The 576716-nt window shown below is 41.8% G+C and overlaps 1 non-coding gene across 1 annotated transcript; it reads left to right on the plus strand.

Annotated features, from left to right (window-relative positions):
• Nucleotides 1-127128: 127128 nt before the first annotated feature.
• Nucleotides 127129-127203, plus strand: Trnap-cgg (transfer RNA proline (anticodon CGG)). The gene has a single exon. It is a non-coding gene; the product is annotated as a tRNA-Pro (tRNA).
• Nucleotides 127204-576716: the final 449513 nt, after the last annotated feature.

Genomic DNA, 576716 nt, shown 5'->3' on the forward strand with positions numbered 1-576716 from the left:
GATGATAACATTAGCTTGTGTTACGGCAGGATAGTATCTTACGTGTCTTTTCCTGTGGCAGGACTTGAGGTTAGGTTGTTGCAGAAGAGTGACGTATAACAAGGTAGTGTTACATGCTGCTACAAAACAGGTGACTTTGATGTAATATTTTATTTTGCACCAGTAAGACCAAAGTTTAATTGTTTAATAGATTCAACAATCAATATGTTGTTGTTGTTGTTGTGGTCCTCAGTCCTGAGACTGGTTTGATGCAGCTCTCCATGCTATTCTATCCTGTGCAAGCTTCTTCATCTCCCAGTACCTACTGCAACCTACATCCTTCTGAATCTGCTTAGTGTATTGATCTCTTGGTCTCCCTCTACGATTTTTACCCTCCACGCTGCCCTCCAATGCTAAATTTGTGATCCCTTGATGCCTCAAAACACGTCCTACCAACCGATCCCTTCTTCTAGTCAAGTTGTGCCACAAACTTCTCTTCTCCCCAATCCTATTCAATACCTCCTCATTAGTTACGTGATCTACCCACCTTATCTTCAGCATTCTTCTGTAGCACCACATTACGAAAGCTTCTATTCTCTTCTTGTCCAAACTGGTTATCGTCCATGTTTCACTTCCATACATGGCTATACTCCATACAAATACTTTCAGAAACGACTTCCTGACACTTAAAACTATACTCGATGTTAACAAATTTCTCTTCTTCAGAAACGATTTCCTTGCCATTGACAGTCTACATTTTATATCCTCTCCACTTCGACCATCATCAGTTATTTTACTCCCTAAATAGCAAAACTCCTTTACTACTTTAAGTGTCTCATTTCCTAATCTAATCCCCTCAGCATCACCCGATTTAATTTGACTACATTCCAGTATCCTCGTTTTGCTTTTGTTGATGTTCATGTTATATCCTCCTTTCACGACACTGTCCATTACGTTCAACTGCTCTTCCAAGTCCTTTGCTGTCTCTGACAGAATTACAATGTCATCGGCGAACCTCAAAGTTTTTACTTCTTCTCCATGAATTTTAGTACCTACTCCGAATTTTTCTTTTGTTTCCTTTACTGCTTGCTCAATATACAGATTGAATAACATCGGGGAGAGGCTACAACCCTGTTTCACTCCTTTCCCAACCACTGCTTTCCTTTCATGCCCCTCGACTCTTATAACTGCCGTCTGGTTTCTGTACAAATTGTAAATAGCCTTTCGCTCCTTGTATTTTACCCCTGCCACCTTCAGAATTTGAAAGAGAGTATTCCAGTTAACGTTGTCCAAAGCTGTCTCTAAGTCTACAAATGCTAGAAACGTAGGTTTTCCTTTTCTTAATCTTTCTTCTAAGATAAGTCGTAAGGTTAGTATTGCCTCACGTGTTCCTACATTTCTACGGAATCCAAACTGATCTTCCCCGAGGTCCGCTTCTACCAGTTTTTCCATTCGTCTGTAAAGAATTCGCGTTAGTATTTTGCAGCTGTGACTTATTAAACTGATAGTTCGGTAATTTTAACATCTGTCAACACCTGCTTTCTTTGGGATTGGAATTATTATATTCTTCTTGAAGTCTGTGGGTATTTCGCCTGTCTCATACATCTTGCTCACCGGTTGGTAGAGTTTTGTCATGACTGGCTCTCCCAAGGCCATCAGTAGTTCTAATGGAATGTTGTCTACTCTGGGGCCTTGTTTCGACTCAGGTCTTTCAGTGCTCTGTCAAACTCTTCACTCAGTATCTTATCTCCCATTTCATCTTCATCTACATCCTCTTCCATTCCCATAATATTGTCCTCAAGTACATCGCCCTTGTATAAACCCTCTATATACTCCTTCCACCTTTCTGCCTTCCCTTCTTTGCTTAGAACTGGGTTGCCATCTGAGCTCTTGATATTCATGCAAGTGGTTCTCTTCTCTCCAAAGGTCTCTTTAATTTTCCTGTAGGCAGTATCTATCTTACCCCAAGTGAGACAAGCCTCTACATCCTTACATTTGTCCTCTAGCCATGCCTGCTCAGCCATTTTGCACTTCCTGTCGATCTCATTTTTGAGACGTTTGTATTTCTTTTTGCCTGCTTCATTTACTGTATTTTTGCATTTTCTCCTTTCATCAATTAAATTGAGTATTTCTTCTGCTACCCAATGATTTCTACTAGCCCTCGTCTTTTTACCTAGTTGATCCTCTGCTTCCTTCACTACTTCATCCCTCAAAGCTACCCATTCTTGTTGTACTGTATTTCTTTCCCCCATTCCTGTCAATTGTTCCCTTATGCTCTCCCTGAAACTCTGTACAACCTCTGGTTCTTTCAGTTTATCCAGATCCCATCTCCTTAAATTACCACCTTTTTGCAGTTTCTTCAGTTTTAATCTACAGGTCATAACCAATAGATTGTGGTCAGAGTGCACATCTGCCCCTAGAAATGTCTTAAAATTTAAAACCTGGTTCCTAAATATCTGTCTTACCATTATGTAATCTATCTGAAACCTGTCAGTATCTCCAGGCTTCTTCCATGTATACAACCTTCTTTTATGATTCTTGAACCAAGTGTTAGCTATGATTAAGTTGTGATCTGTGCAAAATTCTACCAGGTGGCTTCCTCTTTCATTTCTTACCCCCAATCGATATTCATCTACTACGTTTCCTTCTCTCCCTTTTCCTACTGACGAATTTCAGTCAGCTATGACTATTAAATTTTCGTCTTCCTTCACTATCTGAATAATTTCTTTTATTTCATCATACATTTCTTCGATTTCTTCATCATCTGCAGAGCTAGTTGGCATATAAACTTGTACTACTGTAGTAGGCATGGGCTTTGTGTCTATCTTGGCCACAATAATGCGTTCACTATGCTGTTTGTAGTAGCTAACCCGCACTCCTATTTTTTTATTCATTATTAAACCTACTCCTGCATTACCCCTATTTGATTTTGTATTTATAACCCTGTAATCACCTGACCAAAAGTCTTGTTCCTCCTGCCACCGAACTTCACTAATTCCCACTACATCTAACTTTAACCTATCCATTTCCCTTTTTAAATTCTCTAACCTACCTGCCCGATTAAGGGATCTGACATCCACGCTCCGATCCGTAGAATGCCAGTTTTCTTTCTCCTGATAACGACGTCCTCTTGAGTAGTCCCCGCCCGGAGATCCGAATGGGGGACTATTTTACCACCGGAATATTTTACCTAAGAGGACGCCATCATCATTTAATCATACAGTAAAGCTGCAATCAATATATGTTTTCCGAAATTCAATAGTCTGTACTATCTACATTTTATTTTTTCGAAATAACATAAATTTACAGATAAAAAGTCTCTCTTGGAGCTTTCCACGTGCCGAATGGTGAGACTTAAGAGTAAATGCGCCAGGGCAAACTAGTCGTTCGATTATCAATTGAACAGCTAGTGCAGTCAACCTTGAGTAAGAGATAGCTCGTTACTCTATGCTACCTCTGTGAGAATATCATTTTTTCCCCAGGATTACAAAAAATTATCTGAAAGGCGATTGTTGTAGATAGCCCTCAGTGGAGAAGAAAGGTGTTTGACTAAAAAATTTCGTTCACACGAGGTGCACTGTAATAACTAGAGACTGGAGTACATGCATCATAAAAACCGGGAAATATGCATGCAAATGTGCATGAAAAAGGCTTAAAATGCATTAAAAATGTCGAAATATGCAAGATTAAATAATTAAAAAACCTAATAACTACTGGCCACTCGAAAAATCGGTACATTTAGAACTCTGATATCATTTTCTGAATACTTTCTGGTAGATGTGTTTAAGGGGGCCTCTCTGGGATTATTTTGGGAAAGTTAGCTAAATGGGGACGCATATTGTGTTTCAAGAACTGTCCCGCCTTTGATATTGCCATCGGTAACAAGCGGAAGCGCTGCGAGTGAGTCTCAGCGAAACAAACGATATGTACAGGACCAACTTCGAGATACGTCCTACGCAGAGGAGCAAGCTCAAAAACTCGGTAAAAACAGCATACTAACATGAATTTTTTTGAAGAGTATTGACTTTTAATTAATAGTATTGAACCAAAGCATCATTTACAATTTATTTTGGCTTTTTCTGCTACTGTAAACATAAACGACCAAGTATTATTTCAAATGTTCGGTAGTAAGATTGTGTCGCCGATCATTCAAAACATTTTTATAAGCAGAAAAGGACCGTTCTACACCAACCGAGGCTACTATGCAGTGTTTTAATTTGGGTGCTATGTTGGCACTTATGTTTTCTGATAGAACTTCACCTGTCCCATTAATAAAGCTATCAATTTGGCACAAAGGTTCAAAGCCTGGGTTATTGTTTTAAATGTCTTCAAAATTTTCTTTTTCTTGTGAATACCCCCAGCAGTGAGGGGTTCACTACAATATTTTTATTCATTAGCTGAATAGATTCATTCAGTGCCAAACCTTGAGTTTCAACATCTTTAATACTTGCAGGTATATGGGAAAATGAGTGCTAATCACAGCAATGTACTTTTTAGCACCTCTGCCCTACCGAAGTCGTTTACTACCCGTCTAATGGACTTGAAATGTTCATTGCAAAGCAACAGAGCCTCTACCCAAGTACCCCCACAAGTTAACACTGGTTGCGGATGTAAAGGCACATTTAGTAGTTTTTCTTTGTAGGTCTTGATGCGAGCAGGAGCTTTTAGAAACACTTTCTTTGTGGATGAAATCAGGTTATTTACATTCACAAACGTGGAACGTACTTCTTCAGCAAGGCGATGTACTCCATGAGCAAATCACATCACATGAATCAAATTGGGATAAAATACTCGGAGGGCTTTTCTTGTTTTGATCATATAGAGAGCAGCATCTGAAATAAACACAAACACCCTTTCATCTGCAGAAAAGTCTGGAAATTACTTTCTCATTCACAAATCTGGTGATCGTAGAATGATTTACTTTTTCAAGCTCTTTGCAGGCCGCTAAATAAGATGAACAATGCTCTTCCTTTAAAGTACCAACAATTGAATCTGCAATGTAATGGCCGCAAGTGTCTGTAGTTTCGTCAATTGACATCCAGATAATGCTGTCCTTCTGTTCATTGCGTATATCTTCCACAACATTTACGTAAATTGTCGGTGTGTAATTTTTAGGCATTGTTGATTCATCTGGTACATTTTGTTTTAAGCAATATTTGCTCCGGAAGCCTTTGAGAACAGGGTTTCTAAGTTTGCGGAGAGGAATATTATTTGCAATGAGTCTTCGCATAGGTCCATGTTAAACGGAATTTTTTGGTTACCCTTGGACGAATCCCTGCTACTGCAATTTGCTGTTGTCAGAAGTTGTTGTCGTGGTCTTTTCTTCTGCATTCCTGCCATACGAACACTTGTCTTGACATGCTGGTCTATTTGAAACTTTTTCTGCATGAAACGTTTTTCTCGCAAACTCGACAATATAAAGCAATTCCGTCATATGTAAATGTTCCAGAATGGTCAGCTATCCACGAAACGAAGTTTTTCTTTTCAGTTGGTATCTGCGCACAACACGTAACACACCACACGTCGTAAACACGTTCAACTGAGTACAAGTAAATAGAAAGCTAAACTGACGTGCGACTATAAAGTTGCCTAGTTTAACTGTTGGCGACGCATACGGCATGGCAGCGGAGGGGATTAAACCTGGAATCGGGGGCAGGAGCATTGACTCTGTCTGCCTGCTCCTGTTACTCTTCTGTAATGATTTCGTTAGGCAATGGCCTCTCGGTTAGCGATTGCACGGAGTTATAGGTCGCGGTGAATCTGTGAGACATAAAAAAAAAAAAAAAAAAAAAAAAAAAAAAAAAAAAAAAAGGCTCTAAGCGCTATGGAACTTAACATCTAAGGTCATCAGTCCCCTAGAACTTAGAACTACTTAAAACCCAAGTAACCTAAGGACATCACACACATCCATGCCCGGAGGCAGGAATCGAACCTGCGACAATAGCGGTCGCGCGGTTCCAGAGTGAAGCGCCTAGAACCGCTTGGCCACACCGGCCGGCCATCAAAATAGGTCAAGTTAGAGGATGCCAGTCTAAATTTTTAAAATATTGTAATCATGGAGTGCTAATATGCATCGTCACTAGTTTTTAGTTAAAATAAAGAATAACCGGTGAAAAGGAGTCAAATATGCAAATGCGTATGCAACACGCAAATGCATATCCTCCGGTTTCCACTAGTAACAAATCTGTATATTGACAATGAAAAGTTCAACTGTTATGAAATATTATGGTGTAAATTTTATTAAATAATTCTCGTAAGAATTATAGATAAACTTCTTGTAAGGACTGTAGATAAACGAGTTAAGTGCTAGGTGCGTGGACAAAGATGAAGATATTAGCGTAACTGTAAGACAAATACAAAATTGTTGAGGCTTTCGTGGCCACTTGTTGACAAACTGCCTATTGGCTTCTGTCTCGGGTTCTTCGGCCGACGTTCATCTAATGATTTTTCTGACGTTTCGCCCTCCATTGCCGGTGATGAACTGGAGCCAAGCTCGCGGCCGCAGACTATATGTATCTGGCGCGCCAACGTCCGAGGGCTTCTCCGCGGTCATTTCCGGTGCGGTTCTCCTCTTGCTACCTGCGACGGTCGTTCGCTGCAGTACGGGAAGCCAGGATCCGTTTACCTTAAGGCTTTCCTCTTTCTTGTTCAAACTGTTCGCGTGTTTTTGTATTTCTACAGCTTCTCTGAACAAGCGCGTGTGATAGTGCTTCTCTACAGCCAGAAACTGAAACTTGCACCAAACGACATCCTGGTCAGCTTTGATGTTGCCACGAGCTCGGCTCTAGTTCACCACCGGTTATGGAGGGTGAAGCTTTGACAATGCCAGCCACTCGTGCTGGCGAAACGTCAGAAAAATCATTAGATGAACGTCGGCCGAAGAACCCGAGACAGAAGCCAATATACCGAGCGAGGTGGCGCAGTGGTTAGACACTGGACTCACATTCGGGAGGACGACGGTTCAATCCCGCGTCCGGCCATCCTGATTTAGGTTTTCCGTGATTTCCCTAAATCGCTCCAGGCAAATGCCGGGATGGTTCCTTTCAAAGGGCACGGCCGACTTCCTTCCCCATCCTTCCCTAATCCGATGAGACCGATGACCTCGCTGTCTGGTCTCCTTCCCCAAACCAACCAACCAACCAACAGAAGCCAATAGGCAGTTTGTAAGACAAATGTTACGAAATGTGAGAAAGAAGATATTTGCAATGTGGAGTATTCTGAGGCGTTATTGGGACGAGGAGAAGACGTGTGATTGAGACTGTAACTTTCGTCCCCAGATGATAGCGAAAATAGATGAGGAGCAGTATGTGGAAATTTTTATATTTTCGAAGAGCCACCATTGTGATAATTTCTAAAGATAGAAGTTTATTTAAGTGCTAAGGTGCAGAGAAGTCAGCTTAAATGTAATTAAATGTTACCAAAGGCTAAAAAGTATTAAATACATAAAAGCTTGTGAAAAGATGAGCTATTTTGCATAATTAGCAACGAACGTAAATGGAATGTGTGTCATATGTACGTGCATAGACAGTCTTCTCCCTTGATGAATGAGTGCTGGTTTGAGCGTGTACACGGTCCAGTTCCCTTGGAATAGGTCTTCTTTCATCGTAAATGTGTTTTGTTAGTCAGTTTCTCCCAGTCTGACGCCAGCATTCAAGAACAATGACAGTGCACGACTGCACTTACAGTATAGTCACCTCTTTCTGTAGCGAAGCTGTATAAATATAGAAAGTTTCAGAGAATGATTGGGTCTAGCATCATCAGTGGCATGGAGCAGAAGAGAGCTGCAACGTTGCAGCACAATTTTCTCTCAGATCGTGGCGACTGTGAAAATTCAGGGAATGTAGAAACACTTTCAAACTTGCTGGATAAACTCTGTCCTAATGAAGGATATTTGGCGTTTTTTGTGCTTCTGCGGCTGTTTCCTGATGAGCCATTCTGGCAATCGAGATGGAGCATCTACAGCTACATTCTTCTTTCTACTAATACATACAATCTTAAAGCTATACTCCTGTAAAGGCAATATTCATCTGGCAAGACTTGAATGCAACAACTTACAAGCTTGTCAGACTGTTAAAGTTTGATGATCACTATATATAGTTTTATGTGATCCGTACAGATAACAGTGAAATTTATGGAAAGCCCAAACAACAGTTATCGCTCCTTACTCTGTAGTCGAATAAGGTAGCTCACATGGAGACAAGGCAATACTAACGAATACTTTAGGGTAAAATATCGGTAGTCCATTAGTTATACTTATTAGGAAAATACATATACGCAACCTGATAGAGGATGCGTTTGTCATTAAACCAGACTCTGAGGACATATTCAGATGATATAGAAACCTCAAATTCATTTGCCACGTGGGATTAGCCGAGCGGTCTAGGGCGCTGCAGTCATGGACTGTGCGGCTGCTCCCGGCGGAGGTTCGAGTCCTCCCTCGGGCATGGGTGTGTGTGTTTGTCCTTAGGATTATTTAGGTTAAGTAGTGTATAAGCTTAGGGACTGATGACCTTAGCAGTTAAGTCCTATAAGGTTTCACACACAATCGATCATTTTTTTCAAATTCATTTATGTTCTCTTTATATCATTGAACGCTTCCTGACATTCATTTCTTTGCTGCCATGCTACGATTTTGTGCAGAGGATTCAACAATGCTTTTACTTATTTTATGCTTTTATGAAGGAGTCTCTGCAAAAAACCTTGGTAAGTAACTTAACTTCTATTTTCAGAGCACTTGCCGTTGGTTCGCCGTAACTGTCGGTCAGATGTATGGGAAGCAGTTCCTTGCTGTAGGTTCATTCATTTTCGTAACATTCAGTCACAGAAAAATGCATGATTTATTGAATGTCTGCTAATATGACCTTCTAGTACACCAGTTACTAGTTCGTAGGATTGGTATCATAGACAGTCTATGGTTTCATATTCGCCTAATGTGAGTGATCCTTAGGTGGATTACTACTTTGTTAGGTTGCTATAATTAACTTTCGTAGAATAAACAGACGTTACAAACTTGAAAATTGTAAAACTTTTTTGCACGATTTAGCCATAAATTTTAATTGCTGTAGTTATTTTTATATAAGGTCTTATCGCCCCTTGTGTCCAGTTTGAAATTCACCTACTGGTACTTAATCCTAATTCTACTATTTACAACAGCCTATAATGAAGCAACATTTCCAATAACCGCTGAATCATGGGACATCATAACTCGCCAATTATTTGAGGGCTAATTATGTTAGTAACGTATATTTTAAAAAATCAGAGTATTTCATTTAATGTACATTTGACGATTTATTAAAGAAGTGTTGTATCTTTCCCTTTTTATAGAATCATGTTCTAAAAATCTGGATTTTAATTAATACTGCGTCACCTAAGGATGCAGCTGCAACGGGGCGAAACAGTTAGTGATTCCAGTAAAGGACTACGTAACAGCTCCAGCGACTTGAAGATTCTTTATTCACAGTGAGTGCCGTCAATTCATATGGTCTCTTTTAGTGGAACAAAACGCTGTTTGAATAGTAACGAAATAAAAATTATTTTTAACCTAGATAAAATCGCAGCGTAAACCTACATTTTAGGTACACGTACAGCATCTGTAATAACTTATGTAACGCACATTAATTGATAAGTACTTAATTTTACATCACTGTTTGTGATATGAGCTGAATGAATTCTCCTCTGCACCAATCTTCGTTTTCTATTACGGTATAAAATCGTCTACTCTGCACTCAGATGGGCCAGCTGTGACCGAGCGATCGCCGTGCCATCCTCAGATTATGGCATCCTTTGGATGAGGTATGGTAACGCCCAGCTCGTCCGATCGTTATCGGCCTTAAAATCATAGAGCCGCTACTTGTTTACTGCAGTAAATGATCTTAATTCTTCTATCTAGACGTAGTTCAATTTTAGAACGCCATGTTTTCCCACTATCGTGGTCTCATTTGTATGAGTAGACAGGAGTCGTCAAATGTTGTGTTATCACTTATATGCATGTCTACTTCTGACTCCTGTGTGTTCGGTAGTGTATTCAGATTTACTCAGAAGTCTCTCACAGTGAAAACCTTGAAAGCGGATGCGACATCGGCATATTGCACTGTTTTTGTCTTTGACTTTATGCTGAGGCGGTTATAACTACTTTTGTTAGAAAGAAAAACAAAATGCGATGGGATTTCATTTCATCTAAATAGCAAAGAATCTGTAAGATGATGCTTTCAACCATCCAATGAGCTAGTCGATAAACATGTCAAATAGGATGAAGAGGACTGAGTGTTACTTTCATAATCCAATTTCCACGGTCATAAAAAGAGAATTTGTGCTGTTTGTATTGGTTGAAGGCATTTTAGAGTGACTAATTAGAAATATTGCTAAAATTCCATCTACAGTTACCCCTCCAGAATAATTAAATTAAACCACACAGGAATAACCAAAGTGAAGTGATTTTAAAGATTTCGGTATAACACGATAAGCAGAAACTGATTTCATTTTTGAAGACAGGATCCACAATAGCTCAAAAAACGTCAATCACATTCTTTGTGACAAAAACAAAGGCGATCAGTGTACTAAAAACATAGTCTTTGTTTGAAGATGTGTGATCAGAATTGATTTTAGTATTTCAGTAGATATTACGCCATGACGTGTATAAGTCGTCAACTCCTGATGCCACTGTGGAGAATTTATGCTCCAAAGTGGCCACCTGCTGGAAGCTCACCGTCGCATCTCTGGTTCCGCCGCGGAATCGGAACGGCAAACTGCGTCCACCAAACAAAGGCGTCAGTGTGGAAACGTAATAAATAAAACCCTTCTTAACACATAGATGTCTTGCCTGATGCTCCTGTGTTATTACTGCTACTTGTTCGTAACGACTCTGTAAGTCAGTCGCTGTAAAACGTTGCGGTGCTACAGAGACGCTCCCGGTGCACGGACAGCGGCGCTCGCACGGCGTTCCTTGCACAGCAGGGTGCCTTGTTGAATCCGCTTGCCCGGTGGCCCCCACAATGCCGCCTTCTGTGCAAGTCGCAGCTATCGCCTTCAGCGCGGCTATTAGTCTTCCGACGCATTCGTCAACACCTCTGCGCTGCGAGACCGTGGAAAAAAAGAGACAGTGGGGCGCGATTCCGAAGCGAGGAAGAGTTACTTCAGCATCAACAACCATTTCTCCTGGACGCCATGTCTACTCACTCGTTTGATAGGTCCCTATTGAAGTGGAAGACGAGTTCGCGTGATTAACGTTTTTGCTTCAGTATTCAGATTTTAACGCAGTCACTTACCCTTTGTTGCTGTTTTATTAGACGGACATTTTGAAAAAGGAAAATGCTAACTAACATGGGTCTGAAAAAAAACAAGTTTTTTAAAGATATAACAGCAATTTAACTGTAGAACAGGTTTTTTTCCGCAATATAGTTTCTGGTCTTTTATGTACTACAATTCTATATTTATAATGAAGAACTGTCTTGTTCATTTTAAGGTTTTAATATTTTGTGACTTATGTTCGAATGTGTGTGAAATCTTATGGGACTTAACTGCTAAGGTCATCAGCCCCTAAGCTTACACACTACTTAACCTAAATTATCCTAAGGACAAACGCACACACACCCCTGCCCGAGGGAGGACTCGAACCTCCGCCGGGACCAGCCGTTTGTTACTTACTACAGCTGTTAACCCTCTTACAGTAAGAATCTTACCACACCTCTTAAACACGATTGTAAATGAAACTGCAGTTGAGGTGCAAATTGGGCACATTGGCTGTTCTCTTCCCCCTCCTCCGCCCTCTTCCACGTTTCTTTTCGTCAATGAATCTGACTACTTCATCTTCCCTCCCCTCCCATATCAACACCCCTCCACTCCTTATCTGTTTAATACCTCTGCGCCATTCTCTTAATCCTACTTTGCACCATTCCCTCATTCACTATGCACCGCCATCCCCTGTCTCCCGATCCTTCCCCACAACTTATTCGCCACCACTATACGCTTAATGTTTTATGACAATCATTGACACTTTAATATAAGGGTTTTTAAATTCCAACGATGTTTGTGACGATTTGTTTTATATAACTGACCAATTTTTAAACATGATTGTAATTCATAACAATTTATAACAGCCTATTTTATAACTGACCACATAACAAATACATCACCATCTTGCAACACTATACTTCTACGTATCCTAATTACGATGGTGATAATACGCGTTTTTGCATGCGCTCTGGGAAGTTTTCTCTTCACGACATATAATGTAAACACTAGCATCTTCCGCCTGCTTCAGATATAATCTGACTACTTTGTGTAATAAAGAGTCCCACCACCTGTTCCTGTCACATCATATGCTGCAAACTGGGATATCGTTATGATGGTCTTTGACGATCGTCTCACTTATGCTTATATCTGTGGCTGTTTAGACACAGTATAGCGAAGTTTAAAATCTGTGTTTATGTCATATATTTTATTCGACAACTACATCAAGTGCTAACTGCCAGTAAATTAGCATATTACACAAATGTTCTCTCATTTACTTTTGACAGAGTTGGTTTAAGTAACGGAAGACATTTATTTTGACGATGACTTGAGTAGTACTACTCAAGTCTAATGATTTTTGATACGTAAGTGAAAGAAGAAGTCATAAAACTCATACATTAATTTAACTGTCTTCCCTGCTATTTTTCTGATACCTATATTTTCATTGTGCTTAAATGTGTGGCAGTTGTAATATTTGTAAATGGCCTAGTGCCAGTTTCTGTATTGTGGAAAAAACCTGTTGTACAGTCAAATTGCGGTTATATCTTTCAAAAAGTTTTTTATGACTATGGCTCCAAACGAAAGTAAAATCATTAATCTAAATATTTATTCGTAGAAGGGCCTCAACGTGATCTCTATTTGCAGCAATGTATCCTTTTGCCGTTCAGTGTAAGGAATCAAGTACTTTAAAATAGGTTCGTGTTTTCATCGTTTCTTGAACAGCTGCAGACCAATTCCTTCACATGTCCCCGAAACAAAACGTCTTGCAGTGCAAGGAGGTCCTGAAGCGTTCATACACATACCTGCGAAAATGAGCTTCTGTGTCATCGTGCATTAATCACGTCTGTAGTCTTTGCTGGCACGGCACAACCTTGAGCAACATAGGCATTGCGTTAATGAGAGTCCGCGTTAATGAGGAAGTCCATACTGATCATGAAAATTCAGAACACAATCTCTTATGAGTAAATAAATGTTTAATTTGGTAATGATGCAAACTGTACCTAGAGCAATGTATCTAGAGCCAGGAGATGGCTTTTCTGATAAATTAACTTCCGAGACTTCGAGTTTCGAGCAGTGTGGTTCGGAAGAAAGTCTTCTTAACAAAAAATTATACCAGACAGATACTTACCATTTTGGTAAGTACCTGGTTAAGCTGAAGGGGGAAGAAAGAAACTTAAAAAATATTTGAAAAAATTTAAATTGTAAGGCGAGTGCTCGCGGTAAGCAGGAAATCCCAATAATGGAACAAATTGTCTGCTGTCGCTGTAGGTTAGCTATACAGCAGGTTCAGCATGTCTGAACGGTTTGTACTGATACCGTTTCATCTCATCCACACCGATACATTCAATTCATTTCGGTCACTTAATTCATTTCATTTTACACAAATGAATTCACATTCGCGTTTACTGTTAGTGAGCTAATTGGACGAATAGCTCATTACCTTTTCTTTCTCTCTACTTGTTTTCAGGGGAACCCTTGCTATTCCACTAATTGATATATTGCACGTGATTTGCTGCCTTGGTTTACAAAATGGAAGTAACCTGTGAGCGAGTGCTGTAGGTTAGCTATACAGCAGGTTCAGCATGTCTGAACGGTTTGTACTGATACCGTTTCATCTCATCCACACCGATACATTCAATTCATTTCGGTCACTTAATTCATTTCATTTTACACAAGTGAATTCACATTTGCGTTTACTGTTAGTGAGCTAATTGGACGAATAGCTCATTACCTTTTCTTTCTCTCTACTTGTTTTCAGGGGAACCCTTGCTATTCTACTAATTGATATATTGCACGTGATTTGCTGCCTTGGTTTACAAAATGGAAATAACCTGTGAGCGAGTGCGCTTTAAAAATATCCACGTCATAAACTACCGTCTGGTAACCTATTCAGCCTACTTCTCCAGCGTCTTACGGACTCAGGCTCTGTAGTAACTCAAACGGTAAATAATGGAAAGCTTCTCTCAGTCAGCACACTTTAATGTCCAAGATGCTACTCCAGGCGATGTAAAAATGAATGTGCGCAACGGAAAATAATAAAAGCTAAAAATATGATTTGGCCCTGTCTGACTACTCACTCAAGCAGATATTAGGATCTCTTAACGCTCTTTTTTACATATGAATTACAATATAAACATAAATGAACGATGAAGGCAACTAATACTATTAAATGATAAATGTTGTTGTTCAATACATATTTATTGTAGATTACAATCAATACTATAAGCAAAATTGTCTATATTTCCTAACTAAAATTATTAATCAATTGCCCAACTGCCGGCCGGAGTGGCCGAGCGGTTCTAGGCGCTTCAGTCTGGAACCGCGCGACCGCTACGGTCGCGGGTTCGAATCCTGCCTCGGCCATGGATGTGTGTGATGTCCTTAGGTTAGTTAGGTTTAAGTAGTTCTAAGTTCTAGGGGACTGATGACCTCAGACGTTAAGTCCCATTGTGCTCAGAGCCATTTGAATCATTTTTGAATTGCCCAAGTCTGCCCCTTATTATGACTGCGCGGTCTAATATCACTAACGCGAAACGACTGACATCATCAACGTACCAAACACTACTTTCAAAGATGATCTACGGTGATGTGGAACCTCAAGGAAATAAACTAAGGTGATCACAGCTGTTTAGCTTTATAGTCCCAATAAGCCGAAGCAATTTGCGATATCATCATATGAACTTTTTCCGGTACATCGAAGTGGTGGTTCTTATACTCGTCCACGACGGTGGAAGAACGCCAGCCACTAACAAACTCTTTCAAACACTAGGACGGCAGAAGGTGGTTCTCTGACTAATATACTCAATACTGTCTTCTTCTCCCTGTGCTGCGGTTCTAGGCGCTACAGTCTGGAACCACGCGCCCGCTACGGTCGCAGGTTCGAATCCTGCCTCGCGCATGGATGTGTGTGATGTCCTTAGGTTAGTTAGGTTTAAGTAGTTCTAAGTTCTAGGGGACTGATGACCTCAGAAGTTGAGTCCCATAGTGCTCAGAGCCATTTTTTCTTCCTGTGCTCTACAGACGAGAAACGCGAACTCCCAGCCACAAGGACGGAGTTCAGATAACGTCTCAACGTAGTATAGGCAGAAGAAGTGCTCTCAGTTACTGAACGCTGCGTACTCAACGACTTTCAACCCGGAGGCGAAATCGAGAATCGTATAAGTTCGCAACAGTACAGTCCCTAACTGTTCTAACTCTAAACTCTCCTGAGAACAAAGACAGCAAGTCCATCTGTACCAACAAAGGTGATACCGAGCGACCGGCACACATTGGCACTCACAACGGAAGACCTCGTCTCTCCACCGCTGGCTTCCCAATAAGGTTCTACCCCCCATCCTCGTAATTCCGTAATTCCGAAAACAAATCATTTTCCTGAAACCACGGAATGTTCTGCCTCTCTACAGATTCTTCCGAACGCTGACCAACCATATTTTAGTCTTTTGTCGTCCTACACGGAAAGTTTGCGAGAAAAAACCTGTACTCGTACAATGGTACGCTTCTGACTAAAAATCCTTGGAAGTAAGCCAGCCTGCGTTGTTTCCGAGATTCCGCTTCTTCGTTCCTTTCACCTGCGTCCAATATTTGCCGAGTTTCCGGTTATCCCTCCAGTCCTGCTACAATAGCGGCCAGCCGTCACCCTGTTGTGCTCCAGAGCTCAGGTGCCACGGCGTCCGTCTAGCTACTTCCTGTTTATAAGCAGGACCAAGACCTTCCACCCAGAGTTTGCGTTCTGCCTGCCGTTTCATCTCCACTGTCGTTCCAACCTCTACTAGTATAGGCAGTCAATCATTACGCCGTTCTGATAATAAAGACAATCAGTCACTTTTGATGCAATAAGCGCTAACAATTTTTTACAAGAGGTACGTGATAATATCATGCTCCTTTAAATATTCATATATACGATGTACAACCTATCAAATAATACATAATTGAGGTTGTTCACAGCAAAGTATGTGGATGATTGTTTGTAAGGTGTGAAATTGTAGCCACCTTACAACTGGAGCAGCGTGAGAAACATGTATAGAAGACAAAATCATGTGAAAAGTGTGCGACGATTATTAGGGCTATTGCGGTGCCTAACTAAGGATGCGGCTGGGTGGTGTGTTCTGCACAGAGACGTCGCCAGTCGGTCTCTCCCACGCCTAATGCTTCAGCCGCTGCCTGCCTTAGTAGCTGACGATGCTGGGGCAAGCGCTAAATTAGGCTTATGATTCTGTGCTGATGCTTCTTAGACATGGTTGTATGATTGGAAAACTACTGCTGTCGTTTCTTAGCGTAATACACGACGGTTTTGCTTCATGCTACTCATGACGAACACTGCAGTGCTTCAGTGTTTTGACAGTAAGTAACTCGCTAATTAAAGCTAAATACACTAAGCGCACCCGGAAGCGCGCGCTACAGACGGACACAACATACTTCTTACCACCAGTGTCCTCATTACGTGCACCCACTATATCAACAGCTTAAAATGTGTGTCATGGTCTTACCTGAGCAGTATTTCATAAGTAATTACTGTATTCACTTTAGACTCAGTCTTCGCAGTCCAGTGAAAAGAACAGAAGAGCATGAAACTGTAAAGAATGTAGGAGATTTTTACTGCTAGATTAGGTTTCACCATACACGAACGGCATTAAAGATAAAACTATCAAAACAGTTTTGGAAAGAGGAAAATAAACGAAAATCTGGAAGTAATATTGTAGACAGCTTTTAATTGTTGAAGGTGGAAGTAGAGAAATGGGGGAATAACATTTATATATATAAGAACATAGAGCCCTAATTTGCACTGCCGACACTGAAAGACACTAGAACTAATGGAAATACTAAAAACATAATAGAGCTCTAGGGAGAGATGTAATAACAGCTGAACTACTTAAGAAGGGAGGAGATAAAATTTCAAAACAAGTAAAATTTCTAAACAAGTATAGAAACTTGAGACCAAAATGAAGAACGAATGCCATCTAAGTGGAAACAAGCGATCGTAGTACCAATCCATAAAATGGCGATAAACAATAATGCAGGATTCATAGAGGCATCTCATCAATTAGCACTACCTACAACTTCTTCTTCAAGACTCTCCAGTAAAGATTGTAACTGTATTTAAAAGAGTTAATAGATGAGAGCAAGCATGATCTATGAAAAAGCCATCAACACAGATCATACATTTGTACTGAAGAAAGGCATATCATAATAGTGAGTACGCCAAGACAATGCCCACATTGCTTGTTGATTTTAAGAAAGCTTACGATAGCATACACAGAGAAACGTTGTGTGAGAAAATCCAGAAGTCTGGAATATCAAAGAAGATAACATATCGTTGTGAAAGTTACACTGGAAGGCTCAAAAGGATAATGAATATGGATGGAGGATACTCCATAGCTTTAGCTAAGGAGATTCAATATCACCACTTCCGTTCAATCAATGTAATAATGCAGGAAGCACTGGATGCAGGAAGTGAAGCAGAGCAGGGAGGAAGCATATGAATAAAAATGAACGAACTGGCCACTAAGGATGATACATCATTAATTGCTGAAAATTCAAATGACCTGAAAATATTGGCATTCAAAAGCTGTCTCAGAAAGTAAAGGAAGCTGGATTGGAGGTATATGACGAGATAACAAAATTCGTGGGTGCATAAAGGGATTACAAGAAAAAAGGACAAGAAACAGTATGGGTTGATGACCACATGTTCGAAGAAGAAGAAGAGTGTGAATATCTGGGCTTTCGAGTAAGTAATGGAAATGATGAGAGACAAGAAACAGAAGAGACCATAAAAGAGTGGCATCCTGAGTATCATATTGGCTCAGGAAACTACTGTCATCCAAAATTTCTAACAAAAGGAAACAAAATAAAGCTATATAAAACTGTTATCAGACCAGTAATACTATATGGTGCAGAAATATGGAGAATAGATAAGTACCCAGAGAGAGAGATAATCGTTTTCGAAAATAAACTCCTGCAGAAGATATTTGGATCAATTTTTGATGGAGGAGAATGAATAGACGAAATGTGTAGGTTCTGGCTTAGTTTCCGTTTTGTACCTCACTAGCTCGTTTAAGTCAGTCATTTACTAAAAAATGACAATGTACCCAGAACCTAAACTTTTCATCTCTTATAATCCACTGTTCAGGTCTAATGTACTTAACGTCATTTAAAAACTTAGAAAACCGAGTAAAAATTAATAATTTTTCATATTATATTCACCAATTTTCCAAAACAGATATTTTTTATACAAACATTGAATCCAAGAAAATAAAATTTAATATTGTTTGTAGAAGGCGAATGTAAGAAAATAAATAACATGCATTATAATGAATATGAGAAATGTATGCTTCACCTAAAATGTCTTATTGAGCAGTCATATATTCTATTTGCCTTTAAATTTCTGAAGTCTTGGATGCCAGACTGCATTTTCAAAAAATAAATTATGATGAACATAAAAAGTAAATAAATAAATTCACCATCAAAAAGTTTCCAGTATTTAGATTGCAAATTCAATATCAAGAAACTCATTATTTCTATTTTTAAGTTTCTTCATTCCTTTAATTGAGAATCCCACTCAGTAATTAATGTAGTATATCCATATGCTTAAACAACCTTAAACTTATTATTAAGCTCAATACAACTTTTTTCTCCATATCTAGTAGACAGATATTCACATCCAGTAATATTATACAAAACATTTACCTCTAACTCACTAAATTTTTTAATCTGTTTTGAGACACTTGCATTTTTGAGCTTATTGATTAGAGTTTCCATTTATATAGAAAAAATTTTATTAGATTTTTATAACTTGTAGCATCAATATGGTAATAGACCTATTTTATTTTCCAAAACATATCTTTTGTAATGTTGAGGACTCAGTGCTTTCTTGCTTACTTCAGCTGTGTATATTTCATGTTTTTCACTTCAAAGTACACTAATTCTTCCATACTGTTCTCTATTGTTAAAAAACAATCTTCATAATCTTCTAAGCTTATTCTATTTTTGACAGTACGTTTCTCAACTGCTTTAGATTTTTTCCCACTTTTATCACCATTTTTATATGTATACATTTTTGCTCTCAAAAATTCCCTCCATTATTTTTCCATTGCATCATCTTTCATTTTTCCTATAATGTTCTTGTTAACTTGTGAAATAAGATAAATAGTATTTTCAGTATTATGAAACATATCACTCGTCAATTTCATATCTCCATAAAAATCTTCAGTTTGTATATTATATATATATATATATATATATATATATATATATATATATATATATATATATATATATATATATATATAACTGTCCATATCTTGGTAACACAACTCAGTATTTTCTCCATATTTTGGTTTCATTATTATATACTAAGAATCATACAACAGTTCTTTAGATAAATCAAGTATACTTATACTACCAAAGGTGGGTTTATTAAATGTTATTTTTATCCTCTGCATATGAATAGCTATTAATTTATGACATTTTTGTCCATATGACACTAATTTTATATCCATTCCATTTCTAGTATTTTCCAATGACTTGCCAAAGACTACATTATTCATAAGTTCAGAGAAATTGTTTTAAAATCATTTTTGGCATTGGTCTTCATTTCTGTATTTAAATCTATATGCTTCCTCAACCAAACCAATTGCTTAAGTTTTAAAATTCTAAGTATATTTGTTCATATCATTTCTAATGATAAATATTGTTTCAGATTTCTAGAATTAAATACATATTTATTTCTATCATTCAGAGTAGTCGACAACTTGCGTTTTTTAATTCCAAGCATGGCACAAAACGTGCATAGGAATGTGAGAAAGATATGCAGGTAAAGAAATGAGGAGATACAGAAATAAGGGCTGAGATGGTACGGGCATGCAAAGCAAATGGATGAGAAGAGGATACCCAGAAGAATACATGAGATAAACTGGAAGGAAAGAGACAAAGAAGAAGACCAAGAGTCCGATGGCTGAAAGGCACGGAGGAACACATCTAGTAGAAAGGAGAAGACTGGACCAATGTGAAGACGGAGAACAGTGGCAAGACAGAAGACGATGGAGAAGTTTATGTTCCAAACAAACCTGGCTAGAGGCTGGAAACTGTCGAAGATGATGAAGATGATGACTTAGGGATGTTTCTCTGTCATTCTACTTTTAATGGTTTGTTAACTAAATGGCATGACGTGTGATCATCTAACTTTTTTTACAAGTGAAATGGAGTAAACACATATCACAAATAAATTTTAATTCTTCATTTTCATTAATTTGACTTGAAACAAGCCAAGACAAATACTTTTTAGCAAAATAGTGAGGATTAATTCCTTCTTTGAAATATAGGAAATTTATATTTCTCTCCCATACAGTTTGTCATTTTTAATGCACACTCTTGATAGCTTTTGTCAAATGAATAAACGTTGATAGATACATCAGTTTTATTTTCAGTTTTATGGATATGATTAACCACTACAGGAAACTCAAAATTTTCAAGTTTGTGATCAAGATGAAGACCAACATTTTTGTATTTTGTAGCTTTTTCTGAATTTTCATCTACAGGATATAAAGCAGATTTCATAGAAAAAACTTCTGATCTTTATTTTTCACATTACTAAATGCTCTTCTAATTTTAATTTTATCTGGTAATTCGTTGTAAAACGATCCTCTCAGTGGAGTATATCTGTTAATTCCTAGTTGCAAGCCAATCATTCTATTAAATGTCCATTCTGATTCAGGTGTTTGAAAATCACCTATTCTTGTCAAAAAATTTTAAGTCTAAAATTTTTTAATTAGTTGTCTTTCAATTGTCGTCCTATAGTTTTCTGTCTGAAAATAAAATTCTGTAATACTTCTTCTTGTGTACATTTGGTACTTACAAAAAAGTTAGTAGTTATTTTCAATCAACGATGTATTCTTAGATAATCTTTCACTATTTTCACAAATTTGGGTTCTACTGCAGTTAAGAAGTGATTATGTTCAACTGACTTTGTATGATTTTCAAAATTAATAGTTTGTAAACTGTTTTCAAAGGCAGTATCAACTGAATAAAATCTAACTGTTCTTCTGTCTCTTGGTTTCTCAAATAAATTAGTATAAAAAGGAAATAATATTCATTTATTGGTTCTAGTTTTTCATTTTGTAAAGACACTGGTAGGAAATGGAAATATTTTTTCAGTGATTTATCTTCATTAGTTTTACCTTCTTGTTTTGCAAACACATTGGTAGAAAAAGGAAGTACTTTTTTCAATCGTTTATCCTCACTATTAGTTCTAGTTCCTTTTTTCTCAAAGACATTATTAGAAAATGGAAATCATTTTTCAATGCTTTATAATCTTTAGTTTCGAAAACATCATCATTTTTAATTTTAAGTAAGGTAACTGTTCCCAAATGCTTCCTCTTGCTTTATTTAATTTACTATATCCTCTTACATTATTTCTTTTACAGTAACCATGAAGTCCAACAGCTGTGAATATCTCCATTTGGCCTTATTATTTATAGCAAATAATATTCATTAGATTTGTAAAAATGAGTTTTTCAAAATTCGATCAGTGAGAGCTCTTATTTAAGGGCAGTCCTATGGTTCTATCTCCGCCATGTTAAGTTATATGACTTTAAGAATATTTTTCCCCCTACCCAACTGACATATTATCATGACTTTTTGTTGTTTTTTACATCACTATCTTCATTTTAAACTGATAAGACTTAAAAATAATAGAAACTTATATTTAAAAAATATTTTTTTAAAGTAGCCATAAAAACTATTTTTTCACTTTAATTAAATTTATACCATACTTCTTTAAAAGACATTAATATTTCTTCAGTTTAAATTAACAACTAACAAATAAGGAACAATTTTTCAAAAATTATGTTGGTAACATTAATAGTGGCCAAGAAAAATGTTCCTAACCACTGAAAAACACAGTTGTTGGGAAAACGCAAATAAAGATAAGACTATTAAACAATGATTTTGTTCTTACTTTAGTACACTCCAGCTTCATATAAAGGTCTATCTTGATCTTCTAGTTCTTCGAACTGGTCCTCATTCTTTCTTCTTGCTTGCTGTGTGGCCTGGGAACATTTATTCTCAATTTCTGTGATAGCCTTGTCCGCTATTTTAACCCAAAGATATACCTAGATGCCTCAAAATTTTACACTTTCCCTTATTTGAAACTTGTAATAGCTTCGTACACTTACATCTGAAAAGGTGTACTCAAAATAAAAGTTGCTTTTGGTAGCTACAGTCATACACATTGTTGAACGACTCTAAAGGATTTTGTGTTCCACCATGTAGGCACTTATGCAAGAGATCAGGATGAGCCAAGTCTCTAAATATGGCTTTTATTTGTTCCATGACAGCGAAAGTGTCGTCATTGTGGTCATAATGCTCATTTTTCTCTTGGTCTTTTCGGAATTTGCACGACCTTGTCTCACCTTTGGGGCAGATATGTCGTTCTTGGTAGCTGTCAAATGAAAACATTCTGCCCAGACCGCTGCCTTCATGTCCTTTAGAGTTTCTGTAGCACTCCTTCTTATAGCTAGGCCATAATAAGTTATATTTGATTTATAGCCTCAGCAGTAAAGCGGTCACAACCCCCGATGGTTTTGCCGCCGGAAAGTTTTGTTTTCCCAGTTTTCTGTTTCAGTTTCCTGAGGCGAACATCCATCCACTTCTGGACATGACCGCAACATTCCAATTTCTCAATTAAGAACAATACTTGTACTGCACTCAATATTTTTGGCACCGATTGTTGGAACATTTCCACAACTCCTTTTACCTCCATTCCTCCAATCAGCATCATGGTTGTTGGTCATTCTACTTTCCCATCTGCAATACTTGGATAAAATTTTAACATCAGATACCTTCCTGTGTTTTCTGCTATTGAAGTTACAATTCCATTGAGTGAAGTGTGGCCACTACATTGCCACAATCTATGAAATATTGCTGTCAAGTCTCTATGACCGTAATTTTCACTGACACTTTCTTCAACAGAGGCCTTCATACTGTCTTCACAGGCCTCTTTTCCAGCATCTCGAAGCATCTTATTGTAATATTTGATAGCTGGTGGAGTCAGCAAGTTCATTACACCACAGAAAGTTTTCGAAGATTCTTCACGTTTTCCAATACATCAGAATGTGTATGCTAATTGGACATTCACTTTTGATTGTTTAGAGTCTCATAAGCATGGAAAATTAGTAGTGGACACTTCAAAGGAACAGTCATTGCACTTTATTACTATTGGTAATTGTAGGCCTGGTCCCAGTACATACAGTGTGGGACCCTTTATATTTTACACACACCGCAATTTAGCTAACTAGCCTGCCTAAACTATTGATATTAACAATATCATAGCAACCTTCTTCTTTTCCAGATGTCTCACACTTATCCAAGTTATCGGTAAGCTTCTTAGAAGAAGAGCTTGTTTTAGAAGCCCAAGCAGCTTCAGTACTTGTACTAGCTCTAGGCTCACCTTCACAATGTACTTCCACTCCAGATTAACCACGATGCAAAAAATTTTTTGGTTACATTTCCACCCACTAAACTCAAGTTTTCTTTTCTTGTTTCGTATTCGCGAAATTTTTACATAATATACACTTATTTGCTGAGATCTAAACACTGAAATACGAGTATCGTAAACAAACTTCACTTTAAATCACCACAAACAAAGAACTGAAAACAACAAAATAAACTGGCAGCTGTTTTCATCATTGTTGCCAACAGTATTTCATCAGTGTTACGAACTAAGTTTTCAAACAGCTGTACTATAACAAATATTTACTTGCGAATAAAAAGAAAGTTGAGTTCATGAAAAGTGTGCATTGCAGAGTTTTACGGAAATGCTTTCAAAACGGAAACCGCTCAACATAAATTAATAAATTTGGTATCAATTTAAACCCTAACATATGCATAACAAAAAGTACTGAAAATAAAAATTGAAAATTTTGAACCAATCAACCATCCGACTCCCCTGAAGAGATATTTAAAATTAAGTATGAGATGAATGTCCTTTCTTATTTTTTGCATCTTCCAAAACACAGTTTTTTACATTTATTATTATGGTTATCTCTATGGGAAGAATATTTTTAAAAACAATATAAGTTTTTTTAATCTTGACAAGTTACCATATCTTTGTCACTGTACTGTTTTCTTCTTTTTCTTCATTTTTATTGAGAATAGTATATTAGAATGTTCTTCACCCAGAATTCGTTGTAAATGATTTTTATAAAAATATTTGGAAATATTTTTTTCCACATAGACAAAGAATTCGATTATTGCAATTGTTTACATGGTATTCATTTACACATTGTCTATATATTGCTCTGAATCTGACTTTTGTATATTTCTGTGTAGTAAAATTATCAATTGACATCTCAGTATTAGAATATTTACAAAATTGATTAGTTGTCGAAACTGTTACATTTATATAGAAAAAATTGTTATACTTGTGAAAAAGTAAAATATCATAAGATTAAGATCTTCACCCCCTGCAAGTTTACCTCAAAATTTGTGTTTTTACAGGTGATCAAACTTCTTGCCTCTTTAAAATCTTTATAAATAAAGTATAATTTATCATTTGCTATACGTATTTTCTGGGTATGGCTTCCCATACACTGAAATACCATAATGAATTATGTTTAAGATATGATTTGTAATTAAAACTTGTTTTAGAGAAAAGTTTTGTAATGTAATACATGATTATGAAATTCTATTTTATTGTAGCAGGTCAAAGGTTTAATGCAACCGAAATATATATTACCCAAGTACCTAAATTTATAGATATGTGAAGTCTTCAGACGGATGTAACCTGTCTGAATTTCCAAACAGAAAAAATTATATGAAATAGTTCCATATTTTTAAGGGTGTGGCTTGCCCTATTCAGAAATAACATAAAGAGTAATTTTCAAAATTTGCAAGACGTAAACTCATACCTCCTGGAATTCCACATAGAAAATGTAAACCCAGTTTCTCCTAGAAAGTTATTGCACCATCAAAGTAAACTTCCTGTAACCTTTTAATGCTTTCCTCTTCTTGTGAAACTAATTTTATTAAATCTGATTTTTCAATACACTTATTACCTTTAACATAGGAGTATCCATGAACTTCGTATTCCTTTGTAGTTTGGTTTACTCAACAAATTTATTACTGTCTAACTCTTTTGGAAATGGTTTTTCTAAACCTAATTTATAGTTTCTTTAGTAAATGTAATAGTTTTTCTTTATGATACTCATAGTATTTTTTATCTTTAAAATAATAAAGCCATGTCAAGTGATTTAAAATTCAAGAGAAAAACCCGAGAAACATCTATTAGTAGATATCGCCATGAAACTATGCAGACCTACATATCTTTAAAATATTTGCAGTAGGTCAGATTTGTTGTACATTTAATGTTTCTACTTTTTAATGTTTATGATAAATGAGTTTTTACAAACAAATGTGATTGTGTTGTACCTTATCGTTACATTAAGTTAAATCTCTTTCATATTTGCAAGAATAAGCTCTTATATTAAATCTTTTGCTATTTCACATAATTCTAAATATTCCTTCCATAAAATTTCTTTATTTTTTACTTCATATAGTTTGCATGTTTTGGAGAAGTCAGTGTAGCTATCTGCTAATTCAGTTATTTTATTGCCCATTTCTATAAGTAATTTTTTATTAGAAGTGGAATGTTTGTGTTTGTAGCGAATAATGACCTCCATATATTTTATTAAAAATTTGAGTTTTGTGAGGGCAGTGAATTACCAACTAATTTCTTTTCATTAAAACGGTTGAACTTTTGTTGGAGAACTGACTTGTGGTACATCTACTTTTAAAGAATTGAGTATAATAATGTGCTTTTGTTTAAAACTTGCAGAAAGGAAATTTTGTTTCCTATGGAATTCCATATAGAAAAATAAAATTAATGCGTTTATTTGTCCAAAGAGTGGATTACTTTTTTGAAAGAAAGATGGCATTTTTTAAAATTTCAATTAAATAGTTCTTGATCTTTCAAATTATGACTGGATTAGAGTGAATAACACCTTCAATTTCAATAATCTCTTTTTTCAATTGGCCGAATTTACATTTTCTAAAACTCCTTTAAATTTGTCTCCTTTTTTAAATTTATTGTTATCTTTAGCTACAACAACTGTTGGTTTATTATTGTTTTCATTAACTTGTATTGCTTTAATTGTTAAAAGTTTTGTGTAATTATATTCAACAACCAATTTCGAAACTAAGTTATCCCATGTATAATTTTCTTGAAGAGAAGATATTTCTCACATTTTTTCTTTGACTGTTCTGTTAAATCGTTCAGCAAGAGATGCTTTTAATTATGTAAACGTTGAACAATGATTAATATTATATTTTATCAGCTTCATTTAACAAGTAAAACATACAGTGAAACAGTTGTTGAGTATGTTACAAGGGAAGATACAATTTGTGAAATTGAATGGAAAGAATTTACATTAAGGTTAAATACACCCCAAAGATTTATTATAGAATTTCTAGATAAATTGAAATGGAATCTTATGTCAACACATTAAAATTATCAGAGGATTTTATTAGAGATAAATTAAATTCGGAAGGAATATCAAGATATCAGATGTTATCTGATGCTTCTATGAGAGGATTTCAAGAAAAAATTAAACTGGAAGAATATATCATTTACACAAAAATTATTAGCGGAGTCTATAAGAGACTTCCAAGATTAAGTGTTGTCTGAAGATTTTATGAGATTTTCAAAATAAATTCACTGGGAGACTTTACCATGTGCACAAGAAATAGTTGAAGATGTTATGAGAGAATGTCAAGAAAAAGTAAATCAGTGTAGGATATCAGGTGAACAAACATTGTAAAATAATTTAATAGAATTTAAAAGTCAATCTAGTTAGGAAATAATTTTAAGAACACACAATCTATCAGGATAATTCATAGAAAAAATAAACAATGCTTATGAAATATTGATGGAACAATGTACCCAATATGAATGTCCTATATGCTAAAGTAATGAAAATCATAAATTTGTAAGAACAATCTGTAATTATATTTTTTATGAAGAGTGTATTGATGAATGTTGAAAGAACAAATTAAATGTCCAATATGTAGAATTGTTACTAAAACATTTAATCAAAAGGCTATTACAAATCCATTTCATGATGGTGTTTTATCGGTTGATGATCGTTCCAGTGATAATGATGAAGTTTGAGAATAGCTTAATCTTACAATATTTGATCTGTATAAGTGAAAAATGTATTACTTACAACGATTATATATGTTTATTTGTTATGGAGTTTCAGCAAGTGGCATCCAACTCTTTGGAAAATTAAAGTACATATAAACTAATTTAAGACATTCTTTATATAATTATAATTTTGAATATCCAGAAATAAAAAATTATGATCACTGAAATAAGAATAGGAAAAACCATAATTTCATTGTAAAAATAAAAACTTTAATAATAATACTTGTTAATTAATGTCAGCTATTGCAAATACTTCTAATTCTGAATCTTCTGTGTTGAATATACTTTAATTTATACAAAAGGATGATTGTCACTGAAATTTAGGATGTTGGTTTAAAGGTATTTGGTTTCATGAATGTGAGGGAAAAATGTATTAATCACATATGATAATTTCAGCTTAATTCATGATGTAAATGCGAATCTTGCATCATAGACTCTAGAAATTTAAGACAAAAATGTACTGAAATTAAATATAATTACCCTGTTGCTTTGTAATATGAATATATTGAAGTTGAAATAAAAAATATAACACCAAATAATGTACATAGAAAACCTGGATTGTAATATATGTCGATAAATTTAAAAAAACTAATGTGTTTTTATAACTAAATTTGCTGATGAAATTAGATATTATTATATTATTGCAGAAAAAATTATTTCATAATCTAAAATATAAAGCATTTGTTGAAAACGATTAATTTAAACAACTTATACAGATTCCCAAAAATTAAAAAAGCAGAGCAAAAACAACAACTTGCTATACAACTAGAAGAGGAAAATGTTTAGTTGAAGCAAATAGATCGAAAATTGTCGGAAAAGGGGAAAGAATGGTATAATATATGTAGTCACTACAAAACACAACAGAAAGATAATTGCTATATTGGTGGTGAAACAACAACCAAATGAATCAAATCTAGATTATCTACAAAAATACTCATGTACATCCACATAACAAAACTGAGTACTACCATTTAAAAGAAAGTGAAAATTAGTATAGTGTTGAAGAAATGCTTGAATAACATTTTCAACAACATATAAAATAAGACTTTTAAAGAATTGTACAACATGTACTTTGATGACTTAAAATATTACTTAGATACATATTTAATAGAGAGAGTGACTTCTTGACAAATGAACTACAATTAAATGATTATAAAGTTAGGGGTAAAATATTTACCAATATTTTACTACCTCCTCAAAAAGACAAGGAATAAAAATTTCTCAACAACTCACAAGTATGGTAAACAACACGACAATTAATAAAGTCTGTTAGATGATCAGACTAGAGAGGAACTAATTGCAATTATTTCGGAAATCTATGAATAATATCCTGATAAAAATAATATAATCAGACAAACATTATAAAATCTTGAATCAAAATGATACAAAATTAATGCAACAAGAAATATCTGGAAGAGTCAAAGTTTATTATAACCGAATCTCAGCTATAATTCGAAATACGTTTTAAGTACCACAGTAATTTTCTTTCAATCGATTTTTAAAGTACTCATAAACAACACAAATTTTTCCTCCATTGTGACTGTAGAGATAATTTAGATTTCCATCAGTAATTGATTTATAAATTTAGTCAGTATATCTTTATTTTCATCAGAATAACACATATACAGAAAAAATGAAGGAGTTAATATTCTAATTCATACTGTTTTGTTCACTTATATATAAAATATTTATTACAGAATTTTTACATTTAGTTACTTGGTTTAAATTTTATGTTCTAGTCATTATGGTATTTAAAGAGACATATCACTTGGATAATTGAAAAAGTTAAAACTGTAATAAAAATTATTTTTTTAATAGAAGGGGCCAATTTGAAGTATATGCACTTCAATGACTTTATTTGAAAATATTCAGAATAATAGGACTGTTTCAAACAGTAAAGAATTTTTCTGATGATTGATAAAGACAACAATCCATAGTTTAAAGGAAATGTTATTGAAGATAAGATAGAATATCAATGAGAAAGGGATGCTATGAGAACAAATGTTGATGTAAAAGACAAGAAACGGGTAGTAAAGCTAGTAAATTTAAATAGCAATTTGAAATCACTGTATTCAGATATACATCTTAATCGTACTTTTATTAAAAACTCACGCCTTTTCTCTTATTTCCTCACTAAAACTTCCAGCTGCAAATGAATTTAAAAAATGGGCCACACCTGAAATTTTTCCAGTGATTACAAAAACTAGTGAATATAAACTACACAATGGAATTAATGAATGATAAAAAAGCTCCAAATATATGGACAATGATGTAGAAAGTACGAAAAATAATAATAAAGTTGTGTTCGATGTCGCCAGAGATATAATTCATGAGAAAAATCAAATTATTGACAACTATACCAGTACTCCAACAGTTAATCGAGATAAACATAGTCAATTTATTTTAACCGATAAAAATCATATGTGGGAATATCCCTATTATGGTATAAGAACTCAGCCTATTTCTGTAAATTGTGGATTAATGAGCTACAGGAAGCTTGCCTTGAAATGGAAATTATAATGTGAACTAGGAATCCAAATTCAATAATCCTAGATAACTTAACGAAAAAAAGATGAATATTAAAATAGGTTATTAATTAGTTGTGAAAAAAAGTAAATTCACTATTACTTTTTTTCATAATTAAATTTCATATAACAATCACAACTATTTTTAAATATGTTTAAGAAGTAAAATTCACTAAATCTATCAGTCTGTTCCATCAAATCAAAGCCTCAAATAATTCTGAGAATTAATAGTCGTTGATAACTTTTTTTGTATAAAATAGTATTCTCTGTCTTCTTTAGAAAAGTGATAGGAGAATGAATATTATAATAAATGTCATTCTGATATAAAGTATCAATAATAGCTTCAATTTATATATATAATTTTTTATTAAGCTTTTAAAAAATTGCAGTAGCTTCATTTGGCCAACTGATATGTGAATTAACCAATCCTAACCAATTAATGTAAACTTGATTGCCTACCATTTTCAAAACTTCTTCAACAAGACATATATCAGGATATTTTGTGCTTTTTAGTTCTTGATCTTTCAAATTATGATTGGATTAGAGTGAGTAACACCTTCAATTTCAAAAATCTCTTTTTTTCAATTGGCCATATTTAATTTTCTAAAACTCCTTTAAATTTGTCTCCTTTTTTAAATTTATTGTTATCTTTAGCTACAACAACTGTTGATTTATAATTGTTTTCATTAACTTGTATTGCTTTAATTGTTAAAAGTTTTGTGTAATTATATTCATCAACCAACTTTGAAACTAAGTTACCTCATGTATAATTTTCTTGAAGAGAAGATATTTCCCACATTTTTTCTTTGACTGTTCTGTTAAATCGTACAGCAAGAGTTGCTTTTAATTATGTAAACATTGAACAATGATTAATATTATATTTTATCATTAGTTCCTGGAAATATATACTTAAAATTGTTTTCGTTTATCTGTTTGTAATTTTTTTTGGTTAGGGCACTCTCTAAATATTTTTTTGGAAACATCAACTAAATTCCTACCTGCTTTACCTTTAACTGGAATTGCTCATGCACCTTTTGAAAAGACATTTGAAACAGTTAATAAATAACAAAATGCTTTATTTATTTTTGGAATTCCTTTCAGATTACTTGACTCCATTTCTACTAGGTCTGGTTGCCATAAATTATCTGTTTCAAAAGAAATTACATATCTTAATTTTAATTTTTTTTCTCTCGATTTGTGTAATTCACTATTAATTTCTTCATGAATATTAGAGGTGAGAAACTTCCTCACCCCATCACCTATAAAAATTTTTGCTTTTTAGTTTTATATACTCTATAGTTTGACTTCCTTTTTCAGCTGGTACTCTGGGAGGATTATGTGCTTCAGTAAGGTTTTTTCATTTCAAACAATAGGTATGGTTTTCCATTTATGTAGTGTAAAAATTTAACAGGATTTAAATTATTTCATCAAATATAATTAACATCAAGTGGAAAAGTTTTTACTTTATCCTTTAATTTTAGTGTTAGAAAAAACTGATTTATGTACATACATTGATTGATCATTATTATTTATTTCATATAGTTTATCAGGTTCACTTAATCGTCAAATGCCAAATCTATTTTACCAGTAACAACAATTTTGTAAGCCGGCAATCATACTCAAAATGGTCTATTGTGCTGTTCATCTCCAGTCATAAAGGTAAACTCGATTATTTCTTTACCATATACTATTTTTTCTAGTGTTTTGCACCTATCTAAAGCAATTGTAATGTCTGTATGCATGCTTCCCCTGTTTTCATCAAGACTTGTACTAGTGTTCAAATTATCTTCATGAATATATTGAAATTTTTCATTAAAATCTGTTCTGGTGACATAATAATCTAACTTTTTCTACATACTGTTTAGTAGCAGCATTATAACCATCTACTATATCATTTACATTAGCAAATATTTTACCATTCTTCTACCATTGATATCCTTTAGTTGCTTTAAGAATGTTACATAATTCATTATGGAATTATTTAATTAAACTTCTTATTTTGGATTTAGTGTTTGCTTCTAATTCACCTTTTATGTTTCCAAAATGTAATTGTCCATTAGTTGCATAACATTTGGGCTACCACTTAGTTCCAAAAATGTCCATTGATTAAATTCAAAGTATCATTAAACTTGTAATTCATCCATAATAGTTTTAAAACGAATAGACACAAATGTCCACATATTACTTATCAAAATTCTTAATTTGTTGGCCATTGTAATACAACTCTGTTGAACCAAGTTATTTAACGATTTCCTTTGGAATATTTTTGCAAATGAATCAAATATAAATTATTTATTATTATTCTTATAATAACACATTTAATGGGTACCAGTATGATCACGAGTATCTAAATTAACTATTCAACATTCTAAATTTTCTCATTCATTAGGTAATTCATCAATCATAAAACAGCAGAAAAATATTTAATTTTTCTTTCTTTAATGTATCATTCTATGTCAATATTAGATATAGGTTTATTATACTTTTGATTATTTCCTCAAAATATTTGTCTGGCTCCAGCATCCTTTTTCTCTGCTTGATTATGTCTTTTCTGTTCTTCCAATTCTGCATGCGCTTTTCTCTTGTTTATTATTGTATTTGTGATTGCTGCAGAACCACCAGCAAGTGAACCAAAAGTTGCTAGATACAGTAATGCAGCTAATAGTAATGGAAGAAATCCTCCTTTGTGTTGTGTTAGTTCTTTGCCTTCTTTCATTTTTGTTAGATCTTCAATAACTTTTTAATGACAGGAATACCTACTGCAATAAGAAAATTTCCACCAGTTTTTGGATAGTTAGTCAATTTCTTTGCCTTTCCTATTTTTGTTCATCACTTAAAAATGGTTCATTACTATGAAATTGCTAATTCTTTAATTTACTAATAATTAATTTTGGTGTAGTTTTGCACTTGGTAGCAAAGCATAATCAATCAGGAACTTATTCATTTATGCAGATAAATTATTAATAAGAATTAATAATTTTACAAACCCCAGCAATTTTTATCAAGATCAATACCAATTCCTAATTTTAGTTTTACATACATACTTCCTCTAACTACAGTTTCAGCTATTATTTCTCCTAAGGAAGCATTCTCTCTTTCACAGCTAATGGAAGTTTTTTACCAGTTTCATGTCTTTTTTGTGATTCTTCATTATCTCTAGAGGCAAAACCAGGTTCTTTACTTGCTTCATCCAGTGGATTAACCCCCTGATATCCTCTAGGTAATATTTCTTCAATATTAGTAAATAGCTGAGAGTAATTATTGTGGATGATGCATCTCTTTCGTTGATAAATTATCTAAAGCCTAATTTATTAGACCTTTTAACATTTTTTCACTTTTCCAGAATGTATATAGTATGTTGTTCAAAAATATAAACAAATATGGAATTCGCTTGGGATAATATCATCACTAAACTGGTTTGTTAACTTATGTGTTATTCCAGCTTTTTCATTACAATAATTTTTATTTCCACCAAACTTTTCACTATGAATAACTCCTAATGCATAGAGTAAATCTCGGACAGCAATCATAAAAAGGTATGTGACTGGTTTTTCTGTATATTTTTCTGACTGAACCATCACATATTTTTGCATCCGAATAACTTGAAGTGTCTGAATCTGATGATACTTGATGCACGTTTGGAAAACATATGTAAATAATTCCTTTTATCAATTTATTGTCTTTTACCTCGGCTTGATTTATTTTATTTGGATTAGTTTCAGAATTTAGTGTTTCTAAGTGTTACACTGTATCTGCATAATTTATTAAATCACCAGAATCAAATTTATCACCCATATCAACTACAACGACGTATTTTTTAGTTAAAGATTCACTAGACTATCTGTGCCTTCATATTCTTTTCCACCAATTTTTAATTTGTTGACATCGAAATCAACTGTAAAATGCACAACTAATTTAAATCTGTCAATAGGTTTTAATCCAAAAGTTGGACCTTTACTATGATTAATATAGCCCACTAACATTTGTTTCTAACACCATCCTCTTATTTTTTGCCAGTCTCTTTTTTTCTCTTCTTAAATTTTTTTTCAATACAGCTTGCATGCTAGTTTCACTTAATGAATAGTCATACTTTCCAGGAATAGCAATGGACCAATTTTACAGTTTTCTAATTGGTGATAAATCTCCAAATTCGTCTGGATAAGGTTGTCAAAGATATGGAATGATTTGTCTTTCAACTTCTTTATTTTCTTCAGTAGCTTTCAAAACACTATCTCCTAAATCTTTGATACTTGTTTAACCTGTTCAGTAACATCATTAACTGGTTCATCTTCTTTTTTATATATGTGATATTACATTGGCGGTTGTTTTTTCGAGAGCTTGAATTGTTCTTTCAATTCATCAGCTTTCTTTCTATTCCTTTTCGCTCTTTTAACAACTTCTAGGTGATTCTTTGTGTAAATTTACTGGTTCTGGAAAAACATTAATTATTAATTTTGAAACATTTGTCTGTATGTTTCACATTTATGTTTTATGCTCTTGTGCCAAAAGACCTATCACTTGCCTTGTTTAATGATTATATTGATAATATTCAATTAGATGACATATTTTAAATTTACAGTTTTCAACAAAGTAATAACCACAAGTATCCAGTCCAGATTTAGCATCATAACTAGAGCATGAGCAAATTACTATAGTGTTTGCCAAACCTTAATCCAATTTTTCAAATTTTTCATATTTTTTAATATAATCACAAGATTCTTTAAACTCATTTCTATGGATAAAAACATTTATAACGACAAAAACATAAATATTCCATGTCATTCTTCATTTTATTTCTCACCTTACCTTGATTCAGTTTTTAGTCATGTCTATCATAAAATATCCAAATTGATCATACCAACATTTACCACACATTTCTTTAAAACCATCAAACTTTAAATCACCACCAAGAAACTCATGTTGAAGAACTGAAGATTATCACTGACTAATTGTTTTGGTATGTTGAGTAGGTTTGAACTAAATAAAAACAATCTATTCTTTCATGTTTTCCATTATAAAACATGCTCTCGGTATAAGTTCATTTCAAGAATGAAGTCATCAAATACAACTGATTTATGTTGACATTGATGTAATGTAATAGTTTCTTCAATATTTTCAAGAAAAACAGTAATTTTTTCACTGTTTTTATCTCCAATTTTTGCACATCTTTTTAGAAATTCTTAATATTTTGGTTGATCTTAAATTCTTGAATAAAGAAACATATCATTAATTTTATTCCAGTTCAACCATGCAGGAGCTAGAATACAATTGTCAATCAATAATGTTGTTTTTCTGTGACTGCTTGGTGCTGTGATTCTACAGTGAATAGAATTTGGTAAAAGTTCAACATGTTTATTTTTTATTTCTTTGCTGGAATTCTTTTTTCCCAATGCACCTTATTTATTTAAGCAAAATTTTTAGTGGTAAATGGGTAGATGATTTTAGTTTAGTGAAAAGTCATCTAATCTTAAAATAACGTTAATCATTCAAATAAGAGGAACTTATAAAAGATTTTTACAAGGTGGTTTCCATTGTACCATTTAAACTCCAAATATTACATAAAAAAAGAATAAACTATACTCTGATAGAGAAAGAATAGAAAATTATGTTGGTCAATATAGTCTAAGGAATTCAGAAAATTATTCGATCAATAAAGCCAAATATTCATATTAAAGCAGATGAACTTTTAAATACAGATCTTATTGAAAGTGATACTAAATTATTTATTGGTATAGAAGATTGCATTGGTCAAGTTTCAGGATTTCATTATCAAATTATTGGAGGTAATAAAGAAACGGTTGCTAAGTATGCTCCTAAATTTATTCGATTTGAATTAATTAATATTAATTTTAATTTGGCAGATGGAATGTTTGTTAAACAGAGTGATAACTTCCATAGAGAAACTAATATTATTGGTTCATTTAAACAAAATAATTAATGTCGAAGACCAATAATTTATGAACCACATTGTCCTGTAGATATTCCTATTTTCGATTGTATTCAAGTTTTTGATATCACTATAACTGATGAAAATTATAATCTGATCTACTTTAATGGTGATTATTGTAATGACACATTCCGACGCAGAGACATACAATACCTTAAAGGATGCGCCAAAGATTAAATTGAGAGGCATGTAGATTATAATCTTTGTAATGTTCACATTGGATTCTCTTTTGTTTCATACTCCAAGAAGGAGCTAAGAGACACTTTCGATTGTTGCCTTGTGGAGGATGGATGTGAATTTTGGACTGTACGGAAAGGCAGCCATATAGTTAGTAAATATGGTTTGTGCGACGAGCACAACAAGTCTTATTGTGTTGTGAATAAAAAATAGTGAAAAGTATCGAAGTGTTACGAAAATTATTTAAAGTGACGTAGCATTGTATTCCTTGGTTTCCACCGTCTTCGTGAAGTGAACCGATGCCGACTCATGATGGTACACACGGTCAACAAAGAGAAGAACATCGATGGCGACTGATGAATTAATATTGTGGCAGAAGGACTAATTCTACGTCTAAGGTGAGAACTCTGATTAAATCAACAATGACGTAGAATTCAAAATGTAATTAATCGGAATGGTAAATTATATTACAGGTATATTTCACGCAGCACTGTATTTGTCTGCATTCAAGCCAGTCAATACAATCCGTAAAAAAGCCTTTAAAAAATTCTAAAGTTACAGTTCCATATCCATAATTTTTCCTCTTTTCAAAAAACCAATAAATTTAATTTTTTTATTTATTTCGCCACATTATGTAACAGTTGTTTCAAAAATATCTTAATAAATTATATCCTTAATAATTCATGACGAAAGTGGAGAGTTATCAGATTTACTGATTCCCTGTGGAAGAAAATATAATTTAAATGCACCTAAGAAGGATACAGCCTAAAATTAACATTGGAAATCGATGGGTTGGTCCGAATCATGCCCTGTTATACATGAACTTTCGAGTTTTTATACCTAATCCAGATGGATTAGAATCAGATTATCCAACATATGATGAAAAATCCAATAAAAATTGATCGATAAATGTTTGGAATACATTTTGGTTTTGTAACCAAAAAGAAAGGAACGACTATTTTGTCTAGAATCGAACATTCTCTTATTTCATCAACAGCTGCATCATATTTGAGTGATGTATTACCGATCAAATAACCTTGGAATGACATATGCTTCATTATGGAGAAATAAAGAATAAGAAGATGGAAGTACTTTATCCATTTTCAATGCTTGATTGATTCTTAAAGATCATAAAGAATTTATGTGGGAAGGAGATTTAACAGTAATTTTTAATATGTCTTGTAGTTCTGGGGATGCAATACTTGGAAGGCCTGATTATGAGCTAGAGATGAAATTATACAATTACTAAGGAAGAAAAAAAGTAATAGACTTGATGGAAATTCATGTTCCAATTGTTAAATATGACCTGAGTTGCAAGTTAGAACAAGGAGAAAAATTTTGAAAGATCCAAAAGTTCTGATACTTTCTTAAGAGCTACAAACTGTAGAAGCTGAAGTACTGAGTGGTAACAAAAATTTGGAACAAGATATCAGAAGCTACTATAACTCAGTGGAATTTGATATGTCATACTTCATATTCATTGCTTATCTGACAAACTGTAAAAATAATCAGTTACTTCACTCTTCATTATTTGACCACAATAATATACAGAATATATACTTGAAAAAAGGAAGAAACGATATTTTCCCACACGAAGTGTGGAATATTAATCCTCCAAATAATTTTTTCAGTGCATACAATTTTAAACGAGCACACTACTCAAATCATACTCTGCCATAACTCCATATAATTTCATAACAAACTATCCTATCGAAGTGATTAACATGACATGTGGAAAGAATATTTTAAGTTCATAGAAAACTACTACGACATTTTGTGCAACTTTCAATGAAAAAAATACCTACAGATAGTTTAGCGAAAGTAACCATATGTGGTGAGAAAAATATAACTTACAATACACAGCACAGAATACTTACTGAATATTGTTAACTACAAGTGAATAAAAAATTAGAGAAAGTTAAGGTAATCTTTACAGATTGCTTGCATTTCATTTTCAAGTATTTTCAGAAAGATAGAGAAAATAAAAACTTAAAAATACAGTATGTCAATTAGAAAATGATATCCAATTCTCATATTTCTGAATAGTGTTTTTATGAAGGTTATGTTAGTATTTTGATTTTTCAAAATCAGTTAATGTTTTCGTGAGACTGATAAAAGATTACAGCTCATATATAAATGGTATCATATGGTCTCTAGATAAAGATAATAGTCCAACACATTTTCCATCAGTGAAAGCAAGGTCACATCATGAGTGAAGTTAGGTAAAGATTGTCATGTGCTCTTTGTGGCATGCATTCTGTCATATTCATTCAGAGACAGCACTAAAGTACGATCCATGGAAAAAGGGAAATATGTTTCACTTTGAAATGTCTCCTTAAAAAATTTAAGAATTACAGTGCTGGTAAATCTGTTACATTATTTGATTTTCAAACAGCTGAGCAAAACTGAACATACTCAGACACCTCTCTCTTTACTTATTTTGATCATCACTAAACTGACACACAATATTTTTTTAGCACAACACAATCTGACTTTCAATAACCCTACAAAGGAGTGGTCATTACTAACAATAACCTATACCTTTCATGAATCATTTACCTCACAAAAATCTTCGTTACTCGAACTACTGCAATACAGCGAGCGCCAATACTGCCAGCTAAATAAAAGATTCTAACTACTGAAGGCACTAACTACTGATAGGCATAGTTACAAATGTAAGATTTTGATAGAGAACAAAAAATGTATTTACCTTAATAGTGTTCAAAAGTCAAAATATATATGTCAGTTCATGTCATCCGGTCTCACAAATTTCGTTTTTCTGATGGATACTCGTCTAGATCATCCACTCTCAAAATTGTGCCATCTCTCTCTCCACACCCACCACTCCTGGCAGCTCACCTCCAATTGCACAACGCTACATGCTGTTCATGTCCAACTGCCTAACGCTACAATAGCAAATATTCTAACAATGCAAACCAGCCACAACCTGCACACAGCACAGTCATTGATTTCATACAGAGCGCTACATGGCATTACCAACATAAAAACCGAAACAGCCTACTTAGCCTCCATGCACCCCACAAAAAAATTTTACAATTTGTTTTGGGCAGTGCCCAATATAGATTTGAAAAAAAATTCATAATTACAATAACAAAGATATCAAACACACAGAATTATTCATGCAATGTTGATCAAAAGCAAAAATTTTCTCACAGTCCATAAAGACAGTCCTGATCGTTCATCATAGCAGTATTTGCAGTTTTTTTCTCAAAGTCTGAGCAGTGAAAGAAAATGCACAGAGAAGTAGTGGATTTCCATGCAGTCTCGAAGAAGTGGTGTTGTGCTTCCAACGGAAAGACAATGCTGACTCTTGACATGCAGACAGTTAATGGGCCACAACAGAACAAACCCACAACCGAGTCAGTCGAAATTTTGAAGAATATAGGTAGGTAGGTCATTGCAGAGCACACACACTGTAGTCCTGTTAGAGATTATGGTATTGGTGGGCCACCAGAGCAGCAAACCCACTGCAGTCCTTGTAGGGATAATAGTATTGGTGGGCCATTAAAGGTGCAGACTCACTGCAGTCCTTGTAGAGATGGCCAGCAGCCATCTGTTGCGACTGTGCAGGTGCACTATCACCATCGAAGTGTCTTGTGGACAATATAGCACATCTATAAACCACCACTTGTGCACTCACAAGGTTTTTGGAATTGTCCTTAGAACCAGTAGTACTGTTAACCAGTCCCTAGCTGAATTATAAACACATGTGCAAATGCTAACAGTCCCCTTTTTTTAACTTCTCACATATTATGCATACACTATGACCAACAGTGCAGTGAAATGAATCTTAATTTGAAGAACTGGTGTCTATACAATTATAAATTTACAACATAATAATACAATTACAAAGGTACAAAATACATTATTAAAGAACATAATAGTACAGATGACATTTGTAGTAATACAGGCTTTACAAAAGAATAGAAATTAACATATACATCAGTGTTACAGGAATTATGACGTAAGTAAATACATAAAAGGTCAGAATAGCTTTTGCAACATCAACTTCACACATGAACATTAGAACAAAACAGAATAAATAACGTCTACTCCTCTTACAATGTAAATAACATATTATTAGAAAAATTGTACCACATACTTATTATCAGATAAACACATAAAGACAGGAAGAACACAAATACACCACAGTACACAAACACATAGCGGAATAACACGAAAGAAAGGACAGGGTACGTTTTACTGCAGTATTTATAGTGTCTGATTTGCAAACAAAGTTTCTTTACTTCTTGGAGGTCTCCCTTAGTTCATCATTATTCCCAACAAGTCCTATCTATACCAGTAGTCCCTAAACCCTACTGTCTTGTTCATATCCTCTCTCAAAATAATTATTCTTCATTCTACACTACTTGTTTAGGCCAAACCTTCCTCTTATAGCTTCTCAGTGCATTTCTTCCAATTCATCACAACTCATTCTCTTATATAGCCTACTCCATCTTAAGCTAACTTAAATCTACTGAGCTCAGAGATATAGACAAAGGGACGAGCTAATGCAGCAGCACGAAACAGTTGACACAAACAGCATTGACAAAAAAAATGAAAATTGGCAAAGGAAGCAGCGGTATATCTAAATTAGCAAAGCAAATGCAACATTACAAATAATATGAGCTAATGTGCAGCAACAAGAAAAATAAATCAGTACTAAAACTGGCTTAATACAATATAAAATTCAGTAAAACTATACCTTGCAAACAGCAGCAGCAAATGCAATAACTTAAACCTAAACATGATAAAGCTCATGCAGAAAAAATATTGCAGTAAAGATGGGAAAAGTCTAATACCTACTGAAAACACTAGAGTGATGCATCACAAAAACTTACTCTACAAAACAACTTACCAAATCGTTGAAAAGATTAAGTATGCAATTCCTGTGAAGGGAAATGTCTATTTGTGCTCAAGGTTTTTATAAAGTAGATCATAAAATTATTATTTACTGAGTCTGTAGACAGAAAACTTTTCTATTAGTACATCTATTAAATTTTATTTTAACCAATGCTGCAGTACAACTAGAAACCAGATATGAAACAAAATAGGCAAATATATACATAAAGAAAGGCGCGAAAGATCATTCACTAGCCATATGGCATTTCATAAGGCAGTAAAAAATTTCTCAATTAGCAAGACAATAGATGTAAAAGGTTTCTCATCATTTCATTAGGCATTTTAGTAAATATCAGAAATTACGAGCTCCAAAGTGTAATAATACATTTTCAAGTATGAATGTGTCGTATTTGTGATGCTTTCTACAAGGAAATATCAATAGTGAGAATAATGGCCGCTTTTTTCTCCACATTATGGCTTTTTTTCAGGCTTCTGTCGCTCACCTGGGCGCCCACAATGCATTACATCAAGGTCACTTACCTTCCTTACCGAAATATTTATGACAGCAGCTTCCACTACAGCGACAGTCATATACAAAAAAAATTTCACAGGTCGAAAAATTACAGTAGAAATGTGTAGAAACGGAATCTCATATATAACAGTGTTGTGATACTCACATTCACGCTTGTACACACGTCATAACTCTTAAAGTACGATTACTGGATTCCAACATTCTTTTCATAAATCAGAGTCCCTAACCACTACTCATTATTCTTTACCTTACTACACATATACAAATTTGTCGACCCTTCTTCAATATTTCATCATAATAAATATGTAGCATAATCAAATTTCTCATGTAGCATCAGCTTATTGACCATAAACATACCTCAACAGCATAATAAACATCGTCGTCGCAATAATATCATCATAGCAAATCAATCACATCTCAAAATCGTCATTGCTTCCTCCAATAATCTCAAAAAAATGCCCTCTCCTCGTTTCAATAAAGTCAACTGCCTCAAACGTACTTCAAAAATAATGATCCCATACAAAATACATCATTTAAGGATCTCATAGTATCACAATCAAAATATGAAAAGTTCACAAAGTACAGACAAAATACAATTTCATAGGTGTTAATTCACTGACACAGTAAAATAATGTTTGTTTCTCTCTTATATAATCAGATAGCTGTGTAATTCTGTGTTAGAGAAATATGGTACCGATGTGTAAAGTTGTATAAGCAAATACCATATTAGCTAGGGCTCCTAGCGGTTGCCGCACGCTTAGTATACAAAGTAAACCTGTATCCCCTGAGGATTAATGTAATTATACCCTCAGGTGTTACAGATAACAGCAATGGAATGAAATGAATCATGGAAAACCTTTGAATCTTTGTAATTAAAAAATCTTTAAAAATAAATGTTTTAAGTACAAAATTAATCACTCAAATACGTGTACTGTAGCGCTAAACTGTGCGTCATTACTTAATGGTAAAAATGTACCAAGTGCCGTAATTATCGGCGTTCTTAAGCAAAGTTCTGTAGAAGTCAATGTACTTACCTCGTAATAAACAAAAGTGAAATGCTCTGCATATAGATATCGTAGTTATTACGTACATTACCGTGATCAAGAAAGAACTATACTGTAATGTATTGTTGTGCTACGGAAAAGTCTGTCTCATTGTAACTATACCATGAAAGTTACCACTAAAACATGTTTTACTTTCCATAAGAATTCAGAAAAACTGTGCAGATATAAAAGAGATCGAGGGCAAAAGCACAAAAGCATTAATATAAATTCTGTCACTCATTAGTAGCGTCATGATATAATAGTGTAGCTGTCAAACAAACCAAATACTAAGTCATCTGTAATCTCTCAGAAAGTACTTTAAAATCCAGAATGTATTTTTAAGTAAACCAAAATCTGGCATCAAAATCTCATTAGCAGTACCGGTATATGTTCTAAGTATGTAGGCCTTATAGTCGTTACATAATCATGCAACTAACAAGCAAAAATGTACACACACTATAACACTGTGTCATCTGTTTACTATAACAATGAATTCGTAATTACTGTCTAAATATATTCCCTAGGTTCTAGACTGGATATTTAACTTCAAAACATTGTTGCATGTTAACAGTTTCTAAGTCTGATAAAGCGTACTAGTAACATTAAGTGAAAAATTTTATGGCAAAGACTAAGTTAAAAAGGAGATTATCTGTCAATAAACGGTATTAGATGTGAAATGTGGTGCAATCCTTTACTCTTCCTAGTATGCAGAGTTTCAACTTCAACACAATTATCATGTGGTATACGTCGGACTCTGTAAGGTCCATTGTAAATCAGAAAGAATTTGTGACTCAAGTGTTTCTTCTTATGTGACAATGAATGAGCTTTAATGAGAACTTTCTGACCAATATATAGTTTCTTTGCCTTTACTTTACCGTGTAGTTTTCTCCTTTTGTCTGCAGAAGAATTTATATTTTCAATAGCCAAATCAATTATGTCTTGTGTCGAAGTTCACGTGTATTTGGAAAAGGTACAAGCTCTCTGATTCTGTTTGGTGGTTCTTCATTCTTCAGTACAAGAATAGGTGGTAAAGCAGTGCATTTCATGCAACACATTTTGAAATAAGTGTAAATATCTGTCCCAATACTGATGCTCTCTGTGGCAAAGCTTATTGATTTCCTTCATAATCTGTTCATATGGGTTGCAATGTGGTGAGTACAATGAAATAAAAACAGGTTTGATTTTATGATTTCAAAGCATGCGTGACCAAACAGCAGATCTGAATTGTGGTCCGTTATCTGAAATGACTGTACTAACATGTCCAACTTTACGTAAGAAATTTTTAACAAAGAAGTTGAATACACACCGTCCAGTGGCTTTACATAACGGTGTGAAAGAAACAAATTTTGAAGTAAGTTCAGCAGTGACTAAAACGTACGAAAATCAATTGGATGTTCTGACAAGGGGTCCCAAGAGATCAACAGCAGCATATTATTTTAATTTAGAAGGAATGATAGCAAACAACAGAGCACGTTGTGAGATAGTAAATGTTTTAGCCGTTTGACAAAGTTTACAAATAGACAAGACTCTTCGAATTCTCTTTTCCATATTGTTAAAATAACAAGTCGCCTGAAGAACATGATAACATTTTTGTTGAACAAAATGTATGTAGCTGAAATGAATGTACCAAATGAGCTTATTAACAAAATCGTCAGGAATGCAAAGTACTCATAGCTTGTCATCAACAGTGCAGCGTTTGAAGAGTATGTTGTTTCTAACCAGATAATAATGCCGAATCTGTGTGTGTGTGTCTTTTCATGCCATTTACTTTTGATATCTTTCCAAATTGGATCCGTATCCTGTTCATGAGCAATGTCCTTTAAAGATGTGGTGATGATGTTTTCAAAGGCGACTTTCTGAATGTAAAGAATACTGAAATATTTTTTTGAGGTTGCTTTCTGTGTTACTTTTCTCAAGCCCAGCTGGTGCACGTGATGGTGTGTCGGCAAAAATGTTCTCCTTGCCAGGAATGTAGACTATTGTGAAGTGGAATTCTTGCAGAAACAATGCCCAACGTTTTAACCTGTCATTAATTTTGAAGACATAAGAAAGTGTAATGCGCGATGATCACTGTATGCTTTTACGTGTTTACCAGAAAGAAAGAAACAGAATTTGTTAAATGCCCAAACGATAGCTAAAGCTTCTAATTCAGTAACAGAATAATTTTTTTCAGGTTTTGTTAGCACTCGGCTAGCAAAAACAATGGTTTTCTGAACAGTACTGTCATTTTCTGTGGCTTCTTGAAAGAAATGGGCACGAAGGCCGACATTAGAAGAATCCGTGGTAAGGCAGAAATCTTGTGACAGATCTGGATGAGCTAGTATTGGGACGTTAAGTAGCGCTTCTTTCAAAGAATTGTATTCCAACTGTGCTTGTTCATCCCAGTTTTAAATAGTATTCTTTCCAGTGAGAGAACAAAGTTTTGGTGTAACTAGAATTTCCGTACTCAGAAAACGACGGTAAAAATTTACGAGACCTAGAAAACTGCAGACTTGTTTTTTTGTGGATGGAACTCGAATGTCTCTGATTGCTTCTAACTTTTCAGGATGTGGCTGAATACCTTCAGAAGAAATAATATGTCCCAAAAACTTAACCTTTGACCTACCGAATTCAGACTTTCCAAGTTCACTGTAATTCCAGATTCTGCAAAACTGCGTAACACACTGTTGAGGATGCTGTTATGTTGTTCCCATGAGGCTTCTGCTATTAGAATATCGTCCACACATAAAGTGATATGACGTTTTAAGAACTCAGGTAATATGGAATTAAGCCCACGAATGAATGCTGCCGAAGAAATGTTCAAACCAAAAGGAAGTTTCCAAAATTGATAAACGCCGAAACAAAGAAAAGCTGCGTATTTTCTACATTCTGAATGAAGTTCGATCTGATAAAAGCTGTATCTGAGGTCAATAGAATTCAACACTTTTACACTATTAAAATTTTGAAGAAGTTCTTCCAACGTTTGCGGCCTGTCTGTTTCAGGATGGTGATAGTATTGATTTCTCTGGAATCTAAGACAAGCGTGATCGATCCAGTTTTCTTCTCAACAACATGTAATGGATTGTTGTATGAGCATACTGCAGGCTCAATAATGCCCTCGTCAAGCATAGATTGTATTTCTGTTCTAACACGGTCCCTATAATGCGCCGGAATTACGTATGGTCTAACACAAAATTTAGTATGCTCACGAACACTAAATTGGTATTGAAATCCCTTGATTGTTCCTGTTTTGTGAGTAAAAACTGGAATTTGCTTGTAAAATCTCAAAAAGGTCTTGCCTATCAGTGTCATTACAATTCTCAATTGTTCGAATTTTATTCTGAATTAACTCATTAGTATCAAATATGTCGTCGATATCATCCCTGTCAGTACTTGCAGAGTGATTGTTAGTGTCTAGTTCCGTAGAAAATTCCCAACTGTTGTCTAACAGAAGGTAAAGCAGTTTAATTTCCTCGTCATGGTTTGAGAGCCAATCTTCAAATTTCAAAACTATTGACTTACCTTCTTTCTCTAAACTTATTTCAGCGTCGTGAAAGTTTAAGATTGCTTTGTATTCATTCAAAAAGTCTACTCCCAATATAGTTTCCGACGACAATAATGGAACAATAAGAAAGTTCATAGATAAACCGTGGCTTTGACAAAAGAATTCTAAGTTCGTTTGTTGGCGTACATCTACACTTTTTCCAACGATTGCACCTTGTAATTTAATCTTCTGTAACGGAAGTGTAGGGCAATCGTTCGATTTGTTGCATTTGCTAAAGGCTGTTTCACTAATTACTGAAATGGGACTGCCAGAGTCAAGTAATGCCGTAAATTTTACGTCATTTACTGTAATGCGAATTACGTAATTAGTAGCCACAGCAGCTACATCGTCAGCTTCATGAGTATGTTTTGTGGATGCCAGCTGTGTCAGTCATTGCCTACTGTCTCATTGTTGGCGCGCGTCGTTATTGGGATTAGGAGACCTAATTTCAATAAATTCACCTTGCGGAGAGGTTTGTATCCAGCCAATTCTGACGAAATTCAGGTCTGTCATTATGTCGGTAGTTTCCATAGTTTCTTTTTTGTCGATCATGTGGTGGAGAATTTCTCCCGGAATAGTAATTGCGGGGTGGTCCGTTGTGTCTGAAGTTATTCTGTATCCCTTGATAATAATTATTTTGGTTCCTGTTTCTATGATTGTCTCTGTCATAGTGGGGAGGTGATCTTTCCCTGTAATTATTACTACTCTGCCAACGGTTCTCATATGGGTGGTGTCTGTTTTGGTCACGATTTGCGTTGTAAGAATAGCCTTGTCATGTCAAGTTATTGTTTCTGTCGTCACAGAATTGTGATGGATGTGACCTGTAATGATTGTTTTCCTGTTTTCGCATCCTGCGACTGTCTGTGTCAATTTCTGATTCTTGTAAGAGTCCCTGAAAAGCTTCAATGCCGTCTTTGCAACGTCCTACCAAAATAATATGTCTTAAATGTTCAGGCAATATGATTAAGCAATTGCGGATGAGTTGTTTCATCATTATGATGCTATGTTTTACTCGGTCTTGATTAGCTTGAGACCAATATGCTGAGAGGAAGACATGACGAAATTCTCCTTCACTATGACAATCGTGAATGACCGATCGCATTCTTACAGCTGGTTCATAAAATCTGTGCTCTAATTACCAGTTGGGAGGAAAGCAATGAGAGAATTGCTAAATACAAAAAATATTTTTGCAGTTTCTTTCACCATAAAAGTTCTCAAAAATACAATTAACTGAAGTGTATTTTTCCATTATAAAATTGCCAAACACTTTCACTATTATAAATCACTCGAAGGCCATGGTTGAACAATGTTTTCAATTTATTTTTAGCCTTCTAAACATGTGTCACATATGAGTTTGTGTGTCTGGGTAGATGAAGAGCGTGTTCCCTGATAAAAAAGAAAGCATTTGGCGCACCGATTGCATTTCTCTCCACTTGCCTTTTTTCAGTGGGAAAAAGTAAAGTACTCTCAAAATAGCAAATTAACTGAATTTTTAATAACAGTTCAAATTTAATCCCTGGGATGAAAATAAGAACTGCAATAGGGGCTGAATTACCAACATCCCCATATTTGTTATAATGGCTAAAAGAGCAACATAGGCCAAACAGTTTGCAACAGTGATTACAAGCCAGAAACTACAACACTCGATTGAAATTAAACACAAACACAAACCAGTTCTCATACTAGAAGGCTGTTGATGTGACTGCTGCACTAACTCTTCCGAGTGAACAAAAATGGATTCCCTCATATATGGAAGCTAAACGTGGTGCACACACAAACTCTCCCTACAGAACTATGGATCGAGGTCATGCACATAACCACAGTTAAACGCTTCTTGCCAACTGTAGAAACCGGGAATTCCTAGGGGTGACGAAATTAGGAGCAGGGACGAAATTACCTTCATCCGTCATCCAATTGTCGAGTTTCATTTTCGGTTTACACGTACCAGTCAGGGTGCAACACACCACCGACGTCAAATGTTCGGTGAACTATACTTATGAAAGTGTGTGCCCAGGAATAGGTCATTGCACGGTTTTCGCAAAGAGGGTTCGGTTTTAGATTGATTCTCTGTAGCTTTCTTGTGGGTGTCTGTTCTCTAAAGATTTCGTACGAAGTAACTCTCACATGCGTTGTTAGTACAGCTTTCTCTATGCCACTGCCTATAGTACGTCAGACACTTTCGGAACGTTTCAGTTCCATCTAGTTTATGGTAGAATGCCCTGTAAGCTGTTGATAAGTCTTTTCTGCATTTTCCTTTTAGGTCTGCATCTTTTATTTAATTGAAAGGTATATTCTAATGTGTTAATGATGAGGTTTACTGGTGGGCTGAGGCTTCGGTGTTTTAGAGAGAGTTCTTGACAAGGATTCTTTGTCCTCCAAGATTACTTCATGGAGGTCCCTTATATATCTGGCTTGGCAAAATGCTTCTGTGTTCATTAGTGATAGCTCTCCAATACTGAATGCAGCGTCTGTGCAAGCAACTGACCAAATTGTGTCTTCATATGCATGACATGAAGCCACTGGAGCAGTCGTGCGGACAGTGTGGGTATAGAAAGTGCTGGGTAAGAGTGATGTAACTTAGGAAAGACGTAATTAATAATGTAAAACACTTTCTCTAGACAATGCAACTTCCACACATTCATTTCTCGAAGTGCCGTTTCCATAGCTTGTAATTTGGGTTCTCAATAAACTGTTACAAGATACTGGGGTCTCAACTCGATGTGCACTCCCAGCTGTTTCCTAACGTTTATTAGGGCATTCCAAAGATGATACGTAAATTGAAAACCTGAACTTAACCGAAGGCTTGCCGATTTGGCTGAATGAAGATGAGCGCCGGTAGCATTGCCATTTTAACTGGTAGGTCGTCTGATAACTTCACCTTCTTCATTGCTGTTTACAATTAGGCTGACTTCATCACTATAATAAGAGCGTGAAAAACTGGTAAGCAGTTCCTTTAAAACCCACATGTATTCGCCTCCTACCAAGGGCCAAAAACATTAATAGAACTTGACCAAAGTCCGATAACAATTGCTTTTCTATTTTTAGTTCTCCCATGTGATGCCTGCCATGAGACATTTTCATCCTTCGTCGTCTTCCTAATGAGCGAGTCTACGTTTTATTTTAGAAGATTATACAACTATTAAAAATGAAATTCTAATGTATTGTGGATCTCTGTACAACATTCCTTAATATTTAATGTTTAATAGTTTTTGCCGCCCCCTCCGCTTTTCTTCCGTAAAATGATGGAATGAAGTGGTCGCTTGTGAGGAGTTCATTTCATCAAGTGCAAGTTCCTGATGCCCAAAGAGTGTTCGGCACACTAAGCTTATGGGTTTCCCTTTGGTATGCGGAATTGAAGATCTGAAATTAAAAAGGCTCTAAGTGCCAAAATCATGAACTTAAGGAAAATGAGTTTTAAGTATACCAGGTAATTAATGGTTAGTTGCACTATTAATATGTTTTGAAAGCTAAGCGTAGTATGGCTCTAATTTCCAAAGGAAATTATAAACATTGTTTTGTTATACTATGATAAACTTACTGAAAGTGGAAATGCAATGAAAACCTGTAAGTGATACAGTTCAATACCCAGAAAAAAAGATAGTAAAAGTTCATTCTTCTTCTGTCAAACTGCATATGGTCATTATTTGTCGGGTACAACGTGATTTCAGTCAAATATTTCTTAATTTCTTCGCAGACGTGGCTTGTAAAATCCAAGGCAGGCAGTTGCATTTTCTTGCTACCCTGTACTCGTTCATCTTTTCCCAAAACAGAGTACCTCCTAGGCTTCAGTTTCATTTATGCTTCTGCTGGTCTTAAGTAAATGAGTTTTATGTTTACCCAGCCATAGTCAATGTGTTTCGGATACGTGCAGATTTGCTGTTTTCATGTTACAGTCTGCTGCTTTCTTGAGATTTAGGAAGTTAGAAGCCTTTATGTTGCTAATGATAAATCGTTTCATTTTTCTTGATGCCGTGTCATGTTCTTTACATCTTCCGAAGCACTGCATCTGGTAAATCAAGAATAAACATTCAGTACAGTTATAGTGTAGGTTACCGATCGGTAAGAAGACTTACCTACTGTTCTGGGCGAGTTTTTGCAGGAATACATTTATTACTTGAACTTACGTGATCACACTCTCCACTTTTCAGCTTTTTACTCTTTGATACCACACTATCTTTGCGTTCAGTCTGTCGTTTCTTTCCACACAACTGTTACAAACATGGGCTGCCTATGGCATTTTATCGAACAGAAAGGAGTAAGCAAGTCGAACGTAGAGCCTTTCATACATTAACAGCAGTGGCTGTTAAACTACACACTGCCTGTAGACCGCATTGGTAGAACTTTTTCATTCGTGCTAGTTTGAGCCTTTTATACATGACCTTTTAGTGCCCACTTCTTCACTAGCGTAGATTATATGGTGTGAACAGATTTTCTTTTGTTTTTCTTTAATCGAATTTCTGTGTTGTTCACGAATTGCAACACCTTCAAAACTTTTCATGTTATTTAAGGCAACAGAAGCAGGATCTATTCCGAATGTACTTCTAACCAAAGCGATTGTGATAGCTGGAGACCAAGGCTTTTTAACCGTGCCTTTTGCATTCTTGTGCTGAAATCCCACAAAATCGTTCATCGCGTCACACTTATTTCTTTATATCTACCGGAGAAATGAAATAATAGTTTTCATAGTTTTAGTTTTAATTTTTTTAAATATAACGAAATACTTTCTTAAAATTTTCATCCTCTATTCCACCCCCTTAGGGACTGAATTGCTAAAAACACAGAAACACGTATTTTTTATTTCCAGTGGAGAAATCAAATACCAATTTCGATAGATGTAGCTTCAAAAATGCTTTAGTAGTTCTTTAACAATGTTTTATTTTCAAAAAAGCTTTCACCCACTATTTTACCCCTTTTGAATTTCCAAAAAGTCGCAGCACTGTTTATAATATCGGACTGAGAAACAGAATACCTGTTTTCGTACGTGTAGGTTAAAAATTCCCTTAATAGCAACATATTTTTAAAAGCCCTTTCGTACCCTAACTTAGTAGTTTCTTAAACAGTGCCCAAAAAATAAGATCCACATGCTCCCCAAATTTACAGTGTCTATCCTTAGCGGTTTGGCTGGCCGATGACGACTCAGTGAATCAGTCTGACCCTATTTCGCCGTCCGAACTTTAGCAGTTGTCAGTGATGCAGAAAGCCTCTCTTGCTGTGCCTGTCACTGGAGCTGTTAATCATCTTCCGACGCTTTCATGGTTACTAAAAAACCTGTAACGAAACGTGATGCTCTTCTATTGATACATCTGTTTCTTCTATCAATCCTACCTAGTACGGATCCAATAGTGATGAACAATATTCAATTATTGGTCGAAATAGTGTTTTGTAAGCTATCTCTTTCGTCGACAGACTACGTTTCCTGAGGATTCTTCCAATGAATCTCAGTCTGGCATCTGCCTTTCCTTACGTGGTTATTCCACTTTAAATCGCTACGTACCGCACTCCTAGATATTTGATGCAACTAATTCCTTCCACCGATTTTTCTGCAATTGTGCAGTCACACAATAATGGATTTTTCTGTCGATGTACACGCAGTACGTTACATTGATTTATGTTGATGTCCAGAGTCTAGCTTTATATAGGGTAGGATAAATACACTACCGGCCATTAAAATTGTTACACCACGAAGATGACGTGCTACAGACGCGAAACTTAACCGACAGTAAGAAGATGCTGTGATATGCAAATCATTAGCTTTTCAGAGCATTCACACAAGGTTGGAGCCGGTGGTGACACCTACAACGTGCTGACATGAGGCAAGTTTCCTACCTATTTCTCATACACAAACGGCAGTTGACCGGCGTTGCCTGGTGAAACGTTGTTGTGACGCCTCTGTAAGGAGGAGAAATGCGTACCAACACGTTTCCGACTTTGATAAAGGTCGGATTGTACCCTATCGCGATTGCGGTTTATCGTATCGCGACATTCCTCCTCACGTTGGTCGAGATCCAATGACTGTTAGCAGAATATGGAATCGGTGGGTTCAGGAGGGTAATACGGAACGCCGTCCTGGATACCAACGGCCTCGTATCACTAGCAGTCGAGATGACAGGCATCTTATCCGCATGGCTCTAACATATTGTGCAGCCACGTCTCGATCCCTGGGTTAACAGATGGGGACGTTTGAAAGACAACAACCATCTGCACGAACAGTTCGACGACGTTTGCAGCAGCATGGACTATCAGCTCGGACACAACGGCTGCGGTTACCCTTGTCGCTGCATCACAGACACGAGCGCCTGCGATGGTGTACTCAACGACGAACCTGGGTGCCCGAATGTCAAAACGTCATTTTTTCGGATGAATCCAGGTTCTGTTTACAGCATCATGATGGTCACACCAGTGTTTCGCGACACCGCGGTGAACGCACATTGGAAGCGTGTATTCGTCATCGTCATACTGGCGTATGGTATGGGGTGCCATTGGTTACACGTCTCGGTCACCTCTTGTTCACATTGATGGCACTTTGAACAGTGGACGTTACATTTCAGATGTGTTAAGACCCGTGGCTCTACCCTTCATTCGATCCCAGCTTAACCCTACATTTCAGCAGGATAATGCACGACCGCATGTTGCAGGTCCTGTACGGGCCTTTCTGGATATAGAAAATTTTCGACTGCTGCCCTGGCCAGCACATTCTCCAGATCTCTCACCAACTGATAACGTCTGGTCAATGGTGGCCGAGCAACTGGCTCGTCACAATACGCCTGTCACTACTCTTTGATGAACTGTGATATCGTGTCAAAGCTGCATGAGCAGCAGTACCTGTACACGGCATCCGAGCTCTGTTTGACGCAATGCCTAGGCATATCAAGGCCGTTGTTACGGCCACAGGTGATTGTTCTGGGTACTGATTTCTCAGGATCTATGCACCCAAATTGCGTGAAAATGTAATCACATGTCAGTTCTAGTACAATATATTTTTCCACTGAATACCCGTTTATCATCTGCATTTCCTCTTGGTGTAGCAATTTTAATGGCCAGTAGTGTAGAACTAGCCTGGAAAACATTTCTAAGAGTGACGCAGAACTAAACCTTGTTAATGAACAGGAAAAGTGCCCATCACAGTAGATGATGGAAACGGCGATTTCAATTTGCGATTCGGTTGATGTCACATGTCTGCGTATGTGCATCCCCCGCGTCCTCTGTCCCGATTGCTTCGCTGTATCGTGATGCTTAAGTGAATGTGAAGAGCAGACGTGTTGAATGAAACACAAAATGGTGCTCAAGATAAAACCGAGCAAGTTCATTGACGAGCGTCATGTGGGAAACGTACGCGGAATTGTTTGCGTAAGAGACTGGAAGTATTTTCAAAAAGCCTCCAGCAAATCCTGCAGTGCAGAAACTGGTGGCAAAAAGGGTGCAAAACGGGCTGTATAGCGAATAAGAAACGTAATTATCAGAAAAGAGATCGAATACCATAACACTGCTCAAGTAAATGAAAACCGGCGAAACCTCAACGCGTTTTATCTGCGCAAGTATGAATTAAGAGACTGCAGTTAGAAACATTATCAGAAAGGACCCGTATCTGTAGCCACAAAAATTTACTCTTGTGTATGATTTAAAGGGTCCAGACGAATCTTCGGGTGTTCAGTTCTGTTGGTGGTTTCTGAGTGAAGTGAAATCTAGACTTTTTGGTCCTGGATTTTTCATTTCTTGGATGCGGCCTTGTTCATGTGTTAAGGTACATGGTCTTACAGAACATGAACCCTCATACACCAGAAAATGTAAACAGCACTCTGAAGAGCTTTGAATAACCACAAAATAAGTACCTGAGGCTCAATGCCTGGTGTCTGCACCTCAACAAAGGACTTTCTACAAAAATGTTAGTGCTAATCGATACATCTAGAAACTATTTCATCCATATTTTGCTCAACGCACAGAAAATGAATGACTATATGAATATTTTCTGAAAGACAGAGCAACAGCATGCAGCGCCTTGGCGATCCTGTTCCCAGTTCATGAGGTGTTCGGCGATGAGATGACAATCAGCGGTATCAGTACACTCTCCTGGCCACCTGGCCAGTTGATGGTTGGAGAGACAGTATAACAGTCACAGACAGTCTGCTTAAAACAGTTATGTTGGACACTGATGTATCATATATAAGGATCGCGATAACACCTTCAGCATCAACTGCGGCATGAAGATTGCGCACTGAAGCGCCGAAACTGATAGCTACACAATAAATGACGTCATAAGAACGGCTGTAGGTGTTTCATATTCTTACAATAGGTAACGGCCCTAGTCCCCCAGACCTCCAGTCAAAAGGATAGATGTACATAAACTCGTTTCTAAAGATGTCTTGAGGAGAGGAAGGGGATTACGGAAAATAAAATACACAATGCGATTTAAAAAAAAGAAGAGAAGACGTACTTCTGTTCACATCTAGGCAACTAGCAAAGTCAAAAGAAACGCAGTCACGCTGGTTGGTGTCTCCTAGGTACCTAAACAACATTTGCTTGACAAATATTGTAATTTGGATCTGGACACACAACTATTTGTGGTGCTCAGGATAAACGGAGCTCCTCTGTGTATACGAACTGCACGTAAACTTAGGACTGATTGTGTGGTGTGGTCCTCACATTACTTATTTCTTCGTTCAGAGTTACTTATTGCATTTATAATGTTCATTACTCGTAAGCGTACTTGACAATCTACTAATTTCACATAGCTCGCGTTCGCGTTAAAATCATTTAAAGTTGTATGAAGAATCTCTTCCTTTAACCGTCTATATCACCTTTCTTGTGATGTTATTGTGCTAATGGATCGACATATCACAATGATTATGTCCAAATCCCTGTCTCAATGTTCACTCATTATTTTAAATTGTCACCACATATCCATTTCACTGCAGTTTAATCAAATATTAACCGTTTGCACTGATTGAGGAAAGTACCCAAAACCAGACCACCATTTCGCTTTCGATTTAAAGAATAGAAATAAAAAAATATGTTTTTGAAGCATGTAATATTGATACTATAATATTAAGTACCATTCAGATTTTCCTCACAGAAAATATAATTAAAAGATATTGTGAAGAACAATTATTTTCCGGTACCTTACACTTAGCAAGTTTGAAAACCTCTTTTAAAAATAATCAGATTAGCAATAAATAGAATTAGAAAAGGTATCAAATCATAGAAACCTCATATAGTTTCGAAGCATATATAATGTATCTTCTTACAAAATATTATAGAATTTCTCTACGTGTTTTTGCTGAACCCAGAGCTGTACGGTAGAATATTTCTGTAGGCCTCCTTTCTGGTGGTTTGATTTTGTGGCGTTTAAGGGAAAGACTTCCTCAACTTTTTCCCAAAATTTTGTCTTCGAAAGGTTGCTCAGTGTTATTTGTCTCTAACAATTCCTCTCGAGTCACTAAGAGTAAGGTCAAAGAAAGAAGCTTCCATAACAAGACAAGCAAAAGACTACCTCGACTTTTTCCCAAAATTTTGCCTTTGAAAGATTGTTCAGTATTATTTTACTCTAACAGTTCTTCTCAAGTCACTATGAGTAAAGTAAAAGAAAGAAGCTTCCATAACAAGACAATAGTAAACAACTTTTACCCAGAATTCTATGTCTACCACTTTTCTTGTTTGCTAATTCCTCAGGTGTATCGGAATTAATGTAGGATAACCTCAGAATTGCTTTTTACTTCCCTGCATTCAGCCCATCACTTCTGAACTGCATCAGTATCTTTACTCATATTAGACAGACTCTACTTTCTTCGATCAACGTTCTCCATTATCCACCTGGAGTCGGCTATACAGTTGCAGGAGAATAAGAGTGTGTACGAGTACTAATAGTTATACCAATACAGGCAGACTTTATACGTTGAAAAGTAAGCCGTCCAGTTTACGCAAGTTACCGGCGTCAAGTTTACGCAATTGTAGCCTATATTTTCGTAACCAAATAAATTTTTAAAGAAAAATCATACAAAATAATCTTAAATCTTACTGTGCAACAACACAAATTGCTTGAAACGTTTACCTGTCAGTATCTAAGAGAAATAACGAAAAGTATAGCAGAACGGAAAAACTTTTTCTGTTATCAAAACATGTAGTCTTGAACTGATAAGTAGCAAAAGGGCAACTTGTGCACTCCGCTACAGAGTGGAAGAGACCTAAACTACTATTTACAGTTAGTCCTGCTAGATTTCAGGAGAACGCAAAGCCAAGAGACCAGGAGGTTTGTTTTAGGGGAGAAATTAGGAGGGTGGGGGGGGGGGGGGGTGAGTCAATCCTCTATCGAGGGGAAAAGATCTGCAGCCGCGCTCAAGGCTGCGCCTCGCGATGAGGTCGCCGAGTCGGGATAAACGGAGCACGCTGTCCTCTGGAAGGGAAGTCGAGGAGTGTGTTTCGTCCACCTGTGTCTTATGCACCACTGACTGTACTAGCGGCGCATTTTCCGGCTAGTGAGCTGTAAACTGTATTCGGGGCAAGAACTAGTGTAGGTAGTCCGACTTGGCTCTAGCTGATGGGCACTTATTTTTGGTGCTCTATATAGTGCACCTTGAAGGGAACAGGTTTTGCTAGCCATAGTGTACGATTGGCGAATATGGACCGTTAATGGAGGTGTCATTTGCTGTCTATCGGTGCAACGGACGGAGCTAGCAGGCCCTGCCTCAACTAAGTGCACACTGTGGATGCTTCCCAGTACATGGTGATGGTTGTAATGGTGCAAAATTACCAACTCTTCATTGCATGAAATGGTGAGCGTTATGGCTGCACGAAAATATTTTTTGGTTTGTGTTGGGGTAAGTGCCTCAATTATGAGACTGAAATCGTGGCGAATGACTGGGTCTTCAACTTTTATAAATTTCCAAGGCCCAAGGCGCCTGCAAGTTTTGAAATGTGCCTATATGCTAATTTGGGTTATTCACAGTGATATGTTAAGTTGTATATGTGTTGGCGCACTTGTTCGGGTAACGCCAGTTGTTCCGGTAACCGCCCTTCAGGGCGATAAAACTTAAATTGTTCTGATTGATTTGCATTGAGTGACTGGGTTGAGCCTAGAATGAAAGGGATTATGGTTCAAATTTGCTCAACCTTAGCTAAGTTTCTTCAAACGAAGCATCATTAGAATTTGCTCATTAAAAAATTTTAATTTCTGTTAATAGGTCACGGCACTTCTAGCCGCAGTTCTTTTAATAAAATTATATTGTTCTTTTATCACTGCTAAGTTTTATTAATAGGAGTTTAATTAATTTTGTGCTATGTGTGTAATTTTTTTATATGTCTGTGTTTTAGATTTATTCTATGTCTTGTAATATAAGTGTATTTCTGAAGGCAGCAGCGAGGAAGACGTTACGGCGCCATTCGGTTGTAAAACCTACGCCGTCCGTTGTATCTACACCACCAGAGTAATCTCAATTTGTTGATAATTTTCGAACCAGGACAAGATTGATGTTGTTGTACTTACAGATTAATTACAATTTATTGTTAAATTAATGTCTGCAATTTATTGTGTAATACCGTGTCAGTTGCTTCAAGCAAATGTTCTGTTCGGGCGTTTTGTTACAGAAAGTATGAGGTCTTCAGGGAAGTTTGTGTTAATAACCGGTATAATTTCTGCTACAAATGTGGTAAATATTGTCAAGAGAAGCGCCGGCCGAATGTAAACGATTTTGTACAACAAATCTGTCGGGTTTAGTTTGGAGAACAACTTGGACATTCAGAGAAATGCTGGGCCCCACAAAACGTTTGTAAAACTTGCTTAGAGTCTTGCGGTATAGGAGTCATGGAACACGAAGAGGGCCTCTGTTGGGAATACAGATCACATGGACACATGAAACCACCTCCATGATTTCTACTTTTGTGATGCTAACGTAAAAAGTATGAATCGAAACAAAAAGCGCTCTTGGATTTAGCCAAACGTTCTCTCCGCTAAGTCACCAATCTTGCATAGTGAAGATTTACCTATAACGTTTTTACTTCCTTATCAGATGATTACTGTGATGATGTCAAAATGTTATACAGTCAGAGAAAAGCAATAAAGAAAGTGAATTGGAAGAATGCAGTCCTACACTGCAAGACTCTTCTCAGGGCGAACTAAACGACTTGAATCAAGATTTAAATTTATCTAAGAATTCGGCTGATCTTCCTGCATCAAGACTAAAAGAAAAACATATCAATAACACACTATCGAACTAGAGAGCGCAACATTCTTCCATATTTTAACGGGGCGAATGGTATCTTATTTTCTAGTGTATTTCTGGGCTTTTAAATTTGGTATGTCTTCCAGTATAGCATCCAAAAAACTGACGACATTTCCTAGGTAGAGCAAAAAAGTTTTAAATATTTGTTACTGCATGACGGAAATAAATTAGCTTTGATCTCGATAGCTTATTCAACTGCTCTTAAGGAAAAGTATCCAAATGTTAAACTTGTCTCACAGACAATTTCATTACATTATCATTAGCGGTCAGTGTGTGTAGTAGATTTAAAAATGGTGAGTTTTTTATTGGGTCATCAAAGCGAATACACTAAATATCCTTGTTTTCTTTGTCTGTGAGACAGTCGTGCGAAAAGTGAACATTGAGCAGGAATGACTGGCCGCCTTGAATGAACCTGACTATAGGGAACATTGTTCATGAACTGTTGGTCAGTGGGGAAAAATCATTCCTCCACCACTACACATGAAACTTGGGCTTATAAAATAGTTTGTTAATGCTTTAGATAGCAATGACGATTGCTTAAAATATATTTTTGAATCATTTCCAGATCTTAGTACACAAAAGTTAAAAGCTGGAATTTCTGATGGGCCACATATCCGTAGTCTTATAAACAATGATAATTTTACAAACCACAATACTCAAGTTAAATTGGAAGTATGAAAAGACTTGTATCAGTTTTCAAAAAATTTTTGGGCTACCTCAAAGCTACAGAATAATCTGAAATAGTAGACTAAATGCTCCAGAATTTCCAAAATCTGGGAGCTAATATGAGTGTTAAATTGCATTTTCTGCACAGTTATTTAGATACATTTTCCTGACACTTTGGGTAGTTACAGCTAAGAGCAAGGGGAACGATTCCACCAGTACATGAAGATTATGGAGGAAAGACATCATGGCCGTTGGAACCGCCACATGTATCCAAATGTATCCAAATGTTAAACTTGTCTCACAGACAATTTCATTACATTATCATTAGCGGTCAGTGTGTGTAGTAGATTTAAAAATGGTGAGTTTTTTATTGGGTCATCAAAGCGAATACACTAAATAACTGCTGGAAATTGCAGAGAGGCTGTGCGGACCAAAACACCGAAGGAAATCCCATACAAAACGTTTTACTTAATTCTTATCGAAATTTATTTGTTGTTATGATTAATTTTAATATTCTTTGAATCATTCATAGCACTTTGTTTGAAATCATCTGATCATTTTAAAACAAGCGTTTTAAAAATATTCTTCTCTTTCTTATAATTTAATTTCCAGTGTAAATGGATTGCCTTTATCTCGAAAAGCAGAGTCAATTCTCCAAAAATATTATTATTTTCGTATTCAGGAGATCAAAATTAGCCGAAATTGACTAATAAGTCCCACGCCGCAGAATCAATGCTACACTGTGTAATATGTACAAGAACTAAGAGGGAACTATAAGACTGTAAGAACAAGAACAGAGTACTCGAATTGGGAAGGGCGTAAGATAGGGATGTAGTGTTACTCTCTAACGTAAACACAACCAACTGTGCGCTGGAGTGGAGCCGCGTTTGAAGGCCACTCTTGAACCTTTGTCTTGAATATCTCGAAATCTACAGTCTATAGCGAAAATGTATCCAGGTACATTAAATTTCCTGCAAGAAAGATCATGTTGAACTTTTCTGTAGGAAAAATTGTTTGGGCATAGCGAGGAGAGAATATGAAATAATCGTTCGCAATTTTCTGCAGGCAAAATATAATATTGTATGTTGCATAAAACGACATCGGCAGCTGACTCTCGCTGTATATCGGATGCTGGGTACGATGTTTGACGGTCTGTACCATTCACCTCCACCGCCCACTTCACAGTCGTTTTTTCTTCGCAGCACTGCACTGCAACCAGTCTGTAGCATTGCTGATGTAATCAGATGACTACGGAAGAGATAAACGAGAGCTACACTACCCGACGGACATAACAGGGACTGTGGTAGAATATTAGTGTATTATAAATTTGAGCACTTCCTAGGGCCGTCTTGCTCACACACAATAAATGATATTTCTTGAGGTCACATTCACATCCAGTCAATGCAATTCACAGGTCGACGTTCGTGGTCACCGTTGACACGATGTGAGTGATGCATATGAACATCAGCTGGTGCTGATCACTTGATTCGACTTGAGTTTATTCAATTCGTGGATTATCGTTACTGCTGCGCAATGCCCTGCAGTTTAGACTGTGGGCAGGGGAGAGGTGGGGAGGGGGCTTGGGGGGAAGAAGCGGAAAAGGAGAGATGTTGAAATTTCAGCAATACATCGCAGTCACTCCACCCCCGCCCCAAAAAACTCTCCCATCCCCTCAGTCTAACCTGCAGCACTTCGCTGCCCACCATCCCCACCAAACTATCCCTCCCCCTCCCTACTCCAGCCTCCTCCCTACCCCCACCCAGTCGCCACTCCCATCATGCACTGGTGCTGCTGCTCGCAGCGTGGTTTCAGTTGCCTGAGACAGCAGTCATGCGTGTGAGTTACGCTTATGTGAGTGTGTGTGTGTGTGTGTGTGTGTGTGTGTGTATGTGCGCATTTGTCTGTCTCTTGTTGACAAAGGCCTTAACAGTGGAAAGCTATAATTGTGAGAGTTTTTTTGTTGTGCCTATCTGTGATTCAGCATCTTCGCTGTATGGTGAGTGGAAACTTTCTTTCCCATGATATTGTTACATTACATGCTGAATTTTCCATTGTTTGATTCCTGATGGTTTCTGCGATGCCACAACTGAAGGAAAGTCCAGATTTGTGGTCTGTAAAGCAGTTTCGAGCCAGACTGAAGGAGGCAGTGTTGGAAGAACGACATCCATGCAACAAAGACCAGATTATTGCACATGTCCAAGAGGAATGGAACTCATTCACACCTCGAGAAATATCAGTGCTCCCAGAGAGTTTTGAGAGATGAGTTGAAAAAAGTCTTCAGAATCAGGGGTGGCTTACAACATATTATAAAACTGAACTGATGACTGACCAAATAATATGTTGAAAACGTAAAATTGAGTTCTTGTAAACAAATTTTTGTGAAATAAAAGTATTCTAAAAAACTTTAGATAGAAACTTTCATTTCACCTTGATTTATGCAACAGGCTCGGTTAGTTTTTATAGCAGAAATGTGAAGGTGACAATGGTTGGCGAAGCAGCAGGCTCGGTTTATCTTCCGTGGACGGATGTGTGAAGATGGGTGACTGAGCAGAGGAAGTTGTTTTTCCATGTGAAGGTGTCGTGACGGCACGAGAATCGGTAGGAGCGACAAAGCTCTGCTCTGCCATGGAGTTACAGATTGCACAGCGCAGGTGGACGCTTCAGCACTACACAAGAAACAATTCAGATGGGGGAACCAGAACCCTATGCCGCAAAGTGTCCACTACAGTGGACAGTTGTTAATGGTGGCTTTTTAATTAGTCCTGAGGCTGCAAACACGCACAATTTACAATAGTGGGGACTCGCTGCTGGCGTTGTGCCCTGAATGCATGCATTTTCAGCCTCATGACTCAATGAAAGCGCCAGGCTGTCCACTGCAGTGAAAGCCATGCACCACAGGGTTAAAGCTGAGGACCCTGAGCAAGTAGTCAGAAGGAAGAGAGCTTTATTGTAGCAAGATGAAAATAAAGAAATCGAGGGACTTGTGGGTATTTAGGAGGAGTATAGTCAAATTTCCGCAAACGAACCAAGCAAAATATAGACAGGAAAATGTGAATTAGACGTAAGGGAGCACGAATGCTTCTTTGAAAACCTTATGTAAACCCACATTAGAAAACGAAAAGCTGTTGACAAAGAACTAAACAAATGAAGAGATGGGAATTATAAATCAACAATTCACTTTTTATCATGGAGAGAAATGGTGACGTCATATTAGTAATTAGTGTTAGATGCTTTAAAAGTAAACGAAATTATATCACCACAGGCAGACAAATGTCGAAAACTTGAATAGGTAACCACTGTAGGGTGTTATATTTGCTTCAGGATGAGGCCGAACAGATGCCGCAACACACACTCACACACACACACACACAGAATTAGTAGATCACTTTAAAAGTCAACAATAGAAACAATCCTTGTACACATAGGTGACATGACACACTACTGGCCATTAAAATTGCTACACCACGAAGATGACGTGCTACAGACGCGAAATTTAACCGACAGGAAGAAGATGCTGTGATATGCAAATGATTAGCTTTTCAGAGCATTCACACAAGGTTGGCGCCGGTGGTGACACCTACAACGTGCTGACATGAGGAAAGTTTCCAACCCATTTCTCATACACAAACAGCAGTTGACCGGCGTTGCCTGGTGAAACGTTGTTGTGATGCATGGTGTAAGGAGGAGAAATGCGTACCATCACGTTTCAGACTTTGATAAAGGTCGGATTGTAGCCTACCAAGATTGTGGTTTATCGTATCACGAAATTGCTGTTTGTGTTGGTCGAGATCCAATGACTGTTAGCAGAATATGGAATCGGTGGGTTCAGGAGGGTAATACGACACGCCGTCCTGGATCCCAACGGCCTTGTATCACTAGCAGTCGAAATGACAGGCATCTTATTCGCATGGCTGTAACGGATCGGGCAGCCTCGTCTCGATCCCTGGGTTAACAGATGGGGACGTTTGAAAGACAACAACCATCTGCACGAACAGTTCGACGACGTTTGCAGCAGCATGGACTATCAGCTCGGAGACCATGCCTGCGGTTACCCTTGACGCTGCGTCACAGACAGGAGCGCCTGCGATGGTGTACTCAACGACGAACCTGGGTGCACGAATGGCAAAACGTCATTTTTCCGGATCAATCCAGGTTCTATTTACAGCATCATGGTGGTCATATCCGTGATTGGCGACATCGCGGTGAACGCACATTGGAAGCGTGTTTTCGTCATCGCCATACTGGCGTATCACCCGGCGTGATGGTATGGGGTGCCATTGGTTACACATCTCGGTCACCTCTTGCTCGCCCTGACGACACTTTGAACAGTGGACGTTACATTTCAGATGTGTTACGATCTGTGGCTCTACCCTTCATTCGATCCCTGCGAAACCCTACATTTCAACAGGGTTAAGCACGACCGCATGTTGTAGGTCTTGTACGGGCCTTTCTGGATACAGAAAATGTTCGACTGCTGCCCTGGCCAGAACATTCTCTCACCGATTGAAAACGTCGGGTCAATGGTGGCTGAGCAACTGGCTCCACACAATACGCCATTCACTAGTCTTGATGAACTGTGGTACCGTGTCGAAGCTGCATGGGCAGCTGTACCTGTGCACGCCATCCAAGCTCTGTTTGACTCAATGCCCAGACGTATCAAGGCCGTTATTACGGCCAGGGGTGGTTATTCTGGGTACTGATTTCTCAGGATCTATGCACCCAAATTGCGTGAAAGTGTAATCACATGTCAGTTGTAGTATAATATATTTGTCCAATGAATACCCGTTTATCATCTGCATTTCTTCTTTATGTAGCAATTTTAGTGGCCAGTATTGTATTATGTACGCCGGCCGGAGTATCCGAGCGGTTCTAGGCGCTACAGCCTGGAACCGCGCGATCGCTACGGTCGCAGGTTCGAATTCTGTCTCGGGCATGGATGTGTGTGATGTCCTTAAGTTAGCTGGGTTTAAGTAGTTCTAAGTTCTATGTTACTGATGACCTCAGAAGTTAAGTTCCATAGTGCTCAGAGCCATTTGAACCATTTTTTTGGATTATGTACCATCGCTGTCACTTACCAGGTGGCACTTTGGTCTCCGCAGAGTGATATACTTCCATAAATTACAATTCATTTTAACGCTGATACATCGGTCTGATTTGTAATATAACTGACGATGCTGGATCTGATGTAAGACGGTGCTGTCGTCGTAAGCGATGATTACAGAGTGGAGTCAGCGGTGGTGCGCTCTGGCGTATGGAACCTCTTAAGGGAGTGTCCACACTGAGGGCTCTCATTCGTTGCTGCTGCAGCGACAGACCTTATTTTCGGTTCCGTCGGTAGGTACTAACTTTGACATGGGATTTCGTTCGTCAGAGGACACCACACTCAGCAGTACGAATTTGAAATTAACCGTTTCTGAAAGATGTGTGATGTTGGGGTGCTTATGTGTTAAAATGACAAGTTACTTAGTCAACTTAAGCTTTTTATGTCTCACTTCTGTAGCAGGATGCTGGAACTTAAGAAAGAGTGGAGTGATTGACTGATTTTCGGTACCGGTTTAAAACCAGCATATTTATTGTAAACAGATAAATATAAAATTTTCATATTTAACCATTAAAAGAAATAATGATACATGTATTCCAGAATCATAAATCGATGTGGACTCTCAATATATAGTCAACGCCGGCCGGGGTGGCCAAGCGATTCGGGGCGCTACAGTCTGGAACCGCGCGACCGCTACGGTCGCAGGTTCGAATCCTGCCTCAGGCATGGATATGAGTGATGTCCTTAGGTTAATTAGGTTTAACTAGTTCTAAGTTCCAGGGGACTGATGACCTTAGAAGTCCCATAGTGCTCAGAGCCATTTGAACCATATAGTCAACGTTCACACTTTGAAAGCTGTGAAAGTTGGCCGTTACAATTCTCTAGGATAGAGTCAAATCGCCTAATCAAATTTCTACAAAAGATAAGTTTATATGAGCAGACAATGATCAGGATGACTACAAGTCACATTCAATGGAAACGCTACGTTCTCGAGCACACAACTCATAAACACCCTCTACTCAATCCTCCACGTGAGCACACACACTTCAAATGAAAATGATCGCTTAAATGAAGGAAAATATTTTTTTTTTCTAGTCCCCAGCTGGGGTCTACATTAGTACAATCCCACACATTTACTTACCTTCAGAGATAGAAGGCAGAAAATAATGGATAGCTCAGCAGTGAACTCACGCAGTTATATCTTGCCTGAGAGTCAGGTTCGTGACAGCTCACTAGCCTGAAATGTCAAATGTGATCGACTTCCAAATATATACTAACGTGAACCCCGTTAAAATAGACGACAACATTAGCAATGCAGAAGTTCGAGAAGGGTTAGATGAAGTTTATGAAAACAGTACCTTTATTAATTGTCTTTTTGAAAATCATCGCTTAGAGATTGGTTTGTTTAGCTAAATGCCACCACATCACATTACATCGATTCCTATATTCCAGGACCTTTCGATACATGCCCAAACCACAGTAAAATACGTGAACTTAAGTGGACTAAAATTCAACACATTATGGAGTGCCGAATGCTCTCCATCTTGACTAGAGTCTGACACTTTCGGTATACACAGCTTTGCAACTCCTCAGAGCACTATCTTTACAAAAGCTTCCACTTTACACTTAATCCATAAACTGTACAATAGTGTTACTACACAGCACCACCGCAGTACAGCCACTTCCACAGTATATCCATAGAATAGTGTTCCGCCAGAAAACCTGTTGATATCGTGGTCGCCTTAACATACAACAAGCCAGCCAAGGCTACAAGGCACCGCGTCGGATGGGTCGCGAATCACACACTGACACGACAGACACAACATGGCCTCCAACTCAGGTTCGTATCACCCCCTTTTTCGCTCTCGCTAGGTATACTCTTCGCTCGTCTGCGATGTACCATGACTCGCAGTAGAAAGTAGTGTGAAGCTCATATGGCGTGCCAACCAAGGCATACGTAAAAGCCTAGCAACGTATGCTTAATGTGGAACTAGCGTTTGGATTGTAGAAACTACTGAAAAGCTGTTATGATGTTACTTACGTTGTACAAATTACTATGTTGCAAACTGTTTACTGTTAAGGTTTTGCATGTGGCATGTTCTTATATTGGTCCGTTTCAGTGAAACAAGTCAATATGACTTCGTTATGTACAGTCATGCTCAAAAGTATCCGAACGACCTGAATTGCATTTCGCCTGATTCGCATACAACCCACATGACGCAGCAGTCTAGCAGGTCCTCTAATCGCTCCTTGGTACAGTCGTTTGACTATTGAAAATGGTTCCAACAAGTCACCACTAGAAAACACTACTCTGTATCGCAATAACTCTAGATGTAAAGTAATACTACGATACTACAAATATCAGGGAACACCTTATCACAGGTAAGATTGTCCTTAAGGCTTGTGAGTTCACATTTATTAGAATAAATGACATACCTGAAATCTTACCACTCTCATTATTACGTCAGATAGGTAAGGCACGTAGTAAGTTCGTCGCATTCATGATTTCCTCTTCAAAGTAACATACTGTAATTATTATTTAACACAAAATGACATTAAAAATAATTTAAGTTATTCACGAGCAGCTAGTTGAGAATATGTATGAACTTCAAATGACACGACGAACCGTCTCTTTCTGCATATGGATTCAAACCCAGGTCATGCAGACTAAGCAAAGATTTTGTGACTGACGGAAACTAAAAGCCATTCCTGATTAGGTGTACAGAGAGTGATATACCTCGATTTTAGACAGTATTAATTTGCAAATACCAACTTTAAATTACATAACGCAAACATTTTTATCGCATCCCAATTCCTACCCATCTCCTATTGTCCCTGTTAACGAACTACGAGACATGTTAAATATAGCTTCTTCACAAGTAACTTACTTGAAATGCCGTGAGGTAAAGCTTTGTGTTGGACAGGGATTCGAACCCAGAACCTAATCGGATAGATATCGAAGCACAATCAACTGTGACATATCGCATTTTCTAGGAAGTAGCTAGATGTTTTAACTGAAATGACAAGTCGAAATATTAATTTTTTCCTTCCCAGGACTCCAACCCGGCACCTATAGCTGTTATATTCTAGAGAAAACGAACGTTAAATATGGGTTTGTTGCACCAGCAGCGACATGTGAGCATGTTTGAACTAGAAATAATATGACGAAGAGTTCATCGTTTTTTACTACACGTAAAGAGACGTCAGCTACCGAATTTTTCTCCACCAGCAGCTCGGAATAAATCTTGTTGAACTTACAGTGATCTTGCAAATAGTTCTGTGTCTCACTGGGAGTCAAAAACGTCAAATATCGTTAGCGATGACAACGGATGAAAATACATTAAAAATCGAAATTATTATCGACCAGCAGATAGGTGTTCACATGCTAGATCTTGATAATACATAATGAAATCTTTAGTGCCGGGTCAGGATTCGAACCCATTCACGCGCAATATGTGGAGATGTTGAGGAATCTGCAGTTTTGAACAAACAACAAATTGTAGTCGAGCTGTATTGTCACGAAGGGATCAAATTCTGCGTTAAGGGGAGTCTGAGTTGCATTCCCAGTTCAGAACAAATTTTTTTAATACAGAAGCTCAAATAAAAGATGGAATAAGTGTCCTTTGAGCCTACATATTGTTTGTTTCGTCACTAGAAATAAATAACTAGTATAAGAAAGGTTACTGGTGATAGAGTTTCTACATGTCGCCACTCCAAACTTTATTGTGGCTCAACCTAACGTCTACTTGGTAGAGAAGGAATATCATTTTTAATGTTTCAGACCACAATACCATTATATCTTCTTCACTTGGTGTAGCCAGAAGAGAATGGAATCTGTCTCTCCCTATCTAAAATCACTGACCGAAGTTGGAATCGAACCCAGACCATAGAAATATGAACCTCTCATAAGCCCAACAGACCACCAAACCCTCTTCTGAGTGGCTCATTTTTCTATCATAACGCCGTTGTGCCACACTGGCTGAGAATTCTGACACAAAGGCTCCCTGTATCAATTTTCAGCATGTTCAGTAAATTCATTTACTTGGTTGACCGAATCACCATGAACTAGCTCCCTCGGCTACCCAGTGCATACATTCAATTTTATTTTGTAATCACCAAAATAAAATTATCTAACTGCGACCAAAACAGAACTGCCAACAGTGTGGGATGCAGAAAAATAAATAGGAAGTGTTCCTTTCCACTTGAGTTACTCTATTGCGCTATCTGTTTGTTGAAAACGTCGTGCAGTGCAAAAGAAAAGGTATAACTGTTTGTCTCTCATAAGTATTGACCTGACCATATGCATTATCCCACATTTAAATAAAACAACATGACCTTCCAGTGGGAGACATTTCGTCCCTCTTTTCCTTCTGTAAAATTTGTCAGTAAGCTTTTTGCCTTCCAGTGAGCGAAATGCGGCAGAGTTCGGACGGTAAACGATTCACAAACCACGATTTAGTGCCGTTAAGACGATTTCTTTAAACACTGTCGTAGCTGAAGGAATTTAGTTTCGTCTTAAATCGTCTCAATCAGCCTTGTTCACAGACATCTCAAATAGGAAAAAGCTCATTATCCAGGTACGAACGTTGTAAAACAAACTTCCCACAGTTTGTATCAGGTTGATCTTTTCGTCTGATAGCACTGCGTAAGTATTTGGTCTATGAGGTATCACAAGTAGTGTTCCTGTAGCTGTAGGAATCATTGGTTGAAAAACAGTTTAACACCAATGGGTACAGTACTGCTAAATATTCTAGATGATTATCAATCTAAGACTGAGTTCATCCGCAAACTGAGACGAATTTATAGTATCGAAGCTAGACTGTGTATCCTTGCCTTCCTTGAGTGGCCATTGGAAGGCGTTTACACACACGTATACAATACTATGAATACTTCGGACGCTATAGTTAACGTTGCTCTCATAAACTAGTTTTGTTTTTTAATTCTTCTGGGTCTTCAGCATGCAATATGTGCTGTAGATACAGTCCCACAGCTCTGCTCCTCTCAGAATCCTAAGTCCGGCAATATGCTCGATCTGACAACATTGTAGACTGCGGCATTTCCCAGAGGAAGTCTTGACTACGACCGTAGTCTTGAGGTAAAACGCGAGACTAGCTAATACGACGTCTGGTAACTAAAAGCACACGTCGACAAAGTTTTTATCGCCCTTTTCCTCTCGGTGCTGAAGCTATGAGTGTAATTCAAGCGAATCTAAAATAGATTTCGCTTTCTGTCACACTGGTAATAACAGTTTGGTCCAATAATGTTTTAGCGAAAGTTTTCTTTGCCGACCATCTGCCTCTGAACACCGCATGCGTCTGAGTTCTCTGGGACCCGTTTACTGCCTACCGGCGGGGCTGAGACACTGCATTGTCTCGCTTTCTGCCGACAACGTCTGCTCCACTCCGCACTCTCGACCATGTAAAATGCTTTAATGCTGCTGAGTGGTGACCCATAAAATCTGTCTACGATTTGTTCAAATGGCTCTGAGCACTATGGGACTTAACATCTGTGGCCACAGAGAGTAAATGCAATGTAATGTGTTTGATTTCTTTCTTTGATGGATGCAAAAGATTGTGTCAATACCTATCAGAACCTGCTCTATAGCTACTCAGGCAAATTGCTTGTTTTGAGGTCTATACCTTAATTAATGGAGAAGTGAACGCTGTTCAAAAATGATATTTAAAATATTCAATTGGATTTAAGGCGACAAAATTGCCCATATTTGAACCTACCCAGAGAAAAAGAAAGTTACTAGAGCCGCTGTTAGCAAATGTCTGCAGGGAGTTCCTAATTGCTTCTGTGGAAATTTAGCGTAGAGGCCCTATAGTAATCAAGAGGTTCATTTCCTTCATACTTATCACCGTGGCATGTGAGTCTTAAGTGAAGAACAATATTGAAATTCGTATTGCTGATGGTCGATTGGAATTCGCTGGTATTGCGAAGCAGCTTGGCAGTCAGAAAGCCAAGATCTATCTATGACCATTAACATAACTTACTGAGTCGAGCTACCAAGAGGATTTGATGCCTAAAGGCTTTCTTCCGATTTCGATACAGAATTTTTTCTGGAAATTCGCTACTCCATAAAATATATCAGAAAAAAAAGCTCGCATACGCTGGCCCCTACCACGGTTACAACTGACGACTCATTGAGCCGGGCTACGGACACACTGCTGCCTGTACGCCACTCTCATCATGGTATTTGTCACTCAGCCTCATAACTTATCGTGAAAGATAATAAAAGTTGTCACTTACGTGACGAATAGCATTTCTTTAGGCAAAAAACTGAATTTTCTGTCTCAGTGTCTTAGTTTACATGAGGATTATATAGCACGAGTCATTCAAATGGAAAGGGAATATCAAGTGAATTTAGCGAGTCAATTCAGTACCATACGCGGAAGTGATTGCACTGTCACAGTGTTGCCTAATGTTTGTGACGATGTTGCCAATTCTCAGCTGTGCTAGGAACAGCTCTGTAGCGATATGCGAGGAGAATCCCGTCCGCGCGTCATAGGAGGATATGGAGAGGAGGCGCGGGGTTTGGTTAATATGCAGAGTTTTCTCCTACCAGTTGTGTCAAACATTCAGGTGTATAATCTTCCATCATGATTACAGTTTCCTACAAAATATATACAGATAAAACACTTACATGTTACTTTGTGACAAAATATTATTTCAGTACAATAAAAAGTGTTTGGAAATCACTTATACCCACCTGTCACAAAAGTAAGATAACAAACACTTTGCTCCTCAAAATCGATTGCACGTATGTGCAGTCTTGTGACGTTTAAATAAATCGTCTTAACGGCACTAAATCGTGGTTTGTGAATCATTTACCGGCCGAACTCTGCCGCATTTCACTGGTTGGAAGGCAAAAAGCTTAGTGACAAATGTCACAGAAGGAAAAGAGGGACGAAATGTCTCCCACTGGAAGGTCATGTTGTATTATTTAAATGATTACAAAATCAGGTAAAACGAACAGTCAGGTTTTCAGTATAAGCACATTACTGTTGTCAGTATGATGTTGCACTGCCCAGGGCCTGTAATGATAAAGGGCCCGTTTAGGTCAGGCATATTGTATACAGAAGTGGAAGAGAGAGCACCACTATATTCAAATCCGTATGTATTGCACACACACAGAAATTACGGTTACGGTGTACTTATGGAGCCAAATGAGTGAATTGCGTATTTTCTGGTGAGAAAGAGCACTGGAAAACAGTCTTCACTACATTAGGTTACTTAATCTGGTGTCACTCTGAGCGAGAATTTATGGTCAGCGACTAACCATCATGAGAATCATGATAACTTCTGTACATGGGCATTAAGACAGGATATTACTGATGTATCGTGTGTCTTGTTTAGTGATGATGCCATATTTGCGAATCATGACCAGGTAAACCGCCGAAGTATGCCCTACTGGTCTGTTGACAATCCCCATTGGCTTCGTCAGGTGGAAAGACAGCGTCCATGGAGTATAGACGTGTGAGGTGGGATAGTGATCAATTGGCTCATAGGCCCGTGTTTCATAGACAGGACACTGAAAGTGAACAAGTATTGCAGCCATCTAACAAACCATCTTCCACGAGTGCTTCAGACTGGGAGGACACCTATGGTACTAACATTATGGCTAACCTATAGTGCACGAAGTACTACAGCATGTCTTCACGAACTGTTTCCATATCCTTGGATTGGACACAGACCCGTAATCTAGCCGGCCCGTTCCCCAGTTCTGATGCCTGTAGACTTATCTTCCGTGGGAAAAGTTCAGAGACACTGTCTACAAGGACATACCAACTACACCCAGCGATATGCAACGAAGTATTACTGCAGCCTTCTCGGACAACTCTGCTGAAATGCTGGCACGCCTGCAGCAGTCGTTCCACGGCAGACTGGAACGGTGTATTGCCCCTGCCGGTGTCATTCTGAACACAACCTGTGATGGTCAGTTGTCTCGTTATTGGTCAGAATACACATGTACTTGTGTAGTGCTACCGCAAGTATTCTACGAGTGTCGATATGGGAACTTTTCAAAATACGATGTCCCGCAAACGGCTCGCACTAGGATCCTGCAACAAACAGCACAGACATTCTAATTTTCCCTACTTTTAGTTTGATAATGTCAATAAGCATTGTTCCATTTAAAAAAGTATGTGTTTGCACAGAAAGTACACGTCCTAAGTATTATTTCTATCTATTGATTGGCTAACAATATGAACGCCTGACTGCCAATCCATTTTGTGAAAACCGCACATCAGTAGCACTTCACATTTCCGCAGTATTTGTGGTGCAAATATTTTTGTTCATTCACTCTGTGCAAACATCCACATACTTCATGAATAGTTTCTGTTGCGAGTTAAGGCGAGAAACGTCTGAATCTAGCTTCTCTATTTGATTTTTATTAGAGACAATCTGTTAGTAGAGCGTTAATGCTTTTTGGCTTCTCTTCTTACTGCCGATCACAGCATTCTGTTTGCTGATTAACACATACTGAAACTGCTTCTGTGTCCTTTTTACGATCTTTGATCTAACTTATGGATCTCTTCCCTGAGCTCCTCCGTGATCTGATCTAGCTTTTCATCTTGTCTCTGGCGCCTATCACGAAACTTTTGAATTTCCACTGAGAGATATTTCTGGACCTTCTGTGAGAACTTTCTGGATCTCCTTTGCTACAATTTTATGAGGTTTGTTACTTTGTTTAATACCTTCCCTGAGCTGTTTAGATTCAACTCTACCTTGTTTAATGTCTTCTGCAAGTGCCTCCCGGACGTTGCTGCTTTTTTGGAATTTTTTCCGATATTTCGGGCACCCTCGGTTCTAACCTTCCGACAATCATCTTCAGTTGTTTTCTTAGCCTCGGTAGCTACAATTCAATCTTTTTACAATTTGATTCATCATCGCAAACAATTGTAGGGTCTGATCCTTTTCTTTTCGTTTAAGGGGGACGGTCACGAAAATCACGCACTATCCAAAAGATGCATCAAATCCACATTTTTTAATGTACGACAGTGAAATTTTGTACATTATTTACATACAATTAACATATTTACTGTTACGTTCCTTGGATTATATATATTTAACTTTTTTACTAAATTTAAAAAATTTATTTCCAAAAAATTGTTCATGCACCTATTTCTCGGAAACAGGTGAAGAGATTTTAACAAAATTTTCCTTGCTTAATCTCTTTGAACATACTAAGCTTCTTGCATAAGGTTTCATGAGTACATCGAATAGGAAAATTTTAATAATTTTTAATTATAATCCTGCAAGCATAGTATGAAATGTACACAAAATTCCAAGCACTTACCCCATATCTCAGTTTATACTTCGACATTCAAAATTTGCTCTTGATAAACATTTATTGGATTTATACAAATTAGTGCATAAAATTTCATAATTATGGCCTTCATTGATTTTCAGAACGCGGTACGTAAACTTAAAGAAAATAACACTTTTCAGGAAACGCAATTTAAAGTTCAGCCTAACGATTTTTCTTGTCACCTTTTCAGAAGGCCCTAGATTTTTAGTCAGTGTCCTCTTTCCCTTCGGGCTCTGGTTTTTTGTTTTCCGCCTTGTTTTCTTTACTAGGTCTTCAACCGACTTTACAACTGCAGAGAGGCGCTGTAAATCCACTTTTCTGAAGACGTCTTGAGTGAAGTTACCAACATTAAATACAAGAACTGCATCATAAGTTGTAATTCTGACAACTGTAGCAGATGAAATGTTGTTTTAGGAAATCGTTTCCATTTGAATGAATTTAGGGAGTCATATGGATTCTGGATTTTGACATGAACACACGTTTTTAGAATTTCAGGACTGGTCAGAAACCTTGGACAAGACAACATCCCTTATAGAATTTGGAAGTGCCACTTTGTGGATTTAGAGGTTGTTCTCCCTCTGAGCCTGTAGATACTTCACAGAGGTTAATGTGACACAGATGATGACTGGGAAGTTCATCTGTTGATACTATCCGAAAACATGCAACCCATACTGCACTTTTCATGTCACTTACATTGGATAGATTCTGTCTCACAGCGTGATATACACTCCTGGAAATTAAAATAAGAACACCGTGAATTCATTGTCCAAGGAAGGGGAAACTTTATTGACACATTCCTGGGGTCAGATACATCACATGATCACACTGACAGAACCACAGGCACATAGACACAGGCAACAGAGCATGCACAATGTCGGCACTAGTACAGTGTATATCCACCTTTCGCAGCAATGCAGGCTGCTATTCTCCCATGGAGACGATCGTAGAGATGCTGGATGTAGTCCTGTGGAACGGCTTGCCATGCCATTTCCACCTGGCGCCTCAGTTGGACCAGCGTTCGTGCTGGACGTGCAGACCGCGTGAGACGACGCTTCATCCAGTCCCAAACATGCTCCATGGGGGACAGATCCGGAGATCTTGCTGGCCAGGGTAGTTGACTTACACCTTCTAGAGCACGTTGGGTGGCACGGGATACATGCGGACGTGCATTGTCCTGTTGGAACAGCAAGTTCCCTTGCCGGTCTAGGAATGGTAGAACGATGAGTTCGATGACGGTTTGGATGTACCGTGCATTATTCAGTGTCCCCTCGACGATCACCAGTGGTGTACGGCCAGTGTAGGAGATCGCTCCCCACACCATGATGCCGGGTGTTGGCCCTGTGTGCCTCGGTCGTATGCAGTCCTGATTGTGGCGCTCACCTGCACGGCGCCAAACACGCATACGACCATCATTGGCACCAAGGCAGAAGCGACTCTCATCGCTGAAGACGACACGTCTCCATTCGTCCCTCCATTCACGCCTGTCGCGACACCACTGGAGGCGGGCTGCACGATGTTGGGGCGTGAGCGGAAGACGGCCTAACGGTGTGCGGGACCGTAGCCCAGCTTCATGGAGACGGTTGCGAATGGTCCTCGCCGATACCCCAGGAGCAACAGTGTCCCTAATTTGCTGGGAAGTGGCGGTGCGGTCCCCTACGGCACTGCGTAGGATCCTACGGTCTTGGCGTGCATCCGTGCATCGCTGCGGTCCGGTCCCAGGTCGACGGGCACGTACACCTTCCGCCGACCACTGGCGACAACATCGATGTACTGTGGAGACCTCACGCCCCACGTGTTGAGCAATTCGGCGGTACGTCCACCCGGCCTCCCGCATGCCCACTATACGCCCTCGCTCAAAGTCCGTCAACTGCACATACGGTTCACGTCCACGCTGTCGCGGCATGCTACCAGTGTGAAAGACTGCGATGGAGCTCCGTATGCCACGGCAAACTGGCTGACACTGACGGCGGCGGTGCACAAATGCTGCGCAGCTAGCGCCATTCGACGGCCAACACCGCGGTTCCTGGTGTGTCCGCTGTGCCGTGCGTGTGATCATTGCTTGTACAGCCCTCTCGCAGTGTCCGGAGCAAGTATGGTGGGTCTGACACACCGGTGTCAATGTGTTCTTTTTTCCATTTCCAGGAGTGTGCTTGAAGAGTATCTGTCATCTCCTTTGTGAGTCTTTTGCGTCCACCAATGCCCTTTCCATCTTCCAACTTTATGCCCTTCAAATCACTGACAAGAGGCACAGATGACGTACAAAACGTAAGAGTATAGATCAGAACCTTCCAGTTGTATCCCATGCAAGTTTACTTGGAAGTAATCGACGGAATCGTTGTCCATGGAGCTAGTATCGAAGTGTTGTTTCAAAAAGTGGGTGTGTCAGAAGGGTCGCATCACACATTTAATCATTTTTCAGGCAATTCTGATGCGATTTGAAAAAGAAAGTGTGGGAACGTATTGTATGTGAATTCTGAATAGTAAATAAAGATTGATGTTTTCTGTCAATTTCATGATCGTGCTGCACCCGCCCCTTACCAAAAGAAATAACTCTGGAACAATCCATATCTGAACTCACCGCCTTGTTGACCTTTGATGTAGTCATTTGACACATATTCATCAACTACCTCTGTTGCACATTTGAATGATACTGCTCTACTGGAACCCTCTGTCACCTAATTGCCTACCATCTCTCTCAGTTTGACACTTAAAGGATGTTGCTGTGTCAGTCACTAAACACCTTGCAAGGTGCCGGGGCTAGCAGTGTATTTACCACTAAGTTCTACTAGAATCCACATATGTAAATCATGCTCTAAGCCCCCCCTATTCTAACTCCGACTTTTTCTGTTGCACAAGGATAAAAGAAATACGCGAACTGACTCTAATCAACCCTGCTAGTGGAGTAGAAGAGAGTTTGGCACCTGCAATAATTTAATTTGATAAATAAGTTAAATAAAGCAAGGTTTCATTAGCATAGTGAGGAATGATAGGGTTGCTCTATCGATTAACAGAATGAAAGTTCTGTCCAAAATAACAATATGATTTATTAAGATTAAACACAGAATAGTAAAAGAAATACAGGAAATATTTATAAAACATCAAATTGGCTAAAATTGGAGATTCATACAAACACTATAAAGGTGAAGTTGTCCCTAACTTAGATCGTGAGGTTTAAGACGAAGTGGTATGTGGAGCCAATTCCTTTCCACTCAAATCTCAAGAGAGACACACAGCTAACCCAACAGTAATTGCTGCTACTCGAAACAGAACAAAGTTAGAAAAGGATGAACAGGCGCGCTCTGCTGAGCTCTGATTGTCACCTAGGAAAATCCCTATCTGCCGGTGCTGCGGACGTACATTACCAAACGGTCTTCTTATCTCCCAGAACACGATCTGGCGTATCGCAGGCGAGGGCTGGTTGCTTCGACGTCCTCGACCGAAAGGCGACTGCCGACTCTCAGAGCACCCGTACAGGCCGAACACACAACATTCCCGCCCCCACGACAGTGGCCGTGGTTACGTTCCAATCAGCAACTCGAAAACCGGCGGAAATTCCACTCCATTGCCGGAGCACTACCATTCCACCAATGGAGATTCTTGGCGCCAATTTCTGTGCTGATTTTGCTCCGTCACGGAGCTATGCCATGAGCAAGCCAATCACGGTTCCTATTTTGCAGAAAGCGCGGGAATTTTCCCGCCACAGCTGCCTGGGTACATAAGTCATTCCCACGCCTCGCTGGTAGCCCGCCAGAAAGTGTTTTCGCTAAGCTTCTGCGAAGCAACGGAACCTCCAGCCCAGCCGCCACTTCCGGCTCCCGCGGGCGCGTCTCCTGACAATGTCGGCGTCCGGAAAGTATTCACTCGACCCCCCACACCTGTCGGCCTACCCTTTCAAAGTCAGAAGAGCCCGCCTGTCACTGGACCACCCGGGTGGCGAGAGACGCTGCATGGGAAGTCCGCGTGTGGCTCTGAGCACTATGGGACTCAACTGCTGTGGTTATCAGTCCCCTAGAACTTAGAACTACTTAAACCTAACTAACCTAAGGACATCACACACATCCATGCCCGAGGCAGGATTCGAACCTGCGACCGTAGCAGTCGCACGGTTCCGGAATGCGCGCCTAGAACCGCGAGACCACCGCGGCCGGCCGAAGTCCGCGTGTGAAGGAATAGCAACGGAACCTCCACCGCATGCAACTAGAGAGGAGAATCGTAAGATAGAAATATGAGAGGGGGCTCATGCCACCTCTCATTGCCCCTACGCCATTTTAGATTGTAATTGGTGAGCGGTTGGCTCACTTAGGAGCAAGGTAGTGAGTCAATCGCCCAAAAACAATCTTACAAAGTGACTCCACATGCCGCACTCTATAAAAAAAATCACTGCAACTGAAAAATGCAGCTCATAGAGGGAGGATTATTTATGATGTAGCCAACTTCACCTTCTTAATATGGAACACTAACACTCACATCACACATCCATACCCAGGGAGCCCCTTCCAAACACCGATTCACACAGATATTCACTCTCTAAATATGGCCCGGGCATGTGAGCCAAATATGGAGCAATTTATTCTTTACAATCAAAGTTGTAGTGCTCCGCAATTGAATGCCCAAGATTTTACAACAATTTGAATCACGAAACTAACCTGAACTCACTCTCACATGATACTATTTAAGTGAACAATCTCTTTGTGAGCTTTCAGAATCTAATTACAACCTCCGATTCATTCTGTCTCCCTGCAGCAAGAATAACCTTTACAAAATGTTCCCTGAACTGATGGTCCATTCACAATGACAGTGGTGGTATCTGCTTCAGTTTATGGGGACTTCAGGCACACTGTTCGCATACACACAACAATAAATACAAAATACAAAAAAACATGGTGTGGAGAACAATACAGTAATTTGTAATAAGAATTACAGTGTAAAAACACAAACACATACAAGGTATAACATACATTACAAAACCAACATTAGAGAAAGAAATTTAAGAAAGAAAAGAAAAAAAACAAGGTTCATGGGGCATCAAGTTGTGCGTTCACATTGCACAATGTTCACGACTGTGCTGAGAATGAGGCACTAAATCACATTGCTAGAAATATTCGAAGCACTTCACACATTACACCTTACTGACATCACATAGGGCTAAACGTCGGGTGTTGTTGCTATGTTGTTGAAACGGCAGTAGGGTATGCTGGAGCATCTGCAGTACTCTGTTGAGATTGGACCAAGACCCACCCATATGATGACGGCAGTATGGTAGGAAGACACAGTGATAGGCTCTCCTTACGTCGATTAATTGTCTCTGAGGTCTACTTGTTGGGATACATCACTAGTCTAGGCCTCTTCTCTCGCTGGACAGTACTTTATGTTTCCCAATATTGCAGTTCGACGAGGGATGATGGCACGTGGAGTGACTATTGTTAAAACTGCTCTCTAATAGAGAGGAGAAGTAAGAAATGAGACCATACATTTGTTAGTGTGGCACGATACTGCTTTGTGTATGCAGATCGGCCAATGCTAGTGAGTTGTAAAAACCCAAACAGGTGAGTATAGAGCGTCCCTTTCTGTCCTGAGGCACATGAGGCGCAGGTTCTGACACGATATGTGATCTTCTTCGTGTACTCACGACAACGTGGTCTGCCGCAGGGAATCCCTCCAAACGGCTGCCGCGTCTGGAGAGCTAGCAGGCTGTCGCGTGTGGGTCGCGTGTCAGTGTCAACGGCCAGCCTCACTTTCGCTTGTGGCCTGGCGAGGGTCCCGCGTAATCCCTCAGGTATGCGGCCGGGTGACTGTCAGCCTGTGGACCGGATGTTCTCGCCCTTCACGTCAGGTGGGGTGCTGACGCTCTTTTCTTGCAGGTAGCCGTAGACCTCTTGTTCCCGCTCCGGCCGGCCTCCGCATTGCCACGATCCTCGTCATCTGCACAATTCTTACAAAAATCTTATGCCTAACTTTTTCCCATGACCTTCTATGTTATAATAAATTTACATAATGAAACATTGATGGTCTGTCATTTCAGACACTCTTATTTTACCTTTATAGTTATTAATCTATGGCAATCATTATAACATCTAATCTAGACATGGAAATAATTTATTTTGATATATGTGCAGAGACCGATCTCAGTATGTACATGGTGTGTGATAACTGATGCTTTGTAATGGATGAACAACTAAATGTGCGGGCCCGCACTAATATTACTATTAATTACATAGATCGACAGTAGACATGCTCAAGAATTAACTACCATACGTCAACGATCTACATTCTATGTCTTCTGAATAAATAATGTTCTTATGCAGGCTGAAGTTTTACTGAACTATAAAGACATGCAACTATTCTACTTTCGCTCGCCGGTCGTCCCTCCATCTCGGGTCTGTGATTTGATGCCCTGAAAAATAACATCCCAACAGGCGCGCCAAACATTTGTGGTAGAAAACCCCCACAATATTAATCTGGTTATTGTTAAATCCTACAGTTTAACTTATCTTAGTATATCGTACTGTCACTTTTATTTATTTATTTATTTATTTATTTTTTGTTTACCTTATACAATACTCTTACATAATTCCCGTTACGTTGAGATGTCTCGCTGCTCGCCGCTATTGACGACAGTGATGTGCGCGCCGTACGACATGACCTCCGAGTTTTCATTAAGCCTCACTGAAACTCCAGAGACTGGGTTAGCCATGGCTATACACGACAATAAATTTATAGTTGCAACTTCCTTCTCTATGTGATGCGGTTTTCGCGATCAAAGCACACCTTTCCAGAAGCAATGTAATATGACCAAGCCAGGACTGGTTCCTGTTAAGGATTCAGTCGCCCAACACACGCCAGCTACACAGTATGTCACGAATATCCAAGTATAAGTCCCTGGTTATTCATCTGTGACAGTCACGAGCAGCACGCTAAATCCCCAACCAGCACATTGGCATGGTAGGCTTCATGCTCGCATTTCTCTCGTCTAGGGCACCATTGGAGTCAAACGCTCACAGGATCATCCCGACTTGCAAGACAACGATGCTGGCGCAGCTCTGCAAAAAACTATACTGCCCATATTCATCCTCGAAATCACGCAATATACCACAATCTTGCCGTGCACTGACGCGTGCCTGCAAGCATTGGTATGAAAGTTTCACGAACTTGTTGTGGCCGCTATTGAGCGTATCACGACTTCTCAGAACGCTTCTAAGAGCACGTTCTTGTATGCGCCCGTTTGTGCGACGTCTCGTCACTCATCCTTATCCCTTAACATGGACACCAGATAGGAAAGGACTAAAACATTGCTCATGGAAAGGTAGTGTCTCCTACTCCATCGACATTGGAAGTCGCGAACATAGACAAAAAAAAGGATAGCAGCAGTACATTCTTATGTGAGACAATGCAGCGTGTTAATAATTTAACAATCTTAATCTATTAATGCAACAATTATTGTTCCCCGAAGAAAGGTTCATATATTTGCCTATTCTACTATGTACACCACTTAAACTACTATTATTCCACGAACTTCTTTGTGTGAGAGATGTGGTGGAATCCTATGGACTAGCGTCAATCCCTTCTTAGACTCCCCCTCCTCTGACGTGCATTAGGATTCGGAGGTCTAATTTCAATCTCCTGGTTCTCCTGTTGTCCTTGATTTCGCTCTCTCCAATTACGGTCGCTTTGCAGTTCGTCATTCCTCCTGTCCCAGATTCCTTGTCTAGATTGACCCTGTTCCCTAACGTTCTCGTTTCCGTGTCTCTGGTTTCCATAATCTTGAATTGCGTAACCTTGATTTCCGTAACCCTGGTTTCCTAACTGACGAGCGCGATTATGCGATCTGTTGTCGTCGGCCCTTGCTGGCCCGTGGTATTTGTTATTTTGCGCCTTCTTCCTGTCCTTTGCGTCTTGTTTATCGAAGACTACTTCGAGTTCGCGCAATAGACTCTTGAATGCTTCTATGTCTGATCCACACTTGCCGACAAGTGTCTGTTGATACCTAACAGGCAATTTGGAAAAGCAAAATTTAATGATTTCTCCGTTGCTATATGGACTATCTAAAAACTGATTCTTCTTGAGTAAATCATCAAAAAATTTGGTTGCGTTCCTATGCCCGGACACTTCCAGTTCAGGACAAAATATTATTTCCTCTTTAATCCTGTCTTGCGTTTCCTTTGACCAGTAGGTACGCAGGAATGCACCAACAAATTCCTGATAGGTCCGACACGTCGCTGCCACACCCCGCATCTTTTCCGTGGCTTGGCCTTCGATGTGTCCACATATGAATTCTAATTTTGCGTGGGTTGGCCATGATGACGGTAATGAATTAGTAAACTGCGTCACCCAGCTCTTCGGATGCATCGACCCTCCATTATCTCTGAACTTTTGGAATTTTAGTATCGACAGGAAGTGATTGTGATCAAAATCCTGTCCGATCCTCGCACTGGTGTTGTCACTCGTTTCTGATACTTGCACGTCTGCTGAGTGTCCTGATCTATCTTGCTGATAACTGTGATGTGCTACGTCTGTATCACAGTGGAAGTGGCATTCAGCATTCGCTCTTCTAAGTGGGCTGCAATTATTGGAGCTATTACTCTCTGTTTCTGCGTGTGCATTGTTAGTTCCGCACTCTGTCACTGGGCTAGAGCACGGCGGGCTTTTCCTCGGAGATACAATTCTGTGTACTCCATCATTGGTATCCGAACGCGCAGTGCTCGTGTGCCCGTTTCGCTCTAGTGTTGCTATCCGACTCTCTACTTCTTTCATTCGTTTCGTGATGTTCGTAACCACAATATTCCCTTGAGTCTTTAAGAATGCTAGGGATTTTGAGTGGGATTGTGTTGTACGTCGCAAGCGACCTGCAAGTTGAGAAGTTACTTTTGCGATTTTCATTGCCCCTGTTGCTGCCGTTTTGGCTAGGCCTGCTACCTTTTGTGCTACCAATGACATTTGTTTGGCTTCTCCACATTCTTTCTTTATTGTTAGTAATTCCCCACGAATTTTCCCTATATGCGAAATTATTGCCTGAGTGTCCTTCTTACGCTGTTCGTCAGCTTCTTCTTTCTCCTTCTTACGCTGTTCGTCAGCTTCTTCTTTCATTGATCGTAGGAAGCTCAGTATTGGGTTAATGTCATCAATTTGATCCTCGTCACACATGTGTGATGTAACTCTGGACACCTGGGCGCTAGAGCTCTGACGTGGCCGAGCTGGCCCCTGTCTGCTCTCGTTCGTTTGATTATAAACTTCTGCTACCGTCTCGACCTGTGTGACTGTCTCTGTTTCATCCTCTACCTCACTATCATAATCACGGCCGCAACGCTGCTCTAAGATCGCGTCCAAATCACCTTCCTCATCAATGACCCTGGCGTCCTGTCCTGCTAAAATTGTGCCCATCTCATCTCCGAACCTATTCCCGTCAGTAAACTGCCCCTTATCCATTATTCTATCCTCTTTTGTTTTAGCTTCGATCGATAATAGTCGTGCCTTACTTCTCGTTATCATTCATGAAAAACAAACTTATCTAGAATGCACAATTAAATTAATCTACTCCATATATTTTTACACATAGACATAAAATTTCAACAACGCTGTTCCAACGCTGTAATCACAAACACAATTTGATGTGGTACAGAAACCGCACACAAATCCGACAAAGTGCGATGCGGTACGGACACCACATCAACGAAACACAAAAAAACAATGAACAAAAAAAATATATACACTGAAAACAAAAACTGTAATCATGCGCCGCTACTTAAAACTAAACGCGGAACTACCAGAAAAAAACTTGGGTATTAATCAATAAAAAAAATTAGAGAAAAAAAATTTGAATGTTCGTACTAAGAATACTGTTTGTTAATCAGTGATTCTCAGGAAAGATCCGAGGCTAAGGGTCGCCATATTATGCAAGGTGCCGGGGCTAGCAGTGTATTTATCACTAAGTTCTACTAGAATCCACATATGTAAATCATGCTCTAAGCCCCCCCTATTCTAACTCCGACTTTTTCTGTTGCACAAGGATAAAAGAAATACGCGAACTGACTCTAATCAACCCTGCTAGTGGAGTAGAAGAGAGTTTGGCACCTGCAATAATTTAATTTGATAAATAAGTTAAATAAAGCAAGGTTTCATTAGCATAGTGAGGAATGATAGGGTTGCTCTATCGATTAACAGAATGAAAGTTCTGTCCAAAATAACAATATGATTTATTAAGATTAAACACAGAATAGTAAAAGAAATACAGGAAATATTTATAAAACATCAAATTGGCTAAAATTGGAGATTCATACAAACACTATAAAGGTGAAGTTGTCCCTAACTTAGATCGTGAGGTTTAAGACGAAGTGGTATGTGGAGCCAATTCCTTTCCACTCAAATCTCAAGAGAGACACACAGCTAACCCAACAGTAATTGCTGCTACTCGAAACAGAACAAAGTTAGAAAAGGATGAACAGGCGCGCTCTGCTGAGCTCTGATTGTCACCTAGGAAAATCCCTATCTGCCGGTGCTGCGGACGTACATTACCAAACGGTCTTCTTATCTCCCAGAACACGATCTGGCGTATCGCAGGCGAGGGCTGGTTGCTTCGACGTCCTCGACCGAAAGGCGACTGCCGACTCTCAGAGCACCCGTACAGGCCGAACACACAACATTCCCGCCCCCACGACAGTGGCCGTGGTTACGTTCCAATCAGCAACTCGAAAACCGGCGGAAATTCCACTCCATTGCCGGAGCACTACCATTCCACCAATGGAGATTCTTGGCGCCAATTTCTGTGCTGATTTTGCTCCGTCACGGAGCTATGCCATGAGCAAGCCAATCACGGTTCCTATTTTGCAGAAAGCGCGGGAATTTTCCCGCCACAGCTGCCTGGGTACATAAGTCATTCCCACGCCTCGCTGGTAGCCCGCCAGAAAGTGTTTTCGCTAAGCTTCTGCGAAGCAACGGAACCTCCAGCCCAGCCGCCACTTCCGGCTCCCGCGGGCGCGTCTCCTGACAATGTCGGCGTCCGGAAAGTATTCACTCGACCCCCCACACCTGTCGGCCTACCCTTTCAAAGTCAGAAGAGCCCGCCTGTCACTGGACCACCCGGGTGGCGAGAGACGCTGCATGGGAAGTCCGCGTGTGAAGGAATAGCAACGGAACCTCCACCGCATGCAACTAGAGAGGAGAATCGTAAGATAGAAATATGAGAGGGGGCTCATGCCACCTCTCAACCTCATCGTCAACCATTTCTGTCTATACTCTTCTCAGATTTGTATAATCAGTTTCAGACTTAAACGACCTTGCTGCATCCACAATATCTGTATTCACATTGTTAGTTACAATGATGATTTTTTTACTCCCGTAAGTTACACTAACCTCACTCACAGAGTCTGCCTCTATCGTAGACACAACAAATTCAACAGCAGTTCGCACTGACAAAGCCTGAACTCAACACCGAAATACACTTTCACACACGACAAAATGCGCTGGCAGGAATCTCCAGCATTCATTGTTAACCCAAACTGTTTTACATGCCTTAGAATTCAGGTCCACTCGGGAGTAGCCACAACCCCTAATAAATTCGTCATTGAAACTGATACAGCACAAGTACAGACTGCTTGTCAGTGTTATTGCTATTGTAGGGTGCGGTAGTGTTGTTAATTTGGTACGCAAGTCTCGCGAGAGTTAGAATGCTAATTCGTTGCGCGCCGGTTGCGTGCTGTTATTGTAACGTCTGTTCTGCTGTTGCTCTGCGCGGCGAGTCGTAGTAGTACTGGAACTGCCATGTGTACAGTTGTTACGTCCGCAGCCTCTGATGCTGGTGGCGGTAAGATGCGTCTCGCACTGTTCCATTAGTCACATATTAGCTCTCCTGTAGCGCCGCGGTCTGGATCCAAATCTACGACGATCTTCAGATGTTGGTCACCACCTTTCACTGTCGGTGAGGAATGATACTGCTCCCGTCTCGTTATTCTATTCTCTTGTCGTCAGCTGTGAACGCCAACGCGGGAGTCAGTAGCAGCTCATTACCAAGTACTCCGATCGTTAATTATTCGTCTGCTACAGTGGGCAAGTTGCCGCAGTCCTATCTCTTTGACTTCCAGTTATTTGCGTGCACTTGCCCTGCTACTATTTCAAGTGGTTTCACTGTGCACTCAAGTTCTTTGTTCAGGATCCTCAAAGCACTCGTGATTCACACCAAGTCGATATTAATTTCGAAGTCATTGCAATCGCCACTCCTATCCCAAAATCGCAAGACCTAAAACTCAGTAGCAATGTAAGTTAACATTACACACCAAGTGATATACTGAAAGGTGGCTACACTGAGCCACAGCGCAAGAGATCGCGCTAGAGAGTATTGTTCCGCCGCCTCCACTGGCAGTGATTATTGAGATGTCGTGGTGGGCAGTGGTTGTTGAGAACTCGTAGCAGAGAGTGTTTTTTGAGATGTGCTAGTAGGGAGTGCTTGCTGAGATGTGATACTGAAAAGTTCTTGTTGAGATGTGGTAATAGCGAGTCGGTGTGGAGATATATTGTAATGATTAGAGTGATTTTGGTCAATATATGAAGGTAACGAAACTTGATTTATTTTTCATTATTTAATGTCGTAAATAATGCTTCATTACAGGTTCAGTCAACAAAGCATCTGGCTTGTGTTCTGGGATTAGAGTGTAATTCTGGTTTTCTTGAGTAATTATGGTATTTCTATTTCCTTTAATTAATTCAGTATAAATGATATTTAAAATTTCTTGTGTTGTTGAAGAAGAACCGTGCCAGATGCGTACGTTGAGTCATACTCCCACACACAGAACAGTTACACTTGTGCTTTGGTTTCGTAGGTTTTATAGTTGCTGGGGACTTAATTAATTAATTGTGTTAATGAAAATTTCCATTGCATTCTTTGTCGTTGTTCTATGCAGTCAGATTGCGTAATAATACTAGTCAAGGCCAACCGTTTACGAGACATAGCGTAATCGGACATACAGCTACCAAAAATTAAAATTATTTTCATTATATATTAATTAAGCCCCCATGGATGTGGCGTCCGCTGCTTCGGATCGTCCCTTGGAATTCTTCTGATTGTAAAAATAGTAGACAGTAGTATTGTTGTAGTAATTTGTAGTTTAGTAATTGTAGTCTATTTTGCATGTGTAGAATTGGTAATTGTCATTCTTCTAATGGTATTTATTTTGCAAAATTTCATTTCTGTTGTCTTGTCTACGGGTTTGACAATTAGTGCAATTATTTCAATTGTTCGATTAATCGTGTTTGAGGGAAACATTTCGTGTGAATGGTATTGTTGGAAATAAAGTGTCATTGTGTGTAATTTCATATAGTGACGAGTTTTGTATGTTTTGTAAATGATTACGCAGTCGATGAAAAAGGCAAAAATGATGGACAGTGAGAATGACGAAATTGTTGACATGGCGAACTCGCCAACACAGGACAACAGTATGATGAATAATGGAGTGGAAAACAATTTAATAAGTCGGGAAAATAGTCCGGAACCATTTCAAAATTTTTCTCAATCAGGAAATTCACAGAATACGAGATTAACGATAGAAGATTCTGAAATACTATCGAACACAGATAGCTTTACAGCTATGACGAAGGAAACTGGTTTTGCGGGAAATGTTAGGGGCGAAAGGAGTTTCGAATCAGTTACTATGGAGCAGTTGATGAGTGCTATATTAAAAATGGAAACACGGTTTGGATCTGAATTAAAAACACAGATGGGAACAATGGAATCACTGGGATCACAAATAGGAACAATTAAAACAGAGATGGGAACTTTGAGATCTGAATTAAAAACAGATAGGGGGACAATGGAGCAGTTTCGATCTGAATTTAAAACAGAGATGGGAACTTTGACAACACGGTTATGCTCACGAATAGGGACATGTTTCAAAAATACGAATGATGAATCAAAGAAAGAAATTAGAGAAGAAGTACAACCGATTTTGAATGCTCACAATAATAGTTTAATTTCAACAGAAATCAGACAAGAGGAACAGGACAGAGAACGGGAAGAAAAAGATCGCGTCATAGTACAAAAATTTTCAGAGTTAAATTTACAACATGCACACGATAATGACGAAGTATTTGAGAGAATCGAGGAATCAGTACCACATGACAGAATAAATAACCTAACACAACAATATGAACAGTTAACAACCAAATGTGTCAACACTGAAACCCGAGTCGCGACACTTACGGAAGACGTAGGTAAACAGAAAGAAAAAATAGGTGACTTATCGGAAAGAGTTGAGGAGATTTCAGATAAACTGACAAGTCTTAGTTTAAATGGGGATAGAGATTCAGATGATACAGCTCCATTACCATTTGCAGAAACCGAAGAGTATCAGAACATAAATAAACATGTTGAAAATCAAGGAAAAATTAATGAACGCGTTAAAAGGGAAGTTGAGGCATTACAAAAGCAAGACAAATATATTGAAAGCGAAATCGTAGGAAAAGACAGCAGACGAATTTTAGTATCACAGATAGCAGAGGGCTTTGAAGAAAGTAATTTGTTTCATTTACGGGATGTAACAAGAGAGCGCCAGGCGCGGGAACTTGACAATAATCGACATTGGGACTGGGACAGACGCGGTAGGTCTTTGTCGCCACGAGGCGAAAACTTTGACTATAAACACTTTTTGACTGTTCGGAAATTTAAGATCTTCCGTAATTCTAAGAATGACATACATCCATGTTCATGGATAGATCAGTTTACGTACGCACTTCCGCCAAATTTGCCACTAAGTCACAAACTGAAATTTATGTGCAGCTATTAAGTCCTCAGGGGATTCACTACACTAAGTGAATATGTGTCGTAGCGCTCACAGGGCCCCGAGCTGTAGTGGTACTATTTCCCTTTTAGTTTTCTGCACCGCTGCCTACTCTTTCACTATTCTTTGCATCTATAAAAACAATTCTTCTACTATCAATCTATCTAGACAGTAGGTAAAGATTAACCGGATTTGACTGTTTTACCCAAAAGTGACTTTGGAAATTACCGTTTCGACTTACTATATTTTCTGCAGCATTCATTCGTAGTTTAAAAGAAATTTTACCTGTTTATCTTCGTGACAATATTACTTCATATGTTGACGATATTCTTATTGCTAAACGTTCTTGGAGTGAGCACAACAAAATTTTGGATTCATTATTACGTATTTTTGCAAGAGTTGGCATTTGGTCGTTCTCAGGTGAAATTTCTCGGTCACATTATTTCTATAGACGGTATTCTTCCTGATCCAGAGAAACTAGACGCTATTCGTAATTATGCTGTTCCTACCACAAAAAGGGATGTTCGTAGTTTCCTTGGTGTCTGTAATTTTCTTAGACGGTTTGTTAGATTGGATGATTTGGCCACACCTCGTTTACACATTTCAGTTATGCACACTTTGGTCCCAGAAAATGCTTTCATAAATTGCGAGAAAATTGCTACTTCAGTAATATGGAAAAACGTATTCGATCTGTTCTTGCCAAATGCAAATTATGTCAACAGGCTAAGCCGCCAACTGTTTCTCACAGAGCACCGTTGTTTCCTATCATTCCAGCGAAATTAAAGGACATGGCTGCAGTCGATTTGTTCGGTCCAGTGGTTCGTTCTACTAATGGTTTTGCGTACATTTTCGTAGCAGTGGAATTGACATCAAAATATGTGTGTTTTACACCTTTACACAAAGCAACAGCTCGTTCAGTATCTAATGCTTTCATCAAACATTTTCTTAAAGAAGTTGGTCATGTTGATAAGGTTATATCAGATAATGGATCACAGTTTCGCTCTAAAATTTGGCTTCGTACTCTACGGCGTCGTAAGATTAAACCAATTTTTATTTCACTTTTTCACCCTCAATCTAATGCTTCAGAGAGATGGATGAAGGAAATCAATAAATTGTGCCGTCTTTATTGTCATCAGAATCACAGAACTTGGGATCAGTATCTTCATATTTTTCAAAACATTCTGAATGAACTTCCAAATGACTCAACTTCTTTACCGCCTCTATTGATATTAAAAAATAAAGTACCAACAAATCGCATTTCTGAAATCGTTCCTTTTCCGCCTTCACGGAAACTGCGGCATTCTGAAGTTGTCAACCTGGCTTTACAAAATATTGCATCTGCGGCTGCTAGAAGAGAGAAATCAGCTAAGCGTCCTGGTCGTTTAAAAACTTTGTCAGTCGGTCAGAAGGTGTTAATTAAATCTCATCGTTTGTCTCATAAAGGAAAAGGCTTATGTCGCAAATTTTTTCTGCTTTATATCGGTCCATATAGAGTTCGCAAAATTATTCATGATAACACTGTTGAAGTAGAAACCCTTAAATCTCGGCGCTCTAAGGGAATACATCACATATCGAACGTAAAAATTTTTGTGGAATGACATACTTTTGAGAAACTAACAGCTACGTAAACACACGGAGAGTACAAGGATGCCGCGCTGTGTTTTGGCGGCGGCACATACTCAAAGCAACAGTCAGTCTGCGCGCCGCACAAGGCAGTCGTTGACCGCAAACAATTACTTCCTACGTCACGCGCCTACAGCTGATCGAGCGCACAGTGTGAATGCACTGACAGCCGTAAACAAATAGACAGTCTAATTTCTCCGACTAAATTCAGTATAAAGCTATGGTGACTTTATAAATTATGTTATTAACGTTCAGTATTTTTCAGGATACGGTTGTATAAAATATTTAAGACCTTCAGGTGAATTCTGTGCGTGTCCGACGTTAAGACGACTTGCTATGGAGAAAATTTCAGGAAGAATGTAATTTCAAAGAAAAAAAGTAATAAACTAAAAAAGGGTAACTATTAATTGAGTTTAATTTTCAGGTAACATATTTCCACTTAGGTACGTACTTTAGACGTAATTTGCTGCTTGCGATTACGTGACTCATACTTTGTGCTAAATTTCATGTTCTATGAATTTACTTGTGAAGCGACGTGCTTGTGTACATTTACTGATTTTGACAATTATTGATTAATGAACAGTGTTATTACTTGTGTATATTATGCATCACTTGGCTGCTATGCTTTTTCACTGATGTCATATTTTTTTATTATGTGCCTGCTGTGCTTATTTATTTAAATTGTAATTGTCAACTGATTAATTGTGCTGACTGTGGTTATGTATGTAAGTTATACTTTGTGATTTATCTGCTTGCGCCTTCATGTTTACTTAATAAAGTTACATATGAACATTTATTTGCTTATGCTGATATGATGATAATGACCTGTTTATTATGTAAGATACATATTTGCTGCTTTGCGTATGGATTGCATATTAACACATTTCCTTTTCTTGTCATAAGTACTCTTTAATTTGGTGTATAGAAATGCTGATATACTGTGTATGAACATAGAGTTTAGGTTACACTGTGGTACTAATTATAGATTGTTCGTTTGGCAGAGCCTCGTTGTAGGGATTGTGCTGCATCCACTTGTTGACATTCTGTTCTCTACTGGTATATTTACTCGCTATTGCATGTTTTGCTTACGCTCAGTGCCTGATATTTTTAAGATAAGAAAATGAACTGCTATAATTCGACGAACGACATTAGTACGAGAAACTTCATAGAAGTCACATGAGCTGGAGGTTTTATGGAAGCTGTATAAATTTATGCTAATAGGAAGGAAGCTAACGACATGACATACCAACACTAGGTTAGACCATTGACAGTTATTACACTGCATTTTCGTGAGCAATTGAAATAGGAAGTGACACTTGACACAAGAAATACTCCACATGTTTGCTTCTGTTTGCCATAATTCTTGAAGTGGTTTACACACTGAAATATCACGATTATTCACACTTCGTACTCGCACTTCATTACTGAGAGTTATTCGAACTAAGTCTGTTAGAGGTCATGTATGCATTTCTTTTATTTAATGATGGACAAGGAACCAAAATGTATCTTATAATTTATAATGAGTAGAAAATTTGGGTCAGATGGATTACACAGAGGTTGTGTGTGGACACTGTGTCTTCGGATTGTATGGGATGCTGAATTGAAGTTGCACTAGGATTTTGTCTGTACTTGTTCGAGGAGACTGACTAGAGGAAAGAGTTGTTATGGAAGTGAAATGATATTGGTGCTGAGGTTTATATGTATCAACGTATTGAAGAGGTATTATAGAGGTATTGAGATTATGTGAAGTTGATGATTATTGGAGTTTTCGTGGACAAGAGGTAAGGTAAATGATATTGATGATATGGTTTATATGTATCGACGTATTGAAGATGTATTATTGAAGTATTGAGATTATGTGATGCTGATGATTATTGGAGTTTTGGTGGATAAGAGGTAAAGTAAGTGAGGAGCATATTTTTTTTGTTGGTCTATATGGAACAAAGGAGGATGAAGATAGCAGACTAGAACACTAAAGTAGAAGGAAGATAGTCTATACACACACTTTGTTAAATCACTAAGCAGTATATACTTTTTTTTGAAGAGAGGAAGTATTTGCATATCTTGGCTCACTGACAGTTGTTCAGCAACAGTACATTTGATCTGGCTTGGCAAACTTTGGTCTTGACATGATGACTATGACGTTGACTTAGCTATTATCGACTGTTATACATTGCTGCCACTACTACTTGATACACATGATGAACATCAAAAGTTTGACAGAATTGCATTTACACAGTTAACACTATTCAACTACACAGTAGCACTAAATGTGGATGAAAGATGAGTGAGTGTGTTTTGTGTGTTTTCCTTTTATAATCCCAGAGAAGTGATCCCAACCTATCTCCTAAATATTATTTTACTTGTTTGTTGTGGCTTGCACTGACACCCATAAATATGATAGGTTTACTGGTATTTGTGTATTGTAATATTTAATATGACAATTATCTGATATCATTTGTGTGTTTATTATGATTTGTATGTTTAGTGTAAAAGCTTTGTATGTGGATTCAAACTATTGTTCATGCCTGAACTGTCTGATTAGTGATAGTGAATAGTATGGACTGTTACTTGTACTTTTTCTACATGATTGGTGCCACTAGGACATGTTTAATTTCTGCTTATAAACTCTGATGAACAGTGTGATCAGTGATAGTAAATATTATGGACTGTTACTTGCACTTTTTCTACATGATTCGTGCCACTAGGACATGTTTTATTTCTGCTGATGAACAGTGTGATTAGTGAAAGTGAATATTATGGACTGCGGTCAGCACCTGTTCAACATTGCTGGTGCCACTAATGGAACTGCTTATACTGAAATGGTGTTACTTGTTGATGTCTGCACCTGCTCAACATTGCTGGGTGCCACTGATGGACTGCTTCTACCGAAATGATGTCACTTGTTGGTGTCGGCACCTGCTCAACATTGCTGGGTGCCACTGATGGACTGCTTCTACTGAAAAGATGTCACCTGTTGCTGTGTGCACCTGCTCAACATTGCTGGTGCCCCTAATGGAACTGCTTATACTGAAATGGTGTTACTTGTTGGTGTCTGCACCTATTCAACATTACTGGGTGCCACTGATGGACTGCTTCTACCGAAATGATGTCACTTGTTGGCGTCTGCACCTATTCAACATTACTGGGTGCCACTGATGGACTGCTTCTACCGAAATGATGTCACTTGTTGGTGTCGGCACCTGCTCAACATTGCTGGGTGCCACTGATGGACTGCTTCTACTGAAAAGATGTCACCTGTTGCTGTGTGCACCTGCTCAACATTGCTGGTGCCACTAATGGAACTGCTTATACTGAAATGGTGTTATTTGTTGGTGTCTGCACCTATTCAACATTGCTGGGTGCCACTGATGGACTGCTTCTATTGAAATAATGTTACTTGTTGGTATTTGCACCTGTTGACCATCGCTGGGAGCTACTGCTGGAACTGTCAACTGCTTATTCTTGAGCTATGGAAAGCGTTTATGTGAATATTTGTATAAACTGATTTTTTGTGTATTACTGTTTGTGAAAAGTTATGAGACTCTTACCTGCACATATTCGTCATTGCTGACGCTATTGATTGAACTGTTTAACCACATAATACTTGTGTAAACTGTTATGTAAAGTCACATGTATGAAAGAATTTGTATTGCTTACTATATTTTATATATTAGGTTATTGAAAGGTCAGTGCAAAGCCAAAATTTTATCTAGTTATATGATATTTACGTATTAATATTATCTTTTATTTTTGTCTGTATTTTTTTTGACGAATTTGGTGGTATTTTCACCACCAATGCTGGCAAAAATACCATTAAATTCTAGCCTGTGGAGGAAGGGCATATGAAAGGTGGCTACACTGAGCCACAGCGCCAGAGATCGCGCTAGAGAGTATTGTTCCGCCGCCTCCACTGGCAGTGATTATTGAACTGTGGTGGGCAGTGGTTGTTGAGAACTCGTAGCAGAGAGTGTTTTTTGAGATGTGCTAGTAGGGAGTGCTTGCTGAGATGTGATACTGAAAAGTTCTTGTTGAGATGTGGTAATAGCGAGTCGGTGTGGAGATATATTGTAATGATTAGAGTGATTTTGGTCAATATATGAAGGTAACGAAACTTGATTTATTTTTCATTATTTAATGTCGTAAATAATGCTTCATTACAGGTTCAGTCAACAAAGCATCTGGCTTGTGTTCTGGGATTAGAGTGTAATTCTGGTTTTCTTGAGTAATTATGGTATTTCTATTTCCTTTAATTAATTCAGTATAAATGATATTTAAAATTTCTTGTGTTGTTGAAGAAGAACCGTGCCAGATGCGTACGTTGAGTCATACTCCCACACACAGAACAGTTACACTTGTGCTTTGGTTTCGTAGGTTTTATAGTTGCTGGGGACTTAATTAATTGTGTTAATGAAAATTTCCATTGCATTCTTTGTTGTTGTTCTATGCAGTCAGATTGCGTAATAATACTAGTCAAGGCCAACCGTTTACGAGACATAGCGTAATCGGACATACAGCTACCAAAAATTAAAATTATTTTCATTATATATTAATTAAGCCCCCATGCAATACGAGTGGAGCATTGGGTGTATTTCCTACTGAGAACAGTCTGCACGGAAATCTGAGGTTTGTTTATCGACGGCACAGAAGACAGTAGGTGTGTCCGGTGAGAACGAAAGCAGTTCTGCTTGCTAAGAGGGGCGCATAGTGAGCAATGCAATACATTTTGTTCTCGGCCAGTTTCGGCTGAAAACATGCAGAATTTGCTGTGGGACATCGTGAAATTCCCTAAGGTTTCATGAGGTTCAGATAGATGATGGCGCTGTAAGTAGTCTTCAGAAGGGCGTCTGTAAAGGAACTGCGTTCCAAGCGTACATCTGTCACTGAGCTTCTTTTAGCAAAAAAGCAGAACATCGCAGATATTCATAGGCGCTTGCAAAATGTCTATGGAGAACTGGCAGTGAACAAAAGCACGGCGAGTGGCTGAGCGAGGCTTCTTGTCATCATCACAACAATGTCGCGCGAACCTGTCCGATCTCCTGCGTGTCGACCGGTCACATAGAGCTGTGACTCCTGCAATGCAGGAACTTCGGACACTCTCATTCGAGGTAATAGAGGGATCACAATCAAACACGTCGCTGCTCAATTAGACGTCTCTGTTGGTAGTGCTGACACAGTCGTCCACCAGTTGGAGCACTCAAAGGTGAGTGCCCACGGGGATGCTCACCGTATAACAGAAGACCGGCGTTTCGAGGTTGATCGTGACAATTTTTTGTCGAACAACGTCGCAGGCGACAAAACATGGATTCACCGCTTCGAAACCGGAACAAAACGGCAATCTATGAGTGGCGCCACACCACTCCTCCGAAGTGAAAATTCAAAAGCTGCGATATTGTCGCGAATAAAACAGTGACCGGTATATGCAATAAGTTTCCTTTACTTTACGTCTATGGTCACGAACTTTTTGTTAACAGATTATCGGTTTCGGTCTATAATGACCATCATCAGATATGTTTCATAAAAACGAAATCCTAATGTACTGCAGTACATTAGGACTTTGTTTTTAAGAAACAGATATGATGATGGTCATTATAGACCGAAACCGGTAATCTGTTAACAAAACGTTTGCGACCATAGACGTAAAGTAAAGGAGACTTATTGAAAATTCAGAGCTGCACCCTCGGTAAAGTCAAGGCGACCGTCTTCTGAGACTCTGAAGAGGTTATTCAGTTTGATGTCCTCCCTCGTGGTGCAACAATCAACTCTGAAGTGCTAGTCTCATAAAATTGATGAAACCGCTTCATTGTGTCCGTCACCACAAAAATGCAAGTAACTTCTTCTCCACGACAAGACCTCAGCCAAGTGGGAACACTTGAGAGAAGCTCAGGAAACTTCATTGGTCTGTTATTCGTCATCCACCCTACTATCTGGATCTTGCACCTTCCACCTTCCATCTGTTGGCCCCATGAAGGATGCACTCCGCGAGATACAGTACGTGGATGATAGATGAGTTATTTATGCAGCAAGACGTAGGATCCAACGTCGACCGCTAGAGTTGCACCATGCGGACACACAGACCCTCCCAGTAAGATGGCGTAACACCATGGCGTTGAAAGGAGATTATACTGAAAAATAGGGAGAAATAGGGTTTTGTAGCCAAAAGAGTGAGGAATAATACAGTGTATAGGAGTCCCGAATAAAACCAGTCTGCTTTCAAAAATTCTGTGTTGCATTACTTATTTATCGTCCCCTGTAACTACACGCTGTGAGCGTCATTAATCATATAAATCCTGAAGTGTTACGTTTAAACGACGCATGGCTGCTGAGGATTCCTCTTGTTATTTGTGCTAAGTGAATAGCAAATGTTTTCTATTATTAAGTAGTAATTTATGAACATATACACGTAGGTAGTTTGCTAGAGAGTTGTGTTTAGCATGTTGTGGTATCTATCTAGGTATGGTAGCACTATAGATAAACGCACAGCTGTATGTTATGTTCCTAGTTAACTTTAAAAGTTATTTTTCCATGTAATGTCTTACTGTTCAAGTTCTCTCAGATATTAAGACCGGTTATGCTCACCGAGCGAGGAGGCGCAGTGGTTAGCACACTGGACTCGCATTCGGGAGGACGACGGTTCAATCCCGCCTCCGGCCTTCCTGATTCTGGTTTTCCGTGGTTTCCCTAAATCGCTCCAGGCAAATGCCGGGATGGTTCCTTAGAAAGGGCACGGCCGACTTCCTTCCCAGTCCTTCCCTAATCCAATGAGACTGATGACCTCGCTGTCTGGTCTCCTCCCCCAAACAACCCAACCCAGCTGGTTATGTTCAGGAGTCAATCAGTACAAATAGTTAACTGTGGCTCGGTCATGTACAATAGGAGAAAGGATGGATTTTAATTCTCTAATTTAACGGAAGCCCTGTTTAATGAAGTTTACCGGCTTATAGGAATATTTCGTTTTTGTTACCAGGATTATTTTTATGTTAAACAAAATAAATTTAGCCTGAGCCCTATGTCTGTGCAGCGTCCATTCCAAACCCCAATCAAAGTAAAACTTACGTTATACCCTACAGAATAACAATTCAGTCTTGTGCTGCAGTAATTCCTCACCGTTAATTTCCACTACAACATTAATAAAAAATGCTGCTGTTTGTGCCGTTCCTTATTTGCAACTTCCGCAAGTCAAGATTTATGCTCACCTAACGAGCGCTATTGATCGTACTCGGACCCCACAAGGCTGTAACAAAGCTGATTTGGACAAAGAGCTATAGCTCACACTTATTAATCTGATGGCATCCACAGAAACTTTTTCGTGTCGCTTACACTGCACATAAACGCATCGCTGGCGTCCATCGGCGTAGTGAGTGAGCATTACCACCGTTCGGGCCTATAACACATTGATAGAGTCGTTACGGTGTGGCGAGTATTCAGGCGCCGTGTGACAGACGACCAGTACCGCCCTTATGGCAACGTTCCAAGGGTGAAATCGGCAATCCGCAATGCGGAAAACAAACCTGAATGTTAGCACTGCATTAAAATAAAGCTAAAAAACCGGAAACAGGCCTCTGTACACTGCGAACAGCCGGCATAAAACGGCTTTTTTTCCCCGCTGCGCTCAGCAGGAGATGTATGTCACTCCAGGGACTGTTAGAGTCGTGGAGTAGACGGGGAACGCCAACGGGATGGGTCGTCGCATTCAATTCTGCCGCTCGTACACTGCAGGAGGTGTTTCCGAGCGAGCGGCAGGCGCGGCTGCGCGCGTGCGCACCTCAATGGTGCTACGCACAGTAGATCAGGAAAGCGTGCACACGGATCTGTTAGAAGCGTGAGCTTAAATTAAAGCTATGACGTACCGACGTATCAAATTGAAATTCGTTATAATTTCTTTAATGACCCTGTCTCAGCACACATGGTGTTCCGGTCAACATCACGACCACTCTTTAACATATTCACGTATTTAATTCGCTGCTGCCGCATCTAAAAGTTCTTCACTATGCAAGTGTGAAGTGAACTGCCACTCACCTTCATTACCAGAACAGAACAAGAAAATGAGAAACTGCCTGGAGATTAACCTTGAAAGGGTACAGTACCGCCCAACATTGAGAATAGGTACGAAATTCTGTCAGAACAACACATTTTTTTTGTAAAAGTAACTCAATAATTTCAATTAATACAGCGAAGCCGGATACCAGTGTGGGAAAGAATGACAATTTATTTATTTAATTGATCACATGTGCACTTCCGCAAAATAAATCCCTACATCCCGTTTGGTGAGATCTGTGTGGTGTAAATGAATGAATGTATGGTCGTCTGCTAACCACAGATAGTGAATCGATATGAGCATCTTTGAGTCGATCCTTTGGCTACCTTTGGTGAGATCAAAGAGATGGAAGTTACCAGAGCTTTGGAGCGTTTGAAATGTGGCCGACCAATAAGGTAGCAAGGTGCTTCTCCCACTTCGAGAGAGGTGCGAGAGAACGAAAAGACGGCCATGTTTCAGACTCGGCACTCTGGCGCTGAACCTTCTGCTGTGAAGACCTGTTTTTTGTTGTGCTCCGTAATGAAAGCGTGGAGGCATGGTATGGATGTGGAATACTTAAGAGTAGTTAGAACTAATCATTTCTCTTTCCTAGGATCTTTTGTGGGGAAAATTACAAAGTGAGGCAGGTAATTTTAAAGGGATTATAGTAAACCAACGGTCACAAAGGGACCACGTGTAGTTATAAGTTGAGATACTAGCGTGGGTACAATAAGCTGAAATATTTAAGAATTAATATCGTGTGTACCATAAGCTGAAATATTTGAGAATTAATAGCGTGTGTACAATAAGCTGATATATTTAAGAATTGCGTGTGTATCATAAATTGAAGTATTTAAGAAATATCATTCCGTGTGACGCTGAATTTAAACTCTGAGAGAAAATCAAGGTGAGTCGGCCGTTTTTCCAGCAACGCTACTTGGCTTGCATTGCACAGGAAGACGAGCGTTTATCTCCAGAGTTCACAGTAGGAAACTGGAATTACAAATTGGGGCAGTGTCGAGTGAAACTGGGTTAAATATTGATTGAAGTGGGAAAGCGGAAAATGATGAAGTTGTAACGGTTTTTGTGTATTATTTCAGATTGTTGTATTGGGTATGTCTTGTAATTTGAATATGTGTGTTTTGCATGGGAGTAGCAAGGTAGTTTCGGAAGATTTTGTGGGTATGCCTGTTCCTTCTGCATCGCTCGATCTGGAGGAATGTTTCTGGAGAATGATTGTGAGAGGCGAAGTGTGAGGTATAATAAAAGATCCACCATCCGATCCAGGGAGTGCACAGTTGTGGTAGATAGATTACGAGACCGTAGTATGGAAATTCTCTTATGATATTGTCGTAGGTTGTAGAATTTGTGTGCTAATGAATAAATCAAATAGTGAAAAGAAAGAGATTAGTGGCCTATTTCATTAAATTGTATGTTATCATAATGTCCCGAATTTGTATAAAAGCCGTTAAATCAAAGACAAAAAGTAAGTGTGGTATTGCCAGTGCGTAGTGTGCAGACAGAGTTCTATAGTCAGATGCGTGTTTCCGTTGCGTATTATTCATGCAGGAGGATAATTTATAACAAAATCGTAAGATACGAGAATTCATGTTGCTAATCCACTCGCTTGGCAAACCACCCATCTTGCAGGCCTGACTGCTTGATGCCACAGTATGAGAAAGGCAAGTGGGTGCCTCTCAACCTCTATGTAAAGTATTGATTTGGAATTAAGTTTTAAACAAATTATATACAGCCCAAGAACAACCATGAATACAAGTGAGAGGAAAAAACAAAAATAACGTCGTGATTCGGGAGTACATGGAACATAACCCAGAAGCAACAATATTAAATTCACAACACTTTATTACAATGTTTGACATCAGATAAATAGCTGTGACCAAAAAAATTATTAATTACAAAAGCTGTTACAAATGAGCACAACACGCCCCCAGGACCCACACTGTGCCAACAGCGGCCGGCTGCCGTATCATCAACACACTGGTTACACGTTGGCACAGGAAACTTCTGAAAGAACAAACGAACATACATGTAACAAGAAACATAATGATTTCAGATCGATTCCGTATTTTTCGATTTCCGGAAGGCTTTTGACACTGTACCACACAAGCGGCTCGTATTCAAATTGCGTGCTTATGGAATATCGTCTCAGTTATGAGACTGTCAGAGAAGTCACAGTTCGTAGTAACTGACGGAAAGTCATCGAGTAAAACAGAAGTGATTTCTGGCGTTCCCTAAGGTAGTGTTATAGGCTCTTTGCTGTTCCTTTCTATATAAACGATTTGGGAGACAATCTGAACAGCCGTCTTCGGTTGTTTCCGCATGACGCTGTCGTTTATCGACTAATAAAGTCATCAAAAGATCAAAACTAACTGAAAACGATTTAGAAAAAAATATCTAAACGGTGTGAAAAGTGACAGTTGACCCTCAATATCGAAAAGTGTGAGGTCATCCACATGAGTGCTAAAAGGAACTCGTTAAACTTCGGTTACACGATAAATCATTCTAATCTAAAAGCCGTAAATTCAACTAAATACCTAGGTATTACAGTTACGAACAACTTAATTTGCGAGGAACACATAGAAAATATTGTGGGGAAGGCTAACCAAAGACTGCGTTTTATTGGCAGGACACTTAGAAAATATAACAGACCTACTAAGGAGACTGCCTACACTGCGCTTGTCCGTCCTCTTTTAGAATATTGCTGCGCTGTGTGGGATCCTTACCAGACAGGACTGACGGAGTACATCGAAAAAGTTCAAAAAAAGGCTGCACGTTTTGGATTATCGCGAAATATTGGAGACAGTGTCACAGATACAGGATTGGTTGGTTGGTTGGTTTGGGGAAGGAGACCAGACAGCGAGGTCATCGGTCTCATCGGATTAGGGAAGAACGGGGAAGGAAGTCGGCCGTGCCCTTTGAAAGGAACCATCCCGGAATTTGCCTGGATCGATTTAGGGAAATCACGGAAAACCTAAATCAGGATGGCCGGACGCGGGATTGAACCGTCGTCCTCCCGAATGCGAGTCCAGTGTCTAACCACTGCGCCACCTCGCTCGGTAGATACAGGATTTGGGCTTATTAAACAAGAGTATATTTCGATAACTCGGCCCGCTTAAAGTAACTCAATAAAACAGAAATCACAAGCATTAAAAGTGACTTTAAGGCAAATGAAAATAAAGAACACTTTTTAAAGCAACCAGCAGATTGACGTACCAAATTCACATAATGCTAATAAAGCTCATTGAAAACACAGTAAGCAGTTAAAGCACAGGCAATGAACAAAATCTTACAGACTTGAAGATGCTCACTCATATCATGCCGAAGGAAAGCTCAATTCTGTTCAACCACGTAAAATAACTTCCCACCAGCACGCAACGCCTTCTCATTGTGACAGCAACTAAATTTGCTTAGCACTGATCGTATTCCACTTTAGCGAACCACAACCCGCTGCAAAGAGAACTTGCTTCACGCCGAGCGCCGTCACTCCATGTAAGCCCGAACACAACGGTTTAGTAAAACGTCACAACGTTTTTCGGCTTCCACTGGTGACTATTACAAGTTTTCCAGTATACTTCGTCTCAACTCCACCTCGTGTCTGCCGTAAACTCAGCATCGACGGAACACTGTAACCGGCTCGATGGTAAACCACAGCATCCACTTGCCCGTCCACAGCTGTCTCCAGCGGTAAGCGCTTTCTTCCTTTAATTTTCGGCGCTGCACTCTCACTAGCTGCAATACATCTTGGGCCGATAGCAAGACTCTCTGCAATTGACTACAGGCCATCTCATTAGGCAACTGTCTTCAGCTTCTTGTGTATGTTGCTACGACGCTCTGGCCATGCAACAATATTTACGAGATGTGATGGTACTGAAAACATTGTCGCGATATTTTATACCACTTCGGCAATATTTCGTGTCCTCATTACACGATTTATCTCTATGGGAGGAAAAACATGAACGAAAACCACATGACTGGAGTCGTGCGAAACCTAGAAAAGACAATCTCTGAAACTCGCGTCAGTGCTAACGAAATATGGTGAATTTCTGCCCTTTCTCTCAACTGGAATTTAATCAAAAGCAAAGTTTATACACCGTCTGTCGAAAAATTTTGAGAGTAATTTTATTACTGGGATATAACAGACGTCAATGCCGTTAACTACAGTGAGAGCTTGAAGTAATAACTGTAAACAACAGATGTGCAAACGAAAACTCACTATGAACGGGCAGTGTTAAATAGTGCAATTGCGACCGCTGTGTGTCAACGTTGTTCTGACACAAATCGCAATGCAGAAACGAACTCAGGTGTTCAAGAAATTCTCCAAAATGTTTGCAAGAAGCCAACGGTGTGTGAAATGTCTGCTCCACACACCTCTCCTCCCTAACAAAAACAACGACGCGTGGGCAACTGCCGCGACTTGTTCGAAAGGCAAAACAAGGGCAATTCTTTCCTGAAAAAAAAAACAGCAAGGGTTACGAGATTGGATGTGATCAATACGAACCTACCGAAAAACGAAAAACTGCGAAATTCATTTGTAGATTCAACGCTGTGGCGACATAAACGACAGTCAAGTCAGTGTGACGCCCGACTTGAACAACTCCCAAAGAAAGACTTCCCTACCAGTTTCACATGATTGTAGGGAGTTCCGTGCATTGCACTCAAATAAGGGAGGGAGACTGTTTAGAACACCTGAAGCGTTAAAACCATCGTCTTAGCACTTCTGTATGTTTTATTAACAACGTTTTGAAACTTTTCGCATGTATGGGGTATAGGATATCTCTGCTTGCGACATAGTTATCACACATTATCTCGACTTCATAATCTGCCATACGGTAGACGAACACGACACTGGCTGCTGGAATGGAAGGACTGAAGTCGAGGACTCACAAAAAAAAATTGTGTTCTTTATTTGCTGAGACACGGCGAGCACTATGCACTGATATTGCCATAGATCGGTTATGGAAAATATGGTTTTACAGACAAGCTCAACAATCTGAAACGTAAATCAGAGACTCAGAACAAATGTTTGGACAGACTTCACTAAGGCAAAATGAAACTGGACTTGAAATCAAAATATATTTAACATTTTTCCACTGTAATGAAACTGAGAAAATTCAGATATTTGCAAGTATACGTGAACACAAAATCCATAACTCTACTTAGGATTCAACAACACGTGGTAGCCGGCCACTGTGGCCGAGTGGTTCTAGGCGCTTCAGTCCGAAACCTCGCTGCTGCTACGGTCGCAGGTTCGAATACTGCCTCGGGCACGGATGCGTGTTATGTCCTTAGGTTAGGTAGGTTAAAGTGGTTCTAAGTCTAGGGGACTGATGACCTCAGATGTTAAGTCCCATAGTGCTTAGAGCCATTTGAGACGTAGTAGTATGTGGCACATTTACAATACGAATATTAAGCAAGTCAGCTCCTCGCAAAGAAAATTCCGATGTCCATCAACTATTTGCTCAATGATTACATTGAATGAAACTTTCTCCACAACGTTAGTAACAATTCATAACGTGATGATCACGCGTAGGTCTCGAGACTCGAACTCGGGACCTTTGCCTTTCGCCGGAAAGTGCTCTACCGACTGAGCTACCCAAGCACGACTCACGCCCCGTCCTCACAGCTTTAAGTCTGCCAGTACCTCGTCTCCAACTTCCAAACTTCACAGAAGCTCTCCTGCGAACGTTGCAAAACTAACACTCCTGGAAGAAAGGATATTGCGGAGACATGGCTTAGCCACAGCCTGAGGGATGTTTATAGAAAGAAATATTCACTCTACAGCGGAGTGTGCGCTGATATGAAACTTCCTGGCAGATTAAAACTGTGTGCCGGACCGAGACTCGAACTCTGCACCTTTGTCTTTCGCGGGCAATAATAATAATAATAATAATAATAATGAAAGAGCTTTTAAATGGTTAAGCAAATATTCAAAGTGGTAAAGCTACACTGAATTGTCCTTTCGAGGGGCACCAAGCAAATATTCACAATTTGATAATAGTAAGGCTACTCTGAGCCACCTTTAAGGGGAAGTTAAAACTTTCTAAACTTCAACCAAAGTGCACAGTAGTAACGTTACACAAACCCATCCTCAAACGGTGAACGTACAGCCTTCCAGACTGCCTTTAGCTGATGGGCGGAAGTTCTAGAATTACAATTTGCAGCTATTAGTTAGGAAGCAAGAATTTCCGTAGAACGTGACACGCTGGACGGGACTAAAAATGTGGACACAACTAAGCCAGGCCAAATGAGAACTTTGCCATCGTGGTGTAGGAAAACACACTGTACTGCAGGCAGGGAAGCTTTAACAGTAAACACTAATGGTAAGAACCTAACAACAACTTCCAAACCAGTAACGTTCAAATAAAGCAGATCACCAGTATGGGTAGTAGCCAGCAATGCAGCTCACACGGTCTCACAATTCCGTGAGACGCCACACATTGTCCTGTCCAAACTCAGTTCCAGCATGCAACGTGCTGCTCCTTCGTAGCGTTCCGACAGCAACTGGTCGCTCCAAAGTCGTCGCTGCAGCGGTGCCTACTCCCTGCCCGCAACGCTCAGCCAAGCCTCACTGCTGCTTCACACACGCGGCCGTTCAACCGGCAGCGAGTCCTGCCCTCCGCGTGTCGCTTGTGAACGCACGCTGTTCACCAACTACTTCTCCAGACACTCCTTGCCCCAGTGACTCAAATGACGCCACAATGGCTTTCCACTGGCATTCGGCTGGCCTCGCTCGATACCGTCGATACGATTCACCGTATTTCGATGTTTCCGTATTACAAGTTGCGTGTTGTGACAGTATGTGTTTTAAGGAGGCGGCGCGTTACAGAACTATCTCAGACACGTCACGTCACTCTAGGTGCAATTTACTACAGTTAAATATCCCCAGACACATAAGATGTAAAATTCCTTAGAGTTTTCTAAGATGAACGATAATAATGTTCTAATTTGTGGCCGGCCGGAGTAGCAGAGCGGTTCTAGGCGCTACAGTCCGGAGCCGCGCGACCGCTACGGTCGCAGGTTCGAATCCTGCCTCGGGCATGGACGTGTGTGATGTCCTTAGGTTAGTTAGGTTTAAGTAGTTCTAAGTTCTAGGGGACTGATGACCATAGCAGTTAAGTCCCATAGTGCTCAGAGCCATTTGTTCTAAATTGTATGCTACCGCTGTGCTCATGTGGTTAGAGACGTCCAGTTACATCTCGAGGGAAGTAAGTTCCTGCTGATACATGTTAAATCCGTTTTCTCATCTTCACCTTTGTAACATTCTAGGACTTTTAATTCATGAAGCGGACGTACGTTCTGCAACATTCGAAGCTATTTGTAAATAAGAGCGTGCTCTATCAGGAATGAGTTTTTTCGATTTCATGACAGTCTATTTAAAAAAAGGAAATATGAAATTTCGGTGAAAGTAAAAACCAGTAATAATATTTATATTGTTTGCTGTCACAAACATTTGACCGTATTTCTCTGAATACATCGATTTGCGAGGACGTGCTTACGCAAGAACCGAGGAGCACAGATTAAATTACTGCAAATGAAACGAGCAGCAATCATATTTATGGTCTTGCTTGTCACAAATATTTAGCTCCCATAGAATCCTTAACAATGCTTTAGTGAATTTTGCAGTCGAGACAAAGATTGCACCACACGGCGAGCGGAGGACGTCACGTGACCGATTTCCGATCTTCCGCGAACGCCTGTTGAAAGCCGTTCTGTTTCCTCATTTTAGTTGTCTTCTCACAACTCTACCATGGCTCCCAATTAAGACCCCACCAAACCAAAGAGCCCATTGACAGACGTGTGCAAGCGAGGTAAAATCTCTGGCCAACGATACGGATGCTACGTACAAGTAACGCATGTAGCAGTCTAAAATAATGAATGTTATACAGACAAGGACTAAAAATTGTGCTATTAGCTTACATAGCCAATGGAAAGAATGATGATTAGCATAAGGCGTCCCGTCTAAAACAGTTTCATTAGCGGCTCTAAACGAACTCTAAATGAAGGTTCTTCAGGTGCTTCAGTTTTCAGTCTGGTTTGATGCAGCTCACCATGCTGATCTATCCTGCATAAGCCTCTTCATCTATTGCCTATTGCAATCTAGGTGCATTTGAACCTGCTTAATGCCGTCAAGCCTTAGTCGACTTCTACATTTCTTACCTGCTCCACAATTTCCCCCATTAGCAAACTAACGATTCCTTGATGTTTCAGGAAGTGCCCTATCAATGCTTTTAAGCAAGTTGTGACGTAAATTTCTCTTTCCTCCCAATCGATTCAAGGTCCGTTCTAGTTATTTAGTCTACCTATCTCTGGACAAAGGTGGGATTGGAACTAAACTTTCGTCAGAGGAAGCCTCCTAATATCCGTAATGATTTACGTAAACCTCGAAAAATTTAACCATGACTATGAGAAAAGACGGGAAAGGGAAGGAGGTACTGACGTCAGTTGCATCAGGACTCCATGCGAAATCAGCACCGATGAGCGAAAATGTGCGTGGGACTGGGAATGAAACCCAGGGTCTTCTGCATGGTAGCCACTTGCCTTAACTACTGTGCCAACTGGATACTGTGCTTATTACACTTACACAGACTGTCTCGGCACATCTTGAGGCCGCCCCACATTCCTATTCGCAGTCCTCGTCCATGTCCTCCATGACTCTAATTCGAGATTCCCGCTGGAGTTCTAACGTAATTGAGCACTGAAGATGGCGGATTCATTGCCCACCGAGCCGAATCAGTTATACCGGTATGAATGAGTGGTGTCTCTTCTTTCAGAAATGTCCGAAAGAAGAGACACCATATATTTACGTCACGAAATGAACAGACACCACACATTCACATATTCATTGTTATAGTCATAGCTTTACCTGACATAGTAGAGAAGTGAAAGTTATTGAGTGGCTTTACTACCAGAACAGTTTTAAACAGTGTAAAGGTCCTGTGATCTTTCAGTTATTTTAATTTTGCAGTCACCTTTTAAAATGTATAGTTAGCTCTAACATCGTCTCTTTCTTTTTCGATTTTTTTTTAAAAAAAGACTTGAATAGAAAGCATCTCCAAAGCAATTCCACAAATCGACAGAATAAATTTATCAAAGAAGACCACGAGCTGTATTTAGATGATTCCGTTTACTTTTGACTCATTTTTGATTGTTGCAGCTATTACTTACATGCAGTGGCATACTGTGTATCTCAGTAAATGTTTCGTAACACATATTGTGCAGCCCAAAATATATTAAAATAAGTTGTTTTAACTGACGTCAATTAACGTTGTACGTGAACTTCACCCAAGTCGCGTTCTACTTCCCGGAAATTAGTTTTGAAAATAATGTAAATGAATCGAAGCATCTGTAATAGAAGAGGAGCAGGAATGGTCCCCATGTAACTAGAAGCTATGTCAGTATCTGAATGATAGTCCATCAGGAAATGGTCTGTTTCGAGAATTCATTGAGAATTATACGTGTTATTCTTTCCAATGAAATTATTCTGGGGATAGAGAATGATATGTGACTGAAAGATTTCTATAAATTCTGCAAATGTAACCAAAGGGAAGCGTTAGGAGCCCGAAAATACCGACAAAATGAATATCGCTGCAGGCAAAAGAAATGAATGAAGCAAAGGCGACATCTGGATAGAAACACGGAACAGTTATGAGGAGAATTTGTCACTGTCACTGGGAACCAGTGCGAAACATGCGTGTGTCCTTCATCCTGCTTCTTGGCAGCGGTAACAGCAGTGGCAAAAAAAGTACTACGGCTTGTACACTCATCGCAACATTCCAATACCTCAGACTTGTAAGTTTCTAACTGCAATAATAAACAGAAGGAAGGAAACATCGATTTTATTTAGAAAAGCCCGAGACGTTTGGAATGCGAAAGTCTTGTTGCTGGTCGGTGGGAGGAATGTACTGTTTGAGGGTTCTGTATGACACACTGAGAGAAAGCTTTTGGCAGCTGTAGAGTGTAGAAGAACTTCCAATTCTGGGAAAACAGGGAAAATGTAAATACATGCAAATTATGCAGCTCATGGATTCAGTAACTAATAAAATACAGAAAATAAACTCTGTTAGCAGACGAATTGTCAAAAGCAGATATTAGCATGCGGCGTGGATTCGTAAGTATGTAGAAGATGGGTGCCATACTGAGGAGTTTGCTGCTAGGTGCCTCTACTGTACACTAGAGATGCCTGATTTTGCTATCTTTTCTGGTTTAGATTTCAGCATCAGTTCTTAATCAACGATAGGCAGTTATGATTTAATCCAGAACTTCGATGCTGCTTAACATACAGAATACCGTAAAACACTACGGACAGAGTCATCTACTATCGCGTTTATTAATCATTAACTACAGAAGCAAATGTTTTGTATAGCACTCCACACTTTGTTTAGAGACTATTAAAACGATATTTTTAGCAGATGATCCAATGAGCTGATGTGAGAATAGCTTCTCAGAAGTTTACTACCTATACCTACTTTTTTGTAGCATGGGAAAGTATGCAACGATGTGTTCTCAACAGAATGAGTCAGCGAGAAATTATCCTACACATGTTTACGGCATGTATGTCCAGCAATGTAGCTTCGCTGAGAAATAAGAGGGGCACTCAGTAAGTTGAAAGAAGTTCGGAAAGCAGGTTTATTTTATTCAGGATTCTAATTAAGCATATTATTCCCCACTCTTTCGGTGCAAAACCCTATTTTTTCAACATAATCTTGGTCAATGCGACGGCGTTAGACGATATTTCTGAGAGGGCTTATGTGACCACATCGTTCCAGCCTGCTGGTCGACTAAGAACCTCCCCGTCATCTACACACTGATTCTCGTGGAGTGCATCCTTAATTGTACCTAAGAGATGGAAGTCGGAAGGCACGAGGCCCTCGCGGTAGGGCGTATGAGAAAGAACAGTCCAATGAAGTTTTGTAAGCTCCTCTCGGGTGCGAGGACTTGGATGAGACATTGCATTGTGTGGAGAAGGAGACATTCGTTTCCATCTTTTTTGGCGACGAACACGCTGAAGTTGCTTCTTCACTTTCTCGAGAATAGCACAATACACTTCGACGTTGGTCGTTGCGTCATGAGAGAGGACATCACACAGAATGACCACCTCAAGTCGCAGAAGACCGCCGCCATGATTTTACCGGCTGAGTGTACGGCTTTGAACTTTCTCTTCTAAGGAGAGGTAATATGGCGCCACTCCATGGATCATAGGGGGTAGTACGACCTTGTTGTGATGATGATAGCTTTGAGCACTATGGGACTTAACATCTGAGGTCATCAGTCCCCTACACTTAGAACTAATGAAACCTAACTAACCTAAGGACATCACACATATCCATGCCCGAGACAGGATTCCAACCTGCGACCGTAGCGGTCGCGCGGTTCCAGACTGAAGCGCCTAGAACCGCTCGGTCACAGCGGCCGGCAACTGCCGGATCGAGGGGCTGTAGTTGCGAGGGCAACAACCTCGTTCTCCACCGGATCCAGGACGTTTGAGTTGAGGGAACATTAACCCAGTTGTATATATACAATAATGTCGTGTGACTAGGGCCTCCCATGGGTTAGACCGTTCGCAGGGTGCAAGTCTGTCGATTTGACGCAACTTCGGCGACTTGCGCGTCGATGGGGATGAAATGATGATGATTAGAACAACACAACACCCAGTCCCTAAGCGGAGAAAATCTCAGACCCAACCGGGAATCGAATCCGGGCCCTTAGGATTGACATTCTGTCGTGCTGACCACTCAACTACCGGGGGCGGACAACCCAGTAGTGAAACCTCCACTATTTTGAGATCTCGCCGTTTGTTCGCGCGTTGCTGCTCTCAGGGTCGCTGAGACGAAGAACAACAAGTGGTGTGTTTGGAGTTGGCAAAATTAATCAGCCGCCGGCCGGGGTGGCCGAGCGGTTCTAGGCGCTACAGTCTGGAACCGCGCGACTGCTACGATCGCAGGTTAGAATCCTGCCTCGGGCATGGATGTGTATGATGTCCTTAGGTTAGTTAGGTTTAAGTAGTCCTAAGTTCTAGGGGACTGATGACCTCGGTAGTTAAGTCCCATAGTGGTTCAAATGGCTCTGAGCACTATGGGACTCAACTGCTGAGGTCATTAGTCCCCTAGAACTTAGAACTAGTTAAACCTAACTAACCTAAGGACATCACAAACATCCATGCCCGAGGCAGGATTCGAACCTGCGACCGTAGCGGTCTTGCGGTTCCAGATTGCAGCGCCTTTAACCGCACGGCCACTTCGGCCGGCTAAGTCCCATAGTGCTCAGAGCCATTTGAACCATATTAATCAGCCATCCTCCACCTTTATTATTAATCATTGAGTTCCTGGTGTTTATTGATGAAATTCAACCACCGGTATTTTTCTGCCAAGTGGCAACTAACGCCCCAGTTACGTGCCCTAGAGGTTAGCGTATTTTCGCGGCAGTGTACCTTTCCTCACCTTGCTGTTGCTGTCCGGTAAGGCGTTTAGTTCGACTGCCTCCTTGATTGTGGTACGGATATTTGTTTCTTATGGATTACCTTGGTCGTAGTGGGTCCTTCCCCTTCTGGATATTCTAACACTGGATTCAGAAGACGCAGTGCCAGATCCGCCTTGCCTGGGTTATTCCATCGTTGTGTTGGTTATCAGACGTTAGGTAGATGGTGCAAGAGTGTTGGCCGGCGTTTAAACCGACACTATTTTGAGTTGCCATCCGGTTAAGTAAATACAACTCTTGGCTGTCTGCCTCATCGTTTACGAAACTGAGCGACTTTCCCAGGTCGATCCTTGGAGCACTGTCTGAGGCCCACCTCTCTCCTGATTTGATCCGATTGTGATGATTGTCAATAAGGCATTCAGCCGTGGTCAATAAGGCCTTTAGCCGTGAATGCAATTTGTCTAATGGATTTTTAATTAGATATTGTCTTAACAATCAAATTTGATAATTGTTCCTTATTGTGAACCTTACATGCAATTAGTTCCAAATAAAGCGTACATGATTAAAAAAAAAACTGAGCAACCAACGGTACCAGAGTAAGGCCCCATCCACACCAAATCCGGCCAGTTCCTAAGTTTCATGTTCCAATAACATTAATGTATGTTGACAAACACACTATAACAGCCACTTCAGAAAAAGAACAAATTGATAAAAATTGTGATTTCTAAATACCTTTTGAAAAGAAAAAAGCAATGCCATACCAAACGACAGGAGCAATAAAGAAATAGTGACAAAAAACAATCGAGCAGGTAAGTCATTTTAAATACATGTCCTGTGATACTTCTTTTCATCATGGTAAAGATATAAAGAATAAAACCGTGTGTATGTGGAGCAACCAGAAGAATATTAAACAAAAAGACAACTAAAGAAACGCAACTGAAAACATTAGCTGTTACATTGCTACCCGACGTAACTGACGTTGTATACCAAACAAGGAAAACGCAAGTCGATTAATGGCCTCGGAAATGAAATTCTTCAAATCTGTTATGGGATGTAGAACAGAATGTAGTAATTCATGTATCTTCAAAAAGTTTATCAATATGTACCCAAAGGGTCGGTCCAGGAAGCGATGGAACTAACAGGCTGATGGCGTTACAGGTTCGTCGACCCTAATCCATGATCGAAGGTGACAATGATGATAATGACGATGATGATGATGATGGCGATGATGCTGAAGTGCCATGAAATCCCAGGTACACGTGCCCGACGGCGTAATACTGGTCTCTATCAGTGGCGCGGTGTATGATTCCAGCAGCCATTTGCCTGGATCTTGGCCTACCAAGCACTACTACTGACCTGGGATACCAAGAAATGCGATCCTCCGATCAGGTGATATGTTTCCACTGATATACAGTCGTAGCAGACGATGTTGTTGGATCAGTATGGCACACGTACAGGCCATCAGCTGCGGAGCCCATGCTCAAAAATGTCCAACGGAACAGCATGCTCCGAAATTCTCGTACGAATCCTGCCTCGGGCATGGATGTGTGTGATGTCCTTAGGTTAGTTAGGCTTAAGTAGTTCTAAGTTCTAGGGGTCTGATGACCACAGCAGTTAATTCCCATAGTGCTCAGAGCCATTTTTTTTTTTTTTTTTTGGAGTGGAGTCTGTGTCTTAAAAAGGCGTTAAGAGCATTTAAGTCAACTTTTTTTTAAATAGATGTACTTTGCGTTTGTTTTTGATTGCTGTGCGTGTTACGGTATTTAGCCTAGTAGCAACTGTCTTGTGGTCGCTAATCCCTACATTCGTCATGACACTCCCTATTTGTCCAGGATTATTTGTTGCTAGGAGGTCAAGTATGCTTTCGCAACCATTTACGCTTCGAGTGGGCTCATGAACTAATTGTTAAAAATAATTTTCGGAGAAAGCATTGAGTACAATTTCGGATGACGTTTTATGTCTGCCGCCAGCTTTAAACGTATAATTTATCCAACATATTGAGGGTAGATTGAAGTCGCCACCGACTATAATTGTATGAGTGGGGTACCTATTTGAAATGAGACTCAAGTTTTCATTGAACTGTTCAGCAACTGTATCTTCTCAGTCGGGGGGTCGGTAAAACGATAAAATTTTAGTTTAGTCCGATGGTCAGGTATAACCTCTACCCTTACTATTTCTCAGGAACTATCTAATTCAATTTCACTACAAGGTAAACTACTTCTGAGAGTAATAAATACTCCACCACCAATTGTGACGAACACTGTGAGGTCGTTTTAAAAATTTCGGCTGAACTTCTCTCCAGCTTTAGCCGGCTTTCCGTGCCTATGACGATTTGAGCTTCAGTGCTTTCTATTAGGGCTTGAGGCTCTGGTTCTTTCCCAATCTAGCTACGACAATTTACAACTACTATACCGATCGTTTCTACAGCTACCTTGCTGTGTTTTACCTTCCCCCTTTTAGAGTTACGCCGTTTCTATTGTTTCCTGAGACCCTCTAACCTAAAAAACCGCCCAGTCCCTCCCACACAGTCTCCGCTACCCGTGTAGTCGCTTCCTGTGTGCAATGGACTTCTGACCTATTGTGGAACCCAGAAACCCACCACCCGACATCGCAAGTCAAGGAAAATTTAGTCTACACGGCCACAGAACCGGCAAAGCCTCTGATTCAGACCCTCCAATTTGCTCTGCACCAAAGGACCACAGTCGGTTATGTCGACGATGCTATAGATGGTGAGATTCGCCTTAATCTCGCAAGCAAGTCTGGCAGTCTTCACCATTTCCCCTAGCCGCCCGAAACCAGAGAGAATCTCCTCCAATCCAAAGCGATACACGTCATTGGTACCGACATGGGCCACCACCTGCAGTTGGCTGCACCCTGTACTCTTCATGGCATCCGGAAGCACCCTTCCCACGTCTGGAATGACTCCTCCCGGTAGTCACACGGAATGCACACTGGATTCCTTCCCGTCCTTGGGAGCCATGTTCCCAAGGGTCCCCATTACTCATCTAACATTGGAGCTCTCAACCACCAGCAAACCCACCTTCTGTAAATGCCCAGACCTTGCGGGCCGAGAAGTTTCCTCTGGATCACTGTGGACGACTGCATCTGGCTCAGAGACATTGTCAGCCACAGATAATGCCCGAAACCTGTTCGTCAAACGAACCTGGGAGGCCATACGATCGGCCCCCCGGCAAGTCTTTTGCTGCCTGCCTGACTTTGGAATGATCTCCCACTTGATCACAGATGAGGGGTCAACCTTAGTGCAGGCAGTACCTGGGGCGGCCACAACAGTGGACTGATTGTGGGACCCGTGAGTCGTGCTCGATGTCTCTCGCATTCCTACGTCCGACCGCCCCTTCCCCCACCCCCCACAGTGATGCCAATGGCAGCAGCCTCAAGCTGTGTGATGGAAGCCAACACTGCCTGGAGCTGTGAGCGAAGGGCCACCAACACAGCTCGCATCTGTACACAGCAATCACAATGCCTATCCATTTCTGAAGTCACTCCTCTTTGAAACACATAAAAATTCGTAATAACCGAACAGTGTACTCGCCTTATTAACAGAAAGAACACGTGTAGCTCTGTTACTGATGGTCTAACCGACACTGAGCTGTTCTAAGCAAAGGAAACAAAAGCCTGTACAGTATGAGGGTCGATACAAGGGTCGATAGCAACGGCGTTACTGTACGTTACACTGTTTTTAAAATGAAAGGTTGTTCATAGTAAGCACTCAAGCACGCAAGAAATTACAAAAATATTCTATTAACTACACAGATAACGGAAATTAAGTCGATCCTGTTTGATGCTCGCAAAAATATGTAATAAACGAGCGGCATACTCGCTGTATTAGCAGCAGGAACACGAGCGGCTCTGTCACTGGCAGTCTAACCGGCTAATCTACTACAAAGATTTAAATACGTGGCTTAAGTTTACCTGGGAAATATAAATACTTATGGAGTGTGGTAGAAGATTTGCTTCAGAACAATAGATACTTTTTCATAATTTTAGAAGATAAAATAACTGAGTAGATAACAATATTTTAAAAAGATTTGCACAAAGTACCCCGCCCCCCCCCCCTCTTTGGTACTGTTTACCATGCTATGTTCCCATTTTAACAAGTGGATTAAGTACATTCAAGCAATATATTCCACTTTAAAATTGGCACGCTTTAGAATTTCTAAACTATACTTCCTGCAAAGCACAGTTACTCAGAGATGGGTCACAGTAATAGTGTAATGTGTCGTTTTCAAATGTACAACTTTTCATCTGAATAAATTTGGAAGATACCGAAATGAATGTTGCCTCCGTAAATGAAACATAAACATTATAACGAGGCAGTTGTAAAATCTGCAGTGTACGAAATATTTGAAACTCTTAAATTAATCTATTTGTTCGGTTTAAATTAATTTGGTATAATACAAAAAATATATATAAAACAAAGTGATACAGTGTCACAAAGTAGTCATAAGGATAATGCGTATCATACCGACAGTGTGTACATAAATTTGTGTTTTAAAGTTGAGACTATTAATTCAGTTCAGTGCAGAGTTTGAAGCTTCGAACGAATCACAATTTTATACCGGCGGCATTCGGTGAGAACGTGGCGAGCAGTCTCACGAGGTACTGCGCAGTCGCAGTTCGGTGATGCGTTATTCCCCAGTTATGAAACGAGCCGCGACAGACTCCGTGTGACATTCATATTGTGCTGAGTGTTTTGAGCACGTGTCGAGACGCTTCCATTCCTGGGTGTGATGAAGTAGGGTCGATAGATTCCCAATATTGTCTCTACATGTCGGTAATTTTGAAACTGTTTCTCAAAGGTAGGTCTGCTAATGATAGTGGTGGATTGGCTCAAATGGCCCTGAGCACTATGGGACTTAACTTATGATGTCATCAGTCCCATAGAACTTAGAACTACTTAAACCTGACTAACCTAAGGACATCACACACATCTATGCCCGAAGCAGTATTCGAACCTGCGACCGTAGCGGTCGCGCAGTTCCAGACTGTAGCGCCTAGAACCGCTCGGCCACTCCGGCTGGCTGATAGTGGTGGAGATCTAAACTTTAGCCACTGCAAAGCAGCAGTAGCAGGGTCATTGTGCAACGGAAGCCTACAATTTCGTTGCATTACTTAACTAATGTTTCTTGTCTGCGAATTTGAAGAGGTGCGATTTGGCTCAAAGTAGGGAGCCAAGAAAGGGGAGTCCCTTTTCTTAAAATAAAGTTCATTAGGTTATTCCTACGCCATAATTAATGTGACTGTCCGCCCCCCAGTACCTCAGTGGTCAGCGCGACAGAATATCAATCCTAAGGGCCCGGGTTAGATTCCCGGCTGGGTCGGAGATCTTCTCCGCTCGGAAACTGGGTGTTGTGTTGTCCTAAACATCATCGTTTCATCACCATCAACGCGCAAGTCGAAAGACTTGCACCCGGCGAACGGTCTACCCGATGGTAGGCCATAGTCACACGACATTTACAATTTATTTATTAGTGTGGCTGTTGCATAGAAGTGATCTTTTTCGCAAAGTGAGTTCTCTCGAATCTTCAGTCGGTTGTTGGTCTTTCAGGCAAACAATATTGACTGTATAAGCAAGTAGGAAGAGATAACTGACATGAAGAAGTTGGCACAAAAAGAGGATTCATTGCAGGCTGCTTCAAGCCAATGATAAAACCGATAACTAAAAACATATATACGTTAAGAACGAAGGTAAATCGGTGAAAATTGTCGAGGAGTCAGGTTTTAGTTATTTGCTCCTCCAGTGTATGGACATTTTGATCTTCTACCACCACATCCATAAACTTGATGAATAAAAATGCAAAATATCTCCATTCCGTCTGAACTTTTGTTCTTGGCGCAAATAGTCTATTACCTGTTCTTCCTATCTCCGCTGCTCGATTGTAGAGAACCGTATCGCATTTTGTAATGTACAGTAGGTTGTGGAAACGTGTGTGCTAGTAAGTGTGATTGAAGTGGAGCGAAGACGTGGAGCGAAAATGGCGAAGTGAGGGATAGAGGGAGAGAATCTGAGGGAAGAGAAAGTGTTGGAATCTGTTGGTGTGCTGGTGTGTGTGTGTGTGGGGGGGGGGGGGGGGGGGCGCTCTTAGGTCTCAGCGCATGCTTTTGCGGTTATGCAAATTCTTGCTTGATGCATCCGTAAGTTCGAGCACGGGAGAGTCGTGTAATATATGGAGGAGCTAGGTAACAAGTTTGCTTGCATTAGCTGTTACTCTTGTCGCATGAATATGCCAACATGACTTTCCATCTGCCTCATCAAAATTTCACACGTTAGGTACGAACAGAAGCAAAGAAAGGCACGTAAAAAAGTTGCTTGCATCGCAGTCGCCCGTTTTACGCCTTTGTCAAATCGCGGCGGGGAGAAACTCGTTTCCTCTGCTCTGAGAGACCCTACTAGGGCAGTAGCGGGGATAGGTCAGTGATTGGCGTAGGTCGTCACGCTGCCGCCTCCAGCCTCGTCAGTGGAGGAGCCCCTGTTTCGCCAAAGTCCTTTGAGCCGGCAGCTGCTGTTGGCTCCCAGGGGATCTATAATGGCGCCAACTGGAAGAGGAGGAGGGGGGAACGACACGGTTTTGGAGATTAGGCCGCTGGAACTGCGGCCGCCAGCGCAGACCTCCCGCCATACCGCGTACGCACACGCACACGCACACGCACAAGCACACACACAAACACACACACACACACACACACACACACACATACACATCAAACAGCAAGCGCACGCGCTACACACAATGCACACTGACGAGGGTAAGGGGCGAATAATAATTTATAGTGCGCAGCCCTGCTCTTTAGAGGGGGGGACACGTTCCATGTTTCGGCCTCCTATATTACCCCGGAGGCCCTACGGCGGCAATAACATTACGAAGCACGGGCGGAGTGGCCCCAAATTGTTTCTGATTTTCATTCAAACTGCATTTGAAGTCACTTAAGGTTTTCCATTGTGCACTAATGTGTCTCGCAGTGGAAAATTACGACGGCGTCACGACAGAATTGGCATGTCTATTGGGAACATTCACTCGGAACTCATTCTACACTGTGTAAGTAACTAATTTCGACTGTCTGACGTTACCTATAGCAAAGTGATTGTCGACGGAAGTACGACGATGCTTCCGTCTGCAAAAAACTTGGAGAAATTTTGAAATCAGTCCGTCGGTAGTAAAATAATTCTCTCTACAGTGTACAATCTGCTGTTTCTAAATGTATTTATTCCCTAACGGAACATTTTCATAAATAACATATATCTCTTCTTACACTTATAACTGAGTTCCTACAATCAGTTCTGGAAATAAGAACACTGTATACAGCCGGTAAGCAATTCACCCTTTTTGTAATGTAACAACATAGGTAGAATGTTTACACGAACAGTGTGAGTACAGTTTCAAAGAAAATACAGTCTCAACACTCGTTCGATATTTACTGATTTACTACTTATTTCATTCCATCAACAAATGTGTTGAAAGAACTGACTGACCTGTACCTTATTAAATCTTGAATACTATTATATGTTCATTGTACATGGTGACAATTATTGATCTGTACGAAATAAAATCATTATAACTTCTGAACGGTTTGCGTTAGGACGATCAAACTGCACGGTTGGTCGCGGGGCATGATGGGAATTAGTATGCGCATGCGCATCGTTTGGTTTAGCAACAAAGCCCACTTTCATTTGGATGGGTTCGCCAATTAGCATAACTGGCGCATTTGGGGGACTGTGAATCCGCATTTCCCCATCGAGAAATCTCTTCATCCTCAACGACTGACTGTGTGGTGTGCAATGTCCAGTCACGGAATAATCGGTACGATATTCCTTGATGGCACGGTGGCTACCGGACGGTAGGTGAAGGTTTTGGAAGATTTCATCGCCATTATCCAAAGTGACTCTGATTTCGACAAGATGTAGTTCATGCAAGACGGAGTTCGACCCTATCGAAGCTGGAGAGTGATGTCCTGGAGGTGCACTTTGGGGACCGCTTTCTGGCTCCGGGGTACCAAAAGACCATTGGCCACCATATTCTCCGGATCTCAACACACGCGACTTCTTTTTTTTTTGGGCTATATTAAAGAAAAGGGATACATCAATACCTCCGCAACCACCGCTAGACTAAAAACAGCCATTCAGGAGGTCATCGAGTGTTCGATGTTCCGACACTTCAGCGGGTCATGCAGAATTTCACTATTCGTCTGCGCCACGTCATCGTCAGTGACGGCAAGCATATGAACATAACCTAAATCCGAATATCTGTAGTGACGTTTGCGTGTTGAATTTTGTACACGCCACAGTTCGTAACTAATATCATTTTTTTTTAAATTAGTTCAGTAACTTTCACCCTGTAAGTAACCACTGTGACTAACAAACCAGTTGAATCTCAAATATTAATTTGAAATGAAAGAAGGCGTACAAAAATGGATCAGTTGATGACTGAGAGAAAACGGGGAGGAAGCGGAGGCACTGCTTTTGTTAATCAGTGTTCTCAAAAATGCTCTATATTACTGTCTGGCAAAAAACATCTGAATCATCGCCCAGCCTCCCATTCTGGAGTACGGTGAGGAAACTTCCACAGCTGTTTTTAAGGAACGAAAGTTAAGATTGAATTGTACTAAAGACGATCGTTATTTTGTATTGGCACTGTACTGAAGACGTTTGTTTGCGCCATTTTAGGACCACATAGATTTAATTGTTTGCAACCTATAAGCTGAGTGTGAAAATAATGAAGAATGTAGCAACTGTGACCTGGTGGTTTCTCGGCGTATATGCTACTTCCATGGTTCTAGGATGTACTTCCGGATCCCATCGTCGAAAGTACACGATATTTCGGCGGACAACAGTTCCGCCCTCATCATGTGGTGCTGATGGAAAGAAGTGTCTGCTGTGGTCTCGCGGTATTTATACCTGCCGGACCAGAATTCAGGCCGGCCGTGGTGGCCGAGCGGTTCTAGGCGCTGCAGTCTGGAACCGCACGACGTCTACGGTCGCAGGTTCGAATCCTGCCTCGGCATGGATGTGTGTGATGTCCTTAGGTTAGTTAGGTTTAAGTAGTTCTAAGTTCAAGGGGACTGATGACCTCTGAAGTGCTCAGAGCCATTTGAACCAGAATTCAGAACCAGAGGAAATACACAAAATGCTTCGTTTCATACTACACTACTGGCCATTAAAATTGCTACACCACGAAGACTCCGTGCTACAGACGCGAAATTTAACCGACAGGAAGAAGATGCTGTGATACGCAAATGATTAGCTTTTCAGAGCATTAACAAACGGGTGGCGCTGGTGGCTACACCTACAACGTGGTGACATGAGGAAAGTTTCCAACCGATTCCTCATACACAAACAGCAGTTGACCGGCGTTGCCTGGTGAAACGTTGTTGTGATGCCTCGTGTAAGGAGGAGAAATGCTTACTATCACGTTTCAGACTTTGATAAAGGTCGATTTGTAGCCTATCGCTATTGCGCTTTATCGTATCGCGACATTGCTGCTCGAGTTGGTCGAGATCCAATGACTGTTAGCAGAATATGGACTCGGTGGGTTCAGGAGGGTAATACGGAACGCCGTGCTGGATACCAACGGCCTCGTATCACTAGCAGTTGAGATGACAAGCATCTTATCCGCATGGCTGTAACGGATCGTGCAGCCACGTCTCGATCCCTGAGTCAACAGATAGGGACGTTTGCAAGACAACAACGATCCGCACGAACAGTTCGATGACGTTTGCAGCAGCATGGACTATCAGCTCGGAGACCATGCCTGCGGTTACCTTTGACGCTGCATCACAGACAGGAGCGCCTGCGTTGCTGTACTCAACGACGAACCTGAGTGCACGAATGGCAAAACGTCATTTTTTCGGATGAATCCAGGGTCTGTTTAAAGCATCATGATGGTCGCATCCGTGTTTGGCGACATAGCGGTGAACGCACGTAGGAATCATGTATTCGTCATCGCCATACTGGCGTATCACCCGGCTTGATGCTGTGGGTTGCCATTGGTTACATGTCTCGGTCACCTCTTGTTCGCATTGAAGGCACTTTGAACAGTGGACGTTACATTTCAGATGTGCTACGACCCGTGTCTCTACCCTTCATTCGATCCCTGCGAAACGCCACATTTCAGCAGGATAATGCAAGACCGCATGTTGCAGGTCCTGTACGGGCCTTTCTGGATACAGAAAATGTTCGACTGCTGCCCTGGCCAGCACATTCTCCAGATCTCTCACCAATTGAAAACGTCTGGTCAATGGTGGCCGAGCAACTGGCTCGTCACAATACGCCAGTCACTACTCTCGATGAACTGTGGTATCGTGTTGAAGCTGCACGGGCAGCTGTACCCGTATACGCCATCCAAGCTCTGTTTGACTCAATGCCCAGGCGTATCAAGGCCGTTATTCCGGCCAGATGTTGTTGTTATGGGTACTGATTTCTCAGGATCTATGCACCGAAATTGCGTGAAAATGTAATCACATGTCCGTTCTAGTATAATATATTTGTCCAATGAATACCCGTTTATCATATGCATTTCTTCTTGATATAGCAGTTTTAATGGCCAGTAGTGTATCTTCCACATTGTGAACTGATGAAAAATGTGTCGTTTAAACATTTACATATGCTTTGAGCTGATGTAAGTGTTCAAACGAAATGGCAGCAAAATGTATAATACCCTCATCAATCTGTAACGCGTGGAATGAGCTGGGACTTGCCCTGTCTCCTTCTTGGCATGTATTGTAATTATTGAATTTTCTTCCAGTAATGAAAGGACATCAAAATGCTTACAAAAATCCCAGAATGTAGAGGGTGGTTGACAAGAATTGGCTTGCCGTTCACATCAACTGGGATAGTACGCAATAAGACGGACATGGTGACGATGATTTAATTTATTCAGTCGCCCTGAATGGTGTTGTCTGCCTCCTACTCAATTAATTCTGGAACACCTCGACATATTACTTTGAATTATCAATATTGATCTCCTTTCAGTTTGACGTTATAGGAGTAAGTTTTGACTTGCAGTTAAGCTTCTGCAGACTTACGTATTTCTTAATTTTCAGAATATCACATTGTCTTATTTCAGTGGTATTAATATTGTAATTTGCTCAACAGTTTTATTTCCACCGCATTGTATGTTGGCATTCATTTCAGAAAAAATAAGAGTCGGAAGGAAGATGCATTGATCAGAAGTTCGGACAGTCATCTTGTGTACGACAAAAGCGACACAAAGTGAAAACATCACAACATCGAAAACTGCTGTTAACACGCTGTCGGAAACGCATAATGAACGGAAAAGTAAAATATCGTTTTGCTGTTTGCAGATGACAAACTGTAGATTGCTTAGTAAACCTAAACGTACAAACATAAACATCCAGTAGCCTCATGTGACATATGTAAACAAATGCACTAATCCACTATATTTGCAAATGTACTACAAAAGTATAACCTTTAGACATATTGTAAATGAAAAGCATAATTCCTCAAATCAGTGAGACATGTCTGAACTCTGTACTGTATGCAAATCAGTTTTGCAGATGTAAATATTTTTTACCAAAAGTTCCTTTAAAGGTCACATGTAACAACAATTTTGGAGAAGGAAAATAAACAAATATTCCCATTGAAGGTAGCACAAAATTACTGAAACCTGTCTTGATGAAAACGAAACTACAAAGATGTCTTGCATAAGGCGAAATCCCTGTACAAGAAATACCTTGTTCAAGTAAATTGCCACCACTCTTTCCACTTGATATTTGGACAACAAAAGATAAGTTTCTTGAAACTTTCCCGGAGAGGAGAACATTCCATTAACTTTTGGGTGTGCATCCGCGACAGCATTATTACTTATGTCGATATTTCTGCCGATGATCGCACAGTCACTTTTAAAGTGAGTCGGTGACAGAATTAATACCACCGCATCAACCTGAAAATGGCTGTGTGATTCACAGAAAAAAAAAAAAGAAAACGGAAGAAGAAATAATACTTTCCCACATTCACGCCCGAAAGAAGTTGGAACGGCCAAAGCTAACATTTTAGCTTTGACTAATTAGGAGTGAAAGCTCGTTATATTCTGTTCAAATAGTTAAACTTTTTGATTAATACTTCTCACTAATAAAGCTCAATGTTTTCCTACCTACTGAATATTATGTCTTTGGACTAAAAGTCATTCACAGTTACTTTTCTGCATTAACACGCAAGTATCTTTTCTCCAATGCATGACCAGTCGTTATAAGTTCAGAAGACCGAAAACCATATTTAATTTTTTTGCCCTTAGAAAATATATGTTATGTAAAAAGGAACACGAGTTTTCCTGATAAAGAAGAACACTCAGTGTTTTAGTTCTTTCTTTCGTAATTTTTAAAAATCGATTTGTTCTCATTCCGTTAGACAAAGGTTCACAAATTATGCTGCCACCTGCTCGGAATTTGCACTGTAACACAATACACTTCACATAAATGCCGGCTTCTGTGACAGATCCTGTTGCTTTGATTCACGGATACCGAGAATAGATTTTTTTAATATTATTTTACAATACATTTTTAACGCAACAATCGTCGCACGAGATTTCGCAGTGCTTTGGGCATCTTTCTGAACCGAACGGTCGTAGACCAAACAGCTGCCAGCATCCGGTCATATGTCATCATGGAATGCGCGAAGAAGCCGTCGGTACTCTCAACATTTCAGCGGCATACATGTAGCGATACAAGCATATACAATGTAGTTATAAATTAAAACAATGTGTAGTAATCAAGTAACCTGTTAATTCTGTAGGTTACCTTACGTCGTAAATGTGGCAAGGTGATTTGAGATACTGTTCTACTGATCTGTCGCTACACAACACACCTTCTAATCAAAAGACTGTTTTCTCCTCACAGTACTGTGTTCAGCCATATCTTGATATCAAGATATGATTTTTGGATTGCATTACTCCAGTAATTATTATTCCCAAAAGATTCATCGGAACTCTCTGAATAATGCTCATTCCTCTTTTGTCAAGCTTTAGGCTTTGTTCGGCCTTTTGTAGCTACATTTGTTCCTTTTATCTCTTTGCTGGTCTTCTAATGTTTCTTTTACCTTGCTGAATATGTAGCCCAATATGTAACGATAATCTTGAATACTCCATTCGCAAAAGATGGGACAACCATTTGTGCCTATTTTTCATCCTTTTTATTTAAATGAAACATGTTCGAATACTTCATAGTATCTATATTTATTTTATAATATAACTTTGTGTAGCGCATTACGTTCCTGAGAATATGTATTTTATTGGCCTGTTATCTAATTTTATCATTTTTTTTTTCGTTGCCCCAGTTTCATAAATATTGGTACCGACAGAACTCTATAAAATTCAAGTTAAGTTTCTGATCGTCCTTTATTTTTGAGAGACCTTCTAGTGGTACCATTCAGGTAATTTAACTTTTCAAATGTGGCTTTTTGAGTTAGGGTTCCTCAGTACGTTAGCAATGTCCACAATAATTTAGACCTATATTCTTGTTCAACGATATTATCTTCTATTACTATGGTTATCCTTACTGCCGTTTCCCACAGAAAGACATGACTGGTTTTTTGTATTGATACCGACATTTGGACAGCGTTATGCATCAATAGACCAAGCGCCAAAATACCATGAGAGAGAAATAGAACTCAAAATTTTCATTCCATTAAAAATGTATTTACTGTTGAATTTTCCAAATTTTTCTACCGGAGAAGTGTTATAACTGATTCACTTAATAGGGAAACCTGGACGTATTAGATTCTAAACAACACGAAAAAATTACAAAAACGGTCGTTAGCATACTTAGCCTTAGTTGCCACTTATGACTTTTTGTTATGCATCAATGGGCCTGAAAGTCCTTTGGTCCCATCACGCACAACTGAACAGTGGAAGTTTGCAGGTTTAATTACTTCTTCACTGTACATATGACGCATTTTTTTTCTACAGCTGTATCGTCTGCATGAAAATCTGTCTCTCTATTTGCCCTTCAATAATGCGATTTATATTATTGAAACTTCTTAATTTGTTCAATTACTTCTTGCATACAAATATCAACAATTTTATTTTTTCATCGCCTACTCCATGACAATTAAGAACTTCAGGGAATTAGTTTTGCAAAGCGTTATTCACTTTACAACTCGCTATCCTCAACGTCCTTAGAAAGAAAGTTTCACATACAACCAGCACACACAGTTCGTATAACGCATTAAACTTTCTTTTATTTGATGTTTTCACTTTTTTCTGTTTTGTTTGAAACTCATAAACCACTGATAAAATCAGTAAACACTAGGCGTCATGAGATTCAACACTATCAAATTTGTCAAATTCATTCCTTGCATTGTCCTGTACTTTCCAAACATTTGCAGGGACAGAGGTAATATCGCAAATTTTTTGGCACTTTGAAGACATTTCCTTCCTACCATTGTCCTTCCTAGTCTAGAGGTGAAATCATCGTTACGTTATTTGTGATCAGAAAAGAATCTTCGGTCGGAATGTCTATGCTTGAAGATGTATATTTTCCGTAAAGGACGGAAGAATAAAACAATGCGTAAGGTTCTTGAAATATTGTTGAGGTCTTTTTGGAATAGTTTTGAGGCTAACGTCCAAAAGAAACTTAATTCTTCGTAGCTTTAGAGCTCCAGTCTTTTTCACATCTTACTGCACTTTCAATAATACGATGAGTTTTTGTTTTGAAGGCATGCGTTATCGCACCTGATAATCACAACATCCACGACGTTAAAAGACGCAGCCTAGTATTACATCCGTAACACCACACAGCTCACTGACCTAGGAAAGAAGGCGATTTGTTAGTTTGTGCACACAACCGATGTTGTGAACGATCTTTCGGCATGTTCCGTTTACCATCACTAGACCAGGAACCGCTAAGTGGCTCTTGGTCTGCTGTTGAAAAAGTGCAATTTGGAGCGGGTGTTATGGATTTGTGATGCAAAATTGAAAATCATACACGAAGAGGCACTTAGTCTTTTCCAGTATTTCATGCCAATCGTTGCTACTACAACAACGGTGCATGTTTGCAAATGCGCTCACATCAGAAAGTTTGTATTTCTGAGATATTTTGTGTAGTTCATGTACACTGTTCTGCAAATAGCATCCTCAGTATATAGTTTTGTTGGCTACAACATTACGTGTAATCCTGTAGTTACAGTTTCATTGCCGTACAATTTCGTCACTGTGTACCTGTAGACCTACATTAAGGAGCAGTGGCCAAAAGCTGCAACCTTGTCAAACACTTACGTTACTAGCCACTGTTTTCGATATCCACGATTATTTGGATACTTGTATTATTATAAATCTTCTGAATTAACTGTATAAGATGTATTGCTACTGTACAGCTACACTATTGATGATAAATTGCTGAAATCAGTAACGATCGTGAAATATCTAGGAGCATCTATTCGGAACGATCTTAAGTGGACTGACCACATAGCAAGAAAAGCAGACTCCAGACAATCACTCATAGGAAGAATGTTAGGAACATGTAATTCATCCACTAAACAAGTGGCTTACAAGGCGATTGTTCGACCGATTCTTGAGTATTTTTCATCAATCTGTTACCCTTAGCGCCGGCCGAAGTGGCCATGCGGTTAAAGGCGCTGCAGTCTGGAACCGCGAGACCGCTACGGTCGCAGGTTCGAATCCTGCCTCGGGCATGGATGTTTGTGATGTCCTTAGGTTAGTTAGGTTTAACTAGTTCTAAGTTCTAGGGGACTAATGACCTCAGCAGTTGAGTCCCATAGTGCTCAGAGCCATTTTAACCATTTTTTGTTACCCTTAGCACACAAGACTGATATAAGAGATAGAGAAGATCCAACGAACAGCGGCACGTTTCGTAAAGGAATAGTTTAGTCCTTGCAAGAACGCTACAGATATGTTCAACAAATTCCAGACCGAGCGAGGTGGCGCAGTGGTTAGCGCACTGGACTCGCATTCGGGAGGACGACGGTTCAATCCCGCGTCGGACCATCCTGATTTAGGTTTTCCGTGATTTCCCTAAATCGCTCCAGGCAAATGCCGGGATGGTTCCTTTGAAAGGGCGCGGCCAACTTCCTTCCCTGTCCTTCCCTAACCCGATGAGACCGATGACCTCGCTGTTTGGTCTCTTCCCCCCAAACAATCCAATCCAACAAATTCCAGTGGCACACTGTACAAGAGAGACGTTGTGCATCACGGAGACGTATATAAATGAATTTTGGAGAGATTAATTCCAGGGAAGGGTCCGGCAAACTGTTGCTTCATACCACACACAACGAAATGACCACAACGAGAAAATTCGAGAAAGTAGAGATAACAAAGTGGCATAACACCAAACATTCTTCCCATGCATCTTTCGCGAATGATACAGGGTAGGAGGGATGAGTTAGTGGAACCAGAAGATCGTCCGCCACGGACTATTAGGTAGCTCTTTGAGTATTTGTGGAGGTGCAGCTGTAGGTATGCCTCTTCTTACTAATATCTCTTCTTACTAATATCTCTGTTAATCAAATGCCATTATTAATCTATGAAAACGATGTTCCTTTATTGTATTTCTTGTGTTTCTCTATAATTTGTTTTAATATAATTGTACTGATTGAACAACTCCCAGAGTGGGTTTCAGTCTTTCAGCTGTCATTCTAGCATATACACGGAAGTGATAAAAGTCATGGAATTGCGATTTGCGCATATACAGATGGCGTCAGTATCACGTACACAAGTTGTAAGAGGACAGTGCATTGGTGGAGCTGTCTTTAGTACTCAGGTGATTTATGTGAAAGGATTTCCGACGTGAAACGTCCAGGCAGATTAAAACTGTGTGCCGGGCTGAGACTCGAACTCGGGACCTTTGCCTTTCGCGGGCAAGTGCTCTTCCAACTGAGCTACCCAAGCACGACTCACGCCCCGTCTTCACAGCTTTACTTCTGCCAGTACCTCGTCTCCTACCTTCCAAACTTTACAGAAGCTCTTCTTCTCTTGGTTCACAGGAGAGCTTCTGTAAAGTTTGGAAGGCAGGATACGAGGTACTGGCAGAAGTAAAGCTGTGAAGACGGGGCGTGAGTCGTGCTTGGGTAGCTCAGTTGGTAGAGCACTTGCCCGCGGATGGCAAAGGTCCCGAGTTCGAGTCTCGGCCCGGCACACAGTTTTAATCTGCCTGGAAGTTTCATATCAGCGCACACTCCGCTGCAGAGTGAAAATCTCATTCTCGATTTCCGACGTGATTATGGCACTTAGAGCGAGGCGATTGTGGCATTCCTTTTCGGAAACTGTTAGCTAATTCAATATTCCTAAATCTGCAGTGTCAAGAGTGTGCAGGGAATACCAGATTTCAGGCATTACCTATCATCATGGACAACGCAGTGGCCGACGGCCTTCACATAACGATAGAGAGCAGCGGCGTTTGCGTAGAGCTGTCAGTGCTAAAAGACAAGCTACACTGCGTGAAATAACCGCTAACGTATCCTCTAGGACAGTACGGTGAAATTTATCTTTGATGGGCTATGGCACCACAGGAACTATGCGAGTGCCTTTGTTAAGAGCACGACAAGGCCTGCACAGCCTCTCCTCGGCATGGCCATATCGATTAGGCCCTAGAAGACTGGAAAACCGTGGCCTGGTCGGATGAATCCCGATTTCAATTGGTAAGAACTGATGGTAGGGTTCGAGTGTGGCGAAGACCCCATGAAACTATGGACCTAAGATGTCAACAAGGCATTGTGCAAGCTATTGGTGACTCCATAATGGAGTGGGCTTTGTTTACATGTAATGGACTGGGTCCTATGGTCCAACTGATCAATTCATTAATTGGAAATAGTTGTGTTCGGCTACTTCGAGACCATTTTCAGCCGTTCGTGAACTTTATGTTCCCAAACAATAATGCGGTATGTCACCTGGCCACAACTACTCGCAGTTTGTTTGACTGGATAATTCAGGCTAATCATTTGGCCACCCAATCACCCGATTTGAATGCCATCGTTTATAGGACATAATCGAGAGGTCGTTTCTTGCACAAAAGCCTACATCGGCAGTACCTTAGCAACTATGGATGTCTATAGAGGTACCATGGCTCAACATATCTGCAGCGGACTTCTAAAGACACGTGAGTCCATGCCACGTCCAGTTGCTGCACTGTTCAGAGCAAAAGGAGATCCAGCAGAATATTATGGGATATCCTGTGACTTTTATCACCTCTGTGTATAGTGTATGACGGTTTTAGTAACGGTATTATTGAAAATTTTTCGGGATTTTATGTCACCTTTCTTGTATATTAGTTTTATAAGCGATACTTCCGTTCTTTTGGTACTTCCTTCCGTACCCAGACTTGTAAGTACCCGCGTGCACGTGAATATGTGTGTTTATGTGTGTGTGTGTCTGTGTGTGTGTGTGTGTGTCTGTGTGTGTGTGTGTGTATGTGTTTCTGTCCATGTGAAAGCGAATGAGGGGTAATCCTGGTATTCCCTTCTCTGAGGTTTTCCACAAAGATTACACTCAGTGGGCAGAGATGTCGGCGGTGGCGAGAGTGACAGAGGGACCCTAATGCTGCTCCTCCATTCCTTTGCCTTGTCAGCAGAGCCGCCCTTCACTTGGCACTAACACAAGCAGACGTCCCCTAGGCCTCGCAAATTGCCAAGCGACGGGCTTGACATCTGATCTACCCTCGTGTAGCCCAGATCCTCTTTTCGAGACTATAAGCCCTTACAACGCCTGAAAGAAGAATAGCGCTCAGTCAAGATTACTGGAAGTGTCTACAAAATCATATCGTTGAACATCGTGGATTAGGCTCAGCCTGCTCCAGAACAGCTTAATTTCTACAATACGACTTTTATTAATTAACTTTCAGTTAATGAGAAAATAGCACCGAACTGCCACTTGCCATGAGTAAGACGTCACAATATTTTTTTTCCTTTTCTTTTCTCTTTGTAGTCAACAGTGATTGATCTAGTTTGATGGTTTGTTCTCTTTCCCCAGTTCTGGTGCTAATCTCATTTCTACTCTCAATGAAATTTTTCTGGGTTTGTGACCGCATTGTCAAGTTGTAAAACTACCGACGTTTCGGTCACTGTTGCAAGTGAGCGTCTTCAGAGTGTTTTTCTTTACTACTGAATGAGAAAACTTTGTTTCTTATTCAGCAGTAAACTAAAAACACCCTGAAGAAAGTCAGTTGCAACAGTGACCGAAACGTCGGTAGTTGTACAAATTGACAATGCCCTCACGAACACAGAAAAATTTTACTGACTGTGACAATGGCCGCGGAAGCCTACGTTTATAATCATTTCTACATGTTTATTACCTTCAGCTTACACGTCGATCTGTTTTCCACATGCTATCTCCCGTTCTTACCCACTACTGCTGTCCACGTTTACTATTTCCAAGTGTTCTTCCTTCTGCTAAAGGTTTACAGAGGCTGCGCCCGTCTCCTATTCTTATCATTACAATTAATCTTATGCAATATTTTTGATGTTTACAGTGTTCCTCTCCTCCGTTATTCAAATGTCTGTGTTTCACTTACGTAAAACGCTTTCTGCCACGTTTAGAGATGCGGCTTCTTCAATTTCTGGTCGATATTTGGTGCAGTAGAGTATTTCGCTGATGAAAGCTTCCACCGGCTGTGTTCAGGTGTAGGGTATTCCAACTGCTGCCCAATATCAAGGAGAGATTAGTGATGGGTTATTTTGAGCCCAGTAGCGGTCTGTTGGACTTTCTTACTGGACATGGACCATATGCAACATATCTATGTCGATTTGGTAAACGGGCAACACCAGCGTGTGACTGTGGCGCTAAAGACTAAAGACGGTACACCTGAACACATCATCTATGACTGTCCGCTATACGATGATGTGGCGCATGAATTGAGAATGCAGCTACCGAACAGCGACACACATGCCTCAACACGACGTGCTGATACCTACAATGTCTTAAACGGTTTGGCAAACGAGATATCACAAAAGATCACGAGGGATTTTATTAGAAACCAAAACGGTTAATAACGCAAAAATCGACAAAGACTGAGATGCATCTGCCGAATACCACCGGGCGCGGAATCGACCGGTCGCTCTTACGACCTTGATCCGCCGCGCTACAGGATTTAGGCAGGCAATTGTATCAAATTTTCGATAACAGAAATCTGCACTTCCAATTTAGGTAGTAAGTACTAGTAGTAGTAGACAGAACTTAGAATACTAACAACGTTAAAAAGAGTAGGGACTGCAGCGGTTTTAAGTAATTCGGCCAGCCCAGTGACAGGGGCACGCTCACTGGTATTAGCTCGGTGAGCAGACCACAAAAGTAGGTTTGTACATCATCTGGCACAACTGTAACGCTGCAGAGTAGTTTAGCATTAGAGTAGATTAATAGATTAGATTAACTTTGTTCATAGCTTTGTGCCAGTTCATTAAGTATCAACTGATTTTGCTTTTGTATTATATAAAGACACACTAATTACTTAAGGTGGTGGGTTATTTTGTATCATTATTATTCAAAATGGTTCAAATGGCTCTGAGCACTATGGGACTTAACTTCTGAGGTCATCAGTCCCCTAGAAGTTAGAACTACTGAAACCTAACTAACCTAAGGACATCACACACATCCATGCCCGAGGCAGGATTCGAACCTGCGACCGTAGCGGTCACGTGGTTCCAGACTGTAGCGCCTAGAACCGCTCGGCCACTCCGGCCGGCTTATCATTATTATTACTGTATTGTATTAATATAGAATTTAAAAAAAACACTTTCTTACAAGAAAATTATTGAACATTGTTTCAAATAACTAAGTCTTACGAATAATTATGAAGTTCCACGATTACAAGTACGAGATCGACAATGCGCGATATCATCACCAGTCGCCGATAGAATGCCTTTCGACCTATTGTAAGATCATGTCCTCAGGAATTAGCTAGTTTTGACTTAAAAAGGGTGGTTTGTTTGATTATTGTAATACAGCTGTGTTTTCGTGAATAAACACATCAGAAGGTCATCCACGAGCACAGCATTATTTCAGATGATGTGCTCGTACCTGCCCGCTTCATTACTTAGAAATTACATGGTATGGAGATGTACTTGCAGAGAATCCGATGGCGCTGATACTGTTTCCCTCGTTTTGCAGCAAAACAAATAGGAAGGAATCCTACGCAGCGACTCACTAAGATATTAGGAAAATTTTGGTAAGTCCTATGGGACCAAACAGCAGAGGTCATCGGTCCCTCAGCTTACACACTACTTAATCTAACTTAAATTAACTTACGCTAAAGACCACACCCATGTCAGAGGGAGGACTCCAACCTCCGACGGGAGCAGCCGCGTGAACCGTGAGGAGGTGCCTTAGAGCGCACGCCTACCCCTCACGGCTCACTAAGATAATCCAAGGACTGATAGCCTTAATTTCTGTAAGTCGCGGATGGAAATCACTTCCTTCTTATGCCATATTCTACCGTGTCCCTGCAGGTTTAGTAAAAAGCGAGGAGAGTGGCGCATGGAGGGGAGAGTGATTACTTCCTCTAATTTCATGATTTTTGTACAACCAAACTCCGTAATGTCCTTTTCCGGCAGTACATAAGGCCTGTCTGGTCTTAGTTTAGCTGTTGTTCTTCCTTTGCATTTCCGCTTCACAGTCGAAGTCAACCTAAATCTTGATGTATAGGGATTTGCGTCGCCGTCCAGCAGAATACGAGTACAGTGCTCCACCACTGCACAGCTCCCACCTGCCATCACACTTCAAGAATCACAGAATCTTCCTTGTGCTATTTGCCTTTTGGGTAGAACAATAATTAAGGATTCAGACCCCTATTATTTTAATAATAACTTTCTTAAGTTCACCAAAGCGCTCCCCTGGCGCAGTTACCAGAGTATCTTCGGTCATGGAAACTCGTGTGAAATCTCTCCGACAAATTACCGGCATTGGTGAGCCGTATAACCGTGTTCTATTCGTAATCACTAGGATATTTATTTAGTTGACTTCAAGTCTTCGCATTGTTTATGCGGTTATATACACCAGACAATGCAGAAGCTGTTCAAGGGCGACTGCAAAAGTTTGGTCACTTAGTGTAGTTATCAACAACTGGTGTGTAACGCAGCTATTTATATCAAACATACGTAGGCCCTACGTCACCACTCGCGCCACATATTGCTTGTGTGATACGGTGAGTGTAAAACCGTAGCTACTGCACATTATCAGTTTCGTAACCACACGATGGTATTTTAGTATGAGTACTGGTACTACTTATCCCACAAAGAGTATGTAACGAAATCGGTAAGTTGAATGAGAAAACAAAGAATTCTGACCTTTAAACAAAGACCCTATATTTGTGGCCAACGTAATTTGTACTGGCCACAGTACACTTATGGTAACGTATATAAATTTGTTTTGAAATCACTCCAAAAATTTATGTCGCACGGGCTTGGACGTTGTTGGGAATGGATCTGCTTACTCTACTGCAGTTGGAAATAGTTTTCAGTAAAGCAGTATCTCAGTCACATGTATCAGCGAAATCTCAAGTAGTTTTCATTACCTTCGTATGCCAATTTGTGCAGCATATACATAGGACAGCTCTCCTGCTTTCCAACATCTTTGTGGCATATGGTGTGAACATTATCCTTGCTAACACCAGTTCTTCCGGTATGTCTCACAGAGAGTGAGAATCCGTCTCTCAGTTTCATAGTTGTCTGTCATGCTAAACGGTAGCAGATTTGTACATGTCGAACAGGATCTTTGATCAGGAAAACTATTTTCAATAGATGTTAACACTTCCGAGGCAAGAAGGAAGGGTCAGTCACGTAAGACGTTCCAGCCCTTTTATTTCTTGAACTGTTTCATATATCGAAAGGAGGATTTCTGCAATTGGCAGAATGATAAGGGACACGTAATGTTTTGTAAGGATAATGCTGTTAATTATGGTTCCAACCGAAATATTAAAACAGGTGTTTTTTTAATTACGGAACAGTATATTTTTCGTACCTGCATTCAATAGATTTAGAAAGACAGTTGCAGTGATATAGCGCTTGTTGACATTGACGTTGAAATCTTTTGAAAAGAGTACGAGAGATGCATTAAAGCTGGAAAGCAATGCTGCCAAACAGAGCTCTCATGCCAAACTCCGTTGTTATATGCAGCGAGACAGAGCTAAGGTACTAACGTAAAGTAAAACCTCATTTCCTATACGACATAGATACAAGGTCAGCTATGATTTTTGTGTATGGAACTACATCATATACTACCTCTGGCGCATCATATCGGGCTTAGGAATTTCAAATGTGCGTACGTGTCCAGATTTTTGTGGAAACAAGTAGTTTCGTCAGGCAGTTTTCCATTACCATTTTGACATTTATTTGACCTTCGTCGTATAAAAATAACACGTCCAACTTCACCTAAGTGGTGTATATAGAATGCTGAAGCAGAAATTACCTGCCGATAGACAACACAGTTCCTGCTATAATCCGTTTACAATTACTTGGTAGCTGACGGCTGTCACTTGCCACTACGGTCTTGCCACACCGGCCGCTGACAGCCGCTCGGTTATAAGTAACACACACATACGTCCAGTCACTTAAAAAATACTGTTGATATGTAAATCGGAGCAATGTTGGAAGTGGCCTCCGCAAGGTATGTTGAAAATGCGAGATGCTTTGCCGACAGCTGATTTACGGTGAGCAATGACTGAACTGCGGCAGGTGACGCATTTTGTAGCCCTGAATTTCAACTCGTGTCCTAAGCTAACCACATATCGGGGAAAGCGGTGATCAACAGTCTGCGGCAGAACTCAAATCATGATCGCTTTGCTCACGGCTGTTAAAGCTAATCCCTACCTCAAACTCAACAGACAAAAAGTTCAGTTTCATGGCTGAAAGGCACAGTATAGTGTCTTGCTATCGTTGTTTACCTCAAACAATACTCTCACTGGCCACACGAGCTGCTGAGTTACTAACCGATGAGCATTCCTTGACACTTGGTTGCCGATTATAGACAGCATAGGTAGATTCCGGGCAAAAAAACAATGATAGGTAGAAAAATAAGGGTAAACAGATAAGTCAACACGATAATGGAAATGACGTGGCAAAGAATTATATATAAAGGAATTACATTTAAACAAATTGCAAAAAACTGATAATCAATATCTTTTGATTGGATTTAGAAATAAAAACAATTCCCGTTACGTGACAAGATACCACACAACAACTCTATCAAAAATATTAATCAATGACCGAGAAAAAAGATCACCATTTGAATGTGGATTTGACCCAAAAAGATCGGCAGGAATACCATTTTCCCTCCGATTCTTTCTAATCGCTGTAATTTTCCTAATCTTTAATGTAGAAATCACATTATTTCTACCAATTGTAATTATTTTAAAAACATGAGACATTATAATCTGAACAGTATCAACAATATTCTTCATACCTACGACCTTCAACATGGGAGTTCAATTTACTGGTAACTGACCTAAATTACAACAATGAACGAAGTTGTTAAGCCTTTTGCTGTAATCCGGTCGCAATGATGAATTGCAGCCTTCAAAAACTCGATTTCACGCAATGTCGTGAGAAGCTCATCTAATGAAAGCCGAGCTCTGTGATAATGATAATAGCATATGTAACGCTGAATAGCGTCTGGTGCAGAAGTATTCAGCAGTGTTAAGTTAGTGCTTTGTGTGAAATGTGTGTGTTTCCTTAGCATCGTTAAGTGTGTGTGCGTGTGTGTGTGTATGCGTGTGTGTGTGTTATTTTTTGTGTGCTTATCATGTATAATGCAACACGAAATAAAACTACCAGAGCCATGATTCAGAATCCAAGCACATCGAGAAGGAATGGTGGACAAGGAACTGCAAGTGAACTCACCAATTGTTGTGGCGCTCTGGCAATGGCAAACAGTTCGGGCATGACGTCGAGCGCTCTGGCAGGATGAAACCAGCTCCAACGCGGAAGTATCAACTATCAAATAATATTAATCAGACTGTAGCTCTGCTGTGCCGACAAGCAATACAATAACGTAGCCCGACATGAGCGTGTTTACAATGCAACAGCCGATTTCGGCCGAGTTTCTTTTCAAAATTAGAACGTACATCGGATACTTTTGAGTTCCACCCTCAAAGTTAACACACATCATATTACTGTAGTTGTGTTTTCAACACTTTCGGATGCCCCGACGGGGCACACATTTTCAGCTATCCCCGTTGATATTTACCAACGACTTTAAGCAGCTAATGGTCTGGATTTCATTGTAATTTCATTCTGTGAGACCTGCAAGATCACCAATGGCATCTGTTGTTTGGGACATCTCCCGAAGAACAGATGCCATCTTCACATATGCACTTCAAAAAAAGTTTTCCATTCCCCAGTTCCCAGAACCCCTGAAGAAAGACGTTGACTGTGGATATTGTATCACAGACACAGTCCCTTTGACTGTTTAGAGATGTCAATAAACCGGCCCGAAATGTAAATAACCATGCATGAGCAGCGCCTATTAGACAGAGGGAGCCTGACAGCCGATCAGTTCCAGTCATTCCACCAGGAATGAGGTACACGGGTCGTGTTGTCCGTAATTCAGCCATGCCTTGACGGTCAATACCGCGGTTCGATCGCGTCCGCATTGTTACTTTGCGCCAGGAAGGGCTCTCGACAAGGGGAAAGTCCAGGCGTCTCGGAATGAACCAAAGCGATGTTTTTCGGACATGGAGGAGATACAGAGAGACGGGAACTGTCGATGACATGCCTCGGTCAGGCCGCCCAGGAGCTGCTACTCCAGTGGATGTCCGCTACCTACGGATTATGACTCGGAGGAACCCTGACAGCAACACCACCATGTTGAATAATGTTTTTCCTGCCGTGTTACGACTCAAACTGTGCGCAATAGGCTGCATGATGCGCAATTTCACTCCCGACGTCCATGGAGAGGTCCATCTTTGGAGCCACGACACCACGCAGCGCAGTACAGATGTTCCCAACAACATGCCGAATGGATCGCTCAGGATTGGTATCACGTTCTCTACACCGATGGGTGTCGCATTTGCCTTCAACCAGACAATCGTCGGAGACCTGTTTGGAGGCAACCCTGTCAAGCTGAACGCCTTAGACACACTGTCCAACGAGTGCAGCCAGGTTTTTTGTTTTGGGATGGTATTATGTGTGGTCGACGTCCGCCGCTGGTAGGCATGGAACGAGCCGTAACGGTTGTACGAGAAGTAAGTGCTATCCTCCTACCGATAGGGCAACCATATCGGCAGCATATTGGCGAGGCATTCGTCTTCATGGACGTCAATTTGCACCCCCATCGTGCACATCTTGTGAGCGACCTCCTTCTGGATTACGACATCGTTCGACTGGCATGTTCCCAGACATGAACCCTATCGGACATGGCTGGGATAAACTGAAAAGGGCTGTTTATGGACGACGTGATTCACCGACCACTCTGAGACTTCTACGCCGAATCGCCGTTGAGGAGAGGGTCAATCTGGATGAACAGTGCCTTGATGAACTTGTGGATAGTATGCCACGAAGAATACAGGCATGCATCAATGGAAGAGGACGTGCTGCTGGGTATTAGAGGTACCGGTGTGTACAGCAATCTGGACGACCACCTCTGAAAGTCTCGCTGTATGATGGTACAACACGACATGTGTGGCTTTCATGAGCAATAAAAAGGTTGGAAATGATGTTTATGTTTATCTTTATTCCAATTTTCTGTACTAGTTCCGTAACTCTTGGTACCGAGATGATAAAAACTTTTTTTCATGTGTGTAGATATGGCTTACCAGCCAATGCTCTTCAGTGCGGATGCCCTCAAATTGCTCAAATTCTTACCGGAAGCCGTAGATCGACTTCAACGAGTACTCACCATAGTGGGCAGGGGCACTACAAATGTAGTGTGTGGACAGTAAGCTGGAAATGTGGGTTTCACGGGGGGCGTGCCAGAGATAAGTCCCTGCAGTCGTACCATCGTCTGTGTCCTCGAAGGCTCCGTTCTGCTTCGAGCGCCGAGCTGAAAGGTTCTTGTTTATTTCGCTTGCTGCAGTGTCGCTTGTATGAAGTTTTCCTCAGTAGTGTTGTTCTGTCTGTTGAGTGAGTAGTAGCAATTCGGCTCCGCCTTACTGTCTGTTGGTGTTAGTCTACTTGCAGCGGCGTCGGCCGCTCCCCTATGATAGATACCATGGTTTCCACGTGTATTCCACCAGAAGGTACTGTGAGCTACACTTTCGATAAAACAACGCAACATGTACAGCCCAGGTCTCTAGATATCGACAGTTGGCTTGTCGATACAATTCATGTGAACTCTGATCAGGTGCACATCGCTTATTTTGACGCAGACGAGTACCTGTCCAACGCGAAATTAATGGATGCCCTTCACGTTGAAAGATTATTGTCACGACATGTTTCTCAGGTCCCGTTCAAACATCGCGATAGTTCCATTAGTATGGTGTCACTCGCAGTTGCTTGAATTGACTATACCAATGTTCGAGTGTTCAATTTCCGCCAGAGGTTGATGAAAAATTTCTAAAGGACATATTGATTTCTTACCGTAACGTGAAAAACGTCCAGCCGGCTGCTGTGGCCGGTGGTTGTAGGCGCTTCAGTCCGGAACCACGCTGCTGCTATGGTCGCAGGTTCTAATCCTGCCTCGGGCATGGATGTGTGTGATGTCCTTAGGTTAGTTTAAGTAGTTCTAAGTTCTAGGGGACTGATGACTTCAGATGTTAAGCCCAAAGTGCTTAGAGCCATTTGAACCATTTTTTGAAAGACCTCCGTCGTGAACGTTGGTCTACTCAATACAGATTACAGTGTTATAGTGGAATCGTTCCGTGGAAATGCAATATTCCATCACATTTACTGGTGTGTGGTTATCGCGTTCGTGTCATGGATACCGGTCAGGAAGGAACCTGCTTCCTATGTAATGAACGCGGACACGTTCGGTCTAATTGCCCGCGGAGGGTTTTCGTATTAAAGCCGTCCGTAAGGTTGACGGTTGCTAATCTTGTTCCTTCCACTACCGACGTTGGACCTACTTCTCCTTCCGGTCTCAATGAACAAAAAGTCAGTTCTAATAATCGTGTACCTTACTTTCCGCCTTTACCTCCTATTGTGCCCTCGATAGAATCCGCCACAGTGACAAACAAGCGACTTCGCACTCAAGAGGGTAAGGTTGTGGCTGTGCCTTCTGCCTCAGCCTCCTCCGCATCGATAGTGTCCCTTGCTCCTCTCGATGCTACGATACCTCCGGTCTGTGGTACGGTGAGTGGCGAAGAAGCTGTTTACCTCATCCCTCCTGCTTACGAAGTGGCTCCTCCTGAGCTGCCTATATGTGGACAGGGAGCGTACTGCCCCCCCCCCCCCCCGCCCACCATCGTCTTTGTGTTCTTCGTTACAGTATAAGACAACGCGCAATGCCCTCCTGCTCCGTCTTCTGACGCCGACGGTTTCCCGAATTTGCCTCCTACTACAACTCTTGAGGAGAATAAAATTAGCGACCAAATATCACCTGTTATATTGGTAGTTCCACAGAATGCTTCCGCCTTAGTGACTGGACCTGCAATACATGACCCTTGTTCTAAGGGGCAGGAGGCTGCGCCTATGACTCCTCCCACACCTCCGCCTGCAGAAGCTGCCATGCCACGTGGTCGACAGAAACAGCGTGTACAACCTGACCGTGCGTGGCACGTAAGAAATCTAAGATACAAGGTTGTGATGATGGGGATTCTGGTCCCCCGATTTCCCTTAAATGTTAACCGTGTGGAATCAGAATTGCGGTTGACTTCGCTGCGTCAGTTCATATGTGATTCATGTGCTGACATGGTCTTCTTACAGAAGCTGTTATTTAGTAATTTCTCCTTACCTGATTTTTGTATGATCGTGAATGTAGCACCCGAATATTCTACGGAAACCACCTTATTCTTTCGCGAAGGCGTTCCTATTGCTGTGGTGGAAATGTTGGATTCTGCCAGAGGCATAGGTTGTCATCTATTTAATATTACCTTGGTTCTTTTATATGCCCCTTCTGGCACTGGTCGCGCAGTGGATCGTTCCCGTTTTTGTCTGTTGCGTAAGAGTCCTAGGGTATTCTGTTGCATGGTGATTTTTAACTGTGTACTGCGTCCTGCGGATCAATCCCCAAATTCTGTTGGGTGGTGATTTTAACTGTGTGTTGCGTCCTGCGGATCAATCTCCAAATTTTAATTTCTCTCCTGAATTACATGAATTGGTTCGCTCCTTACGCCTAAAAGACGTCTGGATATGTAAATACCCGACGTTTGTTAAATTTAGCCGGCCGCGGTGGCCGTGCGGTTCTAGGCACTTCAGTCCGGAATCGCGTGACTGCTACGGTCGCTGGTTAGAATCCTGCCCCGGGCATGGATGTGTGTGATGTCCTTAGGTTAGTTAGGTTTAAGTAGTTCTAAGTTCTAGGGGACTGATGACCTCAGATGTTAAGCCCCATAGTGCTCAGAGCCATTTTTTTTTGTTAAATTTAACCACTTTACTGCGGCTTCTAGTAGCAGATTAGAGAGCTTTTACTTATCAGTTTACTTAATGTTGAAATCATCCCAGCTTTCTTTGCGAATCACTGTGCTGTGGCCACAATTCTCAATCTTGAACGGCAACCAGTCAAATTGTTTCACCCTCCGTGGATGCTAAACGTCGCTCACCTAGCTGACCCGTCTCTCGATGGTGTGATGCGAGCCGTATGAGAGGGTGCTCTACGGTCCACTTTGAAATACTCTTCCACCCTTGATGGTGGACACAGCCCACAAAACCGAGGCTCAGGCAAACTTTGATACTTTTCTGTGCTGCCAATGCGCGAGACTTTCGGAGAACTTCATACTATTCCATCCTGCGTGAACTTTATGCTGCTGCGGATCACGCCCCTCTGTGAATTGCCGATGATAGGCGGGTAAAGACAAAATTGTTGTGCTTGAAGAGAATACAAATGGAAGGTTTGAAAGTCCGATCGAAGCCTCGTTCATTGGTGACGGAAGAATTGACTTTCTTATATCATTAGCTTCGGCACCAGTCCCGTCGCCGACGCGCTTGTATTTATTCTCTCACGACAAGTGACGGGCGTATCGTAATGGCGCAAGCTGATATAGGGCGTATCTTACATCAGTACTATGTAGACATCTACTACGTCGATGAGTCCAATGCAACCTTTAAGGACCCACTTGTCGGCATCTTGTATACGAAAATTACACCTGAACATAATGCAACGCTCTTAGCTGCCTTTCAGCCTGAGGAAGTTTACGAACTTATTGTGGGATCGCCTTCTCAAAAGTCCCCGGGTCTAGATGGACTTCAAAATGGTTAAAATGGCTCTGAGCACTATGGGACTTAACTTCTGAGGTCATCAGTCCCCTAGAACGTAGAACTATTTAAACCTAACTAAGGACATCACAAGCATCCATGCCCGAGGCAGGATTCGAACCTGCGACCGTAGCGGTCGCTCGGTTCCAGACTGTAGCGCCTAGAACCGCTCGGTCACTCCGGCCGGCTCTAGATGGACTTCCAAAAGGAATTTTACGTGCGCTTTTGGCCGTTGTTGGGTCTACCTTTACCTCCGTTTTGAATGAAGTGTTACAGGGTAGAGTAGAGCCGACCTCGTTCAAGATGGGAAAAATTGTTTTAATCCCGAAACGCACTGGACCGTCTGCCTCTGATAGCTTTGATTATAAGACTGTGGCGAGGGCAGCTAATTATGTAGCTTTATGTCGGCTCTGATGGCGACGATTGTTGCAAAACATCAAAGCTGCGTACGTAGTCGAGTGTCGGGACGTGGTTTCGGTTGCCGCTGTAACGTCTGCCCCTTGTGCCCTTGCATTTCTAGACTTTGATAAGGCATTTGATCGTATTAATCACGACTTCCTGATTCGGATTCTGGAGGCAGTTTTTTCACTTTTGACACACGGCAAGTGCTCGCAAATCTGTTTACGGATGTTTCGGCTTCGGTGTTTGTTAATGGCTAACTGAAGCCCCCAATAAATATCCGTAGTGAAGTACCTCAAGGAAGCCCGCTGTTAATGACTTCGTTTGTATTGTCTCTGGAGCCCCTACTTTGCCCATCCAAGTTCAGAGGTTGGACGCTTTCTGGAAGGACTATAGCTGTTCGTGCATACGCGAATGACGTGATGGTTCTACTCCGCAATCCTGCTGAGATACCTCGACTGAAGTCTGTAATCGATAATTTTTGTCGGAGTTCAGATGAGAAACTTAATGAAGGTAAATGCAAGATTCTTCGCTTCCGAGGTTTTGATGACGCGGTTGTTCCATGGGCTACTGCGGTGGATCGTCATACGTCTCCCGGTATCTTCATTGATCGTTGTCCACTCAAAATGGCTTCGCTCAACTGGAAGTCTGCTACGGAGAAAACTTAATGAGCGATACTAGAACAGGAAAGCCGCTCTCTTACTCTGCTCCATAAAGTCCGAATACTGGATACATATGTCTTATGCAAAGCTCATTACGTAGTTTATCCGCTTCCCTCGATGGTGGCGAAGAAACTACAACAATTGTCTGGCCGTTTCTTATGGAAAATACATATTTTTCGCTTACGGTATGAGGTGATCACGAAGCCTCGTTCCTGGGCTGGGGGGGGGGGGTGACAAGAGGGGGGGTTGCTGGACCTTGCTGACACACGAAGCAAGACGCAGATGATGTATGTGCGCCGTAGTATTTTGACGATGATTCTAATCACTCACACAATCACGACTCATTTATTCCTCTGTGTCCCTCCTGCTGAACCCCTTATTGATGTTGGTCGCATAAATTATAAGTTAAAACACATTCGTGAATCTTGCGGTGAGCTATTTAGGGGCTGATATCTTCTGGAGACCTGTCCTCACCGTGAAATTCATGACGACTCGTTGGGAAGCAGTCCCTTGCTCGAACCTCGTTGAAAGAGAATCGTCGCAAACAACCTGGACGACAGTTTGATTCAATATCAGTCTTTAGATTTTGCCGATGCGCTTAGTATCCTCGTGGTATAAGGCAGTAAATAACTTGATTCCACCGAACGAGCACCTTTTCCGTATTGGGCTTAGTGACACGGATTTACGTAGTCGTTGTACGTCTCCCGATACGATACGACATCGCTTTTGTTGTGGTCATATGGCAAACTGGTCTTGGATCAGGACACAGTTGGCCTTCGTTACTCGATCTTCTAAAACTGCATACACTACCGACATCTTATTGCATCCAGATTCTTCTTTCTTCCGTCAGTCTAAAACCCATACCGTTATGTGGTTTCTGGGACTCTTTGTTTATTATGTTGTAGAAGGCGAGGGGGAAGATCACATGAACTCCATGCAGTACATGATCTCTGACTGTTGGACATGCTTGCGAATGAGTCGATATCGAGACCACTTCGCCAAGATATTGAATTTTTTTTTCCGTTGGCAAAGTGTTGGTTAATTAAATTTTTCTGATGATAAGCATCTTTCTTTGTTATGTATGTTCCCCTCTGATTTGCTTCGGCTTATCTTGTCCTGGTTTTCCTGATCGTATTGTTTCGTGTTTTGACTCAGCATCGCTCCAGTTCTATTATTAAATGTGTATAGGTGAAGCACAGATGAACATGAGCGTAAACAATCCTTGCAATCAAATTGGGATATTTTTTAGTTTGCTATTCGAATGTAATCTTGTTACGTTTTCCTTCTATTTATACTTCTATTAATTCTATTACAAACTATAAAAGTATATAAAAAACACAACATTAAAAAAATTAAAAGATTAATAAAAATAAATATAAATAATTGTTGATACATATCATGTGAGCTTGGTGGTGCTTTGTCGGCTACGTTCTTGTTTTTTTTCTTTCTCCTTTTGTTTATTATTCTGTTATCATAATTAATGTTTTCTCCCTTTGCAGCTTATATTACATGATGATATAACGATGGACGATGGTCTACTGAAGTGTCATGATAGTACCAAGTCATTCTGATAATAAAAGCCGGCCGCTGTGGCCGAGCGGTTCTAGGCGCTTCAGTCCCGAACCGCGTTACTGCTACGGTCGCAGGTTCGAATCCTGCCTCGGGCATGGATGTGTGTGATGTCCTTAGGTTAGTTAAGTTTAAGTAGTTCTAACTCTAGGGGACTGATAACCTCAGATGTTAAGTCCCATAGTGCTTAGAGCCATTTGAACCATTTTTGATAATAAAAAAAGGCTCAGTCGGATAGAGAGTCTGCCATGTAAGCAGGAGATTCCGGGTTCGTGTCCCGGTCAAGGTACACATTTTCAACTGTCCACGTTGATATTAATCAACGCCGTTAAGCAGTTGATGGTCTGGATTTCATTGTAATTTTCTTAAAACAGGTTTGCTTCAATATGTCGATCGAGAGAAGATTCTATACTATATATACCAAAGTATGAGCACCCTAGCGTACTATCATTTTCCCATAACGTCGTTTCAATATCTGGAACCGTTCACAAAAGATAAAGAGTGTTACGTCTGACGTGGCTCAGTCTGTATACCACTTTCTTCTCGTCTCGAGAGTATTTGCATCTACTGCGCTATCATCTATGCTTTGAGAACAGCTTACACTAACTGCTTCGATGTCTTCCTTTAGTCGAACCTGATGCGGATCCCAAGCACTCGAACACTACACAAGAATAGGTCGCACTCGCTTCCTGCGTTCAGTCTCCTATTACGGATGAACGACACTTTCCAAAAATTCTTGGAAAGACCCGAAGTCAACTATTCGTCTTCCCTACTACAATCCTTACATTCTTATTCCATTCCCTATTGCTTTGCAACACTACGCCTAGATATTTAATCGACGTGACTGTGTCAAGCAGCACACTACTAATGGTGTATTCGAACATCTGGATTGACTTACATTTTTCTACATTTAGGGCTAGCTGCCATTCATCATCTTGCACCCTCTATAGACACTCAATGAAAACGCCTTCCCTTACGCCACAGCATCATCAGGAAGCAGCCGCATCTTCAGATCTGTTGTACACCATGTCCTAATGTGATAAGGCCGTATTGGCCTTTGCACATTAGGACATGGTTTAGAACAGATCTGAAGATGGTCATTATTGACTGAAACCGATCATCGTCAAAGAAACAGATATTGTGAGCAAAAAAAAAAAAAAAAAAAAAAAAAAAAAAAAGTTCAAATGGCTCTGAGCACTATGGGACTCAACTGCTGAGGTCTTAAGTCCCCTAGAACTTAGAACTACTTAAACCTAACTAACCTAAGGACATCACACACATCCATGCCCGAGGCAGGATTCGAAGCCGCGACCGTAGCGGTCACGCGGTTCCGGACTGTAGCGCCTAGAACCGCTTGGCCACTCCGGCCGGCTATTGTGAGCAAAGACTGGAATAAAACACATTTGACAGTATTGGATCACTGTTCGTCGCATCTGGTATCACATTTCCCTGTCCCCCAGATCATTTATGTATTTCGAAAATAACAGCGGCTGTATCACATTTCCCCGTACCCCAGATCATTCATGTATATCGAAAATAACAGCGGGTGTATCACATTTCCTTGTCCCCCAGATCGATCATGTATATCGAAAATAACAGTGGGTGTGTCACATTTCAGAACTGGTTCAAATGGCTCTAATCACTGTGGGACTTAACATCTGAAGTCATCAGTCCCCTAGACTTAGAACTACTTAAACCTAACTTAACCTAAGGACATCACACACATCCATGCCCGAGGCAGGATTCGAACCCGCGACCGTAGCAGCAGCGCGGTTCCAGACTGAAGCGCCTAGAACCACTCGGCCACAGCGGCCGGCGTATCACATCTCCCTGTCCCACAGATGGTTTGTGGATATCGAAAACAACAGCGGGTGTATCACATTTCTTTGGAGTACTCCCGAAGATAATCCTGTCTGTGATGAACACGCGTCGTCGAGGATGACATACTGGACTGTGTTACTTAAGAAGCCTTCTAGCCACTCACATACCTGAACAATTTGCAGGGAGGTGCCGTATCAAGCACTTTATGGAAATGTAGGAATATGGAATTCGCCTTTTGCCCTTCATACACAGTTCGCACGATATCATGTGAGAAAAGGGCACATTGAGTTTCGCACGACAGATGCTTTCTAAAATGTATTACATTGGAACTGAGAATACGTTCAACGATTCTGCATCAAACCGATGTTGTTAATATTGGTGTTCAATTTCGCGGTTCCGTTATTTTACCCTTCGTATATACAAGAGGCGCCAACGGCCTTGCCTCGGTGGTAACACCGGTCCCGTCAGATCACTGAAGTTAAGCGCTGTCGGGCTGGGATAGCACTTGAAAGGGTGACCATCCGGTTGGCAAGCGGGGTGCACTCAGCCCTTCTGAGGCAAACTGAGGAGTTACTTCATTGGAAAGTAGCCGTTCCGGTGTCGGAAACAGACGTTCCGTCGGGAGAACGGTGTGTTGGCCACATGCCCCTGCATATCAGCATTCAGTGACGCCTGTGGGCTGAGAACGACACGGCCGCCGGTCGGTACCGTTGGGCCTTCATGTCCTGTTGGTGTGGAGTTTAGTTTTTTTTTTATACGTTCAGGAATCACTGTTACTTTTCCCTAGCAGATTGGGACTTTGCGCTAAGCGAGATGTTCACGATAAATGCAAGCTAAATAAGGGGTCAATACTGTAATGTACTGTCTGTGGAACCGAACTGGGATTCCATCGTGGACCTGGCGACTTACTTGCTTTCAACTCTTTCAGTTGCTATGCCAGGGATGCTCTGTACTACGTGCTCCATACGGGAGTCAAATGGATCTAAGCACTATGGGACTTAACAGCTTAGATCATCAGTCGCCTAGACTTAGAACTACTTAAACCTAACTAACTTAAAGACATCACACATATCCATGCCCGAGGCAGGATTCGAAACTACGATCGTAGCAGCCACGCGCGATTACCCGAGCGGTCTTAGGCGCTGCAGTCATGGGCTGTGCGGCTGGTCCCGGCGGTGGTTGGAGTCCTCCCTCGGGCATGTGTGTGTGTGTTTGTCCGTAGGATAGTTTAGGTTGAGTAGTGTGTAAGCTTAGGGACTGATGACCCTAGCCGTTAAGTCCCATAAGATTTCACACACATTTGAACATTTTTTATTTTGAACGATCGTAGCAGCAGCTCTGTTCGAGGCTGAAGCGCCTAAAACCGCTCGGCCACAGCGGCCGGCCTACGGGAGTCAGTCCAGTCGTCAAACGAAGGAATGTTTGTACAATTCACCTCATTGCAGCAAGTTAGATATCGGTCCATTAACGACCTTTCATCGAACGTATATTTTGTTTATATTTTCCCTCAGATTAACGAGACTGTCATCACCCTCGTCCGTGCTGTTTCGCTGTGAGAGAGTGTTCCCCTGTTCTAGTTTCAAAGGGAATCGGTAAGGCGCTTCGGCATCCACTCGCCGGAGTCCAGCCGGGATCCAATTAGAGCTGCTTCCGATTCCGGGCGCAGTGCCCATGCTCCTTACCGCTGGACTGCCGCCGCCTCCATACAGATGAGGGTGGTCGCTTCGCTGTCCAACCTGCGAGCCAGCCCCAGAGGCCAGCGCACACGCCACGCAGCGCTTATTAACGAGGGGCGTACGCGAACCAGAAAGCAAGTTGATGTTCATAGAGTTGCTGGTCCTAATGTGGCCATATATTTAGAAACCTTCGATGTCATCCCCATTTTTGTTACGGAGACCTGGAAGTAATTTCGTTTCTGCACATGTCGATATTCATTTGTCTTTTATCAGCTCAGTGTCTACTTCAGAGTCGTGCCAAATACATTCCAATGTTAAAGTGATTTGTTTACTGGTAAATTACTGGTACGTCAGAGGTTGTTATATCTCTTGTTGCTGTATTTTTATATTATTTCTATTCCTGATCCCTCATGTACAAAGGTTTTTATTTGAGTTTTTAATTTGTTTTTGCTATTCTTTTGTATAAAATCTTGATCCCTTTTCTTTAATGAAAAATGTCGTATGAAAAGTGTTATTTTAATATGAGGGCACTGTGATGCCTACGCGACCTACGGAGCTTTGTTGTTTGTGATTGCAAGCTTGAGGTTCCTTTCAAAATTTGTTAGTTACCTGCTATGTTTCTTGTGTACTGACGCCATGTTGAGACAGTAACGTATGCTTTTATTATATGAATCTGCAAGACTTTGATGTTTGGTACGTACTATACATCAAAACTGTAATGTACTCGATGTGAGTTATGCCAATGTTCTGCTTGTCTGATTTTACGTGTTATGTATTTTTAGCACTGAGGGTGGTCACACACTAACTTCAAACGACTTACGACCGATTTTGCCAGTTTTCTTGTTTAAATTACCCGTAAATAATTATGTATATATATTTAAATTTGTGGTGAAATCGCCAGCCAAATTCACGGAAGAGATAAATATCGGGCGGCATCGTACACTTTTTGACTTTCGCTAGGGTAACGCTGCCAAAAACATTTTCAGTGTTTATCCAAGTACATTAGACTTCCGTAATTGCCAAAGCTGGTTTTCTACAAATCGGGTAGTTTTGATGTTACCGACTAGTATCGATTAGGAAGACCAACAACTTCAGACAATAGTATGTTAATGGTGGAAGTGGAAGCAAATCCGTGTCTGACAATCGAAGAAATGTTAGGTACTTCAAAAATGACTCTGAGCGCTATATGAGACTTAACATCTGAGGTCATCAGTACCCTAGAACTTAGAACTACTTAAACCTAACTAACCTAAGGACATCACACACATCCATGCCCGAGGCAGTATTCGAACCTGCTACCGTAGCGGTAGCGTGGTTTCAGACTGAAGCACCTAGAACCACTCGGCCACAACGGCCGGCTTTCAGGCACCCTTCACCGATTATGGTCGACCGTCCAAGAATATCTGCAGCAGATTGGTAAAGACAAACAGAGCTAACTGATCCACCACATGCAACTTATCGTTTCAACTACGCAAAACAGGAACTTTTCTTGATCGCTTGATCACTGGAGATGAGAAAGAGGTCCTCTATGATAATCGTAAACCCAAGAGGTAGCGGCTCTCTCCGGATGAATGAGCACGAAGTACAGCTAGGCCAGGTTTACAGACCAACAATGAACTTTTGTATGTTTGGTGTAGCATTCGCGAGGCTGTTCAGTGTGAAGTATTCAAATGTAAACACATTGTGAATGCAGACCTTTACTGTGAACAATTGGATCGAGTAACTCAATGATTAATTGAAAACTGCCCAGCGGTTGTTAACAGAAATGACAATATTCTGTAACATGATAATGCAAGACCGCACTGCCGAAGACTAATCCAGAAAAAAATTAATGAATTGGGGTGGGAGGCATTGCCTCACACACCGCACTAGTCCGAAATTGCGAAGCCGGATTTCCATTTATTCCGATCGCTACATTATTTTCTGAGTGGCAAGAAAAGTGAAAATATGAATTATGTCCAAAACACTACCACAAAATATTTTACTCAAAACAACAACTGATTTCTATCGATCCGGCATTGAAAATTTGCACACAAGATGGCATACAGTTGTTGATAACCAGGAGGATCAAATCATTGATTAATAAGACAGCACAACGTCATCCGACGTGTGATGTCTCACACACTTCTTTAGAAATACAGGAAAAAACTGTTTAGATGTGGACTCGGAAATATCACTCATCGACTATCAAAGTTTCCACGTCGCACCGTCTCTCACTAACATTTCATTGGAGTCACATTGACTCATACACCTACATTTATATCTGTATCAATACCCCGCAAGTTACCTGACTTCGTATGGTACAGCGTAATTTCGGTACATCTATTCCTCCCTTCCGTGTTCCACTCGAGAATGGTGCGTAGGAAGAGAGATTGGTGGTAAGCCTCCGTATTATCTCTAATTTATCGAATTTTCTGATTGTTGTTTCTTCTCAAGAGGTATGTGGGAACGAGTATTATGTCGTCTGACTCTTCCCGAAATGTATTTCCTCCGAATTTCAACAGAAATGCACAACGCCTCTCTTGTAGCTTCTGCCACTGGAGTTTGTTGAGCGTCTCTGTAACACACTCAACGCAGACTGAACGATTGTCTGAAGAAACACACAGCTCATCGTTGATTTTTCTCTCCCTGTCATTTGTCCTTCCTGGTAAGGATTCCATAGTGATTAGCAGTACCCAGGAATCGGTCTAACAAATGTGTTGTAAGCCACTTCTTTTGTGGATGAGTTATATTTCCTTAAGATTCTTCCTATCAGCTTCAACCTAGTATTTATGTGGTCATTCCGTACCCGAATGGATACTCCCAGACAATTATTAATGGTGCACCTGTACAGTAGTGGTTTTCTTCTCATGTGTATGCGCAATATGTTAAATTTATGTTCAGGGTCAACTGCGAGTCCATGCACCTTTCACCAATCCTGTAGTTCCTTTCGCCGAGTTTGAAGTCCTCTGATCTGATACTATCATCTAGACAACTGCATCAACTGAAACGGCCTTAGGGAGCTTCCAAAATTTTCTACAAGACCATTTATACATTTTAAACAGTAATGGTCCTATCACACTTCCTTGACGTACTCTTGAAATTACCTCTATAAATGTCGATTTTGTCCCCTTGAGGGCGACGTGTTGAGTTCTCTGTGTAAGGAAGTCTTCAATGCAATCGCAAATCCTGTCAGATACGTGAGCTTATTTCCGTGTTTTTTTTTTCATTAAACCGCAGCGCATAATGATGTCAAATGTTGTTCAGCTCAGGGTTTAACTTGTATATCAAGTGGATCTGTAATTTTATAGCTGTTGCCTAAAGTCTTACGAAACTCATTTGAGTTTCTTCGTCTTCATTCTACCTCAGCTATAATCAGCGTGTAAAATTTGTGGCTAAGCTTGGTTCGACATGGATCACCATTAGATTCTTAAACTGCTATTTCCTGTAGCATGATGTCATCTGAAACTGCACTATAAAGCATAAACATGTCTTATTCATTCCCTGAAAGTTAAAACAATATTTCTGGGTTTTAATATTCTGTCCAATAAATTATGTTAAGCAGTTTAATTATGTTTATTTCAATCTGTCCAGAATGTTATCACTTCCTCCCCGCTCCTACCACTTCAGTAACGAAAAGGGTACGTTATAACTCTATGAGGCCATTGGTGTACGTTATGTAAAATGTAAATTGCTTAATAATGCACCACAGAGCTTCGTAGTAATTGACATACATTTTTAATAAACAGACAAGTCAAATTTCTCAAAATTGAATTTATATTGTTCTAAACCTGAAATAAAGCTAAAATACACTGACGGAAATGGAAAGCCTTACACTATTAACAACTTCACCGAACGATACCAAAATGACACTCCTGTATTTTTGTGTCTGTGGATTATGTTGATCAAAATTTCAACCCTAAGTGAGCTTGTTTCCGATATTTTTAGTACAGAGAAGGCTGATGTCAGCATGTGATGTTACTATTAGTTCTCTGTTCAAGTTCTATGTGGGGACTGCTAGTTACATTATTTTTGTCACACGTTACTGGAACTCTTTATGTGGAGATACAACACAGCAACCCCATCTTTTTATTTTTGAGAAAAGTCGAATCATTAGCTTGTGGGACATGAAAGCACTACGCCGATTGTTGGCACAGGCTGTTGGCTATAGTACAATGACTACAGACAGAATGGTGGCGAAATGGACTCAAGAGAACAGTGTGGCAACAAGAGTAGGTGTGGGTCCTTCCGGAAGAACTACAATAAGCATGTACGTATATGTACCGTCAAATATACCAATGGAAGCCAATTGCTACATTTTCTAATATGAATTAGTCCTTCAGCTGTATATACACAGCACCTCCATGATAAACTGGGCAATCATACAGGTAGCGAGGTAGCTCCCGTAATACACCTGGAAAGAGGGCACGATCAAATCGATGTTCACGATGATAGACCCCTTCATTCGTGCATGTGGTATGAATAGCGCCAGAAAATAAACAAAGAGGACATGTTTAATACTGCTGAAGGGTTCGTTTGTATTAAAAAATACAAATGTAAGACAAAAGAAGGAACTATCTGAATGGGGCGGAAATCGGTAGATGAGATGTACATGTACAAACCAACAAATGATTATGCTTTCAGGAAATTTGGATGATTTATTCAAAGTAAGAGCCTCACAAATTGAGAAAGTCAATAACGCGGTGGTTCAAATGGTTCAAATGGCTCTCAGCACTATGGCACTTAGCTGCTGAGGTCATCAGTCTCCTAGAACTTAGAACTACTTAAACCTAACTAACCTAAGGACATCACACACATCCATGCCCGAGGCAGGATTCGAACCTGCGACCGTAGCGGTCTCGCAGTTCCAGACTGTCGCGCCTAGAACCGCTCGGCCACTCCGGCCGGCAACGCGGTGGTCCAACTGTGGCCATCATGCAAGCTGTTATTCGGCTTCGCACTGATTGAGTTGCAGGATGTCCTCTTGAAAATATTTACTGGACATTTTTCTTCTTTTTATCATTACTACCACTACAGGAAGATGCCTACCTTACAGTCTTAGCAACAACGGTACTGGTACATGTACTCCAACGTCGTATGTATCAAAATGATTTTCCCTTTCAAATTTCGACATGTCGTTCCCACATCAGGGCTAATTTTTTTAAATCGACTCATTTATCCTTCTCCTTCACCCCTGAAAGTTTGAAACATTATCACAAAATCGCACAGTTTTAGATTTAAATTTTGCTTAACTTTCAGTATCTTTAGAAAATACAGTTTTTTGCTACAGTGATACATCTAATTTGTTGTGTGCAGTAGTTTTCATAAATATATTTCATTTAAACAATACGTGGGTGTCCAGAATGTAAGTTCCGATAGGTCGCGAAATGAAAACGACTATGAAAATCCGATAAAGCTTTGCACAGATGTGTTGGGCAGTGTCTCTAGTACGACCCTAGATTGCATCACGACGCTCTTCTCATTTCCGAGCTCACACTGAGCGCGTAAAGATGTCTAAAAAATAGTGTCTCCCGCCAAGTACGAGGGCCTTGTGAGAAATTTCGCCTGAAGCTATACAGCCAACATGACATAACTGTCGTGCGGTTTCTTCTTCAAGACATTTCTCAGCCGCATACTGCAGGGGCAATGAAGACGTTCCTGCAGCGGTTTCAATTGGAAATGTTTGATTACCCACAATACAGCCCGCAATTGTCCCCCTCTGAGTTTCATCTCTACTCACATGAACCACTGGCTATGATGACGTTTTCGCGCAGACAACGAGCTGTAGGCCAGCGTAGAGAATTGGCGGAAATCACTGGCGGCTGCCTTCTGTGATTAGGGTATTGTAAAGTTGGTACAACGCTACGACAAATGTCTAAGTCAGAACGGCAACTACGTAGAGAAGTAGCTGGAAGATGTAGTTAACTGTTACAAATAAAACATTTCTGATTTTCACTGTGGTTTCTATTTCGCGATAAATCGTAACTTACTTTCTGGGCAGCCCTCGTATTATTCAATAATACTTCACTTTTATTAAAACCTGCCAAAAGATTTATGAAATTTGCTGAATACGTGTAGCAAAAATTGTAGATACTTAGTTTGCGGGCCGGGGTGGCCGAGCGGTCTAGGCGCTACAGTCTGGAACCGCGCGATCGCTACGGTCGCAGGTTCGAATCCTGCCTCGGGCATGGATGTGTGAGATGTCCTTAGGTTAGTTAGGTTTAAGTAGTTCTAACTTCTAGGGGACTGATGACCTTAGAAGTTAAGTCCCATAGTGCTCAGAGCCATTTAGACAGTTTACGGGAGGGATTTGGCAGCTCTGCCAGGGGCGCAGGACGACTCCGTCACGCCCCTATATGGAAGTTGCCTAATTTTCTCGGGCGCTCTTCCCCTTCATTCGTTTGCGTTGAGTTTCTTCGATATTAGATATATTTCTGAGAAAAACGAGAGTTATAGAAATGAATGGATAACATTGGCCTGCGCTAATGTTACATACAAAGTTATATCAGTAACAGTGCAGCAATTCAATAAAACCCTCTGGTCGGATCCGATGTAACTTAGCGGGATGCTTTCTTCCCTGCTGTACTCTAATATCCGATATGTGTGTCTCTGACTAAGTTTCTGCTCGAATAATTCACTACCGTTGAGCGAGCTACTGCTATACATTAATGAGCAGCACAGTATCTTGCGAGCCAGGGAACCGAGCCAGATCGTGAGCGAACATGCACGGCGGATTTTAGATTGTCTGTTTGATACAATGGCTAGCACGAATCTGTTTTTAGGCGTTTTACCACACTCGGGCTAGCCTCCCATCTCCGTCTCTGAAAATACGACATGAACACAATGAAATGTGTTAACGCAGAGAACAAAGCTTAGACTATTCACAGACAGATGATGCGCATGGTTGTCCTCCCTTACGGTAACTGACGACTGTGATGACAGGAGGGGTCCGGCCACGAAGTTAAAATAAAATAATTTTCACAAATCATGAAAACAGCAGACCCCGAGCTAGGCGTGATAAAAGACTTGAACGACAGAGACTTCACCATTGTTGAACGGTGCGAGGTATAATTTATTAATCAGTACAGGCTTGGACTCTAATAGTCGTAGCAGGTATCCAAGCGCTTCAGACTTCTGTTTGAGTGACGAAAGACTGTTTCAGAAATAAAGAATTTTGAACTGATAATCACTCGAAGTAAAGCAACTCTTTTTTTTTGTGTGTGTGTGTGTGTCATCAATCTTCTGACTTGTTTGATGCGGCTCGCCACGAATTTCTCTCCTGTGCCAACCTCTTCAGCTCAGAATTGCACGTGCAACTTACGTCCTAAGTTGTTTTCTTGGTGTACTCCAGTCTCTTTCTTCCTCTAGTTTTTACTCCCTACAGCTCCTTCTAGTACCGTCTAAGTTATTCCTGATGTCAGAATACATGTCCCATCATTATGTCCCTTCTTCTTGTCAGTGTTTACCATATATTTCTTTCCTTTCCGATTCTGTGCAAAACCCTACTTTATAACATTCGTCTGTAACACCACATCTCAAATGCTTTGATTCAATTCTGTCCCGACTTTGCCAAAGTCGATTTTTCACTACTATACAATGCTGTGCTCAAAACGTACAGTACGAGGTGTGGCTAGAAAAAAACCGGACTAGTACTGGTGAAACCATAAAAAGAATGCAATAAGGCTGAAAGTCGCGTGGCCTGTCACGTGACTCTCGCTCCGCCTACTGCTCGAGTTTCATCTGCCTCCTGCACTCAGTCTGCCCGTGGCGTCTGTTTTAAGTAGTTGACGTTTTGTCTGTGCGTCGGAAAATGTTGAGTGTACAGAAAGAACAGCGTGTTAACATCAAATTTTGTTTCAAACTAGGAAAATCTGCAAGTGAAACGTTTGTAATGTTACAACAAGTGTACGGCTATGATTGTTTATCGCGAACACAAGTGTTTGAGTGGTTTAAACGGTTTAAAGATGGCCGCGAAGACACCAGTGATGATACTGGCACTGGCAGAAAATTGTCAGCAAAAACTGATGCAAACATTGAAAAAATCGGTAAACTTGTTCGACACTTTCCTTGTCGACTCCTGTTAACTCAGACACTGCTCTGATTGTTAAACGGCGATCTTGTCGAACAAGTTTACCGATTTTTTCAATGTTTGCATCAGTTTTTGCTGACAATGGTCTGCCAGTGCCAGTGTCATCACTGGTGTCTTCGCGGCCATCTTTAAATCGTTTAAACCATTCAAACACTTGTGTTCGCGATAAACAATCATAGCCGTACACTTGTTGTAACATTACAAACGTTTCACTTGCAGATTTTCCTAGTTTGAAACAAAATTTGATGTTAACACGCTGTTCTTTCTGTACACTCAACATTTTCCGACGCACAGACAAAACGTCAACTACTTAAAACAGACGCCACGGGCAGACTGAGTGCAGGAGGCAGGTGAAACTCGAGCAGTAGGCGGAGCGAGAGTCACGTGACAGGCCACGCGACTTTCAGCCTTATTGCATTCGTTTTATTGTTTCACCAGTACTAGTCCGGTTTTTTTCTAGCCACACCTCGTAAATTTCCAGAAATTTCTTCCTCTAACTTAGGCCTATGTTTGATACTAATAGACTTCTCTTGGCCAGGAATGCCCTTCTTGCCAATGCTGCCTTGTTTTTGATGTCTCCTTGCTCTATTAGTCATGGGTTACTTCGCTTCCTAGGAAGCAGAATTCCTTAATTTCATCTACCTCGTGAAAACATCAATCCTAATGTTAAGTTTGTCGCTCTTCTCGTTTCTGCTACTTCTCATAACTTTCTTATTTCTACGATTTACTCTCCATCCGTATTCTGTGCTCGTTAGACTATTCGTTACATTCAGCAGATTCTGTAATTCTTCTTCACTTTCACTAAGAATGGAAATGTTATCAACGAATCTTATCATTGATATCCTTTCATCTTGAATTCTCTCTTAGTAAATCTAAAGAAGCGGAAATGACAGCTGAATACATGAATATCCATAACCAGGTACGGTAAAGCCTGGTACAGACCACGGGTATGTAATTAATGTAAAAACAGCTAGTACGTGGGATTAATAAAATTGTTTTTCCCTTCAAATTATGCGTAATTGGAAATGGGAGGAATCTCAGTAAACGTTACATTAGAAAGTACATCCATCCACGATGCACTACGGTGGATATGAACTTGCACAGTCTGCTCCGTGTAGTTACTCTCCCCTCCTGCAGCGTAACGGTTGACTGTCGGCTAGAAACCATGCTGCTCGCTGTGGTATCGGAAGTTTTATTGCTGAAGAACGAAAGGTACAAACTTCCTCCTCGGTCCGCGAAGGGCCGAGAGCACCTAGAAGGAAAAAGAAACGTCCAGAGATAAAATGTTTTCAGATCGAACTGAGGTTCCAGGGTCGTTCTCATAAGTTCTGAGTGTACTTGAAGATGGGCGTAGAGACAGAATGGAGACATAGGTTCCACTCCTTTGTCTGCTCACGTGCGTCAGTTGATTACTCGGTCATTTGTAGGGTTGCGCCGTCGCACGCACTCGTCTGGGGTGAGTGGGGGAGAGTGAGGTGTGAGCCAGGGTGCTGACGAAAGAAACGTGATAGCCAGCGGCGACAACTGGAGTCATTCGTACAGGGCGTGACTGGCATTGCAGCGAGGTAAGGACCCCACTATCACCATCACCTGAGTCGTGACTGAATTAAATGCTTGTGTGATGTCTGCCGCCAGTTAGTTCATTTTGTGCCTAATTACAAAATATTCAGTCATGTAGGAACGCCTTGCCGGGGACACTGTATGTGATTCATTAATTTCGATCCTGTTTGCTCATTGTCAGAACCGAGTATGCAAGTGCAACCGTTTCCTTCTTTTTTCAAAATACCACACATGCTACTTAATGCAACAGGGCTATTTTCCTTGTAACAGGAACTAGGGTTATTCACGAGACAGCAAGAAGCCAAGTTCTCGTATAAAGTATCTCTCGTTCTTCTGCTGTGTAAGCTCAAAAGAGTGAAGAACACGGAATACCTTCACAATCTTGTATTGCAGCCTGCTGTTAAAGTCATTTTGTTCACTGAGAAATGGTACAAGATACTGTCAAGAGTTATCTAGCAAAAGAATCTCGATAGAGTAATTAAAGATGATTGGCTGTTACGTGGCGAGAACAGCAGTAGAGCGTCTTAAATATATTTTGCAATACGATTACTGGGCGACTTAGGCCTGCATGAGTGATAAAGAGACACTCTAAACTAAAGCGCGCCGTAACTACCCGCGACTCACTCGTCAGAATGTAATTCAGCTGTTCCATGTGCCGAAATCACTTTTGGGTCGTTTACAGAAAATCTTGCCGTGACAGTGCAGTGGTCGGCACGTTACCCCGTCGGTTCTACTTCACGCTGAGGTCGAGTCACCCACAACCGTGACGTGACAGTCCTGTGACCGCTTTTACTGCTGCCGATGTCGGGGTGTAGTCTGCGAAAGAGGTACTGATGGCGAAAATTTGGCAATTCAGAGAGTGATACAGCGTAGCCTACTCTACCACACTCCGATATTCCAGTTCCATACTTTATTGTAGCTTACAGGGCAGAAGATAATTTAGTCGTTTGAGTCGTGACAAAAGATCATCAGAAAATACTTTTGGTATTATGGCTCAAAACTTAAGACAACACTAAGCGGATCGCCAGAACGGTATGTTATATAATTTTCGTCGCTTCCTCACCGCAAAATTTTACTAAAGATAGGAAACAAATACTACAGTCCCGCTACCAAGTAAATGGATTTTAGGAGTGTGGTCACATGCTACAGAATTTATCTTAGCAAGGAGGGAAAGTATGACAGATGTATTTGTGTATTCGCACTGCAGTTCTTACGCTGAGTCTATAGATTGGTAGTGCAATATCTAGACATAAATACTCTGCAACAAATAAGCACCCTGTTATTAATGGTTGATGATCTTGGTTCATAAGATTAATAATGTAATAAATAATAGTAAAACAAATTATAAAAAAATAAGCAACCAATTGCATGTAAGAAATTTAATTTCTTGATCGGTTTCGAGCTGTTAGTGCCCTTCTTCAGAAGATTATGCCTGTCGCATTATTATTGGCATTCGCAAATAATGCGACAGACATAACCTTGTGAAGGATGGCACTAAGTGCCCGAAACCGGTCAAGAAATTAAATTTCTTACATGCAACTGGTTGCTTATTATTTCATTATAGAAGAGTAGAGTAGCTGAAGGTGGACAAAACACTAAAAAAAAAAAAAAAGAAATATTAATTTAGTACCATTCACTTCGATTACATTCCAGATTTTCCTCCTGATGTAATGATTGAAATCTGTACCCCCATACTTTGGATTCGACAGATTATAGATTATTATTTTTATTAATCAAATTGGAATTACATATCACTTACTTACATATAAAATATGTATGTAATTTACAGACATATCCATATATATTATAAACGTGGAGGAGTACAACTGCAGATATTGTGATTTCTTCTCTACGTCTAACGCTCTTATCGCAAACACGTAATGTAGTACCTGATGATACTGCGCGGTCGTAAGTGCACCACTAAGTGGGTTACGCATGCTACATTAGACGAACGTTATCCATCTACACGTCCAAAGTTCAACACCTGACCTGCTGCACAAGGGAAAATTAGCGTTGATGGCTTGCTCTTGCCACACGTACAGGGTGCGGCAAATAAAACTGAGTCGGAAAAATAGATACCATTGGACGTGAATGTATGCATATAACCACACCGCGTAAAGCACACATCACTTATAAGCCCGCCACGTGATCCGCACCGGTTCACAGCGTACTGCGGGCTGTGTCAGAGTGAGTGTAACAGTGCAAAGGGGACGATGGAACTCACAGTGGAGCAGCGGGTGTCCGTTGTGTAAAGTTACGTTACAACAACGTGGTGCAAACGGTTTGGTCAGTTGTTTGCTGAGAAGTTTACTGGTGTCAAAGTGACAGCAGGGGGTGCCATGCAACGCGTAGTCCGAGAATGATGTAGACAGGATCTGTTTTGAACAAGTCAAAAAACATTCCGAAACCTGCTGGTACACCAGAAAATGTGGCTGCGGTTCACCAGAAAAAGCTTCAAAGTCCGACCAAATGAAACCAATACCTGTCGCGAGAAACCAGCATGTGACGTCGATCACGAGGACGAATACTCCTCCTGGACCTGAACATACATCCCGACTGAGTGTCTGTCGCTCATGCATTAACACCAGCAGATGCTCCTCAGTGCCCCCAGTTTTGTGAGTGGTGTTAATTGAGATGACAATGAACGGCTTGGACATGGATCTGTTCTTTATGTATCATGAAGCCTGCGTTCATCTGATCGGCTATGTAACTCACAGAATCACACGTTCTGAGCAGCGGAGAATCCGCGTAACTTGCATGAAACACCAATGCGTGATGAGAAGTTTCGCGACTGGTGTGCAGTGTCTGGACGCCGCATTATTCGTTCCATCTTCGTTCACTAGACGCTGACTTCGACGTGTTACAATGCCAACATTTTGAAACCATTTGTGGCTGAATTAATGGAGGAGGAAAAGGCTTAGAGATACTGACAGTAGGATGAAGTAACTGCCCATACAGCCGGCTGAACCTTGGAGCACATTTACACAATCCTCACGCCTGACAATGTTGTTAGCAGAGATCAGTCTGGACGCGGCCCTATCTGGCCACCCAGATCACCTGATCTGTCAGTGTGCGATTCCTTTGTATGGGGATCCCTCAAGTCTAAGGTGTGCCGAAACAACGCTCATAGTCTTCAAGAACTGCAGCAGAACATTTCGGATGATACGGCAGCAATTCCAGCAGTCCAGCTTCGACCCGCTTTCAGCAACTTTCTGACCAGGGCCCAAAAGCGCCAAGAGATGAATGGTGACCACTTTCAATACCTGCTGTAGGTAGACTGGTACAGTATTTCTCTTCCTCTACTGTGTTTCTCAGTACACTGGAACTCTGTTCTCTAGGCCGCTTTTATTTGCCCAACATTGTACTTGGAGGTTCTAGTAGTAAGCAATCTAAAAACATACTACACCTAATAGCTATAGTTATTAGTCTGCAAATGAATTAAATACTGATGTAATGTTGTTCAGTACACATTGTCCTCAATCACTAACATAACTATCTGCTCCTATACTCCTAACACCAAGTATGTATGTATGTTCCACATCTCGTCCTCAAACACTGGACTGATTTTAACTAGACTGTGTTTGGGGCTGAAATAGCAGTGTAGCTCACGACGCGTGAATACACGTACACTAGTCATCCAATATTTGAGAGTGAAAGCTCTTAGTGAGTCACAACAAAATTCTTCCACGTAATTTAAATCTTAACGAACTTTTTCTCTCTGACAACATCCTCAAAAGGACGAACGGAAAGAAGTTTATCGCTTATTACATTTTCGCTGTTCATGCATTAATACTGATGCATGAAGAAGGACGTTATAAATGAGTGCTTTGTTGCTACTAATTCTATTCGCAGCACTTTTTGGAGACAGTATCCACATATGCCGCTAAATGTACGTACAAAAATACATAATTGTACGACACATAGTTCAGGACATACGACGTCATAAACATTGAGCTAAGTGACAATAAAACTCTAGGCGAAATTCGATATACAGGTGAAATATCTATACAAATACATATAAAATATGCTAAATAAATGGAAATTGATATATACGTACGCATGGAAAGCTATGGGTAAAAATCTTACTCCGAAGGCCTAGAACGATTTAAACCAAATTTGGTGTACAGATTAGTTACGATCTGGAAAGAAATTCTGTGGGCTCAAGCACAACCAGCCTCGAATTGGGATGAGCATGATAACACGGAGCGAGAAGAGAGAGATGGAAATGGAGAGACTGAGGGGAGATGCTCGCAGATAGGGAGGAGAGGAGATTGACAGAGGGAAGGGATGGAGGGGAAAATGGACAAAGAGAGGGGAGAGGAGGAGATGGAGAGAGACGGGGGGGGGGGGCGGGGGAAATAGACAGCCTGCGAGAGGATGGAGGAAAAGATAGAGAGAAGGGAGGAAGAAATAGACAAAAATGGGAAAGAGGAGGAGATGAAGAGGGGGAAGAGGAGAGGGACGCAGGAAGGTAAGAGGAGGAGATGAACGGGGAGAAGAGAGAATGAGATTGAGTAGGAGATAGACAGAGGGGAAAGGAGCAGATGGACTGAGGGAGAGTAGCAGATAGACAGAGAGAAGGGGAGGAAGAGATGGACATAGAGAGGGGCAGGAGGATGTCGAGAGAGACGGCGGGGTGGAGGTGGAGAGAGGTAGGGGGTGGGGGAGGAGGTGGACAGGGAAAGGGAAGGAGGAGCTGAACTAGTAGAATATTGGAATGACTGCAAATGGCAACGGTTGCATCAGCAGATCTATCACCACCGACAACAACCACAGCATTTAATGTTCATAAGAGTGTTTCGCCGTTAGTCTGAGACAGGTCGTTTCAGGAAGCATGAAATCGTGAAGGACGTACCCGAAATGTTCGGACACCATACTTGGAGGAAAATGTAATTAACACTGCGGAAAGCGACGTCGTGTGAAACATTCTCCAAGACAATTGTCACTGCTCTTATCACTTCCTGGGTGTGCAGGGCTTACTAGCGACAGACTTTCCACATCGGGAGCAGTTTTCTCACTGGTTTCTTCACCAGGCAACCACGATTGATTTGTGTCATCCGTCCTATTCAGAGATGAGACCATCTCTATGAGAACGTTATCTTCAACTTCCATAATAGTCAACTGTGGGATAGTATGCAGAACCCCTATGGTATGGCGACAGCGAATCATCACCATCGGTGCAGCCGGAATGTGTCGACGGGGGTAATTTGTAGCTGTATTTTGGGACCAGGCTTCCTTCCACGTCGCCTACATCTACATGATTACTCTGCAATTCACATTTAAGTGCTTGGCTGAGGGTTCATCGAACCACAATCATACTATCTCTCTACCATTCAACTCCGGAACAGCGCGCGGGAAAAATGAACACCTAAACCTTTCTGTTCGAGCTCTGATTTCTCTTATTTTATTTTGATGATCATTCCTACCTATGTAGGTTGGGCTCAACAAAATATTTTCGCATTCGGAAGAGAAAGTTGGTGACTGAAATTTCGTAAATAGATCTCGCCGTGACGATAAACGTCTTTGCTTCAATTACTTCCATCCCATCTCACGTATCATATCTGCCACACTCTCTCCCCTATTACGGGATAATACAAAACGAGCTGCCCTTTTTTGCACCCTTTCGAAGTCCTCCGTCAATCCCACCTGGTAAGGATCCCACACCGCGCAGCAATATTCTAACAGAGGACGAACGATTGTACTGTAAGCTGTCTCTTTAGAAGACTTGTTGCATCTTCTAAGTGTCCTGCCAATGAAACGCAACCTTTGTCTCGCCTTCCCCACAATGTTATCTATGTGGTCTTTCCAACTGAAGTTGTTTGTAATTTTAACACCCAGGTACTTAGTTGAACTGACAGTCTTGAGAATTGTACTATTTATCGAGTAATCGAATTCCATCGGATTTCTTTTGGAACTCATGTTGATCACCTCACACTTTTCGTAATTTAGCGTCAACTGCCACCTGCCACAACATACAGCAATCTTTTCTAAATCGCTTTGCAACTGGTACTGATCTTCGGATGACCTTACTAGACGGTAAATTACAGCATCATCTGCGAAAAACCTAAGAGAACTGCTCAGATTGTCACCCAGGTCATTTTTATAGATCAGGAACAGCAGAGCTCCCAGGACGCTTCCCTGGGGAACACCAGATATCACTTCAGTTTTACTCGATGATTTGCCGTCTATTACTACAAAATGTGACCTTCCTGACAAGAAATCACGAATCCAGTCACACAACTGAGACGATACCCCATAGGCCCGCAGCTTGATTAGAAGTCGCTTGTGAGGAACGGTCTCAAAAGCTTTCCGGAAATCTAAAAATACGGAATCAACTTGAGATCCCCTGTCGATAGCTACGTTGTACAAGAACGATGTTTTCTGAAACCATGCTGATTGCGTACAGGTTGAAACTATCAGCGTTCCTTGCGGGTGGCTTTCCCTCCTGGAAGAAGTGCCACTGATAATTCGAAAGGTTATGTGGTTGCATTATCATGGTGCTCCAGCCCACTTCGCCGTTAACGTCAGGACGCATCTCAGTCGTGTGTTTTCTGGTCGATGGATCGGACGAGGGGATGCAGTTGCATGTCCTGCTCGTTCACCTTTGCGATTCCTGGTTATCGGGCCACCTCAAAAGTATCGTGTTTGCAGAGCCCATTCCAGATGTGGAGACACTGGAGCAGTGTATCCATGTTGCCTTTGACACTGTTCGGATGCAGCCTGGCCGATGTGAACGTCTGAGACAGAACAAGCTACGGCGCGTATACGAGTGCGTTGAGGCACATGGAAACCATTTTCAATACATTCTGTAACTGTGGCTGATGGTTCAGCGCGTATTAGACTGCAGTCTCTGTAACAGTGTATGACTGACTAAATGGTCTCTAGCATCGAAACCATGCATTTCCAGACATAATTTCATTAGACCTTTTTTGTTCGTATCCTCTCAGCGATCGATCCGTAAAGTTTCACACGGTGGAAAACATCACCCTGTGTAATGCTAAAGCACCCAAAGACACTCACTTTCAAAACGTTTATCTTTATTTAGTTATTTTTCTCCATTCTTGTACCTACATTAATGAGGTATTTAAATATTTAGGTTAGAAATATTTTTGTTCTTGAGAAGTTCCGCAATTCTATTTCAATTTGCGTTTTAGTGAAATAGTTAGTCCGCAGCTCGTGGTCGTGCGGTAGCGTTCTCGCTTCCCACGCCCGGGTTCCCGGGTTCGATTCCCGGCGGGGTCAGGGATTTTCTTTGCCTCGTGATGACTGGGTGTTGTGTGATGTTATTAGGTTAGTTAGGTTTACGTAGTTTTAAGTTCTAGGGGACTGATGACCACAGATGTTAAGTCCCATAGTGCTCAGAGCCATTTGAACCATTTTTTGAAATAGAGTTGATGTTCCAACGACTCCTCCAACACTCGAATACGATGAGCAGATTTAATGTACTTCATTGAAGAAAATGTCCTTTCACAAAAGTATGTTGACCCGAAAAAAGATCTTGTTTAAGGAGCGAAATCTGTGATTTTTTGATACCGATATTCCGGCATAATTAAAAATTTTGACGATCTGTTACTGTTCTGGATAGCACGAATGCATAATTTTGTAACATGGAAACTTCTTCTTGAAGAAGACTAATTTTCGTAGGATTAAGGAACAAAATGATATCTGGCTATATAAAACAAAAAACAGCTATGAAACTCATTGGAGTCTTTAACCAATAATGGAAGTAAATCTTGAAGAGTTTAGTTTCGTGTATTCTTTTTTCAATCCACAGCAGCTCGGGAAGTAACAGGAATTTCGTTATAATTTAAACAGCGTAAGTTTGCATCAGGATCTATTAATATCCGTAAACATATCCCAAGCTGTGTGTTCTTTTGCTGCCAAACGTAAATTGAGATTACGTACATGATTTGTAAAATCTGTTAGAAATACAGATCCTGATTTTTTTTTAAAAAAAAAGAATCATTCACCTCGTCTTCAAGTTCCTTATTATCCGATTATGCTTTTCTGTTCAACTGGAAAAGTTTTATCTAAGTCCAAAAATCTATCTTAACATTTTTCTGCATTAATCCAACGAATTTCAGAACGAGGTAGGACGTCTCAGTATACCGCGTTAATTTCTTCCAAAATTGTTTAAAGTTTCGGTAAGTTAGAGATCGAGCTCCTTAGCGTCTTACATTCGTAATTTTCGTTACTTCTTTCATTGCGGTCAGGAGTCTGATCTTTCCCACATAGCGCTTCCTGATGGAAAGCTTACCTATTCCGCGTTTTCTTAAATGACCAACGAAACCATTTTTGCTACCAAACGCAACTTGTTCACTATTGATTAGAACTGCAAAGTATTTTTTAAAACCACCAATTTCGTCAATAAACGTTTTACTTGCTGTAAAATGTGCAGACCAGTTGTCTGAGCATCGGAACTAAAGCGAGTAGTTCTTCACATACAGAAAAGTCGTTCTTGATCACGCGAAAAAAATTACTAGTTGACTGTTCCGTCTGTACTCTTGTCCACACACAAAACAACCGTATCAACAATTTGCAATAAAATTCTTGTTTCCTTTTTACGTTATGCATCATACCACGAATTCACAGTGTTATGTGACAAAGCAACTATTTTAAAATGTGCGGCTGTTTCAAATGTTTTTCCCATTTCTTTTGCAGTTTATTTTGCGAGTAATCCGTTGCTGACAGATTTCTAAGCATCACCTAATTTTCAGTGTACGACGTACGATGCAGTGAAACCTCTTTTCTCTAAAATTCGATGGTTCAGCAACTCTTGTATCTCTTTTTTTAAGTTATCGATAAAAGGCTATCGTTCGTCATAAAAGTAACGCCTGTGTATTCCTTGATGGAGCGACGAGAAATGTCAAGCAATATTATTACCTTTGTTTTAACTTAGGCACTTTTTACACATTAGACATCGAGGTTTTCCGTCAGAATTGTGTACAGAAAAGTGTTTAATCCCCAACCCCAAATGAAAAACGTGCTTTGCCGGGTTCTTGTTTTTCGATATTCGTAAGAACCGTAAAATGAAAACAGCCACAGAAATAACCAGGACAAAAACTAGAATGATAGCCAGTGTAATTATTATAATTATAATTATTAATTCTGACAACTTGAACGACAGCGCAATATGAAGGAGAGTAGATCTGCTCAAGCGAACTAATGAAACAGCGATGCCTCTTCGTAGTCGAAGATACGATGCCCCACTCGATTGCTGATAAATTAACGAACCAAGGGCTGCGGCTTGTCCGTGACGACACCACCCGAGTAGAACTGGAGGGGGAAGAGCTCAATGGAAGAAAATATCTTGCGATCCATGATTTGCCAGCCCTGATCTTGACGAAGTTAGTATTTCAACTTCTGTGGTCTCAGTGAAGTATCAGAAATAATGAAACTAATTTTAACCATTCCTGGAAGCAGTGCTTAGGCAGAAAGATCATTTACGGCGCTGAAGAGAATAGAAACTTACCTTCGAAGCACACAGTCGCAAACCACAGTTTCTCACCTTCCTTTGTTGTCCACCGAAAAACGACTGCTCAAGTCTGTGAAGCAACAAGGGTCGTTCTACGATTCCGCGATCGAAGTTATCGACGAGAAAGAGCGCGAAATTGACGTCATATATAAATAAAGCTATGAGTACTGGAACTTTTACTGTCATCCTTCATCATGCAGATATATGCCATTAGCTCATTGCATTTCAGTAACAAGTATTTTCTGTATATCCAGTATCGTTCAATGGGCCTAATTTTTACGACGTTGAATCTTGTTCTTTAATAGACGACATACGACATTTTTCAGGTAATACTAGAGCGTGATGTGACGCAGAAACGGATAATCGTAAACAATAACATAATAATAATAGTACAACAATACTGTTACTTAGATGACAGTCGATTCGGAGAGCGTTACTTCCTGGTGTGTCCTTCTGTGTCAGACGATGGCCAAGATTCACGACGTTCCGGCACAAAGGCAGCCGTAGGCACAATAAGCGAGTCTACGGCCATGGTTCAAATGGTTCAAATGGCTCTGAGCACTATGGGACTCAACTGCTGAGGTCATTATTCCCCTAGAACTTAGAACTAGTTAAACCTAACTAACCTAAGGACATCACAAACATCCATGCCCGAGGCAGGATTCGAACCTGCGACCGTAGCGGTCTTGCGGTTCCAGACTGCAGAGCCTTTAACCGCACGGCCACTTCGGCCGGCTCTACGGCCATGCTATCGTCATGTATCTTGTTATCCGTCGACGGGAGCGGCGGCATCGGAGTTGAATCCGTAGCTTGTGGAACGGGTGTGTCGTCATCGCCCTGTGTTGGAGGATGGAGCCGCAACCCAACAGTGGATGTCGGCTCTCGTGGTGAAGTGGTAGCTGTCGTGAGGGCTGCTGCTTAAGTCACGGGAAGCAGCGTCGGCTGCGATGGCGGGTCAGCGGCAGACGGCGGCAGTTGAGTGATTCGACGTTGGATACATTCGGATCTGAGGTGTCCCTCCTTCCCACAACCAGAGCAGGTCTTCGGTTGCCCATCGTAGATGACGATGGCACGGCAGCCACCGATATTCAAATATGAAGGTACATGTCTTTGAAGTTCTATTCGGACCTGGCGGACGCCGTTCAGCACAGGATATGTCTGAAATTGCGTCCATTTTTCCGCAATATGATCATGCACCGTGCCGTAGGGGTACAGCGCTGTCAAGACGTCCTCCGCCGGTAGTTCGAAAGGAAGTTCAAAAAGTCTGATCGTGCGAAGACCCATGCCAGAATAATCCCCATATAGCCATCAGCATGGCAGAAACGGAGGCCCTGTTTCGTTTCCCGAAGGATCCGTTCACATGTTGCGTCGTTGATGATCTTGACATATACGATACTACTCACAATGGACAAGTGTATGCCGAGAACGTCGGTAGCCGGGATTTTAACTTCTCCTCGTTGAAATCGTTCGACTTCGAGTGCTTTGGGCCGTGCAAATTCGTTGCGGAAGGTAAATTTCAGCGTAGATTTTCTGTATTGATGCGCCTTAGTGATCTATATGCTGAGTATGGCACGCGCGAAACAACACGAGCGCTCGCTCCGCGGCAGGAACACAAACAGCGCGTCCTCGCCGCAGCACAGCCAAAGGCCAACAACTCCAACTGAATAGAAACTTACCTTCGAAGCACACAGTCGCAAACCACAGTTTCTCACCTTCCTTTGTTGTCTACCGAGAAACGACTGCTCAAGTCTGTGAAGCAACAAGCGTCGTTCTACGATTCCGCGATCGAAGTTATCGACGAGAAAGAGCGCGGAATTGACGTCATATATAAATAAAGCTATGAGTACTGGAACTTTTACTGTCATCTTTCATCATGCAGATATATGCCATTAGCTCATTGAATTTCAGTAACAAGTATTTTCTGTATATCCAGTATCGTTCGATGGGCCTAATTTTTACGACGTTGAATCTTGTTCTTTAATAGACGACATACGACATTTTTCAGGTAATACTAGAGCGTGATGTGACGCAGAAACGGATAGTCGTAAACAATAACATAATAATAATAGTACAACAATACTGTTACTTAGATGACAGTAAACAATAACACAATAATAATAACAATGACAATAACAACTTCCTGGCAAATTAAAACTGTGTGCCGGACCGAGACCCGAACTCGTGACCTTTGCCTTTCGCGGGCAAGTGCTCTACCAACTTAGCTACCCACGCACGACAGACGCCCTGTCCTCATAGCTCTACTTCCGCCAATACCTCGTCTCCGCTGCACAGTGAAAATCAATTCAGGAAACATCCCCCAGGCTGTGGCTAAGCCATGTCTCCGCAATATCCTTTCTTTCAGGAGTGCTAGTTGCGCAAGGTTCGCAGGAGAGCGTCTGTAAAATCTGGAAGGTAGGAGGCGAGGTACTGGCGGAAATAAAGCTGTGAGGACCGGGCATGCTCAGTTGGTGCTGGCACGGTAGCTCAGCCTGTTCTGGCAGAGAGCTGGTTGGTCTCTGTAATAGAAAAACTGAGTGGAAATATCAACAAACGAACTTGAACGGATATCATGTGACGTCCGCAACGACCAAACACAACGATAAAAAAAAAGTTGGTAGAGCACTTGCCCGCGAAAGGCAAAGGTCCCGAGTTCGAGTTATGGTCCGGCACACAGTTTTAATCTGCCAGGAAGTTTCATATCAGAGCACACTCCGCTGCAGAGTGAAAATCCATTCTGGGAACAATACTGCTATTTTTAACATTTTTTAAAATTATTTTTAAAGCTACTGCAATTACGAATACCCCCACCCCACTGGAACTGCATGAATTGTCGGCTGAGTACACAGCGTTCGTGCACCGGATGCGCTGCAGTTAGCGCGTCACGCTATGTATATTTTCTTTTACTATTATTCGTCCGGTGTTCTGCAGCAATTGTCGGTTGTTCCATGGCAAATGGCTGTTGTCCCTTAGGGAGTATCAGTTGTTCCTTAACAGTTTTCAAGAAGTGTAGAATTCCATTTCACTCTCGTGAATAGTGAAACGGTACACGCAGAATTAGACTTACGGTGTGCCAGGCTCTCTTGCACCTAGCACTACAGCTGTCTAAAAAAATCAGAATCCACCTGCCCTTGAATCTAATAGCTCAGCTCTCTCAGCCCCCTCCGCTGCGTTTCTAGTCTGCCGACGTTCGGCGTCTGCGTCCGCACGTATACCGAACATTAGTGTGCAGCTGTCGGCGCAGTCGGAACCCTCCAGGTGGTCATTATTATGCGTGACTTGCGGACATTTGCATAATGCGAGTCATCGTTTGCGTGCGTGAGCCAGTGGGTAATCAATTCACGACGATCAACTGCGACGACAAATTACGCACAGTCTGCGTAGAGAATGAAAACGACCGCGTGCGCACTCGATGCCTTCGCTACGGGCGAACTACACGCTCTGCCTGCTGATACTGTCGCAAAACGTAATGCGACGCGTACTTGTGAGATAGCGCTTGTACTCGTTAAAGATTTACGAGTTAAAAGGGCACGCAGATTCGTTTGGAAGATCTGCGTGCTCGCACGCTGCTGTGAAAAGGTTTCTCTAGCACTGAAAAAGTAATAGATGGTTACTGAGAGTTGAGCTAGTATCTAACATCCACTTGTCAGCATAATCGTTTCGAAAACTATGAATTATGATCCCAGGGAGCTATATGTTCCTTCAGACAAGCGATTAAAGGCAAACTGCCAATGGTATCGTTCCACATGATAGCTTATGGTCCAGCATGGTAAGTGAGGACGTATCGCGCAGACATGGTAAATCTCTACAGAAATTCTATACAGAGGCATAGTAGCAGCGTTAAAGTAGGAAACACAATATCCCAGTCACTTCCAGCCTCTAAAGGACTTACCGTAAAGACGTTCTATGGCGGAAACCTTATTTAATTTCTGAAGTTCTGTTGACATCCACAGCTAGCAGCAAAATATCATTTTGCTTCCATTTCGTGTTTATATTCAACACTATTTATATGTTGGAACACGTGAGGCAATACTGACCTTACGACTTATCTTGGAAGAAAGATTAAGAAAAGGCAAACCTACGTTTCTAGCTTTTGTAGACTTAGAGAAAGCTTTTGACAATGTTGAGTGGAATACTCTCTTTCAAATTCTGAAGGTGGCAGGGGTAAAATACAGGGAGCGAAAGGCTATTTACAATTTGTACAGAAACCAGATGGCAGTTATAAGAGTCGAGGGGCATGAAAGGGAAGCAGTGGTTGGGAAAGGAGTGAGACAGGGTTGTAGCCTCTCCCCGATGTTATTCAATCTGTATATTGAGCAAGCAGTAAAGGAAACAAAAGAAAAATTCGGAGTAGGTATTAAAATTCATGGAGAAGAAGTAAAAACTTTGAGGTTCGCCGATGACATTGTAATTCTGTCAGAGACAGCAAAGGACTTGGAAGAGCAGTTGAACGGAATGGACAGTGTCTTGAAAGTAGGGTATAAGATGAACATCAACAAAAGCAAAACGAGGATAATGGAATGTAGTCAAATTAAATCGGGTGATGCTGAGGGAATTAGATTAGGAAATGAGACACTTAAAGTAGTAAAGGAGTTTTGCTATTTAGGGAGTAAAATAACCGATGATGGTCGAAGTAGAGAGGATATAAAATGTAGACTGGCAATGGCCAGGAAAGCGTTTCTGAAGAAGAGAAATTTGCTAACATCGAGTATAGATTTAGGTGTCAGGAAGTCGTTTCTGAAAGTATTTGTATGGAGTGTAGCCATGTATGGAAGTGAGACATGGACGATAACTAGTTTGGACAAGAAGAGAATAGAAGCTTTCGAAATGTGGTGCTACAGAAGAATGCTGAAGATAAGGTGGGTAGATCACGTAACTAATGAGGAGGTATTGAATAGGATTGGGGAGAAGAGAAGTTTGTGGCACAACTTGACTAGAAGAAGGGATCGGTTGGTAGGACATGTTTTGAGGCATCAAGGGATCACAAATTTAGCATTGGAGGGCAGCGTGGAGGGTAAAAATCGTAGAGGGAGACCAAGAGATGAATACACTAAGCAGATTCAGAAGGATGTAGGTTGCAGTAGGTACTGGGAGATGAAGAAGCTTGCACAGGATAGAGTAGCATGGAGAGCTGCATCAAACCAGTCTCAGGACTGAAGACCACAACAACAACAACATTCAACACGGAAATATGCGATAGGCGACCGCAGTAGAAATGTGGAAAAATGCAACAGAAGACTGAAGGTTTCGTTATCTAAAATCACGATTAAAAGACGTTCCTCATCTCTCACCTAATTTTGTAACGCGCATATCACTGTTGTGGAATTATGCACTGAAGTGGTGCGTAACATATTTGATTGTCATAACTTAGGAATCAAGTTTATTTCAGATTATTTGGATAGTGTGATCATTATTGCCGAGTGTACGAGGGAAATTCAATAAGTAAAGCAACACATCTTTTCCTCCTCGTATTTCGGTTGAAAAAATGTGAAACACCTTGTGGGACGATTTGGAATATTCTCGCTTCAGTCCGATACCTTCATGAAGTGGGATCCGTACCAGGTAGGGATGATAGAAGAGATAGAGAAGATCCAACGGAGAGCAGCGCGCTTCGTTACAGGAACATTTAGTAATCGCGAAAGCGTTACGGAGATGATAAATAAACTCCAGTGGAAGACTCTGCAGGAGAGACGCTCAGTAGCTCGGTACGGGCTTTTGTTGAAGTTTCGAGAACATACCTTCACCGAGGAGTCAAGCAGTATATTGGTCCCTCCTACGTATATCTCGCGAAGAGACCATGAGGATAAAATCAGAGAGACTAGTGCCCACACAGAGGCATACCGAAAATCTTTCTTTCCGCGAACAATACGAGACCGGAATAGAAGGGAGAACCGATAGAGGTACTCAAAGTACCCTCCGCAACACACCGTTGGGTGGCTTGCGGAGTATGGATGTAGATGTAGAAGTTACGATAGGCTCAAAATGGCGGCCGTAATAAAGGTGCATTCCAAGCAGAGAGCTGCCACTGACTTTCTTTTGACGCAAACCAGGGCATCCCATATATTCATAGGCACTTGCAGAATGTCTACCGAGACGTCGCAGTGAACATAAGCACGGTGAGTCGTTGGGCCAGGCATTTGTCATCATTGCAACAAGGTGCCGCAAACGTGTCCGATGTCCCGAGTACCAACTGGCTGCACACAGCTGTGACTCCTGCATTGTTGGAACGTGCGGACACGCTCATTCGAGGTGATCGACGGACCAAAATCGAACACCTCGCCGCACAACTGAACATATCTCTTGGCAGTGCTGACACACTCGTCCGCCAGTTGGGGCAAAAAGTTGTGTGCCCACTGAGCTCCTCGCCGAAGACCATAATGAACCACGAAGGACCACCAGTGTGGAGTTGCTTGCGCAATGCGAGGCTCATCGTGACGAATTTTTTTTTTTTTTTGTCGAATACCGTCACAGGCGATGAGGATGGGTTCATCATTTCCGACCGGACAAATAATACCAAGCCATGGAATGGCGCGACACTACCTTTTCTTCGAAGAAAACGTTCAGTGCCATACCTTAACCGGTAAAGTTATGAAGAAGGTCTTCAGCGACTCTGAAAGGTTTATTCTGTTTGATGTGTTGCCTCATGGTGCGACTTGTGTGTGTGTGTGGTTTGGGATCTTATGGGCGCCCAACGGCGAGGTTATCAGCCCCCTGACATTGATTAAAACAATCTAATGTGGATAAGAACGAAAACTCTTGTACACCCATGCACACGAAACTAGCACACAATCACTCTATCGCACAGGCACTCTCATATGCACTAAAACCAATGAGGAGGCAAGATAGCTAATCAAGAAATTAAAACACAGGGAAAACAAAACACAAAAGAGCTAAAAGAACAGCACAGGGGAATGTGACTGGCTGACCACATTAAAAACGTCTCCCCAAAATGCAATTTTGTCATATGATGACATGTTGGAGACCGTGGCTGTTTTTGAAGACAAATGTTGATGGTGTTAGGACAGCAACCAGCCACAAATTTACTTTGAGTTCCTTTATTCAAAGGAAACCGTTACCGGTTTCGAATCGTTGCGATTCATCATCAGACGGTTTACACGCTTTCTTTCTACATTTGGTGTGTTTTTATAGATTAATTGTCCTAACATATAAATAAAAATAATTACAAACACGCCACACACAGATGGTTGCGTTGCAGATTTTCGTTGCATGTGACATACGTGAAACGTCGGTTTCGAGTGTTTGTTTCCATAACGTTCATCCAATCGATGTAAATGCATTCACACTGCATCCTCGTTGTTGCACACGTAATAGTTCTCACTTTACACTTTAGATTTGTCGCTGAGATCATTCCAACCACGCACCACATGTTTTGGTACATACGAAGAGCTTATAAACATATGGGTGTCACAGATGCTATGATATATCGTAACATTTGACGATGATGTCCTATGTTTGGAAAGAATCATATATTCTTTTACAAAACTGTACTGTCTTTTACATTAGTACAGAGTAAATTTGTGGCTGGTTGCTGTCCTAACACCATCAACATTTATCTCCCCAAAATCTTGTTAAAAACGTGGAACAATTCACAAGACTCTGAAGTGATACCCTCAGGAAACTCAAGAAACGACTTCAGCGTATTCGTCGCCACAAATATGCCAACGAAATTCTCCATGACAGCGCGAAGCTTCACTCAAGTCTACGCACCCGAAAGCAGCTCAGAAAGAATTGGACTGTTTTTCCTCATCCACTCTACAGCCCGGATCTCGCACTTACCGGATTCCATCTGCTTGGCCGATTGAGGTATTCACTCCGAGGGAAGCAGTGCATGGATGATGGGGATGTTATAAGTGCAGTAAGACGTTGGCTTCAATGACGACCAGTAGGGTGATACCATGCAGGTATACGGACCCTCCCAGTAAGGTGGCGTAAGGCGGTCGTATTGTGTTGAAAAATAGGGTGTAGTAGCCAAAAGGGTGGTGAATAATTTGGTGTATTGCAATCCTGAGTGAAATTAACGTGCTTTCAGAAAAAAATGTGTTGCATTACTTATCGAACTCTGTAAGGGGTCCGCAGGCCCTTACTACTAAGTTTGCGCTCACACAGGTCGACAGGGCAACTATCGAGTAGTGTGTGTGCAGGTCGCGAGAGCTAGAGGGGGTTCATCGGAGTGCCGAGTGCTGCTTGGGTAAATTCCCGCGAGGCGGGAAGAACTGGGCGGAGAGCAGTTAGAGTTGAGATGTGCCGAGTCAGGGTGTGGTAGGTTCCCGCGAGGCGGGCAGAGCTGTGCAGAAGCCAGCAGTTGAATTAACGCAAATTATCGACAAAGGGAGTGGCCATCGCCGCGGTTTAACCCCTTTGTGTTAGTATTATACGGGAAAGTGAGAAAGTTTAATTACAGAGTGATTTCAGTGATATTGAGAGCCGCTATTGAACTTTCGCGTCTACCGCGCCGGCATTACTTGGATTACAGTGATTGGATGTTGCGTGTGACGATTAAGAATAACTAAAGAAACCTGTGCTGAGATTAGCCGTCATTAACAGTGTATTGACGAAGGCAGTGGCTGTCTCCTTATTTTGTGCTTTTGCTAAGAATATAGATCTTGTTCGTAAAACTGTGTTGTGTCCTTCTTACCACCAAACAGTACTTATTACAGTATTTGCGAAGGACAATACGGAATGTAACATCCCCTGAGCAGTCCAATCCGATTGCCAGCCCATTAGGTACACGGTCACATTAATTAATTATCTAATTTTGGGCTGCTATTTAGATCCCGAACGAGCGGGAACAATAATAATAAATAAAGGGCATGTTACAACTCCTCTTGCATGGTGATATTTGAAATCAGGTTACGCAGGACGGAGCGGATCAGATTGTGGAAAGGGGCCAAGATCAGTTACTGTTAGTTACACAAGAACACACACAACTTTATTCCTCTGACCAATGCACAGTTTTCACTTTAAAACAACAAAGATCAATTCACGGCTGAGGGCCCAAGAATAAGTTTAAATGATTGCTTTTAAAACAGCAGGATTTACAGTAACGGCTGAAGGCCTTACTTCAGTAAAATTACAATATGTTCTCGGCTAAATGCCGAAATAATATTTCAGATCAGCTAAGTAAATTCTTTAAAAGCCAAGCATTTGCAAATTCCGGCTAAAGGCCATATTAAGGAAAACTCAAGTTAATTCTCTGACTGAAAGCCCAATTTAAAAAAATTTCATTACATAATAAAGAGAGACTTTAAAAATAAGCTTTTACACAGTTCAACAGAAAAACACCTAAAAAAACTTGAAGTATCTTGACGGCTGAAGGCCCAAGCAATTACACAAGAATAATTAAAGATAACCTTAAGACAAACATTTACAGAACATGGTTGAAGGCCATTTCAAGAACTCAAAATAATTAAAGAGAAACCTTACAGACAAAGATTTACATAATAAAGCCATAGATTCTGAAAGAAACGCAACTGAAGGCCTAAATACAGGGCAACAAAAATTTTAAATGAAACACGGCTGAAGGCCTAATCTTAAAGTTGTTATGAAGTCCGGCTGAAGACCATATACTGAACATAAAACAGACAATATTAATACACGGCTGAACGCCTGGCACATTACCTTTGACCAAATAAAATGAGAAACACAAACAGTGTTGCTCAAAAGGGTTCCAAGGGTCGTCCTGGGGAGGAAACTCTAACCACAGTTTAGGTTAGACAGACAGCCAAGCGTAACACTAAACAATCATGCTGCAGAACGACCTACGGATGGCTGACGAACCAACCAACTGCCTAATCAACTCCCTTCCACCTGACCGACAGCACGACAACCAAAGGTACGAGCGAAGACGAGGATGTTAGCAGGATTATGTCTTGATAACTGGTGTATAAACACAGTTAAGGCACAATAAACACTCAAAGAGAAAAGAGAACAACACCAAGCTGTCGAACTACGTTGTTATGGACAGCATCAACACGTCGAGGAAAATACACTGTCACAAAACTACGCTAACGACCAGGCAGGTAACCGGAACTTAACGGCCACAAGGCAGAAGATACCGCTGGTGCACTTCACTAATAAATTATAATCATTTAAAAGGTTAAGGGGCTCAGGAAAGGCTCAAAATCATGAAAAGTTCAATTTTTAATTTTTTTTGCGTTTTCTGAATCTGCAGACTATTACCTTTTAATAGATATATAATTTATTCAATTCCGAAGACTACAACTATTTTTAATTTTTTTTTGAAATGTGTTCTACATGGGCGTGACCCACTGTGGCGCTGTTAAACTGCTGTCAAATGGTGTTATTATTAACGTCCGTGTTAATCAGGTACATTTTAGTGATGTGAGATAAAGTATGTGTTGTGGCTAACCTGTGATGGTTCAATATATATCGCTGGTGTGATTGTCGATTGTTTCATGTTTATTTACTCTGTCGTTATCTCGAAAATATTCTTAATTAATTCTGTTTCTTGAGTCTCTGTTTTGTTGAAGTATAATAATGAGTAAAAGTAAAGTTATTAGAAATCCTCTGAAGGCTTTTAAGAAAAGGAGAAATGTTGGAAAGCCAAAGGTATGTGTTATTACTGTAAACAATAAAGACGATGAAAATCCCCAACATAGCTGGTGTCCCAAAGAAGAAAGTTGGTGTAAATATAACAAAGGATTGCTCAATGGTGAAGTGTACACTCATAAGCATAGTCTGCCTCATCCAATAATGGAGGTGATAAAACCTATTTTCAGAGACTTAGCAGCACCTGAACTGTTGAAAAAGTGTATTCACGGAAAAACTCAAAACCCCAATGAAAGTGTAAATAGTGTTATATGGTCGAGAATCCCCAAGACTGTATTTGTTGGAATAGAAACACTTCACTTTGGTGTGTATGATGCTGTTGCGACTTTCAATGATGGCAACATTGTAAGGTGCAAGGTATTTAGAAATATGGGAATGAAGATAGGTTCTAACATGGTACGAGCGATGCTTGCTTTAGACAAGGAACGCCTTTGGGCTGCAGACAGGGCTGTAAAGAGTCTAGAAATACAAGCAAGAGTAAACAGGAGGAGGAACAAGAGGAAGCTGGAGGAGGAGTTTGCAGAGGATGAAGATAATCCATCCTATGGACCTGGAATGCACTAAAAAGTTAATTCAATCTTTGTCGCTCGATTCCCAAAACTTTTATTTTCTCATAATAATTACATGTTTTATAAGGATCTTCCAAACATATTTGTTTCAAACTTTCAGTAAATGTTACATAGTACCTTCTGCATAATTTAACACAGCCTTTTTCCAAAAAACTGTATATTTTTGAATATATAAATAAAAAATTGCAAAAAAATGTTGTGAATTTTCATTACAATTGAAAAAAATCATCTTTAATAACTGAACTAAAATTTTGTAAAATCCCTATGTTAAGTTGTAGCCCATATTCCAATAAATAATCTGTAAAAAGTTCAACTTCCTACCTCAATTACTTTGTGAGGAAAGATGTAATTTATAAGCGTTATTTTAACATTGCAAGTATAGGGCGTTCCGGAGCCCCTTAAACACCACACATGGAGATGGCTGAAAAATTTTGCCGACTCCAACACATCACGTTGCTGATACGGGGACAGTGCAGGATGGTACAACCAGCAATCAACGAAGACATGTCACAACGGTTGAGCTTTCATGACAGGTTCACGGATTACTTGACTCCAATATGCAGGTGCGGTGGGCGACGAACGTAGCAGTTCTCGCAGCTAGCGCCACACAACTCCGTCCGCGCGTGCACGCTGCCAGCGGCCCCAGCCTGACCACACGCCGCAGAGACTTCCTCGCTGCTCCGCCACAACTGACCAACTGCCACACACACCATGACACGTAAATATAACTGCCACACCAAAGAAGTTACATCAGTAGTACTATCAATAGACGCTGCTGCTGCCACTGACGGAGGCAAATGAGCAACTCGTTCAGATAATAACTGAGAGAGGAATAAGACGCCACTCGGTAGTGACAAAGTGCCCAAAGGGAAACACGGCATTAACTCGAGCCGACCAATAATTTGGATGCTAACTGAAAGTCCCTGCTGTCGGATACGAACACTTAGTGGGAGGTAAGAGTACCACTGGAAGATATAATTTCAGATTTACAAATGAGTATTCTGTGTCTTCCAAGTAATCCTACCGAGCTAGGTGACGCAGTGGTTAGCACAGTGGACTCAACTTCGGGAGCAAGACGCTTCAAATCCACGTCGGACCATCCTGATTCAGGTTTTCCGTGATTTCCCTAAATAGCTTGCTGCAAATATCGGGATAGTTCCTTTGAAAGGGGAAGTCCGATTTTTTCCCCCATCGTTTCCTAGTTAGAGTTTGTGCTCCGCCTCTAATGACATTTTTGTCGATGGGACGTTAAACACTATTCTCTCCGTCCTCCTCCAAGTAATTCTTCCAAATTCTGCAGACAAATGTGACTGTCCCTTACGGGCATCGAGGTAACTTCCGAGCACACAACGGTAAAACTGTAGAAAAACAAATGTCAATATCACACGATAACCTTCAAAGCATGTAACACTGGGTTTTGCAGAACTGATCCACAGATCAACACAGTAATGTACTTTTGGAATAGTGACATGTAACTTGGTGCTTTTTATTATGGTGACTTTCCCTTTCCTCTCGGACATAGGAAGAAACCTACTTGACGCCGCTCTAACTATTTGTGAGGATGGTCGGATGGTGCCGTGGAAACTGCACATTCTTTCGAAGGGGCTGCTGTTCGTCATCGTCAGTTGCACTTGGAAATAAGAGCAGCAGCCTTAATGAAATATTGTGCAGTTTCCATGACACTATCGGACACAAGTCCCTAGAATCTTTTAAGGAGCTATTCCGCCAGGAAAACCTCAAATAGCGCTCAATGATTCATACAGTGTAGGCTTTCACGGCCGGTACTGACATCATTTAAAACTTCTGGGATGATAGGCCGCAGTAATTAATGCATAAAATTTTTTTCAAAGAGCATTACAAGAATCTTGCATCGACTACGTCGTCACCAAAGACGTCTGTAAGAAATGTAGTAACCTAGAGTTCTCAGCGGAGGTCCGTATTCCGACTAAACGTCTGGAGACCCTGCAAGACGGCAATGCTTTTGTGGCATGGATTACATTTATCGACTCCCTACCGCTACTGGCCGGAAGCAACACCAGAACAGAAATCAAGGAAAAGAACGTGGCAAAGTGTTGTACATATCGGGTGACAGTTACTGAACAATATCAAAAAATCGTAAATTATTTACAAACTGCGGTGTGCACACACTTTATTCAATACGTAAACGTTACTACAGAAATTCGGATTTAGGTTATGGTATGTTCGATGTACCTGACATCATTGGAGATGATGTGGCGCAGACGAATAGTAAAATTCTGAATGACCCGCTGATGTGTCGGAACATCGATGCCATCGAAGACCGCCGGCCGCGGTGGTCTCGCGGTTCTAGGCGCGCAGTCCGGAACCGTGCGACTGCTACGGTCGCAGGTTCGAATCCTGCCTCGGGCATGGGTGTGTGTGATGTCCTTAGGTTAGTTAGGTTTAAGTAGTTCTAAGTTCTAGGGGACTTATGACCACAGCAGTTGAGTCCCATAGTGCTCAGAGCCATTTGAACCATTTTTTGAGCCATCGAAGACCTGAATGGCTGTTTTCAACTCAGCAATGGTTTTGGGTTATTGCTGTACAGCTAGTCTTCAGTATTGAATTGCATGTGTTCAGATCGGGAAAATATGGCGGCCAATCGAGGCCCATGCCAGTGGCCTCTGCGTACCCCAGAGACACAATGTGGTCCCAAGAGTGCTCCTCCAAGACATCAAACACTCTTCTGTTTCGATGGGGTCGAGCTCCGCCCTGCGTGAATCACGTCTTGTCGAAATCAAGTCACTTTGGATAACAGGGATGCAGTCATCTTCCAAAATGTTTACCGGGCCATCAAGGTATAACGTACCGATTATTCCGTGACTGGACGTTTCACGTCACACAGTCATCCGTTGAGGGTGAAGAGACTTCTCGATCGCGAAATGCGGATTATCAGTCCCCCAAATGCACCCATCCAAATGAAAGTGGGCTTCGCCGCTAAACCAAGCCATACACGCGCCTATTATTTCCAGCATTCCCTGCGGTCAACCTTGCAGTTTGAATGTCCTAAAGCAAAGCGTGCAGTGCGTGTATTTTCTGTATTGCATTATTTACAAAGTTGGCCCTCAATTTTATAGAATATCGCCTTATGTCTACAATTATCGGAAGGCTGCCTTCTTGCCCGGCGACTTATTGAACATCAGAAACGACAACATATTTCATCTTGCCTGTTACTAAATTTAGTTACATGGAGTGTTACAGAGCTTATTTAATACACATGCGCTATTTAGGCCTTCGCGCCATTTTCAGTTGATAATTCAAGTACCTTGCGTCAATATATATTTATTATTGATAAGCATAATCAGCTGTTTCACTTTACCTGCTTGGTTTAGTGATGGCTCCAGGTCATGAAAACTGACAATGGCCGGAAGATGGGTGTGCTGACGCAAGCGCCCTTTCATATAGCATCCAATAACGGCGTTGGCGGACAATGTCGATAGGTCAACTAGGCTTGTGGACAGATTTTATGTTTACGTAGGCTATATATGGTTTGGGTAGGAGCACCATATCCATTTAGGAGTAAAGAATACGGATTGACGCGTTTCGTGGTGAGTTGTTGTAGTCATAACTGCATAACTACTGTAACTTACAACTATTTAACTATGTTTGTTGTAGGTAGGCCTTGATCTCCCTTAACAGCTTTTAACCTCACAAAAATTAGGTCTATTACAAATTTAGTATCGCTTGACGCCTGAGAATGAGTTCTGTCAATACATTATTCTAGTCAAGATGAGGCATAATGCGCTTCTCTCCGCATTCGATTCGTTACGTCCTCATGGGTGATCTTACCGATCCACCCAATCTTTGGCATTCTTCTATAGAACGACACACCAAAAGCTTATCTTCTATTCGGTGTACTGTTTATCGTTGCCCTTTTCGCTACATTTGCTTGATGAATATGCGCGGACTTTCCCATGTTTGAAGATGAGAAGATCGGGGTGCACACGGCTGAATGCATACTTTTGTATGAACACTAAGGTACACTATCGGACATCGACCGACCCGCTAAGGCATCTGGTCTTAATTTTATACAAAATTTCTATGATATCCAAAACATCAGTGTGAGTGTCTTGAGCTGGGTATGGTGCATGAGAAGAAACACACCGAAATGAGCCCGTTATCAAAGCTATGGGCAGCGTTAAGCGGTGTTAGCATGATGTCTGCTCAGTGAGACTACTATTTTGTCCCGCCGGCTTACTAACCAAATTCATGGAATACTTTTATTTGTGTGTTACAAATGTCTTAGATCAAGAGGCAACCCGGGCTGTGTATCCCTACTGCAGCGGTTCCCAAGCTTACTCTATTACCCCTAAGTCCTGTGTGCAGTCAGATATTAGGCAGTACACCCCCTCAATCCCCCCTACTTCTCCAATTCTTGCGAGGAACAAAACGTTAGAACAAAACGAATTTTCTTTGAACCCTTATATATTTAAAATGCTGAAAGATAAATGATACTGAGTCATTTGTTAAGCCGCTGACTAAGGAGTCGCCAGCCGGGGTGGCCGAGCAGTTCTAGACGCTACAGTCTGGAACCGCGTGACCGCTACGGTCACAGGTTCGGATTCTGCGTCGGGCATGGATGTGTGTGATGTCCTTAGGTTGGCTAGGTTTAAGTAGCTCTAAGTTCTAGGGGACTGATGACCTTAGAAATTAAGTCCCATAGTGCTCAGAGCCATTTGACTAACGAGTCAGACAATTGTCACTGCTTATGTTTAACAACATTTTTTAGATGTGAGTGGTTCTTAGTCAATGTACATCATAAATCATGCTGCAAATCCCTTCAGTGCCTTGTTTGTATTTCCATCGCCATCGTAGTCAAAAATCTACTTTCACATCTCTAAATCGTAAACGCCACACTTCTTTTCGATGTGCTGACTTTCGGTAGGTGTGTGTCTGTGTTTTAGAATGCACAATGAAGCAATTTTCCAAGTGTCGCGAGTGCTACCTTGTTTCCCTCGCACTATTACCTTCCCTAGCGACACGTGCTTCTCCTCAACCCTGAACCCTCACTGGAAAGCTACCAAGTTAAAATAAGTGCACTATACCACACACATCACAAAAAGTTTTGTATTACCCCGGTTTCCAGAGCTCTTGAAGACAGACGTTGACTGTGGATATTGTATCAGAGACACAGTCCCTTTTACTGTTCAGAGATGTCAGTAAACCCGCACAAAGATGTAAACAAGCATGAATGAGCAGCGCCTACTAGGCGGAGGGGGCCGACAGCCGATCAGTTCTCGACATTCCACCAGGAAGGAGGGACACGGCTCGTGTTGTCTGTAGTTCAACCATGCCTAGACTGTCAATACAGCGGTTTGATAGCGTCCGCATGTTAGTTTGTGCCAGGAAGGACGCTCAACAAGGGAAGCGTCCAGGCGTCTCGGAGTGAACCAATGCGATGTTGTTCGAGATACTGAGAGACAGGAACTGTCGATGACATAACTCGCTCTGGCCGGCCAAGGGCTGCTACTGCACTGAATAACTGCTACCTACGGATTACGGCTCGGAGGAACCCTGATAGCAACGCCAACATGTTGAATAATGCTTTTCGCCCGCATCTCGTGGTCGTGCGGTAGCGTTCTCGCTTCCCACGCCCGGGTTCCCGGGTTCGATTCCCGGCGGGGTCAGGGATTTTCTCTGCCTCGTGATGGCTGGGTGTTGTGTGCTGTCCTTAGGTTAGTTAGGTTTAAGTAGTTCTAAGTTCTAGGGGACTGATGACCATAGATGTTAAGTCCCATAGTGCTCAGAGCCATTTGAACCATTTTTTTGAATGCTTTTCCTGCAGCCACAGGGCGTCGTGTTACGACTCAAACTGTGCGCAACAGCCTGCATAATGCGCAACCTCACTCCCGACGTCCGTGGAGACGTCCATCTTTGCAACCACGACACCATGCAGCGCGGTACAGATGGGCCCAACAACATGCCGAATGGACCGCTCAGGATTGGCATCATGTTCTCTTCACCGCTGAATGTCGTTTATGCCTTTAACCAGACAATCGTCGGAAACGTGTTTGGAGGCAACCTGGTCAACCCAAACACCTTAGACACACTGTCCAGCGAGTGCAGCCGGTTAGAAGTTCCCTGCTGGTTTTGGAGGCATTTTGTGAGGCCGACGTACGCCCCTGATGGTCATGGAAGGCGCCGTAACGGCTGTACGATACGTGAATGCCATCCTCCGACTGATATTGCAACCATATCGTCAGCATAATGGCAAGGCATTCGTCTTCATGGACGACAATTCGCGCCACCATCGTGGACATCATCTGAAAGACTTCCTTCAGGTTAACGGCATCGCTCGACTAGAGTCGCCAGCATGTTCTCCAGACGTGAACCCTATCAAACACGCCTGGAATAGATTGAAAAGGACTGTTTATGGACGACTTGATCCACCAACCACTCTGAGGGATCTACACCGAATTACAGTTGAAGAGTGGGATAATATGGACAAACAGTGTCTAGATGACCTTGTGGATAGTATGCCGCGACGAATACAGGCATGCATCAGTTCAAGAGGACGTGCTACTGGATATTAGAGGTACCGGTGTGTACAGCAGTCTAGACCAACACCTCTGAAGGTCTCACTGTATGGTGCTACAACACGCAAAGCGTGGTTTTCATGAGTAATAAATAGGGCGGAAATGATTTTTATGTTGATCTGTATTCCAATTTTCTGTACAGGTTCCATAAGTCTCGGAACCGAGGTGATGCAAAACTTTTTTTGATGTGATTATTTGTAAATCGTTTGATCGTTCGACTCCTTACTTCTGGACTGGCAGAAACTGGAAGGCTTCATGCTGTTAATACTTTGTGCCTAATAGTATTAAAAATAATAATAATAATATTGCGCCCATAACTATATTTAGTTACTGGTGTGTTGTGCTGTCAAGTAATTCATTTATGTGTTTTGAAGTCAACAATGAAGCAATTTCTGGTTTACAAATAAAACTTTTTTGCGCCACTCACTTGTTTATTTTGCTACTATGCTTCTTGATGCTTCACATCACCAACTTCAGATGGAGAATTGTTTATTTACGAAGCTGGTGTTGATGAAGAGTACAGACGTCTTTTCACAGTAGCAGACCAAGGGCAGTGTAGGTATTGCAGCGTCCTTTGCTATCGAAAAAAATGGTTTGTTAAGAAAATATCATTAGCAAAAGATGAAACATAACCTACTCGTCGCTTTGTCTGCTACTGTGAAAACCAGCTTTTTAAATAAACTATTCTCCGTGTGAAGAATGGCGTGAACCACTGAAACTCATAGTCGCAAAATAAACAAGGGAATGTTGCATAGACCTTTTATTATATTTATCAGTAGTCGCAGCCCTCATAATGCCATCCCTTACGGACGAAATATTCCCTTTCTTGTCTAATGTAGGAAGTATGTACAACGTGGAGGGAAGATATCTATAGGAGAGATTTAATGCTTTTTTTTTACGTTTGTGCCTCATTTTTGCTGTCATACATGTAATGTATGTAAGTAGGCTGTTTGTTTTCTTGTTGGCAACGTTACGTAGCGCTCCGTATGAAAATCACTGGCTGTGGTGTGTGCAGTCTGTGGCTAGTTTGCATTGTTGTCAGCCATTGTAGTGTTGGGCAGCGGCAGCTGGATGTGAACAGCGCGTAGCGTTGCGCAGTTGGAGGTGAGCCGCCAGCAGTGGTGGATGTGGGGAGAGAAATGGCGGAGTTTTGATATTTGTAAGAATGGATGTTATGAACTCCTATATATATTATGACTTTTGATGACTATTAAGGTAAATACATTGTTTGTTCTCTATCAAAATCTTTCATTTGCTAACTATGCCTATCAGTAGTTAGGCCTTCGGTAGTTTGAATCTTTTATTTAGCTGGCAGTAGTGGCGCTCGCTGTATTGCAGTAGTTCGAGTAACGAAGATTTTTGGTGAGGTAAGTGATTTGTGAAAGGTATAGGTTAATGTTAGTCAGGGCCATTCTTTTGTAGGGGTTTTTGAAAGTCAGATTGCGTTGCGCTAAAAATATTGTGTGTCAGTTCAAGCACAATCATGTATAATTTTTCAAAGGGGACGTTTCACGTACAAAGCACGAAGTGCGTGTGTAGTGGGTGGACTATGTGAGAAACCTGTAACCTCCACGGCGTAGTATCACGGTTTTCTGCTAGTAACTAAGAAAAAATAAATCTTTATAACTTACAGAAGGTGTTCGGAAATTCCCGTTACTAACTTCTAGGACTTGTAGAGGAGAGTGAGTAGATAATATTATGAGCAGCCGTTTCAAAACATGTTTGCTAGGTAGGTATACAAAAGGGTAGTCATGGTGCGGAGGGGAGCGGGGGGGGGGGGGGGGGGTGGTTATGTCGGCTCGTCTGAAGCCATTTGATGTCTATCCTACCTCTCCGACCTGTTTCGAGTCTCACTGACTTGTGTGTGAGTGTTAGAGCAATGAGATTGATTATAGGTTTGTAAGGTACACCGACATGATCCTTTTGACTGGAGAAGCTCACAGTAATGGAAGAGCTGCTCGTGGGCTTTATCAAGATCGTTTTCCACCACGTCTAACTCAATCGTATACCCTTTCCACCACAATCACCGATCGGCTTCCAGAAGGCTACCTTTGGTCAGCAGGCGTGATTGTGGTGCTCCAAGGAGCCGCCGTACACCCGTACTGGAAGATGCCGTACTGCATCCGTTGAAGAGAACTCGTCAACGAGGACAGGCACAATTTGTATGGTTATTAATGAGTGGAATTGTAAAACAATTAATGTAGTGGATCACGCCTAATCAGTTACTTGTAAAAGTGGTCGCATTACCAACGTGTTTCCGAATGGTTATAGCACAGAAACGGTACGTTTCCGGACATGGGTTCAAAATATTATCTACTCAGTGCCGTATAGAAGTCCTACAAGTTTGTAACGCGAATGTCAGACCACCCCATATATTTATTCATATATTTACACCCATGAACCAAAACATTATGACAATCTGTTTAACAGTACGTTGTTCCACTTTTCAAACATAGTACAACAGAATTTCTGCTTGGCGTGGATTCTATAAGATCTTTTCAGGGTTCCAGAAGTACGTGGCACCAGACGTCTAGGTACGGGTCAAGAAACTGCTACAAATTACGGAATGGTGGTTTATGGGCATGCAGCTGGCGCCCAATATGTGTTCCAGTGGGTACATGTGTAGCACAAAAAAATGGCCAAGATATCAGCGTGAGTTCACTATAACGCCTCTAAAACCATTGTAGCACAATTATGACCTTGCAACACCAACAGTTATCCTTCTGGAAGATGTCGTCGCCGTTCAGGTGACTTCAAGCATGGTGCAGACAGTCAGCAGTAAAGGTTACGTATTTCAATAGTGACATGCTGCCTTCGATTACCACCACAGGTCCCTGGAGCCCAACTCAATGCGCCACACAGTGTAAATGTGCCTTCACCGGCATGAATCTTTGGCGCGGTGCATGTTTCGTGCAACCATTCGCCTGGATGAGGGTGCATAAGGACCCTACAATCGACCTGGTGTAACAAGAAATTCGGTTCATCAGAAAGACGACACGTTTCTATTGGTCCACAGCGACAACCCACTGATGTTAAGCCATCTCTAATCATAATTGACGATGTCGAATGTGCGCCCAAACACTAGCGTCTGCACCATCATTGTACTGTGTCGTCTGATCACATATCGCTGCCTCTCCTAGAGTACGGAGCGGTAGATCCTCGGCCCCCTAAGTTTTGTTTTGAGAAGTGTTCGTCCAACACCGTACGAATGGTTCAAATGGCTCTGAGCACTATGAGACTCAACTGCTGTGGTCATAAGTCCTCTAGAACTTAGAACTACTTAAACCTAACTAACCTAAGGACAGCACACAACACCCAGCCATCACGAGGCAGAGAAAATCCCTGACCCCGCCGGGAATCGAACCCGGGAACCAACACCGTACGACCTACTCGTTATTTCACCATACTTTATACATTTTCCATAGGTGCTCACGACAGTAGTACGCCAACAGGCGACCAGCTTGGCCGTTTCAGAGGGTTTCTTTTCCATCACTACCGATTGCTCATTCAGATTTCTTCCGCTTGCATTCTTTCCTTACTGCGTCACACGTTCGCAACACCACCATGCCGCCCGGGATTAGCCGCGCGGTCTTAGCCGCTACAGTCATGGACTGTGCGGCTGGTCCCGTCGGAGGTTCGAGTCCTCCCTCGGGCATGGGTGTGTGTGTTTGTCCTTAGGATAATTTAGGTGAAGTAGTGTGTAAGCTCAGGGACTGATGAAATGGTTCAAATGGCTCTGAGCACTATGGGACTTAACTTCTAAGGTCATCAGTCCCCTAGAACTTGAACTACTTAAACCTAACTAATCTAAGGACATCACACACAACCATGCCCGAGGCAGGATTCGAACCTGATACCGTAGCAGTCGCGCGGTTCCGGACTGAAGCGCCTAGAACCGCTCGGCCAACGCGGCCAGCTAGGGACTGATGACCCTAGCAGTTAAGTCCCATAAGATTTCACACACATTTCAACCATTTGAACACCACCATGACGCACTCGACGTCGCAGTGGACAGTGCTCATAATGTTTTGGATATCAGTGTACATCGATACCAGTATTACTTACAAAATTGTGATAATAATAATAATCTTTTAAAAGTTATTTGGCTTCATGATTGAAGCATCATCAGATCTTTTCAGTTTTTATGCATAATGTGATTTGATTTTACCGCTCAGTTGATAATTACCCCCATGTTGGGAACCAGTGCCCCATTGCCTCCGAGTGTGCTGTATGTACCCAGAGGATAAGTAACTCGCCGCACCTCCGAAGAACAGTGCTCGCGGCAGCTGGGCGCCCCGCCGGGGCTTAGCCTAAAACACGGGGCACTCTACTCTCCTCGAGGGAGCGGCGGCGGTTAGGGCGCCCCTCTCGGCAGAGACTGGCAGCGCGGGGGCGCCAAGATTAGAGCGCGAGGCGAGGCGAGGCGAGGCGCCGTAATCGGATTACAGGGGCGCCGCGGCCCCACCTCTGCCGCGGCCGACACTGTATTAGCACGCAGTGATTTCGCGCCGACCGCCCGCCGCTCCATTTGTTAAGGAGAAAGCGGGCGCACGGTGGCACAGGTGCGAGCGACGTGCTGCCCGCCTCCCTCTACCCAGCACACACCCTGCACCGACAGGGGCCTAGACGAGCGCCGCAGTATCGGCAGGCTAAGCACACCCCTGCAACTGATCGCACGGAAGTATAAACGTCGATTCGCACTTGTCTGAACCAAACGTCAATGCATTTGTAACAGCCAGTCAACGGTGCGTAACGGAACGGGATGGAACACGATGATGACGCTGAGATTTCTTGGAAAGGAAATTTTGAATTTATCTTTGGTGCAGAGTGGGAGGGGAGCGGGGTGTAAGGGGGACAGTGTCGTGGTTTGCTGACACCGGGAAATAAACTTAATCATGTGATCGTAGTGGATAGCGTGATTTTTTTATTTTCCTTTGTTTTCTCGACACATTGAATATAATGTATGACCACATGGATATTATTTTTCGTGTCTGGTCTCACACAGCTCAGGCCAGGTATCGAAGATTCAGGTTTTGCAATACCTGTACGGAGAAAAACACCGATCAAAGTGGCGCAGTGTTTCGAATACTGGACTCGCATTCGGGAGGACGCCGGTTCAAACACTTGTCCGGCCATCCTAACGTAGGTTTTCTGTGATTTCTCTAAATCGCTTCAGGTAAATACCAGGATGGTTCCGGGGAAAGGGCACGGCGGAATTCCATCCCCATCCTTCCGTTATCCGATGGGACCGCTGACCTCGCTGTTTGGCCCCCTCCTCCGAATCAACCAACGAACAAACAGAGAAACGTGCTACACCGAGTATAAATAGCAGCAAAAATTCATGAAGCACTTTCCATTAAGTAACTTTTCTCTTCAAAGCTGAAAAGGACAGCTCAGTTTGGTATGTCAAAAGCAGAAAAGAAAGGAAGAAAGGAACAGTGGAAAAGGTAAAAACGTTCTCTACAGTGTGGTCAGACACATACTTGAAAGATTGTAAGGGTGTTGCCGCGTAAGTTGTGATGATAAGTAATTGTTAAGAAAAAAATTAGATACATTGCACTGTTTTCCAGTTAACTAGAGCTGAAGTTAGCCAATCAGGCCGATTGCGGGAAAATTCAAGTGGTCTAGAAGAGAGGGGCTACATGGCCCTGCAGGCGTTAGCTCGGATAGATACTGGGGAAAACATCAGACAACGCCCGAAGGCCAATGCTTTGAATACGTGGAAGTAGTGGGGCGGAGGAGGATGAGGGGGGGGGGGGGGTGTACTGGCTGGCACAGTTTGTCTAGTAAAAACCCTTTGTTTTACCTTTATAGTTTTACAACTTTATTAACTTTATTTTAAAACAGTGAGTGAACAATCCTTATCATGAAAAACAAGATCCTCAATATAGTTTGTTAATGAATGTTCCTGAAGGATTATTTTAACAGATCAAAGAATAGTTCTCAGAATCAATTTACAACGCTTAAAACTCAAAATCCCTTTTTAAGCAAAGGAAACAACACAAATTGCATAATGCAAGGTAAAATAAATGATTCTAACGCCACATGGCAATACCAAAATTTTCGTAGATATGACCTGTGATCTCTAAAGGCAATAAAATATTGATCACAAAATTTTTAGTTAAAACAACTTAAATGCAATAAAATCTGGTTACTATCAACGTACAATCAACGCCGTAGCCTCTATGATGCGCACTGTATCACAAAATATTTTCCTTCCTTTTAAATACTTTACAGCATTAACATCTTTACATGTGATGCATACTACAGCCAACGAATTATGGCAAATGTTTAAGCTTACATGTTATAATTAACCAGGTATGTAAAACTTTTCCTTTCAAAATCAACAAACACAAATCAACTCTTAAGCTCAGTGGTTACATCCGTTAAAAAAATATACAACACATATCTTTTGATTTCGTCGTGCTCATGCGCTGTTGTGCACCGTGCTGTCCTTCAGGATCACATGCGGCAAGGGAAAGATTTTCCACGATGTACAAACCGTTAACAGGGCGCAACCAACTTACAAAACTTGCATACTAGGATTATACGTCAATGTGGACGCGGCTTGCAAATCATAAAACGGGTGAAGGAGTAGATGCGGTAGTACTAAACACTTTGACTATACCGCACCGCGCCAAACAGCAGTATGAGACAAACCAACAACGGTTGGCAGGAAACCTCAGCAAGGCAGTAAATCAATATTTGGACTTTAAAATCTTGGGAGGGCCACACAAAACCACAGAATGACGTCCCAAGCTAAATTATGAAAATACTATCGGCGGTTTCGCCACGACCAGTAGGACTGTAAAATACTATAAGAAGTGGACTGCAATTAACACGATTTATAAGCGTCCGACTGAAAAGCTCCACAGTCAATCTTTCCATTACTACAAACACTAAACAGTACATCCAAAGTTCACTCGTGGACATTATCAGAATGTCAAATTATTCGTTATAACTGTAGATAACAGAGTTTAACACGTTGGGGTCTGACTTAGACCAGCAATGATTCGATCCCTTACTTGGATCCACCTTCGATCCAAAACAGTCATTTACTTTAAAGCAGCTAAATACAGGGTGTTTGAAAATGAACATACCGGTTTTAAGGCGTTGTAGCATTTATTGCGTTCAACTTACAATTGTAAGTAATACGCAAAATGAAAGAGCAACTCAAATAGTTTTTTTTTGTATACCTGTGCTCAAAGGGAAGAGTATGGAACTACAAAGAGTGACTGAAAAACGTGTTGAACGAGTACGAGTACTGAAAGTTTATGGGCCTTTCTTTTTCGGTGAATCAACTGTAACTGATGTTTCTTACCTTGATGTGCTACAGCTATGGCTCGTGCCACACACCGTTAGGTGACTTGCGGAGTATGGATGTAGATGTAGAAGCTGAACAACACAACTTTATTCGGATGCAAGATGGTGCGCCGCCTCACTGGCATAACTCAGTATGTGACTGGTTAAACGACGTTTATCCGACCGGCGAATTGGGCGCAAGGGGCCGGTTAACACAGCATTTTATGCATGGCCTCCACGTTCACACACGATCTGACGCGATCATGTGTATGTGCCTCCGATGCCAGGTGATCTATCCGACTTAGTGTTATTGCAACAGTAACCCCTGACACATTGATCAAGGTTTCGGAACAACTCGCCTATCGACTCGATGCGTGATCGGTGTTCACACTGAATAATTGTAAGAAAAACTGTTTGTGTTTCTCTTTCATTTGTATTATTTATAATTGTAAGGTGAACGTAATATGTGCTACAAAGCCTTAAAAACTGTACATTCATATTGAAACACCCTGTAGATGAGAACGCCGATATCAACGCTCTCCTCTCAAGCAGCGCTGTAACTGGAGATGCACTACCGAAGCGAAGCTTACAGCACTCACGAGCCTGATATATGCGCCACCAATGTGCACCTTTTAAAGTTCTTATGTTCACCTCATACGCAAAACTTGAGTAATTCTTCGTCGGAATCCAAGGGCAGAACCAAGAAGTCACTTTTCTGCCCTGGAATGACCACACGATGACCGCCATCGGGACAACATCGGCCCTCCACGCTAGGATCCTCGAGCCCACGGCGTTCCGTCCCCAACCGACTGCTTCAAAAATAATAATAATAATTTAAATAGCGAGCCGTACCAGCTCAACGGGGTCGGCAAACGTATTCTTCGTTTCATTTCTTAAAAGCAATACAAAAACTGGACAGGTTGAGCAGTCTCGTGCGCTATCATCTACCCTATGTGAACCACTGACGCTAATTGCTTCTGATGCAACGGCCTCATTGGTTAACTTCGATACTAATTAATTCGGAAACGGTGTAACATATCGAATTATTTTACTAACAACTATCTGAGGTATACGGCATGGGAGAGGGCATGAGTACCACTGTAGTAACGAGATGCATTCAGACGTATATCTCTTTAAGGATATTACGAAAGCAGTTATCCTGTTACTAAGGTAGTGCGGTCGTGTTGAGTGGCACTGGCTGCGTGTGATGAGTAACAATCCGCGAATTATGGAGCAATAAATATTCTTAGGTAAAGCTAGAAATATATCATTACAAACCTTTAAGTACATGTGAAAATACTTTAATGTTTCATTCATGATGCATTTTAATACTCATAAGGTCCCCAACGGCCTTCATTCGTACTATGGTGGATGGCAGTGGGTGATTGTGGTTGGCAGATATCTAAACATAATGACCGAGATGGAAAACCTAGTTCTCTCAGCAAGAGCTGTATTCTGTATGACTTTTCAACTTTACGGCAGTAGTGAATATACTTGCTTATACATTCCTCACTCTGTTCCCTGTATACTGACACTAACATTGCACTAAGCAGACAGACTGAACCGCGGGTAACATCATGGGGCCAACGCTAGTTTAGATATATTGTCTTAACATAATGGTATTTAAATGAAGCTAGAAAGGAATGTAAGTTGCTTTATTTCATTAGGTATTTACTTTTCATTGCATATACATAAGCGTAATATCATGTTTTCACAATATTTCCTTCTGGACTAATTTATAGTTCCGTTGTTCGGACTGTAACGCGACAAATGTGTAGGAGATCAAACTTGGGAGCACGCTACATACAGTTGTCCTGCCTATTACTGCTAGTAATCCGTTTATAACGTTCTAATAGAAAGCAACTCTCATAAGAGCATGAGAAATGGGTTAAGGAAAGCGTTGTATTTACCATCTATGTTACTGGCACTATAAAAATCCTGCTACTCTTGTTCCATGATAAGGTTTAAAAAACTCTCTATTGCTGTTGGGTTAACTTTCCTACATAGTTTGTAATTATATGTGATATTTGTTTGAGTACAAGCCTTTTAATGTTAATATTTGTGCATCATGGTCTGAAAGGTGATTCACCCTTTTACTAACAGAATGTCCATCTATTAATGAAAAATGAATAAAAATATTGTGTATGGCTGTGGTACTGTTCCCCTGCACACTGATTGGAAAAAACGCAGTCTGCATCAGATTATATGAATTTTGGAGATCTACCAACATCCTTTTTCTTGCACCATCTATGCAAAATTTATATTGAAGTCACCACATAAAACTAATTTCTGGTGTTTCCTATAAAGTGAATCAAGAACTCCCTCTAGCTTGAGCAGAAATGCTCTGAAACCAGAGTTAGGGGACCTATAAACAACAATTAGATGTTTAGTTTCACTAAATTCAACTGCCCCTGCACAACATTCAAATATGTGTTCAGTGCAGTGTCATGATATGTCTATTGACTAAAATGGAATACTGTTTTTTACGTACATAGCCACTCCCCCACCCTGCAAGGAACTCCTTGAGAAACTGCCAGCTAATCTGTATCTTGGTAAAGTACGTTTCTGAATTGTCAAATTATTTAAGTGGTGCTCCAACATACCAATAATTTCAGAGTCAACATCTCTAAGCAGTTCACTAACTTTAATACCTCTTATATTTTGATGAAATACGCTAATTCCTTTTCTACTTGGAAAAATGACGTCCTCTGAAGGTCAGCCCTTAGGTAGATTAACTTCCTTTAAGCAGGAAGACCTATCAGCTGACTTCAATCTAAAAAAGATGCAGCTCTAACACCAACTACTACAAGAATTTTTTGATGAGTGATCCCACCACTACCCACTACGCTGCCACCTACAGCCTCCCCTTCCCATACCTATTGAGGTTCGGGCCATGCCTAGTGAAACCCGCTCTACTGATAGACCCAATTAGCACCACTGAAATGTGACCCATGCCCTCTGCCATCAGCGCTCTCACAGCCCCATGTTAACGCGCCTAACAGCAGCATTAACATGACGCCGATCATGACGCTGAAACAGTTGCACGAAATGCACATTAGTGCCACCAGTTTTATTAGCTATCTTTGCCTAGGTGGTGACCTACATCATATTCCCCGTCCCTATCAAGACTGTTCCCTGCTCCACCCACTATCACTACCTGATCCTCCTCCGTCAAATTTCTACATGACTCTCCTATTCTGTCAGTCAGCTGAGCCAACCCTGCATGAGGCTGCACAATGACGGTGACCTGGTACTCACTCCCCAACACTTCCTGCAACTGCTGGCCCACACCTCTACCATGCGAACTACCTAACAACAGAACCTTCTTCCTTCTGTTAGACTTTGTAACTGACCTAGGCCTCCTAAGTGCTGAGGACTGCTGTATGTTCCCTACATCTACAGCTCCAAGAGACTGTTCTCCAATCAACTCTGACAGTTGGTCAAATCTACCAATGAACTCTGACAGTTGGTCAAATCTATTGCATATGCGCGAAGTGTATCTGAATACCTCCTCCTCGTCCTAGCTGCCTTCTTGCTAACTGCCGGTTCCTATTCCTCACCACCCTTCACCCTCCTCATTCTATCTACTTCCTCCTTTGCGCGTTGTAACGACACCTTAAGGGTACAGATCTTACCCTCCTACCGCTCTGTCAGCTTATTTCTACTACAGATTCTGCATTCCCAGGAGAGGGTCTCGCTAGAAAGAACACTGGCTTCCCCACTGCACTCCCACCCCCCCTCCCAAATGAAAATACTTTGAACAAATCCCACACCGTAACCCACTACTCACAAACCTACGACAGAGCCCACACTTCTCACTCATGGTAAGATTTTATAGTTACTGAGAAAAAATACCTAAGATCAGTTACGCCAGTAGAACTATTTATAGAACTAACAATAGCGGCCTCGAAATTCTCTGTGTACTAAGAAAGCAACTACTTGTATTAATACCACTACACCACAGCTACTATCAATACCAACAAAACTTCACAAAATTGTTAGCTGAAACCAAAATTTCAAGCGGCCACAGGAACACTCATCGAAGTTAAAACACTGAATGAAAATTTTACTGAAATATTTCACTAGAAACAATAAGACACGTCAACTGTGAACTAAAGCACGAAATTTACTAAACGACTTGGACGGACAGAAAACTCTAAAAAAAACTCAGCGACCGCACGTTTCAAAAGTTTATTAAACCGTTATTTCGCCCTAAGCAGCACGAAACACTGCCGAAAACTAATAAATTTAACAACTGTATAACAGAGCACAAACAACTTTGTAAGTAATTAGCTTTATAACCGCTACAGCTGCAACTGCACGCCGCAAAATCTAAACACACTACTGAGGCGTCAGGCTTGGACGATCTACGTAAGCACAGTAACGAATAACAGACCACTCGAGTCAATAACACGGGAAGAAAAACTGAAATTAACGAAAATCCAGTAATAAGTTACTTTTACAGCAAATATTAACTCAAATAAGCTATGTAATAAGTAACTGAAGACTAAAAGTTTATAAAATATTGACGAGCAATTTCAACAGCAGTCCAGCACACGTGACGTCACACCACGTGATCTACGTTACAAGTAATGTGCCGTCATTGAATTTCTCACTGTAGGGAAAGAAATTGTGTGGAATATTCACAAAAGCTTGGGCAAAGTCTTTGGAGAATCTGCTGTCATGAGTAGTGCAGTTAGTCGCTGGGAACGGAGTGTGAGGTTCGGCGGAGCTCCACGATTTGCAGCGGTCGGGGAGACCATCCACGGCTGTCACACCTGACATGTTGCAGCAAGCTGATGTCATTCGCAAGGACGGACCCATTACGACTCAGAAGTTCGCGCTGCATCTGTCAGTTAGCAAAGGAAGTTCACACCGTAAAGCACTAACTCCGCCACAAGGACAAGGATTGGTATCGACAGGGCATACATGCAATTGTTTCGCGCTGGTGGAAGGCCATAGAACGGGACGGAAATCACGTGAAAAAATGGGGTGTGTAGATAAAACACCATTGTCTCGTGTGTGTAATTCTCATTATGTTCAACAAGGAATTGCCGAAGAAAAAAATTCGGTGTATTACTTTCTGGGCAAACCTCGTATTAGGAAAAGGTACATTACATCTAGCAATACTTGGTTCAAAGAGGTGACACAGAAAATTTTACAGAAATATTAAGGTGTGCAGTGAAATTTCAGATTTGTGGCATACTTCCCATCCCGCTGTCCCAGCGCACAGCACCTGCCTGCTCTCACACCAGACGGGACGTAAGGCGGCGTGCGATCTGCAGCAGTGCCAACCTGGGGCTATCTGCGTCGGCCCAACAGAGTGGAAGGCAGTCTGATATATGGAAAGCGAACCGACAACAGCTGCTGAAGTCCAGCGCAGCTGGGAAGCGGCTGACAATCCTTTGGCGTTTCGCTGGGGCCAAGGCATTGGCGCGACGACCAAGATTCTCACAGTCGGCGGTCTGCGAATTTTTTGGTAATTTGTGGTAAGGTCTTATGGGACGAAACTACTCAGGTCATCGGTCCCTAAGCTTAGACTCTACTTAATCTAACTTAAGCTAACTTAAGTCTGGGGACTGATGACCTCAGATGTTAAGTCCCATAGTGCTTGGAGCCCCCCCCGCCACCCCTCCTTTGATTATAATTCTTAACTGTGGTTCAAAAAAATATCGAGATATAAGGGTTTTGTGATATATCTAAATCAGTTAACGGCACATTATCTGCAAGATCGCATAGAAACAGGGACATCACATGATAATCACTTTTGGCAGAAGACCAAAATCGAGAGAAAATGGTTCAAATGGATCTGAACAATGTGGGACTTAACATCTGAGGTCATCAGTCCCCTATAACTTAGAACTACTTAAACCTAACTAACCTAAGGACATCACACACATCCTTGCCCGAGGCAGAATTCGAACGTGCGACCGTAGCAGCAGCGCGGTTCCAGACTGAAGCGCCTAGAACCGCTCGGCCACAGCAGCCGGCTAATAAATCATTTCTTCATCCTCTTCAGTATGGCTGCTGTGCGATGGACAATACTAGAGAGTACTCTAACAGCTGTCTTTCATGTTTTGAAACAAAGGGTGACTCTTTGCTGCCCTCATCACCAGTTCCTTTCCTCAGGTGACCAAAGTAGGTCTACACATTGCTTTATTAAATATTGTTAAGAATAGCTGAAACATGAACGTAAATATCCGTTACACGAACGTCACTTAGCAGATGGCAATAGGTAGACGACAATAAGCAGATGAACTGTCAATGACTGTGACGAAGACTCTCAGAAGATAGAAGGAATTCGTCAGAATCAGTTTATTTCCTTGTGTGGTACCTAAGAAGTAAGACTGCTAAGTGCTCCTCTACAATGAGTCCGTTGAAAGGGGCGGGTGACTGATGGACTACAGCACCCTCCCCTCCCACATTTTCCGCCGACTCTCTTAAAAGAAGGGCTGGATGGAAAATTCGCCAAAGCCGTCAGATTTCACAGGAGAAACAAACTATTATAAAAGTTACATCCCAAACGGAATATTACAGCAGTTTGGTCATTTCCTTATATAGTTTCCGCTGCTTTTGACCTAAGTGGCGTATAAATTCTTTTAATAGCTAGAAGAGAGTGCAGGCAAAGCAAAACAATATCTTCCTTAATTTTGACTTTTTGTTTTGCAATGGAAATTGCCCTATTGTCTAGTTAGATAAAGCTGTACCAAATAACTGGTATGTTATGTAGATGGCTGCTATAGACTGCCTGACAAGTGAATGGAACAATGGTACAGCTACTGACGTTTTCATAACCTCAACTATTATGTTTCTTCATCCCATAAACAAATATCTTGATACACACCGCAAGCTTATTAAAGGTATCGAGCAGACACCAATATCGTCCTCACTTCTACGGGAATCAGTAATTTGCGCTTAGGGAATTAATGTACGAGGGGCGCTGCGTTGCAGTGTGCGGTATGTTGGAAATTTAGAGGGTCGGGGCTGTTTCCGGATGCCCGAAGCGGTTTCACGCACTTCACGGAACATTCGTCTAGCAGAATGGACGGGACATGTACCTCCCGTCCTCTCAGCGATGCGGTCACGGCAGCAGAGCGGTAACCAGCAGCAGTTACTGACCACAGAGCTTCCATCTGTAAATTACAGCAGAGAATATGAGCTTCGTAGCAGAAACGAGGGAGAAGAAAGACCAATTGAGTACTGCAATAAATATCAGTTAGTAACAGCGAACACTCTGTTGAAGAATCACATGAGAAGGAGGTATACTTTGAAACGACATTGTGATACAGAAAGATTTCAGTTAGGTTACGTCATAGGCAGATATTTCCGAAATCAGATACTGGACTGTGCGAGCTAACATCTGTGACGGTACGCCACATAAATATCGACATTTTTAGCGGTTGTAAATCGTAGTTTACGTATTTTATGAATATAATTAGTGTAAAAGATATAGTTAATGTTCTTGAAACAACTGATATGCAGCGATAGCATCTTTCTTTAATGTCTATGAAAATAAAAAAGGATCGAAGGAGACGCAATTTTACGCCCGAGGAGGAAGGACGTATTTTGTGGGACACACACTGTTTTGTTTCGCTATACGGAAAGCAGCCATTGAGCGGCTACACGTATTTTATGTAAGTTATTCGTATTTATTGCTAAAATAAACTTGTTATTATTATTACAAAATGAATTTCTTTGTAATAGTTGTCACCTCAAATGCTCGCAGTGGCTAATTATTTTTAATAAGCATTATTTCAGTAATTTGCGCTGCGAGAAGCTCATCTTCCGATGCAGCCTCTGGTCGGCCATTACGCCCCGAAGTATTAATTTTTTTTCAGTGTTAACAGTAACTGTAAATGCGAGAGATTTCGTTATAAGAACCTTTTTAAATTGCAACAGATAATTAATTTACGTTAAAGTTCATGTTTCTAAACTATACAGATTCCATGAGTTCAGTAAGTTTTATCTTGGCCGCTCCACGGAAACAATCGAAATTCTCTCAAGCCTTGCTTTGCAATCAATAAATAGAAATTAACAAAATTACATTCAATTCAGTTAACGGCAACTATATTTCAGTCATCACGTTCAAAATCTAAAGTTGGAACGTGAATAACTGAGCCCTTCAAGAACCCGTTTCATATTTACTTATGCACGTAAGAGTGGTAAGAAAAGACAATATCCCTGAGAGAAAGAAGCATGCTGATAAATTAAAAATAAAAATATATATAGGTAATTTCCTTTGTGTGTGACGCCACAAATGACAAACGACGTCACACATCCCATAGATGTTCGGGTTCACATGCGGTTCCTCTTCGTCGAAATGTCTTGGCTCAGTCTAGCGATTGAACCGCATTGTCGCATTACACGGTCTAAATTAGACACTTGTGACCCTTTGGTTAAATTGTCTTGCCGATAGCAATTTTGCGAAACTGTATGAAACATACAAACTTAATGCAACATATAATAACAGTAATAATAATAACTGGAACTAAATTAACGACTCATAAAGATGTAGGCCACACAACTGCGATTTGGTTAGAATAATGTTTATTCAGAAAGCAAACTAATAGCGAAAGTGGTCGTATTCAGAGTTACTGTTACACTGGAGCGCATATCCATTTGACAGAGCTTCATCATTCACAATCTCATCGCGAAATACAAGTCCAATAGTCCACCTCGTTATCTACGTGGAAAGTTAGTTCACACCAGGCGCGCGACTGCTCACTGCTCAGGGACTAAGTCCCGCGTTATCACACAACACGAAATTTTCTAAGTCGTTTCACTTACTAGCAACCTAAAAACCGATTGTCCGCTTTCGCGTCTCAATTTGAACTGTACCCTTTGGTGTCTAGACGAGAGCTGTCCACTTCGGTGTCTCCAGGCGAACTACCCGCCTTTGGGTCTGCACAAGCACTCTCGCTCTGCCCCTCTCCGGCCGCTTCTGGAGCGTGCCGAGCATCGTCGCTCAACTGACTAGTGGAGTCCCCTTCGCTGAAGCCGTCCATCTGATTGGCTACAGCTTATTCTACATTCACTTTCACGTTCTCAATGAAGTCACAATAGTATTCATTGCATAACAAACGTTACATTCTTTTATATAAAACTAATACAATTTCCTTTTCAACTTTGAATGTCACGCCCAGTAGCCTTGCACCAATGTGCTTTCTGATAAATAAATAATGAACAAAATTAACTATATTGCACTAAACTTTACAACAAATATTCTAATACCTAATGATTCAATAAGGTGTCATGCTGTCATCGTTCAATGCGTTTTGTGTGGAGGAAATGATGATCTGATGGTTAACTGAAAATACTGATAATTTAAATTTACTATATCTTTTAAACAAATAAAGTTACAGAGTTGATATTTAAAACATCTGTTATTTTGATGATGCGCCTCTATATGAAATATCTATCGTTAAGATCGACCAAAGCGTTCAGATTTTAGCGTTCAGGTCTTTGTCACAAAATTTGTTAATTTCACTTTAACATTAAATCCTAAACTGTAATACGAGGGTTGTTTTTTAAGTAAGGGCCGTTTTTATTTTTAAAAAAAGATACAAATACTTTTGTAAAAAAACTTTTATTTTCTGATTCTACACACTTTTACCTATTTTTCTACATAGTTGCCTTGTTTATTTAAGCACTTGTCATACCGTACAACTAAGTTTTTAACTCCCTCTTCAAAGAATTCGGCCGCCTGCTTCGACAGCCAAGAGTTCACGGCCGCCAAGATGGTGTTTCAGGTACCGGAAAAGGTGAAAATCGCTAGGAGCAATGTCGGGGCTGTATGGTGCATGGTCCAAAACTTCCCAGCCAAAAGAATCAATCAAATCCCGAGTCTTTTGAGAGGTGTGAGGCCTAGCGTTATCGTGCAGGAGCAAAACTCCTTTTGTCAGCATGCCGCGCCTTTTGTTTTGAATTGCTCTGCGGAGCTTCTTTAGAGTTGCACAGTAGGCATCTGAGTTGATTGTCGTTTCTCGTGGCATAAAGTCCACTAGCAAAACACCGCACCGGTCCCAGAACACAGTTGCCATAATCTTGCGCTTTGACAGCGTCTGTTTGGCTTTGACCTTGACGGGTGAGGTTGTGTGTCGCCATTCCATCGATTGTCGCTTGCTTTCGGGAGTGATATGGGATACCCATATATCATCTCCAGTGACAATTTGACTCAACATGTCATCCCCTTCTTCCTCGTAACGAATCAAAAAGTCCAATGAAGTGGCAAACCTCTTCCCTTTTCGGAGTCTGGCGTCTGGGTACCCACCGAGAACACAGTTTCTTAAAGTTTAGGTTTTCAGACACAATTTTGTATAAAACCGATCTGGAAACTTGTGGAAATTCCAAAGAAAGAGTGGAAATTGTGAATCTTCTGTCCTCACGAATCTTTGTTTCGACTGCAGCCACGAAATCATCAGTGATCACATAGGGCCGGCCTGAACGTTCTTCGTCGTGGACGTTTTGACGGCCATTTTTAAACTCTCTAACCCATTGACGCACGTTACCTTCACTCACTGCATTCAAGCCATAAACTTCTGTTAACTGACGATGAATTTCTGCAGCTGATAGGCTTCTCGCGGTCAAAAAACGTATCACTGACCGTATCTCACACGCGGCGGGCGATTCAATAATCGCAAACATTATAAAGTAGCACAGCGATGCGTACACGTCAGCTACAGAGCTGCAACTTGCATCAGTGTGAACGGGATGGATGCCGGCAAGTGGCGCGGTAGATTGTTGCGGCGTCCGCGCGAACTACGGGACTGTACGCGCGAACGGCTCTTACTTAAAAAACAACCCTCGTAGATATGATTAATATTCAAGTTTTATTGGGATCACCAAGAAAATTTAAGAAAGATGCTACATTAAAATTACTGTGTCTTCATTCCCTGAATTGCTACAGAATTAAATAGTTTTCACAAATGTTTCCCTTTATGGCCGATCTTAGGTCCACCATATTTAACACTGCTACATCTCCCTGGTCACAAACAGCTCCTACGTGGTTTCCCTATAACGTAGGTTTCCGTGTGTCTCACTCGCTGTGGCCTGTTGTGGGGCTGTGAACCGAACGGAACCGCGCTGCTGCTACGGTCGCAGGTTCGAATCCTGCCTCGGGCATGGATGTGTGTGATGTCCTTAGGTTAGTTAGGTTTGAATAGTTCTAAGTCAAGGGGGACTGATGATCTCAGATGATAAGTCCCTTAGTGCTTAGAGCCATGGAGCAGAAATCTAAATCTCTGAGAACGTACGTCCGGAACACAGCGTTGTATGGTAGTGAAACATGAACTGTTGGAAAATCAGAAACGAAGAGAATCGAAGCATTTGAGATGTGATACTGCAGAAAAAAGTTAAAAATTAGGTGGACTGATAAGATATGCAACGAGGAGGTTCTACACAGAATCGGCGAGGAAAAAAGTACATGGAAAACAATGACAAGAAGAAGGGACGAGACGATACGACATCAGTTAAGACATAAGGGAATAACGTCCACTGCACTAGACGGAGCTGTAGAGGATAAAAACTGTAGAGAAAGGTAGAGGCTGGAAGACGTCTAAACATTGTGGAGATTAAGAGCTTGTCACAGGACAGGATTACGTGGCGGATCGTATCAAACCAGTCAGAATATTGATGACCAAATTTTTTTTTTAAAAATCGTCTTGCTGTTATTCTCCTCTTGTCGCACTCTACCTGCACTTTAATTAATCTATTTTCAGAACAGCTATAGAGCAATACGACCGGTTTGTCGCGGCCATCCAAACATATACCGGGTGATCAAGAAGTCAGTATAAATTTGAAAACTTAATAAGAGAGAATCAGATGCTCCAGCAGTCGCAGCATATTGACGTTACCTGAAAAGGAGCCCTTAGTGTAGCTTTATTTTAAAATGGGGGATGTGCTAGTTCAGCGTTACGATCCTATCGCCATAGGAAGGGGATTCGAATGGGGTAAAGGTCCGTTGACAAAAGCAGCTTTGGCGAGAATGATTTCGAAGTTCGAAGGCACGGGTTGTTTAGACGATAGACCCCGTACTGGTCGACCGGGCACAAGGCATAATGCTGCTGAGACAGTTCAGGAAGAAATGGAGACTGTAGCGGGTTCGTCTATGCTCGGGGGAGTCATCGCTCGTGCAGTCGCACGTCGCACAGGCATTCCATACACTACTGTTTGGTTGGCACTTACGCGTACCCTCCGATACTATCTGTACAAAATCCATCAGCATCATGAACTGTTACCTGGCGATTTAGTGAAGCGGAGTGCATTTGCGGTGTGGGCGTTTAAAAAGATGGCGGAAGATGACGTTTGGTTGAGCAACGTGTTTTGGACCGACGAGGCTCATTTCACGCTCCGAGGGTCTGTCAACGCCCACAACTGCATAATTTGGGGTACCGAAAATCCTAGAACTGTCGTGGAAACTCCATTGCACGATGAGAAAGTCACGGTATGGGTGTGATTTACCACATCTACCGTTATCGGGCCTTTTTTCTTCGAGGAAATGCGTGATTCTGGTTTTGTAACTGCTACCGCGATGGTTGAGAGGTACGCCGATATGTTACAGAATCGCATCATCCCCAGCCTGGCTGATAAACACCTGCTGGAACGTACGATGTTTATGCAGGATGGCGCTCCACCCCATATTGCTAGACGCGTGAAAGATCTCTTTCGCTCGTCGTTTGGTGATGATCGTGTGCTCAGCCGCCACTTTCGTCGCGCTTGGCCTCCCAGGCCCCCAGACCTCAGTCCGTGCGATTATTGGCTTTGGGGTTACCTGAAGTCGCAAGTGTATCGTGATCGACCGACATCTCTAGGGATGTTGAAAGACAACATCCGACGCCAATGCCTCACCATAACTCCGGACATGCTTAACAGCCTGTTCACAACATTATTCCTCGACTACAGCTATTGTTTAGGAATGATAGTGGGCATATTGAGCATTTCCTGTAAAGAACGTGGTCTTTGATTTGTCTTACTTTGTTATGCTAATTATTGCTATTCTGATCAGATGAAGCGCCATCTGTCGGACATTTCTTGAACTTTTGTATTTTTTTTTGTTCTAATAAAACCCCATGTCATTCCAAGCATGTGTGTCAATTTGTACCTCTCGATCTACATTATTCCGTGATTTATTCAGTTTTCAAATTTGTACTGACTTTTTTATCACCCGGTACAACACGAATGAAATGTAAAGCTCGTCACACGTTTCATGCAGCCCATTTACACACATTTATAAGGTCGCAAAAGGAGCAAGAAATAAGTTGAGCACTTGGTGGTCGCCATTATTAGACTCCGTGACGCAGTCATAGTAAGGAATTTATTACTGTGGTCTCAGAAATTAAGGCTTAATGGCAGTAAGTAATGCTCCGGTAGGTTTTTTTCCATTTACATGTATAGCGTCTGTGAAGCCGTCTGAAGCACGGCGTGGAAGTAGGAAGTGCCCCCCGAAGGGATAAAGCCGTGAAATCTATCCCAACCCTCTCTGTCTCCCCTGCTGGCCTGCCCTGATTAAGATTGATCCCCCCCGCGGTGCGTCCTTCTCAATGAAGTCATCACGGAAGGGTGGACGGCGGGGTGGGAACCGAAGTGCCGCCTTTTGTCAGCAACCCGTTTTAATATGTCTGAGAGCGTGCGGCGGGTGGGCGGCGATCGTGCCGAAATATGCCCATCAGCAGCGGCTTGTGGTGTTTAATCCGGGCGTTAGCTGCGTACCTCTGTTGTGAGGTGACTTCACCTCAGAGCTCGGGTGAAAGAGAATGATGCTAACGATCCGTCTGTTACTCTCTTTACAAGGGGCAATGCGAGTAAAAAATGAACGTTGTACGTTGTCTTGCTTTGCGTATGGTTCAAATGGTTCAAATGGCTCTGAGCACTATGGGACTCAACATCTTAGGTCATAAGTCCCCTAGAACTTAGAACTACTTAAACCTAACTAACCTAAGGACATCACACACACCCATGCCCGAGGCAGGATTCGAACCTGCGACCGTAGCAGTCCCGCGGTTCCGGACTGCAGCGCCAGAACCGCTGCTTTGCGTATACTTGTAAACAGAATTAGATCTAGATTTGGCATTTACGTAATCACCGAGGTGTTCCTGTTCGAGCCAAAGACATAGTACACAGAAGAACTTTATATCATCAACGATCTGTAGCAGTAAGTATGTACAGCGACGAAGTCAAAGTTGTTAAAACTTTATTCAGCATATAGCAGTGGTCACGTTTAGTCACCCTTAGGGATAAACTCTTTAGTGATTGTTGGAGTAGTAGTTCGACAACAACATGCATTACAGATAACATTACAGAATCCAGGCAGTAATGGTACAGCCATGTTAATGGACCGCAGATGACTATGTCTTGAAAAAAGTGTGCCGGAACTCGACAGGTAAGAGAGAAAGAGGCAGGCATTTGGCCATCTGGCAGACAAAAGTCCTGAGACTTATAGAACAGGGTTCGTTAGAATGAAACCAGTGGCGCGTTATGGTTAGAAAAGCTGAGTGTGTAACGGGATTCTGTGATGAGGAGCCAAGTGTATTAGGTTTCACTGACCGTTGGAAGGTTTCATATCGTTTCGACCGGGAGTTATGGCATAATGACGGCTACTAAATTATTCTTCAACCAAACACGAGCCATTCCTCGTGATATCCTGTGTGCTTGAATTAAAGGTTTGAAATTCACAAATAACAACAGCGGCCGGCCGCTGTGGCGCTGCGGGAACCGTGCTGCTGCTACGGTCGCAGGTTCGAATCCTGCCTCGGGCATGGATGTGTGTGATGTCCTTAGGTTAGTTAGGTTTAAGTAGTTCTAAGTGTAGGGGACTAATGACCTCAGATGTTAAGCGACATAGCGTTTAGAGCCATTTGAACCAACAGCGTGCTGCTTAACAACTAGCAAGGTGGCGTTTCACCATTAAAGAACCATGTTGTTGTTGTTGTTGTTGTGGTCTTCAGTCCTGGGACTGGTTTGATGCAGCTGTCCATGCTACTCTATCCTGTGCAAGCTCCTTCATCTCCCAGTACCTACTGCAACCTACATCCTTCTGAATCTGCTTAGTGTATTCATCTCTCGGTCTCCCTCTACGATTTTTACCCTCCACGCTGCCCTGCAATGCTAAATTTGTGATCCCTTGATGCCTCAAAACATGTCCTACCAACCGATCCCTTCTTCTAGTCAAGTTGTGCCACAATCTTCTCTTCTCCCCAATCCTATTCCATACCTCCTCATTAGTTACGTGAGCTACCCACCTTATCTTCAGCATTCTTCTGTAGCACCACATTTCGAAAGCTTCTATTCTCTTCTTGTCCAAACTAGTTATCGTCCATGTTTCACTTCCATACATGGCTACACTCCATAGAAATACTTTCAGAAACAGATCCTTACACTTAAATCTATACTCGATGTTAACAAATTTCTCTTCTTCAGAAACGCTTTCCTTGTCATTGCCAGTCTACATTTTATATCCTCTCTACTTCGACCATCTTCAGTTATTTTACTCCCTAAATAGCAAAACTCCTTGACTACTTTAAGTGTCTCATTTCCTAATCTAATTCCCTCAACATCACCCGATTTAATTTGACTACATTCCATTATCCTCGTTTTGCTTTTGTTGATGTTCATCTTATATCCTCCTTTCAAGACACTGTCCATTCCGTTCAGCTGCTCTTCCAAGTCCTTTGCTGTTTCTGACTGAATACAATGTCATCGGCGAACCTCAAAGTTTTTATTTCTTCTCCATGAATTTTAATACCTACTCCGAATTTTTCTTTTCTTTCCTTTACTGCTTGCTCAATTTACAGATTGAATAACATCGGGGAGAGGCTACAACCCTGTCTCACTCCTTTCCCAACCACTGCTTCCCTTTCATGCCCCTCAACTCTTATAACTGCCATCTGGTTTCTGTACAAATTGTAAATAGCCTTTCGCTCCCTGTATTTTATCCCTGCCACCTTCAGAATTTGAAAGAGAGTATTCCAGTTAACATTGTCAAAAGCTTTCTCTAAGTCTACAAATGCTAGAAACGTAGGTTTGCCTTTTCTTAATCTTTCTTCTAAGATAAGTCGTAAGGTTAGAATTGCCTCACGTGTTCCAACATTTCTACGGAATCCAAACTGATCTTCCCCGAGGTCCGCTTCTACCAGTTTTTCCATTCGTCTGTAAAGAATTCGCGTTAGTACTTTGCAGCTGTGACTTATTAAACTGATAGTTCGGTAATTTGCACATCTGTCAACACCTGCTTTCTTTGGGATTGGAATTATTATATTCTTCTTGAAGTCTGAGGGTATTTCGCCTGTCTCATACATCTTGCTCACCAGATGGTAGAGTTTTCTCATGACTGGCTCTCCCAAGGCCATTAGTAGTTCTAACGGAATGTTGTCTACTCCCGGGGCCTTGTTTCGACTCAGGTCTTTCAGTGCTCTGTCAAACTCTTCACGCAGTGTCTTATCTCCCATTTCGTCTTCATCTACATCCTCTTCCATTTCCATAATAATAAAAAACCATACCCAATACTAAATATATTGCCAACATTCTTTACGTCACATGATACGAACAGAGGCTATAAACAGTAACCGAATGAGAGATGGAACCACACTGATGGAAAAAAATCGCAATACCAAGATCGAGTTTTGAAGCATAAACGATGGTTGGTATGCATGTTTCTATCGCTGGAGGATGACCTCTATTCAGATTTCGCACCAGTCGCACAAGAGTGGCGCTATTAGCGCCACTATGAGGATGCGAATCAGATTTGCTCTTAACCGCTGTAACGGTCGTGAGCGTTAGTTGCCTTTGCGACTGGATGTGGTGAGTTGATGTTGGTGAAGAATGTCTTTAATGAGAGTATCAACACCTCATTGAGTTTGAACGATGCCGTGTAATAGGTATGCCAGAAGATGGTGGTACCTGCGATATTGCAGGAAAACTTGGCAGGAATGTATCCACTGCACATGACTGCCCTCAGACGTTGTCACGGTAATGTACGGGTCGCATAGAGGCCGTGCTACGGACAGCCACGTGGCACTACAGAAAGGGAAGACCACTCTGTTCAGCGTATGCCTCTGGCGCATCGTACCGCATCTGCACCAGCAGTGAGAGAACGAAATGTTACAAATCGGTTACGTCAAGCACAGCTCCGAGCCATTCGTCCCGTAGCATGCATTCCACTGACCACAAACCACCGCCAATTGCGAATTCATTGGTGTCAATCGAGAGCTCATTGGAGGGTAAGGTGAAGGTCTGTTGTGTTTTCTGATGAAAACTGGTTGTGCCTCGGTGACAGTAATGGCCGTGAATTGGTCCGAAGGAAGCCAGTTGAGGACCTACAGCCAACCTGTCTGCATGCTAGACACTCTGGACTTACACTTCGATTTATGGTTTGGAGTGCGATTCTCTTGGTTATCGCACGCACCTTACAGCAAATTTGTATGTCAGTCTGGTGATTCTATCCGTTGAGCTTGCGTTCATGGACAGTATTGCAGGAAATGATTTCCAACAGGATAACGCTCGCCCACATACCGCTGTTGTAACCCAACACGCCCTACAGAGTGTCGAAATGTTACCTTGACTGTTGATCACCAGAACTGTCTCCAATCAAGCACATAAAGGACATCATCGGACGACAACTTAAGCGTCCTCCACAGGCAGCATTAACAGTACCTGTATTGACCGACCAAGTGCATCATGTATGGAACTACATGCCACGAACTTAATCCGGCACCTGTACAACACAATGTATGCAAATTTTCGTGCTTGCATTCAACATAATGGCAGTTACACCGGTTATTAATGTACCAGCATTTCACATTTGCAATGGTTTACCTCGGGCCCCGATCTTGCATTCTTAATCACTTAAATATGTTACCTAGGAAAAGCATTCCCGAAATTTATTTCTCAACATAATTATTATTTAATGCTAAAATATTTTCCGTCAATGTATGATCGGGTCAGTATTGGTTGATTATAAGACGTGTGTCTGATCCGTACATGCAGCAGGTTACTAATGAGTTCTCCACTACAGACAGGAATGCACGACGTACCTTTGAGATACGATCCACAGGATTAGACATATTATCCTATTTATGACTCAATCTCAGCTGTTGATCCCAAGGGTGTACTAGTAGAAGTGTTTATGTCGTCAGGACATATCATAATAGTTAAGTCATTTCTTTCTCTTTTCCCGTCTTGTCAGAAAGCAAAACTACGCCAAGACTTTCTCATCAAGAGATGAACGTCATTATAAGCACCTGTATGACAGTGGCAACTCATTAACGAAACCGGAAATATATTTTATTCAAACGCTATTCCAGAACCCGGAACTCAGAACCCAGAACCAGAACCCGTTACCAGTTGCGGCCTAGGAGCAACAAAAATTCAGTTTTAATTGTTTCGACTGATTATTGACCGAATTTAAAACTTTAAAATTGTGTCATATCGCCTCATTGAGGGGTACAATCTTGTTGAAAACTTTCACACAGTAAGACAAGTATTACAGTCAGGAACCATGTGTACGACACGACGCAGCGGAACTGAGGGCGAGCGAAATGTTCAAATGTGTGTGAAATCTTATGGGACTTAACTGCTAAGGTGATCAGTCCCTAAGCCTACACACTACTTAACCTAAATTATCCTAAGGACAAACACACACACCCTTGCCCGAGGGAGGGCTCGAACCTCCGCCGGGACCAGCCGCACAGCCCATGACTGCAGCGCCTAAGACCGCTCGGCTAATCCCTCGCGGCAGATGAGGGCGAGCAAATTAACCAGAATGTATTCATTCTGTATTTGAGACCGAGAGCAGTTAGTGGCTCCCAGCAAACTTTATACACAAATTTCAAACCTTTATGAAGCTTTTTCTTGCTGACATCACACACAAAACGATGAAAGGAAGAAGGAAGATAGTTCATGGCTTGCTACCTTACGGTATTCATGCAGAAATCTTCAGCACCAGGCTTGTCAAAAATGGCTCAAATGGCTCTAAGCACTATGTGGCTTAACATATGAGGTCATCACTCCCCTAGAACTTAGAACTAGTTAAACCTGACTAACCTAAGGACATCACACACATCCATGCCCGAGGCAGGATTCGAACCTGCGAGGGTAGCAGGCGCGCGGTCCCGGACTGAAGCGACTAGAACCGCTCAGCCGGCCCTGGCTTGTCGTTGTAATTTATGTAGTTCGTTACTACTTAACCTATTTGCAACACAGTTCGCATACAGTATTCACAGGTAACACTGAATGTACATGCAAAATTATATCGTTCAACGACACATAATTCACGAGTTAGGAGCTCATAAACATTTAAATGCGTGAAAAACTAGCTTCTGTTTAAAAGAGAATTCAATAAATCTTCATCATCAGTCATAACGTTTCAATCTAATATTTTCTTACCACTAATTTCATTCTTAACACACTTTGCATATCGAATTTACGTATAATACTGAACCTGCCTTCAAAATTATATTATTGTAAGGCACATTCTTCGTGTGATACGGTGTCATAAACAATGCGATGCGTGAGAAACTAGTTTTGCTTTAAATGGAGCGCAAATAACCCAGTTTGTATTATTTCAGTGTCTCATACTTAGCGACTACCAAAAACTGTGAGTTTAATTTCAAATATTTCCTAAAATTGTCGTCGGTTACACGTTTAAAAACAAATATTTAACACATTAACCCATTTGTAATCAAACGTTATACATTGGAACTCAATTCCTGAAAGAATCGGGGGGTTGCTGGTTGTGCCTAACAGAAAATTGTTACAAAAAAGAGCGGTTGCGTTAGTGCAGTATTCATAAAACTAGCAGAACTATGCCGAATCAACAGAGAACGTATCCACAACGACTGTCACGTTCCAGTCTGTTTTGAATACGGCACAGACAATACCTGGTGGTATGCGAACTCGTTCGCTGCAATAAATAGTGAGGGATTCATCTGACAACACCATCGCACCCACTGCCGTTAATGGCAATCGTAATGTTCAGAATATATCAATCTAACTTGGTTTGTCACACCGTAAAGTCGCTGGAATGCTGGAAGGCCCTTCAAGGATGCAGACTGTCTCTGGGAGAATAATGAGTGCCTGAACAATTAATAGAGCAATAGCAGAGCGACTTATCTTTCTTCGCTTCATATTGTATACCTTGAACGAGCTCAAGGGGCATACCTTCTTCCTTAGAATGTGTCGTTGGTCTCAAGATCGTGCTTCGAGTCACACTCGTCTGCTAGTTTCATAGGTCTCAGGGCACCACACTGTCACTGCACTCTCTTAGCTAGCGCCATGCGGCCATTCATCAATATGATAATTCACTACACTTACCACTTACTGCCCCCCAAGAACCATGGACCTTGCCGTTGGTGGGGAGGCTTGAGTGCCTCAACGATACAGATAGCCGTACCGTAGGTGCAACCACAACGGAGGGGTTTCTGTTGAGAGGCCAGACAAACGTGTGGTTCCTGAAGAGGGGCAGCAGCCTTTTCAGCAGTTGCAGGGGCAACAGTCTGGATGAATGACTGATCTGGCCTTGTGACGCTAACCAAAACGGCCTTGCTGTGCTGGTACTGGGAACGGCTGAAAGCAAGGGGAAACTACACCCGTAATTTTTCCCGAGGGCATGCAGCTTTACTGTATGATTAAATGATGATGGCGTCCTCTTGGGTAAAATATTCCGGAGGTAAAATAGCCCCCATTCGGATCTCTGGGCGGGGACTACTCAGGAGGACATCGTTATCAGGAGAAAGAAAACTGGCGTTCTACGGATCGGAGCGTGGAACGTCAGATCCCTTAATCGAGCAGGTAGGTTAGAAAATTTAAAAAGGGAAATGGATAGGTTAAAGTTAAATATAGTAGGAATTAGTGACTTTCGGTGGCAGGAGGAACAAGACTTTTAGTCAGGGGAATACAGGGTTATAAATACAAAATCAAATATGGGTAATGCAGGAGTCGGTTTAATAATTGAATAAGTGCGTGTAAGCTACTACAAACAGCATAGTGAAGGCATTATTGTAGCCAAGATAGACACTAAGCCCACGCCTACTACAGTAGTACAAGTTTACATCCAACTAGCTCTGCAGATGACGAAGAAATTGAAGAACTATATGAGGAAATAAAAGAAATTATTCAGATAGTGAAGGGAGACGAAAATTTAATAGTCATTGGTGACTGGAATTCGGTAGTAGGAAAAGTGAGAGAAGGAAACGTAGTAGGTGAATATGGATTGGGGCTAAGAAATGAAAGATGAAGCCGCCTGATAGAATTTTTGCACAGAGCACAACTTAATCATAGCTAACACTTGGATCATGAATCATAAAAGAATGTTGTATACATGGAAGAAGCCTGGAGATACTGGCAGGTTTCAGGTAGATTATATAACGGTAAAACAGAGATTTAGGAACCAGGTTTTAAATTGTAAGATATTTCCAGGGGGGAAGATGTGGACTCTGACCACAATCTATTGGTTATGAACTGTAGATTAAAACTGAAGAAACTGCAAAAAGGTGGGAATATAAGGAGATGGGACCTGGATAAACTGAAAGAACCAGGGGTTGTACAGAGTTTCAGGGAGAGCATAAGGGAACAATTGACAGGAATAGGGGAAACAAATACAGTAGAAGAAGAATGGGTAGCTTTGAGAGATGAAGTAGTGAAGGCAGCAGAGGATCTAGTAGGTAAAAAGACGAGGTCTAGTAGAAATCATTGGGTAACAGAAGAAATATTGAATTTAATTGATGAAAGGAGAAAATATATAAATGCAGTAAATAGAGCACGCAAAAAGGAATACAAACGTCTCAAAAATTAGATCGACAGGAAGTGCAAAATTGCTAAGCAGGGATGGCTAGAGGACAAATGTAAGGATGTAGAGGCTTATCTCACTAGGGATACGATAGATACTGCCTACAGGAAAATTAAAGAGACCTTTGGAGAAAAGAGAACCACTTGTATGAATATCAAGAGCTCAGATGGAAACCCAGTTCTAAGCAAAGAAGGAAAAGCAGAAAGGTGAAAGGAGTATATAGAGAGTCTATACAAGGGCAATGTACTTGAGGACAATATTATGAAAATGGAAGAGGAATTAGAAGAAGATGAAATGGGAGATACGATACTGCGTGAAGAGTTTGACACAGCACTTGAAGACCTGAGTCGAAACAAGGCCCTGGGAGTAGACAACATTCCATTAGAACTACTGACAGCCTTGGGGGAGTCAGTCCCGACAAAACTGTACCATCTGGTGAGCAAGATGTATGAGACAGGCGAAATACCCGCAGACTTCAAGAAGAATATAATAATTCCAATCCCAAAGAGAGCAGGTGCTGACATTTGTGAAAATTACCGAACTATCAGTTTAATAAGTCACGGACACAAAATACTAATACGAATTCTTTACAGACGAATGGAAAAACTGGTAGAAGCCGACCTCGGGGAAGATCAGTTTGGATTCCGCAGAAATATTGGAACACGTGAGTCAAAACTGACCCTAGGACTTATCTTAGTAGCTAGATTAAGGAAAGGCAAACCTACGTTTCTAGCATTTGTAGACTTAGAGAAACCTTTTGACAATGTTGACTGGAATACTCTCTTTCAAATTCTGAAGGTTGCAGGGGTAAAATACAGGGAGCGAAAGGCTATTTACAATTTGTACGGAAACCAGATGGCAGTTATAAGAGTCGAGGGACATGAAAGGTTCAAATGGCTCTGAGCACTATGGGACTCAACTGCTGAGGTCATTAGTCCCCTAGAATTTAGAACTAGTTAAACCTAACTAACCTAAGGACATCACAAACATCCATGCCCGAGGCAGGATTCGAACCTGCGACCGTAGCGGTCTCGCGGTTCCAGACTGCAGCGCCTTTAACCGCACGGCCACTTCGGCCGGACATGAAAGGGAAGCAGTGTTTGGGAAGAGAGTGAGGCAGGTTTGTAGACTATCCCCGATGTTATTCAATCTGTATATTGAGCAAGCAGTGAAGGAAACAAATGAAAAATTCGGAGTAGGTATTAAAATCCATGGAGAAGAAATAAAAACTTTGAGGTTCGCCGATGACATTGTAATTCTGTCAGAAACAGCAAAGGACTTCGAAGAGCAGCTGAACGGAATGGACAGTGTCTTGAAAGGAGGGTATAAGATGAACATCAAGAAAAGCAAAACGAGGATAATGGAATGTAGTCGAATTAAGTCGGGTGATGCTGAGGGAATTAGATTAGGAAATGAGAGACTTAAAGTAGTAAAGGAGTTTTGCTATTTGGGGAGCAAAATAACTGATGATGGTCGAAGTAGAGAGGATATAAAATGTAGACTGGCAATGACAAGGAAAGCGTTTCTGAAGAAGAGAAATTTGTTAACATCGAGTATAGATTTAAGTGTCAGGAAGTCGTTTCTGAAAGTATTTGTATGGAGCGTAGCCATGTATGGATGTGAAACATGGACGATAACTAGTTTCGACAAGAAGAGAATAGAAGCGTTCGAAATGTGGTGCTTCAGAAAAATGCTGAAGATTAGATGGGTAGATCATATAACTAATGAGGTGGTATTGAATAGGATTGGGCAGAAGAGAAGTTTGTGGCCCAACTTGACTAGAAGAAGGGATCGGTTGGTAGGACACGTTCTGAGGCATCAAGGGTTCGTCGGTTTAGTATTGGAGGGCAGCGTGGAGGGTAAAAATCGTAGAGGGAGACCAAGAGATGAATACACTAAACAGATTCAGAAGGATGTAGGTTGCAGTAGGTACTGGGAGATGAAGAAGCTTGCACAGGATAGAGTAACATGGAGAACTGCATCAAACCAGTCTCACGACTGAAGACCAGAACAACAACAACACCATTTACTGATCATCCCGCCACGAACACCCTACTGCCACTACCTCCTACAGGATTGCCTAGTGACGTTCGTTAGCGCTGCTGCGTTTGTCACTGAGAGTTTTTTCCAGTCGGTAAATTCAAACACTTGCAGTACTGGGACACAGTAAAGCGTGTGAACCAGTCTCACTATTCCTTAGCAGTACAGAAACAGAGAAAATACTTTGTTCCAGATGATTATAACGGAATCCACGTTCATCTATTAAACTATAAAATAAATAAAAGTTAAGCAACTAAAATTTTGTAGAAAAGGTTCTGTGATTACTATTTGGAAGACAATGGCCAAATGTCGACAACAGTAAGCGTCATAGGGACAATGAACTGGTAATCATATTTCGTGACCACTGTCTGGAGATATATGAAAGTACCAGAACTGAAAGAATCGCCAATGATTCCTGTTAATCTCATTAGTTACTTGCGTGTGTTCACTTTATAGCTCTGGAAAATGTTAATATCGCCTTCTTCTACATAGCGTCCTGTTATATTTGACGGAAAAAATGCGAGAGTCTGATATCTGATCTCGACACATACAACTAATTTCAATTGGAGTTTCATAATCATTAGGCTACATTATACAGAACTTTAATGTAAATAATACAATCAAGAAATCTACAACATCTCCAATGCTAATTTTAACACTTTCTTTGGCCTAATGCAAAATTACATTTGTACAATATCATAATTGAACATTTAATTTTTTTATATATGCAGATATTTACAACGAGATGACAAAAATCATGAGATATATCCTAATATCGTGTCGGACGTAGTTTTGCCCAGCTCAACGTGGCATGGACTCAACAAGTTGTTAAGTCCGCTGCAGCAATACTGAGCCATGTTGCCTCTATAGCCATCCATAATTGCTGATGTGTTGTAGGTGCCAGGTTTAGTGTACGAACTAACCTATCCATTACGTCGTACGAACGTCCGATGGGATTCATGTTGGGTGACCTGGGTCGTTAATCATTCGCTCGAATTGTCCAGAATGTTCTTCAAGCCAGTCGTGAACAATTATGGTCCGGTGGCATGCTGCTCTGTCATGCATAAAAATTCCATCGTTGTTTGGCAAAAGGAAGTCCATGAATGGCACTCACGTCGGTCTCCTGCCGCCATAGCACTTCAACGCCAAATTTTGTCACACTATCCTTACGGATACGATGGTCGTCCATCGCACATTGATTTATTCGGTTATTTCACGCAGTGTTGCTAATCTGTTAGAACTGACAAACGCTATACAAACGCCGCTGCTCTCGGTCGTTAAGTGCAAGCCGTCGGCCACAGCTTTCTCTGTGGTGAGAGATGATGCCTGATATTTGGTATTCTCAGCACACTCTTCATACTTTGGATTTCGGAATACGGAATTTTGTAACGATTTCCGAAACGGAGTAACCCATACGTCTAGCTCCAACTGCTAATCCGCATTAAAAGTCTGTTAATTCCTGCCGATCGGCCATATTCACGTCTTAAACCCTTTCGCATGATTCACCTGAGTACAAATGCCGACTCTGCCAATGCACTACCCTTTTATGTCTTGTGTACAAGACATTACTACCATATGTATATGTGCATCACTATCCCCCGACTTCTGTCGTCTCAGTTTGTTGCCTATTAGGTCTGGCGGGCAGAAAGCGACATTGCAAGGCGTAAACAAAAGTAGCCCATGGGTATGTCAGGCAGGCTGCACACAAAATAACATTATGAATACAAGTATTTAAGTTGAATTCTGTCCTGTGCCGTCAGAATGAAATCAGCAAATAACGACCTCACCAATTAATGAAAGTATGTCAGTAGTGGGATAAAGCCAGTTCTGGCACTTTTATTTCTGCTGGTTGCTTACAGTCAGGAGCAAGCATACATTCAGCAGCAAATTATCACTCTCCCAATCCCCATAATCTATTGTTATGTTTACTGATTTATGACCCATGGAGGTTGCTTTGTGACATTCAACTGAGTAATTCCCTACCTCTCTCTCTTTCCCTCCTCCTCCACCATCCTTTTGGAAAAAGGGGCACTTTTTCTCACCCTTCCCTAGTTTAGTTCTGTCACTTTTATCCCTCATAGAAAATCCCGAAGCCCTCCCATCCTTACCCCCTCTTTCCACCCCACCCCCCCAGGTGGAAACTGGCAGGAAAAAGAACCTCATGACATGAAATCCAAAAAATGTCAATTGACATAATAATATATTGTTCAGGTTAGTGTGAATATATTTACTAAGTTTCTGGAAGATAGGTCTCCTCTCCTCCCCTGCCCCACTTGGATAACACTCACATCTACAGCCCCCCCCCCTGTTCCTATTTTCCATGAATAACTGTAAATACAGAGAAATTGAATACAGTGAGATATATTAGCTGTTGTTTTGGGTCACCCACATGCTGGGCGCCACAGGGCACTAGGGAGGGTGCTGAGCATGCACATTTGCATGACACAGAGCTCAGGTCACTACAAAGGCTCTAGTTCCAAATGCTGCTATCAGGTGGCAGTAGTGTTCCAATTGGCTCCCACCCCTAAATCGAACAGTCTGTATTCAGCTGTCAGACAGAAAGGATCTCACTACGGAGCAATCATGTGATGATGAAAAAAGTGAGAGATATTATGGCACAGTACACCTTTTGCTGGATGTTTTAGCTCAGTTCGGAGCTATCTCACTGCAGTGTCTCAGAATGCAGTATCCTTCTGGGAAGATGCTGTCATAATGTGTTCAGTTGAAGAGGTGGCAGTATTGGACAGAGAGGAGTTTAATGGCTGTATTACCTGTAAGAGCATCTGAGGACTGAATCCCTAGCCTCCTACATGAGGAATGGAAGAGGTGATAATGGATAAGCATGGAGTAAATACTTTTCAGTAAATGATGGCAATGTAGCAAGATGGCCTGAAGATTCATTTAACAACGTATATAGTCCACTGCCGGAGCTGTTTGAAGTTTTTGAAATGGCTTTTCAGTCCACACTGCAGGAGACTACTTTGTCCTATTCCACCATCCCAGATTGAATGAGCCAGTGGTGTTCACCTTGATGTATGGGTCTCGACTGTGCTAGTTCACAAAACTGTTATAGAGTGCGCTTGAAACAGTTTCCTTTTCGCCTACCACTTCCCTCAGGAACTGATAGTAATACAGCATTCACACATTCCCACAACTGACAGTTGGTGGGATCCAATAGGTGTGCAGGAACATTACATCCACTCATGTTGTTATGATGTCAGGGGGTACAAGACATATGTACTGTCAGTTGCACTCATCATTGGAAGAACCATGAAGCATCTACAGTGGCCAGGATCCTCACCTGTCTCCATCCCATAGAAAAAGGGCAAAAGTAAAGAAGTGAAAAGGTAAGTACATGTGGTTCACCTCCATGTCTTGGTTCAACTCATCTTTCTTCAATTCCAAGTCATTGTTCAACTCCATGTCTTTGTTCGGGGATTCTTATTGTTTACTCTTCTTTGTTTGGCTGCCTCCAGCATATCTGGAGTGGCAGCAACCACTACCAACATGTGTGGACTGGCAGCAGCCACCACCGACTTTTGGGACCTACAGTGATCTCCAGGTGTCAGGACCAGCAGCATGTAGTGCACCAGTTGGAGCAGGACAGTGAGCTGCTCTTATCCATCCCATCATTGATAAAGACACCTAGCACATTCCCAAGTCACACAACAAGTGTGCAGTGGGCCCTTCACCACATGGTGTAGGTCAGTACTGGTGTCTGTCATATGCACCATCCCAGAATATTCCACTGTTACTGCAACGACAGAGTGTTGATGTTGTGGATGAGATTCCTCAAGTGCTCTACTACTTTCCACCTCAGCTTATAATTTAACTGCTAGCAGTTCAAAGCGCTTAAATATTGGTATATAAGCATCAGTGAACAGTAACTGGAATGTTGTACTAGAGATCAAAAATGCACCAAGAATTGTTAATATGTAGGTTAAGGAGTTGAAATGGGATGAACTACGTCATGCAGAACCCTTCATCAGTCAACAGATAACCTCGAGGTACTGAAAATCCTGTCCATCCCCAGATATTTACTTTGCTGACCTGACACTATCTATAACATCATTGTATGACAGCACAGTACTTATGCTGGGATCTGAAGAATGATCCATTTAACTGCAACACTCCACTGTTACAAAATAGTTCAGCCTATGGATGGCATTATACTTTGTATTGGACAGATGGGAAGACTGAACCTTGGCTTGCCTTATATTCAGACTGTGTATATAGACACTGTGAACTATCTCCATATGCATAATGTGCGTGTGGACGATTTAGAACACTGCATCAATACAAAACCAAAAGAAGAAGCTAAAGGAATGTAGCGCAGTCTGGGAGAAATACACACTGAATTCTGTGAATACAAGGAAGCTTTGTTTGCTTAATTCTGTGCAGGTGTCAAGATGAAGAAAGAACCAATTGATTTGTTTTGATGTGGTGTATCCTGTATCTGACTGTTGAATAAATATGTATATTCCCGCAATTTCTTTTTATTTTGTTCACACTTCTTGTAGTATTGTTACTACTAGTAGTATTTTCAATGTAATGTCTAGAATACCACAGCAGCACCAAGTTCTCTGAATCACCTCATCACTATAGTCAGTCTCTTCAGTCATTGTAAAACTGAATGATAGATGAAATTTTTCAATATTATGTGTACCCTGTAGCTTGCTTACAAGACATATGTTCTATAAAAGCCCATCACAGACCAAAATACGATGCAGCCGGTATCATGGCAGGGTGAGTGAAATATGAGGACTTGGGTGTAAGTGACTGGTACTGTGATGATGCAGAGGAAGATCAGAAGAAGAAGAATGGGATACTCCTATCTGATAATACATGAGGAATAATTGTTGGAAGATTCAGCTGTGGCAAGCGATGTCCTCATGTCACTCTAAAATGGAGTCCACTTTGAGCACATATGTGTATTTTCAAAACTGTTGCTTCAACCCAAATACCAGCTACTGTAAAAGATTCTGCAGGGTGTAGAAGATGTAACACATACGACATTCAGTCAATACAGCCAAATTCCTCCGCCAGAAAAAGTAAATCCAAACACAGCGTTCATATCTGATAATGTTGTTGTGGAAATCCAGTATCAAATTCTACGATATTTCTGTTTTCGTGTTCATATGAATGTTGACGTATTTTATTTGCTATAAACATTTCTAGAATACTGAAACAGTTAGTGCATTATAGCTTTCAAACAAGACAACTTGAATTACAAACAATTTGCAGAGCATATACATCGTAAGGATTGTTGGGTGTGTATGAGGACATATCGAATTCTTCACAATGGCACCACATTACATCACACGGATCGAATTCTTCACCCAATAGTTGAAGCTAATTGTATGCATATAATATAACATAGGATCAGCCAAATGAGGTTCCTCAAACTCATAATGAAAGTGCAACATGTGGAATTTGGACAATCTAGTTTACACATCCCCACATAGATAGGTTTCGTGGACTTAACTACAGACTTCAACAACTTCAAAATAATCATGTTTTCATTGAATATTGCGAACGGTCTAAACTTTTTTCTGGCGAGGTGTTTTCTTGCGCCCTGAAGCCCATCCCATTCTGTTATAAACATAATTTCATGACAGTCCCTCAAATTCCCCACTGTTCTGCCGAAATTACATTATTCACTAATTCAAGAAAATATATTTTTCTAAGTCACATGTCGCAGAACCTGTGTTCAAAACAATATCCTCCTCAAACACTTGAAGCAGATACCCTGAGTGAATCTAGCCAGCCTCACCCTCAGTGGAAATTCCGATAAAGAATAATGTTGTTGTTGCTGGCCGGAGTGGCCTTGCGGTTCTAGGCGCTACAGTCTGGAACCGAAGGACCGCTACGGTCGCAGGTTAGAATCCTGCCTCAGGCATGGATGTATGTGATGTCCTTAGGTTAGTCAGGTTTAATTAGCTCTAAGGCAACTGATGTCCTCAGAAGATAAGTCGCATAGTTGTGGTCTAGACTGCTGAGACTGGTTTGATGCAGCTCTCCGTGATACTTTATCCTGTGCAAACTGCTTCATCTCCCAGTACGTACTGCAGCCTACATCCTTCTGAATCTGCTTAGTGTATTCATCTCTTGGTCTCCCTCTAGGACTTTTACCCTCCACGCTGCCCTCCAGTACTAAATTGGTGATCCCTTGATGCCTCAGAACATGTCCTACCAACCGATCCCTTCTTCTAGTCAAGTTGTGCCACAAAGTCCTCCCCAATTCTGTTCAATACCTCCACATTAGTTATGTGAACTACCCATCTAATCTTCAACATTCTTCTGTAGCACCACATTTCGAAAGCTTCTATTCTCTTTTTGTCTAAACTATTTATTGTCAATGTTTCACTTCCATACATGGCTACACTCCATACAAACGACTTCCTGACGCTTAAATCAATACTCGATGTTAACAAATTTCTCTTCTTTAGAAACGCTTTCCTTGCCATTACCAGTCTACATTTTATATCCTCTCTACTTCGACCATCATCAGTTATTTTGTTCCACAAACAGCAAAACTCCTTTTTTACTTTAAGTGTCTCTTTTCCTTATCTAATTCCCTCAGCATCACCGAGTTAACTCGACTACCTTCCATTTTCCTCGTTTTGCTTTTGTTAATGTTCATCTTATATCCTCCTTTCAAGACACTGTCCATTCCGTTCAACTGCTCTTCCAAGTCCTTCGCTCTCTCCGACGGAATTACAATGTCATCGGCGAACCTTAAAGTTTTTATTTCTTCTCCATCGATTTTAATACCTATTCCGAATTTGTCTTTTGTTTCCTTTACTGCTTGCTCAACATACAGACTGAATAACATCGGGGAGAAGCTACAACCCTGTCTCACTCCCTTCCCAACCACTGCTTCCCTTTCATGTACCTCGACTCTTATAACTGCCATCTGGTTTCTATACAAATTGTAAATAGCATTTCACTCCCTGTGTTTTACCTCTGCCACCTTCAGAATTTGAAAGAGAGTATTCCAGTCAACATTGTCAAAAGGTGTCTCTAAGTCTACAAATGCTAGAAACGTAGGTTTGCCTTTTCTTAACCTACCTTCTAAGATAAGTCGTAGGGTCAGTATTGCCTCACGTGTTCCAACATTTCTATAGAATTCAAACTGATCTTCCCCGAGGTCGGCCTCTACCAGTTTTTTCCTTCGTCTGTAAAGAATTCGTGTTAGTATTTTATAGCTGTGACTTCTTAAACTGATAGTTTGGTAATTTTCACATCTATCAACACCTGCTTTCTTTGGGATTGGAATTATTATACTCTTCTTGAAGTCTGTGGGCATTTCGCTTGTTTCATACTTTTTGCTCACCAGATGGTAGAGTTTTGTCAGGACTCGCTCTACCAACGCTGTCAGTAGTTCTGATTGAATGTTGTCTATTCCCGCGGCCTTGTTTCGAATTAGGTCTTTCATGCTCTGTCTAACTCTTCACGCAGTATCATATCTCCCATTTCATTCATCAACATCCTCTTCCATTTCCATAATGTTGTCTTTGCTTAGAACTGGGTTTCCATCTGAGCTCTTGAAATTCATACAAGTGCTTCTCTTTTCTCCAAAGGTCTCTTTAATTTTCCTGTAGGCAGTATCTATCTTACCTCTAGTGAGATATGCCTCAACATCCTTTCATTTGTCCTCTAGCCATTCCTGCTTAGCCATTTTGCACTTCCTGTCGATCTCATTTTTGAGACGGTTGTATTCCTTTTTGCCTGCTTCATTTGCGGCATTTTTATATTTTCTCCTTTCATCAATTAAATTCAATATTTCTTCTGTTACTCAAGGATTTCTACTAGCCCTCGTCTTTTTACCTACTTGATCCTCTGTTTTTTGACTTCACTACTTCATCCCTCAAAGCTACCCATTCTTCTTCTACTGTATTTATTTCCCCCATTCTTGTCAAATGTTCCCTTATGCTCTCCCTGAAACTCTGTACAACCTCAAGTTTAGTCAGTTTATCCAGGTCCCATCTCCTTATATTGCCACCTTTTTGCAGTTTCGTCAGTTTTAAACTACAGTTCATAACCAATAGATTGTTGTTAGAAGCCACATCTGCCCCTGGAAATGTCTTACATTTTAAAACCTGGTTCCTAATTCTCTGTTTTACCATTACATAATCTATCTGAAACCTGTCAGTATCTCCAGGCTTCTTCAATGTATAGAACCTTCTTTTATGATTCTTGAACCAAATGTTAGGTATGATTAGGTTATTCTCTATGGAAAATTCTACCAGGCGGCTTCCTCTTTCATTTCTTACCCCCAATCCATATTCACCTACTACGTTTCCTTCTCTTTTTTTTTCCTGGACCTCTCATATGTGAGTTATTTGCATTGGGGTGCCCATGAACACAACGACAAAGTCCCCCACGGATCCCTCGTTCAAAGAAAAGAAGCATGTCAGCATCGATTAATAGTTCGACGCTGTGCTTCGTTTCTTGGGCATAGAACCTCAAGAAAACCCAAGTGCTGTGTAATAAAAGGTGGGATCCAGAGAACATGTGGTCATGCGTAGGCTCCGAAATTTCTGGAAAACACCTGCCTGCAAGCACATGTCTGCGCCTATGTAAAGCTAAGTATTCTCTTCGAAAGCGGAGATGCTGAATTTCCAAGAGACATTCACAGTATACTCATACGCCTGCATCTTACGGCATCTGCTGTAAGGTTGCTGGAGAATACACTTACGTTGGGTAGCTCGGTTTCGTTGAGTTTTAACATTCTCTTCAGATACTCGTATGGGAAAGTCCCTTTCCTAGTTACGAACTGAAACCTCTCCTGCTCGGGAAATTCAACTCAACTGACAGGCAAAACCTTTTGAGGCAGAGATTCAACAAATTTCTGGAGTGGTGCCTGCATAAAATGTTGCTGGTCAAGGAAGGGGAGCGTAATTCTTGGCATCATTTATGTGGAGCATGACGTATATTTCTCAACATTCTAACGCAGGACACTGACCTGATCGATCTCCATACCGAAATTAGCCAAGGGACTTCCCCGTATAATGATAGTGCTCCCTACAAGGAGTTTTCGTCTTTCTGTCAAACAGTAGCCCAAAAATATGGCATCCACTTTATTGTACAAATTTTGATTCTCCTTCGATTTGATCATGAGAATGTTATCGCTGTAAAGCTCATCAGCAAGCCACGAAACTATTTTCAAGCGTAGTGAGAAGCCAAACCACAGGATTATCCCAGTCATAAGATTTTCATCGCTCAAGAATCAAATCATAGGACTAGGCCACTTGGTATTCTGCCGCGTATGGTACGTGTTTTTCTGCGAAGATAGTATGTTAGGCTGTAGGGTACGTTCAAAGCAGGTCCCAGGAGCGAAGAGGTACTCCTCAAGTCGGAATACGCTACAAACGGACATCACTCGTGATTGTGAGGATTCTTAAACGTTACGAATTCCTTTGCCACAGTAGCAGTAGTATTTCGTACTAGGTCCTTGGAAGCACAATCTACTAGGAGATTTGATAACAACTTATCTGAAGAAAAGGCATTCAGACTACTACGTGATTACTCTGCTACTCACAAGAAAGTGCCTTGTAGAGGGTTCAATGAACCACCTTCAAGCTGTCTCTCTACCGCTCCACTCTCGAACGGCGCCCGGGAAAAACCAGCATTTAAATTTTCTGTGCGAACCCCGCTTTCTCTCATTTTATCGTGATGTTCATTTCTCACTATCGGAGAAGAAAACTGGTGCCTGAAATTTCGTGAGAAGGTCCCGCCGCAACGAAAAACACATTAGTTTTAATGACTGCCACTCCAATTCACATATCATGTCTGTGGCACTATCTCCCCTATTTCGCAGTAATACAAACCGAGCTGTCCTCCTTCGAACTTTTTCGATGTCACCCGTTAGTCCCACCTGATGCGGATTCCAGACCGCACAGCAATACTCCGGGATAGGGTGTACAAGCGTGGTGTAAGCAGTCTCTTTAGTAGATCTGTTGCACCTTCTAAGTGTTCTGCCAATGAATCGCAGTCTTTGGTTTTCTCTACCCACAATATTATCTATGTGATCGTTCCAATTTAGGTTATTTGTAATTGTAAGTATTTAGTTGAATTTACAGCCCTCTGGTAGTAGAAATTTAGCGGATTTATTTTAGTACCCATGTGGAAAAGTTCACACGTTTCTCTGTTCATGATAAATTGTCACTTTTAGCACCTTACAGATATCTTATCTAAATCGTTTTGCAATTCGTTTTGGTCAGCTGATGACTTTATAAGACGGTAAATGACAGCATCATCTGCAAACAGTCTAAGAGGGCTAAGACTGTCTCCTACGTCGTTAATATACATCAGGAACAATAGAGGGCCTATAACACTTCCTTGAGGAACGCCAGATATTACTTCTGTTTTACTCGATGACTTTTTATCTATTACTACGAACTGTAATCTTTCTGACAGGAAATCACGAATCCAGTCGCACAACTGAGGCGATATTTCATAGGCATGCAGTTTTGTTAGAAGATTCTTGTGAGGAAATGTGTCAAAAGCCTTCTGGAAATCTAAAAACATGGAATCAATTTGACATCCCCTGTCGATAGCACTCATTACTTCCGAGTATAAAGAGCTAGTTGTGTTTTACAAGAAAGATATTTTCTGAATCCGTGCTGACTATGTGTCAATAAATCGTTTTCTTAGAGGTACTTCATAATGTTCGAACACAGTATATGTACTAATCGACGTTAGTGATATGGGCATGTAATTCAGCGGATTACTCCTATTTTCCTTCTTGGGTATTGGTGTGACCTGAGTGATTTTCCAGTCTTTAGGTACGGATCTTTCTATGAATGAGCGGTTGTATATAACTGCTAAATATGGAGCTATCATATCAGAATACTCAGAAAGGAACCTGACTGGTATACAATGTGGACCATAAGCCTTACCTTTATCAAGTGATTTAAGCTGCTTTGCCACATTGAGGATATCTACTTTTCCGTTTCTCATCTTAGCAGTTGATTGGAATTCAGGAATATTTACTTCGTTTTCTTTGGTGGAAGAGTTTCAGAAAACCGTCTTTAATAACTCTGCTTTAGTGGCGCTGTTGTCATCGCCCATGAAGATATTGATTGCGACTTGCTACTGGTGTGCTTTACGTATGACAAGAATCTCTTTGGGTTTTCTGTCATATTCCGAGACAGTGTTTCGTTAAGGAAATTATCAAAAGCATCTCGCGCTGAAGCAGGCACTATATTTCTAACTCTGCAAAACTTTGTCAATCTTGAGAATTTTGTGTTCTTTTAAATTTGGCGTCCCTTTTTTGATGTTTCTGCAACAGCGATGTGACCTGTTTTGTGTACCATGGGAGATGAGTACAATCACTTATTAATTTATGTGGTGTATATCTCTTAATTGCAGTCGATACTATCTCTTTGAAATCATTCCGCATCTCTTCTATGCTTACATGATCCGATAGGAAGCATTGGAGGCTGCCTCTTATGCAAATATTCTGTTTACGACCACGTATACTCAGTTAGGATGAAAGGAGTCGGCACATGTCCCTGTTCCAACCATAATGATGTCTGCCTCCGTCAGAAAATTGCAGCCACATGCATGTTACGCTCACCAGAAAATTTTGAGAAATGGAGGGATCCGACGACTTTATTTTTATCTTGTTTGTTCAGCTCATCTGCGTTTCTCCAGGCCATAAATGCTCCTCAAATTTAGGTATGTTATGGAACGCGACAGGGAACTCGATACCATCAAAAGTATACACTTATAAATGTCAATGTATCTAGTGTTCTGAGATGTGCGCTGCGGATATTTTGTGTAATTTTTCTCACAAACGAGGATTGGCCATGCAAAACACGCCTGGTCTGTTTTATTTATGACACTAATTCACGCTTTCTTATCAGCTATATCCTCCGGAAGCTGGACAAAGCTTCAACCTCCATGGTTTACTGGATCATAGATATGTGTATGGATGTAAATGTGTAGTATTCGGCTGAGTGCATTAGTTGTCCCGCTAACTTACATCCCGGAGAACCGGTCGAGTAACCCCCTCCCCCCACTCCACCCAACGCCACTCCAACACCGCCGTTGCCTTGTTTTGGACGGTGTGATCGTTCGATGCACAGCACAGCGCTGCATTTAATGGCGGAATACCGCGGATCATTTACAACCTTGAGGACCTCCGTTTCGAGAACAGGAAAGCATACTATCATAAACCCTACAGGGTCATACTAATCATGGTTCGTAGCCAGGTATATTTCTATTGTCATCTAAAGTTACCGTCATATTTCTTCGGTATCAGTAACAGAATTCCTATCCAACGATTTTTAAAAAGTTTTCATTTGTGTTTTTAATTTATTTCCTACTATTAGTGTTGTTGTTACAGTGGTCTTCTGGCTGTTGCCTGGTTTGATGTAGGCGTCCATGCCATTCCATACGACGCAAGCCTCTTCATCTCTGCGTAACTGCTGCAACGTACATCAGTTTGAAACTGCTCATTGTAATCACGATTGGCCTTTCTCTACAGCTTTTACCTGGCCACCCTACCCCCCACCACACTTATTTTCGTTGACAGATTGACAGTTCCATGATGCCTGAGGATGTTTCCCACCAACCGAATCCTTCTTATAGTTATGATCTATCATTACTTTTTTTCTCAGTTTTATACAGTCATTCCTCGTTAGTTACTGGATCTACCGAAATAATTTTCTTCCGTAACACTTTCTTTCAAAACCTTCTATTCTCCTTTTGTCTGAACTCCTTACAATCACGTTTATCTTCAATACAAGCTTACACCTCTAACAAATAACTTCAGAAGAAATACCCTATTACATAAATTTGTATTAGAAGTTCACATATTTAATTCGTCTATACTCCATTACCATTCTTTTACTTTTGCTAATGTTCATATGTTTTCAAAACATTGTCCATTCTTCTCAGCTGTTTTTCTAAATCCTTTCACAATGTTATTGGGAAACATTAAAGTTCTGATTTCTTCTCCATGAACGTTAGTTGTCGTTCCAACTTTCTTCTTGGCTTCCCTTACAACTTAGCGTACAGACTGAATCCTATTGGGAATAGTCTACAGGCCTGTCTCAATCCCGTCTAAATTACGCCTTCACTTTCAAGTGCAAGTTGTAAATAACTTTTCCTCGCTGCTTCCTTCGGAATTTCAAAGAGTACAGTTCAGTCAACATTGTAGAAACCTTTCTGTAATCCTACCATTGCAGTGACTGCACCTTTGCTGTTTCTCAAACCGTATTCTAGCATAAGTCGCAGAGTCAGCAATGCCTCGCGTATTAATAAATTTCTCCGGAAAACTAATCTTCCCCCATTTTCCGTCTTCTTTCTCTAAAAAGTTGTATTCTAGTTTGCTTCCCTTATGTAGACGTAACATATATTCTTCCCACACTTCAGCTTTCCCTTAGTATTGGGTTTCCATCTGAGTCGTCGACATTCATACAGCTACGTTTTTCTTCAAACACCTCCTATATTTTCTATTGGTAGCATTTACCCTTCCCCTCGTTATGTGTACATCTTCAGCCTTTCACATGTGCTTTAGACATTTAAATTTAGATATTTTTCACTTTCTGCCAATCAAATTTTTAAACATCTGTATTCTATATCACCTGCATCGTTTGCTGCGTTATTTTCTCTTTTCGTCAATTATACTCAGTTACCTCCTTAGATATGCAGAGATTTCTACTAGGCCTTATCTTTTTATCTATGTGATCTTCTGCTGCCTTCCTATTTCATATTTTTCTTTTTTAGTATTGTAACAACTTTTGACACATTTTACTTCCAGAGCAGCTTTTTACCGAACTTTACATAGTTGCACATATATATTTTTGTGGAATATGTGTAAGGTAGTGACACCTGCCGACTTAACTTCACAATTTAAATGCACCCTAGTTTTTTGTGTGAACAATAGCGGCGTCCACATAACCACGCTCCCGCCAAAATGAATAGTTTCGCATTACATTATTATGTATGTTCGAGAAGAAAAACCATTTTTGGTCATATCTATGGACGATGCCACTTCAGATTGATAATATAGGTCAATAATACTTTTTGTGCGTTAATCACGTACGGTTTAGAACTGTCTTATATTTTGTACGTGTATGAAATTAGTACCATGTCATTATTTTATAATTTATAGTTTACAAGAAGTAAACTGTGGAGCAGTTGTATATGGTTTTACTTCTCCCGCCAGATTTGAAGATGTTCATTGTGGACGAAAATTAATAGAATGATTAGAATTCTTGATGATCGCAGATTGAAAATAACAAAACAAAGATATAGTGCAGTCTGAGGAGTTACTAGAACTGGAACGATTAATACGGAGTCGCTTTCCTGAGCGGGCGGTGAAACGCACGACGGCAGGGGTGGCAGAACCCTCGCTGCCCTCCCTCTGCCACCAGTGCCCGTTCCCCAGCTGCCTCGCCCCCACCGCCATACTGCGACAGGGCTTAATTAAAGCCGTTTGTTGGCAGCAAATTAGTGCCTTCCGCGCCTAGACGGGTGCCCAGAAAGACCGCTTATAAACAGTAGCGGCGCGCCACGCGGTCCGCTATGACGGACTGGAACGGAATCCCGGGCGACGTTTTGTTCCGGGATAATTACCTCCCCACTGCCGCAGCGCAACCTCTAACCGTCCCACGGCCGGCTATCTACTGGACCAGACATTTTAGTCCATATTTCAAAGTGCCCTTTCAGGTTAACAGATTTCTCAACCGGAAGACAACTTCAGTCGGGAAAGTAGCTTCTGGCATATCCCAAGGGGTGTTGAAGGACCAATACATTTCAGAGTATTCAAAATGTTCAAAATAGAGTGTCACATATTACTGTAGGAGGTAGTATCAGTCAAACAAGAGGTACAGTTTCTATAATGTATTTTCGGAAACCAATAGCTGTTGAAATATGAGTTAATTTGTCCTCATATTCCCATCTGTCTATCATGTACGAGGGTTTGCTGAGAAGTAATGCCTCCGAAATTATTACGTCAAAACTCTTAAAGCTTTTAAATAAAACCAACTTCATTAACATTGTACATTTATATTCTTTATGCCTACATACTTGTATTTGCAGTCGTCTGGCGCTAGAGGGCTGCGAATTGTAGGGTGTAACTCGGCGATGCGTGAAAAACAAACATCGTGCTGTAACCGAGTTTCGAATTCGAATCGTTCGTCTACACGTGGAGTGTCATCTCCTTCAGCATGACAGAGTAGAGTTAAACGCTAAGCATGCTTCATCTGCTTTGTTAACCGTCATTAGAGACGTAGTGTTTCCTTTAGCTTTCCAAGTAACTAGCTTTGAAGCTAAACTGTCCTTCCTAAACGACGAAAATAGGCGATTAAGACTTGAACTACAGATCCCATCGAATCAGGTCAAAGGCTTACAAATACCAAAAGAAAAGGCTAAGAAATTAGAGGACGAAAATAGGGAACTCAATGTTGCAAACCAAGACTTGCAACAACAAATTAGAGAATTAACTAATAAGGTCACACAAAAAGCATAAACACAAGCACAGACACTGACATATGATGGCCGGCCGCTGTGGCGGAGCGGTTCTAGGCGCTTCAGTCAGGAACTGCGCTGCTGCTACGGTCGCAGGTTCGAATCCTGCCTAGGGCATGGATGTGTGTGATGTTCTTAGGTTAGATAGGTTTACGTAGTTCTAAGTCTAGGGGACTGATAACCTCAGATGTTAAGTCCCACAGGGCTTAAAGCCATTTAATTTCAACTAACAATAGATGCCGCCTTAACAATAGAGCTCAAAACCAAAGAGCCTCGAAGGAAAGAACAGGCTAAAACAAAACAGGCCACAACCCTATATATCAAATCGACGGCAATTCAAGACGCCAAAGCTGTCCGACAGACTATCACCAAGAACATAAATCCCAGGAAAGAGAATGTACATATCAAGTCAATCAGAACCACCCAGACTGCAGTTACAGTAGAAACGGATAGACAGGAGGACTGTCGAAAAATAATAGAAAAGTCTAAAGACCTGCACACCCTTGTCTGTGAAGGACCGCGAAAACGCAAGCCACTCGTGGAAGTATATCATGTGCCACTTACCGACGAGGAGTTTCTAGAAAGCCTTTAGGAGCAGAATCCAAGCGGCGACACCACGAAAGAAGACTTCGAGAGAGAAATCAAAAGAAGGTTTAAAACAGCGCCTAAGGGGAGGGATTTCAGTCACCAGATACTGGAGGCCAGCCCACATCTGTACAGTCCTTATACGAAGACATAGAGTCTACATACTTCGAATCACTCTCTGTGAAAGATTATACAGTAATAAACCAGTGTTTGAAGTGTTGTGACCTAGGACATACGACTAAAACCTTCAGAAAGGTCGGCGTTACGTGAGCCAAGTGCAGCAACCAAGGACAGAAGCGCACTGAGTTCACGTCCGAGGTTTGCGTCTGCGTCAACAGCAAATACAGAGGCCGTATCTGCAATAAAAAAAAAAGCAGGTGATTGTCAGACCTATGAAAAATTGGCTGACCGACTCTTGGACAGTATAGACCATGGCAGCTAAAATCAGCACAAACACAATAAACACGAACATTCAAGGCCAATCGCATACAACACATAAATACAGGTCACCGTCAACATTAAAAAGAAACTACCAAAGAGCAATTGCCTGAAGAAGACAAATGAATCTTCCGCCGGAGAATTACTACGATAATGAACTCATCCCGCTCCTAACACACTCAATGATTTTACAGGATAGCTGTATTAATACGAAAGAATATATAGAAGACATGACAATCGGTGGCTCCATCCACTAGGAGGTGGCAAAGCTAATTACTGGATAAACTTACAAATAACATTAACTCAGAGGATAGATGAGTTGGAAGATGAGCTTACATATATTGTACACAAGAAAATGTACAAACGAAACCCACATACTTATTCACAATTTCTCCCAACCGAAGTACAGCGCATCACATACACACAAGACGAGCACAAACCAAAATCATCATCACGTGGAAAACGCTATGACACACGTAAATGTGAACAGTACGTCAAACCAGTCAAACTGGTCTCGGGAGGCACTCTTCAACTCGGGCAAAAGGAACAAAGAATAGACAGATGTATATAGCCTGAATTAATAGACTCCGAAATTATCAGGCCACAAACCAATACAAAACTCAGAACTACCGGACCCAGACTTATAAAAGTAGACAAATTAGATGACTACAAATCTGAGGGAGACACATGTGACATTTGCAACGATGTCAACGTGCGTCTAGAAACAACCTCCAATCTAAACATCAACAAAGACAACATAACACGTACAGTCAGTCGCACACAAATCACCACCATCGCCGACACCACACCAGCAAGCACCACAAACATTAGTGAAAAACTTGTGAAGGCAAAAAGTATTGAAAGAGCGTGTGACAAAATGAAGTGTAACCGTGTGACATCCCAAAGAGATCTTAAAATGTCTCCCAATCAGCAGCCAGCGCCAAACCACAGTTCACCTAGTACCACCTCGGAAAGCACAACAGAGACCAGCACCAACAGCAAGCCAGCTACGCGTAATTATGATAATTTAGAATTTAACTTACTTTTAAATAGGCTACAGAAAAAGGAGATACTGCAGACAGCGCAGCGGATGTTACTTAGAATGTGCCATCCAAAGGGAGATTCTCTCTGTTTTCCAGTAACTGAAATCTTAGAAATTTGTGGTAAGGTCATATGGGACCAAACTGCTGAGGTCATAGGTCCATAAGATTACACACACTTACGCTAAGGACAACACACACACCCATGCCCAAGGGAGAAGTCGAACTTCCGACAGGGGGAGCCGTGCGAACCGTGATGAGACGCCTGAGACCGCTCGGCTATCCCGCACGACACCAGTAACTGAGCAGACAGAATCATCCTAAGGACAGAAAATATTCCTACATCAGCAGAGCCGCTGCTCGACCTCATGCTCCAGGTCTGCCTGCGCAGGTCAGTACCATTCAACTTGGACTAAATATATGTAGATTATGTAAGAGCACAAGGACGAACATATTTCGGTCACTCACAGACAGGCAGTAAATGTTTTTTACACGTAAAACATCCAGAGCACATAGACAAAAAATGAATATATTACAACATAATGCAAAAAACAGTACGACAGTCAGCGCGGAAATCCCTAAAATAGCACGAGACTTGCATGCAGAAATCATGCGCTTACTGGAACGTTGTAATAGAAATGGGAAACTAACATGTCTACCAAAACATGCTACCACAATAACAGGCAGCAATGACTGTATGGCTGCAATAGTAATTTTAAATAGAACTTATAACATAATTAAGGTGACACAGTTATGTAGTCAACACTTAGTTACCATAGAGATAACTGTTGGCAACGTCACATGGGTTATTGCATCCATGTACGTTCAATACAGATATCAAATACAGCAGTACGCAGACTACATCAGAGACCTATTAATGTATGCTAGAGGCAAAAAATTAGTAATAAGTGCTGACATTAATTCAGATCGACCCTCTGGAACTCAGACAGAACAAATGACAGAGGACGCATAATCACCGACCTAATACAAGAAACACAATTACATGTAATGAACATGGAGGGACCTATACCAACATAAGCAGGGTTCGATGGTACGAGCAGTAATATCGACTTTACGCTAGCAAATAATGCAGCAACGGCATATGTAACAAATTGAACTGTACACGACATGACCAGCAGTGATCACAATGTCATAACATACAAACTAACTCACACTCAGAACGCAACGACCAGATCACATACCAGACACTTATTGTTACACAAAGCAGACTGAAACAAATTAACGGAAATTATCCAACAACACGATCTAGAAAGCATCAAAGGAGGTATCGATTATAGAGCACACAAGTTAACACTGGTAATACAACATGCACAAAACACATCAATACCGACGGCAAAGAACACAAAACGCTCACCAGTACCATGGACCAACGAACTCTCGAGACTCAAACAAGGTGCCAGACGCAAACGAAAATTATATCAAAGGGCGATGGCAAAAATGGCTCTGAGCACTATGGGACTTAACATCTATGGTCATCAGTCCCCTAGAACTTAGAACTACTTAAACCTAACTAACCTAAGGACATCACACAACACCCACTCATCACGAGGCAGAGAAAATCCCTGACCCCGCCGGGCGATAGCAGATAGGGACAGACGCATACGACTTGAAGTATGTAGGCATGCACAAGACTTATACAGACAGACCCTATACAACACGCGTGGACAGCAGTGGGAGCTATTTATAACAACACAAACAGAGAAAAATATATGGGGGAACCATACAAAATACTGACAGAGAAGATACAAACCCCACCAGTTCTGGGGACGCTAAGCTAGGATGAGGGCACGATGACGAGGGGATGGAGGAATACAGCGGAGTTTCTGCTGTATAAACTGCTCCCTGGCGATTTTATCGACAAAGACACACAATATCATACAACACTAAGAGAAAACATACACACACCATACAACTCTGCCACTGTCACCTGTCCTTCTGCGCAAGAAGAGATTGCGCTAGCAATCTCAGAGCTCAAAAACAAGAAAGCACCGGGACCAGATGGTATCCACAGGGAAGCACTGAAAAATCTAGCAGGGCAGATCACTCCGTTCCTAACAACGTTACTGAACGATGCCATACGGCTGCGCAGGGTACCTACAGTATGGAAAGCCTAAAAAGCAGTCATTATTAGGAAACCAGCGGACAGGGACCCTTCAGGCAAATATGCCTAATAAACAGCCTAGCAAAGATTCAAGAGAAGCTACTGTGTAAGCGCCTGTAAACACACAGAGCTCTTAGGGATATGAGCCAAGACCAATTCGGTTTCAGAACTGGAAGATAAATAGATGACGCCATCTAACAGGCCCTACACATAGTACTACAAAAAAAAAAAAATGGCTCTGAGCACTATGGGACTCAACATCTTAGGTCATAAGTCCCCTAGAACTTAGAACTACTTAAACCTAACTAACCTAAGGACATCACACACACCCATGCCCGAGGCAGGATTCGAACCTGCGACCGTAGCAGTCCCGCGGTTCCGGACTGCAGCGCCAGAACCGCTAGACCACCGCGGCCGGCATAGTACTACAAGACAGAAATACGCCATGGCAATAATTGACAATGCCGGAGCATTCGATAAACTCTGGTGGCCCACACAGTTTCAGAGCTTAAGACATCTGGAGGTATCGCAGTCACTGTACAACAGTTTCATAGACTAGTGTAAGGACCGAGAAGTCGAATGGCATGTGGATAGCTGGAAAGTAATTAAAAGAATTATCAAAGGCTGTCCTAAAGGGTCGAAATGCGTCCCCATCTTCTGGGACATAACAATCGAACCCCTCCTACAACTTCTCGATGGGGATGACGGTTCAGACGGGGTTGTCGCCTACGCAGATCACCTATTAGTTGTAGTCACTGCACACGACAGTGCCCAGTTAGAAGAGGAAGCCAGTGGAAGACTACAAACCATTACACAATGGTGTCACAACAATAAACTCAGGATGGCCGAAAACAAAACAACATACACATTACTGAAAGGATCACTCCAATGGAATCCTTCGGTTAAAACTGGGGACACCAACATCAAACGGGCACACGTTATGCGCTATCTTGAGGTACACATATATGAAAAATTGAATTTCCAAGAACACATAAGGTTAACAACAGACAAAGCAGAAAAAATACTACTCAAACTGGTGAGACTAAATTCAAAACCGCACAGATTACCTCTACGGACATACCACTTCGCGCTCTTCGAATCAGTGCTCAGCTTCGTAGCTAGCATGTGGGCACATAGACGGAACGTGGTCACCAACAAAGCATCGGTCAGACGAGGGCAGAGAAGTGTCCTACTTCGGCTATCAGGAGCTTTCGGCACCACCTCAGCGGATGCTCTGTATGTGGTGCTCGGAATATGCCAAATACAGAGCTGCAAGGTACTGGTTAAAGATGGGGAGACTGGATAAGGTACACAAAATATCTGGTGTGTCGATACAGACGCTACGTCACCTTAAAAGTTGGGGTTTGGATAGATGGCAAGGTGAGTGGAATGAAAGTGATAAGGGAGGTAGACTGCACGATTACCTCCCTGACATAAGCGAGCGGTTGACAATGAAACATATCGATCCCAGCCGCGGTTTGGTACATTTCTTAACCGGACATGGACCTTATCCCACGCATTTGAACCGCGTAAGTCTGAGGCAGACACCTACATGCACATACGGGGAAGAAGGTTCCCCAGAACACGCTGTCTTTTTCAGCGGGCAACACGCGAACATTAGAGGTGCACTAAACTTAGACTACAGAGGTACAAACATAGATATACACACAGCAATAAGAAACAAAGAGCAATGGGCACAATTAAACGTATTGACAAACAGTATTTCAAAAACAACACATGAAGAGTACATGCGGACATGACTTAACAGCCGGCCGCGCTGGTCTAGCGGTTCTAGGCGGTCAGTCCGGAACCGCGCGACTGCTACGGTCGCAGGTTCGAATCCTGCCTCGGGCATGGATGTGTGTGATGTCCTTAGGTTAGTTAGGTTTAAGTAGTTCTAAGTTCTAGGGGACTGATGACCACAGATGTTAAGTCCCACAGTGCTCAGAGCCATTTGAACCATTTGACTTAACAGACACGCCTATGTGGAACGTAACAACAATCTCCAGATGGTGGACAGCGATACCCACAACGACAGCGGAAACAGTGACATTGAGGAGGAACAGGAGGATGAAGCCGAGATGGGACAGTAAATAAGCATAAGGTGCTGGCAGTCCAGCCAAGAAATCACCAAATGCTTTACCTAAAGTTAATACATAGGATTAGTTATAAACAGGATAAGCAGTACTATTTATCTTCTAACAACCATTTGCGTGTGTGCGCGCGCGCGCGCGTGTGTGTGTGTGTGTGTGTGTGTGTGTGTGTGTGTGTGTGGCTGGCGCCCAACGGCTCGAAGAAATCATTCCGAGGTATTCAGCGTCAGTCATATTCGTTGATGGTACTAACAAATCTCTGCTCTGTCCTGTCATCTTTTTATATTCTTCTTAAAAAACAACAAAATATTTTTTATATTTCAGCCTTAAATTATAGTTATTTTGAGTAGTATTATTCTTTGTAAATGTTGAAGATAAAGCAAAAGAAAACCGCAAAAATGATGAAAACGAAAGTTGTAAGATGTACGACCTGTTTTAAAAATCAGGTAACAGGTCTATAATTTGGCAATAAATAGATAAATAAATAAAATAAATGACAGTGGCAGATCATACACCAGCACTTCGACATCTGCAACAATCCGAATGCTTGGAATCACGGTTATCGGTCATCCTCCGTACAATCTCGACTTGTCCCCATGCGACTTCGGTCTGCTTCTAAAACTTAAACGCCTTCGACAAAATCAGACATTCTGCAGTGACGATATCAACCAACTGGCCTGTGGTTGGGAGAAATGTGTGCGTCAACAGGGTGTCTACGTTGAGCAATAAATACTTAGACTTGAGGAATAAAGACGTAGAATGTTATTACCATTTGTTTTATTTTACAGGCCTTAAGTGTTTTCACATAAAAACTCAGAGTCATTACTTCTCGCATCTACCTGCACGTAGGCAGGCCATCGGAGAAATAGCCACCATGGGCAACGCTACATTTGGTTATGACGCATCCTTACACATCCTTCAGTCCTTTTTCACAGTGAATCACTTGCTCTTTGAAAGACAAAATGTCGTGACGTTAGTAATAGATTCGGACATGACATGTAGCTCGTGCTCGTGTAACTCAGTTGAAAGAGGAGTGTTGCTGGGCTAGTCGGTTTATCCCTGTACTCGTGTTCTGCTATAAAACAAGCCATCAGTGGGACTGATTAACTGAAAAGGTAATCTTCATAATGAGTCTAATCCTCAACGAATTGTACGAATTTTTTTCCTTGTTCTTCTCACGGATTCTTTTCATACAGCTAACTTTATAAATATTACAACGAGAGAGGTAGCAAGTGAAATTTTTAAAGCTTTTGGATGCGATCAGGTGTGGCGAGGAGAGGACTATGAAAACCGGAAAGAAAATTTAATAAAGAAGCTGTGGAGATGAAAGTTTGCTTAGGTTTATCAACCGGCCCTTACGGAACTATATACAAATATCTCTTACGGTCATTCGCGTTCTTTAAATTGAGAATAACGTGGTAATCTTCAGTGACGTCCTTTTCTAAACTTAGTATCATTTCTTTTCCGCCGTGCGAGAAAAAGGATTTCGTATTACCGGATGTAACCACAGCTTCTAAGAGAAAGTAGATAGATACGGCATACAAGAAGAAACAGGCATGATCGTCAATATTCGACTAACTAAATCAAAGTTTATCATGTGTACTCCAAAAAACTGGGAAGACTGTCAGTGCCTACAACAAAAAGAAAGAAGTTTCTTGTAGTTTATCATTGTTATGATTCGCAATGGCTTAGAGAAGACGAAAGTAATGATCTTTTGTATGATAGGTGACGAAGGCCGAATTTATCTGTTGTTCGATAGTTTCATAATGAGAGTAAATCACAGAAAATTCAGTGACATAATTGCTCTGCGCTGAGAGCCTCGCAGACGGGACCGACAGTAAATGTCCGTCAATAAATATGAGCGAGGCTGTATAAAATACTTCTCTTTTACTTGGCAAAGAAGCTAGCTTAGTGTGCTGGTGTTTGCAAAGCAGAAACAGAGGAAAAAAGAGCGCGTGTAACTAATGGGCAGTCAGACTGGTCTGGCAGGTAGAAGCAACGTTTCTCTAGCGTAATGGCTTATGATGCCAAGTTTATGGGTCAAATAAAAGCAAAAAATAGAATAAGAAGAATGTTGACTAATGGAATGCCACATAAAGGAACGCTTAGTGATAGTTATTAGCGCATTTTATTTGCATTTTTAATGAAAAACACTTGATGTAGTGGTATTTTACAGCAAATGTTTGGACTAATGCAACAGAATTCGCTAATTGACCGCTCATAAACATACTGCAGGAATAGGTAAGAAGATCGCCTCAGGAATAATTTCAGTTATAAAGGTCAAAATTTCAAGGAGGGAACGCTGTACCCCCCGTGGACATCAACTGATGAAATGTGTGTAGGGTCCCGGGAGTTTCTGATGGACAAACTCTGAGATTCCATTGTCGATATTCTGATGGTAACTTTATAACGATATAGGTAAGAAGATCGCCTCAGGAATAATTTCAGTTATAAAGGTCAAAATTTCAAGGAGGGAACGCTGTACCCCCCGTGGACATCAACTGATGAAATGTGTGTAGGGTCCCGGGAGTTTCTGATGGACAAACTCTGAGATTCCATTGTCGATATTCTGATGGTAACTTTATAACGATACAGCCTTCCCCAAATCTCTAATGTTTGATACCACCTTTTTTTTAATATGCACCCGGGTGGCTGTCGGACGAGTCAGTGCTTTCTAAGACCTTGTATGTGTGTCTTTATATATATCATTCTGTCCAATTTGCTAAATCACTTGATATTCATTGTGAAAGCATAGAGAAGGTTCTGGGAGAACGTATATTATCATGATTCTCAGGGAATTGTTGTCATTAACAAACTTATGTACAGGTTCCAACTCAAAAACACAGTTGAGAAGTTGAAGTAACAGATATTTAGTAACAAATGTAAAGAGGTTGTAGAAATGTTGGCATAAGTGGCTAACGCCTCTAATTACCATAATTAGAATTGGATAACGAGTAAACACAGAAAACATCTTTAGCTTGAGAAACAGCCGAAAAGTTATTACCAAGCGATGTATTTTCATTTGTTATCTATTTTTATGTCCTCCTCTGTAATTAATGTTCTTTGTAATTACATTTCTAATTAACTCTCCAAATGTTTACATCACACAATTTTCCGATTTTCAGATGTTGAGGCCTTATTTGTAAGTTTCACGCATGTAATCGGATAAAGCACGAATTATGTACTACCATTGAATGTTAGTAGCCAAATCCAAACTGTAATTAAATACTTAACTAAAATAATACGAGAGACATTATTGCAATTAAAGTTCAGATCGATTTTCATATTTAGAACTAGTGATGATACTATAAAAATAATATCAATTAATATTGTAGTTTTTACCTTATTCAGCTTTAACATCAGTTTCTTTACGTTTTGTAAATTTTAATTGTAACATTGAAATTGTACATATTTAATAATCGATTATTTTGTAATTCATTGTTAAAATTCTATATAAAGTAAAGCAGTGATGAATATTGCGTCGTTATAACTTCTGCATGAAATGCCCTGGCACTGTCTTACACTCACTGAAACGATGTACGTTATCCAGTTGATGTTTATTACACTGGCCCATCAAAAGTTTCCGTTCGAAGACTGCATAATAGAGAATCGGTACTCCAGTCAGGCAAAGTCACCGTGAGCACTGCGGCAACTGTCCCACAGACGTACCAGGTTGAAGATATCCGTTTCGTAAAACACCGTTTTCCGCTACGTGAAGGGAACCGTAACTGACCGTTGCACATCCTCGGCCGACGGGAATCGTCGGCCCTTCAAGACCTTTTCTAAGGGGCCGAAGACCTGGATAACCGCATTAGGGAAGATCAGGACTGTAGAGCGGGTGCTCGAGTGTCTCCAACTTGAGTTGGCGTAACGTCTGCGATACGGCCCTTGCGATATGGGGACCTGAGTTATCATAAAGTAGCAGCACGAAACTTTGCGCACCATTCCACAGCAGTGGTTTTATACGAACACACTGCCCCATTCACATTCTTCATTCTCCAGTGGATGTCTGTCGGTGTTGGCCCTTTTGCAACCAAGGAAATAATAACACCACATTGTTCCTGTTTGGATGCATCTGGTAATGAAGTCGCCATAGTTCATGTTTCCGCATTTACCACCTGAACATTGGACAGAGACGAATACCACACAGATCCGCCATCTACACGTTGGCTCTTGTATACCCACATCGGATTGGTTCTATGTTGTAGATACGCTGTGCAACGCCCTAATGGAGACTTCTTGATTGCCCGTTGTAGTGGATGGGTGCCAGGAGGTGCTGTTATAAAACTCGTCCGAGCTTTTCAGATGATTTATTTTTTCCACTACAGAGCTTCATTGACCTCGTTCCAATCACACGCCCCGCATTGCTGAGGAAGTACCCGCAGCGGCCTGTGCAAACGCAATGCTGTGTCGTGCAAGCCTTGTTCGCCAGCTGTAGAGTTCCAATTACGTCAGGATGGCTGCGCTAGCAGCCGACTCAGCGGGAGCCGTAGCTGGCCATGCTGCTGCTTCTTTCTCGGCTGGCATAGCTGGGAATGCAGCGGCAATGACCGCTCCCGTTCTGGCATCTGAACCTGCGGCCCTCGCCTTGTAAGTCTCCGGCGTGTGTGGGGAGCCGAGACGACAGTCCGAGGTAACGACCCGAAGAGTGGCCCGCCCTGGCTGGCTGTGTAGGCCTCAGAGGGTCGAACCAACGACCCGCCCTGGACTGGGACGCTGTCGCCCCATCTGTGGCCGTGTGTCGCCGGTAGTGTGACACGCCCCGCCGTCCAGGAGAGCTGCCACACTTGGATGAATCTCGTTAGAAAACCACGCCTTTTTACACTCGGCTTCACGGCTCTGTTTCGCCATAGCATCGCTCCGAGTCACAAACGCCCGACACCACAGTTGTGCCTGCGGACCCCTTCTGCCTATAGCTTGCGACATGCGAACCGCTGCGTTTACGCTTTTCAGCGGTTCGATGGCCCCTGTGGCTTCCATTCCACTTCGCAACTGCTGGTCAGCGTAACTTACTGCAATCCAGCCCACCCTAGGCTGTAACTTGTGCGCTCCGAAATACTGCACCAAATCTAACTTCCCTATCTGAAACTGTGGTGCCGCTACACCGTTATATATCAGGTCAGTAGATGTGGTCACATGAAACTCCCATGTTGAGAAGGATATCCCAAGACAGAGAGAACAAATGTACTAAGCAAACAGACACTACCTAGTCCTATAGACTTGGGTGATTTATTCAGCCCCAGCTTTTTTTCGTATTGCATACACATATTTTGTGTACTGGTAGGCCTGATATTCTAAAGAATAATATAAACTTTCTTTTCTACTCATGCAAATACCCTGTACAACGGTAAAAACTGGTTCTGAGTTTTTTTATTCTGCCATTGCAGTCCAGAGCAGCTTTTAATAAATTAGTTTACGCACAAACGATGACTGAAAATCAATGTCACTTGTAGAAGAGAGTATCATTAGAATAAAGACACAGCTTAGAGACCTTACTAATAGCATTTTCGTTTCGAGATGGCGACCATAACCACACCAGCCAAATGTTAGAAGTTACTCATTCCCAGGAGACGCCACACTAATACAATGTAACACCGTCTTTAGACATGATAGTACCCTGAAGTTGATAAGGAAGAGAGTTCACAAGTTTTTCCAAGTGACACCATCCATTAATAGTTAGATCCCATAGAGCTACAAAATTGCGCATATGTTGACTAATACGCTTCATTTCCTTTTTAAAATAGTACCAGACCTTTTTATGGCTTTAAAATCCGCTGATTTAACGGACCAGTCAAGGTAGAGAAGAATGCCTGAGTGTTCATCAAACTAGGAATGCATACATACAGCCCTGTGAACGTGGCTGTTGTCATCTTGGAAAGTGCGAGTGTCTGTAACACATGCAACATGATGAAGCGGATGAAAGGGCAACAGTCGCACCATATTGTCTACGTTCTTACGGGACATACACAAATTCACATGACCTCATATTAGATCCCAGAGGAATGATTTGAACATTAAAAGTACAAGTGACTGTCAGCTTTCATAATAACCTAAAACAGATTTCCATGCTAGTGGGAAGTAAGGGAATATCTTCGGAGGCAGACCGGTCAACACAGGTGGCGAGTTGAACATCACAACAGTCAGGCATCCTGCAGTGCCTTCTGAGAAGGCCAGTGACGGAAGCTGATCATTACCACATACACTCCGCTAGGACACCCTAGAGCAGCGCCGTATGGATGGAGAAGAGTTAGGATATCTTGTAGCTACTGACGGCGCAAATTTTTTACAAAGTGGAGTGAGAAGAATTTTTAGTGAGCGGCGCTATTGTCTGCCGAACATAGAAAGATGGGCACTGGTAATTCGCATATTGCAGGTGGAAAGGGAACCTCGAGCTAGGTCTTTGAGAAGCATGAGATGCCGCCAAACGCGTAACGCTTACGAAAGGATTGTTTACGGAAGTAAAATCTCTGAACATTGTTTCATCTAAACGTTTACCAGACAGACAAAGAGCACAACAGTGTGGAGGGACTCTGCCTCATTGGACATGGAGAGAGAAAGGACCAGGAAAGAAAGACTTTTTTCTGAGGAGAATAGCAGAATGAATATCATTGGTTAATCGAGTAAAACATAGCCCAGAGAAGGGCACGTGAATTCCCTTAGGTGAACATTAATCAGTGAAATCTGTAATATTCAGCTCCCAGCTGTGACATTACAGCCTTTATCACTGCGATTTTTAACATGTAGAAGTTTTTTTTTCTGTATTCGCGTCAGTATGTGCGAACTTTTAACATATACCAATGAATGTTGTAACCAGATATCTTTGCCGCGCTCCTGAAAAGCGCAGAATATAACGATAGCTATAAACTGTTATACGCTGCTATCGATCAGTAAAAAAAAAACGATGCACCTATGTTTCAAAATAACAATTGCCAATTTTTACTTCTGCAGGGAACCGCGCCGCTCTCTAGCTGTTCTGTCAATGTGTTGCGAGACGCAAAAGTATTGTGCTCCATACTGATATAATCATTTTATTGTAACTTTAAGAGTTTAAGTGATTAAAAAATATATGTAGCCACAAACAAGCGAGAATGTATATCATGAAAATTCGCTCCACCGCCACAATGGGTGGCCATGTTAATGTAAGTTTCCGTTTCATAATATAATACTTGAAGCCTTGAAGTTTATTTAATTTCAAAGAAAATCTCTCAACCTTATTTTCATTAATTATACTTGTGATAATCTTTTCTGTTTAAAAGATTTATGCAGCTTATGATCCAGCGTGTGTTCTGTCGGAACAGGTTGGCTGTCGTGACGACATCGTTATAGTATTTATTCTAAGTTCTTTCAGTTCCGTTTATATGTTCGTACAAATCCAATTAGTTGGTCCCTTAGGTTTCTTTCATGTAACTTCTGTCTGTTTTCTCCGCGCGATCGTCCTCCGAGAAAAAAAAATTTATGTTCATTTTTTTTAGTAATTTTCGATATCGCGAATGAGAAAAGACAGCCGCCTCCTGCTCCGAACGGAACACCACGACATTTCTAACGTCGGAGAGTACCGCACGAATTTTCCGCTAAAAGGTAATAGAATTTCTTAAAGCTGGATCAATTACACATGTTGCTGCTGTTCTCCGACAAATCTGGTGTGATTAACAGTAATTTATTCTGTCACGACAAAAAGAACCAATTTTATTTTTACCAAAGCAACGAAGCTTTCAATTAAATTACTAAAAAAAATCATACCAGACAGCGAATCAGATAAGGCTTATACCAAAGAACGTGGCCAAGTTAACATGTCAGACGCTGACGCACAGAAATCTACCCGTAACATCATCTTATAACTGTAGCTTGAACTGCCGATCTGCCATCTACGTCAGCTCCTACCACCAGCTGATCTGATGCATTATGGGGACATTTAGCCAGATGCAAGGACAGCTGGCACTGCCAATGATTGACGCCGTAGTAATTCAGTCACTGCCAGCTCAAGCCACTTCAGCGTGTGACGTGCGGAATTTCGAGTCACTCTGAGGAATTGCCTCTTCAAGTTATGAACAGTTTGCCTCCAAACCCTACAACAGGTGTGACGTATTACCTTCATTATTCATAAGTATTACCTTCAGTAATTCTGCACTGACCAGCCAGAACATACTGACCGGCCACTTAATAGGCGGTATGTCTACCTTTGGCATGGTTAACAGTGAATACGCATTCGTGGAATACGAGCAATGAGGCCTTTGTAAGTCGGTGGAGAGATCTGGCACCACATCTGCACACACAAGTCACCTACTCCCCGTCAATTCTGGGGAGGGGTGGTCGAGCTATGATGTCACATTCAATTCCATCCCGTACGTGTTCAATCGGGTTCGGATCTGGCGAGTTGGGGACCAGCACATCAATTACAACTCGCCACTGTGTTCCCTGAACCACTTCATCACACTCCCAACCTTGTGACATAGCGCATTATCTTCATGAAAAATGCCACTGCTATCAGAAACATGATAGTCATGAAGGGGTGTACGTGGTCTACAACCAGCGTACGACCTCCTTGGCCATCATGATGCCTTGCACGAACTCCAGTGGACCCATGGATGCCCACGTGAATATTCCCAAGAGCATAATGATGCCGCTGCCAACTTGTCCCCGTCCCACAGTACAGGTGTGAAGGAGGTGTTACTATGGAAAACGACTGACTCGCGCCCTCCCATCAGCATGATGAAAAAGGTGTGGGGATTCTTCGGACCGTGCGACGCTTTACCATGCCGATGTCATGTTAACACTGGGTCGTCGGCAGCGGAGGGCACCGTTAGGATTATTTAGCGCACTGTGTGTTCAGACACACTTGTACTCAGACCAGCACTAAAGACTGATTTTAGTTCCTCCACAGTTAGCCGCCTGTCCTGTTTTACCAGTCTGCCCACCCTACGATGTCCGCCACCCGTAATGAGGGATGACCGCCGAAACCTACGCCAATTGGAAATGATTCAACCTTGAATTCGCCAGGTGTTGAAGACACTCACTCTAGCACTCCTCGAACAACCGACAAGCCATGAAGTTTCCGATATTCTTGTGACAAGCCTCCGGACCATCACAATGTGCCATCGATCAAACTCAGATAGATAGCACTTTCCCCATTCTGTACACGGACAGCAAGTTCACTGATACAACATGAACCGTGCGTGTGTCTGACTAGCAGTCATTTCTCATTACGTGACCGTGCTATCGTCTGGATGGGTTTATATCAGTAATAGGTCGGCTATTATTATGTTCTGGCTAATAATTGTATCCTGTATGAACCACCATGTACTTACGAGATTATTCCCAGTCCGTCACCTACCCTAACCCTCACGTGACATTTATCAGATCTGCATTGTTCAGGCTGCCATTATTATGTACGAAGCATTAAGTATCTAAATGTATGATTTGCATTAATTATGAACTGTCTAACTTTTGATATGCAAATAAATATAAGTCTTCAGAATACGCATATCACTCCATTTCCCCCTACCCACAACATTAACAAAATAAGCATCCTGGTTCATAATCACGGTAGCCTGAATGAGTAGGACCAATCAGTGTATGAAAAAAACTCCGAAAATTTTGTCTTCGGACAGAACTACACCCTCAGCACACCACGCGGTAAACGCCTTCTTGGTAACAGACGCCTTGCGCTATTTTACAAAAAGGGTCAACTACGTCTTGTCGGAACGCGCTACACCCATGTAATCACTTACTGTCCAGTTTTTGTGTTGTCTAAACCAATGAAGGCATGCAGATGTGCCACTGAGGCCAACACCTTTTTTCACGATACCCAACTGCAAGTGTTCATTGAATGCAGTTGCCTTTGCAATGTTAGATCGGAAATTGGTTGAGATGGACTTGTATTAACTGAGAGCAGAATTTAACTCGCAAGCGATGAGACTTCTCTCCAGTCCCTCTTCGCGGGCTCTATTTACGAATCTAATATACTTATGGGCCAAAGAAAATGGTATAGCCATGCGTATTCAAATACAGACATATGTGAACAGGCAGAATACGGCACTGGGGGCGGGAACGCCTGTATAAAAAAATAAGTGTCTGGCGCAGTTGTTAGACTATTGGCCATTAAAATTGCTACACCACGAAGATGACGTGCTACAGACGCGAAATGTAACCAACAGGAAAAAGATGCTGCGATATGCAAATGATTAGCTTTTCAGAGCATTCACACAAGGTTGGCGCCAGTGGCGACACCTACAATGTGCTGACATAAGGAAAGTTTCCAACCGATTTCTCAAACACAAACAGCAGTTGACCGGCATTGCCTGGTGAAACGTTGTTGTGATGCCTCGTGTAAGGAGGATAAATGTGTACCATCACGTTTCCGAATTTGATAAAGGTCGGATTGTAGCCTATAGCGAATGCGGTTTATCGTACGACGACATTGCTGCTCGAGTTGGTCGAGATCCAATGACTGTTAGCAGAAGACGGAATCGGTAGGTTCAGGAGGGTAATACGGACCGCCGTGCTGGATCCCAACGGCCTCGTATCACTAGCAGTCAAGATGACAGGCAACTTATCCGCATGGCTGTAACGGATCGTGCAGCCACGTCTCGATCCCTGAGCCAACAGATTGGGACGTTTGCAAGACAACAACCATCTGCACGAACAGTTCGACGACGTTTGGAGCAGCATGGACTACCAGCTCGGACACCATGGCTGCGGTTAACCTTGACGCTGAATCACAGACAGGAGCGCCTGCGATGGTGTACTCAACGACGAACCTGGGTGCACGAATGGCAAAACGTCATTTTTTCGGATGAAGCCAGGTTCTGTGTACAACATCATGATGGTCGCATCCGTATTTGGCAACATCGCGGCGAACGCACATTGGAAGCGTGTATTCGTCATCGCCATACTGGCGTATCACCCGGCATGATGTTGTGGGGTGGCATTGGTTACACGTCTCGGTCACCTGTTGTTCGCATTGACAGCATTTTGAACAGTGGACGTTACATTTCAGATGTGTTACGACCCGTGGCTCTACCTTTCATTCGACCCCTGCGAAACCCTACATTTCAACAGGATAATGACGACCGCATGCTGCAGGTCCTGTACGGGGCTTTGTGGATACAGAAAATGCTCGGCTGCTGCCCTGGCCAACACATTCTGCAGATCTCTCACCAATTGAAAACGTCTGGTCAATGGTGGCCGAGCAACTGGCTCGTCACAATACGCCAGTCACTACTCTTGATGAACTGTGGTATCGTGTTGAAGCTGCATGGGCAGCTGTACCTGTACACGCCATCCGAGCTCTGTTTGACTCAATGCCCAGGCGTATGAAGGCCGTTATTACGGCCAGAGGTGGTTGTTCTGGGTACTGATTTCTCAGGATCTATGCACCGAAATTGCGTGAAAATGTAATCAAATGTCAGTTCTAGTATAATATATTTGTCCAATGAATACCCGTTTATCATATGCATTTCTTCCTGGTGTAGCAATTTTAATGGTCAATAGTATAGATCACATACTACCGCTATAATGGTAGGTTATCAAGATTTAAGTGAGTTTGAACGTGATGTTATAGTCGACACACGAGCCATGGGACAAAGAATCTGCGAGATAGCGATGAAGTGATGATTTCCACGTACTACCATTTCACGAGTGTACCGTGAATATAAGGAATCCGGCAAAACATCTAATCTCTGACATCACTGCGGCCGGAAAGAAATCCTGCAAGAACGGTACCAACGTCGACTGAAGAGAATCGTTTCAACGTGACAGAAGTGCAACCCCTCCTGCAAATTGCTGCACATTTCAATGCTGGGCCATCAACAAGTGTCAGCGTGCAAACCAATCAACGAAACATCATCGATATGGGCTTTCGCAGCCGAAGGCCTATTCGTGTACCGTTGATGACTTTACGACACTATGCTTTACGTCTCGCCTGGGCTCTGTCAACACAGAGATCGGACTGTTGATGACTGGAAACATGTTGTCTGGTGGGGCGAGTTTCGTTTCAAACTGTATCGAGCAGATGGAAATGTACAGGTATGAAAACAACCTCGTGAATCCATGGGCCCTGCATGTTAGCAGCGGACTGTTCAAGCTGCTGGATGCCTGTAATTGTGTAGCGCGTGTGCAGTTGTAGTGACATGGGACTCCCGATACTCTGACAAGTGACATACACCCGTAAGTAAGCATCCTGTCTGACCACCTCCATCCATTCATGCCCATTGCGCATTCAGACGGACTTGGGCAATTCCAGCAGGACAATGCGACACTCCGCACGTCCAGAATTGCTACAGAGTGGCTCCAGGAACACTCTTCTGAGTTTAACCTGGGAAGCCTTGCAACATGCTGTTCCGAAGAGATCTCCAACCCCTTTGTACTCTTACGGATTTATGGACAGCCCTGCAGGATTCATGGTGTCAGTTCCCTCCAACACTACTTCAGGCATTAGTCGAGTCCATGCCACGTCGTGTTGCGGCACTTCTGCGTGCTCGCGGGTGCCCTACACGATATTAGGTAGGTATACCAATTTCTTTGTCTCTTTAGTGTATATCGAGTGGTTTTAATTAAAGTTCAGCTACTCACAGAGGTCCAGTGTGGGCTGTAATTATCGTATGGGAACAAAGCTTAGTAGATATCCTAATGCGTTAATGAATAACCGAACAAAAGTTGAATTCATATGTTTTCCAGCGTAAAGCGGTTCCACATTAAGGTATGACAATATCTATCAAGTTTCGCTGACATACGATAATAGCAGCCCACACTGGAGCTCTCTGAGTAAGTGTACATTAATTGTAGCCACCCGCTTTCTGCAAGTGGTATACCTTTCCTCCTAGACACGCTGCACATCCATGCCGATGCACTACGACATCGGCTAACTTCACTCATGTTGTGGTAATGGGCACGTCCAAGTTTGAGCCCCCTTCCTAGCATTCTATCACGTTACTACCCGTGGTCTAGGGCTAACGTCTTTGATTCATAATCAAAACGTCTTCGGTCCCGGGTTCGATCTTCGCCACTGCCTAAATTTTGATAAATAATCAGCATTGGCGGCCGAAGACTTCCGGCATAAGAAGTCAGCCTCATTATGCCAACGGCCTTGTCAAAGAGGGCGGAGGAGCGGATAGAGGTTCAGGGTACTCTCTTGTCCTAGGGGTGGGAAATTGCCCCTAAAGGCGGAAGAATCAGCAATGATCAACGACATGAGGAAGCAGAAGGCAATGGAAACCACTGCATTAAAGACACGTAACGTGTATCCACAGGAAATGTGGCCTGTAATTGAAGAAGTATCATGATGATCTCTCCATTGGCAAAAGATTCCGGAATAGTCCCCCATTCGGATCTCCGGGAGGGGACTGCCAAGGGGGAGGTTACCATGAGAAAAAGATTGAATAATCAACGAAAGGATAACGTTCTACGAGTCGGGGCGTGGAATGTCAGAAGCTTGAACGTGGTAGGGAAACTAGAAAATCTGAAAAGGGAAATGCAAAGGCTCAATCTACATATAGTAGGGGTCAGTGAAGTGAAGTGGAAGGAAGACAAGGATTTCTGGTCAGATGAGTATCGGGTAATATCAACAGCAGCAAAAAATGGTATAACAGGTGTAGGATTCGTTATGAATAGGAAGGTAGGGAAGAGGGTGTGTTACTGTGAACAGTTCAGTCACCTGGTTGTTCTAATCAGAATCGACAGCAGGCCAACACCGACAACGATATTTCAGGTATACATGCCGACGTCGCAAGCTGAAGATGAACAGATACAGAAAGTGTATGAGGATATTGAAAGGATAATGCAGTATGTAAAGGAGAAAGACTAATTGAGTTCTGTTACAAGTTTCAGCAAGTAATAGCGAATACCCTGTTCAAGAATCACAAAAGGAGGAGGTATACTTGGAAAAGGTCAGGAGATACAGGAAGATTTCAATTAGATTACATCATGGTCAGACAGAGATTCCGAAATCAGATACTGGATTGTAAGGCGTACCCAGGAGCAGATATAGACTCAGATCACAATATTGTAGTGATGAAGAGTAGGCTGAAGTTCAAGACATTAGTCAGGAAGAATCAATACGCAAAGAAGTGGGATACGGAAGTACTAAGGAATGACGAGATACGTTTGAAGTTCTCTAACGCTATAGATACAGCAAAAGGAATAGCGCAGTAGGCAGTACAGTTGAAGAGGAATGTATATCTCTAAAAAGGGCCATCACAGAAGTTGGGAAGGAAAACATTGGTACAAAGAAGGTAGCTGCGAAGAAACCATGGGTAACAGAAGAAATACTTCAGTTGATTGATGAAAGGAGGAAGTACAAACATGTTCCGGGAAAATCAGGAATACAGAAATACAAGTCGCTGAGAAATGAAATAAATAGGAAGTGCAGGGAAGCTAAGACGAAATGGCTGCAGGAAAAATGTGAAGACATCGAAAAAGATATGACTGTCGGAAGGACAGACTCAGCATACAGGAAAGTCAAAACAACCTTTGGTGACATTAAAAGCAACGGTGGTAACATTAAGAGTACAACGGGAATTCCACTGTTAAATGCAGAGGAGAGAGCAGATAGGTGGAAGGAATACATTGAAAGCGTCTATGAGGGTGAAGATTTGTCTGATGTGATAGAAGAAGAAACAGGAGTCGATTTAGAAGAGATAGGGGATCCAGTATTAGAATCGGAATTTAAAAGAGCTTTGGAGGACTTACGGTCAAATAAGGCAGAAGGGATAGATAACATTCCATCAGTATTTCTAAAATCATTGGGGGAAGTGGCAACAAAAAGACTATTCACGTTGGTGTGTGGAATATATGAGTCTGGCGATATACCATCTGACTTTCGGAAAAGCATCATCCACACAATTCCGAAGACGGCAAGAGCTGACAAGTGCGACAATTATCGCACAATCAGCTTAACAGCTCATGCATCGAAGCTGCTTACAAGAATAATATACAGAAGGATGTAAAAGAAAATTGAGAATGCGCTAGGTGACGATCAGTTTGGCTTTAGGAAAAGTAAAGGGACGAGAGAGGCAATTCTGACGTAACGGCTAATAATGGAAGCAAGGCTAAAGAAAAATCAAGACACTTTCATAGGGTTTGTCGACCTGGAAAAAGCGTTCGACAATGTAAAATGGTGCAAGCTGCTCGAGATTCTGAAAAAAGTAGGGGTAAGCTATAGGGAGAGACGGGTCATATACAATATGTACAACAACCAAGAGGGAATAATAAGAGTGGACGATCAAGAACGAAGTGCTCGTATTAAGAAGGGTGTTAGACAAGGCTGTAGCCTTTCGCTCCTACTGTTCAATCTGTACATCGAGGAAGCAATGATGGAAATAAAATGAAGGTTCAGGAGTGGAATTAAAATACAAGGTGAAAGGATATCAATGATACGATTCGCTGATGACATTGCTATCCTGAGTGAAACTGAAGAAGAATTAAATGATCTGCTGAAAGGAATGAACAGTCTAATGAGTACACAGTATGGTTTGAGAGTAAATCGGAGAAAGACAAAGGTAATGAGAAGTAGTAGAAATGAGAACAGCGAGAAACTTAACATCAGGATGGTCACGAAGTCAGTGAAGTTAAGGAATTCTGATACCTAGGCAGTAAAATAACCAATGACGGACGGAGCAAGGAGGACATTAAAAGCAGACTCGCTATGGCAAAAAAGGCATTTCTGGCCAAGAGAAGTATACTAATATCAAATACCGGCCTTAATTTGAGGAATAAATTTCTGAGGATGTACGTCTGGAGTACAGCATTGTATGGTAGTGAAACATGGACTGTGGGAAAACCGGAACAGAAGAGAATCGAAGCATTTGAGATGTGGTGCTATAGACGAATGTTGAAAATTAGGTGGACTGATAAGGAATGAGGAGGTTCTACGCGGAATCGGAGAGGAAAGGAATATGTGGAAAACACCGATAAGGAGAAGGGACAGGATGATAGGACATCTGCTAAGACATGAGGGAATGACTTCCATGGTACTAGAGGGAGCTGTAGAGGGCAAGAAGTGTACAGGAAGACAGAGATTGGAATACGTCAAGCAAATAATTGAGGACGTAGGTTGCAAGTGCTACTCTGAGATGAAGAGGTTAGCACAGGAAAGGAATTCGTGGCGGGCCGCATCAAACCAGTCAGGAGACTGATGACAAATATATATATATATATATATATATATATATATATATATATATATATATATATGTTGACCGGGGCTATCGCACTCATTCCATACAATCCAGTCGGAATATACATATATACATTTGACCTTAGAAAAAATTCGAATGTGTACTTTGAGAATTTATATTTTGAATATGTTGTGTGACGGAGGACTGTAGTGAAGCATTGAAGTTTTCGAACTGGAGAGCCCTATGCTAACTTGAGAGGAGCAGAAAGCTCCAAAATACTGGCACTTTTTTCAGTCATTTGTCCGTAATCTTTTCTCCATATATTCTACTTTGACTTTCGTTGTAGAGCGTCAAGTAACCTTTAGTTGCCCGCCCGGTTGGCCGTGCAGTCTAACGCACGGCTTTCCGGGCGAGAAGGAGCGCCTGATCCCCGGCACGAATCTGCCCGGCGGATTTCTGTCGAGGTCCGGTGAACCGGCCAGTCTGTGGATGGTTTTTGGGAGGTTTTCCATCTGCCTCGGCGAATGCGGGCTGGTTACCCTTATTCCGCCTCAGTTTCACTATGTCGGCGATTGCTGCGCAAACAAGTTCTCCACGTACGCTACACCACCAATACTCTACCACGCAAACATAGTGGCTACACTCGTCTGGTGTGAGACGTTGCCTGGGGGGTCCACCGTGGGCCGAACCGCACAATAACCCTGGGTTCGGTGTGAGGCGGCGGAGGGGTGAAGTGGACTGCGGTAGTCGTCGTGGGGTTGTGGACCACTGCGGCTGCGGCGGGGACGGAGCCTCTCCTTCGTTTCTAGGTCCCTGGTTAACTTGCAATACAATGCAAAACACCCTCTAGTTTTGAGTGGTTGAACGTATATTTACACCAAATGCTTAATAAAGATACTGTGCATGAAAGTAAAGGAAAATTTCTCAAGTTACCAAGAAACTACAATTAGGACCGGTTTTGGGAATAACTGTAAAACGTTTCTTAAAGGATCCACTAATGGTCAAAGAACTTTCCCTCCCTCACGTACCTAACATCCCTATCCTCAAAGGGATGTTCATATCTGCTAAGGCTGCGCAAAAAGTGTGAGGTGCTCTTAATTGTTAACGTTGAACAACGCCAAAAACTAACCCCGCCTCGCTGCCTTTAATAATACAGGGTGATTCAAAAAGAATACCACAACTTTAGGAATTTAGAACTCTGCAACGACGAAAGGCAGAGCTAAGCACTATCTGTCGGCGAATTAAGGGAGCTATAAAGTTTCATTTAGTTGTACATTTGTTCGCTTGAGGCGCTGTTGACTAGGCGTCAGCGTCAGTTGATGCTAAGATGGCGACCGCTCAACAGAAAGCTTTTTGTGTTATTGAGTACGGCAGAAGTGAATCGACGACAGTTGTTCAGCGTGCATTTCGAACGAAGTATGGTGTTAAACCTCCTGATAGGTGGTGTATTAAACGTTGGTATAAACAGTTTACAGAGAATGGGTGTTTGTGCAAAGGGAAAAGTTCTGGACGGCCGAGAACGAGTGATGAAAATGTAGCACGCATCCAGCAAGCAGTAACTGGACTACAGTATCTGGAGATGTTAGAGAATTGGCTGTTCCCTCAGCTCGAACAAGAAGCACAACAATTCATATTTCAGCAGGATGGAGCGCCACCACATTGGCACTTATCTGTCCGTGACTACCTGAACGTCAACTACCCGAGGCGATGGATCGGCCGCCAGGCAGCCCGTGACAGAGCACTTCATCACTGGCCTCCAAGAAGCCCTGATCTTACCCCCTGCGATTTTCTCTTATGGGGGTATGTTAAGGATATGGTGTTTCGGCCACCTCTCCCAGCCACCATTGATGATTTGAAACGAGAAATAACAGCAGCTATCCAAACTGTTACGCCTGATATGCTACAGAGAGTGTGGAACGATTTGGAGTATCGGGTTGATATTGCTCGTGTGTCTGGAGGGGGCCATATTGAACATCTCTGAACTTGTTTTTGAGTGAAAAAAAACCTTTTTAAATACTCTTTGTAATGATGTACAACAGAAGGTTATATTATGTTTCTTTCATTAAATACACATTTTTAAATTTGTGGTATTCTTTTTGAATCACCCTGTGTAGTGTTAGCAGTTAGCCAACACTACGCACACTACTTGGTTGAGGAGGCCGAATGCACGCGTTAAACTCACGCAGGCTAGAGATAGGTCTGAAACAGGATACGTAATAAATGCTATAAAGAAAAGTACGTAGCTGCTGGAATACTTAACTTTAATCCATCATTGTTGTACATCGCTCTTGACGATACAAGTGAGACTCTGTAGATCATGCAATGTAATACTAATGGCGCCTTGCTAGGTCGTAGCCATTGACTTAGCTGAAGGCTATTCTATCTGCTCTGCAAATGAGCGAGGCTTCGTCAGTGTGCATCGCTAGCTAAGTCGTCCGTACAACTGGGGCGAGTGCTAGTCCGTCTCTCGAGACCTGCCGTGTGGTGGCGCTCGGTCTGCGATCACTGACAGTGGCGACACGCGGGTCCGACATGTACTGATGGACCGCGGCCGATTTAAAGCTACCACTTAGCAAGTGTGGTGTCTGGCGGTGACACCACACCCTGTATATTCAGTATAATTTTCGTTCTACAGACAATAAAAATTTGAGTTACATCTAATACAATATCATTTGCTACCAGCAAAAGTTTATTTTAAAAATATAAATTATAGTACCTCTGAAGAAAAAAAAAACAGTTAATAAAATACAGAATCACGGAAAGGAAATTTTGTCCAGATGAAAAGTCAAATTGGATACTGTCTTCTTCGTCGCCAGTGATGTTGTATTCGGTTTTGGTTTTTCCGTCGTCTTATTCCCCTGCGGCATCCTCCTCTTTGGGGTCCCGATCAGATGAATTCCCAAATTCAAGACCACAACAGTGTCTCCAACCGGCAGAGTATCGGAGTTGCGCTTTTTTGCGATTGTAAGTCCCTTCGTGACGTATCTTAGTACATTTTCAGGAAAATATTTGGGTAAGGACTCCACAGCTGTAATTTTCTTTGTCATTATTTCTTGTTAGCTCCCATCCCAAGAGTGATGGACTGTATTCGTTAGCCAACCATGTTGATCTTTGTAGGAAGATGCGGAAAGAAAGTTAATGGGCTGTGTCTCGGATACCCGACAGACACAGTAGTCTGAATTTGCGTCCTGTATCAGAGATATGTTAGTAGCGAAGATTGTCCATCGTGCCTCTGGTCATATCCACACGGCACAGTGTCACAAGAAATCTTTATCCTGCTTCAGAAATTTGGCGTGAATTTGAGGCAGTGCTGTTGAAAGACCCACTAAGCGAGACAGGAAGGGCTTTTCTTCGTTAATGGTACCGACTTTGTTCTTACCTTGTCCAAAGGGGATGGAAGTAATGTCGCACACGCTAAGTAACACTGTGTCCGTAGTCTCAGTCAATTGTGAATGTTCAGCTCTTTAACTTCAAGATTATCCCTTATTACACTGGAAGGCCTGGTATTCATGTTGTTCATACGTTCCTGTACGTATCTCAGTGAACATCTTTACTTGTTAACAGACATGTAAGTGCAGAACACACATAGTCCTTCGAGAGAGATACTATCTGTTACGTTGTGGTTATGAGCAATCCCGCCGTAGCTTCGTTGTCATTATTAAGACCTGCTCGGCGGTCGTGTCTGATCAAATGCCTGATTAGAATTTTTCAGTACAACTAATAACACAGTAGCCTCCGGCTGTGAGTTTCTTAAATGACTGTGGATGCTGTTTGTCTTTTAGACTGAACATGTAGAACAGATGCGAACTTTTAGTAAAGTTCAAATGACCTGCAGCGTAAGTGTGAAATCATTTCTTAGAATTAGTGACATTTGACGTTACGGTTCCAGTCACCGTCCATTTAGCTTTAACGTAGTTTTTAGTTAGGGGACACATGCGGATCACATAGTGTAGCAATACGACCATATTACTAAATGAAGAAGTCCCCTTACAAGCCTCTTACATCACGTGACCGGTATGGTCATTGTCATGCAAATCTCGGTGATTGGCGAGCCGTCAAACGAAGTACAGTGTGAGAACAAGTGCAAATACTCCTCATCCATCTCAAAGTTTCTGTATCAACACTTGATGTGTTGTTCGAACAGGATAGAGCATTCAGTGCATTGGAAATTGGTTTGTGCATGTCTAACCCCAGAAGCGGCGCTCCACCAAAGGAATGTCGATTTCTGCTTTCGTTGCGGAGTTTGGTGGCCAGGTAGGCCCTGGTCTAAACGCCAACCACCTAAATTTGCCCATAAGTTGGAAACGGGACGTCTTCGCATAGTATTGAGGTACTACAGCGACGCTTTGCATAAAGTACTTTCACATGCCCAACCCGATGAAAAAATTCCTTAAAGCTAAGACTTGAGACTTTCATGTCCAATGAGTCGAGGAAGTGATACCATTCTTCTATGCTGCAGATTATTTGAAATTCGCATGATCAACGAAAAAGGTAAAATGGAATTTCAACTATTTCACAAGTTCACGGGTGATGATTGCTTAACTATTCCTAGTACTGAAATACACTTTTTAGCACTATAACTGTAGTTTTACAATATTTTGAAAAGAGGATGCAAAATTAAAGTTGTAGTGCTGAATCTTACACTTTTAACAATTTTCAAGTTAATTTGAAAAATTTGCCGTTCCTTGTATGCTTTGTATCTGGGTAGGTGTACGGTGTAAAGTACACTTAACCAGTGAAAACTGTAGGACAGTTAACTCTCTACAACAAAGATGTAAATGCCTTCTGTTGTAGAACGTAAAGAAATTATAGAGAAAAAAAAACTGATAAAGTTCCAACATTCCACGATTATTCTGTTCCCTCCATATTAGCACAGGGTTCACGAGGTCGAAAACTTGGGTTCTTTACTACCGACCACGTACATACAACATACTGAAAGTTCAGAAAATTGGCGTCTTATGTAAGGCCAACGTTAACGTTTCCCTTTGTTCAAAAGCCATTCGTATTTCACTCTCACAGTTTCAATGCACATTTTAATTATAATTTCTGCGTGTGCCTTGAGCTGGTTAGTTCGCGATTCATGTAAAATATTTTAATTGATGTATCCTCGTGAACTTCTGAAGAAGATAATCATAGTAGTACCGAAACCTACATAAAGCTTAAATAAATAAACTTCTGGTAGTTTAGCCTAGTGATCTGATTTTGGGTTTGTTATCTGGGGGAAGAATGGTGTATTACGTGTATATTCTGTCCACTAAGGTAAGAGTTAAATATCTGATTATGAAGTGAAAGAGCACACAAAGAAGTACGTACAAGATATGTATACAGTGCGTATCACTTTTTAGTTAAGAAATCTGAGGGAAAATGGGGCAGTGCTCGGCGGTGAGAGGGGAACAAATAAAATTTCACTTGTGTGTAAAAATGTTCTGAAGTGGCTCTCACTGATACAGTCCTACATAATGATGGACTTTTTCACTTTAATCAAGACTTCGAGGAAACGACACTGTGGTAAAAACAGTACATTAGTGAGGAAAAGGAGATAACATATAATCGGCGAGTTATGCAACAATTTCGTCCTTTAAACAAATCACTCATTTATTAACCGACCATAAAAAACTATCAGCATAAAAGAACAGTGTGACAAGTGGTGTATCCATGCCTATTACCAGACTCTCTTGACTGAATAATCTAAGGGTGTTATTGCCTTTAGCACAGACTGGAATCTGTATGAGTTTAACACAGTGGCGTTCAGATTGGCAACTGGATCCGCTGTTGTTTCTCTTTTATTGGGTCATGACTTGGTGGATTTGAAATTTGTGTGTATTTACAACTATCTTGATGATATGGTTCTCTATCACCGTTCGTTCGAGTAACATCTTTCTCACTTTGGTCAGATATTGTCCAGACTTCGTCCTGCTGGGTTAACAATGAAGCCGTCCAAGATTACCCTTGCCAGGCACCAGATCTCATTTCTGTGTCATCTTGTTTCATCTTATGGCATAAGGATCGATCAGGAACGAACAATGGACCTGAAGATCTTTCCTCCATCTAAGAGTAAAAAGGAGGTGGCCACGCTTATAGGATGGATAATTATTTTCGTAAATTTCGCACAACTTGCTGCTCCCCTCAAAAATTTGTGCAGGAAAGAAGAGAGCTTTGTGTGGGGAGAAAATCAGCAGCGTGCTTCTGAGGGTAAGACCGTCATCACTAATCGTCTGGTATTGGCTGGGCCTGAAATCGACATTTATTGTCCAGACTGACGCTTCAAACGCTGGGGTCGCCGCCGTTCTTCTCCACGAGTGTCTGGCTGAAAGGCGTCCTTTAGATTTTGCCTCTTGGAGACTGACAGGTCCCAAATTTAGATACTTAGTGTCTGAGTAGGAGGACTTAGCCATTCTGTTCCCCCTTGAAAAGTTCAAATTCTATGGTTAACACAGAGAATTTTGCCGGCCGCGGTGGTCTCGCGGTTCTAGGCGCGCAGTCCGGAACCGTGCGACTGCTACGGTCGCAGGTTCGAATCCTGCCTCGGGCATGGATGTGTGTGATGTCCTTAGGTTGGTTAGGTTTAAGTAGTCCTAAGTTCTAGGGGACTAATGACCACAGCAGTTGAGTCCCATAGTGCTCAGAGCCATTTGAACAGAGAATTTTATTTATAAGTCGACAATCAGGCACTGATTTAGGTTCTGGCTAGGCCCAGGAAAAGTGGTAGAATTGAGAGAAGGGATGTCTGCATATCAGCCATCCGTTTCAAGGTACGCCACATTACAGGCACCAACAACCAGTTAGGAGACGCACTTAGTCGCATTTTTGAAGAGGAGGATCCGGGAACCAAAGTTGAAGTTGGGGAGCCTCATGATATTGTGTGCGGTGTGTTAGACGAGTACCGCAATTGTTTGGAGTCCTAAGAACAAGCAGGAACAGGATCCGTTGTGGGGACCCATTAGGAGGCAATCGTTGTCCAGAGAGCGTGTTCCGAAGTATTTGTTGAACAACGGGATTTAGTGCAAACAAGTAGGTGGACTAGCGAGCCAAGGATTAGTCCCCTTGTTGGGTTACTTACCTCCATCTTTCATTATTTCCGTAACTCTTTGGTGGGTGGACATTTAGACCTTTACAAAATCTTGTGGAAGGTACGGGCTCATCTCACGCGGCCGTCGTTGTGTAGGAATATTCACCGTTCGGTTAATGAGTGCGAGTCTTGTAACAGGTGTAAACCGAACACTAACTCGCTGAGAGGGTTGCTGAGGTCCGAGTGGCAGCAGCGTCCGATGGATAAAATCTTTATTGATTTTGTTGGACCCCTTCCCCATACTAAGAGGGCAAACATATCTTGATTGTTGTCGATGTGTTATCTCGGTTTGTTTGGCTGCTCCGTAGTGGAGGGTTTACAGCCTCCAGTAGCATCCATCAGCTAACTAACATCTTTTCGTGGTCTGGTCCCATTAAGGACCTTGTGAGCGAAAACGCAACAGCCTTTGTCTCCAGGCCGTTTAGACAGTTCTGTTTCCACACTGCCATTAGGCATACTACCACCTCGCCTTATTATCCTCAGGCGTCTCTTGAGGAGAGGGTCAATCGTAATCCTCAAGCGGCCTTAATCGTATACCAGGCTAAGCTTCCGAGCAAGCTTCCCTTGGCTCACTTTCGCGTTTAATTCTACCCAGCATGAGGTATCCAAAGGCTGTTCCTGCCCCTCTTATGTTAGCATATCCCTTAATTCTACCATATTCAACTTGTGGAACATTAATGACCTTTTATCCAAATAAATCACTCCGGTTCTCCTCAAGGAAAATTGGCAGCGAGCTAGACACAATACTGAATTGACTCACCGCCGTCAGGCAATGTGCTACAACCGTGGCAGGAGATCCTTTAGGGGTAAGGTGGGAGACAAGGATTTCGTTAGAAAATTCGTGGGGCGAGCGCAAAGTGGTTCTGGTGTTGGTAAATTGATACCATGCATTATGGGCTCGTGTTCTATCATCAATGTTTTGGGCCCAGTTAATTTTCCAGCGAAGAAGTTAGCCTCTGGGAAGACCGTCCGAGTTCGTCTTAGTCAGGTGAAGCTTGTGAATTAATGTTCTTTTCCTTCTCGCTGATGGGGGGGAGGGGGGGATCTCCCGGTTTGAGCAGGGGAGACTGAGCGATGGCGGCTTCTGTGAGGGTCCGCGCTCGATCTTAGTGGTGCCACATTCACATGCGTTCCATCGATTCTGGTGCTTCTAGATCATCTTTGCTTGGTTATGTGTTCCTCTGGGGTTGCTTGATGGTAAGTGGTGGGTGGACACAGAGCTGGACGGGTGTGGCTGAGCACTTGCGTCCTGGCGACCGCAGCGAATTGAAACCGTTGACCATTGCGCTACTGAGGCCCGCGTTTTTCTGCAATGCTCACCGTTGCTGCCGGAGAGGTTAGCTGGCAATGAGCGTCTCTCGCCACGTGCAACCAGCTTACGAAGTGCATCAGTCAGTTGTGGTGTGCTAACTACACCTAGATGTATTGGACAAATTGTTATGACCTACGAGAAGCAGGGCAGTATTATCCGGCGCCTACCCGGAGTTCTGAAGCTATTGGCCTCCTTGACATGTATTTGAAATTATGTATGAAGACTGTTCAGTATGTACTGAAAGTTTGTTAATTCTCTCCAGGTGGGAGCTGTCCAGGAATCCGGATCCTTTATGCCTTCCATTGACCTCTTTTGGGGCTGTCTGCGTCAAGCTCGAGGTTTCGGTAAGCTGCAAGCCAGTACTCTGAAATTTGTAATCTGGTGCATTGTTTGAATTATTGAGTATTTGATACTACTGACTGTAATTTCTGTTGTAGACCTTACGGACCTGCCTGGCGCGAGTTATTGGATTTGGCCTGTAACTAAAGTGGTTTGCATTCAGCCTAAAGGTACGCCTGTGTGGGTCATACGTGTGTGCATATTCGTATTCGTACACTCACTTACTCCGTGATGAGGAGCCCTTCGGGTTATTGGTGTACATTTTAACTGGCCATCTGAATTTGGTGCGTATCGAAATTACAGTGTCTGTTGGAACGTAAGAGGCCACAGTAGAGATATACCTTAAGTTGTTGTTGTTGTGGTCTTCAGTCCAGACTTCCAGCTCTCCATGCTACCCCTCCTGTGCAAGCTTCTTCATCTCCCAGTACCTACTGCAACCTACATCCTTCTGAATCTGCTTAGTCTATTCATCTCTTGGTCTCCCTCTATGATTTTTACCCTCCATGCTGCCCTCCAATACTAAACTGGTGATCCCTTGTGGTGCCTCGGAATATGTCCTACCAACCCAGGGGCGGGCAAACGTTGCACGCCGCTCGTGAGCGCACAGCGCTGCACGTGTGCTGCTCGCGTGCAATCGCCGAATGGGGCAGTGGCGACAGCCGGCAGGTTGCGGCAGTGTAGTACAAGGCTAAGCCGCGGACGTTGATGCGAAGCGACCACCACGTAGTGAACGTTGTATTTCAAGAACCGGAAAATGCAGAGTGAAACAAGGAAACGGAGGAGTGGAGATTTGCTATCTTTTAAAAAGTAATGGGAGAATCATTTTTTCTTTGTGCAAAGACATGAAAATTCGAAATGTTTAATATGTGGCAGTATTCTCGCTGGTCAGCGGAAGTTTAGAATTGAAGGCCATTATAATAAATTTCACAAGGACGAGTACAATTTATTGTCGGATTCTGAGCGGATGGGGAAATTGACTGAGCTTAAGAAGAGCGACCTGACGATATTAGATGCATCTGTCCTAGTTGCCGTTGTCACGAGAGATCTGCGACTTTCTCTCGTCATGTCTCTCATCTAACTGATTTAACATTTTATGGAGCACTGTTTTCAATTTTTCAGGACGACAACAATAATAGCCCAGCGGTACGTGCAAGTTATAAAATTGCGCTTAATATAGTGAGAGCTGTAAAACCATTTGCTGAATTAATAAGCCTCGGTTAAGAGCAAACATAAGTGATGAAAATTTACGTAACTGTTTGCGTTTGTCTGTATGCAGAAATTTTGTTCCAGATATTAAACGTATTGTAACCTCCACCTGAGATAATTAAATAAAACGTATCGTAGTTAATAGGTACTCTTTCAAACCATGATTTATTTCAAGCACTCCTGCTAACCTTATTCCATCGTTCAATAAAGCAAGCTAGAAAAACAAAACGCATTACAGAGGAAGGAGTGGACAGAAGGTATGGTGGGGAAGGGAGGTAAGCGGGTGGCCAGCTTGCCCCTGTGTGCACGCAGAACACCTGTTAACTGCACGCGTGCAAGTGCACCGCACACGTGCAGGATTCCTGCCCGCCCCTGTACCAACCGAACCCTTCTTCTTGTCAAGTTGTGCCAAAAATTTCTCTTCTCCCCAATTCTGTTCAGTACCTCCTCATTAGTTATGTGATCTACCCATCTAATCTTTAGCATTCTTCTGTAGCACCACATTTCGAAGGCTTGTATTCTCATCTTGTCTAATCTATTTATCGTCCACGTTTCACTTCCATACATAGGCTCCATACAAATTCTTTCTAAAACGACTTCCAGACACTTAAATCTATACTCGATGTCAACAAATTTCTCTTCTTCAGAAACGCTTTCCTAGCCATTGCTAGTCTACATTTTATGTCCCCTCTACTTCGACCATCATCAGTTATTTTGCTCCCCAAATAGCAAAACTCATTTACTACTTTAACTTATTGATTCTTATTTGAATCATTATGTAATTTTTAATGACCTCGTAGATTGTTCCTTGTTATCTTGGAATGTTAATGAGCGGGGTGCTACTATACTGAAGTTTTAAGTGTTGGTTTTCTAGAAAATAATCTATAATTGCTTATTTAAGTATTGCTGTATGTTAATTTCTATCAAACTTGTTTGCTGTTTTTTGTTTGGTGTATGCTAACAGCCATATGTTGGCAGCCTGTCCTATAATGAAGTTTTAATAGTTTGTTTTCTTGAAAACAATCTTTAATTGGCCGTTTACGTATTGCTGTGTAAGGTAATGTCTATCAAACTTGTTTGCTTTTTGTTGTTCGGTACATGTTGACAGCTTGGTATCAGCAGCGGTTGACACATTGCTGTTCTGCAGGACCGGGACAGGGACGCGTTTTACTTCTGCTTCCGTGGCTTTCCCGTCTTCGCACGAGGCCTATGTTTGGCGGGCCACACATGCTTCCGCGGATCTCCCATTTCATCCTCAAGTTGAGTAATCTATTGTCAATCTCTCGGTATCGTGCCATGGTGGGTGCGTCACCGGATTAGGAAGTAATTTGCTCAGTGCTTCTGTTATTGTAAAGTCCTTGTGGGCGTGTGATGAAAGGCTTTACGAAAAATGAGCACGGTCGCTCCTGATGTCTTAAACAGTTGTTTAAGGGGCTCCGGAACGCCCTATACTTGCAATGTTAAAATAACGCTTATAAATTACATCTGTCCTCACAAAGTATTTGAGGTAGGAAGTTGAACTTTTTACAGATTATTTATTGGAATATGAGCTACAACTTAACACAGGGATTTTACAAAATTTTAGTTCAGTTATTAAAGATGATTTTTTTTTTCCAATTGTAATGAAAATTCGCAACATTTTTTTGCAATTTTTTATTTATATATTCAAAAATATACAGTTTTTTGGAAAAAGGCTGTGTTAAATTATGCAGAAGGTACTGTGTAACATTTACTGAAAGTTTGAAACAAATATGTTTGGAAGATCCTTAGAAAACATGTAATTAGTATGAGAAAATAAAAGTTTTGGGAATCGAGCGACAAAGATTGGATTAACTTTTTAGTGCATTCCAGGTCCATAGGATGGATTATCTTCATCCTCTGCAAACTCCTCCTCCAGCTTCCTCTTGTTCCTCCTCCTGTTTACTCTTGCTTGTATTTCTAGACTCTTTACAGCCCTGTCTGCAGCCCGAAGGCGTTCCTTGTCTAAAGCAAGCATCGCTCGTACCATGTTAGAACCTATCTTCATTCCCATATTTCTAAATACCTTGCACCTTACAATGTTGCCATCATTGAAAGTCGCAACAGCATCATACACACCAAAGTGAAGTGTTTCTATTCCAACAAATACAGTCTTGGGGATTCTCGACCATATAACACTATTTACACTTTCATTGGGGTTTTGAGTTTCTCCGTGAATACACTTTTTCAACAGTTCAGGTGCTGCTAAGTCTCTGAAAATAGGTTTTCTCACCTCCATTATTGCATGAGGCAGACTATGCTTATGAGTGTACACTTCACCAGTTAGCAATCCTTTGTTATATTTACACCAACTGTCTTCTTCTTTGGGACACAAGCTATGTTGGGGATTTTCATCGTCTTTATTGTTTACAGTAATAACACATACCTTTGGCTTTCCAACATTTCTCCTTTTCTTAAAAGCCTTCAGAGGATTTCTAATAACTTTAGTTTTACTCATTATTATACTTCAACAAAACAGAGACTCAAGAAACAGAATTAATTACGAATATTTTCGAGATAACGACAGAGTAAATAAACATGAAACAATCGACAATCACACCAGCGATATATATTGAACCATCACAGGTTAGCCACAACAGATACTTTATCTCACATCACTAAAATGTACCTGATGAACACGGACGTTAATAATAACACCATTTGACAGCAGTTTAACAGCGCCACAGTGGGTCACGCCCATGTAGAACACATTTCAAAAAAAAATTTAAAAATAGTTGTAGTCTTCGGAATTGAATAAATTATATATCTATTAAAAGGTAATAGTCTGCAGATTCAGAAAACGCAAAAAAGTAAAAATTGAACTTTTCATGATTTTGAGCCTTTCCGGAGCCCCTTAATTGTCATTATCACGTTAATTGTATTTAAGGGGTGCAGTAGAATATTTAAGTACTTAACTTGATTTATGCGGCCAGGTGGGCCGTATCTTGTCTATATGAGAACAGAATAACCATTGGAGATGTATGCATGTTAACGTCTTTTATTTAACGTTTGTTGAACTCATACGCTACGGTCGCAGGTTCGAATTCTGCCTCGTGCATGGACGTTTGTGATGTACTTAGGTTGGTTAGGTTTGAGTAGTTCTAAGTTATAGGGGACTGATGGCCTCAGAAGTTAAGTTCCATAGTGCTGAGAGCCATATTTTTTGAACTCATACTCAGGTTCTGCTGTGGGTTTAGACCACAGCTGTAATGCTAGTCGCGCAGAGTGCGTCGCAGGTTTATTTAATCAATTAACTGTTCGTAATCGGCCCACCATTGTATTGCGCTGTTGACATGCTCTTTAACTTTTAGTAGTATTTGTAATTTTATGAATAATGCAAAAATTCTTATGCATTGTCATTTTAATTTAATTATCTTAACTATTTGTATATATTCGGCAAGAAACTTAGTGACTGTTAGTTGACTTACGATAGAATTGTTATTAAATAACAATATTTGTTTGAGATTGGTAAATGGTGCTTCAAGTTGAGCCAGCCTTCCACGTGTTTTCCTGAATTAATCCAAATCCTTGTCGTTGGCCTCAACTCCTAAACTGCTGGACCGATTTCAACCAAGCTTGGCACACATGTCGCTTACTGTTTAGAGATAACAGCTGTAGGCTAAGCACCAAAGGTGTGAGGGAGAGTGCAAAAACCCCGTGTAGCTCATTATGCACGAATATCTATACTTTATTAATCTGGTATTTGAGGAAGAGAGCACTGACTTGCAAACGACATTCAGATACAATTTCAGACGTTTAAGAAAATTTTTGTCACTGGCAACCACCACAATTACCGATTTAAATTAATTATTTAAATTCTGTCTCTGCTTATTTTCAGCACATATACTTCGTCCTTTGTACTAGCAAACTGAGAAAACAGGGTAGAGAGTGCAGAAATGTTGGCTAATCAAAATAATTGGTACTTTGCTGGTAAAATTCTTTGTTGTTCTCGTGGTACACTTCAAAATTCTTCTTTATCTCCTTCCTGTAGAATATTGACAAAATATTTGAATTTCCACGAGTTCACAGGTTTCACCAAGTTGCATTACTTCTAATCGAAAATAAAAAACACTTTTAAGTTTTCATTTGGTTCAAATCTCCCTGAAATCATTTCACAGATTTTAAATAACACTATTTTGTGGTTCACAAATATAAAAAGATACTTCTGAGCACTGCTATTTATATACAATGGGCAATACTCACCCAACTTTGACCACACACGGCCATACACAATTTTCTGTCAACTACTCCATAGCAGCTAACTCATTTTACCCACTAGTAGTCCACTGATTGGTAAATACTAGTATAGCAACATATTGGTAAAAGATTATGACATTTATCTGTGCTTGCATACCTCTTTGACATGTACATTAATAAAAATAATTTAAAAAATTCTTCATAAGAAATATTTACAATATTTATGACAAATAAGCATGTGTATCGCAAAATGAGTGATAAAACGTCTTGTATCGGAAATTACACTCGGTACATAAAATACAATGTAACCAGACCAGTTTCATTACACTTACCACACTTTTACTCTTCATGCAGTAAAACAGCCGCATCATACTTGTTTAAATTTACTACGTATTTGCTACTAACTCTATTCGCAATACATTTCGCAGACAGTATCTACTTATGCCACTCACGTACCTGCAAAAATACATCATTGTACATTGGTTCAAATCTCCCTGAAATCATTTCACAGATTTTAAATAACACTATTTTGTGGTTCACAAATATAAAAAGGTACTTTTGAGCACTGCTATTTATATACAATGGGCAATACTCACCGAACTTTGACCACACACGGCCAGACACAACTTTCTGTCAACTACTCCATAGCAGCTAACTCATTTTACCCACTAGTAGTCCACTGATTGGTAAATACTAGTATAGCAACATATTGGTAAAAGATTATTACATTTATCTGTGCTTGCATACCTCTTTGACATGTACATTAATAAAAATAATTTAAAAAATTCTTCATAAGAAATATTTACAATATTTATGACAAATAAGCATGTGTATCGCAAAATGAGTGATAAAACGTCTTGTATCGGAAATTACACTCGGTACATAAAATACAATGTAACCAGACCAGTTTCATTACACTTACCACACTTTTACTCTTCATGCAGTAAAACAGCCGCATCATACTTGTTTAAATTTACTACGTATTTGCTACTAACTCTATTCGCAATACATTTCGCAGACAGTATCTACTTATGCCACTCACGTACCTGCAAAAATACATCATTGTACAACGCACAGGTCAGGAGATATGACGCCATAAGCAATGAGCTGCTTGAAAATTAAACTGAAGAGCGAAATTCGCCAGAGATACAGGTGAAATATGTGTACAAAACGCATGAAATATGTAAAATACATGTGAAAAACATTTGACATGTGTCTATACTAAGAAAGCAAAGGGCAGAAAGCTCATTCTGAACCCGTGAAACCATTTCAACCTAATTTGGTACACATAGTAGTTACGATCTGGAGAGATATAATGTGTCAGTGATAACACCAGCCTCTTATTGGGGTAGGGGTGATAACGTGAAGAGAGGAGGGAGGGAGAAAGAGATGGACGACAAAGAGGGTAAGGCGGAGATGGACGCAGTGATTGGAGGAGGAGGAGATGGACAGAGAGAGTGGTTGGGGGAATGGACAGGGAAAGGATAGAGGAAGAAATGGAAAGAGAGAAGGAAGAGGATGAGATGGACAGGGAGAGGGGAGAGGAGAAAATAGACAGAGAAAGAAAAGGAGATGGACAGAGGCAGGGAGGAAGAAGGGATGGGAAGAGAGAGGGGGTAGGGGGAGGCAGATATAGAGAGGGAGTGGAGGAAATGGAGAGAAAAAGGGAAGAGAAGGAGGTGGACAAAATCAGAATAGAAGCACAGGGAAAAGATGGAGGGGAAGGAGAGAGATTTATGGGTAGGAGGAGATGGACAGAGAGGGGGGCAGGAGTACATATTTTGGGGGTGAAGGACAGAAAGAGGGGGTGGTGATCGGTAGAGAGGGTGGGAAGGAGGAAATAGAGGGAAAGAAGGAGATGAACTGACGTAGAATGAGCCCGCATCTCGTGGTCGTGCGGTAGCGTTCTCGCTTCCCACGCCCGGGTTCCCGGGTTCGATTCCCGGCGGGGTCAGGGATTTTCTCTGCCTCGTGATGGCTGGGTGTTGTGTGCTGTCCTTAGGTTAGTTAGGTTTAATTAGTTCTAAGTTCTAGGCGACTGATGACCTCAGCAGTTGAGTCGCATAGTGCTCAGAGCCATTTGAACCATTTTTTGACGTAAAATGAATGCATATCCGGGAAAAGTGAGGTACTCAGTTAGTAGGTCATAACGATCCGTATAAGGGAGCCGACAAAATGTCGACGAGATATGAAACTCTCCGTACATTGCTTCATTCTTGGTTCGGATCTTTGTCAACTGTTCTTCTGACTTTTGCTCTAACTTTAGGGATAACCTGTGTTCTGACGACTAACATGGACGGTATGGTGGTACAACGTATCTACAGTGTCCTGTCTCGGTCACTGTGTGTGTGTGTGTGTGTGTGTGTGTGTGTGTGTGTGTTCGTGTGTCAGCGCCAGAGCTCTAGTGGTTGGCGACAGTGTGACATTCGATGCATGCTGATTGCGGATTTGTCTGTCGCGTGTACTCTGTTATAATGGGTGCTAAACGCACAGCCAAACATCTGCCGGTACACACAACGGCGGTTTGTCCGCACGTCAGAATTGCGTTGGCAAATGAGGGCTTCGGTACACGGCGAAAACACATGTCGCGGCGAAGGTTAAACCCAATGCTTTACGAGCATGTATAATGCAATCAGCAGCTGCCACCTTTCCGGAGGTACTGGCAATTTGCAGTCTGCAACCCTCTCAACGACACATTCATCATAACACCAAAAGAAACTACTCAGAACAAAAAGAAAATCATAACAACACAACGTACTATAAAAGGAAAATGAAAACAGAAGTGGGGTGTGAATAAGAGGCCGTTTCATTTCTTTGTACAGAAAATGTTGAAATAGATAACACGTAACCCCTCTAAAATTAAATTTTATTAGCAAAATTTTCCAAGGCTTAGCTAAAAATCGATTCGAATGCATGTTTTAAAATGAAAGTTCGATAGCAAGTATTTGGTTTTATATTAGCAAGCCGTTGAATTTCGTTAATGGTTCCTAACTAAAGATGGAGGACATTTTCCAACCACAGTGCTTTGTTGTGTACAGCAACTATGTGGTTCTTTATTTGCATTTCATTTCCGTTTTATATATACACGGTGTTTCCTTAACTGTGATAAATAAAAATCTATAAGGCGACGCATCGTGCGAAAAACATGTTCGATGTGAAAAGTGAAGGCAACATCTATCTGTGGTCTCGAGACTTCAGGGAAAGGACTGCTCGACGTTCTCTTCTACAGCACTGTTCACTAGAGTTGAAGGAATCTTCTGTCTGTCGTATTCCTTGTAGGTGCGGTTGGCGACGAGGTTTCTCTGGCATTGTCCTGACGGCACGACATCGGCTACTGCGACCCAACGCCGCCCGAAGTCCAACGAATACGCCATTGAGAAGGTGCACGAAATCAGAGACACATGTCTGCAATAGATAATTGAAACGTGAATTTCCAGAATAATATCGTATAACATGAAACAGTAAAATAATAACGCTGTAACTCTACGCGTTTACACATTCATATACGTCGTAATGGAAACAGAAATTTTAGAGTGATTAATTTGCACGTATTTTAGGATTTTACGAAGTTAGTGCCTTCCAGTAAACTTTAGCATAATTCCAAACCTTCTCTAAGCTTTTTATCGCTTCCATGTTTGTAGTCAATATTTAACATATTAACGAATTTTTATATTAATCATTTATGGCCTTCTGTGTACGAAACAGATCTATATAATGATTTATCCATCGTTCATTAGCCATAATGTTCAGAGAGACAGTGCCTTTTTGTTCGTTATTGGAGGGCTTTCATGACATTGTATGCACATTAGTGTCCACCGGCTACGTCGTGTTCTAAGACGCGTAAGAGTGAATCCCACGACTCTTGGTGTGGTTTGCGCACTATTTGTTCCGCAGCATTCGTTTTTATGTTGCATGTTTCCCAGCTTTGTTTTTTTCCTGCAAAAACTTACAATAAGCTATTTGTTTTTCTTTAATGGCTTCTTTAATTTCTGTGTTCCAAATCTGATTAGTTTTTTGCCACATGTTTTCATCCCTTTACCAAGTGGCTGCTTCAGTGATTCAGGTTTTGATATTATTCCATTCTACATCGATTTCTTTGTTGACTGGTAGCGAAGCGAGCTTTTCTTGGCATCTGTACTGATAAAGTTTCCTGGTACTATACTCCGATACGAGAATACTTTGAACAACTCTTGTTGTGGCTTCTTCTGGATTTTTCTTCAATATTGATAGTATCCTTATCTTACTGCCTAGAAGGGATTAGTCACTACCTATGTCACCTCCTCTATAAACACGAACATCTTGTGTAAGATTCTTCAGTCTATCATTAATTAGTACGTAATCAATCAGACACCTGTAATCGGTAGACGACCTCTTGGAATATGAAATCTGACTGTCATTACTCTTTTATTTATGAAGCTGTATTCACTATTCTTTCCAGTCCATTTATTATTGACTAAACTTGCTACTCCAGCATTATCTCATTTTTCCTGTGGGACGCCACTACAAGACATCCGGTAGTCTGTAGAATCTTTTGTTCCTTTTAGTTTCTTCTTAGTTTTTGATATTATTGCCATGTCTACTTTCCTTTCTTTGAGTACTTGATATAACTCGCTTTCTTTGTTGGTCAATGCTTGAACATTCAACGTTGCTAAAGACACTTAATCCGTAATGCCTAATCGTTTGTTTTTAAGATTTTTCCTCTTGTTACTAGTTGATCCAGTCCTGTACCCGAGGGTGTTTGTGAGTTGCCAGTAATTGTATAGTCCTCTGGCTGCGATACGAGCGCTGCGCAGGTTAAGTGGCGTGGTGGGACTGCCGTGTACGATGAAACACTATATCCATTTACTATGGGCGAATTACAACAGGTTTTGAAAGGCATGAAGAATAGAAAAGTTACTGGAATAGATGGAATAAATGCAGAGCTAATGAAATGTGGAGGGTTACCACTAGACAATAGACTTTTACAAATAATAAGTGAATGTTATTCGAACTGCAAGATCCCAGGCCCTTTGTATACAGCAGAAGTAATCTGTCTTTTCAGAAAAGGGAAACATAAAGACTGAAAACTATCTTGCCATAAACCTTCTAAACACTGGCTACAAACTACACTCAAATACAATCAACAACCGCATGAACAATATCACAGAACCTATTATTTCTGCAGAACAAAATGGATTCTCATCATGTAGTTCACGCACAGACAGTGTATTTGTTAACTAAAGACATAATAGGAAAACACAAAGAATTTAACATAGAAACCCATATGGCCTTTATCGACCTTGTGAAGTCCTTTGAACATGTGAGCAGTGATAATCTATGGAAGATCATGTCTGGATGTGGATATCCTTATCACCTAATAGAGATAGTGAAAAATCCTTATAAAACTACACGCATTGTAATAAATACTGGTAGGAATCGAGTAGAAGAAATAATTATTAACGAAGTAGTTAGAAAATGGTGTGGACTATCACCTACCCTTTTTAATATTTACACTGACTTCATTCCCAAATGGGAATGTAAAGTAGACAAAGGAATTAAGATAAGGAATGAGAAATATCTGAATATACTTCTGTTTGCTGATGACATCGATATTATTCAAAATAATGAGGACGACCTCCAAAGATCAGTATACCAGCTGAAGGAAAGTTGCAAGTAGTACAACTTTAAAATTTCTGGCAACAAAACGAAAAGAATGGCATTCCGAAGAAAACTCCAGTCAGATCAAAAATAGTTTAGGATCATACACTTCTCTTCTTTAGGCTGTGCTGTAAGTTTTGATTTGGATCCTGATAGTGAAAATTAAATACACAAATACCAAGCTGTCTGTGGTACCATAACAGAACGTTGGGCCACCAAGTAATGACAGTTTCTGTCATATTAGTACAGAATTAAATATTTTCAGCATGAACGACGAAATTAAAAAAATGTGAAGATCGGAAACAACACCTCATGAGAATGCCAGGTTACAGAATACCTCAGAAGGTACTGAATTACAATCCGAATCGGAAAGAGGTATTGAAAGACCTACAAAAAGATGAGACCGATTTTGTTTGTAAGTTCGGAACAGGCAACAACCTAATCGTTGAAAAGAAGATGGTAATAATGATGATGTAAAGTAATCATATGTTAAAGCTGTATTATATACGAGTTAGATTCTTTAACGAATCGTGGGTTTACTGGTTGTACAAGTTGTAAAAGACCTCGGTCGCAGCTGTCGGTAGATCTCGACGTTATGCAGCAGGGATACACACACACAAACTGCAGGCAGCTATGGGTCTGATGACTACCGACCCCTCTCTTGCGTTCTCGTAAATTTTTTCACTCATCTCTCCTACCTTCCCGAAAAGGGGAGGATGGACAGCCCCTTGTGAAACAGATTTGATCTGAGAATACATTATTGGAACTATATTTGTTTATTAAAGTGCACATTTGTCTAACAAAAAACTTTTTTCTCTGTTATTGCAGCCGTTTGCATAGTCTAAGACGGTCTCCGCGGCCCTCGTTAAGTCTCTACACGCCTGCTACACACCACAAGCACCACCACCAAGGGGCGTCGCGCCGTTCGCTTACTATCGGGTATTTCCGGCAGGTCTCGGTTATGCGGAATCGTCCTTCGTACAGCAGCGTCTCTTTCTCCCTCTCTCTTTCCCTCTTAAAAGCGTTGAAAGCTACAAGCGACTGTGACAGTGTCTTCGTGACAGTGGCTAAATTGGACTGTGAAACTAATTGGACTGTGAAACAAATTGGACTGTGTAAAAGTTGGGACTTTGTACGGGTGCTCATGACCACGTAGTTGAGCGCCCCACCAACCAAACATCATCATCATCATCCGACAGCGTTCCTGTGCCCCCCCCCCACTCACACGCACATACATATGATGCTTAGGTGCTTCCAAGTAAGTGCTAGGAAGAATCGCTGGTACTGAAAGATACTGAATAAACTGAAACTTCCTGGCAGACTAACAAAAAATGGTTCAAATGGCTCTGAGCACTATGGGACTTAACTGCTGTAGTCATCAGTCCCCTAGAACTTAGAACTACTTAAACCTAACTAACCTAAGGATATCACACACATCGATGCCCGAGGCAGGATTCGAACCTGCGACCGTAGCGGTCATGCGGCTCCAGACTGTAGCGCCCAGAACCGCACGGCCACTCTGGCCGGCGATTAACACTGTGTGCCAGACCGACACTAGAACTCGGGAGCTTTGTCTTCCACGTGCTCTAACCTACTGAAGCGCAACTCACAACTCACGACCCGTCCTCACAGCTCTACTTCCGCCAGTACCTCGTCTCCTATCTTGCATATTTCACAGAAGCTCTCCTGCCAACCTTGCAAGACTAGCACTCCTGGAAGAGAGGCTGTTGCGGAGACATCGTTTAATGACTGCCTGAAGGATTTTTCCAGAATGAAATTTGCACTCTGCAACGGATTGTGCGCTGATACCAGGTGTAGGAGTATGAAACCAAAAGTTCCATATATATGGAGCTACCCGTCAATGTAGCGCCCATGAGACCGCATCTGCAGCGCCATCTGCCTCCTGTAACGACTGACGACGAATGTCAACACACAGTAACCCACGTTCCATACATCGGTATCTGTTTCAAACACATAAACATGTCGAGTTTTGTGCCTACGAACTGCGATTAGAGGATAGAATTGGTTTTCTGTTGTCATTTGCATAAAACTGCTGCAGAATCGCATCGAATGCTTGTCGAAGCTTTCGGCAAACTTGATCTTGGGAAAACACAATGTTTCTTGTGGTTCAAAAAATTCGAAAATGATTATTTTGACGTGAGAAACCGCGAGTCGGTAAAACCTCCAAAAACGTTCCAAGACAACGAATTGCATACCTTACTGGACGAAGATAATACTCAAACTCAAAAGGAACTAGCGGAACAATTGAATCTGACGCAGGAAGCCATTTCTCCTCGGTTGAAATCTATGCGTTCCGAATGAACTGAATGAATTGCAAGGAAATCTAAAGACTACTTGTGAAATGCTGCTCGCGACATACAAAAGGAAGTCGTATCGCCATCGGACAGTGACAGATGATGAAAAATGGATATATTTTGAGAATCGTAAGCGTCGTAAATCATGGGTGAATCCAGGCAAACCACCGATATCCACTGCAAAACCAAATCTCTTTGGAAAGAAGACAATTCTCTGTGTCTGGTGGCATGAGAAAGGTGTCATCTATTGTGGGCAGCTCAAACCTGGTGAAACGGTGAACACTTATCGATACGAATAGCAAATGACCTATTTCAATCGACGATTACTTAAAACGACCGGTATATGGAAAAAGGCACATCAATGTCATATTGCTCGATGATGCCGCCTTATCACACACAGCAAAACGGGTCAGGGAAACGATCGAAGCGTTCAGTTGGGAAATACTGAGGCATGCGTCTTATTCTCCAGACTTGGCTCCGTCCATTTACCATCTACGAGGGCGGTTCAGAAAGTAACCTCCGATTGGTCACAGTGCGGGTTGTGGGGGGAGTAGCGACGCCATCTGTGCGTTCACGCACTCAACAGGTCAGTCGGCATCAAGCCGTGGTCGAGTGAACGTCGTACCTGCGCTAGTTTAGTTTTTGTGGCAGTTTGAAATGTGTGCTGCAATAGAAAACCCCGCCAAATGTGAAGTGCGTGCTCTCATAAGGTTTTTTACAGCCAAAGGATATTCTGCAGCAGCTATTCATCGTGAGCTTTGTGCCGTGTACGGACCAAGAGTTATGAGTGAAGGAGTTGTCCGTGAATGGGTACGTTTATTTAAAAGTGGACGAGAAAACGTTCATGATGAAGAGAGGAGTGGTAGACCATCATTGGTGACTGACGAACTCGTTCAGACAGTTGATGCAAAAGTTCGTGAAAATCGACGTTTCTCAATGTCGGAGTTGTCTACTGGTTTTCCACAGATTTCTAAGACTCTCTTGTACGAGATAGTGACAGCAAGATTGGGTTACCGTAAGTTCTGTGCACGATGGGTGCCCAAAATTCTTACCGACCACCACAAAACTCAAAGAATGGCCTCTGCATTAGACTTTCTGTCACGTTATGAGGACGAAGGAGAACCATTGTTAAACAGAATCGTGACCGGTGACGAAACCTGGATTAAGTACGTGAACCCTGAGACAAAAGAACAATCAAAGATGTGGGCACATTCAAATTCGCCTACCAAACCAAGAAAAGCCTCGCAAGATTTTTCTGCCAGAAAACTGATGGCAACGGTGTTTTGGGATGCCAAAGGGGTGTTGTTGGTTGAATTCATGGAACGTGGTACGACCATTAATCAAGACGTGTACTGTGAAACAATAAAAAAGTTACGACGGGCTATACAGAACAAACGCCATGGTATACTGACTTCCGGTATCGTTTTTTTGCACGATAACGCCCGTCCTCACTCTGCTGGCAGAACAACGGCCCTTCTTGAGTCCTTCAAGTGGGACGTTATCAACCATCCACCTTACAGCCCAGACCTGGCGCCAAGTGATTATCACCTCTTCATGCATTTGAAGAAATGGCTCGGGTCACAGCGGTTTGATGACGACGAAGAGCTCAAAGATGCGGTCACAGGCTGGCTCCAGGCACAAGCGGGTGATTTTTATGCAGAAGGAATTTCAAAGCTTGTGAAGAGATACGATAAGTGCCTCAATCGCTATGGAGACTATGTAGAAAAATAGTGCAAAGATGTAGTTGTAAGATGTATATATTAAAATATTTTTATTTAACTTGGTGTATTTTTTTAAATCAACCGGAGGTTACTTTCTGAACGGCCCTCGTATTTCCATCACTGGCCCACGCTCTCGCTAAATAACGATTCAATTCATTTGAAAATGTACGAAAATGGCTGGTTACCTTCAAAAGAAGAACAGTTTTTTTTTGGCGTGGCATTAATAGCCTGCCGGAGAGATGGGGGAAATGTATAAATAGGAATGGAGATTATTTTCAATACAATATTGTTTATCAGTTGCAAACAACAGACGTTCAATTAATTCCATGAAATTGAGGTTTCATACTTCTACACCTGGTTTGAAACTTACTGGCACTTAAAACTGCATGTTGAGCCGAGACTCGAACTCGGGTCCTTCGGGTCCTTTTCCTTTCATGGGCAAGTGCTCTACCGACTGAGCTACCCCTGTACGATATGCGATAATTTTCGTAACAGTGTACACTCGCTGGAGAATGAAAATTTCATTATTTAATAAAATGTTTTTTATGGAAATTTGGAAATTTTTTAATAACATCCGCGGTCCTTCAGATATTGGTGCACAGATTTTTCCCAAATCTTCTTTCAAGTAGCCATCTTTTCGCTTGGTTCGATGTTATTCTCCAGCTTTTCGTTTTTCAATGCTAATCTTTCAGTCCCCAAATAACTACGAGGCGTATTCGGGAAGCAAGGTCCCCTAGACCCAAAGTGGAAATCGTGGTGAAACTCCGATGGAACTATGCACAGATGTGTTGGATAGTGTCTTTAGTGTGCCTGTAGATCGCTTCATATCTCTCTTTTCAGTTCAGAGCCCGAAGTGATCACGGAGAAATGCCTCAGACATCATTGTGTCCCACCAAGTATGTGGATCTGGAGAGAAATTTCGCCTGAAGCTATGCAGCCCACATAACATAAATGTCATGCATTCTTTCTTCAAACAATTTTCAGCCGCATTCTGCAGGTGCGATGGAGACGTTCCTGAAGCGTTTTCGACAGGAAGTATTTGATCACCCACAATTCAGCCCTTAATTGTCTTCCTCTATAGATCATCTCTGCTCACATGAACCGCTGGCTACGAAGACGACATTCTGACACAAACAAAGACAGGCAGACCAGTGTAGAGAATTGGTGGAAAGCATAGGCGGCTGCTTTCTGTGACGAGAGTACTGGACAGTTTGTACAACGCCACGACAGATGTCTAAGTCGGAGCGGCGACTATTTAGAGAGGTAGCTGGAAGATGTGGCTAACTGTTGCAGTCGTGTGAAAACAAAGAAATTTACAACTAAAGCGGCATTTTCAACCTCTGCAAATAAAAAGTTTTGATTGTCACTGTAGTTTATCATTTCACAACGGATCGGGTCTTACTTTCCGAACAGCCCTCGTATATGTTCTTACCGAAGTGGTAATGGATAGAGAAGATGACGCACTGTCTTCGCTAAAACTAAACCCCGCCCGAAGAAGCATCGGGAGGCCCAATGGCACTGGCCAAGTCATCGTCTGCCTATAGCCGTCAGTTGATGCAGGTGTAGAAGAACATTTGATCAGCACATCACTCTCACGGCCGTTGTCAGTTTATATATCGGCTCGCTGCTTCTCAGTTAAGCAGCTTCACAAGAGTTGAGGGCACCCCGCTAGCCAACAACGGCAGATTAGATTGTCCAAAATCTAAGTGCTACCCCTGCCTGGCAGGGCTTAACTTCGGCCATCTGATGGGAACCAGTGTTACCACTGCAGCAAGGCACTTAGAACTGTCTTCCCTAAGGGAACGTGAATATTGCATAATGGAGTTAAAACTGAGGGAAAGGAAAGATGAAGCTCTGGAATTAGCTAGATAATCTGGGCCAACTTGCTGCACAAGTTGTTACGTAGTAATAAATAACCCGACATAACTCTGCACTTCTGAAAGGAAGAGGAGATGAAGGCAAATTTGTCATGGGCGCATAGAGAACACGTAACAGTTAATGCTGTAAAATAAAGAATGTTTTTAATGTACACTACTGACAATTAAAATTGCTACACCAAGAAGAAATGCATATGATAAACGGGTATTCATTGGACAAATATATTATACTAGAAGTGTCATGTGATTACATTTTCACCCAATTTGGGTACATAGTTCCTGAGAAATCAGTACCCAGAACAACCACTGGCCGTAATAATGGCCTTAATACGCCTGAGCATTGAGTCCAACAGAGCTTGGATGGCGTGTACAGGTACAGCTGCCCATGCAGCTTCAACACGATACCACAGTTCATCAAGGGTAGTGACTGGCGTATTGTGACGAGCCAGTTGCTCGGCCACCATTGACCAGACGTTTTCAATTGCTGAGAGATCTGGAAAATGTGCTGGCCAGGGCAGCATTCGAACATTTTCTGTATCCAGAAAGGCCCGTATAGGACCTGCAACATGCGGTCGTGCATTATCCTGCTGAAATGTAGGGTTTTTCAGGGATCGAATGTAGGGTAAAGCCACGGTTCGGAACGCATCTGAAATGTAACGTCCATTGTTCAAAGTGCCGTCAATGCGAACAAGAGGTGACCGAGAGGTACAACCAATGGCACCCCATACCATCACGCCGGGTGATACGCCAGTATGGCGATGACGAATACACGCTTCCAATGTGCGTTCGCCGCGATGTCGTCAAACACGGATGCGACCATCATGATGCTGTACACAGAACCTGGATTCATCCGAAAAAATGACGTTTTGCCATTCGTGAACCCAGGTTCGTCGTTGAGTACACCATCGCAGGCGCCTTTGTCTGTGATGCAGATGCAGCGTCTAGGGTAAGCGCAGCCATGGTATCCGAGCTGATAGTCCATGCCGCTGCAAACGTCGTCGAACGGTTCGTGTAGATGGTTGTTGTCTTGCAAAGGTCCTCATCTGTTGACTCAGGGATCGAGACGTGGCTGCACGATCCGTTACAGCCTTGCGGATAAGATGACTGTCATCTCGACTGCTAGTGATACGAGGCAGTTCTGATCCAGCACGGCGTTCCGTATTACCCTCCTGTACCCACCGATACCATTTTCTGTTAACAGTCATTGTATCTCGACCAACTCGAGCAGCAATGTCGCGATACGATAAACCGCAATCGCAATAGGCTACAATCCGACCATTATCAAAGTCGGAAACGTGATGGTACGCATTTCTCCTCCTTACACGAGGCATCGTAAAAACATTTCACCAGGCCACGTCGGTCAACTGCTGTTTGTGTATGAGAAATCGATTGGAAACTTTCCTCATGTCACACGTTGTAGGTGTCACGACCGGCGCCAACCTTGTGTGAATGCTCTGAAAAGCTAATCATATGCATACCACAGCAACTTCTTCCTGTTGGTTAAATTTCGTGTCTGTAGCACATCATATTCGTGGAGTAGCAATTTTAATGGCCAGTAGTGTAAAACGTCTTGCGCGTTTCATATTTAACAACAGTTTCCAATTCGGGAGGGCGACGGTTCAAATTTGTGTGTGGCCATCCTGTTTTAGGTTTTCCGTGGTTTCTCTAAATCACTTAAGGCAAATACTGACATAGTTTCTTCGTGAGTTGACGGCCACATTCTTTCCCCATCCTTCTCTAATCCGTCTCTAACAACCTCGTTGTCGACAGGACGTTAAAAACTAATCTCCTCCTCCATCTCCTTCTCCTACATTTTCAAAGATTTGCTGAGAACTATCAAAGGAAAGTGGTCTTTCTTCAGAGATAAAGAAATGTTGATTTAAAAGCAAGCAGACGTTCTCTAATTCCATTTTGGCAGCTAAGCTACGTCTTGCGCAACATTTTATCGGTATTATTAACAAATGATTTTTTGTTTTCCTTCCTACTTTCTTTTCATTTTGATGTTTATCTTTAACACATGAATTGCTCACACAGATCAGAGCATATCGTTTACACTGTTATCTTTCACTTTCAACTATATAATAAAGAGCGATCTAAATACCGTTTATAAATTTTGCCCTTCTCATTAACATCTTGCTGTTTTCACCCATAAGATCGTTTCAGTCAGGGCCGGCTCACCGAAAAGATCCATAAAGTTGCCTTCAAAAAGAAAAAAGGTCCATATGAAGACGGAATTATTATGTGCGTCAACTGGAAACACAGTTCCGATTATTCAGTCGCGAAGTTCACAACCCCCCGCAAAGCCATGGGTGCATTTAACGGTGTCAGTGTTGGGACAATGCAATAGAAACATCGCGCCACGCTTTCGGTAGCGATAGGCAAGCGATGAAACCGTGCCACGGCTAAGAACGGTTTATTTTCTTATGTCCGGACAAGCTACGCCTATACACTCCAGTAACAACAGATGACCGTTTCGACCACTACTCGTACATGATAAACTACGTCATCATCAGCACATGGAAAGAGGCAGTATTTCTGGTTTACTTTTCAAACTGGGTGTAGTTACACTAAAGGAGCTTAATACGCTGTCCAGCGGTAGGGCTGGGCCAGAAGGCAAGAAAGCAGAGCTCACAGTTGAAAACATCTACAATGTTTTAAGTCACAAATCTTGTGAGGGCAGTTAAATGGGTTTTAAAGACAAGTAAGATATTAAACACTTGTCAAAAAATAACTAGGAAATGAGATTATGAATTAACGTCAGCAAAAGATCTATTAAACAGTTAAGGAACCAAGCAATCTGTCAAACGTTAACAGGTGTCTCGAGTCAGCTAAGCTGCATATTAATAATCAAAACATTACCACTTACAAAAATTTTTCAGTTGGCTTTTAAATATAAAATCGTGAACGACTGCGGCAGATCTGTTCACAATTAACAGTACCATTGCGCCACGCACATGGTGAAGTGAGTTTGCAGCCAGGAGAAGCTACAGAAATACAATTCAGGCCTGCGACTGGCGGGATAACCCGACGAACAGAATGGAGGTTAGGTTAGGTTAGTGGTGTTTAACGTCCCGTCGACAACGAGGTCATTAGAGACGGAGCGCAAGCTCGGGTTAGGGAAGGATGGGGAAGGAAATCGGCCGTGCCCTTTCAAAGGAACCATCGTGGCATTTGCCTGAAACGATTTAGGGAAATCACGGAAAACCTATATCAGGATGGCTGGAGACGGGATTGAACCGTCGTCAACAGAATGGACTGTGTGAACTGGTCACTGAAGGGAATGCTGGCGGTGGGGCAGGTAACGTGCATCGTGAACTACACCAAACTAAGAATTAATCTTACAAAACTAGGAGCAGTGCACTGCTTTACAAATGGCGGCACAAATTTCATTATATTAACATTTAAGAGGCAAACATAAATAAATAAACCAGCATCTGCCCAGTCAGTGAATAAGGTGATAAGCAACGAAGCACTTAACAACTGGGTAGCACTCTTATTTCAGGAATGAGCAAACCGATAAAGCTAACGTTCCCACAAAATTAATTGGCAGACAGTTACTTGTACTAACTATACAGCAGGAGCAGTCATTAAGCACTATTTTGAAATCGAAGCAAATTCAAACTCGCTGGCGTCAAACGTGTTTTGCAGTAAGACACTAGTGATAAGTAACGAACTGGGCAGCTGTTACTAACATAGACTCCATTGTTTCAAATAGCCAAGCAACTGAATCTCAGATGTCAAACTTAGTTTATCACGCTATCCGTAACAGCTACAGCGGAGAAGTACATGCCTATTTTAGCAGAATTTATAACAGAAAATCTCAGGGCGGGCCAACTAACGACTCCACCAAAATGTTTTACAAATACCTAACTAAGATGATTACAGTGAAAAGGCACTATGATTAAGTTAGACTTCACTGCATTTAAAAAGAAGAAGAAGAACAGTTCAACCCTCAACATGGTCCACGGCAAGTCATACGAAATATGACCAATTTAAACAGGCAGTTCGTATAAGCGTGACTCCACTAGCTCTGGGACATAGACCGCGCAACTTCCACGCGTTTCACAGACAGTTGCGAGTAACGTCTGTAATGAAACAGAGTTACTTCCTCCAAGGCAAAATTCAGTTCCTTGGGAGCGAACCCCAATAAACAGCAAATACAGCAGACCTTCCGGGAAGGTGAATCTAGTCGCAGCACTACGACTGTAACAAAAGAGGTTGCAGAAGCCAGAGAAATAGTCTCGCCAAAATATCTGGTGAATAGGGGCGAAGTGGCAATCAAAATCCCCACACGCCCGTCACAGGCAAATTTCCAGAGTCCCATCGCCGTCACAGCCAACGCAAAGCATCTTCTTCGTGGGATGAGGTCTGCACTCGGCAAAAGGCGTTTTATTATCGGCTCCAGGGCGAGGAGGTAAAGAGGAATCCTTCCAATTCGGCACTCAAAATCTAACTGTTCTCCTTGTAATTTCGCACCTTACAAGAACACATCCACATACTTTGCCATGATCTACAAACACAATTAGGTATCATGTGATAGGTTATATAACGTATATATGAATATATAAATGAGACTGACATTGTCACGTACGTCTTGTAAATAATTGTTAACGCTTATTGCATAAAAGGTGACGGAGTGTCTTTATTATAGAAAACGGCGTAATGAATGATTGCGCCGGCCGCGGTGGTCTCGCGGTTCTAGGCGAGCAGTCCGGAACCGTGCGACTGCTACGGTCGCAGGTTCGAATCCTGCCTCGGGCATGGATGTGTGTGATGTCCTTAGGTTAGTTAGGTTTAAGTAGTTCTAAGTTCTAGGGGACTTATGACCACAGCAGTTGAGTCGCATAGTGCTCAGAGCCATTTGAACCATTTTTTTTGAATGATTGCCTATACTAGTAGAGGTTGGAACGCCAGTGGAGATAAAACGGCAGGCACAACTCAAGCTCTGGGTGGAAGGCCCGCAAAGGTGTTGGTCCTGCTTAAACACACGAAGTAGCTAGACATACGACGTGGCACCTGAGCTGTGGAGAACAATAGGGTGCGGCCGGCCGCTATTGTAGTAGCGACCGGAAGGATAACTGGATAATAGTTCCGAACGCTGAAAATCTTGGACGCAGGTGAGAGGAACGAAGAAGCGGCACCTCGGAAACCATGCAGGCTGGGTTATTTCCAAGGATTTTTACTCAGAAGCATACCATTGTACGAGTATAGATTTTTTCCTCGCAAACTTTCCGCGCTGGACGACAAAAGACTAAAATATGGTTGGTTGGCGTTCGGAAGAATCTGTAGAAAGGGAGAATGCTCCGTGGTTTCGGGAAAATGATTCGTTTTCGTAATTACGATGGTGGCGAATCAAGCCTTGCTGGGAAGCCAGCGCTGGAGAGACGACGTGTTCCGTGGTGAGCGCCCGTTTGTGACGGTCGCTCGATATCAGCTTTGTTGAGACAGACAGACTTGCTGTCTTTGCTCTCAGGAGAGTTTATAGTTAGAACACTTAGGTACTGACTGTTGCGAACTTATACGATTCCGGACTTCGCCTTCGGGTTGGAAGTCATCGTCGAGTACGCAGCGTTCAGTGATTGAGAGCACTTCTTCTGCCTATACTTACATTGAGACGTTATTAGAACCCCGTCCTTGTGGCTGGTAATTCGCGTTTCTCGTCTGTAGAACACAGAGAGTAAAAGACAGTATTGTAGCGTATTAGCCAGAGGACCGCCTTCTGCCGTCGTAGTGTTTGAAAGAGTTCTATTTGTGGCTGGAGTTCTTCCTTCTACGCAGACGTGTACGAGAACCAGCACGCCGACGCACCAGACGCAGTACATACGGTGATATCGCAAACGGCTTATTAGGGCTATCAAGCTAAACAACTGTGATCACGTTAGTTTATTTCCACTGATGTTCCAAACCACTGTAGATCATCTTTGAAAGTAGTGTCTTCTAGTGTCAGTCATTTCACGTTATTTATGTTAGATTGTGTGGCAGAGTTGTGTACTTGATTAATAATTTTACTTAGAAAATATAGACATTTGTCAGAAAGGGTGTTTTTCTTTTAATCTGCGAAAAACATATAATAAGAAGCAACGTTTATCATTTAGTAGTATTAGTTGCCTTCATCATTCATTTATGTTTAGATTGTAATTAATGGAAATAAGAGATCCTAAGATCTGCTTCAGGGGGTAGTCAGACAGGGCCAAATCATCATTTTAGCGTTTATTATTTTCCGTTGCGCACATTCATTTTAGACCCGCCTGGAGTAGCATCTTGGATCCTTCGTGCCGGTCAATGCTCCACGCGTAGAATACCACCAAAGATCGCTGTAGCGATCGACTGGTCGATGCAAGCCGGCACGGCTCGCTTTTAAATACACAGATCGCAGAAAAATTCAAACTTCAGTAATGTGTAAGTGGCGTCTTCACACACTATAAACAATTTGTGTAGGTAACAGTTTACCATTTAATCACCTTGAGATCCCGAAACACGTTATCTTTTTTTTTTTTTTTTTTTTTTTTTTTTCCGCAAGATGAACCGTAGACTGCAACTGAACTTTATTCTCTCCCTCGAAAGTTTACTAATCAAATTTGATCACAATTGACGGTGAAACTTCGGATTAACGTTTAAAGAACATGTTTTTCCGGCTTTGTTTCTTGTGCAAATCTGTTTCACACGCCACTTACTGTTTAAAAGTGCAGTTAACCTGCTTCGTCACTACTTGCCGCGGTGTGTCCCAGCCGACCAGAGATCACGGCGCGCTGCCCTGTGAACTCTGACGTCACTGGCCAGCCTCAAGGTCACTCGGCGCGCCGCCCCGCCATCAAGCGGACTGGCTTTGGCTGTATGCTGCTCGTTGTACGGTTTCAAGGTATGTAGTGAGCACTGGAAATTTTATTCCCTGTGTATTAGAACAGAATTCGACATGTGTCAGGTGAAGCAAATGAAAATAAAAATTGGGGAAATATCTGAGTACCAACTGACCGTCTAGAAAAAATGAGTTAGCAGTGCTGGGTCGAATCTGTTTCTAATTCCTCAGATTTAAAATATCCACCAAAGTTTGTTGCGGCATTCTGATGATTATTTAAAAAATTGTTACGAGTGATTTATAAGCGTGGTCGTTCTGCTTTCAAAATGAAAACTCACTCATTATTATTTTCTCTTTCTCTTTGACGTGAAAGAATCACTGCCCCTATAGTCGCAGGATACTAGGGAGTGTCGTTTTCTGAACAGATCGTGTACCTTGCAGTAAGTAGACTTTTTATTGTACGAGTAACAAATTCTGAAAAAAAGTCGTCGCTTTGGGTCTGTCAGCTAGGAAACTAGGAAAAAGAGGAATAGTCAAAAATCAATGGCGACTGACTGCATTCATTTAAGCTTTGCACAGAGTTGTCCAGAGTTCCACACTGCGTTAATCTGCCATGGTTGGCTGCCTGCGATTTCAAAAAAACCTCGAAAATTGTTACTAAGTTCTGAGACTGTCATAAGTGTAATATCGAACACAGGAGGGCATGCTACAACACGTGTTTTATTTAGGTGGAAAAGAGAGATAGCGTGTGGGGGGGGGGGGGGGCAGGGGAGAGTGAGTGAGGGAGAGAGAGAGAGAGAGAGAGTAAAGCTGAGGAGAAAACCTGCGACAGGACAGGCGCGGGCCGGGGAGGAAATGACCCTCTCCTCGCCCGCTTCTCAGACTTCCATTTTTATTCACAGCTCCACTGACAAAGAGAAAAGTTGTACTGAAACCTGAATGCAGCAGATATCACATCCGAATTCGAAGCAGTAAAAATAAATAATAATACAAAAATGTGTGTGTGTGAAATCGTATGGGACTTAACTGCTAAGGTCATCAGTCCCTAAGCTTACACACTACTTAACCTAAATTATCCTAAGGACAAGCACACACACACCCATGCCCGAGGGAGGACTCGAACCTCCGCCGGGACCAGCCGCACAGTCCATGATTGTAGCGCCCGAGACCGCTCGGCTAGTCCCGTGCGGCTGCGATGGTGTACTCAACGACGAACCTGGGTGCACGAATGGCAAAACGTCGTATTTTCGGATGAATCCAGGTTCTGTGTACAGCATGATGATGGTCACATCCGTGTTTGTCGACATCGCGGTGAACGCACATTGGAAGCGTGTATTCGTCATCGCCATACTGGCTTATCACCTGGCGTGATGGTATGGGGTGCCATTGTTTACACGTCACGGTCACCTCTTGTTCGCATTGACGGCACTTTGAACAGTGAACGTTACATTTCAGATGTGTCACGACCCGTAGCTCTACCCTTCATTCGATCCCTGCGAAACCCTACATTTCCGCAGGATAATGCACGACCGCATGTTGCAGGTCCTGTACGGGCCTTTCTGGATACAGAAAATGTTCGACTGCTGCCCTGGCCAGCACATTCTCCAGATCTCTCACCAATTGAAAACGTCTGGTCAATGGTGGTCAATCAACTGGCTCGTCACAATACGCCAGTCACTACTCTTGATGAACTGTGATATCGTGTTGAAGCTGCATGGGCAGCTGTACCTGTACACGCCATCCAAGCTCTATTTGACTCAATGCTCGGGCGTATGAAGGTCGTTATTACGGCCAGAGGTGGTTGTTCTGGGTACTGGTTTCTCACGATCTATGCACCCAAACTGCGTGAAAATGTAATCACATGTCAGTTCTAGTATAATTTGTTTGTCCAATGAATACCCGTTTATCATCTGCATTTCTTCTGGGTGTAGCAATTTTAATGGCCAGTAGTGTACGTTCTAATGACCTGGACATGGCAGAGCAGTAATAAGTATTTTTTTAAAATATAAATGCGTTTAAAATTAATACCTCGCTTCCAGTCCACATAACGATTACCTTACTTCCTAGTTTCGATGCGTTTGAGTTTTATCCAAATTACAAGAATGTACTGGATGATTTTATACTCATGTGCTACCTATTTTTCAACGATGACAAATCTTGAAATATTTTGTTTTACGGATATTAGATACAGGATGAAATTCATTAAGTCAGTTATCGGACGATAAGTGCATATTTCGCACATGCTGTTCCATTCGTTATCAAATATTTTGTAGGAATAAGCTGATTATCAGATTGAGATTTTCACTCTGCAGCGGAATGTGCGCTGATATGAAACTTTTTGGCAGATTAAAACTATGTGCCGGACCGAGAATCGAATTCGGGACCTTTGCCTTTCGCGGGCAAGTGCTCTACCAACTGAGCTACCCAAGCACGACTCACACCCCTTCCTCACAGCTTTACTTCTAGCAGTACCTCGTCTCCTACCTTCCAAACTTTACAGAAGCTCTCCTGCGAACCTTGCAGAATGAGCACTCCTGAAAGAAAGGAGAGCTTTTTGTTAAGTTAGGAAGGTAGGAGGCGAGGTACTGGTAGAAGTAAAGCTGTGAGAACGGGGCGTGAGTTGTGTTTGGGTAGCTCAGTTGGTAGAGCACTTGCCCGAGAAAGGCAAAGGTCCCGAGTTTGAATCCCGGTCCGGCACACAGTTTCAATCTGCCCGGAAGTTTCATAAGCTGATTATAACTGAAGCTTAAGACAGCCTAAAATAGTAGATCTTCTCATACATAATTGTTTGTAATACACGGGCGTGTTGTGGCCACTGGTGTGGCGGACTGCTGACTGGGTGGCAAAGTCGGAACTCGACACTGAGATGTCATCTTTGCGGAAACCACAGCGGGTAGACGGGGAGGGGGAAGCGAGGAGCCAGCGACAGGACAAGATGTGACATGCGTCCCACCCGCCAGCTCCGCTACCCGCTACACTGGCCGTCTTTCACTTGGCACTCACTCACTGGCAAGTTTCCCAAGAACGTATAGCCGCTCTCCTCCTCCATTATGCAACGTTTACAGCCTAATTACAGTATGCGAGAACTTCAGACTATAATCAGTCTTCGATCAGTGGCAATGGACATTTCTGAAACAGTGTGTTTTTAACCTGTGGCATTCAGGATATTTCAGTCACATTCAACTTAACTAATTGTTTCAGTTACCCACATGGATTCTATATTTGCAAATGAGACATATTTCATCTGGAAAATTGTTTTTAAACATTGTTTTCTGTTAGGCGTATTTGATCAGTGTCGAAGATGCTACTCCAGGCGGGTGTAAATTGAATGTGCGGAACGGAAAATAATGAACAGTAAAATGATGATTTGGCCTTCTCTGACTACCCGATTGAAGCAGATCTTAGGACCTCTTAATGGTCTTTTTTAACATGTAAATTACATTCTGAACATAAATGAATGATGAAGGCAACTAATACTACTAAATGATAAAAGTTGTTGTTCAGTATATATTTATTATAGATTAAAATCAACCCTTTAAGTACAATTGTATATATTTCCTAACCAAAATTATTAATCAATTGCCCAACTCTGCCCCTTATTATGACTGCGCAAACTAATATCAATAACGCGAAATGACTGACGTCGTCTACGTACTAAAAACTAGAAGACACTACTTTCAAAGATGATCTACGGTGGTGTGGAACCTCAGTGAAAATAAACTAACGTGATCACAGTTGTTTAACCTTATAGCCCTAATAAGCTGAAGCAATGTGCGATATCACCGTATGTACTGCGTCCAGTGCGTCGCAGTTATGGTTCTCGTACTCGTCTGCGACAATGGAAGAACTCCAGCGACAAATAAACTCTTTCAAACACTAGGACGGCAGAAGGCGGTCCTCTGACTAATGTACTCTAATACTGTCCCCTCTGTGTTCTACAGACGGGAAATACGGACTCCCAGCCACAAGGACGGAGTTCACATAACGTCTCAAAGTAAGTGTAGGCAGAAGAAGTGCTCTCAATTACTGAACGCTGCTTACTCAGTGACGACTTCCAACCCGGAGGTGAAGTGCAGAATCATATAGGTTCGCAAAAGTACAGTGCCTAACTGTACTAACTATAAACTCTCCTGAGAGCAAAGACAGCATGCCCGCCTATACCAACAAAACTGATACCGAGCGACCGTCGCACACGGGCGCTCACAACAGAAGACCTCGTCTCTGCACCGCTGGCTTTCCAGTAAGGCTTGGCTCCCCACCCTCATAATTCCGCAAAAGAATCATATTCCCGAAACCACGAAATATTCTCCGTCTCTACAGATTCTTCCGAACGCCGACCAACCATATTTTAGTCATTCGTCGTCCAGCGCGGAAAGATTGCGTGGAAAAACCTATATTCGTACAATGGTTCACTTCTGAGTGAAAATTATTGGAAATAACCCAGCTTGCGTGGTTTCTGAGATGCCGCTTCTCCGTTTCTCTCACCTGCGTCCAAGATTTGCAGAGTTCGGAAGTATTATCTGTTTATCCTTCCGGCTCTACTGCAATAGCGGCCGATAGCGGCCGGCCGCCCCTGTATTGTGTCTTCGCGCTCAGATGTTCAGACTGTCCATCATGGCACTCACTTCCTGTGTGGAGCTGCACCACTACACCTGTGTGGGCCTTCTACCCAGGGATGGAGTTGCGCCTGCCATTTCATTTCCACTGTCGTTCCAACCTCTACTAGTGTAGGCAATCATTAATTATACCGTTCTGATAATAAAGACACTCTGTCACCTTTCATGCAGTAAGCATTAACAATTATTTACAAGGCATACGTGACAATTTCAGTCTATATGAACAACCTATAACATGATACCTAATTGCGTTTGTAGATAGAGGAAAAGTATGTGGATGAGTGCTTGTAGGTGCGAAATTGTAGCCACCTTACAAGTCTTCAATTCTAGGAAGAATCGGCGAGGAAAAGAATACATTCAGAACACTGACAAGAATAAGGGGCAGGGTGAAAGGACACCCGTTAGGACGTAAGGGACTAACTTCTGTGGTACTAGAGGGGGCTGTAGAAGGTGAAAACTGTAAAGGAGGACAGAGATTGGAATACAGTCAGCAAATAACTGAGGTTGCAAGTGCTATTCGGAGATAAAGAGGTTGGCACAAGAGAAGAATTCATGGCGGGCAGCATCAAAGAATACAAAAAATAAAAAAAAACAAATAAAAAAATTATAATGCATGAATTTTGCGCATTAACGATTAACGCGACAGAAGATATAAAGAGGTCGGCTCAGGAGAAGAATTCGTGGTAGGCAGCATGAAAGAATAAAAAAATAAAGAATAAAAAACAAGTAAAAAATTATACAGACATGAATTTTGCGCATTAACGATCAACGCAGGATATATTAAAGCGATTTTGCGATCTCTTTGCGAGCCATATTTTTCCTGTTGAGAAAATAATTTCTTTTTTGCGCGAACTAAAGCGATATGGTCGTTTTAAAGCGAAATATACTTATTTCGGGACAGACGCGACATTACAGAGAAATTTGTAGAGAATAACGACTTTGAAATTCTGTTTCATGGTTCTTTTTATGAAGGAAAAGGGAAGAGAAATATCGATTCATCATTAGGATAGAAGTACCTGTTATCTGGACCATCTTTTCGAAATATGGAGCTAAAAAGAGAAAGGCTTTAGGCAAGGCCAGGTACTTCTAAGTAATTCGGCAGAAATATTGTCGACTTTGACTTCAGGGTTCTTGCGAAACGAGGTGAATGGCATGTTGAGCTCAGGACGCCTCTTCCCACCTCGGTCTGTCTCCTCATACTACAGTGGTAATGCACCGAGGTGACATGGGATAACAGTATGTACGTACACAGATGCCGGTAGTATAGCGTACACAAAGGCAGTGTACTGGCGTAAATATTATCTGTAATCAAGGTGATTCATGTGAAAAGGTTTCCGACGTGATTAAGGCCGCACGACGGGAATCAACAGATTTTGAACGCAGAATGGTAGTTGGATCCAGACCCATGGAACATTCCATGTTGGAAATCGTTAAGAAACTCAATATTCCGGGATTCACAGTGTCAAGAGCGTGCCGAGAAAGCTAGTTTTTAGGCATTACCTCTCACCACGTACAATTCGGTGGCCGACATTCTTCAATTAACGACCGAAAGCAGTGGCATTTGCGTAGAGTTGTCAGTTCAATCAGATATGCAGTACTACGTGAAATAACCGCAGAGATCAATGTGGGACGTATGACGGATGTATCCGTTGGGACAGTGGAGAGAAATTTGATGTCAATGGGCTGTGGCAGTAGATGACCGAAGCGAGTTCCTTTGCTAACAGCACGATATCGCCTATAGCGTCTCTCTTGGGCTCGTGACCATACCGGTTGGACCCTAGACGACGGGAAAATCGTGACCTGGTCAGATGAATCCTGATTTCAGTTGGCAAGAACTGATGGTTGGGTTCCAGTGTGGGGCAGACCCCATAAAGCCATGGACCCAAGTCGTCAACAAGATATTGTACAAGCTGTTTGTTGCTCCATAACGGTAAGAGCTTCATTTTTGTGGTCTGGACAGGGTCCTGTGGTCCATCTGAACCGATGATTCATTAGAAATGGTTATGTTCGGCTACTTGGAAACCACATGCAGGCATTGTAGTTCCAAACCAATGATGGAATTTTTGTGAACGACAATGCGCTATGTCAGCGGTGCACAATTGTTCACGATTGGTCTGGAGAACATTGCGAATAGTTTGAGTGAATGATTTTGTCACCCAGATCGCCCGACAAGAAGCCCATTGAACATTTATGGGACACAATGAGGAGGTCAGCGAGGTTGATGAGAGATTGTATGATAAGGTATATATATCAATTTTCTGCTGCTTTCTTCCCACACTAACACGAGAAATATGTTTATTGCAGGTTACTCTCGACATGAAAAGATGGTTAATCCTGTTCTGAAGCACCTCCATCTAATTAAATTAACATGTAAGGCAGTTGTCTTCACCGAAGCCCATCGTAATTATTCTTAGGAAATACTCAAAGATAGCTGTTTTTCCAAGGTAATGGTTCCTCCCGTTTATGAAGAAAAGAATACTTGCAGATCTCTGAAGATATCTGAAGTAGATTTCAAGCAAGGAGGAAAGAAACACAAAAAGTTGTGTCTGACAGATTTCGAAAAGTTTGAGCACCTCGGATGTCCTACGAGCGTGTGACAACGATTACACTCCAGCAATAGGCGATCGCAGATGGTTTTCAGCTTTTGTCAGAAATCGTTTCTTTCTTTGAAGGTTCTTTGATGGCGAAGAATATTAAATAATACACAGAATCCGCGAAAGAAAAGTGACAAAATTCCGTAAAAAACTCATCGCAATGCTCGAAGGAGCTGTTGCTACAGCAGACTGATAACGAGCCATTATACACTCCTGGAAATGGAAAAAAGAACACATTGACACCGGTGTGTCAGACCCACCATACTTGCTCCGGACACTGCGAGAGGGCTGTACAAGCAATGATCACACGCACGGCACAGCGGACACACCAGGAACCGCGGTGTTGGCCGTCGAATGGCGCTAGCTGCGCAGCATTTGTGCACCGCCGCCGTCAGTGTCAGCCAGTTTGCCGTGGCATACGGAGCTCCATCGCAGTCTTTAACACTGGTAGCATGCCGCGACAGCGTGGACGTGAACCGTATGTGCAGTTGACGGACTTTGAGCGAGGGCGTATAGTGGGCATGCGGGAGGCCGGGTGGACGTACCGCCGAATTGCTCAACACGTGAGGCGTGAGGTCTCCACAGTACATCGATGTTGTCGCCAGTGGTCGGCGGAAGGTGCACGTGCCCGTCGACCTGGGACCGGACCGCAGCGACGCACGGATGCACGCCAAGACCGTAGGATCCTACGCAGTGCCGTAGGGGACCGCACCGCCACTTCCCAGCAAATTAGGGACACTGTTGCTCCTGGGGTATCGGCGAGGACCATTCGCAACCGTCTCCATGAAGCTGGGCTACGGTCCCGCACACCGTTAGGCCGTCTTCCGCTCACGCCCCAACATCGTGCAGCCCGCCTCCAGTGGTGTCGCGACAGGCGTGAATGGAGGGACGAATGGAGACGTGTCGTCTTCAGCGATGAGAGTCGCTTCTGCCTTGGTGCCAATGATGGTCGTATGCGTGTTTGGCGCCGTGCAGGTGAGCGCCACAATCAGGACTGCATACGACCGAGGCACACAGGGCCAACACCCGGCATCATGGTGTGGGGAGCGATCTCCTACACTGGCCGTACACCACTGGTGATCGTCGAGGGGACACTGAATAGTGCACGGTACATCCAAACCGTCATCGAACCCATCGTTCTACCATTCCTAGACCGGCAAGGGAACTTGCTGTTCCAACAGGACAATGCACGTCCGCATGTATCCCGTGCCACCCAACGTGCTCTAGAAGGTGTAAGTCAACTACCCTGGCCAGCAAGATCTCCGGATCTGTCCGCCATTGAGCATGTTTGGGACTGGATGAAGCGTCGTCTCACGCGGTCTGCACGTCCAGCACGAACGCTGGTCCAACTGAGGCGCCAGGTGGAAATGGCATGGCAAGCCGTTCCACAGGACTACATCCAGCATCTCTACGATCGTCTCCATGGGAGAATAGCAGCCTGCATTGCTGCGAAAGGTGGATATACACTGTACTAGTGCCGACATTGTGCATGCTGTGTTGCCTGTGTCTATGTGCCTGTGGTTCTGTCAGTGTGATCATGTGATGTATCTGACCCCAGGAATGTGTCAATAAAGTTTCCCCTTCCTGGGACAATGAATTCACGGTGTTCTCATTTCAATTTCCAGGAGTGTAGTAAAAAATGTGTTATTAATACCGATCAAATGAGATTGAGTTACACATTAACATACAAACCCTCAGTACACTTTCGGGTATCAGAAACGGCTGTCGTTCAAACAATAAAATTTGGCGGTAAGAATACAATCGTATACAGCGCAATAAGCCTAGATGTTCTTAGGAGAACTGCTGTCAAACGTTTTTCGTTGTCCGCAGGAAGTCGGGAATAATGTCAGATCGAGGATTGCCTAGGAAATATTGTTTACATGCTCGAAGTCTGGAAAATTAACGAATCGAAAAACTAATTCATGAGGTGGTCAAATGGTTCAAATGGCTCTGAGCACTATGGGACTTAACTTCTGAAGTCATCAGTCCCCTAGAACTTAGAACTGCTTAAACCTAACTAGCCTGAGGACATGACACACATCCACGCCCGAGGCATGAGGTGGTCAGATCGACAGTATATTATCGATCGGAGTAGCGTAGTGATTAGTACACTGGCCACACACTCGTGAGGACAACGGCTCAAACACGCCTGCGGCTATCCTGATTTAGGTTTTCCGTTATTTTCATTAATCACTTAAGGCCAACGTCGGTATAGTTGCTTCAGAAAGGCATGCCCGCTTTCCGTATGCATTCTTACCTTGTCCGGGCTCGCGCTCCCTCTCTAATGATGGGACATTAAACGCTAATCCCCTGCTCCTCTTCCCTGTTTTTCTGTATTATTACTCATGAAATTGACAGTTAATACGGTGTATAATTATGATGTTCAGTGACCAAACCGGCAACAACTGATAAATTATTCTAATGGAACCAAGTACAATGAATTTTCTGAAACATATATCCGCTGCTGACAGTTGCCTGAAGAATATGTTTGATGTACGAATTGTGTAGAAAAACTACGTGCGCCATTGAAGTTGTTCCGCTGCAATGTGTTCTTTTGCGCCATTTTTATGGACAGATAAAAAATAAGATAAAAAATTCAGAATGCATCTGAATTACTTCAAAATAAATGTGAAATTGCTACATATTCAGTCAAAATCGATTTAATTGTTCATTGCATTTTGTAGGCCTATGTACTGGTGTTATATAACTGTTATGGACCAAAGTTTTGTAATGAAAAAACATAAAGAAGTAAGTTCCCGTTACACTTACAGAAAAACGTCTCATAGAAAAGTAGAGTTTATATTTCGTCTAAGGAGCTAGAATTATATGTTTTAAATGTATGTATGACTATCATTATAAACAATTTTAACGATACACAATCTTTCGTGGCCGGCCGCTGGTGGCCGAGCGGTTCTGGCGCTACAGTCTGGAACCGCGCGACCGCTACGGACGCAGGTTCGAATCCTGCCTCGGGCATGGATGTGTGTGTTGTCCTCAGGTTAGTTAGGTTTAAGTAGTTCTAAGTTCTAGGGGACTTATGACCTCAGCAGTTGAGTCCCATAGTGCTCAGAGCCATTTTTGAACAATCTTTCGTCAACACTGCACAGTCAACATAAATAGATTACGTTGCCATTTCTTCGAGGGAAGTTATCTGTATTGCTTTATTTTGCCCCTATAAGAGATACTGATTTTTGGAAACAGGTAAATTGATTGCAAATAATTTTTTGGTGTCTTTAGCGGGAATGAAGTAACCAAACTTTGTAGTGAACCCCAAAACTTATCTTATTGTGGTATGAGTGGGGGGTATCACTAGAGGTGACATTAATAATGCTCTTAGTACATTACGAGTCACATTGCAGACAGGGACGGATGTCTCACACGCGACACCAACTGCAATGAGCGAATAGAACGGTACTACCGCCTTGGAAACTTCTGCAACTAATGATCGTAGGATCATCACCATAACGATTCGCTTGGGATACCGCGTGAATGTTAGTACTAATTCAGTGTTTTTGTATTCCTAGGAAGCAAGGGAGTGGTACAATGATAGACGAGGTGCAGCCAAGTTAGAAAAGATGCAACGGATGCCGTCTGGCTTTAGAAGGGCAAGACTGCATGTTTATTCCAATATCCACATCGCCGAATGTGGTATGCGACCGATCTCCCCACCACTCTCTCGTGTCTTTCTTTCTTTTTTTTCGTTACCGTCTGCTAGTAACTTATGGTAAATGGTATATCAAGTCTGATGATACTTTCTTTGTACAGCTGTTTAAGTTTTCGTTATTAAAGTTTTCGTAGCTGTAACTTCGATTTTGAAACTAAATTTAATTAAAGTCTCCAATTACTACTAATGAAACTGTAAACAGGAACAATTTGATTGAATTTTCTAATTTTGAGAGAGCTGAAGGGGGATCTGCTCAATTGTTGAAAACCTTTCAACAGCCAAGATGGCATAAAATATTTTTTTATTGAAGACAACTGGTTTCAACAGACTATGCTGTCATCTTCAGGTCTTAAAACCTTTTCGTTGTAAAACATGTTCATTTTACGCTGACATCACACACAAGATGTCAAGTGGATAAAAATAGCACATTATGAAAGGTGTGTCATCACTGAAATATTTAGAAAAACGTAAAGTACCTTGTGCAACAGGCTATGTCCATGTAAATACTGTTCATAGCTGCTTGTTTCATCAAACGAACGTGGTACACGAAACACGTGAGATATCACATTCCTTGTAAATAGATAATGCTTAGCGTTGGGTATATGTAAAAGACGTCCTCGTTTAACATCGAACCACTCCATTCTTTCATCATGACTCTCACTAGTAGATAGATTCGCAGTGGCAAAGAATAAATGCGAGAGGATAATGTACAGAAGCACGCCGAAAGAAAAGCAAAAATCAACAGATTCGTGGTGGCTAGCGATAAATCGATCAACTATTCCGATCTTTGTTTAGTTGTCAAACATTGTCCCTTACTGTGCCATACTTGGTCTGCAAATAAAATAACTTACTGCGAATGGAAATTTTAAAGAATTTATTGTGATTATAATAATGCAAATGAAGATTTAAACGAAAATATGGATTATAAATAAGACGAAATTGAAGCAAAGTGAGTGACTGAAGTAACGATTGGAATAAGATTGATGAAAATATAAATTGATAAGAAAGGAAGAAAGGAAATTGAAGTAAATACGTAAAAATAACTAAAAAACATGACAAAGATCCGAAATGAAAAAAGAATAAGATGAAAAAAAGAAAATAGCAAACAAAAAAAAGCATAATCATCAAAAGGGCATAATAAAGGATCAGAAATTGTGTAAGTTTAAACCTAATATGTGTAGAAAAATAGTGATTGCAATCATTCTGATAAAGAAAATAGGGGCACCTAATGTGACTCAACCAACGATCTTGACCATACCAACTAAATAACAAGTCACAGCGTTATTTTCAAAGATGTAGTCAGAAATTATACTTTTTCGTCGCAGTTTTAGGAATCTTTGCTTGCGCCCTCTTGTTGAGAGGTCAGTGCTAGGGAAAAGAATATGATGGAGTGCTACTGTTTTATTTCTTTTAAGATCAGCAACCTCTTTCTTTCCGTTGCCAAGCCCTGAATAATTTCCATGCGGTGGGTGAATGTTTTCAGACGTACCGGTCGAGACAGTTTCCTTCACGCAGAGCATATACCTATTAACCTTCACGAGTCCATCACATAGATGACCGGGGACATAGGTAACTAGGAGCTTTTCCCTCTTTTTTGGTCCGCTCTGTTGGCTGAAATCGCGTAACGGAATCCTCTTTCTCCAAGGGCGGCCGTCCGGAAGATGCTTTTTCGACACTTTTGCTGGGGTCGTCCAGTTGTACGCATGACTTTGGAACACACTATCTGTTGTAAGGTCAGATTGCTTTGTGTTGCCTTCATTGTGGATGGAGACTTAGGAAGCAACGCGTCTGCATTCCGTTTAATTAACAATAACGTCCTTAGTGAAAATTGTATTTCGTTTACGATTAAATTCTCCTTTGTTGCATGAAACAGTGATTGTGCTTTGTCCTTAGTCTGATCCATAGAAAGTGCCATCAGGACAGTCACGTTGAGATAACGCAGTGTTCCCACCATGACTAATAATGTAATGCATGTGACTTTGTGTAGCTCTAATTTGTTGCAGCGTTTAGTTTAAATCAGTGAAATGTATCAGTTGTAACGGATCTTGTGTGACTGAGACACTTGCTCGTTTCTAATACTCTAAATAGTGGAAGAACTATTAGAATCCCCACAGCAATTCCTGAGATTAGTCTTCAGATACGGACAGCTGTTACCTTAAGATATATCGCATAATACTCAAATTTGTAGAGGTTACAATGTGGTTAGCACTAATTAGCGGCTTTCTTTAAATTTAGTTTCAGTATCGAAATTACAGAGACGAAAACTTGTACAACGAAAACATACGCTGCAATAGAAAAGACACCAGAGTAGATATACCGGCGATCAGAACTTATTGGCGGAAGAAAAACGAATGCAAAGAATGACAGGAGAGACTGATGGGAGACCGCCCCCATACCGCCGTTGGCAATGTGGACATTGGAATAAACATGGAGTCTTGCCCTTCCAAAGCTACATGCCATCCACTGTATCTTTTCTTAATTGCATATTCCTAATGTATCATTGTGCTGCTCCCTCGCTTCCTGGCAGTACAGGAACGCCGAGTTAGCACTCACATTCGTGTGGTATGTCTAGCGAATGGTTGAGGTGACTACCGTACGGTCGTTGGCGGGAGCCGAAGTGTCCAAGGCGATAGCATCGTTGTGTTCGCTCGTTTAATTGGTCTCGCATGTGAGACATCCATACTTGTCAGCACTGTGACTCGTATACTGAGAGTATTATTAGTGCCACCTTTAGTGATACCTCTCTCACATACTCCCACAAGATATGTTTTAGGGTTAACTACGACGCTCGATTTCTTCATTTCCGGTAAGGGCACCGAAAAATTTATTTGCAGCCACGTTTATCTGTTCCTAAAAATCTGCATCTCTTAGAGTGGCGAAATGAAACAACAAAGATAATTTCCCGCGCACAAAAGGCAGAATAATCTACTTATATTGAGTGCGCAATGGCGGCAAAATACTAGTTTTCATTAAGTATTTTTTGATAATTCTCTTACAAACATTTACATTATTCTTGTTCCTTAGACAAAATATAAATTCTACTTTTCCACATTTAGGTTTTTCGTAATTATGATGGGAACACGCTTCATTACCGTTACGAAATATTATCTTCTCATTACAAAACTGTGATCCGTAACAGGCATACCGTTTCATATTATTTAACACTATCGCATACAAAATACATTGAACACTTGAATGGGTTTTGAGTGAATCTTCACATCTAGCAGTTTCACGTTCATTTTCAAGGAATTAAGGTGTATTCTGAAATTTTTACTATATTTTCTACCTGTCCACAAAAAATGGCACAGTGTAGTGGATTTCAGTGGAGCAACATTAACAGCGCAAGCAGATTTTGCGCTCTTGGGTTGGGTTGTCTTGGGGGAGGAGACCAGACAGCGGTCTCATCGGATTAGGGAAGGACGGGGAAGGAAGTCGGCCGTGCCCTTTCAAAGGAACCATCCCGGCGTTAGCCTGAAGCCATTTAGGGAAATCACGGAAAACCTTTTGCACTCTTGCACTCATTGATATATCGTATAATATGCTGTCGATATGACTATTCCATGAGTGTACAACTAACCAAAAATCACTTGTTCGATTCTTTTCTAGACTTCGATTCTGAAAGGAATATTTTCTTAGACAATCCTCCTTCTGAATTTTTTGCCGACTTTCTGAGTACATAGAAACACGTGTGATAGCAGTTCTCCGGGGAATATCGAAGCGTATTGCGGTTTATACGAACGTAATCTTATCATCGCCAACAGCCTTGACGCAGCGGTAACATCGGTTCCAGACAGATGACCGAAGTTAAGCGCTGAAGGGCTGGGATGGCACTTGGATGGGTGACAATCCGGTTTGCCGAGCGCTGTTGGTAAGCGGGGTGCACTCAGCCCTTGTGGGGCAAACTGAGAAGGTACTTGACTGAGAAGTAGCGGCTCCGGTCTCGTAAACTGACATACGCCCGGGAGAGCGGTGTGCTGACCACATGCCTCTCCATAACAACATCCAATGACACCTGTGGACTGAGGATGACACGGCGGCAGGCCGGTACGGTTGGGCCTTCCAAGGCCTGTACGGATGGAGTTAAGGTAAGTCTCTTTTGAGCGACAGCTATTTCTGATCCCCTAAAGTGCACAGAGAAATTATATGGTACGTAATTACATCCAATTTCATCCGTATTAATAAAAAATTTACAACTCTAATCGCCCGTTATTATTCTGCCGTTCCATTTTCTTCGAGCATTGATATGTCATTTGCACTAATGAGTTTTGTCGCATTTCTTTCGCGGCGTCTGTGTATAATTTTACAATTCTTCGCCCACTTACCACTTGCAAAGAAAGAAAAGTCTTCTGGTAAACATGTAGAAACGTTAGCCATAGTCTACTCCTGGAGCGTAAGCGTTATCACACTCTCGTGGGACATCCGAGCTCCCTTAAATTTTTCAAGCTTATCGAAATCTATTAGGCACAACTTGTCGAGTTTTTTTTTTCCTTTCTCGAGTTTCAGATATTCCTTTATCGCATGGGAGGAACCATTAACTTCGAGAAACCATTGCCTTTTACTCTTTTCTAAGAATAATTATGGTAGGTGAGGGCAGCTACTTTGGCTTTATATGTCAACCGAATTTAATTCGATGGAGGTGCTTCAGAACTGCATTCATTCATCCCTTCATCACCGAGGCTAACATGCAATGAACATAGTTTTCATGTGAACATCGGAAGAAATACTCAGAAAATTAATGTCAACTTTCCTTACCATGCAATCCCTTATCAGTCTCGCTGCTTAAAAGTCGTTTCCCTTACACTCACTGACCCAGGATTTTCAGAAATGAGGGATCACTCATTGTAAATAGACAACGCTTAGTGTTGCGATTCAGTAAGCGACGTCCTACTCGTTTTTCATCAAACCACTCCCTTTTCGGCCGAGTGGTTCTAGGCGCTTCAGTCCGGTACCGCGCTGCTGCTACGGTCGCAGGTTCGAATACTGCCTCGGGCATGGATGTGTGTGATGTCCTTAGGTTAGTTACTTCTTAGGGGACTGATGACCTCAGATGTTAAGTCCCATAGTGCTCTGTGCCATTTTTGAACTCCTTTTTTCATCGCGACTCTCGCTGACCGATGGATTCGTACAGGTGCAGAATAAACGCTAGGGAGAAAGCCGAGAATGTCGTCGAACGATAGACAAAATTAAACTGATTCGTGATTGCCAACGGCAGTTTGAAATGCTGATTATCGAATGGAGTAAACTGGGACGCGCTTATATGTGGCACCAGAATAAAATAAGAATATTAATAAATTAAAATGAAACTAGTATACTATAAACGGTGAATGTCTCTGATACGCTTGATAATGCGGATCGCTGACTGGGCGCAGCCACAGAGCCAAAAATGCTGTACTTCTTTGCTGGAGTAAGAGAGTGCTGGGCGCAGAGTTGTAGATAGCTGGTGTGAGGGAAAGACGATGGAGTAAGCAGTTTTTGTGGTGTACTGTGTGAAGCCACCAAGAGTTAGAGTAAGGTAGGTACGTCAATATTGTTAAACATGACAGCAGGAATCTTGAGTCAAATAAGGTAAAGATTTAAATAATTGTGACTTCAGTTTTTGCCAACGCGTGAGTACAGAAGAGTTGACTGATAGTTTGTAATTGTTGAGTCACCCGAGAATGTACATAAACGGTTTTGATAAAAAGTCTAGTTATATATATCATTTTTGTAATGCTTTCAAGATTTGTTAACAGAGCTATGTGTAATTTGATGATTTGCATTTATGTTGGATTAATACAGTTAGATAATACTTGTTGTTTAAATCTCATTGTTTGTGAATCAATTGTGCGTAATGTAGCGTCAGTTATCAGATATTTTCGAAAAGCCAAACGTAGCTTGAAGTATAACTTGCTGAAAAAGGTAATTTTTTAAAGAAGTTGAATTATACTTTTAATGAGAGACCAGAATATATCACGTTACTCTTTTGCTGCTTTAGGGATGAGACAATTTAATTTATTTGTTATCTGCACGGGGACCAATGTTATCAGTTTTGAACAGAGCCAGACCACTCAGTGTCTAAGGGATTGAATGTATTTTGCAGTGACTGAATTTCTTTATTGGTATTGGGAGTTGCATTGTCCAATCAATTCGTGTAAAGTTTCGATAACAATAACACAGGAAAACCACACCACTTGCACTTACCACACGCAACACCACAATTCGAGTTCTGTATCCATTCCACAATTAAGACTTCATTCTACGTAATCGTAAAGTTATATTTCTATTATAATAAGAACGTTACATTATGACTGAAACAATGAAGATGAAGCTCTAAACAAAATCAGGAATTACAAATAAAATGAAATTCACTCCACTGAAATAACGATTGGAATAAGATGCACGAAAATGCAAAATGACAAAAAGAAAGAGACGAATCGAAGTATATATAAAAATAGTTCAAATCACGTGGGTGAAAACCCCAAATGACAAAAGAATAAAAGAAAGAGGAAATGGAAGGAATTAGTAGAAAAATAACACAACCATTAAAATGACGTAGCAAAGGCTTAGAAATAATAGAAGTTTAAACCAATTCACAGAATAAAAATAACGATCACAATCATTTCAATGAAGATTAAGAACATAAATAGCACCTGATGTAACTCGAACCGAGAATATTCACAATACCGAACAAATAACCGCTGTGTCACAGCACCGTTTCGGAAAGTCAGATATATTACTTACGTAATAAAAAAAAAAATACTTTTTCGTCGATTACTCGAAAACGAGGACCCATCAGGCTGAATGGTTTGAGAAGGGTATGACTTTCAGTTCCCCTCATGGCTTTTTTTCCTTTTTCATGCCTTCTTAATGTCTTAAGAATGACTATTTGGGCTCTCTTGTCGAGAATTTTTATGCGCTTGGGAAAAGAATGTGATGAAGAGCTACATTTTTCTTTCAAAACCACTAGCCTCTTCCTTTCCGTTGCAAAACCCTGAATAATTTCTGTACGGTGGGGTGTATATTTCCAGATGTACCGAGGGACGCCAGAGAAGTTTTCATCCCTCAGTGAATAGCAGTACCTTCCTCTGTGTGTCCATTCCGTAGATGACCAGGGACATAGCTAACTGAGTGCTTTTGCCGCTCTATTGGTCCGTCCTGTTGGCTAGGTCCACATAACGGAGTCCTTCCAGTCCTTTCTCTCTATGGTCTGCAATGACAGTCATCTGGGAGAGGCTTTTTTAAGACACTGTTGGTGAGGCAGTCCAGTTGTACGCATAATACTAACCACCAGGTTTTTGCTAATCGGTCATTTGTGGTTAGGGATTCTTGCCATTAGAAAGATCTTAATATACTGATTCAAACGAACTCCTATACCGTTGGCGACAATTTCATGTAACGAATGACATCCAAATTATTGCATTTTTACGCGATGGCGGTTGTCCTGTTGTTTATCCATAATCAACTTCCCTAATCGCATCGTGCTGCAGTTACTAGGTGGACTAGCCCCTGCAGCCAGCAGGCTCTCCTTTTAACGCCATAGCACGCTGTAATTTCACCGATTCACCCCGTGTGAGAATGATTGATCGGCGCCGTTGAGAATAATCATGATTCGACAATTTCCGAGCATTATATCCTAACTGCTCTCCACAAGAGCTTTGCCGGTGATCAGATTAATAAAATATATGACGTTTTTCGTAGCAGTGTTAAGGGATCATGTAAAATCAGTACTTATCTCCGATGTGTTCACTGTGTCATATGTGAAAGTCGAATATGACTGAAATGAATAGCCATCTCTATCAGATATGATATCCAGTCAGTCTAATTCCATCTCATAGTCCGTTCTCCTTTGCCATCCGTGTATGATCAATAATTAGTACAGCGTATTTCACAAAAGCCTTTCCGTTACGACTATCAGAAATAATGAATTTAGTTATGAAGTTTAAATGGTTAAAGAAACGTTTGGCACTGTGTGTTCGTACACAGGCCATTGCGTTTATGAGCGACAATTTTTGGCCAGTAATTTCGCCAGGGTTCAGTTCAGAATTTTAACGAAGTTCCGTACGACACGGCATATTCAGTGACGACAAGTAAATTAAAAAGTTAGAATGATTAAGCAAAAATCCATGTCATATGGTGACAGAGGTGTTGCCACGTCGTCCGGCAACTTACAGCACGCAATTATAGAAGCCCGACTTTCAGTTGGCGACTCATATGAATATTGAATTACTTAAAACGACGTATTCCTTTTAGGCTTCAAGATGTGATACATAGGTCCCCAGCCTACACCAAAAATTAGGTGACTTCAAAAACGCAAATGAAGTCTTCTGTTCACTTTCCACTAATCGAAGGGTGATAGCAGCTAGATTTATGAATAAAAAAGTCGATCCCTCGCCTGACGATCTCCCCTAGAAAGCGGTATGTCTTATGTGTTCAGTTCCAATTTGAAAAATGCTACCACAGATCACATTCTTACAAAAGATCCTTGACATACGTTTGTTCTATATTTTGAGACTGCAGTCAAACAACGGATTTGTAAAAAGGAGAGTATCATTCGTTCCCCGCCATTTCCATATTATTTTATAAGGCTTGACACGGTCAAGAATGTAGAAAACCCATCTTAATTCTACAATATAAACTACGGTTGTCTCGACTGTAAGTCTTTAAAATAATATGACCGCTTACAATTGCGCTATCTATCATATTCATATTATAAAATATCGTTATAGAGACTGACAGGTCACATGTTGTCCATCTAAGTACTTTGTTATTAAAACTATGAACTTTAAATGTTAATTTTCCTCAGATCTCCCTAAATCGCGACATACGACATGAACAGAAACGCGAATTAAGACTTGGGTTCACTTTCCACTAAACAAAGAATGATAGCAGCTAGAGTTATGAATAGAAGAACTGAAGATTTCTCCTAAATTATATTCCAAAACTGAAGAACAAAAGTTTCTTATGAGTTCCTGTACTGGTTCATCACTGTGTAACTACTGCATCCTACACCTATCTGAGCCTAATTAGTGTAGTCAAGCCTTCGTATCCCACTACATTGTTTACTTCCTCTTCTTGCACCCCATCTTGCCCCTTCCCCCCCACCCCCCCACCACCCACACCGCTCCCATTAGCGCGTTTCCTTCCATCACCAAACCGATTACTAAAGCATGGCTCAGGATGTGTCCTATCAAACTATTTCTCTTTAGTCAAGTTGTGCCATAAATTATTTTAATCCCCAATGTAGTCAATTTAGTTCAGTTCCTCGACACTAGTTATCCAAAGCTCCATCCAGTCACTTGTTGACCTGTTTGGTATGACAGCTGGAGATAGCAAAAGGAAAGTTTTAAATTTCGCATTTAATAAACCATTCACGCAGAAGAATCGTACAAACACATCGTCGACTGATCACCGAACAGACTCCTGCATGGACGACTTAGTTAATAAGCATACTTGCCGTAGAGAAAGAACTGAAGAGAAGTCAATCAAGTCCGGATGGAAGCGCAAAGTTACAAGCGACAGGAAAAAAGCGCAAGTGACTCCGGTGTACAAGAAAGTCAAAAGAATGGACCTGTAAAATTACAGACCAATGTCTCTAACATCAGCTTGCTACTGAATCCTCGAATATATTTTCATTTCAAATATAGTAAATTTTCTTGAGGCAGAGAAGTTATCGTCCACGAAACAGCATGGTTTTAGAAAGTATCTCTCGTGCCCTTTTCTCACATGATATACTGCGAACCATCGATGAAGTGCAACAGCCACATTCCATATTTCTAATTTCCGCAAAGCGTTTGACAAGGTGCCCCACAGCAGGCTGATAATGAAGGTATGAACATATGGATGTGAGTGGTCTGAAGACTACTTAAGTTATAGAACCAGTATGTTGTCCTCGACGGCGAGTGTTAAACAGAGACAATGGTACCGTCAGTGCCACAGGGAAGTGTGACAGGACCGCTATTATTCACTTTATATATAAATGAGTTGACGGGGAGGGTGGATGGCAATCTGCAGTTGTTTGCTGATGATGCTGAGATGCACAGTAATGTGTCGTCGTTGAGTCACTGAAAGATATTACAAGATGGCAGAGCAAAATTTCTAGTTGGAGTGATGAATGGCAGCTATCTCTAAATATAGAAAAATGTAAGCAAATGCGGATGAGTAAGAAAAAAAAACTGTAATGTTCGGATACAGAATTAGTCACTACTACACTGCTTGAAGCAGTAATGTCTGGGTGAAACGTTGCAAAGCGATATGAAATGGAATACGCATGTGAAGATTATGGTAGAAAAGGCTAATGGTGGACGTTGGTTTTTGAGAAAATTCTAAGAAAGTGTGGTTCATCTCTAAAGGAGACGACATATAGGAGGCTGGTGCGATATATTCTTGAGTACTGCTCGAGAGTTTGGGATCGGTACCAGGTCGGATTGAAGGAAGACGTCGCAGCTGCTAGATTTTGATACTGGCAGGTTCTAACAACTCGTAAGTGTTACGGAGATGCTTCGGGAACATAAATGGGAAACCGTGGAGGGAAGGCGATGTTCTTTTCGTGGAAAACTATAGAGAAAATTGAGAGAACCGGCGTTTGAAGCTGACTGTGGAACGATTGAGTTGCCTCCAGCGTGCATGGTGCCTAAGGACAACGAAGATAAGATACGAGAAATTAGGGTCGTTTTTCAGTCATTCTGTCTGCGAATGGAACAGGAAAGGAAATGACTAGTAGGTACGCCACGCGCCGTAAGGTGGAGTGCGAGATATCGATGTAGATGTAGATGTACCTACCTTACCTTCTGCATTATTCTATAGTACCACATTTCAAAATCATCTAGTCGATTTTTGTCCGAAATCTTCCATGTTTCACTTTGGTACAAGGTGACACCGCATACAAAGAACTTCAGAAAAGACTTCGTAACAAATTTTATTCTGTGAACCAATTGTCTTATTTACGGAAACATTTTTCTTGCTGTTGACATTTTGCAGTTTATATCATATTTACTTCCACCATCACCACCTATTTTGCTGCCAAAATATCAAAACTCATCCATTGATACCCTAAGTATCGTCTGATTTAATTAAACTACATTCCATTACCCTTGATTCACTTTTGTGGATACTCATATTGCAATCTCTTTTAAGTGCACACGTTTCCATTATCTGCTCTAACTAGTCCTTTGCCGTCTCATACGGAATTAGAATGTTATCAACAAATCTCGAAGTTTTTATTTTTTCTGCCTGAACTTCAGTTGGTATTCAGATTTCTCCTTGGTGGCCATTACCACCTGGTCAGTACACGGATGAACAATATTAGGTATAGGCTAAAACCTGTCTCAATTTCTCCTCAACTGCTACTTCTATTTATGTCTATCGACTTTTGTAACTACTGTCTGGTTTCCATAAACGTTGCAAATGCCTTTTCATTCTGTGTGGTTTTTCCCTGCTACCATCAAAATTTCATTGAGTCAAAACTGTCGAAATATTTCTAGACAGTGTGACAAAATGAAGTGTAGACTCTCTGAAACCGAGTACCCTCTTTAATTAAAGCAGGTAGAAGTAATTATTTTGTGGGTAAGGAAAGTAGTGAAAGCATTGGCAAGGCTACCATTTATTTACAAGATTGGAACAAACATGGCGTAATTGTTTGAAGAACAGAAATGGGTACTAAAGTGTTACTGAAAAACAGAGAATGTGAGACTACAAGATGTTGGAGAGTTGAATTTGGAACACCATCACAATTACAACTATCCCAGATATTGTAAGATGCATGTTTATATTTTTGTATGTTGGTAGCGCTATAGACTGTATCAATATCACTGAAGCGCTCTGCGCCCTCGCTAAGAGACCCTGTGGTTGGACGGACTCGCAGTTAGCTGTGATGGAGGTTGGCAGTGTGTGAGCGAGAGGAGGGTCAGGGCGTGTGTCAGTCATGGAGATTTAGTGTTCGTTGGAAATGTATTGTAAAATGTTGATTGATTTACCTGCTAATGTTTGGATAGTGAAATTATTAATGATTTTATAATTTTGGGAACTGGATGTCACATGATTAAGGTTGTTGTTGTTGTTGTGGTCTTCAGTCCTGAGACTGGTTTGATGCAGCTCTCCATACAGTAAAGCTGCATGCCCTCGGGCAAAATTACGGCTGTAGTTTCCCCTTGCTTTCAGCCGTTCGCAGTATCAGCACAACAAGGCCGTCTTGGTTAGTGTTACAAGGCCAGGTCAGTCAATCATCGAGACTGTTGCCCCTGCAACTACTGAAAAGGCTGCTGCCCCTCTTCAGGAACCATGCGTTTGTCTGACCTCTCAATAGACACCCCTCCGTTGTGGTTGCACCTACGGTACGGCCATCTGTATCGCTGAGGCACGCAAGCCTCCCCACCTAAAATCTGCTAAATACATTGTTTGCCCAGCAACAAATCTTTCCTTAGCTAACAACATGCCTATTAGTAGTTAGAGCTTACGGTAGTCAGAATCTTTTATTTAACTGGCTGTAGTTACTGCTTGCTGTTATCGCTGTAGTTCGAGTAATGAAGATTGTCTGTGAGGTAAGTCATGGAAAAAGTGTAGAATATTATTAGGATTTCTTCCAATTCAGGGCTATTCTTTTGTGTCAGTTATTTGCAGTCAGATTGCATTGCGTTTGTATATTGTGGGTCATCAATGAATGTATTTGAGTTGTATTTGTCAGGGAAAATTCTATACGTAAGTGACATGATAGAAAAAAGTACAGTGAGACTATACGTTCAGTTGCACTCAGCAATTTCATCTCGTGATAAAGACTAAGAAGTTCCAATCAGCTTCACCCAGCAGTTCTACAAGGTACAGTAACAATCAATAGTTTCAGAAATAAACGTAGAAATTGCAATATATTTGAAGTCGATGGCATGGATGATCGTGTGAAAATAGAGCGTAGCGGAAGAAAGAGACGTCCAACAGGAAACATAAATTTTGGTGCAATGATTCCGGTGTACACACAGTCCCCCCAAAATATATAAGGGCCTTCTTTCATGACACTGGAGTCGGTAACACAGAATTTTTCTGACTCAAAAATGGAAGCCTTTCATTCTGACATTGCTTCATGCTCTGAACGTGGTTGATCGCGACAGGTGAACTGAATTTTGCTAGTGGCTCAAACATGTGTGAAGATGATGAACAGTTCAAAGTCTTAGTAACTCTTTGGTCGGATGAAGTGACACTGAAACGTCCCCTTAGAAAAATTATAAATGACTGCTTAAACTGACACACATATTTTTAGCGCAACGCAGACTGACTTTCAAAAATCCCTACAAAAGAATGGCCCTGACTAACAATAATCTATACCTTTCATCAATCACTTACCTCACAAAAATCTTCGTTACTCAAACTACTGCAATACAGCGAGCCCCACTACTGCCAGCTAAATAAAAGATTCTAACTACTGAAGGCACTAACTACTGATAGACATAGTTAGCAAATGAAAGATTTTGATAAAGAACAAACAATGTATTTACCTTAACAGTGTTCTAAAGTCATAATATATGTCAGTTCATGACATCCAGTCTTACACATTTACTGTATCTGATGGACACACTTCCAGATCATCCGCTCTCAAAACTCTGCCATCTCTCTCCCCATATCCACCACTGCTGGCGGCTCACCTCAAACTGCGCAACGCTACGCGCTGTCAACAGCCAAGTGCCCAACACTACAATAACAATGTTCCAAAAATGCCACAGATTCCACACAGCACAGCCAGTGATTTTCATACAGAGCGCTACGTGGCGTTACCATCATAAAAACCTAAACAGCCTACTTACAACATTTAAACTTCGCCAAACAATTAACGCCATAATTGCCGGTCTGGTCTCATGAAAATCCACACGCAACTGCATGTTAATCAATCTGACGTCTCTTCTTTAAGGAGACTGCCACAGGCGGCTCTTACCTAGAAATTTCGCACGTGGTGCCTCCAGTCGCACATTGCCTTCGAGGTAGGTAGGACGAAGAGGAAGTGTTACGAGTTATCCAGCTCGATCACTTGATTTAAACCCTTTAGTCTTCTACATTTGGTTTACTGTCAAGGACACAATGTGCGCCGCAAAACCACAAACGCTGGATGGCCTAAGAGAGCAAACTGAGAAAGTCTGAGATAATTTTCCAGTAGAAACAATAAAGTTGGTCTGTGATTGTGATCTAAATCGCGTCAACGATGCATTGTGGTGGAATGTAGTCATTTTGAGCATACGCCAGACGAAGTTACAACTTAATGTACTCACTCCAAAATATATCTTTAGTCCAAAATATATCTTTAGTCTAAAATATATCTTTAGTCAAAGATATGTTGAGTTTCAAAAAGTGTTTACACTATTTTCCGATCCACCGTACATCTAAAACTTCTTTAAATATGGGTTTACCTTTCGTCAGTCTGTTTTTTTAAGATTAGTCGTAGCGTTAGTATTGCCCTGCGTGTACCTACGTTTGTACGGAAACCAAACTGTCTTCCTCCAGAAAAAAAATGTCTCTGAGCACTATGGGACTTAACATCTATGGTCATCAGTCCCCTAGAACTTAGAACTACTTAAACCTAACTAACCTAAGGACAGCACACAACACCCAGTCATCACGAGGCAGAGAAAAATCCCTGACCCGCCGGGAATCGAACCCGGGAACCCGGGCGCGGGAACCGAGAACGCAACCGCTCGACCTCGAGCTGCGGACTTTCCTCCAGAAGGGCTTCTACATTTCTTATTACTGTTCTGTACATAATTCGTGTCAGTATTACGAAACGTGCAATATTAACATCTGTATTTTTCGAAATTGTGACTATTACATTTTTCTTGAAGTGTGAGAGTGTTTCACGTACTCATATATCTCGCACATCAGAGGAGTTTTGGCCTGGAATCTTCTCCCAGACATATGAATTATTGTAGTGTACCATGATCACTGATCCTTGTACATGGGACTCGGACACAGTTAACTCTGGCCAAGCTGAAAGGAGACGACCAGGTGATGCCTGTTGTCCTTCAGCTGCACAGCTGCTCCTGGTTGACGCGCATGTAGCGGCAGGTTTCCGGAAACCGGAGCCTGTGGGTTTAACCGCAACGCAGACCGCAGACTCGGAGACCTGAAGGCGCAGGAGCGCACTTGCAAGCTCGGCTGCTACCGAAGAGGCTGTCGGGCCCTCTGGACTGTCGGCTTGCGAATCAGGGAGCACGGTCGAGGCTCAGCGCAGTCATGACTGCCTAACCTTCCTCCCAAATTCTCGTGTAGGACGTTCTCAAGAACAAGTCTCCTGTGGTACTGGTGGAATTACCGACGGAATTCTTAACACTTTAAAAGCGGTGGCTCGTTATTTTCAGCTTACTATTCCTTGCTGTAGGGGCTGTTATTTTTGGTATTTTCTCTAAACCAGCAAGGCAAAACAGAGGCCACTACTTCCACCACATTTAGTGCTCACGTACTCACACTGAGCCGTGAACACTTCCCAGTTTATCAATGGGGAATAATAGAAAATGATTATTACTATTATCGGTGCCATGCGTGCAATGGTCGTGCCGGGCGCGCGATATTGAATATTTATCCTATCGTTAATGGCGCGAGACCTTCACGACCTTATAGCAACCGTTATAGTTCTGCATTATTCTGTGATACTAGGAGTGATTTCAAGTAATGAAAGGGAGACTGTAAGATTTAAGGACTCACTTATTAAACCGTTGAAAATCGAACAATAATACAACCAAATGGGGGTGGGGAAAGAAAGATTCGAGTTCAGCAGTGTGCCTCAACGTACGTTCATAACAAGCCACGATAGCAGGAGAAAAGAAATTTAGTAACGATCGTCGTATTATTAAATGCGGCCCAATTTACTAAAGGAAGAGGTTGCAGCATGCAACGACCACCACCATGAATCAGCCATAGACTAAGAAAGATGCTACTGTGCTTGAGTCGCTAGGTAGCATCCCGTACTAAAGGAATAAAACCCGCAAGACGCGAAACTATTCACAATGACTTATAAGGTTCCCTCTGGGCCGCAGGGCGCGAATAGACAATGCACGTCGGCACTCATGCTTACCGAACTTCATCTCCTGGAAGGGGCACCTCCGGTCTCCGGCACGGTCACACTGGAACTGCCTTATTGCCCCTTTGTCCACCATCCACCCGAAGGGGGCGGTTGGCGCCCACCCGCGGAAAACGGGCGCGCACCTTAACTTGCCAATCATAGGGCCGGAATTTCACAGGGAGGCGACCTCGCGGCGTTAAAATCGAGCAGAAATAGCAGTTACAAGGTTGGTAAGGCAGGTTGGGGAAATGAGAACAGGAGAAACTTTGGCCACTACTGAACTTTCCAACGACACCACGTGCTACCCTGGCGATCGGAAAAAGGATGGGAAACGGGAAGCCATCACGGCTGCTAGGAAGACTGCTGCCCTCGTCCATAAATAAAGAAAATTCCTGGCGCCAAGCTCCTCTCACAGATCGGTATGAGACAAACTGTAAAAATCTTCAAATAAATCAGGCAACCCATAGAAATTATTAATATTGCCTGAATTATTATTTTACCGAATACCAGAATGCTGGGATTAGAAATATGAAATGCGAGCACTGAATGGTGAATGAAGTGCACGTCTTTCAACTTGTTCTCACGTAATACGAGGAATGAAGTATCCGACTTTTATTCATAAAATCGGCCTTTGATCAGATACAATTGTTTGACGTAAAACTTTCAAAGTAGACCCCTTCAGCTTCTACACATCTCTCCTAACGCTGCTGCCACTGCTGGAAGCGTCGCTGGAAAACCGCTTTTGGGATGGCGAGTAGTTGCTCCGTCGAATTCTGCATAATGTCTTCCCTGTCCTCAAATCCGGTAGCTTTCAGAGCCATGTTCAGTTTAGGGAAAAGCTAGTATGCACTCGTTGCTAGGTCAGGGGAATAGGGTTAAAAAAAACTTTCAATTAATTGAGAACGCGTTATCGTGGTCAAGGTGTCAACTGCCCACTGCTCACAGGTCACTGCTTCATGAATGCGCCGGCCGAAGTGGCCATGCGGTTCTAGGCGCTGCAGTCCGGAACCGCGGGACTGCTACGGTCGCAGGTTCGAATCCTGCCTAGGGCATGGGTGTGTGTGATGCCCTTAGGTTAGTTAGGTTTAAGCAGTTCTAAGTTCTAGGGGACTGATGACCTAAGATGTTACGTCCCATAGTGCTCAGAGCCATTTGAACCATTCACGAATGCGACGCAGATCCTCTTGGTAGAACTCCTTACTGATATTAGTACCTTCTGGGGTGACCATACTGGACAATGCCACTGGAGTAAAAAAAAAGGATTGCCTGCATGGATTTCATATGAGGACGAAGTCTTTCGCAACGATACTGTTGTATAAAGTATTCTCGGACTTCTTCTGCGTCAATTCAAGGCAGAACCTCGAGCTTTCCATGACTGCCTCCATTGTCTTCGTCAGGAGCAACTCAGAGCAGTTTTGACAGTCAGTTGCTCCTGGCGAAGATGATCGAGGCAATGCTGCTCAGACAGTCATTTGATCCTGACAAAGATGGTGGAGGTAATCGCCGAAAGCTCGAGATTTTAACATGAACTGACGCAGCAAAAAGTCTAAGATTTTCGTATACGGTACGTCTTTCACAGGGCTGCCGGTCTGGTTCCCTTTCTTGGGTCTCGTGAATGATGCATGCTTCCACTGCGATGACAGGAATTTTGTTTCTGAGTCTTACCCACAAATTTTAAACTCATCACAAGTGGCATTACCGTTGATAGGGTACAGCATGTCCTCCACGATCTCCGAACGAAGTTGCTTATGCTCAGTTAGCAACTTTGGTACAAATTTTTGTGAGATGCTCCTTGGATCCACACGTTCCGTTAAAATGGAAAGAATGGATCCAATACTAATTTTAACCTGGCCTGCAAGATCACGTGATCTGAGTCCATGTGACTTTTGGCTCTGCATCACCAAGGTCCTTACGTGATCAAAACCAATCTCATTTGCGGATGCTGAGAGCTACTTGAACGACCTTCACTTTTCGTGAGCGGCCATCTTCGAAGCTGTTGCTCCACTGCGTTATAACTGTCGTACCCACTGCTTCGTTCCCAAACACTTATCATATGTTCGGGGATTGTTTCAACTTGAGAATCGCCAAGCGTAAAATAAAATTTGATGGCATAAAATTGTTCCACCTTTCCTGTCATTTTGCCCACAACACAAAATCCAACGACTGCCACTTGCAAGGGTTCAGTCGCCAACGGCTACCCAGCGACCGATCTATTCCGCAATCATGAAAAAATCAGGCATGTGCACTACGTATGACTACAAACATAGAGAAGACCTGCGCCTTGACAACATTGTTGGTTTCAACAATAGAAAAATAAGGTAGGATACTTTTTGAGCAGCCCTCGTAAGCAAAGTTCTTTGTGAATTTTGCCAGACATATTAAAATATGTAATTTTTGAATCATTGTATAAGAAAGGTGAAAGAAACACTTAAATAATTAAGTTCTAGAGTCTTACGGACATATTTTTCGAAAATCGTAGAAAAAGTAATATACACAAGCGTACTCTCTCATTCATGCGTAAACTATTTCCTTACAACATCTCAATTAGGATTCCAGAAGAGTTGCCCCACTGAAAATGCTATTAATAATTTCAATCACCAAATATTACAAGGCTTAAGAAATAAAGTATTGTCAGGTGCATTTTGTGTGATCCTTCCAGAGGGTCTGGTTGTGTAGATTGTGTTTTATGGAATTAATGGCTGGTCTGATACATAGTTAACAGTCATAACACAAAAAGTTTTGATTAATAATTCACATAAATACAGAATGAGAGAAAATTTTGGTGATTGGGGAGAGATCACGAAAGAATTTTCAAAGGACCCAATTTTAGTTTCACTCTTGTTCCTCACCCCTGTGAATACCGTTCCACTTAGCAGTCATCAAGCAGAGATAAAGCTTTTTGCAGATGAGACAGTGTTATAATACTAAACAACATACTTAAAAGGCGACAGAAGGCATTCTTGACGCTGTTTTTCAACGAACAATGAAGAGGATCTCTGGAAACAGGCTCTCCTAAATTTTATGAAAGCACACTTCATTCAGTTCTGTACAACAAATGTTGCCATACCAATAAGCACTCCGTCTTCAGGCCACGAGTGGCCTACCGGGACCATCCGATCGCCGTGTCATCCTCAGTGGAGGATGCGGATAGGAGTCACACACCGCTCTCCCGGTCGTTATGACGGTTTTCTTCGACCGAAGCCGCTACGATTCGGTCGATTAGCTCCTCAATTGGCATCACGAGGCTGAGTGCACCCCGAAAAATGGCAACAGTGCACGGCGGCCCAGATGGTCACCCATCAAAGTGCCGACGACGCCCGACAGCGCTTCAACTTCAGTGATCTCACAGGAACCGGTGTCCATACCAATATTATATTTAACACATGAACAGGAGTTAGTGAACTGGGCAGGATATTTTCCAGATTTTTTGTGTAGATATTGATGAGAACATGAACTAGAAGATGCATATTACTGAATCGGCCAAACAGTTAACTTCAGATACTTTTGCTCTTCGTACAACTGATAATCTTGGAAATACATTCCTCATTATTAAATCCGTCACTGAATCAGGAAAGAGTTATACATGTGTCAACAATAATGTTTGTTCATTGGACCTGTAGCACAGGATATCTGACCGACAGCAAAGCATGTTTTAAATCGGATTAAAAGTTGGAAGACGAAGAGGAAAGTGAACAAAGTTCACATTAGGCGCTAGAGCGAGCACAAAAACAGGTGAATATCAGCAGCGACGAAGTAGCGATCTTATAACATGGTAATGCGGTACCGATTTGTCCTGAAGAAATAATTAGTCGCAGTTGTCACCTCCAGGTGAAAATATGACCCTGTACACTGTTTTTATGACGGTATATCCACGATGTCATTTGACAAACGTAACGTGAGTGAACGCTATGGCTATCGAGAAGAGAGACTGTTAGTGAAACAGTTTCATGTGACAGACAGCAATTACTGCTGCATTGACAGAGTATAGTAGACGAGGTCTGTGGAGAGACCCGATGTCATTAAATGATTTATAGAAGATGGCATAGGAATTCGGAAAGGGGGGGTGAGCTTGATGTGGCACCTGCGTCCTTTCCCGGTGTAAGCTATTGACGAGGTTGCCGTTGCTGACCATACAGCACGTAACCTAGTTATGGCTTAGAGCTCGTACTGTGTCACGAGAATTGTCAATCCCATGGTCAACAGTACGGAAAGTTTTGGGATCAATTTTACATTGGTAACCGTATAAGACCCAGACGGTGCAGCAGCTGACACTTCATGATCCGCACCAAAATCTGCTCTTCCTGTTTCTGGCACGGAGCGAAGCTAATGGCTTCTAGCCGGGCAGTAAGCTGTGGAGCGACTAGGCAGATTTTACTCGAACGCTACAGAGTCCAGTAAAATGCAAATGTCGTGTGACTAGGGCCTCCCGTCGGGTAGACCGTTCGCCCGGTGCAAGTCTTTTGATTTGACGCCACTTCGTCGACTTGGACGTCGATGGGGATGAAATGATGATGATTAGGACACACCCAGTCCCTGAGCGTAGAAAATCTCCGACTCAACCGGGAACTGAACCCGGGCCCATAGGATTGACAGTCTGTCGCGCTGACCACTCAGCTGCCGGAGGCGGACACAGAGTACAGTGAATACAGAGAACTGCTGGATATAGGGTAGGCCCTGTTAAACAACGTGTCGTGCACGACTTGCACCAAGAGCCACTCCACTCCCCGTTTCTGACTGTGTTGTTTGGATCTACACGCCCCCAGAGGGCCTGACAGGTGTACCGTGACGTCTGCACACTTTTGAGACCTGTTTTGGAAGAGCGCGTGTGGAAACCAATGTTTTCATGCAAGATGGAGAATACTGCAAGTCGCTGCTCCAGTGAGCGATCTGATTAATGAGATCTTCCAGATGTACGGCCTGCAAGATCACCTGATCTGAATCCGACTTTTGGCTCTGGGATATCAAAAAGAACGCAATGACCAAAGACATGTTCGGTCGCTACCTGATCTAAAGGTCAATATACAAGATAACATGATGCTCAGCTTCCACCAGAACTCCTGCGAGAAACAGTTGATCACGTCGGTTTAAGGATGTAGCATCCCGTCGACGTCTCCGTTGTTCATATTGAACAAGCTGTGGTTAATAAGAATATCGACATCATGCCTTCATCACTTGTTTGATCTGTTCCGGCCACTTCCCATTACTAATACGTCTAAACGTCTTTCTTGCATTCACAGTACCAGATTTACCCCTGTTGGCCAAAACTGGAACTAATTATTGCCTGTAAATCTGTTCCGCATTAGGGCATCAAAATATAACAAGTTTTGCTGCCATACGATTATTACAGCCCGCTGTGAGTAGCTGCACTTTAACTATAACCACGTGGTATGAAGGACCACAGATGCAGCAGAAAACAAACCTTGTGTTTTGTGAACTTAGGAATTATATATTATAAATGTAGTTCATCAAAGACATGTACCATGTTACTATGAACAATTCTGCAGCAGACAGACACGGAGATGAGGATACAAGTCACGGAAATAGCTGTAAGTAATTGCAAAATCCAGTCGCGATATAATTTCATCCAAAGAAAGTCCTTTTATAAATAAAGTGATTTGTAAGCTCGCCATACAAACTCACAATAACATTATTCCGTTGCAGATTCCACGCTATAAATAGTATACTCGTAAAGATCCTTATGGACTAGTTAATAAGTTAGTAATCAGAATAGATAAAAACCTTCCCATGCCTAACTTTCGTATCAGTGATAATAACTTAAAAATGTTTTTTGAATTTTACGGACATGAATACACATTGATGATGGCACAAAGAGGCGAAATATTGCTCCGGCATTTTTACAATCGGTTGCTTGCAATAATACGTGGATATGAATTCCCATAATTTAATCTGTGCCGCGCGGTGTAGCCGTGCGTTCTCAGACGCTTTGACACGGTTCGCACGGCTCCCGCGTCGGAGATTCGAGTTCTCCCTCGGGCATGGGTGTGTGTGTTGTCAGCGTAAGTTAGTTTAAGTTAGATTAACTAGTGTGAAGCCTAGAGACCGATGACCACACTAGTTTGATCCCAAAGGGACTTACCACCACAACCACCACTACAGTTAATCTGTAAACGCTCCTATATCAGCTTCACAGCCAAACGATGATTGTTGAATGAATAATTTTTTAGTGCAGTTACTTTTTTAAACTGAGCAGTAAGAGAGAAAACTGTACTCTTTCGTACAATCAAGTTGGAGACACCAAATATACTCCAAATTCACGTGCAAAATCAGCGAGACCTGCGTGTATATTGGGAGCACGGTGGTGCATGACCAGCGCACGCAGCCAGTTCGCCACTTTGTTTTCCCAGCTGTCAGCCCGCTACTAGAATTTATGTTCGCCGGGACCCCCGCGGCCGCACGTGCGGATAGGACAATGTCGGTGGCGGTGACAGTGGCCCCCAGGCGCGGGGGACGCGAGTTCGGTCGCCTGTGATTGGGGAAGGCCGCGGCTGACGTCACCACGATCGACGCGTCGTTCAGAATTAGGACGCCCACTCCGTGGCCCGTTCGAAATAAGCCCGTGTCCTACCGTGCCGCCCACAGCCAGACGTAGCACGTGGCTCGGAATCTGGCGTGACGAACCGGCCATCCTTCCGCGCTGCTGAGGGCTTAGCCATTTTCCGTCCGAGAGGCTCCATTGAAAGTCAGTGGGAGACGGAATATCTCATTTTAATCTTTAGATGGGCACCCCAGCGGCCGTTCTATTGTGATAGACCCTGCACTAACAAGCGGCACCCCTCGCAGCCTGGGTGTTAGCTGACAAGTCACGGGTCCCTCGCAGTGCGTAAGCCTTCCGCACCTCTGCGCTAATTACTTCCATTGTGGGTGACCTCGCCTGTGGGATGTTAATGTCGATGCAACGCGTTTAAATATTCCCGCATGTTATGCAGAATCTTCCACGCCTCCTCTCTGCAAACTTTGTCTTCGTGTTGAGAGTTCCAACGGTGCAATTACGATTTCATTCAGGGCGGAAGAAATATTTTTCTGTATCAATTTTACGTAATTTTCAACTGTATTAAATAAAATAACTTACTTTGGACTACAATTGCATAGATTATGTATCAGTGAACGAGAGGGATTCAAATGAAAATCTTAAAAGTGTAATTAGAAAGAGCCACCCCACGCCGTTGTTCTGTAAGTTGACAGTACTGTTACCAATGATTTAAGGAATGCCATATAGGCAGCAGCGTACTCCAGGCAGGATATACGCAGCCGTAATACCAATTTAATATGGCTATCTCGCTTACCACACGTACCGCGGGAGAACAGCGTTCTGTCACATGTTTTCTGAACAGTGAAGGTACGAAACTTGCTGAAATCTATGGGCGAATGAAGGTGCAGTGTGATGAAGTACTTCTACCACTACCGCAAGTGTATGAATGGAGTAGAAAATTAGGAAAAGGCGTGACTCGTGTGACAGTCGCTCAGCACACGGGATAGGCACAGCGCGTTTTGACACCATCGTCTGTTGCAGCACTTAAAGCCATTATGACAGAAAATTGCCGTGTGACGGTGGACGAAGTAGCCGCAGATCTGAATATTAGCCTTGGCTCAACACATCGCATCATTCATGAAGTTCCGCGAAGTGTCTGCAAGATTGGTGCCACAGCTCACTCCATAATACTCTGCCACATCCACCATATCCACGAGACCTCGCACGGAGTGATTACCACAAATTCCACAAATTCGGACGGCTAAAAGATGCCATGGGACGAAAGAAATTTAATTCCGCTGAAGAGGTGCAGCAGGCGGTGCACGAGTGTCTACACACACAACCGAAAGAAATTTTTTTAGGGGAATAACGCTGGAGGAGTGTTTTGAACGACAAGGAGAGTTTGTCGAAAGACGATTCACTTTGTAAGGGTTCATTAGGGGTTCATTACTACTCGCTAGCGCACTTGAGCAGATGTAATTTCGCTGTATTGCTCACGCGCTGCCTGCGATATGGAATATCTATGCTGCAATAGAATCGCAGGTCAGGGCATAGTTGACAGTAAGTCGAGTTTAGTAGCTTGAAGAGAGCAATCGTGATTTGTAGCTCGCACAGAGCACTTGAGTTATGGAGTTCGGACAGGGCAAAGCAGCGGTTGACTTGTGTTGGGCCGGTCGTGCAGAACGATGGCGGTCCCTGAGCAATGTAATTCCTTGCAGAATTGTTTCAATAATAACTTTTGTCCTGAATAAAACTTTTGCCAGTCATTTATCTGAGTTTAAAGATTTTACGAATTTTTCCTGTATATACCCAAGTTGATTAAGGAAAATACAATCAGTTTTTTTCCTACAAATGGAAGTCTAGTGGCCAGCATTGCACTCGGCTGTACGAAAAATTTCTTATATGGGCAGATATATAGATAACGTTATCCGGCGACATCATTGAGAGGTAAGAATTTCTCGGTTTATTCAGGATGATTTCACATGTCCATGGCGCAGCGCTGCTGGCGTCAAAACTTATTAATCTCGATATGCAGTTAGTCTTTAATGGAAGGTCACATTAAAACTTGAAATTTTGTTACTGGAAAGAAATTTTTCTATTGGGAAACCAAACGAGATTTTTTTCTGTTGGGAGGTTACACTAAATGTAAATAATATAATTATTTTTCTGTTGGGAGGTTACAACTTGTGTTGCCATTTTGTTCAATAAAAAAAATTAAAAAAAGACATTTAAGGTTTTCATTTCACTCTCCTGCGTATTTACAACTGCTTAGAAATGTACCTCGCGATAAATGTACACTGACGAGTCAAAACATTATGGCCACTGCCCATCGTGTGGTTGAATTCCTCCTGGTGATGTTGCGGGCACGTGACGTACTCACCAATAAATTTAGTCGGAAGAGAGACGAATGGGCACTCATTATAGCGAAGATATGGGCCACAAATCCCCTGATATAAGCGATTTTGACAAAGGGCACATTGTTGTGGCACCGCGGCTGGAAACGACAACGTACGAAACGGCGAAGCTGGTCGCTTGTTGACGTGCTACTGTCGTAAGTACCTATGGAAAGTGGTTGACGGATAGTGAAATAACGAGTACACCGTGTGGTATTGGACGATCACGTTTCATCACGAAACGTAGAGGTCGGGGATCCCCCACTGTCTAATCCAGGATAGGCAGCGATCTGTGGCAGATCTAACGACAGAGTACGATGTTGGTGGAGGCGCAAGTATTTCGGAGCACAACGGTCAAAGGCCAATGTTGAACGTGGTGCTCCAAATCAAACGACCCCTACGTGTTGACCCAACGGTATCTTCAATTGTGATTGCAGTGGGCACAGCATTACTGAGATTTCACCGTGGTTCAATAGAAGAAATGTGACGCCTGGCGAATGAATCGCATTTCTTGTTACACCAGGTCGATGGTTGGGTCCTTACACGCCGTCATCCAGGCGAATGGCTGCACGGAACAACCACCGTGCCACAGATGCAGGCCACTGAAGGCAGGATTATGCTATGCGGCTTCCATGGGTTCTGTGGTGGTAATCGAAGACGTCATGACGTCAGTGAACTACGTTCACTTTATTGCACACCACTTGTATCTCTTCATACTTGAAGACCCCCCAGCAGGATATCTGTCCATGTTGGAAGGTAGGAATCGTGATACAATGGTTTGAGGGACGATATAGTGAACTCATATTGATGTCCTGACACCAGTGGGACACATACGCGAGAGACAGCTGCGTTCCCATAAACCACCACCCTGTAATTTACGGTTCAAATGGCTCTAAGCAGTATGGGACTTAACATCTGACGTCATCAGTCCCCTAGACTTAGAACTACTTAAACCTAACTAACCTAAGGACACCACACAAATCCATGCCCGAGTCGCAGACCGTAGCAGCAGCGCAGTTCCAGACTGAAGCGCCTAGAACCGCTCAGCCACACTGGCCGGCGTAATTTACGGGATCAGCTTGACCTATATGTAGACGTCTTGTGTCACGTACTTCAGGAATACTGTCAAGGCCTTGTAGTGTCCATGTCAAGCAGACTGTGTTTGAACAGTGGAATAACGTGCTGTTGGCTCGTTAGTGTATTCTATTACCGAAACCTGCCGACTTTGTCCTGTCCATACGTATTTATTGAAATTTGAAATATTTTTAAATACTGCGAAAAGTGAGTCGATAAACAATATTTTTGTTATACTATTTTGTTTATACATCTACAGAGTTTTTGGAGATTCTACTCTGAAGCAAGCAATATTTATTTGACCATATTAAAACCATGGATTTTCTGAATTTAAGCGGGCAGTGCGCATTGACTGCCCTGAAGCTTTGTTGATTCTCGTGGCGAAAGCAAGATGGGCGAGAATATGAAGTCGTTTGGATGCGAGGTGCCCAAGAGTTGGAATAATTTTAATGCACGGAATCAGCCAAACTTTTTCTTTACATTTCTTACTAATTACTGTTGCTTGAATCACATTCGACATCGGATTTTTCAGGGGAAGTCCGCTTTCATTGCACAACTTTCGCGTGTTGAGGTTGCGAAGAAGACGTATTCGTGAGCCAACTTTCAACATCAGTAGTGCTGTGGCAATCCGGCACGCTCCAATGAATTGAGAAATTGTTCTCGATAAGTAACAGGTTGATTCAAATGGTTCAAATGGCTCTGAGCACTTTGGGACTTAACTTCTGAGGTCATCAGTCCCCTAGGTTGGTTGGTTGGTTGGTTTGGGGGATTAAAGGGACCAGACTGCAGTCCCCTAGAACTTAGAACTACTTAAACCTAACTAACCTAAGGACATCACACACATCCATGCCCGAGGTAGGATTCGAACCTGCGACCGTAGCGGTCGCGCGGTTCCAAACTGAAGAACCTAGAACCGCTCGCCCACTCCGGCCGGCAACAGGTTGGTCCTCTCCTGTAACTGCGTCAATGGATTTATATTTCGTAATCATACCAGTAATTTTCTGTTGAATCTTATTATTTATTCGACTTTTCATTCTTTGGTGCTAAGAAGCTCGCTCACATAGCCAATCGTGGTTCCTGAAGTTCATGGCGATGTTCTGAAAAAGCGTCAGTTGATGATTCAGGTTGAAGGAAGATCGGTGGGAAGGATATCTCTCGTGTTTCAGGAAGAACCGGAAGTTTGTCATTGCCGATATCCAAAAGGTGCTGGGCAAATCTTTGTGCAGAACCATCTCCAAGTAAATGCGCAATGAACAGGCATATTAGCCGACAATGTAATTTTCTTCCCACGTCTTCAGAGCCGTATGTTTGAGGCATACGCGCTCTAAAAAAAGTGCACGTCACACCACGAAATAAATATCCGAATGGGACGGAAATTGATAGATGTGATGTACATGTATAGACAAACAAATGGTGACAACTTTAGAGAAATTGGATGATTGATTCCAGACAAAGAGCTTCACAGACTGAGCAAGTGAATAACGATTTAGTCTACCTCTGGCCATTATGAAAGCAATTACTCGGCTTGGGTTTGATACGGTTGTTGGATGTCCCTTAGGGATATCGTTTCCTGTCCAACTGGCGCGTTAGATGGTCAAAATCGCGAGATGATTTGAGTGCTCTTCCCATAATGCTCCAAACCTTTTCAGTTGAAGAGAGATCCGACGACCTTGCTGGCCAAGGTATGATTTGGAAAGAAGGAAGACAAGCAGTGGAAATTCTCGCCGTGTACAGGCGGGTCTTATCTTGCTGAAATGTAAGCCCTGGATGGCTTGACATGAAAGGCAACAAATCGAGGATTATATTAATGTCGACGTACTGCTGTGCTTTAAGGATACATCAGATGACTACAAAATGGGTCCTGCTTTAAAAAGAAATGGCACCCCTAACCATCACTCCCGATTTTCGAGCCGTTTGGCGGGTGATGTACAAGTCAGCTAGGAACGTTACTGATTGAAATATAATTTCTTCAGTGATGAGTCTCACTTCAAACTGAACCCCTGTTACCAGCGAAGACATGTCGGGAGACGCCCCGAACACCGCTCGCATACGATCCTGATTGTTGTCCTCCAAATCGCCCAGCAACCAGGAGTGCCATTTGTTGTTACAGCAGGACCCCTATCGTTGTCATCCGCAGCATCCTTACAGCACAGCGGTAATAAAATACTCCTCGTTTTGTTACCCTTCATGTCAAGCCATCTCGGGCTTACATTCAAGCTAGGTAATGCGCCCCCGAACACGAGGAGAGTTTCCGCAGCTTGGTTTCGTGCTTGCCAGACCACTCCTTCGCCTGCAAGGTCACCGGATCTTTCACCAGTTGAGAACATTTGGAGCATTATGGTCAGGGCCCTCGAATCATTTCGAGAATTTCCAACTGAACATAATATGGCACAGTACCCCTCAGTGGGACATCCAACAACTTTTCAATCAATGCCAAGCCGAATAACCGCTTGCATAAGGGCCACAAATGAACTAATTCGTTAATGATTTTCACAATTTGTGAAGCTCTATCTCTTGAATAAATCATCCAATTTTTCTCTAACTATAGCCATTTGTGTTTCTGTACAAGAGCGTCACACCTACGATTTCCGTCTCATTTGGATAATTCCTTCGTCATGCGTCGTTACTTTCGTTCAAAAATGGTTCAAATGGCTCTGAGCACTCAACTGCTGTGGTCATCAGTCCCCTAGAACTTAGAACTACATAAACCTAAGTAACCTAAGAACATCACACACACACACATGCCCGAGGCAGGATTCGAACCTGCGACCGTAGCAGCAGCGCGACTCCGGACTGGAGCGCCTAGAACCGCACGGCTACCGCTGCCGGCGTTACTTTCGTCTTAGAGTGTAACTTTCTTGACATATCTTCAGCGAGCCGAATACTTCAGACATGTGTTCAGCTCGTCTACCGATGTTGATACTGGAATGACGTACAAAGTTTGAAGAGAATCATTGCCGAATAATATAAGAGCTCCGCCCACTTGAGATTGATCTTCCAAGTTTGATCTTTCGAATGGTATTGTAAATAATTTCCAATACTTAATGTTTGGTTACAAATGGGGCGTGCAAAGACAGTTTAGATGTGTGTGACACAAATTTATTTTGCCTGTAAACAAAAGAAGAACAGTTTTTGACATCAGTGTTCAGCACTCAAGAAAAGGAAAATGATATTCCATTTGAAACTCAATTACCAATTACTGATCACAGTCACACTCATGATTTGTTGTTGTTGAGGGCTTAGGCGTCGGTATGATCCACTGAGGACTGTAGAAGTTTATACGCTGCACCGACTTCTAGCCTTCTAGTGGTGAATTAACAGTAAAGTGGACAGAATATAAACCTCCTCTACGAAAAAAACACATTTATGTGCCAACTGTCATGGTGATCGGTCAAATGGTGTCGAAATCTCGTAATCTCAAACAGATATTGCAACATCTAGTTAAGTACATATAAATACAACTGTCGTATCGTCTCAAGTTTTCGGATCACACCTGCACCCTGTATAGGCTCTCCGACAGGTATGTTCATGAGACTGCTCAGCATAACTCTAGAATCCTCGGTTGCTCAGCGTAAATTCCAGAATCCTAGTTCTGACTTCCAGCACATTTCAGAATTTTTGAGGCCCATCTTTGTTCCGAGTAAACCCAAACGAAGTAAGCTGCTAAATGTCAGGATAGTGGGTCTGTTGGAATCGTCATCTTCATGACGTTGAGCAAATTAGTATGAGGGGACTAAGTCTGTCGTGTAGGAAATCAAATACAACGTTGGCTATGTGTAGGCATAGTCTATCGTGCAAAAAAATTGCGTCTGTAATGGTGGATCTGTTGCCAGGAGTTACGGCAAATGTGTTTGATTACGTACGGTTCTAGGTGAAGCTTTGAAGAAAAACTGCAACACCAAATCGCATACATCCTTCATCTCCGCTGTACCTTTGCACGGCTCTAAGCCTTTCTCCATCTCCTTCTCCATTTCATCCATATGAGAATGGAATAAATTACCCTGTAACCCGGGTGTTGTCCTATACCACTCTTGATTCAAGCAATCGGCCTTGCTTCCATATCTATGCTCTTTTCGTCCCTTTCTGTTCCTGTTTTCTTCTTCCCATCTCATCCGCCAATAGTGACCTACTATGTCTCACTATTTCTCTGACCAATCAACTTCTCTCCATATTGATTCCTTCTGTCTTGTTAATAGCTTTCACTTTGATAAGACAATTCATATAGGCCTAGAAACCAGGAAATTGCTGAACGCTAACACGAATGAAATCCGTTAACTTTCACATATACATTATCATACATAGAATATTGTCATATTATTATTATTATTATTATTATTATTACTATTATATAATGCCCATGCGCAATACAAATTGTAATGTTTACTCACTAAGGAAGTCTGGCTACATGCAAGAAGGGCTTGAAGGACCTAACATTGCTAGGTGGAATAAATTAATTTCATAACGTAACTTCGCGGTACATATATTCACCTTTTCCTCGTAAGTTTCTTTCGCGTGCGTTATTTATTGGTTTGCACCTTTGGATGTCAGAACGCCCTGCTTGTTCACAACACCGTTTGCATGAAAGTAAGATTCATCTAACAGTTCCACTTTTTCGGCTGCCCAGCCTCTGCTCTTTATCTCTAGTAGAAACTTTACGTCTATCCATAATACCGCAAGGAAATAAGTGAAGCATGGAATGTCATCGTAACTTAGCAGTGGCTCCTCTTGTTCTTTTAACCGAACTTAACTCAAGAAAGACTTGTCTTGCGTCTAAACGCAAGCAGCAAGTGGACGTTTACACTCCTAAAAAGACTCACTGCCCAAAATCGGCTAGATAATCCGCATATTGTCTGCGGGCACTAAGTGATGAAGAGAGATAGTTCACGCTTTAGCGACACTCACACTCATTGTTTCGGAGAACAGTGGCAGTTTCCTATATGGGATGCTCAGCCGTCCCATGTCCCATTTGCATCTGTTACACTGTAAAATATTCACTTAAGTCTCATTTGTAACTACGTTCTTACACGTTGTCAGCCTACGTATTACAGATATGCTATGATAAATGTTTTCTTGAACCTATTACTGTACATACACATTACATTAAGGCAGCGACGTACTAGAAACATAATTGTTTTTTCTTGTTCCCGCATCTCGTAGTTCAGTGTTTTGTGTTGCTGTCTGGGGATCACGGAGTACCAGCTTCGAGTCCCGGCCAGATTGGAGATTGGTTCCCTCGGATACTTGGCGTTCGTGTTCATTTTACCTCACCATCATCGACTCGAAAGTCGCCAAAATAGCGTAAAATTGGAAGGCTTGCATCAGGCAACCAACCAATCCTAGACGAGGTATCACCGCCCATAGCGCCATACGATCATTTCAGTTTTTACTTTCCACTGCCATTGAAACTGAAGTGTGTTTTACACCTCAAAGGTCAATGCAAAGCAAAAGCGATGTTCATAAAAAAGTTAAGGTGTAAATCGGTGCACATAAATGGATGCACGACCTGATTTCCATAATGGATAAAATCAGAGATCAGTTAATATAGAGGAAAACGCATGAATAGTCGCTACTTATTTGCACTTCATGGTGTCAACACCGATATTTTTGCAGTACACATAGCATGCTATTGTATTCAATGTACACATCGTTAAGTTTTTACATATGACTTGCAAAATCGTAATGATATTAATCACTGAAGTCGTAGTGTAAATATCGGTACCTCCAGACCATCTGAATCGTCTTTGGTTCGACTCTTAAACATCAGCCCGCAGTGTAGTCGCCATTGTGTAGAGAGCCTCCAAACGAACTGCTTTAGAATGTACACTTAGAACGAACACAAACAGTGTCTGGTACATTTTATTATTGACCAAGTAATAAATTTTACTACATGACAATAGGTAAGAATTTACAAACGCTTTGCATTTAAGTATTTAGTTATATGTATGTACACTGTCAGTTCCATTGCTTTATGTAAAGTTTTTTTCAGTGACTTATGATGACATTATGCCATTTGAAGCAATAGGTTGCATATCGCCATGTAAGCTGCTCTAAATTACTTGAGTATACGACGTCTCGTAATGTGTTTTCTTGTTTAAGTATACGAGATAGCGTTATACTAATCGTCAAATATGAAATGTGGTATATACACACCTGGAAATGGAAAAAAGAACACATTGACACCGGTGTGTCAGACCCACCATACTTGCTCCGGACACTGCGAGAGGGCTGTACAAGCAATGATCACACGCACGGCACAGCGGACACACCAGGAACCGCGGTGTTGGCCGTCGAATGGCGCTAGCTGCGCAGCATTTGTGCACCGCCGCCGTCAGTGTCAGCCAGTTTGCCGTGGCATACGGAGCTCCATCGCAGTCTTTAACACTGGTAGCATGCCGCGACAGCGTGGACGTGAACCGTATGTGCAGTTGACGGACTTTGAGCGAGGGCGTATAGTGGGCATGCGGGAGGCCGGGTGGACGTACCGCCGAATTGCTCAACACGTGAGGCGTGAGGTCTCCACAGTACATCGATGTTGTCGCCAGTGGTCGGCGGAAGGTGCACGTGCCCGTCGACCTGGGACCGGACCGCAGCGACGCACGGATGCACGCCAAGACCGTAGGATCCTACGCAGTGCCGTAGGGGACCGCACCGCCACTTCCCAGCAAATTAGGGACACTGTTGCTCCTGGGGTATCGGCGAGGACCATTCGCAACCGTCTCCATGAAGCTGGGCTACGGTCCCGCACACCGTTAGGCCGTCTTCCGCTCACGCCCCAACATCGTGCAGCCCGCCTCCAGTGGTGTCGCGACAGGCGTGAATGGAGGGACGAATGGAGACGTGTCGTCTTCAGCGATGAGAGTCGCTTCTGCCTTGGTGCCAATGATGGTCGTATGCGTGTTTGGCGCCGTGCAGGTGAGCGCCACAATCAGGACTGCATACGACCGAGGCACACAGGGCCAACACCCGGCATCATGGTGTGGGGAGCGATCTCCTACACTGGCCTTACACCACTGATGATCGTCGAGGGGACACTGAATAGTGCACGGTACATCCAAACCGTCATCGAACCCATCGTTCTACCATTCCTAGACTGGCAAGGGAACTTGCTGTTCCAACAGGACAATGCACGTCCGCATGTATCCCGTGCCACCCAACATGCTCTAGAAGGTGTAAGTCAAGTACCCTGGCCAGCAAGATCTCCGGATCTGTCCCCCATTGAGCATGTTTGGGACTGGATGAAGCGTCGTCTCACGCGGTCTGCACGTCCAGCACGAACGCTGGTCCAACTGAGGCGCCAGGTGGAAATGGCATGGCAAGCCGTTCCACAGGACTACATCCAGCATCTCTTCGATCGTCTCCATGGGAGAATAGCAGCCTGCATTGCTGCGAAAGGTGGATATACACTGTACTAGTGCCGACATTGTGCATGCTCTGTTGCCTGTGTCTATGTGCCTGTGGTTCTGTCAGTGTGATCATGTGATGTATCTGACCCCAGGAATGTGTCAATAAAGTTTCCCCTTCCTGGGACAATGAATTCACGGTGTTCTTATTTCAATTTCCAGGAGTGTAGATTACCTGATTACAATCTGAGGTCTGAAACCGATTATAACAAAAAATAATTTATTAGCAGTTACTGACAGTGAACTATGATGGTTTGTTAATAAATTACAGATTTATCATTGTAACGCTACCTGACGTAGTCCTCAAAATAACTTCCTGCATGGTGCATCAAATTTTAAGGACTGATACTAGCCATAAACATCCATGCAAATATCATAGTTTATTACTTCTTCAATTTTAGCATATGAGACGAAATTAACAGAATGTGGATGTTGTTGGAGGCAGCAGCTATTTTTTTTCTTTTCTTTTTCTACTAAGACGGAGACAATTTTATAGAGTAATTTATAAAGGGTTTGCTTTTTATTTATTTAGCGTAATGGGCTAGGGTTCTTGTGAGATTGTTTTTCAAAATTGTTTGATTAGCGTGGCTCATCTTGATGTAAAATAAAGTTTCTAAAAAACCTTGACAGAGTCTTTGGAAATTCGGCCCCTGTTGAGGTAAAATAGGGGGCGAAACCTCTTATGAAAATAGTGGGTGAAAGCTTTCTTCGAAAATATATCATTATTGAACAACTACTGAAGTATTTTTGAAGCTACATCTATGAACGTTGGTATTTGACTTCTCGGTTACAAATAAAAAAAAAACTGGGTGCCTAAGGGGGTAAAATAGGGGAGACAGTACGTGAAATGCACCATAGTCTAGATGTGACGCCGAGAGAGTTGCTGTATCTCCATCTTTCCGTTGCAGCTTCCCTGACCAATCAAAACTGGGACCAGGTTGATGGCGCCTCCTGGTCTCGAGCACAATGCATCAGGAAGAACTCAACGGCAGCAAGCTAGCCAAGTTTGAGCACCTCAACAACAAGGAGCAAGAGAATGGGGATATGTCTACAGTGGTCAACATGAGTGACAAGCAGCTCGACAAGACCACCTTAAATGTACTCAGCAAGAGCCTCAACTTTGCAGTGACAACCAGGAACGTGCCTGTCGCAGCATTCATCAGTGCATTTGAGAAAGTGACCAACACGCTACCATCCAGCGTGGCTGAAGAGATCCACAGAGAGACATGCATGGCGCTCACCAAGACCAAACCACCCAAATCCAACATCTCAAGCGATGAAAGATTGGCACTCTGGTAACTCAGGGAAGATGACAGCATTGTAGTGATTTTTTTTTTTTTGTCATCAGTCTACTGACGTTTGATGCAGCCCGCCACGAATTCCTTTCCTGTGCTAACCTCTTCATCTCAGAGTAGCACTTGCAACCTACGTCCTCTATTATTTGCTTGACGTATTCCAATCTCTGTCTTCCTCTACAGTTTTTGCCCTCTACAGCTCCCTCTAGTACCATGGTAGTCATTTCCTCATGTCTTAGCAGATGTCCTATCATCCTGTCCTTTCTCCTTATCAGTGTTTTCCACATATTCCTTTCCTCTCCGATTCTGCGTAGAACCTCCTCATTCCTTACCTTATCAGTCCACCTAATTTTCAACATTCGTCTATAGCACCACATCTATAGCAGACAAAGGGAACTCCACAGTCATCGTAAAGAAGACAGATTATCACTTAAAAGTGCAACAACTTCTGAAAGTCCCTGCATACAAACCAATAGGAAGTGACCCCAGGGACAAAATGGACTAAAAGATCACGGTTTTGCTGAAGGAGACGGGCCTACCTGAACAAGTCATCAAACAGCTGTGTTCGAAAGCGCCACTACCACCTAGGCTGCATGGACTCCCCAAAGTTCACAACACTGGAGTTCCTCTTCGACCTATCAGAGCTGACAGCTATCCTACTGCAAAGTACCTAATGAAGATGCTGGCACCACATGTGGACAAATGTTTACACCACATTCGGAATTCAGAGGGCTTCCTACAACTTCTGAGGCAACTACACATTGTGGACTCTGACATAACGGTCAGTTTCGATATGGTGTCTCTCTTCACACCAGTACCACTGAATGACTCACTCGATATTATTGGAGAGAGGTTTGATGGAGCTCTCCTCGACTTATTCAGGCATTTACTAACCTCGACGTACTTCCTATATGGGGGTCAGTTTTAAGAGCAAACAGAAGGGGTGGCAATGGGCAGTCCTCTATCACCAGGCACTTACACTGGCCACATATCAACCCAACTGCCTCATGGCAGGGAGAACCCAGGTAATTTTCTAGAACATCTGAATTCACGCCACCCGAACATAACATTCACAATGGAACTGGTGAAGGGTGTCCAACTCCCATTCCTGGATGTATTAGTCTAGAGGAAGGCTGATGGCACATTTGGACACAGCGTGTACCTCAAACCGACACACACTTATACCTGAAAGCCTACAGCTGCCACCATCTTTCACAGATGAATGGAGTGCTCAAAACTCTAGACCACAGAGCACTATTCTGTCAGATCCAGACAGTTTGGCGATGGAAATAGAACACTTACAGTCGGTGCTCAGCAAGAATGTATTCTCAGCTAGAGACATCCAGAAGGCACCTCGACCTGTCAGTCAACCACAGGATCCAGCAGAAGAACCAGAAGAGGCTAAGAGGGTGGTATACTTGCCATATGCTGGACCGATCTCCGCTAAGATCTGCAGAATTCTCACGAAACATGACATCAAGAGCGTATTTTTCCCATCCACTAGAACTGGGACAACGTCTGGGAATGTAAAGGATGACTTGGGGTTACGAAAGCCAGGCATTTATAACATACCATGTGAGTGTGGGATGTCATACGTCGGCCAGACCACCAGGACTGTGGACATCAAGAACGCCAGAGGCACAGCAGACTTAGACAGGCAACCAACTCAGACACAGCAGAACACTGTCCTGAGCTCAGGCACTCGATGAGCGACAATGACACCAAGATTGTCACACAGACACCTAGATGTTCGGAAAGTCTCATAAAAGAATCCATCGAGATCGAGATCACGAAGAATCTCAGCTACCGTGACACTGGATATCAGCTCAGCACGACCTGGGATCCGGCTCTGGAAGTTCTGAAAGCTCAACGCTAAACAAATCGAGATTTCACAAGAAACAGGAGTGGCGACCGAGAAAGCAACCACGAAATAGAGCAGCAGATACTATAGATTTGTCCTCACACTCCTGAGATGACGAGCACGACCCTAGTGGATGTTCAAGTCGGGCGCGGACGGCGGGCGGAACACCAGCGACCAGAGGGGACCATGGTAGCCGCGTCTGGCGGGCGCGGACCGCGGAGGGAACACCCGATGAGGCGTCGAAATATCGTGCGAGAACGACGTTAACGTCCGGCAGAAGTCCCGTTTTTTCAAAATGTCAACACGTGGCCGGGAAAGCCTCAAGAATTAAAAAAAAGCGCGTTTATGTGTTTTTGGAAATTCAGCCCCAAAAGAGTGCAATAATGGATGAAAATTTTTAAGAAAATAATTCGTTACTTTAAAAATTTTGAAGCTACATTAATGAAAATTGGTATTTCACTTCTCGGTTAGATATAAAGAAATATTTGTTAGGGGATGAGAGTTGCAATGGAAGTATCTCCCCAAGAACGCAAAAGGCATGATTAACAAAACTTCGGACCCCAGCAACCAGAATCGCTTTTTAGTCTAAAGCACTTTCGGAAAAGACCATGCTTACATGACCTTAACTAGCACGAAAACTTAGAAGGTGCTGCAATTTGTGAACAATATAAAAACTCGATTATTGATTGGCGACTCCATGTTGTCTTGTGCACTACGACCAGATAACAGGTATACTTGAAAAGAGAGACAGCATTGGTCGTATATTTTTTACTATCGCAAAATAGATTTTCTGTCACTGAGTGACCATCTTCAGTGCTATATTGTATAACTTAAATTGGGATGCACTGTTGTCACTAAGCTTACGGCAATCACATAGCTTAACTTAAATTGGGATGCACTGTTGTCACTAAGCTTACGGCAATCACATAGCTTAGTGACAACAGTGCATCCCAATTTAAGTTGTACAATATAGCACTGAAGATGGTCACTCAGTGACAGAAAATCGATTTTGCAATAGTAAAAAATATACGACCAATGCTGTCTCTTTTTTCAAGTAAAACTCGATTAAATGAAAACGAAGAAAATCTCTGCAAGCCAAGCGAAGCAGCGGGCGCTAACCTTGTAATAGATAAAATGAAAGAAGATTAACATTTTACGTCTTGTTGATCAGCCTAGAGGTGAATTACAAGCTCGGACAGAACAAGGATGTGAGAACACTAGTGCCTTAACAGTTTCAACACTTAAATCCTGTTAGTCGGACGGAAACTCCAAATCCGCTTCTCCCGAGTTCGAGTCCTCTGCTATAACAATAGCGGAGAACAATTAGCAGTGTCAGGCAAGTCGTCGTCTTATCTCAAGCTCTCATTAAATCGACAAGTTGGGAATGATCTGATAAGATAAATATACAGCATCTGCGGATATTTATATTTGTATGGTAACTATGTCTGTTAGATACCGTTTCAGTTTCACCGTCAATACTCTCTGTTTGCTGAAGATAACCCTTTCCTCCGCTGTCAGTTATCCTATTAATTATATTTTTTCTACTATTTCTACACCACCAACTGACACAGTTTGTTTCTGACTCCAGTATCTCCTTTTCTGGATCGTCGCAACGTCGCGGTTTCCAAAAATATCTAACTACAATCTAACTACTCCTGTCTTTAGATATCCTAGTTTCCCCGACTGCCTTAACGTTGTAAGATTACGCGTTCTACCCCTAATCAGCATTCTCTTTTCGTGTGATGACTCATCCAGACTGGTGCCTGGCCAGAGATCCGAATGTAGGACAATTGTATGTGTTGAATGTTTTGCTGTCAGAGCAATTTAACTGAGATGTGCATATGTTAGAGAAAGATAATATCGTTGTCCCCTGATGTCTTTCAAATCGCAGTGCTGCTGCCAGTGACATCTTCTTGACCACGGCTGCCAATAACGTCTCGACTTCGTTCCATTTTCCATCAGCGCCAAATGCTTTCCTCTGGGAAGAATCTATTCTCTGTATCAACAAAAGGGCTCTACTGCTTTTGTATGTGAACTGTGTTGGCGATCGCATTGTCCTATTCGCCTTACTGATAGCTATCTTAGCAGTAACTTTGGCTACATGCCCTTACATGGTACTACCAGACAGACCATTTGGAGGACGATTTCTGCGGAGGGGATACGACTCCACCACGTCACCATTATCCTGACTTGTTACAGCAGACCCTGTTCGTCTAAGAAATAGGACAGGCAGACGGCTTTGATGCTGGCAGGGTAACTGTGTTTTTGAGCTATAGTAACAGCTACGTTTTCAAATCTGACGTATCTGACAGTAGCAAGTGAACCACAATCCTTATTTCTGCAAAATGAGCTTCTTTGAGTCTCTTGACACTTGTTTACAGAGTACCTATTTTAGGTATTGTCATCCGTGTTCTGATCGTATTAGTTGCTATACACTGATACGTCTTACAGAAACGTTACCAGTTTTACTGTCAGCTACTGAATACACATGACAAGTTTTGCAACTACGAATTTAACATGAAGATCTGCGACAGTGCCTGAAACAGGTAACCTAGAAATGAAAAACTGCGTTAGAGAGTCTAAAAGTAGTGTATTTTCTAGCAGTAGCTGCTAGCATTGAAAGTGGCTTATAGTCACGAGTGTGAGCTTTTGAGGGATATTTAGAATAGTTTTGCAGGTGCTAGAAAATGGAAAAACTTCGCAGAGATATGCTCCTGAGAAGTCCTGGTTATCCACTCTCTCTGTAGTACTTGTTACTTGCATCAGCAGTGTGGTCGCTGGCACTGTTCAGATGAAATAGACCGATAAAGTGTGGTCTTAATGGAATATGGAGTTTTTTCATGGCAATGTTACGGCTTTTTTATTGTACGAGAAATTTCTTTTGGTAGGTGTACAGTAATGTACGCTGCGTTCAGTAAGGAAGTATTCACGAAGAGTGGCAGCCTTCCTTTAAAAAACGGTTGAGAAATGAAACCTGAAATTGTCGTATGGCAATTGAGAGCTTGGGAGACGTACAGTGTCTCAAAAGGTACGGAACGACTTTAATGTGTTATAGCATCCAAACAAATTAAGATATTCAAACCATGTTTGACTTACGTAACATACTACCTTACGAAGATTTTACGACATCTACTCAATTTCAACATGTGAGCATTTGGTGGCACGCAGGACATCGAGTCTGTATTCAAGCTACATCTACACCCTACGCACAAAATATGCATCAACTGTGGCAATAGTAGCGACGATTTGATTGCTTAAGTCACTGATGTGACTCACTGACTGATGATTTGGGGGAAGAGTTCAAACAGTGAGGTCATCGGTCCCATCGGGTTAGGGAAGGATGGGGAAGGAAGTCGGCCGTTCCCTTGCAAAGAACCATCCCGTCATTTGCTTAAAGCGATTCAGGGAAATCATGGAAAATCTAAATCAGGACGGCAGAACGCGGGTTTGAACCGTCGTCCTCCCGAATGCGAGTCATGTGTGCTAACTACCACGCCACCTCGCTCGGTTCCGGCATTTGGTAGCCTGTTGTAGTAAAGCAAATATCTTCAACGTATCAAGATAACTGTTAGAGTTAACTGTATTTTTTCCTAAGAAAATATGCGATCAACCATCAAAAAACACCACACAATCACTTTCGAGCTGTGACGTACCTCTTTTGTCACATTAAGCGGATTGGCTGTGTCCCAGATGCGAACATTGTGTCCCTTTACATTATCACACACGTGTAAAACTTTCGTCAGAAAATGCTAGGTTGTTTATAAAATTTCCATCCTCCTCTAAAAGGTGAATAACTTACACAGTGTACTGCATATGCTGTGGCTTGTCGCCTAGTTTCAATGCATGCAACAATACAACTGGAAACATTCCCGAAGGACCCAGTGCACGGTCAGCTTAGGGATTTGTAGCTTTTGGACGTCCTCCGAACAGATCTTTGCGATGGACGTTGAAAGGCAGTATCCGTTCTGAGTCGGCTTCACATGTTCCATGTCATCCAGTATGATGCTTCACATCAACGCTGTCTACATAAAACTCATGTGCCACCGGCGTATCGACGTCCGCGGGGATGGATACTTCCTGCATCGGAGCTGGGATTTCCTTTCAACCTGCGTGTCCGATCTGATCTGAATATACCATTTCATCCACTGAGACTTTCCTTAAAGCGTTGTCATTATGATTCACTCACAACAACCTGGAACACACACCAACGAAATTGTTTGAGTTTGTCAGTCGCGTAGGCCAAACATGGTGTGAATATATGAATTGGTTTGGGTGCTAGAACACATTGAAATGTTACGGTTCCTTTTGGAAGACCTTGTATTTTTGTCGTCTGTCTGTGAGCCAGACTGCTACGGTTAAAAGAACGATGCTCACCTAAGGATCAGGAAACGAGTTTTAAACTTGCCTGTCAAAACTTTGTGTATAGTCAGCAGCTTATTATTTACGGTCAGCACGCTACGTCAGCATTCGTTTTGGGAATGATACCGCGGTATCACATGCAACCGAGAATTATCGAAACAACAAGCGTTAGGAGCACCGTACGTAGCTAGCGAGGCTGCACACGTGGCCGCAACACGTGTGAGTTCAGCTGGAAACAAAAAGACAGCAGCCATGAAAGGAAAGAGATGGGGCCTTTGTAGCGGCGAGAATGACGCAGCGGGGCGCTCGAAATCGCGCAACAGCCGCTGAGGTTCGGCGTGATTGGCGGCTCCCCGTCTCTCTCTCTCTGTCTGTCTCCTGCTCGCTCGCGCTCACGCACAGTAAGTGCGCGCGTTGCCATTGTCGCTGGCGGCTGTACAGCCCGAACAGTGAGTCGAGCCTCGGCGCGCCGTTGTGTGAACAATGGGGGCTGCCGACACTTCCTCTCCCCTCGCAGCCCGCAGCGCGGAATCCGTCCTGCCGCTTCAGCCTGCCAGATACGCGCGGCCCGCGAATTGGACATCACCACGCCTCGCCTGCTGACTGCCCGCTCCGGAGCGCCACGGGATTTGCACGCTAACTCACCTTTGCGTCGAAACAGTTTCAGAGTGAAACAGGACAACGTCACCAAGTGTTTAGCGTGGTAATGAGAGCGTTTTCATATACTGAGCTTCCGCTACAATGTACACTGCTGACCATCACAATTGCAGCACCATGAGGACTGCACAACAAACGTTAAACTGGCACGAAGTTCACTATTGCTTGAATGTTTAATTTACGTGTTAATGCTAAGCATAACAAGACGCGTCACCTATATTTTAATGTCGAACTTATTTCTATAGAGCTACAGAAAGTTATATGTGTAAGGGAAACTTAGGATAGTTGTTACAATTTTTGTACCAGACTGTTTTAGATCTATTTTAATGTGAAGTACCTTAAAATTAGCAGCATTAGTATAGATTCACAGCATGTATGTTTCTTACGCTGAACTATCAGGAATATCATGAAGTTGTCATTATTTTCGGTCATACGAATTGTAACCGTTTACTCCACAATGGTGCATGTGTTTATAGTTGGTGCAGTAAGTTGTTACACATAGTATAGCTTATTAAGTATTGATCAAAAATGTTATAGTCTTGTATTATTTATTGTTTTTCTCCCACATGTAATTGATCAGTGTGATAGAAAAATCTGTTTTGTTTCTATTTACCACTGATAATCTGACGTTACTTCTTTTACCACTTTGCTATGTGTTTGATTTGGCGTCACTTCTCTGTAATTTTCTTTTTGTAATTTCTCACGTTGCCTGCACAAGCTAACCACATAGTAAGAAATTGCACACTATAACAACTAACGCACATGAAATTGTAACAAATTGCCCCATACATCGTCATTTCATATTCCGTTATAGATAAGCATTAATTTTCAATTATAAAGAAATTTTAAATAGTTAATCAGTCACCTGACGTTAGTACTTCCACATGATACACATTTGCGCTGACATGCAGAAAGGATAGGCACCTATTAAAAAAGTAGTTGTAGAAGAAAAAGCTACAAACACACAGCTACAAGCCAGAGCTACTTGTTACATAGGGAAACTTGTTACAAGAAGATTTTGAAATACCTGCTGGCAGCAATGCACTTCCCTTCCAGTAGAAGTAATCACCTTACAGCACAGTTCTCTTGCTGATCTCTGGATGGCGTATTGTCATTATTATAGAGACACCAAAACACTTAAACCATTGTACTACACTTGCTGATCATCTACACCACCAATGCAGCAGATGGCTTACTACTGGCAGTTCCTGAACTTAACCACATGGACACCACAGTGTAAAGGACTTTCTTCATGAAGCTCCAGTTATAGATGTCCAAATATGTGGGTTACGTTATTACTTACATCTATGTGGGTGAGTCCCAGAAATCGTCAGAACCAGAATTCCATAAAAACCGTATCATCCCAAAAAATCCTCAACCCACAAAATGTGAGCCCCGAGATGGGCCCACAGATGAGCTAGTGCCATCATCTTCAGACACAGTGGGGTCTATCAACGGGATTTAACGGATCCAACACCCACGGCCCTCTTCTCCAATCCCCCTACAGGCTACTCTTGCTGGGAGATCCACATAAGTCACCTACAAGTTCTCAATCACTCTGCTGTTTTTGCCATAGCCAGCTCTGTTAGCCACATATCGCTGTTTCAGCTCGTCCTCTGCAAAGGTGTTAGTTCCAGGGTCAGTGAACGCTTGGTGGTATTCAGTGTACTAGCAGTATTCACTTCGGCGTTATGACTTGTATTTGGGTTTTCCCTTACAGTGCCTTTATGTCAAATATTTTTTAGTTAAATATTTCTAGGTACCCTCCCAGATACCTTACTTGCTACTTCATTCACCAGGTGCCATTTGTCTTTGTCACTAACAGCATTTAGTGTACCAGTGCATGCTATTTGATTCAGCAGATCCTCAAAACCAGAGTAGTGTGATGGTTCAAAAATGGTTCAAATGGCTCTGAGTACTATGGGACTTAACATCTGCGGTCATCAGTCCCTTAGAACTTAGAACTACTTAAACTTAACTAACCTAAGGACATCACAAACATCCATGTCCGAGGTAGGATTCGAACCTGCGACCGTAGCAGTCACGCGGTGTAGCGGGACTTTGAATTTCGCCGCGCCACACTCGTTCCCTCCGATAAAAAATATCCCGTCGCAGCGGTATGAGCGCTCGACGGCAGAGAAACTACTAAAATTGTAGCTCTTTTTTGTTTTCTATTCGTTTCTTTTTGTCTCTTGATAGCGGAAGCTTAAGGCAGACGTGATCTGATGAAGACGTAAAAAAATACTTATTAGCTAGTCTCGATCTGATTTTAATGTGTAGACATATTGTGGAAGTTGTTAAGAAATTCGGAGGATGGAAGTTGTTGTTGTTGTGCTCTTCTGTCCTGAGACTGGTTTGATGCAGCTCTCCATGCTACTCTATCGTGTGCAAGCTTCTTCATCTCCCAGTACCTACTGCAACCTACATCCTTCTGAATCTGCTTAGTGTATTCATCTCTTGGTCTCCCTCTACGATTTTTACCCTCCACGCTGCCGTCCAATGCTAAATTTGTGATCCCTTGATGCCTCAAAACATGTCCTACCAACCGATCCCTTCTTCTAGTCAAGTTGTGCCACAAACTTCTCTTCTCCCCAGTCCTATTCAATACCTCCTCATTAGTTACGTGATCTACCCACCTTATCTTCAGCATTCTTCTGTAGCACCACATTTCGAAAGCTTCTATTCTCTTCTTGTCCAAACTGGTTATCGTCCATGTTTCACTTCCATACATGGCTACACTCCATACAAATACTTCCAGAAACGACTTCCTGACACTTAAATCTATACTCGATGTTAACAAATTTCTCTTCTTCAGAAACGATTTCCTTGCCATTGCCAGTCTACATTTTATATCCTCTCTACTTCGACCATCATCAGTTATTTTACTCCCTAAATAGCAAAACTCCTTTACTACTTTAAGTGTCTCATCTCCTAATCTAATCCCCTCAGCATCACCCGATTTAATTTGACTACATTCCATTATCCTCGTTTTGCTTTTGTTGATATTCATGTTATATCCTCCTTTCAAGACACTGTCCATTCCGTTCAACTGCTCTTCCAAGTCCTTTGCTCTCTCTGACAGAATTACAATGTCATCGGCGAACCTCAAAGTTTTTACTTCTTCTCCATGAATTTTAATACCTACTCCGAATTTTTCTTTTGTTTAATTTACTGCTTGCTCAATATACAGATTGAATAACATCGGGGAGAGGCTACAACCCTGTCTCACTCCTTTCCCAACCACTGCTTCCCTTTCATGCCCCTCGACTCTTATAACTGCCATTTGGTTTCTGTACAAATTGTAAATAGCCTTTCGCTCCCTGTATTTTACCCCTGCCACCTTCAGAATTTGAAAGAGAGTATTCCAGTTAACGTTGTCAAAAGCTTTCTCTAAGTCTACAAATGCTAGAAACGTAGGTTTGCCTTTTCTTAATCTTTCTTGTAAGATAAGTCGTAAGGTTAGTATTGCCTCACGTGTTCCAACGTTTCTACGGAATCCAAACTGATCTTCCCCGAGGTCCGCTTCTACCAGTTTTTTCCTTCGTCTGTAAAGAATTCGTGTTAGTATTTTGCAGCTGTGACTTATTAAACTGATAGTTCGGTAATTTTCACATCTGTCAACAACTGCTTTCTTTGGTATTAGAATTATTATATTCTTCTTGAAGTCTGTGGGTATTTCGCCTGTCTCATACATCTTGCTCACCACATGGTAGAGTTTTGTCATGACTGGCTCTCCCAAGGCCATCAGTAGTTCTAATGGAATGTTGTCTACTCCCGGGGCCTTGTTTCGACTCAGGTCTTTCAGTGATCTGTCAAACTCTTCACGCAGTATCGTATCTCCCATTTCATCTTCATCTACATCCTCTTCCATTTCCATAATACTGTCCTCAAGTACATCGCCCTTGTATAAACCCTCTATATACTTCCCTTTTTTGCTTAGAACTGGGTTGCCATCTGAGCTCTTGATATTCATACAAGTGGTTCTCTTCTCTCCAAAGGTCTCTTTAATTTTCCTGTAGGCAGTATCTATCCTACCCCTAGTGAGACAAGCCTCTACATCCTTACATTTGTCCTCTAGCCATCCCTGTTAGCCATTTTGCACTTTCTGTCGATCTCATTTTGAGACGTTTGTATTCTCTTTTGCCTGCTTCATTTACTGCATTTTTATATTTTCTCCTTTCATCAATTAAATTCAATATTGAAACTTCCTGGAAATTCAATATTTCTTCTGTTACCCAAGGATTTCTATTAGCCCTCGTCGTTTTACCTACTTGATCCTCTGCTGCCTTCACTACTTCATCCCTCAGAGCTACCCATTCTTCTTCTACTGTATTTCTTTCCCCCATTCCTGTCACTTGTTCCCTTATGCTCTCCCTGAAACTCTCTACAACCTCTGGTTCTTTCAGTTTATCCAGGTCCCATCTCCTTAAATTCCCACCTTTATGCAGTTTCTTCAGTTTCAATCTGCAGTTCATAACCAATAGATTGTGGTCAGAATCCACATCTGCCCCTGGAAATGTTTTACAATTTTAAAACCTGGTTCCTAAATCTCTGTCTTACCATTATATAATCTATCTGATGCCTATTAGTATCTCCAGGATTCTTCCAGGTATACAACCTTCTTTTATGATTCTTGAACCAAGTGTTAGCTATGATTAAGTTATGCTCTGTGCAAAATTCTACCAGGCGGCTTCCTCTTTCATTTCTTCCCCCCAATCCATATTCACCTACTATGTTTCCTTCTCTCCCTTTTCCTACTGACGAATTCCAGTCACCCATGACAATTAAATTTTCGTCTCCCTTCACTACCCGAATAATTTCTTTTATCTCGTCATACATTTCATCAATTTCTTCATCATCTGCAGAGCTAGTTGGCATATAAACTTGTACTACTGTAGTAGGCATGGGCTTTGTGTCTATCTAGGCCACAATAATGCGTTCACTATGCTGTTTGTAGTAGCTAACCCGCACTCCTATTTTTTTATTCATTATTAAACCTACTCCTGCATTACCCCTATTTGATTTTGTATTTATAACCCTGTAATCACCTGACCAAAAGTCTTGTTCCTCCTGCCACCGAACTTCACTAATTCCCACTATATCTAACTTTAACGTATCCATTTCCCTTTTTAAATTTTCTAACCTACCTGCCCGATTAAGTGATCTGACATTCCACGCTCCGATCCGTAGAATGCCAGTTTTCTTTCTCCTGATAACGACGTCCTCTTGAGTAGTCCCCGCCCGGAGATCCGAATGGGGGACTATTTTACCTCCGGAATATTTTACCCAAGAGGACGCCATCATCATTTAATCATACAGTAAAGCTGCACGTCCTCGGGATAAAATTACGGCTGTAGTTTCCCCTTGCTTTCAGCCGTTCGCAGTACCAGCACAGCAAGGCCGTTTTGGTTAATGTTACAAGGCCAGATCAGTCAATCATCCAGACTGTTGCCCCTGCAACTACTGAAAAGGCTGCTGCCCCTCTTCAGGAACCACATGTTTGTCTGGCCTCTCAACAGATACCCCTCCGTTGTGGTTGCACCTACGGTACGGCCATCTGTATCGCTGAGGCACGCAAGCCTCCCCACCAACGGCAAGGTCCATGGTTCATGGGGGATGGAAGTAGCGAAGTAAATTAAATTGCATACAGTATCAAGATGATTTTAAATGGTATAAATTAGTGATTCCTGGGCGATTGCAAGATTTCGGAGCAGACTTTCATGCAGAAGTGAAGGAGATTTTTGAAGACCTGGACGCCGCATGAAAGAAGACATTTAACCTGGTAAAGGATGAACTCTTATCTACGCCATTTCCCCCATTCAGTTACATTTTGTTATTCTCTGTTCTTTTTCAATACTTTTTGTAGTGGAAACTGGTTTAACTTTTGCTCAAAAACGTCACAAGGACCACCCCAACAATAGCTTTTCCGAATCACGAAGTCCGATAGCTTTTCTGTAATACGAAGTCCGATTTGCTTTTCATTCTTTCCCATTTTTCACGGTCATTAACGATTTAAAAAAAAAGAAACATTTTCACTTACGATTTCTTCCCACATTTTCAACCTTTTTCTTTTCTTCTCTTCTTATTTTTTATTTTTTTATTAAGCACTACAGCGGTTCCGGACTGAGCGCCTAGAACCGCTAGACCACCGCGGCCGGCTCTAGTGTGATGTGGCCTGGTGTACAACCGGCTCACTCACACATATTTGTTTGCTGTTTCTTTATTTAATGTAAATATTTAGGACAGGGTCCATGTTGGGTGACTCATGCCTATAGATGGATTTACGCAACTCATAAGCATCGTCTCATTGATGTTTGTGAATATGCCATCTGCTCTGCGACTTCCCAGTCTCTCAGCCACCAAAGCACTTTCCGTAAGTTAAGTTTGGCTTTTACTTCCTGAGCAGTAACGTCTCTCACTTTGGGAAGATTTCTTCTGGACTTGACATAAAAGTCTAATGGCACACGCCTAGCTAGACTAATAGTGCCACTGCCATCGTTGTCCCACAGACTCTTGTCAGCTACATCATCGCACTGCTTTGTGCACTCCTCAGGACTGACGCATATCGACTTTATCGGAGTCTGTTTGCCCAGACCCTGGATGTAAACCCAATGAATGCAGCAAGGATTGCATCAAGATAGAGCCTAAGGTGTTGCAGTGGGATTTCAGAGTCAATTGTGCCCAGTCTTGCCAAATTGTGTATAACTTTGACAGCTTTCTGACATATGTGAGAGATATGTTACGCATATCAACCAAGTGTATAACCAAATACTTACATGCCTGACTGCGACTCAGCGCAGTTCCTTCAGATTCTTAGAGTAGTATTCAGGGAGCAGGAGAGGCAATCTCTGAGCAGCAGGTAGATAGTCGTATTTGCTGTCATTTCTAATTATCTAAGCACCATGTTTGTATCTCAGTGGACAAATCACATGCTTCTCTTTCCAGTCTGATTCTTGAGTCCTCTGCAAACGCATCCAGTGTGTCATGAGCACTGGCTAAAGTTCATGACAATTGAGCATTTGAGTTTTTATAAGATTAAGCTCACAGAAAATTGTTCCACATATTGACAGAGTGCTGCCTCGGGTTGACAGATTCGACTGAGTTTAGGTTGACATTTGAACAGTTATACATTTGTTAATAATCTCAATCAAGATCAATACAAAGTGCAGATTTAGTCGAATAACTGAAATCACTGAGGGCAGCTCTGACTCAAAATGGTTCAAATGGCTCTGAGCACTATGGGACTTAATCTCGGAGGTCATCAGTCCCCTAGAACTTAGAACTACTTAAACGTAACTAACCTAAGGACATCACATACATCCACGCCCGAGGCAGGATTCGAACCTGCGACCGTAGCGGTCCCGCGGTTCCAGACTGAAGCGCCTAGAACCGCTCGGCCACTCCGGCCGGCGCTCTGACAACAAAATTCGACAGCGTTTAATACAAGAAACTAAGCGTAAGTGTAACTACCAGTAGAACAAGTACTTCAATTTTTAGTCAGTTTCAAAAATTGTAAAGCATACAAAAACACACTCTACTTGAATTCCTTAAAATGACCACCACTAGTTAGCTTTGAAATCCAATAAAATTTTAGTTTAATTGAATTCAAGAAAACATTTGCAAACTTAACAGTTATTAAAAAGACCGGTACCACATCTAAATTTACATACAAGAATGAGGAGAACAGTAACTTCCCTAGCTTAGTCCACTGCATCCCAAGCGCTAAGTCATAACGTGTATTTTGCCGTAATTATTTATTTATTGCCAAATTATAGACCTGTTACCTGATGTTTAAAACAGGTCGTACATCTTACAATTTTCGTTTTTTATCTTTTTACAGTTTTCTTTCCTCTTGTTTTATCTACAACATTTACAAAGAATGATACTTTTCAAAATAACAATAATTTAAGGCTGAAATATAAATAAATTTTGTTGCTTTTAAGAAGAATATAAAAAGAAGATAGGATAGATGAGAGATTTGTTAGTACCATCACCGAGTGTGAGTGACGGTGAATACCTCGGAATGGTTTCATCGAGCCGTTGACCGTCAGTCACACACACACACACAAATGGTTATTAGTAGAGAAATAATGTTGCTTATCCCATTTGTTACTAATCCTATGTAGTAACTACTTTAGGTGCGCATCCATGTACAGCATTTGGTGTTTTCTTGGCTAGATTGCCAGCAATTTGCTTATTTACTGTCACATCTCAGCTTCCTCCTCCTGTTCCTCCTCATTGTCACTATTTTCGCTGTCACTGTGGTTATCGCTGTCCATCCTCTGGAGATTTCTCTTACGCTGCACATAAGCATGTCTGTGATGTCGTGTCCGCATATACTCTTCATGTGTTGTTTTTGAAATACTGTTTGTCAGTGCGTTTAATTGTGCCCATTGTTCTTCGTCTCTTATTGCTGTGTATATATCTATGTCTGTATCTGTGTAATCTAAGTGTAGTGTACGTCTATTGTTCGCGTATTGCCTGCAGAAAAAGACAGTGTGTTCTGGGGAACCTTCTTCCCCACATGTGCATGTAGATGTCTGCCTCAGACTCACGCGGTTTAAGTGCGTGGGATAAGGTCAGTGCCCGGTTACGAAATATACCATACCGCGGCTGGGATCGATATATCTCATTCTCAACCGCTCCCTTATGTCAGGGAGGAAGTCGTGCAGTCTACGTCCCTTATCACTTACATCCCACTCACCTTGCCATGTATCCAAACACGAACTTTTAAGGTGACGTATCGTCTCTATGGGCACACCGGTTATTGTGTGTACCTTATCTAGTCTCCCCACCTTTAACCAGTACCTAGCCTCTCTGTATTTGATCGTGATATCTATGGGGCATATTCCGAGCACCACACACAGTGCATCCGTTGAGGTGGTACCGAAGGCTCCAGATAGCCTAAATAGGACACTTCTCTGCCCTCGTCTGACGGATGCTTTGTTGGTGACCACGTTCAGTCTATGTGCCCACGTGCTAGCTGCAAAGCTGAGTACTGATTCGAAGAGGGCACAGTGCTTTGTACGTATGACTGGTAGAGGTAGTCTGTACTGTTTTGAATTTAGCCTCACCAGTTTGTGGAGATTTTTTTCTCCTTTGTCTGTTGTTAGCCTTATGTGTTCGTGGAAATTCAATTTTTCAGTTATGTGTACCCCAAAATAGCGCGTAATGCGTGCTCGTTTGATGTTTGTGTCCCCAATTTTAACCGAAGTATTTCTTTGGAGTGATCCTTTCAGTAAAGTGTATGTTGTTTTGTTTACGGCTATCCTGAGTTTGTTGTTGTGACACCACCGAGTAATTGTTTGTAGTAATCCACTGGCTTTCTCTTCTAACTGGGCTCTGTTGTTTGCAGTGACTACAACTAATAGGTCATCTGCGTAGGCAACAATTCCGTCTGACCTGTCATCCCCATCCAGAAGCTGTAGGACGGGTTCGATTGTTATGTCCTGTAAGTAGGCTATTTAGGTTTTATATTGGTAACGCCACGTAGCGCTCTCTATGAAAGTCACTGGCTGTCCTGTGTGCAGTCTGTGGCTAGTTTGCATTGTTGTCTGCCATTATATTGTTGGGCAGCGGCAGAGAATGCAAACTAGCCACAGACTGCACACAGGACAGCCAGTGATTTTCATAGAGAGCGCTACGTGGCGTTACCAATATAAAACCTAAACAGCCTACTTACAGTCCCAGAAGATGGGGCCGCAGATCGACCCTTGAAGACAGCCTTTGGTAATTCTTTTAATTACTTTCCGGCTGTCCATCTGCCATTCGACTACTCGGTCTTAACAGTAATCTAGAAAACTGTTGTACAGTGATTGCGCTACCTCCAGATGTCTTAGCCTCTGAAACAGTGCTGGCCACCAAAGATTATCAAGTGCTCCAGCAATGTCAATCATTATTGCCATGGCGTATTTCTGTTTTGTGGTGTTAACTATGTGCAGAGCCTGGTTGATGTCATCATCTATTGATCTGCCAGATCTGAAGCCGAACTGGTGTTCGCTCATACCCCTGAGAGCTCTGTGTGTTTGCAGGCGCTTACACAGTAGCTTCTCCTGAATCTTTGCTAGGGTGTTTATTAGGCATATTGGCCTGTAAGTCTTTGGATCTGAAAGATCACTGTCCGCTGATTTCTTAATAATGACTGCTTTGGAGGTTTTCCATACTGTAGGTACCCTGCCCAGCCGTAAGTCATCGTTCAGTAACGTTGTTAGGAACGGGGTGTTCTGCGGTGCTAGTTTTTTCAGTGTTTCCGAGTGGGTACCATCTGGTCCAGGTCTTTTTTTGTTTTTGAGCTCTGAGATTGCTCGCGCAACCTCTTCTTGCGCAAAAGGACAGGTGACAGTTGCAGTATGGTGTGTGTAGGTTTTCTCTTAGTGTTGCATGATATTGTGTGTCTGTATCGATAACTTCGTCAAGGAGCAGTTTATACAGCAGAAACTCCGCTGTATTCCTCCATACCCTCGTCATCGTGCCGTCATCCTGCCTTATCGTTCCCAGAACTAGTGGGGTTTTTATCTTCTCTGTCAGTATTTTGTATGGTTCCCCCCATATATTTTGCTGTGTTTGTGTTGTTACAAATAGCTCCCATTGTTGTTTAAGCGTGTTGTATAGGGTCTGTCTATGTAAGTCTTGTGCATGCCTATATGCTTCAAGTCTTATTCGTCTGTCCCTATCTCCTATCGCCCTTTGGTATAATTTTCGTTTGCGTCTTGCGTCTTGTTTGAGTCTCGGAAGTTCGTTGGTCCATGGTACTGGTGAGCAATTTGTGTTCTCTGCTGTCGGTATTGAAGTGTTTTGTGCATGTTGTAAGACCTGTGTTAACTTGTGTGCTCTGTAATCGATACTTCCATTGATGTTTTCTAGATCGTGTCGTTGGATAATTTCCGTTAATTTGCTCCAGTCTGCTTTGTGCAACAATAAGTGTCTGGTGTGTGATTTGGTCATTTTGTTCTGAGTGTGAGTTGGTGTGTATGTTATGACATTGTGATCACTACTGGTTATGTTGTCGTGTACAGTCCAGTTTGTTACGTATGCCATTGCTGCATTATTTGCTAGTGTTAAGTCGATATTACTGCTCGTACCATCGAACTCTGCATATGTTGGTATAGGTCCTTCCGTATTCATTACATGTAATTGTGTTTCTTGTATTAGATCGGTGATTATGCGTCCTCTGACATCTGTTCTGAGTTCCAGAGGGTCGATCTGGAATTAATGTCAGCACTTATCACAAATTTTTTGCCTCTGGCATACATTACTAGGTCTCTGATGTAGTCTGCATACGGCTGTATTTGAGGCTGTATTGGGCGTACATGGATGCATTAACCCATGTGACGTTCCCGTTAGTTATCTCTATGGTAACCAAGTGCTGATTGCAGAACTGTGTTTCCTTAATTATGTTATAAGTTCTATTTAGAATTACTATCGCAGCCTTACAGTCGTTGCTGCCTGTTATTGTGGTAGCATGTTTTGGTAGACATGTTAGTTGCCCGTTTCTATTATAAGGTTCTTGGAAGCACATGATGTCTGCCTGCAGGTCTTGTGCTATTTTAGGGATTTCCGCACTGACTGTCGTACTGTTTTTTGTATTATGTTGTAAGATATGAGCAACAGTCCACTCCATCACGTACAGATATAAGGAAATGCCACATACTCTCCCGTTTTTGTCTGAGGTATACCATACTGATTCGCCTCAGTATTTTACTAGATGTTGTACCTCGCGCCACAGTCAGCCCTAACAAAATCTTGGAAGCTCTGGTACAAATATTTTGGGATCTGTAGTGTCTCTGTTTCAGATATGAAAATGATTTTCATTTCAGTGCATCCGGACACTGCAGGTAGGATGAACGTCATCTGCATTCTGTAAGTAAGGAAAATTACGTAGCGAGTTTATCAGTTAGAAATATGAACATAATTTCGAAGTGCAGGTGCGTCTCGCGTTTTTTCTTTTGGAAGATCGTGCTATGTCTCGTGCAAGAAGAAAAAAACGTCTACCATCACATGCGAAAGGATTGGGACTGCGATATAGTGCGCCAAGATTTCCTTGCGTTGGCCTGGATGCTGCTACTTCATGCGAATATGGACCGGAAGTCTTCTGGAGGGCCTTACTTACTGTTAACCTGAGTGAAACGAAAATTACAAGGCGTGTTTAATACTGAACAGTGTACTGAGCACAGAATATGATTTGAGAGTAAACCTAAAAAAAAGGCAAGTAATGAGGAAAGAACGACTTTTCATTCGACTGGAGAACCGCAGTGATTGGCTGTTTTTAAAGTAATTTCTTTTTGTTAGGGTTACCATTGTGGTCTAGGGGGCAGTGCGCTACACTCCGAAAATTATTCCGTGTTCAGTCCCAGACAGGGAGTTTCCTCATTTCAGTCCCTGCAACACGGCGCAACACTAAGGCTGCTATCAAATGAGTATGAGGGACTTTTCCCGGGGGTAATAAGCCGTTGTGCGATGGTCCCGCCACTCTCCCCCTTCTAGTGCCGTGGCGAGGGCAAGCTGCACTCTGTCTCCAGTCATGCCTATAGCTCAGTCAGCCTTGTGCCATGGACTTCACATTCTAACTTTTACGATGATACGAATGTGCCAAGGGTGGCACTAACACTAACGTTGCGTTTTGGTCAATGTTGGCATCGCACTATTTCTGTGAGTCTCTGGACTTCCTCTGTCGGGTGCCACCTGTCCGCTTGTGCAGTGGAACGAAGTGGGTCTATAACAGCAATCAGGCTGCACAAGACTGCCTGTTGTCTAAACCTCGAACCTTCGCAATTTGTTACTGAAGGGAAGCTTACCTTCCTTAAATGTTTCGTTTTTAAAATTGTGTTATATAACTGTCAGCTTCCGTAAACATACCGAAGTTCTGTTTTAAATACTGCATTTGGTACCATTAATCTCTGGTGTTTAAGAATGACGTTTTCGCAATTATTAAGTTCTTAAGAAGTTTGAGCTAAACTGCTTTGGAGTATTGTTCTTACAGCTGTTTCTGTTTATGAGACTTTTGTGTCACAACTGCAAGTTGTTAGTTACTAGAGCTCAAGGTAAAAGTGTTTTGTTGAGATTCTCTAAAATTTGGTACCATTAATCTCTGGTGTTTAAGAATGACGTTTTCGCAATTATTAAGTTCTTAAGAAGTTTGAGCTAAACTGTTTTGGAGTATTGTTCTTACAGCTGTTTCTGTTTATGAGACTTTTGTGTCACAACTGCAAGTTGTTAGTTACTAGAGCTCAAGGTAAAAGTGTTTTGTTGAGATTCTCTAAAAAGCGATATGTCCAAGAGATTGTTATCTATTATATTTTCAAAGATGGTTCTTAAAAAAAATATTTTGCAATTAGTAACTTGTCACAACTGCTCCCAGCCTTCTGCCCTACTGTCCAATTTCAGCACAGTAATTTTAAACGGAATGACGAGTTTAGTTGGCATTAAAACACATGCCATGGTACGATCCCACTACTGCAATCTGCATTGTCAATTTGAGGATTGCCAATTTTGGCCGAAACTGGCACGTTGTTTGAAATAAGTTAAATTATTTTTGAAAGTAGTGATGGTTAGTAGAAATGAGATTAGCGAGACAAAAAATGGTTCAAATGGCTCTAAGCACTATGGGACTTAACATCTGAGGTCATCAGTCCCCTAGAACTTTGAACTACTTAAACCTTACTAACCTAAGGACATCCCACACATCCATGCCCGAGGCAGCATTCGAACCTGCGATCATAGCAGCAGGGCGGTTCCGGACTGAAGCGCCTAGAACCACTCAGCCACAGCCGCCGGCGAGACACTAACATCGTAATGTGGATCACTGTATCCTCCATATAATAGGTTAATTGGGTCCTTTAAGAGGAAGTAAGTGTTTTATTTGGTCTAGTATTTTTGCCATCACATATACTTTTCCTCACTGACTTCCACCTCATAGAAGAAGACGAAAATTAGGATCACTCTATACTGAGACAATGTCCAACCAAGATTTGAACTATTGAACAGTGCGATTAAGTCGCCACTTTGTGTACGTTGGAATGCCTTCACCACGAGGAACATTCCCTTCTGACTAGCACTGGGGCTAAGCATGTTAGAAAAGTCGAACTTCTGACAGCGACAGCCACACATGCAGAAATCGGGGCGTTTTGCATCCACATAGGGGGGGGGGGGGGTGGGCTTGCGGATGCCTTTGCCTCGATTTAGAACAGATATGTTGCATAGTGTCCTGATGCACAAAGAGAAACATACCAATCATTAGTAACTGAGCGTTTGTGATTTGGTATTGTGTTGTGTTACATGTAGTTTTCCATTAAAGAAGTGTAGCTCTATATATTATCTGTATTTATTCACTCTATTTTCGAGTTTGCTAACAACTGTAATTAACCTCAAAATGTTTTAGGAAACTAGTAAGTTTTACCACAGGTTTCTGTGTTTCCTTAATAGAAATCATGTTCTGTGTATTTCTTCAATTCTTATAGTGAATGAGGAACTCTTTACCTCAACTGACTGAAAGATAATCAGCGGATTTAATTTAAAGTTATTTGTTTACTGCCTTGTAGTACATTGCACCACCCAAAATTCAGCGCCACTGTGAATGCTCTTCTCAAGCATAGGATGAGTTGGTTGACGTTCTTAAGCAGCTGGAAGTCGCCCTGACTACAGTCAAACAATTGGCAGCTGCTGCGAATCGCTGTGTTGGAAGAAAATTCAAATGGCTCTGAGCACTATGGGACTTAACATCGGAGGTCATCAGTCCCCTAGAACTTAGAACTACTTAAACCTAACTAACCTAAGGACATCACACACATCCATGCCCGAGGCAAAATTCGAACCTGCGACCGTAGCAGTCGCGCGGCTCCGGACTGAAGGGCCTAGAACCGCTCGGCCACCGGGGCCGGCTGTTGTAAGAGCTCAGGGAATCGTGTACCTGTCACGCCACTACCAGAGGCACTTCAAGTACTATGCTCTTTTACTGATCCTGTCTCCTCTGCAGAAAGTAGAGGATCTCTCGTTAGTCATCCACTCGACTACTTTTCCTGAGCATTTCTAACTTTAGCACTGTTTTGCGAAAGATTCTACAGCTTACCATTAGTATTTTTAACTCTTACCTGTAGGAGGAATTTCTTTCTATCGTACATCTACATCTATATCCATACGCTGCAAACCACCATGAGGTGCATAGCGGAAGGTACGTACCACTGTACCAGTTATTAGAGTTTCTTCCCATTCCATTCACGTATGGAGCACGGGAAGAATGATTGGTTAAATGCGGCTGCGCGTGCAGTAAATATTCATATCTTCTACTCACGCTCCATTTATGAGCGATACATAGGGGATTGTAATATGTTCCTAGAATAATCAATTAAAGCTTGTTCTAGAACTTGTGTTAATAGACTTTCTCAGGATAGTTTAAGTCTGTCTTCAAGAGTCTTCCTTTTCAGTTTCTTCAGAATCTCTGTGACACTCTTCCAAAGACCAAAAAATCCTGTGACCACTCGTGCTGTTATTGTCTGTATACTTTCAATATCCCCTGTTAGTTCTATTCGGTATTGGTCCAACACACTTGAGCAATATTTTAGAACCATTCGCACGAGTGATTTGGAAGCAGTATCCATTGTAGAGTGATTGCACTTCCCCAGTATTCTACCAATAAACTAAAGCCTACCACTAGCTTTACCCACGTCTGGGTCCATATGATCATTCCATTTCATATCCCTACAAAGTGTTACACCCAGATATTTCAATAAGTTGGTCGATTCCAACAATAATTAATTGATATTACAGTGATGGGATACTAAATTTTTTCGTTTTGTGAAGCGCACAGTTTTACATCTCGAACATTTAAAGCAAGTTGCCAATCTCTGCACCCCTTTGAAATCTTATAGAGATCGGACTGTGCATTTATGCAGCTTCTTTAAGATAATCCTACATTATAGGTTACAGGATCATCTGCAAAATGTTTGAGGCTACTATTAATATTGTCTACAAGGTCATTAATATACAACATGAACAGCAAGGGTTGCCCTGGGGCACACCCTGACATTTATTCTACACCTCACGATGACTCTCCATTCAAAATAACATGCTGTGCCCTCCCTACGAAAACGTCCTCAACCCAACTACAAATTTCAGTTGATACCCCGTAAGATCGAAGTTTTGACAATACGCATAGGTGTTGCACTGAGCCAAATGCTTTACGAAAACGAAGAAACACTGCGTCTGCATAACTACCTTGATCCAAAGCTTTCAGTGTGTTAAGTGAGAAAGGTGCAAGTTGGGTATCATACGATCCATGTTTTGCCACAGAAGAGGTCATTCTGTTCAAGAGACCGCATTATGTTTGAGAGCAGAATATGATCTAAGATTCTACAACAAATCGATGTCCAGGATACTGGACGGTAGTTTTGTGGATCACTTCATTGCCCTTCTTGTAGATTGGTATGGCCTGTGCATTTCTCCAATTACTGGGTTTTTTGGTCGAAGGGTCTGTGATAGACTATAGTTAGAAGAGCGGCTAACTCAGGCGCCAGTTCAGTATAGAATCTGAGAGGAATTCCATCGGATCCTTGAGCTTTGCTCGATTTTAACGATTTCAGCTGTTTCTCAACACCGCTGACTTAATACTTGTTTCATTAATCTTTTCAGAGGTATGAGGATTAAACTGGGACAGTTTTCCTGAGTTTTCTTTTGTAAAGGAACATTCGAAAACAGAATTAAGCAATTCGGCTTTAGATTTGCTATCTTCAATATCAGTTCATGTCACATTCGCCAGAGAGTAGACACTAACTTTGGCGCCACTAACAGCCATTACATATGGCCAGAATTCCTTAGGGTTCTGTGAAATATAATTTAACAGTATTCTGCTACCGTAGCCATCGAAGGCATCACGCAATTCTACTTTGACAGTCAAATGCGTTTCATTCATCATGTCTTTATCTATAGCCATACGCTTTGTTTCACACCTATTACCCAGTAACCTCTGTTTCTTTAGAAGTTTCATTACAGCGACTGTGCACCACGGAAGTTCCCTCACATAATAATAGATACAGAAAGCTGGATGAAACCTGAAATTGACAGCTGTGCGTTTTCTTTTTAGGAAAAATTTAAATGTATATCGAAAGGGTGGTCAAATGGTCAATGGAGGTGCAATAGACAAGAAACCCACCCAGATGGAGAGTGAGGCTGCATGTGGGATCGTTTGAGCAAGACTCAGTAACAGGGGTGGGGACAAAATGATAACTGGATACTTCTGTCGCTCACCAGTCACTGAGAAGAACGCCATAATTGCGCACGACGAGGAGTGTGAAACTTCTGTCTTGCTGCAGAAATTATGGCCTATAGGGTGTTGAAAAATTTCCACTATCAGTCACAATAAGGTTTATTTGTCAAACGAGCGGTTTCGGACTTGTGCCCAGGTTCAGGTATTTATACATTCATGTAAATGTTTATATTGCTGGAGATCACTGTATAAAAACAAAATAAAATTATTAAGGTAGCATTTGAGGAAAATACGAGGGCAGTTCAATAAGTAATGCAACACATTTTTTTTCTCGGCCAATTTTGGTTGAAAAAACCGGAAATTTCTTGTGGAATATTTTCAAACATTCCCGCTTCGTCTCGTATAGTTTCATTGACTTCCGACAGGTGGCAGCGCTATACGGAGCTGTTAAAATGGCGTCTGTAACGGATGTGCTTTGCAAACAATGGGCAGTGATCGAGTTTCTTTTGGCGGAAAACCAGGGCATCTCAGATATTCATAGGCGCTTGCAGAATGTCTACGGTGATCTGGCAGTGGACAAAAGCACGGTGAGTCGTTGGGCATAGCGTGTGTCATCATCGCCGCAAGGTCAAGCAAGACTGCCTGATCTCCCGCGTGCGGGCCGGCCGTGCACAGCTGTGACTCCTGCAATGGCGGAGCGTGCGAACACACTCGTTCGAGATGATCGACGGATCACCATCAAACAACTAAGTGCTCAACTCGACATCTCTGTTGGTAGTGCTGTCACAATTGTTCACCAGTTGGAATATTCAAAGGTTTGTTCCCGCTGGGTCCCTCGTTGTCTAACCGAACACCATAAAGAGCAAAGGAGAAACATCTGTGCGGAATTGCTTGCTCGTCATGTGGCTGAGGGTGACAATTTCTTGTCAAAGATTGTTACAGGCGATGAAACATGGGTTCATCACTTCGAACCTGAAACAAAACGGCAATCAATGGAGTGGCGCCACACCCACTCCCCTACCCATAAAAAGTTTAAAGCCATACCCTCAGCCGGTAAAGTCATGGTTACAGTCTTCTGGGACGCTGAAGAGGTTATTCTGTTCGATGTCCTTCCCCATGGTCAAACGATCAACTCTGAAGTGTATTGTGTTACTCTTCAGAAATTGAAGAAACGACTTCAGCGTGTTCGTAGGCACAAAAATCATAACGAACTTCTCCTTCTTCATGACAACGCAAGACCTCACACAAGTCTTCGCACCCGAGAGGAGCTCACAAAACTTCAGTGGACTGTTCTTCCTCATGCACCCTACAGCCCAGATCTCGCACCGTCTTATTTCTATATGTTTGGCCCAATGAAGGACGCAATCCGTGGGACGCACTACGCGGATGATGAAGAAGTTATTGATGCAGTACGACGTTGGCTCCGACATCGACCAGTGGAATGGTACCGTGCTGGCATACAGGCCCTCATTTCAAGGTGGCGTAAGGCCGTAGCATTGAATGGAGATTACGTTGAAAAATAGTGTTGTGTAGCTAAAAGATTGGGGAATAACCTGGTGTATTTCAGTGCTGAATAAAACAACCCCTGTTTCAGAAAAAAATGTGTTGCATTACTTATTGAACTGCCCTCGTATATCTATACTTTCATAAAGATGAAGCATCATCATTATGATTACGCTGAGATGACAGTTTATCCACTTCGTGGCACACTTGATATCTTTTTCACGTCCTTGTTTCAGTTTTATATGGTTTAGCTGCATATTTCGCTATTATGATGTGCACTCGTGAAATACACTGTGTTTAGATACAAACATGTGGGCTATGGTCAAAGAACTTAGACGTTGCAGTTGTAAAGATGTTGCTCATACAGAAACATGTAAGTTACGGTCAAAGAAGTTAGCCAAAGTAAGCGCAAGGATATCTGACGGATGTACTACATTTTGGTGCCCAACGTAGGTTCTCGATTTAATTTGATTCTCACTTTATTGGCAGTGCAGTATTGCCCCAATAATTTGTGAAGCAGTTTTGGATTGTGTTGTTCGTTGCTGTTAATGTCTGTTTCATGTTTCCATTGCTATGTTTGCTGCTACCGACGCTAACATCGTAGTTGCCTTATTTGTATCAGTTCATTCTGTGACGTACTTTTGGTTTGTGGACACGTTTTCCACGCAGGTCACGCCTGCAGTTTGGGGGGAAGTGAGAAAACACAGGGTTTATCTGTGGGGTGTCCTCTATGTCAAAGTTGACTGGATCATATTCTCCCGATGTTAGAGAGGAACACATGTCAGTTACCCATAACTAAGGAACAGTTACCTCAGATGAGGGACAGAATCAAACACAATATAAGACTGGAAGCCGAGATTAATCTTTGCAATCAAAGGCTGATGGTCAGATTTCTGAAGGCGGGCGTGCACTGACCGACACTGCAGGGATACGAAAAGAGTTCTCTGACTATGCGAGGTAAGAAAAGTGTGTGAAACAAAGGTTGACAACCTAGAAAGATGGCCTATATCGCTGCAGGCACAGACGATGAAAATAAATCGTCCATGATGACACAAAGTGGATGTCCTTGCAACGCAGGTCACACCCAAGGTGGGTCACGCAAACGAATTTTTTGACCATCGCTTTACAAGATAAGCCTTTCTGAATGAGGTTTGTGGTGACGTACTGAGACTTGTCCTCACAGGGAAGTTCAAAGGTGAACATATATCGCTGCAAGTCACGCCGAACCACGGTATCACATGCTGCTCACTTTTGTCGTTCTGACGGAAATTTGGGTGAAAAAAATTACAGACGAGGAATGGTGTAACTAACAGTGTGCTCACGTTCCTTATTATGTACAACGTGCGCTTGTCGGGGCTCTGTCGAGATGTTAAGGTCTTTGGATGACACTGAAGAACAGGAGAAACAGAGAATGGCACAAGTTAACTCTTTGAGGGTAGAAGACAGGGCAATACAAGTGTCTGTGCAGCCAATGACCGCCGAAAATGACGCTATAAAAGACGAAAGAGAGAAGAAAGGAACAGAAGAGAATGGGGCAGACGTCATAGTCCGCAACATGGAGAGCAAGACCGGATCGAAGCGCCGTGATGCGGACGCCGCGTCAGTTGCGTGCAAGAGTTGCGAAGTGGGACAGGGCGAGAGAGTGATGTGCTGGCTGGGCGAGAAGTCCCCGTATCCCCTAGTGTCGAATGCTAATTGATTTGACTTGTTTTAGCACAATTACTTACGTGTTAAGCGTCCAATATACCGTAGTGTTCCCCATCATGTTGTAAACACATTTTCATGCGCTTCCATAGTCTTCAAAAAATGGTTCAAATTGCTCTGAGCACTATGGGACTCAACATCTGAGGTCAACAGTCCCCTAGAACTTAGAACTACTTAAACCTAACTAAACTAAGGACACCACACACATCCATGCCCGAGGCAGGATTAGAACCAGCGACTGGAGCGGTCGCGCGGTTCCAGACTGATGCGCCTAGAACCGCTTTGCCACACTGGCCGGCCCATAGTCATCTTGTCGAATTTCTGTGTTGTAGTGCGAAATGCATCCTGAACAGCACTGCGCAGTTCTTCGTTTCCAGTATAACGACGTGCAGATACATGCGCCAGAATGACTCCCCATAAGGAGTTTTCAGAGGTGATGAGATCAGGACTTCTTGGTGGCCATTTCTAGGGACCTGGTGTCGCTGATGAACCACGACCTATCCACCGTCCTGGATTGTGGAAGCGCTACGTCTTGTTGCAAACATACACGTTCTGTCAGGCCTTTCTCTTAAAGACGACGTGTTAACTATGTCTGTTATACGTGTAAAAATAATGCGGCCCAAGCAGATTTGGTACCATCACTGCCCAAATCATTACCTGAAGCGGGTTCCTTTCTAAGTCGATTGTGTAATGAGGATTCTTTTTAGCACATACAAGCACGTTATCTGCGGTAAATGGCACATTCACCTGAAACGTAACCTTGCCACGGTTCACTGTATTTGGAAATGGATTTAACAAAGCGCACAATGCTAAAATCGGTTCATTCCGTTTTGTATCCGATAACTCGTTTACGAACATCGGTCGAAAAGGTTTTAAGGTCTGTTTTCACCTGATATCGCACTGTTGTATCCGGTATACCGACTTTCGAAGCAGAGACTCCGGCATGTGTTTCTTCTCATGTCTTCTTCCTTCCGCGACCTGTCGATAATACTGTCAAAAGCAAAGACACGTCTTTTCTGACCCAGAAGTGTTGTCGTCCGCGATGGAGCCTTAATAAATCTCTCCCGGAATGCTCTCACAATCTGTCTCATTGTCTGCCCTGTGTGTTGTCGTTCGCTCATCCACACACTTCTCACTAACGGCTAATCGCTCCTTACATCTGCCAAGGCTACAAATGAAAATTTGACTGTGTCTGAGAAAACGTGTAAACATGAATTCCAGCATCCGATTCCGGCTGTTGATAAGAAGGAATATAGATACCAACCCGCATAATAACATTTGATACGAAACGGGGGCTACGGGGGCACCGTCATTTCTCGCCCACACTGTATATTGACCATCACTGGTCCAACGGCAGGAAGACCAAAGACAATGAAGTATGAAAGGGGACGCCTCAGTAGAGAAGGGACATCACATTCGCAATGTACGGTACTGGCAAACCAAAGCGCAAGACGACATTCACCAGTATTGTGTGACACGGAATTGCCGGAAAAGGAGGAAAATTGGTGTCCCTCCGTTGATATTGCCGTGGAAGCATGCCTGGATTCTGGATTAGAAGTACAGAACTTTCGACGTCTTTTTACGCAAAACTGGTGGTTAGTGGCAGTGTATTAGCTGAGATATCTGTAAAAGAATATCACTACTTCCCGGGTTTGGGGTGAGAAGTAAAAAAGGTAGAAAAACAAGTCTTGGTTTCGCTAAGCGCTGAAGAAGTGAATGCAACAGTCACCGGTGATTTGCAGAGAGATTTTATGATGAATTATGATCACTCACGAGCAGAGCAGTGATAAAGTACAGGATCATTACAATGTGTTTAATTTCACGAGGTTTGGTTAACTTACTTAAAGATCCGATCGAATGGCGTGCGGAGGCCACCATGGGCGCAATAAATTTACTAAAATGTAAAGAAGACAAAGGAAAGCTTCTGTGATGCTGAGAGTGGGAAAGAGATAGCGAAGTGAACGAGAAGCACTGTGATGGGAGCCAGGAAAGCTTACTTTACGTCCATTCGCTTCTAGTAGAAGACATGTTCTTCCTTCCACAGTTGAAACATCCACAGCAGCCAGACGGTTGTCGGAGGTGCTTCTAGGAGTCGAAATGGTGAGATAAATTGACTGTATTTCACCCGGAAAAAGGGGCGTGTTAGATGGTGTCCAGTGCACAAACGATCAGCCAGAAGTGGATGTGGAGGAGAAGGAAGTCTCCGATCGAACACTTACGAAGAATATCCATGATAACCCACTGTTGAACCGGAGACAGTGTTGGAGAATATAGTCATGGAATTCAGAGATAAATTCTCGTTCCTTCCGGGAAGAAACCAGCGATGGATTCACAAGTTTAGAGTAACGTGTGATCGACCACCAACAATGAGAGTGTACTCAGTCGCCTGGAAGCACCGAAAAGCCACCATGGAAGCGATACAGGAGATGGAGGCGACCAGAATTATATCGCGACCCGCGTCGGAGTATGTGAATGCACTCGCAGTTGTGCCCAAAATTGGGATGAACCCTTGTTCCCTCTATGCGAGGGTCTTAAGTGAGCACTTGGGGAAGATGGAACGAGGCCAGAATCGGTCCAGAACGTACAGCGTCAAATCTCAGGGAAAACTTAGCTTTCAACCGATGATATTACGGCCGGTTTCAGAAAAATTTAGATGGTTTCCTTCTGGCCAAAGTAGACGCCATTCCTATTGAAGGAGCAACAGTAAATGTACAGCAGAGTACCATTTGGGCTCAAGGGGTCGAGTTCGGCATTCGAGACGGTCCTAAATGGTATCACACGTGGGAGGAGGGAATTTTGTGTCGCCTACGTTAGCCACATTTGACGCGTGTGCAGCATTTGGAAAACACGTATCCCACATAAGTTAGCCACTGGCGGCACTCCAGAGATCGAGAGTGAGACTCAGACCTGACAAAGCGAACTTGCGCGCAACAAGGTGACACATCCCGGCTTCGAGATCTCGTCGGATGGTACCCGCCCGAAAAAAAGCAAAATGTAGGACACCACGAAAATGAGACCGCCATGTTGGGTATCAGGATTAAGAAAGTTATTGGGCCTGATTTCGTTTTACACGAGGCACATAATCTGTGCAGATGCTGAGTACTCGATATGTGCTGTTGAAGAAGGGCAGGAAGTGAAGCTGGGGAGATGAGGAGGATAACAGTGTTTGCCTGGCGCACTTTGAATTCTCGGCGCCTTCCGACTGCATAGTACATCTTCTCGGTCTTTGTATACTGAAACATAAATCTTATCAATCATCATTCAGACATTGTATACCAATACACTAAAATAAAGACTAAAATAAAACATGGAAAAATTACATTACAATTAAGCGTAACAACAAACACAGCAAACATTAAAATGGCAATGCACTAGCGTGAGCTGCTCTGCGGTGTCGCTTAACAAGAAGTCTCATGCTATCAAATGCAGCTGGTTCATCTTAGCCATACACTGTGTGGTGTGTTGTCATATGGAATGCATGCTCAAGCACACGCGATGATCATATCGCTCCTCCACATCCGCACCAAGTGTCCCATGGTCCACCACACACAAAAATAACTAAGCACAACAAATACGTTCTAACTACTATGGCAGGAAATACATTCAGAAAACACAAGGTAGTGTTAACTATTATCTACAGTTGCCTTTAGCACTGCCGCTCTACACTGCTCTATTGAGACACACAGATGCTGTCAGGCTGCAGGCGTTAAATACCCCAACGTCTCTCTGATCATCATAAATAGTGTGGGCAGTCATTGGTACCATCTGTCACACCGTGTAAATACCCACGCACAGATGGCCGAACTTCGCTATCTTGTTTCTTTTCGCTTCTTTTCTTACGACGACGCAGTGCCTTATCTTGCAAGTCTTCTTCCTTTCTTCCCTCCTTTTCTGTCCTTTTCTTTTCCACCATGAACTTCCTCCCAATTCCTGCACTGCAGATGTGTCTCCGCTTCTCCTCCCATCAGACACGGTCTTATCCGATTTCTGGAACTGCAGGTCTGTTGATCAATATCCTATACTGCAATGCATTGCTTCATTGAAGTACCTCACTATCTTCGTAGATACTGGACCCAGGGAGTGTGTCTCTCACAAACTGGAATCTCAAAAAGTACTCCCAACAGCTACATGCATCACCCTGCGGGGTTCGACTGAACGTTCATCATTAGGACAAAGTCACTTTTATCAAATGGTTCAAATGGCTCTGAGCACTATGGGAATTTACATCTGAGGTCATCAGTCCCCTAGAACTTAGAACCACTTAAACCTTAACCAACCTAAGGAAATCACACACATCCTTGCCCGAGGCAGGATTCGAACCTGCGACCGTAGCGGTCTCGCTATTCCAGATTGAAGCGCCTAACACCGCTCGGCCACACCAGCCGGTTTCACTTTTATCCCTTCCTTTTCTAATCCTCCTTTCCACATCTGAGACGTGAAACTGGTCGCATAGTTTGAGAGGACCCTCTTGGGTTTACCACACTTGCACACGTACTCATCTTTCAAAACTTTTGCAGAACCTTCCGTTGTGGTGCAAGTTGTGGCCTAAAGTCGGAAACGCTTCGTAAACGCATACACGACAATGGAAATGAACTGCCACCTCAACTGTCTCTTCAGCAGTGGTACGAATTAGCCACACAAATACACGAGGTCACTTGGCGCTTCTGGTTTGCTGGCATGCGTTTCACCTCGTACAATCGCGTTCAGGTGTTTTACAGGCTAACACAAATCAGACTTCATACTTCGTGACATTCCTTGAAAATATTGATGTTCAAACGAAACATCGTCCGAAAAGGCCTTGAAGACCTTACGGTACCGACCCGCCGCCGTTTCATCCTCAGCCCTTAGACGTTATTGGATGTGGATTGGAGGGCGTGGTAAGCACACCGCCCTCCCGGCCATTGTGAGGTTTCGTAACTGGTGCCGCTATTTCTCAGTCAAGTAGCTCCTCAACTGGCCTCACAAGGTCTGGGTGCAGCCCACTTGCCAACAGCACGTGGAAGATCCGGACAGTGACCCATCCAGGTGGTATCCAAGAGCGACAGTGGTTAACAATGATGATCTGATGGGAACCGATGATACGACTGCGGAGCTGTTGATATCCAGCAGTGATAAAACTCTTTCTACTGGTTTTTGGAAAATGTTTGGCACCATTGAAACGCCATTGGACTTCAAGAATAATTTAATAACTCCAGTTGCAAAGAAAGCAGGTGCTGACAGATGTGAAAATTACTGACCTTTCTGTTTAGTTAGTCATGGCTGCAGAATACTAACACGAATTATTTGCAGGAGACTGGAGAAAACAGTTAGGAGCCGACCTTGGGGAAGATCAGTTTGGGTTCGGCAGAAATGTAGAAACATCTGAGACTGCACTGACCTTTTACTTTTCTTATAAGATGGGTTAAGGAAAGGCACACTTAACTTTATAGCGTTTGTAGACTCAGAGAAAGTATTTGACAATGTTGACTGGAATACATTGTTTGAAATTCGGAAGATAGCAGGGAGAAAATAGAAGGAGCGAAGGGTTATTTACCTTTTGTGCAGAAATCAGACTGCATTCCAGGAATATGAAAGGGAAGGAATGACTGAGAAGGGATTGAGATAAGGTTTTAGGATATCCCCAATGTTATTCAGTGAGCAAACTGTAAATGAAGAAGAAATCAAAGTCCAGGGAGACGAAATGAAACGTTTGAGGTTTGTCGAAAACAATGGAACTCTGTCAGAGAAAGCAAAGAAACTGGATGAGCAGTTGAATGAAAGTAGGGTATAAGATGAACATTAAGAAAAGCAAAACAAAGGTAATGGAAGTTAGTCGAAGTAAATCAGCCAATGATGATGGAACCAGATTAGAAAATGACACACTAAAAGTAGTAGATGAGTTTTGCTATTTGGGCAGTAGAGTAACTGATGGTGGTGAAGCAGAGAGGATACAAAATGTAGACTGGCAATGACATTAAAGCTTTTCTGAAGAAGAGATATTTGATAACGTCGAATATAGGTTAAAGTGTTATGAAATATTTTCTGAAGGTATTTGTCTGGAGAGTAGATTTTTATGGAAGTGAAACGTGGACGATATACAGTGAAGGCAGTCGGAGAATAGAAGCTTTAGAAACGTGGTTCTACAGAGTAATGATGAAGATTAGATGGATACATCACTTAACTATTGAGTAGTAGGCCAAGGTCCCGAGTTTGAGTCTCGTTCCAGCACATAGTTTTAATCTGCCAGGAAGTTTCACGTTTGGTATGTCTCCTTTCACCACGAGTAGGGAATGCATAAAAACATAGGGAAAATCTAATGGACAGTACAATAGAATAACAACCGAAGTTGCGAATTTCGCTTCTTTTTTTTTAAATTGAAGACTAGTTTAGGATCCGGACCCATTCTTAAATAATCCTATAGGAAAGAAAACCAAAATTACAATCATGTTCAATAAAGCTGTTATCAAATTATTAAGCGGACGTCAAAAATACAGAATGTATCGTTTCAAGATGTACGTACCAGATATGTAAATTAGGTCCCGAGCCCAAAATAGTCATGAAGTAAATAAAAATGAAATTCACAACTTTTGCTGGTTTCCCACTGCGTTGATTAACACAAGTTGCTGTCCTGCAATTACTCCAGCGTACTGAAAGTTCGTGAAATAATTGTGACCAATACTGGGAATGACCTAGACAAAGAATACGTGAGAAAAACGCCAGTTTGTAAGTCACACACCAGCGCCACAACATATGACATTACCGCTCTGCACTGCGACACGTGGTCATGAAAGGGTAATCAGTCATTTGGTGGCACTGCAGATATGGTCTGCCAGTGAGAACGCTGAGAGGACGAAAATTTCAGGATTCTATTCGCTAAGGAGAGTCTTGAGAAGTGAAGGGGAGTTTAGTCAGACAGCGTGAAAGCAAAAGGTCATGGGCGCTCGTCAACCCATCGCCTGTTTAGTCAGCTGACTCTGATTTTATTACTCCATTTTGAATGTCGCTGCCACATTGGGACTGATTCTTTTCCAGGTCTATATGAAATGGAGTGATTGAGAATTGAGCTCTCTAATGCTCATTAAATTTCCTTGCCTAAAATCCGTCTCCCAACACTGCCATAATGCTGCTTCTGCAAAGCAACCCACCGCAGTCAGTCAATGCAGAAACCATTTGGGGGCCTCGCTGCAAAGCCGAAAGAACACGGATGAGAGCTGCCAACTCACCGCTCCACAGCAGCGATGCGATGCGTCGGACCAAGCCCGCATCTGTCGGAGACACCACCACACAGCAACTGACTATGAAGAATGGTGCGATGATTCACGTCCGCATCCTACCCTTTAATAACTGAGTCACGCACATGTCCAGTCAAATCGGATCTGCGATTTGTCTTCGTGTAAAAGGTACTGTAATAAATACAAACATTTCACGTTTTAACCCTCTTATTAATCTGTTTCACTGCATACCTGTCCCCTGAACTCATAATCTTTTGCTGTTAGATATCACTGCATGAGCTTTGAATTTACGAAATTTTGTTATGTCACATAACAGATCTGACGGAATTACTACAACAGAAAGTCAATAAGAATCTTATGTTCTGGTGAAATATTTCAACATCTTCGATATTTATACGAATTGTTTGTGGATATGTAATACACTGTAAAAATTTTTTATTGGTTAAAATGAAGCCACGAAAAGAGGGGATGCATAAAGAAAGAGCATCATTACAATATTCTGATTCTTTCTTTCAATAACTTTAATTTCTATAAGTGTTTGCTGATATTTCCACCATTTGACAGTAAAAATTCTTTATTTTATATTACAATCATGATTTTGGCCTTTAGCCATTATCAAGAACAACAGTGTTAGGTATAATTATTCTATGTTAAGTGAAGCTATCGCCAAGATCTATTGAACTGTGTGTCCCAGTGTGTAGATAAGGGCAAAATCAACGAAATGTACGGCAGACAGTTGGCAAACGTGATTTACAGCCATAAAACAACTGAGCCAAAAAATGAACACCAATACAGTAGTTACATGTGCAGTGAACATGGCCTGAAAATATGCTGTGGAAGTTGCTGGTTTAGAACCAACGGAGACATCAAGTTCAACTGATCTCGACGATGACTTCACTTAACGAACTCTAATTACAGCCAACATTGTTGTATTTTGTAATGGATTAAGGTCGAAATCATGATAGTAATATAAAGTAAAGAAGTTGTACAGTCAAATAGCGGAAATATCATGCATACATTATTACATGACTATGGCCCAAAAGTATGAAAACATTTGTGTAAGTATGCGAATCAAAAAAAGATCACGACTGAAATTTAGAGCGTATCAGTTTCATATTCTAAACATCTCTCTAAGTAGCAGAACAACAAATATAAATCTTTGCTGCAGCGTGAAATATTTTCCATTCGACAAAGCGATTTGTAATGGTTACAAGATTTTATAATTTTGCGAGTAGGGATATAGATTGCAAAAACTGTATGAGAAGACCTGGATTGGGAACACATCTAACAAATAACTGAAAATCTTGGTTGTAAATGCTTCTGTGATATGAGGTGGCTGACAAAGTAATGGGTGTCGTGATGGGCTACATCAGACCAGTGAGAAGAATGATGAAAAAATAAAAACAAAAATAAATCTTCAACAGAAGAAGCGCGATGTCGTTTCTTTATGATTCGGGTGGTAATGTAGTAGTTTCAGGTAATTATGTGGTCATTCTGAAAGACAATCTAGTCGTCCTATCCGTTTAAAGTCGCGGGTAACATTACCAGTAGAGGATTCAATCTTTCAAGATGATAATCCCCCAAGTCATGAGAAGTTTAACATCGATTTGGTAGGCTTGGGTATGAAGTAACGCTCCGCTTAGTCTGTACAAAGGCCATTTTGATTGTTGTCGAGTTCTGTATCGAAAGATAAAGCTATTACTTTGTCACTAAAAAATCTCTAGCACCCTTTACTGAATTGGAAATGTTACACATGGGGAAACGGTAGAAAGTTTCGGTGATCATAAATAAAAATTCACACACATCCTCCTTATGAGAAGGTGGTGTATTTTGAGTTTCAAAGTTTCTCACGGTGTGTAATGCGGGTGTTCATGTGCTTTCGCCCAGTACTACAACTTGCCAACTCTGTATATCCTTCTGTAACCTTAACATTATTATTGTACCAGCAAATGGTATTCGGCATAAACTTAATTCTGGTCAGTTTTCATTTAAAATAACTGATCTAGCATTCTTAATGAAAAACGTTTTAATAAAGACAGACAAGCTGTTCCAATGTAGCACAGGATACAAAAATTTCGTTCTAAGCTCTCGGTTACCAGTGATATGGATGACAGTGAATTTGTTACCTTACATATAATTTATCGTTTATGTAAATACATGTGACAAAGTCTGACATGAAAGTAAACTCTCACAATGTATGTGAGCTCAAACAAATATAATAATAACAATAATACTGAAGTGGTTTATGTACGAGGTGTGGCTAGAAAAAAACCGGACTAGTACTGGTGAAACAATAAAAAGAATGCAATAAGGCTGAAAGTCGCGTGGCCTGTCACGTGACTCTCGCTCCGCCTACTGCTCGAGTTTCATCTGCCTCCTGCACTCAGTCTGCCCGTGGCGTCTGTTTTAAGTAGTTGACGTTTTGTCTGTGCGTCGGAAAATGTTGAGTGTACAGAAAGAACAGCGTGTTAACATCAAATTTTGTTTCAAACTAGGAAAATCTGCAAGTGAAACGTTTGTAATGTTACAACAAGTGTACGGCGATTATTGTTTATCGCGAACACAAGTGTTTGAGTGGTTTAAACGATTTAAAGATGGCCGCGAAGACACCAGTGATGACACTCGCACTGGCAGACCATTGTCACCAAAAAATGAAGCAAACATTGAAAAAATCGGTAAACTTGTTCGACAAGATCGCCGTTTAACAATCAGAGCAGTGTCTGAGTTAACAGGAGTTGACAAGGAAAGTGTTAGGCAGATTCTTCATGAAAGTTTCAACATGAAAAAAGTGTGTTCAAAAATGGTTCCAAAGTGTCTCACAATTGAACAGAAGGAACGCCGAAGAATGATTTGTTCTGACATCCTGGAAAACATTGAAAGTGATCCCACCTTCTTACAAAATGTTATTACTTGCGATGAATCGTGGTTTTTTACTTACGATCCCGAAACTAAACGCCAATCGATGCATTGGAAAACTCCTGGTTCTCCACGACCAAAAAAAGCACGAATGTCAAAATCAAAATTCAAGGCAATGATGATTGTTTTTTTTTTTTTGACATCAAAGGGATTGTGCACATTGATTGGGTACCAGAGGGACAAACAGTGAATCAGCATTACTACATTAGCGTCCTGGCTACCCTACGTGAGCGAGTACGGAGAAAACGGAACGATTTGTGGAGAAAAAAGTCATGGATCCTTCACCAAGACAAAGCCCCAGCTCACAGTGCGTTGTCAGTGAAGACGTTTTTGGCAAAACACAACATTCCCATCTTAGATCATCCACCCTACTCACCTGATTTGGCCCCCTGTGACTTTTTTCTTTTCCCTAAAGTCAAGTCAGCTTTGAAAGGAACTAGATTTGAGACTGTTGAAGCAGTAAAAGAAAAAGCGACGGAAGTAATGTATGGACTTACCGAAAATGATCTGCAGCATTGCTATGAACAGTGGAAAATTCGTATGGAGCGGTGTAGAGACCGAGGAGGAGAGTACATTGAAGGAGATAACATGAAATTGTAAATAATTGTAAATAAATGTTTTTTCCAGCATCAGTCCGGTTTTTTTCTAGCCGCACCTCGTATGCTGCTGGGAATATGCACCTTATCAGGCAGTATGATGATCTATTTGTAATGCTGGCCATTGAAACTACACACCAAAAACCAAGCAGTTAAATGAATTTGACTTATAGTACGTTCACTGAAAGAATAAATTATTAAATTTTTTGTCCGTAATTTAGTATACAGAGCTGCCAGCTCTGGCAGCAACAACGGGATTTACACGGCTAGGCATCAGATCAAAATGATATTAAGTTCTACAGTTGTGCTTTACAGTCACTGAGCAAATTTTAAATCTGTCTCTGCAACCACAAAAAAGGCGAGCTTTTGTCATCAAACGTGTTCATTTTACTGAAATAAATCATCATCTGTGGTGTGAAAGATATTTACAACTGACTTGCTTTCTGCACTGAAAAACAGTTCGTACAAAATGATGATGACTTTTACTTTCAGTATTTAATGCCTGGTTTTTCGCTGATTTCAAAAAACGCCGTCAGCTTGCACTTTTGTCACTGTTGATTCTGACGTACTCCAACACTGCTTGGCGTAACTATGCGTGTTTTGATGTTAACCGGAACACAATGTAGCACTACTGCAGTTCATTCGTGTCTTTGTGACTATCGTGTGTTTTGTGTAAGTTTACACCGTTTTTCTTCGATGTTTAAATGGTTCAAATGGCTCCAAGCACTATGGGACTTAATATCTGAGGTCATCAGTCCCCTAGACTTAGAATTACTCAAACCTAACTAACCTAACGACATCACACACATCCACGCCCGAGGCAGGATTCGAACCTGCGATCGTAGCAACCGAGTGGTTCCGGACTGAAGCGCCTAGAACCGCCCGGCCATAGCGGCCGACTCTTCGATATAAAACTGTTCTTTTTTTGCATTTCATCATTTTTGTGTTATTTTATTTAACTACGATACCACATATTTATATGATGTGTAAGAGAAGTAAAGGAGTAGTAATGGAGCTCTAACACTAAATGATGAGTAGGTGAGGGCCAGGGTGAATTGGAGGGAACTGGTCAGGAGCAAGAGGCTAAATGAAAATTGGGTTGGTGGTGGAGAGGCAGGGGGGGAAGAGTAAGAGAGAGGGTGAACGATAGGGATGTTTTATATACTGTGTATTACCCATGTGAGGTCCGCCTACGTAGCGTAGCTGTAGCGTTCCGTCTATCACGCATGCGGCCCGGGTTATATTCCCGGCTGGGGACTGGGTGTTGTGTGTCCTTCATCATCACTGACCCGCAAGTCGCCGAAGTGGCCTCAACTAAAAAGGACTTGCAATACGGCGACCGAACTCAACCGCATGGGGCCTCCCGGCCAACAATGCCATACGCTCATTTCCATTTTGTACCTAAGTGAGTTCGTCAATTATTTTATACAATGAAAGGTTTCCAATATCTATTTGGTCATTGCGTAATTGTTCATTGTGTTCAAAAAAATGGCTCTGAGCACTATGGGGCTCAACTGCTGTGGTTATCAGTCCCCTAGAACTTAGAACTACTTAAACCTAACTAACCTAAGGACATCACACACATCCATGCCCTTGTCAGGATTCGAACCTGCGACCGTAGCAGTCGCACGGTTCCGGACTGCGCGCCTAGAACCGCGAGACCACCGCGGCCGGCGTTCATTGTGTGTTAATGCTTCGTGAATATGTAAGTCTCCTTGCAAAGGGAAGAAGTGTCTGTTTACTAAGTTTGATGATGCTCATATTATCTGTGAAGAGCATATCTTTCTGTAGTTTAAAATGTTGCGGACCTCTGCGGTACACATATAGTCGAATGTCATGTTACAACTGAGAAATGCTACACGTCTATACTTTCTTCGCACCGGACACCATCGTCAGAGTCACGTCTCCTCGGTAGGAGCGTCTTATTTATGACGCTACATGCGCGAAATGAAATGGCTCTGGATGGGAAAACGGAACAAAATGGTTCAAACGGCTCTGAGCACTATGGGACTTAACATCGGAGGTCATCAGTCCCCTAGAACTTAGAACTACTTAAACCTAACCAATCTAAGGACATCACACACGTCCATGCCCGAGGCAGGATTCGAACCTGCGACCGTAGCGGTCGCGCGGGTCCAGACTGAAGCGCCTAGAACCGCTTGGCCACCACGGCCGGCGAAAATGGAACAGACATGGAAAGATGAGTACAGGATAATTCACACAGGAACGATAGAAGATAGACCTGGAGCAGGTGGGGTTGGAGTAGTTATGAGTCGAAAATTGGGGCAGAGAGTGAAGGGATATATACAATATGGAGGAAGGATAATACTTGTCAGTCTGGATACCAAACCTACAGAGACGGTTGTGATACAGGTCTATATGCCTACCACAAACCAGGAGGATGAGGAAGTTGAAGCTGTATATGAAGAGTTAAATGGAGCCTTGAGAGGAATCAAAGGAGAAACAAATTTAATAATAATGGGAGACTGGAATGCAATAGTAGGAGATAAAGAGGTACAGCCAGCTGTTGGACGCTACGGCCTTGGTAAAAGGAATGATAGAGGAGACCTACTTATAGAATTTTGTAACAGGAATCAACTGATAATATCGAACACGTGGTTTCAACATCACCCCCGTAGAAGATACACCTGGAAGTCACCAGGGGATAGAGAACGATACCAAATTGATTACATTCTAGTCAAAAATAGATTTAGAAATCAACTAAAAGACTCTAGAGCATACGCAAGCCCAGATATTGTGAGTGATCACAACATGGTTGTTGCGGAATGCCGACTCAAGTTCAAATGCATAAGGAAGAAAATAGGAAATGGAAAACTGGATATAGGGAAGCTTGGAAACCGTGAGACGCAGAAGGAGTTCCAAGAAAGGGCTAAGGATCTAATTCAACAGCATCCTATAGAGAATGTAGAACAACATTGGGAAAATATGAGAGATGGCCTAATAAAAGCAGCTGAAGAGATAATTGGAAAACAAAAACCTGAAAAGAGGAAGGAGTGGATAATTGATGAAATAATACTTATGTTTGAGGAAAGAAGGAAGCTCAAAAATAATGAAACGGAAGAAGGGAAAACGGCATACCGACTGCTTAGGAACAAAATCAACAGGAAGTTGAAGCAAGTAAAAGAAAGATTCCTTGAAGACAGATGCAAAGAAGTTGAAGACCTTCTGAAGAAAGGGAACCTTGAATTAGCATACAAAACAGTGAAACGCTTCTTCTCAGGAGGACAAAGGATTAGATGTAATGCCCTAATAAGAGAGGATAATAAGATGGTGTATAATCATGAAGATATAGCACTTACGTGGAAGGAATACCTAGAGAAATTATATGGAGGCAACGTACAAGATGACATGATTGAAAGTGAGGACGAAGTAGATAAAGATGAACTAGGAGACAGCATACTAAGGTCTGAATTTGATCAGGCACTACAGGCACTTAAGCACGGAAAAGCACCAGGAATTGACTCATTGCCTGCAGAAATCATCAAAGCAGCTGGAACAGAAATAAAAGATAAATTGTATAAATTAATCTGCCAAATATATGATACTGGAGAGCTGCCTGAGGACTTCAAAAAGTGTATTATTGTTCCATTACCAAAGAAAATGCCAGCAAAATCGTGTGCACAATACAGAACCCTCAGCCTAACATCACATGCATCGAAAATTTTGACGACCATCCTCCTCAGAAGAATTGAAGGGAACGTGGAATGCATGCTCACAGAAGACCAGTTTGGCTTTAGAAGAGGGAGAGGTACGCGAGAAGCCATTATGGCCCTAAGGCTCATAATAGAAAAAAGAATGGAAAAAGGAAAGGACACCTACATAGCATTTGTTGACCTCGAAAAGGCCTTTGATAAGGTTGAATGGAAAAAACTATTCCAGATATTGAGGGAAACTGGAGCTAAGTACAAGGACAGGAGAACGATATGGAACATATACAAAGAAGAGGTGGCAATAGTGAGATGTGGGGAACATCAACAACAAGCAAAAATTAAACAGGGTGTGAGACAGGGATGTGCACTCTCCCCTGTCCTCTTTAATATGTACATACAGAAAGTAATGGACGAGGTCAGAGAAAAGTTAGGACAAGCTAATGGAATCAGGATCCAGGGAAAAATAGTTGATATGCTGCGTTTTGCGGATGACATTGCTGTCCTAGCGGAAAATGAGGAAGAACTACAAGTAGTGTTGGAGGAAATGGAAAACACTCTTGCTACACGGTACAACATTAAAAATAATAAGTCAAAAACAAAAATCTTAGTTGCAAGCAAACAAAATAATCAAGCAATGACGAATATAAGGCTGAATGGAGAGAAGCTGAAAGAAATACAAGACTTTGTCTACGTGGGAAGCAGAATAACAGCAGATGGTCGTAGTAGGAAAGATGTAATAAGTAGAATAAATCAGGCAAAGACTGCATTCTATAAAAGGAAAGGACTCCTCACATCAAATATGATAAGTCTGTCGTTAAGGAAGCGGTTAATAAAGACCTTTGTTGGGAGTGTGCTTCTCTACGGCAGCGAAACCTGGACACTTGGAGAGGACGAAAGAAGAAGGATTGAAGGATTCGAAATGTGGTGTCTGCGAAGGATGTTAAAAATTCCATGGACAGCCAGGATGACAAATGAAGAAGTCCTGCAGAGAGCGGAGGAAGTTCCAGTTCTTTGGAAGACGGTCAAGAAGAGGAGAGATATATGGATGGGACACATTCTGAGACATGAAAGTCTTCTCCACACTATAACGGAAGGCCTTGTGGAGGGCAAAAGGGCAAGAGGCAGACCTACAAGAAAGTACATAAGCCAGATAATGCAGGACCTGGGATGCGGAAGTTTCACGGAATTGAAGAGGCTGGCCGACAATCGCACTGAATGGAGAGCTGCTGCAAATCAATCTTAGGATTGGCAACTTAAGAAGAAGATGGAAAGAAGATGAAGTACTGGAAAAACAGGAAGCAACAAAGACAGAAAAGAAATCGGACTCGTAAAGTGCTCCTAGGTAATCAATGAGAAGATGAAAAATGAGTGAGACAGCCAACCTCCTGCTTTCTTCGTGCACCGCAACGGACTGTCGGTCTGCTGCTAAGCGCGCGCTCAGCGCTGAATATCCCCCACCTTATTTGCGCCGCACAAGTTAAGAGTTCCCTTTTTCTCGTGTTTTGTGAAGGGCGTTTAGCGAAGTTTGTATCAGGTGCGGCAAGTTGGAGCAGCAGGTCTGCTCCCAGCAAGACTTGGGTGTCCGCCAGCGCAGATCCGGCCCTTCTTCCTCTTCCTCGCGCCCCTCCTCTGGCGCCTTCTTCCGCTGGCGCCACTCGACCAGAGTTGGGCGGCGTCCGCGGAACTTCTGGCAGACTGCCCGCTGGGGGTCTCTGGGCCCTGGAGTCCAGTGGGCTGGCTGTGGGGGTGGGAGGGTGGGACGCGGCGAGGCCGAGGTGCCAGATGGCCGCCCCCGACTGTTTCTAATCGCGGCCAATCGAGAGGTCGCCCTGGCCGGACTGCAGCCGCTCCCCCGTAGCCCCGCACCTCTCCTGACACAAAGCGCGGCCTGGATAAATCATCGCCGCAGTAGGCCTCGTCCGAGGGTTGCCGGGACAGCGGGAATGCCATTAACCGGTCGGCAGGCGCAGCGCTTCGAAACGCAGGCGCTCACCCATCGCGAACTTAAAGCTCTTATCTGAATCACGGCTCTGGCCGCCCTGACGCCCGGTGAGTAATCGCCTTCGGCACAAACGCTTACGCTTAATGCGATTAAAGTCGAGCCCTCGCGCAGTCAGTTCACCACAACGAATCGACGTAGTCCACAGTGCAATGAGTGCATATCTGCACTACAATAGAGGGATCAGTTAAATAGGGTCCACAGGTCACGAACACACATTTACACGAGCAACTATCCTCTTTCCTCTCTGGTAAGGAAGGTAGGTTACGGTTTAACAGCCTGTCGGCGATCTGGTCATTTGGAGACGGATCACAGGTTCCAATTGGAAGAGGAAATCGGCCATGTTCTTTTTAAGAGTTGAAATCGTAATTTTTTTCATTCATCTTAATCTGCGGCATTTATTTTTTCCAATAATATTTATGACATATATATTATTGCCTTATTTCTTGTTTATTCATTCATTTAAACGCTGTGTGTGCTTGACCATTTTCCAAGAATCTGAATAGTTGAAGAAGGTAAGATTCGTCAGTTATTTAAGAGATGGGCATTCAAAAGCTTTTACAGCAGTTGAGGACGAGAAGCCATGTGCAGAGGACCTAATTATCACTGAACTGCACTGCACAGGTAAAGTACAGAAGCGAAGGGGTACGAGACTGCAATGAATGAAAACTGCATACGAGGGAAAGAAATTGGAAGATGATAGCGAATTAGGTTGTAAGGTAGACTCACAGAATCTATCTATAGATGAAATCCAAAATTACTGAGTCATGGCCATCAGGCAAAATGTTAGTAGTGCGGAAGATATGAGAAAATGTGCAGGGGCAGTTTTGTTTCACCTCTCTTGAACAGACGAGATACGTATTCGGCCTATGCCGTCCAGCAAGTGATTCATGGTGCAAATACAACAGAGCACAGCAAAATGGTGGCAAATTTATTCACAAACCAGATATACCTTTTGCTCCAGAGGTCTTGAAAGAAACTTTCAGAGACTTTGTAATTAGGCTGTTTGGGTTTTTATGTTGGTAACGCCACGTAGCGCTCTGTATAAAAATAACTGACTATGCTGTGTGAAGTCTGTGGCCTAGTCGACATTGTTGGAATTGTCGCTATTGTAGTGTTGGGCAGTTGGCTGTTAACAGCGCGTAGCATTGCGCAGTTGGAGGTGAGCCGCCAGCAGTGGTGGATGTGGGGAGAGAGATAGCGGAGTTTTGAGAGCGGATGATCTGGACATGTGTCCATCAGAGACAGTAAATTTGTAAGACTGGATATCTAGAACTGATATATATATGACGACTTGGGAACATTATTAAGGTAAATACATTGTTGTTCTCTATCAAAATCTTTCATTTGCTGTCTATGCCTATCAGTAGTTAGTGCCTTCACTAGTTAGAATCTTTATTTAGCTGGCAGTATTGGCGCTCGCTGTATTGCAGTAGTTCGAGTAACGAAGATTTTTGTGGGGTAAGTTATTCATGAAAGGTATAGGTTATTGTTAGTCAGGGCCATTATTTTGTAGGGATTTTTGAAAGTCAGATTGCGTTGCGCTAAAAATATTGTGTGTCAGTTTAGTGTTGATCAGAATAGGTAAAGAGCGAAATGTCTGAGTACGTTGAGTTCTGCTCAGCTGTTTGAAAATGAAATAATGTAAGAGGTTTATCAGCACAGTCATTCATAAATTTTTCTAAGGGTACGTTTCAGCTTGTCAGATGTAATGCTGTAGAAGAAATGTCTTCATGGCCACACCCAGAATCCTAACGGATCCATCAACAGCGTAATCTATGTCAGAATTCCCAAGACAGTGTTTGGGTCAATGTTTACACTGCATTTTGGTGTCTTTGTTGCAATGGCAACGTTCATGGATGAAAACGTTGCAAAATGTGAAGTCCTGAAAAACCTGCTCCATATTGTTGGTCTTTTCACATTGAAACAAATGTTATATTTGGAAAAGAAGCAGAGGGAGTTATTAGAGAAACTGAAATAAGGCCAAGCCAACGAAAACTTGTAGAGAAAAGGACACTGAAAAATGAAGTGGAAGAGGATGCGGACAACCCATCTTATGGAACTGTAAAGCACTGACGACTGTAATGGCTGTTTCACGTAAGTTATATTTTTTAAGAATAAAGTGTACTTTTTCTCAGCTTCTGCTTGCCAGAATTTGTTCAGAATTACAAGACGCAAGAATCTGAGTGTTGTACATGTTTTAACACGGGAGTTTTCCTGTTTTGTAAATCTCAAGGATGTTAAAGCTTTACGTACAAAGAAAAATGTAGACAGATTCTCATTTTTATGGCAAGTTATATTTTTTACAAATTTTTATTCCCAGTAGTTTCTGATGAAATGTTTTCTGATACAATGTTCCTTTTATATAAATAAATTTTACGTTATTTAAGATGCGGATTACCAACCTGCCCGTACCCCATTAAGGGAACCATTCCCGGCATTTGCACTAAGCTGTTTAGGTGAACCGCAGAAAACCAAAATCTGGATGGTCAAATGTGGATTTGAAATGACGTGCTCCTAGGGTGAGTCCCCAGCGCCACCGCGCTCGGTCCTCTGGTAAGCATCACAACCTTGTTTTCCACATCTACATCAGTAAATACTCTGAAATTCACACTTAAGTACCTGACACTCAGACTTTTCTTTACCACTCCACGCTCTAACAACGCGTGAGAAATATGAACATTTATATCTGTCTCATCTCATTATGATGATCACTTCTCCCTGCACATGTTAGCTACAGTAAAACATTTTCACATTCGGTTGGTGACTGAAATGTCGTTAAAAAAATCTCGCCGCAGCAAAAAACGCCGTTGTTTTAATTATTGCCATCCCAATTCGCGTATCACATCCGTGACACTCTCTCCCCTATTTCCCAATAATACGAAAAGAGCTGCCCTCATTTGCAAGTTTTCGATGTTCTCCGTCAATCACATCTGTTAAGGATTCCATATAGAACAGCAATACTGTTGCAGACGAGGAGCAAGAGTGGTGTTGACAGTCTCTTTAGCAGACCCGTTGTATCTTCTAAGTGTTAAGGCAGTAAAATGCATTCCATGGTTTTCCTCCCCCACAGTGTTATTTACTAGATCATTCCAGCTAAAGTTGTTCATACTTGTAATTCCTAAGTACATAGTAGGATTGACAGCCTTTAAATTTGTATGATTTATAGAGTAGTTGCAATTTAACTGACTTACTTTTGTGGATGACATCATACTTTACCTTGGTGAGAGACAGTTGCCATTTTTCGCGTCATTCAGCTATCGTTGCAATTGGGTTTGGTTTTATGATGACTTAAATACACGATAAATGACAGCTTCAACTGCATTTAAGAGCGCTGCTGAAATTGTCTCCTAAGTCGTTTATGTAGAGTAGGAACAGTAGATGGTCTGTAACACTTCCTTGGGGAACGCCGGATAACACTTTCGTTTTACTCGATGATTTTTTGTTGTTTACTACCCACTGTGACGTTTGAAGTATCTCTCCTATCAAGTCACACTGCTGAAGCGATACTCCACAGGCACGCAATTTGATTAGAAGTCTATTTCGAGGAACTGTGTGAACAGACTTGTGGAAATCTAAAAATCTGGAATCAGTTTGAGTTCTCCTGTCGATAGCACTCGTTCCTATGTGTGAATAAAGAGGTATTTGTGTTTCAGACAAACAATATTTTCTGAATCCGTGCTGACTGTGTGTCATAATCCGCTACCTTCGTGTTAATGCATAATGTTCGAACACGGTATATGGTCCCAAATTCTACTTCGACAATAGAAGTTATTTTGTCTTCAGTTTCCTTGGAACGTGAAACAATTATTGTTATAGGGGTAGAGCCGATGCAGTCTGCTGATAACTTGCGACTGAAGTATGTCTTACCTCAGACAGGCGATAACGGTATTTGAAGAATACTCGTTCTAAAATTTTTAATGAAGTTTAATTTTTAGTATACAGTGTCAGATACTACTGTTTATCTCGTTTTCGTTGATTGTTTCGTGTCCGAGAGGAAGCAGGTAAAGAACGACAGAGTTTCCTACGAGGGTGCTGCTTTAGTCACACCCCGGAGGAATAAACCACCTACACTGTGGATATTTTCTGCGCTCATTATTTGATTGCGGTACCCCATAATTTGATGAAAGAAAAACAACATAGTCTTGTAAGAAGATTCAGTTCAACTGTTTATCTTGATCTACGATAATCTGAGTTCATACAAAGTTCAATATTCAATGTACACGGAAGAATGTGATGTGTATTATTGAAGCTAAGAAATGAGTGTCGAAAAATTTTTTGTTTACAAGAAATATACTTGTTTTGAGAGTCTCTATTTAAAGTGTACCTGTTTTGAGAGAATGTGACTTTTAGTGCTATCAAGAATATTGTGTAAAATGCTTTACTGAAAATTACATGAAACGGAAAATTAGGAAGCGTTTTACCTCTGACCGTCATAAAATACGGTAACTGAGTTTTTCTACAGATGTTAAAATGAAGATACTCTAAAGTGAAGTAAGAGGAGGAGGACAGTTAAAATTATCCTGATCCATAAATATTTTGCAAAGATTAAGTAATTTAAAAAATCAGTTTAGACCTGACTCAAAGATACACTCAGTGTTATCATGTGATGTATCTGACCCCAGGAATGTGTCAATAAAGTTTCCCCTTCCTGGGACAATGAATTCACGGTGTTCTTATTTCAATTTCCAGGAGTGTATAACTACAGAAGTTCACTGCCACAGCAACGAAAATAAATTGCTTCTCAATTACGACGAACAGCTAATCCTTGTCACAGAATATGAGAAGGCTATATGCTCCATTTCCGCATAAAAGAGAACCTACAGACCCGAAAGTAGCGTCAGAGGGACGAATCACATTTCATACATGTCTACAGTCGACAACCAACAGTCTTGCCGCTATGGTAACACTGGGATACGTCCTATCACCGAAATTAAGCGCTGTCGCACTGGACTAGCAGTTGAATGGGTGACCGCCCAGTCTGATGAGCACTGTTGGTAAGCGAGATGCGCCGGCCGCTGTGGTCGAGCGGTTCTGGGCGCTTCAGTCTGGAACCGTGCTGCTGTTACGGTCGCAGGTTCGAAATCCTGCCTCGGGCATGAGTATGTGTGATGTCCTTAGGTTAGTTAGGTTTAAGTAGTTCTAAGTCTAGGGGACTGATGACCTCAGATGTAAGTCCCATAGTGCTCAGAGCCATTTGAACCATTTGAACCAAGTGAGGTGTACTCAGCACTTCTGAGGCCAGCTGAGTAACTACTCGACCCAGAAGTAACATCTCCGAACACCAAACTGACAACGGCCTGGAGAACGGCGGGCTAACTACATGCCTATCCATATCCGCTTCCACTGACGCGTATCGGCCGAGGATGACTCGGCAGTCGGTCGTTAACTCTGAGCCTTCCGAGGCTATAGTCATCTACTTGACTTAATTACGTAATATATCTGAGCTAAAAGCCATTACAGTTGTGTTTAACTAACGACAGGTATAATAAAATATCGTTGCAACCGCTTGAATACTCATAGCCTAAGTGACGACGAGTCAAAAGTAGCATTTAAAATCACGTTATACTTAAAGCAAAGATTACGTGGGGTTGGAGGCATCGCAAAAAGGCAGTCTTTTGAACTTATATCTGGTTATTCAAATGGATCACTAAAATTGATTAATTTTTATTTAGTGAAATCACGACTGGGAACGAAATTAGAGCACAATTTTAATAAACTGCATACGCTGATGGCATCGCAATATTAGGAGAAAATGGTTCACTCCTCAGAATATTATATAACAGCTCACTTGGAAAGGGACAAAAACGTAATACTAGTGAAACCAAATACTAACGGGAAGCCAAACAAGATACTCCCTTGCGGCAGAGAAAGTCGGAATAGTAAGTCAGTTCACTTATCTTGGAATCTTGCAAATTACAGGCAAAATTGTCAAACAAGAAATAAATAGTAGAGTACAAAAAGCTAATAGATGTTACTTCACATTACTGGGTGTATTAAAAAGCAAACTTATTTAAATAACCCATAGTTTCACTATTGTAAAATCCTACCATACCTGCTCCGACATACGCTTGGGAGACATGAAGATTTTCAATGTAAGAATAAGCAAAATGAAAAATCTTAGTAAATAATAATATTAGAAAGGTATTTGACAGGATAAAACAGTGGAATTTTAAAAAACAAAGAAGTATATGATCTATATAGAGAAAGGGACAATGAATCTAGTTTTTACATAAAAGCCACGTCTAGTCCATGGCACCATAAACCGTGTTACATGCTTCCGCGAAAGCAGCGGTCACACAAGGAAGCAAAAATTCGGTTAAATGTGGTTCGTAAAAGAATCTGAAATTGTCTTATAGAGTAACACGTTTAATAAAGATCGTAAAGCGGCAGTTGCGAGGAAGCAGCACAAAGCTCGGTCATGTACAACACACTACTGCAGTAGACGAAAGACAACTTGCAGTTGGTGCTTCATTTTTGATACTGTGTAATGAACTGATCTCACAGTGTTTAAGCACTTGGTTGCTGAGGTTGGAGATATCTTTCAGCTGCTTATATCGTCCTGCCTTAGTAAAATTTACAGATTTGTATAAAACATCATCGACTGCCGGAGCGGCCGAGCGGTTCTAGGCGCTACAGTCTGGAACCGCGCGACCGCTGCGGTCGCAAGTTCGAATCCTGCCTCGGGCATGGATGTGTGTGATATCCTTAGGTTAGTTAGGTTTAAGTAGTTCTAAGTTATAGGGGACCGATGACCTCAGAAGTTAAGTCCCATAGTGCTCAGAGCCATTTGAACCATTTGAAAACATCATATGCATTATTTCTAGCTTTTAACTCAGCAAAACCTTTCACAACAGAATCTGAATGTATTGACTTCACGGTATCACCTTCAATAGCTGAAGTTGACAGTCCACACAATCTTTCTTAAGAAAAGTTGACTTAAGATATGTTTTTTTTTTTTTTTTTTTTTTTTTTGTCAACTAGGCTGTTGAAATATGCTGACGTGGCAAGGTATTTTTCGTTCATGTAGACTTTTGAGAAAACCTGAACATAAATAGATGTGTACTTATCCGAAATGTTCGCATTTCGAATAGATTTACACTAACTGAAGTATTTGATACTGAAATTAGTTGTAGCTCTTTGAGAGGCACCCACAAGCCTTGCTCTTACTGTGGCATCAAGCAGTCAGGCCTGCAAGATGAGTGGTCTGCCAAGCGAGTGGATTCATTCTTATTTTTCGAGAAAACATCAATGACTGATTATGAGCTCTAGTACCCACAGTTAAGCAACAAATTATTCTCCTGTTTGAATATTACGCAACGGAAACGGATAACGCACATCTGACTATTGGAAATTTACACAACTCTGATTGTTCACTACGCTCTGGCAATACCACATTTTCTTTCTTACCCAACGGCTTTGACCAACATGTGGCCATCGCACTGAATATGAATGGTGCACACATTATAAATTCTGGGTATCATGACTACACACTATTCGAAGAAAAAAGCCACCAATCTCTTTCTTTTCACTATCTTTTTTTATTCCGATAAATTCTATTATGATTCAAAGATAACCTAAACACACCATTACATTTTATGCAACAATTACAGCCGGCCGAAGTGGCCGTGCGGTTAAAGGCGCTGCAGTCTGGAACCGCAAGACCGCTACGGTCGCAGGTTCGAATCCTGCCTCGGGCATGGATGTTTGTGATGTCCTTAGGTTAGTTAGGTTTAACTAGTTCTAAGTTCTAGGGGACTAATGACCTCAGCAGTTGAGTCCCATAGTGCTCAGAGCCATTTGAACCATTTGAACAACAATTACACATGAGAAACTCCGCCGAGTGGGCATGGCTTTACATTGGTGATTCTCTATCTTATGGTCTCGTAATTATCTTACGCTACAGTGCACTTTTTGGATAGGATGGTGGATCTTTTGCTATCTCACGCTTCGACTCTCACACCAATCATCACGAAAATTTACTCCAGACCGAGCCGTACAAAAAGGAACAAGCATAACCCACTGCCTCTGAACCTTTCTTGATACTCTCCCATGCAAACCACACGTACTTAAATTATATGAAATACATCACACTGGCAACATAGAATGCATCACAAAGAATAGTCACAACGTTAGAATCACTTCACTTTCAGCTTTCCCACTTCAATTAGTATTCATCCCAGTTTCACACGACACTGCCCCATTACGTAACTTTTCTTTCCTACTGCGAACTTTGGAGGATATATGCACGTCTTCCTGTACAATGCAAGCCAAGTGGCGTTGCTGGATAGACAGCTGGCTCACCTTGCTTCTCTCTCAGAGTATTAGAGTTTGAATCTAACGTCACACGGAAACATAACACGCAAAGGTAATATTAAGATCAAATTTGTCACACTAGCGGGTCCTAAACTGATACCTTGGACGAGTACTTCTCTTCATCCTTCGTCTCATACACAGATTGAGACTCACACAGTACTCACCACTTGGAAGAGCTCGTCTCTAATTTCAAGTCCTGCACACGCCATTTCTTAAATATTTTCAACACGCCAGTAATTCAGCTTAACTTTAGAACTCGGGAGTATTTTTACTTAGTACTAGCACTCGCAAGTATTTCAACTTAGTACTATCTTGGTTCAGAGGGCTCTGAGCACTATGGGACTCAACGTCTATGGTCATCAGTCCCCTAGAACTTAGAACTACTTAAACCTAACTAACCTAAGGACATCACACAACACCCAGTCATCACGAGGCAGAGAAAATCTTAGTACTAACACTCGCAAGTATTTCAACTTATTGTTACACGTGGTTTCATTGTGACCGTTGGTCACTTCCGAAGATTACTACGGTCCCCCTAATATTACCTGCCTGACATTTAATTCTCCCCCCAAAAGTTCCTGAAATAGAGAAATAATTATTCCAAACTACTCTTAAGTATTTCACTTGCATACCATCCTCTCCACTCATTTGTCTTTACGGAGCACAGCTAAGACAGGTCTTAGCAACACAAGATCCAGCGCCAGTGTGCTGAAACATGGCTGTTGTTCAGGTCATCTCGCACCTCCGCCGAGGTGGGGGGAGCACCATGCTACCGTATTGGTCAGCCACATTTCAGGCGCTCAAAACTCAGGTGAATTTCATCTCTTTGGTTCCACCGTCTCAAAGATGATCATATATTGCACATTCAGTATCTGAGGTTAGCAGACGACCATACATTCATTAATTTCACAGATCTCACCAAATTGGATGTAAGGATTTATTTTTTAGGAGTGACAAGTGATCAATTAAATAAATAAATTGTCCTTCTTTCCTACTCTGGTATCTGGCCTCGGTGTATTACGTGAAATTGAGTTATTATTACAAAAAATATGTTAGTTCTGACAAGAATAACGAAGAATATTGTACCTATTTTCAATGTCGGGCGAACTGTACTCTTTAATCTTAAGCACACATTAACAGTTATTTCACAACCGAGCCGTACCCATGTTTACTGAAACATCTTTCCTTCTGTTATCATATGCTTTTTCCTGTGTCAGTTGGCGCTACTAATTATGATACATCCTGAATAAAAATTTTGCACTTGGATGCCTCTGACTCCCGTCTCAAATTGGTGCTCCAAGAGGCTGCATGTGTCGCTTGGGCCTTAAACCGGTTCTGCGAGTGCACAAGAAGCATCGACAAGATATCAGACTTCCTAGCTTATCTGTATAGAGACTATTGTCAGGTAGTTACGCGGTTCTCGTTCGTACATCTCATCTGACATAAAAAGAGGAAGACAAAGCGCTTAAATTACACTGTCATTTAAAAAACGATAGTCAAAACGGCATCTCGTGACGCAAAGTAGTCCGCAGAATGGATACCACAGCGGCGCACTTGTGAAACAAATCGAGCATGGCAAAGAGAATGCGTCGCAAAGAGAATGAGTTATTCAGACTCGTCGCATCGGCCGTTCCGCGCGCCTACAGAGTAAGGTTCTTGATTTCAAAGCCTACGCGTCCAGGCACAGAAAGCAATCAGAGTTTAATTTTAGTTCTTTAGCAGCTCTCTGCCACGTGGAAAACGCAATCTGGTGTACGTTTGATGTCGCTCCTCTCGTTATTTGCATTTTTCACAATAGCAGTCTCACGGCGAACCTTTGATCGTACAATGCATCTTCAGCTGTGAAGAATAATCACGGCGTAATTCTTTCGCAATAATCACGCCACATTTAAATATTTTTCCTATATGAGAATGTTTCAGTCATATGAGCGAGCTGTGGTTATGTAACAGAAAACGAAACAGCTATTCTTCCCGTCCCTACCAGTAGACCCCTGTTGTTGTAAGAATGATTTCACACTCAATGAAAATTTTTGAAACCTCCAGAAACGAAGAATACGGTTTAAAGTCTCGCCGATAGCGAGCTCATTACATACCGATTACTAGTTCGCTTTGCTGGAGTCGGGAGAAGGAATCGGTTCTGATATAATAACGTAATTTTTACGTGATCTTTTCTTCGTAAATAACAAAATACGTAGGAGGGCTGAGGGTTTTTTTTTCTTTGGGGGGAGGGGGGGGGGCGAGGGGAGAGCGCGGTATTCGTAACGGATGTAAGCTCAAAATGGTTCAAATGGCTCTGAGCACTATCGGACTTAACATCTCAGGTCATCAGTCCCCTAGAACTTAGAACTACTTAAATCTAACTAACCTAAGGACATCACGCACATCCATGCCCGAAGCAGGATTCGAACCTGCGACCATGGCGGTCGCGCGGTTCCAGACTGAAGCGCCTAGAACCGCTCGGCCACTGCAGCCGACATAGTTCGTATAAGACCGCACTTCTTCGGTTATGCTAAAGTTATTCATCTATTTATTTATTAATGTCAACGTTTCCTGGCATTTTAGACTCCTCCTGCTGTCTGAGTGGATAAAGGAATCTTTTGTCAGCAAATATTTATTAATGTATGCTTGATTGGCGCCTGAATAAATCTACTTTTCCTACGTATGTCTTTGTTGACGTCACGAGCGATTCTGCATCAGCACCTCATACCACTGGCTCTGAAAGCGCCAGATGGCCAACCACCTCTGCTATTCAGCGCGGGAAGCTACCGCTCTCTCCTTACTGTATACGTACTGCAGCGCTGGTGCATTCACTTCACGTACGTGAAATAGCAAAACTAGAAATAAAATAAAATGCACTCTTAATCTGAAAATATGGGGGACCTTACACTCCGCATCTCAGAGAAAAACTACTAAGGTGAAAATTCTGCTGGAGACGAAGTCCTAAGAGAACAAACTTCTTAAGACTGCTTTCCCCAGTCCACTACCAATACGCGTAAAGTCAGGCAAGCTAATTTGATCATCGGGACACACACGCTTTCGAAGTAACCTATAAGTGGATATAACATTCTGCAAACTGCTTCCAAACTCAACAAAGGCCGTTGCACAGTTTGATCTTACCCTCTGCGAATGGTTGAGAGTCATACGCATCCAAACGGGACAAGTGAGATACGGGCACATACTGAAGTGTGCCGTGTCGCATTGTCCTGCTGGAATTGCAAAAATCCCCGGAATGTGCGATGGACATGAATGTATGCAGGTGATGAGACAGGATGCTTGCTTACGTTTCATCTGTCAGAGTCATATCTAGACTTGTCTGAGGTCCCATATCACTTCAACTACACTCGCCCCACACTATTATAGAGCCTCCACCATCTTGAACATCCCCTGCTGACAAGTAGAGTCCATGGATTCATGAGGTTGTCTGCATGTCCGTACAAGTCCATTCGCTCGATACAATTTGAAACGAAACTCGTCCGACCAGGAGATAGGTTTCCAGTCATCAACAGTACAATGTCGGTGTTTACGGGCCCAAGCGAGGCGCAAAGCTTTGTGTCGTGCAGTCATGAAGGCTACACGAGTGGGTCGAAAGCCCATATCGATGATGGTTCGTTGAATCGTTCACACACTGACACATGTTTATGGGCCAGCATTGAAATCTGGCCGGCCGGTTTGACCGAGCGGTTCTAGGCGCTACGGTCTGGAACCGCGCGACGCTACGGTTGCAGGTTCGAATCCTGCCTCGGGCATGGATGTGTGTGATGTCCTTAGGTTAGTTAGGTTTAAGTAGTTCTAAGTTCTAGGGGACTGATGACATTAGAAGTTAAGTCCCGTAGTGCTCAGAGCCATTGAAATCTGCAGCAATGTACGGAAGGGATACACTTTTGCTATATTGAAAGATTCTCTTGAGTCATCGTTGGTCCCGTTCTTGCCGGATCTTTTTCCGGCCGCAGCGATGTCGGAGATTTGATGTCTTACCGGATTCCTGGTATTCACGGCACACTCGTCAAATGTTCGTAAGTGAAAATCCCCACTTCATCGCTACCTTGGCGATGCTGTGTCCCATCGTTTGTGCACTGACTAGAACAAGACATTCAAACTCACGATAACCGGCTCTTGTGGCAGTAGTAACCGATCTAACAACTGTGCCAGACACTTGTTGTCTTATATAGGCGTTGTCGACCATAGCGCCGTTTTCTGCTTGTTTACACACTCGTATCTCTGTATTTGAATACGCATGCCTATACCAGTTTCTTTGGCTCTTCAGTTTATAAAGCCTTATGCAGACAACACGTGCGATGCTGTAGATGTGCGAAACACGAATCACAAACGGCACTTTCAGCATATAACGATGGCAGCTCGTGTCTCGATGTCCTCAGCGGCTCACACCTCACTTATTTTGCTATAATATTCATGCAAGGATATAAATATTTCATCTGGCGATGACAGTTCAATACAACGGTTTCACTGAAGGAAGAAAGTACTCACAAGGGAACCTCCCCATCGCACCCCCCTCAGATTTAGTTATAAGTTGGCAAAGTGGATAGGCCTTGAAAAACTGAACACAGACCAATCGAGAAAACAGGAAGAAGTTATGTGGAACTATGAAAAAAATAAGCGAAATATACAAACTGATTAGTCCATGCACAGTATATGCAACATCACTGATAACATAAACCACAGTGCGCCGTGGTCCCGTGGTTAGCGTTAGGAGCTGCGGGGTAAAATATCCGTGGTTCAAGTCTTCCCTCGGCTGAAAATTTTAATTTTTTAATTTTCAGACAATTATTATCTGTCCGTCCGTACGCTATATTTGCTGGATTCATATTACCCACGGAATACATATCACGTATTTAATGCACTCTCGTCCAAAGTAGCGAACAGTCAACTGCCAGCCAGGGAGCCTCGTTAGGAGGAATACTCTCTCTTCCGTGCGTTGTAGTCGACTGACGTCGTGTGTTTCGAAGTTTGTTTAGGTGTAGCGTCCCCATAGTACGGCGCAGTTACCTCGCATAGGACTGACAGATTACAATTGTCTGAAAATAAAAAATTAAAATTTTCACTCGAGGGAGACTTGAACCAAAGGCCTCTCATTCAGCAGCTGCTCACGCTAACCACGGAACCACGGCACTCGTGAGATCACTGCCTCCTTGAAATTGCCTATGTTATGCATGAACTACTCAGTTCGTATATTTTGCTTATTTTTTTCATAGTTCCACACAACTTCTTCCTGTTTTCTCGATTGATCTGTGTTCAGTTTTTCAAGGCCTATCAGCTGTGCCAACTTATAAGTACATCTGAGGGGGGTGCGATGGAGAGGTTCCCTTGTCAGTGAATTGTGTTCGGATTTTGTACGAACCTAGACAAAGGATGAGTACATGGGAATACGACATGAAAAACGTAATCATTTATGACTTTTGCATAAAAATAATTAAAGATTTTTGGAAATATTAAGGAAAATTCAGTAAAAAGGTTAATTATGTGCTCGAAGCGAGCACGTGGCAAAACAATACCGCGTATTATTATCAAAAACAATAAAAATGAACTCCATATGATCTCATATCCCCGTGAAAATATTAAATAAGTCTGAAAGTAACGTGAACCATGATCTTCACGCACGGAAAACGTAATGAAAGACAGATATTAATTCTTGTACGTGCAACAAATGTTCGATGGGAACAAACAGATTTAACCACGTCCATATGGAAAACAAATCTGCAGCGTTGAAAACCATGTAATAGACTGTTACGCCAAAATATGCTAGCAAGCAACGCTCTTACCATGAATTCCTGAATTTTGCAGCTTAGAAATGAAGAACTCGGCACTACTTAAGACAAGACATCTGAACTAAAAACACAATGGGTGCAAGCGGCGTCCAAACGGTTAGTGGAAGAGAAGTGACGCTTCGTGTGACCGTCTGCATGGCCAAAATAACTCAAATCCTAACAGTTGAATCATTCTACTGGTAAGGAGGTCTCCACCTGAAAATATAGTGTACAGATATGCTGTCATTATGCACCCAAAGACGCGACTACCGTAGCACACGAGAGCAATCCATAGAGAATCTTTACATCTTGGTAGCGACTTACAACTCTCACAGTGACATTTAGTATGAAAGACATTTTCAAACAAGTGGCTTTCACACTTCAGAAGCAGACTGCAACCGAGCAGCGTTGGCTGTACTAAGAATGTACCAATTAATTACATAGATCAAAATGCTAGCCCGTTGCGTGCATGCTTCCCTAGTCGGTCAGATCGGATATCAACTACTAAGGTAGCCACCTCATACGCTCTGTCTGATGTCCGAAGCTTTCCAGTATCCTCTGCATAACATCTGAGTAACCTATGATTCAAATATCTCTTGGATTTTGACAGGGTTATCCTCGCGAATCAACTCGTCCATTTGCTGCTGGTGCATGGCAGTGTTTGTCACAGACTCAACGTTGTTTCTCCGTAATTCACAGGCAGGTTAAAACTTTTTTCTGAAAGATCCTTACATGAGAAAGGTCACTAGAGTCCATGCGCAATCTGAATGATCTACATCATTTAGTGACGACCACTTATGAAGCACTCCAGACTCCACTTATAACCTAAAAAACACAAATAAAGAAGGCTTAAATATTTCGCCTCGTCGATATTTCCTTATCTATTGACGTCACAGACCAACAGTTGTTTGGGTGCTGGAGTATCTGGAGCTGGTTTCATATGACTTTAATGCACTAAATTCAAATATGACATCAGTTTTTGCATAAGATCACAAATTTCTAACAACGAATCCCTCGAGTACGAGGTCGCAAGTTTAGCCCTTAGTAAGCTTCCTTTGAAAATGTTATGTTAACAGTTATAACTGGAAAAATATTAGCTGTTAATGACTCACAATGAGTCAGGAGTGCGATAGAACACGTGTGTCCCGGTGGTGCAGAGATCAACTTTCTATGCGATGCGTTGGTGTTGTTGTTGTGGTCCTCAGTCCTGAGACTGGTTTGATGCAGCTCTCCATGCTACTCTATCCTGTGCAAGCTTCTTCATCTCCCAGTACCTACTGCAACCTACATCCTTCTGAATCTGCTTAGTGTATTCATCTCTTAGTCTCCCTCTACGATTTTTACCTTCCACGCTGCCCTCCAATACTAAATTGGTGATCCCTTGATGCCTCAGAACATGTCCTACCAACCGATCCCTTCTTCTGGTCAAGATGTGCCACAAACTTCTCTTCTCCCAAATCCTATTCAATACTTCCTCATTAGTTATGTGATCTACCCATCCAATCTGCAGCATTCTTCTGTAGCACCACATTTCGAAAGCTTCTATTCTCTTCTTGTCCAAACTATTTATCGTCCATGTTTCACTTCCATACATGGCTACGCTCCATACAAATACTTTCAGAAATGACTTCCTGACACTTAAATCTATACTCGAAGTTAACAAATTTCTCGTCTTCAGAAACGCTTTCCTTGCCAATGCCGGTCTACATTTTATATCCTCTCTACTTCGACCATCATCAGTTATTTTGCTCCCCAAATAGCAAAACTCCTTTACTACTTTAAGTGTCTCATTTCCTAATCTAATTCCCTCAGCATCACCCGACTTAATTCGACTACATTCCATTATCCTCGTTTTGCTTTTGTTGATGTTCACCTTATATCCTCCTTTCAAGACACTGTCCATTCCATTCAACTGCTTTTCCAAGTCCTTTACTGTCTCTGACAGAATTACAATGTCATCGGCGAACCTCAAAGTTTTTATTTCTTCTCCATGGATTTTAATACCTACTCCGAATTTTTCTTTTGTTTTCTTTACTGCTTGCTCAATATACAGATTGAATAACATCAGGGACAGGCTACAACCCTGCCTCACTCCCTTCCCAACCACAGCTTCCCTTTCATGCCCCTCGACTCTTATAACTGCCATCTGGTTTCTGTACAAATTCTAAATAGCCTTTCGCTCCCTGTATTTTACCCCTGCCACCTTTAGAATTTGAAAGAGAGTATTCCAGTCAATATTGTCAAAAGCTTTCTCTAAGTCTACAAATGCTGGAAACGTAGGTTTGCCTTTCCTTAATCTTTCTTCTAAAATAAGTCGTAAGGTCAGTATTGCCTCACGTGTTCCAATATTTCTACGGAATCCAAACTGATCTTCCCCGAGGTCGGCTTCTACTAGTTTTTCCATTCGTCTGTAAAGAATTCGCGTTAGTATTTTGCAGCTGTGACTTATTAAACCAATAGTTCGGTAATTTTCACATCTGTCAACACCTGCTTCTTTGGGATTGGAATTATTATATTCTCCTTGAAGTCTGAGGGTATTTCGCCTGTTTCATACATCTTGCTCACCAGATGGTAGAGTTTTGTCAGGACTGGCTCTCCCAAGGCCGTCAGTAGTTCCAATGGAATGTTGTCTACTCCGGGGGCCTTGTTTCGACTCAGGTCTTACTCTTCACGCAGTATCTTATCTCCCATTTCATCTTCATCTACATCCTCTTCCATTTCCATAATATTGTCCGCAAGTACATTGCCCTTTTATAGACCTTCTACATACTCTCTCCAACTTTCTGCTTTCCCTTATTTGCTTAGAACTGGGTTTCCATCTGAGCTCTTGATGTTCATACAAGTGGTTCTCTTATCTCTAAAGGTCTCTTTAATTTTCCTGTAGGCAGTATCTATCTTACCTCTAGTGAGATAAGCCTCTACATCCTTACATTTGTCCTCTAGCCATCCCTGCTTAGCCATTTTGCACTTTCTGTCGATCTCATTTTTGAGACGTTTGTATTCCTTTTTGCCTGCTTCATTTACTGCATTTTTATATTTTCTCCTTTCATCAATTAAATTCAACATTTCTTCTGTTACCCAAAGATTTCTACTAGCCCTCATCTTTTTACCTACTTGATCCTCTGCTGCCTTCCCTACTTCATCCCTCAAAGCTACCCATTCTTCTTCTACTGTATTTATTTCCCCCATTCCTGTCAATTGTTCCCTTATGCTCTCCCTGAAACTCTGTACAACCTCTGGTTCTTTCAGTTTATCCAGGTTTCATCTCCTTAAATTCCCACCTTTTTGCAGTTTCTTCAGTTTCAATCTACAGGTCATAACCAATACATTGTCGTCAGAGTCCACATCTGCCCCTGGAAATGTCTTACAATTTAAAACCTGGTTCCTAAATCTCTGTCTCACCATTATATAATCTATCTGATACCTTTTAGTATCTCCAGGGTTCTTCCATGTATACAACCTTCTTTCATGATTCTGAAACGAAGTGTTAGCTATGATTAAGTTGTGTTCTGTGCAAAATTCTAACAGGCGGCTTCCTCTTTCATTTCTTAGCCCCAATCCATATTCTCCTACTACGTTTCCTTCTCTCCCTTTTCCTACTACCGATTTCCAGTCACCCATGACTTTTAAATTTTCGTCACCCTTCACTATCTGAATAATTTCTTTTATTTCATCATACATTTCTTCAATTTCTTCGTCATCTGCAGAGCTAGTTGGCATGTAAACTTGTACTACTGTAGTAGGTGTGGGCTTCGTATCTATCTTGGCCACAATAATGCGTTCACTATACTGTTTGTAGTAGCTTACCCCCATTCCTATTTTCCTATTCATTATTAAACCTACTGCTGCATTACCCCTATTTGATGCGTTACAATTTACAAAATGGGCATTGTTAACGTTCAAGGAATTTTCAGAACAAACCATTAACTTACATCATGAACACCGAATGAAAAATGGCGCACCAAAATGATCACAAAGCTTCTTCCCATCAACATCGAATGCGAACTCCTTGGGGGTTACAAACCGTGCAGAACGTTCAGCTAGGTATCCACTCTTAAAGAATGCATACGAAACCAGATTAATGTAACGGGGTTATGGGAACTGATGGAATGTGATGGCCTGCAACGGAATGCTAAACAGTCTGTCGTGGAGCTTATCGCGATGCTCTATAAGGCACAGCTGTAGATAGTGCGCTAATAAGCTTATAGGAACGGGAAAAACAAACACCCAGGGCCTGAATTTGTTCAGTGGTTTTAAATGGCATGAACTGCAATGTCACACACTTTTGAGGAGGAATCGTTTGCTCTAAAGTAGTGTGATTTTTATACGCTATCCAGGAATCAAGCAAAAGCAAGTTAGTTTGATCAGCTATTGGCCAAAAGCAAACCATAGCTGTAAATCTCTTGAGCACATTTTCCCTCTCTGGCTTGCTGTGACAAAAATATTCCCTTATGCTCTTGCAATATCACGCACACGGGAAAGAATCATAGGGGACAGAACACCTTCACCTTCTCGAAAGAGAACAAATAAAATACCAGCAAATTTATCATCCAGGTTAATTGTCGGCTTAATTGCATGCGAATATGGTAATATACTGACGTTAATTGATCTTCATACCACTTTCTTGGTACCTCTAATTTCCAGCGATTATTTCATACGTATTTTCTCTTCAAATCCCAGTTGTTCAGATTTCAAATTTCTTCCGTCTTCCAGTTCTGTGGCACTACCTAAAGTTACGCTCCCATCCACTACTTTCCTTGAAATCACTGTAAATTACACGAGGGCAATTTGATGTGCATAACGTAGCAGGACGCTATCATGCGTATCCTGTAAACTGAATCGAGCATTCTTGAAATACGCGAACACCAGTTTCTGAAACAAGTCCGCCTTGTCCTTCCTTGAATGTCCTAGCACTACACAGTAATAACGCTGAGGGTTTACTAGAAAACTGTTCATAATTATTTTCATTGGTATGCTGCGGATGGTCTTCCATGTACATAATTATTGTCTAGTACCCACTCCTTGGACAAAGACTGACCGATACTGTGTTTCAATGGAGACGGGATTTTTGAATCCCTGTCCGACAAGGATGATGAAGTATATGGTTCGACTGCTGTTGTAGCATCACTTTCATTTGTTAAGCACACATCGTCGTCGTTGAACTCCTCATGGCCGGCCTGTGTGGCAGAGCGGTTCTAGGCGCTTCAGTCTGGAACCGTGCGACCGCTACGGTCGCAGGTTCGAATCCTGCCTCTGGCATGGATGTGTGTGATGTCCTTAGGTTAGTTAGGTTTAAGTAGTTCTAAGTTCTATGGGACTGGTGACCTCAGATGTTAAGTCGCATAGTGCTCAGAGACATTTGAACTCCTCATGTACATTGTCCGCACAGTCGAGCATATTCAACACCACACATTCCACCGAATCATCTTGCTGAATAGTTAGTATCTCACCTGCCACTTCTTTCCCATTCAGCGAAATTCCTTGAGTTACTTTCTGAAGAAATATCAACCTCGGCAACTGTTATTGTAAATATAATTCAATCTTTGTTTATCGTTGCCATTGCTCTGCTTTGTAGCGACACCACTTGCACTGTAGCACTGTTGTGAGTTACTCATCGACTAAGTAGTCCAACTACGTAGCCTCATGCTGTGCACACCATCGGATACCTCCACTCCCGCCCCATGTAACCAATAATAGCCAGTATGTGGTTGCATAGTAGAATGTGATATGTCGAATGCCGTAAACGTCATTTGCCTTTTGAGTCCTCGCACTACGGGTTTCGTTGTAAAATACAATATTTTAGAGAAATATAGAATTATTATTTTCCCTAGCTGAGAGAGTTATCCCAGTCTTCTCCTCCCCCCCCCCCCTCTCCGTCCACGTGCACCAGTTCTCTGTCAACTTCGTTCAGACACCCGCTCTCTGTCCATCTTCTCCTGCCCCTCTCTATCTCCTCCTCCTTCACCCTCTCTCTCTGACCATATGCTCCTACCCCACACGCACATCTCCTCCTCTCCCCCTCTAATTACAGCACTTCTCTCCTTTCTATGTCCATCTCCACCTGCCCTCTGTCCATCCATGTCCTCCTCCCCTCTTCCTGTTCTAGTTATCCACCTTCCTTTATGTTTCCACCTCCACCCTCTCTCTGTCTATTCTCCTCTTCTCCCATTCTCGGTCTATTTCTTGCCCCCCACCCCATCTTCCCGTTCACTACCTCCATTCCCATTTCTCTGACTGTGTGTTCCTTCCCTTGTCTCTGTCCATATCTTCCTCCTCCCTTTCTAAGATATTTCCTCATCTGATTGTTCATCGCCTCCTCCCTCATCTGTCTGTTCCTCCTCTTGCTCTATTCACCTCCTCTTTCCTTCTTCTGTCCACCTCTTCCTCATTCCTCCTCTGTCCATTCTCCCTCCCCTATCTCTATCCACTCGTACCTATTCCCTCCTCCCCTCTCACTCTCCGTCCTTCTCCTCTTTCTTCCTACTCTCTCCACGTCATCACACTCACCGCCCAATAGGAAGCTGGTGGTTATTAACCCTACAGTGTTTCTTTCCAGACTATAACTGAAGTGCGTACCAAATTTGATTAAAATCGTTCCATACGTTTACGGTGAGCTAATTACACGTAGCTTTGCTCGACTACGCACATTTCAAATACATGTCACACTTATATGACATATTTCACCAGTATTTGTGCCCACGTTAACCTGTATATCTAGTGAATTTCGCCCTGTCGTTTCATTTTCTCGTAGATTAACGTTGATGGCGTATCTCCTGAAATACGTGTCTTATAACTACCTAACTTTCCTGGTATATTTAGTGGTACGTGTGAATACTGTCTGCAAAATTTGGCAGGACAAAAGCGTAAACTCTTAAATAAAGAACATAATATAAAAATGTTGGCAGTTTTGAAGTAGAATATCCTAGTTTTTCGGTTGCAACCAGTGCTAGAGCGCTACTCACTGCCGTACAGTATACATGTATTACGTTTGTAAGTGAAATCAAGCTCATTTTCACGTACCAAAGCAAGTGTAAGCAATTATATAATTTATAATCATGTCTGTAGACAAAAATGTCATTTCCGTGGAACTACACTGTTACATCTGTGGACATGCAAAATCTTTACAGTTTTTTTCTGCCACAATATGATTCATGAACAAGCCAAATTATTCAGTTCCATAACGTAAGTATTATTCTACTTTTTTAAAAAAAATAACATTTTATATAATTAATTTTCTTAAATTTTGTTTTTAAAATATCTCTTTTCGTGAGAATGACCCTACATCAGAGCAAACGAACGACTAGAACATTCTAATTCAAAACTGCCAACTTATTTATATACGTTCTTTATTTAAGAGTTTACGCTTTTGTCCTGTGAAAGCAATTCTCAGTTACACATGAAATTCATCCGCGGTTGCGAATACAAACAACCATCAGCTGTGCTAGGGAATGATGATAATGGATTTCCGGAAGACTTTTGACACTGTACCACACAAGCGGCTCGTATTGAAATTGTGTGCTAATGGAATATCGTCTCAGTTATGTGACAGGATTTGTGATTTCCTGTGAGAGAGGTCACAGTTCATAGTAACTGACGGAAAGTCATCGAGTAAAAACAGAAGTGATTTCTGGCGTTCCCCAAGGAAGTGTTAAAGGCCCTTTGCTGTTCCTTATCCATTTAACGATTTGGGAGACAATTTGAGCAGCCGTCTTCGGTTGTTTGCAGATGACGCTGTCGTTTCTCGACTAATAAAGTCATCTGAAGATCAAAAGAAACTGCAAAACGGTTTACAAAAAATGTCGGAATGGTGCGAAAAGTGACAGTCGACCCTGAAGAACGAAAAATGTCAGGTCATCCACATGAGTGCTAAAAGGAACTCGTTAAACTTCGGTTACACAATAAATCAGTCTAATCTAAAAGCCGTAAATTCAACTAAATACCTAGGTATTACAATTACGAACAAATTAAATTGGAAGGAACAATTAGAAAATGTTGTGGGGAAGGCTAACCAAATGCTGCGTTTTATTGGCAAGACACTTAGAAAATGTTACAGACCTACTAAGGGGACTGCCTACACTACACTTGTCCGTTCTCTTTTAGAATACTGCTGCGCGGTGTGGGATCCTTACCAGATAGGACTTACTGAGTACATCGAAAAAGTTCAAAGAAGGGCGGCACGTTCTGTATTATCCCGAAATACGGGAGAGAGTGTCACAGAAATGATACAGGATTTGGGCTGGAAGTCGTTAAAAGAAAGGCGTTTTTCGTTTCGACGGGATCTTCTCACGAAATTCCAATCGCCAACTTTCTCCCCCGAATGCGAAAATATTTCGTTGACACCGACCTACATAGGGAGGAACGACCATCACGATAAAATAAGGGAAATCAGAGCTCGTTCGGAAATATATCCGCGCGCTATACGAGATCAGAATAACAGAGAATTGAGAAGGTGGTTCGATGAACCCTCCGCTAGACACTTAAATGTGATTTGCAGAGTATCCACGTAGATGTCGACGCAGAAAACTTGTCACAGAATGAGACTGAACCCGGATATCCCGCGTTTCGCAAGCAGTCGCCTTTACGGCTTTCCCTGTCTGTGCACGACAGACGGCCAGATACAAACTTCAGTGTGTCGTCTTTCATGCGTTACAACATGTACTCGTACACACATTATGTAATCTCCGTACAGGGGAGGACATTTTAATTGTAAACATCTACGCGGCATCGGCGGATAAATACAACACAATATTGTAATTCGTATGTAAATTTGTCACGAATACAGTTAGTAGTAAAGAAGTAATAAATTAAAGGGTCATGATCCGTATGGTAGTTTTACTGTATGAACAGCGAAAATTTAGTAAGCATCAAACGTTTTTCCTCCCATCCTGTTTTGTGGGTCGTCAGCGAGAAAAATTTTCGTAAGGGTTTGAAATTAAGTGTACAGTTTGTCGCAAGCCTCTAAGTGTTCTCATTCTCAGATACTGGATGTCTGCAGTCTGGGTATGCTCGCATCATGGGCTACACTGCTTTTTCACCTCTACCGTCACGCTTTGATAGATGGGAGGTTCTTACACTACAGTGTGCTAGGGGTAGCGTCTTTGATTCATAATCAAAATGTCTTCGGTCCCGGGTTCGATCCCCACCACTGTCTAAATTTTGATAAATAATCAGCATTGGCGGCCGAAGATTTCCGGCATAAGAAGTCAGCCTCATTCTGCCAACGGCCTTGTCAAAGAGGGCGGAGGAGCGGATAGCGGTTCAGGGCACTCTCTTGTCCTAGGGCTGGGAAATTGCCCCTAAAGGCGGAAGCATCAGCAATGATCAACGACATGAGGATGCAGAAGGCAATAGAAACCACTGCATTAAAGACACGTAACGTGTATCCACAGGACATGTGGGCTGTAATAGAAGAAGTCTCATCATGATCTCTCCATTGGCGAAAGATTCCGGAATAGTCCCCCATTCTGATCTCCGGGAGGGGACTGCCAAGGGGGAGGTTACCATGAGAAAAAGATTGAATAATCAACGAAAGGATAACGTTCTACGAAAAGGGAAATGTAAAGGCTCAATCTAGATATAGTAGGGGTCAGTGAAGTGAAGTGGAAGGAAGACAAGGATTTCTGGTCAGATGAGTATCGGGTAATATCAACAGCAGCAGAAAATGGTATAACAGGTGTAGGATTCGTTATGAATAGGAAGGTAGGGCAGAGGGTGTGTTACTGTGAACAGTTCAGTGACCGGGTTGTTCCAATCAGAATCGACAGCAGACCAACACCGACAACGATAGTTCAGGTATACATGCCGACGTCGCAAGCTGAAGATGAACAGATAGAGAAAGTGTATGAGGATATTGTTAGGGTAATGCAGTATGTAAAGGGGGACGAAAATCTAATAGTCATGGGCGACTGGAATGCAGTTGTAGGGGAAGGAGTAGAAGAAAAGGTTACAGCAGAATATGGGCTTGGGACAAGGAATGAAAAAGGAGAATAATTGAGTTCTGTAACAAGTTTCAGCTAGTAATAGCGAATACCCTGTTCAAGAATCACAAGAGGAGGAAGTATACTTGGAAAAGGCCGGGAGATAAGGGAAGATTTCAATTAGATTACATCACGGTCAGACAGAGATTCCGAAATCAGATATTGGACTGTAAGGCTTACCCAGGAGCAGATATAGACTCAGATCACAATATAGTAGTGATGAAGAGTAGGCTGAAGTTCAAGACATTAGTCAAGAAGAATCAATACGCAAAGAAGTGGGATACGGAAGTACTAAGGAATGACGAGATACGTTTGAAGTTCTCTAACGCTATAGATACAGCAATAAGGAATAGCGCAGTAGGCAGTACAGTTGAAGAGGAATGGACATCTCTAAAAAGGGCCATCACAAAAGTTGGGATGGAAAACATAGGTACAAAGAAGGTAGCTGCGAAGAAACCATGGGTAACAGAAGAAATACTTCAGTTGATTGACGAAAGGAGGAAGTACAAACATGTTCCGGGAAAATCAGGAATACAGAAATACAAGTCGCTGAGGAATGAAATAAATAGGAAGTGCAGGGAAGCTTAGACGAAATGGCTGCAGGAAAAATGTGAAGACATCGAAAAAGATATGATTGTCGGAAGGACAGACTCAGCATACAGGAAAGTCAAAACAACCTTTGGTGACATTAAAAGCAACGGTGGTAACATTAAGAGTGCAACGGGAATTCCACTGTTAAATGCAGAGGAGAGAGCAGATAGGTGGAAAGAATACATTGAAAGCGTCTATGAGGGTGAAGATTTGTCTGATGTGATAGAAGAAGAAACAGGAGTCGATTTAGAAGAGATAGGGGACCCAGTATTAGAATCGGAATTTAAAAGAGCTTTGGAGGACTTTCGGTCAAATAAGGCAGAAGGGATAGATAACATTCCATCAGAATTTCTAAAATCATTGGGGGAAGTGGCAACAAAACGACTATTCACGTTGGTGTGTAGAATATATGAGTCCGGCGACACACCATCTGACTTTCGGAAAAGCATCATCCACACAATTCCGAAGACGGCAAGAGCTGACAAGTGCGACAATTATCATCGCACAATCATCTTAACAGCTCATGCATCGAAGCTGATTACAATAATTATATGCAGAAGAATGGAAAAGAAAATTGAGAATGCGCTAGGTGACGATCAGTTTGGATTTAGGAAAAGTAAAGGGAGGAGAGAGGCAATTCTGACGTTACGACTAATAATGGAAGCAATGCTAAAGAAAAATCAAGACTCCTTCATAGGATTTGTCGACCTGGAAAAAGCGTTCGACAATATAAAATGGTGCAAGCTGTTCGATATTCTGTAAAAAGTAGGGGTAAGCTATAGGGAGAGACGGGTCATATACAATATGTACAACAACCAAGAGGGAATAATAAGAGTGGACGATGAAGAACGAAGTGCTCGTATTAATAAGGGTGTAAGACAAGGCTGTAGCCTTTCGCCCCTACTCTTCAATCTGTATATCGAGAAAGCAATGATGGAAATAAAAGAAAGGTTCAGGAGTGGAATTAAAATACAAGGTGAAAGGATATCAATGATACGATTCGCTGATGACATTGCTATCGTGAGTGAAAGTGAAGAAGAATTAAATGATCTGCTGAACGGAATGAACAGTCTAATGAGTACACAGTATGGTTTGAGAGTAAATCGGAGAAAGACGAAGGTAATGAGAAGTAGTAGAAATGAGAACATTGAGAAACTTAACATCAGGATTGATGGTCACGAAGTCAATGAAGTATAGGAATTCTGCTACCTAGGCAGTAAAATAACCAATGACGGACGGAGCAAGGAGGACATCAAAAGCAGACTCGCTATGGCAAAAAAGGCATTTATGGCCAAGAGAAGTCTACTAATATCAACTACCGGCCATAATTTGAGGAAGAAATTTCTGAGGATGTACGTCTGGAGTACAGCATTGTATGGTAGAGAAACATGGACTGTGGGAAAACCGGAACAGAAGAGAATCGAAGCATTTGAGATGTGGTGCTATAGACGAATGTTGAAAATTAGGTGGAATCATAAGGTAAGGAATGAGGAGGTTCTATGCAGAATTGGAGAGGAAAGGAATATGTGGAAAACACTGATAAGGAGAAGGGACAGGATGATAGGACATCTGCTAAGACATGAGGGAATGACATCCATGGTACTAGAGGGAGCTGTAGATGGCAAAAACTGTAGAGGAAGACAGAGATTTGAATACGTCAAGCAAATAATTAAGGACGTAGGTTGCAAGTTCTACTCTGAGATGAAGAGGTTAGCACAGGAAAGGAATTCGTGGCGGGCGGCATCAAACCAGTCATAGACTGATGACCAAAAAAAAAAAAAAAGATACGTTTACGAGGTTTCGTTGAAATTGGCCCAGTGGTTTAGGAGGAGATGTGGAACATACATACAAACAAACATATGAGGTTCATTCAAATGAAACCTGGTCAGTGCGTCTACCTTTGCCTTACATGTAAGATGTCACTAAGTAACTGCGGGTATGGTGGCGCTATCTATCGGTAGAGAGACTGACGCGTACGCACCGTTTGATGGCGCATAGCGCCAGTGTGGTTTCACGCCGAAGAGAAGGTGGTCACGCAAGTTATCGTCCACTACCGAACATGCAGGCCAGTAAGCAGGAACAACGAGGAGAGATTCGATTTTTGGCGGCGGAGGGAGTTGTAGGCCGTGAAATGTATCGACGGATGAAGGCTTCGTGCGATGAGTACAGTCTGAGTCGTTCAAGTGTTGTGGAATGCCGCACACGATTCCTTAAGGGGTTCAAGTCACTGGAAGACAATGCTCGTCCTGGAAAGGCTCACCGTGTCATCACACCGAAAATCGTTGTGGAAGTGAATACTTTAGTCTCGCTAAAGGTAAAGCTTACTTTAGCTAAAACGAGCTATTCGCGGAGATCGATTCACAACGGACACGTAGTGTGTGACTGTATCCAGGGTTGGATATGACATCAGCCCACTAGCTTGTTCAAGGATGGAATCGACCGGCTAGTGTCGCAATGGGGTAAATGGCGAATACTTTTGAGTATGTGTACTGTGTATAACTGCAGCTTTGAGTCAATAAAATCGTTACCGGTGCTTACACTAGTGACCGGGTTTCGTTGGAATGCCCTTTATACATGGTTACGTACATATATTTTTATACTTTTTATGGTTATTACACAAATATCCTTATAAACAAAAATGAAGGACAATATCATCATTGAAACCAACTATTCCCTGAAAAATTCGGGAGATTCTATCCCATGCCATCCTTGTATCCATTTTAGAACAGCCCCGATTTAAAGGCCAGCAGTAACCTGCCATCATGTACGTATCCCATCTTCCTTGGTAGGGGTCTTCTATACTTTTGATATCGGGTAGATTTCTTTCACCTACTTTCTCACTGGCATCTTCTGAACTATTAGGAAAATTATTTAAGGGGAGATGGAACGCCCTATCATGACAATGTTAAATTTAGTGACTTGGCTTCCCTGTATTTGAGGAACCACTGTAGCCATTGACATGAAACTTTTACAGGACATTAAACTATATGTTCTGAGCCTACTGAACTACAATAAGTGCATTTCAGCCTCTGCTTTCGGAAATACAATTTTTTAATCAAACGGTTAAAATTTTGTGTTTTTTTTTGTATGTTATCCTAAATAATTTTAATTATACACAACATTATTTTCTTCTTTTAGTTCGGTAGACTCTGGATATCTATGTTATTACTTCCTGAAAATTGAATACTCTATTCGAAGTGATTTCTGAGATTTAGGGCAAAATGCAAGAGAAAACGCAAATTCTCAAGAACGGCTTCTTAAGTTTCAAAACACTGTAACTCACTTCATACACTTCATATATGCTTAATTTTTTATTTTTAGTCACTCAGAAACACCCTGCAACCATACTGTATATCATCCTCGTGATCTTTTCCCAAGTTGTTTCTTCTTCTCTTCTTTCTGGACTCCTTAGTGGCCAACTGTGCTGCATACTCTGTTTTATCAATGCGAACCTTGTCCATCCATTCAAGTTCTCTTATGCAGTTTGCTCCAGGATTAATTCCCATATGCTGTAGAACTTTCAACCTACCAGTTTTGCCCTCATTAAAGGCAATAACAGCATCACTGACGCCCCACTTTAGTGTCTTCATTCCAACAAAAACTTTTCATGGTACGCGACTCATTGGGATGTTGAGTCTGACCATGCAGCCACTTCTTCAGTAATTCAAGATTTGCCAGGTCTCTGTAAATAGGTTTTATGATATCCATGACTGCTTCTGATATGGAATGTTAATGGCTGTATGAACTGTTTGAGCACTGAGTATTGCTGCAATTGCACCATGAATAAGGTCCAGGAGGCCAGAGGTGGTATACTGGTTTTTCATCAGTTGACAGTCTGTGGAAGAAGGTAACCCACACTGCCTGCTTCATTTGCAAAAAATCCTCAGTATTATTTGTAATGGGCATCCCATAATACTCCTGTAGTTCATCAATAATTTTGTCTGTCAGCCCGCCTCTTATGATTTTGGCATCAGAATATTTCTTGTCTCTCAAACTTCGTTTCAACCTGGTGCCCATCCTCTTCTGGACATGACCAACACTGTTAACCTTTACAACACAGCAATCCACAGCCTTCTGTATAAAAAATTACCGATTTTAATATATCTTGAAGTAATGCACGTAAAAATTTTAACGTTTTCAACTGGTGTAGATTATATTTTAAAAAATAAAATACTTCCCATGTGAGTTTATAAGTGACATACACATCATTTTGTTCGGAAAATTTGCCAATTTGTACATAATGAGATAAAAATCTCAAAATATGAGAAAAAACTTCCGTTCTAACTTCTCTTAAGTGATTGCGTAAATACCACACTTAAATACTTATTACACAAAAATGATTTGAAAATGTTAAGCTTCACGTGTATCAATTGAACATTGTTTTCAAATTCGAGTTTGCACAGACACTATGCGCCAGTTGGAAGAAGTGAAATGCAACCTTTTTTGCTCTGCCTCATTCAACGAATTTATACAGGCAAGGTCCTTAATCGGTTGTCTTACCCGTGTGCCCCAAATATTCCAATTTAAAGTTTTCGGCACTCGACTGCCGCCTTTATTTCCCTATTTACGGAAAGCATTATTCATTCTTATTGAAAGCGTTTACAAAGTGCTTCATAAGGCCCAGCCTCATATGCATTGTAGTTGATTTTCTCTTGTTCAACTAACGAGTCGTTTCGTTAGTGATATTCTTTCCACAAAGTCCATGTTTTCCCTCTTAATCCTCTATTTTCGAACCCAGTAGTGTGTTTTTTCTCGACTCCCTCATAGGCATAACCAGAAACGTTATTTCGTGAGGTTACTTTGCTGTCAAGGGAGGAAGTTAACCAGTTTAAGTCCGCACACATCACCCATTGATGTTCATGGTGATTATCTTTTCAAAGACCAAAGTTATGGCGTTATGTTCTTCTCACATTTTCGTTGAGTGAGCAATTGGCACTCAACGATATTTGTTCCCATTGTGTAGGAGGACACATTTCAAACTTCGGTTTGATAAAAAAGCGTCAATAATCTGAAAAATATTCGGGAAGACCAATTTTTTTTTTTACCGGAGTCCTCTGACTTGGTAACAGATGGGATGGCGTCGTGGTTAGCGCATTCGTAGAAAAATCACTTAGTTTAGAATGTTCATGTTATTAAATGAAAGTATCAAGATTTATGAAGATACAGGTTTCGGTCATCCAAACGAATTTATAAAGTGTCACAATTATTTGTTGCCTCGTCTGCTGTGCAGATAACAAATGGGTTAAAGTAGTATTGCATTGTGTAATATTTTGTTGCACGAACAGCTGTCACAGTTGTCACTGTTGGTAGAACGAACCAATTCGTTTTGTTTACTGTGCCATCAAAAGAATATGCATTCGGTAAAATGAACGTGAAAGAAATAGAGGAATACAGAATGTATTTTAACGTTGCAGCATACTTCACAGTTACTGCTACAGCCTTAAAAATCTATATGCGAATTACAATACTGTGTTGTATTTATCTATTGATACCGGGCAGCGATTTCCGATTAAAATGTCCTCTGTACGGAGATTACATAATCTAGTACAAGTACATGTTGTAACGCAGGAACGACGAAAAACTGAAGTTTGAATCTGGCCGTCAGTTATGCACAGATATCGAACGCCGTTAAGGCGATTGCTGGCGAAAAGCGGGATATCTGGGTTCGAGTCCCAGTGTGGCACAAATTTTCAATGTCATAATTCCCTAGTACAGCTGATGGTTGTATGTATTCGCAACCGCGAATAAATTTTATGTGTAACTGTGTATTGCTTTCGCAGGAGAAAAGTGTAAACTCTTAAATAAAGATCATAATATAAAAATATGTATTGGGTCATTCTGACAAAATGTGATATTTTGAAAAAAAGTGTCTAAATATGTTTATTTTCTAAAGTAGAATAACACTTAAGAAACTGAATAATTTTGCTTGTTGAATGAATCCTATTGTGACAGAAATACTGCAAAGATTTTCAGTGTCCACTGAGGTAACAGTTTAGTTCCACGGATATGATATTTTGGTCTAGATACATAATTATAAATTATATAATTTCTTACACTCTGTTTAGTGAAATAAAATGACCTTAATTTTATTTACAAACTTACTAGTTTATATATAACCATAGTTAGGTTTTGATTTAAATAATATTACACCAATATTTTCAATTTCATTTACACCTGACTTATATGGAATACATAAACATTTGTATAAATAAATTGTTTCCAGTTAAATTACTTTTAATACAAAATTTTTTTCTTAAAATTTTTAGTACCAATTAATAAAGTAAGCTTTATAGGAGTTATATAAAAAATTAAATTTAACTGGAAGAAGAAATATTATTCTAAATTGTACTTGTCAATATTTAGTAGCAACTATTATTGCTGGTTATTCATAACATGCATGTCTAATTTTGTGATTATGTATGCTCTGAAAGAATATTCAGATTCTGTCACAAAATAATCGTTCTTTGATCCACAAATGTATTTGACACTATACTCATTGTCACTTAATTTGAAATTAGTCATACCTGTGTTGTTTTATCTTCATTTCACCAGCAAATTTAACAGTTACAAAGACATTGACTTTTAGTTGGGATACCTGGGAACATTTGTCATCATGAAGAGGGTCCTCATCTGTGTCAGAATAAACATCACTCTTGCCTAGTTTCTTTCCTGTTTTGTGATCTGAGACACTTGGTCAGTTGAGATCAGTTTCATAAATTTAGTTTTGGCAATGTTTTAAAGTAATTACAGTAAATAATAATAAAAATCCTTTATTAGACATGTGTTCCTATGTATGTGTACACAGTTTTGACGTTACATACCATGAGAGTAATAAATATACTAGAAATGGTATTTTTGTAGTTCTCATAAATTTGCTCAATAGTACAAAGTGGACAGTGAATATTAGCAGCACATTCTGCACAGCTCAGTCTTCTTTCCCACGTTGTTTTCTCTGAACTCCAGGTTATTTCATGTAAGCTCAAAGTTCCTTTGAACACAGGAAACATTGTGAGAAGCATCTTTTCAAGCTGAATTACACAATCGTCCTCAGTTTCGCAAAGCATAGTAACCAGACAAGATTTTTCAAGTTCTTGGAAGAAAATCTCAGTATCTGAAGTATCTTTATTGCAGGCAACCAAATTATCAGCCGATCTGGGGCACATATACTGGGACCGTTCTCTTAGTAATACCAATGCGAACTTTCAGTATTCAACTGTCTTCAAAATGTGTTCCAACAAGACGAAACATATTTTGTTTCAGTACTAAGTGCCTGCACTGTCACTTAACAATTGACCTTTTTAAGTGCTGGAAACATTTGTTGCATCTTTAATGTTAATGGTTTAAGATGAGTGCATATTGCAAGTGGATCATGCTGTAGATTACTAGAGAGTGTACAGAATAACTGACACTGTGTGGAATTTTCGATTTTGAGAGTAGTACCAGAGAACACAGACATGTAATGTAATCTGGTTTCTTGGACTCCCAAAGTGTAGTGACTTTATTTCATCAGAATATTTACAGTTACAATTTTCTGAGAAATATAGTTTATTTCATTCTCGTCAAGTTGGTTCATTTCTACATTATAGCTGATCATTCTGTACAAGTATTGTATATTCCAAACTCTTTCCTTTTAGTTTCCCAATGCATTTAATATTCTGAATAACTTCAGTAGGTGTGGTTTCTTTTGTAATCTTAACGCATTTAATTTATGTAGTAACAGATGAAAGTGTGAATGGAGTTTTGAAGGACAGACATTTTGATTATTGCAATCTGGTGAACAATCCAACATCCTCAAAGATTACAGAATGTTGCATAGGATGTAGTGTAGTTATTTCTTTCTTCAAAGAAGTTCTTCAATGCATTATTTAACAAACGTTTCTGTTTTCTCTGTTTTTGTTACAGTCTCTTCCTTTCCAGCAGCTTTCATTTCTTCTCCTTACTGTCTTTCCCACACCTCTACTTTCAGACACTCCATCTTTACTTGATCCCGAGAGGAGCTTGTTGACTTGCTTTTTCAGTTGGTCAGGGAAGATCATGTTCATATGATTCTGGACTGTGAGGTCAGGTTTATACAATATATTTTCTTGAGCATTGTTGTTATGCTCTTCCATAAACTATATGACATCATTATGTGCTTTAATCAACATAGTAAATTGTGAAGTTACTAAAGGCAGCTTGTCATTTTTCATTACCTTACTTCCAATTAACCTATTTGATACTTCTACAATTTTTTTTCCATTTCTAAAGACATTGTTTTCTTTAAAAAAATTTCTGAACTTAATTCTTTATAGCTTCACCTAATGATAATGCTCTTGTAGCTTATGGAAAACACTTCTTACCTTGCACATTTTTCTTCATGGTTTTCTGTGGATATCTTCTGTCTTGTTGAGAGGACTTTACTACTTCTTCTACATCTCCATTTTCTTTTTGTATTTATTTTTCTCATTCTTCAATTTCGTTATTATTCTTTTCAGACCACGTTCATTTCTTCTACTTATTGTCTTTCCCACACCTCTACTTTCAGACACTCCTTCTTTACTTGGTCCCAGGATGAGCTTGTTGACTGGCTTTTTCAGTTGGTCAAGGAAGATCTTGTTCAGATGATTCTGGACTGTGAGGTCAGATTTATACAATATATTTTCTTGAGCATCTCTAGTTTTTCTTTGTTTACATGACATTATCTGGTTCTTCCTCTCAATTCTCTTCTGATCTCTATTTGTTATATCAGATTTATTTGCAGTTTTTTGTTTCTGTCTTTTTCTATTGTTCTTTGTTTTTTGTGGGCCATTTTAATCCTTTACCCTGCTTTCCTTTGCTGAAGCGCCTACACTGTCTTTCTTCTTCAGTTTCACTCATTCCTAAAAGTAGACCGTATATTAAAATTTTGAGCTGAAAAATTTTTCATTCGATAAGTTTCACAACCCAGAAAAGCGTTGCTTTACCTTAATAGGCTAAAGAATAAAATTATGAACTTTGAGAATTTTAACTGATGGTATCTTTCTGTTTCTCATGTTGTTGTTGTTGTTGTGGTCTTCAGTCCTGAGACTGGTTTGATGCAGCTCTCCATGCTACTCTATCCTGTGCAAGCTTCTTCATCTCCCAGTACCTACTGCAACCTACATCCTTCTGAATCTGCTTAGTGTATTCATCTCTTGGTCTCCCCCTACGATTTTTACCCTCCACGCTGCTCTCCAATACTAAATTGGTGATCCCTTGATGCCTCAGAACATGTCCTACCAACCGATCCCTTCTTCTGGTCAAGTTGTGCCACAAACTCCTTTTCTCCCCAAACCTATTCAGTACCTCCTCATTAGTTATGTAATCTACCCATCTAATCTTCAGCACTCTCCTGTAGCACCACATTTCGAAAGCTTCAATTCTCTTCTTGTCCAAACTATTTACCGTCCATGTTTCACTTCCATACATGGCTACACTCCATACGATTACTTTCAGAAATGACTTCCTGACACTTAAATCTATATTCGATGTTAACAAATTTCTCTTCTTCAGAAACGCCTTCCTTGCCATTGCCAGTCTACATTTTATATCCTCTCTACTTCTACCATCATCAGTTATTTTGTTCCCCAAATAGCAAAACTCCTTTACTACTTTAAGTGTCTCATTTCCTAATCTAATACCCTCAACATCACCCGACTTAATTCGACTACATTCCATTATCCTCGTTTTGCTTTTGTTGATGTTCATCTTATATCCTCCCTTCAAGACACCATCCATTCCGTTCAACTGCTCTTCCAAGTCCTTTGCTGTCTCTGACAGAATTACAATGTCATCGGCGAACTTCAAGGTTTTTATTTCTTCTCCATGGATTTTAATACCTATTCCGAATCTTTCTTTTGTTTCCTTTACTGCTTGCTCAATATACAGATTGAATAACATCGGGGAGAGGCTACAACCCTGTCTTACTCCCTTCCCAACCACTGCTTCCCTTTCATGTCCCTCGACTCTTATAACTGCCATCTGGTTTCTGTACAAATTGTACATAGCCTTTCGCTCCCTGTATTTTACCCCTGCCACCTTTAAAATTTGAAAGAGAGTATTCCAGTCAACATTGTCAAAAGCTTTCTCTAAATCTACAAATGCTAGAAAAGTAGGTTTGCCTTTCCTTAAACTTCCTTCTAAGATAAGAAGTAAGGTCAGTATTGCCTCACGTGTTCCAGTATTTCTACGGAATCCAAACTGATCTTCCCCGAGGTCGGCTTCTACTAGTTTTTCCATTCGTCTGTAAAGAATTCGTGTTAGTATTTTGCAGCTGTGGCTTATTAAACTGATTGTTCGGTAATTCTCACATCTGTCAACACCTGCTTTCTTTGGGATTGGAATTATTATATTCTTCTTGAAGTCTGAGGGTATTTCGCCTGTTTCATACTTTTTGCTCACCAGATGGTAGAGTTTTGTCATGACTGGCTCTCCCAAGGCCGTCAGTAGTTCCAATGGAATGTTATCTACTCCGGGGGCCTTGTTTCGACTCAGGTCTTTCAGTGCTCTGTCAAACTCTTCACGCAGTATCGTATCTCCCATTTCATCTTCATCTACATCCTCTTCCATTTCCATAATACTTTCCGCAAGTACATTGCACTTTTATAGACCCTCTACATACTCTCTCCAACTTTCTGCTTTTCCTTATTTGCTTAGAACTGGGTCTCCATCTGAGCTCTTGATGTTCATACAAGTGGTTCTCTTATCTCCATAGGTCTCTTTAATTTTCCTGTAGGCAGTATCTATCTTACCCCTAGTGAGATAAGCCTCTACATCCTTACATTTATCCTCTAGCCATCCCTGCTTAGCCATTTTGCACTTCCTGTCGATCTCATTTTTGAGACGTTTGTATTCCTTTTTGCCTGCTTCATTTACTGCATTTTTATATTTTCTCCTTTCATCAATTAAATTCAATATTTCTTCTGTTACCCAAGGATTTCTGCTAGCCCTCGTCTTTTTACCTGCTTGATCCTCTGCTGCCTTCACTACTTCATCCCTTAGAGTTACTCACTCTTCTTCTACTGTATTTCTTTCTCCCCATTCCTGTCAATTGTTCCCTTATGCTCTCCCTGAAACTCTGTACAACCTCTGGTTCTTTCAGTTTATCCAGGTCCCATCTCCTTAAATTCCCACCTTTTTGCAGTTTCTTCAGTTTCAATCTGCAGTTCATAACCAATATATTGTGGTCAGAATCCACATCTGCCCCTGGAAATGTCTTACAATTTAAAACCTGGTTCCTAAATCTGTCTTACCATTATATAATCTATCTGATACCTTTTAGTATCTCCAGGGTTCTTCCATGTATACAACCTTCTATCATGATTCTTAAACCAAGTGTTAGCTATGATTAAGTTGTGCTCTGTGCAAAATTCTACCAGGCGGCTTCCTCTTTCATTTCTTAGCCCCAATCCATATTCACCTACTACGTTTCCTTCTCTCCCTTTTCCTACACTCGAATCCCAGTCACCCATGACTATTAAATTTTCGTCTCCCTTCACTATCTGAATAATTTCTTTTATTTCATCATACATTTCTTCAATTTCTTCGTCATCTGCAGAGCTAGTTGGCATATAAACTTGTACTACTGTAGTAGGTGTGGGCTTCGTATCTATCTTGGCCACAATAATGCTTTCACTAAGCTGTTTGTAGTAGCTTACCCACGTTCCTATTTTCCTATTCATTATTAAACCTACTCCTGCATTACCCCTATTTGACTTTGTGTTTATAACCCTGTAGTCACCTGACCAGAAGTCTTGTTCCTCCTGCCACCGAACTTCACTAATTCCCACTATATCTAACTTTAACCTATCCATTTCCCTTTTTAAATTTTCTAACCTACCTGCCCGATTAAGGGATCTGACATTCCATGCTCCGATCCGTAGAACGCCAGTTTTCTTTCTCCTGATAACGACATCCTCTTGAGTAGTCCCCGCCCGGAGATCGGAATGGGGGACTATTTTACCTCCGGAATATTTTACCCAAGATGACGCCATCATCATTTAATCATACAGTAAAGCTGCATGCCCTCAGGAAAAATTACGGCCGTAGTTTCCCCTTGCTTTCAGCCGTTCGCAGTACCAGCACAGCAAGGCCGTTTTGGTTATTGTTACAAGGCCAGATCAGTCAATCATCGAGACTGTTGCCCTTGCTACTACTGAAAAGGCTGCTGCCCCTCTTCAGGAACCACATGTTTGTCTGGCCTCTCAACAGATACCCCTCCGTTGTGGTTGTACCTACGGTACGGCTATCTGTATCGCTGATGCACGCAAGCCTCCCCACCAACGACAAGGTCCATGGTTCATGGGGGGGGGGGGGGTTTCTCATACTAACATCAAATGTAACAAACACAGCTGCATACACTTTCTTTTTTGTGGGATACCGATCTACAATGTACATATTCATACGTTACACTTCAATATTTTCATTGTGACCTTTTTTATTGGGTGATATGTAATAAAATAATGGATTTCTACATCACAAAGCCTAAAAAAATGTAGCTCATCCAATAAGTTATCAAAACTACAAATATTTAGTTATAGTATAGGCTAATGCATTAAACTCAGAAATGTAAAATAAGAAAATGCGCAAAGTTCTATAGCCTGACTCAAATATTTGTCACATCCATTGACACAAATGTAACATAAATGGATACAACATAATAATGTCGCATCTACAGATGTGACAAGTTCTTTGAAATGGTGAATTTAAACAGTTATATTAAATTTAATGATCATATATTATATAATTAACCTTAAAATCATGTCAAACATAAAAAACATTAAAACAAGAAACGTGGTGGGCAACCCACACATTTATTGGGAAATTTCAAATCGATCATGAAGCAGTTCCACAACATAACTACAAAGGAATTTTAAATCTCCATGTTAGGTAAGGGACTAGTATCGATTATGAACATTATTTAACGTGAATAAAAGAAATACTTCAACCTCAGAAACTCTTCAGAAGAAAAAATGTTATCCCAAAACTTAACATTGTTAAAATAAGCCTAACACTAAGTTGACAAAAAACGATACAACTATTGGCAAAGCCTAAAAGAAAAGCTTATCATATCAGCACAGAATTTAATTCTGCTTCAAAAGAAACAGAAACACCTGTGGTGAATGCGGATTGTAAAACAGCAGTTAAGTCTATGCTTGAGGCACTCAAAAACATGAATAGAAACAAAACAGGAAATACGTACAATACATTTATAACTGTGAGAAACGAAACTTCTAAACTGATCTGTCGGACTAAAAGAAACTATGAAAATGTCTATCTTTTAGAAATGGAAAAAGATTTCCAAAAGAACAGCACAAGAAACTTTTATAAATCATTCAAAATAAAACGAACCAGTTACCAATCTCAAAGTCTTTGCTTCAGAAATTAAAACGGCAGTTTGGCTCTTAACAAGCAGGAAATTTATAAGATACTTGCTAATTATATTGAAAAACTATTAAAATGGCTTGAACCAGAGAATAAATTCCAATCACAGCATAATAATAATACCAACGATAGGAATAAACTTCAACCTGACGAAACCGAAATATCTAAACGAATTGAGAGACTTAAAAACAGTAAAGCATCCAGAGAAGGCAGTATAATTACAGAACTACTAAAATCAGCTGGCAATACGACATACCTGGTAAACTGAGGAAATACCTGAGGACTGGAAAACTGCGCTAATTCAGCCATTCTATAAAAAAGGGGATAGAACTGGTATTAATAATTCCCAAAGAATCTCTCTTCTCCTAGTCACATACAAAATTCTCCCTCATTGTTTACTTGATCGAACCCAAGAACAGCTAGAACCGAAAATTGGTGAGTACCGAGGAGGCTTTAGACCAAACAGATCCTGTCTGCAACAAATTCTTTATTTAAAGCTATCCTTTTGGCACCAAAGGAATTCTAGTAACAATAGTGTACGTACATTTGTGGATTTTAAAAAGGCCTATGAGTCAGTTGATTTTGAATCTCTTTTCCAAATTTTACAGGAACAAGTGCTAGACAATAAAATTCTAACGCTGATTAAGAAAACCTTAATGCTAACACTGATTAAGGAAACGTTAACCGACATTAGCTCTAAAGTTAAATTCATGGGAGAGATTTTTGCACCATTTTATATAAAGACTTATGTTAGACAGATAAATGGAGCCACTCCATTGCTGTTTAATTGTGGTTTGGAACAGGTAATTACAGAATGGCGAAGGCGAAAGTCGACTCAACATATAGATAAATCAGTCAACCTAGGTAGAAGTAATATTAAAGTAGATTGCCTCACGTTTGCGGATGATGTGGAAGGTCTAACTAGGGATACTACCACAGCTCAAAAACAAACTGAAATTCTTAAAGCAGTTGCAGAAAAAGTAGGACTACAAATATCTTTCGAGAAAATGGAATATATGACCTGCAACAAACAAGCACCAAAGTTTTTGAACACAAAATAAGGAAAAACAGAAAGGGTTTCTCACTGTAAATACTTAGGGGAAATCATACAAGGGAGCGGTCTGGAGAAAACTGTAAAGGAAGTTCGCTGTCAAAAAATGGCAACTGCATTCAGATTAACACAAAATGTTTATAATGAAAAATCGCTTTCTAAATGCGGTAAACTTAGGCATTATAGCGCTTTATCAAACGCGAATGTTTTTATGGAGCAGAAACGTTAATTTTAAATACAAAGAGAGATATCGATGAAATGAAAAAGAAGGAAAGAAAGATTATTAGGAAAATATTAGCCCCCAAAATTACTGACAGAGAAACATACAGGCTGAGAAGTAATAAGGAAAGAAAAGAATACACAGACATACATGGTGACATGATATAACGAAGACTTAAATTTTGTGGCTACATTAAAAGAATGGCACCCACAAAGTTGACAAAAAAATAGTAGAATTCTATGAAAGTAAGAGTAAGGCGAAAAGTGAGCCAATTAAATGGTTTGCAGCTCTTAAGGAGCGTAAAGTAGCCACTATAGCTCAGGCAGACGTTGCAGATAGAAAAACATTCAGACAAAAGACATTTGATTGGAAAGTTGGTGAGAGGGAAATTAGAAAACAGACCTATGAAAGAAAGAGACTTCATTCTGAAAGAATGAAAAAGATTTGGACACAAAGTAAGGCCAACCAGCAAAAGTGACGTTGACTGATTGTACCTCATGGGGTCCTATTGGGCCAATACATGAATAATAATAACAGTTAATTTAAACTTATCAACATGTGCCTTTCATGCATACATAATTACATGTTACATCTAAATGTAAAGTAGTAATGAGCACACATGAGGTTCAGTGAAGATAACCATGCACAAAAGTTTACTTAAAGAGCAGAGTGTCCTATCACAAGAAAGTCACCAACTACATTCAGTAATGACCCTTGACAAAATGGCTGCTTGCTAGTCTTCATTAATATTATGAAAATACAACTTCTGCCCCCAGTTGTGATTTATAGCAATTAACATCTGTCTATGGACTTGACATAAAATTTAGGGACAGGAGTTTAGAATATTGTAAATCGTAGTTCCTTTTGTTCCTTTTGCAATTTCTTTTTACAATAAAGATAAGTTAATGTCTAATGCGTGCATTTTTGGAAAAATAATATTTTAATGCTTACAACATTTAAGAGTTATTTAAAACTCATTACAAAATTGGAACTGGGGCAGTCCATGGACATGACATGTGACATTTTATAGTCAATTTTTAAAATTAACTTGAAATGAAATCTGGAGTTTTGTCAATATGATAGCGTGCAATATATATTTTAATAACTGTTATATATGTTTAATAGTCTATAATGATTTCTGCGTCATATATTGAGCTGGGAAAAGATAGATCCCTTTCACTGAGAATGATCCTGTTAAAGTATGGAGGCAAATAACAAAACGCTATTCGTACAAATGAGGACTGCCACACCAATGACCAGATTCAGTACTTATAGTATTCATAGTGCACCATTAAGAAAATGTAGTATGAGATGGAGAAGAGCAAAACCTCTGAGGCTATGTTACGGACATGGAGGCCTTTTTTTTAAGCTACTAGCCTGGATGCAACTCTTTATTTTAAAATGAAGAGAAGTCAAGTCACAAATAACAGAATTACACAAGTAAAACAATGGTGACTCGTTTGAGCATAGATTTATGATTTGGAGGTGAAATGAAAGCTTATGACGTTAACACAAGTCGAATGCATTGGGATCGTCCTTTTATCACTACAGAGAAGTGTGTGTTATCACAGAAGATGTCAAACAATATCAGCCAGACAGACTGTCCATTAATCGCTGTATAGTGGTGAAACACCTCGTAAAAATCAGTAAAGCTGGGTCTGAAAGACGATCCGAAAGCTTGACGATCGGAAACAGATGTGGATGAGGCAGCAGCAACAGCTGTTCTGGCATCGTTGAGCAGAAATCTAGAGCACAGTTATCGCTGCATGAGGCATGCTACTGGAGTCAGCCGTACTTTGTTGAGCTTGTGCTCGCACTTCGATACATTTGTTGATTAAAGTTTTTATGTAGTGGGTGAAGATGATAAGAATCACCTAACAATATGCTGGACGGCACGTCGAGACCACCCTACAGCCGTTATCAGCGTTTGCCTTATTCTGCACATAATGCTTCACTCCTAGAGAGTGAATGAAGCTGTACTCAAACGAAAAAAGAAATTCTCAGGTAAGTACCTATAATTTTGTTATGTCATATGACCCCTTTCCATTTGAAAATTATGCTTTTCGTTTAAAACGGTGATTTCGAGAACGACGTCTCTGGTTTTTTACCTCATCCATCTTATTATAAACTGAAGTGTAAATTTGTGTTCACCCACGTTTTGGAAGGATGGTTCCACACCTATGGTCCACCTTTACGCATGTTGTTTGAGGCATAACTAAAGTAAGATTTGTACTGAAACCTTCCTGTCGAAAAAATAAAATAATTAATTTACCTTACTTTCGTCTAATGAAAGAAAGAAAGAGAACTGACCTTTACGTACCTTGCAGCTTTCCTGTCTGGACTTGCTTTTGACAACGTGTCTGATGTGATAGTCTTTAGCGTACACACTGTTGTACGCCATGTGCCTTTATTGGTAACAATATTAATGTGACTGATCAAGAGAAGATTATTTCGACGTGAACACATAAGCTTAAGCCGTGGCACTTAGTATTGGTTGTCTATGCAGTGAACCTGAAAACATACATATATATTTTCCTTCCCTTTTATTTTACTGGATCGCCTCTGGGTAAAGTCATCTGACTACATGTCTGAATATACTCACTCTGATCTATTGTAGATAATTATTTGAGTTGGCATTTGCAAATACGTGAGCTAAAACTGTGCTTATTATTCATTTGCTTTTCTGATTGAAGTTACTGGAGCAAAATTCAATGTCATTATTAAATTAAAAAAATGGAGAAAACTCAACAAAAGTTAAATCTTGTGGTTACTGCGTTCAATGAAAGATAATACGATACTGACTGAGATAAACTGATCTATTCTGAAAACGACTGAAAATAATTTTTTTAACTCTCTATAATTATTCAATTTATAAAACTTTAGTGGGAGATCGTTTACATAAAACATATTGAAAATGTAACAACGAACTTACAATATGCAGTTAGCGCTTAAACACTCATGACGTTGATTTTTAATAATTAATGAATAATTAACAATTATATAATTATAGTATTCTTCAAGTAATATATAGCTTCTGGTGAACAGGCACACCGCTCTGTCTGTACACGCAACTTCACTGCACAAAGGTTGACTCAAGAGTGTTCAGTCGACAATGGTGCACGCTTCTCGCCACGCTCCCTATGCATCAACGCGCGGGCTCTCACGCCAACAAAGAGCTTGGTGCGGATATTTCTCTGTCACCATCGATATGGAAAGAACTTAAATAAATTTTACAGAACATTTTTCTTAAAATTTTTCTTACACACCATAATTGTTATTTACATATTTCTTAGCTCATAAATATTTTTCATGGTCTGTTTGATTTTCTATTGACATTTTTCAGTACATACCTACACTTAAAATAAATCTCATATGGGCCTAGAAGTGCTTCGAAATCCATTTAGCCAGCCTGACAGGTCTACAGAGAAATTTCCTTAATTCGAAACTAAAATTAGGAAAACTGCAAAAAAAAAAAAAAACAGTATGTCTCAGATAGGTGTTATCCAGAAATATTAACTAATTAAAATCAAGAATCTTTCCAAGACTGCTCGTGTTATAAAGAAAATAATGTGACGTAAAGTACAACAAATTGGAGCTACTTGACGTGCATAAAGTGGAAGATGTACTTCATTCCAAAATTTGAAGGTGTATTTAGTTTTCTGTAATAAGCTTCAGTAGTACAATTAAAGAGGCACAGAAAAAAATCAAGTAGAACGGTAATAACATTTTACTCGTTCTAAATATGTGAAAAATTCAAAGTTTAGGTAAAAGCTTGAATAAGAAGAAAATTCAGTGGTACCTTTTGTATCCATAAGTTAGCCACTTTTTCCGCGTACCAGACGGGTCTTGCGGTCAGCTGCCCCACCAGGCGGCTGTGCGTTAAATGCTCGCATCAGCACCGAGATATTTTCCTTGTATGGAATGGGCTGTTTACCACGTAGTTACACGTCGTCACCACAGCGTCTGGGAGCGCTAACCTCGCCAAAATGCGAGTTGCTTGTTGCAGTAGAGAGAGAGAGAGAGAGCTGTTGGCAGGGCACTATTTTGCTACGCTAGGCCACATGTTTTAGCAGTGCCACTCGGCTATCCATCCGAGTCCGACTACTTTTGCCAAAGGCGGACCGTGCTAAGTCAGTGACGCCGTATGCTTCAAGTCGGCAGTACCAGCAGTTCTGTCCGGTTGCGTCAGCAGTTCAGTCTTCGTGCTACAAGCTGTCAGTACCAGCAGTCTCGCCACATTGGTGTACGCCGGTAAACCCGGCCCAGTTCATCTTGGTCTTCACCAGCAATACGTCAGCCGTCATACACTGGCAGTACCGGCCCAGTAACGTCCCAGATATTCACGACACCACCTGTCACGGCTCTGGGGTTGTTCGTGTACGTCAATCACAGACAACATCACAGGAGAGTTTGTAGTTGTGCGGATATTCATCCGAGGATATTATAATTCAGTTTTGTTTTGTTAATAAACAATCGTTCTTTCATAGTGTCTTGGGTCATTCTCAGTACACGACACTTCAGTACTGTACGGGCAACAACTTTTCCTGAGGGTATTTTTAATCTGACGCCTCTCACATTAGATAACAAGAAAGATTTATTGAACAAAGAACTGCAAAATGGCATAAAATATCAGAACTTACAGGGTTGGAAGTATGAAGTGTTATAGTTAAAATGGACAAATGTGAGCAGTGTTAAACAGGTGTAAGAGGTGAGGAAATTCTGGAAAGGGATAGTCGCTTTGCCAAAATCATGAGTTGAACATACTCCATAAATTAAAAGGAAAATTACATAAGCACGAAGTGACTATAAAATAAGGCAAAGGGAATTGGCAGTGCTAATAATGACGACAAATATACAAATGTAACATATTTGTTTTTACAATCAGTAGCATGAAAGGAACTAAGAATGAACAAACAAATAATTTTCATAACCTGCTGCACAATAAAGTAGATAAACTGATCTTTCTCTTTTCATAAAAAGAGGAGGGCAGACTTGAACTAATGAATTCAGGACTTGTCGGTTGTACAGATTAAACGACGCAAAAGAATGAAAACTGTGTGCCCAATTGTAGATAAGTTCAGCGGAACACATTTGATTAATTACCTCTTACGGCTGTTTAATATGTTCACAGAGCCTTGGGGCGTGAAAAAGAGCTGAATCATTATTATGAATTATGTGAATGTACCAGAAGACGCCACGTGTCATCCACGAAAATTTTAAACCGTTATTCAAATATTGCTGCGCACGAAACTATAGCAATTAAAAAAAAAAAAAATTAGAAGTAAAGGTAAAATATGTGGAACAAGACCCTAATTGTGTTGTTAGCCTGACCTATGTTTAGTACAGCCACGTCACTGGGAAGGAGTTGGTGGTGAACCTAGAAACCTGGGAGAGATCCATTGTATTCATTTGATAACAGGGTAAGTGGACCTGGGGGCATTCTTTGAGATACTGGAATCCCATTCTCTGTCCAGGACTGAATCTGTGACCTCTGCACCGGAGTCCAGTGCTGTTACCCACTAGGCCACAACTGCCACTGAAAAAAAATTTACTTAACAATAAACGTATATCTGTCGCTGAAATTACTTAACCATCGAGATGGAGCAGTTTATATCGTCGTAACTATTTTGCCTTTGATTGCAAATGTTGTTAAATGATTGTCTCTCAATTAGAAACTCATCAGCTGAAACAATTTCTAAAATTTCTGTGAACCAGCTAGAAAAAAATTCCTTATGGAGAATAAAGGTACAGCAGGCAACATAATTTAGTATAGGACATACGGCAAGAACTCCATTATGCTATGGGAAGGCATTGCAACATTTGTTGGACAAATGACGGAGTGGTTAAGTAGAATGCATCCTAAAATACAGTTCTCAACAGAATTTGTAGAGAGACAGATTTCTTGGAATTAACTTTTTCAAAAATGAAGGGTAAAGATCCGTTTCAAATTTATCTAAAACCAACACACAGATGTTATCATACATGTGCACTTCAATCAAGTGGCCTGATATTAGCATGCCTTTTTCATACGATAATACATAGAATTCCATGACTTCTATAAGATGCTGACGAAATCAGAAAATGAGTTAGTACAGTTCAGAAGATAGCCCTTGCCAACAATTACGCCCCACAAATTGTAATAAAATTGTGTAAGAAAACCAAGAGGGGGTTCACCGGTAAATCACAATAAAGTTAGCGAAAGTAAAGAGGAAATAGTTGCAGTTACGTACAATGGCCCTGCATCAGATGAAACAGAAAGTGTTGTATCGGAAAATGATGTACGAGGGCCTTTAAAACAACCAATAACTGAAATTAAAATTGAAACGTAATAGTACACATAGGATTATCTGTCGTCTCTGCAGGAAAGAAAACTCATGGCATAGTAGTAGGTATTTCGACGACGTTCAGTCCAAGGAACAAGAGCAACAAATAAACACTGGGGTTTAAACCATAGTAGCACTAACAGGAACGCAAATTTAAAAATCCTGCAAAGAACTGGTGAAGGAAAACACTTCAACACTCTTGACGAACTACAATGAACATTGCTACACAAGAAAATGCAGATAAATTGTTTATGACTTCGAAAGGAACATACATTTTAATATTTTTGACGATATTTTATAATCATACACTATTGCATCTGCCACACAGAGTTGCCTGTTAACCTCGCGAATACACTTTTGGTGCAGTTCGCCTGTTGCTCCGTGTTATGTGATCTGTGCTCCAGTACATCGTACTGTATGATCGGAAGTGCAGAGACAGGATCGCTGCAATTAAAATTTTTGCCTATCTCATATACAGAGAGAACAATTTCACACATGAGAGAAGGTTTGGCTGCATCATACCCTGAAGCAAAGACTTAAGAAAAGATCGTTCGTCAAATATTCAACATTTCATGAGGACGAAAACAAATTTTATTACTATTATCTTGTGTCTATTGGTTTTTTTGGCAAGCTTGTCTTCAGAATACGACAGTCTGACAATTAATAATACACTACTGAACAATATATTATACCGCTAGTGAAATACTTTTGCTGAAAGAAAGTTTTTCTGCTTTGTCTGGGCACGGTGTCCGCAGAACTGAGCACCCACCAACTTTTTTCTTTGTTAATAGCGGACGCTGACGGCCCACAGCGCCAAGGGAATGCGCAGACGGCTCCACCGCATGCGCCACTCGCGCAGCTGTGAACTGTCCCATAACAACACATTATGGCTGCCAACAGCACGGGGAACATGGACTGTCCGCTGTAAGTTTGTAACATGGCTAAGGTGAGCAGGTCGCCAGACTTCGGTGCCCTCTGCTGATCGGAAGCGAAATCTGCATCATAAAAGTACCTGAAAATGTTCAATGTTGGTTTTTAACAAAAATATTTAAGAGACTTATTATTATTATTATTATTATTACTATCATTGTCGGTAATTCCACTTTAAAGAGAGCTGTAAACCATAATCAATTCTCATGACATTTTTTCTGACTCTTTTATTCCGAAAACTTTTCATATACTCACTGTATTTCTTCTTTCTCTCTTCTTTCCACTATTTTCCTGTTTTCTTCTCTTCAGGCGTTTGATCAAATTTTGTTTTCTGCTTTATTTCATTCTATTTTTCCCTGTCTGTCATTCTTTCCGTGGAGATCGTCTTCTATGGTTTTTATCTTCACCCAGCTGGTATTCACTGTATTTAGTAGTCACTTTATTAAAGATCTTGGTCAGTCTGTTTTCATTCATCATATGTAAATGTCCGTTCAACTTTGCTCTTTATTTCCTGATGTTGTTTGCAGTGGTCTCTGTCTGTTTGTGTAGTTCTTTAGTCGGTCTCTTAATTCAGATCTCCTCTTTCTGAACCGGCCCGTTTTTTCTCAGAAATTTCCTCTCTTATTTTTCCTTCTCTTTGATTTTCGTTCTTTCCTAGATCACTGTTGTTTCTGAGGAGTACAGGGCCTCTGGTAAGACTACTCTGTTATAGTGTCTTAATTTGACATTTGTGGAAACACTTCTTTTGTTGTAACAGTTCCATGGAAGTCTGTATGGTTTTTGTAGTTTTGTGATCCTTTCTTCATTCGAAGTAAAATTCGGACCTGTTTTCTACTTAATCTCTCCCATGTTCTGTGTCATCTTTTCTTACTTTGTTACCAATGTCTGTTGATTTTGCGTCTATTCTTTTCATTGGAGATCTGTAATCCTGATTTGGCTGAAATTTTGTGTAGTGTCTCTAGATCTTCTTTGGTCACTTTTATTTTATTTCTTATGATGTCTATGTCACCAGCAAAAGCTTGACATTTTTATTGACGTCTCTATCTTTGTGTCTCCTCACATTTACCCCATTGCCTCCTTTGTTTCATTTCCTGATTGTTTTCTCCAAAAATTAGTTAAACAGAATGGATGAAAGACCATCTCCCTGTGTTGCTCCTATCTTGATTTCGAATGGTTCTGAGAGCTCCCATATGAACACCTTTACGGTGGTTTTTTTCCTCAATGTTTCTTGGATTAGCGTTCTGATATTGCTGTCTACCTTCATTTCTTCCAGTATGTTGAAGAGTATATCTCTGTCTATGTAGTAGTAGGCCTTCTTGAAGTCGACGTATTTTATTGGGCTGTTCACGGACTTTCTTGTTGTTTTCGGTAACATTTTTGAGAAACACCGATCTAGTAAGAAATATAAAATTCGTTAAACCAGTCTGCATAGAGATGATACTAAAATGTAGACTTGGGAATTGACACAGAATTCATCAACCGATTACGGCATAGCAGCCCGGATAATTAAAATGGACATATATAGAGATGGTTATTTTATTAAAATGACTGGCTTCGGCTCAGTTTTAGGTCGTCTTCAGACACCACCATCAGCTGAAGTGGACGATGCTCAGAACAGTCAAAACTGAACCCTCATTGGTATTTTCCTGTCTGTGATGGTAGATTTATCTGAAATGCTATACGATTTAACAGGGTTCGGGACAAAATTTTGTATGTGACAGGCAGGACTGAAATTCATCCGTAGTTATTAAGGTCTGTTTTGTATCCTTCTCTTTGGAGAGGGTATATTAAGTCTGACTTCAGTCTTATGGCACATTTTCTGTTTACCAGATGTCTTTGAAGATCCTGTCTATTTCGGATGTAATATTCTCGTGGTCTAAAATTTCCAGTTTTGCGAGACCAATCCACCTTCTCCAGGTGCTCTGCTAATTTTTGAATGTTTTTTTTTCATTTTCACCATTTCCTCGCTTATTGAGGGTCTGGAGACCTGGTTAAGTTCTGAATTTTCAAATTGTAGTCCCTGTGTCGGCTGAGCACAACTGGGTAATGTGTTGAACTATTGGGCTAATGCCGTATATTACTTTTCTTTTTATGGTCCATCTGCAGTGTTTCGTCTTGTCTTTTGAAATATAAGATCAGTGGTGGACATTCTGTCATATTTCATCTGAATTTTCTGTAGGAATTTCTTGTTTTTTTTTTTGTTCAGTTTATATCTTTTTCATCCTGTTGTTTTCATAGCCCCGTTTGTCTCTACTGATTATTTTCGAAGTGGTCTCCTGTATCCTGTTGAATTCTTCCCATTTTTTAGACGTTCTGTGACTGTTAATTTTTTTCGAGGTTGTTACTCTCTCTTTCTGAAAGTATTTGTGTGGAGTGTAGCCATGTATGGAAGCGAAACATGGACGATAAATAGTTTGGACAAGACAGGAATGGGGGAAAGAAATACAGTAGAAGAGGAATGGGTAGCTTTGAGGGATGAAGTAGTGAAGGCAGCAGAGGATCAAATAGGTAAAAAGACGAGGGCTAGTAGAAATCCTTGGGTAACAGAAGAAATATTGAATTTAATTGATGAAAGGAGAAAATATAAAAATGCAGTAAATGAAGCAGGCAAAAAGGAATACAAACGTCTCAAAAATGAGATCGACAGGAAGTGCAAAATGGCTAAGCAAGGATGGCTAGAGGACAAATGTAGGGGTAAGATAGATACTGCCTACAGGAAAATTAAAGAGACCTTTGGAGAGAAGAGAACCACTTGTGTGAACATCAAGAGCTCAGATGGAAACCCAGTTCTAAGCAAAGAAGGGAAAGCAGAAAGGTGGAAGGAGTATATAGAGGGTCTATACAAGGGCGATGTACTTGAGGACAATATTATGGAAATGGAAGAGGATGTAGATGAAGATGAAATGGGAAATACGATACTGCGTGAAGAGTTTGACAGAGCACTGAAAGACCTGAGTCGAAACAAGGCCCCCGGAGTAGACAACATTCCATTGGAACTACTGACGGCCTTGGGAGAGCCAGTCCTGACAAAACTCTACCATCTGGTGAGCAAGATGTATGAAACAGGTGAAATACCCTCAGACTTGAAGAAGAATATAATAATTCCAATCCCAAAGAAAGCAGGTGTTGACAGATGTGAAAATTACCGGACAATCAGTTTAATAAGCCACAGCTGCAACATACTAACACGAATTCTTTATAGACGAATGGAAAAACTAGTAGAAGCCGGCCTCGGGGAAGATCAGTTTGGATTCCGTAGAAATACTGGAACACGTGAGGCAATACTGACCTTACGACTTACCTTAGAAGAAAGATTAAGGAAAGGCAAACCTACGTTTCTAGCATTTGTAGACTTAGAGAAAGCATTTGACGATGTTGACTGGAATACTCTTTCAAATTCTAAAGGTGGCAGGGGTAAAATACAGGGAGCGAAAGGCTATTTACAATTTGTACAGAAACCAGATGGCAGTTATAAGAGTCGAGGGACATGAAAGGGAAGCAGCGGTTGGGAAGGGAGTAAGACAGGGTTGTAGCCTCTCCCCGATGTTATTCAATCTGTATATTGAGCAAGCAGTAAAGGAAACGAAAGAAAGATTCGGAATAGGTATTAAAATCCATGGAGAAGAAATAAAAACCTTGAAGTTCGCCGATGTCATTGTAATTCTGTCAGAGACAGCAAAGGACTTGGAAGAGCAGTTTAACGGAATGGATGGTGTCTTGAAGGGAGGATATAAGATGAACATCAACAAAAGCAAAACGAGGATAATGGAATGTAGTCGAATTAAGTCGGATGATGTTGAGGGTATTAGATTAGGAAATGAGACACTTAAAGTAGTAAAGGAGTTTTGCTATTTGGGGAGCAAAATAACCGATGATGGTCGAAGTAGAGAGGATATAAAATGTAGACTGGCAATGGCAAGGAAAGCGTTTCTGAAGAAGAGAAATTTGTTAACATCGAGTATAGATTTAAGTGTCAGGAAGTCATTTCTGAAAGTATTTGTATGGAGTGTAGCCATGTATGGAAGTGAAACATGGACGGTAAATAGTTTGGACAAGAAGAGAATAGAAGCTTTCGAAATGCGGTGCTACAGAAGAATGCTGAAGATTAGATGGGTAGATCACATAACTAATGAGGAGGTACTGAATAGGATTGGGGAGAAGAGGAGTTTGTGGCACAACTTGACCAGAAGAAGGGATCGGTTGGTAGGACATGTTCTGAGGCATCAAGGTATCGCCAATTTAGTATTGGAGGGCATCGTGGAGGGTAAAAATCGTAGGGGGAGACCAAGAGATGAATACACTAAGCAGATTCAGAAGGATGTAGGTTGCAGTAGGTACTAGGAGATGAAGAAGCTTGCACAGGATAGAGTAGCGTGGAGAGCTGCATCAAACCAGTCTCAGGACTGAAGACCACAACAACAACAACTCTCTTCTATGGGTCTGTCACATACCATGTTCCACCACCTGCTTTTCCCTTTCTCGTTAGTTGTCCCAATTTTGCTACTTCTTTTGTTTTTTTTCTGACAGTTCTGTCCATTCTTTACTGTCGATGGTCTTGTTTTTTCTGTTATTACTTTCTTGTTTAAATGTAGGTACTGTGTGTCTGTTCTGAAACTTTTGTTAATTGTCCTGATTTGCCTTTTGGATGTAAATTTCGCATCGATTTGTAGCAGGTGATGATCAGATCCAAAAAATCCTTTCCTCGCTCTTACATTCGTAATTTCTCTGGCGTTTGCCTTGGATAAAGCTATGTGGTCTACCTAAAATTCTCGTGTTCTCTCCATTCTTGTCTGTCCTCTTGTGACTCGTGTGTTTTCCTGTTGTCTCTGAATATTCTTTCTTCCGAACCGGGCAATAAAAATTTCCTAGTAACACTTTTACATGATTTTTTTGGTGTTTTCTTCAAGATCATCCCAGAATTCCTATATTCCCAAAGGCAGTATTGGAATTTTGAAGTGAAATCTATTACTTAGTCCAGTAGCGATATCTTCTTCTGTAGTGGTCAATCCAAGGATTGGTTTGCAACAGCTACAATGGCAGCTTGTCTCCATTCTGTGCGTCTTTCAGCTTTTCTCTTAATTTCTTTATAGGTGTTACATCCCACATCTTTCACGATTTGATCCATGTACCTCAGTCGTGGTCTTCCTCTTGGTCTTTTTCCTTCGACATATCCCTCTATGATTGTGTTCAGGAGTCCTTTATGTCTTAATAGATGGCCTGTAAATTGCACTCTTCTTTTAACAATGAAACTCCAGAAGCTTCTCTTCTCACCTGCTCTTTCCAGAACCACTTCGTTTGTGACCTTGTCGATCCATTTTATTTTGAGCATGCGTCTATAGCACCACATTTCAAAAGAATTTAGCTTCTGCTGTTCCTCTGTCCCGAGAGTCCATGTTTCACACCCATAGCATGCCACACTCCACACACATGATTTCAAAAATCTTTTCCTGGTTTCAAGGCTGATGCTCTTAGATGTTAATATGTTTTTCTTCTTGTTAAAAGCAGCCTTTGCTTGAGCTATTCTACTTCTCACATCTGCCTTGCTCCTTCCATCCCTGGTAATATTACTGCCCAGATAAGTAAATTTATCAACTTGATCAAGCAGTTCATTGCCTACATGAACTTGGACTTTCACTTGATCTTCTTTGTCGCATGCCATTACTTTTGTTTTTGCTTTATTAATTCTCATATTATATTCTTCACCCATAAATTTATCCATTCTATTCAGTAGGACTACAAGATTTTCTTCACTTTCAGCCAGGACAGCTATATCATCGGCATATCCTATCATATCTATTCGTTTGCCATGAATTACTACACCTGTCTGTGAATTTTCCCTTACTTTTTTCAGCGCCTCTTCAATGTATACGTTAAAGATAACAGGGGATAGTGCGCAACCATGCTGGACACCTTTCCGTATCTGCACCTCTTCTTGTTTTGTCCGTCCGCGGATAACTGCTGTCTCGTTTTTGTACAGGTTCCATATCATTTTTCTATCTTTATGGTCTATTCCTACTTTTTTGAGTACCTCAAACATCTTATCCCATTTAACATTATCAAAGGCTTTCTCTACATCTACGAAAGCTATGTATGTTTTCAGTTTCTTATCTAGTCGTTTCTCTATTATTAGTTTTAGAGCAAATATTGCTTCTCTGGTTCCTCTATCTTTCCGGAATCCAAACTGGTCTTCGGAGAGTGTAGCTTCGACTTTTTGTTCTATGCGTTTTAGGATAATTGAGGTTAATATTTTAGAGGCGTGAGTAACTAGGCTGAGTATCGATATATGTACTACAAAATTCTGTTCACAAGATTCTTTCTGGAATGGTTATGGCTCTGTTTCCCTTGTATATATTGTAGTTATCAGTATGAAAGGGGTTCTTATCTGAGAATCGTGTTCCTTTTATTGCCAGAATATTGGTATTGAATTTATCTATGGTGTTTGTGAGTTGTAAAATATTCTCTCAGTCTTGAAGCTTTTTGAGAAGCATCCAATCTTCTCTTTATCACATGCGTGATCTCCTAAAATCCGATGAATACGTTACCCAGCCTTACAGACTGAGACCCAGTGTAATGAATTCTTTCCCTTTGTTGTGTCATTATTATTGGTTTGTATTGAAGTTTTGGTGATGAAATGCTAGAGGATCTCACAAAACTTTGCTTGCAGTTTTGTGTCCAGAAGATTCATTTACAGCCGAGCTCACAGAGTCAACAGATTGTGACCAGAATATGGGTGGCTGCCACATAGATGTGTCTGGCTTTTACAGTTTCACTTGTACCCCCAGGCAGACAACCATCCGGAGCTTGATGGATCGTGTTTTTTTTTTTTTTTTTTTTCCAGGTACTTACTCCTCCCCACTTTGAACACTTGCGGGATTGGGAACGGCGATTGTGGAATTTCTAAGATACTTGTACTTCTTATTAAATCTAATCCTTAAAAGATGTTTCAAAAATGAAATTAAGGCGGGATGTAATGGATTTTGGTCCAAAAAACCGTTTTTTTTAAATATTACTTTCTTGATCTAAACAATTTTATCTATGTGATTCTTCAGTTTCTTCGGGCGTATTTATTGCTCGAACAGTCCACGGGTATACTGCCGGTTCATAGTGTCCAACGGGCACAATATTTCGGCGATCACACATGTCGCCATCGTCAGGTGCGCTGACGAACTGAGCTCCTGAGGGCGGACGGCCGATTTAAATGCCCTCCCTCCGCGGTCCGCTCTCTTCAGCGTCCGCGCCCGCGCGCCGGCGGTCGCGAAGACGTGGGCGCACCAGGGAAGATCTTATCAGCTGAGATTGCGGCTACAATCTCAGCAAGACGTGGGACCCGGCACTGTCTGTAATTAAGAAGACTCTCAGCAATGAGTACGAACTGGCGACCAGGGCGGATGTAGCAAACACATCGACGCTACGACAGATTCCGACGCCCACGTCTTCGCGAGCGCCGGCGCGCGGTCGCGGAATGCGAAGAGAGCGGCCCGCGGTGGGAGGGAGAGGGGATTTAAATCGGCCTCCCGCCCTCAGGAGCTCAGTTCGTCAGCACACCGGAAGATGTCGACATGTCTGATCGCCGAAATATTGTGCCCGTTGGACACTATGAACCGGCAGTATACCCGTGGACTGTTCGAGCAGTTTTATCTATGTTGTGTGTGAATTTGATCGTGATAGCAGCCTTAGAAACGCCTTCAAATTGTTAAACTGATTAACTCTGCACTGGCGGCCACTCCCACGTTTTCCGCCATTTGCGAAACTGCTTACTTCAGCGGAATTTTTGTCAGTGTGAAGGTTATTTTCTTTCGATATCTTTGGCTGACATCTGTATCTCTGGCTGACATCTATATCTTTGCCCAAAAACTTTCTTGCATGTGCTTTATTTACGTTTTGACAATAATAACACATATTAGTAGGTGGAAAGCTGGATTCACAAACCTTTACATGGAAGTCAAGATTTATGCATAATGGCTGGTGGAAAAACTGTGTTTCGGAAACGGAGGTGTCATAGAAATTGGTTTACCAACAAAAAAGAGGAAAATGAAGAATATAAGCTCTCAGCTTCAGTATCGAAACTTGGGACAGGAGAATTGTCCAGGTGCGTGAATGATGTTGATGTGGATTCCAGTGGATTTAGACTTACTGGTTTAGAGATTCTCTGTCTGGCTATAAAGTTTTCATGTTCATGTGTTAGCTGTGAAAATATGGAATGTATGATTGCTGTTGAATGAAGAAGAGTGAAAATGCTTGTGATTTTAAAGCAATTTGTAATTCGTGTGGATATGAATTTACATTTTCCTCCTTCAAAAAAAAAAATGGTACTGGTACCTATGAAGGCAAACCTTTTAGGCTAGCTTATGCTCTTAGATGCCTTGGATAGGCCAGAGAAGGAGCTAATTTATTGTGTGGTTTTTTGAACATGCCTACACCTTGTGCAAGGTTTGAAAAAATAAATAAAGAAATGTCTGATGCTGTGTGCGACACTGCCAAAGTTTCTATGAAGAAAGCAGTGGAGGAAATGGTGGAAATAAACCGAAAAGACATAGACCCTGAGGTAGATATTCATGACAGTGAATCTCCTACAAATGTTACTGACCTGTGTGTGTCTGTAGACGGGACCTGTCTGAAAAGGGGTGACACATCTCTGTATGGAGTTGCATCCGTTATTGGTGTTGACTCAGGCAAGGTTTACATGTGGAAATTATGTCTAAATACTGCCAACAGTGTGCTATAAACAAAATGACCCACAATAAGCATGCTCTAAAAATTTTAGTGGCTCAAGTGAGGACTTGGAAGCTGCTGCAGTTGTGTTGTTCTCCAGATCTGAGGATCAGTATGGTATTAGGTATACTACATACCTTGGTGATGGGCACTCCTCTTCGTTCAAAGTTGTGACTGATAAAAAACAATAGAAAAGTTGGAGTGTGTTGGCCACATCCATAAGAGGCTTAGTGGTAGGCTTCGTTGTTTGCTGAAAGAGAAGGAAGGTGAAGTACTTGAGGATGGAAAACCACTATGAGCAAAAGGCAGGCTTACTCTGAAAGAAATAGATTCTCTTCATTTATTTTATAGGAGAGTTATCAGAAAAAACACACATAATTTAGAGGCACTGAAGCGTGCTGTGTGGGCAGTTTTTTCCACAAAGTATCCACTGATCAAACACCAGTGCACAATCCTTATCCGAAAGATGACTGTTGCAAGATCAACAACAGAAATGAGACGTACTTCCATAAACACTCGTTACTAGGACCGGTTATCAATGCAAGCAAGCCCACATCGAGGTTTCTTGCAAACCCTGATTTATTGAGGGATTGTCTTTACAGGAAGACACAAAATTCAAATGAAAGCCTCAATAATTTAGTTTGGATTAGATGCTCAAAAAGGACATTTTGTGGTCTTGAAGTTCTCAAAATAGGTGTCTATGATGCAGTTTTATGTTACAATGACGAAAATAATCGTAGAACTGAAGTGCTGAAGAAAACTGGTATATGTTACAACAAAATCATTTTACTCTATCAACGAGAGCAGGGTCAGGAAAGCTAACAAATGCAGGCCAGGCGGATTCGAAGAGGAGAGAAGTGAAACCTGGAGGACGAGTATCAGTATAGTGGATTTTAAAATTGAGGTACGCTTATTACATGTAGAAGTATGAGAAGAAAATCTTTGAACCTCATTTTCTCTGTTTTACTTTTTTAAGTTATTAGAAGGCTTTTCTCAAAAAGTATAAACGCTAATGCTACGTAATTTTCAGGAACTGTTTGCAATGTGTTGCTGTCTCTCTGGAGATAAAAAATACGGAATCCTGCTATTACATTCTGATTTTTACATGACTGTATGAAGAAAAAAGAGTTAATATTAGATGTGCAAAATTAAAAACTCTGTTAATGATACAATGTTTACCATAAAAAAGAACTTTAGTTCAGTGATCTTGTAACTTTCTGAGGATATTAAAATAAGATTCTCAGAATAATTACATGATTAGAATTTGAGTTATGGCTTTTTATAAAAAAACATAAAAAATTAAAAATTCTAATTTATGGCAAAATATTAATCCTGCATATTTCATTATATTTTTCTGTTAAGGCACAGCTCTTTTTATTTACACATGAAAAATTTTGGATTTATACATTAATAAATATGGCTGTAATGATTTTTAAATAAATGTTTATTTCTTCCATTACATTCCACTTTAAAATTGTTAAATCTTTTTAGTAAACTGTCATCGAATTCATAATGTACCTCCTTGTTACAGATACATCACCACTGTTTGGTAAAATATGGCAACGCTGACTTTATTACGCTATTCTTTATATTTTCTTGGTCAAAGCATTTATGTACGATGTTTCAAAATGTTTAGCGAAATTCTTTTTATGCGGATATGCCAATAGTAAATGAATGGTTAATCAGTATCTTCATGTATCGACTATTAAAAATAATTAACGTCGCCATCACCTACAATAATATATTATCTTGCACCAAAACACTGGCAGCAGGAATACCATGAGGACCAGTGTTTTCTTTTCCTTTTTTATCATTGAGCCTTGTCAACGTTTGTACATTGCTACTTCAGAAAGTAACTTACATCTCCATCTAAAGCCGTTACGCAACGTGAGTGGCACATTGTCAGAGGAGAGTTCTTGTTCTGGGGGTTCCCAGACACAGTTTTGCTGCAATACGGATAACAACTGCAACACATTGTCTGAGTGAAATGATACAGCAAGTAGAAACGCATTCCAAAGCTGAAGTACGAGGGATGCTACGATTCTGGTTGACAAAATGTTGTGACCGGGCGAAACTACACTCCTGGAAATGGAAAAAAGAACACATTGACACCGGTGTGTCAGACCCACCATACTTGCTCCGGACACTGCGAGAGGGCTGTACAAGCAATGATCACACGCACGGCACAGCGGACACACCAGGAACCGCGGTGTTGGCCGTCGAATGGCGCTAGCTGCGCAGCATTTGTGCACCGCCGCCGTCAGTGTCAGCCAGTTTGCCGTGGCATACGGAGCTCCATCGCAGTCTTTAACACTGGTAGCATGCCGCGACAGCGTGGACGTGAACCGTATGTGCAGTTGACGGACTTTGAGCGAGGGCGTATAGTGGGCATGCGGGAGGCCGGGTGGACGTACCGCCGAATTGCTCAACACGTGGGGCGTGAGGTCTCCACAGTACATCGATGTTATCGCCAGTGGTCGGCGGAAGGTGCACGTGCCCGTCGACCTGGGACCTGACCGCAGCGACGCACGGATGCACGCCAAGGCCGTAGGATCCTACGCAGTGCCGTAGGGGACCGCACCGCCACTTCCCAGCAAATTAGGGACACTGTTGCTCCTGGGGTATCGGCGAGGACCATTCGCAACCGTCTCCATGAAGCTGGGCTACGGTCCCGCACACCGCTAGGCCGTCTTCCGTTCACGCCCCAACATCGTGCAGCCCGCCTCCAGTGGTGTCGCGACAGGCGTGAATGGAGGGACGAATGGAGACGTGTCGTCTTCAGCGATGAGAGTCGCTTCTGCCTTGGTGCCAATGATGGTCGTATGCGTGTTTGGCGCCGTGCAGGTGAGCGCCACAATCAGGACTGCATACGACCGAGGCACACAGGGCCAACACCCGGCATCGTGGTGTGGGGAGCGATCTCCTACACTGGCCGTACACCACTGGTGATCGTCGAGGGGACACTGAATAGTGCACGGTACATCCAAACCGTCATCGAACCCATCGTTCTACCATTCCTAGACCGGCAAGGGAACTTGCTGTTCCAACAGGACAATGCACGTCCGCATGTATCCCGTGCCACCCAACGTGCTCTAGAAGGTGTAAGTCAACTACCCTGGCCAGCAAGATCTCCGGATCTGTCCCCCATTGAGCATGTTTGGGACTGGATGAAGCGTCGTCTCACGCGGTCTGCACGTCGAGCACGAACGCTGGTCCAACTGAGGCGCCAGGTGGAAATGGCATGGCAAGCCGTTCCACAGGACTACATCCAGCATCTCTACGATCGTCTCCATGGGAGAATAGCAGCCTGCATTGCTGCGAAAGGTGGATATACACTGTACTAGTGCCGACATTGTGCATGCTCTGTTGCCTGTGTCTATGTGCCTGTGGTTCTGTCAGTGTGATCATGTGATGTATCTGACCACAGGAATGTGTCAATAAAGTTTCCCCTTCCTGGGACAATGAATTCACGGTGTTCTTATTTCAATTTCCAGGAGTGTAATTTCGTCTGGTCAAAACTGTGGGTTCTTTGATTACTCGATGAGGTGGCATATCAAAAGAACACAAATGTTAGTTCGCTTCATTATATTAATGAGTAAATGATTTGCTTCAATTTGACACAGTTCTTTGCCACAGGAGTACTGGATAATTCACGAATGCCATGGATTGGCAAAGCATCACTTGATGCACTAATTAACAAACTGTTCTCTTAAGGTACAATCTTCAGCATTACCAACACTACAAGTTCATCAGGAACTGTCACTGTCCTAATCCACGATGTTGACTGCTGTAGCTGAGGTCTCGGACTGGGCTAAGATCTTGATGTCTCTATGCTATATTGACCTCAGTGTGAGGGCGCTGCAGTGCTGGGGAAGAGGTGTGGTGCTCAGGAGCACCTCCTATACGTCGTTGCGGATTGTAGTAAGCCCTCGATAATGTCCATCGTCTCGTTTCGATTGACTTTGCCACCTATGGTGTGGCATGCGGTTTCTATACGATATGACACAAAACATCCCAATCACATACAAGTTAACCATGAAATTCTGGCGGTATGTGGTCCAAACGCAGTGTCGCGTCCAGCTGACTGAAGCTGTGCCAACAATTTTACCACGACCGGACAGGTGTGGGTGAAGCTGATAAGCCATACAGCCCAGATCTTTCTCAGTGCGATTTCCATCTTTCTGGCGAGCTAAAAGAACATGTCCGGGAAAGGGATTTCTCGAAGTTGAACACATTTATAGAGCGATTCTCGAATGGTTTCTTGACTAAGGAGTGTGTCTCTATCCTAACTGAACTGTTGGTAGAACGTTCAGACCGAAAAATAGTGTCATGTGTCTGTGTCGTTTTGAAGTCTAGTGCGTCCAGTGAAAGTTACTTGGCTTGCCATGACAACGCGTAAATTATATTCTGAAGTCCTTTCGTATCAACGATATCACAGCCGAACAAGCCATTAAGGTCGCAAAGTACGCTGAAGATATAGTCTTGCTTACGACTGGACGACAGACTTCGCTAAGACTGGTAGACTCCAACGACAAAAGCAAGCATTAAAAAGATCGTGTAGCAGAAAGAAAATAAGAATGAGCACCAAAAAAATTTACTGTAGCGTATTTCTTCTAAAGCAGCTACAACTGGGGTACCTCAGCCAAACAAGCCACGGACACCTTTAAGCCCACCTAAATAGTTTCGTGTAATCGTACCAGGCAGCGCTAGTGTGCTGTATGGGTCTGTATTGCGATGACAACTAGCGGCAGAAAATGGTATCACCCTTCATCTTTATGTTACATACGACATTGTGTCTTGTGTGGTTCAGCTGAAGGGCTACTCTTATATCAGGGTAAGCATTATTGTTTGTTTTGCAGTTATATTAATGAATAACTATATAAAACTATAAATTTTCGTGATCCTACAAGGTTCTTCTTCAAAGTTGTTTATAATAATATTTACACCATGGTGGTGTTATAGGTCTACATACAACAGAATAATGGCATTATAGGTCTACATACAAAAGGTTGTGTTATTACGGTTACGGTACACCCAACTGTTCTTTACTTTAGTTTACGTATTTATAATATTAAAACAATCGTGTAGTGTAAGACTACTGTAGCTACTATAAATGATATTTTCTTTTATTTTAAATGTCGCAAAGAGCCCTATGGTCAGAAGATCTGCTGAAGGGTGCAACTAATGCAGTCAATGAAGAAATGGGTGTGACAAAAACTTCAGAAGTACATCATATTCCTAGGAGGACTCTACGCGATCATATTCAGACTGGATCACACGCCAGAAAGCTTGTCCATTATACTTACCTTACTAATGAATTCCAAGAAGAACTATGTTCTCGTATTTTTCGATTGTGTGAGATTGGTATGTCATTTGGGTGTCTCCAGTTTCAGCTTTAATCTACTTAACAGTTTACCCCACTCTCTAGATGTGTCAAAACGGTCTGTTGGCAGGAAGTGGTTGAGACTGTTCCTGAAACGTCATCCAGGGATAGCTGCAAGCAAAACTCAAAAAAATGAACCCAGGTCGTGTAATGAAAGTAAATAAATTTATTGTCAGACGTCATTTTTCAGAGCTACAAAGTCTTTCCTTCGAAAAAGATCTAATGATCAAGCCAAAGAGGATATATAACATCGATAAGGAAGGATACCAGTTCACTGTACATCATCACCAAACCGGTTCGGCAAGAAGTGGCGCCAAAAGAGTGCATATGGTTGCACCAGAGCATGCTGAAAACGTTACAATTGTTGCACGCGCCAATGCTTTTGGTACATAAGTCTCACGGTAATTTTCGAAGACTAGCGTTTGAAACCTGAGCGGAAAAAAGACATGCCTCCCAGAACTGTGACTGTCGTAAGTAGAAACGGCTCAATGAGAGCTGTTTTATTCATCAGGTGGACTGTCCACCTTTCCTGGTATAAAGTAGCGGGGAAGTGGTGCTGATGTTTGATAGAGCGTCATCCCATCTGGATGTGAACATTGTAGCCGCTGCAGATAAGCATGACATCGTACTGTACTGTCTCCCTAGCAATACAACACATGAACTGCAGCCAGTGGATACAGCAGTTTTCAAACCTTTCGAGACCTTCTGGGACGGAGAAGTTACGTTTGTCTTCGACAGGGACAAAACCAGTGTCTTCAGGAAGAGTGACTGCGGAACAATTTTCAACACAGTAGAGGTAAGAGATTTGACGATGAGCAACATAATGAGCTGTTTTACGGTCACTTTGATCTATCCGTTCAACCCTAACGTCATTCCTGGAGAGGCATTTGCTCCATCACATGTATCTGAAGCAACAGAACGAACAGAACCAGCAACTGGGAATCAAACTAGTCCTACAACAGAAGGTTCACATGCCAGTAGTTGGGATCCCAAAGCGACCCACTGAGAGTGTCTCCCTCATTCGAAATAGGTTCATGAAGTTCTCGAACAGCAGAAACCCCTAATTTTAGTTGTTCTATAGACAGTGGTAATGAAGAAATGACAGAAACAACATGAACGACTACACTTCCAACTTCATTTTCTGCTGTTCTCTCCACGATAAAATCAAAACGCCCTGAGAGAATCGCTCATAAATCGTTGAACTACAAAGGAACTCTAATTAAGGCCTTACTGTTTTATGACATGGAAAAAACCGTAAGAAGACAAACCCTGAAGAAGTTCTCGCCACACGTCACCCCTAACGCGGCATAAGCTCAGGCACAGGCTGGATGTGTTTTCTGTGTGAAGAAGATAGTATGAAGAACATGTCACTGTGTACATTTTGTGTCAGGTATTTGCGTGATAAATTTGGGGGCATTAGAAGAAACACAGATCTTGCAACGTACAAGCGCCCAACAGGTGCAGAGTGATGACTTTGATGAGTGAATATTCATATTCTAAATGAGCTCAAAATAGGTTGACACTGTGACATTTTAGTTAATTAATGCTAATTGTGAGTGAAAATAAGTCCTTATTTTGTGTTTAAAAATGTCGAGTTAATTGAACCATGTGTTACTAATAAAGCCAGCATGCAATAAATTTCTCATTAGGAATTTTTAACTTCCAGAAATAATTATCAACAATATCTGTATGTTTTTATGCTCAAAAGAGTTTAAAGAGCCATTTTCAAACATATTATGGTTCAATATGACTTACTAACGAAAGTACAACATACTGTGTACTGAGGCGGCGTTATTTGCCAGCCCCACCTTACGGCAACTGATGTTCAACCGAATAAAATATCAGGTGCAACTATAGAAACAAGGTTATTTTTTCTTCGCATCATAGAGAAACGAGATAAATGTTTAAAAATGTCAAAGGCCCTAGCTCCGGTCTTTACCAGCATTGACCTGAAAACGAAAATGGGGACGTGCACCAGATACACAACTCTTCACATCGGACTAAAAAGTATAAAATAATATCTCATATCTCCATAACGATTCCTTATTCCATACAGATTGTTCTGAAAATTCATGACTGTGAATCTTTTATAGCCACGAAAATACTTGTAAGATTTATTACGAAAAACATGGGGCGATGGCAATACATATTGATGCATAAATAGTTCACATCCTAACTGTTATCTATCACATGTGCCAAACATTTTTCGTTATAAATCCAAAAAATTTTCACAGCTGTTAAAAATTCACAATCACAAATTTTCAGAACTTCACGTTTGAGGTTGGGAATCCGTGTAGAACTTAGAGAAACTGTTCGGTGGTTTTAAGTCCAAATTAAAAACTGTTATATCTAAAATTTATATTTATTCAGACAATTATTTTCTGGTCTGTCGTCTTGTGTGTGTGAAATTTCGTAATTGATTTCAGACGCTTTGATGAGATTATACAAGGGACATGTTTTCAATGTCACCGCAGTCAAGGATTATATAGCTCCCGCCTACATATTTCTCGCGGAATGTCCGCGAAGGTATGTGTTAGGGAGTTTTGAGCTCACGCAGGGGCCTATCAGCAACCATTCTTCCCGAGAAACAATTGCAACTGGAACAGGAAAAGTTGGCGAATGGTATTGATACACAAGTCCCCTCCGTCACACACTAGACAAGCAAGGGAGTTAATTTGCATTGCCTCCAGCTATGAGCGAGATTGAAAGTTTCAAGTACCCACCACCGCACACCACACAAAAAATGAGTATTATCGCGTTATCATCCTGTTATGGGATATGCTGAAAGCTTCAACCGTCTATCCCACTGGGAATTTATTTAAAAAAAAACTGCAAAATTTGGGCTGAACGGAGAACCAGACAAATAATTACGCGACTTAATAGAAACATAGTAGAATGACATAAAATACTTTCCGCGGGACATTCAAATCTGTTGCTAAAATTTGTCATGATGAATAAATCGGATCCACTCATACTTGACAAATCCTAATCGTACACACGACCAGGGTTTCAGAATGTAAATCTCATTTTCAGGCTCTACAAAAAACAAGGAAGTCGAAGAGGGATTCTTCACAAAATTAACTAGCACTAAAATTGCCCATACAAATGTGAACATCAGGCTACAGTCGTCTTACGTTCGTAATAGACGTACTCTCTATATTGAAATATTTTCCCGTATTATAATTAATTTGTGGTAAGTTGGTGGGGTTCGTTTTCTATTTTATACGACGTCTATGTTAACTTTATATTTTGACTATGGTTTTATTAATTGTATTTCTTGACAATTTCATTATATCTTTGTATTATTTTTATTTCTTGGCAATTTCATTATATTTTTGTATTATTTATATTTCTTGACAATTTCATTGTTCAGTGCAAGTTTTGCTTTTGTTTTTTGCTCTGTACTAGACTTAACTGATGCTATGCATTAGTAAGGTGGTTTTAGCGCTGTTAGTAGTGGGTAGCGTTTGGGAGGAAACGTGGGGGTGCGACCGTGTTGTCAGCTATGTTTTCTTCGGTGCTCCCTCCCACCCTGTGGATCAGTTCCGGTGGCGGCCATTGTCTGGCATGTATGTGTACACAGTAATCTCACTGCTGTTGTCGAGGCAATCCATTGACCAGTCTGGTTGGGCTTCCACGGTACTCGGCGGCCTGCACACTTACGTGGTAAGCTACTTTGAGGTTCTCAGATTGGCATTCTACGGCTTTTATGTCTTCATTTTAATTTCTTAAGACCATGCCACTTGTCTGCTCGTTCGCTAGTCGCTGGAAACGCATATTATTTTTTTTGTTCACATTTGTGTGGGCTGTTTTAGTGTTAATTCATTTTATGAAGAATTCCTTTTCGTTTCCTTGCCCTTTTTTGATGCGAATGAAGATGGGATTTTCATCCTAAAACCCGTGTCGAGTGTATGATTTTATCCAAACAAAGGATTTCTTCGTAATGAAAAATAGTAAACTGAATCGTGTATACACCAGATTTGTTTGAAATTACTCCAGGCGTTCCCGAGTTATAAACTTTTGTACTCCCACTTCTAAGCGTAGGAGTGTTGGGAGTGGGGACGGAGGTCTTATTGTCACAGTTAAGTAGCGAGTGGTACACGTGCCCGGTTTGGTACAAATTGCTTCAGGTGTTCAGAAGTGCACGTATAAATCGAATAAGGTGTCACAGACTTTGCAGCAGGTTTTTTATGCACCCTGAGCCTGCAGGGGCTGTGACGCAAACTGCTAAGCAGAGCCATCATGCAGAAACTAATTGGACAGACAGTACTCTGCTTTATGCTTCTTTGTCACCCATCCCCTACTGAAGGTACCTGCTTCTTAACCACACACTATTGCATTTTCATCCAGTTTTGAGCTATGCTTAAAATTTCAAGTTGCTAGGTTGTCGGGTATATACTGTAAAATAAATACCGAACGGACAGACAGAAAAGCGACATAATATGAACGCATTAAAAATGTCGACAAAATGTAGTACAAAGTTAATTTACTGAAAAATACTATTCCAGTACTGAAGCTAAAGCAAAACAATAGAAGAGACAAAAAGTGCCAATAAACGGCCTAAGAAAGTCAAGGGTACGCATGTTCTTTTAGGCTGCGTAAAGTACTGCACGAATCGGAGGGGTGGGGACCAAATTACATAACCAACACTTTCCTGCAAAGCGATAAATAAAACTGTCCGAAAATTTTGCCTACCAAAAATTGTCAGCTCGCAGAAGCGTTGGCAGAAACATTACAAGAGACAAAAATTAACATTGACATTGACAATGTGGTTTTCGCGGTCGTGCTAGTGAATCAAGGCTTATGTTTTACGGAATGACAATTTTTTATTTCAATTTTTTTTTTATATTTTAGCTTAGCTTTTGATGCTATTTGTCTTGCAAACCTGATGATGACCAGTGCCGGCCGAAGCCGGTCATATTATTTGAAATTAGCGTAATTGGGCCAAACAATACATTATTTTAAATCTAGCCATGGTGGTGTCAAAGGCGCTGATAAATAGTACCACCAACAACATAGCAAGGGAAGCAATGGATTCAGCGCGGAATTTTTTGATGATGCCTGGGAAAATAGATATGCCAGCAACGAAAGAATCGTCCTGTAAGGTGCCTGTTTCTTACCTCTATTACCTATTGACATTCGGCTCCTGCTGTTCTGCTTATACATTCCAGAAGACTGTAGTCCGCCTATGTAGAATCTAGTGATATGTCTCTTCATTTTTTGTCTTTTTTTGTTTGTAAGTAAGGAAATAATTCAATCTGTCCACATGATAAACTGAATGTTCTGCGGTGTTAGAACGAAACAAGTCAATTGTTTTTATGGTTCTTAAGGAACTGTTATTCTGACTTGTTTTTCCACCAAGCCAGTCAACTGCAACTGATCGCCAAAGGGGTGAAGATGTAGAGAACTGATCCGAGTTCACTAATCGTTTATTGTATAGGCTATTTAATATTCTTGTGGTTTACGACCTTGTGCAGTGATTTCTAGTTGACAGCCCACGGACGGATTTCCTGTTATGTGTCAACCCGCAACACTCTTGACATAGGTGACACTGATGAGTGCATGTGCTATGTGGTGTCGCGTTTGTGTTGTTCTAGAAGGTAGATGACGAGTCCCAGGAACGCACACAGCACTAAGTGTCCCTATGAGCGTGAACACCTAATTAGTCTTCAAATTATAGAACGAAAACAACGACTTTTTATGTTTCGGTGCAGCATGATGTACTACGCTTAATCGCATCAGTGATGGTGAGTTTGAATGGGATATCAAATTTGTGTCAGTAATCGTTATTTACTGTTCTTAGCCCTCTGTCAAACGATGTCAGAGTCCCTTGCTACCTGAGACCTTGAGAAAAGGTTTGGAATTAGAAGTATGTCATAAGCGCAATGTCTAGCGTACAGAAATTAATTTTTTGAGATATGACTCTGAACGTAAAGAAGAAGATAAGGAATACAACAATGAAATAAGAACAAAGCTGAATAACGTGCTGGTTTCTTAACCACACCTCATTTATACATTCGAAAACATTTATGAAACTTTCGCTCACTTTCACTTGACTAATAACACACACAGACCATGGGGGTGCACGTATTCCGACTCGAGGAGTAACGGGGTGGGGCAGGAGGGGCATCCGGCCACCCCTTAAATTAAACTAACCATGCCAAATAAGTTAATAGTCATGCTGACCCTGCGCCGATGCGGGACAAGGTCACAGGAAAAGGAACAAGACATGTTTTACAATTATAAGCTACAAGGAAGAATTTACAGACAATGGTCAAAGATTTAGGGAGAACTTCGTACAAGGTGTAATTCCTTTTACAGACTTTCAGTACAGGTTCCTTACACCGAAACAAGAGAGAAGTTAAGTAACCATGGGCTCTGAAATGTATATCTTAAGAGATATAAGCACTTATTTATCATCTGTACTGTGAAGCACGTCACATCTGCTAAAGCTATTTGCATTCCATATTTTTGGAGAAGGTAGTATGGACCAAAAGAAGAACAAAAGCCAAGTGAAAATGGGCTCTAAATGCATACTTGAAAAGCTACGAGCACTTGTTCATTTTCCCTACTATGAAACATCTTTTCTACTGAATAAGTGCTCGTAGCTCTTAAAGTATGCATTTTAGGACCCATGTTTACTATGTATTATTTTCCTGTTTTGGTGTATGAAACCTACCTCCAAAGCCAGTGAAGGGAATTTGGTTATAACGTGTGTGTACGCGTAATAGCAAATAAGGTAGTAAGAGCCTGAAGTTGATTTCTTCTCTCACCGCTAATACTGGCAATCTTTTTTACCACTAGGTTTAGAACTCGGATATCTCCAAGTTGCCACCACAAGTGTGCGTTAGCGGCTTCAGCTACAGAGGTGGATAGTGCTACGCGTCATTAACTCACACAGTTTTACCAGAAAGCACGAACAATGGGGTCCTTGCGTACATTATTACTTTTAACTTACGTACTCAAGAGCACGGCCCAGTAAACAGCCACGCCTTACTCAAGCGAAAAACATTCACGCGATATCAAAGGACAGAACAAGCCAGATAGAAAGGGGTTTAATAGTGGCGAATATAGTCATTGGGAGAGCAAAAAAAAATTGCATCTTTCGACTGGTTCTTCGTTGAACTAATTTTTGAAATAATGGAGTAAAATCACTTCAAAAGTTAATCATCATACAGCACAATATTAAGAGTGACCTGTAACATTTCTGCTGTCCAACTGTCACGTAAATTCACGAGAAAATGTAAGGGACACAACTTATTTAGTTTACTTATTTAGAGAATTATTCATAGTAAGCTAATTTGTAATAACTTTTGACACGTATTTGCGTTCAGGATCTTTGAGTCGCAGTTATCCACATAATCCTCAAATTTTTACAAATAATTCCTGAAGAGCATTTTTCTGCCATGAAGACTACACACGTTCCCCCTGTTAGCAGCCGTGTGTTCGGCACTTACCACTGTTTGCATTTCATATCTTGACAAAGGCGATGTTAGTGAGACTCCTGGGTTAGAGACAGAACTGGCATTTCTCTTTTATCGTGGAGCTGTGAACTAATACGAATAAAGCACCACGTACATACCACGTTTTGTAAGCAGTAACTCTGCTTCTCATGTAGTATCTCTTACCATTGTTTACAGACGAGGTCTTCAATTAGTGACTCATTACTAGGACGCAGAAGGAAAAGATTAGTGAGGAGCCATCCAGGCATTCGTTTTACTCGAGCTAGATAGTTCTAAATCTGGACAGGGACTTGAATCTTACTTCTCCTCGACGCGAAGTCAGCGATACAACTTGGCGATCCGCAGTTACACATCACAGACAATTTGATTAGAACGTATAGGTCACTATCTGATAAAATCTATGTCGAACACAAAGCGAGGGTATAATCTCAGAGCACAACTGCACTAACGGGCCGGGACGCCAATGTCCCAGAGGCCGAGTATCTAGGGCCAAGTCTCAGTGGAGCAAGACGTGTCTCCAAGACTAGCGCAACTATTTCTGAATCAAAATTTCAATTTACACGTTGTTCCAACACATACATTTGCTGTGGCGTAAAAAGCTGATAACACAACAAAAATGGTTCAAATGGCTCTAAGCACTATGGGACTTAACATCTGAGGTCATCAGTCCCCTAGACTTAGAAACTACTTAAACCTAACTAACCTAAGGGCATCAAACACATCCATACCCGTGGCAGGATTCGAACCTGCGACCGTAGCAGCAGCGCGGTTCCGGACTGAAGCGCCTAGAACCGCTCGGCCACAACGACCGGCAATTAGGAATAAGAGGGGTAGTTAATGACTGGTTTCGATCATACCTAGTAGATAGGGTACAAAGAATAGAGATAACACGTACTTCAAATAGATATAAACATTTAGTAAAACACTTATCAAACCAAAATTCATTAATATACGTGTTCATCAAGGTAGCTTATTAGGACCAATGGGCGGCAACACAACAATGTTCAAGTGCTAAACCAACCAATTGTGTCATAAACCCAAGATGTTTCCGCCGAGTAATCGGCACATTCCTACCCAAGAAATAAATCTCTATCTGTGAAACATGAGGGGATACCAGTACGTCACAAATTTGCGGTAAATTATCAAAGTAAAAAAGTTGGACAAGAAGCTACGAACGCCCAGGGCATTGATGAAATGTCACAGGAGAAGGCTGATCCGCTAATTACAATAATAAATCACCCAAGACGTGTAAGTGCCAACTAAACACATTTTCAACGGTCCCCGTTGACTTATATCAACGCCTGTATGCAGCTAGGGATATTCACCTCATTGGAATTTCAAATAAATCTCTCACACATTTTAGCTCAGCAAACAGAGATGCTAATCAGAGCATCCGTTCTAACCGGCGTCCTAGGGAAGAGTAACCTAATCGTCTCTCCCGTCCGGGGTCCACACACGGCCGGAAGTGCTCAGAAAGCATGAGCGGTTTCTACCTGTACCAACCTTACAATGAGTGCTAACCAGTGGCCAATCATGGCTCTCTGACCCAAAGTAGCCGTATTCGAAGTGCTACACAATGGTTAGTTACACTGCTCTTGACATTCATTGAACCACGCAGCGGCTCACATGGAGCCGTTACAATATAACTGTACAAGTTTTATGCTTTGTTGTGGGCCGAGGCCGCAGTGGACGGCTGTCAGTGTCTACCTCGAGTTCTGCTGAGGTTTCTGTTTGAGAGATTTTTTTTTGGTCATCAGTCTGCTGACTGGTTTGATGCGGCCCGCCACGAATTCCTTTCCTGTGCTAACCTCTTCATCTCAGAGTAGCACTTGCAACCTACGTCCTCAATTATTTGCTTGACGTATTCCAATCTCTGTCTTCCTCTACAGTTTTTGTCCTCTACCGCTCCCTCTAGTACCATGGAAGTCATTCCCTCATGTCTTAGCAGATGTCCTATCATCCTGTCCCTTCTCCTTATCAGTGTTTTCCACATATTCCTTTCCTCTCCGATTCTGCGTAGAACCTCCTCATTCCTTACCTTATCAGTCCACTTAATTTTCAACATTCGTCTATAGCACCACATCTCAAATGCTTTGATTCTCTTCTGTTCCGGTTTTCCCACAGTCCATGTTTCACTACCATACAATGCTGTACTCCAGACGTACATCCTCAGAAATTTCTTCCTCAAATTAAGGCCGGTATTTGATATTAGTAGACTTCTCTTGGCCATAAATGCCTTTTTGGCCATAGCGAGTCTGCTTTTGATGTCCTCCTTGCTCCGTCCGTCATTGGTTATTTTACTGCCTAGGTAGCAGAATTCCTTAACTTCATTGACTTCGTGACCATCAATCTTGATGTTAAGTTTCTCGCTGTTCTCATTTCTACTACTTCTCATTACCTTCGTCTTTCTCCGATTTACTCTCAAACCATACTGCGTACTCATTAGACTGTTCACTCCGTTCAGCAGATCATTTAACTCTTCTTCACTTTGAGAGATTAGGTAGTCTGAATTCCACTACGTTATTCTGGTGATCACGTTGCGGACTTTGCCTACCAATCTCTCCATGATTCCTTGTTTGTCCTGTTTTCCAAACTGACTACATAAAGTGGTTAATATGTTGCTTTTCGCTCTGGTTGCTATTTGTGTTCTCGTGAAAGCTACCGCCATACGCCCCCGTTTACTTCTATCATACCACTTAGGCTCGTTATTAAACCTTTGGTCTTGATGGTGATTTCTTGTTGCCCTGTTTCGATTTATATTTTGCCCATCATTATTTCCACTGGATGTACCTAGCGAATTTCGTTCATTATGTCTCATTCGGTCGATCGCGATTTGTGCTTCCTTGCCGGCCGGTGTGGCCGTGCGATTCTAGGCGCTTCAGTGACCGTTACGGTCGCAGGTTCGAATCCTGCCTCGGGCATGGATGTGTGTGACGTCCTTAGGTTAATTAGGTTTAAGTAGTTCTAAGTTCTAGAGGACTGATGACCAAAGGTCTTAAGTCCCATAGTGCTCAAAGCCAATTGAACCATTTTTTTTTTTTTTGCTTCCTTGACGATGTCTAACTCTCGTAGCGCGCTTTCTAATGACTCTATTGTTTCACGTTTCACTATATTTACCAATGAGCAGTTCCTAGTGCTTCATTGACAGTTTCTAAACATTCTGCGTGGTGTCTGTTTGTTCTATATCGTGTCTCCCTACCACTTTCGCGCAACGACGCTCTGAGCGTGTTTTTTAGGGAATTGACTAGTTTGAACCTGGGACCTGTTGCTGGTAAGGTGACGCCAGGCCACGCATGACATGTAGAATTCAGAAGAGTTCAGTGAGACTAGCGATGACGTAACCAAATATTTAATGATTTCAGCGTCAGCTCCACTGCACTCCCTGTAAAAGAATCTTAATACTAACTACATTTAGTGGAAGGGGTTCAAGGCTTTCCTATTTTTAGTTAGCTGGTAAAATAACGTCGAAAAAGCAGTTAAGTTTACCATTGGAAATTTTATTCTACTCACAAAACATCGTTTATAAATTGCACTATTGATAAAAGGAAATGTTTTAATACAGGATGGTAAAAAGCAACTGCGTTCAACAAAAATGTGAACGAATATTCCTTGAGTGGGTTTCCAAGTTCTACAATGGATCTATGGATGATCTATGCCATATCACATCCATAATCTAGGTTTAAATTAAGCTTCACAAAAGAGAAAACTATCAAAATGGTCCACAGTGACCCTCAATCATCTTTAATTACTTATCTAGCTTGTCGTAAACTACAGTGGCTGATGTGGCTTCCCAATAACTATATAACAGAAAAATCATCGCGTTTCAGATTTTTACTTCAAGTGGCAAATGTGAACACCATGAGCTTTAATTGACGATCGACACTAGTATTACGCAAAAAGGGGGTGTAACAGATGAGACTTCTGCAGTTCTGAGTGAAGCTTTATGCGCTGTTATGCGGCATCACGTGCGTTCATTACCTTGTCGGTGTTTGTCAGGGGGCGGCGGGCAGCACAGCTCCGCTCACCTCGCCATCTCCAAAGCAACTCTCTCCTAACTTCTCTTTACTACAATTTACCGAAGTTGGTTTAAAAAAAGACTATCTGGCTGTGTTTTCATCTGACCAATCAGGGTCTCAATGTTAACCTTAAGCTCCGGCCACAAAAATTCTGTCTATCCAATAAGAAACGCTATACTTTTCGTGGTGGGGCAATGTTTTTCAAATTTTGCAACGTAACAGAGATGCGAAAAAGTCTCACGCTAAAACTTGCGGGTGGTGTAGCCCTTTTGTGTTATCGCAAGATCTATACTGTTCTTCTGGAGGGCTCTAGCTTTTAACATGGGCTGGGGGGTGGTCCTAACGTAACAGAGACGCGAAAAAGTCTCACGCTAAAAAACTTGCGGGTGGTGTGGTCCTAGCAGTTAGCTGGCGACGTGGGTGTCCGTCCGTCCCTTATCGTAGGGCCTTCTCGCTTAACACGGTTCTGTTCTCGGCTTCTGTTCTTGTTTCTCCCCTCGGAACTGCGTCTGTCTCACGGTGGGAAGGTATGACATGCATTTAGGCGTTCTTGTGTTAATCTGTGGTATTCCATTTGCTCACTCGTTACTCGTATTACTTTGGTTAATTTAATGTCACGATTTATTCGGAGCTATGTGACATACTACTGGATTTGCTTATCATGTCAGGGTTTTCATGGAAGGTGTTGGATTTGCCTGACACCTTACAAGTTTCATGCAGAAGAGCGCATTATCTCCTTATCATTATACTGTTGGTCTACACAGACGCCCTCCTGCACTGTTCCTAACCGGAAAGAGGGGAGTGCTACAGCCAGAAGTCTCTCTGCAGGTACGTTCCTCTGAGTGCTGCTTCCCAGAATCACTCACACAGCCTGCTCGCTGCACACAGAATTTATGGCCCGCATTCCATTTCTCTCCCTGTTCTCCGTCACCTCCGCTACGGCCCCTAAAGTAAAAGTTCTCTACATGCTGCACATGCAGTTATAAGAACATTCTGCACACAATTTCCTCATGTAAAAAGTCACAAACCACATATACCAAACGTAGTACTGGGGACACAGAGGTGATGACTAAAAGTATGGACATTAATCTGACTGACAGTGTTGTTAAAGTAAGAGAGGGGCGTCCCACCTCTTAACAGAAAATTTAATCACTTAATGTGATGAACATCTACAATTTTGTTTGTAAATGTCGGACTGGTGCTTAACTTTGCAACGGAATATTGGCTGTTGTGTAGCTTCCTGAAACCTTCAAACTGTGAAACGGATGAGGATGCAGACCTGAATATTTTGCTATCACTGAAAACATATGAAAGGATGTCATGCACCACTGACAAGGTCTGTGGAACCTGCTCGAATGGCTCAGACGACCAGCATTACTCTCGAACACCAAAATTTCGGATTTCATTCCCTGTCCAGCACAATGTTTTAATGTTATAATTCTCTAATTTGTACAACGCAGCATCATACTACCCTCAACAAAAACTGTTTTCATACGACTGTCTATCTAGCTCGTTTCGGACACTAGTTAACTTCACTACAAGAGTCGGGATGAACTTTTTGAAACATGGTACATGACCACAGAGCTGTCCCTTCGTAGGAATTGTTGACTGCGGCAGTATAGGGTGTTCATAAATTACCTTTACAAGTTAAGATTTTAGAACCTTTAGAACTATGCAGACAATCTTGAAGGCGGGGCAACCTCAGCTATGAGTATTCATCTTGGGTATTAATAATTGCTTCAGCTGTATTTAAGTCCTTTATTACTGTATCACTACCTGTTTCGTGGAGTTAAACACATCTGCAGGTGACATATGATTAAAACATGAGAGCGGAAAAGCTAGGAATCTTTTTTCCCAACATTCGTTCTCTGTCAAATACAAAACACAGCTATACTAGATATTAACAAATTGTTTTCAACATGTGATAAGGTAATTCACGAACTTTTGTTTCCTCGTTCATACACATAAATGTGTGCACCTTTAGTGGCACGGATAATGTCTAATTGGAATTCTATTTCCACGTACAAGATCTCCACAGTGACAAGTTCAAAAGCATTGCGAAAGCTTGCCTTCAACTCCTGTTATTGTCTAACCTTCGTTTGGTACACCAGATCCTTTACAGAACACCACAGGAAGAACAGTGGTGTGTGGTCAGGTGATAGTGGCAGCCATCAAGTTGGACGATATCGGCCAACCCAAATATTCGGAGAAATTGATGCATATTTAAGGACCAGTAGGTTGGTGCTCCATGTTGGAATACGACATCAGGTTGCAGGTGTTGGAATGTTGACACAGCAAACTATTGTAACATGTCTTGGTAAACACCACCATTGACGGCAGACTCCATGAAAAAGAGTGGACCAATGATGCAAATTTGCATCAGTCCGCACCAAACATTCACCTTGAGCCTGCCTCTTTCCATTTCACGTGTGACATGAGGATTACGTGAACCTCGTAAACAAACGTTATGACGATTCAGTTTACCGTATACATGAAACGTTGCCTCATCAGAGAAAGAAATCTTTTTCCCAAACGTCATTGTGTACGTGTCTCTTTCCTAGCAAACTATCAGCGCTGACGTTCGTCCGTAGGCTTTAATGCCTGAACCCGCTGCCCCTTGTAGGGATGCAGGTGAAAGACATTGTGCACTGTTAATTTGCGAATGCCTGTCACGCCTTATCCACATTGGCATCGGAAGCAGACAGGCGACCCACCCACTTTTCATGGAGTACACTACGTGTTTACATAAATGACGTATGCCATGCCCGAATAGTTGGTCGGGACGGCTCAGCCGTGCTGCGGATCGCGTTGTTGCTGTTTGTAGGTTTCCGCCCTCTCTTGGAGGTCAGGCAACATCGTTTAGTTGGTAAGGTTGCGGTTGTTTGTCTTCTTCTCGTGTTGACTGGCACCACTCAGTTTCGCAAGCGTGTCCTGTCCGCTAGTGGCAGCAGCGGCGGTTGTCAGTATGTAGTAACTGTTGTCCTATCCTTGGGGCGACGTCGTTGTTTTTCGGGTCGGTGAGTGTGCAAGTTAGGTGGGGGACAGGAGGAGCCAGGTCCGCCCAGTGCCAGAACATGCTGGGACCGCTGGCGGCACGCACGGACTGCCGGATGGAAGGGCTGTGCTTACGAGGGTGCACGACCTCGTCGTAAACCGGATCCAGCGAGCTTTAAGATGAGAGCATTTGAATCCAAGTAGACAAACCTCCACCATTGTGATATCTAGCGATTCTCGAGTGACTTGTTGCTGCGCGTAGTGCCGCCGAGGCGAAGAGCAGCGAGTGGAGTGCTTGGGGAGGGCGGATCTGATTAGCTTTCCTCGACTTCTTATAATTATTTGCTGCGTTCAACTAGATACAATTTGTTAAGTTCAACCAGTGGTAATTTATCTTGCCGAAGTTACACTACTGGCCATTAAAATTGCTACACCAAGAAGAAATGCAGATGATAAACGGATATTCGTTGGACAAATATATTATACTAGAACTGACATGTGATTACATTTTCACGCAATTTGGGTGCATAGATCCTGAGAAATCAGTAACCGTAATGACGGCCTTGATACGCCTGGTCATTGAGTCAAACAGTGCTTGGATGGCGTGTACAGATACAGCTGGCCAAGCAGCTTCAACACGATACCACAGTTCATCAGGAGTAGTGACTGGCGTAATGTGACGAGCCAGTTGCTCGGCCACCATTGACCAAACGTTTTCAGTTGGTGAGAGATCTGGAGAATGTGCTGGCCAGGGCAGCAATCGAACGTGTTCTGTATCCAGAAAGGCCCGTACAGGACCTGCAACATGCGGTCGTGCATTATCCTGCTGAAATGTAGGGTTTCGCAGGGATCGAATGAAGGGTAGAGCCACGGGTCGTAACACATCTGAAATATAATGTCCACTGTTCAAAGTTCCGTCAGTGCGAATAAGAGGCGACCGAGTCGTGTAACCAATGGCACCCCATACGATCACGCCGGGTGATACGCCAGTATGGCGATGACAAATACACTCTTCCAATGTGCGTTCACCGTGATGTCGTCAAACACGGGTGCGACCATCATGATGCTGTAAACAAAACCTGCATTCATCCGAAAAAATTACGTTTTGCCACTCGTGCACCCAGGTTCGTCGTTGAGTACACCATCGCAGGCGCTCCTGTCTGTGATGCAGCGTCGAGGGTAACCGCAGCCGTGGTCTCCAAGCTGATAGTCCATGCTGCTGCAAACGTCGTCGAACTGTTCGTGCAGATGGTTGTTGTCTTGCAGACGTCCCCAGCTGTTGACTCAGGGATCGAGACGTGGCTGCACGATCCGTTAGAGCCATGCGGATAAGATGCCTGTCATCTCGACTGCTAGTGATACGAGGCCGTTAGGATCCAGCACGGCGTTCCGTATTACCCTCCTGAACCCAACGATTCCATATTCTGCTAACAGTCATTGGATCTCGACCAACGCGAGCAACAATGTCGTGATACGATAAACCGCAATCGCGGTAGGCTGCAATCCGAACTTTATCAAAGTCGGAAACGTGATGGTACGCAATTTTCCTCCTTACACGAGGCATCAAAACAACGTTTCACCAGGCAACGTCGGTGTGTATGAGAAATCGGTTTGAAACTTTCCTCATGTCAGCACGATGTATGTGTCGCCACCGGCGCCAACCTTGTGTGAATTCTCTGAAAAGCTAATCATTTGCATAGCACAGCATCTTCTTCCTGTCGGATAAATTTTGCCTCTGTTACACGTCATATTCGTGGTGTAGGAATTTTAATGGTCAGTAGTGTACCTGCTCTGGGGGTAAGCGTATGTAACGGCAGTGTGCGTTTCCTCTCCTTGCCGCTGCTGTCCAGTAAGTTGTGTAGTTTTGACATCTTTCTTGATTGCAGGCCGGTTGGTGATTCTTCTAATCTGATGGTAGTGCTTCCTTTCTCGTTACAGGCGCTCTAAGCACAGTATTCTGGGGGGCGTAGTGCAGATCGCCGGTTTCGGCTTTGTCATACTGCTCTATCGTTGCATTTGGTTTATCGGACGTCAGATAGCTTCTGCAAGATTACCATTAGTCATTCGTTAGACTGTCATTAGTCTGAGTTACCATCTTGAGAAGTGAATGCAACTCTTGGCTGCCGATCTCATCGCTCGCGAAAGTGTTTGTGCCGGACCGTCTCATTGGTCGATTCCTGGAGCACCGTCTGTGACCCCTTAGTTCTTGTAAGACATGTGTGTTCTAAAAAGACGTCTGATGGTCAGTAGTTAAGTGTAACGCTCCTGCAGTCCACGTCTTCTGCGGGTATAATATGCCTCAGTAGCATTTAAGGAACTTATGTATTGGTCCGGGTGTTTGAATTATTGTATTACTTATTACAATACCTTGGAATTCCTAGTTATATATGTCTAGTTAACAGTTCTGCTCGCCTTCTGGAATAAATCTAGCAGTGTAGTGTTCAGCGGGTGTTAAGAGTTGTGTTACAAATTTTACCATCATCTTATTTCACCCGTTTGGTGATCAGTTGCTTGTGTTTTAATTAACCTTTGCTATTGTATTTGCTGTTTTACAGCAGGTTTCTAATAATTTTATATTGTTGCCGTTCCTGGCGTGTAAGACCTTCAGCCGTGATTGTGGTCATTTGCCTCTAAATTCTAATGTGCTATTTGTATTTTAGCAGTAAGCCTTAAAACCTTATTTACTGCCATTCCTGGCGTCTGATGCCTTCTGCTGTGTTTGTTGCGACTTGCCATTAATATTTCAAATTGGTTCAAATGGCTCTGAGCACTATGGGACTTAAATTCTGAGGTCATCAGTCCCCTAGAACTTAGATCTACTTAAACCTAACTAGCCTAAGGACATCACACACATCCATGCCCGAGGCAGGACTCGAACCTGCGACCGTAGCGGTCGCGCAGTTGCAGACTGTAGCGCTCTAGAGCCGCTCGGCCACCCCAGCCGTCTTTAATATTTCAATACTTAATCTGCGAGTTGCAGTGAGTTTTAAAAAATTCTTAATTTATTTCCAATCCTGACGTGTAAGGCCTTCTGCCCAGAACACAGTGGTTTGTTTTTAAAACATTATCTGCTGTATCTGTATTTAATGGTGATTTGCTAAATTGTAACTCACTGGAAACACTGTTATTTACAGAGTTGTTTATTCCTTCAATAATAACGTGTGGTACTTTACATTTATTGTTGAGTCTGGAATTACTGGTTTAAAATAAATGGTATGTAGCTGTAAAAGGCAGCCAATAGTAACTGATTACGGCCCCGTTCACAATCGTAACCGAATCCTGCCTTCCCTTGACTATCAGGTTTCAACGGCGTTTACCTTCCATACGTGTTCGAAAGTTTCGTCACACTTGGGTTCGGACGTCATCTGTAAGAACAAGACCACCCATTGAGCTTTCTCCTGTGGCGTCCACATTTTATCAGGTTTTCAAACTCCAAGTTTGCGCTAAAACTGCGTGACCTGTCACAGGCTGGAAACTACTTGTTAACGTCTAGTATAGTTTTAAAGTCGTTAAGTCTTAAGTTGCAAAGATGTTTTTTGGCACCTGTATGTTAATATCGTATGATGACGTAAAACAAAAACAGCAGAAATCACTTTCATGCTAGTTCCTTCGTGAACTTACCTGTACAGTGGATGAGCAAGAATACAGCTGGGACACAGGAAGCCCTAGGACAGAACTGGCAGCTGCCTCTTTGCGTCGTTAAGGCCAGAGAGACGCGCGTCACCCTTTGAAGCAGGAATATCGGCAGACGCCACGCGACTGCCTTGTTTACCGATAATCCTTGTGCATATATGTCATTCTAAGCTGGAATTAATGAGTACAACGGGACAGTGCGGTAGTTTCGAGGGTGCACCCCGCGATATGAAGTCACACGGGGGCGGAGGGTTGCCCGTGGCTTTCTATGCGGTCGTTCCGCCAGCTTGCTAGGGTAGCGACAGCCGAGCAGCGAAGTTCACAGAGGCCAACTGCCGATATTCAATCCGCAAACAATCCAATCCGGAGCAAACAGAGCACAGCAGCGATGGATGGTGTCACTGGCCCACAAGAGCGTCGCTGACAAAGAGTTATACGACCTGTACCGTTCATTAAATTAGCTCTTTGATTTGATGAACTATGAGACTGTGAACGTGAGGAATACTGAGAGTTCATTCACGCGTCAATAACAGAAAATTATGGACTTTGTTAACATAAGGAAACGTATTTGACATTATATGCTATCTTTAACGACAAGTGAACTCAGTTTCGAAAAGTGGACCTGCTTTCGGAGAATGTAACTGTATAAATACCTCGTCATTTTTCAAAATGCAGGAAAATTATTAAATCTGTGGAATCAGAAAGTGAGATCTGTAACGTACCTTTTCTTGTCTCTTTGTGTTTACTGTTGGTTTGAAATCTTCTTCCACACTACCATATCAGTTTCTCTATTGTTAAGTAATTCCTTCTTCACCTGATGCTTCTGCTTTTCATGTCCGCATTCCATCGATTATCCTGTACAGATGCTATATTTCGTTCACCAGAGAAGCAATCACTTTGGACCAACTTAAAATTTTCAGCTAATACCAGAAAGCTATGAGAGTGGAATATTGCTATTCATCTTGAGCATGATTGTCGCAGTGGCTAGCACACTGGACTCGCATTCGGGAGGACGACGGGTCAATCCCGCGTCCGGTTTTCCGTGATTTCCCTAAATCGCTCCAGGCAAATGCAGGGATGGTTCCTTTGAAAGGGCACGGCCGGCTTCCTTCCACGTCCTTCCCCAATCCGATGAGACCGATGACCTCGCTATCTGGTCTCCTCCCCCAAATAATCCAATCCATGTTTGAGTATACCACATTCAGCATTTTCGTTAAAAATAACGGAACTTTACGAGTACCTATAATCGGAATCAGGGAAATGGAACGACATTAATTTCTTCCGGAGACTATACTGCCTATACACTGCGTTCAAGAAAAACAAGTATATTTCATGTAGAAACCTTTCGTTGGGAACACATACTGAGTGAATATTAAATATGCGTAAGCACGACCGTTGCGAAGGAGATAAACCGGAAGTATCACCTTTAAACGTCTTTACACAATAGTTGATATCAGGTCACAGTGTTGTGAAATCATCATGTTCGCAGTTGCCCAATAAATATCATGCAGCGCTGTAATGCCGGCTTGACTATCGCACTTTGTAATGATTCAAATGGCTCTGAGCGCTATGGGACTTAACATCTGAGGTCATCAGACACCTACAACTTAGAACTACTTAAACTTAACTAAGGACATACACACATCCATGCCCGAGGCAGGGTTCGAACCTGCGACCGTAGCAGTCGAGCGGTTCCGGACTGCAGCGCCTAGAAACCCTCAGCCACACTGGCCACTTCGTAATACGGAGCGCTGTTGGCGGACAGAAGTACGAGACATACGAATACATTTTGTTTACCGTACAGATGAAGGCAATTATCAAAGAGCTCAGTGAATATACCACGAAAGTTTCCCCGCACGAAATTGACTGCATGTCAATGGTGGGATATGCGAATGAATATGGTGTACTATTTACAAGGATCAGGAAACTGCAGTACATCTGTTAAAGAAACTGCATAAAAGTTCCATTCTGACCTTAGACCGAAGTCAATTAATTCACAGGTGTCGAGGGCCGTATAAATTCTCTTGTTAATTTTCTTTTTGCTGACTGGTTCGATGCAACCGAACGCCACTTCCTGTGCCAATCTGTTCTTCTCAGAGTAACACACATCTTCAGGATGTCTGTCCACCACTACACTTTTTGCCCTCTACAGTTCCCTCCCTCTAGTATAATTTAATTCCTGACGCAGTCTACCTAATTTTCTATACTCTGCTGTAACACCACATGTCAAGTAGCAACACATCCCAAACATTTCGATTCTCTTCTATTCCGGGTTTCCCTTCACTGCATGATTCGCTTGCATGTAATGCTGTACTCCATAAGTACATTTTCAGAAATTTATTCCGCAAATTAAGGGCTATGATAGATACCAGTAGACTTCTTTTGGACAGGAATACTCTCATTGCCTATTTTAATTTCTTTTTATGTCCTCCTTTTTTCGTCCGTCGTACGTTATTTTGCTTCCAAGGTAGCAGAAATCATTCAAGTCATCTAATTCGTGGTCCCAATTTTGATGGTACACTTCCCACTTACCTAAGTTCTGCTACTTCTCATTACTTTCATTTTTCTTCGGTTTACTCTTAATCCGTACTCTGTGCTTAAATAGACCGTTCAGTTGTTCTTTTTTTCCCTCTACTGCTTGCTCGATGTACACATTGAATGACGTCGGGGATATCCTACAATCTTCTTTCAATACATTCTCAGCATTGTTTCCCTTTCATGTCCCTGGACTGCAGTCTGATTTATGCGCAAAAGGTAAAAAGCCTTTCGCTTCTTCTGTTTTATCCCTGCTACCTTCAGAATTACATTCGACTTACACTGGCGAGGAACTAGTTTCTAATTCTCCTGCGGCCATCCTCATTTTGGATTTCTGTGGTTTCCCTTAATCGATTTAGGCGAATGGCGTTATTGATTCTTTGAAGAGAAAGCGATCAGTTTTCATCTTCATCCTACCTCTATATGAGCCATAGCCCATAGGTCAAAAGCTGCCACTCCAATATTTTCTTTCATTCCGCCGATAGCTACTTCGGCAGACAGATTAACAGAGTCGATAAGCTCCTCTGTGTTACGTAATTCTTAATAATAACTTACAATTCTTCATATTTTCCTTTTTTTACTTCGTTTGATTTCTGCGGTCTTTGTGCATTATTGGCCGGTCTCTGCACTTTATCCCCAATTGTCTTATTTGGACACACTGTTCTAGCTCTCTCTTGGGCTATAAATGCTTCTGCAGGACATTAAAGGATTCCTTACTGCTCCCTCACAAACAAAAAAATTAAAAATTAAAAAAAAACCAGGGTCTTGTTATCATCACGAAACACCACGATTTTCCCCAAGGGCTGTCAGATCTTGCTAAAGTGTGACCTGTCTGATTGCTCTGCATTTGTAACTCGCGGACATTTCTGAAAGGTATAGGCAAGCCTTAGCAGTTGTCCTGTACCTTCCATTAACAAATAAAGAGAGCCGCATTAAAAGCAGGTTTCCGATTGCGGATTTGTATTGTTCAAGCAATCACTAGTTCATTGGTACTGGTAATTGACCTACAAATCATTTTAAACTCGATAAAATTCATGAGTCAGTGGATAAATTGAAATCAGCTTTCCACAGCCAACTGAAACCACCGATTGCTAGCATCGAATGTTGGGGGTGGAGCAAGTTAACGCTCACCAGTCAATTCATGCAGTAAATTCACAAGAGGACGAAATTCTGTAGACGTCTGGAGCCGTTACTTTCATATTCAAGCTGCAGTCACAATGACTCATAAGGACACTAGTTCCTCCTGCAGTCGGGGAACTGGCGCCACCAAGGGGTCACCAACCTGAGCACCAGCAGGCCCGTCTGCCCTCTGGCAGCAAACAGCGTAAACAGTTTGCATTGCCTTGTCAAGCTGGATATAGCGACCTTTCTCCAGTCGGAGGAGGCAAACTGCTGAGCTGGAAAAACGCTCAGTCAGCCCCACTACATTGCAGTTCATAGTTGGCTTGACTTCGTTAATATGACGTGTCTGGCCTCTTTTTCTCGATAAGTTTCGATTGAAAAATCCGGTATTTGTTGTGGTACGTCGTGGAATATTCCCCCTTCAGCCCCTATAATTTCATGAAGTTCGTATAACTGGCGGCGATATAGGTAGCCTTGTCCGCGCCCGGTAGCTGAGTGGTCAACGCGACAGAATGTCAATCCTAAGGGCCCGTGTTTGATTCCCGGCTCCGCTCAGGGACTTGGTGTAGTGTTGTCCTGATCATCATCAGTTCATCCCTATCGACACTCAAGTCACCGTAGTGGCGTAAAATCGAAGGACTTGCACCTGGCGAACGGTCTACCCGACGGAAGGCCCTATTCACACGACATTTTATACGTAGCCTTGAAAACGACGTCTGTAAAGGACGGGCATACCAAGCAGGGAGATGACATTGATCTTCTTTTGGCGGAAAACCAGAGCATCACTGATATTCATAGGCGCTTGCAGAATATCTACAGAGCCTGGCAGCGAACAAAAGCACTGTGAGTCGTTGAGTGAAGCTTCTATTATCATCTGTACAAGGTCTCGCAAACCTGTTCTAGCTCCCATGTGCCAACCAGCCGTACACAGCCCTGACTCCTACAGTGTTGGCACGTGCGGACACTCTCATTCGACGTAGTCGATGGATCACAATCAAACACGTCACTGCTCAACCGAACGCCTTCGTTGGTAGTGGTGACACGTTCGAATATCCGTTGGGGCACTGTAAGGAGTGTGCCAGCTGTGTTCCTCGCCACCTAGCACAAGACCATAAAGAGCATCGAAGGTCCATCTGTGAGGAACAGCTTGCGCCTTACGACGCTGATCGTGTCACAGTCGGTGAAACATGCGTTTATCACTTCGAACTGGAAACAAAATAGCAATCCAAGTAGTGGCACCACACAAGTTCTCATCTGAAGGTAAAATTCAAAGCTGCATCCTAAGCCGGTAAAATCATGACGACGGTCTTCTGGGACACTGATGGGGTCGCTCTGTTTCATTTATCATTTATTTATTTACTTATTTATTAACATTACAGTGTGTCCCACAACCTAGGTGACAGTTTTCAGAATTTTAGTAGTTTTCATGTTTTTTTATACAGGGTGTTACAAAAAGATACGGCCAAACTTTAAGGAAACATTCCTCACCCACAAAGAAAGAAAATATGTGGACATGTGTCCGGAAACGCTTACTTTCCATGTTAGAGCTCATTTTATTACTTCTCTTCAAATCACATTAATCATGGAATGGAAATACTCAGCAACAGAACGTACCAGCGTGACTTCACTTTGTTACAGGAAATGTTCAAAACGTCCTCCGTTAGCGAGGATACATGCATCCACCCTGATGCGCTGATGCAGCCCTGGAGAATGGCGTATTGTATCACAGCCGTCCACAATACGAGCACGAAGAGTCTCCACATTTGGTACTGGGGGTTGCGTAGACAAGAGCTTTCAAAAGCCCCCATAAATGAAAGTCAGGAGGGTTGAGGTAAGGAATGCGTGGAGGCCATGGAATTGGTTCGCCTCTACCAATCCATCGGTCACCGAATCTCTTGTTGAGAAGCGTACGAACACTTCGACTGAAATGTGCGGGAGCTCCATCGTGCACGAACCACATGTTGTGTCGTGCTTGTAAAGGCACATGTTCTAGCAGCACAGGTAGAGTATCCCGTATGAAATCATGGCGGTGAATCGAGGAAGTACAGTACATACTGACGAAACTAAAATGAGCTCTAACATGGAAATTAAGCGTTTCCGGACTCATGTCCACATAACATCTTTTCTTTATTTGTGTGTGAGGAATGTTTCCTGAAAGTTTGGCCGTACCTTTTTGTGACACACATTATAATAAAAGTTTTAATATAAAGAAAAACGAAACAAAAAATGTAAGATACATAAAGTCCAATTTGGGAAAGGAAGGGAAGAACAAACAAATTTCACTATATTCTTAAAACGAAAATAGTACATGAAAGGAAAGATGTTCGCTTTCATTGCACAACAAACACTCCTGAAGAGTATTGTGCTACCCCTAGGAAACTGAAGAAAATTTTTACAGCATGTTCGTCGCCATAAAAACACCATCGAACATCTAGTCCCCCATGGCAAAGCAAGGCCTCACACAAGTCTGCACACCCGAGAGCAGCTCACAAAACTTCACTGCGCTGTACTTCCTCATCCTCCCTACAGCCTGGATCCCGTACTTTGCACCTGTTTGGCCATGAAGGATTCACTTGTGGAAACCAGCAGGTGCATGAGTTGTACGTTACTGATGAAGCAAGACGTTGGCTCCGACGTCGACTAGCAGAATGATACCCTGTGGGCATAAAGGTCCTCCCAGTAAGTGGCCTAAACCGTCTCATTGAACGGAGATTATGTTGAAAAACAGGATTTTTTGGGGGGGATGGTATGGTGCACGAGAATCCTCAATAAAGCAACCTGCTTTCAGCAAAATACCTTGGTTTTTTGGAATGCTGAATAAAATCAAACTCCTTTCAGAAAAAAATATGTTTCATTACTTACTGAACGCCCCTCACAGAAGTAGAACTGGATTTGCCACTGTTTTATTCTACATGTGTTGGCTTCCACCACCGTTGAAGCAATCTCTTGTAGTTCCTATCAGTCTTAGTTAAGATTTTTCACGTTAGAACGTTCGTGGCAAATTCGGCCATCATTAAAATGCAACTTCATTATTTGCTCCGTGATTCTACCTATGTGAAGGCGGTAAGTTTTGTCGCGTTGCCCTTGTCTGTGTTCGTATTACGTGACTCTTCATGGATAACTAATTTCCTTCGTGAATCTTACTTCCCAAAATTCATCTCAGTTTTTCCCATTACTACTCTCTCTAGAGACGACGAGTTATCGTAGTTTCTCGTTTCATGCTGATTTTTTTTCCATGTACATTCATCTAGTCGTGTAGCAAGTAGGCAGCGCTCCGTATAGCCCAGAATTATGGACTGGCTAAATTCCATTCTTTGTGACAAAACTACCGCACATCTAGATGCTTTTAGCGTGAATATATTTGATTTAATTTCAGTTTACTGTCTGCTCCTCGCCTGCAGCCCCCCCCCCCCCCCCTTTCCCTTAAGGGGAGCCGGAACGATCCATCTCCTCCATGTTAATTTTAGCAAACAGAAGGAACGTTTCATCTAAAACCATTAAACATATTGCTCTGAAATTTGGACTACACGTTAAGTGAATATTTTCCTACAAAGTTGTAATACCATGTTAAGAAATATGTATTGGTTTTTGTTTACAATTTTTTTAAACAAGTGCTTATTTTTTTCTCTAAAATTTTGCACTTTTTCTTCTATAACTCTTGAATTATACAATATTTTTTTACAATTTATTATAAAAATTAAGGAAAAGAAGTAGACAATATGGTGTATAAATTTCATTGATATACTGTGAGCAGTTTTTTAGAAAATGTTCCTCAAAGATGAAAATTTTAAAGTTACGGGAAATGGCTTCCAAAGTATTTTAGTACATTCCTGCCCCATATTATGGATAATCAGCATCCTTTTTCCAGTGTTAGTTTCCTTGCCACTGGTCTTTTCTTCCCATTTGCTGCATGTTGTAGGCTTTTGTTTCGTCTTCCTGCACCTCTTAGTCTTTCTTCATCAATTAGGCGCATTGTGGAAATGGTGTGGTGTCCTGGTTGGAAACATAAACGTTTCAGCACATCACATTTGATAATGTTTCTTTCATTGTATGTTGCCACTGCATCATACACTCCTAAATACAATGTTTTTATCTGTACAAACACTCTTCTGGGAATCCTAATGCAAATTAAATTATTTACACTTTCATTTGCATTTTGTGTTTTCTCATTTAAACACTTTTCCAATAAACTTGCCTGTGATAAATCTCTGAATATGGGCTTCATTACATCAATTACAGCATTTGGCAAACTGTTTTTATGGGTTTATTCCTTTCCTGATTGGCACCTACACCATGAGTCGCCACCTGTGGGGCACAGTGCGTGTTGTGTGTGCTCATTTGTTGATGCAGTATAAAAAAGTAATGCCCATACTGCTCTCCCCATATGCTCAATGCTTCTTGTATATTGCCTAATTGCACACCCATAATACCTCTGCAATCTATCAATTGCTTTATCTGTCAATCTTCCTCTTCCTCCAAGGGTCTTACTATCACTATGCTTCTGGGCTCCTAATGTCTGCTTTAGTTTGTGCAACGGAGCCCCCATGCACTTCTGCGCATGTCCAATGAACTCCTTTTTTTAAAGTGAATTTCATTGCCATAAGGTTTGAGTTCTTCTTCAGCTTTATATCCCTTAGAATCACCATCTCTTGGATGGTTAGTGTATCGTACATTATACCACTCCTGCAAAAAATTACTTTCACACTCTCTACTCCCATCACTCCACTCGTGCCATGAAAATTTGCTTCACAATTGTCACTATGTTCGTCCTTGGTATTATCCTTACATCTACAACGTTTTGAGAGAACAGCAACATCAATTACTTTGCAACTGTCTCCACTGGTAGCTGTCACAACTCCATGCAGAGATTTATGACCTCTACGTTGCCATAATCCATCTAAAGCAACAGTTAAATCTCTACAATTGCCATTATCTGTCACAGCTTTTTCAACTGCTTTCTTTATTGTTGTTTGAGCAATATCTTCAGCAGAAGAGCCCACCAATTCATTATAAAATCCAAACTTTGTTGGTGGTTTTGGCAAGTTCATAATTCCACATAATATTGTCCCTGCAGCACTGCCCTTGCCAATGCAACGCAAGCCATACACTAGCCTAACATTTATATCATACACCTTCTTTCCACTGTTACCACTACGACGAATACTGTAAGAATTAGAAAACGAAACTTTTGCAGCACATTTGCTACACTTCAATAACATATTACGAGCCAAACCAATGTGTGAAGTTATTTTCACTTCAAGGCCTCTTTCTTCTCAAACTTGGCATAATACGTTATGTTTCAAAATATTAGAGGGCAAGGAAATGTTAATTATTTAATTCACAAAATTACTGTCACATTGTTTTCAAATTTTTCTCTGCTGTCACAAAGTTTCTTGCTGGAAGAAGTCCTATCACATTCATTTGGAGTAGTCGGTGAAGCAGTCTGAGCAGCATCTCCCTTCGAAACAACAAAAGATTTTCTCTTCCACTCATTGTACCTGTTCTTAAACACTCAATTTTTGAAAGGGGCATATTGATATCCAGAAACCAAATGCGTAAAACAGGTACGAGCAAAATTCGTCAAATACGCAAAATTGAACAGCTAAGCAACATAAAGCAAACTCCACAAGTCAATACACGCAGTATACCGTTTATGTTTACCGATATGAACAGTCACTTGTCTCAGAGATAAAGCCATACAACGTTGGAAAACAAAACACTGTCTAATTCCGCAAAGATAGCCTGCTTGCAGCCAGAGAGCGGCGCCGTCAGCAGTGAGACACCAAGTCGCTACAACCGTTTACGCGACGCGTCGACTTTGCAGCTATAAAAAACACACTTAGAATTCACTTGGAAGGGTGAAACTTGATTTGTTTTACTCAGAAAACTCCAAATAATTTTACAATGAAAAAAACCAAAAAACGTTACTCCTGTCATTTTCATTGTTCCGGCTCCTCTTAAATAATTAAGTGATTTATCCAGGTAATAGACTCTCATGCTGAGCTTGATGGACGTTGATGTCTTTACGCTCCAGAGAAATGCAGATTGGCAGGTGAGACTATTTTTATATGCTGCTAGGGAAAGAGCTACGGGCAGTACATCTCGTAAACAGCCAATAAACCTATACCCCCAAACCGACCCAAAGCCAGGATCTACACTATACTGACCTAGGCATAAATATTCATTTTCATTTGGCACGAGTAATTAACACCAGACTTTTACTTGATCACAGTTAACATTACTCAAGCCAGCATTAGAAATAAAGAACTGGTGAACTGTCTACTAAAATACCCAAATAAGGCTTATTCAGACACAAATGAGTAGAGATACTGAAATCTTCAGTTAAACACGGAAGCTCTTTCTTAGTAAGTTACATGTTCCATAGATCATTTGAATGGATTCTTTTATCTAAATGGTGTGAAACGAGTCATTGTACAGGGTATTTATACATGGTCAGTGCTAAGATTAATGAACACATTATTTTTCTGTCCTATTGAAACAACTAATTTCTTACAAATACATTTTTATTTATCTTTTTCTTGACAAACGGATAGATAGTGCATAAGTTGTTTAAGATGAAATATGGGCGCCGTATCTCTATTAACTGCAGCATAAAATCATACGAAATAGACACCAGACAAGGAAGCAAAGCAGAGAGACATAGGTAAATTATGACTGATAGCCAGTAGAACATTAAGCGTTATCTGAGCGGCAGATGAATGACCTGGTGATCAGTTTCTCCTATTGCCTGATGTTTTCCACATACTACTCAAGTATACTAATTGAGACAGACTTTGTTTGTTGCACATACTGCGTTCACATTGCAAGCTCAACTGTGCCATACAGTAATCATAATTTCTGAGCTTGTATGGTATGCGCTAGAGCATCGGTAGTTGGTTGTGGCGGACGAAAGTGTTGATGTACAGGGTTCGGCGGGTAACCAGACGAGCGAGCGACCGGCGGGCAGGAATTGTGCTATCGATCAGGGGACGAGACCCTGTCGGCGTAGTTACTGCCGAGTAATACGACCGTCGTAACGGCACAGCGGCTCCGTGTCGGAGGCGGCCCCGCCAGCTGGTGGGGGCGGGGGACATCGATCGCAGAAACCAGCAGCCGCTGCCGTAGCGGTACAGCGGGGGCGGCGGCGGCGTGGAGGCGGCGGTAGCTGCGGCTGTCTGACGGGGAACACTCGGGGGGGAGTTTAGCCACTGAGCAATCTGCAGTACCCTTTGTAACTACGCCGATCTGTTTCGGTTGCATCGTAACTGTTGTATACCTTTTATACCACGATTCTCCCAATTATTGATAAGTACTCTCTTATTCTTCTTGTTGCGGCTGGTGGCAGGGTCCGCTGAGTGGATGCACTGTCTCCACTTTCTTCGAACGTGGGCCATGTGTGGATGAAGATTTACAGCCTTCAGGTCCTGCAGAGCGTAGGTCCATCGCTCACTTGGTCGTCCCTGGTGTCTCTTCCCCATAACTACCACTGTGGTTGTTGTTCTTGCAATAGTGTCGTCCTTTGTCCAAACCATTGCAGATGGCTTTCTCGCATTTTCTCCTGCATCAGTGCGACCCCGAGACATTCCCTTATTTAGTCGTTCGAAACGTGATCCAGTAGAGAGATATCACCAGCCCGTGTCTTCGTCTCCATGACCCCCAATTGTCGTTCTGTTTTTGTAACTGCTAACACTCGGTGACGTAGACGGATGACAGTGCAGTAGATCTTTCAGTTTAGATGATCCTTAATCCGACGACTGCATGTGAAGCATGTTGACGTCCGCCATCACATACAGGCTGCCTGCGTATTTACGTTGACCTCCTCTATAGGTTGAGCATCGCTAGACATTGTAGAACCGAGATACTTAAATTCTGCGAAAGGCAAAGTTCCCGAGTTCGAGTCTCCGTCCGGCACACAGTTTTAATCTGCCAGGAAGTTTCAATGTGCAGTCTGTTGTGAAAGGGGGCTGTCCTATTTACTACAACAATTTTCAGGAAGGTTTGGCCATACATGTGAGCGAAGTGGCGAATTTGATAAATGTATACAACCTGTGTAATATCTAAGTAACCATATCCTTAATAAGACTGTGTTTGAGACTAGAGATGTTGGTCACAGAGGTTAATTTTGTTTTGTCAGAGAAAGTCAGAGAGTAGCAGTAGCAGAGCGTGTTGGACAATCTGGCAATGTGTTTGGTTTAAGAGGATGGAAGCTGGACTGTCGTGTAGTGATGGCTGCGTTATTTAAAAAGGATTTTGTAATAATATGTTACGAGGAAAGATATTGAGCAAATGACATTTTATCAACGGAAGAATAATAGAAGCCGAGTTTTAGGATAATTCTGTTATTTTATACATGTAACTGTGTAAGTTTTCATTATTAGAACACTGTGTGAAGTTTGCTGCAGAAATTTTGTAAGAAGTATATGGTCTTGTCTTATTGTTGAAACAAGTGTTAAGGGTGGCAAATGTACACAGGAGATTTATTAAGAAATATTTCGCTAACTTTTCTAGGTGTTATAACTTTATAAAAGGTGTATTGCTGTTATTACTTAATGAAAAACAGTTAAACTAGTAGTCTTTCTTCTCATTCGTCGGTAGTTAAGATTAGTTTCCCGTTTTCATTTACTTTCACGACTCTGATTGCACGCTCGCATTGCTCATCGCGAGTTGTATATTGGGAAGCATTTATAAAAATTGATATGTACCGTCTTACATTGCACATCGCAAGGACGGCAAATGAAATCTGATTATTGACAGTCACATCATTGTATCTACTGGCAACAAATTTCAGAAGAGACGAGCATTCCATGGGCACAGATAAGCCAACAAGTTTAATTACCATCAAAGTTCGTGTCCACCGTAAGGCACAGTGATTGGCAGAGTGCATCTGTGACAGTAACACCAGTATGAGTTACGAGACTTAATAACAGTCGAAGAATTCAATAAAGTGCTATCTGGTGAATTTTCAGTCAGTTTGATCAGGAAGTCAAATCCGTTAACTTTTATATTCATTTGATGTGTTATTACAGTAACAGTTCTGGTACAGTGATTGTTGGCAAGACGGAAGATATAGATTAGCAATATTCAGGGCCAACATTTTCAACTGAATCATTTTGTTTTTCAGTCAGATAGCGTATATAAATATAATTGAAAACGAATTGCTTTCTCGCACACGAATTGTCAGGATTTCGCATCGTGTAGCGTGAGCCCGACATATTTCCGTTCGAAATTAAATTTTCCCGTAGTTACATTGCCTGCACTGAGTTTTACGCATTTCGATACCAAAATTATGTCTTACCCATTTCTCAGATACCAACTTGATACTTACGAACAGTAGTTTAAATAAATAAGAAACTTTCAGTACTTCTTTTCACGATAATTCTCATCCAGTAGCCGTACAGCATGGATTGCAGCAGTTGTGCCACAAATTTTCACAAATCCGACTTGGTTCTTGTGATTTGAGCTATCTCTCGGATTATTTTATCGAGAATGCGTTCAATGAACTTCATCGGGTGGTTCAGTAATCTGGTCGTGCGGTAATTAGAACAATGAGCAGGCTTTCATTTCTTTTTGAAGACTGGTACAATGATGCTCCGCTGTAAGTTCGTTGGAATTCTACAGTATCAAATAATTAAAATAATCACACCAAATGGAAACTTTGTCTAAGTCATCTTGTATCTTCCTACGTCACTCAACTTCGACACTTCACCATACACAATGACATCATCAGCAGACAACCACAGTTAGTCACCCATCCTATGCGCCAAATGATTTACGTATACAGAGAACAATAGCGTTCCTGTCGCACTTCCCAGAGGCACTCCTGACGAAATCCTTGTCTCTGATGATCACTCGTCATCGAGGACAACATACTGGGTCCTATTGTTTAAGTGGTCTTCGAGTCACTCACATATCTGTGAACGTATTCCATATGCTCGTACCTTAGTTAACAGCCTGCAGTGCGGCACGTTATCAAATGCTTTCGGGAAATCTAGAAATGTGGAATCTGACTGTTGCCCTTAATCCATAGTACTGTGGGCGCCCACTTCAAACATCGTAGCGCCTACTGCATCGGCATCCCACTTCACATCCAATCAACATGGGATGCCTGCTTCACAGGGCGTATGTTCACCAGGACAACCTACGTCGTCTGTGTTGTCAACACAACACAACACCAGGTTTCCACCAACGGTCGCAAGGAACCGCTACGAGTTCGCGGAACCTGCAGAACAGCTTCACCATAGATCGCAGCTAGCCCAGGAACTACTTTGATACGCCAGGCACGTGATAGGAAATAGTTCCGGCAGATATATCCGCCAAATAGGCTTTATAGGGCGGCACACTGCCGTCAAAGAGCAATTCGACGCACCGCTTGGAGGTATACGGAGCTGCCACGCCGGCTAGCCATGGACAGACGCCTCTTCTAGCTGGCCGATCTGTTGCAGATGGACTTCGTGTAGTCGACGAACGTCTCGACATTGTAGAATTGTTTTGTTGTGATCTCTCGCCGTGAAGAGTCGGGTATTTTCTATTGTTATTTGTTATTTTGTATTTGTGACGATCCGCAGTCGGAATCGAGTCTGTTGTTGGTTTGGAGATTGTATTATAGTCTCGTTTTGGTGAGTCCAATAAATTGTTTTCGAACTTGTGTTTTATGCATTTCTATTGTGCTAGCGCAGATACTTCACATAGATCTCAGTATATCATGTGAAAAAAGGGCAAGCTGTGTTCCGCACGAGCGATGGTTTCTAAAACCATACTGATTCGTTGACATAAGCTTCTTAACTTCAAGAAAGCTTATTATATTGAAATGAGAATATGTTCAAGGATTCCGCAGAAAACCGAAGTTAGGGATATTTGTAATTTTGCCGGCCGAAGTGGCCGTGCGGTTAAAGGCGCTGCAGTCTGGAACCGCAAGACCGCTACGGTCGCAGGTTCGAATCCTGCCTCGGGCATGGATGTTTGTGATGTCCTTTGGTTATTTAGGTTTAACTAGTTCTAAGTTCTAGGGGACTAATGACCTCAGCAGTTGAGTCCCATAGTGCTCAGAGCCATTTTTTTTTTTTTTTTGTAATTTTGGTGGTTCGTCCTTTTACCCTTCGCTTACATGCTGGAGTAACCTGCGCTTTTTTCCAGTCGCTGGGACTTTGTGCTGGACGAGAGATTCACGGTAAATAAGATATGTAAGAGACCGATGAGTTAGCGTACTCTTTGTAAAATCGAACTGAGATTCCATCCGGACCAGGTGATTTACTTGCTTCCAAATCTTTCATTCGTTTCCCAACGCGTTATGCTTATAATATGTAGTTCATACGGGAGTCAGTCCGAGGGTCAAATGACGGTATATTTGTACGATTCTCCTGTGTGAACGCTTTCTTGAACGATAAATTTAAAACTTCAGTTTTCGGTTTGGTATTTTCAACTGCCACAACAGACTGGTCAACAAGGGAGCGAATGGAAACCTTAGACCCGCTTAGCGATTTTATGTAAGACCAGAATTTTCTGGGATTTTCTGCCAGATATTTTGCTGCGGTGTGACGGTGGTAGTTGTGGTATGCTTCGCGAATAGATCTTTTCACCGACCCTCGAATCTCTACTGAACGTGCGATCCCTCTTGAACCGAGAGTGTAACAGCCCCTACTTCCTCAGCATCTTAAGAATTCCGTTACTAAACCATAGTGAACATTTTCGATCCTTTATCTTACTAGGCTAACTCTCCAGACCACGATATACAATCTACTTAAACTTTGCCCATAATTCCTCTGCATCCGTCTTAGTGGAACTAATTGATGCCAATTCACTATCTAAGTGAGATGCTAACAACTGCGTATCCGTCCTATATAGGAGAAAACTCTCCTAGGTGATTTACTAACTTTCGTAATCCTAGTTGCTATAATGATAACATGATCACTAATCCTCGTTTCTATATCGACATTGTCGATAAGGTCCGGGTTATTTATAGCTACATGGTATAAGATATGTCCATTGAATGTGGGATACCGAGCTAGATGCCAAAACAATTTTCAGAGAATATATTCAAAAGTATTTAGCATGACTGTCTGTCTGTACATCCCGCAATTAATGGCTATGAGTAGCCTAACGGAAGTCCACAAACAGAGGTCAGAAATGAGCTCCATACACTCGTTTTAAGCTCTTCAGCGAGTCTCCAAATTGCTATCTCCGTGGGACCGTTGACTCGACTTGTCAAGTTCCTCCACAGCCCACTCGTCACCTGAGTCTGTTGTTGGGTACAAGTCAAATCAAATCTCTCAGAGAGGGGAGCGGGCACACGAGCTCGAAAGTATACCCGCGGACTCGTGGCATTCCCGCTACATAAGCAACCGTTTTGAAAGAAATTTCCTCCTTTAAACTGCAAATTACTTTTCTGGTATTTTATAGCTGTTCTTAAGTGCAGCGAGAAATGTCACCAAAATGTTCGACCTGCCCGGGGTCCACGAGAAAGACAGGCCGTGGCGCATACGTCACACTAAACGTCTTACGAGTTCAGGTAGCAGTCTACGGTGGGGATCGATTGACTATTTTAGACGAATTTAATAATTCCGGACGGCTTGTTTAAATGCATGCAAGTTCTCGATAGCACCGATCAAATTAAGACCTTTACCGGGTACCTTTTCAATTAAACATTGATTTTCAGTGGGGCCTGCACGGAGAAGAGCGTTCGTGAAACGCGGTGGACAAGCCGACTAGTGTGACGTCACAAGTTAGTTAAAGGACCCGTATATCTCGTTGGCCCCGGGCCCTTCTAAATGACGTAAGCGTCCACTGGGCATGACGATTATCACGTATTAATACAATGATTCGTCGGTTAGCAGCGGATATTGTTCTCTTTATACACACATTTATAAACGTAAAACTATTTTGAAGACTGCTGCAAATTTGTTTTAACATTTAATAGCTATTTAGAGAATGCATACGAGTTACGTCGACATAATTATATACGCTTTCGAGGCGTTTCCAGTCTATAACGAAAGTATCAGAAAATATAAAAAAGACAGAATTGTATGATAAGATACACATTCTTAGCCCATAAACTCAGAAATGCCCATGGACACAAAATAATCGTTTTTTCTCTCACGGGTATATGACAATGACATTGATCTGTGTTCAGTTCACATTTAACGCAGCCCATACAGTATGCTTCCCCACGGTGGAGGTGGAATAAGGAAGAATACAACCGTTTCGTTTGCATTGGATCGTTTTCACGAGTGTGAGGCCCCACAGTTCTCAAACTCTTCATAGTCGCGGAACTGCAGTGGGAACGAAGGCAGAGCATTAGCACAGCGGCGCCTTGATTCCTGAAGGATGCAGCCCGTAACATTAGACTCATACTGGCTCCGTTTATGATCTCTGTTCACAAGTGGCCTTTTATACGAGGGTTGCAGCTTTAATAGTGGCAACTACTTATTTACAGTTCGTACAAAATAGATAATCGTTTCAAAGTTTTACTGACCTTCAGAGTAGTCACCAGCATTGTGTATAACCCGTGGCCAGCGATGTGGAAGTTGTAAGATACTCTTAGCAGTGCTAGTTGTGTTGACAGTTCGTGCGGCGCGGTCTATTGCCCGACGAATTTGTAGCAGTTCTGAAGCGAATGCCGTGAAATGTTTCCTTCAGTATAGAAATCTAACTCACGAAGGCTTAAGTCAGGGGGGTGCAGTAGGTGGTATAGCACTTAGTAACCCCATCACTCAAACAAATCAGTAACAGCTTGCACTATAGTGCTTGAAGATTGTCCTCCAAAATGATGGTCAGGTTCTGCAGAAAGTGTCTTCACTTCTGTATCTATGCTGTTCATTTTTGGAACACAACCTACGATCAGCCTAGAGACAGCAGTGATGACACTTTCTGCAGGACCTGACCATCATTCTGCAGGACACTTCACTGCCACGTTTTACATGAATGGTGGCAGCATAATTGTCTGATACCCGATCTACATAGTCTACAACGCTCCAAAGTGACCAGTGTACTCTCTTTAGGGGATGAGAAACATTTTGTTCATTGAGATTAATATTCCTGATGTGCGAACCTACAGATTTTTCTAAAATATGCTTTAGTCTCTTCTATAGCCTCTTCATTGGTTCCAAACAATTTTACAGCAAATAGGTGCTTATATGTGGGAACAAAACAGCCCTTGGAGGCCCCCAAAGCCGATGTGGATTTTCCAGCAAATCGTCCTTCATAACTTTCCATTCCTCGACGTCTTTTCCTTCTGAAATACACTATTTTTCTAACACTACATGCCTCACCTCACCTACCAAATGTTACCGCCTCATCAGTTGTTGTATTACATTTTATAAGAAGTGAAGAACCCTTCTGGCCCCTTGGAAAACTCTAACCGTCACGTTTTCGGATTGTTGAAAGACCTTATAACTTCCACCTTTCTCTTTTCCTGGTGAGTGGCTTCTACAGTGGAGCCTTGAAGCCCTCGTATTAAGCGTAGAATAAGTTACGCTCGCAAAACAGATTTTACTCTCTTAAACCTGTCCAAGCTTTGGCGAAACGATATTTAGACATTTGACTTGGAAATATTACTATCTTGCAGAAACCTTTTCGTAATCAATTCTTCACGTGAAACGTACTAAAAAATTTTCTTCGTAAATTCCTACCGAATCAGTTATTTCAGATATCATTAACCACCGATTGCCTAATATCAGATTGTGTAACTGTCGATGCTGTCATCCGTAGTGACAGTTTCTGCACGTGGGCAATCTTCAATGATACTATAACGAAATGTCAGCACAGTCGCTCGTTTCTCAAACGAATGAACGGACTCCTTCCAAACTTGAATCCGAAAACTTGCTCTCTGCGGGTAATAGCTCGTACCAACAGACCTGTTCGGTCATGACTCACTGTAGCATCATTAGTGCTGCATTTCCCACTTAGTTTACAATCTTCACTAAGTCTGAGTATATTTGCGGTGATAGTAAATGTTTTACAACACGTAAATATAGTGCATCAAATGGTTCAAATGGCTCTGAGCACTATGCGACTTAACTTCTGAGGTCATCAGTCGCCTAGAACTTAGAACTACTTAAACCTAACTAACCTAAGGACATCACACACATCCATGCCCGAGGCAGGATTCGAACCTGCGACCGTAGCGGTCGCTCGGTTCCAGACTGTAGCGCCTAGAACCGCACGGCCTACAGTGCATCCACTTCCTCCAAGAGCTCAGTAAAAAGAAACCTACTCAGAGGCAACTATTCTGCAGATAATGTTGACATTTTGCTCACGTTACACCACTACATGTAGCAAAATAATTAAAAATTATAGTACATATTAACTCCAATCTGTCCCAGGTCGAGAAAATTTCACCATGCTCTCATAAAATATTGATTTTTATGTGAGAAACTCAACATAAAAGAGGGTCTTTTTTCTGAGTTTCAAATAGACACGATTTTACGGCTAACCCATTCTTCTTTCCATAAAAATAAAAATTTTGTATTGTAGTTCTGATCCCATATTTTCTCAGAACTGCTTAAAATTATATGATGCTTATTTCGGTTCATTTTAACTTAACTGTTTACAGGTAATACATCAACAGTGCTTCGGCAGGCATCAATAGCAAACGCTACAAACTCTATTTTGTTTACCACCATTTGTTAAGGAACTGCAGTTTGGATGCATCGAAGAGTGAAGTCTTATTTCGTTTTTTACCTGATAGTACTTAAGGCAGGGAACCATTCCCTTCTAATAGCCCTGGAAAATACAGCGACTTATATCGTTACACTTCGTGTACAGCTAGCATTAACGGAAGCATCGAACTTGTCAATTAGGTTGCCCACTGCAAGCTTGTACGTGACACGTATATTTGTAAAGTTGTTAATAGTGAATAAATGCTGAAGATTTGTTGATAGTGACAATTTGTAACAGAAAACATTACGTTATTGTGTGCTATTGATAGAGAGGCGACTATGGCTCCCTCGTGCACATGTACACCACTATGATGAAAACCACTGGGGAGAAAAATAAATTATTCTTCGCTTCTATATGCACTTAACAAATAACATTATCATTTTAGTGCTATACTCCAAAATTTACGCAAGTACTATGCTATGTCTAACAACGGTAAAGTAATTTACAGAGACAGTGATGCATACCGGAATTCACTATCTCCCTTCTCTGAATGCAAGACAAATATCAGCTAATAAGTTCCGAATCCGTGTGTTAAATTTACAACAACTGTCGCTCCCCTCTTTTGCCTCGCTGCATGAAGCACATTCATATTCTCAGCTCCCCAAATTTTCCCCCCTTCTTCACAGTTATTTCGTTATTTATTCACGTAATATCTACCAGAACTTCGCATCCGCTATCTTCTTTTACGTTCTATGCTATGATGCAGGGAACTCGTATTACGGAACGCTAGGGATAATAACACAAAACTTATAACCAATTGATTAAAGCGAAATTTCTGAGGAGCTCTAAAGAGGCTTAACGAATGTGGAAAAAGCCTTGTAGTGAAAGGTGGGAAAATACGCCATGATGTCGTTACTATATCGCTGGCAGTCTGAAGAAAACACTGCCCTGTTAGTTACCCAAACTATGCCAAAACAGAATCTGAATGTTCCTCGAAACTATTATCCGATTTCAGTTCTGCACTCTCTTGGGAAAATTGTGGAGCGCTCTAACCCATAGCACACAAATCTCAGGGCATCGTTATCACTCCTACGACCTTGAGACTGCGACTAGACCGAACTGCCACGTGCCAATGCCTGCGAGCGCAAAGCATGGAGGACGCAGCATAGAATGAATCTTTACCCACATACATTGAATTGTAAAGTCTAGCGCGAAATCTTAATGTTTAAACTATTTTAGTTAGGCATTCCAAGCCAATGATTAGCCTGCGACAGCGAAATGCTGTTAGAAACGAAGATACGTTGGTGCTTCAACAACTCTTGCAGCAAGGCGCATTATTATATGTGCTACGTACGAGAAGTAACTCAAAAGTGGCGACTGGTAGCGACAAAAGTACATTTCGACAATTCATCGAATTGCTCCGTATACACATAAACACCGTTACATGACGCTCACATATCGCTTCCCGAGTTTTCTTTCAGCCCCGTTACGGTTGATCGTTTACTGTTTGAGCTTGGTACTTTTGGTGGTAGAGGAAAGTTATTCGATTTATCATAGGAAGGGAGTCAGTATGGAGTGTTTGGCAGTGTACCATTAGGTCGGCAGAAGGATCCACTTCGTCTCAATAGCAGGGAACGACAGCCTCGTGCGAGGCGTCCGCATTTTCGGAAAGGTCCTGTTTCCCTAAATGTTATTGCGGTCAGTTCCTGGCGCTTCCTGAAAGTTCGTTGCTTTATTTCCAATTTACAGACTGTACAATCCACAATATCGCCTCCACCACCAGACGTGGCGCGAACCATGCCTGGTAGAATTCTGCACAGAGCATAATATAATTATTGCTAACACTTGGTTTAAGAACCATGAAAGAACGTTGTATACGAGGAGTTTTTGACACTAGTAAGAAGCTAATGAATCGTAATATGCAGTTTTATATGGCTTGAGCGCATAGTTTCTGTTGCGCTCCTCTGTTTTTACGTGGTTAAAGGCATATTCTCGTTCGTCACTTCGGCATCAGGATTCGGTCACCACTCCACGTGGAGTTTGGAATTAATCTATATTGCGTGCAGAGCGCAACCATTAGAGTCAGATATATGAGAAATGCAGACGTGATAACGGGTGGATGGTGCACGCATGCCTTTAACAGCAGGATTAATTTGTGCACAAGCTACTGAGCCGTAATTCGTCCTCTTCCAAGTCTGTTATTGTGCTATTTTTCATGTTAATTGCGTCATGCGATCCGTGACAGAAGATTTGCATACATTTTCCGTTTAATTTCCGCATACCCTTGATCGAAGCAAATTATAATTTGTTTTGTTTCGTTGGTGATAGCCCCGCATAACATGCTTCGCTTTATGATGACAGATCAGTTTTCCATTGCGAAGTCCTTATCAGGAACTAACGAGCTAATTTTCATGGCTGTCCTTTTGCCGAGAAAAACAGGGAAAGAAACACTTAACTTTCAACAAATAAAGAAAGCCATCCTTCCATGAACTATGGACGTTGCCGTTGGTGGGGTAGCTTCCTTGCCTCAGCAGTGCAGATAGACGTACCGCAGGTGCAACCACAACGGGAGGGTATCTGTTGGGAGGAAAGACAAACACTTCGTTCCTGAAGAGTGTCAGCAGGATCTCCAGTAGCTACAGAGAGCACAGTTTGAATGACTGACTGATGTGGCCTTGTAACATCAACCAAAATAGGCTAGATGTGCTGGTGCCGCGATTGGCTGAAAGCAAGTGCAAACTACAGTCGTAATTTTTCCCGAGGGCACGCACTTCTACTATATGATTAAATGTTGATAGCGTCCTCTAGGATAAAATATTCCAAAGATAACATAGTCTACCATTCGGATCTCCGGACAGGTACTACTCAGGAGGACATGAAATGTATTCGCAGTTGCGGATATGGACAACCATCAGCTGTATAATCGAATGACAACAATGAAAATTTTGTGCTGGGAAAGGACACGAACCCGGATTTACACCTTATCGCGAGCGGCGGCCTTACTATTTGGTTATCCCAGGACGACTCACGGCCCGACCCAAACGTGCATATGTCGTCGACCATATGTCTACAACTTGTACTCGTACATCCGTTATGTATATTTCCGTGCAAAGGACACATTTCGCTTGAAAGTCACTTGTCCAGTTGAGCCGTGGCGAGCTGGCGCCAGTGTTATTTTGTTCATGTATCATTGAGATCGATTGTGGTTGAGCTAAGCTATCTTTGCTTTTCGCGTGTCTAATCTTCCGGGTTGGCGGGCGAAGCGAGTTGGTTGTTAGCCTTCGACGGGTAACCCTCGAGATCTCGTGACATTCGCCGGGAGACAAGTGTCAACGGCTGCCGAACGAGAGTGATGACCGTTATATGTTGTGGTGTGAAGTTGCTCGGGCGTTTTGGTGGCATGGGTAGCTTGGAGATTCTCTGACTTCGCTGGGAACAAAACTTGAAGTGAAGTGGTGAAGCTGTGGAATCCGCTCCTTCGTATTGTGTACGCGATATGAGTAAGTGGTCGGAATTGTGTTTTACTGACCGTCGCACTCAGAGGCATTTAAATTTAATTATTATGGTGAGACTTTCACAGTTGAACTTTAAGATGGTGTGGAAGAGTTCAGTTGGCTTGGTTAAATGGCAGCCGTTATTTGAAAGCTTTCTCAGAACATTTATTAGTGCTCTGTGTTTCTTGTAATCAAACGATTATATGTTGGCGTTTACAAAGCCTGCACGATATTAATACGGTTGTCCATGTGTAAAATGCTTAAGGTCAAAGTTGCGAATTTGTCAGTAGTGTAACGTGTTCCTTTACATGCTTACCCATATATCGAGTCAAAGGTTCTACCGAGTGTTTCTGTGTTTCAGAGTTATTGGAACGTCTTTGTGATTCGCGCAAAAACCTTTGACCGCGCCAGCGCCTTGGCGGAGAGTGAAATGTCATCCGAGGTCTACGCCTGGCAGTGTTTAAGAACCTGACCACTACCGGGAGTTGTTCTCATACCGCCTTCCAAAGTTTAGCATTTATCTTCCATCCACCAAGGTGGGCTAAGCTGGTACATACATAAATATATATTGTATGTAACCTGTTCTTATACGAACCTGTTTCCTTAAATACTAGCGCCTGGCAACTGGCTAAACTTTAAATTCCATATCATCTACTGATTTCCTTACGCAGCTCTTTCTAGCAGTCTTTTATTAACGCGTCTGAGCACGTGGACATTAATTTTTAAAGATCAACGTTTCTGTTGTAGTTTTTTATGTAAGTGGTTCTATCATGTTGTATAATTGGATGTTAGCTTGACACTAGTGTTGAAGTGTCATCAAGTCACCCTTTATTGGTAACTGTTTTCATTATATGTATTTTGAGGGAAATCCTATTTGGGAGTTTAATTTCTGAAGTTTGTCAGTAATTCTGTTTTCTTAATAAGGGAAAATAAACCGAGGGGTATTAGTGCCCGGCAACGTTAAGTTTGTAATTGACCTTTCAACAAGTGCTTCTTTAACGGATTGAAATAGTAAGTTTACAAGGGTATTTTAGTGAAGAATGTTTTAAGTGTGGCCCTCTTAATGTAATAACTGGTTTTAAGGAGCTTGATGGAGTGGCTATGTGAAGTAATTGATAAGTGCTATGCTTAAGGTTTCTATAAATGCCTGGCACATTAAGGTTTTTATAACTTTCTCTTAAGGAACTGTTTATTTGAGTACTGAGTACGTTGGGTTTCTAACTTTATTTGCAAAGCTTTATCTAGAGGCTCGTCCACAATTGTGTGATTCTAAAATTCCTAAAAACCGTAATGTCAATAAACTGTCTTAATTCTAAACTATGACTACCAACCATGATTCCATCCCGCTTCCTCTTTTATGGTATCTAAGTTATGGTGGGTAAGTGTGGTACGAATGAGGGAAACCACCTACCACCAGTGTCGTCAGATAAATACGATATTGCAGCGCCTGTTTTATTCCGAAGGAACATTGCATCGAATAATACAGGTAGTGGAATACCGTATTTATCCGCTTACACCGGGCAAGCCACTTTCAAGTAAAAGTCCCCCCTGTGCGGGAATGTACATAATGGATGTACCCGTGAGGGTTGCAGACACATGGTTGACGACATATTGAAGTTTGGCTCTGGCAGTGAGTCGTGCACGGATAATCAAATGGTAAGGCGGCCGCTCGCGAATAGCGGAAAACCCGGGTTCATGTCCCGATCCGGCACAAATTCTCATTGTTTTAATTCCATTATATAGCTGATGGTTGTCCATATTCGCATCTGCGTCTACTAACTTGTTTTTCTAGTGACTGTAGCGAAGCCACAGTAGGGCTACTCTGAATTTGTATCAGTCCGCCACTCAGTAACAGTGGTGAATAATCGTGGTGAACTGCAAGTCGAAGTGTGTAGTTTCGTAGCTATAGCCGTGCCTGGCAAACTAAGATAAGTGTTGTTATAGTTAATAAATACTTGTACAGAGTGTTCTAATTAACTGTATTATTACTAACCATCTCATTGTTCAAGAAGTCGGACACAATATTTGAGAAGGGTGTGAGATATGGTTGTAGCCTGTCGTCGATGTTATTCAATCTGTACATTAAGCAAGCCGCGAGGAAACAACGTATCTGTCATCGAAGATCGATTCGATGCATAGCTGGATTACAACCGTTGTTGCTTCTATAGGCGGCAGCTCTGTGTATTGAATTTCGCGCATTTTATGCCCACATCACGTAGTAAATTAATAGTATACTTCCTACAAAAGTGTATTGGCACAATAAAAAAATTATGTTGTTTTGCTGTATTTCATGTTACTGTAATTTTAATGAGATGCAGTGTATTTCCGAACAATGAATCTGACCAATGATTCTGGGGGACATATCCCTTCTTTGTCAGACAAACGACAGAACTCGACTTTCCTGCCCAAATATCCCAATCTGGGACTACTTATCTACGATACCAGATCGTCTGATATTTCGCTTGAAAGATGTAGTCTCTGTAATGAATGAGCCAATTGTATCATATGGAACGAGGGATGTTAAAAAACTGACGTTTATTCGCTGAACAAGCGTGACAGACCTTAATTTTACATCCAACGCACTCCAGAAAAATGTAGATACTACTACGAATTGATAAAATTATGGAAAAATAAAACAGACACCCTTAAATGTGTGCATAAAAACGGACTAGATAGCTGCAAACATACAATACATAGTATGTTCATGATTCGCATATCATGTTTCAGTTCGTAAGTCTCCGACAACCAGAGTTCTTTGTGCTGACGCGGTAGTGACCTTTTATGATTGTTGGAATTGTTGCGAGCTGAATAAAAAACGGATATAGCGATGAGACGTAACAAATTATTCTTCCTTTAGTGTGCCATCTTGTCAGTTGTGAGTGATTTGGAATCCCTTACCGAAGAGGAATAAATGCCTCACTTGACATCCATTATGAGATTTGAGATAAATTGATTTGACGTGTCGAATGTATAACTGAGAATAGTTTTCACTCTAGTTATCAGGTTCTGGCATAGCGTGTTAGCAGTTTGTGGGTGACTACATAATCTGCTTTTGGTGACGTGTATTTCCTACGAGTTTAGACAAAGATCACGAATTGCAAAATTTGCGCCACTTATACACAGTGGAGCCTTTTACCAGCCGTAGATCTGGACGTTAAAGGATTACTGTAACATGATTACTTCAAGTGAACTAGAACATCGAAGACAATTAAACCCAGAAAAATGTTGTTAGACTGTAAATTTACAATGACACAGGGACAATATATTAATGTGAGATGCGAAACAAGATCTGGGAACAATTGAGTTGAAAAATGTTAAAGAAAATGTGGTACATCGAAATTTAAGTTTTCCCTGTTGACAATACCGTGAGTTTCAATAGAGCAATAGACACATTTTAGTAATAAGTTATTTTTCCGCATAACCACCTCAAGAAGCTACATGCAGAAGAATGCTTGAGTAATGGAGTTCCCCATTCTCTATGCCGACACGTAATTGTTGCACAGCGCTATGTCTTACTTGTTCTAACAAATCATAGGGACCCGCAATTCTTGCCAGGGTTTCCTCTTCAGTCTCATGATGCGTTTCGTCTACAAGAATTTTCACAAGATTACCCAATGTAAGAAGAAATCTATGTCAGATAAGATGAACGAATCGCTCACGATCGGGTCTTAACCACTTTCCGGTGAACATTTGACGTACACCTCTAAATTGAGCTAGGGCTTTATTATGTTTCAACCACATAAGCAAATGGAGGTGAAGTGATGTACGTTATGCAGTCAGAGTAAAGTAGTGCACTTCAGTGCAATTAAAGCAGATGCCTCGATAAACTAAAGGAAATAGGAGGCCCGGATGTAGGAAGGGCGGGGGCGGCAAACCGGAGTATCTACCCCAGGCGGCAATTTCACGGGTAGCCAAATTCATATTCTTGAAGAAAAAAACCTCGTTTCAAAAAGCAACTAGCATCGACCACACGTTGCTCTATCGATTATTCATATGATTTTTAAACGCATCCCTGTTGGATTTTTAACATTTCTGAACACATTGTAAGTTGATTTGTAAGTTTATTTCTGAACCAATCGAAAGTTAATTTTTGAATACGTGCATAATGTATTTGATGTCTTTGCCAGGGGAATCCACGTCGCATCAAGAAATGAAAAACTTTCCCGTAAACAAAAGGGAACGGGGCTATACGAGCTGAGCCGAATAAACCCGGACACTGTTTTATTATGTGGTTGACTGATTGTACGAATGATAAGCGTTGTTATAATTATTAGCGAAATCCATAGATTCAGACTACCAGACAGGAAATAAACGGCTAACAGGAATAACATTTAAGAAAGATTACATATTATCTTCTGGGTGTATCCAAGAAATTGAAATTTTGGCAGAAAATTTTTACCACTTAGCTGCACTACTAAGCGCCAGATGTACAGTCCCCAGTTAGCAGCTGCTTAAGTTATATTCTGGGAACAGCGCCGAAAACATGTTGTACGTACACGTAACAACGCCTTACCGGTGAATAAACCCTCGATAACTGAACCGGCGATTCTGGCAGGGTTCCTGAATGAGATATCTGGCAGGGTTAATGGAGTTAATCGGAGAATAATTTTTAACAATTGCAGGAATGGGTACTGAATTAGTGATGAAAAGATTGTTTGCTAGAACGAGGAAGGAGAAGAAATGTGGACATCACGAAAATTATATGGGAGAAAATGACGATTCCAAATTTATATAAAAATTTCGTACTACTATTACTGTTCGATATCATGCTTGAGAAACTGGAGCATATGAATGAAATATGAAACTATTTCCTAAAATAAAACTTTTTACTTCCCTATTAGGCACTTAATATTGGTACTTCGTGAATTACATTCTGTCGTGTTATTTATGTAAATGAGGTAGAGGTGTGTGGTACAACTGCTGCAATATTAGAAAGGCCTGTTTCGTTTTATCTAGTAGACAGTGACAAAATAGACGTAGTCAAATCGAGAAACCACACCAGTTTTTGGTACTATTTGTATTAAAAGCTTTCTCAGTATTAGACAACTACATTATGACTTTAAATGTAGCGAAACTTTTGAAGAACTTTGACCGAGTGCCACATGCTGTCGCAGACTGGAAAAAAGGCTGTGTAAAGCTGAACCGAAGTATCTTGCTTGTCTCTTGTCTTCACTGGTTTTGTATTTCCTATATTTAATTTTATGTCACACAAGAGACAGTTATTAGGTAATAGAAATAAAGAGTGAACTTTTTCTGAAGAGTTCTTATTCTCCCAGTCACAAATAATTCCACACAGTATTAATTGTATTTTTTTTGTTTTGTAAGGGGTTAGAATGTCAAACTGGCCGACTGCGTTTGATTGCTTCCATTACAAAATGTACACGCTTGATTGGCACTGAGCGAAATCTACTTGCGATTGAGGAATGATCTGTGAAGAGGTTTGGCACTGCACTTTGGCACACTGAAGACCCAATAACATGTCTTACATTTTCTCGAACATATATGTTTTGTGTATTCAGAAAGATGTGCGCTACAAAATTAACATATTTTTTAAAAGTAGATATTTTCAAATTTTTACGTTCTATCCCTAATGCTCGAGTGGAAGGAGGTAGGGGGTGGGTCGCCACTATCGATTTTCTGCCCCGGTACGGTAATATCATTGATCTGTGGCTGGGGAAGTAGAAAATGCTGCACCGTGAGCACTTTGAGCGAACGCTATCACCCATCCCCGTGGGATATCTTCATTAATAAATATTTCATGTTTCTAAGAGGTTATTCTCAGTACAGAAAAAAAGCCATCCTCAGGCATCGAGCCTGGCTGTCGGGTGTGTCTAGCGCTACTGCAACACCTCAGATGAAGATCTCAAAACAGCAGTCAGAGGAAAAGTTCACTTAAGGTCGAACGGTTAACATAAGTGACAGGGGAGCGTCATACACAGAGCTCACATAGACAGTTGGCCATAGTGCACCGACTGCAATTTAGCAACAAGAATAGGCACGGATCCTTCCAAAAGGAGGATACCAAGAGAACATTATAGAATTTCAGATGACATTCGGGAATGCAAACGGGTAACGTCGTCGACCGTCGTTGATATTTCGACAGGAGACTACCATGTCATTTTCAGGGCATAACTGCAGGAAATAAGCACTATGCAAAGTAATTTAAAACCTCTGTTTTCAGAGAATTCAAGAAAGATAGCAGTTGCATACACTGTAAGCACTAGCGCCGTCACAAAATAAAGATGACAACCGTCAGAAAATATCAATAGCGAAATTAATAATCAACAGTTGAGGTACCATAAACTTTTTTTTTGACAAGGGAGTGGGCAGGACTCCATGCAGAATTTTCTTTTAAAAGGAAACACCACCTTTGTTTATAAGGTTACTAATTTAACTTAAATAGCTTCCGCAATAACACTATCCCAGTAGCTGGAAGTGCATACCAGAGTCTCCGCGTTACTATACTGAACACTTTTTGTGGGGATGTTGCAGAGGAAGGCATGTCGTGTATTGACTGGGGATTGTTCGCCCAAAAGCAGTTTCACAGCAGCTGAGAGGCCTGCTTTACGTTCTCTCAGCGTGTCGCAGGATCGCTGCTGATCCCACGAAAAAGTGTTGAGAGAAAGGCTAACAGACTCCTGAAGAAAAGTTCGTTATTGCAGGAGATTATCAAGAGTCTCGATTTTTATTATGCTGCTCCCCTAGGCTATATGGCCTCCCTAAGCTTCACAAAGAAGGGATTCCTCTCCGTAGGATTGTGAGTAGCACTGGTGCTTCAACATATCGTGTAGCAAAACACATTGCTACTCTTTAAGCCACGTAGTAGGTCGGTGTGGGTACCACATTAAGAACTCGGTGGATTTCGTTAGTCGCTTAGGGGGAATGCGTTACTCTCTTAGGTTTTTGATGTGGTCGCTCTCCTCAATCCTGTTCCTTTGTCTGATTCGTTACAGTTGATTGAGGCTAGGTTTGATGCTGTTGCCTTCCACTTACTTTTTATTCAGTGACCAATTCAGCCAGACGGATTTGAGATGGGGAGCTCTTTGTTACCTATTACTGCCTATTTCTTTATGGAAGACTTCGAAGAAGAATGTGCCTTGGAATCGGCGGCTTTTAAACCTGAGAGTGTTTTTCAGTTATATTGATGACAGTTTTGTAATTTGGCCTCATTGATGACAGTTTTGTAATTTGGCCTCATAGCAGTGAGAACCTCAACGACATCTTAGAACACCTCTATTCAATCCATCCGAAAATTTGTTTCAGGATGAAAGGGAAAAAGGTTGGTTGTCTTCATATGTTGCTCAGGAGGAAGTTTGATGGTACGTTGCGATATGTCGTTTATAGGAAGCCTTCTTACTCTGACTTGTATCTGCAGGCTGATAGTTGTCACCATCCGGCTCAACGTGAAGGCTTACTTCGTATCTTGGTTCACAGGGCCCATGTCATCTCGGACCCTGAGAGATCGTCAGCTTTGCCCATTTCGAAGTCAGCTTTCGTCAGAATGGTTATAGTGAAACGAAGATGAGACGTACGCTGCGCTATCGATCTACTGTGCTCCAGAAGAGTGATGATAATACCGACGTGGCAGCAACATATACGGCCTTTATGCGTTACGCAGGGAACATTCCGACACGATTGGTAGTATTTTGCGGAAATATGATGTGAAGTAAAGTGCATCTTTTGACCATTAACTAAGACCAGAGTCGTTTTAGGTTCCGTAAAGGATGATCTTGGTCTGCGTAAGACGGATGTTCGTCGTTTTCCTTGCAGTTATGTTATGCCATATACTGGTTAGACTATGACGACTGTGGAGGTCCGGTGTACTGAGCATAAGTGGCACACACGCTTACGCCAGCCAGGCAAATCCACCACTGCAGAACACTATTTTGGTACCCGTCATTCTATAGAATAAAACAACACGGACATTCCAGCTTGCACTTCCAGCTATTGGTATAATGTTATTACGGAAGCCGTTTATATTAAATTAGCAAGCAACCTTTTAAACAGAGATGGTGGTTATTGTTTAAACTGTAAATGGAATCCTGCTGTCTCTCTTGTCAAAAACAGAGGGACGGGGTTAATGCTATCTCACCTGTTGATTATCAATTTCACTATTTATAACTTGTGACGATGCGGTCATCTTTGGTTTGTGATGGCGCTGGTTTTTACACTGTGTGTCCCCTAAGTTATTTGTACATTTCCGAGGAAAACTCAGATCTCACATCATAGGATTGATCGAATCATTCTGAATAATTGATCAATAGATAGATATCAGTTGCAATAAGCTCCACGAACCATTTGGAGAGTATTCGAAACCGGACGTGGATCTCGAGTTGCCATACGTCTTTCACCAATTTCACTCTCGAGCTACAGTCAGCTGAAATATTTGGTGGCATTCTGAGGCGTTTCGTGACGAATCTCGTCTCTCATTGTGGCGGTCACACCAAAGGCTGCGTCCGTAGGCGACCTGGTGAAAGGTAGCAGGTACCAGAGGTTTCCGATATCTATACCTCTCCATCTCTTGGAATATCGTCGATATGACAGCAGGACTGAATAGGTAATTGCTGTAAGGAAGTGTGAATGCCCGCCAGTATGTGCCAAGAATAGTAAATGCTGCTGTGATACTTTTCGTGACCAGGGTACCAAATAGCGTTTACCGGCAGACAATGGAATTGTCCACACCGCTGTTCGCATCACAAACGCCTTGAACAGTGCACGGAACTTTGTCTGACTTCTCAAGCCACCGATCTGTCTCCCTTATAGAATGTCTTGGAGGTGACTGGAACAAATAAGCTTTCACACCACCCAGAAACGTTCATCGTCTAACCCAGCAAGCTTTTCAGATCCGGAAGGAATTTCCTCATGATGACATCCACAGACTGTCTGCGTAGGTACCACAATGAATGAAACTAAAGATTAATCGTTTAGTGCCCGTTATGTGATGAACGTCTCCACGAAATTCACTGAATATCGAACTGTAGCTGCATGCTATGACACAGTCCATATGTTCAGTGTATTAAGCAGTCAAAAACTGTGTCAGTCACAAAGTTCATTGCAGCTGTGTATCGAATGTAGTCCACTCTGGAGCGTTGGTATTCCAAATGTCTGTGCGTAGGTTCTGGCACTATTGAACATTCCTTCTTCTATGAACATAATTTTCGTCCGAGACATATAAGTAGGATCGACCGAACAGCATTGCAGCAGAAAATGGTCCGATGTGAGGTCCGAAGCTAACAGGAGACAGAGCTTGCATGTTCCGTGAAATGCGGCAGAAAAGCTGCAATTTCAGTACTACTTCCCACACAAAGCGATGCGCACCCATCGTTTAACGAACAACGGTTCCGTTCCCATTGAAGGCTCCTCATTCATGTGAACAAGCACTGCTTCTTAGAACGTCAGGGCTGTTTACAACTCCGACTTCTCTTCGGTCACCGTATTTTCGTATCACTTGTCCTGCGTGTGAAATGAAGACATGACAGAAGGTAAACAGTTAATGCTCAGTTCTGAAAGATAACACTGACGATGGGAATGAAATTTCACTGCCTAACAGTAAGTTTGTAAATACCTTTAGAGTGTAAAAAAGGTAGAATAAGGTATCCATGATTTTAATCCTTTAACTAAGGGAATCTGAGTGGCTGAAAGTCACGAGAAGGATTGATGCATGTAAAGAAGCAATGCGTATGACGTCCGTGTGTTGCGGCTAGATGCTGTCTGTGGTGCGCATGTGGGAACTGTATTAACTAACTGGCTTTGAATCTGGATTGGTAATGGATGCAAGACGCGTAGGTCATAGCATACATATATCGTAGACTACACAAGAATCTAGGCACTGGGTATTCAGCTTCTAGGATAGATTGACTGTCAGATCAAACACCTTTCAGCCGTCTAAATTTCCAAATTTGGCTACCAATTTCGGCGAGATATTACGCCATCTTCAGTGACTGATTTTAAGTGACTGCTGTCTCAATGACATACGGGTACCAGTCTCTGAATGATGGCCCCTATTTTGACTGGACCAAAGGTGGGAATCTTCCTACATGTCGGTCGGTCTGGGCACCTGAAAATGGCGTAATACAGGGTGATTCAAAAAGAATACTACAACTTTAGGAATTTAAAACTCTGCAACGACAAAAGGCAGAGCTAATCACTATCTGTCGGCGAATTAAGGGAGCTATAAAGTTTCATTTAGTTGTACATTTGTTCGCTTGAGGCGCTGTTGACTAGGCGTCAGCGTCAGTTGATGCTAAGATGGCGACCGCTCAACAGAAAGCTTTTTGTGTTATTGAGTACGGCAGAAGTGAATCGACGACAGTTGTTCAGCGTGCATTTCGAACGAAGTATGGTGTTAAACCTCCTGATAGGTGGTGTATTAAACGTTGGTATAAACAGTTTACAGAGAATGGGTGTTTGTGCAAAGGGAAAAGTTCTGGACGGCCGAGAACGAGTGATGAAAATGTAGCACGCATCCAGCAAGCATTTGTTCGCAGCCCAGGAAAATCGACTCGCAGAGCTAGCAGAGAGCTGCAAATTCCACAATCAACTGTATGGAGAGTCCTACGAAAAAGGTTTGTTATGAAACCTGACGTCAACTACCCGAGGCGATGGATCGGCCGCCAGGCAGCCCGTGACAGAGCACTTCATCACTGGCCTCTAAGAAGCCCTGATCTTACCCCCTGCGATTTTTGCTTATGGGGTTATGTTAAGGATATGGTGTTTCGGCCACCTCTCCCAGCCACCATTGATGATTTGAAACGAGAAATAACAGCAGCTATCCAAACTGTTACGCCGGATATGCTACAGAGGGTGTGGAACGAGTTGGAGTATCGGGTTGATATTGCTCATGTGTCTGGAGGGGGCCATATTGAACATCTCTGAACTTGTTTTTGAGTGAAAAAAAACTTTTTTAAATACTCTTTGTAATGATGTATTACAGAAGGTTATATTATGTTTCTTTCATTAAATACACATTTTTAAAGTTGCGGTATTCTTTTTGAATCACCCTGTATATCACCTAAACTGGTAGCCCAATAAAATAACAATCTGGAAATTTAGACGACTGAAAGATGTTTAATTTGAGATTCTATAGTGAATGGCAGATGTCCCACAACCATCTGTGAAAAGATACAGAGTCTAGGATAGACGTTCAATACCGCGTATACAATGTTTCCGTCCTCGTAAATCGCCCAACAGGACCGTCGAAAGATAGTCTCCTGGGAGGTGGTGCTTGACTAGGACCTAGGCCGATTCGAAACCTGGTGGTGGATAATTTTTGGAAACTTCTCCGCAGTGTCTTCAGAAGCGACACTATTGGTGGCGATCCGTCCATCCGACGGGGACATTAATCTCGGCGACTCTTCTGGTGCCATTCGAGAGGAGTAGGCTATGACCCCAACAGTACACTCTACTCACACTCATCACAGTCATACACATGAGACAGCAACACATGTGACACTTCATAACAGCTCCACTGTGGCCCTGCTTAGAAAGGTGATGCAACATTTCTGCATTTACCCCCTCCGCTCATTCGCTGACTGTGTTAGTACTTTGACTTGCAGAAACGAGAACATTGTGGTTACTGAAATCAGGTAGCCGGTTGCCTTCAAAGTACACTTCGTTTATCATAAGATTAAGCCTTAGGTAAACAAACACAAAAGCGATAATTGGTCAGCAACCGAGCAACCGTAGGACGCGTACACTGCTGTTGTTACGCTCTCGAAATAAGGTCCTTCATGTGTATTATATATCTTGTTACTACTTTACGATGAATGAAATTTTAAAATATTCTAATGTAGTAATGCCTATCAACGTTTTTATTAATCATACTTCAGCTATCTAGTTTTTATTCAAAAAATCGAGTACAGTATCAGTCTCTGTACTGTTGTGCTCTGATTGTCATGTGGTTAGTATGTAGTGTGAAAGTAGCTGATGCTGCTTCCTGCTCCGTAGGGAAACAAGCGTGTGAAACACCGTTGAAAAGTGCGAGAAACTATTGTCAAACTTTTTCACACATTTACAAAATGGCTCTTAACTTCTGAGGTCATCAGTCCCCTAGAACTTAGAACTACTTAAACCTAACTAACCTAAGGCCATCACACACATCCATACCCGAGGCAGGATTCGAACCTGCGACCGTAGCGGTTCCACACTGAAGCGCCTAGAACCGCTCGGCCACCCCAGCCGGCACACATTTACAGAAAAAATTGACTTTGAAGTTTATCCACTACATTATTTAATAAATTTAAGGCGGCATTGCAGACGTGATGTATAGCTGAAAAAGTAGCGTTGTAGGATCGGGTTGGGGGATAATTTAATGACTGCTGGTTCAAATCTCGCTTCGTTCTTTTTTTTCTTTCAATTTGGAATACAAACATCTTTATTATATAACATTCATCAAAAATAAGCGAATTAACACAATCATCATTTTTCTGAAAAGTACGCATATTTTTGCTTCTGATAGCCAAAGATTCTTTAAATTAAGAAAACATAAATTAAATTTTTAGAATAAAAACAAAAAAATTTGATAGTCTTTATTCTGACTCTGTCCATTGTTTTATACCATAGATGAAGTCTCACACGAGACAAAGCGATAAGCGTCGCAGAACACGGAAAACAATAGTTTTTACGGCATCGAGCACACCATACAAAGGCTGAATTTTTACACTTGCCACTGTACCATTGCTATATGAACTAAACAGAACTGATAGGGAGCCCAGTTACGGCAGTTGTAGCGATAACTAAAGAGACATTTAAGCTGTCAGAGGTACTGGAACTAATGCAAGAAGCTTTGTCACGTGTCATACAGAACGCTGGCGGGGTACAGAACGGCTTATCGTAGAAGAACAGGAGAGAGAAAAGGTGGCCCTTGGTTGGCTTCGTGGATTCGGTTGTTGATATACTCGTTATAAATGTAGCGGATGACAGTTCCAGTACTGAAATATATTTCTCGGATGCTGAAATGCAAGGAGTTCAGAGATTACTAGACAACTTACTGTGACGGCTTTAGTGGTTTCAATATTTAGTTCAACAATGAAATTCCGACAATAGTCATACATAGCTTCCGCAGAAAAATTACACTGTAGTTACGTTAGGAATTTTGTTTACTCTTGTTTTTAATTACAGTGCTATGTTAGCTGAGAAGGAGAGCATTTTATGCTTTCCGTCTGGTCTCCTATGAAGCATGCGGTTTTGCTACAGTTTTGTCAAATATTATTTCATCTTTTTAAAACATTCGAGGCTATACTGTTTCTCTGCCCACTTTTTTTTTGCGTCTTAAATGCAGCTGCTCACATCACTTCAAGTTATTTGGACCGAATAGCTGGGCTGTGCAATCCGAGTAAAATGCGCCGGTAAAGCTGTTGTCTCGTCTTATCGTCCAGTCGATGTTCACGTAACGGACAACGTGAAACGGATGCTTATTGTCGTACTTAGTTATACTCGAGACAGCTTGGATTCCGCTCCACATGAAACGAAATTCAATGAGATTCCAACAAGGACGGAATAATACATTGGAAATGCTTACATCAGGTTTATTCTTACGATGAACACAGTATTGTGTCTTCAGAAAAAGATTTATGACAGTTGTGGGAAAAAGAAAAATATATAAGACAACGATGCGTTTTGTTGTGACGTATGCTGCAGAAAATGGAGCGGAAACGAAATAGGTACGCTAAAAGGTAACGACAATCGAAGTGCTGTAGCTGAGACAGTGCCATGTGGGATAAGGGAATAGAAATATTCATAAGGGAACAGGGTGGAGTACAAGATATAAATTAATTAATGAATACAAGAAAAAGAATTTCGAAGGATCATGTGGAAAGGATGGACCCCGCAATAGTTAAAATTTGTAAACACGGACGACCGTAGGGGAAACAACTGCCCAGAAGACCATACAAGAGGGAGGACAATGGTTGGTCCATACTAACCAAATACTAAACACAAAATACTTCTTACTAGTAAAGTGCCTATGAAGCGGATATAGTGTTTTTGACAATTTGGTGACGCCTGTTTAAGAGGAGAAATGAGAAACGGAATGAAAAAAAAAGAAAAAAGAACGTGCAGAGAAACTGACTCGCGAAACTGCTTTTAAATCAAATAATAAAAAAAAAAAAAACATGCATCATGTTCGCAGCGAGGGCATGCTACATTTATATTTTCCTTTATTTCAATCTGTGTTAACGCTATGTTAGCTTTATCAACAAATATTAGAATTTTTCCGTGTATCCAGCAATGTTTATTTGTTTGCTTGTGTTCGTGGTGCACAGTATATAGCCTAAAGTTATTAGCTTTAAATCACATTAAACCGGCTTCATATGGTCAATGTTACCTATGGTTACCCTTCTGTGGTGCTGTTCTGTCTTTCATTAGCATTTTTTTCAAGCCTGATTACTTTGTAAACTAGCGCTTTGCTAATGAATATTCAGATTTCAGTTTAAAATATTGCGCGTTGAGCGAAACTGAGTTTTGTATGATGAGCAATGATGTTAATTTCGTCAGAAAGCATTACTGTGGAAATATCGTTGTACAGCATAGATGAATTATAACTATGAGTGAGAGACGCCTGCTGGTGAGGACAGAGAACGTTTTGAGATGATTTCATAGAGAGACGACGTATTCGGAAAAAAGGTGACACGAATATAGTAATTCTTATCTGTAGGAATCGTTAAACGTAATGTATCGTAATGTAAGGATTACATTTTGTTCAACGGTATTTGCGTAATGTTATCCAATGTGAATTAACGGTTATGTGCTCAGAATATTAATTATTATTCGTCACCCTCCAGTTTTAATTAAAAGTATTTTGTAACTCAAGTACTGCTTGTCTGAGTCAGTGTTCATTGTTTGTGATAATCCAAAGAAAGATCATAGTTTTATGTTAATGAAATTCACTTCTGTATTTCCAGAATGAGATTTTCACTCTGCATCAATAGAGCACTTTCCCGCGAAAGGCAAAGGTTCCGAGTTCGAGTCTCGGTCCGGCACACAGTTTTAATCTGCCAGGAAGTTTCACTTCTGTGTTATTAAAGGGATCCGAATACCACATCAATTTAAAATTACCTTTCATTCAATTGGAAACATTTCACTAAAGTTTATTTTCATAGTCTGAATGCAAATCGTACCATTACTGCACTGTCAAAACCTTGTAACTGGACATAGTCCTCTAGCATTACTTTTCCTCAATAATAGTTGTCACTACCAGTATTATTTTTCGAGTTTTGGACAGATCAGTATTATCTCAGTGACTTTTCTGAAAACTTTCATATAATTTTATACACAGTATGTTATATTTCAAGCTAAAATTTTGGGAAAAGGGATTATTTTATAAAATATTTTATTTTCGATATTATAAGCAGTAAGTACTCGTTCTGAATATACAGTTAAAATAATTTCTTTTAGAAACATTTGAAATTACGAATTATTTGGAGACTTAAAATTTCTGTTATTAATATTGCAATCCTGTACTGTTTACTATGTTTATTTCTGGATTCATTTATGAAATAATAATAGAAATTAATAATGTAACGGAAACAAGTAGAAGTTCATATGCTAAGAAAAATTGTGAACCCTTTGGAATATTGTTATTCCGGAAGAGTGTATTTTCGTGCGAACAATGTAATTTCAGCTTTGTTAATGTGAAAAATCGAAATACTGTATCATATACTAAAATACGATAAAATATATTTACGTAAAAATGCTGCAACAACAGTCTTCAGATTTAATTAGTTCAAACCAACCGAGAGGACCTCATGTGAGATTTTCAGCTTCAAGAATCAGACCCCTAGACAAGAAGAACTGGAGACATCTTAATATGGCAAGCTAAGGAAACTGAAATGTTTATTGTAATCTTCGCTCATCTCAAATCTTCATAAAAGTCTTATTAACTACTCGGACTGGGCATTGTTTAATGTGGACAATAGATGGAAGAAGGAAGCAGGGGGAGATTAGATACTATCACGTGAACAGCCAACTGCATTTCTTTGACAAAAATGGTTCAAATGGCTCTGAGCACTATGGGACTCAACTGCTGAGGTCATTAGTCCCCTAGAACTTAGAACTAGTTAAACCTAACTAACCTAAGGACATCACAAACATCCATGCCCGAGGCAGGATTCGAACCTGCGACCGTAGCGGTCTTGCGGTTCCAGACTGCAGCGCCTTTAACCGCACGGCCACTTCGGCCGGTTTCTTTGACAGGCAGCAAAATTCTCATTTGCAAAAGCAGCTTAAAGTAAATAAGGCAATTAGTCACCCAGTGATTTGTTTCAGGCACATGCAGTTCAGCACTTCATGTTCCTGAAGGTAAATAAGACAGAGAACAGCTGAGTTATCCGCTGACGTACGAATCAGTCGTATGGCCTAAACAAACTTTGTGAAATGCATTTCGGAAATATTATTCATTTGTCAAGTTATTACTTAATTCAGTACGCGACATTTTTTTTTACAGGGTATGATTTCAATACGTGACAACTAGCAAGTGTGCTGCGATTGTTGGGATGAGTGAGAAATTATGTGAACTGTTAATAGTCATTCTTCATATTCAGTCTCATTTATAGATAGTCAGACTCAATTTAGAGTAACTGGCGCCACCCATATCGAAAGTAATTAACAACGTTAACGTTCGTATTCAAATTATCGTAACAAACCTTATATTATGTCACAGTACACGAGCGAGACTGTACCTGGAAGCTGTACGTCGAACAGTTTTGAGTTACATTAGGTTAGGTGATGAGTTACAGGTGTTACAGTTTCACATGTCGATCTTGCTGCTCATTATTGATAGCTTATGGCTAAGCCATTATGTGAAAAGTTTTGCTCTACAACTGTATTTACAACGAAAGACTATTTATATTCCTTTAATAATTTACCCATGTGTTTAATGTCTTATTAAAAATTGAAGTCACTGTAACTGAGAAAACTAATTTCATGTGACAAACACATTATAAAAGTTCTTTAGCTTACTTGATGTTTTTGAAAGGTGTTGTCTTTTAAGTTTTCGTTTTCATTGAACATTACTTTTGGTCTGAAGTGATACACAGTTAGGCTATGACTAATGGTTGATGTTAGACTTGTTCTGGTACTTTTTCCATACTGCTGAATACACTTCCATTCTTTTTTTTCCCGGAAGTTTATGGTCTGAAATACGAACACTGCTAGCATTTTTATGTACTTCTATTTATACTCTAACATGTTGTGTAGTAAGCTATGGTTTCAACAGTTATTTGTGTACAGTAGTTATTCACTGATAGTGCAGAATACGAGAGTAACCCCAAAAATAAGGTCTCCAAAGCGCTGGGGACGTCATTTGATCAACGCTATGTAGATGAAAAGGACAACCTTTTGGATTCATTGGTCATGGGTGATGAAACCTGGGCTTTCCACCTCATACCTCAGACCTCAGACCAAGCAACCATCGCGTGAGTGGCGACCTTCCGATTCACCCAAGCCGCGAAAATACAAAAGAATACAGTGTGATGGTAAAGTCTTGTCAACTGTGTTTTGGGATCAAAAGGAGATATTGTCAGTCGGCTTCAGGGTTTCTGGGGCTACAATAAATGTCGATAAATACTGACAAACATAAAAAAATAGACGGGCGGTTCAGAACCGAAGAAGAGGAATGTAGAACTAGGGCATAAGCCTTCTCCACGACAATGGTCGATCCCACATCGCCCGTTGAACCGCGGATCTCCTGCAACAGGACATCAGCACCCATCCACGCTATAGTTCGGCTTTAGCGACCAGTGACTGCCACTTGTTTCCCAAGTTGAAAGAATGCTTGGGTCGAAGAAGCTTCAGTGACGACGACGAGGTGAAAGATGAGGTTCGATGCTTCTTCGAAAGCATCATGGCAGGTTGGTATGACATGGAAATACAACTGCTACAGCGTTTACAAAAATACAGTGATCGAAATCGCGTTTACGTGGAAAAAATGGGAAAATGTTCAAGCTTCAAAACTTTGTACAGTTTATTATAAATAAACGTTTTTTTATATTAAAAAAATTGGTGAGCTTAATTTTGGGATCATCCTCGTATTAATGGTTACCATTCACTGTTCTCAGTCAATATGTCAGACACCACTGGTGTAGATATTGTCTTTATTACCGACTCTTAGACCAAGCACAGATGTTAGAGGTAACATTTGATGAGTGTTTTAATAGGAAAGATGAGATTTTTAAAATGCAGGAGGACAATATTTTTAAGACGTTTAGGTAAGTGTATAGGAAAAGTTAAGAAAAGAGTTACATGGAATTCATGGAGGAGCCCAGTGCGTTGAGTAAAGAAATCATTGGAGTGGCTCCATCAAATAGTGGGAATGATGATGAAACGAAATAATTCTAAGTTTGACGGACGAGTACAACGAATACAAATGTAGTTAACAGTGAATGTCTGGTGAAGCCGAGTAATACAAATCAAGAATGCAAGAATAAAGGACAGGAAGAAAATATTATTAGAAAGCAGCGACAGAATACTATTTATTATTAATGATATTAAAGAGTGTATTGAGGACTTAGGAAAGTAATAAATGAGTATGTAATAGATATTGTGAGACTATTAATAGAGAGAAATTATAGGGAATATTGTTGATTTCAATGCGAACCTAGAGAAAAATCTGGAAAGTGGTGAAACAATGCCTTGTGACCAGCCAAGCTCTGGGCTCATCAAGTACAGCTGTCAGGCAGTAAACACAAATTAGTCAGAAACCAGCCCAGAACAGCTTGAAAATGAGGATAACGTGATACGCCAAGATTTAGTACATAATGATAACAATGAGCATAGATATCAGCTAATGAACACAGAGAAATTGGAAACATTTGCAGCAGAAAGTGAAATGGTTAACACAGTAATAGGTCTGGAGACTGTATCCAATGAGATCACTGAGAATACCTGGCAGGTAAAGATGGTAAACCAGTTACTAACTACTTCACAGGAAGTGAAAGTGTTAATCTAGTAGCAGATCAAAATGTACGGTACAGTGAAACAAGTTATGAGGAAACAAATAAAACACAAGCTGAAATCTTACTCAAAACAGAAGTAGCTGTACTAATTTGTCAATAGGTGTCTTAGAGTTGGTGACTAACACAAGCAATGTACTGACTAGGCTTGAAAACACAGAGGTAGTACCAGTTGGCCTAAACAATTTTTTCCTATATGGAGATGCTCTAGTGGAAGAAATTTTCATGAATGTGATAGATATACAAAAGAAATGCAGGGAATTGATTTTCGTGAAACCTAATGATGTGTTACTATTTGAACACGGGGATCAGCTAGATTCAGTGATCCAGGAATTAAGATGTTAAGTACAGTTCCTTGAGGGCTATTTTGTCAGACAGTAAATAATTAAGAGTAATTGCGTAAGGTTGCAAAAAGATTTAAACTAGTCACCAACGTGGTACAACCATCTAACAACTCTGAAAAATGTACTGATTGTAGACTTAAGAAGTATGGCTTGTTACAACTTCAGTTTTTATCAATGAATGTTATACACTATGAGAGTTATAGCAGGTGGATGTGTTCAACAATATGAGCAGCTTGTGTGTATTAGACTGGAAGTTAGAGATTACTGGTAAAGAGTAAGGTTTAAGCAGAAACATATTTCTTAGAACACAGAAGGGTGGTGCAAACGAAGACTGCACAATTTGGCATAAGGATTTACAGAGTTTCTTTTACTGGTGTGTCATAGTGGCATATAGTACACTCCCAGATGATTACAATTTTATTTCTTGTTTCATGTTCAGTTCCTTTTCTGTTCTTCTCTGCTATCTTTAGGTTAAGGATATTGTAGTAGTTATCTTGGGAGACTATTCATTGACTGGTTTAAAGTGTAATTATAATAACTGAGAAACAGCAGCTTTGATTTAGTAAGTATTATGGACATCTTGAAACAAAGTATGGTGTCTAGTGCCATGCATGTGAGATAAAGCTTAATAACAGTGCCAGTACATACACAGGGTGGGCAGAAAGTGCGTCCCTTTTCTTCTTAACAGAGCCCCATCGAGGTCTGAGGCGCTGTGGACGCAGTACCACTTTACACAAACAGATGGTTCTGGTTCTATGAACTTCGTGATAGTCAATGTTTCTTGATGCATCGTAGTCAACACATTCCCACAGTTGTTTGTCTTCTGGTGGCAAGGGTTGTTGTGGCACTGGACTTCTTTGAGGCAGTATATTTTCATAAATTTAGTAGCTCTTGGTAAGTTAATGAAAATTTGTGATTCAATAATTTTTAGGTAACTAAGACTACAGCTGAGTTCTCCGCTGCAGGTAAGAATTAAAAGTAGGGCCTAAACAAACTGCGAGATAAGGTTAGAGAACAGTATTCATATACAGAATGGGCTAAGTAAAAGTAGCCCAGAGAACAGAGTTACAGGGAACAAAGGAACACAGCAGGGGGAAGGAAACACAGTAATAACCTTACTACAGCAGATACTGAAACTGACCATCATTCATCCACTGGCATTTTTGGGAGGTGGTCAACAAGCTGCTGGCGGTGGATCGAAGCTGAACTTTTGGAATTGCTGCAACCACATCCGAAATGTTCTGCTGCAGTTCTTGAAAGCTATAATAGTTCTAGCGATACACTTTAAGCCTTCGGGCTCTCCCACCAAAAGTAATCACAGGCAGACAGATCAAGTGACCTGTGAGGCGAGCTAGGGCCGCGACCAGATTGACCTCTGCTAACAACTCTGTCGGGCACGAAGATGGTGTAAATGTGCTTCAAGGAATGTCCGGTTGTATCGGCAGTTGCTCCATCCTGTTGGAATGCTGCCACAAATGGTTTCAAAGTATACGAAATACAACTCTCCGCAATCAGCGTCTGATGAAACAAGATGGGACTACAGTGAGGCGTTCAGATACTGCACACCGAACCCCACCCTTCTGACCACGGAATGCAGTTTCGTGGAAGTTATGCGGTTCTCCACTGCCCAAACTCTGTGATTCTGTGAGTTGACATAACCACTCAGGTGAAACCAAGCTTCATCAGACATCAAATACAGATTGATATCGGAGCCATTCAGGGCTAAATCATGTGACAGAGGACTTAGGGTCTTTATGTACTGACTTAACAAAAGAGGACCATGTAGTGATAGTGGGTGGGGCAGGAAAAAGTTTGGACGGGGATGGAGCATATGACATATGTGGTGACCTGGACAAGATGGCTTCCCTGTCTCATTGCACGAACGTACACTTTGTTAAGTTGTTCTGACGTTATGATGGACCACACCTTGATGGAGCTCTGAAGCGACTCAATGTGGGGTTATGGTTGACTCTGAGGCCAGCCAACTTTGCTCATGTTCCTCTGGTGCTCGTCGGGACTATCAACAGATGGGTTTTCTCTAGGTATGCCCTACACCTAAACTGGACTGGGAAGGGAAGATTGGTACAGCAGATTCATGAAAGTATAGGGGGTGGATCTCAGGCCATACATGGTGAAATACCCGTTGTCATGGGTAGGAAAAGTAAGTCCTTTTTAGAATAAATCCAGACAATAGGTTCCCCTCTCTAAAGAGTATCTCCAGCACTTTAAAAAATTCTGAAATAATCACTCACAAGACAGGTTTTAACACTCCAAATATCAATCATAGCAGATGTCACAAAGAAAAACAAAAAATTGAAAAGAGTAATATGGGGAATTTCACAGACTTAGCAGTCCTCCATCGAGACATGCAATCTATAAAAAATAGAATATAATTATTATAATCTGAGCTCCTGTCTTCGAACTGCACAGCATTTGGTGTTACTGAGCACTGGTGGAGAGAGACAGAAATCCTACATGTACTGTTATCATAGTATGAAAGGGCAAACTCTTCCTGCAGAACTGCTTCAAGGGGTGGAGGAGCACGCATTCGTATCAGAAAAGGAACACAGTTCAAATCAAGACATGACCTTAGTACACTAAGTGAAGACAAACTTAACAGGGCTTGGTATTGCTGTATCCTTAGTGGATTATCAGAGCAAAACTCTGGGTTCAATTCGAGGAAGTTTTCCAGGATGTGAGGATATGCAACACAAAACAAACAATTAGTAATAACTTATTAAGAGAGATAAACAGATTACATAACTTCTGATATGTTGAGCGAAGGAAAGTACAGGATACAATGTTCATAGATAAATTGTTCTTCTCCGCTGGCTAGCTGGTGTACGTCTGCTGTATGGGTCGTCGTCTTCTCAGCAGGAAGACTCGGTGCTCTTCTTCTATTGGCTGCCGCGTGGCGGGGCGCCGTCGTGGCGGCCCGCAGCAACTTTGTTGCTAACCTGCGTTTCGTCTCGCGGCAGGCGCAGTATCGCAGCTATCGATACTGCACCCCTCCCCCCTTCGCGGCCAAAGGCCGTCGCGTCATGGCTACTGGACGCTAACGGCCGTGGGAGGCAGGGACGCCAGGCCTACGCGTCCGGAATTCCCCGCGCTGGCCCGATGGAAAACTGCCAAAACCATGGGCGACGCGAATCTCCACAGCTGGTATGGCATGCTACTGTTATCCCACGATGACATCAACTTCCATTGGATGGACGTCTGGAGAAGGAGCCTGCGATGTTAAGGATGGCGACGCCAGGGGCGACGACGTCAGCGTCGGCGGTGGCGGCGGCGCTGGTGAGTCGATGGCGATGGCGCCCCCGGACGAAGGCGTCGCGTCGGCGGTGTGGGACGGCGTCGGCCGCGTCGCCGGCTGCGGGCCAGCTGCTTCCATGTCTGTGAACATCGGGCCGGCGGCAGTAACACGAAGGCAAAGCTGATTGCGGTGCCGCTTCTGCAAGCCGCGCTGATTCCGAACTAAGTACAGCGCGCGGCCGATACGGCGAGCTACGGTATCCTGCTGCCAACGCTGGCACATGCCATAAGATCGAAACCACACAGAGGCGGCAGCACGGAAGTGCGAAGATGCAGCAGGCGCGCGCTGACTGCGCGCTGCGTAGCGGCGGTCGAAGCAAGTGCAGTAATGTGCGATGTGGCCGTCCATGCAGTCATTCTGCAGGCGAGGAACCGTTGGGCGGCTGCAAGCGATAGGTAGCCAGAAAAATAAGCAATGCGTCCTCGCGGGAATGGTCGTGTCGGAGGCGCGTCATAAGCTCTTTAAATGTTTTGTGACGGCCTTCGTAGCGACAACACTTCGCTGTAGAAACGGCCTACGAAGTCACCGCCACACTTCTAATAGCGGGCCGACCGGTCCGCTGGAACAGTGAACAGAAAGATGAAAACCCAAACACTCGGATTAAATGAAAGTCGGTACTTATCTTTATTAACGACGATACAGAACATAGTGGTGAACATGGTCTACAGAAATCTGTCTAGTTCGAGTCGGTGCGGCTAGGTCAGCGTCGGCTGACGACAAACAACAACTCTGCTGCGATGAACACATAACTGACTAGCAGGTACACAATTCGGTGGCGAGTATACAACTGAGCGGCGAATCCAGAACTGTCCTAGCGCTCGCGACTCCAGCGCTTAAGAAGCCAGAAGCCAGCGGTGGCGCGCGCCGACTTGCGGCGATTTTCTGTATCGCTGGCGCTGCTTATGCGGACGGCGTCCGGACTTTGATGCTGCCAACCTTTTTGGCAGCGGGCTCGGTTGGCATTACTGGCTAGGATATAACAAAATGTCCTTACTAGACGTTCAGCGGCACCGTTTGACGGAGGATGAAACGGTACGCTTGTGACGTGATCCATTCCCATGCTCTTGCAGAAAGAAGCGAACTCCGATGAAGCAAACTGTGGTCCGTTATCCGTGGTAATTGTTTGCGGCAACCCCTCTATGCAAAAGAAGGACCGAAGCACCTTGATTGTTGCTGCTGTCGTGGTGGAAGACATTGGTACCACAAACGGAAAATGACTGTATGAATCAATCAACAATAACCATCGCGAATTCCAAAATGTTTCTGCAAAATCTAAATGAAGGTGTTGCCAAGGCAAGGTGGCAGTAGGCCAAGCAAAGAAGCGTTGTGGCGGAGCTGACTGATGTTCAGAACAGACGGTACAACGTGACTTCATACGCTCGATGTCCGAATCGATACCAGGCCAAGTACAATGGCGGCGAGCTAACTGTTTCGTTCGGACGACAGCCCAGTGTCCTCCATGCAAAAGACGCAAAACATCTGCGCGTAATGACGTTGGCACAACTACACGCGACTGATCGGCTCCGCTGCGAAGCAAAATGACACCGTTTTGCAACGACAAATCATTACGGCGTGCAAAAAATCTGCGAACTACTGTGTCTGCAATTTGTTTTGAAGATCGTGGCTACCCGAAACGAAAAAAGTTCACAAGAAGTTTCAATTGTGCATCTGTGGCGGTAGCGTGAGCTATCTTCCGAAAATCAAGCGCAACAGACGCAAGCCAATTGGAAACCTGAGCGTCGACTGCAAAACAAGACGCCGGTGACGAATCAAAACCAGAATCATGACCAGTCGGCAGACGGGACAAAACGTCTGCGTTGGCGTGTTTGGACGTAGGGCGATACAGAATTTCATAATTGTAGGAAGACAAAATCAGAGCCCAACGAAGCAATTTATGCGTTGTCGATTCCGGGAGACTTTTGTTAGGATGGAACAACGATTACAATGGTTTATGGTCCGTGACAAGCAAAAATTTACGGCCATATAAATAGTGGTGGAATTTTGTTACACCACACACAGGAGCAAGTGCCTCTTTCTCAATCTGAGAATATTTGCGTTGTGCATCATTTAGCAATTTTGAGGCGAAAGCAGTCGGACGATCCTGGTGTCCAAGGCAATGGGACAAAACAACACCGATCCCAGAGGCCGACGCGTCAGCCGCTAATACTACAGGGAGCGATGGATCAAAATGAACTAAACATCTGTCACTCAAGAGTTCATTTTCCAATGTCTGTAAAGCTTTGGCACAATCGGGAGTCCAGTGGAAAGGTACATTCCTCTTTCGAAAGCGGTGCAATGGTGCAGCAATTTGTGCTGCGTTAGGAATAAATTTACAATAATAGTAAAATTCTTCTAATACAAATTGCAACTCGCGAAGATTTTTGGGAGGCGGTAAATCTTTGATGGCAAGCAAATGTGACTAATGGATGTACACCTTATTCATTCAGTCGATGACCCAAATAATCAGTTTCAGTTTGAAATAAGACACATTTAGATTTGTTACACTTTAGTCCAGCTGCGGACAAAACTTCAAACAAAGCACGAAGATTTTGCAAATGTTCATCAGGCGTACGACCAGCAACTACAATGTCATCTATATAAGTGGAACAACATGGAACCTCGATGTCAATTCTGACAAAAATTCTCGGAAAAGTAGCAGGCGAAGATTCGCAACCAAAAGGCAATCGCAAGAATTTAAACAAGCCAACATGAGCGTTAACGACAAGGCCATTTTGTGAAGCTACATCTAATGGAAATTGCAAGTAGGCATCTCTCAGATCTATTTTAGAAAAATACTTCCCCTCGTTGAGTCTCTCCATAAGTTCTCGGCTACCTCGCGCGGCGAGAGAGACTGGACATTTGCTTATCATCTTCTGGTGATAAAATGAACAGTTAACAGGAGAACCAAGCACGGCCCTAATTGTCGTTGTGAAACTACGAAGTACAATGTTGCTTAAGGCCCTCTTCACACGGAGCCACTGAGAAGTGCTTCCGCTGGCAAAACTTTGGTTTAAATGGGAACCTTCGCGCTGCTGCAGTGCTCAGTGGCAGACCACCGTCACCGGTGGCGCAGAAGTCAGGTGGGGAAAGAAAAAACGGGCTGGGCATTATATTCAGATTGACATTTTGACCTGAAAGGTCAAAAATGAAGATAACGTAACGCTATTCTGCGTCCTGTATGTAAGTGACGATGTAATCATACCAACTGTCAACAGATGGTAGTACGATCGTGTTCTGTAGGGAAAATGGCATTCCGGTCAAGGACAACCACGCCAGCGATGACGTGGGGCGGTATTTATCGGGTAGTCCTACATCCGAAACCGTAGCGTACACAGTCACAGACGGTGCACTATGGCACAGAGAAGACGCCTGCGAGGCTCTCTGCAGTGGAGAGCCATAGGAAAAATGGAAGCAGGACAGTCGCACGCTGATGTGAACCGATGGCTTAATGTGAATCGTTCTGTTGTTTGTGGGATGTTGCGACAGTTTGTAGAGACCGACAATGTATCCCGAAGGCCAGGGTAGGGTCGACTACTTGTGACATAAGAGAGGACGGTTATTTGGGTGCAAGAGAACGACGGTACCGCATAAGTACACCATGGCCACTGGCATCTGACCTAGAAGTATCCACTGGATGTGTTGTGACGAGGGAAACGGTGTAGAGAAAGCTTCAGCAGAGTGGCCTTCACTGTTGGAGACTTGCTGTAAGTGTATCTCTGAGTGTCTTCTCACAAGGGAACCTCCCCATCGCACCCCCTTCAGATTTAGTTATAAGTTGGCACAGTGGATAGGTCTTGAAAAACTGAACACACATCAATAGAGAAAACAGGAAGAAGTTGTGTGGAACTATGAAAAAAATAAGCAAAATATACGAACTGAATAGTCCATGCGCAAGATAGGCAAAATCAAGGATAATATGAGCCGAGGAGCACCGTGGTCCTTTGGTTAGCGTGAGCAACTGCGGAATGAGAGGTCCTTGGTTCAAGTGTTCCCTCGAGTGAAAAATTTATTTTTTTATTTTCAGACAATTATCAAAGTTCAAGCACTCACACATAATCAACTTCGCTCTCCAAAATTCCAGGACATGTTCAGATTTGCTTGGACATATGCAGTATTTGACGGTCTACACACGGAAAAATTTGAAAACGTTAAAAACGTTTTGACAGAGCACAGAGAAAACTGCGACTGTGAAACTGTTTCATCCATTTGTTGCAGTTTATGTGACAAACTCTTATGTTTTCATCACTTCTTTGGGAGTCATTATCACATCCACGAGGAAACCTAAATCGGGCAAGGTAGAAGAATCTTTTTACCCATTCGTGAAGTGTACAAGTTACGTGGGTGGACAACATATTCTTGTCATGTGACGCACATGCCGTCACCAGTGTCGTATAGAATATATCAGACGTGTTTTCCTGTGGAGGAATCGGTTGACCTATGACTTTGCGATCAAATGTTTTCGGTTCCCATTAGAGAGGCACGCCCTTTCGTCTACTAATCGCACGGTTTTGCGGTTTGCGCAAAACACAGACACTAAACTTATTACAGTGAACAGAGACGTCAATTAACGAACGACAGATCATAACTTTGCGAAAATAAAGAAAGTAAAATTTACACTTGCAGGAAGGCTTGAACCAAGGAACTCGCGTTCCGCAGCTGCTCACGCTAACCACGGGACCACCGCACTGCTGGCCGCATGTGATCAATAATGTTCTTGTATTCCACATGGACTACTCAGTTTCTATATTTTGTTTACTCTTTTCATAGTTCCACACAACTTCTTCCTGTTTTCTCGATTGATGTGTGTTCAGTTTTTGAAGGCCTATCCACTGTGCCAACTTATAACTAAATCTGAGGGGGGTGCGATGGGGAGGTTCCCTTGTCAGAAAAGAAACATCTGGAATGGAGTCATCAACATGCCACCTGGACGGTCGAAGAGAGGGCCAATATTCTTATCACATATCTGTCCCGATGTGGGGATTCACATCTGGAGAGAACGTGGAACACGCTTTCGAGACTCAAACTTTGTGGAAAGAGGCCGATACCGAGGAGAAACCCTAATCGTGTGGGCAGGGATTAGGCTTACCACTCTTCATGAAACTGTACCAGATCTTGGGACCTCATGTGTGGTTGTTGCGAGGTTTCTGTGGGCCCAGACTTTGTATTGATGGACAACAATGCTCCACCTCACTGAGCACTGCTGATTGATGTTTTCTTGGAAACGGAAGATATTACACGACCGGTGTGGTCCGCTCGCTCTTAAGATTTGAATCCCATAGTGCACGTCTGGGATGCACTGCGGAGACGGGTTACTGCCAGAGGTGGTCACGCCCCATAAAGAGCACATTAATCAGTTGTCGGAATGTGTGTGCCAATAGGTTAAGCTGGAAAAAACAAAGAACACCCTTGTCTACCGTTATGCATGTTGCAATTGCTAACGTTCTGTATTCTTTACATTGTTTCTACTTTACTGTCGCCTGTTTATACTGTTCTATGGCAAAATAAAAGCAACCTTGCGAAATTTCCCTTTGTTGCTTTAATTGTGGGCATCGGTGTATTTGAAAAGATTCAGTTGGGCTTTCTGAATCGTTTATTAGTAATCAATTACAGACAGAGCTTTTTTTTGCGAGATCAACCCCTTAATGAACGTCTTATAATTTGGCAATTGTGCTAGCAGCTAGGTGCTCAGTCTTCTTCCTAAGACAATCTTATGACAAAATAAATGCAACCGTGGCGGATCGGGTATCGTTGAGACATCAACTGGTTGCCACATTCTACTTTCCTTCGATCGCTGCTCGCGTAGGCTGGTTGTGACACAGTGTGCTGGGCTCGTTCACCTTACGGAGAATAACGTAGTACAGAGAATAAGGATAGAATTCCAGAATGAGATTTTCACTCGACAGCGGAGTGTACGCTGATATGAAACTTCCTGGCAGATGAAAACTGTGTGCCCGACCGAGACTCGAACTCGGGACCTTTGCCTTTCGCGGGCAAGTGCTCTACCAACTTTTTTTTTTTTTTTTTTTTTGTATAAAACCGGTTCACCGGACCTCGACACAAATCCGCCGGGCGAATTCGTGCTGGGGACCAGGCGCTCCTTCCATCGAGGAAAGTAGTGCGTTTTTTTTTTTTTTTAGACGCTACCCGGGAACTTTGCCTTTCGCAGGCAAGTGCTGTACCAACTTTTTTTTAATTTTTTTTTTTTAATCGAATATCAGGCTTACCACCTTTGCTGACATACATTTTGTGGTACTATCGCATAAATAGTGTCTACAAAGTCCCTATGTTGACAAATAGTGGCTAATGAGAAAATTAATTAATCAACGAAATGAATAAAACTGAAAATGCCCAAATGAAAGACATGAAGACATTGCGGATAGTACAATACAAAAGAAACATGTTCCTGCAGCAATGAAATGAAATTCGTGTCGGGGGCGACATCTGCTCACGACCCGACGTTCGATTAAGCAAGAGAGCCATCTATCGACTCGTTCTCCAGACGTTGATGTAAGACTGGGTCGTCTTCTCGAAGTTAACTAAGGGTCCGTAAGTGTGATCGATGTCTATCTCGGCTTCTTCGTCTATCTCATCTCTCACCCGTCACACCCCATCTGGCCGGCGGGTCGGTAAATGTAAGTCGCAAGTAATTAGCGAAGTCTTGCCTATATTTCGTATGCTGTTGCAGCTTCGTGTGTCCATCCAGGAGAAAATGCCAAAAATCAATTTTGTCCTTTTCCGATTCGTTATATACGTAGCCCACCACCATTCCCCGCACTCATGTCACCGCATTGGTTTTTTGGACCGGAAAATAAGATTCTTGGGGGAAAAAAAGTGTGTCTGATGAAATTGTGTGAGGGGCGGAGCGTAACAGGAACGCCAATATCTGTTGTGCCAAGTGCCACACTGGAGCCGTCCCACTACATACTAAACGATGTTCATCAGTGTCCACTGTTGCGCAGCCTAAACATAGTGGAGTGTCTGCCAAATGAATCGCGTGCCGCCGTTGATTCGTTGCGTACTTCCTATTTATCACCACATACCATGTTGAGCGTACCGACGTTGGGAGGTAAACGTTCCGAATAACGCGCCATATCTGTCGCCAGTTCTTGTCTGGGTACTTCTTTTCCAGGGTATTCCTGGGGCACCGGCGCAGTAAGAGTTGGTATACGTCTCGCGTCGTCGGTAGTCGTGTTGTTGGGAAGGAATCTCTGAAATAGCTAAGCTCCAAAAAAAAAAGACTTGAAATGTGACAGCTTCGGTGAAATATGGCCCACATTGACTGGGGGGAGCATTGAAGTGGGCGCTAGTACATCGGCCAACGCACCCGAGATATTGCGAAATTGACCGCGCCACTGTCGGAAAATCGTACTTACGAATAACGCCCGTGCCTTTTCATACACGTTCACTAGACCAAGTCCGCCCTCTCCAGGAGGAAGCGTAAGCGTTGTGTATCGGATCTTAAACAGGTGTCCCACACTCACGTAGGTTCCGAAAGTTGCTTGTATCCGTGATGCCATTGTGCGCGTTAAAGGCAGGACATGCGCTACGTGAGTGAGTCTCGGTGCTAGGTATACGTTAACATAGGTCACCCTCTGAATCATATCCAACGCTCTTAATTTCTGTAACAGCACCATTGTCCGCATCAGCACATCCGTGTGGAACGTAATACCTAGGCATTAGATGGTCGGAACTAAGATGAGCGGGCCTTCCTCCCCCGGTTGTAATCCTCGACCGACGTTCATGCAGAGTGATTTTTGTAGATTAAGCACGCTTCCTACCGCCATCCCATATCGCTGTATCCATGCCAACGCCTGTCCGTGCCACCAGCATCACATCGTCAGCATAAGCGCGGCAATGAAAGGTCAGTTGTGGCAACGGCACTCCCTCCAACCGTCTTCGGAGACCATACAGACAGGGTTCCAAGGCCATTGCATACAAAAATATCGAAAGGGGGCAACCTTGACGAACTGACCTTGAAATAACAATGTAGTCAGTGCCCCGCCCATTCACCGAGACCTTTGATCGTACGCCGTGTAACAGTCGCATTATCACTAGGATGAAGGCCTGCGGGATTCCCAATCTGCCCATCACCGCATGCAAAAGGTATGATCCACTCTGTCGAACGCATGATCGAAGTCAATAGTGACGAGTGCCCCACGCACTCGGCATGCCGCTGCTAATGCGATGATATATCGGTAGTCACCGAGCGCCGTATGTACGTTACTCTTGCCGCCGAGGCAAGTTTGATCTCTGAGGAGTCTATCAGAAAGTGTAGACCGCAGGCGAGCCCCAAGGATGCGCGCGAAAATCTTATAGTCGCAGTTCAAGAGAGTGAGTGGTCTATAATCTCCTGGATTTCTGCCACCGCGTGGTTTGGGTATTGGGATGATGATACCCTCCGTGAATTCGACAGGTATCTCAGTCTGCGGTAACAGGAGTTCGTTGTACATCTGAATCCAGGTCCGCCCCATGAGGTATGCAAAGGCGTGGTAAAATTCAATTGGGAAGCCGTCCTGTCCTGGGGACTTGTTCGGTGCCCCCCTGGCAATTGCGTCTGTCAGCTCGTCCTCTGTTATCGCTGTGATGAAAGTCTCTGCATCCAGTGGTGGTCCTCTATCTGGCATTTCCGAGATGACATCATGTAGTGTCTCGTGATTCACATGTCCAGGTCCATATAGCTGGCGGAAATAGTCGGTAAACACATGCGCAATATCACGCTGGTGCACAACTTGCTGGCCAGTTTCAGAGATTAGTTCCCTGATCAATGTCCTGCGTCGTCGTTGGCGTTCACGTACCACGTGGTGCATGGAGGGGGTTTCGGCAGCAACTGTGTCCGCCAATCTCGCCCGGACCATTATACCTTCCATTCTTAGTCTCGTCAGCTGTAATAACTTGGCTTTTATCCTGCGCATGGCCGTGTGTCTTTCCGGCGATGGTTGTTGGGTCATCAGCTCCCTCAGGGCTGTAAAATAAAAATCAGCCGTCGTGCGGTTCCACTGCGATTTGTCCTGCCCGTATCGTATCAACGTTCTCCGTAACGTTGGTTTTGCGCATTTAATCCACCACTGGAGAACCGAGGTGTAGGCTCGTTGTCGGCGAACGCAGGTCTCCCAGGCCGCCTCTATCGACCGATGACATTCAGTGTCACGTAGAAGTGCACAATTCATTTTCCAGTGACCTTTACTCCGCCATATCTTCTGACGAGTTAGTGAAATCGTACAAACGTACGCCATATGATCCGTAAAAGCCGCTGGCCAGATTTCGGCATCCAGTATCGCCGTCCGTAGTGCTCGTGTCACATACACCCTATCAAGTCTACTCGCCGAGTGTCCCGTGACAAACGTATAACCCGGTCTGTCACCATGCTGCAGTTCCCAGGTATCCAGAAGCGCCGTTTCGGTAATCAACGCACGCAGTTCCATGCATGGCACATAATGAGGTCGACGACACAATTAAAGTCGCCGCCCACTATATAGTTATCAAAGCGTCCAGCGAACAACGGTGCTATCTCTTCGGTGTAAAAAGTCGCCCTTTCTCCTCGTTTTGTGGAGCCAGATGGTGCGTATAAATTGAAGAAACGAACGCCGTCGACAGTGATCGCTATGCCGCGTGCCGAAGGGAGTGACCTGACGTCCTCCATGTGGTGTCACCGCTAGACACCACACTTGCTAGGTGGTAACTTAAATCGGCCGCGGTCCTGTAGTACATGTCGGACCCGCGTGTCGCCACTGTGTAATCGCAATCCTAGCGCCACCACATGGCAGGTCACAAGACACGGACATGACCTCGCCCCCAGTTGTACGGACGACATAGCTTGCGACTAGACCTACCAAGTATTCCTCTCATTTGCCGAGAGACAGATTAAATAGCCTTCAGCTAGTCCATCGCTACTACCTAGCAAGGCGCCATGTGTATCATTGCTAATTGTTTACTACTATGCAAGAGATGTATTTCAACAAGAACAAGACTACATTAAAGTTAAGTATATTAAAATCTCTCTTCTTTTCTTTATAGTTTTCATCCAGTCTCCTGTTTCAGAATTTACGCCCGTCTGCGTTAGTTTCGCGTGCACCTAGCCACTCATTGTGTCGAGACCTTAGGGAATCGACACAACAATATTTTGGCGACGAGGATGGGATGCCGCGCCCACGTTGCAGTCTTTGTGTTATACTTGCTCTAATTTGCTTGTGTCATGGCTTCGCCGCATTCTCCAGATGTACTGTCCGAATTTTTTCGCTTGCAGAATCAGCAGACGCAGGCGTTATTGGAAGCCCTTGGACAGCTCGTCCAAGGTCAACGTGCGCTGCAACCCGATGCGGCGGCAGCCGCTTCATCGCTACCGCAGCCACACAACGCTGTCGCACCGCCATTTAGGCCCTTTGAGGCCACAACCGAGAGCTGGACTGAGTGGGCCGATCAGTTCAACTTCCACCTCACTGCTTATGGAATTCAAGGTAAAGAGCGGCAGCCGTTTTTGCTTTCTTGTGTCGGTGTGTCTACCTACCGTGTGATAGTGAAATTGTTTCCCCGACGCGACGTAGCAACTCTGTCCTACGAAGAAATTTTGTCTGCTTTAGATGCCTATTTCAAAGAAACAGTTAATGTAGTTGCCAAACGGTATACGTTTTTTCGTACAAAACGTACGGCCGGTCAGACTAACAGGGAGTGGGTAGCAACTTTGCAAGGACTTACTAGAGACTGTGCGTTTGCCTGTGAATGTGGCCTCCCATATTCAGATACTATGGTGCGTGATGCAATTGCACAGAACGTTTCTGATGTTCGCATAAGGGAACAGATTTTGAAGCTAGTTAATCCCTCCCTGCAACAAGTGATAGACATATTGGACAGGCAAGACACACTTGACTTTGCTCAGGAATCATTTGAAACTTCGCCAGCAGTGTGTCACATTAATCGGCCCGCCCGGCCCGCTGCACGGGACGCTAAGCGGCCCTCGCGCCCGACTTCGCAGCGGCAGCCTAGCTTGCAACCACGTGCGCCGCGTAAGCAAGCAAATGCAGTGAAATCTTGCCCGCGGTGTGCCACTAGACATTCGCGTGAAAATTGCCCGTCACGCCAAGCTATTTGCTTTTACTGTCACAAGAAAGGACATGTACAAAGTGTTTGCCAGAAAATGTTAAGATCAGACGATCACACAAATTCCAGGCCCTTTGCTTCGCGCCGGAATCGAACCCAGGACAATCAGGCTCGTGGACCTTCGCCCATGGACGTCCATGTAGTTCATTCCCACCCGTCCAGTGACACTTTAGCTAACAGTGACTGTGTTCGTCCCACCCAAAGTGTGTGTCGACGTCGAAGGAAATCCCGTAAAGTCGCAAGTGCTTCTGTACCTGTATCAGTTCAATTTGCACGTGACAGTCGCTCTTGTCGTCAGCAGGACAATAAACTTTTTGTGGACCTAGACTTTGCAGGCAAAGTGATACCTTTCCAGCTCGATACCGGAGCTGCAGTTTCATTGCTTAATCACGACACGTACAAACAACTGGGCGCCCCGCCATTGCGTGCCGCAAATGTTACGTTAACTAGTTACTCAGGACAGCATATACCTGTGTTAGGACAGTGCAGCCTTATTGCAACATACAAGGGACAGACAAAACTTGTGTCATTTTATGTTCTTCGTTCCTCTAGTGCAGTGAACTTGTTTGGATTAGATTTGTTTCAATTGTTTAATTTGTCTATAGTAAATCAGGTCCTCTCAGTGAATCAGACTGTGCCTTCCGCCAGTGTTTCTAGTCTTTGTGAAGAATTTGCAGACATTTTTGCACCGGGCCTTGGTTGCGCTAAGAACTATGAAGCGCATTTGGAACTGAAAGACAACGCGCAACCGAAATTTTTCAGTGCGCGCAATGTTCCCCACGCATTGCGTGATGAGGTCGCAAGAACATTGCACGAATTAGAATCTCAAGGTGTCATTGAACGTGTGCAGGCTTCTCTCTGGGCCTCACCCTTAGTCATTTTGCCAAAACCTTCCGGAAAACTGAGACTTTGCGTGGACTTCAAAGCAACTGTGAATCCACAACTCGTGACTGCTACTTTTCCTTTGCCCCGCCCGGAAGATCTTTTTGACAAACTGTGCCCGGGAAAATATTTTTCAAAATTGGACCTAGCAGATGCGTACTTGCAGATACCTGTGGACGAAGAATCCCAGCGCGTCTTAGTGGTCAACACGCATCTTGGCTTGTATCGCTTCAAAAGACTGCCATTCGGGTGTGCATCCGCCCCTGCATTATTTCAGCAATATTTACAAACTGTTTGTGCGTCGGTCCCTACTGCTGCGAACTATCTGGACGATATTGTGATCTCAGGAAAGACAGAAGCCGAACATTTGCAGAATCTCCGGACCTTATTTCAGGTCTTGCGTCAGAATGGTCTTCGCTTGAGGAAGGACAAATGTGTGTTCTTTGCTCGTGACTTACCGTACCTGGGCCATGTCCTTAACGCCCAAGGTATACATCCGAGTCCAGAGCACCTTCGTGCCATTCAGGACTTGCCGTCACCGCAGAACTTAAAACAGCTACAGAGTGTGCTGGGTAAGGTAAATTATTATCATCGGTTTGTGCGCAATGCTTCTTCTATTTCAGCTCCGCTTCATCGCTTACGCCGTACAGGTGTTCCGTTCGTCTGGACGACGGAATGCGAACGCGCCTTTCGCCAGTTGAAATCGGCGTTACTTTCCAATACTTGCCTTACGCCATTCGATCCCCGAAAACCCCTTTTGTTGATGGTCGATGCATCGGATTTCGGGATCGGTGCTGTGCTTGCGCACAAGGATGGCTCGCATGATCGCCCTATTGCCTTTGCGTCCAAATTGCTCTCATCTGCGCAAAGAAATTATTCACAAATAGAGAAAGAAGCTTTAGCTCTCGTGTTTGGTGTTACAAAGTTCCATGATTTCTTGTATGGTCGTCACTTTACAATCATCACGGACCACAAACCGTTGACATCGCTTTTTCATCCGCACAAGCCTGTACCTCCACGTACAGCGCAGAAATTCATTCGCTGGTCACTTTTTCTCTCGCAGTACCGCTACGATATCTTGTATCGGTCCACTGCTAAGCACGGAAACGCTGATGCGTTGTCCCGTTTGCCTGTTGCTGAGGATAAAGCATTCGATTCTTCCGAACTTGCTTGCATGTTCATTGATTCGGAAGCCGATGACGTGGTCGCATCGTTTCCGATTGATTTTCGTCGTGTAGCTACAGCCACAGCTGCTGACCCTGTCCTTGCTACTGTTTTGCGTTTTGTTGCTACGCAATGGCCCTTGTCAAAGTCACGGATCGAGGATCCTTTGGTTCGCAGATTTTTTGCTCACAAGGAGAGACTTTTTGTCCGACGTGGTGTTTTGTTGTTGCGTTCCGATAATGATCAATCCCGAGTCGTGGTCCCACGTTCGTTACAGTCCTCTGTCTTAAAGCTTCTTCACCAAGGACATTGGGGTATAGTGCGAACGAAACAACTTGCTCGACAGCACTGTACTTGGTTCGGAATCGATGCTGCGATTACGAATATGTGCTCCTCTTGCGTGGCGTGTGCCGAACAACAATCCGCACCGCCGCGGAAATTCTTTGCATGGCCGAAAGCCACTTCCCCTTGGCAACGCTTGCACATCGATTTTGCTGGTCCATTCTGGAATGCTCGATGGTTGGTTGTGGTCGATGCTTTCAGTAATTTTCCTTTTGTTGTCCGGATGTCTTCCACGACGTCTTCTGCCACAATCCAAGCCTTGTCTGCTATCTTTTGCATTGAGGGTCTTCCGCAGACTATTGTTTCCGACAATGGCCCACAATTCATGTCCGCAGAATTTCAGTCATTCTGCCAGGCCAATGGTATTCAACATCTGACATCCGCGCCGTTTTCGCCTCAGTCAAACGGTGCCGCGGAACGATTGGTCCGGACTTTCAAGTCACAGATGTTGAAGTTGAAAGAGTCGCATTCTCGGGAGGACGCTTTGTTGCTCTTTTTGTCTTCATATCGCTCTCAGCCTCGCGATGGTCGCTCGCCGGCTGAGTTGCTCCACGGTCGTCCTCATCGCAACCTGATGTCTTTGCTGCATCCGCCACATCCGGTTCCTGTGCAGCGGCAGTCTCCTGCTTTTGCTCCTGGCGACGTTGTCTATTATCGCAACTATCGCGGTTCACGGCGTTGGCTCGCAGGGCGCATTCTTCGCTGCCTCGGCCGCGCGATGTATTTGGTTTTGGGGGCCTCTGGTGAGGTGCGTCGGCATCTCAATCAGCTGCGCCTCTGTCGTCGCCTGGGTTCTGCCGCTCCCCGTCTGCTTTCAGCGACGGAGCCGTCAGGTCAGCGCCCTGGGGACCCATCTACTGGCTCGCCTCATCCCCAGGTGTTACCGACGATGCCTTCCATTTTGCCTCATGGCGTCGCGCCGCCGCAGCCGCCGCCGGCGCCGCCCGCAGCGGACGCTTCGCTGCAACCGCATGGCGCCTCCCTGGGTCACGCGCCGCCGCTTGCTTCCCGTGACCAGCCGTCCTCCGCCATGGACTTCTTGCCCGCTCCGGACCAGATGTCGTCTTCGCCCGTCGGGTGCTCCGACCACATGGAGGTCGACCCTTCTGTCTCATTACGTGCGCATACACCTCATGTTGACGTGCACCCTGGACTAGGTTTGCAGGCGTTTCCTAGCTCCCCTCGGACCGAATGGCCGGGTGCGGGTGGCACAGCCTCGCCTGTTGTTAGGCTCCCCACCTCATCGCATACGTCAACATGGGGTCCTCCCCACGGCGGGCGGAAGCCTTATCTCACGACCGTTCGCCGATTTGCGGGGGAGGAATGTGGTGTCACCGCTAGACACCACACTTGCTAGGTGGTAACTTAAATCGGCCGCGGTCCTGTAGTACATGTCGGACCCGCGTGTCGCCACTGTGTAATCGCAATCCTAGCGCCACCACATGGCAGGTCACAAGACACGGACATGACCTCGCCCCCAGTTGTACGGACGACATAGCTTGCGACTAGACCTACCAAGTATTCCTCTCATTTGCCGAGAGACAGATTAAATAGCCTTCAGCTAGTCCATCGCTACTACCTAGCAAGGCGCCATGTGTATCATTGCTAATTGCTTACTACTATGCAAGAGATGTATTTCAACAAGAACAAGACTACATTAAAGTTAAGTATATTAAAATCTCTCTTCTTTTCTTTATAGTTTTCATCCAGTCTCCTGTTTCAGAATTTACGCCCGTCTGCGTTAGTTTCGCGTGCACCTAGCCACTCATTGTGTCGAGACCTTAGGGAATCGACACAACACTCCACTCCTATTCCTTCCCTGGTGAGAATCGCCACACCGCATCCACTTTCATCGTGCACTGAATAATGTGCCTCGTAACCGTAGAACTCTGGCGGCGATTGGAAACGCACTTCTTGTAGGAGTACAATGTCCACGTCCGCAGCGCGTAACATATCTTTCAGCATTTGAACTTTAAGCGGTGTCCGTATGCCATTAATGTTTATCGTGGCAATGCGGTACGCCTGGCTTGTGTTCATCAGTTGTAGGACGGTGTCATTAAGCGGCCATCTGCACCCCCGGCGCTCCTCAACACACTAAGTTGGTCAACATTTCCCGACCCCTCCCGGCCTTTGGCCAGGACTATCCTCAATCGTCGCGTTCGTATTTTCATCCTGTTCCTGTCGGTCCATTTCTTGCGCCCAGTCCCCCAGCATATTTCCGGAACAGGTCGAAGGATGGGAGGTAACGTTGTCATCGCTCTGATTTTGGACAGTTGTCATCTCCACTTCCGTCTTCCGGTCACCAGAAGGAGAGTTCAAGTTATCATCGCTGTGTAGTTCCTGCATCGTCATCTCGGTATCTGTTGAATCCACTGGTCTCAGGTCGATACTGTCGTTGTCGTCCACTGTCCCCTCGGGACTATGGCTATCGTCAGCAGAAGTCAGTCGACGCTTCTTTCTTCTCTTCGGTGAACGCTGTTTCCGTTGCCTTGCTTCCGCATCGGCTGTCTGGGTTGCGTATCCTCCGTCTTGGGCCTGGCCTATCACGCTCTCTGTGGAAGCACTGGCAGCCACCACGGATGAGCCTGGAGCGGCCGTCAGCTGCATCTCTTGTGTGGTGTCCTGTGTCTGCTGTGGTGGAACCGGTGGTCGGAGTTCCAGTCCGTTGGTGTCCATGTTCTCTATGGGGGGCAGCTGCTGGTGCCCATCGGAAATCTCCCTCACGTCGCCTCTCAGGGCTTCCACAAAAGTCAACGGTAAGACAGTCGTCTGTTGTGGCGCCTGAACGTCATCCCGTGGAGTTTTCACTAAACGTCGCTGGAGGCATTCCGAGCGGACGTGACCTTCTTTCCCGCACCCCGAGCAAGTGCGAGGTTGCCCATCATAGATTATAATCGCTCGACAACCTCCTATGTACAAATAAGAGGGGACGTGCTTTCGCAGTTCTATCCGTATTTGTCTCACCCCATTTAAAACGGGATACGTGGTAAAACTCGTCCATTTTTCGGCCACATGGGATAGAACTGTGCCGTACGGTCGAAAGGCGTCGGTAACAAGTTCAGACGGGACCTCAAACGGAAGTTCGAAGACTCGTATAGTGCGGATCCCCATTCCCGCGCGATCGACTGTAACCGCACCAACATTGCCGTCGGCATGACAGAAACGATACCCGTTCGGTGATCGTTGTAGAAGCCTGTCGCAAGCAGCCTCGTCAACAAGCTTGACATAGACGACGCTTGAAACGAGCGATAAATTGATTCCCACGATTTCCTGTGGATCGATGTTTACCTCTTCTCTGAAGAAACGTTCAATCTCGTGTGCCTTTGGTCGTGTATAGTCGTTCGCAAAACTGAACTTCAGAGTCGTTTTTCTGTACGAGTGTGCCATCTCGTTCTAGACTCACAACACCGCACACGCGAAGCTGCTCCGGCGTAAACAAACAGGCGCGCGCACCACAGCGCGGCCGGCTGGCAACACGGTCCGCACTGTGTCACTGCCGAAGGCAGACTGCGAAGGCTGTCGTTGATGAAGACGGTTCTCACATTGAGAAATTTTGTAACCTGTATCGTAAACGTGCCTGCTGTTAACGCATGTTAGTCTCTCATGTGGAAATTAAAATGTATTTCTCTCAATAGTTCATTCGTTATTTCTCTTTCGCGTGCTCTTACTAATGATTTCACAAAGTTTCATTGTCCTCGATCACTCTCATTGGGACCCTCTGAAGTAGCGAAAGTTTGATTACAAACACCCTGTACATCATTGTGGTACACCTCCTCATTCGTCCTTACTCGTATTCCTGGCGCTTACGTCATTAGCTTGGAACGGGCCTAAGTTGTGTTTTCTTTTGTGTTAGCAGAAGAGCCAACACCGTGTTACGAGTGGAGGCCGAAATGCACGCGTTTTAGCTCACGCAGGCTGGCTTGAGGAGGGAAGAACTATACTGACGTGAGGTCCGAAACATGACAGGGAATGAGAATTAGTTTGATATTTAACTTTAATCCAATAATGATGAACGTCGCTCTTGGCGGCACATGATTCACAATATTATCTGTTCAGAATACATTCTTGAAGATAGTAATTATAGTAACTAAATATGGCTCCTTGCTAGGTCGTAGCAAATGACGTAGCTGAAGGCTATGCTAAACTGTCGTCACTGCAAATGAGAGCGTATGTAGACAGTGAGCCATCGCTAGCAAATTCGGCTGTGCAACTGGGGCGAGTGCTAGGGAGTCTCTCTAGACTAGACCTGCCGTGTGGCGGCGCTCGGTCTGCAATCACTGACAGTGGTGACACGCGGGTCCGACGTATACTAACGGAGCGCGGCCGATTTAAAGGTTACCACCTAGCAAGTGTGGTGTCTGGCGGTGACACCACAATTTCTCTGCTTCAGCACTAAAAAGCGTAACAAAACCTGCACCTGCTTCAGCGTGAGACTACCGTAACTGAGCTACCTCTGGCGTAACAGTGCTTGCTGTAGGGCCTTTACGCAAAGCCAGTAGATGGCGCTGCTAATCAGCCAAACAGCGAGTTATCCTATATGAACAGTCGGTGGGCAAAGTCAGCACACGACGCTCCTTCCCCCCCTCCCCCGCCCCCCACACACACAACTTACACTTCGACCTACACGGAACCCAACTCCCCTGGTGCAGAACAGGAAAGTATAACCTTGGAGCCTCGTCTTAAGTGGAAGCCCCACATACATGAGGTCCACAGGAAGGTCTATGCCAGAGTATACAACCTCCATCCTATCCTCAACACAACCAGTTCCCTTCCCTGCTCCATAGGGGTAAACGTTTACCAATCACTGAAACGGCCAATAATGGAATATGCTTGCCCTGCTTGGGTATACGCGGCCAAGCAGCACCTGGGCAAACTCCAGAAGGGCTATGCACCTACCCTCTGGGTTTCCCACGGACGATTTGCTGAAATCCCCAAGATCTGGCAAGGGCTTTCTACGAGTTCTCTCCCAGATGTGAAAACGACCTCATGCACTCCCTAGGTCGGTATAACATGTCCCGCGATAAGCACAAACGTCCCATGACGATCTTTGGCCGCTAACTCGACGGGAAAATTCCCAATCTTCCCCAATCTTCTAATCCTAATTCCGTTCCTTCACCCTTAAAAACTCGCCAATCTCAGGCAAATACCAGACATACAAAGAACATGGATCACAACAGACAGACATCCTAAAATCGTAGAAGAAAAATCACACGCATACCGATAAACAATTGGAGTAAAAGTCAATAGGCTTACACACACCGCCACAAACATCCCCAAAGAGGGGAAAGTATAAGATGATAGAGAGAGAGAGAGAGAGAGAGAGAGAGAGAAGTCGCATCAAAGCTGCTCACAGCAATAGCTGACACTGTACCCAGAGCAACGTAGTGCAACATTGTGCAATGACGCGTTGTGTGAACGCTCGGGAATTGCAGAGAAGCGCTTCTCGTTGTCGTCGTTGTGTGAAAGGACAGCTGGATCGCAGCGCGCTCTGTTGACGGGCGACGGAAGCAGGGCGTCGGGTTGGCTGCCGAGTCGCAAGGCGCAATGTATCATTCCTCTTGCTGGTCGTTGCGTCGTTCTCCGTAGTCTAGCACCGCTGACGTTCATCTTTGTTGAGGTTATGTCGAGCACATATTGTAAACTGGCATCCTCTTAAGTAAGGTAGTCTCACAAGAGGTAGAGGCAAAATGGATAACTGTTTCATCGTAGGCCGCCCTTTATCATGTATTCGTACACTGAAGCGCCAAGGAAACTGGTATGGGCATGTGTATTCAAATACACAGAGATGTAAACAAGCAGGCCTGTATATGACAACAAGTATCTGGCGCAATTGTTAGATCTGTTAATGCTGCTACAATAGTGGGTTATCAAGATTTAAGTGAATTTGAACGTGGTGTTATAGTCGGCGTACAAGCGATGGGACACAGCATCTCCGAGGTAGAGATGAAGTGGGGATTCTCCCATACCACTATTTCAACAGAGTACCGTGAATATCAGGAATCCGGTAAAACATCAACTCTCTGACATCGCTCCTGCCGGAAAAATTTCCTGCAAAGACAGGACTCTCGGCGACTGAAGAGAATCATTCAACGTGTGAGAAGTACAACCCTTCGACAAATTGCTGCAGATTTCAATGCACGGCCATCAAAAAGTACCAGGGCGAACCATTCAACGAAACGTCATCGATATGGGCCTTCAGAGCCCAACGCCCACTTGTGTACCCTTGATAACTGTACGACACAAAGCTTTACGCCTCGCCTGGGGCCATCAGCACTGACATTCGACTGTTGATGACGGTAAAGATGTTGCCTGGTCGGAAGAGTCTCGTTTCAAATTGTATCGAGCGGATGAACGTGTGCGAGTAACGAGACAACTTCATGAATCCATGGACCCCGCATGTCATCAGGGGAGTGTTCAAGCTAGTGGAGGCTCTGTAATGGTGTGGAGCATGTGTAGTTGGAGTGATATGGGATCCCTGATACATATAGATACAACTCTGACATATGACACATACTTAAGCGTCCTGCATGATCACCTGCATCCATTCATGTCCATTGTGCATTGGGCAATTCCAGCAGGACAATGCGACACCCCACACGTCCAGAAATGCTACAGAGTGGCTCCAGAAACACTCTTCTGAGTTTAAACACTTGCGCTCGCCACCGTATTCCCCCGAAATGAATATTATTGAGCATGTCTGTTATACCTTGCAACATGCTGTTCAGGAAAGATCTCCACCCCTCGTAGTCTTACTAATTTATGGACAGCCCTACAGGAATCATGGTGGCAGTTGCCTCCATCACTACTTCAGACATTAGTCGAGACCATGCCACGTCTTGTTGCCTACACGATGTTACGCAGGTGTATCAAATTCTTTGGCTCTTCGGCGTACAATACCGAAAGCCTGAGTAGAGTTTGGAAAAGGCAAAAACGTCGTTTAGTCTTGTGATTTTTAGGGATCATGCCAAATTAGGATATAACACAGCCAACGTAGGTATATCAGTTGTTTCTTCAATTTCTCTTTTTCAGTGGTACAATGTACTTAAAGGCAGCGGTTTGTTAGTTAGTCCATTAAGTGATGCTTTGATAGTCAATGGAAATTGTAAATTATCAATCAGTCACGTGGATGACCTCACGCTTTTCCTTATTTAGGGACACAAGCCAATTTTCGCACCATCCAGATATCTTTTCTAAATCGATTTGCAATTTGTTTTGATGCTCTGATGGCTTTACTAGACAATAAACGATAGCATTATCTGCAAACAACCTAAGACGGCTGCTTAGATTGTGTTCTGAATCATTTATATAGATAAGGAGCAGCAGATCTATCCATGGGGAATGCCATGTGATTAGCCGATGGAGGTGTCACTCGTGTATCTCTAAAAATTGACTCTTCCGTTCAGAGCCACGAAATACATTCTAACAAAGTTCTTCCGCAAAAAATTGTTCGCCACTGCAGCTCCCCTCAAGAACCGTTTTGGAATATCTCGACTATGGACTAATAGTAAAATATGCGCATGTAAAAACGTTTGACAATAATAACGTATTTACCTGCACATACACTTACCACCATCCGAAGAAAATTTCCAGTTACTTGCAGCTACAAAAGTCTCTCTATCTTGTCTGACCTTCCACATGTCATTTTACTATGATGTATGTAATTTCAGAGAAAATATGCTGAAGTAACTTAAGCCGTTGAAACTGAGAGTGTATTAGATGTACCCCCATCCGACTAAATATAATGCACCTTCTTCTTTAATTTTATCTACGTCAACGGCCTTGTCGAAGAGAGCGAAGGCCGGCCAGAATTTTGGGAGTGAGAAAACGCTATTAAAGGGCGAAAGAAACAGCTATGATCCGAATACATGAGGATACGGAAAAGAATGGAAAACACTCCGTTAAAGACGCTTAATGTGTACATGTTACGCACAATGACGTAAATATGGAAGGACCGTTCAAGCCAGGTCGTTAACGACATTGTTCGCTATGGATGGACAATAACATTAAAAGTTTTTGCCTTTCTATTCACAAATGCGTACACGTCACACCACACCCACTCCTTCCCGCCCGCCTCCCCCCACCATCCCGTGCCATCCCGTGATCACGCCGCAGGATGGCGCGGAACAGAACGGATGAAAAAGCAAAAAGCATGAATAGCCCTTGCTGCTTCAGATCGTACTCAGATTTCACGGAATGGTCTTGAACGGTCTATACGTGTTCCAAGCTGAACACGACAGCAAAAATTCCCGTCGCGCTGCACTCCAAAGGAGTGCGGTGGGAATCCAGCTCTAAAGTGTCCTTAGAGACAGGTAAAAGGTCCAGGATTGCTAGCAGAGTCCAAGTCTGACAAATATGTGGAAATCAACGCCGCTAAGGAATGGGGCTCAGATTAAAAAGGGTGTAAGACAAGGATGTAGTCTTTCACCTCTATGGTAGATCGAAAAAGTAATGATGGAAATAAAAGGAAGATTCAAGAGTGGAATTAAAATTCAAGGCGAAAGGATGTCATTGATAAGATTGGCTGATGACATCGCTATCCTGAGTAAAGTGAAGAAGAATTACATATGAAACTTCCTGGGAGATTAAAACTGTGTGCCCGACCGAGACTCGAACTCTGGAAGAATTACATAATCTGCTGAAAGGCTTCAACGGTCTAATGAGTACAGAGTATGGACTGAGAGTAAATCGAAGAAAGATGAAAGTACTGGGAAATAGCAGAGATGAGAACAGCGACAATCTTAGCACCAGGATTGATGACCACGAAATACATGAATTTAAGGAATCCTGCTTCCTAGGCTGCAAAATAACCATTGACGGACCGAGCAACAAGGACATCAAAGGCAGACCAGCACTGGAAAAAGGGCATTCCTGGCCAAGAGAAGTCTACTAGTATCAAACATAGAACTCAATAAGAGGTAGAAATTCCTGAGAATGTAAGTCTGGAGCACTGTATGATAGTGAAACATAGACTGTGGTAGAACAGGAACAGAAGAGAATCGAAGCATTTGAGATGTGGTGCTACAGACGAATGTTGAAAATTAGGCGGACTGATAAGGCAAGGGATGAAGAGGTTCTGAACAGAATCGCAGAGGAAGGAATATGTGGAAAACACCGAAAAGAAGAAGGAAGAGAATGATAGGACATCTGTTAAGACATAAGGGAATGACTTCCATGGTATTAGGGGCACCTGTAGAGGGCAAAAACTGGTATAAGAAGACAGAGATTCGAATACATCCAGCAAATAATTAAGGACGTAGGTTGCAAGTGAGAGGAATTCGTTGCTGGCCGCATCGAACCAGTCAGAAGACTGATGATCCCCCCCCCCCCCCTCGGAAAAAAGTAAAATAAAATAAAAAATCGATGGAGGTCAGGACAACGATGCTATTCTGCGGTATTGCTGTACGGTCTGGGATCCGCATCAGGTGGGACTGACGGATGACATCGAAAAAGTAGAGAGTAGGGCAGCTAGTTTTGTATTATCACGAAATAAGGGAGATTGTGCCACAGACATGATACGTAAATTGGGGTGGCAATCATTGAAACAAAGGCGATTTTCGTTGTGTCGGGATCCTCTCATAAAATTTCAATCACCAGTTTTCTCCTTCGATTGGGAAAATATTCTGTTGGCATCTACCGAGATAGGGAGAAATGTTCATTGCGATAAAATGAGAGAAATCAGGACTCGCCCAGAAAAATTTAAGTGCTCGTTTTTCCCGCGTGCCATTCGAGAGTGGAACAGTAGAGACAGTTTTAAGGTGGTTCATTGAACCCTCTGCTAGACACTTAATTGTAAATAGCAGTGTAATCACGTAGATAGACAGAAAAAAGTAAGATGGCAACTCTAATTATAAGTACATAGCTCTACTCACAGAGGCATCACGGTTTCATTATTATTGTGGAGAGTGGTATAGTCTATTGAGTAGTATATTGAAGGATATTGTTGCCAATATGTCACGGACGAAGAAAAAAGTTGCTTCGATAAGTTTATCTGCTGATTATAAAGGGAATGATTAGCACCTGTTTGACAATTACTGCAGCGTAGTGTCGAAAGTGTCTTAGTGCTATCTACTTTCCTTGGTCCTGTGGCAGTGGGTTACGGTGAGTGAAAAGTATTAGTCGTATTGGTGTTTAAGTTACCTAGTTAAGCTTCCAACCTTCCCACCTGAGCTGACGTATTTCACACTGGCCGCGAATCGTCGAGAGCATGCGAGAAGGACAAAGGCAATCACCACAAAACGCTGACACTTATTGGGCATCACGGTGAATGACGTTAAAGGAACTTTTTATTTCCACGTTTCCTGACATAAATCTTCCTACGCTCTGATTAGAATAGTCGGTCTCAGCAGAGTCCCTGAGCCGCCCCCAGCATTGATTTACGAGCCGATTCGCGGCAGAAAATATAAAAGGGATTTTAACCGACCCCCGAGCGGAGACCGTCCTTCATTCCGGGCGGACAAAATAAAGAAGGATCGAGGGCGCGCCGGTTGTGATCGCATTTGGCATCGGTAACGACCACTGGGAGCCGCGGCCGGCCCCTGGGGATAAGTGCCGGTACTGGAGGGCGGCTCCACCAGCACCGCGGTGCGCCGGCGTCCGGGGTCGGTCGGCGGCGAGTTTGTCTGGCCGGCGGCTTAACAGGGGAAACTTGGGGTTCCCCGCCGAGCTCGTTCCTCAAATATTTATGGCGCTATATCCCAAACATGGACCTCGGTGGCTCAGCGATGAAACGTTCACCTGGGAGTCAGGAGTGTCCGAGGAGAAAGTTCGGGATGGAGTCCATATTTTAATCATTTATGCGACCTATATTTCTTTGCAGGTAAGCGTTAGAACACATAATTTTTGTATATCGTCTGAAAGAAATGCGTGACTGCTAAAACGCATTGAACGTCTCATTTCTAGAGGCAGTAACTCCAGAAGACTGTCATGCATTGTGAATGAGTCGGAAAATAAAAAAAAAAAAACAGGAAATTAACACTGAAAGGGGACAGTGTCCTGAGTCTAACTGCATAAAGGAAGTCCATGATACATTAGTTTACTAAATATTACCCGAGTAGCTGGAGTTTCATTAGCCGATCTGTTCCTTTTTCCTCTCTCTCTCCTCAGCTCACTTCTCTCCTTCTCCCCCTCTCTCTCCGACCACTTCCTTTTCAGCCTCTCTCTCCGTCCATCTCCTCCATTCCCCATCGTCCATCCGCTCCTCCCTACTCTCTCATGTGTTCCTTCCCCCTCTTTGCATCTCCTGCACCTCCCCCCCCCCCCCCCGAGTCCAACTCTGCCTACCACTCTACCTCCTTCTCATTCACTTCTCTTCCTCTTCTCCTCACCACTCTCTCTGTCCACCTAACGGTCTCTCCATCTCTTCCTCTCCCTTCTCTCTCCACATTATCACCCCAACGACGAAAGGGCGTTGCTGGTTCTTAGCTCCACAGTGTACCATGTTTGGCAGAAATCGGTCCAGGGCTTTAGGAGAAGCTTTCTAACCGCAACTTTACCAATGTACACACTTTTTACACACACACACACACATACATACACGATATTCCCTACACATACAGGGGTCATATATATACAGGGTGAGGCAGCTAAGTCATAACATCCCTTATATCTCCCTAACCATAACAGATACAAAGATACCGTTTGCAGGGACAGGGGCTACTTGAATACATCACATTTCATGTTTGTGCTATTTTTTTATTACAGAGATTTGAGATATAAGGCCATATTTGGTTTTTTAAATGGAATCCTATGTTAAATTTTAGCGTAACATGATGGGCTTAAATAGACGGTTTCAGATATGTGTATATAACGATATTTAGGTGAATAGTTTTTGAGACACAGATATGTTCTCGTATCATGTTCGTCCTTCGAAGCGGTGTTGTCCAGTACTACCTTTCCTGTTGGGTAGAGTACATGGTAAACGTCGCGAGCCCATCCTTACACAAACACGCCCATTTACCCGACAATAGTAACACATACTGCGATATTTTGCGCAAAAATTAACTGATGATGTCGCGCAAATATTATTCAGGTATTTGACATCTGTGATACCAAACTAGTAGACAACATACAGTATTAAAATACTACAAGATATTAATACATTTTAAGTAACAGAAATACAAATGTAAATGAGGAGGCCCTTATTGGTCACAATTATTTCGTACATATTTGTTTTTTATTTGAAAATATTTACTACCGATTACAATACGAACCAAATACACACAAAAATGCAAAATACGTACTGTACATGATAAAAAACTTTACTGAAGGGCCTTCCGGAGTGGCGGAGCGGTTCTAGGCGCTACAGTCTGTAACCGCGCGACCGCTACGGTCGCAGGTTCGAATCCTGCCGCGGGCATGGATGTATGTGATGTCCTTAGGTTAGGTTTAAGTAGTTCTAAGTTCTAGGGGACTGATGACCTCAGAAGTTAAGTCCCATAGTGCTCAGAGCCATTTTTTTTTTTTTTTTTTTTTTTTTTACTGAAGCAATGCAATGCACATTTCTAGTCGCCGTTCGAAAGATTTGTGAACGGCTGCGAGGGTGTCACGTGATATATCAGCGCACGCTTCGATGATACGTTGCTTCATATCGTCTGGCGTAGTTGGTATTTGAGCATACACTTTATGTTTGACTGCTCCCCACAGAATAAAATAAAGAGGGATCAAATCAGGAGACCGGGCTGGCCACTTCATTTCAGCCCGTCATCCTATCCAACAATCTGGGAACTTTTAATTTAACAGCTCTGTAGCCACCGGGAAGAGTGAGCAGGACAGCCGGCATGTTGGAACCACGTGACTGACGCGTAGTTATTGGAACCTCTTCCAGCAAAATGGACAGAACGTTTCGCAGGAGGTGTGCATAGTTATTGCCATTTAGTATACCCGAATAACGTACGGCCCCACAATGACGTTTCCGACGGTGTCGCACCAAATGTTAACCCTCCACTGTTGCTGATGCTGTACCTGTCGAAGCCAATGAGGAGTCGCTTTTGACCACTAATGCATATTATGCAAATTCACATTACCGTGATGGTGAAAGTCGCTTCACCAGTAAAAAGCACCCGTTGAAAAAACGTTGGATCATCTTGTAGGCGCAGCAGAGCAAACCGGCAAAATTCCTGGCGCCGTTCGAAATCCACACCAGAGAGTGCTTGATGTAATGAAAGGTGAAACGGCTGAAATCTATGCCGGTACAATATGCGTAGAACGCTTCTCTGACATACCACATTCCGAGGCGATACTTCGCGACGAAACAGTAGGGTCGTTATACGCCAACGCTAGAACGCCCTCTTCATATACCGCGATAGTTGCAGTATTCTGCCATGTCCTCTGTATGGCGTTCCACGATCCCGATTCAAGCAGTTTCTTGCAAATAGGTGCAAGTATCTGGCGCGTAGGACGCTTACGATCAGGATAGAGTTCTCCGTATCGCTTTATTGCTCTAACAGCATTTCTTCTGATTTCACTATAAACTAGAAGCATACCTAACATTTCTTCGTTGGTGTACATGTCTGCTCCAAGAAACTGTGACGGAAACGCGATGTATCAGTACCCCAGCAGCATATTTATACCCTTCTCTCCAGCTACCTCGTACGTCACCTTGCGGCGTTATCGAGAAGCAGGAAAACAACACCTTCCCTGTTAAGTTCCTCAGTGGTCAACAGGAAAGGTCGCACTGGACACTGCCGTTTCGGACGAATACGATACGGGAATATATCTGTGTCTCAAAAACTATTCGCTTAAATATTATGATATTCAAATATTTGAAACCGTCTTTTTAAGCCCATCATGTTACTCTAAAATTTAACATAGGGTTCCATTTAGAAAAAAACAACCAAAGACGGCCTCATATCTCTGTAATAAAAAATAGGACAGACATGAAATGTGATGTGTTCAAGTAGCCCCTGTCCCTGCAATTCACTGTCCAAACGGCATCTTTGTGTCTATTACGGTTTGGGAGATCCTAGGGGTATTATGACTTAGCTGCCTCACCATGTACGAGGGCGGTTCAGAAAGTAACCTCCGATTGGTCACAGTGCGGGTTGTGGGGGGTGTAGCGACGCCATCTGTGCCTTCACGCACTCAACAGGTCAGTCGGCATCAAGCCGTGGTCGAGTGAACGTCGTACCTGCGCTAGTTTAGTTTTTGTGGCAGTTTGAAATGTGTGCTGCAATAGAAAACCCCGCCAAATGTGAAGTGCGTGCTGTCATAAGGTTTTTTACAGCCAAAGGATATTCTGCAGCAGCTATTCATCGTGAGCTTTGTGCCGTGTATGGACCAAGAGTTATGAGTGAAGGAGTTGTCCGTGAATGGGTACGTTTATTTAAAAGTGGACGAGAAAACGTTCATGATGAAGAGAGGAGTGGTAGACCATCATTGGTGACTGAAGAACTCGTTCAGACAGTTGATGCAAAAGTTCGTGAAAATCGACGTTTCTCAATGTCGGAGTTGTCTACTGCTTTTCCACAGATTTCTAAGACTCTCTTGTACGAGATAGTGACAGCAAGATTGGGTTACCGTAAGTTCTGTGCACGATGGGTGCCCAAAATTCTTATCGACCACCACAAAACTCAAAGAATGGCCTCTGCATTAGACTTTCTGTCACGTTATGAGGACGAAGGAGAACCATTGTTAAACAGAATCGTGACCGGTGACGAAACCTGGATTAAGTACGTGAACCCTGAGACAAAAGAACAATCAAAGATGTGGGCACATTCAAATTCGCCTACCAAACCAAGAAAAGCCTCGCAAGATTTTTCTGCCAGAAAACTGATGGCATCGGTGTTTTGGGATGCCAAAGGGGTGTTGTTGGTTGAATTCATGGAACGTGGTACGACCATTAATCAAGACGTGTACTGTGAAACAATAAAAAAGTTACGACGGGCTATACAGAACAAACGCCGTGGTATGCTGACTTCCGGTATCGTTTTTTTGCACGATAACGCCCGTCCTCACTCTGCTCGCAGAACAACGGCCCTTCTTGAGTCCTTCAAGTGGGACGTTATCAACCATCCACCTTACAGCCCAGACCTGGCGCCAAGTGATTATCACCTCTTCATGCATTTGAAGAAATGGCTCGGGTCACAGCGGTTTGATGACGACGAAGAGCTCAAAGATGCGGTCACAGGCTGGCTCCAGGCACAAGCGGGTGATTTTTTATGCAGAAGGAATTTCAAAGCTTGTGAAGAGATACGATAAGTGCCTCAATCGCTATGGAGACTATGTAGAAAAATAGTGCAAAGATGTAGTTGTAAGATGTATATATTAAAATATTTTTATTTAACTTGGTGTATTTTTTTAAATCAACCGGAGGTTACTTTCTGAACGGCCCTCGTATATATGCAACCTCTGTCTGTAGGGAATTTCGTCCTACAGTTTCTATTTTACACAGCTCAATCTGTGCTACGTCATATCTCCTGTACAATGTGTCGTACAATGATATAATCTTTCAACTACATACAGTGGTATATTTTTATGCTTCCTGAGAAGTGTGTTGCAAACATAGTTAGTGGTAAAGACGTAATGAAATAAAGCGTCGTGCATGATGCGTCAGGTTTTCACGCATGTCAGCATGTGATCAGTTAAAAGGTGTCTGTTTTTCTTAATGGCCCCAAACCATTGTCATTATCACTTGCATAAACGTATTCCGGTTTTTAGTAATTGCTTGAAACTGCCTATTCGTTGGACAGTTGACTGCGGTAACAAATTCTGAACTAATTCAAACAATTGTGCATGTCTTGTAACTTCCATGTTGTCAAAGTTTTGGTCCATTAAATTATATTGTCATTTTGGTAAAAGCTTCCACAAAATTTTAATATTTATCGCTTGTGTAAAAATTTCCTTGTGGGTTTTTGTAAATAAAATTTGTTAAACGTAATCAAGATTTTCTGGCCCAGCATGTTACCATGCCCTCTACCCGCTCCATACAGCTTCAGGTGCCTCATCTCTGTACCTCTGAGCGTTTACAATACTCCTCCGACCATCAAAGTAGTTGTCCATCTCCGAATGGCCATTCGACATCATGCCTCCCTACAACCTGGCGCCATCACCACCAAACCAGTCTCTTTCCACGGTGTTCCTGGGGTTGTATCGGATACCAGGTTACCTCCAGATTAATGTGCAACGAGAATCATTTTGCTAACTGCAGCAGGATTCATCTGCGTAGAGTGAATTCCTCCATTCATTTACAGTCCAGTTTTCTTGTTGCTGTCTGCACAATACACGGGCCCGTCTGTGTGCTGGAGTGAGCGGGATGCACACGATTGGACGTCTGGTATACAACGCCGCTGTTCTGCCCTCTGATACACAGTTAGTCCGGAAAGAGCAACTTTTGAGGCAGCTGCAAGCTCTGCATCCAGTTGTCTCGCATGTGTGTTCCGATTTCGTGAGGCACTTTCAGCCATTCATTAGTCCAGCTGTGTGGTGGTTATTCTTGGTCGAACTCGTGCTGGCCTGTGACAAAAATCTCCTGTGTCTCGAAATTGCAGCCAAAGCATGGAAATGATACTTTGTGGCACATTCAAAAATTTTGTGGCTTCGTCTGTCTCTGGCCAGCTTCCAGGAGACCCAGTGTTTTACTCTGCAAAACATGTTACAAAAGGCGTCTTTGTGGCATTACGTTGTCAACTTCACGAAGAGACTACACTCTATTCGTCGTGAATAAGCAAACAAGACTAAGAGGTCTCATGCACTGTTTCCGTCTAGTTTTCGAATACGCCGCTATTCAAAGCACTAAATATTCCCTTCCTGTACAGAGCAAAGAGGCAGTGTTTGTGTGTAAACATAAATGGCGATCTTGGGCGATTGCTCATACTCCGAGTTTTTTTTTTTTTCATTTTCGTGTTTCCGTGATTATGCCTAACATTTGGACACTAGTGTAGAATATTTGGTAATTACCATTACATCAAATGAAAGGAAGAATTATAAAATACCCAACTACAGACATTTTCGTGTTTCCGTGATTATGCCTAACATTTGGACACTAGTGTAGAATATTTGGTAATTACCATTACATAAAATGAAAGGAAGAATTATAAAATACACAACTACACACCAAAATCACACTTAAGTTACGCTCAGAGCAGCAAGCATAAGATCTTCTTCTGTGCAAATGCAGGGCATGGTTGATAACACAGTAGGTGTTCCATTGTCCGTGCTTCTCCGCATTCACAGTTAGTGCTATCCACAGGGAAGCAGCATTCCTGTAGATTACTCCTGGATTTTCCAACTCCAGAACGAAGATGGTTACGTGACTTCCACACTATCCTGTTCTTTTCAACTCCACACGGGAGGTTTCCGGATGCGACAGGCCGGGTAGAATTACACTCCTGGAAATGGAGAAAAGAACACATTGACACCGGTGTGTCAGACCCACCATACTTGCTCCGGACACTGCGAGAGGGCTGTACAAGCAATGATCACACGCACGGCACAGCGGACACACCAGGAACCGCGGTGTTGGCCGTCGAATGGCGCTAGCTGCGCAGCATTTGTGCACCGCCGCCGTCAGTGTCAGCCAGTTTGCCGTGGCATACGGAGCTCCATCGCAGTCTTTAACACTGGTAGCATGCCGCGACAGCGTGGACGTGAACCGTATGTGCAGTTGACGGACTTTGAGCGAGGGCGTGTAGTGGGCATGCGGGAGGCCGGGTGGACGTACCGCCGAATTGCTCAACACGTGGGGCGTGAGGTCTCCACAGTACATCGATGTTGTCGCCAGTGGTCGGCGGAAGGTGCACGTGCCCGTCGACCTGGGACCGGACCGCAGCGACGCACGGATGCACGCCAAGACCGTAGGTTCCTACGCAGTGCCGTAGGGGACCGCACCGCCACTTCCCAGCAAATTAGGGACACTGTTGCTCCTAGGGTGTCGGCGAGGACCATTCGCAACCGTCTCCATGAAGGTGGGCTACGGTCCCGCACACCGTTAGGCCGTCTTCCGCTCACGCCCCAACATCGTGCAGCCCGCCTCCAGTGGTGTCGCGACAGGCGTGAATGGAGGGACGAATGGAGACGTGTCGTCTTCAGCGATGAGAGTCGCTTCTGCCTTGGTGCCAATGATGGTCGTATGCGTGTTTGGCGCCGTGCAGGTGAGCGCCACAATTAGGACTGCATACGACCGAGGCACACGGGGCCAACACCCGGCATCATGGTGTGGGGAGCGATCTCCTACACTGGCCGTACACCACTGGTGATCGTCGAGGGGACACTGAATAGTGCACGGTACATCCAAACCGTCATCGAACCCATCGTTCTACCATTCCCAGACCGGCAAGGGAACTTGCTGTTCCAACAGGACAATGCACGTCCGCATGTATCCCGTGCCACCCAACGTGCTCTAGAAGGTGTAAGTCAACTACCCTGGCCAGCAAGATCTCCGGATCGGTCCCCCATTGAGCATGTTTGGGACTGGATGAAGCGTTGTCTCACGCGGTCTGCACGTCCAGCACGAACGCTGGTCCAACTGAGGCGCCAGGTGGAAATGGCATGGCAAGCCGTTCCACAGGACTACATCCAGCATCTCTACGATCGTCTCCATGGGAGAATAGCAGCCTGCATTGCTGCGAAAGGTGGATATACACTGTACTAGTGCCGACATTGTGCATGCTCTGTTGCCTGTGTCTGTGTGCCTGTGGTTCTGTCAGTGTGATCATGTGACGTGTCTGACCCCAGGAATGTGTCAATAAAGTTTCCCCTTCCTGGGACAATGAATTCACGGTGTTCTTATTTCAATTTCCAGGAGTGTATTCTCAAGACGAAAAAAAATAATTTTTTTCTGTAATAACAACTGCTGTTGTTTGCATACCTGCAATGGTGTTGAGGAAACTTTTTCTGTACCTCAAGCTTGGGACCGCTGGAACATGTCCATGTAATGGATGGTTTTTCTGATGAGCCCGATTTGTTCTCAACGCTTTGACACCTGCTTGACGATGAATATCTTGTGGCGCTATGTGTGTGTGTACTGCTAGAGTTTTACAAGTGACCTAGAACTGCCTGTTATATGCCTATACGTTTCATTTCGCGTCTTGTCAACGATTTTTGTGTGGATGCATTTGTACCAAATACTCTGCAGCACAGTAACATGTTGCTTGTGCCGTCGTTGTCAGGGTATGTGATCGACAGACCTCATCTGCTACCAGTAACCTTGCAAACGATATTATTTCTGATTTCCACTTTCACTGTCGTATTATCACGGCGCCGTTTACGATCCAGTGCGACCCCCACATATTTTGAATGCTGCTTTGTTACCAACTGTATACTTTGCCATGGAACGTATATTTTGCAACGTGCGTTAGTGTGCTTGAGAAGAAATGCATACAGCTGGATTTTTGCTGTTATTGGACGAAGCTGATTGTTAGAGTAAGAAACACTTCATTCTCCCAGTGCGGTGTCAGGTGGTCTTCAACATCTTTAAAATATTTCCCTGGCCTCACAAATGTCAAATAATCATCATAAAGAAATCTCCTTGTTTCGCCGGAAGTGGTTGGGCATTGGTGTAGATGTTAAATAACACTGTTGAATGAACAGTCCCTTGTAATAAAAGCAAAAGCTGCTAAAGGCGAACGTATACCGTAATAAAAGCAAAACTTCCCACTAAATAACCTGCGAATCGGTTATGAATCGTCACTGACATCAGGCTGAAGAACTATCTTAATTAGTTCAACTGTATTTGAAATGTCATACCTACTGATTAAGGTCATAATATATGGAAGAGTCTGCAGGAGCATTTATCCAGAAATTAATAGCAAATGGCTAACGATCACGATAGATGTAATGAGGACGAAGATGACAGCTGCAGACTTATTAGTCAAAATTGCCATTTGGTCATTTCTTGTAGACCACCGAGTGAGGTGGCGCAGTGGTTAGAACAGTGGACATGCATTCGGAAGGACGACGGATCCAACCCGCGTCTGACCGTCCTGATTTTGGTTTTCCGTGAGTTTTCTAAATCTCTTCAGGCAAATGCCGGGATGGTTCCTTTGAAAAGGCACGGCCGGCTTCCTTCCCCATCCTCCATTATCCGATGGGACCGATGAGCTCGCTGTTGGTACTCACCAACCAACCAACCAATCTTGACATCTACCACCGTATTGCAAAATTAAGAAAAATTCCCAAGATTCTGCTGTATCCATTTACTATTTGCAATATTAGTTCATCACGACATATTTCGGCAGCACAATACCATTTTCACGTGTCACTACGGTATTATTCAACTACTTACTGTAGTATACACATCTTTCATATGCGATGAATCTGTTGTGTATGCAAGTTATGGAAAAATCGCAAGTGTAGTGTTGTGAGTGTATATATATTCCGGGCATGAAACACTATAGCTGATGTTTCTCGCCTTGGTCCACTTTAGATAATGCACCATGTCGACGAGAGGTTACACACTAAGCTCGCCAAGTACAAAGATGTTCTATAAAGGCTATGGATTTAGCCTGAGCCAGCAACAAACGTATACTAAACCACGCGTACACATAATTTCCACATATCGAAAATAAGAGAATGCAGCGTCATAGTGTGAAACGATCATTAATTAAATACATTTAGGTGTGCTTAAGACAAACATACAATTCAGTGTGAAAAATCTCCTACTCGTGATTTCATCTCTCTAACCCGGAAAACTAATTGTTGGACGACCACTCTAAAATCTACGCTATGAATTTACATCTGCACGATTTTAGATCGATAAAGCGATGTTAGACCCTAGATATCGATCTTAAGTGGAAAATTTGCATAATAATTAACGTGGCGGGAGGCTATCTGAGAAAAACATTCTTCTGTTTAAATTGTCTGCTTTATTTCATTAAAACAGTTATTATCACATTCGTGAGAAAGCGACAGTAAGACAGATGGTAAATTTATGAAACGTCCCCTTAGAAAAATTAGTGAATTACTGTGCAGGTAAACCCCTTACGTTATTTGAGTTTCAAACTGCTGAGCAAAACTGAACGTACTCAGACATTTCTCTATTACTTATTCTGATCATCACTAAACTGACACACAATATTTTTAGCGCACTGCAGTCTGACTTTAATAATCCCTACAAAAGAATGGCCCTTACTAACAATAACCTATACCTTTCATGAATCACTCACCTCACAAATATCTTCATTACTCGAACTACTGCAATACAGCGAGCGCCACTACTGCCAGCTAAATAAAAGATTCAAACTACTGAAGGCACTAACTACTGATAGGCATAGTTAGCAAATGAAAGATTTTGATGGAGAACAAACAATTTATTTACCTTAATGGTGTTCAAAAGTCATAATATATATAGCAGTTCATGGCATCCAGTCTTACAAATTTACTGTCTCTGATGGACACACGTCCAGGTCATCCGCTCTCAAAACTCCGCCATTTCTCTCCTCACATCCACCACTGCTGGCGGCTCACCTCCAACTGCGCAACGCTACGCGCTGTTAACAGCCAACTACCCAACACTACAATAGCAAATTCCAACAATGCAAACCAGCCACAGACAGCACACAGCACAGTCAGTGATTTTAATATAGAGCGCTACGTGGCGTTACCAATGAAAAAACCTAAACAGCCTACTTACAAATTGTATCCGTGTGAATTACTGATTGTAGGCTATTACGGATAGCAGTGTTACTCTATTACCTGGCAAAATTACACCCATTTAACTCAAATCGAGATGCAAGACTCGAATTTAACTTCACAAATTCGTACCGAAAAACACAGTGAATCGAAGCTTGTTGCCAGAGTAAATCGATCATACATTCAACAATGAACGCTGAACGCTGAGACAGGTAATTGTATAAAATTCAACACTTGTGAAACAGAATTAGCTAGCTTACCGGCGCCGCAATTAATGCTCACCATAAGTTTCTAGTGCTGGCGTGGAGGTGGCTCTCCAGAGAAGACGAGGGCACGTCGCGATGTCAGCAACACAGTACCCTGGTAGTCCGCCAAGAAGCGCTCCACACCACTTCGTTCAAGGACCCCCAGTAATTCTCAAGGGTGGCCACCGGCTGAGTCCACCCACGAAAATCTAAGGACCACCACCGTCCGTAGTCTGGTCGTTAAGCTCCACTATTCACCTGTGAATGTTAAAACACTGGCTCTCCTTTACGCTCTGCTCACTTTCTTCACGCCGAACAGTGCCTGTTGCCAATAGCAAAATTACATACCACTGCAGCCCAATAGCGAGGTTTCCCTCCAGAATAGAAAGTCCCGCCAAAACAAAGTGTCACCTTCAGATGCCAATCGTATCGAAAAAATCCCACCTACTGTTTTCAAACGTCAGCGCCAGTTCTGTGCTCGCAACGTCACACTGGAGTGGTCTGGAATTTGGATGTACTGCTTGCGAGGCTAGTCCATTTTTATGTGCAGCTAGTGTTTTCGAAAGCAGCAAATAGTTGTCTACATAGCCGCTCTGCAAAACATGAGAAAATAGCCCTCCTCATCAGGTCGTGCCACCGCTCCACTTCCTGGCTGCCCACGTACCTGCCTGAAGTTGTAAAATGGACAGTGCTTATTAACTCCCAGGGACGCCGTGGCTGCTCCAGTTTCACGAAGTCAATTCCTGTCTCTTCAGTCGCCCCACGAAATGCTGTTCTCCATGACATTTTCTGTTATCAGCTCCAATGCGCTGTGTCTTTCCACGGAGGCAAAGGCATACGGAAAACAGTGAGTCCTTCACCATGTTAAGGAAAGGAAATTACCTAGGGCATAGTGGTACCAGTCACGTGGTCCAAGATGCGTAACAAATATTCTATAATTTCATTTCCCACCACTCTCATTCTCTAAATTAATAAACTAACATCAAAATTAATGAAAAAAGATGTAAATATGCCTGCTGCTTTTCAAGTGACCATAGATGTATCACCACTTTCCTCATACATACCTCTGGAGTTATATAAATGAGACAATTATTAATCGGAAGGAGACCTCAATAAATAACAAAGGTAGAGAAATTAAAACTTCCGGGCTAAGAGGCCGTGGTCCAATAGTAGAAATACTTCTCCCTGACGTTTCGTTGACAGCTGCGGGCAACATCATCTGAGGTGAGTCTAGACTCACCTCAGATGATGTTGCCCGCAGCTGGCAACGAAACGTCAGGGAGAAGTATTTCTACTATTGGACCACGGCCTCTTAGCCCGGAAGTTTTAATTACTGAAGACGCCGGCCGTGAAAGCCTACACGCTATGAAAAGGTAGAGAAATTTTAGGTTACAAGCTTTTATCAATTTATTGAGAAATCGGTAATATTTGGAGGAGTAATTACAGTTTACTGACTGCTAATCTGAAGGAGAACTCTATGCTTATCTTTACGCACCACCTTGCAACCACCTAATTCATAAAAGAATTTGAAAATGCTTAGCTACCTGTTCTGATTGTGAAAATAGACAGAAAACAGGATGGACCCATTAGTCATCGTTTTTACCATAGCCAAATTCACATGATCTTCAGTACTCACGCAGTACAGTGAGCAACCAAATGCCGTTGTTCATAGACACCTAGCTACTTCTGTTTTACATCTGGAATGTTTGAAACAGAGAGAGTAGCTGAAGCAATGGGGTAGAATGACATGTGTTCCAGCACGAAAGAATTTTTGAAATCAGAAAATTATGTAACAATTTCCAGAGTAGAAGGACTACAGCCTTTGATATGATATTTCTGGAGCTACTTAAGCACTGTGGACCTTCAGTGGAATGCTGACTTGCTTCGTTTTGCAGCAAGAAGACTAATTATTCTTGAAGAATAAGGTTAGTGCCTTACTGAAACCAGCGACGGACCCAGACCTACAAGTCAATAACACGGCACTCTGGTACATAAAAATAATTCGAAAGATGAATTCCAAACAAAACTGCAGCAACAGTTGAAGTGCTAGTCCCAGATAACAAGCGGCATTTCACACCAGTTATCGTTATGTCCTCTACTGAATGAATTATGTGGAAAGAGGGTTTGAGAAGAGAGACGAAAATGTTGCTGCCTTTCTTTACCTGGCTGCGGCATACAAACGACTGGGGTAGGAGACATTCAATATAAATGATCAAGACAGGTCCCTGTGTGAGGATCATCCGCTTACTAGATACTTTAGTAACCCACTGTTCCTTGTTTTACACCATCACAGTAGACATAAATCGAAAAAGATTGACACCTAATGCTCTCAGCTCACTATGAGTATTGCTCTCTGTTAATTACTGCGTAGTGCTACTGATCAATTCTTTCGCTCTTTTCAGTCAGTAACATAGGTCTATTCTATCACCTTTGATAGCTCGACCTGTTTCGCGGCTTCATCTTCATAAATCTCTTTTCGTTATTTCATACGTCGCAAACCTAGCACTTCGTTGCCTGAATTCACTGTCGAATTTCTCCTCGTTGTTTGAGCTCTAGCATCGTCTTACGGTATTAAACTGTCAAAACAAAGAACTGCAGTAAAAGGGGAAGATGGACACATAACAAACGTACATTTAAGGTAGTATTCCACCTTTCCTTGTTTGCCCCTTTAATCATCTTGATCTCATTTTAAATTCGAACGAAAAAGTTCTACTTCCATTTGCGTATGTATCCACTATTCTTGTTGCAGTTACTTAAAAGTATGGAGCGAAAGACCGAAGGTCTCTCACTGACGTCGTGGATTTATTGATGTCTCCATTTCACCAGCAGTTCTGATAAATTTATGAGTTTTACTGTTTTCGATTATGAATCAGACATTCCTGTCTTTAAACAGCTTCTGAATTATCCGTACATTCATGGCCTCTTCTGAAATCGAAATTATCACGTTCAGTCCTAATGAGCACATCTGGCGCAACGACGAGTGAAGTGCACACGCATTGGGCCCAACTCCGATTCATGTTCTTGGGTTTTAAGCAGTACTTGAAAATTCGGTAGGATTTCTTTTCGGTGACAGCGGTTCTTTAACCGCCTACTTGACAGTACGTTAACTTTAGTTTACACCTTTTAACTCGAGCTTAATGGACATTTTCGATTAGCAGCGCTCCATTGCTGTATAATACTTAAAGAGCGTCTTGTTCAAACCCTGACATTTGTTAAGATGAAGAATTAGAGTTACTTACCAGATTTTTAAATCTTTTTATAAATGACCATTCTCTGCCAACTTAGTAAAACAAAAAAGAAACAAGTTAGCTTCATGCAAGTGAAATTGATAAACAAAATACATTTTCGGCAGTTTATTGATCGTGTCTACAGAAAACATGATTCTAGCGTTTCTGTAGTTCCGGAAGGATAGTTCAGTGTTGAATCATTTAATATAAAATCAAATCTACTTCAAGCAGAAACACGCAGTAAACGTATTTTCACGTTTATGAATGTCTCAGACTTCATTACACGTTCAGTCTCATTTTCCTGTGTGAGGCCTGTAGCTGAAAGTGTTCTATGTTCTTGTTTGTTCACAAAAAGAGAAACGAGGTGCTCCGATGTAGAGCAATTTTTGACTGACGTCCTATAAGGAAAAACGTTTTTCGTGTGCATGCATGTTTTCAGCCTTTGAAAAAAATAAAAAAAAGGGTGAGTGAGAAACTCAAAGAGCTGTACTGGCATCGAGTGTTTGTGTTTTGTCTGAAAGAAACAATCAATTGGCCTCAATACTGCACTACAGGCATGCATTATAAAGAGTTGCGTGTTATGTGGCAAAGCGAATCAGTCAGCCGCTCAGTGGCAGCCGTCCTTCATCTATATTCGTTTTTCTATACTCAGCCTACTCTTTACTGAAGACGTCTGTTTTCAAAACTCTAAATTTTACGCGGTGAAAGATGTTTGCTGTATTTGTAATGAACAAGCTGCATTTACGCTATATAGTGTAAAAATCGTAAGACATTCTTGTTATTACGATTTTCTTTCAATTTGTGATCTACCACAATGTGTGTGAAACCAACTGGTTTGTGATAGTGATTACACGCATTTTCTCATCGTCGTGTTCCGCAGACATATGTATTATTATTAATGAATGTGAGCTGGCGGCACTGAATGCTCATCTCAAGTTGGTCACAGTTTGAAGAAACCACAGTCTTCCACGACGTATAACCTCGGTCTGGGGTGACCACCTCCAAGAGCCGAATACAAATGCTTTTTCTTCCAGCCATCAAAAGTAGGTGTGATGCGATCAGAAAATAACAAGCCAGAAGAACTTCACCGTTTCACGTAAAGGTGTGCCACATAAACAATTTTACATGAAACGACTGAGATTCCCTCAAGTAAAGTTGTACCCCGTATAAAATTTTACATGAAACGACGGAGATTTTCTCGCTTATTATTTAGTGCGAAGTAGCCTTATTTTCTGTCTGTCAATCGCTGTTTTTATTTCAACGCGACTGGTTTCCGTCAAATCTTTGTATGTCCAACCTTGCAATAGGTGGTTAGAAGGATTTAGACTGTTCAATATGAAAGGACATTACACGTGCGGCCATCACCTTTGCATTTTAACTAATTACGCAACCAGTTTCGGTGTTCCATTACACCATATTAAGGCCCCTTGATCGACACGAATGTGTAGGATTCCGGTCAAATACGTAATAACAGCAGGAGTCACTATTATCTAACCGGAATTTGTAGATCTCTGGTTTAGCAACACTATCCCCTCGTTCATTGGTCAGTGTCGCCCATCTTCATGTCGTATCTGATAGTTACGAAGTCTGATTTCAAGATGGTTAACACTGACCGAAACGGATCGTTTCGAAATAAAAGCAATGATCGACTTACAGAAAATAATTATATTTTATACAAATAATGCTCTAGAATCACATCCAGTGACAAATGCTTCGAGTTTTGATTACTATTTTCGGATTGTACCACACTTCCACATATTGGGTGGATGTGACGGAACATGCGTTAATATTTAGATGAAAAGATAGTAATCGTAAACCAAAATTACCTATTGTATGAGACTGTGGTCCGTAACTGGAATAAAGCTACCGTACGAACACTTTGCTGGATCACTGCCAACTTTACTGCGATTATGTTGTAATTCGTAAAGACTCCCGCAGTCTGGCGGGAAGCGGTATTACAACTGTATTTTGATCGCTTTCGCCACGAGAAGGAAAATCTCAGGGGATAATTTTAAATGTGTGTCACATCTACATCTACAACTACATCTACATCATACTCCGCAAACCACATAATGGTGTGTGGCGGAGGGTACTTTCTGTGCCAATTCCATAAATTATCTGGGAGTACGCATTAGTAGTGATTTAAAGTGGAATGATCATATGAAGTTGATCGTCGGTAAAGCAGACGCCAGACTGAGATTCGTTGGAAGAATCCTAAGGAAATGCAATCCGAAAACAAAGGTAGTAGGTTACAGTACGCTTGTTCGCCCACTGCTTGAATACTGCTCAGCAGTGTGGGATCCGTACCAGATAGGATTGATAGAAGAGATAGAGAAGATCCAACGGAGAGCAGCGCGCTTCGTTACAGGATCATTTAGTAATAGCGAAAGCGTTACGGTGATGATAGGTAAACTCCAGTGGAAGACTCTGCAGGAGAGACGCTCAGTAGCTCGGAACGGGATTTTGTTGAAGTTTCGAGAACATACCTTCACCGAGGAGTCAAGCAGGATATTGCTCCCTCCTACGTATATCTCGCGAAGAGACCATGAGGATAAAATAAGAGAGATTAGAGCCCACACAGAGGCATACCGACAATCCTTCTTTCCACGAGCAATACTCAAGGTATCCTCCGCCACACACCATCAGGTGTCTTGCGGAGTATGGATGTAGATGTAGATGTAGATGATCCCTCCAACCCTGAACCATTCGCGAATAGTGTGTGGGAAGAATGATTGTCGGTAAGCCTCTGTATTTTCCCTAATTTGTCGAATTTTCTCCTAGTGGTCAGTACGGTTGATGAATTAAGGGGGGGGGGGGGTAAATAATACGTTGTTCGACTCCTCCTGAAAAATTATGTCCCGAAGTTTCAATACTAACTCTCTCCGTGGTGCACAAAGCCTCCCTTGCAACGTCTGGAGTTTGTCTAGCATCTCCGTAACGCTGTCTCGCCAGCTAAACGATCCCCGGGACAAAACGCGCTGCTCTTCCTTGGATCTTCTCTCTCTCCTCTATCTGTGCTACCAAATAGGGATCCCAGATAGATGAACAATACTCATGAATCGGACGAACAAGTGCCTTATAAGCCACTTCTTTCGTGGCTGTCTCCAGCTGTTTGTCATCAACAGTGTCGCTGTACAATAGTGGATTTCTTTTCCTAAGTGTATGCAATATGTTACGTTTATTTACGTTCATGGTCAACTGCCAGAGCCTGCACCAATCATCTATTCTCCGCGGGTCGTTCTGCAAATTCTTACAATCTTCTGGCGTTGCAACTTTGATATAGACAACAGCATCATCTGCGAATACCCTTAAAGAGCATCTGACATTTGTACTAGATCATTATATATAATGTATACAGCAAAGGTTCTATCACACTTCCCTGTGGTACTCCGGATATTAGCTTTTATCTGTCGATTTACTTCTATTGAGAGCTACGTGTTGGGTTCTCTTTGCAAGACGGTCTTAAATCCAATCGCAACTCTGCTCCGATACTGCGTAAGCCCGTATTGTTTTTCATTAAACGGCAGTGTGGGACTGTGTCCAACGCCCTACTGAAATCAAGGAGTACGGCTTCAACGTGAGCGCCGTTGTCCACTGCGCTGTGGAACTCATGGAGCAACAGAGCGAGCGCCGGCCGCTGGTGGCCGAGCGGTTCTAGGCGCTACAGTCTGGAACCGCGCGACCCCTACGGTCGCAGGTTCGAGTCCTGCCTCGGGCATGGATATGTGTGTTGTCCTTAGGTTAGTTAGGCTTAAGTAGTTGTAAGTTCTAGGGGAGTTATGACCTCAGCAGTTGAGTCCCATAGTGCTCAGAGCCATTTTTTGACCAGAGCGAGCTGAGTTTCGCAGGATATCTGTTTGCAAAATCTATGTTGATTTTTATAGAGATGTTCATTTTCCAAAAACAACATAATTCTTGAGCATAAAACATGTTCCATAATTCTACAACAAACTGAGGGCAACGATATAGTTCTATAATTGTGTGGATCTATCTTACGGCCTTTCTTAAAAACGGGAATGATCTGCAATTTTTCCGGTGGTTATTTACATTTCGTTGCGCAAGTGATCTACGATCTACGATAAATTACTGCTAAAAGGAGAGCATGTTCTTTTACATAATCTTTATAGAGTCTTATAGGTATCTCTTTCCACTACTAAGCGATTGTAGCTGCTGTTCAATTCCGCGATCTGCTACCACAACATCTGCCATTTCGACGTTTGCACGACGATTGAAAGGAGGGGCAGTGTTACAACCTTCCGCGGTGAAACAACTTCGGAAGACAGAATTTAGCATTTCGGCCTTCTCTGTGTTATCTTCCGTTTCGGTGCCGGTGTGGTCGCTGAGAGAATGAATAGATGATTTTGACCCACTTAACATATTTTACATACGAGCAAAATCTCTTAGGTTTTTTACTCTTGTCAGTTGTCAACGGTCAACGACTTACTTTCAGAATCATTGAACGCTTCTCTCATTCCTCTCCTTACGCTTATTTTACACTTCGTTAAGCTTTTGTTTGTCAGCTAGGTTTTTCTTCTCTTGAATCTGAGATGAGGTGCGCTTTTCTAACATGACTATTAAATGATGGTGGATTGTTCCCATCCCTTAGAACCTTACCAGGAACGTACTTGTCTAGGGCATACTGAACGATGCCTTTGAATTTTTTCCATTTGTTCACCATACCTACGTCCTCATCACCGAATATTTGATACCGACTGCTGAGATATTCTGACCACCTCGTGCAGTTCATCTGGGCACATGAACGTGCAGCGTGGAAAATGTTCCTTTCTGTATGTATACGAGCGGAGATATGGGGGCCTTGCGACGTCAGGTTGAAGACGCACGTGAGCTAACGGCTCTGCGGTATAGAGTTTCCCCGCGATTACTTGACCGAAGAACAAACTCGAGCAGCCAAGGTACACAAAGAGGAGATCGGGTAAGTGTCGGCGGGGGATGGAACACACAAAGGACAAGGGAGGGACGCCGGCAGCGAGAGTGGTTCAAGTGGCGGAATGAAAAAGTGTAGACAAGGCAAGGCGCGCCCTGGAGAGCCGCCACGGCAGGGGGCGAGGCGAGGGCGAGGGCCGCTGTCAAAGAAAACAACGCCAGGTCGCGGGCGTGCAGCGCGGCCGCCGACGTTGGACATTGACACTTGTCAGCAAAGGAACTGCAGCGACCTCCACGTTCTTATTCCCTTATTTTCGCTTCAAGTTCTCACGAATGTCAATTACCATTATAGCGGATTCATCAAATTAATGAAAGTTACAAATTTCAAGTGTTTTTTTTTTTTTTTTTTTTTTTTGCGTCATCACTCTCCTGATTGGTTTGATACGGCTCACCACGAAAGCCTTTCCTGCCCCAAACTTCATCACAGGGTGGAACTTTTACACTGCGTCAGTTATTTGACGGATGTATCCCAATCTATGTCTTCCCCTACAGTTTCCACTCTCTACGGTTCCCTCGAGCACCGTGAAGGTTATTACCTGTCCTATCATCCTCTCCCTTCTTCTTTTCAGTTTTTTCGATGTATTCCTTTCTTCGCAGATTTTGCGGAGAACGTTCTCGTTCCTTACCTCGCCAGTTCACATAATTTTCAACACTCTTCTGTAGCAACACAAGTCAGACCTTACGATCCTCTCCTGTTTCGGTTTCCCCACAATCCATGATCACTACCACACAACACTGTGCTCCAGACGTTTATTCTCAGAAATTTCTTCCTTTTATTAAGTCCTATGTTTGATAACACTAAACCTCTCTAGTTAAGGAATACCCACTTCGAATGTGTTCGTCTGCTTTTTTTTAACTCCCACGCTTCCTCTGTCACGCGTTACTTTGCTTTACAGGCAACAGAATTCTTCAGCTTGTTCTACTTCATAATCACCAATTTTATGTTAACTCTCTCGATATTCTCATTTCTGCTAGCTCTCACTACTCTTATCTCCTTCCGGTTTACCCGCAATCCACATTCTGTACTCGTTAGACGCTTCACTCCATTCAGTTCGTCCTGCAATTCTTCTTTACTTTGATTGAGGTTAGCAATGTTATCAGAGAATCTCACCACTGATATCTTTTCACCAGGAATATTAAGTCGCCGGTCGATGTGGCCGAGCGGTTCTAGGCACTTCGGTCTGGAACCGCGCGACCGCTACGGTCGCAGGTCCGAATCCCGCCTCGGGCAATGATGTGTGTGATGTCCTTAAGTTAGTTAGATTTAAGTAGTTCTAAGTTCTAGGGGACTGATGACTTCAGATGTTAAGTCCCATAGTGCTCAGAGCCATTTGAACCATTTTGAATATTAATTCCACTCTTGAACCTTATTTTATTTCCGTCAGTGCTTCTTCGATGTACAGTTTGAACAACAGGGGTGAAATACTGCAGCCTCTCTTGCACCATTTGTAACCTGAGCATTTTGTTCTTGGTCCTCCAGTCTTATTATTCGCTCCTGCACGCGTTGCGTATCACCCGTCTTTTCCTGTAACTCTCATTTGTCTAAGAATTTCGAATGGTACACCATTTTACAACCTCAAACATTTTCTCTTAGTCGACAAATCCCACTAACGAATTTTGACTTTTCTTCAGTCTCGCCTCCATTATGGAGGACAACAAAAGCATTGCCTCTCTGTTGCCTGAACCGTAAATGATCGACATCGTCAATTTTCTTTTCTTTTCGTCCGTATAGTATTCTTGTCAGCATGTACTTTCGCAAAAGTATCCGAAAAATGTATTAAAATTGATGGGCAATGAGAAGGAATCAGCTGTTTTGGTCTGAGGAAAAATCCTTGTGTAACCGAGGCAATCTCTATACTCATCTGGACAGGAGACTGCCAACCGGTTCTTCTAGATCCATTTGAGTAATTTTTGATGGGATATCAGTGAAATCATTACAAGGAATCATTTATCCCACTTCCCTTCTTCCCCAAACAGTGATTGCAACATTCTTTTGCTTTTGAAACACACAGCTCTTTGTATACATCCGCTTTGGTCTCTTGTTTAGACAATTGCGAAGCAGCCTACGATGATCCTGACATAATTTCCTTCATTTTTCTTACTTTTTAGTCACTAACTGGCTTATGTTCAACCTTTGACGTCATAATTTGGGAATTGATATCATTCTCCGTTTAACTTTGAGGACTTCTTAGTCTGATAGACAAAGAGTAACATCTGATAATGTCCCATGTAACACTGATGCACTTCGTTTTCCTTTTTGTTTCTGATGCATGTAGGACACTGTAGGTTGCTAAATGATGTTTGATAATTATTTTGTTTTCGACATTTCGTACGGAATGGTTTGCTGCGGAGCAGTTGACAGCAGTGTTAGTGACTATGCACACTGCAACGCGATTTGCTTCTCGGGTGCATTCTGTTACCTTCGTTGCCGTTGTTGTTACCGACGGCACAACGCGTAAACATCTGCTATGAAAGAAGAACCAGTTTCACTGGTTACTAATGACTAATATTCTTGGATTAGAGAATCTTCCGAAACTACTTCGGCTTTCAGTCGTCTCGCGTAGGCACGGTGGCAAAATCAACGATCGATGTTTAATACTTTCATCTTGAAAAAAATGATGAAAAAATGGCGTCGCTTTAATTTTATCTGAATGTTGGAAGGTTTACAGTTTGTATTTTTAGTTTACTAGGGGTTTCAGTGAACTAAGCGAAAGCGACTTTTAAAAACCCATTTGCCCTGTCTCGAAACACAGTATAGAGATTTCCTTTTCGAAAGTAAGACCTGTTTCACATCACACATTTTCTCATCATTCTGAAAGACACTGGCTGCCATAAATTTTCCTGGTGAACAAGTTAGTTCTTATGTAAAACAGTAAAGGGTGTTGTCTGTTGTCTTTGGAATGGGTTTTTAAAATGTACGTGACGCAATTTAGTAATGTCAGCATGAAATACTCTCAATTTCGGAAATGTTCCAAAATAGGCAATAGGCAGACAATAATACAATGTAACTTCCACTTTAAAAAAAAAAAGATGTTGACGTTATTGTGTTCAGAGGACTCACCATAAAATAAAAATGCAAGAGAGTAAACATTCTGACTTTGAAAGTCAGCGTTCAGTTATTCAGTTCCGTAACAAACTTGAGGCCTGTTTTGTGTAATCGTATGTTATGCCAGAAAATTAGAATTACTTGCTTTGGAAAAGAACCACTATGACATTTTCATCGGTTCAACTGACACCCAGGAGACATAGTGCTAATGCCATGTAACACCAATGCTAGCCTTACAAATGACCTACGTTCGATGAGGAAAATAGCCTCCCCCCTCCACCACCCTCCAAGTCTGTACAGATGTGTAGTATCGAACTGAAGCCACTCACTGTATACCAGCTCTCATAGGATACCAAACTGCTGGGATGTTTATTGCGACATTTGATCAGCTGTTCCATATAGTCCCAAACATTTTCCGTGGGATTAGGATCGGACGAATTAGTGAGCTAGTCGAGATGCTTTGTAGTTTCACAGTGTTTGTAAAATCAGAAACATATGATTGCAGTACTGTCAACAAGGCAGATGTCGTAATGGAAGAAAAGAAATATCACAGCATATTCGATAACGAGGATGTAGAAGGGAAGGGGCAAACATGGTAACCAAGAATGTTCAGAGAAACATCCTGGTGCATCTTATAGTAAGCTGGATGAGTAGGCCCAAATTATGGTACGGAAAACACCCCCAAAACATTAAAGAACCACCTCCAGCCCAAACTAGGCCTGGACATATTTGTATGATTTCAAAAGAAGGAAATAGCGACTGTCGTTCTTTCAGTAGCTAATCCGTCCGACCTGCCCAGTTTCTGTGTTCTTTGGTCCACTGAAGGTAGGCAGTATTACGTATCGCTGAGAGCAATAGCCTTTCGCCACGTACCCGAATCCAAATGTTCATTACAGGCAGTTTTCTTCGCAATGTTCGCTCTGAATTGGTTAACAAGGACCTGAATTCATATGACAGCAGCAGTTCCCGTCTGATTTGAAACCGATTGTCACTGACAAGGTGTGATAGACGCCTCCGGTCCCTTTACATTAATACACATTTACGATCACTCTTGTTGCGCGCTGGTATATGGCTTAGGCTGTACAGCATTCCTTTTAGACAGGTTGCAGAGTCCGCGTTGATATACCATCAAATCGGGTAATTTCGTTCACCATGTGGTCATGGGAACTTCTAAACACGATAGCTCATTTCTGCCGTTCTGTCACGTTTCCACATCGAGCTTTCTTACTACACCTGCACATACCACATTGTTGTAAAGGACAGCTTCTCACGGTTCAAATGGCTCTGAGAACTATGGGACTTAACTACTGAGGTCAACAGTCCCCTAGAATTTAAAACTACTTAAACCTAACTAACCTAAGGACATCACACACATCCATGCCCGAGGCACGATTCGAACCTGCGACCGTAGCAGTCACGCGGTTCCAAACTGACGCGCTTAGAACCGCACGGCCACACCGGCCGGCTGCTTCTCACGGAGCTGCAGTGAATGTTGTTCTTGTCCTATGGCAGCGAAACTTGGTAGATATGCAAATGCTTTAATGTGGAAATGATTTACGTTGGAAAACAAATTAATTCCAGTTGTAGCCATCAGGTGCAAATCCACCGCTGTATACGGTTTGTAGTTTGTATGGTGAGCTTACTTGTAGGTATAATAACCGTTTTCAGTAAACGTCTATCTCTTCCGCGTATTCTCTCCTTATTACCGTTCCGCGCTCTACGTGTATCTTTTATACTCAGACTTCACTCTCTCTCTCTCTCTCTCTCTCTCTCTCTCTCTCACACACACACACACACACACACGCACACACACGCACACACACACACACACACACACACACACACACACACACACACATCACTGAGACCAATAGTCGTTTCCAACGTACGCGAATCCAAATGTTCACTGTAGGCAGTTCCCTTCGCAATGTTCGCCCTTGTGGTTTTGGAGACATTAATTTGTATACGATGATCCATCGTAGTTTTCAGCCTTAAGGCGTACTACATAGCACATTCAGGCTGTTAAAAGTATCTCCATTCACCACCAATCAGATGTTTACCAGTTTGGGGGAGTGTGGTTTCCGCTTTGTAGCTTCCTCTCTCTCAAGAACGAGTGAACTAGCTTGATGCTTATTGGATCCATTTCAATTGTACAGAAATTAATGTTATCAGATTAATCTCCGTGAAAGTTGATACAAAAGATAGAACTGACTTTACATTCGAATCAGCTGAGGACCCTGCTGGTGGCTTCTAATAAGTTCAATGGTTCCACAAAACTGACATTACATATGAATGGAATAGACTGTGTCGCAAAACTCTATCCCTACAATCTAATGACATCCAACCATTAGCTGCTTTGAATGCAATTGTTACATTTCTGTCTAATTTACAAAAAAAAAAAAAAAAAAAAAAAAAAGAAGAAATTTTGAAGAACACGAGTCACCGATCACACGTTTAACAGTTATACACGCTCTGAACGTTCTGTCGTGCCCAGGAAAGTCAACGCTTATGAAATAAACTGGTAGCCTCAGGGTCATACCACTATGTCGAGTCGACTTTTAATCCTTTCAACTGTCGCGAAAATAGCCCACAAATTACATGAATTATTATTCAAAAACTTCATAGAAATTTTAATACAAGTGTTCTACTCCTCGTTAACACTTCAGTAACAGTTGTTAATTGCCATTCATACTTTCCTTCTCTCTATATTTCTCTTTATGTCTTTTTGGGACACGGTGGTAACAACATGTGGATTTCGCGAGTTCCGGTCCCTTTCAGCCAGTCGTAACAGTGAGTACTATAGGCCCTCGGTGGCGCCAGTCGCTTTCAGCCAATTGGAACAGTGAGTGCTACAGGGTCCGTGGTGGCGCCATTAGCTTTCATCCAGTCGGAACAGTGGGTGGTATTGTCCCACACCTTTAGAGACCTAACACTAGCTTGAACAGTGCCCTGCTGACACGCACGCTCCATGGATCATGAGGTTGTCTCCTTACCCGTACACGTCCATCTGCTTGATACGATTTGAAAAGAGACTCGTCCGACCAAGTAACCTGTTTCCAGTCATCAACAGTCCAATCTCGGTGTTGACGTGCCCAGGCGAGGCGTATAGCTTTGTGTCGTGCAGTCATCAAGGGTACACAAGTGGGCCTTCTGCTCCGAAAGTCCACATCGATGATGTTTCGTTGGATGGTTCGCACGCTGATTGGCCCAGCACTGAAATATGCAGAAATCTACGGATGGGTTGCACTTCCGTCACGTTGAATGATTCTCTTCAATCGTTATTGGTCCCATTCTATCATGATCCTTTTCCAGCCGCAACGATGTCGGAGATTTGATGTTTTACCGGATTCCTGATATTCACGGTACACTCGTGAAATGGTCATACGGGAAAATCCCAACTTCATCGCTGTCTCGGAGATGCTGTGTCCCATCGCTCGTGGGCCGACTATAACACCACATTCAAACTCACTTAAACCTTGATAATTTGCCATCCTGCCATTGTAGCAGCAGTAACCGATCTAACAACTGTGCCAGACATCTGTTGTTTTACATAGGCTAGCACCCTCTGTATTTGAATACGCATGCCTTACCGGTTTCTTTGGCGCTTCACTGTTTTAGAAGTCATTAATCAACGGTTAGTCTACTTATCGTAAGAGACGAATTAGTAACGCCGAAGGCCACTTGCAAGCTGTAGTCTCAGAATACAGTGGTCTTGTTCTGGCGATCGCGTGCCAAGGTCAAACTGCGGCGCGGCACATTTCTTTTATCGGAAAGTATCGCCTGCGTGAGCGGACGAGATTGAGTGCTGCAGCGACCGGCTTCGACGTTGTTGGCAGTAGCGGCGGCGCGGCGGTCGGTGTTAATTTAGAGACGGCCGCCGGTGGTGGCGCGCCTCGCCGGCAGGTGTCTGGGTTTGCGTGCGGCCGCGGTAGCTGCACCGGCGGCTCGGAACCCGGGCCGTTACTCATTCACGTGGGAACCCGCGCAGCCGGGCGCCGCGCGCCGCCTGATGGATGGACGGCGGAGCGCCAGCCGCGTCTCCGTCCGCTCAGCCACAGCCGCTTTCCACTACTATACCTACCTGCTGCCGTTCACCATACGCCCTGCAGCGGCATACTGAGCAAACTACTCAATGGTGCAACATCTAGAAAATCAAAATTAATCCCGAAAAATGCAACGCTGTCAAGTTCATTACCAGGAGGCGACCTCCAAATCATCTCCCTCTAGATTGGTGGTAATAACCCTGATGTGAATTAGTAAAATACACTACTGGCCATTAAGATTGCTACACCACGAAGATGACGTGCTACAGACGCGGAATTTAACCGACAGGAAGAAGATGCTGGGAGATGCAAATGATTAGCTTTTCAGAGCATTCACACAAGGTTGGCGTCGGTGGCGACACCTACAACGTGCTGACATAAGGAAAGTTTCCAACCGATTTCTCACACACAACCAGCAGTTGACCGGCGTTGCTTGGTGAAACGTTGTAGTGATGCCTGGTGTAAGGAGGAGAAATGCGTACCATCAAGTTTCCGACTTTGATAAAGGTCGGATTGTAGCCTATCGCGATTGCGGTTCATCGTATCGCGACATTGCTGCTCGCGTTGGTCGAGATCCAGTGACTGTTGGCAGAATATGGAATCGATGGGTTCAGGAGGGTAATACGGAACGCCGTGCTGTATCCCAACGGTCTCGTATCACTAGCAGTCGAGATGACAGGCATCTTATCCGCATGGCTGTAACGGATCGTGCAAGCCACATCTCGATCCCTGAGTCATCAGATGGGGACGTTTGCAAGAGAACAACCATCTGCACGAACAGTTCGACGACGTTTGCAGCAGCATGGACTATCAGCTCGGAGACCATGGCTGCGGTTACCCTTGGCGCTGCATCACAGACAGGAGCGCTTGCGATGGTGTACTCAACTATGAACCTAGGTGCACGAATGGCAAAACGTCATTTTTTCGGATGAATCCAGGTTATGTTTGCAGCATCATGGTGGTCGCATCCGTGTTTGGCGACATCGCGGTGAACGCACATTGGAAGAGTGTATTCGTCATCGCCATACTGGCGTATCACCCAGCGTGATGGTATGGGGTGCCATTGGTTACACGTCTCGGTCACCTCTTGTTCGCACTGACGGCACTTTGAACAGTGGGATTTACGTTTCAGATGTGTTACAACCCGTGGCTCTAACCCTCATTGGATCCCTGTGAATCCCTACATTTCAGCAGGATAATGCACGACCGCATGTTGCAGGTCCTGTACGGGCCTTTCTGGATACAGAAAATGTTCGACTGCTGCCCTGGCCAGCACATTCTCCAGATCTCTCACCAATTGAAAACGTTGTAACCTCCCCGTGAAAATAGGTCAATAATAAATGTAAATGGACATGTAGGCATATATCGTTAAATTGGAATGAAGCCAAGCATAAACTTCCCACAAAATTAAACAATAATAATTGATCATAAACCCACACAACAATATTGATTAAATAAAGAACCATATGGGAAATGTAACTTCCTAACAGAAATAATAATGTCTGGTAAATTTTTTTAGGGCAGCAGCGCTGACCTTCGGCCCTGTGAAATAATTAAATCTGATAATTTCTTACCTCAGTAAAACTGCATCTATATCTGCTCTTATTTTTCGGCACAGCTTCGTGCAATGCTGGCGTACATTTAATTTTGATTCTTGGAGGGAATGCATAGGAAATATTATTTAACTTGAAATGAATCTTTTTGTTTAAAAAGTTACTTTATAAAAAAATTATTATTGGGGCATTTTTTGAACAAATTAATTCAAATTAACATACGTTATTAGCTGAGCACAATGCTGCTTCATTACCTTCTACAATAATACACATCGTCCACCACAATCCTGACCAGATTCGGAAGAACAGCACGCCGTCGATGCATGCCGACTCCCGCAGACTAGCACCGACTACTACACCAGATTGCTACTACTCTCCAACTGTCTACTCCCTCTGCATACTCGCCACACACTACTGAACTCTCGCGCGGTCAAGCGCAGACTAGCAACGATAAATAACTCTCCGGTCAGAGATTGTGTCATGCCTCGCCATCGCTGGTAATGAATACATACGTGTTTCATGACCCCCCACTGGGGGGGCAAAAATTTGGCAGCGATGGTGAGTCATTTGGACTTTCCATGAGCAACAAATTTTTTCTTAACTAACTAACTTTACAATCACAGAATATACAGACATATATGTGTAGAACATGAAGTAAATATAGTGCGCATGCACTGAGTACAGAACATATCAGGTAATGACAAAATATATATACAATGAGTACAGAACATATCAGCAAATCACAAAAAATGTATATGCGATGAGTAGAAATCATGTTAAAAAAATGACAAAAGTGCACATGCACTGTAGTTCAGAACATATTTGCAAATCATAAAAATGTATAGGCCATAAATGAAAATCATGATAACAAAATGATTTTTTTTACTATATCACAAGAATTAGGATAGGAAAGGGAAGGATTGCGTCATGGTTGTAGCACTTTAGGTTGCAAGCAGCTGCACTGAAAGTCCATATCTTTCTACAGAAGCACAACACCTAGTGAGGCAATCTAAAGTTCTTTTCCCAGAAGTATTAATCAGCGTAGCCAAGACACTGAAATGTCGTAGTAATATCCTATGTTATCCTTTTTGGTAGTACATTAGGTACACCAAACAGTGGGACTATAATAGCATCTTCATCGCTCATGGTGGTGGACAGCATGTCGTGTCAACACCACGTTCTTGTCTATTACAAAAATGTAGAATTAGTGCAAAAACCAAATATAGTGCTCCATGATCATGAGGATATACAGGACAAACGGACATTGCAGTAAATCCAGGTAATTAGGTTAGAAGGTGAAGGACATTAAGTCACATACTAGTCTTCACTGAGAATTACACTAGTAATGGGTGGCACTCATTGCCCAGTTATTGAACATTTCTGTACCATGTACGTAGTATTACAGAATAATGTTCATGAGTAACTTTACAGAGAACATTGGCACTCATTGCCTAATTGTAAACCATCGGAAGTCATTTACAGAGAACATTGGCACTCATTGCCTAATTACAAACCATCAGAAGTCATCATAGTAGTACAGGATAATGTTTACATAATAATATTCATGAGTTGTTTTTACAGAGAACATTGGCACTCATTGCCTAATTGAAAACCATCAGAAGTCATCATAGTATTACAGAATAATGCACATAATTAATCTAATTAAAGTAATCATTGCCATTCATTTTTTTAGCTAGCAATGCATTGCGTTAGGTAATTACTGGCGAATGAAAATATTTGCTTTTAAAATATTGCTGCAAATGAAGATGTGTAACGTCATTCGTCTTGAGTCAGTTGTAGCAAGATTATGAAACAAGTAGAGTATATGTAATTACGTTCATAAATGACATGGGTTTAATGAACAACTGCTTATAGCATATTAATTTCATAAATAATTTCTCCTGCAAAATATACAAAAATGGATTATTAAACTGAAAGAAGAAACGCATTTTATGCTGAAAAGTAGTGAACTTCGAATTAACAGGTAGTGAAATGTGTATAAAAAATATGTGTGTTCCCTAGCTGTCCTTTCCAAAACCTTCAGTCATCCTACTATGCAATATAACACATACTGTCAAAACGAACTGCAACAAACACTTAAATAACTACATAGCATAAATACATAAACTTCAACATCATCCTCATCTGTAAAGAAAAAAAACTTCATTATCCATCACTTTATTATCCATATTATCATAACTCCATTATTATCATCACCTCTAAAGAAAAACTTCATTATTCATAGTAGCATATTCTTCATTATTATTCATCATCATTCATTATCATCTGCAAAAAAGTCACTTCATTATTCATTATACAATTATTCCTTATTTCTATCATATTTCATCACTAAAACTAAGATGTGAAGTTCTGTCTGACAGCCTGCATCAATCGCTTCGTATTCTGAAAGAAAAAATTAGTTAAGACTGCTATTCTACGATGTGTATAGTATATTCTTGTTAATGCTTGTTAATCCTGATCCATTTACTCTTCCTCATAAGGTTTTTGCATCTTCTTTCGTTTATTCCGTAGGTGAAATTCCATTTCTGTTTAATTTATTTCCTTTACACGTTATTTCTTTCTGAAAATGATGAACAAAGATTAATGCCTTGCATTTAAATCACATACCCATCAAATAAAAACTGGTTTATAGTAACATAATTTGAGCATACAGCATAGCATGACAGAAAACGTAATATGTCAAAAAACATAGACAGTGTTCAGATGCAAAATGTACAAAGAATATCACAATGCAGCAGCAAAAAATGTAAAATAGTCACGATGTTGAGATATCATAAGGCAAAGATGTCAAAGTCAACTGGTGTTTGCTATATCTTAACTAATTCATAGTGCATACAAACAAACCAGGAATACAGTCGTACATACACAAAAAATGATGACAAGAAATGTGACTTTCTTTGTGTTCAGCTTGTATGTTGTGTAGTTAATAGAGGCGAGAATTAAAGACTTTAATGGAGAGAGAATTTAATAAAATTAATATGTCACTAGGCAAAATTGCATACTTATTCATAAGATACGTAAGTTTATCTGGAAAAATGTGCACGGTCTGATGTGTAACGACAAGAAGAGCGACCTGCCAACCTTACCTTGCCGGGCACTTGCCAAGAAAAATACGACAATCATCAGTAAGTAGTCATATAAATATAATTGCATAAGTGGTCATAAAATGTGTAAATTCATCTGGAAAATATGCACGGTCTGATGTGTAACGACAAGAAAAGCGACCTGCTAACTTTACCTTGCCGGGCAATTGCCAAGAAAAATACGACAATCATCCAGTAAGTATTCACATGAATATAATTCCATAAGTGGTCATAAAAATTAGGAAATGGCACTACAGCATGTTAAATCATAAAGTATCTTCATTCAATAAAAGGTTTGATATTCGATATGTGGTGGTTTCCTTTGGATTTTCTGGTTCTCAAAGTTTCGACGTGCACAACATTGGGGTGAAGAATGCTTCGAATCCGATATGGACCTGCGTATAGAAGCTCAAATTTACTGCACCTACCTTTTATTTTGTTGGATAAATAGTGTGTACGTACTAATATCTTCTGTCCAACGTGAAAGTCACGGCGTATACAAACCTGTTTTTGGTGTCTTCTCCGGCGCTCTGCGGGACGTTTGATGTTGTTCAGCACAATGTCAATTATTTCATGGTGTCGTAGTCGACGAGATGTAGGAAAGTTTACTAATTCTTTAATTTTGTTATGTGGTTCAACATTTTTCAGTATAGGAGACGGAGATAGCATAGTGGATTCATTTGGTATGGAATTAATTACATCCTGGAATGAGTGTATGTGTGTGTCCCAATCAATATATCTTTTATGGCAATATATTCTACACAGTTTACCAATTTCTTTCATTAATCGTTCACAAGGGTTCGAAGAAGCATGGTACCTGGATATATAGATCGGAGAAATGTTTCTAGCTCGTAACATACGTTTCCATATAGCAGATCGAAACTGTGATCCATTGTCAGAAATTACTTTCAACACATGCCCTACATGAAATAGAAAATGTTTTACAAATGCTCTCGAAACAGTTTTAGCAGTAGCTTTGTGTAACGGAGTGAAGGTAACAAATATTGAAGTGAGTTCAACAGCGACAAAGATGTAGCAAAAACCTCTATTAGTTCTGGGAATCGGACCAAAAATGTCTACAGCGGCCATATGTCTCAATTTAACGGGTACAATGGGATGTAATGGAGAAATATGTGAAGTCGTGTCTGACTTAGCTTTCTGGCAGATTTTACATGACGCTAAAACTCGTCGTATACGTTTCTCCATGTTGGCAAAATAACAGTTCTGTCTCAGTATAAGAAAACATTTTCTGGCTCCATAATGTGCGTAACTTAAATGAGTATACCAGATTAATTTGTTAACAAGCTCGTCAGGAATGCATAATACCCAATTGTTGTTGTCAGGATGAGAGCGGCGAAACAGAATTATTCCTATCTTGCCAAAGGTGTTTAATCTCTTTGCACACGTTGTCTTTACTTTGCTCTTGTGCTATGTCTTGTAATGACGACGAAATGAAATTTTCAAATGCAACTTGTTGAATGTACATGACGCTGAAATTTGCTTTGCAGAAGTTGGTCGTGATGTCTTGCTGATTGTTGCTAAGAGAACGAGATAGTGCGTCTGCTACAACATTTTGTGTGCCGGGAATGTGAAAAATTGCAAAATTAAATTCCTGTAGATGAAGTTTCCATCTGCTTAATCTGTCGTGTGTAAATTTAGCCGAAAGTAAAAATTGTATCGCTCTGTGGTCTGTGTAAACGGTAGTGTGCCTTCCATAAAGAAAATGCCGAAATCTCGTAAAAGCCCAAACAACACATAATGTTTCCAGTTCTGTAACGGAATAATTTCGTTCAGCAGGTGACAAAATGCGACTCGCAAAAGCGATGTTTTTAATTACTGTAGAACCATCTTCTTCAATTTCCTGGAAAATATGTACGCCTAAAGCGGTGTTAGAACCGTCGGTGGCAATGGAAAAATTTCTAGTAAGATCTGGGTGCGATAAAAGTGGTGCATTCAACAAAGCATGTTTCAGATTCATAAATTCAGAATGTGCTTGCTTATCCCAGGCCCAAATAGTGTTTTTACCTGTCAATTGACATAATCTGGGGGTGTCTAAAGCAGAGTAATGAATAAATTTACGAAAAAAGTTAATTAAACCCAAAAAGCTGCGTAGTTGTTTCTTCGTCGTAGGAACGGTAATGTCACGTAAAGCTTGAAGTTTTTCCGGATCAGGCGCAATGCCTTCTGCTGAAATTACATGTCCAAGAAATTTTATAGAAGTTTTGCCAAAATGCGATTTACTGAGATTAACTGTGAGTCCTTGTGCACGAAAAGTTTGCAACAGTTGTTCAAGAATCAGATTGTGTTCAGACCAGTTAGCTTCTGCAATAAGAATGTCGTCTACATACGATGTGATTCTGTCTTTAGGTTCTGTCGGAAGTATTGTGTTCAAACCGCGAATAAAAGCTGCAGAAGAAATAGTTAAACCGAATGGTAATTTACAAAATTGATAACAGTTACCAAAACAGAGAAATGCTGTGTACTTTCTGCAGTTCGGATGGAGCTGAATTTGCCAAAATCCCGATTTCAAATCTAATGTGGAATAAATAGCAGTACCATGAAATTTCTGTAGTAGTTCTTCTAGTGTCTGTGGTCGATCTGTTTCATTAACAATTATGTCATTGATGTGACGTGAATCAAGCACGAGGCGAAGTGAGCCATCTTTTTTCTTAACAATATGGAGCGGGTTTATGTACGGACTAACTGCCGGTTCAATAATTCCTTGGTCGAGCATATCTTGCAATTCCTTCTTAACTTGTTCTCTATGGATATATGGAATGGGATAGTGCTTGACTTTAAATGTATCGTGCTGTTTGACTTGAAATTCATACATAAAACCGAATATAGTACCAGGAATATTGTCGAAAACTGGAGCTTGCTGTAAAAGAATTTTGTGTAGTTGCGTGCATTCGTCGTCTGTATTTGCACTGCTCTGTTTAACTTTATCAGAAATCATCTGCATACCGTCGTAGTCAGCTTCGTCTGGAGCATTATAGTTATGTACGTACTTATCTGCGAACAATGTGGAATTACAGTCTATGCTACGTGATACGGAAATGACCTCAGTACAATTAATTGTTTGTTCTTCCGCAGATAAAGAGTGCTGAAATTCTAAAGCCAATTGTACATTTTCATCCTTCAGCATTACATAGGAATTTTGAAAATCAATAATTGCGTCGTGTTGTACCAGAAAGTTCGTACCTAAAATAACGTCTGTTGTCAATAAAGGAACAATCCAAAAATTTGAGTAAAATGTGTGACCTGCAATGCAAAATGATAAATGTGTTTGTAATTTGTCTACTCCTTTACTCGATACTGCTCCTTTCACTTTCGTTTTACCTAATGGTAACATAGGATAGGCATTCTCTTTGTTACACTCGTTGAAAGTTTCTTCATTTATAACTGACATAGGTGATCGAGAATCGATTACTGCTGAAAATTTGGATGATCCAATTTTAATTTCGATGACAGGGTGTGAAATGGTCTTTTGAACAACTGGTCTTTCCTGCAAAAGAGTGTCTCGGATGTCGTCAAAAGTAATAACATTTTCGTGAACAACATTCTGCGTGTCAAAAGTAGTGCTTGTGTTACTGGAAGATGCGACCTGTACAGTATCTAGTCAAATTCTATCTGACGTATTATTATTATCAGGGGAATTCTGTGGCATTTCGACTATTTGAACTGTTCTGTTATTTCTTCCAGACGTATTACGTTCTGGATGATACCTACTGTCGGGTTCATTCATGAGAATATGTTGTTGCTGATCATTTTGCTGCTGGTAAGACCGACTGTTATTAAACGTATGTTGATAATTGTGCTCATTGTTTTTACGTCTGTCGTGATAGTCATTCCTATACGGTGCATTGCGATAGGAATTGAAGTACTGTGTTTTCTGCACGTAGTTATTTCCTTGCTGCCGTGCGTTACTATTTGTTGGAGCTGAGACTATACGTGCACGCGGCGAAACACCGAAGCCTGGTTGACCTTGTACATTACGTTGTTGGTTAGGTATGCTAACCGGTTGGTTTTGTTGCTGTTGTTTGGAAAAACGTCTATTTTACCGAAATGTGGTTCCTGTTGTTGATAATTTTGACGATATTGATAGTTAAAATTGTGTCTGTTATTAAAGTTCTGGTGGTTGTCGTTCCTAAAGCGTCTATTAGCTTTGCTATTGAAATTGCGTGCCTGATCATATTTGCTGTATGTTTGTTGCCCTTGGTTATTATATGAAAAATTTTTGTTTATAAAGGAATAATCCGATTGCTGCACTTGTAAAAGCTGTAACAGATCCCTGAATGCCGAGATATTTTCTTTTTGCTGACCCGTTAAAAGTGACACTCTTAATGATCGTGTCAATTTAGAAATACATAATTGAATGAGTGCAGATTCACTATATGGTTCACTTAGGTACTGGTTTTGTTGGACCATATGCTCAAAAAATTGCGTGACACTGGGAAAATTTGAGTTCTCATAATTTGGTAAACTAATTAGTTGATCTTTAATTCCGCGCTGTGTCGTCTTCAACCAATACGCTGACAGAAAAGCATTCTGAAACTCTTCTAACGAATAACATTGTCTCGCAATCGGTCACATACGAGTTGCCGGTTCGCCTTCCAAAACACTGCAAATAAATTCAAGTTTATGTGTTACGTGCCAAGTCGGTGGAAAAGCAAAGCTGAATTGTTGTATCCAATCCAGAGGGTGAATCTGTGTTCTGTCATTTTTAAATACTTTAAATTTTCTCACTGATAGAAAATGTTTGTAATCAAAATTATCGTCTCTGCATGTCTGAACCGGTTCAGGATTGAATGAAAATCTATTTGACTGGGACTGTTTGGAATCTAACTCACGTACTCTTTGTAGATTACCTAAATTATACTGGCTGTGTGAGTGTGAGAAATGTTTGGAATTCGCCGTATGCTGTGACGTGTTATTAACTGAAACACTTTTCATCTGTGTTACTTCTTGCTGTAAGGTTGACAACTTTCTACGTAATGTATTATTAGACGAATCTATCTCACTGATTGTCTGTTGTAGATTTTGGAATTCAGGTGTTTGATTAAACGAAATCGGTGAAGTATCGTCTGATTTGTTGTCATTATTATTTTCTATAACGTCAATACGACTGGCCAATTCATCATATTTTTCAGTCAGTATTTTTGCCTGATCATCGTTTTTAGTGTCAGAAGCATTAATCTGTTTTTGTAATTTGCGTGTGGTTTCGTTCAATTTTTTAACGTCGGCTTTGATGACATCGGAATCCTGTGTTAGTTCTAATTGTTCGAGTCTGTCTGTCACTGTCTGAAAGTCTGCTGTGTGTGTGTCTATTTTCGATTTAAGATCGCAAATTTCATCACATAATTCTGTGTTCAACTGTTTTATGGTATTAATTTCGTCTGACACTGTAACAATATTGTTGTCTACGTATGTTTTTGCCTTCGCAAACAATTTACGTTTATCATCCTGTCTCTGTGCAGTGATTGTTTCCATGACTTGTCGTTTTACTTTATTCTGTTCCTGTATAAATGGACGGAAACGCGTATCACTGTTTTGTAGGTGAAGATTAAAACGTTCGTCAATTTGAGTGTTCTGTTGGTCGAATTTCGCGTCTATCTTTGCATCCATTGTGCGCGAAAGTTCTGCTGTCATTAATTTAAACTCGTCGCGTAATTGTGTTGCTTTTTCAGAGCATTGTTTACCGACTGCACTAATTTCATCTCTAAGTGATTCTGTTGTAGTTGTTTGCATATCTCTTAATTCTTGCGCAACAGATCTAATTCCTTCACTACTTTTCCTAGCACAAGCCTCAATTTCCTCGCGTAATCATGACACTGCGCGGCAACGGCTCTAATCTGTTCACTAAGCTGTCTGGAATTGTTGTCTAATTTTTCATTTAACTGTCTGGAATTGTTGTCTAATTTTTCATTTAACTGTCTGGAATTATTGTCTAATTTTTCATTAAGTTGTTGTTTGAGATTTTCGTTATTTTCATTAAGTTGTTGTTTCAGATTTTCTTTAAGTTGTTTGGAATTGTTGTCTAGTTGTTTGAAATTTTCACTAAATTGTTTGTTATCTTCACTCTGTTGTTTGGAATTGTTATCTATTTGTTTGAAATTTTCCTTAAATTGTTTGTTATCTTCACTAATTTGTAGCAATAATGCCATAATTTGATCCAGACCAATATTACCTACTCTATTCACTGTGCTGTTTCATGGCGTGTCTGCAATTGTCACGTTTTGTGTATCCATTTGGACATTCAGCGATTCTTGAAAATGTTTGCTAATCGGATGTACACGGTTGGTCACTAAATCGGAATTAAATAAATCCGACGCATTCTGATTACACTGTTCGTTTTCATTAGAGAAATTTGTCTGTTCATTACGTAAATTTTCCAATCCGGTTGTGTTGAGCTGGGCAGCGCTCATTGCAACAGAATGCCCCGCGTCATCAATTGTCGTTAAATTAACAGACGACGCAATTGAATTTATCTGTTCATCAATGAGATCAAAATCAACATTAGTGGTCGGTACACACTGATTGTCCGCAAATGGGGAATTATCATTATACTGCATGTCGCAAGTACTATCGGTCAAGTTGTTCAACTCGGTTATTTCACTCACTATACCTCGCGATGTACTATTAACAGTTTTTCGCGGCATTTTTACACAAATCACAATTATTCACAAATAAAATAAGCACAATGCAAAAAGCAACAAACACAAATACAACAAAGAGCAACGAATTGCTGATGATCTGTGAAAGAAAGTCACAAAATTAGTAAAAGCGTTGCGCCAAATGCTAATTATATTTAAGTAAATAAGAGCAGATATCTGAGTACTTATCAGAAGATTCACAAAGAAATACGATCCTGGTCCGGATGTCACCAAGTGTAACCTCCGCGTGAAAATAGGTCAATAATAAATGTAAATGGAAATGTAGGCATATATCGTTAAATTGGAATGAAGCCAAGCATAAACTTCCCACAAAATTAAACAATAATAATTGATCATAAACCCACACAACAATATTGATTAAATAAAGAACCATATGGGAAATGTAACTTCCTAACAGAAATAATAATGTCTGGTAAATTTTTTTAGGGCAGCAGCGCTGACCTTCGGCCCTGTGAAATAATTAAATCTGATAATTTCTTACCTCAGTAAAACTGCATCTATATCTGCTCTTATTTTTCGGCAAAGCTTCGTGCAATGCTGGCGTATATTTAATTTTGATTCTTGGAGAGAATGCATAGGAAATATTATTTAACTTGAAATGAATCTTTTTGTTTAAAAAGTTACCTTATAAAAAAATTATTATTGGGGCATTTTTTGAACAAATTAATTCAAATTAACATACGTTATTAGCTGAGCGCAATGCAGCTTCATTACCTTCTACAATAATACGCATCGTCCACCACAATCCTGACCAGATTCGGAAGAACAGCACGCCGTCGATGCATACCGACTCCCGCAGACTAGCACCGACTACTACACCAGACTGCTACTACTCTCCAACTGTCTACTCTCTCTGCCCACTCGCCACACACTACTGAACTCTCGCGCGGTCAGGCGCAGACTAGCAACGATAAATAACTCTCTGGTCAGGGATTCTGTCATGCCTCGCCATCGCTGGTAATGAATACATACGTGTTTCAACGTCTTGTCAATGGTGGCCCGAGCAACAGGCTCGTCACGATACGCCAGTCACTACTCTTGATGAACTGTGGTATCGTGTTGAAGCTGCACGGGCAGCTGTACCTGTACACGCCATCCAAGATTGTTTGACTCAATGCACAGGCGTATCAAGGCCGTTATTACGGCCAGAGGTGGTTGTTCTGGGTCCTGATTTCTCAGGACCTATGCACCCAAATTGCGTGAAAATGTAATCACATGTCAGTTGTAGTATAATATATTTGTCCAATTAATACCCGTTTATCATCTGTATTTCTTCTTGGTGTAGCAATTGTAACGGCCAGTAGTGTATTTGGGTCTCAAAATGTATCAAAAACTGTCTGGGGCTTGGCTGCACAAACTACAAGTGCTTCAAAACGAAGCACTTACCGTTGGAATCGTTATAAGGTAGATGCAGCCTGGTTCGTTTCCAAGACACAAGTACAACAAGACAGAAACATGCCATCCATCACATCTAACATACAAAAACACACTACTCACGCTGTAACAAAAAAAAAAACACTTCACCGTTTCATCCCATCCTTAAGTAGAGATCCCAAGCATGTTAACTATAAGCATCCTAGGGGTATTACTTTCACCAGTTTCGAGAATAACATAGTGTACACAGTAACGACAAACTTCTAACATGTGTGAGACTGGTTTTGATCTCTCTTCCTACCACAGATGCGCAGGGACGCTGTGTGAGTGTTTTAGGAATTTGTGCTGAACTTACAGTCTGGAAGGTAGGAAGATACCATGTCATGCATGCAGAGTTCAGAAGAGTGCATCAGTACGGACAGTGGTATAACCAGACAATGATCTCAATATCGGTTCCAGTACACTCCACGTAAAGGAAACAGTATCGCTAACAAAATTTACTGTACGGGTTCAGACGTAGGTATATGTTACCAAACAAGAAAATTTTAGATTTTCGTTATTCAGGTTTATATTTTACTTTAAACATGACTTTATGACATATCAATTGTAATTGTAATATGTACAGGATGGTAAAATATTGATATTGGGTGTTCAGAACTGTGAAGCGAAATTCCTTACTATTCTAAGGTCCTTGAATAGTAAGATGGTCGATGACCATGACTGGGGGTCGATAAAATACAAAAAAAGTAAATGCAATTGGGGTCAGAGATACCAATTAACCTAAAATGCACAATTAAAATAAGCAAATAATGGATGGGGGTCGGTAAAGAGCAATCGGAAAGAAGTATCCAATTAAAACAATTCTATAACTTTAGAGTATAAAGCATGCTACACTGACTAATCAGTTGTTTTCGTTAAATTGGATATCTCGAGTTTCTTCTTCAATTAAGCCCGATAATTGTGAAAATGTTAAACTAGAGGTCATGATTCAATTTACGAAAAAATTGGAGAGACGGAGACGACTGCAGTTCATGGTGTCAATTGAATATCACTTCATCTACATCTACATCTACATCTATACTCCGCGAGCCACCTTACGGTGTGTGGCGGAGGGTACTTATTGTACCACTATCTGATCCCCCCTTGCCTGTTCCACTCACGAATTGTGCGTGGGAAGAACGACTGCTTGTAAGTCTCCGTATTTGCTCTAATTTCTCGGATCTTTTCGTTGTGATCATTACGCGAGATATATGTGGGCGGTAGTAATATGTTGCCCATCTCTTCCCGGAATGTGCTCACTTGCTGGAGTAGCACGGGTGCGTGTGTTTCCGTTTCGCTGTGGCGGCAGTGGTTGCTGTCGGCACGAGCTGTGAACCTGAGAGGCAATTCTAAATCTCTCTCGACTGTTAAACACCATTCAGATACATTTCCTACATCTTCAGTGAAGCAGAGACTCCTAGTTGCTCCCTAGCTAGGTTCATTGGCATGGTACATGCTATATCGCTTGAATAGCGCATACGTCGTTGACCTAAAATCGCTCGCAAATATTAACTGTCAGTTCTCTGTGAAATTATCTCTACTAGGAGACTTTGCAGTTTAACTACTTAAGAGTTAAGACGAGCCTGTGAACCTGTTTTCATATAATTACTCTCACAATCGCCTCAGTGCGGCGCGAGTCGCCTTGCTCAAACACTCGAGGATTTTCTGCAAGAGAAAGAGCGAAATTCTCTGTCTGCAATTTGCCTCTATCAAAGATGGTAACACCGCTTCTTCTTTCTGGCCAATCAGAGCCTTCGTACTTGTCATAACTCCACCCACTGGAGTTTGTGTAGCCTATCACAGCCATCGTTTCTTTCATATGGCAGGGTTTAACTTATACAACGTAGTACTGATATAAACAACTTCTTTCTACACAAGTTTTTACGCAGGTGGCCACAGTGAGGCACCAACGTTTTGAGTTGGGTTTCTCCACATGTTTATCTGCTATTTCCAGTCGTTTCCCTATAGGAAGGCTTTCCTAAGGGTCGTTGTTAAAAGCAGGGACAAGGGCAGCTGTTACCGGCGGCCTAAGCAGTGGCTCCAGCGTCTCATTGTGTCTGCTATATGCCCCGCAGTGAAACTTTCAGCAGAATGAGGGACGGGCATTGATGTCGTAAAATTCTCCTCTCCTCGGAACTACGTCTCGTAGCTCATTTTGGGACAATATTTGCATGCAATTACTAGTATGAGTGTTAGTGGTTTATATTCATGAAACGACAGCTTCCTTATTCGATTTGTCTGTCAATAAAATTCGTACATTTTCAAGTAACTAAGTTGTGTTGCCTCCCCCCCTCCCCCCCCCCCCCCAATGTACCGTGGACTTTGCCGTTGGTGGGGAGGCTTGCGTGCCTCAACGATGCATATAGCCGTACCGTAGGTGCACCCACAACGGAGGGGTATCTGTTGAGAGGCCAGACAAATGTGTGGTTCCTGAAGAGGGGTAGCAGCCTTCTCAGTAGTTGCAGAGGCAACAGTCTGCATGATTGACTGATCTGGCCTTGTAACACTAACCAAAATGGCCTTGCTGTGCTGGTACTGCGAACGGCAGAAAGCAAGGAGAAACTACAGCCCTAATTTTTCCCGAGGGCATGCAGCTTTACTGTATGATTAAATGATGATGGCGTCCTGTTGGTTAAAATATTCCGGAGGTAAAATAGTCTCCCATTCGGATCTCCGGACGGGGACTACTCAAGAGGACGTCGTTATCAGGTGAATAAATACTGGCGTTCTACGGATCGGAGCGTGGAATGTCAGATCCCTTAATCGGGCAGGTAGGTTAGAAAATTTAAAAAGGGAAATGGATAGATTAAAGTTAGATATAGTGGCAATTAGTGAAGTTCGGTGGCAGGAGGAACAAGACTTTTGGTCAGGTGAATATAGGGTTATAAACACAAAATCAAATAGGGGTAATGCAGGAGTAGGTTTAATAATGAATAAAAAAATAGGAGTACGGGTAAGCTACTACAAACAGCATAATGAACGCATTATTGTGGCCAAGATAGACACGAAGCCCACGCCTACTACAGTAGTACAAGTTTATACGCCAACTAGCTCTGCAGATGGCGAAGAAATTGATGAAATGTATGATGAGATAAAAGAAATGATTCAGGTAGTGAAGGGAGACGAAAATTTAATAGTCATGGGTGACTGTAATTCGAGAGTAGAAAAAGGGAGAGAAGGAAACATAGTAGGTGAATATGGATTGAGTCTAAGAAATGAAAGAGGAAGCCGCCTGGTAGAAATTTGCGCAGAGCATAACTTAATCAAATCTAACACTTCGTTCAAGAATCATGAAATAAGGTTGTATACAAGGAAGTACCCTGGAGATACTAAAAGGTATCAGATAGATTATGTAATGGTAAGACAGAGATTTAGGAATCAGGTTTTAAATTGTAAGACATTTCCAGGGGCAGATGTGGACTCTGACCACAATGTATTGGTTATGAACTGTAGATTAAAACTGAAAAACCTACAAAAAGGTGGGAATTTAAGGAGATGGGACCTGGATAAACTGACTAAATCAGGGGTTGTACAGAGTTTCAGGGAGAACATAAGGGAATACCTGGCAGGAATGGGGGAAAGAAATACAGTAGAAGAAGAATGGGTAGCTTTGAGGGATGAAATAGTGAAGGCAGCAGAGGATCAAGTAGGTAAAAAGACGAGGGCTGGTAGAAATCCTTGGGAAACAGAAGAAATATTGAATTTAATTGATGAAAGGAGAAGATATAAAAATGCAGTAAATGAATCAGGCAAAAAGGAATACAATCGTCTCAAAAATGATATCGACAGGAAGTGCAAAATGGCTAAACAGGGATGGCTAGAAGACAAATGTAATGTAGAGGCATATCTCACTAGGGGTAAGATAGATACTGCCTACAGGAAAATTAAAGAGACCTTTGGAGAAAAGAGAACCATTTGCATATCAAGAGCTTTGATGGAATCCCAGTTCTAAACAAAGAAGGGAAAGCTGAAAGGTGGAAGGGGTATATAGAGGTTCTATACAAGGGCGATGTTGCTGAGGACAATATTATGGAAATGGAAGAGGATGTAGATGATATGATACTGCGTGAAGAGTTTGACAGAGCACTGAAAGACCTGAGTCGAAACAAGGCCCCCGGAGTAGACAACATTCCATTAGAACTACTGACAGCCTTGGGAGAGCCAGTCCTCACAAAACTCTGCCATCTGGTGAGCAAGATGTATGAGGCAGGCGAAATACCCTCAGACTTCAAGAAGAATATAATAATTCCAATCCCAAAGAAAGCAGGTGTTGACAGATGTTAAAATTACCGAACTATCAGTTTAATAAGTCACGGATGCAAAATGCTAACGCGAAGTCTTTACAGACGAATGGAAAAGCTGATAGAAGCCGACCTTGGGGAATATCTGTTTGGATTCCGAAGAAATGTTGGAACACGTGAGGCAATAGTGACCCTACGACTTATCTTAGAAGAAAGACTAAGGAAAGGCAAACCTACATTTCTAGCATTTGTAGACTTAGAGAAAGCTTTTTACAATATTGACTGGAACACTCTCTTTAAATTCTGAAGGTGACAGGGGTAAAATATAGGGAGGGAAAGGCTATTTACAATTTGTACACAAACTACATGGCAGTTATAAGAGTCGCGAGGTATGAAAGGGAAGCAATGATTGGGTAGGGAGTGAGACAGGTTTGTAGCCAATCCCCGATGTTATTCAATCTGTATATTGAGGAAGCAATAAAGGAAACAAAAGAAAAGTTCGGAGTAGGTATTAAAATGCATGGATAAGAAATAAAAACTTTGAGGTTCGCCGATGACATCATAATTCTGTCAGAGACAGCAAAGGACTTTGAAGAACAGTTGAACGGAATGGACAGTGTCTTAAAAGGAGAATATAAGATGAACATCAACAAAAGCAAAACGATGATAATGGAATTTAGTCGCATTAAGTCGGATGATGCTGAGGGAATTAGATTAGGAAATGAGACACTTAAAGTAGAGAAGGAGTTTTGCTATTTGGGGAGTAAAATAAGTGATGATGGTCGAAGTAGAGAGGATATAAAATGTAGACTGGCAATGGCAAGGAAAGCGTTTCTGAAGAAGAAAAATTTGTTAACATCGAGTATCGATTGAAATGTCAGGCAGTCGTTTCTGAAAGTATTTGTATAGAGTGTAGCCATGTATGGAAGTGAAACGTGGACGATAAATAGTTTAGACAAGAAGAGAGTAGAAGCTTTCGAAATGTGGTGCTACAGAAGAATGCTGAAGATTAGATGGGTAGATCACATAACTAATGAGGAGGTATTGAATAGAATTGGGGAGAAGAGGAGCTTGTGGCACAACTTGACTAGAAGAAGGGATCGGTTGGTAAGACATGTTCTGAGACATCGAGGGATCACCAATTTAGTATTGGGGGGCAGCGTGGAGGTTAAAAATGGTAGAGGGTGATCAAGAGATGAATACACTAAGCAGATTCAGAAGGATGTTGGCTGCAGTAGGTACTGTGAGATGAAGAAGCTTGTACAGGATAGAGTAGCATGGAGAGCTGCATCAAACCAGTCTCAGGACTGAAGACCACAACGACAACAAGTTGTGTTTCATATCAATTTAACCGAATTGTTTGAGGAATTCAACGTGAGGTGTGTTATTTGTTTGACATCTTACATACTTAATAACATACTAAGCATCAAACACACAAAACAAGAACACATATGTAACAAAATCTTCATCCTCAACCCTGCTGTTAGACAGATGGCATAAGCAAACTGCACCTGATCTTGAGACGTACATGTACTAATGTCGAGATATGTTAAAGCCATAGCACGGAACGGGTGCCGTTCGCTGAACCATCTGCCAATAAGCACGTATCCTCTGAAGAACCAAAATAATGTAACTACTGTTGCCGCGAGATTCAGTGCTGCCTACTGGAGTTGCGTGACGGGCCGAAAATGGAGAAATCACCGACCCAAACGAGTTTGACAAAGCGAGGATTGTTAGTGCCTGGGAATAAGAAGTTCTGAAACAGCGAAAGCGTATTGTTGCCGTGAGCATCTTCTGAAAGTGGAGGAAGAACAGTTAGACCACGAGAAGGTGACAAGGTGTCGGGCGTTTACGCCTCATCACAGAACATGGTGATTGGAGACTTACCTGCTGTGTAAAGTGGGATAGGTTGCGATCTGTGACAAATGTAACAAAACAGCAGAATGCTGATGCACGGACTAGTGTTCGAGCACACCGTACAGGCGTATACTGTTGATCGTGGCTGTCTGCAACAGACCACGCCAACGTGCTGCCGTATTGACCCAATAAACATCGCCAACTACGATCATCGCAACTGGATCGTTGACCAGTGTATGACATGACTGGTTAGCGACATGTCGCTAAGTGACTATCAGTTAATTCTTTGCTATTGTGATCCTAAATTTTGCTGAATGGAGGAACAGCGCCTATGCTGGAGTTTGGTCTTGTAATATTCCCCGTTGCTGGACAGAGGGGAGAGAGGCCAGCTGCACGGTTTAGGCGTTGGGTTGTCGATCTAACGTATATTCTAGAGATTTCCCGGTATTCCTGCAAGGACAGTGTAGTCGCGTGAGGAGGCCGCTTCAGGTAATGGTGACTCCAGGTCAGGGTTCATCAAAGCGCCTTTTCAGAGATTTGCAAATTACGATAGGTCCTTGGGGAGTAACCAGAAATGCCCACAGACTTTCCTAGATGCGTATGCCTATAATGAGGCACGGCCATTTTATCGTACAAAGTGTGGGAAACAAGGTGCATTTTGCGCCCTGACTAATTTTCAGCCAATCTAGGGGAGAGCCCATCCAGGTCTAGCTTCTAGTCAGTTTACGGAAATACAACAAACGCTTGTTGAGAAAATTCTGCGGGCTTCCCCTGCGTTTTGGAAGGTGCGGAAAAATTCTTTGGTGTCTCGGTGGCAAAACTCGGGAATATTCCCCTCCAACCGGTGACGTTTAGCAGCTGGGTGGAACGTAGACAGAACACTACCCTTGGTGTTCGGGACTGCAGGGTGACGGACGGGTTGTCGCATTGATCGCGACAAGTGTCCGACCCCAGCCTAGCGCTTCTTTCGCTGTTTTATGGGTATGTGTAGCGTTTAGAGTTTACGCTGTCTTTTCTCTGCACAAATCACAATTCCCGAGTTTATTTTTCAACGTGAGTTTGCTTTTTATAGTGAATTTTTTGTACTGGCATCGTGAGTCGATTGTCTACAGTATTATTACATTTTCGAACTGCTCAGACTGTGAAGAGCCATTTGCTTCTTGAATAGCAGTCTTCCCTATAGCATTAAGGTGCTTTCGGCATTTATACAGTGTTCCCAAAATTGACTGGAATGTTGTCTCACAATTCATTAATGTAATTTTTTTTGAATTCCGCGATCATTGATTTTTACCCTTGATAAACAGAAATGTGTGATCTAAGAAGAATATCTGAAGAGAAATAAATTTAATTTTAACAGACTCAGTATGATCATTTTCGTCGTACAAAAGTCTAATGGAGAGACCCTTCAATAGTAATAACTACCATTATGAATAAGTTAAACAGGGACGATCGTACAGATAATGATGTGGGGAAAGCAAACCAAAGGCTTCGCGTCATTGGCAGAAACAGAAAATGTAGCAGGTCTAGTAATGACACTGCTTACACCATGGTTCTTGCTGTCTTCTGGAGAACTGTTGTGTGATATGGTATACCCATCAGGTAGAAATAACGGAGGATATCGAAAAACTTCAGAGATGGTGAGTTTGTTTTGTATCATCGCGAAATTGAGGAGAGAATGCCACTGATATAATACACGAATTGGAGTGGCAGTGATCAAAGCAAAGGCGTTTTTCGCTGCGGCAGGACCTTCTCACGAAATTTCGATCACTAACTTCCTCCTGAGTGTGTGAAAATAATTTTTTGTGTCCCCACTTACATAGAGAGAAATCGCCATCGTAATAAAATAAGAGAAATCAAAACTCCCACGGAAAGATTTAATTGTTGGTTTTTGCCGCGCGCTTTTCGAGAGTGGAACAGTAGAGAAGCAGCTTAAAGGCGGTTTGGTGAATTCTCTTCCAGACACAGTTGTCAACTGCAGAGTAAACATGTAGATGTAGATGTGGATCGTCAGTTGATTTTATACGAGTGATTTGCGGTCTCACTGTGACGGAGTTCCAGTGTAAAACACGTGCTATTACTAGAAACTTTTCTGAATAACCAGCAGAGTTAATTGTTTCCTTTCCTTTTTATTATTTTTTTTTAATTTACGTTTGGTAGTTAAACTTCACCTGCATTTTCCCTGATAAGCATGAGTGATTAGCATTGCCAGTGTCATTCTTTTGTTTTGTAGACCTACAGCGATGACATCTTTCAGCAGCACAAGTGGCCAGAATCGTACTATAGTGGTTTGAGGAGTATAATGGTGAGTACATGTTGATGTCGTGGCCACCAATTCCGCCAAATCCGAAGCCAGTTGGACACATCTGCGACGCCTTTGGAAGCCAGCTCCGCAGCCGAAAATCGTAGGTGATCATAACCCTTGTATCTATGGACTGAGCAGAAAGTGCGGAGCATGACGTCACCGTGACTCTGGAATCATCTCTTTGCTTCACTCCAACGCTATTCATACAATGTGTCCAAGGAGGAATGGTCAGAACTCAGGGATGTGGCAGGAACCATCATTCGAAGTAAAAAAGTCTAGTAAATATGGACACTAAAATGGGAACCTTAAGAGCTATGTGCTATAGCTCATCTTCGTCAATATGAAATACATCTCTTCTATTGATCAAGTGCTCATGGCTCTTATGATATTCATTTTATGTGCTATGTTTACTAGACAAGTGTTTCTTGTTTTGGTCCATAAGACCTCCTCCCAAATGGAAAGCAAAGAATCTGCAGTAGAAGAGTTTAGTTTCACAGTGTCGAAAACGAAGAATTGTCGTAGCTCTGCAGGTATGCATTTTAGAGCCTGGGACACCCAGTATTTTGTGCTGGCAAGGGAAGCAAACACCCAAAAGGTCACCGATATGCTCGTCTTATAAACAACTGTAGTACGAACTTAGATGTAAGAATTCCCATTCCACTACGATGCGCTTCTCAACCGTTTTCGAGAAATCGAGATTAAACTTTTCTGACTCACATTATTTTTGCTTTGTTATGGAATCTTAAGTGCAGCAGAATGAGACTAAAGACAGCTTTTGTGTAGCCGACACTGGTAATTCTGTTCAAAGATCTTTGCGATGAAGACAATTAAATAAGAATTATGTGCCTCATATGATCGTTCTCCAGATTTTAATTTTATGCCAGATTTCTTTGCCAAGTCTTAAAGTCTTGGCTCGCACTTGGATAGGCGACCGTTAGGGTCTGCCGAGCACTGTTGGCAAGCGGAATGCCCTTAGCCCTTATGAGGTCGATCGAGCAAATAGTTGACTAAGAAGTAGTGGCTCCGATCACGAAAACCGCAACGGCCGGGAGGGCGGTGTGCTGACTACGTGCCCCTCCATACCCACATTCAGTGACGCTTATCCGCTGAGGATGACACGACGTCGATCGCTACTGTTGGGCCTTACGAGAACCGAGTTGAATTCCACACGGGAGCGCTATCCGTCGAGTAGCTGCGTTAATGCGACCATCTACAGTTTGAGACTAGAAGTGTGGAACTGTTTCGTGGACATCCCATGTTCCATCAAAATCAAAGGAAACTGGCAACAAGATGATGGTCTTAAAGACCAACGCGTAATTTTCAGTAGCTACCGGCATCAAATGGGATTAATAAGACAAGAAAGTGAGAAAAGAAAAAGTTAAGGACGAAAAAAAGGGGACACAACATTTATTGCGTGTGCATATTGATGAGAACGTGAACAGAAAAAAAAACCTATAAGAAGCCTGCTAAAATGTTCGCGTTCAGGTATGAAACTACCAACTTTGGAGACGCAGGAATCTATAAATATCAATAGTTGGCATAATTTCATTTTCTCATACACTATGGGATAATCGTCTGGAGTAACTTCTGACTTAGTCAAAATATATTCGTTGTACAAAACAAATTAATTACGATTATCTACGTGGTTCATATACATACGTCTTTCAGGATCTGACTAAGCAACTGAGAAGCCTAATCAGTCTCAAAGTACATTTTTTTGCTGAGTAAATTTGTTGTTAACAATTCATAGCAGTCTAAGACGAGCAGGGATATTCACAGATACAATACTAGATGAAAAATTGATCTGTACTGTGTCTAGTGAATCTAACTTTGGCCCAAAATGCAGTGAAATGCGCTGTTATAAAACTCTATTAATCTGTGCATGGGTATAAAATATCTTAGTCAGCAGAAATTTTTTCAAATGTGAAGTACTTTCCCCTTAACAACTTCATCCATATCTTAAGACTTAAGATTTGTCAACTGCAAAGAAAAAAATTGCCAGTAGGTAACCATTTATCGGGAAATACATATATTTTAATATTAACTGCAATTATTTGTTCAGTTGACAAGTTCAGCGTCATGTAATTTATAGTAATTCTCTTCTTTCCTTCAAGCATTAGGCTTCTCATCTGGTCCAACCCAGACTTTCCGTCTGTTCTTGTTTTCCTCGTATAGCTCTATACTTGTTTTGGTAATGTTCTTTGTGGCATACTATCGGTATGGTCCAACCATTTTCCTAGAAAAGCTATACGTATCGTGACTATTATGCATGGGACTAATTAAATTAGATTTTAACGTTCTGTCGACGGTACTCACATTGAAAACGCCCACTGACCTGTATCGAGAATGGAATCAGCATTAGTCTTTCCTGTGGGAACCCACGGGTAAACCTAAATTTGGACCACCAGACGGGAATTTCAATCCGTTTCCTCCAAAATGCGAATCTAGAGAAATACACAACTACACAAACTCCAAATTTTCTCGATGCTTTCTAACAGGAGGAATCCCTCTACTAGGCAGGGCACAAAGCAAGAGCTTAACGAAGACTGACGTTGTTATTTGTAACTACAGCAACATTTCATTCAACAGTCATATGGGACAGATTAACTTCAGTTGTATTATGACAGTTCACTGCTGTTTTACCACGGGATGATGTGAATTTCCGACAATATTTGTACTAGAGAACTTATAACACTAACTGCTTACATAGCGTGTGCTATCTATTATCAAATTTGGTTTACGATGCGCTATGTCCCAACAGAACAAATAGTCCTGTCACGGGAAAAGCCACGTACATTACTCGTATTGCCTTCGCGTCTTTGCTATCGGTTACCAAATTTGGTGTTTAGAAGCAGTACAATGTTACCCTCTACAAGGATTTGGTAGCTTTGACCATGAAATGCCTAAAGGGACATTTAATTGAATTTAGGTGATTACACAACAAGAAACAGATCCTATTTGGAAACTGTTTTCATTATTCAAATTTTACAAATGATAAAGAATACGGTCGCCAGCCTAATTAGGCACAGAAATGTGAAACATTTCTTTTAAAGGAAAAGTAGACAGTTTTAGTGGAGAAACTCAGCCTATACTTCTTTCCTACGGAAGTGCTGTGAACCCAGTTACAAGCAATAACAAATGCTATAGTGGGTAAAAGCAGTAGCAGCAAATAATATTTACGTTCTCACAAACACAAAAGATACCGTTACAATCACCAACATTAAATAATTTATCAATGTGAGTAACACTACTAATTAAAATCTATACTGAATTGGAAATTGGGCATGGACTTAGTCTCAAGTTAGCAAATACATTTTATACAGCATAAATTTAAATAAAGTTCACTTGTAGGCCAATACATATTCTCACTGTTCCTTAAAAGCAATAAGTAACTGATTTCATAGATAATGATACATCTATTAACTTTACCTTCAGGAGAAACAAAACAATAAATTTGTGCTCTTAAACTAATAATACACCTCCTAACACACACCATGAGCATAAATTTCAACATATGTTTCAAAATTAGTTAGCATTTTATTTTAAATAATAACTTTATGTATTTTGAGCAACTTTCAAAAGTGGAGGCTTGAAACTTTACCACGGTTATAAAGCAAATTGACACACTTTCTGAAACAGTGACTCACCTTTTGTACTATTTCAATAGACTGCACAACTATTTTATCAGGAAGAACGTTTCAAGCCATTCTTTAATAACATTTGCTTTTGAAACCAACCTCAAAGTGGTTTATTGCCTATTCGTTGTCACCACAGTCTTTTAATTTAATTTCAGTAATTAAATAAATAATTTTGAGACTCCACAAAACTTTAAATTAAACTATTTCAATCACTGGGAGGATTTCACAAAACTACACTTACTGCCTCCCTCAATTTTGCCAAAATTTAAAGCACTTTTAACTACTCCTTTTCACTTAATATCAAACAACATTTATTAAATATCTATTATGCTTTAAGACTTCCGTTTTTTTTACAGAAAGGGCTCTCGGTAATCATAACTCAAGTGGAGAGGACCCTAAGTGGTTTTATGATTGGGAACAAATCAAGGTAAGTTTATAAATTTCGTTGTGAGTTACCTTGTATTTTTAACACATTAAATGTGCTGATCCCACACTTTACAAATCTATAATTCCTCCAATCCGTTGCATTGATTGCACAATGTGGTGGCGAGTACATCATGGCATGTGGACTTGCTGTTGGAAGTGGTATGCTCTGTCATATTCTTCATAGCGACTTTCCTCAGAGTTTTATGATAATTTACAGTAAGACAGCATAATAATTAATCCATTAATCCACCCGAGGCTTTAGCATTGTATGGCCAAGCTCAAAAAGCCTCCTTCGGCACCAGCACAATGCACTTCTCCATCAGTAGCTGCCAATGGTTCCGTAGCTAGTCTCCGACTGACTAAAATGTTCAAATGTTCAGATGTGTGTGACATCTTATGGGACTTAACTGGTAAGGTCATCAGTCCCTAACCTTACACACTACTTAACCTAAATTATCCTAAGGACAAACATACACACCCATGCCCGAGGGAGGACTCGAACCTCCGCCGGGACCAGCCGCACAGTCCATGACTGCAGCGCCGCAGACCTCTCGGCTAATCCCGCGCGGCTCCAACTGACTACCTTGTCCACCTTTTCACTTTCACCCACCACATTTTGCGCGCGCTGCGTAGTTTCCGTTCCAGAGGGGAGCCACAACACCTTGTCATATGTAAAGAACTATGAACCCTAAGTTAGGATCAGCTATTACAGAGTAGCAAACAAACATTTTACAGAAAACATATTATTTGCCATTATTGAAAGTTCAACATAAAATTATTTTTAAAAAATCATTCAGTTCTAAAGATAACCAAAGAGAATATGCGAGAAAGTCAAAATATATCAAATGTATCATAGAGCACATATTACAGAGATTACACTTCATACAAAAATATATTTAATCAGAGAAATGTTGGTCATCTTTCTGTAGTGTGACAAACTGCTCTCCATATGTCGGTGAATGCTATTGGGGGGTTTCCCAGATATGCTGCTCGGATAGACGTTGATCACATTTACTTGAAGGACATTGCATCATAAATGAACTGATAGTAGTACAGCATGTTCTCGATATGTGGGTAATTGCAAACTACCGCGTAAATCTCAATCGAATATCTGGCTGACAGGTGAATTAATTAATCTTTGAGAGATGTTTGTAATTAAAGAAATGTTGCATGATTTTGAGATAATTTTTGGCTGTACAGCTCAGTTTATTGGAAGTAGTTACTCTCAGCGAAGACAATAGTGCTCAGAAAAGCGCGTGTCGTACGGCTTCAGTCAGATATGACACCTCAAAGCTAAGACAGGATTCCACAGGTTTTCCCCTTTGCTTGCCTCGTAATTCTGTTTTATTCTAACAACGGATTACGCAGTTCGAGTATCTTTTGACTCATCCATGTAATTTACCCAATTGCACATTTATTCAATGTACTGGTAATTGCCAATGATTTCTGTCAAAGCAGACATTCAATGTTTAAACATTCCTAAAGACAAGAATACTGTCTGAATTCAACGATGCGAACAACTAAACTTTTAGACTGATAAAGTGGCCCTGGAAAAATCCAGTGTTACTTGTTTTAATTATTTGATTTTTTCTTACATGATGTACAATGGAAACAACGTAATTTGATTTGTTTTGCTTTAGGGCGCAAAAAACAACTGGGGTCATACGCGCCCAATTCAGAACTATAAAACACGAACACAGAGAGGACTTAAACTAATATACGTCAGTCCCAATTGACAGAAGAGAAGACAGCTAAAAACAGGCACGTGGAAAAAAGGACTAAAAAAGACACCATGCAGAAACGGAGGTCCAAAATTGTAAATTAAATGGTCGTTGCCATATTGCTTCGGCGGATAAAAAGTAAAACGCGGTCGACAGCCCGCGCGTCATTCTCTAAAATGGCTGATAAATCAGACGCAGACCCAAGCTGGAACATAAATTGTTAAAAAAAGGGCAGTCCATCAGGAAGTAGCGGACAGTTAAAATTTGGGCGCCATGTGTACAATGTGGTGGGGTAGCGCCACTTAGCAAGTGATGATGGCTAAAAAGGCAGTGCCCAATACGCAGCCGAGTTAAAATAACCTCCGCCCAGTGGGAGGGCCGAGAGGAGGTTGTCCAAGACGCTGGGAGAACCTTAATAAGCCGAAGCTTATTCCCCTTGAGGGAGAACCATTGGCGAGGCCAAAATGACACCACCTCCTGACAGATGGCAACACAGAGACCATCGGAAGGAGTAGAGGTACTCGCTGGTTGAGGTACGAGGATAGCAGCCTTGGCAGCAGCGTCAGCAGCCTAGTTTCCTGGCAGCCCGACATGACCAGGGACTCTCAGAAACATGACACTGGCTCCACCAACAGAGAGCAAGTGAAAGTTTTCCTGGACCCGCTGCACTAAGGGATGAACAGTGTACAGCGCACATAGACTTTGAAGGGCACTGAGTGAGTCTGAGCAGAGGATACAAGTCTGTGTCGCCAGATGTAATCCGTTGCCTGATGCAGGGCGAAGAGCTCGGCTGGAAATATTGAGGAGTGTGCCGGAAGCCGATATCGAAAGACACGGGTGCCAATGACGAACGCACACCCGACCCCGTGGCCAGTCCGAGAGCCATCAGTGTACATAAAGGTACGGGGATTGGAACTTTAATAGTGGCAACTATTTATTTACAGCTCGTAAAAAATAGATAAGTGTTTCAAAGTTTTACTGAGCTTCAGAGTAGTCACCAGCATTGTGTATAATCCGTTGCCAGCGATGTGGAAGTCTTAGCACACTCTTAGCAGTACCAGTTGTGTTGGCAGTTCGACCGACGCGGTCTATTGGCTGACGAATTTGTAGTAGATCTGAAGCGAATGCCGTGAAGTGTTTCCAACTTAGTATTCGAGTTGAACTTA

The sequence above is a fragment of the Schistocerca nitens genome, chromosome 2, assembly GCF_023898315.1.
Source record: "Schistocerca nitens isolate TAMUIC-IGC-003100 chromosome 2, iqSchNite1.1, whole genome shotgun sequence".
Taxonomy (NCBI): Eukaryota; Metazoa; Arthropoda; class Insecta; order Orthoptera; family Acrididae; genus Schistocerca; species Schistocerca nitens.